General features: G+C 60.8%; 6 protein-coding genes across 15 annotated transcripts; 3 read left to right on the forward strand and 3 right to left on the reverse strand.

Annotated features, from left to right (window-relative positions):
• Positions 1-36,297: 36,297 nt before the first annotated feature.
• PRDM16 (PR/SET domain 16) lies at positions 36,298-354,882 on the forward strand. Of its 3 annotated transcripts, none has more exons than XM_079946332.1 (17): positions 36,298-36,461; positions 141,459-141,808; positions 193,030-193,080; positions 309,261-309,395; positions 320,155-320,257; positions 326,635-326,848; positions 328,637-328,784; positions 329,234-329,387; positions 334,043-335,456; positions 338,842-338,929; positions 341,753-341,922; positions 342,581-342,658; positions 347,970-348,139; positions 348,387-348,561; positions 352,162-352,389; positions 353,233-353,407; positions 354,590-354,882. In XM_079946332.1, exons 1-17 carry the CDS (start codon positions 36,425-36,427, stop codon positions 354,722-354,724), a joined length of 3,825 nt encoding a protein of 1,274 aa, XP_079802458.1. In that variant the 5' UTR covers positions 36,298-36,424; the 3' UTR covers positions 354,725-354,882. The 3 variants fall into 3 exon arrangements, with proteins under 3 accessions (XP_079802458.1, XP_079802460.1, XP_079802459.1); XM_079946334.1 differs by having other exon boundaries at positions 354,647-354,882; XM_079946333.1 differs by having other exon boundaries at positions 193,033-193,080; positions 338,845-338,929.
• A 17,215-nt stretch (positions 354,883-372,097) lies between these two features.
• On the forward strand, positions 372,098-392,708 carry ARHGEF16 (Rho guanine nucleotide exchange factor 16). Of its 5 annotated transcripts, none has more exons than XM_079941880.1 (15): positions 372,098-372,377; positions 378,941-379,544; positions 381,314-381,359; positions 382,408-382,577; positions 384,209-384,265; positions 384,720-384,880; positions 385,927-386,079; positions 386,256-386,385; positions 387,169-387,243; positions 387,573-387,665; positions 389,469-389,620; positions 389,763-389,990; positions 390,840-390,913; positions 391,411-391,512; positions 392,048-392,708. In XM_079941880.1, the coding sequence occupies exons 2-15, from the start codon at positions 378,960-378,962 to the stop codon at positions 392,185-392,187; spliced, it is 2,166 nt and encodes a 721-aa protein (XP_079798006.1). In that variant the 5' UTR covers positions 372,098-372,377; positions 378,941-378,959; the 3' UTR covers positions 392,188-392,708. The 5 variants fall into 5 exon arrangements, with proteins under 5 accessions (XP_079798006.1, XP_079798009.1, XP_079798008.1 ...); XM_079941883.1 differs by having other exon boundaries at positions 389,802-389,990; XM_079941882.1 differs by having other exon boundaries at positions 382,408-382,553.
• A 6,845-nt stretch (positions 392,709-399,553) lies between these two features.
• Positions 399,554-437,007, reverse strand: MEGF6 (multiple EGF like domains 6). Its single transcript, XM_079928509.1, has 32 exons — positions 436,717-437,007; positions 429,671-429,793; positions 420,782-420,907; positions 419,745-419,867; positions 418,298-418,420; positions 417,812-417,949; positions 416,945-417,064; positions 416,499-416,621; positions 415,821-415,985; positions 415,328-415,459; positions 414,464-414,592; positions 412,537-412,665; positions 411,793-411,927; positions 411,583-411,717; positions 409,346-409,471; positions 408,600-408,731; positions 408,345-408,473; positions 408,086-408,217; positions 407,409-407,537; positions 407,191-407,319; positions 406,875-407,003; positions 405,967-406,512; positions 405,447-405,575; positions 405,141-405,278; positions 404,914-405,042; positions 404,235-404,363; positions 403,104-403,232; positions 402,696-402,824; positions 402,334-402,462; positions 402,118-402,246; positions 401,422-401,550; positions 399,554-400,061 (listed from the first exon to the last, which is right to left on the reverse strand). Exons 1-32 carry the CDS (start codon positions 436,883-436,885, stop codon positions 399,763-399,765), a joined length of 4,791 nt encoding a protein of 1,596 aa, XP_079784635.1. The 5' UTR covers positions 436,886-437,007; the 3' UTR covers positions 399,554-399,762.
• A 12,554-nt stretch (positions 437,008-449,561) lies between these two features.
• Positions 449,562-496,922, reverse strand: LOC307196274 (multiple epidermal growth factor-like domains protein 6; the record flags this gene model as incomplete). Its single annotated transcript, XM_079941081.1, has 5 exons — positions 496,535-496,922; positions 491,043-491,177; positions 485,561-485,670; positions 474,754-474,858; positions 449,562-449,827 (listed from the first exon to the last, which is right to left on the reverse strand). Exons 1-5 carry the CDS (start codon positions 496,648-496,650, stop codon positions 449,562-449,564), a joined length of 732 nt encoding a protein of 243 aa, XP_079797207.1. The 5' UTR covers positions 496,651-496,922.
• A 12,276-nt stretch (positions 496,923-509,198) lies between these two features.
• On the forward strand, positions 509,199-513,649 carry TPRG1L (tumor protein p63 regulated 1 like). 2 transcript variants are annotated; one of them, XM_079931271.1, is made up of 5 exons: positions 509,199-509,504; positions 509,606-509,700; positions 509,777-509,953; positions 510,781-510,934; positions 512,263-513,649. In XM_079931271.1, the coding sequence occupies exons 1-5, from the start codon at positions 509,292-509,294 to the stop codon at positions 512,455-512,457; spliced, it is 834 nt and encodes a 277-aa protein (XP_079787397.1). In that variant the 5' UTR covers positions 509,199-509,291; the 3' UTR covers positions 512,458-513,649. The 2 variants fall into 2 exon arrangements, with proteins under 2 accessions (XP_079787397.1, XP_079787398.1); XM_079931272.1 differs by having other exon boundaries at positions 509,609-509,700.
• A 588-nt stretch (positions 513,650-514,237) lies between these two features.
• Positions 514,238-530,566, reverse strand: WRAP73 (WD repeat containing, antisense to TP73). 3 transcript variants are annotated; one of them, XM_079924475.1, is made up of 12 exons: positions 530,424-530,565; positions 526,976-527,128; positions 526,361-526,477; positions 519,936-520,008; positions 518,596-518,699; positions 517,787-517,873; positions 517,378-517,512; positions 517,216-517,293; positions 516,086-516,191; positions 515,337-515,462; positions 514,776-514,967; positions 514,238-514,541 (listed from the first exon to the last, which is right to left on the reverse strand). In XM_079924475.1, exons 1-12 carry the CDS (start codon positions 530,490-530,492, stop codon positions 514,399-514,401), a joined length of 1,383 nt encoding a protein of 460 aa, XP_079780601.1. In that variant the 5' UTR covers positions 530,493-530,565; the 3' UTR covers positions 514,238-514,398. The 3 variants fall into 3 exon arrangements, with proteins under 3 accessions (XP_079780601.1, XP_079780600.1, XP_079780602.1); XM_079924474.1 differs by having other exon boundaries at positions 517,216-517,512; positions 530,424-530,566; XM_079924476.1 differs by lacking the exon at positions 517,787-517,873.
• Positions 530,567-531,983: the final 1,417 nt, after the last annotated feature.

Consider the following 531,983-nt stretch of genomic DNA (forward strand, 5'->3'; position numbering starts at 1 on the left):
AGTGTGGACAGCTTGAATGTTGTACAGCTAGCCAGCTTCCACGCAAGGGGGATTTACGGATGCTTAAGGATTTAGCCTTGCACTCCAGGAACCCGGCGAGAGAATCGAGATGACGAGAGGATCGGGGGATGCTGGTGGAGACGATGCCACTGGGAGGAGGCCCGGGGGCAAGACACAGAGCCAGGACCCTCCCCCAGGGCAGCCCCATCCTGACAACACCCCTGCCCCGCCCCGTTCTGACCCCTCTGAAGGCCCAGGTGGTGGGCCCTTCTCCGAGAGGAGCCCAGCCGCCCTGGGAACACTAGGCACCTGGGGGCGGAGAAGCTTGACGGTCTCGACCCTCAGAAGGGACGTGCTGGACTCAGGCTGCCAGGGGCCCAAAGAAGGACCAGTGTAGCCACACCACCTGGTGCCCTGGGTTCTGGGCCGTGGTAGCCCTGGCGGTGCAGGCCCACGTGTGCGGCCCCAAGGCCCCGGCTCAAAGGGGTGGCAATGGGGGGGCGTTGAGGGCCAGCTAGGGGTCGACACGGGACTGTGGGAGACGCTGCGTGGCTGCACAAAGCCTGGTGCTTCTAGCAGGCGCCATGAGGGCCCAGGCCCCGGCCCAGGAGAACCCAGGGGTCCAGGCAGGAGCCCGAGCCGGACAGTCCCGCCGAGGCCTGGGTCCGGCCTCAGTCTCCTTCCTCGCAGGCCAGGTGCCAGCACAGAGAGGCCGTGCTCTGAGGAGTGGCATCTGCTGCCGGCCACAACCTTGTCCTGGGCACGGGCCAGAGTGGACACCTGTCCCGGGAAGAGCAGGTGTGTTTGCAGCTGCAAATAAGGGGAAGGGGCACAGTGGCCAGGCCTCGGGGCGGGCCCAGAGGGCGCTGACAGCCGGGCTCCCCTGCCCCCAACCTCCTGCCCACCCGGCCTGAAGCGGGACAGAGGGAGGCAGGGCCAGCGCTGACTGAGGGGGGCTGAGTCTCGCTCTTCCCATCGTTCCTAGAATGTTCGGGGGGGAGTGGGTCGTCTGAGAGGGAACGGCCGGCACACGCTCGGGCTAGTTGGGATTCGACGGTGTTGAGCTGGCCGGTGGGCCCCCGGGGGTGGTGCCCCTGTCCCTGCCAGGTCCAGGGGGCTCTGGCCACACCCACTCACCCCGCCCCCCGCAGCTTGCTCATGGCGGGGCAGGGGCTCTGCAGCAAGGACCCAGCTCCCCAGAAGGTGGTGGCTCTCGGGTCCCTGGGACCTGGCATGGTGCCAGCTCTCGTCCCAAGAGGTGACCTCCTAAGGCAGGTCCCGAACTCCTGGGCCCCTCGCCGGCTCTCAGGCCGGGGAGCCAGAGCCAGTTCCAGCCTCGTAGTTTTGCTACAAATGAAAACCTCTGCCCCCCACCAAGGGTGCCCCGGACCCTCCCACCGGTCCCTGTCGCAGCCCCAGGCAGCGCCGTCAGCGGCAGGCCGCGTCCCCCTCCTCTGCTCTCAGCCCCGTCGCGGCTCTCGTCTTTCTGGGGGTGCCCCGCGCCTGCCGATCCCGTGTGTTTGGGGCTCTGAGCCGGTGACAATGCCCGACACTGGGAACAATGCTCTTATTGTCACAGCCGGCCCTGGCTCAGAGCTCGGAAACGTTAGACACGGCGTCCCTGGTTATCACCCTCACAGGGAACAGGGCTGGGCTCCAGCTCACACGAAGACATAATAATTTTCTCCCATTATTCAAATCTCCTGTTTCCCTCACTCCACCTCTGGCGGCAGGAGCTGAGGGAAGAGGCTGGATGGGCTGTAAGGGCCCAGGACCCCGGGATGGCTTCGCACGTGGGCAGCTGGGCCACATCCAGGGCCCACAGAGGTTGCAGCCGGGGCACCAGGCGCTACTCACGAGGGGCCTGGCCAGGGACCAAGACACCAGGCAGGGCGTTTCTAGGATTGGCTCCCCGCCCCACAGTTGTCTCTTGACCAGAGGCCCTCAGTGCTGGCAGGGCTGGGAATGACGCTGGGCAGAGATGCAGTCAGAGGGTGGAGGCAACCCCGCGGCCTGCCACCACCCATGTCGGCCAACTCTGCTCAGAGGTGACCGTTCCTGGCCCCCAGAGCTGGGGGCCCCGCCCGCCGCTGCCAGCCTGCCCACGGGGTTGGGGGTCACCAGGGGGGACCCCACCCCACGCCTGGCAGGGAGGGAACACGGGGGGCTGGTCCGCCCACCGCAGCCCCGGTTCAGGCCTCGGCGAGAGGCGTCAGCCAGAGTAAGTGGATACCTCCCAGTTATGCAACCCGGGGTCGGTGAGGATGGGCTGCTCGGGTAGCGAAAACAAGCACCGTCCGGCTCCAGAGTGTGAAATCGTTGGGCCTAATTAGAGGGAGGCCGGGGAGGTGGGGCTGTGGCCGGACGCGGGTCTCAGCCTCCCCGCGACAGGCCTGTGCTGTGAGGCCTGTGCTGTGAGGCCTGTGCTGTGACGGGCTGCTTGAGGCCAGCTGGGCCCCAGGGTCACCCCAACACCCTGGGGGAGACGGGGGTGGCGCTTCCAGAGTCTCCTCCCCTCCACCCGCTAGACGCGGACATTTCACCCACAAACCTTGTGTTGGGGGGCACGGATGGGGAGGCTTTTGCCTTCCTTTCTCTGCGCCCGAGGGACGCTTCGAGTCCAGTCTGTTCACTTAACACTTGCTCATCCAGCAGCAACTCTGGGCCGGGCCAAGTGGGCCCCGGAGGTTCCGACAGGAGCCAGGGCAGCCCCGACCCCAGGCTCACAGCCTGGAAATTCACAACGGAGGGTCAGGTGCCACCTGTGACTTGGGGAAGACGGGGACCCCGCCATCCCTTGCAGCAGGGTGCCCTAAGCCTGGTAAGGATCTGGAGCATGGGGGACGCCCCCAAATGGGCCCTACGGAGGGGCCCAGGTCCAGGCTTCGAGCGAGAGGATGATGGGGAGGCCCAGGGAGGAGGTGCAGACGAGAGGGGGCTCGTACCCTCGTTCAGAGCCCTCTTTGTACAGAGGGAGCTCCCTGCTTTCTGGCCAATGCTTCTCTGCCGCAACATGAGCGGCTCGGGGGAGGTATTGCCCGCCCCGGGGGGCAGGGAGCAGCACACCCCCGCCCCCCGCCCCCCGGCTGGAGTCCTGGCAGGACAGGCCAAGGTGGTCCCCGCAAGAGCACAGCCACCACCCTGCACCCACGTGGGAGGCGGGCGGGGCCAGGAAGCAGAGCTTTATGAAGACAGATGAGGGAAGGAAGGAGACACTCCATCCCGCTGGAGGGGCCTTTTATCTCCCAGGGGCTCGAGAGTGTTTCACATAAAACATCCCCAGGAGCATCAATCAGAAAGTGGAAGTAAGACTCTATAAAGACTGAAAATACTGGCTGTGGCTTGTGCCTGTGGGCGGTAAGGAGCTTAACCAGAAAAACCTGTGAGCCCGCGAGAAGCTCGTTTCTAAGGCCCCGGGGAAGCGGGAAGCAGCAGGCCCTCGGACCCTCGCCAGAGACTGCTCTGGGTCCCACGAGGACCCACTGGGGCTGCAGAGACTTTGGCCAATGAGGCTCCTTCCGTGTGTTACTCCCCACCGTGATGCCGGAAGCTCGCCGGGAGCCCTGGTAGGGGAGTGGCCGCAACTCCCCAACAGAGCCCCGCCCCGCTGGTACCCGCATACCACTGCCCTGGTGGGGGCCCCGGCATCTCAGCTCCAAGCAGGGTCACCAGGCAATGGAAGGACCACAGCTGATGACTTTCCGCCGGTCTCCTCAGCCTCCGTGCTCAGAACCCTGGGTGGTCCCCTCTCAGAGTGGGGAGGCAACTGGCCCAAGCAACCCTTGTCCTCTTTTAGCAGAAAGAGGGGAGCCTGGAACACAGGACCGTCCCAGACTAGCAGCTGTGTGCAGGGGCAGAAATGCACCCACACCCCCCAGCTGTACACCCAAGCCAGCCCTGACGCGTCCTGCTGCAAGAGATGTGGCTCCTGGGCTGCGAGGGCTGGGCAGGTCATCGGAGGTGACCGTAGACCTGGGGAAGCCCTGGCAAGGACACTGGGAGGCCAGTGGTCTTCCTTGCATCTGGGGCATGTCCCCTGATGGAGAGCCCTGGACCCAGGTCCAGCCATCATCACAGAGTGCCACCCCCAGGCTCTCGGTCCGGGGCCCGGCCCACTCTCCCCATGCTGCTCTGGTCAGCAGCCTGGACATCCCTGCTAATGCAATGACGCTGGCAGGCTCTGTGGACCCCTTCCGAACCCTCCCAGAGGGGGCTCATGAGCCTGGAGCAGGGGAATGTACTTCCCCAGGGTGGCTCCCAGACCCCTCCCTCCCTCTCCACCTACGGTAGGTGGGCTCCCTGGCCCCTCCGTCCGTGTCTCTCTGTCCAACCCAGAGTTCTCTGCTTTTCCTTCACGGATGTGCAGACAGACGGTGGTGTGTGCCACCGGAAACCACAGATTTTCGCCCGTGACAGACAGATGCATCCGTGCTGCATTTGCCCAGCATCTCTGACTCTGTGGGCCGTTCCCGGGGTCTAGAGTGCGAGCCGTCCCAGCCCCAGTGCCTGCGGCCCATGCTTCCCTGTGGCTCAAACCCTTCCTCTGGTCATTCCAGGGATGGTTGTCTTGGGCGGGGGGTGTGTTCTGGAAGCCCACAGGAGGAAAACACCAGGTCCTCCCTGGAAAAGGCACAAGCACCCCCATCCTCTCCCCTCTGGTGCCACCCTCCTGGATTCAGCCTTGAAGGCTCTCCCTGCCCGCAAAGCCCGAGGGCCCCAGGCCAGGTGGTCAGGCCTCCCGGGGCTGGTCAGCACGCCTGTCAACTCCTGGGAAACTCAGTGCTGAATGTGGGGCTCAGAGCACGTTTCCTACTCTTCATGTGTCGGCAGGTCTGCAAGGACTTGTGATGGCCAATCTTCTGTGTCCTCTCGACTAGGCCACGGTGCACAGACATCAGGTCCCACGTGGGTCCAGATGTTGCTGGGAGGATGCTTTGTAATGAGATCAACATCTAAGCGGACTCTGAGTGAAGCAGATTGCCCTGCAGACTGTGGAGGGCCTCACCCCATCAATCGAAGGCCTGGCTAGAACCAAGACTGACCTTCCCCAGCAGGAAGGAGTCCTGCCTGCAGGCGGCCTCCGTGCTCGAGCTGCCCAGTTCCCTGGTCTCTCTCCACACACACACACACACACACGCACACACACGCACACGCACGCACACACGCACACACACACACGCACGCACACACACACACACACACACGCACACACGCACACACACACACGCACACCCTATTGCTTCTGTTTCTCTGCAGGACCCTTACTAATACAGAACACAATGGAAACTTTTTATGACATTTAGTGCAACACACTTTCTGCTCAAAATTCCCCTGCTGTTGAGTGTGTCCCACCGTGCAGGGGTGCCAGGAGGACCCTGGGAGAGCCCTGGGGCCTGAGCTGGGCAGACCTTGCAGGGCTGCTGGATCCCGGGTTCAGAGGTGGGGTCCATTTGCTGAGCGCAGACCCGCTCACCACAGGCCGCCAGGCCTGCTTTGCTTGGCGCTTCGGGTCGTGTCTCTGCCGTGGGCATGTGGGCACGTGGCCCTTGTGGCTGCACTGACCAAACTCCTCGCGTTTGCACTCAGATCTCTGAGTCTCCAGAGGTGCTTGTGCCCGAGGGTGACACACACAGGAAGCGATGTCGGGCCACCGAGGAGTCCGGGGAGGGGCTGGACGCCAGCCCTCTACGCCCTGAGTTCCCCGTGACACTGATACAAACCTCACACCATGTGGCTCAGCCCCTTTGCAAGACATAGGAAACCAACTCGCTTTTCTGAAAGCTGGTGGATGAGCAGCAGGTGTCAAGCTTTCAGGACACAAATCCAAATTTCGTTTCTGCCACAAAACCACAGCGAAGCCCAGATTTAGGGGAAAATCACTGTTGTTGTTGAAGGCGATCCACGAACGTAACTCGCTGGGGGCCTGGGGAGCGGCCGAGCTGAGGGATCCCTTGGGCTGGTGCATCGTCCGTGACTCTGGCCTCAATGCCTGCGAGGACCCAGCGGCCCCGACCCTGAGCCCTGGTGCTCTCACCTGTCACCTCCTGCGTCCTGGGGGGCCTCCCAACCTGTGTGGACGTGTGTGCAGGCTGCGGGGGGATACACACACGCAGATGCACATTTGCGCACACATCTGCACGCAGAGAGATACACACGTGTGCATGTGTGTACAGGCATGCAGCTCACATATACACGCGTGTGTGCACATGCACACAGAGACACGCGTGCACCCACAGACACACAGACGCTCGCACACAGGTGCGCACACACGGAGTGAGGCCCACCACAGCAATCAGCTGCACATCCGGGTCGGCCCGACGGCACCTGGGCCCCGGGATGGCCATTGCTTGCCATGCAAATGAAGCGCCCGAGATCTGCGGGCCAGATGCACGTGAGTAGCCAGTGACAGTAAAAACGCGACTCCTTGGCCTGAACCATCCTGCAGAGGCAGGGTTTCCCCGACAAGCGCAGAGCAGGGCGGGGGCTGAGGGTCCCACTGCATCAGGGCAGCACACACACACGGTGGGGTCCTCCCATCTGGCCCTGAGCGCACTGAGGGCGTCTGGGGCACCGGCAGGTCAGGGACGCCTAGGGTGGCAGGATGCCCCAGCCTGGGCACCCACGGGGGAATGACAGGAGCTGGTATTTAGACCGGATCGCGAGTTCCCACCCAGATTCTGCCCCAGGCCTGGCAGCCCTGGGAGGAGCGGGCATGGGGAGCGGGGCGCGGGGGCAGGAGATGCTCAGAAGTGATGCCCAGTGCTTGGTCTGCAAACCTGCTTTGAGGCCGGAGGGGCAAAGGGGCTGTGGGGAGAATGTGGGGTGAGGGTTTCCCCAGTCAGGAGCTCAGGCTTACCCCTTGGGAGGCAGCCCCTGGTGGGCCAAGCCCAGAAGAAAGGTATCGGGACCGGTAAGCGTGGTCCCCGCTTTGTACTTCTTGAATCTAAAGTTTCCAGGAGAGAGCTGCTTAGAGAACGAGGTCTCTTCTCATGACGGGTGTTGGAGGCGCGCCTGAGGCTGCCTCTTGCTCCTCACCCCGTGAGCCTGGGGCACCTGCTCTGGCTTCTTGCCCAAGGCTCTAAAGAGCAGTGTCCCAGCCCGTCTCCCTCCGTCCCTTCCGCAGAGCATCTTCTGCAGCGGGGCCCACTCGCAGCAATCAGCCGGGGGGCTGAGGGGTGGGCGAGCAGGGGTCCCCAGGCCCAGAGCCACGTGGTGCGATGAGGCTGGACTTCACATCTCACTGCCCGGACCATCCAGGAGGAGTCAAGACCCTCCTTCCTGGAAGCCGTATACGAAGACAGAGAAGGAAACCCAAGCCAGACTCGGTGAGATGACTCCAGGACTTACTTTGTCCTGCTGTCCTGCGGCTTCTCTCCTCCTAACCTCGTCCAGTTGGCCCCCTCCCCAGCTGAAGCGCGTGTGCGGCCAGAGTCTGAAATGACTCCAGCGTTTCTGCTGGGGATTACTTGAGACCAAAATCATTCTTTCCGCCAGGATTACACAACCACTTTTATTCTAAATGCTTTTCTCTCTGTCTCGGGTGTAAGGAAACCTTCGGCCCCAAACCTTTAGCTGGAAGACAGAGGCTATTTCCTGGACAGGACCAAGGGGTTGGATGAAGACCTGGTCCCTTGCAGCGCTGGTCCCCAGACGAGGTTCCTTGCCTCCGGGCACAGGCTGGCCCCGTGCAGACCCCTGCCTGGGGTGCTGGCAGGGCGGGCAGGGGAGCTGATCCGTCTCGGGAAGCACAGCTGGGTCAAGGCAAGGGAGCGGGATTCTCTGCCCGCTGCTGAGCTGCAAGTGTTGTTCGTGTCCCCCAGCAAAGAACACATTTCAAGGGCCAAAGTGTGCTTTGAGCTCTTCGGTGATGCCCAGGAGGGGAAAGCACAGGAAGAGATTGGAAGTCACACCATTAATAGCCTGGGGTGGGGTTACTGCTGGACACCTGTAGGGGTGGCCGCTGGCTGTGCCTGGGGCCTCAGCCATGCTTCGTCCCAGAGGCCTTGGACCCTAGCCCGGGCAGCCTGGTTGGGCGCCTGCAGCCATCAGGGGCTGAGGTAATGCTTCGGGCTTTTGGGGGGACCTGACGCCCCTGCATGGGGTGCCTGAGCCTGAGGGAGGACTCAGTGACCAGGCCCTGGCGGCTCTGGCTCTCAGCAAGACCAAGTCCAAGGACCTCTTCCTGGAGGTGGGGAGGCCGAGCGTGGAGGTACCCAGGCCCACAGCGGAGCAGGGAGACCCCGTCCCGCCCAGGACCCCCTCCGCGACGGGACTCCTCTGAGCCTCGGCCATGGCCTGCAGAGCCCAGAGTTAGTGAGGGTCCCCCCACCCCTGACGCCTAACCAAGCTCTTGGCGACTTCCACTCGTGGCCCTGGCCCTCGTGCCACCCACTGCTTCCAGACCCTGGGGTGTCCCTCCTGTCCCCGTTGACCCCACTTTCCTTACCTGCCGAGGTGGCTGAGAACAGCTAAGCACGAGGTATGGGTTGGTCAGCAGCCTCGGGTCCAACAGCTCTGGACCCGAGGCTGCTGTCATCAGCTCTGTCCCCGCAGGAAGGTCATCTATCTGGTCGCTCTGTGACTCTGCTTCCTCATCTATAAAATGTAGAAAAGCTAGAAAGTGTAGGAAACTGGCTGAGAGAGAGACCGAGGGGTGAGGCAGGCGGGGATGGACATCTAGTAACAGGGAGGGTCTCAGACCCCTCTACACCTGCTGGAACTGCCCCCCTCAGGGCCAGCTGGAGCCCCAGTTAGCAGCGTTCGGGAGTGGGGGCGGGTCTCACGGTCCAAGTCCCCTGCCCCTTGCCTCTCCCCCAGCTCAAAGCCTGGACAGGTCAGGAGCCAGGACCCAGGGCTCTGTGCTCCAGGGGAGTCAGGCCTGGAGCCGGGGGACGTGGCTGGGGGGCTGAGGGAAGGTCTTCTCATGGTCTGTGACCAAGCTGGCACCTGCTGAGATGCACTGGGGCCGGCTGGTCCCTTTGGCACCTCACCTGCTGCTAACGCCGTGAGCCCAGAGGGGGCATCTCTGCCTCGACAGCCCCAGTCTCCAGCCCCTGGTATGGGGGCAGGAGGGGGCCGTTTCCAGGGCCCTGTGCCGCGCGTGGTGTGTACACGTGCGTGTGTGTCGTGTGTGTTGTGTAATTAACTTGTTCCTCTGCTGTCGGTCTCACATGGCTTCATGTCCTTTTCAGTCGTCAGCAGGGTTTTAAAGGTTTATCCACCTGCCAGCACCAACCCCCAGACCGTTGTCTCTGGCCCTTCCGTGGCTTTTCCTCCCTGGGTCCCACCCCCCCGGCAGACACCCACTGTCCCCCTGAGACGGGCACCCCATGGCACCCTGCGCGGACCCGGGAGCAGGTCCCTGGAGTGGGCGACGGATGATGGAGTAGTTTCACTAAGCTCTGCCTGATTCCACCCTGGACACCCAGCCCGTCCACCCCTCTCCTTACAGGACAGGGGTCCCCGCGACATTCTCACCCACACCGGGCATTATGTGACTTTCAAATTTCTGCAAATTGGTTGGGTGTGAGGCGGAAAATCTTTTGAAAAATTTGCATTCGTCTGATTACTGTTGCGTCTGAGAAATCCCCACGCATGTGTTGGCCCCTAAAGTGACCCCCTCCCCGAGTGCTTTCAGCGGTAGCTTGTCCCGATTCAGATCACATTCTGAATTAATCACTCAGTTGTTTTCGTTGTAACTTCTTCATGCTGTGAACTTTCCGCACTGTGTTCTTCACTGGACAGATCTCTTTATCTGTTTTGTATTTTTACATCTGTTTAAATCTCTAATTTCAATGGAGCCGAATCCCTTAACTTCCAGCTACAGGGAAAGATGTAGGTCTAATGGAAGAATTCGTTACTGCCCCACGATGACAAAGATATCGCCCCCACTTTTCCTTCCATTAATAAAACTGCTGTGGTTTTATCATTCACACCCAGGACTTGATCTGGCCGTAGAGCACGTGTGCAAGGGGCTGTTCTTTTCCACACAGTGAGTCTGTTTTCCTAATGCACTCACGCCACTGTCTGTCCCTTCCCCAGAGCGGACACCCGTGGTCACCTAGGCCTCCTTCCAAGCTCTGTTCTCCACGCCACGCTCACACCGTGCTGTTTCATTTGCTTTATTCCTGTAGTTCTGTAGAGGTCTGGTGGTCTAGTAGCCTGGCTGTAGAGGTCTAGAGGTCTAGTAGCCTGGCTCTTCTTTTCAAAAATTTCTTAACTATTTTCAGCCACGTCCATGTTAGAATAAATTAATGAGATCCTCCGAACACAATGATGAGATTTTGATTGGACTGGAATGGACTGTAAAGATGAAACAGAGAACGGCCGTCTCTGCAATGCTGAGTCGTCCTGTCCATCTCACTTCTAGCCATCCTGTTTCATGCCTTTTAGAGAGATCAAGCATTTCTCTGAAAAGCCTTGTGAATCCTTTGTTAGACGAATTCCTAGTACCTGGGAGACGCTGCTTCTAACGCGCATGCACCCTATTTTTTATTACTTTTTCTCATGGACTGCGGTCAGTGCAGAGGCACGCTAGGATTTCTGTAAGAGGATCTCTAATCTGGAATCTTGCTGAACTCGCTTAACTGATTATTTTGTTGTTGCTGTTGTTGTTTGTCTTAGTTACTGAGGACTGTTATATGGGTGACCGTTATATAGATGATCTTTCTTGTTTTTCTTTTTATGTGATTATTCTATCTTTATTCTTACAAATAACAATAGGTCAGTTCCTTCCTTTCAGTTCTTAGATGCTTATTTCTTGTTTGGGTCTGATTGAGGTGTCAGGACCCTTAAGCTCCACGGAGCAGTCGTGGTGGTGGAGGGGCAGGTATCCCTGTGTTGTACCTGATGGCAAAAAGGATGCTTCCAAACTCCGTGACATGAGAAACCTGCTCTAGGTTATTTGAAGACCACCTTCACCAAGTTAAGACAGCTTCTTCTTCTTTTTGTTTTTAATTTAATTAATTTATTCATTTTTGGCTGCATTGGGTCTTTGTTGCTGCACGCGGGCTTTCTCTAGTTGTGGCGAGTGGGGGCTACTCTTCATTGTGGTGCACCGGCTTCTCATTGCCGTGGCTTCTCTTGTTGTGGAGCACAGGCTCTAGGTGTGTGGTCTTCAGTAGTTGTGGCACGCGGGCTCAGTAGTTGTGGCACACGGGCTTAGGTGCTCCCGCGGCATGCTGGATCTTCCTGGACCAGGGCTCGAACCCGTGTCCCCTGCCTTGACAGGTGGATTCTTAACCACTGCGCCACCAAGGAAGTCCCAGAAAGCTTCTTCTTGTTCCCAGTTCTCTGGGCACCCTTAGAAAGACAGAAAGAGATAAACCTCTATCACACGCTCTTTCCACACCTGTTAATTTTTCCTTAGTCCCTTAATATGAATTGATCAATTTTCTGAATTTAAAACATCTTTGCATTCTTAAGGTAAAACAATATTTGATCATGATGTATCTTTCCCAACATTTTATTACGAAAATTTTCAAACATATAGAAAAGTTGAATTTTACAATGAACACCTACCTATATACCTGCCATTGACATTAATATACAGCTAATAAAATGGACGGCTAATAAAATGTTTTACACCATTTATATTAATATTTTGCAAAACATCCCTTATCACATAGCTATCCATTCGTCTCTCCCTCTATCTATCCAATAATTCATTTTATTTATTTTTTGATGCGTTTCAAGGTAAGTTGCAAGCCTCAGCTCACTTTCCCCTAAATACTGCAGCAGGTGTATCCTTAACTAGAGTTTAATATTCCTGCAAGGTCCTTTTTATTTCTTTTGTGGTAAAATTTACATACAATGACTTTGCCAAATGCACTCACCTGGGTGCGACCCAAACCCAGGAGATGCAAAACAGTCACCCCAAAATCTCCCTCACGTTCCTGCCCCGCTCGCCTTCCCAGAGGTAAACAGAGCTCTGCGGTTTTCATCCTAATTAGTTTTGCTTTGCTCCAGAACTGCACGTAAACTGGGTTATGTGGTAGGTACCCTTCTGTGTCTGGCTTCTTTCAGTCAACATGAAGGTTTGGGGGTTCGCTGTGTCTTTGGGTGGATCGGGGGTCCAACTGATTTCATTGCTGCAAGGACGGTTGGATCATCCTCCCACTGGTGGACATATAGGATGTTTCCGGTGTTTTGACATTATGAATAACTTTGCTATGAACATTCTTTTACAAGTCACTTTGTGGACATGTTTTCATTTCTCTTGAGTAAACATCTCGAAGTGGAATTTCTGGGTCATGGGGTAGTCGTATGTTTAGGTTTATAAGAAACCAGCGTATCTTTCCCCAAAATACCCCATCAACACTGTACGGGAGCTCTCGCCAGCATGTGGGGTTTGGTCTTTTCAACTGTAGCTAGTCTGGTGAGTGTGTATTTTAAAACACATGGTTGGATCCAGGTAGCCAATGTTTTACTCAAGATGTTCCCGCCTGTGTTTATACACGCCTTTACTTCCTTTCCTTTTGTTGACCTGATGCAAATTTAGCACCAAGTTGACACCTGTCTCTTAAAGTGAAACAGGTTGTTTTACCCCTTTTATTATTTTCTAGAAATATATATATATATATATATATATATATATATATATATATATATATATATATATATATATATATATGACTTATCTGTCCCTTGCGAGAACTCACCTGTAAACTGTCTTGGGATACGGCACTTTTTTGAGAAGGGTAAGTGCTTTGTTTCCCAATTTTGATCTATTTAAGTTTTCTATTTCTTCTTGGGCCAGGTCTGGTATTTTGTATTTTCCCAGAAACATGCCCATTTTATCTCAAAGTCTTCCCTGAGTTCCTTGTTTAATATCTCAGTTGGGCATAAAGAAAGACCTGGGAGCTCACCAGGGGCCGGAAGATCGGGGGACCTGCTCCCTGAGGCCAGCATGGCTCAGCAGTGGCAGGAAGCCTCGTGGAAGGAGGCGAGTGTGGGGCGGGCTCTGAGCTCTAGGGCCCTGCCGCCCTCCCAATGCTCTGTCTTCTCCCCAGTGCTGGAGGAGCTGAAGGAGAGAGCAGCTTCCCCTGGAGGGAAGGCCAGAAAGACGCCTGCGCTCAGTGGCTCTGAGGTCTGGGTGAACTCCTGAAAGGCTCCTCAGGGGCCTCACCTGGGGAATGGGTACAGCAATACCTGGCTCAGGTGTGTGAAGGGAACAAGGTGTGAATTGTGGTACTTGCCTCAGGTGCGTACACAGGTCAAGGTAGAGTGTGGTGCTTGCCTCAGGTGTGTGCAGGGGACAGGGTAGATGGTAGCACCTGCCTCAGGTGTATTCGGGAGACAAGGTCGATTCAGTGAGAGGTAGGTGAAAAACATACCTCACAGCAGGTGTGTATTCCACCAACATTTTTTTCCTGTCTTCCTCCCTCAGGAAATACAGCACTAGTGAGGTTCTGAAGGTTTTCATTCCTCTTTTTAAAGTAGAAAGGAACAAGTCTTTGGTAACAGGATTTGACACTATGTGGCCTTGAATGGGAGGTCCCTGAAGCTTCATGGCACGCCTCAAAATGTATCACCTGTCCCAGACAGGTGTGAGGCACTGTGTCTGTTTGAGTTTGTAATAAGTGTGTAACTCCTGCCCCAGCTCACTGTCTGCAGAGAGTTTCCGAGCCCAGAGCTCCTGGTGAGTGGAGAGACGGGTCCAGAGTCTCCCGCATTTTCACAATTGGTGAAATTCAAATGAAGTGCAGAGATAAGTCAAAAGCATTGTGCCGAGATGAACGTCCCAGCGTGCACAGCCGTGCCAGGGTGAGGTACAGTGTTAACACTAGGACAGGATGAGCAAAGTGTCTATTGAAACTCTGTGTGCTCCTTTGCAACTTCTTGAAGAGTAAAATAATAGTCTGATTTTTGGTCTGAAAAGAAGCAGGAATATATGCCTCATCACCACGAGGAAAACCAGTGAAGTAAGAATAGACCCAGGCATGACACAGATGATAGAAATACAATAAATGAATGTTAAATCAGCTATTGTAAGTATAGTCTATGTCATCAAAAGGGCAGAGGAAAACATAAATATGATAAGGAGAAAAATAGAAGAGATTAAAAAGACCCAAAATGAACTTCTAGAGTTGAAAAAATACATTGTCTGAAATGGAAAAATACACTGAATGTGATTAAAAGCAGATTAGATGCTACAGAATTTTATAACCTAGGATTTTTTAAATTTATTTTTATTTTTTTATTTATTTTATTTTATTTTATTTTATTTTATTTTTTGTGGTACGCGGGCCTCTCACTGCTGTGGCCTCTCCCATTGCGGAGCACGGGCTCCGGACGTGCAGGCTCAGCGGCCATGGCTCATGGGCCCAGCCGCTCCACGGCATGTGGGATCTTCCTGGACTGGGGTACGAACCCCTGTCCCCTGCATCGGCAGGCGGACTCTCAACCACTGCGCCACCAGGGAAGCCCCAGAATTTCTTTTAAAAAAGAGAAAAGATCAATGGGATCTTTTAAGAGAGCAGTAGAAATTATCCAAAGTTATATATATATAAAAAAGAAAAAAAGGACAGAAAAAATGAACAAAGCAACAGTGATGAGTGGGATAATAAGAAGTGGTCTAACATACATGTCATCAGCATCTCTGATGGGGATGAGGGATATGAAGGACAGGAAAGTATCGGAAGAAATCATGGCTGAAAGTATTAAAAATTTCATTAAACAACAACAACATTGTAAGCTCACAGATCCAAGGATCTCAGTGAACTCCAAGCAGAAAACAATAAGAAGACAACCATACCCAAGTATATCATAACCAAATTTCTAAGGAGATAAAGGGACAATCTTACAAGCAGCCAGAGAATAAGAGATATATTATGTACAAATGAACAAAGATAAGTATATAAATATATTTCTCATCAGAAACTACACAAGCTGGAAGACAATGGAGAGACTTCTTCAAAGTACTGAAGGAAGAAACCTAGAATTCTGTGCCCAAGAAAAATATATTTCAAGTGACGGCAAAATAATATTTCGGTCAAAATTAAAGTGGAGAGACTTTATGGTCAGTAGACCAGCACTACAATAAATGTTAAGTAACATTCTTTATACAAAAGGAAAATTATGCCAGATGGAAATATGAACCTACACGGAGAAAGAATACTAGAAATGATAAATATGTGTGTAGATGAAAGAGTGCTTAGTTTGAATTTTTAAAATTTAAAATATAATTAACTTCTCAGAGGAAAATAATGACAAGGTATTAAAAGTTTTATAAGTAAGTGAAATTTACAACAATAGCACAAAGGACAGAAGAGAAGAAATGGAAACAAAAGGGGAAACCTACTGTAAGGTTTTTACACCATAAGTGAAGTGGTATAACATTCTTTGAACGCACTTTGATAATTTAATGATGTAAAGACATAAACTCTACAGGAATCACCAAAGAGAAAAGGTATAGCTAATAATCCCATATTGTAGGTAAAATGGATATTTGAAAACATTCATTTAATTCAAGAGGGCAGGAAAACAAGAACAACAAAGAAATGAGATGTGAAAACAAATAGTAACATAGTATATTTAAACCCAACCATATATATAACCACATTAAATGTAAATGGCCTAAACCTTCCAATTTAAAGGAAGAAATTGTAAGATTGGATTAAAAGAAAATCAAAACCCAACTATATGCTGTGTACAAGGAACTCACATTAAATACAAAACAAAATAGATAAGTTAAAAGTAAAAGGATGTGGGCTTCCCTGGTGGCGCAGTGGTTGAGAGTCCGCCTGCCGATGCAGGGGACGCGGGTTCGTGCCCCGGTCCGGGAAGATCCCACATGCCGTGGAGTGGCTAGGCCCGTGAGCCATGGCCGCTGAGCCTGCGCATCCGGAGCCTGCGCGTCCGGAGCCTGTGCTCCGCAACGGGAGAGGCCACAACAGTGAGAGGCCCGCGCACCACAAAAAAAAAAAAAAAAAAAAGTAAAAGGATGGAAAAAGATACACCATGTAAACACCAACCAAAAGAAAGCAGGAGCTGCTATATTAACTTCAATAAAGGTTTATTCAGATTCACATTCTTTCCATATGCACATAAAAGAGTCATTAAGGGAGACCATATTCTGAGCCATAAAACAAGTCCCAATACATTTAAAAGGATTAAAATCATGCAACATATGTTTTCTGACTACAGGAGAATTAAACTAGAAGTCAGTAACAGACAATATCTGGAAATCCCCAAATACTTGGAAAGTAACCAACACACTTCTAGATAACTCATGAGTCAAAAAATAAATCACAAAAGAAATTAGAAAATATTTAAAACTGAATAACAATGAAAACACAATATTTTTAAATTTGTGGGATACAGTTAAGCAGTGCTTGGAGGAAAACTTGTAACATTAAATTCTTATATTAGAAAAGAAGAAAAATTTCAAATTAATAATCTGTGCTCCCTCTGTAAGAACTATAAAATGAAGAAAAATTAAATTCAAGGTAAGCAGAAGGAAATAATAAAGCTAAGAGAGAAAATAAGTGAAATAGAAAACAACAGGAAGAATCAATAAAACCAAAACCTGTTCTTGAAAATGTTTATTGATAAATCTCTAACCAAAATTATCAGGAAGAAAAGAGAAAAGACACAAGTTACCAATGCCTGAAATAAAAGAGGGGACATCACTACCAAGCTTACAGACAATAAAAGAATAATAAAGGATGCTATGAACAACTTTATGCTAATACATTTGAAAACTAAGATGAAAAGTATAAATTTCTTGAAAAACACAAACTACTAGTGTTCACCTAAGAAGAAATAGGTGTAGACAACATATTTATCTATGTAGAAAATCTAAAGGAAACTACAAGAAATCTACAAGAACTAATAAGTGAGTTTAGCAAGATAACAATGTACAAAAGTTCAATGTACAAAAATTAATTGAACTTCTACATACTAACAATGAACAATTGTAAATGGAAGATTTAAAAATTACAATAGAACCAAAAAAAAATTACAATAGAATAAAAATTATGAATTTAGCAATCAATTTAACCAAAAGAAAAAATGTGAAGGCTCATACACTGAAAACTACCAAGTATCACTGAAATAAATTAAAGATCTAAATAAATGGAGAGGTATACCATGCTCATGGATTGGAAGGTTCGGTATTGTTAGAATGACAATTTTCCTGAAATTGCTCTGTAGATTCAAAGCAATAACACTAAAAAAAAAAAAAAAAAAATCCCAGAAAGCTTTCTTATAGAAATTAACAAGCTAGTTTTAATGTTTATGTGGAAACACAGTCCACCTAAAGTAACCTAATCAATTTTGTAAAAGAAGAGAAAAGTTGGAAGACTTGTATGGTATCTCAAGGCTTATTATAAAGCTAGAGGGATGATGACAGTGTGGCATCGATGGAAGGATGAATACATAGATCAATGGAGCACAGTCCACAAAGAGACCCACGCGTATTTGGTCAATTAATGTTTGAAGAGCTTGCCAAGGCAATTCAGTGGGGAAGTCATAGACTTTTCAACAAATGATGCTGGAACGACCGGACACCCGTACTCAAAGAAATGAACTTCAACCCTCACCACACACCGCACACAAAAACGAAATCAAAATAGATCCCAGATCTAAACAGAAATGAAACTATAAAACTTTTAGAGAAGACACAGTAGAAAATCTTAGCAGCTTTGGGGTGGGCAAAGATTTTTTTAAACAGGACAGAAACAAAAGTACAAATTATAAATTAAACAAATTTTTTATTGAAGTCGATTTTTGTTGACTTACAATGTCGTGTTAGTTTCTGCTGTACAGCGAAGTGACTCCGTTATACACATATATACTCTTTTTCATATTTTTATTTTAAAATTTTAATTTACTAAAATTAAGAAGTTTGTTCTTCAAAAGACACTGTTGAGAAAACGAAAAGGCACGCCGGATCCTGGGGGAACATATCTACAAGTCATAAGTCTGGGGAGGAGGCACTGGATGGTAAAATATCTGGGGAAACAGAGGGGAAAACTCCTGCCCAAGGTCCCTGGGTGCTCAGGGGCTGCACTGGCACCCAAACCAGGTGTTCTGACCCAGCGCGATTGAAGGCACTGACGTTGTCCTGAGCACAATCTAATCTTTTAGTGAATTCTCATTTTCCAAGTGTCTAAGCCTCTCACCGTTCATGGTCATTGGCCAGAGGGTCCTAGCTGGGCTGGGCTGCCCCCTCTCTGGGCTGCGCTTATCGCAGTGGGCAAGTTCCCCAATCATCACTGGGACAAAGCGAGCAGGTGAACCTGGGGCCCTTTCCTCCCACACACCTGAGTAGGGTGGTCGGCGTGTCTGCCAGCGCATGTCTGCCGCCATGCTGGACCCCTGTCTTCCTGGTGTCCTGATGCCACCCAGCAGGAGTACCTCCGGGAGGGGGGTTGCTCTCCTGGCCGCTCGGGGCTGGGGTAAGAGGCAGCTGGACCGGCGCTTGAGGTGCCTTTGGAAGAAATCCACCTTGGAGGCAGTGTGGCTATGCTGGCAGAATCTGGAGAAAACATAGCGTTGCTTCATAAGTGAGTCAGCTGACCATCTTACAAGTCTTCCCCAAACCGACCAAGCCATTTTCACAACATGAAGTGAGCAAAAAATGTAATTATTTCAAGGTGTCCTTCCCCTCGAACTCACTGGAGGCTCACAGCTTAGGGGTTTAAAAAAAATACATGTATTTAAAGCAAATATTATTGCAAATGACTACTCTGTAATTTGGATTAATTGCTTTCGTTTTTTTCTGGAAATAAAATCTTTAAGGCAAACCCATAAAAACCCTGGAGCCCAGGGCGGCTGTTCTCTGCAGCGCCTCGTTTACAGAGAGCCTGGGGCCGCCCTCCAGGGGACCTTGATGGGTCAGGGAGTCCCCTCTTGGGCCAAAGCCCCCGGAGGAGGCTATGGCATGCCCCCCAGAGCTGGGGACAACCCCAGCCCAAGATGACAGCCTGTGAGCCTCAGGGGTGGCCCCAAGACCCTGACCCCGCGAGGGTCCTGAGAGGCCCAGCCAGGTTCATCATTAGCCCCTGTGGCGGGCAAGGTCAGAGGCCCAGGGACACACAAGGGAGAATGTGTCGGCGTGGGGCTGGGAAGAGCTGGGCCTGGGCTGTGCCCGTGGTTATATGAAACACGTGGCTGCGTGTTGCACAGGGGCAGGGTGTGCAGGCAAGTTGGACAGATGGGAGACTCCTACATCCCAGGGCACCTCCCCTGGGGCTTCCTGCACACCATGGAGCACCCTGGACTTGAGGATTTGCCGACCCAGGAGCCCGTCACGGGGAGGGGTCTCAGCAAGGCTGTGGGCGTGGGGGGGGTGTCCGGTTTTAGGAGCGAGCTGGACACCCACGTGCAATGCTACAGGGGCACAAAGAAGATGAGGATGGAGCATGGACCACTTGGAGGTCTCTGGAGACCCCCTGAGAGTAGTTTAAGCAGAACAGGGGCAAAGGGAAGAGTGTCTGGAAGGGGCCGGGCACAGGTGCCATGTGACCACCATTTGCCTGGTCCCTTCAAGCCCATCATCTTGTTTGTTCTGATCAGCAACCCCAAGTGGGCGTCATGTTTCCTTTTCTGGGTCCCCCACCCAGCGTGCCATGGCCAGGAAGGGCAGATGGGAGAGCTGTGCTTCCTGCAGGCGCCTATGGACAGAGGGGAGGAGGGGCAGGTCCTGGGCTCCCCTGGGGCCAATGGCAGACACATGGGTCCTGCCTGCTTGTCAAGGTGAAATGTATCCCTGCAGGCAGGTGGGCAGGGAGAACAGAGGTCTGGGGTCCTGGGCCAGCTCTGTTGCCTTTGTGCCCTGTGACCTTGAGCAAGCTCCACCCCACCCCCTGCTAGGCCTCAGTTTCCCCAGTTCATTCCCAGTTTCGTCATGAAACTCAATTTCCTTCATTCATCAGGCAGGTGGTCCATCCATCCATCCATCCACCCACCCATTCTTCATATACCCATTCATCCATCCACCCATCCATCCTCCATGAATATATTCATCCGTCTATCAATCCATTCATTCATCCACCCATCCATCCTCCATGAATATATCCATCCATCTATCAATCCATTCATCCATCCACCCATCCATCTATCCATGAATATATCCATCCGTCTATCAATCCATTCATCCATCCACCCATCCATCCTCCATGAATATATCCATCCGTCTATCAATCCATTCATTCATCCACCCATCATCTATCCATGCATCCATCCATTTATCCATTCATCTATATCCATCCATCTATCCATCCATCCAAACTATCAATCATCTCGCCTGTGTCACACTCTCTGCCAGGCATTGGAGAATAAAGGGAAATAAACCAGGTAAGAAGCCCACCCCCTCTCTGAGTGGCACCCTGAGAGTTGTATGGGGGGAGATAATAGTTTGAGGACCAGGCAGGAGGCGTTTGCAGTAAGAGTGCAGGTGAGAGACGGGGGCAGCCTGGAAGAGGCGGCAGCAGAGGGTACAGATTGCAGCTGGTTACTGTGAATGGAAAATAGCTGCCCTTGTTGGTGGGGAATAAGGCCTGTGTCCTGGGACAGGCCCAGGGGTCCCACCAGACCACCATCTGCCAACTTGGCCATGGCACCCTCCTGGCTGGCAGCCCTGATGAGTGGACCCTCGGGGTCCTCATGTGTCCACAAGCAGGGGCATGGGGGGAGCCAGCTCCACTCAGGGTGGTGCAGGAGGAGGGGATGGCGCCCCTGGCCGGAGGGAACCAAGCCCCTGTGGAGCCCCCGGTCCCCTGTCCTGGAGAAGGCGTGGGCGGACGGGGTGTGGAGGACGGGGGATGGTGGAGGAGTACCAGGCAGCCAGCAGGGTGGGCAGATGACCCATCCCGCTACAGGGAGGGGGTCCACCCACCCCATCCTTCCAGGGCTCAGCGCGAGGTGCCCTGCCTCCATGCGCTTCTCTGTTCGGGTCTCTTTTGACCACACAGCCCCACCGGGGCCTCTGCTGGAGCCCATTCTCTGAGCCAGCATAGTGGGTGTGAGCCTGTAATCCCCTCCCACGGGACCCCAGCTGCTCCTGTGCTCGAGACTGCAGCCCGTGGACATCCTGGACGCGCCAGGAATGGGAGCTAAGTTCCACTGGGCTGGAGAGTGTCAGGAGGGCTTCCTGGGGGCGATGGCCTTGCAGCTCTGGTAAACTCCCCTCCTGCAGTGCCCAAGGGGCTGCATCCTCCGTGTCCATGTGCAGGGAGGGATCCCCTGGTGATGGAAAGTCTGAAGCTCTCTGGGTGGGTTTGTGCAGATCCCACCCTGGTGTGGGCCCCCAGTGGCTACAAGGTGCCCTGGAAGGCTGCTTCCTCCGCAAGGACCCTTCCCCGGCACCTCCTGTCTGTGTTTACAAAGTCCTCCTTCATCCTGCAGGCATGCTGCCAGTGGCTCTGTTTGTGACGCCCGCATCTCGCATCTCAGGCGAATCTCACCCTGGCACTTGTAAGCATCCCGATGCCTGGTGCCCGGAAGGAGCCCCGTTTTAGTAGGTTTTCCAAGGGTCACTTTTTTCAGGGGAGGCTGGGGTCCGGGGTGCAGCCTTCCTTCCCTGGAGGCTGCTGAGGCCGAGGGCCTGGCCTGGGGTGGAGAGAGTAGGAGAGGGTGCTGGGGGGAGATGCCAGGAGCCCTGGGACTGCGCCCCTGGCTCTGACCATCACAGCCTTCTTTGGGGTGACAGACCCAATTTAAGTGTGTGGACGGAGGCCAGTCTCTGCCCTCAAGCCCTCAGCAAAGAGCTCCTGATTCCCCCTCCCCAGCAGGGCTCTGCCCCATCCCCCGTGTCCTCCTGGGGTCCAGGACGAGGGGAGGACCTGACCTGGGAGCCGCCGGAGTCTTCAGCACCCCTTGGGGTCCAGCCCCAGCTGGAAAGTGAGTAGAATCTCGACTCTGAGGTAACGTTGTCCACTTCTGAGTGGGGGCTTCGGAGGAGGTGTCCACCTCACACCCATCGGGGACCGGGGCAAATCAGATCAGACCCTGTGCGGCCTCCGGGGGCTCAGAGTCAGGAGGGAGAAGACAGAGGTACGTGATGGAGTGCCTATACCCCCAAAGACGCCCCCGAAGAGGGCTGCAACACCCCCACCCTGTGCAGAGGAGCAAAAGCAATCCCACACCACAAGCGAGATGCAGAAGAAGAACATTGCTGAAAGCAGCCCGGCAAGGTGGAAGCAGCTGAGTGTCCATCCACGGCCGCACGGGTGCCCCAGGGGGGTCCAGTTCACTCTGCGGTAACAGGCACCCCGACAAGGAAGGAGATGCTGACGCCTGTTACAACACGGATGAACCTCGAGGACACTGTGCTCGGTGAATAAGCCAGACACTAAATATTGTCTGGTGCCGCTCATGTGAGGTCCCTAGAGGAGGCACATCCAGACAGAAAGGAGAAGGATGGGTGTCACGGGTGGGGGAGGGGTGCGGAGTGAGTGTCTAGTTGAGGCAGTGCGTCAGCTCGGGACGATGAGAAAGTCCAGGAGACCAGATGGTGGTGATGGTCGCACAACAGTGTGAACGTGCTTAATGCCACGTTCTGTGCACTTAAAAACGGTTGCGATGGTAAATTTTCTGTGTAGGATTCTCAGCCCTTCACACACACCAGCAACCTTCACCCCAAAACAGTCCACAGGTGGGTGCTGTTCTCACATTTGCAGGTGAGGAAACTGAGACCCGAACAGGTCGCAGGGTGGGGAGGGGCAGCTCTCCCCAGAGCCTTCACTCCTGCCCCCTTCCCCCCCTTCCCCCCACCCAAGGTTCGAAGCCCAGATGCCCCTCCCCCCATCTGAAACAACTGGGAAACTGAGTCACAAGCTCAGGGCGTGTCCCAGTCTTCCACACCCTGTTAGAAAGGAGGCTCTGATTTCAAAATCAAGTTAATCTTTAGAAAATAAAGTTGTATTTAATGCCCCTCTCACACATGCGGTGAGGCAGCAGTACCGGCAGTGGGACCAGGAGAAGCTCCAGGATGTCTGCGCCGGCTCTCAGAGACAGATAGGATTTTGTTCTTAATTTTAAACATTGTAACAATTACACAACTAATATATACTGCCTGGAGAAGAATTAAAATGCACATAAGCATAACAGAAAATAGTTATAATATCCTGAAATCCCATCACTCAGAGAAAACCGCTGTTAATATTTCAGTTGATGTCCCTGAAGGTCCCCCCACCCCAGGACATATCAGTGGAACCAACAGACTCCATGCATCAAGTCTTTTTTGCTGGAATGTGCCATGGGGGAGGCTCTGGGGAACTAACCCATCGGAACCCAGGAAAGCTTGCTTGGAGAGGCTGGACCCTGCAGAGCACCAGGCCCAGACCTAAGAATGGACACGGCTTCTCTAAGAGCCACAAAAGCCTCCGCTTAAGACAGCAGGTTAAACACACGTGACAGTCCTCTCACTGCAAACACACTGCAACCACAATAAAGCGATGTTAAAAGACATACCCACGAGGTGGAGAGGACAGAGAAACCACAAATGTCTAAAAGCCGAACTGCATGGAGCCACGGTAACCGGGTCACTGACAAGAGACACAGCCCTCAATGGAGAGTGGAAATGCGAGATTTTACCAGAGTTAGGACAGAGAGCACCCCTAATCTCAGGACTGGCCATAAAAGCACCTCTAAAGGAGGGGTGCACAAATGGCTACGGTCAGGAAAGCGGACGTGAAAGGGGTTTGTGAGGAAGTTCGAGTCCTAGATCCCCTCCCCCTCCAGCCGCCCCTCCCCCATGTCAGGAAAGCCCCAAGTTCTATTCCCTGGAATGCAGGCAGTCTTACCCCTGTCTTCACCCCAACGTGGCCCCCAGAAGACTGGCAGCCATGCCCCTGCCTCAGTCACTGGGAATTAGATTGGTCCCTAAGGATGACGTCACCAAGTGTTCCCAGGACCACCCTTCTGTGAATCTCAAAGGCAACAGCCCCCCCCCCGCCCTCTCAGATCTTCCAACCAGCTCTGTACTACACCCTCTGGGTCACGGGCAGACAGCCAAGGATCAGCAGATATTGGAGGAAAGGCAGAGACTGAAACAAGTAGTACAAAGCCATTAGGACGACACCCGGACCACATGGGCAGAAGAAGACTTCATGCTAACTATCAGTTTCCAAAGGCAAAGAACAGAGGAAACAGTGGAAAATCAGCAACACAGCGTTTCAAGAAACGTTCCTAGAGCTGGAGGACGTAAGCTTCCAGCTTGAAAGACCCCACCGTGGATGAAATCAGACGCTCGAGGTGCGTCATTGTGAAACAGAGGAACACTTGGGACGATGAGGAGCGTCTATGGATTCCAAAGACAAAACAGCAAGTCACGCACAAAGTATAAGGAAACAGAATCTCCTTGGACTTCTCAACAGCCACCCTCGAAGCAAGAAGACCGTGGGGCAAAACTCTTAAAATTCTGGGTGAAAATCATCTCCAATCCAGAATTTTACACCCAGCCAGGCTAGCATTCCGGGTGGTGGAAGAATAAAGGCATTTTCAGACACGTGAGGTCCAAAAAATGAAATGTATCTTCCAGTTTACCAGAAGTTACTGCAGGATGTGCTCCACAAATGTGAGAAAGTAAGCCAAGAAAATACAAGCACTAGGGAGCAGAAGATGCAAAGGCATTCCCTAGGGGATAACGACCAGACCTTCTAGGCTTGTGGCCATGGGTGGGATGTCAAGGGCAACTGGTCCATCCATACTGGAGCAGAGTGAGTAGGAACCGGATGTGAGGACGGCCATGACCAACGTCCTCGCAGCCACTGTCCTCTGGATTAACTTGGGAGAGCCTGGCTCAGACGTTTATCTTGACCCAGCTTGTCTTCACCACAGATGGATGAGGTTCCTGCCCCCCCGTTTGAGTTTCCTGTGGTCGCTGTAATGTAGCCTGAAGTGGCACAGATTTACCATTTTACTAGTCTGCAGGTCAGAAGTCTGAAGTGAGTCTCACTGGGTGAAAATCAAAGTATCATTGGTCAGGCTGCTTTCTTTTCTGGGGGGTCTAGAATAGAGTTTCTTGCCTTTTCTGTCTTCTAGAGGCTGCCTGCTCTCCTTGGCTCCTGGCCCCTTCCGTATGCAAAGCCAGCAAAACCATCTGACTCTTTCTGCTTCCCTCTACCACATTTAAGGAGCCTGTGATGACGCTGGGCCCAGCCACGTAACCCAGGAGATGCTCTCCCTACCTCGAGGTCAGCTGATTAACCATCTTAATTCCAGCCACAGCCTCAGTCTGCGGCCTCCCCCAGCCCACTACCCCCTGATTGATTTCCTGTTCCTCTCCCTCCTCCCTTCTGCTCCAGCACTGGGTGCTTTTGCCTCTGGGCACTCCGCACTGGCTGTTCCCGTTGCCCAAATGCTGTTCCTCTTGATGTGCACATGGCACCCTTCTCACTCCCTCACATCCCTGCTCAAATGCCACCACCTCAGGGAAGTCTCCCCAGGCCTCCCTATTGAGAATTGCACACTCCTCAGCCCCAAACCCTCACCTCTCCTCTTTCCTTACTCTCACAGTAGTACAGCCTTCCACCCGCTGCACCTGGCTTATGGCTCCCTCCCCATGAGAAAGGGAGCTGGTGGGGGAGGGAGCCACGGGGCTATGGCTGCCCTGGCACGTAGCAGGTGCACAATGAACGTGTGTCCTTGAACGCATGTATCACCCACACTGCGATCGCCGGGCACCTGACCTTGGTCAGCCTTAGTCTCCTGCTGGCTTCCAGCTGAGGGCTTCCTGTCCACGCCCAGGGCTGGAGCCGCGCGGTGGTCTGGCTCGTCTCTTGCAACCTCCACCTGCTGAGACGCCGCTGCTGTTCCTTCCACAGGTGGGCAGCCACTGATCTGTGTTCTGTCCCTCTGGATGTGCCTAGTCGGGGCACTTTATATCAACAGCGTCATACAGTATGCGGCCTTTGTGACTGCCTTCTCTCACTGAGCATCACGTTTCCAAGGGCCCTCCATGCTGTAACAGGGGTGAGGACTCCATTCCCGTCGCTGGCTGAGAAATATGTCACACTTTGGATTCCCCACGTTTCACGCACCCACTACTGATGACTTTAATGTTCCTCACTCACTGCAATTTGAGGAAAAGCTTCTGCGGCCGGACTCACAGTTTCAGGATCTATATTACACGATAAAGCTGGAAGTCAAGTCAAGGAGATGGTTAACACAAAAACCTGGGGGTGGTTACCTCTGGGCTGGTGGGAAGGCGACACAGTTAGGGAAAGGGCGCTGCACGGAGAGCTGTGAAGAAAATGGTCACGTGCTTATGCTTCACCCAGGAGCTGGGGCCAGCGCTCACGTTACCCCCTGCAGGTCTACACGCGCCTCTTACACACTCATCCATCTGCACGCTCATCTCAAAACTGAAAAACCTTTAAGAGCATAAAGCTGTTGAAACATACACACTCAGTCGTGATTTTCAAGTAACCGATTTACTGAGATACAATTCACACAGCATGACGTTCCCTGTTTAAAGTGGGCTATCGAGTTCCAGAACATTTTCATCTTCCCGGAGGGAAACCCTGTGCTAAGGAAGCAGTCCCCCCCACATCCCTCTCCTCTGCCCTGGCAAACACTGGTCTCTTTTCTGTCTCTATGGATTTGCCCATCCTGGACACGTCCCATAGGTGGCATTGTACGGTATGTGGCCTGGTCTGACTAGCTTTATTCGGAGTCCGTGCCCATGGAGGTCTGCGTCAGGCCTTTGCTCCTTGCTGCGGCCGAACACGCCTCCGTAGTGCGGATGCGTCACTGGTGGTATTTTCACCTTCCTCATTCATTTCAATGTGATGGCTCTCATCCCAGGTGCTGGGAGACCCACAGGGCCCTCAGCTTCTGCTGGGGTCTGAACAAACCCTTCGGGAAGCTTTAATAGTCTTTCAACTCAGAACTTAGGTTTCCAAAACAAAGGCTTGAAATGCAGTCTGTGGCGTTGAAGCTGTGGCCACCTTTTACACCCACTTCTGCTGATCCAGGGAGAAACCTTTCTGATGTCCTGGGCACAGCGGAGAAAAGAGCAACGAGGATACCAGAGCGGCTCTTCTTATTTTGCAAAAAGCACACGCACAAAAGGAGAGTCCCTAGCTGTTGATTTGATTGGGAAGGCAGCCTTCAGCGCATGACATCATTGGGAGAACATAAATCTTGGTTTGCATGATTTATTTATGTTAAGAAACCCACATATGATGCTGAGTTTTCAATGGCTTTGTTTAAGTGATAGTTTTTCCTTTTTAGTGAAAGTTGGAGCGATGATAAACAGCTCCAGCTGTAAAAATTAAAGGCGGAGGTGAAGCCAAGGTGATTATTACACAAAAAATCTAAGTTTGCGGGGGGGGGGGGCCACATTTGGCCCTTCTCTACTCTAAAATGAAAATTACCCTCTGCCACCATGTGCCGTGAACAATTACCTGCTGTTTATTAATTAACCTCTTTTAAAAGTGCCACATTTCCACTTGAAACTGTTATTTCTCTAATGTGAAAACTGGCTTATTCATGTTTATTAGAACAACCATGTCCCATGTGGTCCAGGCTCAGCGCACACTTAACTGACACATATATTTTCTCAAATGACACATTTCGTGATTGGAAATTTCTTCCTGGAAGCCCAGATCCTGAGCCTGACTTGCTTGAAATGTTAGCTCCAAACTGGGCACCCGAAGCCACTGGTCTACGCCCCGGGGACGGCCCCAGAATGGTCCTGGGATGCCACTGGGTGGCAGTCAGCCACTGGCCTGACTCCCCAGCGACAGCTGGACTCTGAGAAAATGCCAGCCCCAGTGGCTGAGTCTTTCTGGACACGGTCACTGTCCAGAGCACATGGTGACCCAGAGGCCAGAGCCCCCTCTGGAGCTCACAATCCTGGTACCACATGAAACCCAGGAAAGGTCCCGGATGAAGACCCCTCCCTCCACGGCGGTGTGTCCGTCTGTCCTCCGCAAACCCTGAAAACATCCTGCTGCGTGTCACCTGGAACAGGGATCTGTGTCCAGCAGGTGACTCCCACTGTCCCAGCTCTGTGGGAAGTCCTTGCACCTCTGAGCACCAGTTTCTCCTGACTGCGGTTCCACGGTGTGGGGTTATCGTGAGGGTCACACGCACGGTGATGCCGCCCGGGGATGGGAGTGAGCTGGGCGGCCACCAGCACCCTGCCTGGTACAGGCACCAGCACCACCCGGCTCCATCACTCCAGCACCACCCGGGCTCCATCACCCCAGGCCAGGGAACCCCATGGAGAGACCACATGTCGCCCGAGGATGCTCTTTCTGCCACTGTCCCCTGCCTCCATCATCCCACCGACCCCACCCCCCAGAGCAAGTGGGCTTCCCTTTTGCACACCCTGCACCTTGCAGCCGGGGGCCTGGGTGGCTTGCTCACTGCTGCGTCGTCCCGGTCCCTCGGCACAGGCTGCTGGATGCAGGGCAGCCCTTTTTGGATCAGGACAGCGGAAGGATGGGGCACTGAGCACGGGGCTGCGCCGGCACTGCCACCCCCGGAAGGCTGCCCCCGCCCCCTCGGTCTCCTGGGCTGAAATCAGCCTTCAGGTGTCCCAGGGTCACCTTCTGCTCACTCAGCCCCCTTCATTCGTTCATTCATTCGTTCACTGAGCTCCAAGCACACTCCCAGGTGTGGGCCAGGCACTGGGACCCTGGGGGGAGCGGGGGAGGGGAGGGTAAGATGCTCGGGAAGCTGCAGGTCTGCTGGAGGAACAGGCTTCACGTTCAGCCTGAGCCTCGACTGTAGCTCCAGGCGCACCAGCCCTACCAGAGCCTCTGGCCGTACATCGATGAATGGATGAATGACTATTAGGTCTGCACGCAGTCTGAGAGCCTTGGCCTCTCGGGGGGCAGGTGGCGACCTATAAGAAGCACTGAAGGCAGGTGCCAGGAGACCAGCTGGCCCTCGGACAGCCTCCCCTCTGACCAGACCAAGGTCAAGAGGGTGGGCCTGACTCTGGGAGTGTGTTCAGAGCTGCAGGGTGAGGGGGACCCACGGCTCCCGGGAGCCCCATCCTGAGTCCTGGCCCGATCTGCCCTCTGTGTCCAGCAAGGGAGCGAGGATCTGCCCTCCACGAATCCAGCTCAGAGCCCTGGGAGCAGGCCTTGGTGCTGAGAGAGGAGGGGTCAGAGGGTGCAGGGACTCCGGCCATTAGCAGTCCCCTCTCCAAGTGCTCAGGCGCTTCCAGGAGGTGCCAGGCCCCGCCCCTGCAGGCAGCTGTGCCCACAGCACCCCACACTGCACAGCAGGAAATTGGGGTGCCCAGGAGGCCGGTGGGGGCTGACCCAGAGTCCCAGGTGGCATGGGGAAGGAGCTGGCTCTAAGCTGAGCACCTCCTGCCCCCCCCTCCCCCCAGCAGTCTGCTTGTCCTTCGGGGGGGCAGGGGAGGCGTCCTGTGTTAGTGAGGGTGAGGGCAGTGCCCAGGCAATCCCTCTGCTGCCCCCCACGCGGCAAGGCACTCATCATAGTTCCACTGATATCATGCGGGGTGCCCCATGCGTGAGGGGCTGCTACCCTAGTCCCTCAGTCCTCAAGGAGGACGCCTGACCTGCTCGAGCTGCAGGCGCAGGGCCCTGTAGCATGTCTCTGCCATTCCGGCCACCGTTCCTTCCTCCACCGGGGAACCTCGCGAAGATTTGAGAAGGAGGACGGGCGACGGAGCCCCACTGCCCTCGCAGAAGGGAGAGAAGGTGGAGAAGCCCTGGCAGGGGCAGCGGAGCCCTGCTCGCTTCCTAGAGCCCCCGGGTCCTGCGCTTGGGCGCCAGGGGCAGAAGCAGCCTGCCCTGCCCCAGCGGACAGGAATCCCCAACTGATTCCATCAGCTTCGGGTCACTCAGCACAAGAGGTAATTTTTTTCCCTGCCTGGGGCGGTCCTGGTCTCTTCCGTTTTCTTGCCGGTTCAGAGAGCCGCCGGCGATTACTGGTTTAGTGGCAGGTCAAGGGGACCTGGGGAGGGTGTGTCCACTTGGCGCCCCCTGGCCACCCCCCCATCCTCCACTGGTCCTGCCCAGAAGCAGTGGGCAGCCTGGACGGTTTGAACAGGCCGTGCCCTTCCCCGAGCTCCCCTAGCTCCCTATTCCCTCCCTCATCACTAGCTGGGCTAGTTTAAGGTTGATCTCTAAGCCCTGGGTCACGCCCCAGGGCCCCGCCCAGAAGCCCGACACCCCGCGGCGTGGGGAGGGGGAGGGACGGGGTCAAATTCCCTTCTGCGAGCTCAGCTGGAATCAGGGCTTCTATCGCCTGTCCCCCTCCCCCGGCATCCCCAGCACCCACCCTCTGTGAGGTTTTGGGTGCCCGGTGGTACCACCCCGAGAGTTGGAGCCTGTTGTGTTAAACCTCCCTGCATCCGGGCCCCAAAGGAAACTGAGAGAACCGCCCAGGGCGAGGGAAACCCTGTCCAGGGACAGGGCGGAGACTGGAGACGCTTGGGCAACGAGAGGGACCCTGGCACCTCCGCCACCGCTCCGGGGAGAGGGGAGTTCTGGGGTGGGGGCGGGGGGAGAAAAGGGGGAGGGCAGCGATCGCTCAAGAGCAACCCTGGGCCCCTTCCAGTCTGGGCACGACCTCTGAGCCCCAAAAGGTGGGCAGCGCTGGGCCCCGCCGGGCGTTTTCCATCCTCCGCTCTCCCTGCCAATCCCACATCAACCCTGGGAGGGGCGCAGGAGTATTTTGCCCCATTGCACAGATGGGGAAACTGAGGCGTGAAGAAATCCTCCTCCACGGTTACGTCGGAAGGAGGCGGCAGGACCAAAGGCGAAATTTGGTTTACAGACTAACGGGGTCGCGGTGCAGGGGCAGGGACCAAGGTTCAGAGGACGCAGAGGAGAGGGCTTGGCAAACCGAGGTGTGGATGGGGGAGTCTGCTCGGCTCTGAGGCGTCTGGGGACGCGGAGGGCGGGTTCCCGCCCAGAGGCTCCCGGGACTCGGACGCCCGGAAAGCGACGCGGCTCTCCGTTTTCGTTGTTGCCAGGGCCCTGCCTGCGCGCAGCCGGAACCTGGAGCAGAAGGCGGCGGCCGCGTCTACGCGGGCAGCGTTCCGTAGCGACCGCAGTGCCACCTCTGCGGGGCGGAGCTCTGCCCGCGCCGCAGGGCCAGGGCGCTGAGGGGAACGAAGTTGCTCCCCGCGTGCGCGGGCGGGCGGGCGGCCGGGGGTGCGGGCGGCGCGAGGGTCCTCTCTCCAGGCGGCGCGGGGTGAACGCGAGGCTCAGGACCCGCGCAAACTGGACGACGGAATTCTTAAGCGAGTTTTGAAAAGTTTTGGCATGGAGAGGGGAAGCGTGGGAAACCGATTCCGTTTATTGCGCTCGGCGGCCGAGGCCGGAGCCGGAGCCCGCGCGGTTGCTGGAGCCCGGGGACTTAGCCGCTGAGTCCCGCCCGCTTTGCGCGCTGCCGGGGAACGAGTCGCCAGGGACTTTCTGCGCTTCTTGGGGTGCTGGTTTGGGCCGAGATACTGGAGTCAACTCCCACCTGGCTCAAACGAGGGAGTTCAAGCTCACAGCCTCCATCTCTTAAATTAAAAAAAAAGAAAACAAAACTCCTGATCACATCCCGCCGAAGCACGTGGCAGACCCCAGGTGCCCCTTACGGGCACCTGCGCTCCTGCAAGATGGTGGCCTGAGCCAGGACTCCAAGATCCCGGCAGAGGAATCACCGAAGCCCTCCCAAGAGGCTGCCCGTCTACAAGAGAGAGCGTCCTCCTGCCTGAGAAGGAAGCAGGCATCTAAACATCTGGGTTTGTTCGCAATCAGCTCCATGGCTCACATTCCTGGGAAGTCTTGGTTGGGAGCGTCCCCAACCCTCTCTGCGACCCACTCCAGAACCAGGGACTGGGTGTGGGTGCCGGAAGGCCTCCGCTCGGAGCCGCCCCATAGCTTCTGAACTCGCTGGCCAGAAATCAGGTCCTGTGTGCTTCTGGCTTCTAAACTTACCTGGGTCACAGCGAGTGTCTCTGGGCCTGGGGTAGGAAGAGGGGCAAAAGGAGGTCTGAAATATTAACCCCAGGGTCCAGGGAGGCTCCTGTGGTTCCAGTCTGGGGCTGAGATGCGGTGCTGGGGCAGCACCCACCATGGGGCCAGTGTGGAGGCCCGGCTGGGGAGGAAAGGGCTCTGTGGGTTGCCTGTGCCCCCCACCCCATGCTGGACCAAACACTCTTCACCCCAGGCTGGAAGCCCTCTGCATTCAGTCCCTGACTGGGTCCCCTGCTGGCCACAGAGGCCATTTCCGCTTCCTTCTGTGTGCGGTGGGAACCATGCTGCTTGTCCCCAAGCATCCCGAGGGGTCTCCTGCTGCTGCTCACGTGGGAGCCATTTCCACCTAGTGTGCGGCAGGATGTGCCCAGAGAGGGAGACCCCCATCTTGGCCTCACTCAGTGGCCCTAAGTCGGGGGTGGGGCGAGGACCGGTGGTTTGGACACCTCCCGGGGCGATTCCGGATCTCCTGAGAGGCGTCCCCGTGTAAACGAACGGAGCCTGCCTTTATTCTCTCAGCTACTCTTTTCTGAGCAGAAACTGGAGGGTGAACAGAACCTGACCGTCATCCGATGCAGCCAGGAGACTGAGTGCCTGGAGCCCAAGGGCGAGTTCGGTGAACACAGAGGGGAACGTGGAGGAAAGCAGCGGGAACCTAGCAGGGTCAGTGCGTCTGGCCCGTTGGCTGCCTGTTCCCACCCCGCAGCCACAGTGTGCAGAGGGGCTCCCTGGGCCTGAGGTCCTGGGCTGGGCCGCTGGACGGCTCTGACCCTGCACCTCCAGGCCCACAGATCTCACGACGTGGACCTCCTCTCCACAGGCACGGCCCCTCCCAGTTGGCATGGGGCCCCTTCCTCTAGCCCCGCAGTGTGGACGCTGGGAGTGTACTCTACCCCAGTGTGGTTTGCTACAAATGGGCTTCTTGGGAGCCCCGGGGCCCACAGTGAGGCTTACGATAGCCCTGCAGGACCAACTTCACCTGCTCTCTCCCAAGCCCAGCCTCTTCCCAAAGGAGTTCATTGGGTCTTGGGTCTCCAGCTGCACCTCCTTGCTTGCTGGTGAGGCTGGGAGTGTGCTGAGCTCTGGCCTGAAGCAGGATTCTAGGTTGCGGGAGAAGTTGGTGGTAAAAGTGCCCCCTCCCGTCCCCTAGACCGCAGCGTTGAAGTCTGTTCCCAAACTCCACAGGGTATAGAGCACATCGCTGTGGGCGACCCACACGCCACCAGCCTCGGACAGCCTGGCAGGGACAGAAGCCCCTGATGAGGGTACCAGGGACGGGCTGGGCGGCACTTGTGTGCTCCCACCCCAGTGCGGAGTCCCCAGGCCCCAGCTCTGGGCCGGCCACAAGAATTCCCCAAAGCTTAGCTCAGTTTGAAAACAGCCTTTCAACCTTTTAGTACCATTGAAATGAAAACTGCCTTATTCTGGCTGAGCCCCCCCGGCCCAACCTGTTTCCCCAAGTCTCTTCATGTCAGCGGTGGGGCAGGACACAGAGCGGGGCGCCCCGGAGGACCTGCCTCTGATTTTCCCTGCTCCACCCTTTTGCTCCTCAGGACTCTCCCTGAGGCCTGACCTGCTCCCCGTCAGGTCTAAGTCTCACCACGCGGGGGCAGGGCCTGGCCAGGCCGGGACCCAACCTTGGCCGGGGCCATGGCCTTGGGGACGCCTGCCCGGGCTTCTCAAGCTGATGTGGCTGGAACCCTGGGGGTGTCGGCACCTCGGCTGTCTCCCTTGGTCACTAGCTTACCCCTCCCCAGGCAGGCTCTGAGCTGTAGTTCTCCCCACCCTCCAGGGCCCTAGGGGACACGGGCAAGAGACAGCGCAGCCGGGCCCTCTCCCCGGACGCCTGCCCGCCTCTCCTGGGCCCCGGCAAGGGTGCAGTCCCAGAGTCCGGAGGCTGCCCCACAATTTTAACCACCTCATGAGCTGAGGGAGGGAGCACAGAGAGGGCCTGAGTGAGCTGGGGCACCCCCAGAAGAGGCTGGGCCTTCCTGACCTCGGGTCCTGCCAGCTGCCACCCGGGTGGGAGAAGCCGTGCTAAGCTGGGGGTGGGGTGCGGAGGGGACCCCCTCTCTGCAGGTGGGAGGGCTTCACGGGAGCCACTGTATTCCCCCCAGGCCTCACACCTAACCTGGCTGGGAGAATCTGGGGTGCCGAGGCGGGAGGGAGACCCTGTGTCTGTGCTCTTCTGGCCAGCGCCCCAGCGCAGTTCTGCTCCCCGCTGGAGCCTGCCGTGGCTGGGCGAGGGAGACGGCTCCAGAGCGGGGGGCTCCAGCTCCAGAGCGGGGGGCTCCAGCTCCCTTCCTGCCTGTCCCAGCGACCCCCCCCACACACACCCTCAGCTTGAGAGGACTCTGAGCCCACGAGGACTTGCAGCCATGCCCTAGCCCCCCGTGGCGACTCTCCTCCAAGCCCCGGGGGCCTCTGAGCCTGGGGGTTCTCTGCCCAGTCCCAGAGGAAAGATGGTCAGGGTTCGGGAGGCGGCGAGGGGGAGGCGGCGAGCCACAGGCCCTTGGAGGGCTGCAGGCCAGGGGACTGAGCTGACGGTGAATTCGGGCCGCCACCGCAGGCAACACTCACCAAGGGCCGGAAACAACAGAGGCGGCGGTCAGTGGGCATCCCGGCCGGGCAGAGAGCGCCTTCTCCGTCCGGGTCAGCAAGCGAGCGGGCTCAAGCCTGGACACAACACCCCCCAGCAGTGGGGGCTCCGTCGGGGTTCGAATCCCGGCAGGGAAGCGGCTGAGGACGGCCGAGAGGCCAGGGTGGAAGGCTCAGCGTGCTGCCGCCGCTGGCTTTTGACAAGCCCGGCTCCGTCGGGCTTTCCTCTGGGGTAGCGTGGGCCATGCGCCCCTCGGCATCGGGGCGCCTCTGCTAGGACCCCGAGGTTTTGGGGGCAGCTCCTTGGACATTGCCAGTTCACCTCTTTTATGGCGAGGACGCGGGGTTCCGAATGTAGGTCCCAGCGGAGGCGCCACTGGTCTCACTGCACAACAAAGGGGAGGGGCACGGCCCGGAGCCCACCCAGGGCGGCAGAGACCCCGCACCGCGCACACGACCCCTCCCCGGCTCAGGGAGACTCTCTGGCAGCTGCAAGTCCCGCGGCCTGGCAGAACCCTGGTACTTGAAGGAGCGCGGGGGTCAGCGCCTCCGTTTGCTTCCAATTCTTTCTCGAATCCCAGACATACTCGAGTGAGCAGTTCTCAGCGTCCCCTCCAGGCCCCTGGGCCCGGAACACGCTGCCTGCGCCCAGCCTGCCCCTCCGCCGCCGCCCCTCCGAATTTGAGGGCTGTGGGGCAGAAGGAACGCCCAGTCGGCTCCCGCCCGCGCTCCGGCACCTGCTCCTTCGCTGGCTCTCCCGCCCGAGACGCACCTGGGCCGCGCAAGGGCAGGGGGACGTGTCCCCAGAGGCTCCGGTCGCTCGAGGTGGCCCAGCTCGGGCGCTCGCGCCGCTGGGTACTCACCTGGGGCCGCGGAGGCAGGAGAGAGCGGGCCCGCCCGAGGCGGCGAGGTGCAGGGCGCCCGGCGCTGGGACGGCTGCCCCGGCGCCGCCTCCCCAGTGCCCGGCGCGCTGCTCCCTACGGCTCCGTGCGGGACCGAGGGCGGCGGGTCCGAGTCCCGCCCGCCGGCCCGGGCAGTGGCGGAGCGCGGAGCTGGCGGCGCTGCCGCTGTTGTTTTTGAGCCGCGGAGCCCGAAGCTAGAGCGGTTGGGTGGGGGCGAAGGGGTGGGGGCGGGGTGGGGGCGGGGGCCGGGGAGGCCCGAGGGGGGCGGCGGGGCCCGAAGGGGGCTTCGAAGGAGCCGGGTTCGGGCGATCGCGGGCCAGGGGCAGGGGCGGAGGGGAGAGCCAGCAGGAAAGCGGGCTGGGGCGACGGTGAACGCAAAGCTTTTTAATTAGTAATAAAATGCAATAAGACGAAGCAAAACCAGCCAGACCCGCGTCCGAACTGTCGGCGCGTTTGCCCCCATATCCAAGGAAGTCTCGAGGACAAACGCCGCCGCCACTCCATCTTCGGCCCCAGCTGGGGCGGGAGCAGCAGCGCGACGCGACTCAGGGGAAGGGGGGGGCGAATAGTCACCTCGCCTCCGGGGCCACCTGGGTCCTTTTAAAGTGTCCGGGGTGCGGGCCCCGGGCGGGAGCGCCGAGCACGGAATGTTTTCTTAAAGGGCCAGTTCCGAGCTGCGCTGAAAGGGGAGGGGGGAGGGAGGGGGGAGGGAGGGGGAGGGAGGGGGGAGGAAGGGGGAGGGAGGGGAGGGGGGAGAGAGATAAGTGAGGTGAAGACCAGGAAGGCCGAGGAGAGCCCCCCAATCCCGCGCCGAGGAGGCGGCGGCGGCGGCGGCGCGACGATGAGGATGATGAATACATTGCAAAGTTTTTTTGGCCCCGGCGAGGGGTGTCAGATTGAGTGCTCTGTGCGCATGTGCGAAGGTGTCCAAACTGACAATGCTGGGGAGATGAAGATAGTGTGTAGCTGCTTCTGGACTCAAGGAGGAGGAGAGAGATTCCGCGAGCCGACACCATGCGATCCAAGGCGAGGGCGAGGAAGCTAGCCAAAAGTAAGTCTCCCGCGCTCGGCCGCGCCGCGCCGCCGGGCCCGGGCCGCGGGGCCGGGGCGCCCGGGCCAGGGGTGCGCGTCGGGGCGCGGCCGGCGCGCCTCAGGCTCTCGGCCCCCGGATCGGCCGCGCGGCCCGGGGGCTGCTCCGCCTCCCGCGCTCCGGGGCGGCCGGGCTCGGCGCGGAGGCTCGGGGCGCCCGGGCCGCGCGCTCCCCGAAGGCGCCGGCCCCCTCCTCGCCGAACCCCCTCCCCCCCCAGTGTCAAGCGCTCGGGCCCGGGAACCCGAGGCGCGCGGTGGGGGCCGGGGAGGGGGGCGGAGGGGGAGGGCTGGGGGTGGAGGGGAGCGAAAAGCGAAAGTTAGCGAAAAGTTGACGAAAGGGGAGAGCAACTTTTTCCTCCTCGCTCGCTCTCTCCCTCTCTCTCCGAGTGGCTCTCAGTCCTGGTCAAATCATATTCCGGGCTTTTGAAATAGTGGGCGCTAGAGCACCGCCTTTGGCGTCCGCCAGCCGGGCGCAGAGGAGGGAGACCCCGAGCCGGGGAGGGGGCGCAGGAGGGGGCGCGGGCCGGCGCCCACCCGGTTCCTCGGGCGCAAGGGCAGGGGTGGCGACGGCAGGACAGCCACAGCCACTGGGGGAGCAAAATGGAGGCGTTTTCCTGGGCTTGGAACTATGGTCGTGAAGTTTATTCCCAACTGGTGCCCCGCGCGGTGGCGGGCGCTCCTGCGCGACTCCGGCAGCCCGCGCGGCCGCCCCGGCGCCGGTGCTCCCGGCAGGAGAGTTCCCACTGGGCCGCCTTCCTCCCCGCCGCCGCCGCCGACCTCGGCCCCGCTCGGACCCTCCCGCGCCCGTTCGCCTGGCACCGCCCCGAGGCCCGGCGGGGACAGAGCTGCCCCCGGCGAGACTGCCCGGTCCCCGGTCTTACTTTCTCTTTCGCTCCGTCTCGGGCCGAGCCCAGGGCTCCGCGCGCGCAGCCCGCCGCCAGCCCGGTCCTCGCCGCCGGCCTGGTGCGCTCGCCGCCCGCCCCACAGACCGCCGCCGCGCCTGGGGCCATCCGCGCGCCCTCCGCGCCCCGGCCGCAGGCGCCATCCGGTGCCAGGCCCGCGGGCCCGGGGCTGCGGCCCGAGAGGCGGGCAGGTGGGGGCGGCGGCGCCGCGGCCCGGCGAGCGCGGCTCCCGAAGCCCGGCCGCGGCCCGGCTGCAGCGAAGCGGCGAGCGCCGTCCCGAGCGTTCTCGGCTCCTCCAGCTCTCGCCGCCCCTTCCTCCGCGGCCGCCCGCCCACCCGCAGAAGGGGCGCCTGGCCTGCTCCCCTGGGGAATCCCTGCCGGACCACCAGGCCGATCGGTCCGGTCCTCCTGGGCCCGACCCTGCCCGTCCGGGCCTCGCAGCACGCAGGGCCGAGCCCCCAAGCGTGAGCCCGGGGGGCGCGAAACTCGCGGCACTTTTCCGAAGAAGTCCTACCCTCTCGGTTCGGTGCTCGGCAGAGGCTCAGCCGCACCGCCCCCTCCCCCCGAGTCGTAGGCCTCGCGTCGGGCCCGCGGGGGAAAAGCAGCTCCCAGCTTCCGCAGGACGACCCTGGACTCCGCCCGCAGCCGCTCGGGGCCCCTCGTTGAAGCGCCCGTTTCCAGCCGGTCTCCTCTGCCCAGGGCTCGTGGCTTCGGCCTCCCCGGCCTCCCGTGACCTCTGGCCCCTCTTGGTGCGAACAAGGCCCCGCGTTCGGTGGCTTGCGCGCGTGCTATCTGCCCGCCGGCGGGCGCGCGGAGTATGCGTGTTCGTGTGCGTGTCAGGGTCTGTTTGTGCACCGCGGATCTCCTCAGTGGCTCGGCTCCCCGGCGGCAGGCTGCCCGGGTCAGGCTCTCCCGAGGAAGGGCCCGAAGCTGGAGCGAGAAAGTGGAAAGCGGCCGAATTCTCGCCGGGCCTTCGCTGCAAGCGAGAGGCCGGCTCAGGGTGCTCGGCGCGGCCGCGGAAACTTGTGAGCGTCCCACGCCCGCCGGCTGCCCGTCTGGCCCTCAGCTCTCTGTGTACTCCACGCCAGCCAGGTGGGGAAGGTTCCCGGCCCGGCTCTGCCTACGGCCTTAGAATGGGTGCCTGGCAGCGACCTGCAGCCCGGCTCAGAGGTGGGAGAACTGGACCCAAGGGTAGGGCAGAGCACAGGGTTTCTTTTCCTGGGAGTCCTTATTGAGAAAAAGCCGGCGCGGAGCAGGGCTGTCAGGCCCAGACCCAGCTGGAGCCACACTGGAGTGAGCTGTGGGAACCCCTCCTGCCTGTGCTCCACAGCCAGGACAGCTGCCCCCAGCCCTCCCCAAAAAGGTGGCCCAGGCAGGCACGGGACCTCGCTGCCTGCCCGACACAGATCACTGGATCCACTGAGAAATTTCATTTCTTTGGACAATATTTTAAGCAGATGTGGGCGTCCCGAGGGACCTGACTCCATTACCTGAATCCGAGGCAGTGGGCCAGACCCAGTGCCACCAACAGAACCTCTCCCTCCAAGCCACATCCCGGCCAGGGTCAGGGGGCTGGGAGCAGGGAAGAGGTCATGGTTCCGAGGCCAGTGTGCGGGACTGGGTTGTGCCTGCAGCCGTGTGCCAGGCATGGAGGGACAGCCAGGTCGGGGCTCGGGTGTGACCCCCCCATCCAGAGCTTGGGGGGCTGCCCTAGAGGGTGCATCTGGGGCTCTGATTTTGTTTGTGTTTCCCCAGGACCCCACTCCAGGGGGTCTCTCCCGCTGGGTCTGCGTGCTGGCTGAGTTGGTAGCAACTTTGGGGCCCACACTGGGGGCTGTGAGTTGAGCTTGTAAGGTCAGAGGACACTGGGGCACTCAGGCCAGGGCTGCAGGTCAGCTGCTGGGAAGCCCTCCGTCTCAAGCTGGGCCTGGGAAGCCTGAGCGGGGTGAGGACAGGTCGGGGCCAGGGTCCCCTCACACACGGCTAGGCTTTGCTGGCCGGTGGGGAAACGGGGCCATCCCTGCCCACACTTAAAAATGAAATGCCATACAAAAGCTTCGTGTTTCTGCCGCTGTTGGGAGCCAGGTGGGCAGGTAGGGACCCAGTGGGAGGAAGGATGTGGCCCCGAAACCGCATCCAGCCAGGGCCCTCATGGAAGGGCCCGTGAGGCCTGATCCCCGTGGAGGTGACAGACCCCAGAGTCCGAGACACTGCATCTTGCAGGCCCGGGAAGAGTCTCCTCCAGACAGCTGCTGACTGGGGTGTGGGTGAGGGCACTGCCTCTGCTGGATGAAGGCTCCGTGCGCCTCCCTGGAGACTGATGTGTGTGACAGGGTGGGGGGAGCCTGGCTGTAGGCTGAGCTGCCAGCCGGTTCCTTCTCCCCGGCAGAAACAGGCCAGGCTGCAGCTCTGCTGGGCCCAGCCTTCTCCCACCCTCGGGGGTGGGGGAGGGCGGAGGCCTGCCTCTTCCACTCGTCCTCTCCCAGGAGCCGGACAGCAGCCTCCCATCTGGACGCCTGGTAGGGCAGCAGCGCCAGGAAATGTCCAGCGGGAGTCTGGCGGCTTACCCCGCTTCGGGCGAAAACGCGGAGGCTGCGGTGGAGGGGCGGGGTGCGGGGCTGGCGGCCAAGGCCAGGTGCCCTGCGGCGGTGCGCTGATGGCCCGAAGGCTCTGGCTTGCCGGGGGCCCCGCGGGTGTGCCAGGGTGCCGAGGCCCCCCTGGAGGGGAGATCCCTGTTCGTGGAGTGACCTCCCGACGGGCTCCCTGGGGGAAGGGCACCCGCTCTGCCCTGGGGTCCCCAGTCACCCTGCGCCGCTCAGGGCCGCCCCGCTGCTCCCGTTGGCTGCTGTCGTGGTGCAGGTGCGGGCCGGTCCTCCTCCACCCTCCCCGCCCGCGGCCCCCTACGCACCGGGCGTCTCCCTTCTGGGCAGAGCTCAGGGCAGGGGACCCAGTCCCTCGTTTCTGTTGAGAGGCCTGGTGCGGGCGGAGAGGCCGGCCCGGGGGTCCCATCAACCAACCCCTGGGGGAGGCGCGCCAGCTCGCTGGGCCGCCGCCGTGGGCGCGATTAGCCCCCTGTTTTATTCAATTAGGAGGCAATTAGGGATCCTTGGGGGCTGGGCTGGTAATTAAGGTGACCTATAATTAGAGTTTCAACAAAAATTGTCCAGGATTAAAAATCTTGTGAATAATTTCGTTTAAAAATTTCAAATAGCGTTAAATACAATTTATCAGGTTTTGAATCAAACCCGTGTAACAAGTCTTGGACGCTGCAGCTCACGTAGCCGGCGCAGGAGGACTCTAGGAACAGCCTGGGCGCCGTCCCCGCGCGCGGCGGGCAAGAAACTTCTCGAGGTGGAGGGAGCCGGCCCGGCCTAACTGCGGGCGCGGACTCAGGCTGCCCGGGGCTCCAGATGCGCCGGGCCGGGCCGGGGGTCCCCAGGCTGAGCGGATGGTCGCCGCGGCCCGAGGTTCTCTGCGCACAAAGTCGCGGCAACTACGGCGCGGCGCGAGGAGCGCCCGCGTCTACACCGCGCAGCGGGTCGGTGGCGGTGGCCTCGCCGAGCCCCTGGTCTCAGCCCAGACCTCCTCCTCCAGGACCGCAGTCTGGGCCCAGGGGTCCCCGCCTCCCTGGGCTTCCTGGAACGAGGAGGGCGGGCTCCTCAGCCCTCCCGACTGCTGACCCTCGCTCAGACTCCGCGGGCTGCAGGCCGTGTGCGGTTCCAAGTCGCTTCGCGGACCTGGGCCGGGAGAGATGCGGCAGCGGGCCCGGAAGGCTGGGTCTAAGTCGGGCCGGTGCGGGAAAACCGAGGCGGGGGTGGGCGTTCGGCTTCCCAGGAACGAGCCCTGCCTTTCGCCGAACTTGCCGCTGGGGTCCGTGCACTCTGGCACGCACCTGCGGGGAGACCCGAGCGGGCTGCAGCCTGAGCCGCCGCCCATGTTTCCGTGCCGCTGCAGCCTCCGGGCGACGGTCCCGTAAAGGTGTTCACGGTCCGCTTGGGAGGCATGACCCACCCCGTTCACTGACCCTGAGGAGGACAAAGCGTGGCTAGCCGGCGCCACTTTTCTGGGTAAGAAACCCAGGGCACAGAGAGGTCAAATAACCCGACAAGATCACACAGCAAGTTAATGGTGAAACTGAATGTTCTTTGAAGCCCTCCAGGGTTTCTTATTTAGCACCCCGCCCCCCACCAGGGCACTGCAGGCTGCAGTTAATTCCGAGGATTTTATTTTATTTTATTTTATTTAATGTGTCAGGTTTTAAGCATTTTCCCGGGGCCAACGGTCAGCTTGTGACAGGTCTGTTCTTAAAAAGCAAGTAAGACATCCATGTGCTTACAGCCTGTGAATGCAACTGGGTGCCTTGTGCACTCGCCTGCTTCAGACTGGTTTCTTTCTCCGCCCGGGACTGGACTCTTCCACTCTGCTCTCCCCACGCAGGCTGGGCAGAGACCTTGCTAGGGTCTCCAGCCCCTGGCTCTGGGTGTCCTCTCCCAAGGACAGGTGCAGGAGAGCTGGAGTGTTGACCAGGGGTTGGCCTCGTCTGCACCCCACTTACTGCCTTTCCCTTGAGCCAACGCCGGAGGTGTAGGACCTGCTGGCTCCCCCCTCGCGCCCCTACCCCCACCCCCACCGCAAATCTGGAGGGAAATAATCCTCCCCCCTCCCCCCCAGGCAATCGGGGAGAGGAGGAACTGTGGCCGTGGACCTGACCCGCAGGGACGGGGGAGCCGGTGGCTGCAGTTTCAGGTCCAGCCCGGAATCGGCCGCTGTTCCTCAAGTCTGGGCACCTCACAAGCTCCAGCCAGGGCCACGGTGGCCGTTCCAGGCCGGACAGTGCTCCCAGGCTCCCAGGGCAAGGGGGGTGGCCGCTTCTGCTCTGACCACTCTCCTCTCTCCGGCTCTCACCAATCCTCCTCGGTCTGAAGGCGCTCTGGCCAGGCCTGCGGCCTCTCCCTGGACTCCGGGGAACAATGCCCTGGGGCCGCAGATAGGCGTGTGCTGGCCCGAGGTACACATTTGTTTAATAGTTAACATTCTGCGGGGAAAAAAAGGAAGAAAGTCAGATTCTGGTGAAGGCTTTGCTTATTTTATATCCACCATAACTATTTCTGTCCATGAAAATTGGCTTAATTATATCAATGGAATGTTTCTTTTTCAATTCTGTATGCAATTAGTCCATCTTGCCGGCTGCAATTTATTTTAATAAAAAAATAAACCAGTGGTGTGTTCAGTTCCTCGTCCCCTGGGGACAAATGCGATTGGTGTGTTTAATTTCATTAACTACAATGCGGCCTACTGGAAAAATGTATAAAATCAGCTTTCTACAGCTTAAACGCTGGCATTTGAAACAAATCATTATTGCATTAGCTGTCACACTGGTAATTCTAGAATCGAAGGAAAAAAATATATTATGGTTGTTTTTATAACCCTTTGCAAATGCACTGTTAAAATAATTTATAATCATTTTAAAACATGGCTGGGTCCTGGTGAATATTTTATCTCCTCCAAATAAGGCTCCACATTACCCCGTGCACATTTTCCATCTGACGCGTGTGCCATTCTCAACCCCAAACACGCATCTTTCAGGGTGGAGACGGTGGAGCCTATATTTAAACAAATCTGACGAGCGCTGGGTCCCTTTTTCATTCTGACCTGACCCTGCCCTTGAGGTGGAGTGGTTGACGCAGCAAGAGGCTCATCTAAAATTCGCCTCGGGGCAGAGGGGACCCCAAGATGCTGCAGAGCCCTTAGCGTACCCAGCCTTCCCCTCCGGGCCCCCCAGGTGGGAGGAGAGGCCCACAAACAGGCTCTACAGGCATGGGAGCAAAGCCACTCCGTGGACGGTGTTCGCGGGCTCCAACTTGGGGAAGTGCTCTGCTCATCTCCGAAGAGATAACCGGTCACCCCGAACACCCACTTTCTGAACCTGACGTGAGGATTCTGCAGAATGAACTCGGTTAGGAAATTCACCAGACTTGTGCCGCTTCTTAGCAGGTCACCAATTTCCAGGAAGGTGTGTGCCTTTGGTCTGCACCCCATCCAGCATGGGGTGCGTTAGGGGGTGATCCCCAGTGTGTGCGTGTTGGGAGCCGAGTTGCCCACGCGAGCCCTGGCCCAGCCCGAGCTGCTCTGCAGTTATGAGGCCGGTGGTGGAGGACGCTTGCTCCTCCCTCCCGCAGGTACGTGGCTGGAGATGCTTAGGTGCATCTGTGGGGGAGGATGTGGGCACAGTGCAGGGCTCCTCTGACCAGCCGCCTCCTGGTTCTGAGATGCTTTTCGAGGAGACCTGAGTCGTGCTCCAAAGCCTCTGCTTCCCCGGCATGGGGGTGGGGAGGGGCAGGACACACCGGCTCAGCCTGCGTGCCCACTGTCACTGTCCCTGTGCCGGCGCCGTGGGCTTCCTCTGGGGGCCTGTCTCCCTCCCAGCCCCAGGCAATGCCAAGGGGAATTAACAGGAAGGAAAGACCCCAGGCGGCTCGGTTTGAAGCCAGGCACCAGGGCTGCTGTCCCGCTGATGTGGGAGGAGACGGGTTCCCGGGACGCATGCAGGGGTTTCCTAGGAAGGTTCCAGAAACATACTTGGGCACTTCTGGCCACGTTAAGAGCTATCACCCTGCCCTTTAGCCTCCTGACTCCCCTGGATGGATTTAGGGAGATTTGATTTTTGACGTACAATTTATATTCCGTAATGAATTTTGATGTGGGGTGATGGAGAGGCATGGGGGAGACCCCGGCACCTCCTCTTTGGGTCTGAAGCCCCCTCCTGTTTCTCATGGCTGTGGCTGGAGGGCCAGGGCCGGGAGGGCCCAGGCTGGATCTCCCGAGACCCCCGGCTCTGGGGACCAGGCCGAGTCACCGTGACTCCACGAGCCCAGGGCGGTCGTCAGGCGTGAGGTCTGCTTTCTTTTCAGGCTCTGCCGAGTTGAGAAATGAGTGGCTTTGTCCACTTTCCTACTTTAGAAGGAATAACAGAGCTGGACGCTTGGTGCAAATACCGAGGCTCTGCCCTTCGGCCCCGTGAGTGCTGCCCCTGAGGCTGCAGGGGGACCGCACCCCAGAGTCGGCCCTGAGGGACGGGCTCGGCAGGATGGAGTTCTTAGTCCCCGGAGCCCGCACTCCGTCCACTTGACTCTGGGCTGGGCTGTGCCCCCTCCCGACCGCCACGCCTGCCTCGGCTCAGGACCACCAGCCCCCGCCTTTGAAGCCGGTGAAGGGGGGCCGTCCTGGAGGGTGAAAGTGAGTTGTGACTCGGTCAGAGGGGCTGCAGGGTGTGGACGCCTGGGTATCTTGCGCCTTGTGTGCTTCGTCTCTGGCTGCAGGCAGGCATGACCACACAGAAGGTTCTGGAAGGGTCCATGGCATTCGGGGAGGTGATTCTGCCTGGAGGCGAGGGTCCTCGGGCGGGGTGGGGCTGAGTCGGGACACCGCTCTCCAGGCAGACAGACAGTCAGGACCGAGTGTCACTTTTACCTCCCGGGCCTGGTTGGGAAGATGCTTTGTTGGTCCACGGCCACCTGCCTCCGTGGGGGCCGTTCGGGGCCGCAGCAAAGCATCCGCTTTGATACTTCGATTCCGGCCGCCCAGTTCAGCCGGGACATAAAGCACACACGGTCCTTAGCTGGTGATTTTATCTTCCAACCGGGGAGCACAGGTGCTGGGGTGTGTTGGGCCCCTCCCTCCAGCCGCCTTCCCGGCCCCTCAGCCACGCTAAGCCTTTTCCATCCTCACATCTGCCTTCGGGGTTCCAACAGCTGGTGGCATCTGCCGGCTCTTTTCTCGTCAGACGCCTCCCACGTCCTGCAGGCTCAGGTCTTCTATTTGTTTTGGCTGCTCTGTTCCATCCGTCCATTCATCCCTGAACGTTGTCCGTGGGCCTACTGTGTGCCGGGCTCTGAGACGTGCCTGAGGGTCCCGGGCAGCTGCGGGATGCTTGCCCGGGGCGACCCACCTGGAGGACGATGTGGTGATGTCCCCGCGCCCTGGGCAGTGTGATGAGTCTGGGCAGTCACAGGTGCCCACCTGACTCTTGGCCCTCACCGGCCAGCAGGTCCTTGTGTGGGGGCTGGGCTTCTGTGTTCAAACTGTTCGGAAGGGGAGCGAGCCAGCAGGCTGCCCCCAGCTCAGCACATCTGGAGGCCCCAAGCTCTCTCGGGCCTCCCGAGCCCTGGCTCTGTGCTGATGGAGGGGTGGCGGAACTCCCAACCAACTTCTCTAGTTCAAGTTAGAAAGGCCAGAAGGAGAGGGAGGGAGGGAGGGAGGGATGCCAGAGAGGAGGTTTCCTAGCTGTCGTTGCTTCCGTGAGCCCCCCGGCCCTTAAATTCAGTGGCTCACATGAAATTTGTGTAGTGCTTCACCAGTACCAGTGGCAGGCAGGGCACCTCCAGCATTTCAGCACAGGAGGGAAATGCCTGGGTCAAGCAATGACGGATGGGAACTGAACAGGACCGGGAACCTTTCCTGGGACACAGCTTAGTTCCGTATCTGCGTTCAGGTGCTGGCAGTCAACGTTATGCTGAGATATGGATTCATATAACAGTCTCCCATCTAAGCTGCTCTGTCTAGCTGCTTCTCAGAGGGGAAGGGGCGGGCACTTAAAAACGCTCAGACATTTGTATCTGCTCAATGGGCTGTAACAGCCTCTTCAGAGATGCCTGGTCACCTCGTCCTTAAAACGTTGAAACAAAGACTGAAAATCACGCTCACTGGGGGAGCCCGGAGTGCTGACCGCAGGAGAGCCCTGGGGTCCCTCCTCCCTCCCTGGCGCAGATGAGCCGGGGCCCCTGTTGCTCCCTGGCACTGTTTTGCCCTCAGGTGACGCTTCCTTGGGAAGGTTCAGAGTGAGGCCATGTCCCTAGAATTTATATTTTTGCCACGGAGACCGCTTCCGCCCTTGGTTCCGGGAAGGCGAGAGGATGAGGTCCTCACTGTGTTGGAATGAGCGTCACCGGCCTGTGCTGACCCGACAGCCTTTCCCAGCCCCCAGGTTCAGACGTGGCTATGGGGCACCCCTCTCCCCACGCGTCGCCCTGCTGCTGTCAGGGTTAGATCGAGGTGGGGTCCTGCGTACCATTTCTGCGGTGTCAGTGAGGAGAAGAACGCCAGGCTGCCTGAAGGCCCCCGGGGTCCCTTTCGGGAGGGAGCTCGTGACACAGAGAACGTGGACTGCTCGGTAAACATCGAGCTGCTTGCGGCCGCAGCCAACAGCGTGGGGCACGGGCTGTGCCACCTTCCTCTTCGCTGCCACCTGCTCGTCCCGAGATGCCTTCCTGGGAAGCCGGCCTTCTTCGCAAATCACTCTCAGCTCATTCTTGGAAAAGCCAGTGCATTCTTGAACTGCCTGAAAGCCGGGGAGCATTTTGTTGGCCAGAACTGATGCAGCTCGAGGGAGACGCGGCCCCTGACATACACCCTTCATCTGGACAACGTGCCGAGGTGGTCTCTGGGGAGCGTGTGGTCACATCCACGTGTGTGCTGTGCGTGCACACGTATGCGGGCACTCCCGGGCAAGCCTGGGTCTGCTGTCTGAATGAGACGCACCCTCAGGCCGTTCTTTTTTGTCAGCTGTGCTGCACCTCCCTGCCCACTTGTGCTCTGCAAAGACCCCCTCGCTCTCTCTGTCCTCCGACGCCACTTAGCTCCCCGCGGCGTCTGGAACGGGGGCTGCGGCAGCCGGGCCTCCCGGCCCAGAGCCGTTTGAAGCTGGTTGTAGCGAGAGCAGAGACGGGAGAAGTTCAGAGGTGCAGAGAGGCCGACGTGTGAGCACTTTCCTGCAGTTTATAACCCCTGAGCAGAAACAAAGAGGAGAGGGGGCTGTTTAGATCATCCCGGGCCCTCACGCTCACATTAGAAAAATTAGGCCCTCTTGAAAAATTACAGAATTATGCTGCCAGTGTCAGGTTCCGAGATAATGATGTGTCTGTGTGCGAAAATATTAAATTGCAATAACACGCCCGTGAGTACCTCTCTGAATAGGGTATTCAGTTCCCAGCTTGGGCTGAACGTAAAGCTTGTGACTGACAGAATACAAATGGTGTCATAAAACGTGGGGGGGCGGTCACAGCCGGGCTCCGTCTTCCTGATCGGCTTCTCTATCTCGGCCCATCCAGCCATCCTTTCCTTTAACGAACCAGCCCAACGATGTGGCTAATTATTTATTTATCACGTTAGCAGGAGGAAAAGCTATCAGAGACAGATCAATTTTTCCCTGGAAGTGATTTGACGTGACTTTAAAAATAAGCCCCACGACAGGATGCCGGGCGCGCTCCTCCGCCCTCCCAAAGTCCGTGCCGTCCACCGCACCGATGTCGGTTGTGAAAGCATCCACCGGCCGCTCCTCCCGCGGAGCCGAGGCAGCCTTGAACCAGCCCAGTGCCCTTTCCGACCAGGGGGCTTCTCACAGGTTTCCGGCCAGGGGAACCGGGGTCCCTGTCTTCTTCTGTGCGAATGAAATCAGAGCAGCAACAAGTAACCCTGGGCCAACAGGAGCTTTTCACGTTTACCCGGAGCCTGTGGAGATGTGGCATCTCTGACATAAGCCGGCTGAGACGGGGGGCTTGGGTCCCCGACGCTCGGCTCCCCCGCACGTCCGTACTGAGCACGTGCGCGTGCTGGAGAGTGTCCCCGCGGGCGGTGGGGGGTGGGGGGTGGAGTTTCGGCGGCCTCACGTTTGGCTGAGTGTCCTTAGGAACAAAAGGGCTTAAAAAAAAACCAGTGGAAATTAAGATTGCTCAGAAATCTCCGGGCAGATCGCCGGCCCAAGGGGGGCTCTCGTTTCACGGCTGGGAGTCAGACTTGCAAAGCGAAGGGGCCCCCGAGTCTTAACTTTCTCTCCATCGAAGGTGTTAATCTTACCTTCCGAAGGTTAGATAAAGCTGCTCGAGGCTGCCGTTGGTTATCGAATCTCATCTGCTAATGACGGCGGCGGCTCGGAGCAGGCCCATCTCGGCCGAGCCGCTGGTCCCTGCGGCCGGCAGCCTGGATCAGGAACCCAGGTCTCCGTTTACCCGGGGTTTTAGGTTGCCTCCCGACCGTGACAGACTACCCTCATTCAAAGGGGAGGGGGGCTGATGGCCACGGCGAGGGTGAGAAGCCCATTACCGCAGCCCAGGGCCTTTCTCCTCCCCCGGGAGACACCCCCCTTTGACCCACAGACTCGGCGTGGCAGAGTGAGGGGAGGGCCGGGCGTGGAGGAACGCAGCCTTGAGTTTTCTGACAAAGAACCCCTGATTCTTTATCCACCAGACAGAGCATAATACTTGGCCTCACCTGCAGGGCCTGGGGGTGCGGAGATGCCTCGATTCAGCGAGGCCTGAGCTGGGCTTGGCAGGACCTGGGCCTCCTGGGAAACTGTGACCACGATGCTGGTTCCCGTCCCGGGGTGGTGGTCGCCAGCAGTGGGCACGGCTTGGCCGCAGGGTGCGTGGGAAGGGCCGGGGCCGGGATGACTTTCCTCCTTGAAGAAGCCCCCGACACTCGCCGAATCTGTGACGGCAAAACCAAGCTGAATCGCCCCCGCCTTGCCTGGCCCGGAGGCAGAGGCCTTCAGGGCCCTCGGCCAGCAGGCAGAACCGGGCCATGAAGCCAGGGCGCCCCGGGGATGTGGGGAGCCCCCAGCGCGCACCACCAGGGGCCCCATCCCACCAGCTCCCAGCCCGGGGCCCGCAGGGCTGGCTCTTGGTCTTCACTTCCCAGATTCCAACGGGATGCGCAGCTCCATGACCTCAGCTGACCTTGGACCAAACCAGAGGAACTTGGTGGGCCCACCTGCGGGCTGAGCCTTGGCCGCTGGGGTGGAAGTCTGGCCTCGGGGCCCTAGGCTACTGGGGGGAAGGGAAGGTGGGCAGGGGGGTCTCTGGGCGGGGGGCATGATGAAAGGCTGTGGGCCCCTGCAGTCTCCAGGAGCACCTCCAGGCCAGCTGGACCTGTGTCACAGGGACAATGGCCCGTCCTCATCTGGAACCACCCTTGGCCATGGCGGAGACGGAGAAGAGGGTTGCCCGTAAGCAAGTGACCTGGGGAAACCAGGCCCCGGCTTGCTGGAGGGGGAGTGAAGGCTGGGATAACGTCTGCAGGGCGCTTGAGCGTGGTATTATTCTTGCTGTTATTCTCTGCAGGATCCGGGCTGTCATTGTTAGCAGCTACTTTGGGTTTCTGGAATTTTCTTGCACCTGGCAGAAGGCAGATTTGTGTGTGACTGTGTGGGGCTGAGCAGTCTCCCCGGGGGACCTCTGGATGTGGCCTAAAGATGAAAAAGCTCGTCCAGACAATATTGTGATGAGTGCAGAGCAGACGAATGTGAAACACTGGGCAGGTCTCCATGCCGGTCCCTGGGCCCCGGCGGAGGCGTTCAGTCACTGTCACGCGGAGGGCTGGGGGTTGCCTGGGGCGGCTGTGCTCTCCGTGTGACCCGGGCTGGGGGCTCCACCACCGAGTTCCTGGGAGGAGTAGAGCTGGGGGCCGTGGCAAGCTTCCTGCCCTGGGGAGGGGGGCGCATCCCCTCTAGGCATTAGAGCAGACCCTGTCTTTTGGGGTCTCCTGTTTGGTTTAGTTCCAGGGGATTTGTGCTGAGTGACAGGTCCCAAAGCTGAAAGGGGGGAAGAGTTTCTCCTCGCTGGGCCGTTAGTTATCCAGCTGCTGCTCTGAACCCTGAGACTGCGGCTCTGATGCTGTCTAGGGGGACATGCCAAGGACTCGCTCAGAGAACCACGGGATACTGGGGCTTTGCTGTCATCGGTCTGACACGTGAGCTGGCACACACACGCGCGCACACGTGTGTAAGGCACACATGCACATACCTGCACTGGCACGCTCGTATGAGGCAGCACACTTGCCTCGTGCACGCACATGGCACACACATGCAACACAGGTGCATGTGTACGCACACGCGAGCACACACATTTACACATGCCCACGGGTACATGCACCCTGTGCACGCACACACACGTGCAGGCACACCCGCCCAAGTCACACAGTGCACAAGCGCGTGCACACACACGCATGTGCACACACATGCACAGAGGTCTCCAGGCACACAGACGTGACTGCACGAGCCAGGCTCTGCTTTCAAGGCTTGGACGATGTAGGAGGCTGATGCGTCGACATCAGAGAGGAGTGTGTTCTAGGCAGGTGAAGGGGACCCTCACTCAGGGGGCTGTCACTGGGCCTCCGTGGTCCCACAGTCCTGTAGACGGAGTGAGAGGAGAGGGAGGCTGGGACAGTGAGTCCGCGTGCTGGTCGTGGGCTCCCGGCAAGAGAGAGGGTCTCGGCATCTGCCGGGCCAGGGGACGGCCTTTCCCTCCTCCCCACAGGCCCTGGGGTGTTGGGGGCCCTACCCTCTGGGGCGGGACAAGCAGTGGCCTCCAGGAGCCCAGCCAGGATGGGCTGGATCTGGTGTCACGCAGACCCAGGAGCAGGGGCACAGGGTCCCCTCTGGCCCTTTCAAAGGGACATTCGATCTGAACCCTGGGGCCCAGTAAGGAGATTCCTGCGAACCCCTCGCTGATGGAGTCAAAAGCACTCAGCGGCTGGAGAAAGCACTTTGCAACGTCGGGCTCTGGCATGAGGCCCTTTGTGGGATTATCTGCCCCCCCTGGGAGGCATGGAATGCTGGGGGCAACGGGCCACGGCAATATAGAGCTCGCGCAGGCCGCCGATAAAGCGGACTGCTTTCTGTGGCCGTTCTGTCGCCGAAATTTGAGGTGCGGCCCCAGAGTGGAGGCCGCTGGCCCAGGACATTTGAGCCAGGGAGGCTCCGTCCGCTCTACCCTCGCCCTGGAGAATTTGAGTCCAGACCGCGTCTGTTGGGTCCCGTACCCGGGGCTCCTGCCCGCTTCAAAAAACAAAGTCTGGAGAGACCGGGCAGCATCTTACTTTCCAGACAGGGCTTTTCGCGGCCTCCCTCGGGGGGAGTCACCGTGCGGGGCCCAGTGGACGCAGCTGTTGTGGGGAGGGCAGACGGGGCGGCTCTCGGGCCGGGAGCTCTTGGGTGCCCGTTGTGAGCTGCAGTCAGGAAGCCTGCGGGCTCCTGGGTGGAAGCACCAGGTGGACCCGCACACCTGCTGCAAGGGCTGGCTGGGCTGTGGGCTGCTTGGGACTTCTTTCCGCCAAACCTCCAGGCCCCCTTTCCTGCCCCGTCTCTCCCCAGATGGTTCCCGTCTCTGTCAGTGGACGTGGGCACATCCAGCTGCTCCGGGCTGGTGCCCAAGACCTACTCCTGACCCTAGAACGCAAGTCCAGGTGGACCCCGGGCACATCCCACACCCGTGCAGGTGGCATCGTCGTCTGGAAGACACACCGGCATCTCGGCGGGATGCTGGGTTTAGGACCCCAGGGTGTTTAAAGCCGCAGCGGTGGGGGTCTCTGCCTCACTGGGTGGGAATCATTCCACAGCCCAGGGATGAACTTGGTCTGCTACAGGGCAGAGCCTGGGAGGACCAGAGATGTGGGAGGTTCAACTCGCTGAATGTGACTCCAAACAGCTCCGGGATGGGTGCAGGAAGGAGGGACCGACCGGGGCAGGAGCTGGACGGCTTCCTTCCTGACTCTCCCTCTGGGTGGGGCGTCAGGGCTCACCATCTGGCTGTTAGGGGGCAGGTGGCGTAGGCTTGGGGCTCACACAGACCCCTCCCGAATCCCGCACCCGCTTCCCGCAAGCTGAGACCCGAGCCACGCAGCCTCTCTGAGCTCAGTGCTCCCTCTGGGACACAGGTGACCCGTAACTTCTGGGCCTGTGGTTGAATCAAGAACCAGCCTGCCTGTCCCTCCTGGAAGTCAGCATCCTGCCCCTGGGCTCACTTGCCTCCTGGCAGGGGCCACAGCAGCGTCCACGGCAGGTCTTCTCAGGGTGCCTGTGGGAGGCCTCGGTCGGGATCCGTCCCGGGCCCGTGGGGCCCCAGGTGGGCACAGACCCTGAGGATTGGCGCTCCGGACGCGTGGCTTGACTGACGTGTGGGCTCTTGCGTCCTTGGGGCTCTGAGGCTTTCGGCACCTGACCACAGACCCGCTGGTCTGGGCACGGAGCCGGCACCTTCCTCTAGCCTGATTCAGGGTGGCCTTAGAAGTGTCCACAGGCACCGCTGAAGGTCATGGTGGCCTGGGGTGGCTGGGCCGCCATCTACCCCGAGCGCCTTGTGCACGCACCTCAGCTCCCCTCTTTTCAGGGAGAAGGCAGACGGGGAAACTGAGGCCTGCTCAGGGAACACTCGTGCATACGGGGGTCTTTATATAGGGCACTTGCCCAGCGAGGTCCACGTCAGGGTCTCACCGCCAGAACGGCCGGTCTGGACTCCGGGGTCACTGCTTCTGACCCCCCAGGCTCAGCATCCCTTCAGCCTGGAGTTGATGCTGCAGCTGAAGTTCACCCCGTGCCCCCGTCCGGTGCGGCAGGGCCTGGCCCTCTGGCTCAGGAAGGCTCCCCCAGGGCCCAGGCTGCCCCACGAGACGTCTCCCCACACCCCCGGCCCTGCACACCCTCAGAACAGACAGCTCGAGCCCCAGTCGTTGGCCTGGCTCCCACCCACCATCCCGCTGCCTGACCTCCTCCCCAGGCTGCATTTTCGTCTGGACGTGCTGGTCTGTGTGGAAGCAGGGGGCCCGAGAGAGAGCCGCGGGGGCTGATCCGGCTGCGCTGCGGGTTGGAACCCATGAGCGCTGGGCCCCAGAGCCTGGGCAGAGCAGACCCTCCCATCCGGGGCCGGACCCCAGGCCCAGCCACCTCCGTCCTCTCCTGAGACCTTTCGGGTGGAGGTTTCACCGAATTGTCCCACTGTCGAGGCTTCCTCTTGGAGCAAATGAAGGGTTCTTTGCGTAATGTCGGTGCTTGCCTTATTTATTTATGTATTTTTATGAGTTTGCTGTTAATTAGGCAAAAGATCTACAGAATGTGCTTGCGCCCGGAGATTTCTGCGAAAAACGAGAACCCTCCTGAAATTTCCAGTCGTGAAGCAATTAAGTGATGGAATTCCGCAATCTAAACATGATATTCTCCTCTAACAAAAGTGTTGGTGCGGGGGGGTGGGGGGGGGGCGGGCGCGGTGGGGGGAGAAAGAAGGAAAGAGGAAGCCGAGGTCTGAGCAATGGCAACTCGCAGACCAGCACCACGTGTTTGCAGTTGGGACTGGACTCCGCTCAGTGGCCGGGGTTGGGGGGGACCTGCACACAGCCCGCCCCCTCCTTGGAAGCGCCTGCTCCTTTGGAGGTGAAGGGTAAGGTGAGGTTTGCTTCTTAAAGGGGGTCGCCTGCGTCAGCCGACCCACCCATACGAGTGGGGGGCTGGAGGGCCGCCGTCTTCTGGCGACAGAAGCTGGATGGGGAGGGGGCTTCCCACCTGGGCAGCCAGTCTGCGGCAGAAAGAGACCCCATGTCAGGGCCTGAGAAGCCATGGTGCCGGGAATGCCCCCCGGGCTCCACCCTCTGGGTCACTGTGCCACTCACATGGCCCGGGGGTCCCAGTGGGGAACCGCCGTCCACATCGGGGTCAGGTCAAGGGTCCTTCCTGGCACTTGGCAGGCAACTCAACCCCAAATGAGGAAATTCACATTTCTTGGGTTTGTGGGAGGGAGTTTTTAGATCACAGGAGGAGATTGAAACCAACTTTGATTTTTTTTGTTTTGTAAACGAATTCTTAGCTAGGGATGCCCCATGTGCCCTCAGATGTTACAAATCCGACCTTTCCAGACCATCCATCCAGCAGTCGCATTATTGTTGGAATCCCCTTTTCTCAAAAAACGTCTCTCGGTCGTGCAAACCGTTGCCTGTGGTTTTCATCATTACTTTTTTTTTTTTTTAAACAACCTTGAGATGCCTTTGGACGAGCCATTGGTTGTTGACAAATCAATTTTCCAGGGAGGGAGGCACGTTTCTGTCGGTGGCACGGGGGTCCGGCCTCTCGCTTGCGGTTGAGCAAAGATTAGACTGAATTTCTCCGTGAGCTGCGTTTCCTCCGTCCCCCTGTGACTTCCCTGCTCTTTGGCCTTCATGCTACATTCCTTTTCCTCCCCTCATTTCGCTTTGTAATGTTGTTTCTCTCACCTTCTAAAGCCAGCCGGCAGCGCGGCGGGGATTTATGAGGTCGAAACTTCTAACAGGACCGTCTATTTTATACGTTCTCTCTGCCACTCCAGCCGTGACCTCAGCTGCTGCTGTCCGTGCAGTGTGTACACGTCGGTTCTGTTTGGTTGAGAAAACCCCTCTTGGAAGAGATGGGAGGCCGGGCTCTGGGGTCTCTGTTGCATTAAATCAGGGAACTGGGGGCCAGAGTCACTGAGGATGATCCAGAAACCAACGGCAGCATCCCCTAGTCAGCCTTTTCCCCGTGTGGGTTCTCATGTGTTTGAATAAACTTACAGCTGCTTCTTGGTTGAGGTGGGAGTGAGTGGGGGCATGGAAAGCATTTACGGAAGATCCCCACCCCCCGTGCCCACCCTCTCCCCCTGCCCACTCCTGGGGATGACCCTTCCTTTGGGTGAGAATGGACAGGGGAGTTTTTCCTGGAAGAAATGAGGCCAGCAGTGCCTGAATGCCAGCTCCCAAGGCCTGGGCAGCTTTCTGTGCTGCCCACTGAGCGGCCCCTGCCTTTTCCCATAGCTCTGGGATGGTTTTCTAGTTCCGAACCCCAGTCCCTCTCCAGAAGGACTAAGAGACCCTCTCCCCACGTGCGCCGGGAAGATGCAGGTGTTTCTAGGGCTGCGCAGCACTTGGTCACTTGTCACCTCACCCGTCCTCTCCCTGGCAGGGGCCACAGCCTTGGGGAATTTCACAGGCGTGGCCCTGCCACAGACAGACAGAGGTGACCTGTGCCGGCACCGCCCCTGCCAGAAGATGTGCACGGACCCCGTAGCTCTTTGTATCCCTGCTGCCTGCACCGTGGTACCCGGCCGAGATCGCAGCCGAGCATCACCCTCTGAAACGTGTGGGCCCTGGGCCTCCTCTCCTATGCAGCCTGGTGTCCCTGTGCACCAAAGCCGCCTCCGCCTGGGCCTGCATCCTCCACAGAGTGGGCTGGAGCGGAGCCTGTCCACCCACCTGGAGCTAGAGGGGGTCTGCCGACTTCACTGATGGGGCGGGAGGCCCTCTGAGCACAGCAGCTGCCTGTGTTCCTGTACAGGAGAGATGAAATGTCCCCAGGCCAGAAAACGCGTGCCGGTCAATCAGCCCTTTTTAGACAACAGTTTCCTTATGGAGGCAGAAGTGCCCGCCAGGCGCAGGCCAGACCCTCTCCTGTGCGTTTGGGCAAATTCCCCTCTTTTATCACCTCTTCTCTAGGCCCAGCCTAATCCCGGTGTTTGTCCTGAGGCCCCAGTCCACTCCCTATGGGCGTTTCTTTGATTTAGTGAGAATAGGAACACGCTCGTGTTGGCTTTCCCGCACCTGCCGGTCGCCCGGAGAGCACCGGAGGGACTGTGACCGGGGCTCAAAGTCCCTTCATTTGTCCACCTGTCCATCCACTCATTTCCTCAGTGACAGTGACGGGGGTCCCTCTGCTTCCCCCAATGTCTAGGAAGCTCTCTCCTGGCTGTCCACATGCTCACAGCCTAACTGGGCCGGTGGGATAAAAGTACCCACCAAGTTACAGCCCGGGGGTCAGGAAGGTAAGGGCTGCCCCTGGGCGTGGCAGACAGTTAGGGACCCCGGCTTTGTCCTAGACGGGCCCGGGTTCAAATCTAGCTCCTCCGCCCCTCGGTGACCCTCCAGGCACGGCCCGTCCCCCTGCCGCCAGGAGAGGTGGATGAGTCGCTGGCATCCCGGAAGCAGCCCAGAGACATCGCTGTCCTGGAGGGGACACGGGGCGGCCCCTGTAACGGTGGAAAAGCCTCAGGAATCAAGTGGCCGTTTTGGCCAAAGAAGCCGGGCCGCCCCTTGTGCCCCCGCCAGGCACGTGTCCGCTCGAGAGGTGGGCCAGGGGCGCACCCTGAGGGGCTGGGCTAGTCACGCCCCCGGGCATGGCCTGGGGGCTCCCCGCTCCCTCTGATGCCAACGGCAACCTCTCATTGGAACCCCCAATCCTCCCCACCTTTGGCCTCTAGCTGAGGCACCCCGACCTCAAATCGAAAGTGTCTCTCCTTGTAGCTGCGTTCCCCGGAGACTAAGCAGGGCGCCTGATCCCCGTTTCCCGAAGCAGCAGAGCCATCCCTGCTTGGGGGCAGGGGGACACGTTGTGAACGAGACCCTTGGGCTGAAAGCGGAGCCTTCGTGCCCAGCTCCCCAGGCTCCCAGGGTTGGGGGAGCCCATCTCCGCTCCCGACCCCTGTGTGGGGTCTGCGGGGAGCCTGGAGGTGGACAGGGCAGCTTCCCCGGGTTCCTCCCCGAAACCCCAGCTCTGAGGCTCCCAGACATGGGGCTCTCAGGACAGGCAAGACCACGACGGCAGCGGCAGTGTCTTCTTGTCCACAGACGCCCAGCAGAGCTAGAGGGAGGCCTGGTCGTGGCCTCTTGAGAAGTCTTGCTCCTCCACCAAAGGCTGCCCCGAAGTCGGGGCTCCGGTCAGGAAGGGGCTCTTAGCTCTGAGGGCCCAGACCTGCTGGTCACGTGACACTCACTGCGGTGGACAGGGGCGGCGAGGGGGGAGTGGCGATGGCCTGGACGTGGCTGTGCTGGACTTCCCACAGGGCACGGCACCACGAGGCCAGTTCTTGCTTCTCCCAAAGCTCCCCTTCCTGGTTTCCTCCAGTTTCAGAAATGCTCAGATCCACGTGGGAGTCGATAAGAAAGGCTGGGGCCATGGCCACACCTCCTCCCATGCTTTCCGGTGAGAGCCTGCCCGCGCTCCCCTGTCTCCAGGAGACTGGCAAGGGGCTGCAGGACATGGCCACCCACAGACAGGTGGCCCAGGAGGGCACCTGGGCTGACTTCTGCGGATCCCCCCGAGCTGGTACCAATCCTGGGGGCCTTCAGGCTCCTGCCCTGCTGTCCCCCGTCCCCGCCGTGGACGCACAGGCTGCAGGTGCGGTCCCTCCTGCAGACACACGGGAAGGTGTCATCCCTGCTGTAGACACACACGGCAGGCACTCTGGGCAGGGCCGCCTGCTTTCAGTGGTCACAGGTTTATCGAGTGGCCGCCACCTGCCACTGCTGTGTGAGCCGTGGAGTCAGGGCTGAGAACAGGGCAGGAGAGGAAGGGCCGGTCCTCGGGGACCTATCTCCCAGGTGAGCACACTGACGAGTGGTCACATGTGAGAACTGCCGAGAAACTCAGGGTGATGAGGAGCTGGGCAGGGAGAGCTGCTTTGGGCGGGGGGCCTGGGAAGGCCTCCTGGGGAGGAGATGTGACCCCGACATAATGGATAAGACTGAGCCAGTGGCCGACAAGCCCTGACATACGGGTCCCCCTGTGGGGTGCACGTGCAGGCGCTCCCCCCGGCCCAGAGGCCACGCTGACAGTCCAGACCTCCATCCTGTGGCTCTGGACCTGGGCCCAGACCCTTAAGGGGACAGGAGAGGTGGCCCGGTGGAGACGGTGTGGTGCGAGGTCCCAGAGTGGACCCCGAGGCAGAGGGCGCTGTGTGCCGCCAGCCACCTTTCCCACCGCACATCCTAAGCCTTCCTGCCGCACCCTGCGGGCCCCCAAGCTGGCCGCCAGCACCCAGGGCACGACGCGTCCGGGGAGAGGGCTTTGCGGGCCTGGCCAAGGGGCGGTCTGCGAGCTCCGCTCGGAGTTCCCTTTTCGCTTCCAGGGTAAAATGTGCCGTTTAGTTTTAGGGATCCTGGTGGGTGCCCACCACCTGTGGTCCGCGAGTGGGAAATGGAAACCCAGTTGGGACGGCTGGGCCTCCCACCGGGGCTTCTGCAGAAGGTTCTAGATGAGTCCCGAGTTGGATGCCGCCTGGCGTGGAGCCCTCCTCCCTCTGGCCGGGCAGCCCCTGCCTGGGCACTGTGCTGTGAGGTGGGGGGCTGATATATTTCGGGGTCCCCAGGCTGCCCCCCGGGCTGGGAATGTGGGCAGGGTGGGGCCAGTCTCCACTTATCTCAGGGGGGCCGTGATGTCTCAGGGCAGAACCTTTAAAACCCAGGGAAGATGGTGAAGGCTGCTGCCGTAGCCTTCTCAGCACCTTTGAAGTGGGCGATCGGAATGACGCCGCGGGCGGCTGGGAGTTCGGGCCCAGCGGGCTTTCCGGGTTCTATGGAGGAATTTTCCTGCCTCCGGAGATGACAGCTCAGCTCTGTGATGGCCCAGAACCAGCAGGGAGCCCCGGCTGACAGGCTTGCCCGTGACTCCCCTGGTCACTGCTCCTCCTGACCTGGCTGGGGCGGGGGCGTTCTCACCGCCCACAGTCCTGTCCAGGGCCCAGGCGAGCCTGGGGTCAGAGGCAGACAGCGTTAGATGCCCGCTGAATCTCGGGGCAAATGTCAGCCCCTGCCTGGACCATAGCAGAGCAACGGGCCATGCAGACGGGCCCCGACGTACAGGGCGGGACGGGGGTGCTCCGGGCTGGGGTGGGGTGGCAGGCCTGGGCACGCCCAGCCTGGCTAAGCAGGTGGGTCAAGGAGGGAGTTCTTGGTAAATTTCCCCGCGCGCTGAGAAGTTTTGAAAGTCACCGCAGGATGTGGACCTGTGTGGTTCGGTGGTCAGGCTGCTGTGTTCCAGGAAGCTCCAGACAGAAGCTGTGGCTCTGGCCAGGGGCCGTGGTCTGGGGAAAAGCAGTGGCCACAGCCAGTGTGGTCTGTGGTTGCCGGTGACCCAGAAACCAGCGTCTGAGTGCTCAGGGCAGGAGGAACTCACAGTGCCAGGGCCCGGGGCTCGTGGGTGGGGTGAGCGCTGGGGCACTGAGGGCACCTGGAACAGCGTGGGGGGGGGGCCCACGCACACCTGAGGTTCCCAGCCTGCCTTGCTGCTTCCCCTTGGCTTCTCAGCATCTAGGGCAGCTGTGGAATTTTCAGAATGGACTGACTCAAAAATAAATCCATGTTAAGTAAACAGTGGGTTCTCCAACCTCCCGTCTCAGGATCCGAATCCGTGATCAGAGGGAGGCTTGGGGACCCGAGGGCGGCTGCTTCTCAGCCCCTGACAGGTGCGGTGCCCGGCCTCGACCCTGCAGAGGGCAGCCGTCACCCGCGCCGGGCCCCGGCGAGCCGCGCTGGGGGGGGGCTCCCGTGCTGGGTGGCTCACTCGTGGGTGTGGTTTACTGGCCAACACTGGCATCCCCGGGCTCGGCGGACGGAGGATGCGGCGCCTTCTGGACACACCCGGCTCATCCCGCCTGCCCCTTCGCTCCCGCTCAAGTGGGCAGGGACCCCGTGGAAACCTCCCGGCCGGTGCCGTCCTTGTGGGGACTCCAGGCCATACGCCTCCCACCCCCGCTGTGAGAATCCCGTGGGCCAGGAAGGGGGCAGGGACAGCGTCTGCAGGGCCCGTGGGCCAGGAAGGGGGCACCACCGAGGTACGGAACCCCCGCTGTCTTGCATCAGCCTGGGGAATTTTCCGAGCTGGGTGAGACAAAGCCAGGCCCCGAGCAGGACTGGGGGCTGGGGTCTCTGCCTTTCCAGGCCCCTCCCACGTCCCCACATTGCCGTGCACAGATGGCCAGGCCCCGCTCTGCTGCCCCTCCGGCCCGGGGAAGTGCTGACCCCAGGGGGCCCCACGGTCACCCTTACTAGGCACCGGCCGGGGTGCTGGGAGCCGTGCTGGCGGGCGGTCAGGGGTCTCCCGCCGTCCCGTCCACCCGCTTGTGGTGAGAAGGCAACAGCCCTCTCATCCGCGGCCCAGGAGCCCTGTGGTGGGTCAGCGTGGTCTGAACACACCGTGGTGCCCACCCAGAAGGGGCCTGGGCTCACCCTCTGGGGTTCACAAGAGAAAGCAGAGTGACTGGGAAGCGGGTGTATTCTCAGTAGTTTGGGGTGTGGCGAAGCGTGTGACTAGGCCTCAGCCGGGCTGGGCTCGGAGGCCCCCTCCCTCCCAGGGCCCTCCTGAGCCAAGCGGCACGTGTGCCCGTGAGAGCAGCCCCGCCGCCCTGGGGAAGCGGGACGGGGAGAGGAGAAGGAAGACCCCAGAGTCTGGGGAACGTTGTGGTTAGTTCAGGAACGTGAACAGAGGCCGTGAGGCTGGGCAGTGGGCCGCGGGAAGGGAAGCTGGTTCTGGGCCCGCCCAGGGCCTCCCTGGACACAGCTCCCACCTCGGTGAGAGGACGGGGCTTGCCCGGTTGGCCACTGTGGCCCCGGCTGCAGCTGCCGGTCCGGGTTCCAGCTCAGCGGGTGCATTTGGGACGAAGCCCGGGCTGGACCTTCTTGTCCAGACAGCCCTCGGGGACCCTGTACCCATTCCAGGTGGGGCTGGCCCTGCAGGTGCCGGGGGAAGCAGGGGCTGGGTGGGGAGGGGCCTTGTAGGAGTGGACTCTCCACTTGGGGTGCCCAGGGGGCGCACCATCTGCTCAGGGGCTGCCCTGGGGTGCCTGGCTGGGGGCTCCTCACACTGTCCCCTGCTCCATGGTCCATGGTTTAAGTAGAAGATCCTTTGGTCTCGGCAGAGAGAGCTTGACGGCAGGCACGAGGTGTCAGGATGGAACCCGGCTCAGCCACCCTCCCTCCCCGCTTTTGCTTTACAAATGCCCGGTGACCTCTGTCCCTGGGCCACCTCCCTGTGAAGCGCCCCGGACCTGCCCTCCCATCCCGCCTGGGCAAGGGTGGCCTGCGGCCCGTCCACATCGGGTGTGTGGTGGACCCGGCCCTACCACGCCCTGGACCGGGCGCCCCGCGTCGCCCACTGGAGGGGAAGGGCCCCTCGCTGCCGCCTCCCCCTCTACCCCAGCCAAGTCGGACCATCAGTTGGGAAGGAATGAGGTCACTGGAGGAGGAGGGGGTGCCGGGGACGTGTGCTTAGAAAGGGGAGGGTCCGCTTTTAGAACCCACACCTCGGTGGGGGCGAGAGCCCCTCACCGGCCCGCACTTCCCCTCTGGTCCGGCCTCTTCCTCTTTCCCGGCCCCGTGCACCTTCCCAGCCTCCCTCAGTCCCATCCCTGCCTTCACACTGTCAGCGCCGTCCTGGGGCCCTGAAGAGGAAGGGGGCCCGGGCTTGGGGCTGGCAAGCCTCGGAAGCTTCCGGAGCAGGCAGCTGGGCCTTGGAGCTGGGGCGGATGGTGAGTAGGCAGAGAGGTGGGTGCCCTGCAGGGCGCTGGGCTTCCTCGGTTTCCCTTGGAGTGGCCAGGAGGGCGAGCCCAGTTGCCCCCACCGTGAGCCCTCTGCCCTGCAGCCCACTGAGGTGGACCAGCGGGGCCATTTGCTGGTCACTTGGTGCCGCGTTTTAGAAGGGTGCCGCGCCAGTCCCCGCCTGCGCCCTCCTCCCGCCGCCGCCTCTTCACTCCGTCCCTCAGGTTTTCCCTGGGAGAGACGCGTCTGCCTGAGGGCATTCGAGGTGTGTGTCCTTGGGGACCGTGAGGCCAGGGCTGGGGTCAACGATGCCGCAGCCCATTTCTGCCCGTGAGGAGAGAGCAATTCAGAGCAGCCGCCTGCATTGCCAAGGTCATGAGAAAGGTCAAGGGCAGGGCATCAGGGTCGCTGGATGAGCCGAAGGACAGGGTGTGGCTTGGCTGGAAGAGCTCAGGATTTTGATGGTCCTTCATTGGCCGAGAGACCTCGGGCAACTTCCTGACCTGAGTCCATTTCCTCATCTACAGGACCGCGGTGAGGATGCCCCCTGGGCGGGGCAGCTGGGAGCAGCTAGGCTCAACTGGGCTCTAGTGCACCATCCCCCACAGCAGGAATACTAAGGTAGCAGCAAGGCTGCCATCTCTGCATCTCGGTCTCCCCTGGGGTTACAGATCAGGCAGGAGCTGGCCAGGGTCCTCTCATCTCACAGAAACACTGTCGCCCGAACCACAGTTGAAAAGATCTTAAAAACGCATCACCCCCAAAACTCGCAGCTCCCAGCGGGCCTCCGTCCCGGTGCTGCTGCCCGTCTCGCCAGGGGGAATTTCTGGGGGTCCTGGAGACGTGGCCACTGCGCCATGCTGGGGGGCTGGGGCAGTGGCTGCCACAGGCCCAGCGGAAAGGGTCTGCGAAGGTTCCTCTGAGCAGCCAGGGCGCTGGTGCGGAGCACGGGCTCTGCGCCTGGTCACTGGCAGAGATGCCCGGGGTGGTCCAGGCACATGGCTCACAGGGCAGGAGGCCGGTGGGGACGCTGAAGGTGCTTGGACTCCCGGGTCTGTTGCAGCCGCCGTGGCAACGCAGGGCTGCGAGGAGACCTGGGGCGGGGTGTTCCGGGGCGCCTGCCCCGGGGTCCCCTCCTCTCAGCGCCCATCACTGCGACATGCGGGCAGGGTCCCCATCCACAGCAGAGTTCACCCCCACTCTGTCCAGGCAGCCCCCAGCCAGGACCCCAACTCTCCGGGAAGGGAGTCTGAGCTGCCCCTCCGGGGGCCAGTTCTTTGGGAGGCAAGGACCACCCCCAAAAAGCCACCAGAGGCAGGAAGAGATGCCCTACAACCACGCCCCCCACCCCTACCCGGCCCCGCGCCCTGAAGGCTTAGAAACTCCTCCAAGCCTCCTTTGCTGTCTGTGCTCACCTCGTGGGCAAGGGGCCTTCAGTGAAGCCAAGGGACCTTCCCAGTTTGTAAAGCGGCACACCCAGGCCGGGATGTGAGTTTTGCCCTGAGTCCCGCTGATGTCCCCGACCCCGGCCGAGGGCCCTGCAGACTGGCTGCAGCTTCCCTGCACTGCTCTGGGTTCCCCAAACCAGGTCGGATGCCCGGAGGTGGGAAGATCTCTCCCCAGGCTCCCCTTCCTCAGCCACGGCCCAGCGGGTTCTTCTGGGCTGGTGCTGCCACGAGCTGGGGCAGGATGGGCGAGGCTTCACCCCCAGGCTGGGTGGGAGGGGCTCCCTGCTGGCCACCTCCCCTGAATGCCTATGCAGGGGCCTCCGGGTCCCCATGGCCACTTCTGCCCAGATGCCTCTCACCAAACCCCCTTCTGGCCAGGAATGAGGGATTCGCCAGGACAGGAGGGGAGCCGGGTCTCGAGGAGCAGAGAGCTTCCCTGTGGGCCAAGGTCACTCACAAGCTCTTCAAAGAGTCCTGACTTCATTTGGGTGGACAGAGGCTGCCCCCTGAAGCCTCTTCTGCCCCAGCGCAGGCAGAAGCCGCTTCCTTGCACTCCCAGCCGTGTGGCCCTGGAGGGCAGGGGCCGTGTCCCACCCGTGTTAACTCTGGGACCCGGCAAAGGGCACTTGGCACGTGCTGGTGAGTGTCCAGAGCCTCCCTGAGGAGGGAGAGCCAGGGGACCCACCTGCCGAGCGCCCGGTCAGAGGCCCTTGCCTGCCAGCCTGGGTGGGGGGAGGGGCAGGTGGACACCCCAGCTGGTTTTGCCATTTGAGCACCTTTGCAGTGAAATTCCAGGAACTGGCTCAGGCTAGGCTGTTGATAGGAAGACCCCTCTGGGGCGTGGTTGTAGGGCATCTCTTCCTGCCTCTGGTGGCTTTCTGGGGGTGGTCCTTGCCTCCCAAAGCAAGGTAGGGGTGCCCGGGCGCAGGGCGCAGGGTTGGACAGGAGCAGCTCTGCAGGTGTGGCTGGCCTCCTGGGGGCCGTGCCCAGGGAAAGGCCAAGGTCACCCCCTCTGCCAGACGCCCCATTTCCCCCCTTCGTCAGGATGAGCCACTTGGCTGACCTTTGTGGGCACTCAGTGTGTGCCGGGCACATGTCAGGGTGCCCCGGGCCTCGGGAGTGACCAGCATGGTGGGAAAGAGAGACAAGGCCCAGCTGTCCCACTAGAGGGGCGCACGGGTCTGGGGGCCCCCGAACGCCAGCTTGGAGGGTCAGGGAGATCTGGCGAGGATGAGGCCAAGCCAGCCCTGCAGGTGGCGGGCCTTGGGCAGGTGGCCGCGGGGCAGCATCACGTCCTGGGGTTTGACACCCACCACTGTCATTGTTAACTCTGCTCTCCTCTATGTGACAAAAACGTTTTTAGTCACAACCCGGTAACTATCACGATCACGTTTTCCTGTTTGGTTTTGTTTTGTTTTTGGCCGAGCCGCGCGCCTGCAGGATGTTATGGGAGCGAACCTGTGCCCCTGCAGTGGAAGCTTGGAGTCTTAACCACTGGACCGCCAGGAAAGTCCCCACGATCATGGTTTTCTTGATTCATTTCTTTACCTTTAAAACAACTACTCCTAAAAGGGAAGAAGGCCCGTCTCCATGACCTTCACACTTAGCACTGCCGGCCTCTGCATTGGACGGTTTCAGGGTTTTGGATTTTAGACTCAGAGGGCATCCCCAGGTGGTTTGGTAAGTGCAGGTGGGGGCGTCGGGGCGACTGCTGCGGTCCCCTCCTGCTGCACAGCTGAGGTCGGTGCTGACTTCCACCGCGGTTGGCATGCTGCCATCTGTGGAACGGCAGAGCCGCGACAGCCCGCCCCAGGTCCCAACCTCAGGAGGGGTGTTCGGCGGGGGCAGGGCTGTCTCCACACAGGGCACCAGGCTGGCAAGGAGGAGGGCGCCATGCGGGTGAAGCTTTCGGTGCTTTGGTCTAGCTGTGTCGCCGCTGTGTTGGTGGGGACGCCCGGATTAACAGTCCCCAGGGAGGGGCACTGGACCCCTGACTGTGTTCGGAGTGGCTGCACATGGTGGTAATAGAAGGCAGACGACGAACAGCTTCTCCTGTTACTGTTTTAAGTTCTCTGCCCGGTGCCTCTCCCACCACCGGCCGCAGGGCCCCAGGCTGGGCCGCCCCACCTCCCTGGCCCTGCGTGGAGGGACATGTGTCCGGGAGATGGACGAGGGCTGAGCGGGACCGTCCAGGCGGTGGGCTGTTGGACCACGGGGGCCCCACACATGTGTGGAGTGAGCCGAGGGAGAAGTGGCAGCTGGGGCACGTGGTGACTGTGAGCCATGGGGCGGGTGCAGAGCCAGGCTCTCCAGGGTATGACGGGTCCGTGTAGACAAGCCCCTCCCTGGGGCTTCTCCCCTGGGAAGGGGGCCGTGGAAGGTAAAGGGGATGGGGGGAGGGAGAAGGCACCGGCGGGGATGGGGGGCCTTCTGCAGCCCGGTTCTGAAAGACCCCAGGGCTATGTCCTGCGGGCTGGGCTGGCTCCTGGGGGCCCTGGGCCCAGTGGCTGAGCAGGGGGTGGGGTCAGGTGATGGGTGAGGGGAGCCGGAGACCTGGGCCCTGGCTCATAGTAGGCACGCGAGAAAGAGGGAAGGAGATAAAGCGTCCGCTCTTGTGCCCCGGCTCTACCGCAGGCGGGGCTGCTGAGAGGAGCGTGACGGGGGGCAGCACCCTCACGCGGCTCCACGGACGCCCCGCAGACATGCACCCTCGTTCGGTGGACGGGGCCCTTCACAGGTGCCTCCCACGTGGCATCCCGCAGGCCTGGAGAAGGGCACGGGGCCAGCTCTTCTGGGGCGGGTGCTCTGAGAGCCCCCGCTCATGCCGTCTGCTCGGGAACAAGCCCCCTTGTAACTTTCCCTTGAGGAGGAGAGATGCCCGCCTAGGTCAGCGGGAGGCCTCCTCGGTCGTTTCAGAGGGCAAGGGAGTGGGGGGAGGGGGATCCTGCCTGGGCTTGGGCTTGTGGGCGTGGAAGATGATGGATGAACGTGGTCCTTACCCTCCAAGGGAAGGGGAGACACCACAGGTGGTCCTGGTGACTGGGCTGGAGCCCCTCCAAGAGGTAGCCAATGAGGCTGCGCCGTCGGAAAAGGAGGAGCTCGCTTCCAGGTGACCCCTGTCGCTTTGTCACTGGCTGACACTCTGGCCTGGAGCTTCCAGGAGGAGGAGGGGGGAAGCATTGGCCACGGGGCCCCTAAAAAGGGCCAGGACCTGGGCAGGTGTCCAGCTGGGGAGAGGCCACCCTGCGCTGGGTGAACTGCAGCATCCGCGGCGGGTGTGATCAGAGTGGAAGCAGCCTCTTGCTCAGGTGTGCGCTTACCTGGGCTCACCTGGGCCTGCCGGGCACCTGGGAAGGCCAGGGAGGGAAGACCCTGGCTGTGCCCCTCTGGCTGGGGGAACAGAGATGGTGCCCAGAGGAGCCCAACCTTCCCCCACCTCCCCGCCGGCCTGGATGACGGAGACGCAGACACGCTTCCCGAGAGATAGTGCTTCATCCAGGGCACCTCAGCTAATCACCAGCATCGTGGGAAAAGCCCGCGATGAGGGCCGAGCCGCAGTGCATTGTCTGGGGGAGATTAAAGCCCCAGTGCTGTATTGTCTGGGCAGGGGATAAATCTTCGCGCTGTCACTCAGACGCTGAATTAAATCCCCCCTCGTTTCTAAAGGGGCTTATCTGTGTGAATGGCGGCCACTCGGCAGCGTGAGCGGACGTGTTTGGATGCGTCTGTCCGGGCACCTTCGGAGTGGGCTGGCACCTCCTTGCAGGGAGGTCCCCGCTGCACCTTGGGACACGCACCTCACCCGCTGGGGAGAGGAGGCCCGGAGCCCTGGGGTCCCCGGCAGAGCCGTCCAGGGGAGGGCCCCAGAGAGGGTGCGAGCTTGGTGGGGTCAGAGGGAGAGCCAGCGGCGGGAAGGGAGCAGCAGGGGTCTTCAGGGCAGATTGGGCTGAGGAGGCGTTGACCTCAGCCACCTGGAACTTCCTAGAGAAGCCACTCCGTCCCTGTGCCTTCCAAGCCTGCACAGCCCAGGTGGACCCAGCAGTGGAGCCATGGGTGGGGGCAGAGAGCCCCTGGCGAGGGGCCGTCCTCAAAGCACGGCCGGCCCCGGCTGCCCCATCCACCCCCTGCATCTAAGGCAGGGGGGCAGGATCCAGGGGCAGCGACCTGACACTTTTAGCAACTGGGCTCCTTTTAAACCTGAACTGCACGGGGAGGGGGGGGGGGCTAATTAACAAGATGAGTTTGGGCAAGGAGTAGGAGCCCCCCCTGGGGACCCCCGGGCCACAGTGATGCCTCGTTCAATTGCAGTCAGCATCCCTGGGTAACGCCCATTATACAGATGCAGAACTTGGCGCGAGGCCATGTGTCCAGGCCACCCAGGCGATCCGTGGTGCAGCGAGGTGCCCACGGCCGTCTTTCTGCAGGGCTGGGGAGATGTTCAGGGAGGGAGGGCTTGCAGGTGCGCCCCTGGGGCTGTCCCTCTCCCTGGTGCTGGAGGCTCAGCTGGGCTGGCTGCACACAGAGCAGTCGCTCGAGACGTAGTCGTGGAATGCCCTAGTGCCGGGAGCGAAGGCTGTCACCGGTGGACACCTCTGGGCTTGGGGGTCTTGGTTGAGAGTGTCTGCGATCAACACTCAAGGCCTCACCCCCAGCTCTGACCAGCAGGCGGGGGACCTCTGGCTGCTCTCCTGGAAGGCACTTGTGGATTCAGAATGCCCTGCGTCTTGGTCTCTGGGTGTTTGGGGAAGTGCTAATCGGGGTTTTCTGTGCTGGGTGTGAAGTTTCCCAGGTTCATGGGCTTTTTTTTTTTTTTTTTTTTTTTGCTGTATGCGAGTCTCTCACTGCTGTGGCCTCTCCCATTGAGAAGCACAGGCTCTGGACGCGCAGGCTCAGCGGCCATGGCTCACGGGCCCAGCCGCTCCGCGGCATGTGGGATCTTCCCGGACCGGGGCACGAACCCGTGTCCCCTGCATCGGCAGGCGGACTCTCAACCACTGCGCCACCAGGGAAGCCCAGGTTCATGGGCTTTGATGCTCTGTTGTAGATGTTTCTGGAACCCCCCTCCCCACTCCTTGGAGGGAGGACCCCAGCCATTGCCTGAACGAGCAGGCTGGTTCCTATTGCAGAGCTTCACGAGCCGAGAGCAGAGCGGGAGCTCGTGCAGCAGGATGGCCTGTGAGGCACAGCTGTGTCTGAGGTAGACTTTTCCAGAACATTCGGCTTCCCACCCGGCTCCTCCCCTCCTTCTTACTTTAGATGAGATTGTGCCCCACTGGCCGGTAGTTTTGGACATGAATGACAGCATCACAGTGGAGTGAGAGTCCCCGTGTGCGCCGGATGCCCGCCTTCCTTCAGACCAGAAGCCGCCGGGTCGTGTCTGTGCGGCGGCGACACCCGTGCAGGCGCATCCCGGCCTGGGGCTCGGATCCAACACGTCCTCCCTCACCCTGGGGTCGGGCAGCAGAGGATGGCTGGGTGGCTCCGGCCCCTCACTGAGCCTGTCCCGGGTTCCTGGGGCGGCCCTGGCAAAGCACCACACACAGGGCGGCTTAACCCACAGACGCTTTTCCTCCCCCAGTCCTGGAGGCTGGACGTCTGAGATCCAGGTGTAGGCCAGGCCGGTTCCTCCGAGGCCTCTCTCCTCGGCATGTAGATGGCCATCTCCTCCCTGTGTCCTCACCTGGTCGTCCCCCTGTGTGTGTCTGTGTCCTTATCTCCTCTGCTTCTTTTTTGTTTTTTTTAATAAATTTTTATTTATTTATTTATTTTTGGCTGTGTTGGGTCTCCGTTGACGCGTGCGGGCTTTCTCTAGTTGCGGCGAGCGGGGGCTACTCTTCGTTGTGGCAGGCGGGCTTCTCGTTGCGGTGGCTTCTCTTGTTGCGGAGCACGGGCTCTTAGGCACGTGGGCTTCAGTAGTTGTGGCTCGTGGGCTCGGTAGTTGTGGCACGCAGGCTCTAGAGCGCAGGTTCAGTATTTGTGGCGCACGGGCTTAGTTGCTTCACAGCATGTGGGATCAGGGCTTGAACCCATGTCCCCTGCCTTGGCAGGCAGATTCTTAACCACTGTGTCATCAGGGAAGCCCCTATCTCCTCTTCTTATAAAGATATCGGTCACATGGGATTAGGGCCCACCCTACGCCCCCATGTTACCTTAGTCACCCCTGTAAAGGCCCTATTTCCAAATACTGTCACGCTCTGAGGTCTTGGGGTCAGGATGCCAACGTACAAGTTTGGGCGTCATAATTCGACCTGAAACAATGCCCTTCCCCACGATCTGCGTCGACCTGAGACCGCACTTGGTTTGCCTCTCCAAACACCATCGTCTGTGATGATATTCCAACACCCCCCCAGAAACCTGATTGCAAATGGACCCCCAGGATCGCCCAGGCCCTTGGCGAGGATGAGGCAGGAACGCCTCACGTGGGGGTGTCCTGACCGCAGAGCCCAAACGTGATCGGGGCCTCTGGGCGGCCCGTGAGCAGATGTGCCGAGAGGGGGCGAGAAATCTGCAATTAGCACAAACGCTCCTTTTTGAAAGGCCAAAAGAGCTTAAAAGAGAGGCCTTGAACCTGAGAAACGTCCATGGAAATCAGGGCTTGACTGGAGAGCACAATTTTTCTCATTTTTGTGGGGCTGCGCCTTTTCAGTAAGATTTCAAGAGAATAAAACCAGCAGCCCCGGGAGATTTGCATACGGCTACTTAACAACAAGTCTGTATGTTTTTTGGGTTTTGTTTTGTTTTGTTTTTTTAAAGAAATAAACACATCCTCAAACCTCCCCATCCACAGGGCGGGACTGCCCTGGGAGTTAACGGTTCAAACCTTTACAATTTTTTAAAACCCAACAGCTTTCCATAACAAAGGGCAAAATTCACAAACAAATTGCCTTCCTCTTCCCAAGGCTGCTCCTTGGCCCGGTGAAGGCGTGTTGACAACACACAGCTCCTTGGGTCACCGCTGAATGGCGGATCCCACGGAGCCAGGGTCCCCCGAGGTCTGTTGAGAACAGCGTGGCTCGGGGGCCGAGCGCACGCTCTCCCCTCCGGTCTTTTCAGAGGACCTGCTAACAAGCGGCTTTGTGGGGACCTGGGAGGCGGCCTCCAGAAGGCAAGCGGGGCCTTACAGAGGCAGCCCGGGGACGGCAGTCCTCGCTGGGAGGTGGCGGAGGGCGGGAGCCTCCGTGCACCGGGGCTGCCCTTCTAGAAGCTTGTGTTTGCTGCAAGCGAGTGAAGCTCATCCCAGGATGGGGGGTTGTCCGACGGACAGCTCTGGAGGGGCCGGGAAGGTGTAGTCGCCTCCAGAAGGAGGGAGCCCTCAAACAGGGGCCCGAGATCCAGTCCCGAGGACAGCCCGGGGGAGAGCTGCCTTCTCTCCTGGTCGGCCCACCTGCCCAGGGCTGTGTGCACCAGTCAGGGGTCCAGGAGGGCGGGATGCCCAAGCTGACCCCCAGAGACCCTCATCCCCCTCGGGGAGAGGGATGCAGGAACAAGGAAGCCGGCGCTGGGCAGGTGAGAAGAGCCAGGACTGTCCTCAGGTTCCGCAGGGCTGGCCCTGCCGACCTCTCCCACACGTTCGGGCAGGAGCTCATGGCCTATCCCAGAGCCCCATCTCCCCTCTGCTCCTTCTTCCATGCAGACCCCTCTCCGAAAGCCTTCTCCAGAGCCCACACTCCCCTCCCCGCCATGGTACCCTGACCCTGCATTTCTAGGTTGTGGCCGGCCCTCCCCCCAGATGGTTTTCCTGTCCCTTCTGGCACCTAGCAGCTTCTGGTATTCAGTAGGCGCTCAATAAATGCTCGCGGAAGACATGATGAGAGATGGGGGCGGGGGTCAGTGTGAGTCCCTCAGAAGGAAGGCACTGGCGGTGCAGGGATGGGGGTGGGACCTGACAGATTGTTCTGGAACGAATGGCATCACAGGCGTTGGCTCAGGGGTGCCCGGGCAGGAGGGCAGGCCGGCTCGCCTCCCCAGACAGCCAGGGCCACCCCACCGCCCGCCGGTACTGAGTGACGGGAGCCGGCATGGGGGCCACACGCTCTCCACCCGGCAGCGGGGGCCAGCGTACTGGACGCCGCCATGCCCCGGCTCCTTCCTGCTGCCCACTGTCTCCCCCAGCCCAGCCTTCCAGGCCTGCCCTGCCCACCGGGATAAACCCACATCTCCGTGTTTCTGGGCACCGAGGGCCCGTGTCCTTTTTATCCTGTCCACCGCTCTGGGCCACCGTGGCCGTCTGGCCGCCTCCACGGCCCGGCCCAGAGCAGGGCCCTGGCCGCTCACCTCTGGCCTAAACACCCCTCATTCCTGCTGTCCATTCAAAGACAGGCGCTTGGGTGGGCAATGCATCCTGGACGCTTCTGGCTGCTGTCCTGGCCGGTGGACTCTTCTGGAAGCGCAGTGGGGGGCAGCGTGCTTGGACCTGACTCGGGAGGGTGTGGGCCGCCCACGGTCACTGGTCTGGACCCCAAAGGGTTAAGGCGCGAGTGTGTGTGGGGGGGCTTTGTTCCGCGTCTCCTGGGTGTAACCCGCGGCCTGTCCCCAATCCTTTCCTCATGACCGTGATTAGGCCGCACGGGAAGAATAGGCCAGCGATTCCTATGGTAACCTTCCAAATGCATTCCTGGGCAAGCGCGGCCCCCTCGGTAATTACATTCCTAGCTCGGCCCACAAGCAGCATGCAGATCAGCCCCTCCAGGGGCTGCAGGTCCCTCCCGGAGACGGGCCGGGGCCTCCCCTACCTCTGGCCCAGCCCTGCCCCTCCCCTTCCCCAGGAGGGGCGGAAATGGGTGAGCTCCTCAGGGCGGCGGGCCAAGCCGGCCACGGAACGTCCAGGAGGGGAGCCAGACCAGGAGAGGGACCCCCACCACCACCACCACAAGACTCTCCCCCTGCCTGGACCGCCCTCCGTGTGTCCCCTGGGGCTCCATCTCGGCTCCCACTGCGGGGACAGCCTGCGAGTTCGGCCTGGCCTCCACCCCTGGGGTTGCTGTCCCCAGTTTCTGGCTGGCAGGGTTGGGGCAGGACCCATCCCGGAGGAAAGCCCAGCCGGCTCCTCTCGTGGCACGAGTGCGGGGCGTGGGGAATGCAGGGTGAGCAGCCCGCAGGGAGGGCACCACCAGTGGGCAGCAAATGTGTTCATGCCAGAGGATGACGGGGCCTGGACTCTCTGGGTGAAGGCGGGCGGTTGGAAACGGAGCCTGGAGGAGACACTCAGGCTGCCCGAGGGAGGAAACCGCCCCCGGGGGCTGGGGAAGCTTGAGGCGCTGGAGAAGCTGCAGGAGGGGCTGGAGGGCTGGGGCCCTTGAGGAGGGCCGGTGGGTGGCCTGCGGGAGGTGCAGGGCTTGGCTTTGCTCGAGGTGTAACGGAAGCTTGTGCCAGAGGAGCTTCCCACGGGTGGTAACCCGAGCCCGGTCCTACGTGTCAAAGACCCCGCGGGCTCCAGCACAGGGAGTAGGGGTGCCTGAGTGGGTGCAGGTGAGGGGTTGCCTGTCAGGCCAGGGGGAGGGGCGGGGGCGGGCAAGGTCGGGGCTGGGACTACAGGAGCTGCTGAAGGGCTGCGTGTGGGCTGTGGGCAGGGAGGACACCCCCAGGTTTCTGTCCTGACCTGCCCGGCCTGCGGGGCCACACCGAGGGGCAGGTCCGGCCCCTGCCTTTGCGTCAGCATGGGAGGCAGAGCCATCGCTGACCCGGCACCAGTGGGCCACACGAGCTGGGTCTGTAGGTCTGATGTGGCTGGCTGGGCAGGCGTAGCCCCCTGACAGCTTGTTCTGGGGGCCGGCCAGCCCAGCTGATGGGAAGCAGAGTGGGAAGTCCCTGCCCTGGTCAGAGGGGCAGGATTGCTCAGTGGTCGGGGGGTGGGGGGGGCAGGCCCTGGGTCAGGTGGCCTGGGCTCAAGCCTGGCATTGTGACCTGGAGTGGGCAGCCCGGACCTCGTCGGGCCGGAGACAGTAGGAGCCCTATGGGCGTCGAGGGACCCTGCTGCTCTGGCTTCAGGGGCCTGGGGCCCAGGAAGCAGGGCTGTGGGGAGCATAGCCGAGTAGATGCCACGTGCTCGAGAGCACAGCTGCTTGGCATCGAGGGAGAGGGTCACCCTGTGGGGCTCTTGAAACCCACCGCTGGGAGGGTCCCCGCTCTGCTGGTCTTGGGGGGGACAATCTGGTGGATTGCAGACTGGCTTTTACCCCAGCCTGGCCCGGGGGGGGCGGGCAGAGGCAAAGACTGGGAGCCGGCGGCCAGCCCCGGGGAGCTGCTGACTCGGGATTCTGGGCCCAGGTGGTTTGGACGGGGAGGCTTACGTGGGGATTACCGGCCTTGGGATTTGGAAGCCAGCGATTCCTTGGTGTCAGTCTGCTGGACTAATTCTAATGTAAATAGAGCAATCCTTTAAGTATATATCATTTAATGCTCAACAGGGAGCCTGCAGATCTCCTTAACACCAGCAGGCTCAAGGTACCTGCTGGGCTCACCCCTCTGGTCTCAGCCCATATCCCCCGACGGGCTGTGTTTGTGGCCAACCCTGGTAGGGTATCACGATAATTATGGAAAGCGGCCCAGGCGGATTTTCAGCCCCTATTGTCCTCCCCGCTGGACTAACACCTTAGAACCACCTTCCCTTGTTAGAGCTACACATGATCCTAGGAGCTCTGCTGGCTACAGCCCACGCGCTTCCCCAAGGACAGCCCCCAGAAGGTCCCTGCTCACCCTCCGCCCCCGGGCTTGGCCGAGCGCCAGCCCTCCATGGCCACGCAGCCATGTGGCCGGCCTGGGGCTGGGCTTTCCCGCGAGGTCGTAAGTGCGTGCGTGTGGCTCCTGCATTCAGGGGTAGCGGCGGGGCGGGGTCGTGAGGGAAAGCCACAGAGGCACCTGCGCTACCGAGGTTGCCTTTGTAAGGCGGTCTTGGCCCTGCCAAGCTCTTTCCTGCTCGGACGAACTGATTGTACTGCTTGGGAACGTGCCCACCTCGTGCAGGGAGGGAGCGTGGGGAACCCTGAGCGACCAGTGTTGTCTTCTGTCCTCGGTGCATTTGTGTCTCAGTTAACAATTCCTTCCCTCTCCCCAGGTCAGATCCTCTCCCACTTCCTTCTTGAAGTGTTGAAGTTTTGCTTTCTGTATTTAAATCCCTCAGTCCTTCTACCGGGGGTTGTGTATATGGTGTGAGGTCAGGACCTAACTTTATTTTATGCTCCACGTGGGTAGCCACTATCTGAGCTGGTTGGTAGCGTGGCAGTGTTAGACTGTGATCTGAGATGTCACCAGGTCACCTGCAGGGCCACAGACCAAAGCGAGGGCCGGTTTCTGGATCTCCTCCCCCTTCCCGTGGGTCAACTGGCCCCGTGGCGGCCGATGCTCAGGGCCTGAGGGAACTGCACAGTCACCATCGTAAGCTAGTCACAGGCACGTGGATGCGAGTGGACATGGTGCCAGGCGCCGAGGTCCGCCCTGAGAGGGCAGCTAGAGGGCGGCAAGGCACAGAGAGGGTGTGAGACTCAGACTGGTCCGCACAGCCTCACTCTGCACTCACAGATTCAGAAGCCACGGGGTCCCCAGGGCAGCCGCTCCAGGCCAGACTGAGCTGCCAGGAGGCTGGGGGGCCGGGCCCAAGAGGATGGTTCTCTTCTTGAACCTTAGGAGAGGGGACACTGGAACAGGAAACCAGGGGCAGCAACGCCTCCTCACTCTAGGATCACCATGGATTGTTCCCAAAGGCGTCGGAGCATTGTTAAATGGGGTAAAGTCAAGTCACATATATTGAAAATACAGGTGTGTGCTACCCTAGAAAGGCCGGGGCTTTCCCCCTCTCTCTGGATGTCTCAGGTCCTCCTTGTGGTGGGACCGTGGGTACTTACTGAGCTCATCAGTGCTTGCAGGTGGGTGAGCGGCCAGCTTCTCGGGTGGGACTGAATGCTGTGGGTACGAACTTGTACGCGTTATCATTGTTACTGCTGTTGTTTTACTATTAGCCAAGGGATGGCACTGCCGGAAGCAGCCACACCCCTGTAACCCCAGGGACTCGGGGCCGTGATTTCATGCCTGCTTGGTACCAGCGCCCAGCGTGGCTCTCTAAACAGATGCTAAAATGATTCCACTCCACAGAGCTCCCAGAAGTCAACTGTCTTTTAATAACTGTCTCATACTTAACGCTCCCGGGGGCCAAGGGACGCATCGCAAGCCATTAGACCAGGGCCCTCGGCCAAGGATTAATTGAGCAGCGATGGGGGAACGGCTTCGCATCAGGGCAGGAAACCATGGTCATCAGTGACCAGCATGGCATTCACCCCGGGGGAGGGGGTGGGGAGGGAGGATCTCTAGCCCCATCTGAGGCCCTGCAGTCAGGGTCTCCGAAGCCAAATGTCCCCAAACGCCATCCGCATGGCGTCTGTGATGAGAGCTTTGGGGGGAAGCTCATCACCCCGGAAACTGGCTTCCGTTCCGGGGCGGTGGCGTCGTCCCCCCAGACGCAGCGCAGTCCCAGGCTCACCATTTCCAGGTGGCTGCCTGAGACTGCGGCCTTCACCCCCGCTCTTGACGTAAGGAGGAGCACAGCATCGCCCGCACAGCAACCGTGCAGGCCAGCGCTGGGTCTGCGGGGGGGCTTCAGGCAGTGTTTCCTTCACCCATCATCGCCCCCATCCCCGCCCATGAAGGGGAAGAAGCAGCTGGGGGAGGGTGTGGCTGACCGGCTCTCGGGCACGGAGCCTGTGCCCGGGCCGGCCGTGAACTTGGTCTGTCTGACACGAGGCAAAGACTTCATGATGCTGGGACCCACCCTCTGTCTGGCCTGGAGCCAGCAAGCGAGGCACCGCCCCACCCCCAGGTTTGTGCCGCCTTCCTGGGCCTGGCTTCCCTGTGAACACTTGGGCTGGTCCCTTGGGCTGGGGAAGGGACAACATTGTCCTCTTAGAGGATGATTTTGTGCTGGGTCCTGGGGCCTCCTCGAGGTCCCGGGCTCCACCCACCTCAACCCCTCTTCTGGGCAGCCTAGGGCTGTGCTGACGGAAACTGGTGGGCCTTGGAGCCCCCTGCCCAGAGTTCCTCTGCTTGTCCCACCCAAGGCTCTTCTGTCTCCCTAATATTCAAATTAGCGTATTTCAGTGACCACGGTGGATCTAAAGTAGGCCTTTTCTCACAGTCCTGCAAAGTGACATCCAAAGAGATGGTTTATTTTTGTCAGGGAGTCACGGCTGGCTTGGTGTGAATTTTCCTTCCCCCCGCGTGCTGTCTGAGTCGTGGGATCCCTGTGGTCCTGGAGGGAAGTTTCAGGACGTGGCAGGCTTAGCGCCTTCAACTGGGAGCGAGAGCTCCAAGGAAGCAGGTCGAAGCACCGTCACCTCCAGAGAAGGACCCGGTGGTGGGGCGGTGGGGGGTGGGGTGCGGGTCATGAGAGTGGACACAGGCTGGGAGTCAGTACACAGGCTGGTCAGTGGACAAGAACGTTGGCCCAGTCCTTGCCCTCCTGCGGCTCCCGGGGGAGATGTGTCAAAATCAGGAGAGGCCAGAGATTGATGGTGTCTGGGCAGGATGGTGGCGGGGCGCTGGCCAGGACACAGCCCCAGGCCAGCGGGTCTGCTTCAAGTGTGCGGGCCAGGGAGGCCTTGGGCAGGGGTGGAGGACCCCATGCTGGCTGTGCCCTGGAGGGTCCTGGGCATCCCCAGGGCAGCCGCCTGAGCCAGTGTCAAACCCCAACCCTGGGCACAGCTGGAACCCTGCGCCCTGCGCCCGCGCTCGAAGCCTGCCCTGCCGGATCCCCGGGGGACAGGCGGACCGTGGGGGCCGGTCTGCACAGGCCTCTGTGTGTTCCCTGAGCTGGGGGCTGGGGTGGGGACACGATGGACAAGATTCTCCCTCTTGAGGGGGTGCTGACGGGGAGGAATCTGCACACCGAGGTGGGATTCTTGTCCGGAGAGCCAGGCAGTGACCTGACTGTAGGACCTGGGGCTGTAGGGGAGGGTGGGGAGGTGGCAGGGAGGAGGGAGAAAGAGGGAGAGAGGGAAAAGGAGGGAGGGGGAGGGACGGAGGGGGAGGAGGAGGAGGGGGAGGACGGAGAGGAAAGAAGAGGTAGAGAGGAAGAGGAGGAGGGGGGAGGGGAAGGGGAGGAGGGGGAAGGGGAGGAGGGGGAGGGAGAAGGGGGAGGAGGAGGGTGGGGAAGAGGGGAGGGGAGGAGGGGAGGGGAGGGGGAGGAGGGAGAGGAAGGAGGGGGGAGGGAGAAAGGGGGAGGGGAAGGGGAAGAGGAGGGGGAAGGGGAGGAGGGATGAAGGGGAGGGGGAGAGGGAGGAGGGGGTGGAGGGAGAAGGGAGAGGGCAAGAGCGAGGTGGGGAGCGGTCAGTGGAGGGCGCTGAGGCCGCCTGAGCACATGCAGAGGAGGCGGGTTGGGGTGCACGCCCCCCCTTGGGGGACGGCTTGGTCTGGCTTTCAGGTACCGGCCTTTTGTCTGCTGCCCCGAGCTCGCCTGTCAGCCCCGCCGTCAGAAGCCTAATCTTTTTTTCTTTGCGGGCTGAAAAGGCCCAGCATCACATCAGGCAACATACTGCTGCCTATTCTCCTTCCCCACGGAACCCAATCACCGGACAGCTCGGCTGCAATTCACTCCCCAGCCCGCCCTTTGTCGAGGTGGGCCGCCTCGGCGCTGCTCGCCCAGCAAGATAAATCATGTTCTCGAAATTAACTCGCATTGAAAGGGGGGCAGGAAGAAAGGCTGATGGCCAGCGCGGGCGGGAGCGGCCCGGCCTCGACAAATGTCAGCGCCGATAATTTGGGGGCTGTGATTAAGATCTTATCTAGGTGGGAAGTAAATAGAAAAGACTTTCATAAAACTCCGGCCCCATCCGTGCTTACCAGCTCGGGAAGTTCCTTGATTTCCTTGTCATTTCTTTTTTTCTTTTTCCTTTATTTTTGGGGGGATCGGAAGGAAATACCAAAAAGGTCTTAGGTAAAGGCAAAGTAGGATGGGGGCATCGCCTGAAAGGATTAAACAGACCTTGAGGAAGCCAGCGTTTCTCCTCTGGCGACAAAGGGCACTGGGAACGGAGAGAAGAGCTGCCTTTGTCTCTGAATTCCCGCTCGGAGGAAACGCAGCGCTGAGCATCAGGCCGGCCGCGGTGCCCGGCCTCCACGTTCCGCTTTTCTTTAGTCATGAGCACTGTTTTGCTGCAGTAGAAGTTTTCCCCAAATAAAATGAAACCGGAGCCCCGCGTGCGGACGGGGCGGGGAGGCAGCGGGCTCGTAAACATTCGGCGCTCCGGAGCCGCACCGCCTGCTTTTATGGGCCCGGCCCCTCTCGCCCGGGTGTTTATTTTTGCTACTGATGACTTCAGCGACTGGCGGCTCGAACCCCACGCCCGGGGCCCCGGCGATGACTGTCCACGCTGCGCCCCCCACGGTCCCCTCCCCGGCGGCCCAGCAGCTGCTCTGGGCCCGGGCACCAGTGACTAAGGGGGAAGTCACACCTTATTGACGAATCTATCTGAGTCTGCAATGCCCCTAATTGGAGCCATTCAGGGAGGTGAAGGGCAGGGCGACTCCCTCTGGGTCGATGGGGCAGCCAGCGGGGTGTCCTGGGGGAAAGGGACCCTGGGGACTTGAGGTCAGGTGTGCAAAGGGCACAGCCCAGGGCCCGCCACTCACTCCAGGCTCAGCAAACCGTTAAGAAGATCGGGACACTGTCCCCCACTTCCAGGCGGGCCCTCTGCAGCCCGGACAGCACGAGTCCTGGTCGCCTGGCACCCGAGCCTGCCCGAGAACTGACTCAGAGCCGCTCCCTGGGGTCTGTCTGGACAGCTGTGCCCATTCCCACCCGAGGCCCCCCTGGAGAGGGTCTGGGTGTCTGGATTCTGCAGAGGGCCGAGAACATTCCACCCGCACACCCCCACCCCGAGCTCTGCCTTCCGTGGTGTTGCCATGGCCGGAGGAGGGAGGCCAGGGGGGCCCAGGGGACGGTGGGGAGGAAGGGTGAGAGGAAGAGAGATGCTGTGATGGGGGCTCAACGCCCCAGAGAGACTCAGCTCCCACACGCAGTAGGTGCTCAGTAAAGGTGTGGGAAGGAGGGACAGAAGGAGGGAGGTGGTTGTTGCAGAGGCTTTAGGAACAAGGCAGGGAGTCGGGGTGTGAGGGGGGGCAGCGGGGGCGGGCGGGGCAGCTTTGAAGCAGGGCTTCTCACCCCGTGGGCACTTTGTTCGGGAAGATCCCTTGTCCGAGGCGTCGTGGTCATTGAGGGGTATCCCCAGCCCCTACCCACTGGATGCCCCCAAGGTGCCGACACCCCCCAGCACCTCCCTGCACTGCAGGTGCCGGGGTCTGGGTGGGGAGGGGTCAGCGCTGCACCCTCAGCAGTCTCTGAGCTCAGGGGCCCGGGATGTAAAGAGTTAGAGTTTGACTTGAGAATATTTCCTATTTCTCCTTCTTTTATTTTAAACACTCGGGATGCGCGGGGAAAAGCACTGGAGTAGTCTCCTCCGCTTGCCAACGTTTTGTTTGATTTTGTTTTTAAATACCAAGTAATGTGTGGAGGAATTTGAGCAACAAATTTGCCAGGTTTTTAAAATGTAGATTGGCTTTTAGATGTTCCTTTGAAATGTCAGAGTGTCAGTGTCATTTGAAGACAGCAGCATTTGCCCCCACTCGCGAGCACACACAAGCACACGTTGACACACTCGTGCACACACATGCACACACTCACACACCCCGTACGCTCACACACTTGCACGCACACAGTCACATAGTCACACTCAGGGAAAGCTGGCTGCCCCTGCTGCTGGGCTCTTGGGCCGCGAGGACGCCTGCACTGTTGTCCCCGTTCAGCATCTGTCCCCTGAGCCCCGCCAACCAGGCATCACTCCTGCCTCCAAACCAGCCACAAGGACGGCCTTGGGCGACAAGAGAAAGAGCCCAGAAGTCGGTGGTGGGGGAGGAGAGAGAAGGCTCCTGCAGACCCCGAGATGCCGGCCAGACGGCTCGGACCCTTGGTTAGAGGAGGAGTCCCTTCTGCACAGCGGGTCCCGGCCTCTCTCTCCTCTGGTCACACCCCTGCCCACCCATCCACCAGCCCGCGCTTGGTGGGTGGCGGCACCCCCGGTGCCTCGCATGCAGCCTTTGGAGCCTGAAGACTTTGGCTCTCAACTCCAACTGAGCCCTTCCTTGCTGTGTGACCCTGAGTCAAGAGCAGCACCTCTCTGTGCTTGCCATTGCCATGGTGGTTGAAAAGGACGGTGGGACTCGTTTCGTTGAGTCACTGGGAGACGCCTGCTGTGGAATGATGGGGCCAAATGGGTCCGTGCTAACGGGACCCTCATGTGAGGGGCGGGCGGGAGCCCCAGACAACTCTCCCCACGGGGAGGGTGGGGGGCTGTGAGAATGTGGTGGCCCTGTAAACGCCCGTCAGGGAAGGAGTGGGGACAGGCTTGGAAAGTGGCAGATAAAGCAAATACCCCCAGCTCTAAACAAACCCAGCAGGACAGGGCAGGTGACAAATGATGGGATTGTGTCAGCTTGAGAGCAGACTGGACTAATGGCATGCCGGACTCTGCACTCTGAGGGATCGATACTCCATCAGGCAGGCCACGTGAGGCGCGCGCCCGAGGACAAAGGGGCGATGGCGGCAGTCCGCACTTGCCACCCGCAGCGCCGCACGTCCATGTCGGGGTGAGGGCGTGCCCGAGGGTCCAGCTGCGGGGGAGCACGCTGGAGGGGCACCCAGGCCGCGGATGCCCACTCCCATATTGGGGCTCCACCTGTCTCTTCTCTGGTCTCCCCGGGGACTGGGTGGTGTGGCCTGCCTACCTTGTGTCCAGTACTGGGAGCCGCTGTCCAGGCTGCCTTCCTGGGGGGCTCTGTGGCAGCCCCTCCCTGCCCAGCGGCTCCCCAGGAGGCTGTGTTCCACATCAGGGCCAGGGCCCCCACCTGGAGGACGCCGGGCCAAGTCCACCTCGGGAGCCGTAGAAGGCATGGTCCCAGGCCCCTAGGCGCCCTTGCCTGCTAGGAGGTCACCCAAGAGAGGCTCACTCACTGTGTCCATTCCCTGGGGTGCTCACTCCACCTGTGTTGAGTACTTACTGTATACAGAACCAAAACCAAAGCCAGGGACAGAAGTGCGTGTGAGCAGTGCAGTGGGGGAGGCGCCGGGGGACCGGGGAGGGATGCTTGGCCCTGGTTTCCAGGCCCTGGCCCTGTGTTTTCCTGGTCTCTTCACCCCCAAGATGGCAGCTTGGCCTGGGTGCCACTGACCTCACTCCCAGGCAGCAGCCCTGGTCTGGGCTTGGTCACTCTGGGATGTGAACCCTTGTTTTCCCTGGCCAGGCCCTCTCAGGCCTCTCTTTCTCCCTGCCTGGGATAGAGGCTGCCCCAGGAGGCCCCCAGCCCTGGCTCTGATTACAGACACCACGTGGGCCCATCGACCGCAGGGCGTCCCAAGCCGAGGCCAGGTAGGATGGGGGTCTCCCCGCCAGGGGACGGACCTGGGGCAGGGCAAGAGGCAGGTCAGAGCAGCTCCCCACTGGTCTGGCTGTCTAGCATACCTGGGTCCCAGGCTGGCTCTGCCCGTGGATCACACCCCGGCAGGCGACTCGGCATAGGGCTTTGACCCTGAGGGCCGCCCCTAACAGGAGGGAAAGGTCACGGTGGCTTCTGTTGGCTGTCACACAGCTCAGCACCAGACCCTTCAGAAGAAACACGTGGACGTGGACGTGTGTGTAATGGAGCCCAGCAAAGTGCCGCTCACTTGGCCACAGCCCAGGCGACAACCACAGTCTCGACACCGCTCACACCTGGGGTCCCCAGGAATTCTGGGCCGGCGCCCGTCCTGAGTGTGGGATGAGCGAGCTTGCAACGCCAGATGGACGAGGAAGCCCGTCCCGCAGTCGCTTGCGGGGGTGGGTGACAGGCTCCCCCAGAACTGCGCACTGGCCGGGCTCTCCTATCGGGGGAGCACAGTCCTCTGTGGGGTAGACCCCGCCCCCCCCCCACCAAGGTTTTCACTCTTAGTTATTGTAGTCACGGCTTTGCCAGCTCACGTCCTCTTGGAATGATTCATTCCTGGGCTTTTCTTCTCCACACCCAGCTCTGTGAGGGCTGCCCCGGGCGGGCCAGGTTTAAGGCCGTTTTAAATACTAGTGGCAGCAGGGGCCCGGAGGGTCAGCCCCGTGTTCCTGGGGTCACGGCCGTGGCCTCTTTAGGAGGAGGAAGTCGCATTAGACCCTGTAGGGCTGGGGCCGATTGGAACCAGGGGTTCAAGGGCCCAGGCAGGGCCGCTGGGAGCCGACCGGGGTCCGCCGCAGAGCCAGCTGCCATCCTGCCCCAGCATCACCGGCCCCCGGGCAGCGAGGGAGAGCTGCCAGTTGGGGGAGGCTTGGGGCCCAGGCGGGCGTGGGGAGCTCAGGGCCACCTTGCCCCCGGCTGCCATGCAGGCCCATTCTACTGTCTTCTGTTTTCCAGCCGGTGATTCACGGAAAGGCCTGGGTCTTTCTCTGGCCTCTGCTCGGCCATCTCCAGCGTGGGGAGCGGGGCCGGGGGACGGCTTGGCCCAGAGGACCAGGGCACGTGCGTGTTTGGGCCTGGGCACGGCTGGCCTCATGCTGATGGTGGGAGCTGGAACCACAGACCGGGTGGTCCTTGTAGGCGTCTGAGCTCCCCTTGCCCTGACTCTTCAATGGGGCCATAAACCCAGCACTCGCTGCTCTTCCCGGAGCTGTAAGCAGGCTCCTGTGTTTTCCTTTGACCTACAGGAGGGCCTGGGTCGTGGCACCTGGGCCTCCCGCTCTTCCACGCTCCTGGGGAAGGAGACTTCCAGCCGCGCTCAGAGACGGAAGCCCTCCCGCGTGGCTTTCTGGCCTGTGTCAGGATGGCGTTCATGGATGGGCAGCAAGCTGTCCTGGGGACCACAGGGCTGACGTGATCTCAGCCACTGGGCAGGAGGCTTCAAGTGGGGAGGGGGCCCCCAAGGGACGTGAGCACCAGGCCCACACGCGGGGGCTCTGCTGGGGGCACACACATACGTGTGCGCATGTGAGAGCACATGTGTGTGCACACGTGTGAGTGCACACGTGTGAGCATCTGTGCACGCATGTGCTTTGGCGTGCGTGTGTAGGCCTGTGGACAGGCGGCCACGGGCAGTGCCTCTGTGGCCGGGTGGCACTGGGGACTCCCGTCGCAGGAAGCACTGAAGAGCGGCCCGGGTCTCTGGAGGGCGGCCCTGCGTCTGCGCGATCTCAGCTCTCAGGATTGCTTGCCTGCGAGGCAGGTGAGGCAGGGCCTCGACCACCGGCTTGGCTGGCCTAGAGGGGTGGGAGCGGCGTGGCCGGGACACCCTGGGGCCGACCTGGGGCCGCCTCCACCCCGCTTTCAGCGCCTCTCTCAGCCGAGGGCCTTTGTAGCCTCGTGACGCCACCTGGGCGCCCGTGGTCCGGGGGTTCGCGGGGCCGGCCCTGCCCGGCTGAGCCCTGCTCGCCCTTCCGCAGCAGCCGGCCGCCCCTCTCACCCCAGCGGGCTTCCTGTCAAGGTGCAGGTGGAGGAGAACAAGCCGCCCCCGCCTCTTGGTGCGCGTGGAGCGCGTGGCCAGCCCGGCATGGCCCGGTGGTGGCTCTTTGTGTGGCCAGGCAGGTGAGCCGACTGCGGGCTCAGCCCTCTGGGGTCTGGTTAATTACCTTCCTCCGGACCCCGGCTTGGAAAGTCATTTCTCTGAAAGCACATGGTGAGGGGGGCTCTGGGTCCGGCCCCCGCCTCCCTGCTGGTCTGGGCAGGGCTGGGGGAAGTGGGACGAGGTGCGGCCTCAGTGGGCCCGAGGCCTCGGCACGGAGGCTATGACTGCGGCAGCGCGTTCCCTAGGGGCCCCCCTGCTCCGTGTCCTTCCTGCAGCCCCCCAGGGGGCTGGGCTGGGCAGCGTGCTGGGGCCGGGGTCCTGGGGCAGCGCAGCCGGGCTGGCAGGAGCCCGAGGACCGGGCCTGGGGAGCATGGGGGGCGGAGGGGGCGCCAGGTTTCCGTGCCTGCACAATGCGATTTTGATGACTGATCCTTTTTCTTAATGTAAGCCATGGAGTTAAGTGTTTGAAAATTGTTCCAGAAGCTGAGAAAGGCCTGCCCTCTGGTCACGCCGGATTGTCTCTTACTTAGCAGCTGACAGGCCCATCTGCAGGCCGTGGGGGAGGGCGAAGGCTGGGGGAGGGGTGCACCCCGCTCCCTGCAGCCCCCAGAGCTGCAGGAAGGAAGGACCCCTGCCCCGCCTGGTGGTCTCGGCTGCTGTCCGGTCTCTGGGGAGGGGAGCGGGGAGCCCCCCTTCCTGGCTGGCAGCTCTGCCTGTTTGCCCTGGAATCCGAGCCCCACCAGACAGCGGGTGCTGGTCGTCTCTCCCCGAGGGCTGGGGGACCTGGGGCGCGGCCCCTCTTACATGTGGGGCCCCATGCTTGGGGGGGGCGGTGGCTGCAGCCGTCCATTGCCCATCCTTGGCTTGGGTCCACAGGTGCTTCTCTGAGCCTCTGTGGGAAGATGATGGGCCAGCCCCTGCCGCCGGGCTCTTATCAGTTCGCAGCTTGAAATCCAAGTCATTAAGGGGATGGATTAACTCTGTAGGGTGTCTCCTCGCTGGCCCCGTATCATGTCGTTCCACAAATATCAAGTGTCCCCCCCGCCCCGCCGCCACTCACAGTCTGGCGGCCACCCCTCCCCGGGCGCTGGAGGGTTCGGGGATGCGTCTGACGCGCTTGGGCCGCCTTCAGGGAGCTGTGTTCCTTGTCCGCCCCAGCTGCCAGGAGATGGACAAAACATAAAGAGAGCTGAGGAGCGGTGTGAAATTCCGCAGGCGTAAAGGGCACCCGCCCTGCCCAGGGTGTTGCCGGAGGATGGGACAGAGGGAGCTGAAGGGCAGCTGGTGGCTTTGTTCCTCACCGAAGTCACCCCTGGTGCGTGCTTGTCCTTTACTTCTAGTGAGTGACCTCAAAGGGTCATCGCCACCCGGATGGCCAGAGTGAAGCTCTGCCTGCCAGCCCCTTCTCCTCGAGCCCTGCAGACCCCAGGGAGGACAGGGTGGGCTGGGGCCTCTGCAGCCTTCAGTGCGAAGAGCCTGGGTAGGTGCTGGGGGCTGTCCGGGAGCGGAGGGCCCCGTGGGAGTGACCCCGGCGGGCAGAGCAGGGGACCCTGGGCAGCGGGCCGAGCCCGGGCCAGGAGCAAAGGGAGGCTGCGGCCCCAGAGACCGTTAGGGCCGACTTCCCACTTCTGCAGAGAGAACTCGTTCTGTGTTTAGATTAGAAACAGGATATAATAAACTTGTTAACATGTCAGAATCTCATGTTGGGACAACATAAGTGGGTGTTTTCTCCTCTTTCTTTCTGTTGTGCAGGAAAATGCTCCAATTAGTGCCCGGGCTCCGGAGGCCGGGCTGGCGGAGGGGGTGGTGGCTGCGGGCAGAGGGCAGTGGAGGGCCCGGGGCCCGGCCTCCCCGTGAAGCCCGCCGGCCACAGGGCGGCCTCGGGCCTCCACGTGCTGGATTCAGCTGGCCTGGGCCCCGGGAGCCCACCCTCCCAGCAGGGCCGGGGGGCTGCGGTAGCTCCGGCACTGGCATCTGCCCGTGAAAATGAGCCTGGGAGCGGTGGGGGGACAGCATTATTTGTTTTTTAAGAAAGACTTTTATTTTAAAAGCCTTATGTCCTGGAGGAAAGCAACATGGAGCTATTTTCAGGAATGGGCTCAGAAAAAGATCAGCTCTTAATTAAAACAAAACACAGTAAGATCAAGCCGTAGCAGAGGCCCCCAACCGGAACAAAACCGTTTCTGTCGAGACCTGCGGGAATCGTGCGGCCGCCAGCCCTCAGGCCCTGATGCTCCGCCCGAGTGTGTCCCAGGCCCCGGCCGGGACCCGGGAGTGGGGGACAAAGGGTGGCAGTGAAGAATGGCCAGGGCATGCAGAGAAACAGATGTGAGTCTGGACAGGAGGGGAGGACGGGCCTGGTTAGCGACACGGGCAGGACCGAGGGCAGCCAGGCAGCCTCGTGGGGACGGTGGCCTGGCCTAGACAGCCGCCTGCAGCCTGGCCGGACGCAGCCGGCCCAGGGAAGGCGTCCCTTCAGCCAGGACCCTGTCCCCAAGGCTCTGGAGACCCCAGGAATGCGAGGACTGGGCGGGCTGTGAGGGGAGGAGGGGCTGCAGCCACGTCAATAACCCCGGTGATGTAGTGAGTGAAACATCGTGAAAAATGAAAGCAAATCCTTCTCTAATCTCCCCGAACAAAGGCCTTTCAGTGGGACCAGAGCAGGGCGGACGGTGGGTATCGCCAGATCTTTTATATTAAACGCGCACCCGGCGGAATATGGATTCTATTAGGGGAGGCCTGCTCACCGCGGGCCCCTTCCCTGCACATGCCGAGGAGGTCAGGGGCCCCACGGCGGCCAGGAGGGTGGCAGCACAGTCAGGACTACCCCCTGCCCACCTTGCCCACCCACCTCTCCGTCCAATGTGGGGAAAAGTAAAACAGGCAATCTGACTATTTCTAATCGACTCCTGATACCTTGGCCCCGAAACTCTCTTTGCAAATCATCCTCTTTGTCTGATTGCACAGCCTCACGTCCGTCCTCCCCCAGGCGGTCAAATGTGGCTGCTGCGCTGAGTGAACCCCCAAAGGCGCCGATCCGGGAAAATCCAGTCTCTGCAGGTTTTTTCGGGAGGGTCAGGTGTCTGGTCGGAGGATTCGTCTCTCCTACACCTTCAAGAAGCCTCGACGGTCCCTCGGAGGGGCCGGCCCGGCCCAGGACTCCTTGGCAGTGCCGAGCACCTCGTGGAGGAGTGACGGGTTTGGGCAGAGTGAACACAACTCACGGCAGGCCGGGGAAAGAAAGGATCATTATATGAGTGAAAAAAATGAACCATCTCAATCCAACAAATACCACAGTCCTGCCTTCTTCCAGACTCTGACCCCCGCCACCAAAAACAGTCCAGGAAAGGAAATCAAATTTAGGGGTTTCCCTTACTGGCCAGAATTTTTAATTTAATAAGGGGTGGAGAGATGCCGCTGTATTTTATTTTATTTCTACTTTGAACAGGTTGAATCTTCCTGTAGGGGCTCTGGGAAGGCGGCTGCCGGCAATGAGAACCAGCCCCGGCCACGCAAATTCAAACCAGGCTCCCAGCCTCCCAGTGGCCCAGACGCTGAGCCAGGGAGGGCCCTCTGGAAGGAGGGGCGAGGGGAGTCCGAGGCCCAGGAGGGTGCAGGGTGGGCCGGGAGCTCTGGCAGGGAACCGCACGAAGGAGCCATCCGTCCCTCCAGGCCGCTTGCCGTCTTTGGTGCCACGGCCGAGACGTGGGGGAGGGTGCGCTCAGGTTTTGTGTGTCGGCTGTGGCCATAGCTGGACACAGTCAGGGGATCCCCGTCTTGGCTGCCTCCCGCTCTGCGATTCCCAGCCCTGAATCGCTTACCGTGAAGCAGCTCGGAACCCTATCCCAGGCGCCGGGCACCTCCCCTCCCACACGAGACCAGGGGCTGCGCAATGTCACCTGGCCGTGTCTGGGAGCCTGTCTGCCTACACCTGCAGGGGAGCCCGGGAGAGCTGGCGAGACGGTTGTAGGAGACCGTCGTTGACGGGGGAGCTAAGGGCAGTGTGTCTCGAGGCCCCCGTCAAGTCTGCACACCCCCAAGCGAGGGAGGAGGCCGAGGTAAAACACTTTCCCCAGACGCGGGGGGAGAGTGCCTGGAGCCCACGGGGTCTTCCTGGAGGAGGCGCCATGCTGTGACTTGAACTGCCACCCTCCTCTTTACTGCCTTTCCCTTCAGAGAGCAGCGTCCGGCTCCTAGGTGACGTGGACGCGGCTAGAACCGGGGGGCAGCCGGTCCAGGCCCTGCCGTGCGCTCCCTGGAGGCCACGGGTCCAGTCAATTCAGTTGGGATCGGGGAGAAGGGGGTGGTTAGATGCGGATTAAGTCACTCCGCCCCTCCTCATTTGGGGGAGAGAAAAGAACTCACGTCCTCATCAGGCTGAACGAGGCAGCGTCTGTGAAACGCTCACAGCCAGAGTCCCAGCCACGGTCATGGCCGAGGAGCCCCCACCCCACGGGCGGGCACGGCTCTGCCTCCACCGGCTTCCGGCAGGACTTTGTCTCTGCCATTGGTGCCCAGGCTGGGAGTGGCCTCCCCGCATCAGGTGTGAGACCCCAGCGCCCCTGTGGAGCTGGTGCAGCGGCCCTGGCAGGAAGCCCGGTGTCTTCTGAGCCCCTGCAGCTTCTCTGCGTTGCTGTTGGCCTTGCTGGGCCGGTGGTGACCTTCGCCAGGGGCCTCCAAAGTGACCACTGTCCAGTAGCAGACAGTGGACCAGGCAGGACAGAGGCAGAGGCCACAGCAGGGCCCTTGGGCCACGGCCGACCCCCTGGCTGTACCAGCAGGCCCCGCCTGGCTGCTATGCCACTGGGCCATCCTGCCTGGCCCCCGGGCGGGGAAGGAGGAGTGAGGGCTTGGGCCCCTGCTTGGCTTCCTGGCACCGCAGTGGCCCTCTAGACCTCGGGAGGACATTGGCAAGATGGTGATGTCTAACCCACGCTGGCTCTTGTGCCCGGCCCAGGGGTCTGCGGCCCCTCCCCCGGGCAGACCTGCAAGGAAGGAAGGAGCCCTGGAAGGAGGCAGTGCCACGCCCACACACAGGCCAGCATCCCCACGCCTGCAGCCCCACGCCTGCAGCCCCACCCCTGCATCCCCACCCCTGCACCCCGACCCCTGCATCCCCACCCCTGCACCCCGACTCCTGCACCCCAACCCCTGCATCCCCACGCCTGAACCCCGACCCCTGCATCCCCACCCCTGCACCCCGACTCCTGCACCCCCACCCCTGCACCCCGACTCTTGCACCCCCGCCCCTGCACCCCGACCCCTGCATCCCCACCCTTGCACCCCCACCCCTGCACCCCAACCCCTACGTCCCCACCCCAGCCTCCCCCCTGCGTCCCCACCCCTGCACCCCAGCCCCTGCATCCCCACCCCTGCACCCCAGCCCCTGCACCCCAGCCCCTGCTTCCCAACCCCAGCCTCCCCCCTGCATCCCCACCCCTGCACCCCAACCCCTGCTTCCCAACCCCAGCCTCCCCCCTGCATCCCCACCCCTGCACCCCCACCCCTGCACCCCCACCCCAGCCTCCCCCCTGCACCCCAGCCCCTGCATCCCCACCCCAGCCTCCCCCTGGCACCCCAGCCCCTGCACCCCCACCCCTGCACCCCCACCCCAGCCTCCCCCTGGCACCCCAGCCCCTGCACCCCAGCCCCTGCACCCCAGCCCCTGCACCCCCACCCCAGCCTCCCCACCCCTGTGCTCAGAGTTGCCGGTTTCGCCGCCCCCAGTCCCTTGGGCCCTTGGTGTTCTCTGTGGCTCTTTGTGGGTCTCTAGAGGAACCCCACTCAGCAGACCCAAAGCAAACACAGCCCTGCCGCGTTGCTCTGTGCCCAACGGCCCTGACAGTTCATCCTTGCTCAGGGGCCTCAGTGGCCAAAGGCAACAGGGCTTGTGACGGGAGCCTCCCGGCAATGTGCCTCCTCGGGAAGGCCCATCCTCCCTTTGCCAGCAGGCTTCGGGGGCCTGGAATCTCTCGGGCCAGGTCTGGGCTCTTACTGCACAGCCCAGGCCTGGGGCTCTGGGCCTGAAAGCCCCCCGGAGCTAACCCGGAGGCCGGGCTCGGTGCCCACTGACGAGGGTGGAAGGAGGGGTGGGCCACCTCTGTGTTATATCTGGCTGGGATCTGTTCATCCCCCCAGGTCTCCTGTGACCCCCTGAGGCCAGCACCATCAGCACCAGGTCACACAGGGGAAACTGAGGCCCCAGAGGTGAGGCCACTTGTTCCAGGCCGCTCAGCGGCTGCCCGGAGGCTCCGAAGGGCAGCGTGACCGGCACAGCAGGACGTGCACTCGGGAAACGCGGCCCCATGCTGACCCGGCTGGTGCTCGAGAAGATTTCAGGGAGCTGTGAATTTTGGGGGAGCCGTCATGCGGGTCCCTGGAGCAGGCAAGGTTCTCAAGGGAAGAAAGAGCCAGGCTCCGGGCGCCTCTCCTTTGCTCTCCATCCTGGCGAGTCCCAGCATTGTGCTCCGTCTGGTCGGCGTGAGGGGCGCTGACCCCTCTGTGCCGGGCCCCTCGGGGGAGCAAAGGCACCCAGGGGAGGCGCGGCCCACGGTGCGGGGTCCCAGCTCCGGCGACTCATTAAAGGCTGGGCTCCTTTGTGGGCCCCGAGCCTCAGGCCCATTGCTGTCAGCGGGCTGTTACAGGCATAATGACGGGCATTACAAGCCCCGAGAGCAATTAACAGGCTGCTTAATTAGCAGGAGGAATTAGAGGTCTGAGTGGCTGATCTTCGCTTAAAGCTCGGGGAGCGGGCAGTTATCTGATTATGCATTGATCCCGGCTCCCTCCTTAGGTCTCCTCGCCCCTCGCTGCAATCTGTGAATGTACAACTGTTTAAATATTCTCAACTGAACTGTCTCAATCAACTAGGGGAGAAAGGGGCCCATTGTGGCCTCCTTCTCCGGCCCAGCTCCTCCGGCCGGCAGAGGTGGTGGTAGGTCCCCGGGCCTCATCCGGCCAGCCCGGCTGTGCCTGGGAACAGTGTCGGCCCAGCCAGGCCCCAGGCAAGCCTAGCCCAGCTGCCAGGGTGCGTCCTCCTCCGCCAGTCCCTCCCGGCTCCCAGTGGCTCAGTTCCTCCCTGTGCTGCGGGGACTGCCCTAGTGGACCCATTGTACAGATGGATATGGTGAGGCCTGAGGGTCGGAACGCAGTTGCACAGTGAGTGACAGGCCCGGTGGCCTGCGGGCAGCGTCCAGATTCTCTTGCCCTTGTGGAGGTGCCTTCAGAAACAAGTAGTTCTGGCACCTGGTGTGGCTTTGGGGTCCCCAGGTGGGCTTTGGGAGGCCAGGGGCGCTGGCTGATGCTCTGTGGGAGATGGAGGGCTGGGGGGGCCGGAGCACAGGCAGACCAGTGGCCCCAGCCCCTGGGGCCTCGTGTGGAAGCTGTACTGTAGGGAAGATGCTTCCGGAGGGAGGGGAGGAGGGGAGGCTCCCAGCCCAGACTGGGGCTGGCGACAGCACGAGCAAAGGTGCAGAGGCAGGGAGGTGCAAGGAACATTCCAGAAAGGCTCCTGATTCTGTGTGGCTGGTGCATGGGGCAGGGGTGGAGCACAGGTTCTCCGATGTCAGGGCCAGCGCTTGCTCGCAGTCCCCAGATGCCCTCCCTGTGTGTCCTGGCAGACTTAGGAGGGCTGGGAGCCTGCTTCACCCAGGCTCGGCTGGGAAGCCCTGGAGCTGGGAGTGGGCAAGGCAGCGAGTGGTCCTGGACACAGCTGCTGGGATCCTGTCCTGACACCTTGGTCAGCCCAGCCAGGCCTGGAGCTGGAGGCCGGCAGGGGGAATGCGGCTGGGAGGCTAGCTTTAAAGGAAAAGGGAAAGGTCAGAGAGAAGAGATGGAGGGAGGGAGATAGGCCCGACGGCCTCTTGTTTTGCAAACCTCAAAATAGATTTCAGCACCGTGCTTTTTAAAGACAAACCTCCGAGCCCCTCTGCGGTCCTTGCCTGACCCTCCTGGTTCCTGGCAGGGGAGGCTGCTACGGTCTGGCATCGGGTGCTTGAAAATGCATAACAGCCGCGCGCAAACTTGGCCAAAAGCTGATCCGCGCTGCTTTCTTGAACTTTGCTTTTCTTGTTTTGCTACATCAGATATCATCTTACCCAGACGATGCCCTCGTGAGATAGATCTCCCCCACCCTCCACGCTGTGGGTGCAGCCAGTGTACTTCATTTGGCGGCTTGCAGGAGCCGTGGGTCTGGAGAGAAAGGATGCTAGCTACCAGCGCGGCGCAGCCCGGATTCCTGGGCACCTGGGGAATCTTTATCGGGCTCAAATGATTAGACCTGGTTTCTGGTTTCATTTTGGAAGGCTTGCTGCTAAGCAAATATAGATGCTCCAGGCCACTGCACTCCCTCTGTGCGCGAGACCCGGCCCTTTCTCCGCAGGGCAGGGGACGGTGGGACCTGGGTCAGGGCTGGTCGGCTCCCCCGGGCGGAGGCAGGTTTGCCTCTGTGAGTGGAAGCAGCGGGGAAGTGGCCACCAGACCCCGGTCCGGGGAGGCCTGTCAGCCCCGGCTGCTCACTTAGGAGCCCAGAAAGCTGGATGGGGTGGTCACGGGGATTCTGTGCCGAGAGTCAGGCTCTGGACTTGCCCTTGTCGGGAAGCTCCCGGCAACTGGGACGCTTCCCCCGGCGTCCTGCCTAGATGGCTAATTCCTGCGAAACGGGCCGGTATGTTTCCATCCACGTCAGACGGTGCTTGAACCACAGCCCCCTGTCCCCCTGGTCAGCCCCTCCGCTGAGGGTCAGCTCTGAGAAGGAGCCCTCCCGAGTGCTTTAACACAGAAAGAAAGATTGGTCTGCGTGCCACGCGGACTTGGCATTTGGTAGAAAAATTATCTTTAGCAAAAGGGAAGCAAGGAGCACCCAGCGTGACAGGCAGCGATCTGTTTACCGCTCTGACCCTGGGCGCCTGGTGCCGGAAAGCTCCGGGGCCGGGAAGTCCACTTTGGGTCCTGTTCTGTCCTAGGTGAGACGGGCTTGAGACTGTTACGGGATTGCTCCTTCATTCCTTTATGCTGGCAGCGACCTCACTGGCGGTCAGTTGGTGTTTTCTGGGCAGTGATAGCAGCGGGCCACCCAGGTTCCCGAGCTGGGCTCCATGGGAACGAGCTGGACAGACAGATGTCATGTTTGTCTGCAGTCCCGCCAGTGCCTCACTGGGATTTGGGGTCTGCTTGGCCTCTGCCTGGCACCATTGTCACCAGCCTGATGTCCTGTCTGGAAAGTGGGAGGGCCGTGTGCAATGAGGGGAGGGTGACCAAGGGGGGCTGGTGGGGGCGTTGTCACCGCTGCCCACTTCCTTCCTGGCGTGAGGGCCGTCTGCACGGCCTGATGGAGCAGCCGGGGGGGGAACCTGGGGTGTGTGCACGCGCACGCGTGTGCGCCCTTGTGTATTGCGACCAGTGCAGAGGGCGGCAGGTTCAGAGCACCCACGCATTTGAAACCCACATGGACCCATCCTGATGCTCACGGGCAGAGGCAGGACCGGATGGGAGCCCAGGGGCCTTTGCGGCAGATTCCCATCCTCCCCGTGGCTGTGGGAGAGCCTGAGGACAGAGCCTGGGGGTGTCTGTGCCACAGGCGGGGGTGGGGCGCTCCGTAGGCACTGGGTCCCAAACCCTGCAGAGCAGAAACTCCTGGAAGAGAAAAAGGATTTGGTTTAGACTTGCCCTGCCCCAAACTGACAAATTCTCTTTCTCTGTTGCTCTCTCTCTGTCTGTGTTGTGTATGTACATGTATGTATACACGCGTGTACAGTGTACACATGTAAATATAGTTGACTCTATTCTATTACATATAATTTATTTAACATAATACATTACATCGTAGTTACTGGCAGTTTTCTCCTGATGAGATAAGGATCCTCGTTCTATGAGAACGATAAAGGAAGAGAACAAAAAGCAGGCCTGTGGAAGGACGGAGCCCAGCCTGGGCTCGGGGAGCCCCCAGTGCCCCTGGCCTTAGGGCCGCGGGAGGGTCAGAGCCATCTGCACCCACCAAGGGTCAGCTGCGCTCACGTGCAGAGGACCTGCTCTGGCAGAAGTGTTTCCAGAATGATTTGAAGAAAGACTGAAGGTGCTGAGACCCCAGATACACACCCACTGCTAAGTGGTCCCCTGACTCCCAGGTCCCTGGGGCCTGTGGGCAGCCGGGCTCTACCTGGAGGCCACGAGGGTCAGTCCACACCCACCTGTGCCCCCAACCCCATATGTCCTTGGCAAACCACGAGCAAACCCCAAGGCAGCAGCAAGTGTCCGGGCTCCAGGAGGAGCGGGGCTGAGTCCTCGCGTGGTCAGAGCCTGGGTACTTCCTCGGGCTTGGAAACCGAGGCGCCTCGTTCCTCACAGCCACCCCAGCTGTGGACGGTACCCCGACGCCCCCACCGATTTAGTGGGCATGTCTGGGACTTGACACTCAACGTCCCCTCCTCTGCCCACCCCCCTGCCAGCCTTTCCCTTGGAGACACTCAGCTTCAGCTTCTGAATTTTCAAGAGCTCGTGACAGACAGATTTCACCTTCCTTCCGTCGGGAGCTGGGTACCTCTTCACTTGTGGTGCAGAATTTTTGTATTTTATGTCAACTTGTGACTCTCGTGCGGTTGGACCCCTCGGTCCCCTTCACACCGTCTACCTCGCGTGAGATGGTGCAGATCTTCTTGTTTGCTTCTTTCCGGCCGTTTCGTGGGTTCCAAGGGTGTGTTGGGAACTTGCACCTGTGGGTCACTGTTCTGACGCGTGGCTCGAGGGACAGAGGGACGGAGGGAGGGAGTGGGCTGGTCCTGCGGGGAGGCAGCGAAGTTGCTGTGACCCTCCAGCCTGCCCTGTTCAGTGTGTGGTTGACCCCGCTCTGCGTTTCCTCCTGTCTACACCCCACCTCGAAATTCTCAGCTATCTTATTTTTATTTGTATTCTCTTGGCACGATATGTTGAATATTCAAATCTGTGAAAGAGCAAGGTTCCCCTTCTCTTTTAAACATCTATCATCATCGTCCAGGTTTATATTCCCAACCCCCAACCACGAGATAAACTTTGGAGTCATTTTTTTCAAGTTAAACAACAGAGATTGATTTTGGCGTCTATTCCATGTTTAGGTTAACATTCAGGGGGTAGAAGACTTTATGATCTTTAATCCTTCCCATTTAAGAACATGATCTGTGTCTCCATTTAGTCAAGTTTTTTCTTTTTTTTTCAAAAAAAGGTTTTCACAAAAATTTTGTCTTTTCGCTCATAGCCGTCCCAGCCCATTTCTCATTCAGTTTACTTCAAAGGATTTTTTAGCATGAAAATAAAATATTTCGAAGTGAAATTAATTCCAATTCTTACACCCCCTCCACTGACTCCAATGCAGAAAGTAAACGTCATGAGGCAATTCTAGAAACAATAAGCAAATGTTTCTGTGCCATTGGGAAAGTGCTGGCCCCCTGCCCCTTGGTCTGTGCCGGCTCCGCGGTGCCCGCGCCCCATCTGAGCGCCCTGAGGTGGCTGCAGGCTGGGGCAGCTCCCAGCTCAGCAAGGGCCGAAAGATGACCTTGACCCTGAGCTCTGTCCCGGTGACAGGGCTGCCCTGGGGTTCCGGCACCCCCCCTTCGTCGTGAGAGGGGAGGCCCTTTTCCTGCCGCTGGCCCTCCTCCGGGCCTCGCCCTGTGGCCCACGTCCTAGACAAGCCTGTTAAGTTAGCCCCATAATACTTAAAATGCTAGTCCGTTTACTATGTAAACAATGACAATTTTTTTTCAAAGGGTTTAGGGTTTAAATTAGTTTTTTTTAAAAACCCAATTACTGCCATTTCATTTGGAGGAGAGAGTTCTTTATGTGCTAATTATATAGCTGGGGAATGAGCAATCAGGGGCACAATGGGGCATTAAGGGCACTGTTTAAAGGTTTAAACTTATTTATCAGAGTTTGGGGCTGGGTCTCTGTAGCCTGAGCGGCTTGGAAGGCGGGGCGCCGAGGAGGGCGAGGGCAAATTTCGGAACTGGGACGAAGGGCGCTGTGGCCACACAGCGGGGAGAAATGTGCGGTCGTTATATCGCCTTATTATTTCGACGATGCTTACGAAACGTCAGAACCTGGACACAGGCCCTGGTCCCTGCCCAGATTCCTCTGGCCAGCAGACAAAGGAGAGGAGGCTGCTGGCTGGGGGCTGGACAGGAAGCCTGGGCCTGGTCAGAGCAGTGCCTTGGGCCCTAAGGGTCCAGCCCACATAGGCCTTTCTGGAACTTTCCGAAACCTTCCAGAGGAGGAGAACACATGCTCCGAGAAGCAGATGGGCTGCATCCTGCATAGGTCACCGCCTCGGACCCCAGATGCTGGGAAAGGGTGGGAGGGGGCTTCTCCACCTACTCCCATCACGAGCCCCTGTCTTTCCGACAGATCTGGCTTCCCTGGAGCCAACAGGAGGCCAGAACGTTCTGAGCCACGCTGTCCGTACTCTTGCCGCTTCCTAAGAGAGAGAGGATGATTCATTTGAAACAGGACTTATCTTTGAAGCAAAGTGACCCTTTGGTCCCGCATTCTCTGAGGAGAGCCTGGTGGGACAGACGGGGGCCTCCGCTTAGGAATTCCTTGCTTCCTGAAGGGACACGGGGTGGCTTTGGCAAGGCAGCCTGGGGCCCCTGCGTCTTGCAAACACAAATACTGTGCTCCTGCCCCCAATTTATGGAGAAACAGGCCTGTAATTAGCACCGAGCAGTGTTTAACTGCCCCGGGAGGGTGAATGTTTACAGAAGACACCGCAGCAGCGCGCTTCAGAGAGGCTGGGCCCTCAGACCTGCGGCAGGTGTGGCCGCATCGGCGATCCGAGGCCCTTGTGCATCTGACTGGTGGGTAGACGGGTGGGTATGAGGCTCTGGCGTGGTGGCCACGCTTGTCCCCTCCCCACACGGAGCAGAGGGACGACCTGACTGGGTGTTGGAGGAGATGAAACACACTGGAACGCTTCGCGGGGCTGGCTTTCCGTGGCCCCTGGTACAGGGCCCTCGGGTGGGAGCAGCCAGGGCCTCCCCAGAGGAAGGCTTGGCTGGAGCTGACCGGGGGGGTGGGGGTCCTTCCACTGAGAGCCTGTGGTCCCGAGCTGCTAACCCCAGCACCCGCCACTCCGGGCCCTCCCCTCGCCTTACCAAGTGCCCCCGGGAGACACCCGGCCGTCGTGTTTGATCTCATGTGACTTCTACAGAACCCACAGCACACGGAGTCGTCGGCTCCATTTTGCAGAAAGGGTAACGGCTCCCATGAAATCATTCAGCCAGTGATCTGACACCCAGAACCCAGGCTCACGATGGGCCCCGGGTCGGTGCAGGGGCGGGAGATGCGTGCGTCCCAGGCCTGGCCCCTTGGAGCTGACGGCCGATGGGAAGGGAGGTCCGTACACAGCCTCTGCCCGAATAATGGGAATTGTGTGGGAAGGGCCGGGAGGCCAGCAGCGGGGGAGGAGACTGGCAGCCCAGAAGGTTCCCTGGAACATGGCACGCAGCTTGATTCTTAAAGACGAGGACTTGGCTGGCAGAGGAGCTGTTGGCAGAGGGAAGGAACGCCAGGCAGAGGGCACAGCCCAAGCAGCGGCCGGGAGGCGGGGACCACGCACCGACAGTTGGGCCTGAGAGGGCAGCGCTTCGCGGGTCCCCTGGACAGGACGTGGGGGCGGGGGTCTCATCCACGGCTGACGCCAACTCCCAGGGCACCTCTGCCCGCACCGCGGGCGTCGGGGGGTGGGGGGCAGGAAGAGAGCTGTGAGCAGCAGCGCCTGGACCTAATTGGTCCAGGAAAGTCAGCATCGGCACCTAGAGTGTTCAAAACAGTGAAGATTAAACTTAAAGCGATTAGAACTTATTTTCTTTTTCAAGACATTAGCTGGTCAAAAATGACAAAAATGTCCTTAAGCCGCGATGGGGCAGAGGCAGCAAACAGGCGGCCTTTTGTTCGGTGGAGGGGCCCGACGGCGCAGCCCGCACGGGGCACCCGGGACCCACCTTCCCTGGTGGAGGGAATCGGGTCGCATTAGCGGGGGATTAGACGGCCAAGCTGCCGGCCACCCACAGGCTGGGGCCTGGGGCCCCACGTCCTCACACCGGCCTCCTGCCAGGTCAGGGTGGAAGGGAGGATGGGCATCTTCCTGGCAGAGTTGGGCTGCCCATCTGTTTGGGGAGGCTTCGGAGCACCCCAGAAACCAAGGAAGAGCCCCCAGGGCTCGGGCCCTGCTCTGCCCGGGAAGGAGGGTGAACCCGTGGTCCCCATGTTGACCTGGAGGACCCTGGGGGTCGGGCGCCAAACGTGAGGGCCCCCAGCCTGCATCCCCCCAGGCTGGGCGGAGGGCAGGTGGGGACCCTGGGGAGGGGCACCTGGGGGGAAGCGTGGGCCAGTGCAGCCCTTCCCTTGCGCCCAGCTCTTCCTGTCTTGCAGACACCATCCTTGGACCCGACATTTTCTCAAGCAAAGAAAACACGAGCCCCCATCTCTTATCTGAGGGCAAACAATGGGACCGCGCCGCCGGGAAGGGGCCGTCACGGCACGTCCAGTGCCAGGAGCCCGAGCAGCCGTGGCCAAGGCCAGCGGGCCCAGCCTGGCGGGCTCCGGGCTCCAGCCGCGCCCCCGCTCCACGCGGGCAGGTAGCACGCCGGCTGTGAGCCCGGTAACCGGAGCACACCTGCCGCAGCGTGCCGGCGTGGCAGTGACAACTGAGGGGTCTCTTCCCCGGCCTCCTTCCGAGCATCGGCACCGTGGCCCCAGCACACCCCCGGGGCTCAGCGTAATTATAGGGTTGGGTTACCCCGAGAAACAGGTATTGGCATTGTTCAGCCCTGAGACAGACCCCCGCTGCCCCTTCCCTTCCCTTCCCCTGGCTCTCCGGCCGGGACCCCGTGTGCCGTCCCCCGGGACTCTCTTCAGTGTGCTCCAGCGGCCCAGGGAAGGTGGGGTCTGGGGAGGGGGCAGGGGCCTTCCTGGGGTGCTGGGTGGTGAGCCTGGAGGGTGAGCACGAGGGCGTCTCCTCTCATTTAACAGCAGTTGAAATCAAACGTCCAGGTGCAACGAGCTTGTTTTGCTGGTATTGTCCCCAGAGCCACAGGACACCGGCTGGGGTGGGGCTGGGCACAGAGGGGCCGCCCCCCACCCAGGCTGGCTGACGGCAGGGAAGGTGGAGGCACTGAGCGACACCCCCCGGGGATCACACACCATCCGGTATCCTCACAGCATGCGAGGAGCTCAGCCCTGGTGTCGCCCATCTTACAGACAGGAGGCGGAGGCCTGGGGAGACAGGGGGCGTTTCTCCAAGGACCACAGTCTCCAAAGCGCTCGCTGCTGGGATTTGAACCGAGGCCTGGCTGTGTCCAGGGCCCCTGCCCCCTAGTGCCTTATTGTCACTGTTTCTCTGGGTTGCAGAGCGGGCAGAAGCCGGTTCCTAGTTTTGGGCACAATGATTGCTGTGTCCCTGTGTCCACAAGCTCTGATGGGCCAGCTCTGAGGGCTCCCGAGCTGTCCCAGGCCGTAGATGCTTGTTTCTTGGAGCAGCGGCTCCCGGTACTGGGCGTGGACAGAAAAACAGGGCTGTCAGGCATTGCCTGCCCCCCTCGTCCCCACCTCCTCCTCCCGGCAAACGCACTGCTGTGTAGACGCTTGCAGGCTCCTTGCCGCCCAACACGAGAGCCCCCTCCTTTGGGCAGACCGCAGTCCGTGCCCCCTCCTGTCCTGTGACGGGTGATGGGGCAGCCCCAGTGCTTGGGATGCCGGAGACTCGTTTGCAGCCTTCACGTTGGCCCAAGTCACTAAGGGGAGCTCTGGATTGGGGCTGGTGCAGAGGGAGGTCTGAGCCCTAGGGGGGTTCTTCGCAGGGTTAGGTCATCAGGCAAATGGGGTGGATGGGAGGGCCAGCGGCAGGAGTCTTATCCCACTTTACAGATGAGGAAACTGAGTCAGAGAGAGGCCACCAGGCCGTGCAGGCAGGTGGAGTCCAGCCCCAGCCTGGGATGTGCAGATCAGACCTGGGGCAGCCCCTGCTGCCGGTTGCCAGGCATCCAGGGGCCGAGGGCAGGCCCGTATCTGCAGCAGCACCCTCGGGCGGCCCCCGGGCCCCTCTCCCCTCTCTCTGACCTCGCAGCCACCTGGCCCGAGAGCCAGCATGTGAGATGGGTCACACGGTGCAGATTTAGACATGAGCCTGTCGTGAAAGGAGCGAGGAATGCAAAGCTGACCCCTCCCTCCTGCAAAGCCTCATCATGTGTGAGATAAGTTCTGGGGACAGTGGTGGCTGCCTGGAGGACGCTACTGGTGCTGTCCCCAGCCACCCAGGCTGAGTCCTTAGGATGTTTCTCTCAAAGGTCCCAGAATGTTCTGGCAGTGAAGCCCCCTCCCGGGGTGCCTGGCCTGCTAGCCAGGGAGGTGCTACGAGTCGGGGTGGATGTGGAGCCCTGGAGGGCTCCCTGGAGGAGGTGGCTTCGTGTGGGTGGAGGAGGGTGGAGACTTCCTGTGATGAATAAAGAAAGACTCGAGAAGGCTTCCTTCTCGAATACATGAACCCTGAGTTCCCCTCTCACCTCCACACAGCAGCTGGGAATCAGGTTTCCTACAAAGTGGGTTCATGGAAATATCCCTGATGCAGAAGAAAACGCTGCTTCACAGAAGCCCCTGAAATTTTCCCACTGGGAGCAGAGCCACCAGCAGCACCCCCTGCCTGTCCAGTGTGGGAAGGTCTGATGGTTTCTGGGCTGAGATGTCTCAGGACCCCTTGGGGGGCGAGGGCCACTGGCCAGGTGGGCAGCAGGGAGGATGGAGCCTGATGGGAAAAGGGGGGAAACCCTAAACCTCTTTTCAAGTAATTTTGTGTGTCCCCCCCCCCAACCCCTACTCCACCTTCCCCGTCAGAGAACTGTAATCTGGGAGTTCGGAGAGGAAAAGGGTGAGGCCGCATCCACCCTGAGCTTCGTGTAAAATCCAAAGGACCTGCCGCAAGTTCGACATCATCTGACGTTTAGCTTTTTTGCGTCCACCTCTTAGAGAATTGAAAGCCAAACCCGTCCGTGAGCTACAAGAATGATTCGCTGAGCCAGCCTTGAGACGCTAGGTGCTGGGGCGACAGTCGGGCCGCCCGGTTGAGGTCGTGTCTGGGTCTGTGCTTGTCCTGTCCCCCAGGAAGGCCGGCTCGGACCCCGCGTCTGCCCCGAGTCACGGCTGCACCCTCAGAGCCACGCGTGTTCTGGAGCCTCTGTCCTGTGTCCTCTTCAAGGTGCAGGCGGCATCTTCAGCGTCTCCTTAGGGTGCCTGGGCCCATCCAGCCAACGAGCCGTTACTCAGCCAGCTGAGCTCCCCTGGCAGTGCGTTACCCTAGCACTTAGACCTGCGTGGGAGTTGGGGGCAACCAAGAGGGCCTGACCTCTCGTCACAGACCCTTCCTTTCAGAAAACAGCATCAGCCCCTGGGAGGTGGGAGAACTCGGCACAGAAAGCTCTGGAAAGTTCTGGAAAGTTCCAGAAGGCTTTTCTGCTCTGGCCCAGCAGGTGCCAGGGCACAGGCCTTCCAGCTACACATGGGCTGGGGTGGGGCACATGGCCATCTGGTTACTCAGTTGGAAAACCTTGGGGGATGAGCTGGCGCCCTGGATTGGGGCTGGCTGGTGGATTTGGGATTTTTCTCCTTTTGCTGCTGTTTCGTCGTCCTTTTGTAGGGAGGAGGGACGAGGGCCATCCCCTGCGCTGCCCTCCTACCTCCCCCTCGACTAGTTTTCCCGGTGCTGTGGGCGTTCAACTTTGACCTTTAGGATGAGATAATGGAGCTTCTGTTCTTGGGGCGGCTTCGGAGCTGCTGCCCAGAGATGCAGTGTCTCCCGTGACTTATCCTGGCTGGTAAAGCTAAACACAGCGCGTTTGCACTTCTCTGCGTTCCTCGTTTCGGAGGGGCTGGCCGGGGGAGAGGGATGTCCTGTACTCTCGCCCTGCCTGGCACCGTTGCTGCCCGTCCTGGGTCCTGACCTCCCCAGGGAAACTCAGCACAAGACACTCTCCCGCCCGCTGGCTGGAGCCCCGCCGGCCTCCCTCCTCACCACGCCCCACCCCCCAGAGCCCATCCATTTCCGTGAGGACCCTGGAAGCACAGGGCTGCGCCGCCCTTGGTGACCCTGGGGTGCGGGGACTGACGTTTAAATAATGAATCACCTGCCCCTTTGCTCAAAGCAGGCAGCAGATGGATAGCAGACGACTCACTCTGCAAACGCCGGTCACCCAGCCAGGAGAGCGAGGCGACAGAGCAGTTAGCCGGTTGTGGGGGGAGGGCTCCAGCTGGGGCCCCGACCCGCCTGAACTGAACCCCTCCGGGGCGCAGTCCCGCAGTGCCACGTGCTGGGGGGCGCACAGGGGAGGGCCAGCTCACAGCCACCGTTAATCCACCATGGACAGTGGCCGGCGTGGTCAGCTGTCCTGCTGTGGTTCGCCCTCTCCCTGCTGGGCTGTGATTTCTCGCGTTCTCACGAGTGGAGAACTTCGTAGAGACTGCCACTCCGGTCCCCCCACCCCACCTCTGGTGCTACTGCAGGAGCGGGAGCCGCTCCATCACAGGGAGGGCTCCTGGGCTGCGTGTGGTCGAGGTGGGGGGCCTGGGAGCACGGACACCGCCGGGGGCTCAGCAGGAAGCCTGCCGGGGCGCCTGCACCTCCCACCCCTCACATCCCCCGTCTCGGCCGTCCCCTCACACGTCCCCCGGGGGACCATGCGCCCTGACCTTGAGCCCCCACGGTCCACCTTCAGTGACGCCTGCCAGACGCACGCGGGCTTCGGGTCCCTGCAGTCGGCCTGCTGATGCGTCTCCCCCCGGGAAGGACTGTGGGCTCTGGTGTTTGACACAGTCATTAGCGGGACCGGCGTTCAGAGCAGCGCGTTAGCAAGAGGCTCGGAGGCGACTGTGTCTTTTATTTTAAAGCCGACAGCGGCAGCACCCGAAGTGTCCCCCTCGGGCGGACCAGTCTCCGGATGGCGCTCCGGCCTTGTATCTTTGTTTAGGAACCTGGTTTTTATTAAATTTAATTGCTTCCTTTTCTGGCCTTAAATCAAGGGTGGCCTCAGAGCAGGGACAGCGTCAATTTAATTTAATTACTCTGCACTGTGGCCTTCCGAGTAGAAACGTGGCTACCGGGGGCTCCCAGTGGGCCCCCGGCTCAGGATGAGCCCGGCAGCCTCGGGAGGGCACAGGCCAAGGGTCTGGGCTCGGACCCCAACCTCTCCGACCCCCACCCGTCTCTGCTGAGGACCGGCCCCGGACCACCGTTTTCACTCACTTATTGGTGTGTTTATTTTTCATTTGCCATTAAGACCACGTCGGCTCTCTAACTTAGGGGCAATTCATTAAGGGCCATTTATCTTTTGCAGCGATATTTCGCCAGCACAGCCCCGCTCAGCGCTGTAAAGACGGGCCAGTGTGGACACTCGTGGTCGAAGCAGCACGTGGGGCACGCTTGCCGCCCCGCGTGGTGGGTTGTAGGTAGGGACCACGGCCGAGCGCCCCCTCCCTGCGTCCCGAGCCCCGCAGCCCATCCGGTCCCCCCGCCTCGGTTTTCGGAGCACGCGGGCGGCTCTCTGATGGGCTTGGCCCGAGTGAGGCTGCGTCCGGCATCCGTCACCTCAGAGAAAGCCTTGCTGCTGCGGAGGCATCGGCCAGGCAGGCGGCCCCAGCCTGCGACACCACACTTGCTTTTACTCCCGATGTTCACCCCTTTCCCCCAACATGGAAATCCGGCGACAAAGGCGGCCTCGGAGGCCGACACGTTTTATTAACCATCGGGGATGGCGGGAGAGCACGGCGCGATTGGTCCCTGCAGGCTGGGCTCCCCGGATCTCCGAGCAAAAACACTGGGAATTATTAAGATGATTTGTTAAATAATAGAAAATGTTTTTCATTTCCCAATTTCCAGCTCTTGCTAAAACCATCCTCCAGCTGCCTGCTTCTCATTCCTTAATATTTAGACGTATGGGCCAATTTGAGGGTATTTCCTCTTTCTGCCGTGATTAATGCCTCCACGAAACAATGTCATCACAAGTCACCTACCTACCCTGTCAGCCTGGCATCAATCTCGCTGGGCTGGGTGGTAATTTACGACTGGTGCTGGTAATTTGCAAACCTAATGGGGAGGAGGGGGTGAGGACCCAGCTCCCAGCTCTGTCTGCAGCCTCGTCACTGCCCCCCCATTAGCAGAACAAATGGTGCAGAGACCAGACATCATCTCCAAGGCTCAATAAATATTTTATCAGCCATAATGGAAATTGTCAAATTGATCTAATTGTACAATACGTTATCAGTGAGATATCAAAGGCGGGCCTGGCCTCTCCCCGGACCCTCCTGCCCACCCTCCTGCCCCCACCCCCGGCTGCGGAGGATGTGAGTGAGGGAGTGGAGGGTGGATCCCGACAAGGCGTAAATAATACACTGGCCGCTGCGGCCCTTTCAGGGGATGATAGATTTTGTGGAAATAAATAGCCTTATTCTGTTGTGCTTTGCCAGTCCTGATTTTTTGAGAGCCGGAGGGAAACAGAGAAATAGAGAAGGAGAAAGACAGAGACGGTGGGACGCATCAGCACTTTGCTGAGCCTCGGACCCATTCCCACCCTCTTACTTCGTGGTGGTGACAGCGCTTGAAATTGGTCGCCTTGTGGCCGAGCAAAGACCTGGCCTGGCCCAGGCGTCCTGTGGCGGAGGCTTGTGTCGCTACGGAAGGGGACCTTTTTCCTGGCCCCCAGGAGCTGGTGGCCCTCGGGCCCAACTGGGGCAAGTGCTTCCTTAAATTCGGGGTCACACTCTTCATGGGCCGCTGTGGGGACGGACACCATGGCTTGAGCCAAACGCAGACCTTCAGCCTGCAGGAGCGGGGAGCACGTTGTAAGACGAAGCTCGGGAGAAACCGAAAGTCTTGGCATCCCCCGCCCCCTGCGTCCCCCTGCGTCCCCCTGCGTCCCCCTGCCCCGGTGCATTCACGGGTCTCGTCCTCCAGGAAGGGGTGGGGAGGGGCTCGGACGGGTGGTGGCCAGGCGTCTTTCACAGCCAGGCAAGACCTTTTGATTTCTAGAACAAACAGAGATGTCGTAGACCTGGAGCACATTTACCAAATCGAGTGAAAACATCTGTGAACAAGCTCGGGACTTGCTGCCCGGCTGAGCGTGGGAGCCCTGCCCCGGGCGCTGGGGTGAGGGCTGGCCAGGTCAGCTCCGGCCACAGTTCTGCCCACGTCCTTCATCTCACTTTCAAAATTGCATCTGGGTCTCGGGGATGCACGGGAGGAGGGCGCATTCTCAGCAGCAGCAGCAGATGTTCGAAGGCCGTAGCTAGAACTTGTGTGGTCCTCAGGTGGCCTGGGCATCAGGACAGACAGCCTGTGCGTCGGGGGGTGGGGGGGTTCCTTGAGCTGGTGCCCCCGAGAGCGGGCATTTACCTTAACGTACGCGGCATCAGCACGGGGCACCGGGACGTTCACATAATTATCGGCCAGCAGAGCCGCGGCAACGTGTTGCGGGCAAAGTGCTTCGTCGGCCGGGTCCCAGGTAGTCTCCGCGGGCGAGGGGTAACCTGGCGTCATGCGCCCCCGGCCAGCTCCCGGGCTTCCTCGGCAGCGCCCCGATCCGTCGGTAGCAGCTTCTCCGTTAGGGAATCCTAAACATTTGCTCAGACGCAGGCTCCGGCTATGTTTCTCATTAGATCACACGGGGGCTGGTGAACACGGGCACACACGCCCACACGCAGAAGCCTGCACTCTGTCTTTTCGGCCGCCTGTCTTTTTAAATAAAAGCAAAAAGAGAGCGTGTGTCGCTGTATCGGGGCCTTGCCAGGCCACGTGGCTGGTTTGAGGCCCTTCCGGGACGGGGCAGAGGGGGATCCCTCGGCCCGAGTGCCCCGGTCTCACCGGCTGTTCAGGTAAGGGGCACAGGGAGCCCCGGTCTGCGGGGCAGAGGGGACGTGGGTCTGCCCGCCGTCGGGGCGTCGGGACGGGCAGCAGCGCCGGCTTCCCCGCTGCCCATGGGAGCCCGGCTCTCCACCTGTCTCTCTTCCTCATAGAAGAAAAGGACGACAGTGTTTGAAACCACCTGGGATTCTCTTTTATGAGCAGCGAGGTTCAGGGCAAGGGCTGAGCCTCCTGAATCTGAAACCAGCGTGAGGGACGGTGTCTGCAGCTCGGAGCGGGGAGGGGACCGACTGACTGGTCTGTGTCCCTGAGGTGTCAGCCCAGGGTCCTCACAGCAGACGCCCAGGCAGGCTGTTTTAGGGGAGGGGTCGTCCCTGCTAGTGTTGAAGGCAACCACTTCCCCTCCTGGTGCTGCAGGCCTCTGCCCACCACAGTCCTGGGTGACGGGCCCTTCCTACCGCCTGTGCCCCGTCGCTGTGGGAGGGATGCCCCTGAGCCCTGGAGGCTGGTTCTACCTCCATGGGACCAGCGGGCGAGGCCCAGCCGCCACTGCCCACAGAAGAAGGTGCTGGGGCCCCAGGATGTGGGCAGCTGAGTCCGTGAGAGGGAGTGTGAGGCCCGGCCTTCCGACGGGCACTGGCCATCTGTGGGGTCAGCCTGGGCTGCTGAGTCCTCACTGGTGGATGCAGCCCTGGGACCAGCTTCTCCTGTCTCGGTGTCGTCGTTGCCGAGAAGGGGCAGCAGCCCTGCCCCATGATTCTCGATGCTCATCCACTTCCATCCCGTCAGGCCGGACAGAGCGGCGGCCGGGCCAGACCGAGGCCTCCAGGGGAGGCCTGCGGGGAAGCCGGGCAGAAGGCCCGGGGGACGGAGGCCCCAAGCAGGATGGTTAGAGGAGGCCTGAGGTCCTGCCCTATAGCTTGAATCTTAGTAAAATACAAATGTATTATAGAGGGATAAGAATGAGTGAATAAGCAAATGAATGAAAGGATGAAGCTACTCTTAATATGAGTTGCAGACTCTTTCCTGAGAGCTGACTTTGCTTGTGAGGATTAAGGCCTTAGTGTTTATAGTTGAATAATATTCCATCGGTGTCCGACCCCACCCGGGCGGCTGCAGTGACCTCCCCGCTGACAAACGGGGAAGCCGAGCCCCCTTCCCCAGCGGGGCTTGGCAACCTGCCTGAAGCCAAGACCCAGGGATCTGCCGGGGGCAGCTCCCAGCAAAGGGCGCTCCCTTTCCCCAAAATTCAGTGAGTTCCAGGATGCCCCGGGGCCAGAAGGTCAGCGCTGGATGCGTCTGAGTCAACTGGGCCAGGTGTCTGTTCTCTCCATCCACCAGGGCAGGGACGGCCGGCAGGTGACCCCGAGAGTCCTCTCACCTGGCTGCCACCTCGAGAAAGGAGAAGCTCTTCCCCTTGTCCTGGGGGGACCCAGAGGCCTCTGCCTCAGAGACATCTGTGGAGCTGACCCCTGGGACCCCCATGCCACCTGGCCCGCCGTCCAGGGAGCTTCTCCCCAGGTCTCCCCGCCCCCCTCCCTGAGGTCACCCTAATCCAGCCACGTCCAGGGCTCCCTTCCTCTGGGCAGCAGAGTCAAGTAATCCAAATTCCTGTGCAAAGCGCAACACTCGCCAACCCCTCCCCAGGCGTCACTGGTCGTGTCTGCGTGGTCAGGGCCGAGGCTGGGGGGGCTGCACCCCTGCGCCCCGGCACATCCTGCCTCTCCTAATCTCCCACCCCCACCCTCCAGGGAAGAGATCTTACCTGCAAGCAGGGGGCAGGGGCCTCCAGCTCACCAGACCAGGTCTCGGCCACGTGGCGAGGTCCTTCCAACCCACCAGGGCTTCCGATCACTGTGTTAAGAAAGTGCGACGGGTCTAGCCAGGGTCCAGTGAACGGTCTACTGTGTCCGAGCAAGCCCTGGCCCCCTGTCGCCCAGCACGCGGGCAGCCCTGTCGCCCGGAGGTCAGGCAGCCCCCTGCGTCAGGAAGGATGTGACCACCACCTCGGGGAATCCCATGGCCTCCCGGCTGGGTCTGGACCTCCCGAGGCCTCTGAGGGGTGGAACGGGATAAGGGGTTGCAGGCTTCTTTTTTTTTCTTGTTCAAATTCTTTTCCCAATTAGATTATTACAGAATATTGAGCAGAGTTCCGTGTGCTATATAGTAGGTCCTTGTCGGTTATCTATTTTATTTTATTTATTTATTTATTTATTTTGCGGTACGCGGGCCTCTCACTGTTGTGGCCTCTCCCGTTGCGGAGCACAGGCTCCGGACGTGCAGGCTCAGCGGCCATGGCTCACGGGCCCAGCCGCTCCACGGCATGTGGGATCTTCCCGGATCGGGGCACGAACCCGGGTCCCCTGCATCGGCAGGCGGGCTCTCAACCACTGCGCCACCAGGGAAGCCCGGTTATCTATTTTAAATATAGCAGTGTGTACATGTCAATCCCAAACTCCCTAGCTGTCCCGCCCCCCCCGCAATCCTCCCTGGTAGCCGTAAGTTCGTTCTCTAAGCCTGTGAGTCTGTTTCTGTTTTGTAAATAAGTTCCTTTATAACATTTTTTTTTTTAAGATTCCGCATATAAGCAATAGCATACGATACTTCTCTTTCTCTGTCCGACTTACTTCACTCAGCATGATAATCTCTAGGTCTCTAGGTCCATGGGATGCAGGCTTCTGCAGGCCAGGGTTTGTTGGTGGGGAAAACATTCAGACCCCGCCCCCCACCCGACATATGCACTGGGGCGTCAGGATTCTGTGTCACAGCAAAGTCTCGGTTCCTGCACTCCTGGGGGCAACCACACCCCCTCACCTGCTCTGGCAGAGATGGGGCTCCACTAACCAGGGAGTGAGCATCGACTTTGTACCGAGAGGGCCTCTCGGCTGGTGCCCCCTGATCTCTGAGAAAGGCGAACCGTCGGGGGCACAGACGGTCAGCCCACCATCTACTCAGCTTCTACATCCGCTGATTCCACCAACCAAGGGCTGAAAATCCTCGAAAACAAGATCCTAGAAAGTTCCAAAGGGCAGAACTTGACTCTGTGTGGCTCTGGCAACTGTTCCCATAGCATTTACATCATATTTGCTCTTAAGTATTAGAAGTAACCTAGCAGTGACTTAAAGTGTATGGGAGGATGTGCATAGGTTACGTGTAAATACTGTGCCATTTCAGGTAAGGAACGTGAGCGTCCAGGGGTTTTGGTGTCTGCGGGGGTCCTGGCGCCAACCCCCTGCAGTTTCTGAGGGACGATGGAAAGCGTTCATGAATCCCACTGGAAACGGCTGATAAAGACGATGTGCTTTAAAACTAGCGTGAAGTCTGCCGTCAGGAGGGCACGTGTGTGTAGGTGCATACATGTGCCCGTGCACTTGTGTGTGTGTGTGAGCACACGTGCGTGCGTGTGTGTGGTGTGCTCACTTCTCAGCAGTGATGTGAGGATGCTTCCTCGTGCTGGATAATCTTGGACACGGAGAAGGAGGGGAAACCCGTGTGCCTTGGTGTGCGAGGTGGTCCCCCCGGTCCCACTCATGTCTCTGCTGTCCCCCCGACTGCTGTCCAGCAATTGGACTCAGGCGGACTCGGAAATGCCGATGCCTTTGTGACCCCGCTTTGCACCGCGGTGCCGGCCCAGGTGAGGCTGTGGGTGAGCTGAGGCCATACAGGCCGGGGCTGCCTGTGTGTCCCTCCCTCTCTGGTTATCGCTCCTTTCCTGTCTTCTCCTCCTTGAGCAGTGGGCTCCAGGTGCTGGCATCCACCACCATGGCCCTGCAGTGTCCTAGTGAAGGATGGGACCCCAGTCTGATCTTGGGCTCCTTGGGGAGGCCCAGGTACATCTGGTCCACATGACAGCATTGCTCGCCAGTGAGGTGCCGGGCATGGGGGCTGGGTCCCAGGTCACTGGCAGGTCCTTGGCTTCCATCCGGGAGCCTGGGCCTCAGGTCAGGAGCAGAAGCCTGAGGTTCCAGTTTCCCCCGGTGGAGGGGGGCCGACTTGCTCCAGCCGGACCCAGCGCCGTGCTCACCGTGTATACATCAGGGTCTGCTTCCTGTTTCATTTCATAGGATTCCTCCATTCAGATGTTGACTTCCTGGGCCACCTGCTGCCACCTGCTAGTGGGCTCTGCTCTGTGAGTTTCTTCTTCCGCTCACCTTCTGAGCCGCCGTTGGAGAGACCCAGATGGGTAGCATTTGCTTCCGGCCTCCGGGGGTGCAGTCTCCTCTCCAGGCCCTCACACCCGCCCCTCCCTGCTCTGAATGCCCTCATGCAGGCCCTGGCATAGCGCCTGCAGCTCGCGCACTTGTGGGCGGCTGGGGCTGGTTGCACATCAGCATGGCTTCACGCTGGGGGCCCCAGGCTGAGGGAGAAGCAGGAGTCCCAGGGAAATGAAGGGGTCCTGGGGGTGACGTCACGCCACTGGGAGCAGGCCAGGTGCCAGGACAGAGCGGCATCCCAGGCGGAGGCCCCTCGGGGTCTTTCACTCTAGGGTTGACCATCACCAGGCAGCCCTGCAAAGCCAGGGGCCCGGGGCTTCAGGGGAGCCGGCCCTCCAGACGTGCACTGTTGGGCTGACGCGCTGGGAGCTGTCAGTCACCCCTCCCCCAGAGCAGCTGGCACCCCCTCCTTGAACTTCCCTACCACTTCCGAGGGGCAGGGCTTCCCCTCTGCAGGCAGCCCTTGCCCTGGGACTAGGGCTCTGGATTTTGGAATTCAGGAGACGCCCGCTTGCCCTCCTGTGTGTCGGCTCCTTCCCGGGTCCTCTGAGGCCCCCATGGATGCCAGGTCTTCAAGCCTCAGGTGAGCTGTGCAGTGTCCTGGCTGAGCTGTCCCCGGAGTTCTAGAAGTCTCTTTCTGGCCAGAGCGTCCTCTGCAAAGGGCTCAGTGTTTGCTGGGTCCCCCACCCTGCCCTTGCCAGCGACGCCAAGGAGCCTGCAGCTTCCTCGACACCCCCTTATCCTGAGTCGTCCCCATCCAGGAGGCAGACGGGAAGGCAACCGTGTCTCTGGGACCCCAGCGCTCGGGGAGGAGGCCTGGGGCGGGTTTGCCGTCTGTGCTGCGCTCCCTGGACCCGGTGCACCACCGTCTACCCTTTTGTTCTTCCTCCAGGTGTGGCCGGGCCAGATCCAGGGGGCCTCCCCCAGCATCGGGACTGCGGCACAGGTGTGCCCCACGCTTGCGCACCTGATGGGGGATGCCCTGACCAGCCCTGGCTCTACCACCCGCGGCCCACACCGGGCAGTCCCTCCCCGCTCCTTTGAGCCTCAGTTTGCTCGGAGTTAAGCCATTTGACGAAAGAACCTTGTAGGCTTAACATTCTCTGAAAGCTTAAGAGGTGTCTCTGGGGTCATCATAAGTGCCAGGTCTTTCAGGACAGTTTGAGGAGGTGCGTTCTACTGATTTGAATTCGTGGAATATTCTCTGTCTGCTTCCTCTTCTGACAAATCGTTCTTGTGAGTTCAGTGTGTGATAGGCGGTGGCACAGTCAGGACCCACGGCGGGGGGGGGCGGTCACTGTGATGACCCCGGATGAGCCGGAACATTCAGTTCACCTGTGAGCGTCCAGAGCAGCCCTTCGGGCTCCCAGAAGCAGCTTTGAGGAGAGAAACCCTCCTTCCGACTGGAGCAGGAAGGTTTGTTTGTGCTCAGGGCTGTTGAGTGCGGTGACTTTGAATGACCTTGAGAGGGCCAGGCTTCAGTGGGAAGGTCACACCGTCTGAGTCAATGACCTCTCTTGTGAGATGGAATTTTCCAGGAGAATCCTGAGGGCGTCTTCCCCGGGCAGCAGAGGGGCTGCTGAAAAGGGGCCGCGAGTGTCTAGGGGGCTCCCTGCTGGGCAGGGCTGAGCGGCCGCTCCACACGGCCTCCTGACCTCGGCTGCCTGCTTCTCTGGGGCCCTTCCTCTGGAAGCACCAAGTAGCGGCTTCCCCGGGTCCTGTTCCCAGTGGAACTGGAGCAATGAGTGGTTTTTAGGACTCCTCGGTTCCATTTTGGTCTGTAAAAGGGAAAACAGAGCCTGCCCACCGCAACTTTCTGTCCCTTCTGTGGCCGAGCCGGGGGGTGGCGTGGGGGAGCGAATCTGTGAGTGATTCTGGGTTTTGTAGCAGAAGAAGTGACCCCCCGCCCCCCGGGGAAGGGGCTCCACTGCACTCCTCTGGGTTTACAGCCACCAAGAGAAGAAGCCGACACCGCTGGGGCTGGACCCCTGAGAGAAGTGGGTCCACGCCGAGCCTGATCACCTGGGCGAGGCCGGCGCGTCCTCAGCCCTGTGAACCGAGCAGCCCGCGGGGTGTGGGTGTTCTCTGGGGCTGGGCCTGGGATCTCGGCGGTCCCAGTTCCCCCCAGTCCCATAGTCTGTACCCCTTGACCTGCCCTATGTATCAGCCTATCCAGATGGGAGTCACCTGAGAGCAGGGTGTCCCTGGACACCAGGTGGGCAAGGCAGGGGGTCTGGGCGTTGCCCCAAGGCAGCGCTAGGACCGACCTCCAGCCCCGCTCAGCCCCAGCTCCTCCCTCCCTGGTATTCGACACGGCCGCCCCGCCGGACTCATCCCGCCCTGGTACCCAGAGGGGTCTTGACTTGAGTACCACCGGCTCACGGGAACCGTGGCCCCTCACTCGCTGCCCTGCTCCCCTGAGACACCAGTGCCCACAGCATCTCCAAGTCCGTCCTCTCTATGTAGCACGTGTCCAAAGTCCTCTAGAAAGCCAGGGCATCCGCGGCTGTGTTTTAATCAGTGGGGAGTCACCACATCCCCCCACACGTTGGCTCTCCCTCCTGCAAGAAATGTCGGCTTGGGGGCCGGTAGCAGTTTGGGAAGTCCCTGAAGCCCTCTCTGCCCGCGTCCCCTTCAGGCTGCTGGGGCGCCGGCCACAGCGACCTCCAGGGTCCCGTCCATCTGGAGGTTCTGTGGTCTGGCCCACGGTTCTGTGGCTGTGGTGTCACTCATGGCAGGTGGTCTGTGTCGTTGATCCCACGGTGAGGGATCCTTGGGGAGTCAGGAACGCAGGACTTGTCCCGAGACAACGTCGCAGCCCCTCTGCAGGGAGGGCGGACGCTCCCAGCCGGCAGGGTCCCGTGCCAATGGCCTCGAAGGCCAGGCTGGCATCTGCGGGGCCTCAAGTGGCCACCGGCCCACAGGCATGGAACCATTTTTATGCCAAGACTTTGCCGGATTTCATTTCACCAGGAGGAGAGAAACCGACAGTTCATATTAATTAACTTCTCGGGCAACTAAGTTGCTCAGGACAGAGAGTCCAGCTTGGGGCAGTGAGGCTGACCGTCCAACTCCAGTGTGGGGAGACACAGTGTCTGAGACACCCTCAGGCCGCAGTTCCCGCTGGGCCTGGGACAGGCTCCTGCTGGGGTCTGGCCGACGTTGGTCCTTGGGGTTAACACTCAGTGCTCTGTGGGGCCAGGAGCCCACATGTTTCCTAAGACTCTGCCGCTGGTGGACAAGAGACGCTGGCAAGGGGCCTGGGTGGCCGGGTGTGTCCATGCTAGACACTGAGTGCTGGGGACCCGCTGGCGTGGTGTCCCCAGGGGATGGGCAGCTCCTAAAAGGAGGCAACACAGCCCGGATGGCCAGGACGGGTACAGACACCCCCCCCACACCTGCAGCGCCCAGCACCCAGCCACGCTGGCATAACCTGACCCCCGGCTTCCACTGGTTAGTGGAGGGGCTTTGGGGGAGCCGGGCCACCTCCCAGAACTCGTTTCCTTGTCTGATGTGGACACGCGGCCCCCAGCTGTCTGAGAAGGAGGCGTTTCCTCTCCGGCCCCTGCAGACGCCCACTGCGAGCGCATGCATGCACGCTTGCCCTCCGCCCCCAGGGAATCTGGGGGGCCCCTCTGGACTTGAACTCCAAACAAGTGGGAGAACAAAAAGACGTCGGGGGAAGCCGGTTCACAATCACAACGTTGCAGCCTCAGCAGAACCCTGCTCTGTATCCCCCGGGGCGTGTGGGGAGGTGGGAGAGGCAGCCCTCAGGTGAGGCGCTGGGACTCTGTGGGAGTCACCCTTGACCCCTGGTCATGGCATCGTCACCAGAACCTCAGGCCCCTGTGTTGTCATCCAGCGGTCCCACTGCCTTTGTCTCTGGACACAGCAGATGGGGCCACAGTGTGTGTCCCCTCACCAGGAGGTGGGCTCAGGGCCCTGGGGCACCCTTGTGCCCCTGTCTGGTCTGGAGAAGAGGTGACCATGGTCTAAAGCTCCCCTGAGCCCGGGAAGAAGGGACCAGAGGAGGAGGCTCTCAGGGTGACTCTGTCTCACTCATCCAACCATTCACTCGTCCATCCATCCATCCATCCACCATCCATCATCCATCCATCTTTCTCTCATTCCATCCGTCCATCCATCCATCCACCATCCATCCATCCATCCATCCCTCCTTCTCTCCATCCATCCATCCATCCACCCACGTGTCCACCCATTTCTCTCTCCATCCACCATCCACTGAGATGTACTGAGTGCCTTCCTTCACCTGCCAGGCACCGTCTCTGCTCCGGCCTGTTGGGCCTCTAAACAGGCACTACTCGATCCCCATCTCTGACAGAGAAGCAGGCTCGGGGGGTATGGAGCGTGTGGGGGTCCTGCCGTGGCCCCTCTTTCTACAGTGGGCCCTTGTCCACTGTGGCGCCTTCTACGGCACTGAATGCACTTATGCATGAGTCATGCCTCCCCCTGGGGTCTCTGAGAGCAACAAGGGCCAGTGGTCTCCAGGGTTGTGTTGCTTGCTGTCCACGTGCGTCCTAACCCCCAGGCCAGGCCCCCTGCAGAGGGTTGCGAAGACACCACCCAGGTGGCCAGGACTCCTGAGGAAGGACAGTGTCCCAGGAGGCTCTCGTCCTCAGGCAGGATGAGCTTCGCCCAGAGGCTCAGGCTGGTCCTCCGCTATCTATGCCACCTTTCCTACTGGGGCCCCTCTCTCCCCACCGAGCCCAGGGCCGGAGGACTCCTGAGCCCTAGGAGAGCCCCAACAGAGGCTGTTCTAAAGGGCCTTTAGGCAGGAGATGTCCAGGAAGTACCAGCCCAGAGCGGCTGACCAGATAGCCTGAGGCCGACGGCAGGCCAGAGCTGCTCCCAGGCGGTGCTCGTGTCTGCCTCTTCTCTTCTGAGTGGGAGAAGGGAGTGACCCCATCCCCGGCCTTCCCTGCCGGGCCTGCCCGCTCTTTCCTCCCTGTCCTCCTCCTGGCCCGCGCATGCTCGTGTTCACAGGAGACGGGAGTGCTGAGCGGGGTGGAGGCTGCGGGGGGCTGGGAGTGGAGCCAGAAACAGCATGGGGCCCTGGGATGTGAGTGCGCGTGTGCACGCGTGTATCCACGTGTGCCCGTGCGTGTGTCCAGGCTACACTGCCTGTGCCCGGAACGTGGTCCCAGTTCAGCAGTTCAGCGGGATGGAACGCACAGCCTTCGCCCAACCAACGCGCAGTTAGCTCTCCTGGGTGGAAGGCTGGGGTCCCTGGCATGGGGCTGGCCACGGGGCTGAACCAGAGCGGGGTTCACGGGGAAACCCCCATCCTTCGCTGCGGGGAAAACGCCCACAAGAACCTGCCTTGGGTCTTTTGGAGGCCGATCCTCAGCGCTGGCAACAGCTTCTCTCACTGATGTTTGGTCCTGGAGAGCCCAGTCCCCCTCCGGAAGAGGCCGTCCTGTTTGGATCAAAAAATAATTAGCAGAGCTTTAAGTGGAGGTTTCAAGTACACATTTAATTTACGCTGATTAACAGTCATATGCTAAGTAAACACCAGCTGAATATTAAACTGTCACTGTTGGGCGGTGCGTCGCGCGCGGTTATAGAGAAAACTCCGTAAACATGCCGTTTCTGTAACTGGCAATTATATTAATAACATGCAACACTTGTCTTGCAAAATTCAAATTAATACATGCATATCTGCGCGGAGATCCACACTCGGGCACTTTGACTTAACGTGTTGCCGGGGAGTCTTCCTTCCCCGAGCTCCACTTTAAAGAAAGTCACAGCTTCCGACGCAATTAAGCTGATGAACAAACAATAAAGTCAAATCCACCTGGGATCTCTTGCCCCCCTTCCAATCCTGTCTCTCCCGATCCGTGAACCCTTTTGTCTGTATGTTTCTAATGTTAGAGCCACTGCTTTCCCGTGAGCAGCTGTGCCGTCACGCAGACCCACCGGGGCTTTGCCTGGGATGAGTCATTAGGACCTGCATGGCATCCACCACCGTGTCCCAAATGGGCTGATGGGGGCTGTCGCCGCAGGCTGGCGCACTCTCCCTCGGGAGCAGGGCGGACATTTTCTGGTGGGTCCTCTTGTCCCAACTGGGCGGGCATTTACAGGAGGGGACAGAGTCATCTGTGCGTTCTCCAGAAGTGGCTTGACACTTCAGGGAGACAGATGCCACGTGGGGCGCTGTCAGAAGGGGCTGAAGGACAGCCGTCAGCGGCGTGGCCCGTCCAGCTCCAGGACCCGGCCGTCCTGTGACCCTGGGCTCCAGGTAGAGAGGGCTTCCAGGGGCTTCTCCCCACTTCCCACTTCCGTGTCCCCCAAGGTCCCAGCTGGGCCCCCGCTGTTCTCAGGTCCTTCAGCACGTGTTCATTGCCAGAGCATCCCGGTTCACGCCTCCGTGGGGGGACCTGGGTGCCAGTCTTGGCCGAGGAGGGCACGCAGAGCAAGCGCAGACCCGCACCCCAGCCATCGCGGCAGGCACCCTCACTCCCTTACATCAGGAACCCCGGGGGACGAGTGTGGGTGAAGGCAGTCGGGCAGGGCCGGGGAGGAACACTTAGGAAAACTGCTGGAAAATCAGTCTTAGCAAAAGAAAAAGAAACCCAAATTCTGTCGTTACAAAATCCCACAAACACCAAAACTAATTGTTTGTGTGGCTGGATGAAGGGTCTTCGTGAGCCACCTCCTTCATCCCTTCTAGAAATAAACGCTGCTTCCTCCCCAACCCCAGAGCTCCGGTCGGCCGCACGCAGGTCTGTGACGCGGGGTCCAGAGCCCTGGGATGGGAATCCTGGCCTGAGCCGGGCAGTGGCCTCCCTGACCTCGAGGATGTCCTGGCTTTTCTTCAGGGACCCCCAGGTTGCAGGGCTGGTGGTCTCCCTGCAAATTGCCCAGGAAGGTCCCTGGGAGAGGCTGCTCCCGGGTCTCTGGGCAACAGTTCGGTTATGGGCCGGGGCCCGCGGCTCCTTTCTTGGAGGGTTTTAAAAGAAAGTACAATGGGGGAAGAAAACCCAGGCTGCCGGGCGGGGATGTGACCTCTGTGCCTGCCGCGCCGATTAGCATCCTCTGGAGGGACTCTGGCTTTGGGCTCTCGGCATCCCTGCCCGGCTCTCGGCTTGTGCCCAGATTTCGTGGTGGTGCTGCCTGGTTGCCAGCGCACTGTTCCCTCCCTGAGCTCCCCCATCTGCTCTCCTGCTTCCTCCCTCAGGAGGGGCCAGCAGTTCCTGACCCACCGGCCGTCTGCAGCCCGTGGGCCTCGCCGTCCCAGCTCCTCAGGAAAGAGCATTGCAAGCGGTGCCATTTCCCACTTTGCAAAATGTGCTTTTGCGTTTGTGGGAAGCAAATGTTTCGTCTTTCAATTAAATAAAACCTCGGTGGTTGAAGGCTTCGGGGATTTGGTGAGAGACCAGCCCGACCTCGGCTCGCGGACAGGGCTGGGTTTCTCCTTTCCTCTCACCGACCCTCCGTGCCGGGCCCGTTCCTGCCTTATCCTTTTCTTCCTCCTCAGAGCCGTGTGCTGTAATGGACTTCCTTAAATCAATAATGCGTAGAAGGAGATTTACAACACGTTGCTAAAATACTGTCTGTGCCTTTTATTCATGCATTTGTCACTGTGGCCTCTGATCAAGGTGCTCAGAGGAGGGATAAATAAAGAGGAGAGAAAACGCTCTGTCATAATCCAGAACCATTTGCAAATTCATCACTGATATTCCTGGAGAAGGAGAGACGGAGGGATGACGAATATCCTGCAGCGCTAATATATCTCGTTGACCTCCTCTCCCATTTATTCACATAACCTACTTGGACCATGATAGAACGAGGGGCTCTGCTGGCCAGCAACAGACGGGGCCGGGCCCGGGGTGGCGGAACAGTTGCGACGCGTTTGGTTGGGGCCGGTTTGAATGTTAATTGTGATCAATTTGATTTGGGGCGACTTTGGGGGAAATTATTCTTGGAGGAGAAATGATAAAGATGATTTCCTGCAGAGAATCCTCGCCCGTCTCTCTCTCTGCGGAGAAAATAAGTAGCCGCTGCTTCTGCTTTTGTGGCTGGGTCCGTTTAGGTCGATGACCGGTATTAACAGGAAGAATTGGCCCCATTCAAGTCAATACCCCCCTCCAAAGAGGCGAGAGTGTGTTTCTGGTTTGGAGGGTCTTGCTTGCCGGTGTCTCCCTCCTCCCGTCGAGGGCCTGAGCTCCGCGCTTGGATGGGTTTTAACTGATGGCGACGGGAAAGAGGGAAAGATACCTATTTGGGGGGATTTTTCTCTGCGGCAGACAGTGTTGGACCCGTGCAGACCCTCAGTGCTTCTGTGGTCAGTGCGCCACCACCCCGGCTCCTCCCAGACCTGCTTCTGGGAGTCAGGCATCTGCGGGGGTCTCTGCACCATCCACGTGGCCTCCGGGAGCCCAGGGGGGACAGACTGCAGCTGCCAGTGGTTCCCACAGTGTGCAGACGGGGACCAATGATACTTGGGAGCCCCGTGTTGTGAGGTCTGCACGTGGCACCATGCCGTAGGTCACCGAGTCTCTAGGTGGTGACTGGGTCTGGGGTGGGCAGGAGGGGCAGCCTAGGGGTCTGAGAGGCAAATGCTTGCCTGGGGCTGGCATGGCCACCCGGTCTCCCAGGCTGAGGTTCCAGGACAGGGGGTTCAGCACCTGCCCGGCCAGCCTGTGGGGCTCACAAAAGCAGGAAGTACAAAAGGGAGGTCCCCCTGCAATGGCTGAGCACAAGCCAACATCAGATCCCCAGGGAAGGGGGCCGGAATCAGCAGATGAAAAACCCGGGATGCCCAGTTACGCTTGAATTCCAGATAAACAGCGTATAATCTTTGATAGAAGTATGCCCCAAGTACAGCGTGCTTTTCGTTGTATTGATTGCATTTTAGATCGTATTTACTGTGTTTTAGCTGGCAGCCCTTCCCCCAGGCTCCATGCCCTGCACTGACCGCACTTGAAATAGAACGGCGTGGGGAGGGGGCACGGATTCCCACTGACATGAGTCTCAGCTAGGTCCAGTTTGGAGGGACCAGGTCCACCTGTGCAGAAAAGAGATGCTGGGTCAGAGACAGAGATCGAGATTGCAGAGAAATGCTGGCTCACGTGTTACAGAAAACTCGGGGAGTCTTGGGCCTATTCTGTGGGCAGGGTCGTATGGCCCGAACAGATGCCTCCTGAAAAGTTCCCGGAGTTGACGGGGCGCCCTGTCAGCTGCTGTACCGGGAGGCTCTGCGTGGGTGGTTCAGACTTGTCTGCAAGCGGAGAGCGTCCTGGGAGACACCCAGGTGGGCAGTTTCCGGGCTGGTGATGCTGCAGGACACTCCCAGGGCCACCAGGGCCCAGCACCCACTCCTGTCCAGCCCCCAGCCGCCGCAGGCCCAGCAGCTTCTGCACGGAGAACTCTGTTCTCCCACCTAAACGTTTAACATAAATTGTCACATGGTATAAGAATTATGAAATTATAAATATAATGAATCCTCATTGTAGAAAATACTGAGGCATAGTTTTTAAATGAAAGTCTCACATCCCATCACATAGAGATAATATTTGCTTACGTTTTCAGTCTTGTATGTTTATCTTTTATATATAGATATATGTATATAATATACATAAATTACGTGTCTGTGTGTTATATATAAATTAAATTAATTATGACAAGATGTGGGAAACCCCTTGGTCATACATGTAAAGTATTTCATATACACGACACATGACCTGAGATCATAATTCCCCCACACCTTTGGCATCTAAACCTTCCTGGTCTGTGTTAGCCAGGACCACCAGCGCCCAGGGTCTCGGGACGGGGAGGGGTCTCCTCTCCGTTTAATGGTCCATGTTCTCCATCAAAAGACCCGGCTGCACCCTGAGAGGCACCCTGACTGCAGCAAAGATGAAACACAAGACAAAGTAAAACTTGGGTCTTGTCCTCCAGGGGGCTACTTTCCAAAAGAGGGAACCGACCCAATTTGGACCTTACCAACTTTTTTCTGTTTAAAATGTACTACGATTATTTAAATGAGAGACATTTAAAATTGTGTGTGTGTGTGTGTGTGTGTGTGTGTGTTTTAACCCGGTACCTAAGCCACTGGTAGTTTCGGGTTTTTGCTGAGTCAGTTAAATTTTAAAACTGATACTTTCTTTAACAGCTGAGAAGGCGCCCTCCCCACACCCAGACCTGGAGAAGTTGATCCAATGGATGCGATCAGCTTCTGGGTGGGGGAAGGAGTCTGGGTGTCAGCGTTTGTTAAATACTTTTCTTTAATAATCTAGCCCCCTGGTCTGCAGGAGCTGGGTGCCAGGCTGCAGCCCCACGTGTACCTGGGGGCGGCCCCAGACACCGCCCAGGGTGAGCGGGTGGGAGAGAGTCCTCCACCCAGCATGCGACACACTTAGAGTAAAAATTTGCCTGTTGTTTATCTGCAGTTCAGGACTGAGTGTCCTGTACTTTTATCTGCTGAGACCCACACGCCCTCCCCAGGGTGGAACCTTCACACTTTCTCGCGTGCTCACCGAGGGCCTGGCCGGGGCAGCCGGGCATCCTCTTCCCGCGGCCAGGGGTCTCACCCCCGCACATGGAGCTGGGGGGCCCGCGGGCGTCAGGCCCTGGGTGAGAGTGTGGCATCTGGGGGGGCTGGGGAGGCAGTGAGTGGCCGGTGTGGGACGCCAAGACCGCCTGCCCGGAGTCCTGGGTCTCCTGTGCTCAGCCCGTGTCAAAATCACCTGCTGATGGGTCAGCCTGGGACACCGTCACGCCCCTCCCGCCCTGAGGAAGGGATGAGTTCAGCCGGCATCCGTGCAGCGCCTCCTGTGTGCACAGGCACCCCTCGGGCATCTCGGGGGCCTGAAGGTACAGAGGCCCTCGAGGAACGCCCCCCCACCCCCACCTGGAGTAAGGAGGCCTCAAGGGAAGGAGGCAGGGAGCCCCCCCGGGGCCCAAGGAGCAAACAGGGTCCCCCTTCCTCGTGCCCAAGGCGTAGGTGAGGCACAGACAGAGCCCGGGTCAGGACGCCTCTCGGCCAGTGTCCTCAGGCCGTACCCGGGACAGCGGGTGACAAGACCTCAATAGTCAGCAATGACCAAGGGGGCCCGCCCACCTCCACTTCCAGATGGGGGGCAGGGCTCAGAGAGATCAAGTGTCGGCCTGAGGCCACACAGCCGGGAAGAGGCCAGGTCTGAGCCCCTGCGCCGCGTCTCAGGCAGACTCCCCTGTGGGTTGGTGGCTTCCCTTCTTTTCCTTCTCCTCTCCCCATGACGATGTTGTCCTGTAGTTTCTGAGACCCCAAGAAGGGAGAGGAAATGCGATGAAATTGGTAGCCCCCCTTCCCCATATCCCTGACCACCTGAAGGGGGTGAGCGACCGGACTGGACGGTACCCTGACCCCCCTCCCCCTTGGGGCCCTTTTCTGTCCCAGGAAAGACGGGTTCGCGGGGACCGGGCGACAGGTGAGGGAGGCCAGGCACGAACGTTCCAGCAGAACAGGACGGTTTGCAGAGTTTCTCAAAAGATGGCAAAGGCGTGCTTCAGATCCCACCAGAAAACCCGCACAAAACGCGCTCAGAGGACTCAGGGGAAAGTTTACTGGAAACTTGGCCGCGGGGCCGGCGAGGGCTTTTTGTTTGCTGGTCACAGACACAGCGAGTGCAGACCGAGGGGTTTCCCACATCTTGTCAAAGGCCTGCATTTCCTCTCTCCTTTCTCCTCAGGCTGATTAGCTGCTCGGCGATGGCGTGAGGACATGTCGGGGGTAGGAAAATGGGGGTCACTTTGGAAAACCTCTTTGTGGATGGGTCGGGAATGGGGAGAAAATGAATAGTTATAAGCTCATTTCCATAGAAACTGTCTCATTACCATGCTGGCTGCCCCTGGAAGAGGCAGGGCTCCCTGCCAGTGAACGGCCCACAATTAAGTGTCCCCTGCCCGCCCGGCTGCCAGAGATGGCTCCCAAGCGCAGCCAGCGCGGTCCAGAGGGGCTGTCAGCATGCCTGCTTTCTGGAGCGATCAGACATCTGCGTGGGGATTTTTCTCGGCGTCTTAGAAAACATGAGCTCGCCCCATCCCGCGACCAGGCGCTGCCCCTGTTACGAGATCCCAGACATCGGCCTTCCTGCGATTTTCACTGGATGCAGTGTGAGCAGGCCTTTCAGGCGCCCCGAAGATGCTGAACAAAAGACACGGGAACCCTTAGGTTTAAAATCACTTCCTGGGCCGTGCCCTTTGTCCCCTTGCTTAGAAGGCACTTTGTCACCAGGCTCCGGGGCCGGCAGGTTTCTCCAGAGGCGGGTGGAGGGGCCTCTCTCCTCCACGAGGGGCTCGGAGGGGCCGCCCTGGGTCTACAAACCCTCCCCGTCCCATGCAGTCACCGCGTCCTCGATTGGTCCCCACACGCGTGTCACTGGGTGTGGAAGAGGGAGAGCGAGTGTGTGACCTGGGGGAGACGCGGGGCTTCTTCTGAAGGAGCCGGAGGTGGAGATGGGAAGGAGGAGGTGGGGTGCTGGGAGCAGCTTCTCCCCAGAACTTTCCGATTTCGGTGAAATAGACAACAGATCCGAGTTGCCCTCTTGACCATCAGTGAGCGTGTGATGCGCCGCATTAAGGACGTCCCCGTGCGCATGGCTGCCACCTCTCTCTGCTCTCTGTCCCAGAACTTTTTCATCGCCTCCAACAAAAACGCCGTCCCCTTAAACCGTCACCCCGCCCCTCCCCCAGCCGCGGCACTCTCTCTCCTACTTTCTGTCCTTACGGACGGACGTGCTGGCTTATGTTTTTAAGGTGGAACAGTGGATCCCAGGGGAGCAAAGATCACCTGAGCTCCAAACGGGCAGCGCTGCAGAGCCGTCGGGAGCGCAGCGCCCTTGCCCGGGTCCCGGTCTCTGCGCCTGTTTACCCTGGTTTTGTGAGCAGCCTGTTCGGACAGAAATGACCCTGCCCCTGGGAAGGGAGTAATTCAGGGTTGACAGCAGTGAACCAGCCGAACAGGAAGACACACACCTGCCGAGGAGGGAATAATCCCGGTGGCAGCTTGGGGAGACCCGGCGGTGAGCCGGGAAATAAGATGAGCGATTTGGAAAGTGTAGACACGTGCGGCATGGGTCTGGGCTCTGCTGTCCCTTAACCTTGAGTCGGTGTGAGGCAGGGGCGAGGCTGTCCTCGTTTTATAGTCTCAGACACACAGCGGCAGGAGTCCAGGGTCAGTGTAGCACCATTCCAAGAGGCAGGGCCTGGGGACCTGCAAACTCAGCTTCCAGAACGCTTTAGGAAGGGGGTGCTCGTGGAAGCCCCCAGCACCGAGCCGTTGAGGGTGTTTTTAAGAAACACTGGCAGCTCACTCAGCAAACCCTGATTGTCCAAACTACGTGTCCCTCCCGACGGCCTGGACCATCGTGCACAGTGGGTGCTCAGTTAAAGATGTGGAGTGAAATCCATCAGTGAGATTAGTGGGTGTGTTGGCTTCTACAAGTACCCCAGGGCAGGGGCTCAGACAGCAGGGATCTGCCTCTCCCGTTCTTGAGGCCGGAAGTCTGAGATCCAGGTGTCGCAGGGCTGGTTCCTCCTCCCGGCCCCTCCCCTGGACTCTGGTGGGGTGCTGGTGATCCCTGGGGCTCCTTGGCTTGTGGACACATGACCCCAGCTCTGCTTCACCTTCACACGGCCTCTCCCTGTGTCCAAACCTCCTCTTATGGGACTAGGGCCCCGCTAAGACCTCATCTTAACTTCCCTAATTACATCTGCAGTGATCCTATTTCCAAACAAGGTCACACTCTGAGATGCTGGGCTCCAACACGTGAATCTGGGGACACTGTCCAGCCCACAACAATGAATGCCTGCCCAATGCATCCCGCATGGAACCGTGTTCCCCAGGGCGCCTCTGGGGAGAGGTCTGCCTGGCCAGGCTGTGGCTCCTGCCACTTGGGGGTGCTGCGGGCACCTGGGTACCCCCACCCTCTGTCCAGCCAGCTCGCCGACCCCTCTGACACGATCGTGGGGTGAAGTTCGTCTGTGGTTCTGGCCCTCGCCTGCCTAGCCCCCCAACCCATGTCTTCTACAAACTCCAGAGGCTGCCACCCTGTGACTTCTATGCCGCTCAGACGGCCGGCCAATAGCTTAAGTATAATGTGTGATAAACACAGGAGATCATTCTGCTTCGTGGTTTTCTAAGGTTTGAAAAGTGATTTAGAGTAATTTGAGGTTGTCCTGGGGTTGGCAGACAGTGTGATCGGCAGTTGAAGAAGACGGAGTTCTTCAAATGGAAGGATGTTGCTGCCTTGTTTTAATTTTTAGAAACATGATCAATGTCAGCTGGGGAGGAGGCTGGCAGCTTCCAGAATGGTTTTCACGCACGCAGGCCGTCGGGGCCGCGCGGGTTAGGGCATCGCAGCCCCAGCCTCTGTGCCGTGTGAGCGAAAGGCTTTCGCTCTTCAAATTGGAAACCTGCCCTCGGCCTCCCTCTGGCCGCGACGTAATCCCGCAAGCAATCTGCTGATCGGACAGAAAACTTTTCCACCGTGTAGTCGGCTAAGTGTGTCTGGAAAGGATGGATTTAAAGTGTGAGGAATTGCTAGCTAAGTGCTGGTGGCAGCGGGTGGCCTGGACGGGGCGGGGGTGAGCGAGGTGACCTGCAAGAGAAATGAGGTCATGGCCCTGTGTCGGTGACGCCCTGTGCAGGCCTGGCCGTGTTGACAGGAGAAGATGCAGGGAAGCAATTCCAGGGGAGGCGCCGTGTTGGGGGCTCCTGGGAAATGGGCTGTGGGACTGCCTCGGGCCTCCGCTGGGCTGCCCAGATCCCACGGGGGTCAGTCGGGTGGGCCGGGGCACAGGGGACCCCGACGGACCTGCTCTCCCCCCCTGGTATTTTGGACCACAGGCCTGCTCCCCAGCTGTGCAATAGTCGGGGGGGAATCTCCGCCCTCCAGATGGCTCCCACCAGCCCCCGTATCTGTGACACCGCGGGGAAAGGTCATGCCTCTGCGAGGTGGCCCAGCACACGAGGAAATGCTCAGACATGGCTCAGGCTGGGGTTGGTGGCAGAAGCTCCAAGCTCCTCCTCTGCTCAGCCCTTCCCCAGGAAGACTTGATCACAGGCAGGTGATCTCCTGGGGTGACCACCCCCTGGCTCAGAGACTGGGCTCATTTGGGCTTAGGGCTTCACCTGGGCTTCCCTTAACTCAGGGGTGGGTGCTCACCTAGACTCAGGGATGGGGCTCACCTGGACTCAGGGATGGGCTCACCTGGACTCAGGGATGGGCTCACCTGGACTCAGGGATGGGCTCCCCTGGATCCAGGGATGGGACTCACCTGGACTCAGGGATGGGCTCACCTGGACTCAGGGATGGGCTCACCTGGACTCAGGGATGGGACTCACCTGGACTCAGGGATGGGCTCACCTGGACTCAGGGATGGACTCACCTGGACTCAGGGATGGGCTCACCTGGATCCAGGGATGGGACTCACCTGGACTCAGGGATGGGACTCCCCTGGATCCAGGGGTGGGGGCTCACCTGGACTCGGGAATGTGGACCCAGCTTCCTTTCCCTGTGGCTGCACCACAGGTATGTTGAACACTCAGCAGAATGCAAGTTGGGAAGCGCCTTGGAGAGGGGCTCTGTGGGCTCTTGAGGGGGCAGAATGGCAGGGTGGAGCCCCCTCTTAGCCCCTGGTCCTTCCTGTGTCTGGATCTGAGGCTGCAATGGAGCCTCACCTTGCTTTCCGTTTGGCTGAAATTCATTAAGTGCCAGGAAAGCATGGATTTCCAAGCCCAGCTTTTCCCGCAGCCTCCACTTAGCAGAGCAAATCAAAGTGATGCGAGCGAGTAACGAGAAACAGCTCCCAGAGAGCTCGCTGAGAAGCCAGACAGTCTGCCCTCCCGGCGTGGCTGGTGGCAGACATCACGGGGGTTACTTTGCAGACGCCCTGGGGTCCCCTCCAGGTGCGGTGGGCCATTATGCGGCTTTCTAAGTGTGTTTTTGGGTAATTCTTAGAAGGACAGTGAGTCCCCAGGCCCGCGGTGGGCCCCGTTCAAATGTACCAGCTGCCACTGGGCTCAGGGTCCCATTAAAGGGGGCCTTCGCGGGGTGGTACAGCTCCGCGGGAGTGTGTCACCAGTGGCCTGTGGCTTCTGCTTAAAACAGAAAGTGCTGATGCCATGGAAACCCCTGTGCATTGCCAGGGACCAGGGGCCCTGCTGGTCGTGGGCGCTGGGCAGAGTCTCCCTGAGGGTTGGCTGGAGGCGGGTAGAAGCGTGAGGTCACCCCGGGCCAGGTTCCTGGCCTGAGTGACCTCAGGTCTCATCCGTGAAGTGGGACGCTCACCAGGCCAGCTGTTCTGGTGTCCAGCGTGCTCAGAAGCCCCCTGCCTGTGTCAGCTCATCTCACTCTCAGGGTGGCCCTAAGAAGCAGGCCCCGGGGTTACCGTGCTGTCCAGATGCTGCCACGAGGCCCAGAGACCTGCAGGCACCTGTCCGAGAACACACAGCCGGATGCAGTAAGTAGGGTCGGACACTGTCTCGCCAGCGCTCCATCTGCCTCTCCTGCCTGCCGCCTTGGAAGGAGCTGAGGGCACATGAGAGGGCCCAGTCGGTGCTGGTCTACACTGCATGACTACTGCTACCAGCAGCGAGCTTGAGAAGCAGTGTTCCAAGAATACTGTTGAGAGAAAAATAAGGAGGATACTCACTCAGAGCCCCCGGCCACCGTTCTGCGTGAGCAGCCTCCACTCACCCTTACGAGAAGGGGATTCCTGAGAAACACCCCACCCGGAGCCAGCCGCCCGTGGGACGCTCCCTGTGCCCCAGGAGCTCGGGCCGCGGGCCGCGGGGCAGGTGGGTTTAGGGAGAGGCCCCGAGGCAGAAGGAGCTGGGTCAGGTGTTGTCACCAAGGGGTCCCGTGGGGGCCGGGGGCCCGCCTGGGGATCCGATGGAGGCACAGAAGGTGCCACCTCTTCGTTCCCTTTGCGCCTCCGTGGAACCGCCCGGCCCCACCCCCATGTCTGCTGGGAAGCGGCCCCAGCATCACACAAGTGAGCAAGGGGCTATTTCCCATCTCGCAAGCACCACGATGAAAGGAACAGGTGGAAAGATTGTTGAGACTTGTGAATTAGTCGCTAATGAGGAAAATTAGGAAATTTGCTGAAGCATAAAAAATGAGAAGTCCAGAGAAAGAAGACAAATGGGTCGGGAGTTAGTCCCTCCTCCCCCACCCCCCCTCGCCCCGCGGGCTTTCAAACTCTGGTTTAGACCAGACTGAAATACAGATCTGACGGCTGGGCTAATGGGAAGACATTGGTTTAAGATGTAGAGATGATTAATTGGATTAATGTGCGAAAATGGTTAAAGTGGTGTCAGGGAGTGAGGGGAGGGGCAGTGTTTCCTGGGCCACCTGCCACCTGCCCGACCCTTGTCAAGTGCTCTGCAGATGTCACGTCACTGGTCCCACCAGGACTCTGACAGGTGGGCCTATCTCTCCCCTCTGCAGAGGAGCTACGAAGGCAGGCGTGTCGGCTAGCTAACGCAGAGCTCGGGGTGCTGCCCAGACCCTCTGCCCGTCCTCCTTCCTGGGGGCCGACCCCTCAGGTTCAAGGACCTGGAATGGGACCATTTCAGGGGAACCCAAGGCTGCTGCCGTTGAGTCTACAGCCCAGAGTTGAGCTGTTCTCGCGAGACGGAAATGCCCAGAACCGGTCTGCGATGTCCCTGCCTTGGGGTCTCCCAGCCCCACCTGTTCAGGTCCCTCCCAGCCTCACTTTTCCCTCATCTAAGTGGGGCATCTCCTGTACTACCTGAGACTTTTCTGCTCATCCTTTTCCAAAAAACCCATAGTTTGGGACCCTAGGAGCCAATAAACTTCATGAACATCAGATTTCTAAGGTTTGCCCCGTCGGCCCCGCCATTCTGAGTATGTGCAAATCCGAAAATATTCTTGTGAAGCTTATCAGGAACCAGAGAAAACCCCCACTAGCTTCCCTGATGCCGCCTCCAGCAGCAGCTGTCTCGGGGGCATCAGAGACCTCGTCACGGGGGCCAGAGCCAGAGCAGAGGCCGCGGCTCATCAGACCCGGATTTCAGTCCCGGTGCCGCCCCGTGGGCAGGTCCTGGCTTTCAGTGCCTCAGTTTCCTGATCCATAAAATGGGGGTAATTAATGATGGACCTCGATGCTGGGCTGTGTCTCGGGGATCCGTCAGGTTATTGGTGTGAACTTCCCGGCAGGCACGTGGATGTCGGTCACCACCTGGATGAGGAGGGTGACAGTAAAACAGCACCGTCCCCAAGGAAGAAACCTCGGTTCCCCCCCCCCGCCCCAGGCTGGTGTCAGGAGGCCGGGGGCCGGGCACGGCGGGGCCTGGGGGCTGCTGCAGCCCCTGGGGCCGCCCGGGGCCGCCCGGGCCTCCGCTCGGGCTGCAGGTCCCGGGCCAGCCGCGCTCGGGTCAGCAGCGAGCTCACGCCTTTGTCAGGGTGATTAATAGTGGTGGGATTGTCGTTAATTCACTGCCTAATGACTGCGGCCAGCGTGCTCCGAGTAATCGGGTGATGTATGTGGGGGGCGCCCACCTCATGGCAGAGGTGAAAATCATTTCGACAAGTCAAATATTGTCACAGGGAACAAATGGCTCTCCCTGTTAATAAAAATTAATGAATTTTTTTCTTCCTTTTTTTTCTCGCCACTGGCCTGCTAAATGAAGCTGCAGAGCCGCTGAGCTGGGGGCTGGGCTCGGTGGCGTCAAGCACTTTATTTGATGGTTGAAACTATAAACGTCTTGATTAGGGCCGAAAGTGGCCGGAGGGCCAGGGTGGGTGTCGGCGGCGGCCGAAGCTAGAGACTGGTCTGGGCTGGGAGTGTGTGTGTGTGTGTGTGTGTGTGTGTGTGTGGAAGTGGGCAGCCCCCCCGGGGTCTGCAAGGGGTGAGGCTGCCAGAGGGGCGCTGTGGCTGCCGCTGGCTCTGTGGCCCGGAGGACAGGGCACCCCCAGCCGACCCCTCGTCCCTCCCGTCTGCAGCCACTTAATGTCCGGGCAGTTGAGAGAGGAGAGCAGAGGGGAATGGGAGCAGGTGCCTGGGCAGAGCAGAGACAAAGGGAGGGTCTTCGCGGCCCCCTGAGAGCCAAGGCCCAAGAAGGCATCACTTTCCACGGGGGAGCTGAGAAGCCCTGAGCCCCCAGTCCTGACCTCCGAGGGGCTCAGCCTAAGGATCCCCCCACCCCTGGTGGGTGGGGGCAGGGAGCGTAGGGCAGGGAGCCAGCTGGTCTCGAGGGAGCCCTCGCCCACCGCCGGCCACGCCATCTCCAGGGCTGCAGGCGAATGGACACAGCGGCCCCCTCCTCCGGCCCAGCTCTCATTTTGAGCACCCCGAGCTGCTGGGAGCGCCAAGCCTGCTCCGCCTGCAGCGGAGGCCGCGGAGCAGAAGCCCAGGAGGAAAGGGCTCTGCCTCCCAAGCATCTGGCTGATGGCATCTCCAAGCAGGGCCGTGTCCTCCCCTCCCGCCTGCACTCCCACGGGGACCCCAGCCCACGGGGACCCCAGGGGGGCAGAGGGGGCACCCCTGGACCGCTCTCTTCAGCTGTTTCTCTTTCGGGCAACACTTGTCCACTGCATGGCCTGTGAATGGAGCCGCAGAGGCTGGGTCGGTGGGAACTAAGGAGATAAACGTGTCTATAAATAGTGCGGCGGCGTGGCCGGGGTGCTGGCTCGGCGTCGACCCGTTCCTCCTCGGCGGGGCCGCGCAGGCGGGGGGAACCGCAGCGGAGGACGCTCCGCCAGGTGCATGCTCCTCCCTCAGTGCCGGGGCCTCGCCCTCATCCCCCCAAACCCCCAGCAGAGGCGGCTGACAAGGGCCAGGGGATTGTCCCCACCCCGGCCCACCCCTCAGCGCGCCTGTGGCCGTTGGGATCCCTTCTCCACGCCCGTCCTGGCCACGTGCTGCCCTCGGCACCTGAGCCACGTCCCTTGTGGGTCCCTCCTCCCTTCCTCTGTCTGGAGGGTCCAGAACGCCACAGCCCTTGGACCTTGAGGCCCCAGAAAACCTGGCTGAGCAGGGGAGGGGCCCGGGGACCCTCCAGCGGAGGAGGTGCCCCTGAAACCCAGCTTGGATGAGGGCGTCCCCAAATCCCAAATCCCAGAGCAGCCCCCAGACCCAGAGAGCAAAGCCTCATTCACTGGGGAGCCTCCAAGGCCGTGCTGTCCAGCAGAATGGGGTCCCCTTTTCCTGAGGTGTGCGTGTGGGCACCGCGGGGCACAGAGGGATACTGGAGGAACGAGGAGCCCAGCGGTGCCGTGGGTCCTGCTGGCAGCTGGTGCGCCCTGTCCAGCATGGGGCCCCTGGCGATCGTGCGATGACAGTGTCCCCACGTCGGGGTGCGCTGGTACCTTGAACCTCTGGGCAGGTTGGATGTACCCGTCTTTTATGGGGGTGGGGGCTGAGGTCCAGAGAGCGTCTGTAAGCGTATTGGAATGAGAGCCTGTCTGTGTTTACGGCACCTGAGAATCAGCCAGGACGGGGAGGGAGGGAGAGCCCAGGATCTGGGTGAGGGGCTGACGGACGGAAGCTGGTTTCACTTTGGGCGAACAGCCTGTAAGAACCTTCTCTCCTGTGGGCTACGGTGATGCTCAAAGCACTGTGGACTCAAACAGACCCTTGTGCACCCATGTTCACGGCAGCATCACTCACCATCACCAGAAAGGTGGAAGCAACCCAGGTGTCCATCGTCAGACGATGGAGAGACAAAATGTGGTCCATCCACACGACAGAATATTATTCAGCCTTAAAAAGGGAGGAGATTCTGACACCGGCTCCAGCGTGGATGGACCCTGAGGACACGATGCCGAGTGAAATAAACCAGACACAAAAGGACGAATTCTGTGTGATCCCGCTTCTGTGAGGTCCCTGGAGGATCACACTCACAGAGACAGAAAGGAGGAGGGTGGGGCCCGGGGCTGGGGGAGGGGTGGCCAGTGAGTGTCTCATGGGGGCGGAGTGTCGGTTTGGGAAGATGAGGAAGTTCTGGAGATGATGGTGGTGATGTTTGCACAACAGCACGCCTGTGCTTAACGCCACTGAGCTGTGCACTTATAAATAATTAAGGCGGTAAACGTTACGCTATGCGTCTTTTATTTCAGTTTTTGCAAGAGCACACTGTGGTGTTGCCAGATGTGGGGTTGCAGAGTTGGTGTGCAGAGCCTACGTCCCTTGACATTTGGGGACGTCTTGGGGCCCAGGGCCCCTCTGGTGCCTTAACGGTCTGGAGGTGACGGGTTAGGGGGCACCCCCTGCTTGAGCCGCCGGCTCACACGGTGCTTAGCACAGGGGCCAGGGAGAGTCGGCGGTGATTTAGAAGAAAAACATGAGATTCGAGCAATCTGTGGGCTACCTCGCTGCCCCCGGGGCTCAGGGAAGTGGTATATTAACCAAGGAATAAAGGAGAGGAAGAAAAAAGGCCAAATCACATCTCTCTGAAACAAAGAGGCTTTTGACCGGGAACAAGCCTTGATCAAAATTACAGTGGCATCGCGAGTCATTCAGAGCCTGCCCGGGGCAACGGAGGCAGGGAGGAAATAGTGGATGCGGGGCCTGAAATAGGCACGCCAGAGCCGGAGTCCCCCGAGCATTGCGCGGAGAAATAATCGTCTTAGAATCATGCGCCGGCTTTAAGGAAGGCCAGGTGGTCTGGGCTGCCGGCAGAGCCCCTCACAGCCCTGTGGCCACTCGGCTGGGCCGTGGGGGCCTGGGGTGGGGCCTCCGAGGGCAGCGGGCTCCTGGAGCTGTCTCCGAGGCAGTCCCACGGCACGGGGGCCAGGCTGCCGACAGGATGCTGAGGAGGGCGCAGGGACCTCGGGGGTGTGGGGTGGGTGTGACGCTCGCCCAGGGCCCACCCACCGACCTCACGTGTGGGAGGGGAGGGCGGCAGGAGCAGGTCCTCTGGGTCCCCTTCTGGATTCACCTCTGTACCACCTCTGGTCCTCCCAGACGTGCAGGGCTGACCCCGGGAGGTGAATCTGACCTTGAGGTCGGCTGAGCTTGGCAGTGGAGACTCGTGTGGGGACCAGGGCAGGGGCCTCACCTGCTGCTTTACCCTCTGGGCATCAGTTTCTTCGTCTGCAAAATGGGTAGATGGTGACCTGCTACTCGGTGCTACGGGTAGACTAAGAACAGAGGGCAGGCGGGGGGGCTTCTGTTGGGGGACCCTGTGAGACGTGACGGCAGCCCCGGGGCCACATACCCTGGCTGGTCAGGGCCCTCCAGCCTTTTGCTCTATGTGCCTGCGCCTTTGTGTCTGTAACAAAGTACCCTCAACTGGGGGCTTCAAACGGCAGACGTTTACCGTCTCCCCTTTGGAGGCCTTGGTCATCACATGGCCGTCTTCCCTGGGTGTCTCTCTGAGTGACTCTATCCCCTCTTCTTATCAGGATACCAGCCACTGGGTCAGGGCCGCCTTAATGACCTCATCGTAACTTGGTCACGCCGGCAGAGACCTTATTTACCGATCAGGTCACATCCACAGGTACTGGGGTTCGAACGCCTGCACATCTCTTTTGGGGGCACAATTCAGGCCATGACGTCTTGGGGGTCGCACCAGCTCCCGATGGCCCTCAGGTGACCAGAGGCAGTGGGGGCCGGTGGAGTAGCCAGCCAAGTCAGAGGCCTGGACCTGCCACCACCAGCTCAGGGTTTGAGACAAAAGAAGCGCACGTGTGAGGCAGCAGCCGTCTTCTGTCAGGACGAGGAGAGGAGCGGGGGGCTTGCATCTTTCGGGGGAAGGTGTCCGTACCTCGGGCCCTCGCAGGCGTGGCTGGGACAGGGCGGTGAGACCCCAGGCCCTGCGCCTTCCCGGTCTCTCCGGGCCCTGATGACAGTGCAGCTCCATTAGCCCGGCAGCTGGGGCTCGTGGCCTCCGGTCCCTGCAGGCAAGGTCCCCAGAGTGGGTTTGGAATATAAACGGCCACCGACTGTTATTAATATTCAGCGTGTTTGCAGGAACGTCTTTTCCCGGTGCTATTAATCTGCCGCGTTAACAACAGCCGCGCTCTGCTCCGGGCTTAGCTCGGCGGTGACGGGCGAGGGGGAGGCCAGGAGCCAGGTGCCCGCTGTGGCCACAGCCCTGGGCAGCTCGGGCAGGCGGTGAGACCCCTGGTGGCCACAGCCCTGGGCAGGGGCGTTCCTGGAATGGGGACTCTTAGCTCCTGTCTTAAAGCCAAGGTCCAGGGCTGGGGGAGGGGTCGCCGTGGTGGCTGCGGTTGATTAAAAGCTCGAGGACAATAGGGAGACTGACCCTGTCAATTCCCAGGTTTCTCTTTCTAGCAAACCGTTTCCGGAAGTGGGGCTGTGGCCCAAGGACCCTCCCACCGAGGGGGGGGCTTCGCCCGCCTGTTGCGCTGGACGGGAAGGTGGTTGCACTGAAATCCTGATTAGAAATCAGGGCATCTTATTTCACCGCCCGAGCCGGTGGCTCCCCCAGGCCCGGCTCCTCTGACGCGCTCACCCCTCTGTCCCTCCCCTCCCACCCCAGCAGCAGCTGAGATGGTCCTTGCGACAGTCACAGACCACGGGGACTTATAGGCTCTGGGGAAGAAGTTTGGGGGGTCTCTGAGGGGCGCAGTACACAGCTCTCCTCTCTGCTTGATTCAAGAAGTGAAAGTCAGAGGATGGGAACCAAAGGCCCATCTTGTTTCTCTGAAAAGGTTCCGGTGGAAGGTGAGAGGGCCAGGCAGGCCTGCGGCTGAACCCCGGCATCACAGATGTGCCCCGCGACCCCTACGTTGCTGGACCAGGCATGCCACCCTGCGTGGGTGGAGGGAGGGATGCCCGGAACGAGCAGCAGAGACATCCGGCCCTCTTCCAAGAGGTGGGGTCTGGGCCTAGCAAGCCCAGCTATCACCTTCAGAATAACCACTCAGACTTGAGCCTCCTGTTAAGGGGGCTTCATCTCAGGGAAGATCGTCCTTGCCCCCATCCCTTTATCCATCCATTCATCCCCTATACACCCATCCATCCACTACCTACCCATTGATCAATCTACCCACCAACCGCCTATCCATTGATCCACCCTTCATCCCAACATCCATCCACCATTCACCCATCCACCATTCGTTCATCCACCATCCATCCATCCATCCACCCATCCATCTACCATCTATCCATTTATCCACAATCCATCCACTATTATTCTATCATCATCTCTCCACCCACCAACCACCACCCACCATTATGCCACTACCCATCCACCACCCATCCATCCATCCACCATCCACTGACCACAATTCCACAATCCATCCACCATTTATCCATCTTCTTACTCATCTTTCCATCCCCCCCCATTCATCCATGTATTTATTCCTGAATTCATCCATCTATCCATCTGCCCATCCACTTATCCCCTCATCTACCCATGCCCTGACCCAACCGTCCACCCATACATTTACCCGTTCATTTCCTCTGTATCTTCTGTGGACACGAGGAAGGTCATCACTGAAGGCTGGGCACTCTTTAAGGTGCATCTAGAGCACAGGGGTGGGAACACGGAGCTGTGTGATACGGGGTCTGAGCGCTTTAGATCAAGCTGTCTAAACACTCCCAGCTTGGCCCTGGCTAACTGTGTGGCCTTGAGCAAGTCCTCACTCCCCGAGCGTCCCTCCCATGATGTACAAGACGGCTGAAGTCATATCTCTGCCTCCTCTCTGGGGCGTGGCGGGAATTAGAGTAACCGCAGCGCTGGCTGCGTGCTCCCTGAGCCCTGTCAGCACCTGTCACACGCAGGCGGGCAGAGCCGAGGCAGACAGTGTTCTGACCAGGCCCCCTGTGGTCCTGAGGTTGCTTTTGCGGTCTCTCCGGGACGGTCCTCCAGTTGCATGGGCGTGTGGCCAGCCAGGGATGGGCTGCCCAAGGTCTCAGGGCCGTGACCGGGTGGCTTGTCTGTTCTCCACTCGGCTTCGCCGCGGCCACCATGTTCCTTTCATAAGTTGGACTGAACAGTAACTTGAATTCTTAAAAAAACATCTTTTTGAACAGTAAGTTTTAAATACTGCATTGACAGGCCTGGTGAAACGGATCACTACCTGGACATTCAAACCTGGAGTTGGCCGTGGGATTGGGGGTGCCCGTGCCCCAGCCTGCCTCTCCCTGGGAGAGACCATGGTCTGGGGTCCTTGCTGTTGATGATACGACAGGGAATTCAGACCTGGGCCGCCGCAGATCCCGGAGAGGGCACTTCCGGAAGGTCCTCGGCCCGGTGTCTGGTGGCCTCTGGGTAGGAGGCTTCCGTTGAAAGGGCCGGAGAAGCCTGGCCCAGCCCGTCTCACCGAGGTACAATGGCGTGTGTCCTGCATGGCCTGTGGGTCCCGTCCCTGCCGGCGACACCAGGAAAGGGGGAACATTTGGACATGCTGTGGCAGCTCTCGTCCCCTTTCACCCCACAAAACTCGTTGATAAAAGTAAGCGGCTCGTGTCTGCGGCTGGCCCTTTGCAGGCTGCTCTGCGAGCCGGGCAGCGGTAGGCTTTCGCTCCGTCCTTGGGAAGCCCTTGGCAAACCCCACCTCCCTGTCCAGCCTGGGCGGCTTGTGCGGTGCGTGGAATGAACCAGGCCGGGACGAGCTCTGCTGGGATGTGGCTCCTTTAACAGAGACTTCTTCCTCCAAGGGCTTCTGATGGACAACAGTCTGAGGTGCAGACTAGGCAGGGTTACCGGAGATGCGGCGACGGCGGCTTTTCTCCTGCTGCGTGGCGCATCTTCCGTTACTTGCAACAGGTCAGGGATGAATGAAACGGGGCCGTGCAGTTGGGTGCTGGTCCAGATTGCCAGGGAGAGCTCCTGGGAGGGTTAAGGCGACTTGCTCCCCTGTGCTGAGTCCCATCCCCCCGATGCACTCTGATCCTCAGGGCTCTTCGGACGCGGCTGCCCCTCCCCCTTGCTGAGCTCCCACAGTGGTTCTCACGCTTGGCTCTCCAGCCCCCTCAGGTTCAGGTTGGGCAGGTCTGGGTGGAGCCCAGGAGCGGCATCTCTAGAAGTGCCAGGGGGATGCCGGTGCCACTGGTCTGGGGACCCCGCTCTGAGGAGCCCTGAGCTAGAGGGGCCCCCCACCTCCAGGCTGAGTCCGTCTTGCTTCTCAAACCCCCAGGCCCAGGCCGCTCAGCTGGCTCCTGTCAGGAGCCTGCACGTGTGCACCGTGGCTGCCCTGCTCTGCTGTCAGCGGGCAGTGTGGGTGCTCAGAGGCCCCGCCCCCGCTCTGCCAGTGACTCGCCTTTCAGACTGGACTCGGCCTTCTGGGCGATGCTCTGGGGGCCGCCCCAGCTGGTCTGTGTCCCGTGGGCAGCTCTGGGTGTGGGGCTTGCTGGACCTTGGCCTGACCCCCAGCTGGACGCCACGCCATAGGGTCCTGTCTCCAGGGGCACTTGGGATCTGTCGTCATCTCCTAAACGCACCTGGGCTCCTTCAGACAAGGGGCCGCACCTGAGATCAGCTCCCAGCTCAGTTCAGCTTAGCGCCAACCTCACTGTCTGACTCAAGAAGTGTCCCTCGGCGCCCAGTTCCCGTGTGTCCTTGCGTCAGCACTGTGGGACCCGGCTTACGTCTTTGCCGGGCAGGCAGGTCTCCCACGAGAACCCCACTCCTCCAAGAGGTCACAGGATGCAGCACGGCCAAGGGGGCTCCCGGCCCGGGGTCTGCACTGGGCCTCCTGGGCTCCAGGAAGGGGGAGGCTCACAAAATGTACTGGGGGCCTGACCCGACCTGGGCATGTCCCTGACTGAGGAGGAGGTCTGTAAACTTCAGCCCCAGACGTGATCCTGGAAAGAGATGTGGGCGGCCAGCAGCTTCCGGGGAGCCAACGGAGACCTGAGCCTGGGCCTGGCCATCATACCACTCACGCAAGTGTCACCGTCGCTTCCCAGGGCGGGTGCGTTTATTCTAACTTACATGGAGAAGGGGTCAGCTCCGGGAACCCAGCCACTTCCAGGGTGGCCAGCTGATAGCGGAGGGGCCGGCCCAGGCCAGGCTGCCTGGCCCTCCTCTGGGGATGAACACAGGAAGCGGTTCCATTGGCTCTGAGGCCTGAGCAGGGGGCAGAGCCTCCGGGGCTGGGGTCTGTGGAGTGACCGGGCCGGCTGCAGAGGGCAGGGAGGACCTCAGGCGCAGCCCGGAAGCAGGCGGCCATCTGGCCCACGAGTCCTCAGTGGGCAGGGCCGAGCATCCCAGGTCCACGGAGGGCGGGCCAAGGCCGAGGGCAGACAGCGAGGTGACCTCTCGGCACCTGGGTGGACTCCGCCGTGGACTGTCCTCCCCGCCGAGTTCCAGGTCCAGCACAGCCACCGGCGTGTCCCCTTCCTGGGCAGCTCGGCTCACGGGGGCCCAGGGGTCCCTCTTTTCCCACTGTGCAAGGTTATCTTCTGCCCTGTTGGGGGGTAGTAGTCCCCCCAACCCCATTCAGAGTCAGCATCAAGTTGGCTGAGGGTAATTTGCTTTTGACCCACCGACCCCGAGATGATTGCTGCGTAGGCTATGCTGGGGGGAGGGGGCGCTCGGGCCCACAGGTCAAGCTGCCTCGTCCCGCAGGCTGGGCCCCCACGTGTCACCCCGCGGGAGCCTCTGCAGCCACTTTGCCTTCTTGTGACATTCACACACCCACTTACGTTTCCAGACCCAGTGATGTGGGCGAGACACAACTGAACCGGCAAGGAGACCCGGACCTGGATGCCTTTTCAGTGTTACCCCAAGGCGCTACCTGTGTGTTCTGTTTGCATTGAGGGTGTTTCTCTTTTGGGGGCGGAAAGGAGGGTCTCACAGCATGTGCTGGGCGTGCAGGGGAGGAAGTTCTGTGGCATTTGTGGGGTGAGGCCCAGGCGTCATCAGGCTGAGCTCACCTCTGGGCCCAGACGGCTTCTTCCAAGCACACCGTCCCCTGTTCCTGGTGCCTCTGCCCTGGCGTCTGTGGGGTGATGTGTAGCACCCCCGCCCCAAATGAGACGCTCCACCTGGACCAGGGGGGTGTCAAGGGGCAGCCTGCCAGGTCAGAGGTTGGGGTCTGCACCCCAGGACAGGGCTGGCCCAGGAGGCTGGGTGCAGGTGTTTCTAGGGAGGAGCACTGAAGCATCTTCTTCCAATAACGGCCAGTCTTCTGACAAGCACGGGATGTTCTGTCCACCCTGACACCTGACCTCTCTGCAGACTACAGTACGACGGCCCCCAGAGACCCTCCCGGCCGCCCCTCTGGTGGAGGTGGAAGGGCGGCCCCCACACGGGGCGTTTTCCTCCCTTCCTCTTGGGGGTCTCCGGGCAGAGGCAGCCACGTTCCGCCACCTACAGGGCCGTGCGGAGGCAGGGGGCTGGCTGAGGTCACCTCGAGCCTGTTGTCAGGATCCGTTGCCCCTTCTTTACACACACACTGCACACACACGTGCTCGCACACGTGCGCGCACTCACACACGCTCACATGTACACACGTGCATGCACGCATCCTCTTCCACACACCCACCCGCTCACTCCTGGCTCCTGGCGGCGGCCCACGGCCTCCCCGTGCCCTGCATGGTTTGAGGGCTTCTCCTACAAATCCTGCCACACGATAAAGGAGGAAGCAGAGCAAAGCACACAGGGACTCAGAGAAGCCCGCCTCGCACGCCCCCGGCTGCAGATCGAGGCTTCAATCGGCCTGATTCCAGGGTTACAAGCAACCAGGAGCTGGAGCTTCAGGGAAGGGCCGGTGGTCTTTATGTCCCCCTCCCGGGATACTGCTCGTTTAGCCATGGCAGGGCTGCCAGCCCCACGACGGGACTGGAGGGACCCTCTGCCCCCGGCCCGTCAGGCACAGTGGTGCTCGTTGGGGGCCTTCTCTCTCTCCAGACTCTGAAACCCTGGCCGTGGCAGGTGCCCTGTGGCCTGACTGCCGTGGCCGTGGCTCAGGGTCGCTCCGTGCCTCTCCTCTTCCTCCTGTCGCTGCCTGCACCCTCCCCTCCCCTCTCCTCACCGTTTTTATTATTTGGGTGGATCTCCCAGGAGAAATTTTGGGGATGATGGACTCAGTCATGAACGCTGAGCCTGAAACGACCACAGAACCCCAGTGAAGGACCTTGGTCTCCTCATGAGTAAATAACATGCCACGGCACAGCCTGGATTCCCAAGGTCATGAAAAGCTCGTGTTCCTGGCGCTGCATTCCGCCCTTCCGGAGAGCACTGGCTGGGAATGTGACGGTGGTCACAGGCCTGGGTGGCAGGGGGCGGGGGCCGGGGGCAATGATGCCCCCTCCCTGGAAATGCCCGCCAGCCCGGGGCTGAGGGGCTCCTGCTGGGCCACCCGTCCCGAGAGCAGTCCGGCTGGGGCACTGGGCCGAGGGAGGATGCTCTTTCCATCCAGCCTCCCAGCTGCTCGGGGACCCGGGGTCGGGGGGACAGTTTGTGCTGGTCCTGCACGGGCTCCAGCAGCATCCGAGCTGCTTCCTGCTTCTTGCAGGGCCTGGGGGGCTGCTCAGCGCGCCTCCTTTTCTCCAGATGTTTTCTGCGCACCCTTAGGCCTCCTCTCAGCCACGTCTGAAAACAGAGGCCCCCCCCCCTCCCCACCAGCAGTGGGGCAGCCGAACGAGACCTGGGCTTTCCTGGCGGCTCCGGGCAATCACTTAACCTTGGTGACTGCGGTGGGTGGGAGGTGGGCGACGCACAGCCTTCCTTTAATCAGCAGGAAACACCACCTTTCCCTCCTAAGCTGTTTGCTTGGCCAGTAAATCAAACGTGCCCTTCAAGCGCTGATTTTCCTCCAGAAGGTGACGAGTTTGGGGAAGTCGAATTCAAACAGAAAGAAAACAAAACACAACAAAACAAAAAACAACCCAGGAAAACAAAAAGAGCCCTGAGGTGGATGTGCACAGGACGGGGGCACGTCCCCGCTGAGGTGGGTGTGCATGGGACGGGGACACGTCCCTGCTCTCTGCCCAGCGCCCTCACACGCACAGAGCTGGACTCCCCACCGGCCCGGAAGCAAAGGCATCAGACCCTGGAGGGGTCAGGGAGCGCGCTGGGGGGTCCTACCTGAGTCTGCTGGGAGCTCTGTGCAGTCACCAGGTCACATGATAAGGTGGCACGTTAATTATCCCCGCGATACACCTTGGTGCGCGCGCAGTCCCAGGAAGGGTCGGGGTGTTCTTTCAAACCTAAACAGCCTCGGGTCCCCAGGATGGGGGAGCGACAGCGGCCGTTCCGTTGTTGCATTTTTGAAAGGATTCTACGAGTCAATTAAAAAGGAACCATTGGCCACATAAAACATAATAATTACTTCTGTGAATACTGCTGAATTAAATAAGTGTTATTCCCCCCCCCTTTTTTTTAAGACTTTGGTTTCTTTTGAAAGAAAACATTTTGTTACTTCTCCGTTGGATCTGAGGTCATCTTACTCGTACTGAAAAGTTCCCATCTCCCTGGAGACGACCCTTTCAGGAGCAGGGAGGGGGCCGCGAGACGAGGGCCAAAGTGACCGCAGCCTTTGGGTCACTTTCTAAGGTTTTCAAGTCCCAGAAGGAGGGACTTGGGCAGAAGCATCTAGATCAGAGGTCAGCGGGCTCCGAGCCACGAGCAATCCGCCCGCGCGCCTCCCACCCCCGGGCCTCCCCTCTCCTCCTCTCACTCTCCTCTGACTTCGTTAATTTTATTGAGGGAAACTCACAGCATACAAAAATGAACCATTTTTAAAGTGCACAATTGAGGGACACGGGGCACAGTCACGAGGGTGTGCAGTCGCCCCCTCCGTCTGGTTCCAGAACATCTCCTTCCCCCAGAGGAGACCGTGTGCCAATCGGTCGGTCACTCTCGGTTCCCCCCCAACACGGATTCTGTCTCTGTGGATTTGCTTTTTCCGGACGTTTCACATAAATGAAGCCGTGGGACGTGTGGCCTTTTGTGTTCAGCTTCCTGCACTCTGAGGGTCGTTTGCAAGGCTCACCGTGTGCAGCCCGTGTCCGTGATCCTCTTCTCTTTTCTATATTATCAATATTCTGCTGTGGGGATGGGCCACACGCGTTGATCCCCTCGTCTGTGGATGGAACTCGGGTTGCCCCTCCCTTGAGGGGCTGTGGGTTAACGCTGCCGGGAATCCTCACCCCTCGGCCTCCCTGTTTTCCACTGTCGGGTCGATACCAAGGAGTGAAGCCGCTTTCCTCGCTGCCGGACCTGCCTGCTTGCCCTGTCTCTCCCCCGCCCACTCTATTATCTTTTCTGTGCCTCGGGCCACCCTTGGGTGAACTCCTAGGTGGCACTGTTTTGGCACCAGCTGTCTCTTGGGCTGGACCCCGAAGAAAGGCCCACAGCAGACAGACAAGCCGGGGACCCTTTTGCTCAGTCCCATGACCTGCCACCCCATGGGTCCCATACTCGTGACCTCAGCAGGTCTCTGTCCTAACCTGCCATGAGTTCATCGGGAACTCCCAGGAACTCTCCCCAGGGCCCAGCCGGCCCCACTGAGCTGCCCAGAGCAGCCCAGGTATTGGGGTAAATTTCACAGTAACCCCAATTCTGAGTCCTCCCAAGAACGTGGGGCTTGCCCCCATTCCCTAATTCCCAACGCTGCGGACACAAAGCGGTCCCAGAAGGAATGCCTCCCCATCAGCCCCGGGCTGGGTGTCTGGTGTGTCGGCTTCCCCCACCGCCCCCGACCCGTGGAGTGTGGGCACCTCCTTCCCTCCTGTCCTAACGCAGAACGGGCCAGCGTGTCCTCGGGCTGCCACCGGGGCCTCGGGGAGCCCCCCAGGGGTCTGCGTTGCTTCCCAAGACGCTGCTGGAACAGTCCCCTGGGAGCCCCTAGCAGAGGCCGTGCCTCCCAGGCAGGGGTGGTGGCCGGGTGACCCCTGGGCCTCTGGCGCCCTTGGCTCTGTTTGTCCCATGTCCCAGGTGGTCCCCAAGCCCTGAGCCCTGGGAAGCCGAGCTGCAGAGCCTGACGCTGCCTTGTCTCCTCCAGGTGACGGCGACATTGTAAATAACATGTACGGGCCGGACCCCGACCTGCTGGCTGGCGAGAGTGCTGAGGACGAGACCGAGGACAGCATCATGTCCCCCATCCCCATGGGGCCGCCGTCCCCTTTCCCCACCAGCGAGGACTTCACGCCCAAGGAAGGCTCGCCCTACGAGGCCCCCGTCTACATTCCTGAGGACATCCCCATCCCACCGGACTTCGAGCTCCGCGAGTCCTCTATCCCCGGGGCCGGCCTGGGGATCTGGGCCAAGAAGAAGATGGAGGTCGGGGAGCGGTTTGGCCCGTACATGGTGGCGCCCCGGGCCGCGCTGAAGGAGGTGGACTTCGGCTGGGAGGTGAGCTCTGTCGTGCAGGGTGACTGATCGCGGCCATTTATCTCGCGCTCCATCTGTTTATAAAGCCGGGTGAGCTGAGCCGCCGGGGGCAGGAGGCTGGGTAGGAGAGAGCGTTCGAATGTCACATTTCCCAGGCTTATTTTATCCTGCGGCTTGCATGACGCGACTCCGAAAACACCAGAGGGCCTCGTAGCTGCCTGGCAGCCCCCGTCCACTGTGCCCGCTCTCTTCCCGGAAATGTGTCTTTAATGAGCTCATGTCTTAAACCCCCCGAGCTTCCCGTCTGGATCTTAGGTGCTAAGGCTGCAATCTCGGCAGAACCTCAGAGATGGATGGCCTCTCCCAGAGCAGGAGTCTCTGCTCCCGGGAAAGCCCCTCAGATGGGGGCCCACCTCCTGGCAGGAGCAGCCAGGGGCAGCTTGTAAAACGTGCCTGGTGGCCGCGCTGCCGCAGATGCCCCAGGCACGTCCATGCCAAGGGCCTCCTGCCGGGCTGCCCGGTCAGCGGGCTCCCTGAGAGCAGCCCGCGCTTCTCACACGAGCGGGGACAGAGAGGCGCACCTTGTGGTTAACATTTCCCTGGCGACCTGGGCCTGGCTCGAGGGTCCTGGAGCCCATGTGTGGTCAGGAGAGGGAGGCCGGTTAGGTGGGGGGCGGCCACTGACACCCCCAAAGGCGGCCCTCCCTCTGGAGGTATCCTGCTCGGGCCACGAGCGTCGCTGGGCCCCAGTGGGGGGGCTTTCAGGGTGGTCTCAGAAGGCCCGTGGGCCCCACAGGAGCGCTCTCCCCTCTGGTCCTAGCCTTTCTGCTGGCTCCACAGGGCCAATGCTCGGTGGTATTCTTGGCAGGGACCCTGCCTGGACGGAAAATGCAAATGCCAACGCAGATTCCTTCTGGGTGTTTCACAACTTCCAAAAGTGCTTGGACGGAGGTCAGTTCTAGGAAGGGGCGCGCTGTCCAAGGAGGGAAGAGGGCCTTGTGTGGCTGGCAGCCGTGTCCCCTACGGTGGACCAGGGCAGCGGGGGTCAGGGGAGCCGACTCCCCGCAGCTGCTCCATGGCTTTGGAGAAGTTCCCAAGCTGTGCGTCTCGGCGTTCTGTGTACAGCAAGGGGCGAATCTGGATCTGTCTTTCCCCTCTCATGGGTCTTTACAGCTTGGAAGGCTGCCTTGGAGCCTCCGCTGCTCCCTAGAGATGTGCACGGCCTCTTCCTAACCCCTGGGAAGCTCCTGGACCCCCTGCAGCCCTTGAGCATCTCCCCCGGGCCCGTCAGCTTTGGAAACCCTCCGTAAAGGTCAAAGAGGCTGCCTGAGTCGGTGCACGTGCTGGTGGCAGTGGCCGCAGACCTGAGACCGCCATGCCCTTCACAAGGACGCGGGGGTGCCCCGAACGCAGGACGCCCCCGCTCTCCAGCAAGCTGGTGGAGTGTGGCTTGTGGTAGCACATGGAGTGTAGACATCAGGGGACACAGAAGCCCCCTGCCGGGTGCCAGCTGACAGCCTGAGCTCTGTAGACTTGGAAGGTTTAGAGGGGTAGTGGGTTGACCAGATGGACGGTAGAGCAGGCCAGCCAGAATTCACAACGGTCCAGAGTGGGGGAGGCCGCCGCTTGGCCGGCTGGACCGTGCCCTGCTGTCCCCAGGCGCCCGACGCCGTGTGTGCCTCTCGAGGTCGGGTCACCTGCAGAAGCGGCCGGCCAGGTGGGAGCAAGGTGAGGTGGGAGGTGAGGGGTTGGGAGGTGTGGCCCTCCTGGAGGCAGGTCGTGTGCTCTTCGGAGACCCACAGGGTGGCCCTCGCTGGGCCGAGGAGAGCATCTTCAGACAACGTGCCAGGTAAGTGGTTTGGGCTGTTCAGTGGCTTTTTGCAGACGGCCTGTCCCGTCCTTCCCGCCTGGCTGTTCGGAAGGAATTTACGGGTGTTGTGTCGCGTGCTCGGAAAGGCCTGGACTATTGAATTAGGAGGCGCCTTCAGATGCTGCAGGGTAAACGGACCCTACGGGTAGGCGATGGGTGACCTTGAGGCAACCTGGCTCTTGTCTGCTCTGATGCAGGCCACTGTTTGCTCTATTTTTAAAGAAACAGCCCGTATCGCCGCCGCCCTGGGTGCCGGGCCTGGTACGGGCCGTGGCTCTTATCTGCCCGGTGGTGCCTGTTGACTTTGCGATATCACTTGTCCTCCGTGTACGTGCGGGAACGCTCCCCTCCACGGCACCTCCCCCGACAGGGCCTTGATTCCGGGGCCGTGACCTGACCGCCACCTCCCCCCGGAGCCGGCCGGGTCCACGTCCTCATGTAGAGTTCCAGACGCGCCGGCGGGATCTGACTTTGTTTCCTCGGCGAGTCCGGGCCCTGACCACCTGCTCTGGGCTTCGCGGCCTCCTGTCCCGTCCCGTCCAATGCGGTCGTGAGCAGCTGTCTGTGTCACCGTCATCGTGGCCGAGCCCCAAGGGCAGAATCGGGCTGGAAGGAGGGGGAGGACGAAGTAGGCACCCCGAAAATCAGGGCGAACCCGCTTTTGCTTGAAATAAATCATAAGGTCGAGGTGGTTTCTTTCTAGCACCGTGGGTCTCTGGGGTGGAACTCAAAGAGCCTCACTCGCATCCTGAAACAGGCGACCGATGTGTCACTTTGTTTCTGTGCCCTGCTCGAGTGTGACAGCGTCTGGGCCAGAGGAGCGGCGGCTGCTGCCCCTTCAAGGGCAGGCGTGGTCCTCGCCTTTGCTCTGCTGCAAACAGGGCTCGAGATTAGGGGCGGAAAGCCCAGCCTCCAGAGCCTGGATCCTTCTGTGGCTCCGGACCGCAGAAGGGTCTCCAGCGAGCCCCGGAGTCCCGAGGTGAGGCCGCTGGCCACGCCCTCACATGCCCCTGCTGGGACACTGTCCCCGGGCCTGCGGCCAGCTCAGCCCAGAGCAGGCCTGGCGACCAAGACAATCGCTAGCAACACGTCAGGGCCTAAGTGTCACAGCCAAGGAGGCCAGGGCAGACGCAGGACCACCAGAGGCAGGTCCCAGGGACAATACCCAAAGGCCTGCAGTCCGGTCCCGAGTTGTGTGTGTGTCGATGTTGAGTCTCATGCTGGTAATGAAGCTTCGTAAATCAGGTTGATTTGGTTTTACTACAATTTACATGACGTTTAGTTCCCGGAGAAGAAAGAACAGGTAATGACGTTGTAGCGAAGGTGGCAAAGGAGCTCTGAGGAAGCGCCTGGGAGGATCTGGATCCCTGAGGGGCGGACGGTGGTGGGAGCGTTTTGTGGCCTGGCCGGGCTCGGAGTGTGCTTGCTCCTGTGAGGTCTGGTGTTGGGGTCCAGCAGGAGAGGGGGGTCCAGAGACAGCCCCTTGCAGGCACAGGGTGGGTGTCCCTCGGGGGACGGGCTCAAAATCAAGGTCAAACCGATTATTCCTACCCTCCTTTTGGTACACCATGGAAACAATTTTCTTTCTACCCAGAGAACAGAATTCCTATCGCGGACCATTCCATTGAACTAAAATCCAAGGGTCCCATCTCCTTTTCTCTTTTTGTGGTGCACACGGTTTCCGGTGACGCGATGCCTCTGTCCCTGCTGGGGCAGCATGAGTGACCTGGCATTTTCAGGGTCAAGGTGGCAGGAGCAGCCTTGTTTCATGTAGGAATTTTACTTGAGCAAAATGGGGAGGTGCGTGTGCGCCCCGCGGCTGGCACCCTCCCCCCTCTGTTCATCTGCCCTTCCTCCCCATGTGGGCGTCAGGAACATTCAATGACTCTAAACCTTCCCCCACTCCCACCGGGTGCTTTGGGGGACACCAGGAAGTGACTCCCTGTCATTTTGGAAGAAAGCACAGATGGGCTCTGCGAGCTCCCCGGACCTGGCAGCCGCATCCTTGGACGCAGATGGGAGCGTGGGGTGTGTGGAAACGGCCCCCGTGGGCTCCATCTCAAAGGAAGGTCGTCTGTCCTCGTGCCCGGGAGGATGCTCGAACTCCCGGACCCCTCCCCCCAGACACAGCCTGCCCAGAATAAATCACCCAGTGATTGCATTTTATTGCCCTGGGGTCTGAAAAACAATGATTTTGATCATTTGTTGAGTAAATCATGACATTTATCATCGTGCTGTTTATTTTGCTAATTAAGAGGTGGCTGCGAGCGACAGCCCAGAGGGAGCTGGGCTGTGGCGCCCTCTCCTCAGAGGCGCCACCTGCCCCCGAGGCGGGGCCCTGCAGCTGTGCTGGTCTCCACGGGGAGGTGGCAGGAGTGCTTTGCACACCGCAAGCACCCGGTTCTGTTTGTTTCCTGGTGCAGCGCTTGTCTCCCCCAGAAAGGCAGGCTCTCCGGTGCCCAGAGCTTTGCCCAGCCTGTAGCTGGCACTCAAGCATCATCTGTCGAAAAATAATGCGTCTGCCTCTGTTTAAGGAGCTGGTGGAAAACGTTAACGCGAATTGATGGGGCTTCAATTATCTGAAGAACTGACTTGAGTGGATTACCTCATCCCGTTGGCTATGGTTCCTGAATATTAATATACGTGTTCATTTGCTCAATCAACAAATGGCCGTGTCTGGGCCAGGGCCTGTGGGAAGCTCCAGGGTCACAGGGGGAGTTGCCCCAAGGCCTCAGGCTGCCCTGTCTCTTGGGTGCTACCATCACACGGCCCCCAAGCCAGCTCCTCTGGGGTCCAGGGCTCCCCCTGCATGGCTCTGGCGAGGGCCAGGACCCACCGGCCACCCCCGAGGACCACGGGCTGCCAGCACATCCCGAGATGCTAGGGCAGGGGATGTTCCAGGCAAAAGCTGCTACCCAGCCGCGCACGCTCAGATTATGAGACGTTGCTGCTAATGTAAGACTGGCTGAGACCAAATTCAGTGCGACACGGGGAGGGGCAGGAGCTCCTGGGCGGGGCTGGCCTCTGCGCCCTGGCACCTGCCCCAGCCTGGCCGGGAGTCACGTGGGCACCTCAGCGCTGGCCCCAGGTCTCCGTGGGGAACGGGCCTCCACTTCTTTCTTCTCCTGCATTTACACCCTCACGCTCTGGCCTCAAGGACCCTGTCCTCTTTCCTGCTGAACTTACCACACCCCTGAATGTGAGCACGATTCACCAACACCCCGGGGGCTCCCTGCCCCCAAGGCCATCAAGGCCTGGGCTCAGGCAGCAGTGACTCCTGTTATAACCAAGCACCCACCTACCCCTGGGACAGGGTTCCCGAGGCTCTTGGGAATGGGCTTCGATTCTCTCTAGTCCCTGCCGCATAAGGACCAAACGAGAAATCCCGTCCACCGGGAGACAGACACGTGCTGGACTTGTCACCTGAAAGATACTGGATGCACCTGGTAGCCCCGGAAGCCTGAGCTTCCCAGCGCCCTGCCCCCTGCACTGACCTCCTGGCGCTGTGGGCGCCTGTCCGGCCTCAAAAGAGCTGAGGCAGCCAGCGCCCCTATGGCCAGGCCTGGCCATTCCCCAAGGCTCAGGAAGGAGGTGCTCAACCTCCAGGAGGAACAGCAACGGTGGCGGCTGGTCTGCACCCGCAGGCATGTCATTCGCCAGCAGCCCTGTGGAAGCAGAGCTGGTGTCCAGCCGGCGGGCACCTCCTCTGTGGCCCTGAACTGCCGACAGCCACAGAATCCCCGGCTCTTTCAGCCCCAGCCCACCCGTGGATGGACCTGTGGCCCCAGGACGGTGAGAGAGGAAAGCTGGGCTCAGCAGCCCCCCACTGCTCCAGGTGACCCCGAGAGGAGGGTCACACAGCCTGGGAGGAGGGACAACCCTGGCTCTAGACAGCGTCTGCTAAGTTTGCAGAGCAAAATGTGACAGCTGGTACTTGAAGGTCAGGACTGCCCTTCAGACGTTTCCCGGGCGTCTGAGACCTGAGAGCAGAGGTCTCCATCCGAGAGCCTCACACGGAATCGCCTGGAACATCAGAAAAGCAGGTGCCCAGACCTCACCCGAGAGACGCCAGGCTTTGGCCAGATGAGGGACTAGCCGTGTCTGTTTTGCCCAGGACTGTCCTGGTTTTGAACCAAAAGTCCCAAGAAACCTCCCTGAGCACTGGGTTTGTGAAAACTTCTAGGAAGTTAGAATGTGCCGTGGGGGTGAGAATAGCCAGTCTGGAAAGAAGGAGAAGTGGGGGATCCTTCCGGACCTCCAGCATCTGCACCAGGGGCCCCGGGAGGCAAGGGGGACGATTTGGGTCGGGTCGCTGGGGGCATCCAGATACTCCGCAGGCGATGCTACTGCGGGGAACGGCTTGTCCCAGAGCCACCCCTGCGGCCCAAGTACAGGTGGCCGTGCTCCGTGCTGCACACACACGAGCACACTTCCTACCCTCTCTCGTCCACGTTCATCCTGGTGCAAGGATCACACTTCAGCCTCTTCCGTGCATTCTCCACCCTGAAGCCCGCGGGGCAAGTGCTCTCGGGCCATGCCGAGGCGATGCTTCTCTGCTTCTTTGTTTTTGGGTCTTAGACCATCTTGCTGTGTTTACTCTTGGAATTCCAGCCGTGCGGGAAAGCCTGTTGGGGAAGGGGGCCAGGACCGGTCTCCACTGTAAAGGCTGGGCCTCTTGTTGGTCTGACAGCCTTACTCACAGGGCTTGGTATTCTCAGTCCCCAGTCTTTTCTGTCCTTTCTCTCCGTGGCACCAGGTTACACACTGGGACCATCCCGGCAGCATCCCGCCCCGCAGGGACACGGGAGCCCGGAGTCTCCCTTTACTTCGCCCTCCTCTGCCCAGCCGGCTACTCCACCCCTGACGCTGACCCTCCTTCTGCGTGGTCTGGAATTTTATTTCAGACCTAGAAGCATGGCAGGGCCTTTTTGTCCCCCTGGAATGATTTTCTGAATGTGTTTAGGGGGCGTAACGTGTATTCAGGAAGCGTCCAAAGTCTAAGCTGCCGCCCAGTGAATGTTCACACACCGTGGAAACACCTGGATGATAACAGGTTTGGGGACCTCTTCCCAGGCTGTCAAACAGGAATCCGGATCCGACGAGAGGGGCTGTCCTGTGGGAACAGGGCCGAGTGGGAGGCGGCCCCGCTTGTGCAGCGGGGCTGGGGACACAGAAACCCGTGCCCTCGCGTTTCCTCGGGAACCGCTCCCAGCGCAGACCCTCTGCCATCTCTCCCAAGCACCATGACATCAGGTCCAGACGTTTTTAGCCCAAGAATGCCATGAAATCCTGCACTATCTTAGGCCCAGCTCCGAGGCACGGGTATATAAGGAATTTTCGGAAAAAGGAGAGAGAATGACTAAGAATACCTCCCTGGTAGTTCTTCTTTATTTCCTTAAGGGGTAATAACTCAGACACAGTCCAGCAGAGGGTACTTTCTTTAAATAGAGCATTCTGATTCACAAGCGAAAAAGGAAATAAATATTTTCTTTTCATATTCGAGAGACGTCCATGAATACCAACTTCTTAAATGGTATGTTACCATCTGTGTCACACACACACACTCACAGGAACACACACACACTCACACCAGTGACAACAAGCCCGCCCTTACCCTGGAGCAGGCTGCTTGTGAACCAGAGACGTGGAAATAGCCTTGGGGTTGTCAGAAGGGAGCAAGTGGGAAGGTGGAAGGAGGGCAAGATGGCTTCTCCTCCGGGTGGCCGCTCAGCCTCCCCAGGGGACCTGGGCTCAGCCTATCCCACTGGCTCCCAGAAAGCCGGCAAGCATGGGGTGCTCTGTCACCTCTTCCTGCCCTCCCGCCTCCTTTTTCTTTAAGGGAAATGGGGATCACACGTTCAGGGACGATGGCAAGGGCACCTGGGTCCCTGTGCTGGGCGGGACTGGCGAGGCTGGGGCAGGCTGACTGGACAGCTGCTCTGTGGCCCAAAGCGTGGGCGAGAGGGGAAGGCCTGGCGTTCATTAGGCCCCTGCTGTGTGCACACGCTGGGCACGCGAGGCGCTTTCTACTCCGTGGTCCTCATTCTGTCTGTAAGTAGATCCCAAGTCCCAGCCCGATGGACCGTAGCAGGGCCTGGCGGGCATTAGTGTCCACCCCTCGGGTGCCCCGCTGTGGAATTCTCCGGACCCCGGAGAGAGCCATCAGCCTCTCTGGAGCCAGGATCCTGATCTGGTCCCAGGGCGCCTGGGGCCTGGCTGGCAGGGGGAGACGTGTTCAGGCAGGAACCATGGGGTCCCCGCCCCAGGCCATCAGCCTGCAAGGCGCAAAGTCCAGGAATCTAAAAGGACATCTTTGCCACCTGCTCACCTCAGGCGTGGGTCCCACGGAGCTGCGGGTCTCAAACGGTCGTGCTGAGGATCCCCCAGTCACCTTCAAAATGCAGATTCGGGGCCCCACCCTTACCTAGTGGGTTAGAATTCCTGACGGGGGTCCCCAGGAATCTGCATTCTATTTAGCAGTGGAAGAGGGGCCACTGGGAGGTCTCCATTCCCGGGTGGAAGCCCCAAGAAAGGGGCTTACCGTGGATTTCTCTGCTCCTGCCCCCGCACCAGGGGGCTCCTGCTCCTGCCCCCGCCCCAGGGGGCTCCTGCCCCCTGCCCCTGCTCCGCCGCTGCCCCTAAGCCCGGAGCCAGGCGCAGCCCGGCGGCCCCACTGTCCTCCTGGTGGAGCTCTGGGCGGCAGGTGAGGCCGAGAAGGGGCCCCGGAGCGATCCCACCTGCACCCCGACAGCTGGCCACTGGCACTGCTGTCCTCCGGGGGGGAGCCTGCTGGAGACTGCCCAGGGACCCGACACCCCCCCAAGGGCATGGCCTGATGGTCAAGGGGGGGCAGGGGGTGCTTCCCGGGCACCGATCGTCTGTGTCACGCCTGGAGATTACTTGGGGCATCACCATTTCTCCCCCTCGCTGTGCAGGTGGGAACCCCGAGCCCTAGAAAGGGAAGGGGGTCCCACAGGGTCACATGGTAAGTTAGCACAGGGGCGAGGGACCAGACAGGGAAGCCCCAGGCGGCACCCTTCTGCCTTGCCGCTTACCCCTGTAGTTCCTGCAGCCAACACATGCTGAGAACGGAGACTGGGCCAGCCGCACTGGCCCCGTGCGCCAGCCGCCAGCAGTTAGAGCAGCCCCCAGCCCTCGTGGGCGTTCCACCCCCACCACCCTGTCCAGTGGGTGATGGCCCAGGCCCCAGCTCCTCCAGGGAAACGGGGACCAGGAAGGTGTGGAGTGGCTCAGACGTACCCCTCAGCCTCCTCTGTCTGCACCCATACCTCCGGCCGAGCGGGGGTAGCTCTCAGGTTTGGCCTACCTCTGGCCGGCCCTCTCTGGGCTGAGCCCGCCTTCCCCAGGCAGGAAGCAAGTGGTGGGACCCACCTGCTAAGACTGAGGCATCTGCAGTGTCGCTTATATACACGGAAAGATTATTTCAAGTACTTTCCCAGCAGTGGCCTCGCAGAGAGCAGGACAGGCCGGGAGGGTGGCCCCTCCTGAGAGCCGGCAGCTACTGGCCAGGAGGCTCCCCGGGGACCCCCCCCCCCCGGCACGGCCTTGGCTGGCCCATCGTCCACCCCTCCCTGGGCCTCCCTCCCTGCTGGGTCAGTTGAACATCCCAGGCCTCGCAGGCCATAAAAGGTCTCCCTGGGTCACGGGACAAGGGCGTGGACCTCCCAGCCAGACCCGCTTATCAAAGGTTCTCTCGAGTTGGGAATTTTTGTGGGCTGGTCATCCCCAGGTTAGGAATGCTCTCAGCGTGTCACAGGCCACCTCGGCCTCAGCAGAAACCAGGGTGATGCAGCCGCTCACCACGCGTCCAGGGACAGCAGCTGTCGGAGGGTCCCCCAGCAGGCCACCCTCTCCTGCTCTGCTCGGGGCTGGCGTAGGGCTCCCTCCACTCTCTGGGGCCCTGCTGGGCACTGAGGTGCAGCTGGGTTTGCTCTGACCGAGGCCAGGTCAGGCCAGGAGGGCCTCTCCGGGTGAGAGGTCAGTCTGGGCGCACGGCAGCAGGCCCCGCGGGACCCCCCGGAGCCAGTGTCCTGGGGCGGCGTCCCGCCCGGCCCTCATATTGCTTAGAGCACAGTGAAGAAAATGTCCTAAAGGGGACGTTTTAAGTCAGCCGACAGGATGCGCGTTGGTGTTGGTGGTCGCGTCTGCTCCTCCGCGTGGGAAGATGCTAAGACAGCATGCCCTGGCATCGTCACAGGAGTCAGCGTGCCGGTCCCTGCTCACCTGTGTGCCTGTCCACCTGTGACACGCGCCACCGTGTTTCCAGGGAGTTGACTTGAAGAGAGGCACCAGCCTCCGCAGCAGCGCCCAGGGCGTGCGGGGCTCCCGTCCTGCTGTCCTGCTATCCCGGCTGTGCCCCTTGCCCGGCTGGCCAGGGCAGGGCCAGGATCACCAGCCCTGAGCGGGCCACGGGAGCACCTTTGTCTGGCTTTCAGTCTGCGTTCCTGCCTTCTGGGCTAATGCCCAGTTTAATTGCACATCCCATTGTGTCATCCCTGTTCAATCATGTTGAACAATACCTACATCCACTCCTTTCCCATTTAGATCTTTCTAAAGTCCATTCCGGCTTATCAGCACAGTCATTTCAGGAGCAGAGCTAAGATTTCTGCCTTTTAGGCCCAAGGCATTGTCTGTCCCCGCGGCAGCTGAGATAAACCCTCACCCAGAACAAAGTCGCAATGACCTTTTACAAGTAGAAGCCGCCGTGTTTCCCTCTAGACTAATTTATCAGCCTTCCTTTCAGCCGGTACTCAGTGGAGGCCCGGGAGGGCACTGCCAAGTGGGGGTGGACGGGTATTAGGACGCCCGGCTGGTTCGTTCTCAATGGCGCACCTCAGGGTCCGCGGGGATGGGAACTGTGCGTTGCCGTGGGGAAGGATGGGGCTCGTCAGAGAGGGTGTGGCCTGCAGGTGGCGGGGTCCAGGCAAGGTGGTCAAGCCCCCTGCCCTGGCCTCCTTCAGGGCCAAAGTAAAACCTCGTGGACAAAATATGAGGCACGCTGGACTTAAGTAAAAATAACGGTGATGAAATGGCCTGTGGCCCCAGAGCCCCCGGGGAGGCCGCTGAGCTCTGGGGTGGCAGCTCACAGGTGGACGGGCAGAGAGCGAGGGATGGCTGAGAGGCCGGGGGGGATAGAGGAGGAGGAGGAGGGGGAGGATGACGACGACAGCGACGACAGGGATGGGCCACAAGGACGCTGGGGAGGCAGCTCAGAGAACGTGAACCTCGTTGCCTTCCTTCGAGGAGGGAGACGGAAAAGGGGTCTGTTCTGCATTTTGATAAAAGCCTTCAGACTCTACTGATTGTATCATAGGGGCTGCCATGCTGAGGGGAACGTATTTGCCTTGTCCATAAAGCCTGCATCGCCGTGGGGGAGGCTCTCGTGGCACTGACTTGAAAGCTCGTCCAGGGATGGAGGACACGCGGCACCGGGGCTGAGAGGTGGAATCTCCAGCCCACGAGGAATTGACCTGGGCATTCGGGAGGGCAGCCCAGCCTGGGCCTGGCCTGTCCAAGGGCCGCTGGGCCAGCTAAGCTCCCAGCGCCTCTGCTGCTCCCCCGTCAGTCCGGTAGCCCTCAGGGACCAGTCCCTGGTGAGGTCTGGACTCTGGTCTTCACTGGGGCTTCTGAGTCAGCCCTGAGGATGCGGGACGGCCCCTTGGAGCAGCAAGCCCTCAAAGGGCCTCGCAGGACTGAGGTTGGTAGAGTCACTAGTTTCTCGGTGACACCCTGGCAGCCCGGACTCCCTGCCTTCTCCCACACTTGCTTCACCCAGACAGACGTACGGTCCACACCAGGCCCCAACCGGAGAGGCTCCTGCGGGAACCCGGGGCCCATTGACAGCCCGAAGACAACACCAGAATTCCCCAACTTTTGAAGGTCTGTCTTGGATTGACCTCCTTATTTAATCCTTCTTGGAACCTAGAATACATTGAAGATGGGCTCACCCCATCAGCTGGCCGGTCAGGCCCAGGGAGGCCTGGGGACCCTGGGCTTCCGCTCCCCAGCAGAGCTGCACGGTTCTCACGGCCGCTCCCTCGGGTGGGTCCTCCGTGCTGGGACAGGGGAGGCTGAGTCTCCAGCTGGACCCACTAGGATGGGGCACGTCCTGCTCTGGGTCAGCACCTCCTACCCGCTCGTGCCTCCGCCTTTACTGAGTGTGACTTCCCAATCCATTCGAGCTAGTGCGCTGGGTCCGGAGGATTCCCCACCTCTGCACCCTGGGGTTGAGCCCAGAGCACTGACCCCAGCACCTCTGGCTTCCTTACTTTAGCTGTGCCTGTCCAGGTCCACGGAAGTCACACATCCACCAGGCAGGGCTCCCTGCAGCGAGGGGCCCACTGCCCTCTGGGGCTCGGCTGTGCTAAGCCACCCCCGCGCCCCGCCAGCGCCCTATGCCTCCCGGGTGGAGGTCGGAGGTCGGGAGGGCTTTCCGGCTGCCCCCTAGAACATCAGACTCCTGCTCCCAGACTGGGATTTGCTCTTGTCACCTGTTTCCAGTAAACAGATGCGTCCCTCACGCCGGGAGAATCCGGCAGACGCGGGGACGTGCAGGGAGGCCTGGCCCGGCTGCTGGCTGCCTGGCCCTGCATGAGTTGGGGCAGTTCTTCAACCCTTTACCTTCAAGGGCCTTCAAAGCCCCAGGACGGCCAGGACCTACCATGCTGTTATCAGGACGGCATCACCCCCATTAACGCTGAGTAGACGAGGGTTAGAATGGCCGCATCCAGCCTTCTCTTGTTGTTGTTCCTTTTAAACATCAGATAAATTCATGAGGTTTTCTAAGAGGCAACATGCAGGTTACCGAGATGTCTGTGTCACGAGGCAGGGGGGAGCCGTGCCGTGGATAGAGACCCGAGCAGCCAGCCCCATCTCTGGGCCTCGGTTTCTCCACTTGCTAAGCAAGGACTGAAGTGAATTGCCCTGAAGGCAGGTGTCGTTTGAATACTCTGGTATTCACCTTTGAGAGGTGGGGAAGTGGAGAGCGGGGGAGAGGTTTCTTTGCTGGATCTGGGGGGAAGAGAAAGTGAGTAATTTTTCACTGGACGTCCCTCCACCACCACGTGGTGGTTAAAATTTCCGTAGAACTCGTTCTCTCTCTTTCCACTGTGAGCTGAAATGCACGCGAGTCTTCTCAGCCTTGGGAACTGCCTCGCTGGAGGACCCGAATGTGCCCCTTTCAGGGGACCCCTTGGAAATAAGAAATGCCTACTTTCAATACATTCAAAACACAGGCCAAGATGCGTGGGCCCCACACGGCAACCTTTGCGTTTACGTATTCCTGTAAAGTCTGCTCCCTGGGATGGGCAAGGCTGGTACATCCTCTGGACTGAAGGGTCAGCATGGGGCCCTCAGCGGCTCCAGCCCCAGCACCTGGCCCCTGTCTCTCCGCACAGAAGCTCTGCCCCCCTTGACGGCCTTCTCATCTCTGTTGAGGTACCCAGCCTTGAAGCCACAGGGATGCATGGAGGCATATGCGTACCGTCTCCCTCCCACCTCCTCCTGAGCGGTGCGGAAAGCCACATGCTGGTTTGCTCACCAAGTTCTCCGGGAGGTTACGCAGAAGCAGGGGGCCGGGCGGGGTCTTTAGTAGGTACCCCTCAGACGACTCCACCCCACTCCTCAGACACTGGATTTAGCAAACAATGAGGACTTGGAAAATAAGGATGTGACGGCCAAGGCGGCCTTGGTGAGTTCTCCCTGTACAATCGGCCAGTTGGTCGATTGGATACTGAATGTTTCTGAGCGCAGGGCGCGTGACAGTAAGGAGGTAGCTGCTGCGCCCAGAGCTGCCCGCGCTGGGCCCTAGGGCTGTGGCAGCAAAGTGCCCGCGATGGGCAGCTTCACCCAGACACCCTCTCAGAGTCTGGAGGCTGGCTGGCGGTCCCAGATCAGGATGTCGGCAGGGCCGCGGTCCCTCCGCAGCCTCTCAGGGGGGACCTGTCCCCGGGGCCCACCCACCCCGGCATGACCTCATCTTAACTAATTACATCTGTAAGCGTTCTATTTCCACATCAGGTCACATTAGGAGGTGCTGGGGTTAGGACTTCAACTATGAATGGGGGGGATGACACAATTCAGCTCATAGCAGACCCTCAGAGAGCAAATACCTGCACTGAGTCATCCCCAGGTGTTGTAGGAGAGGAACCAGTGGTGACGCACACCCAGTGCCGTGTCTCTGCGTGGATGCTGGTGCCCAAACCCTCCCGGCCAGGTCTCCTCCTGACACCAAGAGGAACCGTGCCTGTGTTGGGCGCATGAGGGGTGGGGACCCAGGAGGGCTTTAGTTGATGACAACCTTGCTAACCCAAGTCAGAGCCCAGGGTTGACATTTTTAGCCAATTCCAACGTCTTTCTTTCGAAGATCACAGCAGTGGAATAAACATGGGGATTGGGTTGACCACTCTCCGACACCCGCCTCATCTGAGCCCCGTTGTGCGTGCGCACGTGTGCGTGTGGGTGTGCGTACGAACTCCGTGAACCTGCGACGGAAAAAACCAGAGGGAACGTGGCTCCCTGCAGGCCTTGGGACGCTTTTTCTTCAAGCAGGAGAGATTGGCTTGGGGGTCAGAGATGCAGTGTCGACATTCAGAAGAAAGCGGTCATCGGGACCAAAGCTCTAAGACATCCCAGACCAGCCCCGAGGCAGTGCTGACGCCGCAGGACCAGCTGCAGGCCTTGGCCACCTCGCCGTCCCAGGAGGACAGCGTGGGCTGAGGTCGGGACAGCAGAGCCTGGCTGTCCGCCTATGCCTGGTCTTCACATGTTCTGCGAGGCCAGTGCCGGTTCTGCAGCACGAGTGTGACCTGAGCCCGGGTCGGCTGACCCGGCGCCAGGCTCTCCCCCAAGGGCCCTCCGCAGTCCGGTTCAAAAGGAAATGGTTAAAAATGAGCGGCTGGCAGGGAGGAGCGGGGAGGACAGAAGGCCCAGCAGTTGGCTAATTGGAGAGCGGACCCGGCCGAGGGGAAGGCTGCACCCCAGACAATGTGCTCCCGGGTCGGGAGCTGGGAAGGCCTGGCGGGATTGTCATTGAATTAGTTGAAGTCAGAGCCCCCCTGAATGCGGGAAAGAAGGAAAGGGGAAATGAAGGCCCGGGTATAATGCGGCCTAAATGAGGGGCCCCATTCACAGCCCATGAAAAGGCTCGGCTTCCTTTCTTGGGGAAAGAGGAGGCCAGTTCACTTTTGTCTGGCTGGGGGCGGGGGCTGCTCTAGGAGGGTGTACTTACCTACAGCCAGTGACAGGAGGGTTAGGGGGACGGGAAAATGGGGCATTGAAAATAATCCCCAGTGCCAGCGGTGGGATGACAGCGGACACAATCGCTGGGCACTCATCAAGGGCCTCCAGAGAGTCCCCGTCTCCTGCGATCTCCTGGGACCGTGGGCCGTGTCACCCGGGTTAGTGGGGCCGTGGCCGCCAAGGACGCCTGACCCCAGTCGTCCGGCAAGGCCATTTGATTTCTGTCTCCACTTAAAATTTCGAGGTTTAATATGTGCTTTGGTGGCCGACTGGGTATGCAAGAATATATCTTAATAGTTGAATTAGAGAATAATATTATTGGAAGTAGCAACTAAACGCGTGAAATACAGAAATGGACCAGCCGGAAACTTGACCAGCCAACCAAAAGTGGGAGGGGGAAACATACAAGTTATGTAAAAACTAAATACTTAACAAAGTGCTACGCTCAGTAAATATTTGTTGAATTCACACATTAATTAATTTTCCAGATGAGATTTTCCTAATCCGTTTTCTCAAAAGAATAAGAATTAGGAACGAGGCAGGATCTGATTCTCAGGCAGGCCTGGAGGAGATGAAAGGCAAGTGGTATGTGTGAGGTTTTGGGGGCTGGGGTGCCTCTGGGGGGAGCCGAGGACAGGCTGGCTCGGCCCCTGGTAATTGCCCACTTGGACAAGCTGATTTGCTATTCACGGTCCCCCACAGCGAGGGGAGCCGGCTGACCAGTGCCCACTCTACCCTCGGAGTGTGGGCCGCATGTGCCGGATTAGCGGCCGGAATCTCGGGGTCCCGCGCAGTTAACCCTCTCGTAGGGGAACTGAAAGCCCGGGGGACGCAAAGGGCCCCGACTCCAGACTTCCAGGGCTTTGCAGAGAGCGAGGTGCACAGCCGCCACCCCTGCCTGGTCCAGCTGGGCCCTGACCAGCCCACGATGAGGCTCGCTTTCCCCAGGGGTTCCTGGAGTCGTGGACCGGTTCACAGCACCCCACCTCGTTCGTGTCCCTGACGGCACCAAGCAGCACCGCTGTCCCAAGTCTCTCAGCAAAGGCGCCTTGTCGGGGGTCACAGAGCTGCCGATGGTGGCCTTTGAGAGCCCACTGACCCCCACAGACCTGAGCCCGGTCACACCTCTCCTGTGCTGACCCCGAAGGGCTGTCCGGTGAACGTGAGGGGGTTCCCGAGCGTCAGTGCCCGAGAGTGGGTGTTTAGGAATGGAATCGGGCTGTTGGCACGCTGCCTTCGTTTCGGGGTGTCACGGGTAGTCTGGCTGTGCCACTGCTCCCTGGGGCCCATGTGTCCCTCCCGTCCATGGAGTGGGGGAGGCCTGCCAGGTGCCCGTGCAAGAACGATGCCCGTGTAGACGGCAAGTCCTGGCCCTTTCAAGGTGTCTCGGGGCCTAGCCTCACAGCCCCTGTTCCAGAACGCTCACGAGCTCCTCAGCACAGAACTGTGGCAGAGCGCGAGCATTTTCGACGGTCTCTGATTTTACTGTGCAGCTTTGGCTGGAAGCTGGGGAGAAAGCACAGCCGTGCCCGAGTCCCAGGCTGAGCGAGGCTGTTTCCAGGGGAGGCTGCCGGGTGGGCTTGGACCTGTGCCCTCGGGGACGAGCAAGCACACGTTTATTGGCAGCGAGGCACCCGGGGACCCTCGCGTGTCTGGTGTGGGGAGTGGGAGGGCCCCTCGGCAGGGCAGAGACCTGGCTGCTGTAGGAAACGGCAGGTGTACCGTTCGTTTACTTTCCTGTGGACCATCAGTCTGTTTCCTGAGCAGCAGTAAGGAAACAGCCCCAGGGGAGGCGAGGTGACTGGAGTTGGGGACTCCAACCCCCTGCAGGGGCTCCTCGAGCCCGGGGTCTGGCCCAGGAAGCGAGGACCCTTCTGAGTCGCTGAGCAGCCCACGCGGGGATGCACGGAGGAGAGCACGCCACCTGTGTGTTCCACCGTACGCCAGCTCCCAGGAAGGCAGGCAGGGCCCACAGAAGGCCAAGGAGCCACCGGCCAAGTCAGGACCCAGAGCCTGAAGGACGGTGTCGGTGGAGGAGGCTTTCAGGCAGGTGGACGCGTCCACACAGGGGCCAGTGTGCCAGCCCCTCCAGCTTGCGCCTCCAAAAGAGCTTCCCAGAGGCTCTAGCCCAGCGCATTCGCCCCTCGTTAGGCCTGGGAAAGAAATTCGCAGTTACAAAATGCAACGTCATTTCATTAATTCCACCCCTCCAAGTGCCCCTGCTGTGTGAGTGCCCTGGGTGGAGGAGCCCAGCCAGTTTCCTTTTTTTTTTTTTAACATCTTTATTGGAGTATAATTGCTTTATAGTGTTGTGGTATCTTCTGCTGTATAGCAAAGTGAATCAGCTATACGTATACATGTATCCCTGTATCTCCTTCCTCTTGCATCTCCCTCCCACCCTCCCTATCCCACCCCTCTAGCTGGTCACAAAGCACCGAGCTGATCTCCCTGTGCTATGCGGCTGCTTCCCACTAGCTATCTGTTTCACGCTTGGTAGTGTATATATGTCCATGCCACTCTCTCACTTTGTCCCAGCTTACCCTTCCCCTTCCCCATGTCCTCAAGTCCATTCTCTACGTCTGCGTCTTTATTCCTGTCCTGCCCCTAGTTTCTTCAGAACCTTTTTTTTTTTTTAGATTCCATGTATACGTGTTAGCATATGGTATCTGTTTTTCTCTGACTAACTTCACTCTGTATGACAGACTCTAGTTCCATCCACCTCACTACAAATACCTCAATTTCGTTTCTTTTCATGGCTGAGTAATATTCCATTGTATATACGTGCCACATCTTTATCCATCCATCTGTCGATGGGCACTTAGGTTGCTTCCATGTCCTGGCTATTGTAAATAGAGCTGCAATGAACACTGTGGTACATGACTCTTTTTGAATTATGGTTTTCTCAGGGTATATGCCCAGTAGTGGGATTGCTGGGTCGTATGGTAGTTCTATTTGTAGTTGTTTAAGGAACCTCCATACTGTTCTCCATAGTGGCTGTATCAATTCACATTCCCACCAGCAGTGCAAGAGGGTTCCCTTTTCTCCACACGCTCTCCAGCATTTATTGTTTGTAGATTTTTTGACGATGGCCATTCTGACCGGTGTGAGATGATATCTCATTGTAGTTTTGATTTGCATTTCTCTAATGATTAATGACATTGAGCATTCTTTCATGTGTTTGTTGGCCATCTGTATATCTTCTTTGGAGAAATGTCTCTTTAGGTCTTCTGTCCATTTTTGGATTGGGTTGGTTGTTTTTTTGATATTGAGCTTCATGAGCTGCTTGTATATTTTGGAGATTAATCCTTTGTCAGTTGCTTCATTTGCAAATATTTTCTCCCATTCTGAGGGTTGTCTTTTCGTCTTGTTTATGTTTTCCTTTGCTGTGCAAAAGCTTTTACGTTCATTAGGTCCCATTTGTTAATTTTTGTTTTTATTTCCATTTCTCTAGGAGGTGGGTCAAAAAGGATCTTGCTGTGGTTTATGTCATAGAGTGTTCTGCCTGTGTTTTCCAGAGGTAAACCCATGCACATATGGTCACCTTACCTTTGATAAAGGAGGCAAGAATATACAATGGAGAAAAGACGGCCTCTTTGATAAGTGGTGCTGGGAAAACTGGACAGCTACATGTAAAAGAATGAAATTAGAACGCTCCCGAATGCCGTACACAAAAAGAAACTCAAAATGGGCTAAAGACCTAAATGTAAGGCCAGTTTCCTTTTGAGCAGCTAGCTTTACGATCTCAGTGCCTTTGGCCTCCGCGCTTCGTGCAGATACTGACGCTTTGCTCCCACGGAGGCCACTGTGCTTCCATTGAGAGTTTCAAGGGGGAAGCAAGTACATTTGCAGTTCAGGGTCGCTGGGCAGAGCTAGCGTAGCAGCGGACGCTGCTTTAAGGCAGCTGCCTTCAGATTTAGTTATGATCCCTGCTTGTGGGCAGCAACTGCCGGAAGGCCCTTTGCCCGATTCACTGGCCTTAAGGCTGCGTGGCCTCAAGACCCGTTTCCACAGCCCTGGATGCAAATCCTGGCTCTGCCTTGAAAATGTCACTCCACCACTGCCCCCAGCCTCAGTGTGCCTGTCTGTACAGGGATCCCAGCCCCTCGGGCTGTTGCAGTGATGGGGACTGTGGAGGGGACGGTCTGCCCTGCATGTCCCACGTTCAGAGGGCCGGTCCCTCTGCAGCCCGTGGGGGTCCCCACAGTCAGGTTGTCTGTCCTAGGGGCACCAGCCCAAGGGGGGGCAGGGGCAAGTGGCGTGACCCCCACAAAGGCATTTCTGGCTCCGTTGACTCTTGGGGCCTGGCACTCCCTGCAGTGGGCGACAAAGGATGTTTAGTTGGCTGGACGCCAGGAGCATCCCCAGCCCGATCGTGACGACCAGGTGTCTCCAGACATTGCCGGTGTCTCCTGGGCGGTGGGAACCCCCAGTTAAGAACCACAGGACTTAAGTAGGAGCCCGTGAGCCCCCTATTCCGGCTTCTTCCTCTGGAACAGTTTCCTGTGGTGCCCTCCGAGACCTTTGTCCTCTGCCAGGACCAGGTGCCCACAGGGGACCCGCGAGGCTTACAGGCTCCCGGGGGCCCAGGCGCCGGCTGCGTCCTGCTCTGCCCTGACCCGCGCCTCAAGCCCCGTCCTGCCTTAGCCCTCCTCGGATCTCCTACCGTGTGCCTGTTCCTGCCCAGTGGCCAGCGTCAGGAGAGGAACGTGTGCAATCGGCCCCTTTGAGGCAGGATCTGGGGGTGACGTAGCTGGTGGGCTCAGGACCAGGATGGGGGGGTCTCGTCCACATGGCCTCTGGCCTGGGCATCACCTGTTCTCTATTCGAAGGGTCTGGCCGGTTTGGGGGCCCCCAGGTTTGTCCTGAGGCTGCAGTGCAAGCATCCAGGAGAGCCCAGCTGAGACACGGAGAGAGCAGAGGAGGGGCCTCTTCCTGCCCCTTCGACAGCCTTCTGTCCGGCCCTGAACAGGGATGAGCTTGTGATCCAGCCTCTGGGTGGCTGAGCAGGCCGCAGGCCCTGGAGCGGCTTCTCCAGCCCATCCAGACCCGGCCTGGGTCACCTGGACACACGCCACCGTGGCTTCCCCGCCAGGACCCCCACACAGAGGCAGAGGCTCTTGGTGATGGAAGGAGCTGGTGCGCTCTGCGCAGAACCGTTTTGCTCTCGCCTCAGCAGGCATTCACGCTCTTCTGCGGGTCGGGGTGGCATCTCCACAGTCGGGATGACTTATTCCAGCCTTCCTTGTGCTTGGGGGCTGGGGAGCGGCCTTGGGCATAACTCTGGGGAATCTACAAACACAAGGGCATCTTGGGAATTCCAAGAGACTCAGAAGGGAATGATCGGGGCTACGCTCGCTAGGGAAGGACTGACATTGGGTGGCATCTGGTGGCCATGAAGGTCTTAGTCAAAAGTATGGGAGTGTTTTGGCTCCAGTGACAAGAAAAATGAATGATAGATCTGGGAAAGGCTCATGCCGGAGTAGGAAAGGGACAGGAAGTTAAGGACATGAAATAAACCTTCGATTGGGATTCACCAAGCATGGTCACACTTAAAACCACAGGAGTCCAGGCAACACCCTGCATTCAACAGCAGAGAATGCAGCTCCACCGTGGCCCGTCCCCGGGTGCTGACGGGTTGACCCAACCTCCACACCTGCCCCGTCATGACCTTGGACAGACTGGAGCCAACCCAGGCTCCCTTTTCCTGGGGAGGTTTGGAGAGGTGACTTCCATAAAGGGCTCCCTTGGGGGCCAGACCAGCAGCGCTGAGCATGGAGTGGCTGTAGCGGCCGTATTCCCTCCACACGTTTCAGCTGACGGCGCCCCAGGGGCGGGGAAGCCGGGCACCCAGGGGAGCTTCCTGGGACCCCAGGCCAGGAGCCTCTGGCAACACCAGTTTACTGCAAGTGCACCTTTTGCTTTGGGGTTTTCCCTGGCAACTGACCCCAGGAGACTCAGCCCCACCTACCCCAGGCAGTACCCTCCCCGAGCTCTGGGCCACAGATGTGTCTCGCGGCCCAGGACTGTCTTCAGAATTTTCCAAACTGGCAGAAAAAGAGGATCTGGCTAAGGCTGATGTTCTAGAAAAGTATCTGCCACTAGCTGCCTTCTACCCTCCCTGGCTAGTGAGGAGTCCCGAAACGTTCCCTGTCGTTCATTCTCCTGCCGGCCCACTAGCAAAGTCCTTATTTCGCACGGGAAATAGTGTCGCACTTTCTAGAGACATTTACACGAAGGACCTCTGACACTTTAAGGCTACCTTTCTTTCTCAGCCACAGAAAATCAGCGATTATTAGTATCATCTTACTTTAAAAAGTAACCCAGGTGTGAATGTCTAGAAGATGAATATATTGATTTATTCTATCAGAAAATAGTGCTTTATATGCAGCATATAGGCAGTTAAACTTCGTTGTTGTGGGCTTGCGGCTGGCTAACTGCACGGGCAGTAGGGCTGGCTTCCAGGTGACGTTGTCTCTGTGACCCGTTCAGCTCTGAGCTATTGCCATGAGGAATGTTCTTCCTGTGTCAAATGGGGAAACTGAGGCCCAGGAAGGTGACCCATCCTGCAGACACAGGAAGAGGCTGGGCAGACTCAGAATCTAGGTCAGAGCCCAGACCTGCAGGCAGCCCAGTCCAGGGCGTCACAGGAGACTCTCAGAGGGGTGTGTGTGTGTGTGTGTGTGTGTGTGTGTGTGTGTGTGTGTCTGTGCGCGCGCGTGTGCGTGCGTGTTTGACATTCAGGTCCAATTTCAGTAGCTTAAGCCACATGATAAGGCGGATAAAATATTTCCTAGACATGGTCTAAAGAACAGATACCATATGCTAAGTTTAAGGGATCAAAATCCAAGAGAATTTGCCGTTGAATGTGTGCCCTGGATTCAAGGGGCTGGAAAGGGATATTCTTTTTTTTTTTTTAATTTACTTCATTTAAGTATGGTTGATTTCCAATGTTGTATTAATTTCTGCTGTACAACAAAGTGATTCAGTTATACATATATATACATTCTTTTTCATATTCTTTTCCATTATGGTTTATCACAGGATATTGAATATAGTTCCCTGCGCTCTACAGTAGGACCTTGTTGTTTATCCATTCTCTATATAATAGTTTGCATCTGCTAATCCCAACTCCCAGTTCATCCCTCCCCCACCCCCTGCCTTGGCAACCACAAGTCTGTTCTCCATGTCTGTGGGTCTGTTTCTGTTTCGTAGATGAGTTCATTTATGTTATATTTTAGATTCCACATATAAGTGATATCATATGGTATTTGTCTATTTCTTTCTGACTTACTTCACTTGGTATGATAGTGTCTAGGTCCATCCATGTTGCTGCAAATGACATTATTTCACTCTTTTTTGTGGCTGAGTAGTATTCCATTGTGTGTGTGTGTGTGTGTGTGTGTGTGTGTACACACCACACCTTCTGGAAAGGGCTATTCTTGACGTCTAGGTACATGTGTGTTCATCTAGTCATTCATTAGATATTTATTCACTCACTAGATGTATGCTCCTTTGTTCACTTGGATACTTGTTTATTAACTTACTAGTGTATGTTGGTTTACTTACTCATCAGGCATTTACTTATTTTATTGGTTCATTAGACGTTTGTTCGCCTGTTCAGTCACTCCTTAGGTGTGCGTATCATTCAGAGGCTGCCGCCTGCCAGGTACCGAGCTGGTCACCGTGAGCCCCTGGGTCGCGTTGTCAGCACTGATTTCTTTCTAAGTAGAACAATCAGAAGTAAGTGTGAGTCTCTCCCTGGAAACGTCCACCTCAATCCCGAGATGAATAAAGGGCCGGCTTGATGGTGTGTCTCTTCTAAAGGCCTAGTTTGCCAGTTTCGGAAGCCGTGGACTTGATCTAGTTTTAAATGAGCTCTTGGTGGGCCCCTAAGGAAAGACGGGTCTAGCGTGAAATGAAATGTCTTGGTTACGTCGGGGCGTCAGTGGGTTCAGTGTTGGAAACGAGTGTGGTTTGGCTCCGCTCGTCTCTCCGCTCTGAGATGCCGGGACACTGTCCCCCGGGCCACCCTTGTCCTTGCTCTTCTGGGGCCTGCTTGAGGCCATTCGCCACGGCCGTGGGAAGACAGGGCTGGCCACCCTCCATGCCCCACTCCACCCGCGGGGCTGCTTACCCCAGCATCTCAGCCAGCAGCCAGCCTTGGTTCTTGGAGAGCAATAAACCTGCAGGAAGTGGCACAGGGTGCCTCCGTGGGGTGTGTGCTTGTGTGTGCGTGTGCGTGTGTGCATACTTGTGTGTGCGTGTATACGTGCTTGTGTGTGCACGCATGTGAACCCGTGCATATGCTTGTACATGTGTGTGCGTCCATGTTTTGTGTGTGCTTGTGCATGCATGCGTGTGTACTTGAATGTGTGCATGTGTGTGTGCTTGCGTGTGCATGTGTGTGCGCATGCATTTAAACGTGTATATGTGCGTGTACGTGCATGTATGTGCATCCATGTTTGTGTGCGTGCGTGTGCTTGTGTGTGCACACAGTGCTCACACGCGTGTGCCTGTATATGTGTTTGTGTGTGCATGTGTGCGTGCATGCGTGTGCGTGCAGACTTGTGTGTGCGCGTGCATGGGTGTGATTGAGTGTGTGTGCACTGCAGGCACGCATGTGTGCTCGTGCGTACGTGCATACTTGAATGTGTGCGTGCTTGCGTGCCGTGACTGGCAGCCAGGGCCTGAGCGTGAGTGTGCAGGCGGCGAAGGTGTGCGTCTGCGGCTCTGTCCCCTCAGAGTGCCTCGCCGCAGTGGGCAAAATGGACGACCCGCGAAAGAGAAGACAGGAAATAGCTTCCTACCTTGCCCCGATAATGGGCGCGCTCTGTGGATTGATTAGCGCTCACGTTGCCTCTGGACGTCAGCTTGGGAGTGACAGTAACAAGCCTCCCGAGGGCTCCGCTAATTTGCACCCCATTCACCACCCCGTGAAAACCCATCAGAGCTGCGGAAGAGCTGCGCGCTCGACCTCATTCAATGGGGGCGATCGCTGGGAAAGGGGCCAGTTTTCACAAAGCCCAAAAGAGCAAATTGGCGGAAGCTTTGTTCTTCCTTTTCCCTCTCCCTTTTATGCCGTCTTGCACTAGTTAAGCTTCTCATTTGTCCCTGCCGGGGCTCAGGGCTTGGGTCACCCTCCGGCTGCCTTTTCAGGTGATCTCGATGCCCCCCCAACCCCAGCCCCAGCCCAAGTGGAAGGTGGGGGCAGGGTGGCCTGAGGTGGGGACACCGCAGGAATCTGGGAGTCCAGGCTGGGACAGGGCGGGGCTGGCCCCTGATGCGGACGCCCTAGGCGGGCCGAAGCCTATCCGTCCCTCCATCCTCGTGGGGTGCCCCCCCCACCCCGAGGTCCTGGCTGCAAATCCCTGCACTGCCGGAGTCTTGAAAGTTGGAGCGAAGGGCGGCTTGTCCTCTGGCCCCGAGTCGCTGCTGCCTCACTTACCCCAATATATGGGCTCCACGCAAATTAAAATTAACCAGGCAGTGTCCCTTTGGCTCCCGCCCAACGTGTGCTGTCCCGTGGCCCTTACGCCTGGCTCTGTCACCACCCCCGGCTCTGTGTCCTCCCCATGAAGCTCAGCGTCAAAGGGGCCGTTTTTAAGTGCCCGGCCCTGTAAGGGATCCTCTCCCTCATTCCTGGGACGGGGTTCGCGGCCATTTGCTTCACTGGATTTCTCGCCCCCTGCACCCCGCCCCGGCAGCACTGTTTTAAAAGGTCTAACCAACAGAGCTGCTGGCGGGGGACCTGGAGGGACTTCCTGCAGTAGGACGATGTCACCTGAGGAAGGAAGGGGTGCCCCCCTCCCCCCGTCCACTTGCCACGTGCTTCCCTGGGAGGCCTCGCGGAAGCCTCCGCCAACCCCATCCTCCACACTGGCAGCGCCTGCTTTGCCAGGAAGGGGCCACCACCGCCAATGGCACCAACAAACACAGATTTCTGGATCCCCAAATTAGCCGGTAACAGGGAGGAAAAAAAGAAAAACACTCAGATCTCAATGAATTAAACATAGCAAATCCATCAAGCTGCAGCTATAACCACGTTTGCTTCCTTTGCTGACACAGCCCCCCCGAACTTTGCTGGGGGGCGTGGGGCAGGGCCCCGGTCGTCAGCCGCTGTAATTATAAAATTGTGACGGCTGTAATTTGCCACTCAGGACTGTCACCGGCTGGGAAGCCACAAGTGGGCCGGTGGTGCCCTGCAGTTCAGCTCGTAGGGTGATGGTGTGCGGTCCCCTGGAGGGGGTCTGTGCTCACCTCCCTCGGGGAGCGGGCATCTGGACGTGGGAGGAATGGCCTGGGCCGAAGTGTGGGTCGCTACATGCAAGCTTGGTCCGTGGCGTGCTCTAAGCACCTTGTGTTCTAACCGAGTGTTTCCCCAGGACGCCAGGAGGCAGAGCAGCTCCCAGTCGGATCCACTCTGTCCAGGTGGGGAAGCGGGGTTTCCGGGACGCCGTGTCCACCCGAGGTCACCCACAAACAAGGTCACAGCCAGGCTGTAGACCGAGGACTCACAAGGCCAGGCGGGCGCCCTCCCACACGACCTCGCCGCCCCCCATTAATCCTGCGATTCCAGATCATTATCAAGGCCGCTCGCCCGGTCCATTAATTCAGAAGCATGCAGAGCAGAGGGAGTGGCCGGCGAGCTGAACGGAACGGCCGGGGGCGCTGTGCCTGCACACGTGTCTGAGTCTCGTGGCCACTCGGTCACATTGGTCTGGAACCCACGGTCATGCCATCGCAGCCCCCTTTTCTGCGCGATGCACAACCGGCCCCGGGGCCAGGGGGGTCAGCATCACCCAGTGAAAGCGTTTCCCCGTAAAATGTTTCTTCCCCAGGGAGAGCACGGGCAGGGGAAGTGGTTTCCCTACTAGATAGGCGTCTTCTTCACTCTCCTGTCGGACAGAAACCAGAAACTTCTAGGCCTGCGGAGGGCCCACACCTGGCAACTCCCAGCCCCACCTCTGTATGTCTAAGCAACAACGCCTTTGTCAGGCCGAACAGAGCAACGGCGGCTTTTAGGAGCTGATTCCCAAAGCGGGAGCCCCAGTCGGGCTCGCTGGGCCCCGAGACCGTGGCAGGAGTCACCATGACACCATCCTGCGGAGGCCAGAGAGGTGGCCCCCAAAATGGGAGCATCTTCAGAGGTGGGCGCTGTCTCCAGACTCTTTCTTCATCCGCATAGCGTGTCAGGCCCTGGCAAGAGAAACACCGCAGCCGGGGAGAGGGTTGCAACAATCTTGACCTTGGCCAAGGGGACCCCAGCCCAAGCTCTGCTGCAGACCTGCCCTTTCACCGGCAGAGATCCTGGCGTGGCGCCCTGGGTGTCTGCCTCCCGGACCTTCCCTTCGGGCCCTCAATCTGGGAGGTCAGCAGCGGCAGGACTAAGCCCCGGGGCCTCTGTAGGTGGATTACACAGTTGGTTGTTGAAGGCATTCATTTCAGCCGACTGGGCTGTCATCACGAGGCCACTCAGTGACACCATCCCGTCTGCTGACCGTCACCTCCGTTGGTCCTGAGGGTCCGTCCTGAGCTCACGGTTGAGGGGTCAGGCGCAGGTGGTGTTTCCTGTTACAAAAATAAGTAGATAAACAGGGCAGGAGGGGACGGACTAGGGTGAAGTGGGATAGAACAGAACAGAAGAGGCCAGACCCGTTTTGGGGCTGGCAGGTATGCGTGGCCCATATCAGGGAGAAAGGGCCCATCTCGTGGAAACTCATCAAGGCCTAGCCGTGGCCACGGTCCACTGTGACCCCTTCGGAGGCGCGCTCTCTGGGCCAGCCCCCCTTAGATGGGGGGCAGCGTGTCTGGGAGGGTGGGAGCCGGCCGGCAAGGGCAGGTTGGCTGCACTGCCCGGTGTCCCCGGCACATGGATCTTGGCTCGCTCGCCCTCCCCAAGCAGACGGAGGACCTGGGCTCCCTCCCGGTGCCCTGTCCTCAGAGGACCCTCCGGTGCTGGGGTCCCCCCGCTGCCTTTTCCCACTGGGCGTGGAGGGGTGGCCGTGGCCTTCTCCTGCCAGCCCTGCCCTCCGCCTCGGGGTGCCCTCGGGCCCTCTGATCCCCCCTTGGCTCTCAGAGATTCTGCCCGTGTCCGCACCCTCATTAATCAATGTCAAGCGCGGCATCACCAACAAGGGCGGCATTCTTCCGCAGCCCTTCAGCCGCATACATCCCATTGTCCCGGCCCGATTCAGATGGCAAGAAAACAGCCTATGCAGCACATAAAAGAGATGAGACAAAAATGAAAAGAATCGAGGGAGAAAAAAGAGGAGGCATTTTTCCCCCTGAAACACTCGAATAAATACTCGGCAATGATAATTTAAATTATTCATACATTTATGAAAACATCCATTGAAAAGTGAAGTGTATGATGGCCTTTGTCTAATTTGCTTGTCTCTTGTTTGGGATTAATCTTCACTGTAATCCGGGCTGGCCGTGCCCCCCTCACAAAGGCCACACTCTCTTTCCATGGGAAAAATGTGTCTGCATATCCCAGGGAAAAGTCGGGGGGGATACTTGTGCTGACGTGGCAGTTGCCAGGCCCTCAAGACGCTGGACGGGCTGTGTCCAAATACTGTCCTGTGAGCAAAGAAGCCCGGAGTGGTTCTCACGTCCGTGCCAGCGCGGTGACACATCAGTGCCACGGGCTGCGAGCCGGACGGCGATGGCCACTCAGAGCGTGCGTGGGGGTCCTCGCCGCCCGGGCCCCCTCCTCGGAAGGAACACTGGAGCCTCTCCGAGCGCCAGCCCGCCTGGAGGAGACACGCACGGCACGCTGCATCCAGGGACCCGTGGGTTTCAGGGTGCCGTGTGGCCCAGCGGGGCTCCAGGGTGGCTCTCCCTGCTGGACCCGGCTTAGATGGGCAGACTGCGTGCCTGTTGCAGACCGTGTAGGTGGGAGCCTCCGCGTCTCCCGGGACCTGGGAGAGGAGCCATGGTCCACACTGTCGTTAGGCCACGTCTGGCCTTGTGGAACGAAGGCCCGGCCCGAACCTGAGGCTAAAGCCGTTGAAATCGTTCTTGATGTCACAGAGGGTGGGACTGTGGCCGCCGGGCTGTCAACCGCACACTGCAGCTGACAGATCGCTGACGGCCGGTCCCGCGACGAGCGCCCACCGTCCGCCGCACCCGCCACCCACCCTGCCTCCGGGCCCCTCCCCGTCCCTTCCAGGGGCCCCTGCCGCCCCTGACGGCCCGAACCCACCACCCGGGATCCTGCTGGCTCCTGCACATAATGAAACTCGCTGTCCAACGCCGCTCCCGGCTGGAGTGCTGTGAGGTCAGAGGGAGACAGGACACCCAGCCCTGGACCGGGGATGACGATGTTTTTATGTAACGTCCCCCCCACCCTGCCCCGCCAGGGCTCCTCGATCCAAGTTTTGGTATTTTCAAAACTCCTTCCAAAACGGGATGAGGCCCAAAATGGAGTTCTCCCCCACGCGGGATTCCACGAGGAAGCTGCGGTTTTCGGTTGTGAGTGAGTTGTCCAGCAGCAATTTATTTTCCCTGGCAACAACCCAGAACCTCCTTGGCTTGGTGTCCGGCGTGCCAGCTCAGCGGGGTCTGGCATGGGGGTTGGGCGGGTGTGGCACTGGGGACACACGGGCGGCTCAGGGGCTCCTGCTTCGGGAAACCGTGCCGTGGCTGCCGGGCTGGCTGCCCCTGCCCGTCTCCTCCAGACTTAACTTGGTCTGGGCTGGGAGCGGGGGCCCCATGGGCACAGCCCTCCTGGTTGGACTTGGGTTTACGGCCTCTCGGGTTTGGGCCAGGTCAGAACCCAGGGAGAACTGCCGCTCTCTGCTCCTTGCTCGGGTGAAACGACGCCAGCTGTTGGCTGCCGGAACACAGGCGGCCACTGGGGAACCGGGCGAGGACGCGGCTGGTACCGCATCAGTGCAGGAAGTAGACGGGGCGCCAGCCACCGCGGCCAGGCCGGTGGCTTCTGAGAGCAAACCGTTTTCACCCAAGTCGTTGCTCCTCTGTCGCCGCGTCCCGTGCAGCTTTTTTTTAAAAAAAAAACAAAAAAACGTGGGAATGTTCTTGAGAGCCTCAGCCTGGCTTCTTCAAGTTCTCTGCAAGCTTGTTCAGGACTGGTCGGGTTGCCCTCTCCTCTGCCCTGAAGTACCGGCATGCTGCCGTCCCCCCCCAGACAAGGTGTCAGGGGGCCCCTCCTCCGTGCCGCCCTGTCCCCCCTCCCCCCTCGCCTTCCTCCCTCCTCCGTCACCGACGTTGGGGTCTGGGAAGGTGGCCAAATGCCACCGAGGACACTGGAGCCATAAATCATCCCTCGTCCAGCATCTGCGGGCCCCGGGGGCTAGCCCCTTGCCGCCGCGATTCCCTCGCCCGGCCCCCTCTGACAAAACACCTATTGTCGTGGCCCCGTGAAGAAGACTCGTTTCCACTTACAAAGGACCCTCTGAAGCCAAGTGCGGGCTGCCAAAGGAGATGCCTGGCTCACTGCGGGGAGCCCCCCGCACCGTCTTTCTTCCCCCCTGTTTCATGCTTTTCCTCTCTCGTGGGGGTCCCCCAAAGCCTTTCATTCTGGCTTCATATTCACATAAAGACATCAAGAAAAAAAACCCAGCAGAAAGAATTATTAGGCATGGCTGTCAAATGCTTTATCAGAAAAACAGGGAGGGGGAACACGGTAACCCTTTAGGCGCTGGCCCGACAGCCTGATTCCTGAGAGACCCTGGGGACCGCGGGGGAGCTGGGGTCGCCGTGGACCCCGGAGGCTGGACGCCGGTCCCCAGCACGCACTTGTGCACGCGGCCGCCCTGAGGCTCACACGCGTGCACGGGCACGAGGCATGTGGGTGCCCGGGGAGGGGTGGGCGGGGGGGGGGGGTCCGTTTATATGCAGATTTCCAAATCGCCTCACTCGATCTGAAGGTCCTGGGCCACTTTCCTCTGGAAAGGATGCTCTGGGCCTTCCCTGAGGCTCTTCTTTCTTTGTTCCAATCTGCAGAAAAGGCCTCTTTTCCTCTCCACCCCGGCAGGAGCCTCCGTCCCCTTCTACCTAAGCGCCCGGCTCTTTTCCACCCTTGGAACCGAGGGGGGCTGAAGCGACAAGTCCCCTGGGGGGGGCCGGAGGATGGTGCTTCCCGGGTGCGTGCCGGGGCAAGGGCGTGCCGTCCTCTGCACACTTATTCAGAAATCAGATGGCCCAGCTGGCTCTCTCGGGCCGCGCTCGGGGCTTAGGAGCGGTGCAGGCTGCCTGGCTCCCCACCCGTGATTTTCTGCTTTCCTCCTCCCGGCAAAGGGCTTTCTCACCCGACAGCTTTGCAACCTGCCCAATTCTAATGGTTTTCTGAAGTGGGGGCAGGAGCCCCGGGGCCTGGCTCCTCCAGGACACGGGTCCGGGATGCGAGGGATGCCCAGGTCCCAGGTGAGCTGCCAGGGAGGGGCGTGTCCACACACCACAGCCCTGAGGCCCCTTAGGATTTGCGGTGAGGGGCACCCCGGGGTGGGCAGCCTCTCGGGACGCGTTTTCAACGCTGCCCTTCTGGTGCACAGAAACCGAAAGCCGCATGCCGACGAACGGCTCCCTCAGCAAACATTTTTATTTCCAATTAGCAAAAGAAAAATTGCTAATTTGCTGCAGTTGGACCAAGCTGATGTCTCAATCTGCAGAGTGTCAGTGTAGTGAAAGGAAATGTTTCACACTGTGCCGGAGAGAGCGAGAGAGCGAGCCTCTCCAAAGAGGGTCAGGGCAGCGGGCCCAGAAACCAGCTTGACTGGCCACAGCGCTAAATTACTCACACAAGACACCCATTGTCTGCCGTGCCAGCTCCCGGAGGACCTGCTTTCCCATTCTTTCCCCTCGGAGCTGGGGCGGGGGAAGGGGTCCAAGCGTGGGAGGAGAGGGCAGGGGCTGGCCGGGAGCGGCAGGCTCATCTTCAGAGCAGAGGGGATCAGGAGCCGGGTTAATGATCACCCAGGCCTGTCTGCGGCGCTCGGGAACAGGACGAGAACATTCTCCCAGAGCCCGGCCACAGCTCTGCACCCGGGAGATTCGGTGCGAGATAATGTCCTACGAGGGTTAATAACTGAACGGGCCCGGGAGAGGGGCCAGCTCGACGCTGCCGGGCGGAGCGCCGTAACCCACCATGCTCGACGCTTACCCGGCTTTGCCCCCGGCCGCTGATGTGGGACGTGGGGAGGTGGGGGGCTCCCCCTGGAATCTCGAGAACCATCTCCCCGACGTGGGTGAGCCTTAGGACCCGGAACGGCCAACCCCCTGTGGGCTGGAGGACCTCGGGATCCATGAAGTCGGTGTAGAATAAGGATCCACACTGATGGGGGCTCCCTGGGGAACCGGCGAGGGGGCCGCGCTGGCCACAGATGTTCGGCACCGAGGTAATAATGAGCCTCTCCTGAAAACCATTGACCACGTAACCTCGGACGGTAAGGGCCTGCGGCGGAACTCTGCAGGACAAGCTTGCCTGCGTCTCAGACCTGAGCCTCACCTTGCAGACGATGCCTAGTACTCACGGGAGCAGCGGGGGCGGTGCAAGCACTTTGCTCGGAGCCCAGCCTGCGCCGGCTCTCCATCCGAGGACCTTCCTCCTTGCGTCCGGGCCCTAGATTCTGCCCATCACCCCCGCCGGCTCACACATGTGGAGCCAGGCCTCGGCACCTTAGCCATCAGCTGGGGCAGCTGATCCGGCTCAGACACACCTGCAGGGCCAGTCCAGCAGGTGTCAGCAGGCCTCCCCTGGTGTCCTCCGCCCCGGTCCGCTCGGTGGGCGTTGGACCAGGTCACCAGGGCCTGGGAAGACTCTGGAGCGGCGCCAGCCGCCTCTGGCTGAGCAAGCCACACTGTCGTCCTCAGGACTTGCTGCCCACCTTGGCTGCCCGTGGTGCCCTCCACCTGAAAGGCCAGGTGGGGGGTGAACTTTGGAATGGTCTAGAAGGGCCCAGCCTCGAAGCAGTTCCAGTGGACGGAGTGCCGCTACAGCCGGGCAAACAGGAGCACAGAGATGCAAGCGGCCTGGAGGCCTGCAGGCCGTCTGCTCACCTCCCCGGAGGCCGATGCTCTGCCCTGCACGGAGCAGGTCCTTGCTGAGACCTCTTAGAGACAGGCTGCCTGGGCGAGAAAGGACAGCTAGCCCGACACGGCCCAGCCCTGAGAAAGCCGCCACGATCCCAGCAAAGCCAGCATCTGTCAGCTACTCCGCACTCCGCAGTGTGAGCACCCACGCTGCACCAGGACGCTGGACCCCTGCAGTCAACACACTGTCTGGGGAGCAGCACGTTACAGGCCAGAGGTCCATTAGGTGGACAGTGGAGATGGCTCAGGCAGGGCCGGCCCTGGAATGGCCACTGCTTTAGACCACCGTGTGCGGCACTAGTATAGAAGGAGACCTTGGAGAAAGTCCCAGCAGGGCCCCACTGCCTCTGTCTCACTCTGACGTTAGGGAAACAGCCTCCAGCTGATGGAAGCAGAGGCCTGGACTTGGTTCCCCCAGGCACTGGTGCATTCTACTGCTGTGTGACCTCAGACAAGTCGCTTAACCTTGCTGAGCTGCCTCACAGCGTAAGAGGGACAATCAAAGTGGATAATGTATGTGGGACTTTTTTGCAAGATGCGAAGAGCTGCCTGGATGCATGGTGTTTGTGCAAATAAGGGAAGAATGCCCGAGCCTGCATGTGGGACCCCTTTGTACCGAGTGGACCCAGTCTATAAGCACTGTATTTTCTTCACCCAGGCCATCAATCATGAAGAAGTCTGGCCTCAGACGCACAGTGCACACAGCACAGTTCCCAAAGGAGCAGAGGCAGGATGGGCGTCTTGCATCCGGCCCCTTCGCACTAGGCCCCGAGCGGGCCGGAGCCTGAGCGCACGTGACACACACGCGTGCTCACAGGTGTAGCAGGGACACACGTGTGTGCACATGCACACGGAGCACAGGCATGCACCCACACGCACACACGCGCATGCGCATGCATGCACACGTGAGTCCCTCATGGAGAATCACTCTCCCCTCGTTCTGAGGCTCAGCACCCGGGAGCCCCTCTCCGAGTTTTCGTGGTGTGGAGAAATGTGTGCGGGAAAGCCTGTCAGGGGACAGGACAGCACAGGAAACTTCGTGATGATGGCTTCTCACTCTTCTGTTCCCTGGACCCCGGGGTCTGCTCTGGATGGCGGGAAACTCACTGCTCCCTGACAGGGGCCTGCGGGCCTGGTGCTCGTGCCCCAGGTGGGGAGGGAAGATGCACCCACAGGGCCGGCCTCAGCGTCAGGCGCCATGACCTTGCACTCAGGTCCCGTGGGGCCCACCCTCCACAAAGCAAGCAGCCCGGTGGAAGAGCCGAGGACAACAGACCTCGCTGCCCGCAGGGGCGAGCTGGCCCCCCGCCTGCCGGCCGCTGCTCAGGCAGTCCTGGCCTGGGATGCATTTCCCAAGGCTCCACACAGCCCCAATGCTTGGGTTCCTCTTTCTTCTGGGAAGCTCTCCCTCCTTCCCTCCACCATGAGGGGTGGGAGCTCTCAGCCCGCCGTCCACCGTCCCTCCTTTCTTGGTGGGCTTCGGATGGTGGAGTTTGCTGGGATGTTCTAGACCCCCGCCAAGCCGCCTTGCTCCCAGACCCCGTGCAGGGCTGGGACTGCTCTCGCCCTGGCCGCACTCCAGAATCACCTGGGAGCTTTCACGAACTGCGATGCCCACGCCCTCCTGGCCCACACCCACGACACTCATGAGATGGGGGTGTCACAAACTGCGATGCCCACGCCCTCCTGGCCCACACCCACGACACTCATGAGACGGGGGTGGGCCCAGGCACCGGCATTTTGCAGAATCTTTGGATGTTTCCAGGGTGGGGCCTCGTGTTGGGAGTGAGGCGAGCTCAGCCCTCAGCACCGTGACCGCGGCCAATTCTGTGCCTTCAGGTGCACCCACCCGTCATTCCTCCACTGGGGGTTTCCAGACCCCGAAGATCGGGCATTTTGCATCCAAAGGGGACTGGAGAAAGTATGCAGCTTGCCCACCCTGCCAGCAAAGCCCGGGGCTGGCTACTCTCAGGGAGGCCCAGGGAGGCCTGACGGGCGTTCAGATCAGCCGTGGAAGGCACAGCTCCAGGACTCCCAGAAGCGAGTGTGAGCCGGGCGTCCTCCCTGGGCCCACCTGCCCACAGGTGCGCTGCATCTGCTGAGGGCCAGGATGAGGCCAAAGTGACCCCCATCCCCCGCCTCTGCCGCTGCCAAACTAAAGGCCTGTTTCTGCCGTTAGGGAATTATCGCGTGAACACAGCCTGGGCTAATCGCGGCCAGGGTGCAGCTAATCACAATGTTGATTACGGGGTCACTATTGATTTTCGCGGAGGCAAACTCGCGTTTATAACACCTGTTATCTTTTGACTAATAGAAGCGATGCTGATGAGCCGAAGTTCATCTCTGGACTAGGCTCCTTCCCAGCCCAGAGGGCGGCACCTCCCCACACAGGTGTGTGAGCACCACACGGTCCTCCCCCACACGCATTTTAAACAATTATGACAAAAGGGAGAAAGCCGTTCTGGCCATCAAAGTACGTGGTGTTGAATCGAGACTAAAATCGCTTGGATTTTTTTTTCCTTTGGATCCAATTAAACCCTTCCAAAGCCTGCTTTTCTTCCCGTGGGTTGCAGGAAAAGGCTCCATGAATTCTGAATATTTGGACCACACACTAATATCACAACCCCGGGAGCACATTTCTCGGTAAATCACAGATGTGATGCGAATGTCACGTGGGCCCCGGCGCTCAGCCGCGGCTGTGGGGCAGAGGATGTGCAACCAGAATAAGGAAGCAGCCCCTCTCCCCCCACCAGGCTCTGAGTTGTTATCTCATTGCTTTTCTCAACTTTAAATGCCGCGAGCAGATGACGGAGAATTCCGGGCTCCATCAGAAGCTGTACCTCCTTTTCCAAATATTAAGATAAAACGGCATCACTTTGGAAAATGTTAAATATGATAGAAAATCCATTGCACCGTCCAAGAGATTTGTCTTTCGGGGAAGCTCTCGTGTGAGGGAAAGAAGCAGTAATACATCAGCCTGCTCCGCCCCTCAAATAGATAATCAATTTCCCTGAAAGCATCAATAAGCAGAGTGGACATTTATTGCCCCTTGGATGGTTTATCTTTGGGGCTGGGGACAGCGGGGCCATGCTGAATACCAAATCTGCCAGGGAACACAATTAAATGCTGTGGGGATAGAGGATTTTATATCGTGTGCAAAAAAGCAATCAAATTCATAATTGAGCTCCATCGCATGGGATCGGCCAGAAATAAATATCACACCCAAAGCATAGCACTTGAGCCCCGTGTTATAGGTCAGGGGACAGTGTTGCTAGCACTGCATTTGTTTATCCCTCTGGAGGCCTGAGCTTGTCCCCCTCTAAGTGACCTAGCCGGCAAGTGGGGCTCTGTCCCCTCCCCTCCTGCACTCGCTCAGGGCTGACACCGCCACCTTTTTCTTCTCTTAGTGGAGAGAAAATATTGTGCTGGTCTGAAGTGGTTTAAACCGGCATCAGAACTGTGTGCTCACCTGGCTGCCTGCACTCAGCAGGTCCAAAGGGGGTGACGAGGCAGAAGGGTTACCCTGACGAGTGGGGTAAACGGCACTTGGGGGTCCACAGGACCAGGGAGCCCCGCCTCTCCCAGGAGGAGCATTTGCCCCCTTGTGCTCGGGGCAAGCAGGGGCCACACTCAAAGTGACCTTGAGCTGGGCCAGCGAGAGCTCGGGGAGGGCCTGTGAAACCCCAGAACGGGAGATTCTCGTCTCTGGGAATTTTGCTCATTTCCCACCGGACACAGCCCCAGGGGGCTCCAATGGTGGGGACAGGTGGACCCCCGGCTTGGGGCAGAGCCACAGAGCTAAAAGCAGGGGGGCAAAAGGTGTCGCCCGCCCATCCAGCGCTGGGTTTCTGGGGGCAGTGGGCGTCGGTTCCAGTTCAGGTCTGTTTGGACTTCACGAGCTGGATTTTCGAAAGCGCCTTGAATATGTTAGCATTTAAGGTCATATACACTTGGCAAAGCATGGCTTTTCGTTTGGAAGGGAAAAAAGGCATAAAGGGCATTTTGGACACAAAATAGTGCTTTAAAACAGCATTTTGATGAGTTAAGTATAAATAAATCAGAAACACACGGATTTCATTTCCTTTAAAATACCCGAGGGCTCAAACACTAGCGGGAAAAGTGCCTGGCAACAGCGGTTTGGGATTTTGACAAACCCAAATATTTTGAAGGGGTTTCTGCAGTGTTTGCACCCAGGTCTCCTCGTCTGTCCTGCCTTCCGTGAGCACCCGGCGGACTCGTGCCCACCTGCCTGTGATGGGCAGATAGTCCGTGTGTGTCTGTGTGCGTGTGCGCGCAAGTGCATGAGAACAGGCAGCAGAGAATAAAAGCAAGGATGACCAGAAAAGAGATGAGCCTTTCAGACTTAAAGCGTTTGAGCTTCATTTTGAGAAGTAATGGAAAAAAAAAAAAAAGCCTGAGAATCCTACTTGACGGAGTTGAAAAAAGGCTCCGTCCCTCTAAAACGGGCCCTGGAATGAAGTCGGGGAGGTCTGCTCGCTGCTCGAGCATCTGGGTTGCAAGCAGGAAATCCAGCTCCGCCCCCAGAAGTGTCGGATCCCGGGACAGAGCTCCTGGGGCAGCCAGACGTGTGGGCAGGGCAGCCAGGCCGCACGCACCGCCAGGCCCTGCAAGGTGACTGTCGCCTCTGTCGAACAATGGAATTCGGTGCGGGAGGTTTGCCTTTCTCTGTGCTCCGGGGGTGAGGGGACAGCCAGCCTGGATCACCGATGCGGCTATGTTCAGGATGGCTCAACCTGGGGGTGTGGGCGGTGCTTGCCAGCTGGGCAGGTTCAAGGATGCTTTGGTGAAACACCAGCTCCCTCGTTCAGGTGGCTCAGGTGCCGGGAAGGAAGGCAGCGGCCATCTTCCTTCCCGTCCAGAACTCGAGGGTGGTCAGAGGGAAGATGGTCCGAGCAACCCCCGGTTATGAGTTTTCCGGCGCGCCTAGTAAATAAATACAAATAAAAGAAAAGCTAGTGGGGGAGTGACCCAGAGCCACAGAGCTTGCTCTGCAGGTTCACAAACTACTAAAGTCTGAGGGGACTTCCCTGGCAGTCCAGTGGTTAAGACTTCGCCTTCCAACACAGGGGCTGTGGGTTCGATCCCTGGTCGGGGAGCTGAGACCCCACATGCCTCGCGGCCAAAGAACCAAAACATAAAACAGAAGCAATATTGTAACAAATTCAATAAAGACTATAAAAATGGTTTCCATCAAAAAAAAAATCTTAAAAGAAAATAAATGAAAAAAATGGAGTGTGGGGCTCCCATGGGGCGTGCAGAAGGGCCCCTGGCCCGTGCACCATGGTCACTTCCAACACGGTGCCCTCTTGGTGAGCCCCCTGCAGCCCGATCACTCAGATGGGGTGAGAGCCCGGTTCGCAAGTCCCGTGTGGCGTGCACACATGCAGCCTGCAGCCTGAAGCTCTTAGCTAGAACATCTGGCCCCTCTGAAACCGGCCTGTTCGCTCAGAGACGCAAACAGAGGAGCTGCCCTCCAGGGCCGGCCCCGACACATCTTTCCCCACTGAGTTCCTCTTGGCGTCCGATTAGAAAAAAAAACCTTGCAATCAGTACTCAGAGTTGGATTTTGAGCTTTTCTGCAGAACTGGGCTTGGAGGGTTTAATAACAAGGTTCCTCACTGCTTGGACCTCTACGTTTATAATAAAAATAAATATTTCCCCTTCCTCACGGTGAAGGCCATGCCAACAGCAGGGAGGGGCTTGGATGCGAGAGGAAGCAATTGGAGACGCTTAAACACCACAAGCGTAAACCCCCGCGGGTCTTTGGAGGGCCGGGTACCTTAACGGGACCCCGGGGATCAGAACGTTCCGGCGGAGCCCCGACCTCTTCTCTAATTGTACAGTGTAAGCTAATCAGCCTCAAATGCCTTTTCTCTTTAAGAGCAAGACAGGATAAAGCCTCAAGTTACTAATTACACAAATACAGTGTCTTTTGCTAATTGGGTTGGTTAATGTCAGTTAATAAAGCCCTTGAAGGATAGGCATGTGGTATGAACGAGGCGATTCATACGTGTAACAATAGGCTAATAACTGTCAGCGGTGACTCATCAGCCCCTGTTGCGGGCACCCAGCGTCAGACTCTGCTTCCAGGCCTTTGGACGGCTGGGACAAACCAGTGCCTGCGCCCACTCGCACCCCACGAGGGCTCGGCAGTACGGGCTGCCACAGCCCTGGCGGTGGTTTGGGGAGTTCATCCTCCAGCGAAGAACGAAGCCCTGTTATTTCTAGTATTTATGAAAGCGTCTTCGGTGAAGCGACCAGGAACAGGAACCAGAGTCCTGCATCCTTGTCCCGAGGCCAGAGGCTTAGCCGTGTTACTCAGTGACCCCGGGCAAGCTCCTTGACCTTCGCGGGCCTCAGTCAACTCAGCTGGAAAATTGGGTAAAAAGATTGTGGTGTCTCTCAGGCATGAGCTGCTGAGTGGAGGGGCTCAGAGAGCAGACAGCCCAGAGAGCAGGGACACGGCCGCGGCCAGCTCTGCCGTGCCCGCTCATGGCCAGCGCCAGGAGGAAATCAGGACCCGTGGGCCCCAAATCGGAGCCCAGGATCGGGGACTCAGGGCCCGGCTCTGGGACCTGACTGGGTGAGACGCAGAGGCCAGATTCCCTTGCTGGCTGTGGAGAGTTCCTCCAGCGGGCTGCCCGCCCCGGGGCTCTGGGGGCAGGTGCTGGTCTGCGGTCGGCTTTGGGGCTGGCGCGCCGTCCTGGCCCCCACACACACAGGCACCCGGGGGTCAAGTTTATTACTTGTCCGGTCCTCTGTTTTGAGACAGGGCCTCCTTGCTGTGTCCCAAGTTCTATCGTTCCACACAAGTAAACCTTTTTTCTGACACAGGAAAACCAGACGAGAACGAGTCACCTGCCACGAGGCTGCGCCCGTCAGCTGGCATCAGCGATTCCATCCGCAGGGTTGTCCCTCTTCTAAAGAGTCCTGAGGGGGGCATCTGTCCAAGTCCGAGGGCCTCTCCCAGGCACAGAAACCCGGAGAAGCACAGGGTGTCTGGGGAGGGAAAGCGAACCGACCAGGGCACGCAGATATGTTTGCCTCGGGTGTGGAGCTGGGGGAGGAAGATGGCCCAGAGATCAGCTTCCATCTGCGGGCCGACTCTGCGGGGCCGGGCAGCCTCCACTCAGAGGAATCTGTCTTTTAAGTTCACGAATGTGCCGTAATCGAGACCGTTAGACCAAACCAAACAACCAGAAATGAAGGGCGTGAGGATGCAGGGCTTGCCCAGCCGGACGGGGACCGGGGCAGGGGCGGGGCCGTCCAGGAGGAGCAGTGAGGCACCCAACATGGGGCCCATCTCGCTGTTCGCCCCAAGTGCTGAGAGGTGGAGGCTGGCCCAGCTGCGGCTGTGCACACGTGCAGGTGTGATGCTCGTCTCTGATGAGCTCAGGCTGGCTTTGTCCGGGAGCCATCCACCTCCACGGCGCAGGCCTGCTGAGCTCGGCCCGTGGGACCCCAGTCTCTGTCCCCGTGCCCTCCCCGCTCAGTTTACCCCGGTTCTCCTGGACCCCTGCCGGGACGGGTCTCCAGGGGCTGCGTGTGCTCTGTGTCTCTCCCCGCATCTCTCTTTGTCTCTGTCCCCTCCACCTCTCTCTCTCCTTCTGTCTCTCTCTGCCTCTGACACTTTATGTCCCCCATCTCTGCCTGTCTCTCTCCAGGTGTGGGACACGCTGCCCCGCCCCCTGCCCCCACGGGCAGTACTTGCCCAGACCTTGTGTGGTTTGCAGCCCGGCAGACCTCAGCTCTCTTCTCAGTCTTTGGAAAAAGCAAATCAATTGTGCTGCCGAACAAGATCTCCCAGCTCCAAGAATAGAGCTTTAAAAATCCGTCTGGCCCCAAGAATATTTCTGTGAACGCGGTCAGTGCTTTCCTGAGGCCATGTTGTCCCAGGCACGGGCTGCGTGGACAGTCTTCCCTGGCAGCGCCGACGGCCTGCAGACCAGCTCAGAGCTGTGGGGCAGGACCAGAGAGGCTCACAGCCCGCGGGGCCCCCAGGCGCCCTCCCGACCCCCGTCCAGACGGCCCTGGGGACATACATGCCCCTGTGCCCACTCTACCTCCGGCACTGATGGGGGTCGGTTTCCTGAGTCCGTCCCACAGGCAGAGGGTGACCTTGTCATGTTAAAGTGACAGGCATGGCAGCGAGCACCAGAGTGCCACCCCACCTCCCCCCACGTGGCCTGAGCCTGCAGCCCCTCCTGCTACAGGTCCGATGGGAGCCTGTTCCCACGCCGCTCGTCCAGGGTCTGTGGACCAGGCTCCAGCTGCGCATGCTTACGTCTGGCGGTTGCAGGAAAACCAGAGAAGGATTGAAGAAGCTCTTGCTTTGCTTTCAGGGCTACAAAGAGGAAGGAAGGCGGCAGGGGTGTGCACGTGTCCTGAGGGTTTTGCCTGCTGGACGCCGGCTCTCAGGAGAGCCGTGGGATCCAGACCTCAGATCTCAGACCTCGGGCGGGGGCCAGAGGGGAGTGACGTGTGCTCTCTGCCCTGACGTGACCTCTCGCCCGCTGGCGACTCGTTAGAAAGAGGGGATGCGGTGTGAAATCACACTCCGTGCGGAAGTCGGGACGGTCAGCAGGTGCTGTCGGTGTCTGTGTGTCACGCTCTGCGCTTCTGGGGGTGTCAGTGTGACACAGGCGCATCCTTGGGTCCCTCCAGCATCGTGCTAAAGGGAACTCGGCAGAGGGCAGCTTCGGGCACCAAGCTCCCTAGCTGAGGTCTCGAGAGCCAGAACGGCCTCCGTGACGACCTGCGACCCATTCTTGATGAGCAGGGGGCTCTCCAGAAGGCGCTGGCGAGGGCACCCAGGTCCCCCAGTGTCATGAAGATGTGTCCCCCACCCTCACGCTCCGAGTGCCCCAGGCCGGAACCTCAATGAACCAGGGCCTCTCGGCCACCAGACCTGCCCCCCGGGAAGGGTCTCCCCACCTGAGGGGTCCCACCGGGATGTTGAGGGGCTCGAGGTGGACATCCCAGTGGAGATTTCCTTCATGACAACTTGGAGCGCTTCTTGTTGGAGAACAAGCAGGAAAGGAAAGAAAGACAAGGAACGGAGCGGTTTCAAACTGCTTCCAATTTCACACCATCTCTTCCCGGCAGGAGGCTGCAGCTGAGAATGTGCTCTGGGCGGGGGCCGGGCGGGCGCGGCAGCTGTTCGCCGGATCAGGTGTTCTGGGAACCCGGCTTGCGGGCTGCCCCGTCTCTTGGCCACTGAGCAAAGCTGCCCTGGGACAGGGGAGCCGTCTCTGCCCACCCCATCCTCCGTGCTCACCGAGGATTCGGGAAGCGTCGTGCCCGCATTTCCAAGGACACGAGACCTCCCACCTCCGTCCTCTGGTGATGGTGTCTGCCCTGGGCGGGGGGGCCACATGCTGCTTCTGCGGAGAACCAGACAGTAAACATGGCAGGCTTTCTGTGCCACGAGCGATCCCTGTTGCATATTCTTTATTTTCACAAGTCTTTAAACATGTAACGGCCCTCGTAGCTCACAGGCCACATGGACACAGGCCACAGGCTGGATTTGCCCCGCCGACGCTGCCAGAGGCCAAGGTAGCCTTCCTCCTGCCCACTGTGGTCTCTGAGCACCTTACTGGAGGCTACTCCCCTTCCCCCCGCCCCAGGAGGGGGTGCCGTGGACAGCGCCAGCCTCCGACGCGTGTGCCCCCTTTTCTCGGGTGAGCAAATCAAGGCTGGTTAGCGGGGCACACGGGCATGGAGGGCGGGAGAGCCGGCTCTGGGCCGGGGCTCTCTGTGCTGCCCCGTGTCCCCTCCCACCCTGCCAAGGCCCCTGAGGAAGGAGGGTCCGGCGGACGCCCCATGTTGGCCGGGAAGCCCCGACAGGCGTGCCCAGGGCAGGCGGCCTGAGCCACGGGCCCGCCCAAGTCTGGGCAGTCCTCCCAAGTTCCCTCATCCCCAACGTGCCTGACCCTGAGCTGGAAATGCAGAAGCGGGGCAGGGGACGGCATGGGCTTTGCCTGGAAATTCGCGGCGGAATAGGAGTGGGTGGCCTGCCCCAGCTCTGCTGGTTCAACCTGCCCCCCAGAGAGCAGACCCGGGCCCTGGGGGCTCCTGGCTGCACGGCAGTTGCAAGGATGCTCTAAGATTCCAAAGGCTGCCCATTTTCCACAGCGGATCAGTGCGGAATTCCTCCACACAGCTGTTGCTGTAATTGGGCCCCATTAGGAAAGTGTGAGCTCTTGCTGGGCGGCTCCCCACCTCCTACCGACCCCATGCACGGTGGTCTCGAGTTAGCGCGGCAGCTGTGACCAAAGCCCAGGCACTCGGGCTCGGCAGGGCTGGCTCCTCCCCCCAGATTGGAAACATCCTTTGTGGGAGAGAAAGCCCAGCTCCCTTTCTCATCCTTCCCTCCCTCCTCCCCACCGCCCACCCCCGACCCGCTCCCCAGATGGAGCCAGATCTGTGGAGGCTGCACAACCTAACGGCTCGAGCGCGGCCTGGTTGGAATCCCAGCTCGGCCTCTTCCCAGCTGTGTGACGCCGGGTGAGGAGCTCAACCTCTCTGAGCTTAGCTGGCAAATGGGGATTATTAGAGACTATTGTGCCTTCCACAGGGCTGACAGTGGGGCCGTTATTACTGTCATTGCTACAATATTATAAGCGGGATTCGAAACAATGTACTTCTCGCTTGGAAGTCTGCGATCCCCAAAGTGAGAGGGTCCTCAAATATTTGCAGAGTGAATACGTGGAATAATTAAAGGGTGAGGATTAGACAAGGCCAGAATTTGATGGGGAAAGGCCTTCTGTCCCCAGGTCGCTGCCCCCATGGGCACAGGGACGACTGGCGGCTGCCTTTTCGCGTTGTGTCCCTTCTCCGTCCCTGGAAAGCACTGCCTGACATTGTTACGGGAGTTGAAATGCAACTCTGTGCTGAAATGGGGGGTGATCACCTCTGACCCGCCCACCTTCAAGTTACTAAAGGCGACCCCATGCCCCAGTAGGAGGGGTGGGCATTCACAGCCCAAGAAGAGCCCAAATCCCAGGGGATTCACGGTGGGCGGGGCGGGGTGGGAGAGGGCTGTCACATTTCAGCATCAGCCCAGCCCCACCCGCATCCCGGCCTCGGGTCTCGGGACTTTCAGACTTGCGTCTGTCGAGCAGCCGTCGCTGGAGATCCATGACCCCTTTTTCTTCACTTATGATTAAGGATCATCTAACAAACAGGTTATCGATAAGCGGGGTCAAGTTGAAGTGCATTAATATGATTCTGTCAATACGCAGGTTATTTCTATAACTAAAAAGGGTTGAGAATAAAAGACAAATGTGCGTGTAGCACCGATAATTGACCTGTGATTTATTTTCCCCCTTGGGAGACGCCAAGGTGCAAAGTCCCCCGGGCTGCAGGGCCCCGGAGGCGGCTTCTCCAGACGGGCTGCCATCCAGGTGTCCGGGCGAGGCTGGAGCACAGCTATCAGAAGGTCCGGAAGCCAGTCTGCATGGCCCGCAGTGGTCCCAGAAGGACGTATTTTCAGACGTGAGTGGGCAGAGCCACCTCTGGTTTGCGATGGGCAGAGCCCGGTGTTGGTTTAAGCGAACGGGATTGAGCACAGCAGGGAAGCCGCGGGAAGCCGGTCCTGCACGCGCCTGACACTCGCGATGGATGACCAACGTTCTGGGGCCGCAGAAGGGTCGGCCGCACAGGGACACTGGGCTTTTGGAATGTGAAAGAACGTTCTAGAAAAGCTGGGACTCTCGCAGGGTCTGAGGCCTCCCGAGTCCACACGCTCCTTCCAGCTCTTGGCTTTCTCCTCTTGAACCCAGACCCTCAGGAGGAAGCTCTGGCACCAGATCCAGGAACAAACAGCTGTTTGCTTCTCCTGGTTTCCAGGGGTGCGTTTCCAGCTCCTGGAGCCGGCTATCGCGAGGCCCCTGGACGCACCAGTGGTTCCCGAAGGCTGAAAGTTATGGCTGTCACGAGCCATTGATTGGATGTGCCACACGTCACCCAGCTCTTAGGATTTACGTGCACTTCCTCTGGGGACATCAATCTCCCGGAAGCAGGAGGAAGCAGCTGTCCCCTGAGGCCAGGTGGGACACGGAACACGCACCTCCTCAGGACGAGGGCCCGCGGAGGCCGACCTGGGCGCAGGCCTCAGCTCGCTGCCTGGCAGAGCCCGTGCCACGGCGGCTGACACAAGCGTGGACCCAGCGGCCTCCTCCTGCCAGCGCCTGCCTAGTCGGCGCCCCGACCTGAACCCCCTCATGACCCGTCCCCCCAGACTGTTCTCTGTGTCCAGAGCCCAGCTGGACCCGAGCCCCCAGGTAGGAGCTCTGGGAACGAGCTCCTGCTGGAGCCAGGACAAGAGGGCAGGGGCTCCTAGGCCAGGTCAGGGTTGGACCCAGGCCACCCCATTCACAAAATGGTGACAGCAAGGGCTGAGCGGTGTCTGTGGGGTCGGGCTCTGAGGCCCGAGCTGCCCAATGTGTGAGGAACCTGTACTTGGTCTGGGGGAGAATTCAGAGCCTTGTTGGAACGGCTCGGCCAGAGGTTGGGTGGCCTGAGCTGGGCGTGACCTGCACTCTCTTCTCTCTTGAAAGGGATAGCTCTGGGGGGCAGTCCTGGGGGAGCAGGGGTCCTTGCAAACGACCCCCCCAGAACAACTGCCGCCCCCAGGGAAGGTGGTCAGCCCGAGCCCTGCCCCAAGTGCGCCCATGTCCCCATGGCATCAGACACAGGGGACAAGGCAAGGTCACAGTGGTGGCAGGCCAAGGGGGCCATGTGTCACTGCCCTGGGGGCCTGGGTGGGCTGCTGCCCAGGCCAGGAGCTGGCGGGAGTGACAGGTGGGACCCCCATCCAGACGGCTCTGAGAGGCCTGTGATTCCGAGTGAAAGACCAGGGACTTGCCGTCTGCTGGGGGAGTGTTCGTGGTGAGTTCGGCTCAGGTACTGGGCTGTTACAAGGTGGCCGGTGGGTTGGAAGGAAGCTGGGGAGCCTGGGGCTGGTGGCGCTGCCCTTATTTCTTTGGATTCTTTATTGGCAAGATGGTTGCAGCGGGAACCCTGCTCTGTCAGATGCCTGGGTGATCAGGGGTCAGAGACCAGGCAGGTCCACACCTGGGCTGCCTTCAGTCTTTCCTTGGCAAAGGGGCTGCACAGCCCTGCCCTGTTTCGGTGCCCCTGCCCCACGGGCCCCGTACTCTCCATCCCTGCGGGTGGACGCCTGTGTCCACCCTCGCCAGCTGTGCACATGTGGGAAGGTTACTCTACCTCTCTGATCCCCTTTCTCATCTGTGAAGAGGGTGACGGCAGCTCTCCCTCAGAGGCTTGTTCTCAGTTCTAATGCCTAACGTGAGCCCACCCGGCGCCCGGCCCGGCCAGCCCTCTGTTCCTTGCTATCTCGCTGTGTCCCTTCGGGCGGCCTCTGACAGGTCCCCCAGCTGATGGTGGGGAACCGGGGCCCTGCGGCCTGAGCTCTGGGCCTCCCCCCACCCCCGGAGCCCACCGTGGCGTGTCAACAGGCGGGTGAGCAGGGAAGACCCGAGGACTGCCACCACTTAGCATCCAGGGCTTACACGAGGCCACCCGTCCCTGTCCGTATCCTGCAGACTCTCCTTCCTCCCCTGCTCCCCCCGCCCCCGGCCCCCAGCCATCTGCCTGGCCAGCACCAGCATCCATACTCACCCTCAGAGGCAAATTGAAACCCCGCCTGACACCTGAGGATGCCCAAGGCAGCGGGGCCCTCGGGGCCTCTCTGAACCTGGCGGTCCCTTCCGCCCTCTGGGCCAGCTTATCTGCCCACCTCTACCCCTAACTTCTGAGGGGGCTCCCTGTTCGCGTTGGTATTGTTGGAGAAGCGGGTGGGCTTCAGCCGTTGCCTCTTCCCCAAAATAGCTGACACTGGAATCAACGCGGTTTCAATATTTCTTTAAATGTCTCCAAGGCACCTTCCATGGGGCAGGGCAGACCAAAGGCGCCCAGTGGGTGCTTCTGGAAGGAGGCTGTGAAGGGGACCTAGGCCAGACTGGACCATAAACCTGGGGGACTCAGAGGGAGTGATTCGTTCACTCACTCAGTCGTCTGTCCTGCAGGAGGGGAGGTATGGGCACCCGACAGCCCCGGGCAGGGCAGGGTGTCCAGCAGAGGGGCGCGTGCCCACGGCCAGGGGCTGCCAGCAAACAGAGTGTTCTCAGCACATCTGACAGCGGGCAAGCCATGCCCAGAGCGCTGGGGCCATGCAGGGAAGCGTAGGCCAGGAGAAGCCGTCCGCCCCTCGTTAGCTTATGCTAATCAGGCCCCGAAGCACTGCACAGAGGCTAAGAGACGTAGAGGCCCCCGCTCCGGGGTGGAGGTCTGGGGGGATCTGGGAGAACTGGGGTGAGTCTAGATAAAGCCCTCGCGGGGGGCCCAGGTTTTTTGTTGGCCAACAGGAAAAGTAGGGAAGGTGGGACTTGGCTGTCACTCAAGCAGGGCTGGTTTCTCCTGTCCCACCCCGGGGAGGGGCCGCTCCCAGTACCCCGACTTCAGGGTCCCAAGCGGGAGGCTTGGGAAATGCCTTTGGGGAGGGGAGGGCGGAGATGCCGGGCTGGGAATGTAAACAGCATGCGGAGACCTAGATGCGCTCCGGCCAGGCCCTCGAAGGAGCCTGGGTCCTTTCTCGTGCCATACTTGACTGTGTAAATATTTTTCTTAGGAGTAAAGAGAGAGTCTCCATTCATTGGGTAAGATCTCACTTGAAAGAACTGAGAAGTATCTGTTTAGGCATAAAAGTGAAAAACAGTGTCCAAGGCGCCTTTCAAAAAAATCATTTCTGAAGCTCAAACACGGCTAAGCTGAGTTGTTTTTTTTTTTTTTAATGCAAAAAATAAATAAATGTGACCCACTCCCAGTTGAGAGCTCAAGAGTTTGTGTCAACACCGTTGGAGCCTTTGCTCGGGAGCCAGAGCGGGCTGGCCTGTGCCTAACCGCCCTGACGGCTCCTGGGGGCGCTGCCAGCAGGACCCCACCCAGGCCACACGGCCGGCCTGGCGGGGGGATGGTCTGGCCGGGGTTCAGGTGTGAGTCCCTGTCGGACGGGTCGGCGGCGCGTGGCTCCTTTCCACCGGACACACCACCCAGTGCCCCCCCGCCCCCCGTTCCTCCAGAATCAGGAGGCCGCCTCCAGCACCCAGCAGCTCTTTGATCTTTGCCCTGTCGCTGCAGCTCCCGAGCCTCCAGCTCCTACCTGTAAAGCCGGTATAACGATAGCGCTCACCCAGATGCGGCAGCCGTGAGACGGACGGGGGATCCGCCTTTGGGGGCCCGGACAGCACCCGCCGCCCCCGCTGTCCTCCTGTCACCACGCTGCTACTGTGCCCATCACCGGTCACTGCGGCATTTCTACCAGGGAAAGTGGCTGTCATGGTAGGACTTTGATTTGGTCAGAAAACTTAGCATGAGAATTGTTCCTTAAAAAGCCTGTCTTCCTAGGAAGGGAGGATGCACACGTGAGGCCTTGGGCGTTCTTTGCAGGAGCTCAGATGAGCTCGCAACAGGGGCATCCGATGAGCTCTGAGCGGGCGCGCGTTGGGGGCCTTTGCGGGCATTTGCGGGCATTTGCGGGCATTTGCGGGCGCTGCCTCGTTGGGCCTGAAACCCTCCTCAGAGGGCAGGTGATGCAGAGTCCAAAGCAGCTGACCACGGGGCTGGGGAGGCGGCCCAGCCTCCGTCTCGACCTGCCTGCTCAGGCTGTGTCCCCCAGTTTCCCGGAGGGCAGCAGACTGAGGCTCAGAGCCAGGTCGGCACGGGAGGGGGTCCTCTATCAAACCCTAACCCCAGCCCTGTCTTCTGGGACAGCCCTGAGCAGTGACCTGCGCAGACGGCCCTGGCCCGGCCCACGGAGGCTTCTTCGAGTGGAGGGGCCTTGGAATCAGCTTGTAGCCACTTCTAGACGCAGACACACCTACCTCTTTGGGTGGAAAAGGCGACTGCAGCAGTGGACAGAAAGGAGCAGGTTAGAGAGAGGCCTGGGCTCCAAGGCCAAAAGGAAGAGGTCGGTAAATGAGAACCTTTGGTGACCCCTTGGACCACAGGCCAGACTTGGGCAGGGGGTGGGGAATTCATTCACTTCTCTCTGGTTTTGGAAGCCGCGAGGTCGGGGCTCTGTCTGGGTTTCCTCCTGTAGGTATGTTTTCAGATCCTTTAATAACAGACTGTTTTGAAGGGAGAGAGCCTTCTGGGATCCGTTTGTGACACCAAGCAGAGAGCCTGGCCCCCTCGGGGGACGCGCCAGAACTCCGGAGCTGTGAGCGTACGGACGTCTGTGTGTGTGTCTCCTCTGGGCTGGCTTTTTGCAGAACAGAGGCTATTTATTTTAAGAGTCAAAAAAGATGCTTTGAGCAACCCCACTTAGCTCAATCCTGGCACCGAGACCCACGAGAGAAGCAAATGCTCCAGGTCAAACCTCACTTTTCTGGCTAAACTGCCGAATCAAAACACACCTAATACTTCTGCCGGTGCGGAGACGGGCTTGAGAGCAGAGACCGCCGCTGCCAGCAGCCGGCCGGCCAGCGGCACGTGTGCCGAGGGCCCAACGAGCAAAATAAAGAGGTTTTTCAGCAAAGCGGCGGCCTTGGCGGGGAGAAGGCCGGAGCAGAGGCTCCAGGAGGGGCGCGTGGGGCGGGTTTGCGCCCGAGGTCGGCAGTGGGCAAAGAGCAGAGGTTATGGCGGGCACACCTACCAAGGAGGGCCGGTACCTCGGGGCGGGCGTGGAGAAGCTGCCGGAACCCACTCCCCGTCAGGAGGATTCTTCTTTCTTCGGAGCCGTTGGCAGAGGGCTAGGCTTCCTCCGGATGGGGGTGTCGGCCAGGTTGGGCTCACGGGCCCCAGCTCTCTCTGCGTCACTGGATTAGGTGGGCTCCGTTCTGCTCACCTGTGGCCCTGCAGCTCAACTGCCCACCCCCCAGGCCTGTCCCCGGGGAGCCGAGGGCCAGGCTCCGAGGGGCACTGGGGAGACCTTCGTCTGCCTGGTCCCGCCCGGCCCCGCCCGGTGCTGGGCTGTGCTTGGCGTGTTGTGCTGGCGTCTTGGCCTTCAGCGAAGGTGCGGTTTGAACATCTGCCTCTCCCCCAACCAGAGCTTTGCCGTCAGCACAGGCCTGCAGGCCACGGGCAGGGACAGGCCTCCCAAGGGTGGCTTCTCCAGGTGCCCCCAAACCAACGGCGAGCCTGGCCCGTAACCAAGCGCACGGCCCGCATGGGCGCGTGATGAGCTGGGCCCGGCTGAGAAGGCCAGCTTGTCACCTTCCTCAGGACCGTCGCCTGGCGGTCAGCACCCTTGCCGGGCTTCGTGACACTCGGGAGGGTCCCTGAGGCCCCTTCTCTGGGAAGAGTCGCAGCAGCAGGGTGATGAGAAGTGGCAGCGCTGGGTCGTGAGGCTCCAGTTCCTCGACGGCGGGCGTTGGGTAGGGGCCTCCTTTGTCCTCCATGAGGGGACGGGACCCAGGACGGGGAGTCATTCGGACGGGTGCGCCCCTCCCGTGGTTTCGTCCCGGGCCCTGGAGGCTGCGCGGCTTAGAAAAATTAATACACATCTTTTTCCCCCTCTGGTTCAAGCCGCCTCTTCATAAGGGGCCTGTTAGTGACCACAGGCCTCGGGGCCAGCGCTCAGACCCCAGTTCTGCGTGATGCTGGCAAAGGCCTCCGGTCCAGGCGCAGCCCGGGCAGCCTGCGGCCGGAGGGTGGGCCATCTCCCTCCCCGGGGAGCGCGGTCCCTTCCTGGACACCAAGGCTTTCCTGGGATCCAAGCAGTCAGCCTCTCTCTCCTCCTGTCCCGGCGTCGACCGAGCCTCCAGCCAGCCCTCTAGGCTCAGGCTTTGGGAGTGAAAAGCAGACAGACCAGAGGGAAGCTACACAAGCCCGTCTGCTGGCAGAGCTCAGCCCCCAGGTCTCCCCCGGGCCTGTCCAGCCCGGGCCAGCGGGGACAGAGCAACTAGTGACCTGGTGTCTAGCTGACTCTCCTGAGGAGACCTCTCCGGTGTCTCCGTGTCCTTCTCTTCTGTCTCATTCTCTGTTTTCACTCCTAGTTGCATTCCAAACCACAATTTCAGAATCTATTAAAAGAAACATAAAATCCCCAATTGGTTAGAATTCTCAACATTTAAAAATATGACTTATTGTTATTACAGCTGAGCCTGGGCAAATCCGCCAGCATTTTGGAACGCAGCATCTCGATCCCCTGACCTGGCCTGCGTGGGCACCAGCGGGCACTCTCTTCCACGCTTGTCATTTGAAAAGGCAATAATGTCATTTTAAGGGGAGGGGAAATAAACCCCTGGCTTTGACCCCATTTCTCTTATTATTTTCCGAATATTAGTTTCCATCTTGCTTTCTATTCTTATGGAAATGACATTACAAATTTCTGTACGTGTCTGTGCAGGGTGCTTGCGATCCAGAAGGGAAAATCCCAATGATACAGCTAATTTGTCGGTTTGCTTAGCTTAGAAAGCGCTCTGGGACCCGTCGCTGAAATGCCACCCCTCTGGAGTGGAACTTGGTGGTTAGGAGGAGATGCCAGCCAGGCAAAATGCTCTTCAGGGCCGAGCCAAGGAGAGTTCCGAGCCAAAGCTGTCCAGTGGAAGAAAGACCCAGAACGACGGGCACTTTTCTCTCCTCTCTGTCCCAAGCCTGTGTCCCATGGGCGGGGGGAGGGCTTCCTGGTGCTGCCACCGCCCACTGCTGGGGCAGGAGCTCACCCCAGGAAACAAGGAGGGAGCCTGTGACACATTTCAGGCATCTCGGTGCCCCCGTTGGACCGTTCCTACTCATACGTGCGGCGGGCAGTAAGGACCCTGCGTGTGGGTCTGTACCCAGTCACTACGGGACCAGGCTGAACTCCACAGGGCAGCTCCACCCCAACAAATCGCTGTGCAACAAACGGTTGGAATAGAGGATCCCGGTTCTCCTGCCTATCTTGAAGAAGCCACCCGCCTTACCCATATTATTTCAGAGCACGCTCGCTCTGCTCGCGCGATGTATAACCCACCGTAGCTTGAGGACCGCGTTTTGTTGGAAACTAACAACCCCTTTCCAAATTGTTTTGCAGCAAATGCTGACGGACGCAGAGGTGTCGTCCCAGGAGGGCTGCATTCAAAAGGTAGGAGAGCTGGTCTGCGCCTTCTCCCCTCCCGCCCAGTGTCCACCCGAGTGCGAGGTTATCTGCGGTCCGGCGTGTGTGCAGAACGCTGATTCCCGAGGGATTAGGACGGACGCTTGTTCTCACTGGGTAGCAGTAGGGGCTCACTTCACGGAACCATCCTAGTTCCGGAGAACCGAGGCAAGCCCCGAACTTGTGGGAATGCTTCAGGCCAGGCTGACGTGTGGAAATTAAATAAATGCGGGTTGTGTTTATTTAACTAGCTCCACTGGATACTCAGGTGAAAAGAATAGAGAGAGAAAAAACACACAATCGGCTGCAGATTCAGCAAAGCCGCTTGCAGTCCTCAGCCTCCAAAGAGGGCTCGGGCACGGCGTTGGATAAGCAACCACCAAGCGAAGGAAAGCGCCAACGTGCGCATCGTCCCCTGGTGATGGGTAACAGCCGGTTGACAAACCTTAGTTCCAAAAGGTTCAGAGAGTGAACTGGGCCCAGAAAAATACACACGCCCCCAGAGGAAAGCAGACGTCCACAGGCAGGCACGTTCCTGCCTGTGCGGGCTGCACGTTAGACAGACGGCAGAGGGATGGGATGCAGAAATCACCCCCAAAACCCAGACGCCGTTCGTCGGGTGGAGTTCAACGTCCATAGAATTCGGGCCATCCATACACACGCACATGCATTACACACAGAGACACACGTGCACACACATACACCCAAATGCACACACACCAACACACACCAACACACACACACAGTAGCTGATGCGGTATTTGAGTTTTCCAGTAGGATTACTGTAGCCTTCTCTCTCCTGGCGTCTTGGCTTCAAAGCACCACCCAGACAAAGCAGAGAGTCCAACTCCTCCTGGTACCCCGACCACGTCAGGAAGCACAGCATGGGCGGCTGGGGCGATGAGTCAGCCAGGGGCTACCCAGCTCCTATCAAGGGCTGTTTTCTTAATGTCAGAATCACGGAGCTGTGCTCACGGGGTGCTGTCACCTCTTCTGGGAGGGTCCAACGCCACCGCTTGAGCGTGCATTCCCGTCATCATGAAAATTCCTTTTTGGGTCTGGAAGTGAAAAGAAAGCAATTTGCTGGTTCTGCCAAACTTTGTAACTTTCTCCCTGTGTCTGGCTGGCTGGTTAGAGCCGAGGCCTCGGGGGAGCCGCCGTCTGGGGGGCCGATCTGTGAGGGATGGGGGCCTGCCCTTCTCACCAGGGTCAACCCCGGAGACGTTGATTTTGGAGAAAACTGTGCAATGGGGGACGTTGTCTGACCCTGTGGTGACCTCGGGAAGGGGTGACCTCTGGCAGCGGTGACCTTCTGGCCTCGTTTGTCTCCATAGCCGTGGTCTGTGTCTGGCCCCGGGGGGACCCTTTTGTCTGAGCAGAGCTGGGACAAGGTGTCCTCTCCCTGTCCCGCTGCCCGGGGGCCTGAGGCCTCTCTTCCTTGAAGCGCATCAGCAACCCTTCCCCCTTCCTGCCTCTGGGAATGAACTCGTATTTTCTTAAAGGATAAGGTGGCGAGAGCAGCTGAAGCAGCGTTCCCACATGTCAGAGAATTGTGGTATTTCCACTTCCCACGAGCAGGGACTGCAGTCAGCGCATCTCTTAACTTCTAGAGAGAACGTGGAACAGTCGTCTTTTCCACAGAGAAGCGGCTGACGGGCTGACACCCACCAGGCCGGAGGTTAGAGGTGGGACGGCCTGGGGTCAAGGTTCAAAGCGGAAGGTCGAAAGGTCGGGTCTAATGTTAAGGTCGTGAGGAGGAAAGGATGCCTTTGAACTGGCACATCCTCCGTTCCCTGAGGCAGGGCCATCTCCCGATTGGCCTTGCCTTTTACAAATGGCGGGGCCGTCAGGCCTTGGCTACCGTGATCCAGACGTCCTTCCAAGAGCTACTCACGGGGTGGGTGCAGGTGCCGTCTGACCAGGGACCCAGGTCACATTGGTAGATGATCGAAAACTAAGCCTGGTGTCTGGAGCCATCTGGTCACTTCCCAGGGAGGGAGGGAGGGAGGGGCTGAGAGAGACTCGGGTGCAAAGGCAGCTGGGGTCCCGCTGCGGGGCCGGAGTTCTGTCATCACAGCGTTCCCTTGACCTTCTTCCCAATAGAAGGTGCAGGTTGCCAGCAGGTGTGTCACTTACAGCTGTGGAGACACATATATGCTTATTACGTAAGAGGACCGCACGCGTCTCAGTGCGCTTTGTAAGGACTAATTTAGCGAATTCCTTGGTAATGGGACGTAGACCCCATTTACCAGTCCTGTGGTTTAGGATTTTCACGTCTGGCTGAACGGGGCTCTCCCCCTCCAAAGACACACACGTCTGGGGGCCGTAAGAGACACTGGGGCCGCGCTGGAGGCTGTGCAGCCTTGGGTTGGTCAGCTGACACCTCTGAGCATCACTTATTCCATCTTTAGGATTCACTGAATCACACTTCCTGCTCTTTATTGGCGTGCGTTGCTGAAATGTAACTAAGGCTAATTAATTCAATCAGTGGCTTGACACAAGAGATGCAGAAACAGTGATGTTTTGTAGGAAGCGGTGGTTATAAATTCTCAGTATTAAAGAGCCAGGTTGATGAATTGTCTGTGGAATCCACCTGTCAAGAGTTTACAGGGGGGCTTCCCTGGTGGCGCAGCGGTTGAGAGTCCTCCTGCCAAGGCAGGGGACACGGGTTTGTGCCCCGGTCCGGGAAGATCCCACATGCCGCGGAGCGGCTGGGCCCGTGAGCCATGGCCGCTGAGCCTGCGCATCCGGAGTCTGTGCTCCACAACGGGAGAGGCCACAGCAGTGAGAGGCCCGTGTATCGCAAAAAAAAAAAAAAAAAAACAGTTTACGGGGGACAGAATCCAGGCCCAGCGAGGCTAGCGGACCCTACTTCTGCAGTGGAGGCGGGATTCGAACCCAGGGTCTATGGCTCAGGGCCGGGCTCGCGTTGGAGTGACAGCGACCGCAGCCTGTGAGCCTGCACCGGGCTTGGCCCCGCCCCTGAGAACCCTCCATCCCCCTCCCCCCAACTCTCCTGTGCCCCTCCTTCCGGTCCCCTCCATCCCCACCCCTGGTGGTCTCCCACCTCCCTCTGGCCTCCTACGTCCCTCTGTCCCCCAGTCTCCCCTGGGTCCCCGTGCAGTGCCACGCATCCGTCTTCATCCCTCCCACCCCCTCCTCCACCCTCCCACCCTCCCCACCTCACCCCCCCACCCCTTCCCCCATCTCTGCATTCCTGCATCCTCCTGCCGGAGCCCCATCTCCACTGCACAGTGCAGCCCAGAGCTTTCATGCTCCGTGCTGGTGCCCTGGCCGCCCCTCACTAGCCCAGGTGTGCACTTGGGCTGCACACGCACTTCCCCCCAGAAGTCACTTTGGCTGCAGGTCGGGCTGGTCGCCTTTTCTAGCCTCTGGCTGGGACCTCTGGGACTGCTGCTGCTGCTGACTCTCTTTAGTCTCTGTTTACTTAGAGGGAAAGCCCGGGGCTCCTGGAGAGCAAACATCTGCAGGAGATAATCTAGCGAGTTGTCCATCCATCACTCAGGTCGCCTGGCTCCCTGGAGAGCCCGCCAGAGCCCGTAATAAAAAGGCCGGGCAAAGAGGCTTTGGGGACGAATAAAGAGCGGTGTTAAGGGCCCGCTGAAAATGGATGGAAGACATTATTAAGACTCAATGGCCGTCTTATCAAAATCCAATAGGATAGACATTTGGCAAAAGGCTTAAATTTATTCTTTGACTTTCTGGAGGGCTTGATTTTATCCGTTAACAAGAGTGTGGTCCACCCGGGGAGATGGTATCAGCTGGAAGAATTTTGATTCAATCTCTCTGGTGATATGAAAGGGGGAAGAACCAGGCCCCCAACAGCCGTCCCATTGTCTCGCTTTATCTTGTTTTCTTTGACCGTCTTGAAAAGGAAGGACATGTTAATACAGTACAACCAGGAGAAAATGAAGAGGGAAGTGACCTTTTTCTTTTTTCTTTTCTCCCCCCACTTCTCTGCCCACGCGGCCTCCGCCCCTCCAAAATAAATAAATGAATCAAGAATTCGCATCAGTGGGGCTGGGACCAGACTGGGACAGGTGCGTCTTCGGAAGCATCCCAGATTGTGGCCACCCCAGCCAGCGCTCTGGGCCAGGGGCGGGGAGCCCGAGGCTTTGAAGGAGAGTCAAAAATAAGCTGAGCTAATAAAGCCCTACTGCTGGCGAGGGACCATGATAGGTCCATAAATCTCTCTCTGCTATTCCGTACAAAATGCTACAGGTCATAAAAGTCATCCGATAGCCCAACCTGGCACTGTCCAAATAGGGTGATTGATTGATAATTATGATAATTCGTGAAATGATTATTTGGATGTGAGAACCTCGGCCTGTCCCACCGGGCTGTTAGACGTGCATGTTTTATATAGCCTGGCCAGGGCGAAATGCCTCTGGTAATGGGCGCCCCAGGACTCCCGGCTCCTTCCCCAGGGACCGGAAGGCTAATAAAGGATGACCGGGAGCCAGGAAACCCGGGAAGGTGGGAGTGGAGATGGACAGGCAGCTGCTAAGTGTCTTTTGTGCAGCAATTAGTTGAGAAGATCACACACCCCAGGTCTCTGGGAGGCTGCGACCAGGCTGTGCCTTGGGGGTTTCGAGCCAGGCATTTGCGATCAGTGTCGCTTCGTGTGGTTTATTTCCTTTGCGTTGTTTTTCCCCTGGAGGAAGCAGAGGTATTTTCCAGGCGGCTGGAGGGTGAGGAAGGCTGGTGGGGAAGGAAAGATTGTGACTGGAACAAGAGACGGGGAGGGCTTCCCTGATGGTGCAGTGGTTGAGAGTCCGCCTGCCGATGCAGGGGACACGGGTTCGTGCCCCATTCCGGGAGGATCCCACATGCCGCGGAGCGGCTGGGCCCCTGAGCCATGGCCGCTGAGCCTGCGCGTCCGGAGCCTGTGCTCCGCAACGGGAGAGGCCACAACAGTGAGAGGCCCGCGTACCACAAAAAAAAAAAAAAAAAAAAAGAGAGATGGGGAGACGCTCCAGCCCCGAGACCCCAGGACTAGGGCCAGTGAGCACGCGTCGCGGTCGGCCGGTCTCACTGGGACCAGAACAAGGTTGATTGTCCCTGTTATGCTTTGCCTGTGCCGGCGAGGTTAGTTTTAGAAATCCTTTTCTTTTCCTCTTTACCCCCCAGCCAGCAACGCTCGGGAGCCACCCAGGTGCTATAATTCAATTGCAGTTTACCTACAACGCGCTTGATTCCTGAAAAAATTCACAGCAGAGTCCCAAGCCCTAAGAGGCCCGGGTTCACAATTAATAATTTGCATGTGGGATCGGTTATGTCTTTATGAAATCAAAGTGTGCTTAGCTGCCACGGAGACAGCTCCAAGTTGATTTTGATAATCTCGGGCTGGATAGACTTGCTTCGTTCCGGTAAGCCCCGGACAAAGGCTGGACAGTGGCTGAAAGCCCTGCGGAGACATGCTTCCCTTTCCTTTGTTCGGGGTTGCTGATAAAAGAACCAGGAGTCCATTAATTCAGTGAATGAACATATAGTAAAGTCAGTCCCCTCTTGAGAACAATAATGTTGAGGTCAGCTTCGGTTGCCATGGAAACTAAGTACTCCTAAGAAGTTTGCATCCTTGATTTTGCTGAATCAAAGGCTGCCGGGTGGAGAAGTGTAATGGGGCCAAGACGCAGAAAGTCGGAAAGCCCCGCCTCCGCCGGTCCCCTTCCCGCAGCAGCTCTGGGCTGGTGGCCTTGGGGACCCTCAGCCGCTGGGGACCAGCCCCGCGTCTAGCTCTTGCCCCTCCCCCTGCCCCTCCCAGAGGCCTCATTTTTTCACAACTGTAGACGCTTATCTGAAGAGGCCCTTAGGCGTGACCCTGGTGGCTCGGGTGCCGGCTGAAAATGCAGCCTGAGGGCGGGGCCGCGGCCTGGAAGCCCTGGCCGCCTCCACATCAGCCGTCCCGGGTGGACTCTGCCCTCTCGCCACCTCGCAGCACCTGAACTTGCCCTCTGGGGGGCCGTGGCGCTGTGGCCCCCTCCCAGGCAGATAAGGGTGATCAATGGGCCAACAGCAGTAGGGTGTCGAGGGCGAGTGCAGGCAGCTCCAGGCTGGGTTTGCATTCTGTTCCCCCAGCAACTGAGCTGAGTTTAGCACCCCCAGCCCAACCTAAGGGCCCCTGAAGTCAGCCTAAACCATCAGATTAAGCTGGGGAGAGATGCAGGTAATTAATTTCCTCCGCAGTAATTTATTACCTGCTGCAGACCTGCGTGTCTGAGGAGGGCCTCGTCTTAGCTGGACGGGGTGGGGCAGGGGCTCAGAGCAGGCAGAGGGGGCACGTTGTTCAGACGGACCCACCCAACCCTGAGAACCTCTCCTGGGGGGTGGGAGAAATAAGAGGTGAATTTTCCCTCATTTTTTGCTGCTGAGAAAGCAATGAGCTGGGTTTTCTTTCTCATACTGAAGCATCCCTCGTGAAACCTTCTGAAAGGCTTCTGGACTGCAGCTTGGGGTGGGGGTCCTGCAGGAGGGAGGTGGGTGTGAGGGGGGTCAGAGCCCGGCCAGCGGGCCCCCCCTCCTTGGGGTCCAGCAGCAGCTCCTGGCAGGGCGCATGGGGAGCAGGTGACATCTCTGTGGTCAGGCCCTTCCCCCACCCTGCTGACACTTTCTGCCCAAACCTCAAGCGAGGGCAGACAAAACATCGCTGATTTCAAAGGACAGATTCAGAACTTGAAAACGTACGTTACCCGGAAAGTAGACAAAGGACCCTTTCCTTCTCACTGGAGATCCGGGTCGGGAGGCCATGCTGGGTCCGTCGCCTCCGCCCTGCCCACCCCTGGTGCTCTGAACCTGGCTCTGCCCTGGATGGGGTGGCTCTAGGCCCTGAACTTGAACTTCTGCATTTCTGTTTCCTCCCCTGCGAACGGGGAAATGATAATCCAGAACCCTGCACGGCCTGGGCAGCAGGAGGATAGTGATAAATCGGGCACAGCTCTGGCCGCCAGGCCAGCTGGATGGACCTTGGGGCCTGTGGCCACTGTTACTGCTATTGTTACTGGTGTGGGACAAGGGGGCCCACGTGGCCCTGGGTGGCCCTGGCCAGGGGACCAGCGGGCCGGGCCCTACACCACCTGCAGCGGGTCAGAGGTTACAGGCGTCGTGCCTGCCTCGCTCTCCTGGAAACCACAGCAGCACCTTGGGGTGTCCAGGCGGCCCTCGCAGGACGGCGCTGGGGAAGGTGGCGGGGAGAGGCGGCCTCCGCCGGCAGCAGGTGAGGAAGAGGATTTACTGTCTGCATTACCGGCTTTCTAGGAGCCAGATGGTGTCAATAAACTCTGTCACCTTCGGGTGGGGGCAATGGTGAGTTAATTAAATTGTGCCGCACTATTAAGAGAGAAAAATATATCAGCTTGAGGCCTCCTCAGCGCCTTCCGCTTTGAAAGTAGACACGAGCTTCCTCGGCAGGCATTGCTGGCTCGTGGGCGCGTCCTCCGCCTGCGGCACAGGGAAGGCCACACGGCTCACCTTTGCTCCACAAAACCTGCCGTCGGGTCATCAGTGCGATTATTATGGTTCTGAGTGTAAGGCTGACTTCTGGTTTTACGCACACGCGGTGTCAAGGTGGCCCATCCCTCTCCAGGGTAAAAGGCGGCAGCGGGCGGGTGCTGTGGGCCCTCAGGGCCCCTCCCACGGCCGGTCAGTTTGAGCTGTGTGTCACTTCTCTCTCAGGGTGCAGGCGGGACATCCAGGCCTCCGGAGAGAGCCAGCTTCCTGAGGTCCCCTCATGCCTCTGATGGCCACCCATGAAGGTCTAGGGGGGCCATGGGCACGTGGTCTCCAGGCAGGGCCCTGGGCGGCCCCCAGTCCTGAGAGTGGGGAATAGAACCTTCCACTGCTTCTCTCGGCCCAGGCCTGAGCTAGAGCGGGGAGGGCCTCATCCTCCCGGCGTCTGGGGGTCTCCGAGGCCAGCCTGGCAGGTGGAACCTCTTGGGGAAGGCTGTGTCCTCCCCAGCCCACCTGAGAAGCTGCCTGCTGTCCCGACAGGCACCTGCCCTGGGCTCGGGGCCGCGGAAGGTCCACCCGCCTCTCAGCTCACCTCTGCTCATGACTTCTCTGAGATGGGAGGTGGCTCCCTGCATGTGTGTACAACAGGTGTGTGAGGCACAGATGGGTGCGTGGGGGTAGGGTCCCGTGGGGCCTGTCCGAGCCTGGCCCTGAGCCCCCAGCCTCTGCCCCAGCTCCCAAGGCAGCTTCTGGGTTCATGTCGCTCCAGGCTGACGGTGCCTTGTACTGATGCATGGGAGGCAGGGGGAGTGGGTGCTGGGGAGGAAGGACAGCAGACGGGTGGGTGGGCTTGTGGGGAAGTGGAATTGGGCCTCTCTTGCCCCCAACGAGGCTGTCCCCTCCTGAACACAAGCCCTGGGAGCCGGGCGCTGCTGCTGTTCTTACCGCCGTCGTGGTCAGTGTTGTCATTACAGAAAGCCTGCCAGGCTCTATATACACATCGGCTCATTTACTCCCATCACCCCCAGGCACTATTATTCCCACTTTACTGCATAGAAAATTAAGGAACAGACAGTTTATCAGTTGCCTAAGGCCACACGATTCAGTGGGGAGGCCAGGGATTTTCCAGGGCCAGCCACAAGACTCCAGAGCAAGTGTTCCTAAGTCTCGTGTTGTACTGTGTGTTGCCCTCCAGACCCTTCAAGAATTGGGGTAAATATGATTGAACAATAAATACGATTGAACTCAGAGAAAAGCCAGAGGGGGTTGGGCTGGAGTAATTGAAGCTGGTGTAATAGCAGTCAGCTATTACACAATGACGCTGTGTAACAAACCACCCCAAACCCTTAACACTTAAAACAACACTTATTGACCTTCACCTGTCTGCAAGTTGGCTGATCTAGGCTGGGCTCGGCTGGGCTTGGTTCCAAACTGATGGTTGGGTCCAGTTTCTTCCTTATCCAGCGCGGCACATGGTCAGTGTTGTTCTGGTGGTGACGGCAGGAGAGGAGGGGGAGGTGACGCACATAATCATCATTGCCCTTAGGCCACAGAAGGACATGGAGGAACTTTAAATATGTATTATTAAGTGAAAGAAGCCAGTCTGAAAAGGCTACACTTTCTATGATTCCAACTCTATGAAATTCTGGAAAAGGCAAAACTATGGAGACAGGAAAAAGATCGTGGTTGCCTGGGGTTGGGGCGTGGTGGTGAATGTGGGAGCACAGAGGATTTTTAGGGCAGAGAAGCTACCCTGTAAGATACTGTACTGGTGGGTACATGTTATCATATATTTATCCAGACCTGTGAATACACAACAGCAAGAGTGAACCCTAGTGTCAGTCAGGGGCTTTAAAGACGATGTGTCACTATTGGCTCATCAACTGTAACAAGTGGCCACACAAATACAAGATGATAATAACGGGGGAAGCTGTTGGCGGGGGAGACGGCGGGGGGTACATGGGACTCTCTATACTTTCCACTCATTTTCCTATAAACCCAAAACTGCTCTAAAAAATGAGGGCTGTTACTTCTTTAAAAAAAGGATTTTCAGAAAGTGGCATATTATACACACACACACACCTTTCATAAAATATATGCTCACGTTTAAGGACATACGTAATATGAAAAGGCTGGAAGGTAATATACAAAAATACTGTCATTCTTTGCAGTGATATACTGGGTGATTTTTTAAAATTAATATCTATATGGGGTATTTTAGTTATTAAATATGTTAAGTCGCATAAAGTGCTTATACAGTTCCTGTCCCATAGCAACACTGTAAGTGGCGAAGGACTTACCACTGAGGTGACCATGGTCAGTCCGCAGGGAGCATTCCCACTAGTTAGATTATAAACTCCTGGTAGTCCAGGGTTCCCCCCGGGCCTTCGTGTGGGCTCCCTCAGTGCTCTTCAGCCACGTGTCTGACTGTGCCTTCTGGGACCGAGGTAGGATGGACCTTCTGCCTGCCCTGCGGTTGGATGAGCTGTCAGGCCAATGGCTGTGAGAGATGCAGGTCACTTCTAGCTCAGTGGCCAGTGGCTAGCATGATACCTTCCAGCGCTCTGTGCCCTCGGAAACTGTAGCCAGAAAGATAGATCCTGAGGTGATTTAGCAGAGCCACCCTGTGAATTCGCCAGACCTGCAGCAGAAAGGCAGCTTTTGCCAGGCCTCTGGGTTTTGGAGACTGTTTGTTATTGGGGCATAACCTCACTCACCCTGACTGATTCGTTTAGGGAATTCCTGGTGCTTTGTCTCATTCTGCATCATCTCAAAACCCCCTTCATTCATTCACTCACTCACTCACCCCTTCAACAAATACTTACCAAGCACCTACTGTGTGCAGGACGCTGTCCCAGGTGCTGGAGACACCAGGCCGAGTTCCACCAGGTCTCTGCCCTCACGGCTCACGTTCTGAGAGCCATCACCTGCGCAGATGGTTTGCCACAGCCTTGGTTCTCGGCGCCCCTGGTCCCCTGGTGATGCCCAGCTGCAATGTCCCAGGTCAGACACTCCTCCTAGTGGTGGGCAAGCTTCCAAGAGCTCCTTGTGCTGTCTGCTCTGTGCCTTTTGGGTAGGAATGCCCCCATCTTGTCACATGGCCTTGGCCCTATCCCTGTAGGTTGGCACTTCTAAGCAGTCATATTTCTGGGCAATTCTCCTTTGTGTTCTCTAGTATAGAAAGGGGAGAATTGTGAGGATAACAAATTGATGCACGCCAGAAGGAGCGGGACTCCTAATCTGACAGATTGGCGTGAGGGTATCATTTTCTCACTTAATCTTTCCTTCTTTGAATGATCGCTCCTTCAGCACTGGCTCTCCGTTTGCTGACGGGATGCATCATCTCCATCTGACGCCACTCCCATCAGCCGGGGCTGTGCTGGCGAACGGTTTCTTCTTACCCAGTTAGCAAGATGTTTCTCCAGTATAGTGTTGATAAATTAAGTCATAAAAAGCAAGACTTATTATTTTCTGTTGGAACCTTGCCTCTGTTATTCCTGAGCAATGGCCAAGATTCAGAGTATTAGCCACAGAAATGTGTGTGTTGCCGGGGATGGAAAATTATCGCATAAAAAGAGTCTGACGTGCTGTTCATCATAGATCAGCTGAGAGTAAGGAGAGGTATTCAAAGACAAAAATGAATAATAAAAATCTGCTTCTCCAGACTCGCGCTGGGTGCCAAGGGGACGGGCCAGGCTTGCGGGTCTCAGTGTCACCGAGGATGTCCCGTGTGCCGCGGCCAGGCCAGCGCTTGCTTCTTGCCACTCAAACCTGAGGCTCTGGGTTACCAAGGCCCCGAAAGGGCAGATAATTATCGGAAGGGAATCTGAAGCATGGGCACCCTGGAGAGCTACAAAAATAAAATGAGGAGGAGGAATTTTGAATAGATTTCCTCCCTTTGTATTTCTGTTTTGGGCGAGAAATGTAAAGGTACAATAAAAGGGAACTGGCAAGGTAGAGGAAAACTTCAAATTAGCCCTCAGAAAGGTCTGGACCAGTGGGCACACTGGGGGCCGGTGGACATCTTCGTCCCGTGTCGCCCACGTGCAGCCCCTGAGAGGTAGAACCGGCCCCAGGGGAGGGCTGTCTCTTGTGAAGCTCACCCAGGAGGAGGGTCTGGGTGGGCGCTGACCGGCAGATCCCAGGACAGGGCTTAATGCCAGGTTCTCAGCAGGCGAGGCACAGCGACTGTGTCTCCTGTGAGCAAAGTCAGGCCACGTTGGGGCCAGGACCCGGGGAGACAGAGGCCACATCTGCGTGCTTACTGCAGCGTCCCTGAACCTGGCAGAGGTGACGAGCTCCGGTCACATCTGCAGAGTGCGGGGCCCTCGTGGCAACCCTGTGAGGCAGCTGCTCGTCTTCCCGGGGTTCAGACAGGCAAATCCCCCCCGAAGGCCACGCAGACAGTAGGCGGCACACTTGCTCCCACTGAAAGCCCGGGGGGACCCAGCGAGGCATCGTGCAGGACGGCCCGCCGCTCACCCTCTGGGCCGTCCTGGTGTCTGATAGGAAAGCGTGGGTCTCCGGAGCCAGGCACCAAGGGCAGGTCCTCGCCTGGGCCAGCTCCTGCTGCCTCTCCTGGGTGGGTTCACCGGTCACCGTGCTGCCGCGTCCTGTCTTCCTTCCCCTTAGCACAGCAGGTGCTACGCGTGTGTCCCTCACCCCAGCTTCCTTATTAAACACCCGTGATTCTCCTTTCATAATCACCTTTTGACCCCAAAGTGTCACTGTAATACTCCTCAAAGCCCTCACCCCTCTCTGGGCCCATGGTTTCCCAACACGACGATCATTTGCCTCCTTGGGGGCCCCCAGGATGTGGTAGGAGGGGAGCTTTGTGTCTCCTGGCCCCCTTTCTGCATCCTTACACTCGGGGGTCGGGGTACAGCCTTTGCCTTGGGAGCCCAATTGAGTGCCCTGTGCTGCCCCGGGGAGCGCTTCCTGAACTGCCCCGATTCCTGTGCTTCTGGGGGCCAGGCCCCCAGACACAGCTTCAGAGGCAGTGGGGACCTTGCTCAGCCTGGCCCGAGTTGCAGCCCACACGAAGGGCTGTCCACAGCACTTTCTGGGGCCCGGGGGGATTTGGTGGTGGCAAGAACCTCTTGGAAGGCAAAAGACTGTCAGAGGACTTCGTTATCTTCTCAGGACCTCAATTTCCTCTCCTGTAAAATGGGGATGATCATAGTTCCTGCTCCAAAGGTGTGTTTAGCGATTACGTGAGTTACTGTGTGCAAAGCACACTTACAGTAGCACGTGGCACAAGTGTAGGGCTCAGAGTGAGACCGAGGAGATGGCGATGGCGATGACGGTGAGGGTGGTGACCGTGGCGATGGAGATGTTGGTGATGATGATGGTGGTGATGTTGATAGTGATGAACCTTGAGGTCCCACCAAGGTTCATCACTATCAGACAGGCATGGTTCAGATGGTTCAGACAGGCATGGTTCAGACAGGCACTATCAGATGGCACTATCAGATGGTTCAGACAGGCATGGTTCAGATGCCTGTCTGAACCATCGTTCCACGAGGGAACCAAAGAGCCAGGAGAAGATGTCCACAAAGGGAACCAGACCACAGGACTTCCTGTACTGGCTCCACCATCATGGGCGTGACCTGGGACAAGTCACTTAACCTCTCGGGGCCTTGGTTTCCGACCTGGCAACTCAGGGCAGACATTCTGTGCCCAGCTCCAGTGCCTGGTCTGGGAGAACCCTGGAGATAAGGCTCGGAGCAGCGTGGTGGCTAGTCCCTCGCAAACAGGAGGCAGCCCTGGAAGAAAAAAACAACAGGAAGCGACGGAAAGAAAACTCGTAAATGCCCCTCACATGCTGGCCCTCCGAGGTGACCTCTCACCCAGAGAAGAAGGCCTTGGGGAGTTAATAAGAAATACAGGACTTCCTGTGAGATAGCAAGTGAATTGTGAGCTGCGAATTACTTTCTTCCTTTGAAAAATGATGTAGTCGGGTCAAAATATTTTTGCGTCTCAAACACTTGAGTTCCTTTGTCCTCGGGGCTGACATGACTCGGTTTCCATGCAGCTTCACAATGCGTGGAAACATCTTTTAACTGCCAGACGGCCCTTCTGATAAGCCGCCAATTCATAATGTGCCTTTGGAAAGCGGACGGGTGAGAAAGCAGAGGCCTTTGGAAAGACTATTTACACAGCAGCGAAAGGCCCTCTCCCGCCCTCTGGTAAACAGGGCCCGGAGCGCCGGGTATTGAGTGCCTGCTGGGCGGGGACGGGGCACAGGACAGTGCCCGCCCACCCACACTCTGCGCCCAGCCGGGCCCTCGGGGCTGGGGGGGACCTGCCCGGGGCCGTCCTGGAGCCAGATTCCCAGGTGACCTGCCCGCCTCTGCGGGTGACAGACGCACTGAGGCTGGAGCTGTGCCGGTCTGGCTGGCCTGGCGGTCGAGGCAGAGTCCGCGAGAGCTGGCGTTGCCTTCACTGCCCCCCTGGCCCCAACTCAGAAGTGTCCCCGTGGCGCGGGTTTGCTCAGCTGACGGTGGGCCTGGGCCGCGGCCTGCTTGGCTTCTTGGTCAAAGGGAGCGTGTCATGCTGCTGTTCTGGGCCACAAGGCGGCAGGATGACAAGGGACAGTGCTGTCCGCCCCTCTGTCCCCTTTCCTTCCCAAGCCACCCACCGTGCTGCCCAGAGCTGAACCAAAGGCTCTGTGCGGGTTGTTTTCCGGGAAAGAGAGAACTAAGTGAGCTCGGGCACCTGCTGCAGAAGGCTGGCTGTGGGACCAGCACTCGAGATCAGCTAGAACCCGTTCTGCAGACGAGGAAACGAGGCCCAGAGAGGGTCAGTAACCTGTGCAGTGTCACACAGCTGCGAGGTTAGAGCCAGGGTCTGAGCTCAGGTCATCTGGCTCTGTGCTCTTAGTAGTGTGATGTGCCCCTCCTTGACAGACAAGGGTCTGTTTGCACCATCAGTGTGCATGGCCGACCTGGGGCGGGGGTGGGGCAGTCCCTGGACCCTGAAGACCCAGGACTCCCTCTGTCAGCACTTGGGAACCCAGGGTAGGGGTTCAGCACCCGTTTGTGGACTGATGGAGCCCATCGAGGCGGAGCCAGAAGGAGCCTGTCTTGCGAGGCCCTGACGGGGCCATAGAGGTGACGCAGACCCGGAAGTCTGCGTCGGGGCCTCCCCATTGCCCCCACCAGCCTCTACTCCCTCACAGCTGCCCCCGGCTGCCCTGTCCCCAAAATGGCCTCCCTGACAAGGGGTCATGAGGAAGAGGAGAGCTTGCAGAGCACCCACAGAGACAAGCCCCCAGCCTTCACGAGTGCTCGTTGCAGGGAAGCCCTGAAGCGATCACGATGACAGCAGTAATAATAACAACAGACAGAGTGCAGGCCGCGCTCGGTCCTCAGTCCACGGCAGCTGAGTCTGTCCACACCCTCCGAGTTGCTGCGAGGTGTGGAAAGGGCTCGAAGCTGGCTGCGCTCCTTGAAAACGGACCCCTGTCCCAGCGGAGCCTGCCTGCCCGCGGGCGGGAGGGTCTGTCTGCGGCGGGAATGCTCCCAGGCCAGGGGCCCTGCCCGCACAGCGGCTCCTCTGGGCGCCGCCTCTGCTCCAGTGCTGTCAGCACACGCTCAACTGTCCCCTTGGAGCCTGGCCACGCTCTGCCCCCAGGTGTGTCCCCCGTGCTCCCCCGGGTGTGTCGCCGGCCCCGGAGCCGCTTCTGCCTGGGTTTCAGTTGCGTCGAAGGCCCAGGGATGGAAGGCCATTCTGAGAACGTGGTTGGTTGACCCTGACCGGCGTGACGATCCCATTGCCCCGAGGCCCGGTCTCCCCTCTCACCAGGCTTTGTTGCAGCCTTACCGCAGGTGTGGGAAAATGAGGCCCAGCCCAGAATTCCGGGACAATCCCAAACATGTAGGGAGCGCTGCTCTCCTGCGGGGCACCTGTCAGGTGGCGGGAAAGCTGCCTCGCCGTCCCGCTACAGGCTTAGAGCAAGGCCGCTGCTGGCCACGGGGCCTCTGCCCCTGGGCCTGAGGGCCGGCGCCGCCTCACCTGGCTTCCGCCAATGGAACCCCCCCAAAATCCAGCCAGAGCGCCAACAGCAGTGGGTCCCCACCTTGTGTCCTGCCACGGCTCCCTGAAAACACGGCTCGAGGTCCCCCCGGGTGCATCAGCCGTTTCCCTGGCAAACCTCTTGCTTCGCTCCGCAGAGAGCCTGCCTGGGCAAGACTGATATCGAGGGAAACCGCTCCTTAAATAGTTGACGTAAGAAACGCGGAGACGTCTTCAACAGCCTTTGGAAGAGCAACCGGCGGTCAGATGGCAGAGCCTGGGGGGACCTCAAGTCAGCATCCGTCCGTTCAGTCACTGGCTCAGGGGACCCATCTGGCAGAGCCTCCTCTGCACCGGCACTGTCCCTGGCATTGTCCCCGGCGCTGTCCCTGGCATTGTCCCCGGCACTGTCCCCGGCATTGTCCCCGGCACTGTCCCCGGCACACAGCTTCACCCACAGGACGGGTAAGCCCGCTCTGCAGACCAGGCTTCCGGGCACACGGTGGTGAGACTTTGCCCAAAGTTCCCACGTGGCCATCTAGCACGTGGCCCCCGTCCCCACGGCCCCTCAGCTGTTCCCGCTGCACACGTTTATCGAGGACGTGCTGCACGCGGGGCTAGAGCTGGGCTCTGAGCCCGCAGCTGTGGTTGTCAGGCCCCTGCCCGTGGAGCCCTGTCCCGTCTGTCTCGTTCTGCTGGGGATGTTCTAACAGAAGTACCACAGACCTGGCTGGGCGTCCCGGGCACTGGTGAATCAAGGCATGCTCCGAGGGGAGGGGGCTGTAGGGATCCCAGGGTGCGGATGGCTGGGCGTGGGAGGGACCAGGGAGATGACAAAAGTGATGTATTCGGGGTATTTTTGAGGGAGAAGCATCAGTATATGGACACGAGGAGGCCAAGGCACCTGCGGGGTAGCTGGGGGCTGCCATTTGCAGGAGGAGCCTGGGCAAGGGGTGGGGCAGGTGGACGTGGGGATGTTAGCTTGGCACTTGGTGCGCCTTATGCCTGAGATGCGCCAGGACCGTCCCAGAGGACATCTGAGAACAGGGGAGCCTGGGGCTTGGGCGGCCATCCGGGAAATGGGAACCGGATGGGCTGGGAGGGAGCTGGATGGCTCTGGAGCTCTGAGGGCAGGGGGAGGGGAGTGGGGGCGAACCCTGGCACTGAGAGTGACAGGAAGATGGAGCCAAACTGACTCTGGTCTAGGGACAGTGTGATCAACAGCCTGGACGAGAGCATCGTCCCCTGAGCTGGGATGCCAGGGACCTGTGGTTCAGGGGACCCCCCTGAGGTCCTGGGAAAGGGGTGCTGAGTTGCCTTGGAGAGACGGGGTGAAGTCAACAGGACTAGCTTCCTGGTCTGGGGGCCCTGAAATGACAGCGGCTCTGTGACAGCCTTGCCCAGGGGCCACCTGGAGAAGGAGGACGGTGGGGTTCGTCCCGAGAGGCAAGGGTGGCAACGGCAGGTGGTTAATGGGGAGATGAGAGCGACCCCAGCTGGAGGGACTCGAGGTCCAGCCAGTGCAGCGCACCACGAACTCAGTGCCCACTGAGCCCCCCAGGACCTGTTTCCAGTCAGGGCCCCGGGCCCCTCATCTCTGTGATCCCCTCACGTGAGCCCACCCAGCTTGGCCAGCCAAGCTCCGGCCTCCTCCCTCTGCATCCCGAGCCTGGTGGCTCCAGCCCAGGTCAGGCCGTGAGGTCGCTTTTTCACCAGGTCCCCGTCAACTGGAGTCTAGCCGGGGAGGCGTGAGCGCACGCGCTGAGTCAGCAAGAATGGCCGTAAGCGCCGGTCGTCCAAAACGCGCGTTTAATAACTATTTTCTTCTCGCTGCTTCAGAGGCTCAGAAATGGGCTTCACCCTTCAGCTGGTAATGAGAAGTTAATAAAAGTGGATTTTGTGCAAGGCTGGCCCCCTGACATCTTAATCTTTATTAAAGAGACGTAAACTTGCAAGGAATGGGCGGGCTTGCCCGGCACAGCTGGGTGCCCAGAGAGGACGCCAGCACCGCACACCCCTCCACCGTATCCGCCGCAGGACAAGTGCACGGATCCCCTCTGCCCTGGGTTCCTGCGCTCACCTTGGCAGACGCAGATCCATCATTGCCGCGGGAGCTGGACAGCCCCCTGGGAAAGAAGTGAAAGAGTGGGGGGCGGGGGGCTGCCATCTCCTCGTCTCTCTTTTTCGTTGCTATTGAAATGAAATTCACAAAACATACAAATCCGTCCTTTAAAGTGAACAATTCTGTGTCACTTAGTGCATTTGTGAGGGTGTAGCCACCACCCCTACCTGGTTCCAGGCACTCATTTTAGCTTCGAGGGGACCCCGTCCCCCACCCCCACTCCCCCGGCACCAGCCCACCTCTGTCTCCGTCTGTGGTTTGCCTGTTCCGGACCCTTCGTATAAATGGAGTCGCTGACGTGGCCCTCGCGTCTGAAGGTTTTCACGCAGCATCGTGTTTCCGAGGTTCACCCGTGTTGTAGCCTGTGTCGGTCCCTCGTTCCTTTTCGTGGCTGAGAAAGGTTCCGCTGCGTGGATGGACCAGCGCATCTTTACCCGTTCGTCCACGGATGGGCATCTGAGTTGCCTGTGACTAGCGCTGCAGTGAATGTGGTCGTGCCAGGGTCCAGGACCCAGGGTGCAGGGTTTGAGCCCCTGATTTCCATTCTCTTAGGTAAATAGCTGGACTGGACCTGCTGGATCCTGTGGTGACACTGGGTAACTTTGGGGGGGAACCGCAAGACTGTATCCCCGGTGGCTGCCCCATTTTACATCCCAGTGTCCACACTCTTTTGACCCAGAGCTGCTCTGAGAATGAGAATGGGCTCCGCAGAGTGGCTGAAGGGCCGACCCACTGACCCCTGGGTGACCAGAGCTCCTGTCTCCGCTTCTGTAGTTGGGGTAGAGCAGGTACCAGCCCCTCCATCAGGGAGGCAAGGCCTGGCCTGGCCCACAGGGAACCCCACTCGTAGGATGAAGGACGTTGACACTGGCTCTAAGCAAGTCCTACCAGGAGACCAAGCTGTCTTTTCAGGTCCTGCTTGGATCAGGGCCGGGTTTGCCTACAGCTTACAGACAACGTCCGTGAGAACAAGCTGACCAGCCCTGACCCTAGGACACGGCCGGCAGGCGCCCATACCCCTGCTAGGCTGGCTCCCAGGCCCTCTGACAGCGACCAGCCGGGGCTCCCATTCCTACACGTGTGTGAGCGCGTGGTGAGCAGGCCTTGGGTGCGAACCTGCCAGCCCCACGGCCCCATGTTCCCAGCAGCCCTGGGGCTTGAACAGGGCCACCCGGAGCCCCTGACCTCACCGTGGATGTGGGCCCAGCCCCTCGGCAGGCGTCAGGTGGGGCGCGTGTGCACGTGTGTTTGTCACTCGCTAATCCACCCGCAGAGGGGAAGAGTAGAGTCTTTGTCAGTCTCCAAGCAATTAGGATAATTAAAAAAGAAAGCTTATTGGGTAAACATGCTCTCAGATCGTGACCCCTTAATTAATGGACTACAGGGAGAAATTACAGCGGTGGTAAGATAATTAACACGTGCATTTAAAAGAGAACCGTGAGATGGGGTATCAGAGGACAGGACAGCCGGCTGTGCAGGGCGGGCTCTGAGGGTGAGGGAGCCCCACTGGAGACTTACAGCTTGTGGTGGGCAGCCCTGGCCAGTGGGCGGGCCCAAGGCCCCAACTACCTGGGGCAGGTCAGAGAACACCTGTCCCTTCGTGAAGAAAGATCCATGGTCCTCAGCGGAAGCCACAGCCTCCACAGCGCTCGCCGTCCCAGGGAGTGTGAACAGGGTGGGGAAACGGTCCCTTAGAGGGTCCTCCCAGGTTCCACAGCGCTCGCCATCCCAGGGAGTGTGAACAGGGTGGGGAAACGGTCCCTTAGAGGGTCCTCCCAGGTGGGCCTTCCACCTCCCAGCCCAGCCCAAGAGGTCACTGGGGCCACTAGAAGAGTCTAATCTTCCTGGAATGTGGAAGCTGTAGGGCCGTCAGTGATGACCTGTCCGGGACCCAGCCCCCAGGTCCCCCGGTGCCTCGGGGGAGGGGGGCGTTTGCCTTCCCCATCCAATCCCAGCTGCTCTGCTTTCGTCTCCAGCCTCACCCTGGCTCCGAGGCTGGCTGGGGGGCTGGTGGGGGGTGGTGTTGCCTCCTGCTGGGGGAAAACCACTGACTACATGGACCTCCTCCAGAGGTGCAAAGGCCCTGGGGCTGGAGACCCGCCCTGTGAGGTGCAGAGGCCCCGTGACCCACTGAAGGCTCCCACCCACTAGGAGCCTTTCCTGGCAAGCAGGCCCACCAGACCCTGCTAGACAGTTCGGAGACGGGGGTCTCAGAGATGGGGGTGCTGGGCATGTTTCTCGCTTTTTCAGGGGGCAGAACAGAGACACACAGGTACAGGTTTCGGGCTCAAGGGAGCGGAGCAGCTGGCAGTGGTGGAGAGCCTTGCTAGACAGGCCTGGGGGACTGTGGCCTTCCTCCCTGCCCCACCAGCCCTGCCAGTGCAGGGCAAGTCCTTCTAATTTTTAAGGGCAGTGGCTGGGCAGCCAGGCCTCTCTGGGGTCCTGGAAGTCTCAAGGTCAGAATCTAAAGCCCAGTCCCCCTGTGCCAGATATCTGAGAGGGAGGAGCTGAAAGCATCCCCCCAAATTATGGAGGACGCCCCCCACATCCTACCCCCCGGTGGGAGGGCTCTTCTGTGGCCGTCCCAGACCCTAGAGGCGCCAGCAGGCGGGGACTCCCTGATGGCTGACGGGCCTCGGAGAACAGCAAATGGCAAAAGTTTGGGTAAAGAATTCACTCTCAATTCACTGCCAACCAAATCCAAGAATGACAACAAGACGGTAGCCCTTGGGAGCTCCGCCCGGAGAGAGGCTGTGGTCACCCGGGTCCTGCAGCCGGCCAGGGACAGGGCCAGGCTCAGCCCCTGCTGCCAGGAAGCCTTGGCCTCACAGCTGCCTGTGCCGTAAATCAACTTACCGCCCAATGAACCGGCCGGAGACGGAGGCCAGCAGGTGGAACCAGCCTCTGGAACTGCACGGAACCTGGGCCGTGTCTCTCAGCTCCGGTTCTGGGCCGAGGCCAGGCCGTCCGTCACGGTCAGCTGGAGGTGGACCTGGGTGGCAGGGAAAGGATGCTCCTGCCTCAGAGGCCAAGTGACCCTGGCTTCACCTTGACCTGGGTCTGCCCGGCCCTGCCTTTGGACATGAGGAGTCTCCTTCTCTTCTCTGCTCCCTCCGCACACACTCCATCCTCAGCTCCCTGTCCTGCAGGTGGGATGGGCCGCACAATCACCTCCTCGCCCCACCCCCTGCCGTCACGTGACAGCCGAGGCCCCTGTAAGGAGACCAAGTCCCAAAGATAGTGCCCCCGCTTGCCTGTTCGCTCTTTTGGGGGCAGCTGTCTGACCAGGGCTGGTCAGGTTGGGACCCGGCGCCCTCGTGGGCTGCAGGAGGGTGGCAGATTCTGGAAGCTTCCAGAGACGGCCGGCACCTAGGAAGCACTCCAGCCCTGGGGTATCTGGCTCACAGTTTCCTTCAGGGCAGGTTCTACAGGGACTGTTTTCGTGGCCCGGAAGCGCGTCATCAGCTCGCATCCGCAGGGGGTCTGAGCAACTGGAGCCTGTGCGCCTTGGGTCCCCCCAACCCCCGTCTCCGATCAGGGGCTGGATGCATTTTCACTTGCAGTTCTCAGGACTCAGGAAAAAAAACCTCAGCGGGAGAGGTGCTGGGCTCACCCCTGAGCGCATGCATAGCTGGCGTCATACAGCCCGAGCTGTTGATCTCCCCCGGGACCCTGCTGCGCCACCCACGCGGGGTCTGGCCCCCAGGGAGCTGGCGGAAGGCTGGGATCCCGGAAGGGGCTCAGGACACACCAGCTCCGGGGGCTCAGACCCCCGTGACCCAGCGATCGCCATGTTTCCCCTGGGACACAGTGTGGATTTTAGAGTAACTGGTGTATTGGCTGCATGTCCTTCGCTGCGCATTAGTTGAGGGCGATTCAGAAGCTCTTGATGTGATGCCGGGTTTCTGGGAGGCACTAAGCCGGCTCTGGGGCTGCTGCCTTAACATGCGTGTGGGACTAGTGTTCCAGGCCTGGACCAGGCGGGCAAGCCCACGGCCTCCTCCTTGCCCTGTGCCCCCAGCCCCAAGGGTGAGGAATGGCCCCCTCCCCGTGCCCTCTGGGGCAGTGGCCGTGTGAGCTGTGAAGGGGCAGTGGGACCAGGCCTGGGCCCTGGGACGGGGGTGGGCGCCCCAAGCCTCAGGTGTCTCACCGGCCAGATAGTGGGGACTGTGGCCATGGTTGTGTCACGTCACCCTCCTGGGCTGGCACTGAGGACCCAGCGGGGCACACAGCCAGCGCCCCACAGACACGAGGCCGTGACGGCGTGGCCAGGACCTACATTTCCTCTGAGAGAGTCGGGGGTCCCTTCTCCATGCCTTGTCCCCCTCACTGGACCTGCAGGGACAGAGTGACCGCTGCCGCCGACCCGGGGGACCCCACACATGGTGAGAGACAGACCTACCGTCCACAGGGTGCCCTCAGCACTGGGAGGCGAGGCCCACGGTGCTCCTGGGATGAGCCTTGTGGCCCCAGCCTCCGCACCGGGTCCAAGGTGGGGCGGGGTCTCCCTGCATCCATCCATCCGTCTACTTGTTCACTGACCACGTCTCTGTGCGCCCGCGTGGCCTATGTGGCCCCGCCCTCAGTCTGGGCTCACCTAAATCAGTGGACGGAGACAGGGTTCACGGTGCTGGGGGCAGAGGGGCAGCCAGGCCGTTTGAAGGGAGGTGTGGGCAGTGCTGCGGAAGCTTCCAGGTGGAGATGGCTGGGGCAGGACCTAAAGGGTGGAATAGAGGCCATCAGGAAGGGAGCTCTCGAGGGGAACAGGATGTGCGAGGGCCGGCCGTCGGGAAGCACGTGGCAGCAGCACTTCTAGGGAGTTTCGGGTCCCCCCGCCCGGCTGGGACACAGGGAAGGGCAGAGTGACGGGAGGGGCACCAGGGCCCCGACACCACATCCGGCAGCCACGTGCTGGTGATGGATTTGGAAGCGGGGACCACTGTGCTTAGCCTGTGGCCACTCTCCCAACAGTATGGGGCCTGGAGCGTGGAGACCCTTGTTGGTCCCTGGGACCAGCTCCAGGGACGGCGTGATGACACGTGAACTGGGCAGACCCTCAGGTCTCCGAGAGTCCCAGCCAAAGTAGGACACCCCCTTACATGGGGAGCTCTGTCTCTTCCATGGAAAAGAAAGACTCCAGGCAAACAGGATAAAATGTCAACAGTTGTCGACAGCAGTGTTTTCCGTGATTCCATGCTCTTTGCTGTATTATTCGATTCCCTTTTGATATAAACCAAGACTCCAGTCAAATCTGGGGAAGAGATTAGAGCAGGAGAGAAGCCCGCGTACACTGATTCACCCTCTTTCTTGGGGCTGTGACTCACCCTCCCCACTCCCTGGGAGGGGGGCAGGGACGTCCCTTGAGTCAGAATGTGCCTTTGTGGAGGGAGCGGCCGGTCCATCGCCTGAGCCTGGGCAGGTAGCCCGGGTCCGCTGCTGCCAGAGGGGCGGCCAGGGCCTGCATGGGAGGGGATGCCTTTGGAATGGCAAGACAGGGCAGAGCGCCCTCCCCAGAAGCAGAGAGGAGTCCAAGGGCAGGACTTGGGGGGGCACCACGGCTTAGCAGGTCCTGACCCTGCTCGCACCCATCTGATCCCTTATTTCTTCTGAACCAGGTGAAAGGGGCCACAGAGGGGTGGGGGCTGCCTCCCGGGTGTCCCAGTGACCAGAAGAACAATGGATGCACTGCCGTGGGAGGGGGCTTTGGGGGCAGAAGTGGTGAGTGGGGGGACCCCCTTCCACGTCTACTGCGATCCTACCCAGGATGCCCTGAGAGCCCTCTGGTCCCCATGTGTTCAAGTGTGAGTGTGCATGCACGTGTGTGTGCATCTGTGTGGGTGGTGGGTACGTGTGGGCACGTGTGTGCATGTGTGGACGAGGGGGCATTTGTCCATGAGTGTAGGTGGACAGACTGTGCGTGTGCGCACATGTGTGTGCCCCGTGTACTCATGCGCACATGGGTGGGTGTGCCTGAGTGTGTGCACATGTGTGGTGGTGTGTGTCCCAAGTACAACGCCCTCGCCATGGACTCAGCGCTGGGGAGGGAAGGAAGGAAGGAAGGGAGGGAGGGAGGGAGGGAGGAAGGGAGGGAGGGAGGAAGGAAGGAAGGGAGGAAGGGAGGAAGGGAGGGAGGGAGGGAGGGAGGGAGGAAGGAAGGAAGGAAGGAAGGAAGGAAGGAAGGAAGGAAGGGAGGAAGGGAGGGAGGGGCCGCTAAAAGTGAAGCAGTCACGTCCATCTCTGATTAACGAATTAGGATCCGAATTTTTAACTAATTGAGTACATTAAATAGAAAGTCCCCCAAAAAGAAAGGGGAGAAAACAGACTAAATACCAGACACTGCTGAAAGCGTCTTTAATAAAGTGTCTCTGGGATTTGACCGTAATGGCTACCCTTGCTTGCCAAAACCTGTCGCCCTGGCAGGTAACCCCCATCCAGCGTATCTGAAATGGTACCTAAATGAATTAGCAATAAAATGGACTTAGGCCGAGCAGTGGGGACCTCCATTAATCTCGGGTTAATCACTAAAGAGGTACCATTCACTCTTCTTAAGAAGTCACATTTTTCTCCCCTTGCTGGCGACCAGATTTCATAAAGTAACATATTTCTAATGAAAGGTCTCTGCTTGAATTAAACCCTGAAGGTTTATGCAGATTTCGTGCTTGATTGCTGCCGGCTGCGGAAGGGAGGCCTCTCTGAAAGGGCCCCAGCGTGCAGTTCATAAGATTCTTTGAAACAAAATAGTGCACTTGTGCTTAGTGGCTTTAATCAGCCCTGACTTTTCATAGTCAAACAATAGCTAATTACAGTAACACCTGCCTTCCAGGCCCTGTCACAGGGGCTCCTGCCAGAGACCGGCCTTGTCTCCGAGCTGCGTGATTATTACAGACTGTGCACAGAGTGACTAACCGACACTCGGCAAGTTTGGTGGCCATTAGGAAAGGTTTACTTCGCTGCCGCGTTGCTGGCTTTTCCATTCCATTCTTCTCCTTTGTGTTTTTGGGGGGCAGGGAGGAAAGAGTAGGGGCCTTGGGCCTGGGTCGGGGCTCGGGCGTAGGACTCGCACAAACGCTGTGCATTTGCTCCTTTGGGCTTGAGATTCAGAAATGGGTGTTCTGGTGCGCGGACCCGCGCATCCCAGCCGGGGGCCGGGGGCCCACCCAGCAGCGCCCCGTCTCAGCTTCCTCGCGTGCGGCGTTATTTCACATGGAACGTTCCGCGACGCACGGGGAGACTGGCCCAGTGGAAGCCATAGACTATTATCTCGTTAAAGTCTTTCTTTTCTCATTAATTTTGCCTGGCAAATGAGCCTGAGTTTTCCAGAACCCAGCCACGTGAGTAACATCAACCTGTCAGCCGGGGGCTTGACGGCGCCTGTAACAAGTTCCTGGAAATGAACAAGGGACGTCAGTGATGACAAAGTGATGGGCGTCCTGTCCCCCGGGCCCCCCACCCCCTCCCCACAGCTGCCTGTTCCTGGCGCCCTATCGCCCCCGTGCCCCTTTGGCAGGACCCCTAGAGAGTGACAGAGACGGAGGGAGGAGGAGGGTCCAGGTGGCCCGTCCAGGGGGCAGTTACAGGCCGGCGGTAACTACACACAAATCACATGTGCTAGTGGTAGACTTGTCTGCTCCCGACCGCGGCCCCGTCGCCCTGTCCTGCCACCGGGAGGGCTCTTTCGGGGGACAGCTTGGGACGCAGCTGTGGACCCAATGCTGGACCAGCCCTGCCCGCTTTCCAAGTCCCTCGGGGACTCCATCCAGTTTCCATGAGGAAGGATGCTGCTGGGGCTTCTCCCGTACTCTGGGTGACCTTCACTGGGCGGGGGGGGACGTGAGAACAGGGAGGCAGAGCCAGGAAGCCACCCCAAACCGGGAGAGCCCTGCGCACCATAGCGGCCCTTCCGGCCGCTCCCAGGGAGGCCCGCCAGCTTCCCTGCTTGGGACCAGAGCCTCCAAGGCACACCGAGCCACCTGCTCTGTGGCCAAGACAAAGTTCCCTTTTGCCTGCGGTCAGCGCGCTCGGCGAGGGCGTGTGCACACACGTGAGCACACGCGTGCCTGCAGGGCCGCGTCCCGGGTCCCTCTCCGCTGCGGGTGCCATTTCCGTTCCCCTGGTTTTGGTCTCTGGACACTGCACGGTGTTGACAATTACCCACAGCCAGGACTTGCCAAAACCTGGAGTTGAAAGGCTTCGAGGAGGAAAAAAACAACTGGAAAGCTGTTTTCTGTTAAGGCAGGTTTATTTTTCCTAGCAATTATGTCTGACTAAAATGTCCTTGAGCGGGAGACACTTCCCCAGGAAAGGTCTGATTCATCCTGGCCTGGACAGCGAGAGCGGCGGCCCCCGTTCCCACCCCCTCGGGCCCCACGCTCCTAGCCAGGGGCTCTCCGCACTCGCCCACGATGGGAGCCCGGGGCCCGGAGCAGCCACCCCGTGACGGCCCAGAAACCACGCTTCGGGGGAGGGAGCGCCCGCCTGCACAGGGCTCTCTGGGACCCGTCCGGGAAGGGGGCAACTGCTAGGATCTGGAAACTCAGCAGCTGGTCCTGTCCAGGGAGCTGGCCTGGCACAACCGGCCGTGCGAAGCGGACACCAGGCAGCAGCCCTGACTCACCTTGCCAGGAAGGCCAGCTGCCCCAGCTCTTGCGATGTCTATCCCCGTGCTGTCTCCGGTACCGGCCTTCAGGTAGCTCGGGACTTGGGTCCCAGAGAAGCAGCAGGGCCTTCTCCAGGGGGTCAGTGGCTTGGCCCCCACCCCTGTCTCCACCACCAGCTCCAGGTCTGTGAACAAAGCCATCGCAGAGAAACTCCCCGGGTTCTGATTCCTCCCGGGGGAGGGAACTGCCCCCCACGCCCAAACTATCCCTCCGTCGTGCTGTTCTGGCATTTTCCACCCCCGGGGCCGCCCTGCCAGGGTCCCGAGGCCAGCCTGGTCACGGAAGGAGCGAGCGTGAGTCCACAGGGCCTGCACAGCCTTCAGGCTTAGCATTCAACACGCCATCCTCCCCAGGCCGCCCCTCGCCCGCCCAGCACTGACCCCCAGCCTCCGGGCCGCCATCTGCCTCTCGTCTCCCGTGTTTGCCTGCCCTGATCAACATGATTGATCATCGCGGCGGCCACAGGTTGGTCATAAAGCCATTCTGAGAGCCTCTCGCATTTCCTCCGGGCCCCGTTGGCAGGACAGGCCTTGACATCGGCCATTCGTCACCTGCTGCCTGTGGTCACTGTACACGACGGCCGGCAGACAGACAGGAACCAGGCTTCAGGAGGGGCTGGCCCACACCGGGGTGACGTGGGCCAGACGGATGTGTCTGCCTTCCGTCGGACCCACCGGAAGGTTGGGACAGTGCCCCATCCCCAGGGCCGGCTGCCCTGGGCCAGGTGCCACTGGGGACGCCACCCAGCACCATGGGCTTGGCCCTCCCCACAGGGGCACTGGCATCCGCCCTGCACACCTGGGAGGGCGGCTGGGAAACCAGAGGGCAGATCAGCGGCACGGCCCCCCAGGGGCCCTGTGCAGGTCCCGCCGCCTCCACAGAGCAGCCCCCTCAGGCCTCTCCTGGGCATGTTGTTCCCTGGCCCTGTCCGCAGAGACAGGGGCACAGTGAAGGGAAGCCTCGGCTGGCTTGGGGGGGGTGGGTGCAAATGCCTGCGACACTGGGGCCTGGGCATATCGGGAGACCCCCGGAGTTGGGGGTAGTCCCTCACACACGCATGTGCACACACTCAGGCACACAGGCGCTCGCCCTCCTGAGATCGTGAACCCCACGCTCTGGGAGCTGTACGTGAACCGATGCTGCCGTCGGGCCAGGGAGTCCTGTAACCCAAAAAGGAGAGAGGCCAGAGCAGGCATTTGGGGTTGCAGACTCCAGGGCCTCGGAAACTGTGTGTCTGGGGACTTCCTGACTCACATAAAGATGCTCTTCTTGGTCATCACGGCCCCCCCTGCTGCCCACCGTCCAAGGGCCCCGAGACCCCAGCATAGCCGGCCTCTCCGTCCTCACGGTCCCTGCCTGGCGCTCGACCCGTTCCCTGCCGTGGCAGAGAAAGCTTTTCGAGGCCTCTCTGGGTCTCCCCCAACACCCCACTCCCTCCCGTGGACCACCAGCCAACGCGATGTCCTTTCCCAGGGATGGGCTGGTGCCGCCTCTTAGGAGAAGCACCGCAAGCCCCCTGCTGTTTGGATGCCATACGGGGGACGAAATAAAGACCTGCCGCAGGTCGGACCCCACCAGCAGCCTGCAGAGCGCGGGTGGCCAGTGTGATTTCACGTCTAAGCAGGACGTCCCCACAGCAGCACTTAATTGACCACTGCAGCCCTGGTGGCGTTTGGAGGCCCCCGCCATGCACCACGCAGAGTACGATGGTCAGCAAGCTTGACGCATCTGGGACGTCCCTGTGCTGGCACGAGACACCTGCCCACAGCCTGGGGGTCACGTCGGCAACCACAGCGGCCGCGGACGGACCACCGGCTATGCAGCTGTGGCTGGATGTTGCCATGGGCATCTCAGTGCAAGGCCCACCCTTGAGGTCTGCGTCCTCAGCAACCCGTAGAATACTGACCCCCGGGAGCTTTTCCAAATGCATCGATCAATTGACCGATGGTGTGTTTCAGGAGACGCATCTCAATTCAGAAAACCTCCGCTGGTCTAAAAACAGAGATCTAGGAGGGGAGCGTGAAACCCAGCACAAACTACCCCCCCATTTCCCGATGGCCAGGCTCCTCAAAGCCCCCGGGCGGGTAGGCTCTCCAGCCCCGGCCCTGTATTTCCCGCCCCAGCTGTCAGAGCTGCAGCTGGTCTTGGGGAGACCTGGGCATACAGCGTGCCTTCTGTGTGTCCTCCTCAGCCTCTCGCTGCTGTCAGGGCCGGGCCGTGCATTCCCTCTGTGCTGTCTTTGCAAAGGAAGCAGGTGTGGAAGCTGCACCAGTGGCCACCAGAGCGGCCCTGGGCCCCTGAACCGTGGGGATGGGGTGGCTGAGGTGGGAACCGCCCCTGCCCAAGGGCCTGTGCTCACCGGGGCCCCACAGCCCTGCTTGTCTGCCCAGAAGGGCAGGCGGTGTCTCGACCTGAGTCCCAGCGGCAGGGCAGGGCCCTCTCTCCGGCAGGTGCAAGGTGACCAGAGCAGGGATTAGCACAGCCTGAGGCCAGGCCCGGGGCACAGCTGGAATGGGGGTAAATGTCAGACCCTTATAGAGAGAGGCGAAGGGCAGGGCATTCAGAGGGCCCGAGCTGGACGGGTCTCAGCCGCCTGCCCAGGTGGCTGTGCAGGCAGCCTCGGAGGAGCTGCCCCCGCACAGCAGCCAGGCCCCTCGGCTCCGCGCCTCAACCCCTGCCCTGGGCTGGCTTTCTTCAGACCTGCCCGGGCTCCCACAGAGGGAAGCCCGCCCAAAGGCCCATCCATGGCCTGGAGCTAAGGTCAGGCCGGGGACCACCGGGGAGGTGACAGGGAAGCCAGCCTGTGCCTAGCGTGTCCCCTGAGCGGCGTCACCCAGAAGGCCAGCCAGTGCAGAGCCATCAGACGCCCACCACCGAGGGGGTAGATGTTTTCTCCATTACGTCACTGGGAAAGCATGAGCCCCGTCAGGACAAAACCTTGTGGAATCCCAAATCTCTTAAAAGGAATATTGACTTATCTCCCAATCATGATAATAACGTATATGCTTTGTGAAGCAAGCAGGGGAAAAAAACAAAGAGCGTTTAAATAAGGAAATCAAAACTACCCATGATTCCTCTGCTAATCTATAAAGACAAACACCCAAGCTCTAGGAAGAGAAACTCAATTCCACTGTCAGCACTAAGCCCGTGAGGGACCACCGGCAGTAGCTGAATGTGTGTCCATGGTCAGGGGCGTGCCCACCTGTGCGCACAGGTGTTTGCGTGTGCGTGTGTGGGCAAGGGCGGTGCAGGCGTGTACACACATACTTATCAGGTCTGCATGCTCCCGGCCGAGATCGACCTCAGACCTTCGCCTCTCCCACCTACCCTGGGGCGTCGCCATGGGGCGTCGCCCTATGACTTTAGCCCTCTTGCATTTTAGGTTCTGCAGTGGCTGTTGGGGGTGATGGTATAGCATCACTGGACAGCCAGCTAGACCGACCACCTTCTCAGAGGATGTCACTTATCATGCAGGGACCCCCGTCTCACCTGGGCAGGTGGACCTGGGAGGGTGGGAAGTGCTCTGTAGCGGGCTCATCTCTTGCGTGCACAGGAAGTGCTTCTCTCTCAGTCTCCCCTCTTCCCCGCGGCCCCCCCACTGTCAGCGTCCAGCCCCACATCTGGGAGCACCCACGTTAGGACCTCAGGGCTGCCATCACCCCCTCTGTCTTGACGTGATGGGGTGCAGGTGCGGCCGCTCCCCAGCTCCCACCACGGGCTCTTCCTTCAGTACCCACTGGCACCAACTAAAACCTTTGCTGAGGTCTGAAACCAGCACTTAGCTTCAAAAAAAATCAATACTAAGAACAAGGACGCTTGGGCAGGACCAGTTCCTGGTGCAAGTAGGAAGCAGGGTGGACGGCCTTCCCTGGGCTCGCGTGCTCACTCTTAGAGCCAGAAGTCCAGGAGGAACCAGGGCCGGGTTCCCTCGGCACGCCGGGCGGGAAGGAAAATCTCTCAGGGACTCAGGCAGAATTTGGAAGAATCACTTGGAAACAAAGGGAGGATTTTGAGGTGCAATTGAAGTCACCAAGGTGGTTCCTTCCGAAATTCCAGGAGCAGAGCAGGGAGGCTGGCTCTGGCTGGGAGGCGGGGACACTGCCGCACACCTTCCCCAGCTCTTCACATGCTAGCAGCTCTACACTGGGCAAGTCCCCAAACTCTCCAAGTCTAAGTCACTCGCCTGTGAAGTGGGGACGATGCCGTCAGCCTCCCGGGCAGCCGAGGAGGTACAGTGACACTGATGTGCAACCCTGGGCACGGGCTGGGAGGGGGCACTGGACGCAGAAGCGGGCATGTTTGGCATCCGGTCACCAGAACGATGCCGCCAGGTACCCAGGTGTTCTCTTTAACTGTGAATTTTGCCGTTCTGTCCTGCTGGTTCCCCTCCGTCTCCACCTGAGGACACGCCTGTGGGACCTGCCGGTATAGACAAGGTGTCTCAGACTGCGGCCAAGTCAGCCACGAGCCCAGAGCCGTGGCATGTGCAGGGTCCCCCGAGAGCCTGGTGATTCAGACGTGGCTCTGACCGCAGAATCTTTTTCTGTCACTGCTAGTTCCAGGCCCCCAGAGCCCAGCCTGAACATAGTAGGTGTGCAGTGGATACTTTCTGAATGAATTCACGGAGCCAGGAGCAGGGCGGGCACCCTGGGAACGTGATCCCGGTGCAAGTTCTGTGGCAGAACGTTTTCAGGGGCTCCGAAGGCCCCTTGAGACGCAGGCCTGAACCTCCCACGGGGTTTACGCATCTTTTAGGCCTTCTGTGCGGCCAGAGGTCCTCGGAGGTGGCCTTCGGCAGAGGGCCCCATCTTCTAACCATCACTTCCTCACGTGCGTTTATTGACCCCGCATTTGCCCAGGTCCCAGGCCCAGCCCCTGGCGTGGAACCACGCACTCTCTCTTTTACCAAGGAAGCCCCTTTGGACTTGCAAACGGAAGGCATCTGAAGCTAGTGTCCAACTTGGCTCCGCTCTCCTACCTGTAAACGGGCTGCTCCGTGCATTCTCAGAACGTTCTAGACGAGGAATGTGTGTGGGGCTGGCTTTGGCATGCAGGCGTTTCCATGGAGAGTCGGTAAGAACCAGGCTCTGGCACTGGCCCTGGGTACCAGGCTGGTGGGGGGTGCGGGCTGTCTGTGAGCCAGGCAGAGGCTCCCGGCCCCTTGACCCAGAGACCCGGCCCCCAGCTCTGGCGCTCAGGCTGGTGACTGGCCACCCCTGGTAGTCTCGGGGACCCTGGACCCTGGGATGCCTTGTCGGCTGGGCCGGCTCTGCCAGGGCCTCTGTTTCGGGAGGCCCCTCCCTCGGCCCTGCCCCTCCCAGCAACCACGGCAGGCTGTCCACCCTGGAGGAGGAAGGTCGCCTCCTACGAGATGGCGGAGGGTCTTAGGAGTAAAGGTCACTGAGGTCCGCCTGGACCCCGGTCTTGTGTCTGGAAAACACCTGCAGAGGAAGCCAGCGGCCTGTGTCCACACGGGGCTGGGAAGTCTGCCGATTGAAAACTTGGTTATTACGGCTTGAGTTGCTGCCTGTGTAATTCTCGGTAAACCTGGGTTCATTCCCTCCCCAGGTGAACTGACCACCCCTGGTGTCCCCCCAGGCCACAGTTTATTTGTCTGAAGCATGGGAGGCGCCGGGGTGCACCGAGATGGGGGCACCTTTCCCCAAGGCCCCGGTGAGGGTCGAGCTGCTATCAGGGCAGCTTGTGGCGGGGATTTCCCTTTATTTTCTCCTGCATTTCCCTTGATATTGGGTCATCTCTCAGTGAGCATAGACCAGGTCTTTGTAACATCCTCTGCTAGAGAAAAGGGGAAGCCCTGGGGGACCAGGTGGAGGGGAGAAACTTATCAGCACGTGTGGGCTTCCCTCTGTCCTTCCCTACACCGTATTTTGTAGGAATCTGGCCCAGTGGTCCGGGCGTGGGTGCCCGTTAGCCCCGAGATGCCGCCACAGGCGGACTTCCCTGCCAGGGAGGTGCCAGGGCAGGGGCACACAACTCAAGTTCTGAGGGGTGACACTTGGGTGAGAACCCAGCTCCTTGCCTAGGGGTGCAGGAGCATCTCAAGACCCCAAGCTCGCAGGGCCCGGCTGGCGGGACCCAGTTGCTCCGTGTGGCAGGCAGCAGGCGGTCTGGGGGGACCCGAGGGGTGGTCCTCTTGCAGCCGGGGCCCAGGCCCGCAGGGGCCGGGGCTGCTACCAGGCTGCCAGCCGCTGGGGTGAAGGCGCCCTCTATCGCCGGCTTGGGGGACGTCTTGTCTCCAAAGCCCGGCAGCCCCGAAAGCCTTTGCAAACCAGCATCAAACGCCCCGGCTTCCCCAGACGTGATCTGCCTTTGGGGAACCTTTAAAAGAAAGAGGCAAGCGTTTCCAGCTCCCATCTGACTTTTAATATAAACCGTGTGGTTCTTGCAGCGTGAGTGTTTTTCAGAGCATTTAGATGGTTGTGTTTACCTGGGGATGGGAGGGAGGGAGAGGCATACGGACCTTCTGCTAAGTCAGTTTTCGTAGAAAAGCAATTGAAGATACGGCCAAAATGATGAGCTGGTTTCTCCGTGGCCTGGAATTCTGTCGAGAGCAAAAGCACTTCAGAAAGCTCTGGAAGCAGCAGGGATGGGGGCACGCCTCCACCTCTGGACGTGAGAGACGTGAGCGGGCTTTACCCTCACACCTCTCGGTGCGGCATTTTGTGGGGCTGGGGTCCTCGGGCTCTTCCGTGATGACACAGTAGCCGAGCAGGGACAGAACAAACAGCCCGTAAGGCTTTCCTGCCCAGCTTGGAGAGACAAGGTTTCCTCTCCAGGTTGGAAACTGCCTTTGTTCAGACGTCATATTCAATGAGCACCTTTGATACTTTATGGAGAGTTTGGGGTTTTTTGCTTTTTTGTCTCTAAAGTGTCAGTTTTCCACCTGGAGGCAAATGGATGATTCTTCTGTTTCCTCCGAAGCAATTTGTTTATCGCTCTAGTGACTCACTGCAGGGACCGTTATGACTTGGAGCGTCGGTCTGGTTTTCCTGGCTGGACGAGTGGATGCCAGCCCCACACACGGGCCTCGCTGGGCAGACGAGCCGTGTGGGCCGCACGGGGGCCCCGAGGGCTCCGGAGGTGGAGGACTGTTTGCCAGGGCGGGATTCACAGCGAAGGCTCCTCCCGAGGGTGGGGGGCACCGAGGTCCCCCAGCAGCAGGACAGCATGGGAGGTGCAGATTGGCTGGGGGCCGGGGCGGGGAGGGGAGCTACGCAGTCAGGAACCAACCTGTGCTCGTGACAACGACGCTCTCCTGAAATATTAGATTGGGTTCTGCAGAGACCGTGGGTGGCCTTCCAGGTTGCAGGGGTGTCAAGACCTTGTCAGACGAGCTCTGCGTGCGTGGGAGCCTCTGAGCAGCCCGAACCTCGTTTCCAAACTGCTCCAGTCCCGCTAACCTCCGGGCCACGCCAGCATGGGGCCTGACAAAATCAGGCTCCACACAGCTCAAGCTGGTTAGATTTGCAGCCGCCCTGGAAGCATTGCCAGGGCGCGCGGGATCAGGCTGTCGGCGGAGGTTGTACGAGTCACACGCTCGGGAATCAATTTGCGGGGGACGGACACAGCCTCGGCGATGGGGGCGTGTAACCCAGCCCAGAGAGTAGATCCCACCCGCCCACTCCAGCCAACCCCCCCGAGCCCTGGATAGGATGCTGGGATTGCTGTCAGGTGCTGCCGTCTGTTGGCATTGGGTCCCTGTCCTCTTCTGGTGTCAAGCAGTCGGGACAGCTTGGGTCCCCCAGAGAGACCCTCACCCTGGGAGAATGGGGACACGGTCCTGACACAGACAGTGGCCTTTAGACCAAGCTCAGGGCCTTGTGATGGGACACGGATGGCCCGCCTTGGGCCAGGGCGGGAGGACTGCTCGCCGGCAGTTCAGCTCCTTGAAAGGACCTTCTATCTAGAGAACTTCAGAGATCACACGTGAGCCACGGAGATACAGGGTCCTGCCCAGGGCCAAGGGCAAAGCGAGGAAAGGACCAAAGCAGACTTGGCGTATGCAGTGCAGTCTGCAGCCTCTGAAGGAAGCCCAGTGTGCCCGGGTGGCACGTGGCCCCTTCCCTGCCACGAGCCCAGCGCGATGTGCTCCTGCAGAGACCCTGGGCTTTGGGAGGCGGATGCTGGCAGGTTCCTCCAGCCAGCGCAGTCCTTACATGCAGAGCTCGGGGCCTCGGGAGCGGAGGGTACCCTGGATGGTGTGGGAGGGATGCCAGCCGGCGCTCGGGGCCCCCCCAAGTTCTGGCCAGCCCAGAGCATGTCCTGGTGAGGTTTCTCAGGGCCCCCAGGACAGCTTGGGGAGCCCAGGATGTGGGTGTGTGAACCGCAGCCATCCAGCCAAGTCTGGCTCAGGCCACCTGTCCCCCGGCCCCAACCCCGCAGAGGGCAAGCGCCTCTTCCCCGCAGCTGGCCACCTGGACGTTCTGATTACCTGTCCAGGTGTCTCTGGGAAAGCTGCTCTGCCCTCCTGCCTGCGTCCCATTGTTCCGCGTGCTCTCCTTTAGGTCATTTTACATTTTCACCCGATCCCTGTAATTCTGGCTGAACGTTCCCAGGCCACGAAGCGACCCTCTTGCAGCTGGTGTCTGGGCCCCACCCACAAAGCTCTGGGCAGAAATCTCGGCTCCAGCACTGGCCCCGGGCTCGGTCAGGGCTCTAGCCCCCAGGGTAGGACAGGGCTCTGTCCCCCACCCACCCCACGTCCGCATCCGGTGTGTCATAGCCCCAAGCCCAGGGGCACCCAGCCTCCCTCCTCGGTGCTCCCAGGGCAGCTGGCGCGTGGGCAGGGGGCAGGGGAGGTGGGCCAGGCAGCTGACCGCTAGAGCATGGCGCCCCCCAGACACGCGGAGGGGTGCAAGGCAGGCACACCTCGGCGGGAAGAGCTCAGACCCCCTGCAGGCGGACTTGGCAACCTCCCTGTGCAGACTCAGAGCCTAATCAAAGAGCGGGTGGAGAGGCCCTGCGGCGTGACACATCCGAAAAGAAATATCAAAGAACATTTGAAGAGCTCGATAAATTGATCATATTCCAGTGAACCTTCACCCTCATAACGATGGGACCATTTAAATGCTAATGTCATTTTTTAAAAAGTCAATTACAGGAGTTTGGAAGGAAAGGAGTCAGCATTCTCCCCACGCCTCCCCTGCAGCCGGCCCCCTCTCTCCGTCCATGGGCGCTGGAGCGTTTGCTGGGTCCCCTGCAGGGAATATCCCTCACCGTGGTCCCTGTAATTGAATCAAGTGGATACAGACAACAAAATACCCTCCGTCCTGTGAGTAATGAAAAGCACGTGTTGATAAAGCAGGCAGTGTGTGCGGGTCCGGGAGAAGCGTCTGCAGTCCACCCCGCGGTGGCCCAACCTCACTCCACCCCACCCGCAGGCCCGGCAGTGGCGTCTCCCTACGGAAGAGAGACCGGGGTTGGTGACACATGAGCCTTCCGGAACATTCCAGAGAGGGGTGCCAGTTTCCGTTCCTTCCTCTTGGTGGGCATCCTCGCCTGCTCTATGCCCGCCGACCCTCTGGGCCCCCAGGCTCCCGTCGCAGGGTCCTGGGCATTGCGTCCACCGCAGGGCCTGGGGATCTCCAGGGCGTGCGCACACCTCCACGGCCCCGGTTCCTCCCATGCCGCGATGATGCCAGGCGTGCCGTCTGATCCGCTCCCGTGTTGGCGCCGTCTCGTGTTCTGGGCGCTCAACCTTGTGAGGCCCCGCTCCGGAGAGGGAGACAGGGCTGCCCGGCTGGCCTGCTGGCAAGCGGAAAGGGCTAGAGCCCAGAGCCGTCTGCCCGGGGCTGTACGGAGCCACACGGGCAAGGAGGCAAAGCCTTCACAGCCAGCAGGCTGCCCGGAAGGTCCCTAGCGTCCACTCTGGGCCACGATGGGCTGAATCCCCAGGGAAGCAGCCGGTCTTCCCCTCAGGGAGAACATGGTGAACTTTCTGGCATTTCGGGGGATTGGCTGTCCAGGACTGACCTGTGACCCTCAGGCCCCCAGTCCAGTGCCGTGAGCAGAGACCCGGGGTCAGCTTCCAGCAGGTCCCCAGGACCTCCCGCTCTGGGGCGGGGCTGAGGGGCAGCTCGGACCCCCTTTCTACCCCCTTTTCTGCTCTTCACCACAGCACTGGCTGCCAGGAGAAGGCGTCCTCCAGACTCTGCTCCCCCAGTTAGCAGGGAAAGCCCACCCCGGGGGTCCCCTGTCTGCTTTCTGCCCAACACTTTTCTCTCTGTTGTTTTTTGTTTGTTTTGGGCCACTCCGTGCAGCACGTGGGATCTTAGTTCCCCGAATACGGATGGACCCCGCACCCCCTGCCGTGGAAGCACAGAGTGTAAACCACTGGCCCGCCAGGAAAGTGCTCCCCTCTCTGCTTTCTGTACCCAGGCTCCTCACTGGGAAGTCCAGGTCACGGCCCCAAGCACCGGGGCTGGGGCTGAGCCCAGCGAGGGCCCAGAGCAGGTGCCGCCTCTGGAGCCCAGCAGTGGCCGCAGTGACGTGGGACTGAGCCGCCTGCCTACCGTCTCTGGGTCCCCTCGGCCTCGCAGCTTGTGCTGCAGGGAGTTTACTGATTGAGTCTCCGCGTGTGGCTGAGAGACACCCCGAGGCCTGGCCCGTTGGGAGCCTCCCCCTTCAGGAGCCCGGTCAGCCTTCCCTGTCTCCCTGCCCGGGGCCCGTGTTGTAGGAAGGGGAAGGGTCCAGGACGCCCCTTCTCAGCCGATGCCACAGGGGGAAGACAGGTGTTCTCCTCCTGCTTCTGGCCACTGCCCAGCAGATTTGGGATTTTGCAATATTCCAAAGTGGGGAGGGCCTGACACACTCCCCCTGGGGCCACCTCTTTTCAGGGCCTTGTGGCAGGGCACTGGGCTGGCCCTCGGCCTGGACTCCATCACCCCTGGGAGAAGACCCCCATCCCTGGGGAGGGGGGGGTGCTGCGTCTGGGGCTCAGGGGTTCCTTCTCCCACTTTCACTGGTCACTGGCTGCAGGGCTCAGGTGGAGAACCACTAAGGGGAGGGGAGGCCGTCTCTGCAGTTACGGGGAGGCACCGAACTGGGGACCACAGGTGGGAAGGAGCCAGGCTACTGGACGTGCGGTCTCAGGACACAGGGGTATGCACCAGACACACTGCGTCCTACACACTTTGTGTGTGGGGAGGGGCGTCAGTGGGAAACCTGCAGGTCTACAAGCCCCCACAATTTGGGGACCCAGCAACGATGACAAGGCTGCTGCAGGCGGACAGACCCCGAGGAGACCCAGCCTGGACAGTCAGCCCCAGGCCCGGCTGTAGGAGTCTGGAGGATGGGACAGATCCCACGCGGCAGGTGAAGTGGCCAAAACCTGTGCTGCCGCCGTGCAAGTGCCGAGCAGACGCGTGTTCACAAGCTCACAGGACCCGGCCCTGACTCCTCCCCCGGACCCGGCCCTGACTCCTCCCCCGGCCCCCAGGCCGCCTCTGTGTCCAGTACTGCCTGAACCCACCCCGCCCCATCCAGGCGGCGCCAGGCTGGGTGTGAAGGAAGCCTGTCCCCGGAGCCGACAGTCAGCATCCTGACGACACTGACCAGGACACTGGGCTCCTGGGCAGGGTCCCCGAGAACGCAGGGTCCTGGCATTTGGGAGTAGAAAATGGGAAAGATTAATAAAAGAGCATGCCTGCCAACCCTGCAGACCCTGAGGCCCCTGCACATGTGCGTCACCCCTTTCTTCCTCATGACGGGCAGGGGTCTCAGCATCATCGTTTCTCAGATGAGGAAACCAAGGCACAGAGAGCTGGAACACGCTCTGTTTCCCACAGGGCCAGGATGGAACCCTGACAACCAGAACCCAGTTATGTCCCAAAGGTGATTCTCTCATCCCTCCCTCCCTCCTGCCCTTCACACCATTCTGGGCCTGGACCCAACGAGTCTGGCAGCCCCGCCGGTGGTGGGGACCAGTCTGGGGTGATCCCACACCTTTCCCCGAACGCTGGCCCTTCCGATGGTAAACCCCAGCCCGAGTCGGCTCCGTGCCGGGGGGGGAACGCCATCCCCACCACCCAGGAGAGAAGTGGGCTCCAGGAGGACGCTCAGCAGAGGAAGAAACTCAAGACGGGGGCTGTGGATCACAAAATGTTGCAAAATTTTCCGAGGCAGCCCCATTAGATCCCTGAAACGGGATACGAAACCTGAACTTGACCACATAATACAGCTCTGTCTGGAAGGGCCGAGAGCGCCCAGGCCCCAAGCTGTCTTTCAAAGAGCGATAGTTACGGAAATTAGTGGTGCAGAAACGCATCCCCATCCTTCATCAGGGGCCTTATTAACTGTCCCACGGTGTGACAGGAGCAGCCTGGCCTCTTGACTTCAGGGCCTGGGAGAGGCCGTCCCCAGCCCCAGCCACGCGGAGACAAGCAGGAGGGACACCCGGCAGGCGCGGGGACCTCGCGGGGTGCCGCACGGCAGGCGTGGAGGAAGCAGGTCTGCAGCACAGTGTGACCCACGCGGCCTCCTTTTGGGGCAGTGATAACACAGTGTGCCAGAGTGGAGGACGGCCTGGGTGGAGATAGCCCTAGTAGTCAGGGGTCCCCACGGAAGGGCCAACCAAATGCCACACGGGGCCCTGGAGAGGCCCTGAGTCACACTCACCTGGACGCGGCGCCAGCCCACTGCTGACCCCTCAGGGGCCCCCCTTCCCTGAGCGTCAGTTTCTTCATCTACACCTGGGGAACCTGTGCAGGTTAAAGGAGGTAAAGGGATGGCTACAGGCCCCCGGGGGATGTCCCGTCGATATCAGGCCCCCCGGGGAATGTCCAGTCGATATCTTGTGCTTTTGTGCTTATCCCAGCCCGTGGGTCACAGGCTTTCCCCTGGTGCCCCATTTCCTCACGCAAACTGACCACCGGCCAGCATGGGACGGGACCTCCCCCAGCCACCTACTGCCGATCAGTTGAATCGGTGCCCATTTTAAATAAAAGCGCCACACCTGTGGTACGTGGAGCCTGTAGCTCTCAGCATCACCTGAGACCTTGTTAGAAAGGCAGGTTCTCGGGGTCCAGCCCAGACCCGCTGAGTGGGGCCCGGGTGCAGCTGGTGCTGTGAATCAGCCCTGCGGGTGCTCCCGATTCAGGATGAGACCCCGCGGGGGGGACACAGAGAACAAGCCCAGTTCCAGCCCCTGCCCTCCCAGGTCCTTCCCTGTGGGAAGGTAACAGAGGCCTCCGCTGCCAGGCACCCACCCGGGACGGCCCTCGTCCTCCTCCTGGGCCCGCATCCCCCTCCGTGGCCGGCACAGGGGCTCCCGGGGGGCCCAAAGCTGGACACGGCAGCGGGAGCCCAGCGAGAAGGCACATGATCGTTCCAGAAAGGCCGGTTTGGAGACCAGAGTCTATGGGCTGAAGAGGTCTTGGCGGGACACTTGCCTTTCAAGGTCGTGCTAATGACCTTCCACACGTGATAGATTTATTGAGGGGAAAACACGTGGAGTTGTTCTGTCCAAGGGCAGCGCCAGAAGGAATCCTGTGGCCGAGCTTCAGGCCTGTTAATCAACACCCACATTATTGCCCCGCAGAGCCAGCCTGAGCAGGCGAGGAGGGGATGGGGTGACCGGCCTCTCTAAACCCGTGCATTTCTAGCCCCTGTGAATCAAAGCCGCGTCCGGCTACATCCGGGGAGCCTTTGATCCTCCACCCCGGCCTGCAGAGTCTCCACCCGTGGGAAGCAGAAGGCACGAAAAGATAAAGAGCACTTGAGCGAGTTGAGTCCGCCCGGGCCGCACTGCTGTCTGCTTCCCCGAGTGTTGAAAAGAGCCCTCTTGGCGAGTAGCACACACGTAACCTTCACCCTTGACCGCGCGGTCTGGTGGGAGATAAGAAGGCGGGGGTGGGGGTGGGGGTGGAGTTGAGAGAGACAGGAAAGGGAAACAAGCTGCCTGCTCCCCTAAAAGAAAGCTGAGGCGGGAACAAGGCTGCCGGCTTCCCGTTGGGCCGGCGCAACCCCCAGGGACAGGTGTCAGGGCATCTGTGCAGAGGCAAAGGTGCGGCCCCGCCTGACATCCTCCACCAGCACCTGGAGTATCTTTAGGCTGCCCAGCGGACCAGGTCGCTGAAGGGGTGGTGAGTGCTACAAGGGAGGCGTGGACGGTTCCAACTCACCTCGCTTAAATTGTCCTAGATGGAAGCGTTCAGTTCTGTCGCATGAACTTGGACTTTGTCTTTCTGCAGTTAATTACCAGCACAGGGGATGATCTAATGCCTGGGTTTTCACAAGAACCGGTGACCCCACGAAGAGGGGGACCAGATCCCATCGACGCCCTATCCCACCCTAATGCCTGACATGGACCAGGGCCCAGAGGCAGCTGAATGAACCCCTGGCGCCTTCCAACGTTCACTGGAGGGGATGGGAAGGGTCCCATCCAGGGAGGGAGGGGCCTCGACCAAGCACTCCAGAAAGCCAGGTGTCCCGGGTGGCTCCCTCGCCGCCCAGAAGCCCAGAGTCGCACCACCAGCTTCTGGGGACGGGGGTATGGTAATCAGGCGCGCGTCTGCATCTGCATCCCCAGCCCGTCCGCTGTGTCGGAATGAAACCTTTGAAAATCGCCATGAACCCTGGTTTTGATAATAATACGTGGGTAAAGGTTGTATCGCTATCTGAGCGGTGATTCATCCATCTGTGAAGCAGGACGAGGCGGTAATGGGAAGGAGCTGATCGCCAGGGGCAAAGCTGGAATGCAAACTCATCAGAGGCGGCGGACCCGGGCACCATGCCGTTAAATAGAATTCCATTATTGTTTCATAAATAGAGAGATTGAAGTGCCCAGGCCAGGAACCGGTGATCATTGGGGACCACGTTTGCGTTCAGCTCATGACTAGTATTTGTTTTGAGTAAGTGGTTGTCTGGGCTAATAGTAGGGTGTTTCGTTGTGAAGAGCTTGTTGAACAGGATTTATGGAGGAATCCTGCGCGCCGTCTGTGCAGGGCGCTCCGCGGTCACTGGGTGGTGGGGAGTTAGTACGGCCGTTGCTCCGTCTCTAGTGGGTTTCGCATCATCTCCCGGTTAACGTCGACCCTGCAGGTGCTGGAGTCTCTGAAGGGCGCCGCCCACAGCTCCAAGCAGGTGCTCAGAAAGGGTGTGCGTGTGTGTGTGTGTGTGCACACACGTGCGTGCGTTCTCCTGTGATAAGGTGTGGGCTTCTGGCTTCCCTACAAGAGCCATGGCTGGACCATTTCCCTGCTTCCCTCGGGCCCAGGCATCCCACCTGTGTGCCCACCTGAGGGAGGCAGCAGGTGACGAGATCCAGGTAAACAGGTTAAGCAGTGCAGGTGGAAAGAGCTTCCGTGTCGGGGCAGAGCCTGGCTCAGAGGCACTGTGACGTGGGGCGTCCCAGGATGGAGAGGGCTGTGCGCCCCCCGGGCCTTTTCCACGAGGCCCCTGAGGGGCCGCTTCCACGTGGAGGAAGCAGGTGGCAGACTGGACCTTCTCTCCATCTCCATCTCTGCTCCACCTTTGGCAGGTTCAGAAGACGCCCAGCGGTCTCCAGCCTACAGCTCAGGGCTTTCGCTCCCAGCTCGCCTGCAGGCTCACGATGGGCAGGGCCTGCAGAGGCCTCTGGGTTGTCCCCAGACAGCCAACAAAGCCCGTGGGGTCAGTGCCCAGCTCTCCCGCTCTGACCTCAGTGGTGTTGCGGGGCTTCTCTGAGGCACTCTCTTGCCTGTGGGGCGGGGACTGGCCTTTAGGAAGCTGCCTCTCTAGGGACCCCAGCTCTGGCCGACCCCACCGGAAGCTCTGTGTCCGCTGTCATTGCCTCTATAGAGCCACTGATGCGGGAGGCCTGGGCCCCAGTGTAGAAAGACATGCCTGACTGCTGTGGGTAAGACACTTCTAAGAGAGCACCCAGGACGAACGTGGGACAGCGGGCAAGACAGCCTGAGGCCTTCTAGCCTCTGCTCCCCTCTCCCCACGAGGGCCCTGCTCTGAGAGCAGGGAGGAGGGTATCACAGGAACCAGAAAGCGTGGCGAGTTCCCGTCGGGCTCCTCCCATCACCGGTGCCTCTGACTTCCCATGAGGGGCTCATGGAGGGCACGCTCGAATCTGGGACCCTCGCTGACCCCCCGTGCCCCCTGCTTGGACCCCCGGGAGCATGGTCACCATGGGGGAGGGGAAGGGGGCATCCTTTGATGCAGGTGTGCAGCTCCCACTCTCATTAGAGGTAGCCCTGCACGTGTGCCCGAACAAAGGGCCCCTTCACCCTCACCTCTGGGGCCGGGGCACCGCCCCGCCTGGAACTCAGCAGCCCTGGCCTCCACGCAGCCGCTCCCAGGCCCGCACCGCAGCTCGCCCACTGGAGGCTTTGTTTAGTCTGGGTTTCTGGGCGTTGGGCTCTTTTTTCTCCAGATTCTTCCAAAATTCTGTAGGCTGAAGACACCACTCATGCAGCCCCAGGGGAGAGTAAATCACCCTGCTCAATGGAGAAGTTCCTGTCTCTCCCCAGGGCGACAGTGGTTGCAGGGACCTGGGGTAACCGAAGCGTGACCCTCAGCCCACAGGAAGGCCGGGCAGCAGGAGCGCGTCTGGGGGCAGCGCAGGGTGGGGAGTGAGGAGGGACTCGGGCAGCTCCACTGTGATGCTGAGCTCGGGGTCCCCCCCGAAGCATGGGGGGCCTTCTTCAAACCATACCGAACAACGCGGGCTGCGCGAATCCCAGCCCCCGGCCTCATTCCCTCAAGTTCTGTGTCAAAACGGCCCGCGGCGTCGGGGCCGAGTGCCGTCTGCGGGGGGCAGTGCTCGGCCCAGCTGACTAGCTCCGGTGGTCTCAAGGCTCTGGCCCGATGCCCCCACTGAGATGCCATCGGGCCCCACGCAGATGGGCCCCAGGTTCTGACGGTCCGAGAGGGACCTCGAAGGAGCCAAAGGGGTGGCCTCCTGCTGCCCAGTGTGGCCCTTGCAAACGGGGTGATTCGTTCAAGCAATGTCCTTGCCCCCGAGGAACCTGTGCTGGAGGCAGGGGTGAGAGGAATGCGGAAAGGGCGACCGAGGGCAGAGGCGGGCGGGCCGGGTGCTCACGGTGGCCGGGTGCAAGGACCGCAGGCCGACAGGCGGCCTGAGGGGGAGAAGGGCCAGAGCATTAAACGATGGCGCTTGGGAAGGAGGGTCGGTGTTTTCTTTAAGACGAATCTTTTCACGTATCACTCCAGCACTATGTTCAAGCCGAAGGAAGGGGAAGAGTGGTGTGGGGGGCAGATTTGGGACTGAGGCCCACAACGGCCCCCGAACTCTGAACATCCTGACCTACCCACAACCTGCCCAGCGGCTGTGCTCCAGGGGCGGCCTCGCCGTTACGGACCCCCCACCCTGCCTTCGCGGGCGCCGGGGCCTGTGGGACTGGGTCCTCCTCGTGGCCCGTCCCGGTGCCTGGGGCCACGTCCTGGACCCAGGGAGCCCTATCCATGTGTGCGTGGGGTGGGGGCATATTTTGAGGGCTGGGGGTGGCGTGAGGGCAGGCAGGCAGAAGGGATCGGGGGGGGGGGCCAAGGCTCTCGGCATCAAGCCAGAGCCAGACTCCTGCCCTTAGGCCCCCTGACAGGCAGTGGCGGAACAGGAGTCAGAGGCAGGCTGCCCCAGGGAGGAAGGCGGCGGCAGGACGGGGGCCAGGAGGTGAGACCAGGAAGGAAGCCAGTCCAGGGTCCAGCACTCCAGGATGGAACACGGCCCAGAGGGAACCACCGCCCAATGGCATCCAAAGTCCACCAGCAGCTCCCATGTCACCAGCCCACACGAGGGGGCCTGCAGGAGCCACGAGAGGAAAGAAGCAGGTGGGGCGGGATTCGGGGAGCCCGGCATCTTCCAAGGCTCGGGGCTGAGTGGAAGGCGGTCGGGCATCTTCTGTCCTTTAAGTGGGTTCACATTAGCTGCTGAGCAGCCCCTGAGCTGCAGGAGGTGTGTCCCCTCGTGCCCGAGCCCTACGTCCCTCTCCCCCGGGTCCCGCTCACGTGGCTCCGAGCATCCACTGTCCTTTCTCCTCGAAGGCGTGACCCCAGCGGCAGGGGCTTAGAGCGAGGGGACTGTATATGATGGTGGACGTGCTCTAGAACCTCGCTGGCCGAGACGGTAGCCATGAACCAAATGCGGCCCCCGAGTCGCAGAACGTGGCCGGTACCACTGAGGCTGTGACGTTTTCATTTGATTTCCCTTTATTGTCTTCAGCGTAAACGGCGAGCCCGTTGGACGGGGCAGCTCTGGACGATGGGCCTTTGTTTCCTAATACATCACAGGCTGCCGACACATGGTTTCGGCAGCGGCCTGGCCACGTGGCACCCCGTCCTCGGCGCCCGCACTCACACGAGGCAGCTCTCTCCGTGTGAGCTGGAGAGGCAGTGAGAGGGCTCCTCTGGGAGAGATGGGTTCCCATGGGAAACTCCCGTTCTTCCAGCCCTTCTGTTCACGGAGGTCCGGGCGTCCTGCCTGGACCCCGGGGCCCAGTTCTGGGGGCTTGTGTAGAACTGAAGGGGTCTTACGGCTATGCCGGTTCTGGAGCTGTCAGGGGCACCGAGGAGAGGCACTCTCGTGCTGCTGTGGCCACATGTGGGCAAAAAGTCCTCCTTTCCCCTTTCACTCTCCTGCAAGCCTTTCCTGCAGCGTCAAGGTGTCCGTACCCGACGGAACCCTCGCTCCACACGTATGACGGGCTGGCTCTGCTTGCAGTCCTGCTGGGGCCACCCGGGATGAAGGGCCCCACTCTGTGCTCCTGAAACTCCTGCCCTGACCCCCGCCACCGCCAGCGAGGCGTTGACTCTGCCGCTGGGGACATAGCCCCTGTGGGTGTTCACGCTGCAGACCCCTCATCCCCGTCTAGTTCCGTGAACACCTTTCCTCTTCCAGCAATGACCCATTCACTGGTGCCCGTGGGGTGCCCTATACCTGGGGTGCACGGATCACTGGGTGAGCTTCTGTCTCTCACGTCCGACTCTGCCGAGGTCTGTGCCTGGCCCTCAGCGTGTCTTCCAGTTTCTACTGTCATCCTCTTCCTGGTGCCGCTGTTTGCTTTCTGCCCTTATCCCTACAAGTAACTGCATCTCCCTGTTCCCAGTCCCCTTCCACAGCGCAGGTTTCTCGGGGACAAGGCTACAGCACTGACCCCAGAGCCTGAACCCTCACAGGGTTCAAGGAATACCTGCCGATGAATGAGCACATGAAAAAAAAAATAATAAATGCTTTCCTGGTTGGGGATACGCGCTCTAGAGACAGAGGGAAGATTGGCTTTGGTCACTTTCAGTGGCCCCTTGATTATCAAGCCCTCCGTGGTCTTTGTATTTTCAAAGGACAGCATCTCGGTGACCAGTGCGTAGCCCGATGGGATGGCAGGACACGGCCCCCTGCAACAAGGGTTTCTTCAAGCCTCAGCTGCGACTCTGCCCGAGGCTTACAGAGTTAACGCAGGTCAGGACAGGCACGTTTGCCAATCAGCAAAGACACACAGGCGCCCAGCCAGAGAATGGGTTCCACCAGACTGTCCGGTGGGTTATTACTTCCCCAAGCAAAGCCACGTCCCAAACTGGCCCAGCGTCCAGGGCACTCCCTCCCGACATCCATGTCACACCTGAACCACGCGTGCCCCAGGTTTCCCGGTGGCCTTATTAGTTGGCCACCTGAGTGTCCTCAAGACTGATTATTCCATCAGACTCCTCCAGCTCAGGACCCTCCCAGGGGTGGGCATTCAGCACGTGCCTGGCCGTTGGGTGCACACAGGTATAGCTCAGGTCAGATTTGGGGAGCCCTCCTGGTAAATGAGAACGCAGGTGGCACCCAAGTATATACAGCCGACGTTCTCTATCCGTGTAAAGTTCTACAAGGCGCCACCAGCACTGTCTTTGAGAGCGCTGACCCAGTGTGCTCCTAGCGAACTTTGGGGGCTAGGTTCCTGCCAGCTCCGGTCACTACCTTGTCAGCAGCCAATCAGTACATAACTTGCTTTACGTGTCTCTGTTTAAAGACCAGAATTTAATACGTAACATTGACTCACTTTGCACTCACGGCCAGCAGTGCTGTCACTCACGCCTGAAGGAAGCTTATCCAACACACATTTCCTCTGTCGGGCGCATTGCAGCCTTCTTGTGCCCAGAAACGCTAGACACACTTCAGCTCCAGGCTGGGGTCATTTTACATAGGGAATCACCAGCAGAACCCACAAAATGCCAAACACATGACACTAAAGAGGCTGCGGAGAGGAAGCTTGATAACAGTCTGAGCCAAAACTAGAAGGCAGAGCGTCTCTCCCTCAGCCGCAGCTGGGAACGTGCGTGACACGGAACCCGCGTGTCCACCCCTCCGCGCGCTTTCAGGGTGACAGGAAGCCCCGCGATGGTCGGTCTGGGTTCACAGAGGCGTTTTAGCAAGTAGATGAATCTGCAAATACGGAATCTGTCAATAATGAGAATCAGCTGTGTAAATGTAAACATGTATATGTGTGTATAGATCAGCTTACGACGTGTATAGATCAGTTTTATTGAAATATAACCCACATACCGTAAACTCAGCCCTTTCGAATGGCACAATTTGCTGGGTTTTAGTATATTGAGAGTAGAGTGGTGGCACCGTGGCCACCACCTGATCTTAGAAAATTTTCGTCACCCCCAAAAGGGGTTCCATACCCCTTAGCAGTCACTGCCCATCCCCCTCTCCCAGCCCCTGGAAACCACGAAGCCGCTTTCTGTCTCTACGGGTTTGCCTGTTTGGGACATTCAGATAAATGGGATCCTACGACATGTGGCTTTTCTGTGACTGGCTTCTTTCCCTGAGTATAAGGTCTTGAGTCCGTCTACGCTGTAGCGTGTACGCGTCAGGACCTCATCCTGGTTACGGTACAATAATGTCCCACGGCGGGGCCAGGCCACGCTTTGCTTGTCCATCCCACCGTCGATGGACGTTCGGGTTGTTTCCACTTCGGGTGGCTGTGAGTGGTTCTGCTATGGCTGTGCGCGCCCACATGTTCGTGTGGACCTGTGTTTTCGTTTCTCTTGGCCGTACACCGACGAGTGGACTCGTTGGGTCATATGGGGCTTTACGTTTAACTTTTTGAGGAACCGTCGTCTGTTTCCCACAGCGGCGTCACGTATTACCTTCCCGAAGATGGTGCACCAGGTGCTACGTCCCCACACGCTCGCTGACGCTCAGCGTCACTGTCTTTGATGGCAGCATCCCCACGGGTGTGACGTGTAGCCCGTGTGTGCTGCTTTCTGAGATGAAGTGCTGGGGAGTGCAGGAGGCCAGCTTTTAGATGCTTGCGGGCAGTGAGTGTGGCAGGAGCCCAGCCGAGGGCTTGGGTGGAGGTGGCACGTCTGTGTGAGCGTTGTTGCCTCTGAACGAGCAGGAAGGGAAGAAGGCCGTTTCCCAGGGAGCTTTCTCTTGTCAGGCCTTAGTCTGTTGTTGACACCAACAGAAACGCCCGCTCATTTTGTGCAAACGAAGCCTTGCACTTCACCTTCGAGCCGCAGAGCCACTGCCCTGGCCTGGCTCTCCAAGCAAGGAGGACGACGCGGAGCCCGGTCCCTGCCAAACCCCAGGGGGACTTCTGTGTGCCTTGAGGACAGCACAAAGGACACAGCTGCCCCGGGAGCCGGTCTGATGGAGCTGGACACACCCCCCTGTACCCCTGCCCTCCTGCAGCTGTCCAGCAAGGCCCTGAATCCTCTAGAGAAGGCAGGGTGGCCTCAGAGCACAGGTACCCTCTGGACCTCTGCACTCTGACCCCCCAGAATGGACCCTATTGAGAAAGGCTTGTCCAGGATGGATGGTAAATGAACGCACATCTGAGATGCTCTGAGCTGGAAAGAGTTTTGGATGCAGAAGGCTGCCCGCCTTCCAAGCAGCAGTTAAGCTTTTTGGTCCTTTTGTGCAAGAATATTTCCATTAATGCTCACAAAGAGCCCACCCAGAAAAGCTTGCCACAGACACTGAAACAGCCCAATTCCAGCCGAGGGGCTGCAGGGAACCGCGTGCAGAGCGCACGCACGGCGAGACCCCAGGAGAGCTGGGCCCCCGGCCGGCCGGAGAGAAGGAGCGCCTTGCCCTCCCGGTGCCACCGGCTGGTGTCTGGTCTTAAGGGTCCAGGGCCTGGTCGGTGGCACACTCAGGTGTAAGTGGATCTTCAGTTCCTTCTTTCTTTCAGTCTATTTGCTCCCTTGCTCGTGGCCTCTTACACGTAGCTCCTGACTTTGGCTGAAGTTCGTCAGGCCATACAAGCCTTTGGTGTGGCCGATTGTCATGGCAACAAAGCAGTGTGACATCTGGCACCGGAGCCCACCGTGCGGGCAGGACGCATGGCTGGAGACGGGGAGGGCTGCCCTCCCGAGCTTCGCAGCCCCACATCACACAGGAGCCTCATCCCCGCAGAAGCCAAGCAGCCAGTGACCTCACCTCTTAGAGCAGGGCTGGGTTCCAAGACGGAGAAGAAAACCCTTCTGGGTAAGAAAATGCAGTTGCCAGCCTGTTTTCCATCTTTCCCAGCCGTTTATTTATTCATGCATGGACAGAGCACTTTGCTGCTCTCCCCCCGGTGCTGGGCACTGGCTTAAGCTTGGGGAGATTCCCTTTCCATTCTCTTCAAGTCCATGTGCTGGATGTTGAGTAAGGCCCAGGTCACTGCAGACTCTGAAAAGTGGCCAAGTCTCTGGGCAGAGGTGTCCCCTCCTGCAGGAGGGGCCCGCTCAGAACAGATTCCTCAGATTCCCACACTTGCAGGCGGCTTGGTTTCCGGAGGTCCGCGCCTCCAGCAGATCAGAAGTGGAAGGGCAGCGCTCACCCCGCTGGTCGGACTGCAGCCATCTTCCATCCTAGGACCGCAGGGGCGCACTTGGAGGGGGCAGCTCGGCGTCACATCCAAGGTATAATGAGAGCCACACGACACGCGCTGTCTTATTTAAGAAGGCCAGGAACCGGGCACCTGCTTCAGACATCTTCCGTACAAAAGAGCTGAGGGGTTGACAGGGACACCCCCTCTCTTACCTGGAAAGCCTCAGACGCCTCAGGCCCCGATGGTTCTGAAAGGCTGGACTTTCTTTACACCTGGACGCGGCCACGCGGAGACAGAGGAATGTCACAGATGGAGGCCGTCTCTGTGAAAATCCACTGCACACGGGTGTAGGATGTTTCGGAGAAGTTTTAAAGGTTTCACAGAAAAATGCCTGCCCTGTGCAAACACTGCGTGTTTAACGTGGCCTTACTGAGCTACAACTCACCTACCAAACAATACACCAATTCAAAGGTGCGGCTCGCGGGGTGCCATCTTGTGTTGCCACCGCTCGGCCTTCTACAAGTGTCTTGCTCTGTGTTCTGTGGGGTGACCTTCTCCGAGGGGGGGGTCACCTGCAAATACGCCCCCACACCCCGGGAGGGGAGAGGAGAGCACCTCTCAACCTCAGACACAGTCATAACCTCGCTTCCCTGATCCCCGTCCGTCTCCGGTCCTGGGGACCGCGTCGTGTGGCCCTGTGTGCGCCCCACTGAGTGCTGGGCAGTCCACAGTGTCTTTCCTCCCCCTGCCCAGTGCCACGGTCCTGACGGCGCGCGGCTGCGCGGCCGCGGCAGGCAGTCAACCGCACTGTCTGCGCAGGACTGCCGCGGTTTCAGCACTGAAAGTCCCGCGTCCCAGGAGACCCCTCAGCCTCCTGCAAACCAGGACGTGGGACACCACACGGCTGGGTGGCATCGTGGATCAGGCCCCCGTGGTGGCCTGCAGGGCCCTGCTCCCCACCAGGAGACCATAGCTGGGAGTACAGTGTATGCTGGGCCGAGGTGGGGGGTTGATTTTCCACTCCTCCGTGTCCAGGTGCGGGACTCCATTCTGGGTACGAATCACCGCAGCTCCTTCTCGAGTTTGTGATGTGGGTCCTGCCGCCTGCTTTTCTTAGCGAGCAGCTCGCCCGTAACTGCCAGGCCCCCAACTCAGGGCGGGGGTTTGCTGTATCCTCTCACCACCCTGAGGAAGAAGCGAACTCAGGCCCGGATGCCGCCCATTGAGGGGCAGGCTGCAGATCTGAGCTCCCGCCGGACCGCTGGCTCGTCTTCTGGCTTTGCCGCCTCCTGGCTGCGTGATGGTGGCAGGTGACGTTAACGTCTCCGTGACTCAGTTTCCTCTCTTACAAATGGTGGTAAGAGTGCACCTGGGATGCCGTGCAGCATGATACACAGTGATGCTGCGGGGTGATGGTGGGATCCACGAAAGATAACGCAGCGCAGGGGATAATGTGGGGTTGGCCCCCCTCTGTGGTGCCAGGTGGCCTGGACATCCTCTGCGAGTTTAATTTTCCATGGCTCCTCCTTGGGAAATACCAAGCAATGCCCCCACCCCACCTCGATTCCCCAAATCCCATCTGTGCCATCTCCAGGCCCCTACTTGTCCCCACCCCAGGTTTTCACCCCAAGGATGGGGAGAACCTGAGGAATCCTGGCTTCTGCCCTTCCCCGTACCCCCGCCCAGCACCTGGTTCCCTTTGTGAAGGCCTTTTACTCCCCCTCCTGTGACAGGAACTCCTCCGGGTGTGCCCTCTCTTGTCCCCTGGGCGTCTGCCCTCTGCTTCCTTGGAGCAATGACGGTGGAAGGCTCACAGGAAGGGCCCTGGTGCTGACCATCAGAAACGTCCCCTGCTGCACTGAGGTGCAGGTCTGCTCCGGGTGCCACACCCAAGCCTGGCTCTGCCCCTCCCAACTCAGGGCGGGGCGTGGTCGGGCCACAGTGTCCCCGGACATGGGGAGCATTTTCATGGCTTCTCAGGGTCACCCACTGTCCCAGGTCTGTGGCCTTGGGCAATTTTTTTGACTTCTCTGTGGATGTACGTCACATCTTAGAAAATATCTTAGGGAAGCAATGAGGGCTGAAAGTAAAAAGACAGCAGCAGTGCTCAGCATGGAGAAGATGCCTAATAAATGGAGGCCAAAACTATTATCATTATTATCTTCACCACCATCATCACCAGCATCACCAGCATCACCATCATCATCACCATCATCACCGTCACCACCATCATCACCATCATCACCATCATCACCATCATCAGCATCACCATCATCACCATCATCACCATCATCACCACCATCACCATCATCACCATCACCACCACCATAATCATCATCACCATCATCATCACCATCATCACTATCATCACCATCATCATCCTCATCGTCACCATCATCACCACCATCACCATCATCACCATCACCATCACCATCATCATCACCATAATCATCATCACCATCATCATCACCATCATCACCATCATCATCACCATCATCATCCTCATCGTCACCATCACCATCATCACCAACATCACCATCATCACCACCATCACCATCACCATCATCATCATCACCATCATCATCCTCATCGTCACCATCACCATCATCACCAACATCACCATCATCACCACCATCATCATCATCATCACCATCATCATCATCATCATCACCATCATCATCACGATCATCACCATCATCATCCTCATCGTCGCCATCACCACCATCATCACCATCACCATCACCACCATCACCACCATCACCACCATCACCATCATCACCATCATCACCATCATCACCATCATCATCTTCATCATCATTCCCTTCCCATATCCCTCGGGGACCGAGTGCCTTAAGTGAGCTCGCTGTGACTCGAGCTTGAGGCCCCACCGGGCTGAAGCCGACGGCTCTGGGTGCACACTGTCCCCCTCAGCGACCACCACTGTAGGGGCCGAGGGCGCCCAGTGTGGGCGCCTCTACCATGGGCCCCTCAGAGCAACTGCAAGGCGCACCCAGCACCACGTTCAGACCACATATTCCAAGGAAAGCCTGAGAGCAGCCTCTCCCCCGCCGACCCCGGGATCCACGCAGGGGTGGGGGTGGAGAAAGCCTGACCGCCAGTGAGAGGACCCCCAGACCCCGATCTCACTGAGTGTGTGTGCGCGTTTGTGCATCAAGTGAATTTTACTGTATTTTAATCATTTTCCACTTGGAAGCCAGGATACTGTCACACAGGCAGGTCCTTGTTGGTTTGAGACTTCACAGCACGGCTCGGCGCCTGGACACTCAGTCACCAGGGCCACAGGCTGGGGCTCTGCCCCTGCCCCTGCCCAGCTGAGGATATGAGACAGTCACACCCTCATCTCTAAAGTGAGCGTCACCAAGAATGGTCCCTCCATAGTGGTCCTGGGACAGCTTGACTGAGATAATACAGGCAAAGGCTGCTCAAAGGTGAACTCAAAGGCAGGAGCCCACAGTGAGCCAGGTCCCCCCACCCATATCCCCAGGAAGACCCCAGCCCCCAGCCATACTGCCACATGCCCTCTCCCTGGCTAAGTGAGGTGATGGCAGCCTGGTGGAGTCCTAGCACCCGCCCGCCTCCTCGCAGCTCCGGCCACCCCTGACATCACAGTCTCAGGGGCCTCTGGGATGCCAAGGGGTCCTGGCCAAGCCCGGCCGTGAGGTCCAGGCTCCCCAGGGGCAGAGCCACGATCAGTTGGGTCGCTCGGTCCCCAATGTCCATGGCCACCCCTGCTCTACAAGCGCAGCGAGCAAGCTCTTCTCACCCGAGGGGACATGGTGTGACCCAACCCAGACTGCCTCGGCCCCTTCATCGCCACCCTTGATCTTTCCCCTCCTCTCTCCCACTCCCTCCTGCCCTTCAGTTATTTTGGCGACTCTTTGCAGAACCTCAGATGAGCTAGCCCTAGGGAGACGCGTCCCAGCGTGTGCACGCACACGTGTGCACGCACACGTGTGCACGTGAGTGTGCAAGCTCCAGTGCGAGCTGTCATTGGTGGCAGGGTCCTCGGCTGCACCTGGCCCGAGACCCCCTCCCCCAGCCTGAGATGCCCACCGCGCTCGCGTGGCCAAGGGTGGCGAGGCGGGAAGGGTTAACCCGCACTGCAGGCGCCACAAACTGTGCAGGGACTGGGCAGTCATTCCCGCTAATGAGAACCAGACCTCCTGCAACAGTCCTGCAGTGTTAGCGCCACTCCCCCCAGGGACGCATCTTTGTTGTTTTTCCCAAAAAGTAGGCGCGGTATGTCTACATTTTCTCTCTTGCTTTCTTTCACTTTTGGAAACAAACAGGAGGAGCCAGGCCGAGAGAGAGAGATTCTTTATTTCTTCCCCAAATTGCCTGGAAGCCTGCCCCTCCGATGGTGTCCACCTCGCTCGTGCCCACGGCTCCAAGGCACGATCCTGGCTCCGGGGAACCTTCTGGGCTGAGATCCCCGGGCCCAGCGGGCAGGTCCCAGGGAACTCAGAGGTGCAGTGGGAGAGAGACAAGGAATCGGCAAGGACCACTTACAGGTCGAGACCGGGCCAAGCATGGCAGATTTGTCTTCATTTAATCCTCACCTGACCATGGGTAAACTGAGGCACGGAGAGGTCCGGAAGCTCCCCCAGGTGGCACAGGCAGGAAGGGCGAGAGTGGGAGCCCAGGTCTGCCGACCCCAAAGGCAGCCCTGATGCTGGTCTGTCATCCCAGGTTCTGTCCCACCTCCCATCAGGGAAGTTGGGTTCACTCTTTCCAACATGCCCCCATGTCTGCCTTGCAGACAGAGCCACCCTTGCCCCTGGGTCCAGAGAGGCTGCCCCAGCCACCAGCCAGTGTCTGTTCTGCCGGCCCCTCCCTAGATTCACAGGTCAGCTCCTGGCCCGCAGTGTCCAGACCTGGGAGGCTGGTAGCCTGCCTGTCCCTGGAAGGACGCCTCGGGCTCTGATCTTGGCTTCTGTCTCCCCTTGTGTGAATTGGGACCCCACTCTCGGGAGTGGGGCTGAATGAGGTCATGTGCGAAGGGACCTGTGCTCAGCCTGGCCCATCTCAGGCCCTCAGCAGGCAGCAGCAGTGCCACCAGCATCCTGGCCCCCATCGGGCTCTTCTCTGCTTATTCCCATGCCCACCGGGTGCCAGACGAGGGGTCAGTGCAGGGCCCCAGCGAGGAAGCCGTCAGGGTGGCGATTGGCAGGTGTGTGGCTGATTAGGTAGCATGAAGAGCAGTGGGGCAGGCACTGGGCTGCGGGACCCCAGGACCCCGAGGGCAAGAGGCCGCTGTCCCATCGCCTCCGAGGCCGGACCCAGAGGCTGGACCCTGCCCTTGCTAACTTTCCCGCCTTAGCCGTGTCCCGCGTCGGCGTCGTTCCCTCGGTGGAAAGCACCGGGAGCCCATCCGGGAGCCCAGAGCCAGCAGGTCCAGGCCCCCAGACGGACAAGCTCAGTGCGGGGCTTTCGGAAACGGACCCTCCGTCCCCCTCCTCGAAGCCACGGACGGCCAAGCTGCTCCCCTCCGAAGGCTGGAATTTCAAACTTACACAAATATTCCAATGCTTTTCAAGCATGTTCCAAATAGACATTTATGTTGGCCGAGGCAGTATTTTCTTTTTATTGCTGCTATGAGATTCAACATTTTTCCAGAAATAACTTCTGAACAGTGCGCCTGGATTTTGAACACGTGTGATCCTGACATCCGGGAAGAAACGCTTTGCAAAACACACAGGCACACACGCGTGGGCACCCACGCGCACATGTACCTTGGGCCTGCAGCCTAAAGGCGCTGTGTGCGTTTGTCAACCGTAGGGCTTTTGGGAGGCCCGCGTCTTCCTGTGAAGGGGCCACGCTGTGCCTGCTGAGGGACCCAGCAGACCTTTGCCCTCTGCTCCAGCCGTGGCTGCCTTTCCGAACGAGCCGACAGTGGAGGGGATGCGGTTTCCGCTGCCTCATCCTTGGCTTTCTGCCCACGAGGGGTTAGACCCTAAGGCGGGAGCAGTCGTCGGAAAGGAATTTAACTGCTAGCTGCCCCCGAAACACTCAGGGAGACCCACTCTGCCCACGGAGCCGCCGGAGCTGAATCATCACTGAAGCCCTGAGTCAGAAGGGGAAGCGTAACATCCAAGCGCTCGGCGCTGAATTTACAAGAAACCCTCGTGAGGCAAGAGCCTGGTTCCCTGGGACATTTTAAATCGCTCCGGGTAGGTCAGGAAACAGGGTGAGAGCGCACTGCCCTCGGCCCTGCTGGTCCCCCCACCCCCTCCCAGAATCCAGGTGAGAGGAAGGAAGTGGAAAGAAAAATGAAAATGGGAATGGAAACTTTTTCCCCCAAATTAGAAATCATTTCTTTGGGCCTGCTGCACTGGCAAAGCCCTCACCCTGGCTCGGGGCTGCATGGGGCCCACTCTGCCCGCCCCCTCGAGGGCTGGAACCGCCTCCCAGGGGCCGCGAGCGCGGCAATCTGCTGACCCCCAGCAAACCCCGAGCTCCCTCCTGCCCCGGCGGGTCTGGGATTTGCGAATGTGTGAAGGTAGTAGCTGCCAGTGATAACTGGAACGCAGCCTAGAGGCCTCGCTTCTCCAGCAGGAGAGCTTGTAATGCAGCGGATCTGGACCCGACCCAGCATTCAGAAACAGGAAGAATTAATGGGAGTAAATGTGAGTGCTGTTAGCACTCCCAGCTACGATTTATTGCCCGTGGTGGCGGGGAAACGTTGGTTGGTTGCGGAGTGCCGTCCACTTGAATATCAAATGTAATTAATGGGTCACCAAGTGTGGGACCCCAGAACCAAGGTCCAGCCACCACAGTTTTCAGGGGCGCGTGACCCTCTGGCAGGAACACACCCTCCCTCCACACGGGGGCTGGGGCCCAAAAAACAGACCCGGCCACCCCTCCGTCGCTTAAGTCTAAGGACAGAAAACCTGGGTCCCGGGGTGGCCAGGCCAGTGGTGGGCACGGTGACCAGAACGTCCTAGGTGGTGGGAGGGGATGGATGTTTGGGGACAGGAGGACAATGTGTCCGGGCCACGGGTGGTGTGCCCCATCGGCCCTGGAGAGAAGGCGGCAGAGGTGGGGTGGGGCGGAGGGAGGGGAGATCATGTCTCTCCACGGAGGTGAAGGATTTACTTGCATGTGTGGCTGATCTGATGCCAGACGACCGAGACCTGTGGGTCAGAGGTGGCGAGGATGAAGATGGAGCGCGCGTCTGCCCCCCGCCCCGTGCCCGGGGTGCCCGGGTACCCTGCTGCCCGCTCCCCTCCTGTCCCGCGCTTTGTTAATGAAGGGAGGTTGGGGTTTGCGTTGTTGTTTCCCCTAATCGCCTTCGCCCCCGGAGCCAGTGTGCTCTCGGCAAAGTGCCCCCTCCTCCTCTCCTCCTGAGCTCTTTGATCTTCTGGTTTGGGTTCAGTTGTTTCGTTTTTTTGCAATTACCAGCCTGGAGGCAGGATGGCCCTGACCTGCAGCCGCAGTCTGGCAGACAGATGGGACAGGAAACGGGGAGTTTATTTCAGCCTTTGCCCCTATTCATCTTGGATAGATCACAACAGTAGCAGCTCCAAATGTCTTCATAGCCCATTTGCGATAAAGCGATGGTAACATCACACAAGAAGAGAAATGTGCAGATTAGCGATATCCGGGGAAAGACGGATTGACTGAGCGCATGGGATTGCTCTGAACAAAATCCCCTCCCTCCCCTGCTCTCAGGCGGGATGGCAGCTCCAGCAGGGCAGGCAGGGACCTCACCGTAGCGCCTCTCTCTCCCTCGCTCTCTCTCTCCCCTCTCCCTCCCTCCCTCTCCCTCTCCCCGCATTCTTTGCCTTTCCAAGTTTTTGAAAGTCTACAGGGCAACTCTGCAGCAGCCCGAATAAATCAGGCCGCCGTGGTTACTCTGCAGAAGGCCGGGGGATTTATATTTGAATTTCAGGAAGAGGGGAAATCCATCACTCTGGAATGCCGCATCTATAGATTCTAAAGTTTGTTTGAATTATTATTGGGTGGGGGGGCGTTGCGGTGGAAGGGGAGCTTGGAATAAACCCAAGGAGGACTGGCAAGGAAGAGCGTCTAGCTGAAGGACATGGGCACATTTATGAGCCATCAATAAGAACCATTAAGACCTGTGGCTTTCTCTTTGTTCTTTTTAAGAGGAAACACTTAGCAGTTGTTGTTCTTTGTTGTACTTTTTTAATGAGCCAAGAGAACATTGCCGCTGTCCCCCGTGCAGCCCGGAGAGGAGGGGCCACAAGCTTTGTCTTTTGCATTTTTCATCCTTTTCCTTTACATGAGAACTGACAAGAAATCCCCCCATGAAGGAAAGCTGATCTGCCCGGGCTGGTTTCAAAGAGCCCCAATTTAGAGCATCCCCAGCGACTTCATTCCTAATCATGTTTTTACTTTCCTGGCTACCAATCGGAGACACCTCCCTCCCCCCCCCACCCACCCCCGCGCCCCCGTCATTCTAGTTTCTATTGATTAGAGCCTGGCTCAGAGGTGAGGGTCCAGGATGCCTGGGGGGGCGGGCAGGGGAAGGGATGCGTAGGCTGGTGGTGGTGGCCCTGCCTGGAGAAGGTATCTGAGGATTTGAATGACATCTCCAGGGACAGTATCAGGCTTCCAAATTCCTTTCATCCATCAGATGAGAGAACAAGCCGTGGCTTTCAGCCGGACAGGGGCTGGGGCTCTCCTGGAGTACGTGGGCTCAGGCCACACAGATAAAGAGCGTCTCCTGTTCCTTTTTAAACCGTTTCAGGCCGGAGTCGTCTGTCACTGACTGAGGGCGTGTGGGGGCGGGAGGGACCTTTCAGGACTGATTAAAGTAGCAAGTTCAGGGCCATGGTGGAGCTTTCGAAAGTCTTTCCAGCCCTTCTTTCCCACTTTACTTACTGGGCTTACCCCATGCCGTGGGGGGTGAGGGGGCACTAGCCTCTCATTCCAAAGAAACCTGCGTTTCCCAAGGCAGGGATCAGGTCCAGCCTGAAAGAGCTCGAATCCCTCATGTCTTAACTCACATCAATCCAGCATCCAGGGAAAAATAGGTGCTTATTAAATATCAACGATATACACCAAGTTCTGAGAGGAAACCAGGAGAGAGGGGAACTGAGAAGAGGAAGGGAGCTGACAGTGTAGCAGGAAGCAGGGATGCAGTGTCTCAGGAAGCAGGGATGCAGTGTCTCAGGAAGCAGGGATGCAGTGTCGCAGGACGCAGTGATGCGGTGTAGCAGGAAGCAGGGGTGCAGTGTCGCAGGAAGCAGGGGTGCAGTGTCGCAGGAAGCAGGGGTGCAGTGTCTCAGGAAGGAGGGATACAGTATAGCAGGAAGCAGGGATGCGGTGTCTCAGGAAGCAGGGGTGCGGTGTCTCAGGAAGCAGGGGTGCGGTGTAGCAGGAAGCAGGGGTGCAGTGTCGCAGGAAGGAGGGATACAGTGTCTCAGGAAGGAGGGATACAGTATAGCAGGAAGCAGGGATGCGGTGTCTCAGGAAGCAGGGGTGCGGTGTCTCAGGAAGCAGGGGTGCGGTGTCTCAGGATGCAGTGATGCGGTGTAGCAGGAAGCAGGGGTGCAGTGTCGCAGGAAGCAGTGTCGCAGGAAGCAGGGATGCAGTGTCGCAGGACGCAGGGATGCGGTGTAGCAGGAAGCAGGGATACAGTATAGCAGGAAGCAGGGGTGCGGTGTCGCAGGAAGCAGGGATGCGGTGTCTCAGGAAGCAGGGGTGCGGTGTTGCAGGAAGCAGGGATGCGGTGTAGCAGGAAGCAGGGGTGCAGTGTCGCAGGAAGCAGGGGTGCAGTGTCGCAGGAAGCAGGGATGCAGTGTCTCAGGAAGGAGGGATACAGTATAGCAGGAAGCAGGGATGCGGTGTCTCAGGAAGCAGGGATGCAGTGTCTCAGGAAGCAGGGATGCGGTGTCGCAGGATGCAGTGATGCGGTGTAGCAGGAAGCAGGGGTGCAGTGTCGCAGGAAGCAGTGTCGCAGGAAGCAGGGATGCAGTGTCGCAGGACGCAGGGATGCGGTGTAGCAGGAAGCAGGGATACAGTATAGCAGGAAGCAGGGGTGCGGTGTCGCAGGAAGCAGGGATGCGGTGTCTCAGGAAGCAGGGGTGCGGTGTTGCAGGAAGCAGGGATGCGGTGTAGCAGGAAGCAGGGGTGCAGTGTCGCAGGAAGCAGGGGTGCAGTGTCGCAGGAAGCAGGGGTGCAGTGTGTAGGAAGGAGGGATACAGTGTAGCCAGGAAGCAGTGACATACATCATAACCCAGACACAGATCAGCGGCTCTCCACAGCCTGGTGCACAGAAAGCACCTGATGCACTGGGTAAGCGTGCACTCGTGATCCGTCTGGTTTGACAGTGTGACCGTTGGGTAGACTACCTCTCTGGCCACTTGCAAAGGGTGTCTGCCCCTATGCTGCCTGCTCCTGTGATGTTTCAGGCCCTGACCCGGGAGCCACAGGGCTGAGGTCAGGAGAAGGGTGTTCCTAGCCAGACCCTCACTGACCCCGGGGGGATCCCAGCTGGCCAGGATGGACAACCCAGGGCCGTGTTCGCCAAGGCGCCCTTTTCTTTGTGCTGGCTCCATTCCTGGGTAGACGGGGTCCTGGGATTAAGGTGTGGGACCACGGGAGGTCTCCAGGGCTAGGTGTCCCTGGGCTCCCTACAGCATCCTGCTTTGGTCCTGACCGGAATTTCCCTCCGGGACCTGACTTCCTACAGTGGAGCTGCCGTGGAGGTGGATCCCTCCCGCCTCTCAGCGCCTCCCCAGGACCTCTGATGGCCTTGACCTCCAGACCCAGCACACCGGGGAAGCCCTCTGAGGGCAGGCCTGGTGGGGTGAGCCTCGCGGCCCCGAGCCGCCCCCACACACCCTCCCCCCTCCTCCGTGCACCACCAGTGCCGAGAGGGATGCACATTGCTTATAGGATTATTTCCTTTTAATAAAGACCCAAAAAAGTTTCCAAAGGCAAAATGACAGGCTGGCTAACTTTATATCCCAACTCCAAAAAGATACATTTTCCTCTTTGTAATACACTAGTTAGTGGTTACTGGCACATTACATTAACTAATTTGAGATCGAATTATCAAATTTGCTCATTGCTGCTAGCGCTAATTTGAAACCTTACAATAAAGAAGGGTTTGAGAGGCACATGAAAGGACACCACCCACGGCGGCTCCAAGGCCCGTCCCCGGAGCATCACAGCAAGGCTTGCAAAGGGTTGGGGTAATTGCAGTCATGAGCCAGAGTTGATTGAAGAAAATTATACCCCAGTTTTTTACTACAAGTTTTTTTGTGTGTGGCTTTTCTTAAATTATGCGGTGAAATTCAATTACAAGGGAAGACACATATAGGACTTCTAATAACTGCAGCAAGAATGTCTTTCGAGCCCTTTTCTGCGTCGTCTTATCGGGCTGTGCACCTACAGCTCGTGCAAACTCGTTCCTGTTCTTGAGGATGTGGGGTGGTGTGTGTGTGTGTGTTTTAAGAAAATTATCTGGCTCAACTTCACTTTTTTCCATGTCACTTTTCTTCTTATTCTTCTACAATTTAAACCAGAAAATGTGGGGAAGAAAGTGTCAAGACAATATGTGTGTACGTGTGTGCACGTGTGCACGTGTGTGTACGTGTGGCGTGTGTGTATGGGGTGTGTATGGGGGGAGGGCCACGTGTGTAATTGCTTTTCCAACTCGGGGTTCTTAGTTCCATCCTTGCCAGACAAGCGCTCGTGGCCTTGAACTCCCCTGAAGGATGGGGAAGCTCAACGACCGCATTTCCAAATTGCAAGTAACAAAGTAAATTTCTACATTCCGAGCATCATCTAGATAGTTCAGGCAAGCCAAAGAGCAATAGAGGGTGTGTTTCGCCCGCTTATTGAAAGATTTGTAACAATAAAAAGTAATCAAAACGCCAACGGAGTTGCAGCGGCTGCCAGCACTCACCCCACTTTCCTTAGAAAAATGCAGCCGTGAATGAAAAATAGAGGCCCCGAGCGCTACGGTTAATTCATTTACGTCTTTAATGCCGTAAATGGCTGCAAACATGCCGTGGCATTTGAAGGGACGCCGGGAGTCCTGACCCGGGAGTCCCGCTTTGATGTCCGGCGGGGAAGCAGGGACGAGATGGTTCCTCCAGGACCCATGGAGGGCGGTGTCTGGGGCGCACGAGGACTGCAGCCGTCGGGGGTCTAGCTGGTCCCAAGGCCCCGCGGGAGGACAGCTGGGCGTGAGGCTGGGCTGTGTGGCCCCTTCAGGTCCAGCGTACGGGGTCCTCCTCCCTGTGCAGGAACCGGCAAGGAACCTCGACCTTTGAAGGCGAGTCAGAGGCAGCCACTGTTTGCTTCTGACAAGCGTGGGCATTTGCCCCAGACAGTCCAGCCTCCTCCAGCCTCCTCCAGCCTGGGAGCGTCGGCCTCCGGGGCAGGGGTGGACGCCTGGCCTTCTGGTCCCAGCCGAGCTGAGGGAGGAGACTGTGGGGCTAGTGGGGGAGACGCCCCCCAGGGTGGCGGGGCTGGGTGGGCGTCTTGCTGGCTGGCCCTTGACTCCAGGGATGGAAGGAAGGTAGGGAGGGCTCTGAGCACCTGGCTGACCTCCAGCCTCAATGGCAGTTGGGGAAACTGAGGCCGAGTTGTAACACTGGCTTCCCCAAAGTGGGGGCAGAGCCTGCTGCCACCCTGGGGGGGAGTCTTTCCTCAGTGCCACCCCAGCTCACCCACATGGCACTAGAAGCCATTGTCCCTGAGAAGGACCTTTTCCTTCTGTGGCTTTCCATGGCTTCTCCACTGAGCTTTGGCATCTTCTGCCCACGCTTGCAGGAAAGCAAGGCAGGACCAGCTGGGTTAGACTGATGGGCCTTCTGGCCTATGGACAGCACAGCTGAGCGCCCCAGTCAGTCAGAAACACGCTGGCCACGCGTGACAGGTGACTAGGAAGGGAGGGAGTGGCAAGGCTGCCCTTAGAGGAAGGTGCTTAGCGCTCACTGCCACGACAGCCAGGTACCACCTCTCGAGAGACCTGCTTCCTCCTTCCTGGATGCAGAGCAATGCAAAGTGTACGCTCATACGCTCACCCCCTCTACTGTCAGTTAGCTGCACTGCAGTGACTTAATAAAATGCACAAGTGCGCCAAGTTAAAAGAAACCTAAACTGGGCCAAGACAGGAAAATACATTGCTGCCTGTGAGGGCCCAGACCCCACAGGTCCCTGGGACTTTGAGCGTGAGGCAGTGGCCTTCGCACGGGCCAACCCACAGGTACATGGGGTTGTGCGTGTGGTCACACACGTGTGTGCGAAGTGAGCACCAAGCTGGGGCTGCCTCCCGGGAGGGTGCGGGGCCTGCGGGCTGCTGGGCACCTGAGTTCTCGGGGCCCAGGCTCGTCTTCCAGGGGGCCCATGTCACTGCTGTTGTCACCTCAGGACACAAAGTCTGCATCTGACCGTGAATGGGGCGGAGGCGGGCATCGTCGGTGCGGACCTGCCATCCAGAGGAAACCTCACATGTGAGCGCCCCCCCCCCGCCCCGCCCTGGCAGCCACGCTCCCCAGCTCTGCACAAAGGTCCTGCTGAGATAAAACCCAGTGCTCTGATCTCCAGCCATCCCTCCAAAGGTTTCTCCCCAAGCCCAGGTGACTCAGGGCCCCTGCCCAGCCCAGCCCAGCCCTGGCTGTGACAGGAAGAGCTTCTAGCTACCAGCCAGGCCCCAGGGAGAGTCACAGTTCAGAGGGGACAGAGCCGGCTGCCCCCCCGCATGTGGCATCCACCCACCCCCCCAGCTAGGCAGGTCCCCGCACGGTGACAATGTACGTCATTCCCCAGGGGGCCCTACTCTCTGCTGCCAGGGGCCAAGTGAAACACTACGGGGGCACCTTGGGGTTTCACAAAGTAAGCGAGTGCGGGGAGTCAGGGGAGGGGGTGTGTGAGGGCAGAAGCATGTGGAAGCGTGTGAGCATCCTCCGCGGGGCCTGCACCAGGGTTCGGGGGACTCCGTGTGTGTCTGCGCCTGCGCGTGCGTGTGCTGGGGCGGGAGCACGTGCCAGCGACCCTGGCTGTGGGTGGTGGGTGTGAAGCAGGAGTGAGCGGTACACGTGTGGGCGTGTGCGGTGTGTGGGCCTCTGTGAAGGTCACATGCTCACGGGGCGTCTCCAGAGCTCAGAGACGGAGAAAACGGCCCGGGATGAACGGTCTGTTGATTGACTCAAGTTACATCACCTTCTTCCCTTCAGGGGCCTATAAACCCCACGCACCTTGTAAAAACAGAATTAAAAACAACTGAGACTCCTGGACACACCGGGCTGCAGCCCCTGCGGCCTGTGGGCGGGTCCCACCTTGGAGCTGGGGCGCGGGTGGGGAGGGCACCATGCCACACCCCAAGACCCTTGCTGATTTCTGGGCCCCTTCCTGCTGTACAGACCTGGGCGGGCCCAGATGTCACAGGCTGCTGTCCCGTGGCCTCCAGCCCCACAGGCCGGGGCCCGGGACAGTGCCCCTCCCCTGGCGGCCTTCGTGGATGGGCACAGTGTCTCGTTACCCAGAACGTCGGTCCCTTGGCACCGTGTCTGCTCATCTGCTTTCTTCATTCAGAACCTCCCCCGTGCTGAGGACCTGGGGAGAAACAAAAGAAAATTCCACTGTATTTTTTCAAGTGGGGACTGCTTGTGCTCTGGACTTTCTCCTTTCTGGCTGTGGTTCAGTTACCTAGCAGTGGTTCTCCTGCGTTTCCAACGATGCTGAGAAGCAAACCATGTTCCAAGCGGCGGTGGGGTTGAGCGGGCCCGTGGGTGCCGAGGGCAGGGCTGGCGTGTCGGGGGCTGGGTAGCCCCGCCTCGTGGGAAACTTGACTGTGACCCGCTGTCGGGCTCCCGGGCAGGGGCTCGTGTGTTGGCTGTGGGGCATCCCGGCATCGTACGGTCCACGGTCGTCCGTGAGCTTCTCGCTAGAGCGCTGTGTGCCTTTGGTGGGAAATGAGATGCTACCGTCATCTTTTCAGGCTTGGGATTCCGTGAGGTGTCTGGTGTCATATATATATATAGTAATTTGTAGGCGTGAAGAGATAAATATTCCAGAGGTTAAGAAGTTTGATATGGATATCAGCGCTGACCAGCAGCCCTGTCCCCCACTGGTATCGGCTGCGGGAAATCGTGAGGTTGGGGATGACAAGATATCTGCAATCCCCAAGGCAGCTTTGAAAGCTGGGCCACCTGGACTTGGAAGAACTCGGGGAAAATCAGAAAGTTCAGGCGAGCTGGGCAGGGTGTCTCCAGGCTCCTGACCTCCGAGCCACACACACCGCCGGAGCTGGGGCGTAACCCGGGCTGCGAGTGAATGGGAGCTGTGCCTGCCCACCTCCTGGGGAAGCATCTCCTTCCTGCTGGGGGCTTCTGTCTGGGGATCCCCCAGGGGCCCAGGGAGAAGGAAGCTCGTATGGACCGGTGGTGGTCCCACCTGCCACCAGCTACCCGGGGAGCCTGTGAGCCCTGGGACAGGGAATCCCTGGGCCCCTGCTGCCGGCGTTGGAAGCCGATCGTGCGGTCATAAAAAGCCCCATCAGGGGCACAGAAGTGCCCGGGCTGCGCACTTTCTATCAGGCCCGATTGCCCTTAATCCAAAGCAGTAAAAACTGCAAGGCCCCACAGCCCAGAACTTCGTCAACAAAGAGGGCTTTTTCCGCGAGTATTTACAACTTCTGGCGTGGCCGGTAACAATGTGATGGCTTATGTAATGATGTCAAAGAGCCTTTTCAGCTTAGAGAGCTCCTGACGGCTGGGGCCGCAGGCAGGGCTGGGCAGGGACTCCAGGAGCAGCCTCTTCTCTTCTCAGGAAGTGGAAAGGAAAGGGCCTGCTGGGGGTGGGGGGAGAGGGGGCAGGTGGGGGGCTCCATCCCCCCCACCTTATCCTGGGGAGGGCAGAAGGTCTGTAGCTGAAGGATGACCCTCGAGTCAGAAGCCCGAAGGGGTGGCCACGCCTGGACACTCGGCCAGAGAAGCAAGGCCTGGTGGGGACCCCGTGCCAACAGGACAGGTCATGGAGGCTCCCCCGGCCACTCTACAAAGCGGGTACAGGGCAGGACTTCCCGGCGGGGCCTGGGGGGAGCTCAGAACCCCAAGGAAGGGGACTTGCTTTGCAGGGCTGCCCCCACACCGACCTGTTCGCTGTCCCCTCTCTGAGGTCACCCCTGCCACATCCTCCCACCCCGTCACCATCCTGGAGCCTCACGGTCACCTTCGCACCCTCTTTCTATGACCTCGGATCTCCCCACACACGCCCCACATTGCTGCTGCTGGAACAGCAGGCGGGTGGTGGTGAGACACAAACCTGACAGGTCATTCATTCCTTCCTTCCTTCATTCCCTGGAGACAGACTGAAAGGACCTCATCACCCAGGCCAGAAGCCAGACAGTCTCCCCCAGGCCATCGTGTCCCTCCTGGGCATGGCCTCTCAGCTGGGCAGGCAGACCTCTCCCATGCCCTGAGGCCCTAGCAGGGCCCTCAGACATGGCACCGGGAGTAGGCGGGTCTGAATCCACGGGGCTTGTGCCCTTGAGTCTGTTGTCACTCCCACACCCTCTGCTCTCAACCCCGTGAGCGATCCTGGGGCCACATGTGACTTCACCCGGCGTGACACCAAGTCCAGGCCTGGCAGTCAGCTGTCCCCTGGGCCTGGACCCCAGTCCCCGGGAAACTGCCCCCAGGGACGGATGCTCTAGAGGTCTGGGCAGAACCCCCGGCCAGCCGGGGGGCACCTTACGCCCTCCCCAGACCCCGGCCTCCGAACACTCCTGCACACACACAGAGGGGAGCCCCGGCTCTGGGCGCGGCCAACCCCCCAGCCCAGAGCTCAGAGCAGGACGAGGCAACTAAGAGGATACCAGCCGTGGTGGCCCCTGGCTCTCGGGACAGGCTCAGGCCACCCGGCAGGCACAGCTGAAGGGCCGGCGCAGTCGTACTGGGTCAGCACTCTCCCTGGGGGACAAAAGCAGGGACACCCCTTGGGGGTGGAGGGCAGTGTCCCTGCGTGGAGGTGGAGGGCAGTGTCCCTGTGTGGAGGCAGTGTCCCTGCGTGGAGGCAGTGTCCCTGCGTGGAGAATAAAGGACACCATTTCCAAATAAGGCATATTCTGAGGTTCGGGGGGGATGTGGGTTTTAGGGGGACACTGTTGAACCCACTGCAGGGACCACGGTCAGCTCTCGGGGAGGGTGGGTGCTGCCGGGTTGGCGCTGGAATCTCGGCCCTGCCCGGAGGCCCGTTGACCATGGCTGATGGCCAGGGTGGGCATCCCTCCCCGGGTGCAGCCCCCAGGCTCCGTCATCACCCCATCTCCAAACACGAGTGCAGCCCCCTGAGAGCTCATCGGAGGAGCAGAAAGAAGGTCTCTGCACTGCCTGGGAGCCAGAGCCCAGAGCAGAGGAAGGGGACGTGGTCGCCTGTCCCATCACACACCAGACAGGCCCTTGACGGCTGTCTCTCCCAGCATTCTCTGCTCCCACACCTCCCGCCGGCCGGGGAGGCCGCTTGGGCTCCGGGAGTGGGGCAGAGACACACCTGTCACACCAGGACACACTTGGCTCTCTGGGCCTAACGCCTCCTTAGTCTCGGAGGAAATTGCTCTCTGGCCCCCCAGGCTGCCGTGGGCCTCTGCCGACACCCATCCTGGCGGGAGGGGGCCTCTCGGACGGGGCTGGGGGCCTGGGAGGCCGGGACCAGACGCCCCTGCGTCCAGAGGGAAGACATGCCCTGAGGGTGCTGCAGGCAGGCCCTGGGAGGCTCTGCAAAGCCAACGTTGGGAGTTTGAAAACCTTTTTGTCTCTCTCCTCCTTCTTTTTCTTTCTGAATGGTCGCTCAGCAGAGTCCCCTAAAAGCCACCTCCCAGAAGCTCCTGAGATTTCAGGGGTAAAACAGCCCAAATCCAGGTCAGGGAGGTCGTTCCCGAGGACACCTTGGGATTCCGGCCTCCAGCCTCTGCCTGGGCCCCAGCCACCTGTGTGCCTCCCTGTCTGCTCGGACATCCGTCCCCGCGGTCCCCTCACCCCACCCCCAGAATCGCACACCTGGAGTCATCTTTCCACCGCCACCCCCGCCCCGTCCGCACATCCACACATGGCACGGAGGATCGCGGCGGGTCCCGGCAGGAATTCTGTTGATCCCGACGATGAGTTATCTGACCCGGGCACCGATCTGTTTACTGATACCTCGTGTCGGCTCTCGGGGCGGCACTCGGCTGCCACTCGCAGACACCTGGGGCCTGGAGCCCGGCTGCGTTTCAGAAGCCACGTCACGGTGGCAAGGAGGACACACGGGGCGGGGGGGGCGGCTGGGGGTGGCGCCGAGGTCCCCAGATGCACTGCCTGGGCACCATCGCCCACTTGCCCCAGAGGGAAGGGCAGTGAGAGGGTCAGGGCAGCCCCGCGTGGGGGTCTCCGAGCTTCAAGACGGAGCCCTGCTTCCCGACAGACCTTTCCAGGCAGCCCCTCGCAGCCCAGGTCCCAGCAGATGGTCCGTTCTCCCCATTTCAGCGATGGCAGGGGTGGGGGTGAGACCCAGGGTGCCCAGGGCACAGGGTCCCCTAGTCCACTGAGGCGAAAAGACATTTCGTGGGAGAAAACAAGCTGAAACCTCTGGGGGTTCCTGGGGACTCCTAGGAAACAGGAGCAGGGGCTCTGGAAATGGAACCCCAACAGGGGAGCCTGGGGGCTGCCTCTGGGTCCACATCTACAGCCTTGGGGGGCTGGTTATCTGTGTGGGCTAGGCAGTGACCTGACCGGTCCCGGAGAGACTCCAAGAAACTCCCCAGCTCAGCCCCACCCCCATAGCTGCTATGGGACTCTGCTTCCTTGTCAGGGTTTCTCAACCTGGAAACCGTTGACATTGGGCTCAGATCATCTGTCCTGGGGGGCTGTCCTTTGCAGGGTCGGGTGTTGGCAACATCCCTGGCCTCTGCCCACCAGATGACAGTGACAAGCAAAACTGTCCCATACGGTGCCAAGTGTCACGGTGGGGGAAGGAGGACCAAATCCCCAAAGCCCCTGTCTCAACCCTGCCTTCCCTGGGGGGCTGACGGCCTGCCTGGAGGTTCATCACTCGCCCGGCAGCAGGGTTCTTGCAAAGGCTGGTAGGAAACATGCAGACACCCTCCCGCTTCAAAGGGCAGCAGCCCCGGGGTCCTGCCTGGTGCCAACGGGACACGGTGGGCGCCCATGTCACAAGGGCCCCCCCAGACTGTACAGCCCCTCCTTGGGGACAAAGACGGTCCCAGGCAGAGGCTTTCTTACTGGGGGTGGGCTTTACCAGACCCCGGAAGCAGGCTCAGCTGTCGCAGCCCGGTGAGGACTCCAGAGGCCCCGGAACCCGTGGGCTGGCTCTACAGCCAGGCAGGCTCACAGGCACTTTACCTGAGCCTCTGTGCCCCGCTTTCTCCAGGGCCTGCTCCCTGTGCCCGTTTTCTGGTGGGAAAATGAGGATGAGCGTGCACCCCACCCCCATCAGCTGGCTCCCCTCGTCCCAAGCTGTCCACCAAGGCACCTAAACGTATTGCCTTCAAGTCAGGTGTGGCTGCAGGCGTGGGCGGAGCCGATGCAAGGGGGGACCCCAGATTGGATGTGGCTGGTCTGCCTGGAGGGGACCGGGGTGCACCTGTGGGTGCGGCTGCAGCCTCAGCCTCTAAGGAGCCCACATGGCTCAGCCTGGGAGGCTGCTCCCCCGTTCGTCCTCACCCAGGGGCCCGGTCTGGAGCCCAGTGTTTTTATTCCTGGTGGCCGTGTGCTAGGGTGGGCTGGGGGAGCACGTGGCTTGGGGGCTGGACTCTGCCTGTACCTTAAGGGAGGCGGGAGCTTGGGGGTCTGTGTGTAAGGCAGGAGACCCACATTCTCGGCGATGGGGTAGTCCTGGGCTCACCGGCCTCTGGGGTGGGAAGCAGATGCGATGAGGGTCTGAGGACGGGGACTTTCCTCCTGCTTCTTCGTCTAAAGGGCTAAGCATCAGGGCACAACCCCTCGGACCCACCAGCCCACCTCCCCCCGCCCCTCCACTGCATCTCCCTGTCTGGATTCGGGCATCTGGTTTGCGGAGAGTGGGGCCAATGATGCCCTGGATGGTGGGCTGGGAGGGCGAGGGACCCTGCACCTTCACGGGGCTGGGCAGGGAGCAGAGGGCTCACCCTTGACCCCTGGGACTGGGTGTGGCTGAGGCACTGAACAGCCTGTCTAGAATTATCCTGACCTCAGAAAGGAAAACCAGAGCAAGGAAGGGGCTCACCAGGAGGGGCCCTTGCAGGCGCACTGTTTGCCTGATGCCACTAAGACCCAAGGAGGCTGGGGAGGATCCAGGCAGGTGGCCACCAGCCAGCATAGCCCGCCGGCCTTGGGAGGCCCCCAGGGAGCACAGAGGCTCACCAGCCCGGGCGGGTCCTCGCTCAATCCGCTGCCAGCCCAGTGGGTTGGGAGTTGTTCCGGCTGCAGGAAATCAAGTGTCCACGGGCACGCACTAGTCTGTGTGGGACCCTGGAGAGGCTCCTCGTGGTGAAGCGCCCCAACTCCCCCCCGCCCCGTAACGACAGCCATTCTTCCTGCTCCCACCCTGCACCCACCCAGCAGGCAATCCTTGGGATCTGCGCTGGGCTGAGTGGAGCTCCCCCAGCTGAGAAGCAACGCACCAGGCGCTGGGTTGGGAGAACCACAAAAATTCCCTCGGTAGGAAGGTTTAGGGCTCACTGTCCCTTTAAGAGCGCGAGCCTGCCGGGCTGCCAGCATCTCTGGTTCCCCAGACGAGTGACATGGGAGGGTCTATCCGGAGAACAACAGCTAGAATTCCCAGCCAAGAGGGGTTAAGGATGCCTTTGAGACTCTGGCCACCCACTTCACCTTGGACTTGTCAAGTCACACTGCAGTGCTTAACCCTTGCCTGGCCAGAACTGCAGACCTCAGTAGCCCGAATGCCAGCGGTGGTGACCTTGAGCGGAGGGCACACATTCCACCTTGCAGACGCCCAGCCTGACCCTCCCCTGGCCCTGCCTCTTCTCATCCCTTACTTTCACTGGCCTCCTGCTTCCCAGCAGCCCCTCCAGCCCCAATCCCCTTTAACTCTAGAAAGTGTGGCGCTTCCTTTGTCTCTACCACCCTCTTGGTGGTCGCTGGGGTCTCAGGCTCGGCCTTGCCCCCAGCCAGCCCCCAGCCCCAAACCCCCTGTCAAATCCCCCTCCCCAGCATGCACTCTTCCCACCTTCCACAGCTGAGCAGATAGAGTGTCAGTTGGCTGCGTGGGGCACAAGGGTCCAATCAGAGAAAACCAACAACCAGGGGGACTATGGCAGGCGGAGGTGGGGTTGTTTGAGAAGCACTTGAGTGTGGTGCAGCGACCCTTCCCTCTAATAAATTCTGTCTCCTTTACATTCTGCCTTGTGCCTGGAAATTCTTTTCCAACCTGCGTTCGGACCATGACCGTGAGGAAGACCGGGACCTCGCAAGGCCCACAGATCTTTGGCCACAGCAGAGCACCTCCTTTGCGGGTGGGCTGAAGAGGGAGCAGCTGAGAGCACTACCCCCCACCCCGCCGCCCCCGCACCCCACTCCAGAGACTTTGTCACCTGCGACTCTGGGCAGAAATTAGAGCTGCCTCGTGTGCCCACCTGGGGTCAGGGGGTGAGGAGATAAGAGCCAGCCCTTTGTGCCCAGAGCTTGGCTTTCAGTTCACAGGAAGTGGGCCTGAATGTGGGAGAATAGCGCCGGAGGGGGGGGGGGGTGGCAAGCAGCGCCCGGTTGCATCTGATAAGGAGGACGCTGAACCCTCCTCGCTGACAGGCGCCGCCGCCCACCGCCTACCCGGGCTCCAGCCTGGAGGGAAGGAGGATGCCTCTGCCCGCCAGCCTGGAACGGGCCCAGCCTGGGACCCTTCCCCAGGGACGGGCTCTCTCCCGCCCTGGCCTCCACCCCCGCCTGGGTGGGCTTCAGCCCTGTGAACCAAGCAGCCCCCAGGCCGGCCTGGTGGGGCCGCTTCTCCCCACCACCCAGAGGAAGGAGCTCGCGGGGGTCCTTTATCCCCCGCCTGTTGATTAGTTCTTCCTCAGAGGACATGGCCCGTCGGCGGAATCCCCCAAACCGGAGCCCCCGCCCAGAGGTGCGCAGACACCTTTGTTGCATGAAGGAAGGAAGGAACGAACGAACGAGCGAACGAATACTCCAGGCTTTGTGTCCAGGCTCAGAGACGGCTGAAAAGATGACAAAAATTGTGGAGGGAGGTGGGGGAAGGGCTTCTCCGGGCCTCTGCTTTCAGAAGGGAGCCAGGTCCTGAAGGAAAAGCACATTCGTCCAAATCCCCTAATTAGCCGCCGCGGGATCGTGGTGCCCGGACACCCCTTGGTGGGAACGGGCAGGGACGGCCTTTCTCTGTTGCCCGGCACCCTGGGCAGAGGCTCTGGCACAGGCTGAGGAGTGTCACCCCTGGGTCCCCCGTCCTGGGCTCCCGGAGGCTCTGTTCTGGGCTAATTGGCCCCTCATTGCCGTCTCCCTGCTCCGTGGAACAGCGGCGAGCTGTCACCCCAGCTCCTCTGCAGAGGGGCTCTGGGACTCCAGGCCTGGGGTCTTTTTTCACTTGACACAGATGTCCCCAGGTCTCAAAGGACGAGGGAGGGTGGCCTCCCCGCCCAGGCAGTGGCTCAGCCGCATCCCTGAAAAATAAATCCTGGCCGTGAGGCTGGGCGGGTGCCCCCTGGACAATGGGAAGGCTGGGGACCCCCCTGCTCGGGAGGGGCCGCCCGCCTCTGTCCAGCCTTGGCTGCCCCCCTACCCGCCGGCTCAGCGGTCCTCGTGCAGAGGTGGCCTCTCCAACTCGCCGACGAAACACACTCTCTCCTGATTGGGGAGATGTGTGCCCTTGGAAATTGTAATTAGATTCTGCCTCACATTGTGTACTAGTTCCCAAGAAAATCATCTATTAATTGATTCCAATTACTCTTAATTGTTTCTCATACATTTCAATTAGGCGGCCCTGTAGTTACAGGCGGAGCTCTGGTTAGGCAAGCAATCATGGCGCCTCTGCTGGCGGGGCTGCAGGGGGAGCCCACGGAGGGGCGCGGGCCGCTGGGTGCAGCAAGGCCAGCCCTCGCTCCCGAGAGCCGAGCTGAGCTGCAGCCCCGTCCTTCCTCTCGGGGCCTCGCAGCCTCCTGCCTCCACCTTGGATGGCAGGGAGGGTGCCTCCCCACCCTGGGAGGAAAACAGGCTCCCGGGGGCCCCCGGGCTGCTCACACCCCAGCCTGGGAGCGTCCAGTGGTGTGACATGTCCACGGGAGGGGGAGAAAGGCGGCTGAAGAGGATGGGGTCCTGGAGCTCTTTATTGAGGCTCAATTTGGTGTGTTTTGTTTTTTCCTAAATCAATCCGAAGTGTTAAGAATCGGTTTCTTTATTGTTGCAAATTATAGATAACATTCATTTACCATTGTAACCATTTTAAAGTGTGCAGTTCAGAGACATTTAGTCCATCCACAGGGTTGTGCAACTCTCACCTCTAATTCCAAATATTTCATCCCCCAAAAGGAAACCCTGTACCCACTAGAGTCACTTCCCCTACCCACTGCCCAGCCCCGGCATCCATGAATCTACTTCCTGTCTATGGCTTTCCCTCTTCCGGGCTCACTTTGGTGGCCGCACGTGTCAGGAACGCGCTCCTTTTTATGGCTGAATAATATTCCATCGTGTGATAGGTCACATTTGGATTATCTGCTCATTTGCTGGACGTGTGGGGTTTTCTGCCTTCTGGTCATTGTAAACAGGGCTGCCGCGAACATCTGCGTTCGAGTTTGGTTTGAACACCTGTTTTCAGGTCTCTAGGGTGTGTGTCTAGAGATGGAATTGCCGGGTCTTATGCTCTACCTACTACAGATGGTCCCCTGCTTATGATGGTTCGACTTCCCATTTTTTGACTCTCTGAGAAACCGTACTTTGAATTTTGAATGGTGATCTTTTCCCGGGTAGCGATAGGGGGTATATACTCTCTTGTGAGGCTAGGCGGTGCCACAGCTCCTAGTCAGCCCTGAGATCACGAGGGTAACGATGGATACGCTTATGACCATTCTATACCCAGATAACCATGCTGGTTTTCGCTGTCAGTACAACATCCAGTAAAGTGCAAGAGAGAGTCAACGCTTCGTTATAAAAGAGGCTTTGTGTGAGATGATTTTGCCCACTGCGGGCTAGCGCGAGCGTTCTGAGCACGGCTAAGGTGGGCGAGGCTGAGCTGGGATGTCTGGTAGGTCAGGTGAACTACACGCATTTTTGACTTAGGATATTTTCAACTTCTGATGGGTTTATCAGGCCGTAACCCCACCCTAAGGCAAGGAATATCTAGTCTTATAGTGACAAAGTGTAAGCAGGCTGGCAGCAGGGGTGCTGGGCAGGAGGGCCAAGGCGTCCTGAGGAGGTGAGTGCCTGTCCTTCCGGGGATGCTGGTAGACCCTTGGGGTGGGGGCCAGAGCAAATGAGGCAGGAGCATCAGGGTCCCCCCAAGGCAGCGTAGGGGTCTGACTTGGGAGGCCACAGAGCCCAAGGCCACAGAGCCCAAGAGGGATGCCAAGGGCAGCGGGTCAGCCCAACAGCCAGCCCTCCCCTTCTCTGAAGGGCACTTAGACATCACTCAGGTCATCCCCAAAGTCGAGGTGGCCAGGCCAGGCCCTCCAGTTCCGGTCACCACGGTGTCTCTGAGGTTCCCATGTTCACCATCAAATATTAGCCCGTCCAACCTCACCCCTTCTGCTTGCTGGAGCCTCTGTCAGCTCCTGTGCTTGGGAAAGAAGGACGGACACAGGACGGGCCCACCAAGTCCACCAGGCCCATGAAGCCGAGGCCACGAGGCTCCAGCGTGGGAGGAGACGGCTGAGAGCCGCCTGGACTCAGTGCCCCCACCCCCTGCCCACCACCACCTTGGGCACTTCCAGCTCCACCCAAGGTCTCCACAGCCCACTGCACGCTGTGCCATGGACGATAACCCCAGAGGGATCACAGGGAAGGGGGCTGCCAGCTTGTCCCTCCCAGCGAACTCTACCCAGACCCATTCCACAGATGAGGGCGGCCGAGACCTGTGCCCTCTGCTCCCAGCTTCCGTCCCCAGCGCCGGAAAACAGTGTGGCTGCCAACAGCAGACAGTTGCCCTGTGCACTCAGGGCCGGAGACCCGGCCCCACTGTGGCACGAGCACAGGCCGGAGGAGCGGGGCTCGGTGTTTCCCTGGAGAGGTCCACGGGCTCACGCCAAGCTGCAGCCCCGACCAGAAGGAGCCACGGTGCATGAAGCCCCCGGCGCCCTGGGCAGAGGCTGGAGCGGAGGCTGCGTTTGGGGGACCGAGCATCTTTCTGCAAAGGCAGGTGGTGGGCGCGTGCCTGCGCGGGGCCGGTCCCACAGGAGGAAACTCGCTTCCCAGGCGGCCCGTTCTCAGAGCTTCCGCTTTGGAAAGTGGATGAAAGAATGTTATTGAGAGTGAGGGACGACGTGAAACCTCAGAGGACGCGGGAAAGCCATCCGTCGAGGGCGCGATCTTCACCCAGTCACAGCCAGCGCGGCGCGTGGCCAAAGGCGCACTTAACGAGGCCTTAAACCAAGCAGGGTTTGTGCGTTTGAGCTGCCGGCTGGCCAATCCAAACAAATAAACAGGACTTCAAAGGAGCTGCGGAGTCAGAGGACATCTGAAATCTAACCTCCGGCTAAGGTTTAAAACAAACACGCCCTCGGACATAAATCTGCAAATAAACTTTCCAAAGTAAAACATCTCCTTTCAAAATCCACCGTTATCCCGTGCTCCGTGCCACACCCTCGTAGAAAGCGCCAGTGTGGCCCGTGTGGGGCCCCGCCTGCCCGCTCTGCCCCAGGTGCCCCTGCAGCCCCTGCCAGCTCACAGGCTCCCAGGCGCCGTGCGGGCCAGGCCGCCGAGTGCTCGGGGTGGCGGAGGCTGGGTCTGGTCCGGGTGAGCCGGGCCAGCACCGATCTCATTCTGATCGTCAGGACCTACATCCGTGAATCTCCCTCGTGGAATTCCTGATTCCCTGATCCCGTAGGGCAGCAGGCAGAGGAAGCTATGACAGGTCTAAACACAGGTACCCCCGAGTGTTACTAGACCAGTTACACACCAGCTGTGCTCTGGAGGATGGTGGCAGGAAAAGGAGGGCGGAGGGCCCAACACCAGGCTGCATGGGGGCTGCTGCATGGGGGCTGCCAGACACACCCGGTTCGTGGGGGGCGTTCATGTGTGTGTACACGTGTATACAGGCACGTACACGAGGGCACTGTGCTTGGGCGGGGGGTGTGCACCTGTGACCGTGTGCACATGTGGGGGGTGTGTGTGTGGACCCACATACGTATGTGCGTCCACGCGTGTGTGTGTGCGTGCACATGTGCACACCCGCTGGGAAGTCTAATTCGGAAGGAAGGAGAGGCAGGGACTGCCTGGGAGCAGACACGTGCTTCCCCCGATGTTCTGAGCGCTCCCAGCGCCGCCTGCGCCCAAAGCGTCCGGTTGCTGCCTCTCTGAGCCCGCAGCCTCCCTTCTTTTCAGGAGAACAGTCCTCGTTTGAGTTCTTAGGACTTTGATTTCTGAAGCTGCAGTCTTGGGGGCAGAGCGAGCCTCCAGACCAAGCTGGGTTCCCAACACATCCCCCGCAGGGTCCTTGATTCTGAGGGCAGGTGGAGAGGCCAGAGGATGGCTCCGTGTCCACTCTGGGGCCGAGGACCTGGGCGCTGCTGGCCCGGGGCAGTGGGCATTGTGGACACGCACCACACAGCCCTCTGGGTTCCAGCCGTTGATTTGGGACACTTCCATTTGCCCTCTGCCTGGGAATGCCAGGTGGCCCAGGAGGTAGAGTTTCTCACTGATTTGCATTTCCACCCCCTCTCACCCGGGGATCTAGAGCCTGAGACCCTGAGCTTTGGTGCTGGAAAGGAAGGAGGAGGGGAAGAGAGAAAACACACACACATGCCCACGTGCACACACCAGATCCATGGGCACACACATGCATGCATGCAGGAGTGCGTGCACAGACAGCCTTGTAGGCATGTGACACGTGCACGCACACACACCTGCACACATAAGACGTGTGTGTGTACACACACGTGTGCACATTCACACAGCCCCACAAGCACACGTGCACGTGCATGCACGTGAACGTACACATGCACGCACAGAGGCACGCATATTCACACACACAGGCCTACAGGCACATACACACGTGTACACACATGCGTGTAAACACACATACATGCACCAGCTGGGAGCTGGGGGGCGCGTCTGGAGCTGGGGGGCGCGTCTGGAGCCAGCGAGGGTCGACGGAGTCCACAGGACTAGCGGCAGTGGAGCCCCATCCGACAGCAGCCACTGAACCATTTCTGCCCCTCTTCTGGGACTGTGCCAAGCTCCCCCAAACACCAGAGAGGGGGAAGACCCTAATTCTGAGGGTGACCATTAACCTTGGAGCCCTTCTCCCTCTGGGGAGATTTGCAGCTCGAAGGCTGTTAACAGGTGGCTTCTGAACTGCCTACCCCTGTCTGCCCGTCCCAGGCCCTGCCTTTCCAGGCACTCAGAGGTGTCCTCTGATCTTTCTCCTCCCGGAGCACAGTTTCCTGGCCATGCTCTCCTCCAGCCGCTGATAGTCGAGCCGTGTTGTGTGGGACACTGTTCCCAGTGGAAACAGCCTTCCCAGGGACAGGAGGTGTCCCACCCATCTTTGCATCCCTGGCTCCTGCCTGGAGGAGACACAGCAGGCCTTGGTGTATCGGTGCCGTGGAAACATGAATGGACAGACGGATGGACAAGTGATGACCATCCTAGGTGGTCCGCAGGACCCTAGAAAGGGCTCAGCATGGTGGAGAGGGTGTCCCCCCCCCACCTGGCAGATCCTCCAGGGATCCCTGGAGGAGGTGCTGCTTGGGCTGGGACTTAGAGGACCGTAAGGTTTTGTTCTAGCAAAGGGACACGGGCAAGGAGGCCAGACAGGTGGGGGGGGGGGCTTCAGAGAGACCATCACCTTGCTCTCATGAGACCCCACTGCCTCCTGAAGTGACAGTGAAGGCGACAACCTCATTGGGCTCAGTTGATGCCTCCTGCCCCCGCCCCCCGAAGAAATGTGGGAGGTGGGGCTGAGCCCCCCCTTGCCTGCCCGGCGTGCTCCCCCTACTGCCAGAAGCAACCGAGAGCTGTCCACTCCCAGAAGAAGGAACCCTCCCAGCCAGGGGGCTGGGTCCCGGGGTCAGACAGTCTCCCCCATTCGTTCTATGGGAAGATGTGGTTCTTCTGGGCAGCAGGCTGGAGCTGGAAAAACTCCTAGGCAGGCTCTGGACTGGGGACCCTATGCTCCCTAAGCATCTCTCGCTCTCCGGGGCTGCCGGACGGTCCCCAGGGCAGACAGCTGTGCAACCTGCCATCCAGGGTCCTCATGGACAGAGCGTGATCCCCCTTTTCTTCTAGTAAAAGGCTGGTGGGGGTTCTGGGCTGGGCCTCCCTCGGGTCCTGGGCAGAGCTGTGGCAGCTGTGCTCTTACTGGGGTCTTGCCCACGCTGCCCGAGCCTCACGGTCTCCCGTGTCTCCAGGCTGCAGACATGCCCACGAGGCTACCCTGGCTCCATTTGTCCCAGAGCCTCCCCCAAACTCCAGACAGACTCGGACACCCCAACTCTCTGAGGCAGGCCCCCCAAGCCTGCCCCATAGAAGTGCCCTGAAAGGCCAACAGAAGGGGGTGCGAGTCACTGCCTCTCCTTCCCTTTGCCCCCTCCTGGAACAGTTTGGAGATGGATGGTAACAGAACGATCATTTATGTGATGAACATCTCGGGAGGGGCAGCAAATGCCGACCAACACCAACCTCCTGCTTCCCGGGAGCCGGCGTCACGGATCAGTGCGTCCGGGGGTATCTGGAACGTTCCCAGGGAAAATAAAACAATTATTTTTGACAACTTGCATCAATACCATCTACATTTGTTTCCCCGCACGGTGCTGCCCCCACTCCCCCGCCCGTGACCATCCCTCTACGCTGGGCTGTGTCTTCAGGAAACGACCGGCAAACTCAATCAGCCGATTGTTAGCTCCATCGATCTTATTTGGGGGCCTGAAAACTCAGCAGACAGCACAGTGTTAAATTATTAACTAAATGTTTCCACTCGCCGGCGACGTGCTTCTGTAAAGACCATCGAGATGAACAATGGCCTCTTTATGGAATTAACAGCCAAAGGGGCCGAAGGGACCGGGAACAGAGGACGCGGTGGCCGAAGGACGGTGCCCTGTGACCTCCAGATGGGCAGAGGAGCAGAGCCCAGCCCTGGAGGAGTGCGGCCGCAGGACGAAACCGCCCAGCCCGTGCTGGGGTGAGCGAGCCTGTGCCCGACGGGACCCCGTCAGGCCACCCTCACGCCAGGCCAGGCAGGGCGGGGCTGGAGGCCCCAGGCTGGGGAGCACGTCACGTGTGATCTCACGTTCTCATGAACCAAGTGGCCCCATGTGAGCCTCGCTTCCCCTTTGCTGTAAGGGGACAGATCCAGGTGGCCTGAGGACGTTGTGAGCCCTGAACCAGCCATCAGGAGAAAGGCAGCGACGGGAACTCACTCATCCCCCGCAAGCCCAGCAGGGGCCGGAGACTCGGGGAGCATCCAGTCCAACCAGGGAGGCGCGTGTGGCCCTGGAGGCCGCCTCTAGGGGAGAGTCGCCAGGGAGGCCAGGGAGCCCAACAGTCCCCATCAGTGTGTCAGGCTGGCCTGGCCGGCGCGGCCCGCCAGGAGGAGCACACGGAAACGGGGGAGCCAGGATGTCAGAAAGCACACACGCTTTCTTAACTTAAAGATCGGAAATCTCACAGTTCAAAGCCGGAGCGAGCCCCGCTTCCAGCCAAAATTACTATGATGTTTTGCGGCCTCTTCGCTCAGCAGGGAAGAGACCGCCAGAGCAGCACACCCGGGGGCTCCGAGGGCCGCCCTGGTCAGCATGGCTCCCCAGGTCCCTGACACCCTCCCCCTCAACCCCAGAGATACCCTCGGAATCCACAGTGCACACCGTCCTCGTCCTTGGGGAGTTCACGAGTGTTTCCGAAGAGAAGCCCCTCCCTGCTCCGAAGGCAGCTTGTGGGGCGAAGCGTCCATGGCCCCTGAACACGCTGAAAGCTCCCTAAGTGCTAAAGGGGCCTCCAGCCCACCCTACACAGAAAGCGGCGAGCGCTAACAAGGGCATCTTCTTCCGTTCCAGGGCTTGACCTGAGCACCTCATTCAACTGTAACACAATCCTCACTGTTGATTGACTTGCTGATTGGAGAGCTGAGGCCCTCAGAGGGTCTAAGACGCGCACGGTCTCCCACGGAGCCCGTGGCAGAGCCGAGACTCAAACCCGGGTGGCCCGGCCTCATGGCCCCCGCACGTGGGGTGTACGATGATACACTGCCCGAGTCACAAGTGTGCACTTGGGTGACTTTGATGTAACCACCACCAGGACCGAGGCAGCGTGTGTTACCGTCGCTCTCAGCCCCTCCCTGTCAATACTCCCCAAGGGCAGACGGACCACCACCCTTCTGATTTCTCTCTCCTTAAACTAGTTTCAAATGTCTTTGAACTTCATAAAAGGAGGCTGACACAGTCTGTACTCTCTTGGGGAGCTTCTTCTGCTCCACGTAATAGTGTTTAAAATCCACCCATGTTGCTGCATTTGTCAGAAGTTCATTCTTCGTTATCACAGAATAGTATCGCATGGTATGGACAGATCACAGGTGTATCCATTCTCCTGTGGATGGGCGCTCTGGGTCGTCTCCAGATTTGGGCTGTTAGGAGTATAGTTGCTTTGAACATTCACGTACAAACCATTTTCTGGGCCTAAGTTTCCATTTCTCTTGTGTAAGTTACCCAGGAGTAAAAATTGTTGGGTCGTAGGGTAAATGTATGACTAAACGTATAAGACGTTGCCAAGCCATTTTCCAAAGTGATGAACCATTTTGCTTTCCCTCCAGCGATGGTGGAGTGCTCCCGTCGCTCCAATTCTCATTGATGTTCAGTGTTGTCAATCTTTTCAATTTTAACCATCTTAGCAGGTATGAAGAAGCATTTCACTGTGCTTTCAGGAGGCATTTCCCTGATGACTAAGGATATTTGAGCGTATTTTCACGTCATGCACCTATTAGCCTTGGGTGTCACTGCTTTTGCGAAATGTTTGTTCAAGTCTTTTGTCCACTTTTTTCCTGGATTTTTTTGTCTTTTTATTGATTAGTTTTTAGGAGATCTTTATACGTTCTGGATCCATTTCCTTAGTTATTTATATGTATTGCAAATATTTTCTCCCAGTGTTTGGCTTGCCTTTTCCTTTCCTTAGCTGAGTTGTTCGATTAGTGGATGTTTTAAATCTCTGTGCATGTAATGCTTTTTCAGGCTTTTCTTTGGTTATTTTCCTGCTCCATCTCCTATCTCCTCTCTCCTTCTGGGACCTGCTACACACATACCAAATATCGTCCCACAGGTCACTGTGGCTCTGTTCATTTTGTTTCAATTTTTTTCTTTTTCTTTAGATTAGATAATTTTTATGGATCTGTCTTTAAGTTCACTTACCTTTCCTTCTGCCATCTCCAACTTGCCCATCCAGGGACTTGTTAGTTCTAGAACTTCCATTTGGTTCTTTATACAGTTTCCATTTGGCATTTCCTATCTACTCATTCCTTCCGGTCATATTTTCCTTTAAGTCTTTGGACATACTTACAATAGCAGCTTTGAAATTTTTGTCTGCTAATGCCAACATCTGGGTCATATGAGAGATGGTTTGTCTTGGCTAATTTTTCCCTTGATTAAGGGTCACATTTTCCTATTTCTTTGTACACTTAGCAATTTTACAATTTTTATTGAATTGGGTATTGTAGATGATACACTGTAGAAACTTTAGATTCTGTGATCTTTCTCCAAAGAGTGTTGGTTTTTGTTCTAACAGGCCTTTCGGTTACCAGCTGCTCACCTTGAGCTCATTTTGCAGAAGCTTGACTAACACTTGGTTAGGGTGTGTCTGTTTCCATTTTGCTCTTAGTTTCAGGATGCAGGCTTTACCCGTAAAGCATAGCCCTCCCAGAATTTTCATGGAAAATGAAAAGTGTTCACCAAGCCACTCCAAGTGGACGAGACCCAGATTCCTGATTCTCCCTCCCCTGTCGTGGTAGGCAGCAGCTGAAGTCCTTACTCAGCCGTCCTGGCCTTCCAGCCGTTGCTTTCCCCTGTGCTCCCTGTAGTGTGCCCCACGCATGGGCAATGCATGGGCGAGCCCAAGCTTTGGAGGGTTGGATGCACACAGGATCACCTGTCCATGGCTGTGTCCTCTCTAGGAATTCCCCTCTGGCAGCCGCCAACCCCAGCTTCTGACACCCAAATTCAATAAGACTGAAGCTTTCTGCTGGACTTCTAGCTGCCCTGTGCCAAGTGGGCTGGGTGGGGGCCTCAAGGGAAAAGCCAGTTAATTGTGGACTTCTTTCAAGGCTTTTACTCCACCTCTAATGCCTTCGAATCTTTTTTTTTTTTTTTTTTTTTTTTTACTATTTTGTCCACAGTGTATATTTGTGTCTGCAGTAGGGTGAGTCTAACACAAGCTACTCCTCCATCCCTGAAACCGGAGCCTCCAGGGCCCCCGCATGCATGTCCGGGTGCCCTTGTTCCGTTATCCTCGCCACAGCCCGGGGACACATCCTTCCCATTTTACAGCTGGCGACGGTGAGGCTCAAACCGGTTAAGTACCTCACCTAAGGACACCCAACGGGTAGCAAGAGCACTCGGGCCGTGAATGCCAACGGGCTGCTTGCAAAGCCCCTGCCCTTCCAGCTGTTGGTTCTGAGTGAGTCACTCGGGTACCGCGGGACCCCTGCCCCGGCCCCCTCTCCATGCTGCCTCCTGCAGCTCGGTTTTTCTTGGCGTCTTTATGCTCCACCCAGAGCTGCTTGGTGCCCACCCCCCGGGCTCCCGGGAGCTGACAAGAGCCCCACAGAGGCCGTGTGGCTGTGGTCCAGGGTCTCCACCGTGCAGGGGCAGCATGAGGGGCTGCCTGTGAGCGTGCATATGAAAGGGGGCATTGAGGGGCGGGCTCCAAGGAGACGCATTCTCCACCAGGGCCCCACAATGTGGGCTTTGTGAGGCCTGGCAGGGCTGAGCATAACGGGAACTTTCCTTTTTCTCCTAGGGAGAGATTATTTAATTTAAAAATAATTGAATGTGGAAAATGTTGGATATGGAAACTGTTTATCAGGTTTCCTTTTTTGTTTCTCCCTTGGGCTCTGCCCCACGGTGGTGAGGGGTGGTGCCCTCCCCCGGCACGTCAGCAGAGGTGTCTGTGCTTCGAGTTCTGTGTGAAGTGGGCGGGGGGCGTCGGCTTTTCCAGCGGATGAGCCTTGGACGTCTGATGTGGCTGTCATGGTGAAGGGGGCCGAGGAGAGCCCCGGGTCTTGGGTGGGACGCTGGGGCCTGCCCGACTGAAGGTGGCAACCATCTGAATCGCAGTCAGACGTTCAGGAGGGGCTGCTGTTCCCCCCACGTGCCCCCAGCTGGATTCCCCGTCATTCTCCTTGGGGAGCCCGTGCTCCTCTGAGGACGCCCGAGGGTCCTGCATGACCCTCCCCACCGCCACTCTGTCCCGGGGTCTCCTTCTCTCACCTCCACCCACCCCGGTCTCCCGGCAGCCATGCCAAAGCCATCTCCTCCCTGAGATCCGTCTTGATGGCCAGCAGGTCCACTCCCCTGTCCTCCAAGTACGTTCGAAACGGCGTCCAGTGTCCGTTCTTGCCCCAGCTGCACCAGGCCATGGGTCTCTTCTGGTGCTTGTGCACAGCACCCCCTCTGCTTTGAGGTGTGGGTTGGTGGTTCAGACACACGCCCGACCCTGGTGTCCAGCCAGCGCCGCGCACACGTGTAGGGAGCGGCTGGACAGACAGAACGTTTGATCGCTCAGTTGGATTGGCTCAAGTCCTGCCAGTCGTCTCTGTGTGGCTCTGCCACCCTCCCCTGGAGCATCCGTGTTTTCATCTGAGATGCCGTGACATCTGTCTCAGGGGTTTGGGCTGCAACCGGATCCTCCCAAAGTGCTCAGCACTGGCCGGGAGGCCTGGGCTCTGGTGCGGGAGCGGGGGCCTGGGGATATGCCTCACGGCCTCCCTGTGGTCTCCTCGAGGACCTCAAAAGATCCAGTTTCCAAATCTCATCCCGGGAGCGTGGAGGGAGCCCCAGACGATGGCCCCGGAAAGGCAGACACTCCCATGCCACCGGCCCTGGAATCAGCATCTTACCTGAGGTCCCACCCCAAGGGCACGTGCAGGGACGCACCCAGCAGCCAGGAGCGAGCCCGGATGCTGGAAGGGACCTTGGGCCGTATTCCGGGTGGGAAACAAGACCGAGGAGGGAGAGACCCTTAGAGGCTGTGCGCGTCTGGACCTGGTTCTGGGGACGTGACCGAAGTCCCACTGCTGAGTGCTGTCCTCCTGCTCCTGGGGGCTCCATTCCTCCCCCTTTTGCACCCTGGGCCGAGCCCTGCATACGGTGGGTGCTCACCTAGTGCCTGTGGAGTGAACGCAGCCAGGGGCCAGCTGGGGCGGGGCAGCGGGAAGGCAGAGCATCCCCGTGCCGGGCAGGGTTCACGGGTCACTGTGGACAGGCAGGTCCCGGGCAGAGGAGCAGGGCCCCAGTGCGAGCGAGCTGCAGCCTGCCCCAAGCCAGACCTGGGCCTGGCCACCACCCCAAACGCCCCAATGCTTTCTGTGGTCAAGCACTGGCCCTGCGGGCCCCCTGCGGGGAGGGCAGCACCCTGTCCTGCACAGCAGCCTCTCCTGGGCCCGTCCCCTGTGGCCGCAGCGTCCTCCGTGCCAGGCCCTGGGCTCCCCTGAGGATCTGGACCCTGGGCTGAGTATCGCAGTGGCTCATCCCGCCTAGATCGGAGCTGAGCTGCAGGTAAGGGTGCTCAGGAGAAAAGCCCCCCTCCCAGCTCCCACGCGGAGTGGGTGCGAGTGGAGCACGGAGGGGCCCCCGGGCATTTCTGGGCTGGTTTTGGCTGTGCGGGGAGCCACCCGCTTGCTCGGGCTCTCCCTGCCGCCCGGCCCCCAGCGCCTTCCATCAACACGGGCCCAGGCCTGCGCTTTCTGGGGCAAACGTTCGCTGCCTGGTTGGGCCCCTTTTTAGTATTCGAATGGAGGCCCCGGGAGAAGCAAAAGGAAAGTGAAGAGAGGCCAGCAGGAGGGGCGGCCCTCAGCGCCGTGCCTCCACTCTCGGGCCAAGGGCAGGGGACAAAGAACCCCTTCATCAGAGCTGTGGCTTGGCCGCCCTCGCAGAGGCAGCCCTAGTGTGTGCGGAGGGCAGTGCGGGGCAGGGCGGAGCGGGGCGGCGGGGGCACACGAGCCAGCTCTGCAAGCCCTCCTCCTGGAGCTCAAGAAGTCCCTCCTGAGAGGTGACCTTGAACGCTGGGTGCCCCCACGCCCCAGGCAGGACTCCTGACACCAGCCACTGGGCTCTTCCCAGGGACGGTCGCCCTCCTCTCCACCGGGCCCGGGCCCAGGCGAGCCGCGGAGTGATGGGGGCCGGCGCCGTGTGCAGAACCGCGGAGGAAAAGCCTGGGGCTTCGCGCGCATAATCGCCGTGATGATTATTGAATTTCAGGAGCCAGAAGTCAATGCTGCTCAATTCCGTCGGCCAGAAACCCGCAGTCCACAGGCGCTGCCCTGCCCCCGCCTGTAAGGGGGCCAATGGCCGGGCTGTCTGGACGTGGCATTCCCAGACCTGCTCGCTGGCTCCCAGCAAGGGTCCCTCGCCCGAGGGAGATAAGATAGAGCCGTGTCAGGGAGGAGGTGCCGACGGGGCCGCCCCGGCACGCTGTGAGTGATAAAAGAGGCTTCAGAAAGGTGCTGACGTGGCCACCGCGCTTAATGAGGTCATCGCCCAGGCTGCGGCCCCCGATAACCTGGAGGTCAGGCCCCAGCAAGTGGCAGCCGCGGGAAGCAAGCCGTCTGTCGCCGCCCGTCGGTGCCCAGCACCCACTCATGTCAGCCAGTCGTCCTGAACACAGCAGGCATCCCTGTCCCAGCCCAGCCGAGGGGAACCCCCAGCCGGCTTGCTGCTGGGGAAGGGCAGCTGTCAGGGCTCAGGCTGTGCCGTCTCCAGCCTCCCAGGTCAAGGGTAGCTCCCCTGCCTCGGGGGGTCTTCGTCGTGCCATCAGGATCTGTCCCGGGGGGGTTCTTTGCTCTTCAGAACGCTCGTGGGGCCCGTGCGCTGCCAGGTGCTATGATGGGCGTGGGGAGTGAGGGGCTTAAAGCCCGACGGCCCCAGTGGCCTGGGTCTGGGTCTGCTCAGTGTCTCTCTGCCAGAACATTTAGCTCGGCTCAGTCCAGCCCAGGGCTCGCTGTCTGCCTGGCCCGGCCCTGAGCCCCAAGTGCCGAGCGCCGAGTGCCAAGGGAGAACAGAAGGTAGGGCCCTGCCTCTACCCTGAGATGCTCGTCCTCCAGGGAAGAGGACGGGGGTGCCTGTGGGGCTCAGGTCCCTGGTGGGGGCTCCGCCACTCTGGAGCTGGGGGCCCTCGGATTGACCCCCACCCCCTCTTCCACCTCCATTTCCTCGTCTGTGCGGCCAGAGGCCGCGGCCAGGGTCTGGGCTCCGTGAGCATTTGAGTGTAGAGCTCCGGCCCAGGCGAGGTGTGTGTCTGTGCAAACGCAAAGCACCAAGGCTCCGGCGTGGCCCACAGGACGCCGGCAGCCCAGGCCGCTCCGGGGCCCCTCCCGCTGGGGGTGGATGGAGTGGGCTTCCGTCAGGAGAACGAAGGGGCAGAGGAAGCAGAGGGAGCCGGCCCCGCCCCGGTGGGTCTCAGGCACAGCTGCCCTTCGTCCAGGGCCTCGGGGTGGCTGCACCAGTGAGCGCCCTCGGGCAGGGCCCATGTCGTGGGCCTGCGTGTCCATGGGCTTCTCCAGCATGAAAGCAGTCAGGCAGCCCAGACCCGTCGCTCCCTCCCCGGCAGGAGCTCTGCGCGAGGCGTCGTCCCGACGTAGCGCCCCGTGGTTCCCTCCTTCTGGGCCTCACGGGCATCTTGTACCCAGGCGGGCGGTGCTCGGCCAGTCCTCGCCCTTCCGGGCCCCACGGCCCCAGTCCTTGTAGGGCCGGCTCTGAAGGAGGCGTCAGGGCTCCACTTTAGCTCTTTTTCTTCTGAAGCCTGGGAGAAAAACAAATCAGAAAACCATTTCCAAAACTAGCCAGCAGGGAGCGGGAACTGTCTGTGCCATTGCACGTTTGCATGGCCCCCTCCCCCTGGTGGGGTGTAGGCTGCCCTCTGGGGACCGTGGAGCTGGTGTGGCAGGTCTCCCAGGCCAGACGGACCGAGGGGCCCTGAGCCCTGGGGCGGTTGTCCTTCTCTGGGTAGGTGTGGCGTCGTGGGGGGAGGAGCGTGTCCACTGGCTTGGGGGTGTCCGAGCAGAGTCGTGCCCCCGGGGGTCCACGACAGCCCTGACCGGCAGCTGTTTGCACGCCGGACACATCCTAGCCCACCAGGCAATGGGCAGGCAGAGGGAACCCACAGAAGGGATTGGCACGAGTGCCCCCTCCGCCGGCCTTTCAGGTGGAAGAGACCCCGCCCAGGACAGGTAGTCTGAAGGCCCACCTGGAGATTTGGATGGGAAAGCGTATTCACCTGGGCTGGGTTTAGGGAGAAAACTGTGTGCGGGGGCCACTTGGGGTCCCAGGGCACCTCCCCGCCCTCATGCTGAAGCCAGGTGCCCAGGGCTGTGCAGCCCCACAGGGCTGGGTGAGGTCCAGGGCTGCTGGTTCCCCGCCTTCCTGCCCCCATTGCCAGCCAGCACACAGTCCCCAAGGAGCACCCTGACCTCCGACCTCAGTTAGGCCGGTGACCCGTATTTTTGATGTAAAAGTTCAGAGGACTGTTATTGTCTCTTATTCATCTTTTCCCCGCACTGGCCCTGGAGGGTCTGGGCCCATCAACGCCTCGCGCCGGCGAAGGGGGCAGGTCCCTGCTGGGCGGGGCTCCTCTGTCTCCAAACTGACTCTTTCCTCCCCCGCCAAACAGAGGGGCTCTGAAAATGGTCCTGCGAGCTGCGTTTTCAGATAGAACCAAGCCTTCCTCTGCCTGGAACTTCACCTTTTCCAAGCAGGAAGGGTTTCTTCCCAGACGGGAGGCACATGAGGGCTGCCCAGCCCTGCCTGCTGTCCCCAGGCCACAGCTCTCCCATCGCCAGGCCACGCCGTGTCCTACTTTGCACTGTAGCACCTTGCTTGGACCATGCTCCCTGCACCGCCCCCCCAGCCCACTCTGTGGGGCTCTGGTCCCTGGTGGGGACTCAGGCACACACTCTCCCCGAGCAGGGGCCCCCGACGGTGCTGTGACCTGGTATCCAGCCTCCTGGGGCAAGAGGAGGTGATGCCCGAGGGTGGCCCAGATGTGCCAACGTCAGCCCTGCCCTGGCCCCCCTTCCAGATCCCGAGAGCAGGATGTCCCCACGCTTCACATCCAAAGGGGACGCTCTTGGGAGGGAACGTGCACGTGGCCGTCCTCCGGAGGGGGGACCGGCGAGTGGAGGGCCCCCCTCCTCCGGCGCCCTCTCCCCCCACGGGCTCGGGGCTGTGCCTCTCGCTCACCGGCTGATTTATTTCTGTCTCCCCCAGCCCAGCGCCGCCCGCCCCTTGCAGACTTCCCATCACAGAGTTGTGGTCTCTGGCGGTGGCTGCAGTTTTTAATTGTTTTTCTCCCCCTAAATGCCCTCCTGAGTCCTTTCCCCTTCACTGCCTCCGCCCCCCCCAGCCCCGCCTGCTGGCTGCGCGTGGGGGGGACGGGATTCCAGTAGCATTTCCTCCCTCTCCTTCTATCATTTCATTTGTTCTCTTTTCCTTTCCCTTTCTTCTCCCTCCGCGGGCCCAGCCTCTGTGATTAAGCCTCAAGGTCCCCTGCTGCTTTTAATAGCCTGCGGGCTGGGCCATCTGATGAGAACGGGGCTGCTCAGCGGCCCCGAGTACTTGCTCTGGAATCTTCTAATGCACGGTATTAATCATCACTGTCAAGCCATTCAGGCCCTAAATACATCCACCCAGTATAAAATTATACTAAACAGAAAAAAAGGGGCCGTGATTGGCCGCATATTGAAAACAGACATTAGCCCCCGTCCCCACTCCCCACCCCCCAGTTTCAGGGTCCCCACCAGGGCCTCTGCCCAGTTTAATGAACAATGGACAGCTCAGGGTGGAGGTCGGGCCGCAGTTGGTAGACATAAAAGTTCCGCGTCCTGTGCAGAGGGATGGAAAGGAGGGGAGGGGACAGCGGCGTCTGCGGCGGGACCTGAGTGCGGGCAGAGGGCGGGCTTTGGGGCGCTCAGCCTGCAGGCTTATCCCCAGGAGTGGCCGGGGGCTCCTTGGGGGCTGTGCGAGGCCGGGCTCAGGGCTGTACCTGGGCAGCCCCCAAGGAGGAACCAGAGCGAGGCGGGAGAGGCAGCCACCGTGCGCCCCGAGAGCTCGCCAACTGGCCCCCAGCCAGCCCCCCTCACCCCCAGGCTGGGACCCGCCCGCCTTCCTCTGCTCCGCAGCCATCATGCTTCCTCCTGGAGTTTGTCGTAAAAGTTAACCACGTGTGAAATGCCGCTGAGTGGGGTGTGCTGGAAGTTTACGACGCTGGATAATCTGTTGTGATCCACTTAGCGCACGGGCTCCGCTCACCTGCACAGCGGCGTCCAGGGTGCCCGCACAGCAGAAGCGGGAGGCCCAGGGCACCTCCGGTCACACCTTGGACGTGGGCCTGGCCCAGGGGTGCCCATCGTGAGGCTGTGCGGCGGCCTCTTGCATTTGTCCTGGGGGTTGCCCCAAAACGCCATCTGCAAGGGTATTCTCACTGGTCAGCCTCTTACACTCCATGTAAGGGTTGAGGTGACCACAGGCCAAGGTCGTAATCTACGGGTGACCTGGACTGCGTGGGCGGAACACTCTAGTCACAAAGCTGGTCGCCCTCCCTCCTCAGTTCATCCTCGTGGCCTCCCGTGAGCTCTGCAGAGACATAGATGACCAAAGCTCAGGCTCCTGGGGGTCTGGGGACGGCCAGACATGCAGAGAGCAGCTGAGCCGGTGGCCACTGAGGCCAGGCCTCCAGCCTCCAGGGTCCGCATCTTTCTGTGCTGCCCCGAACCGTGGACCCCCTCCCCAGAAGTTGTCCCGGCTCCCAGCTGAGCCAGCAGCATTGCCCGGAGCAGCCCAGTGGCCTTTCCAGAGGCCAAAGAGGCCCGGTGACCACACGCAGTTGAGGCCTGGGCTGCTCAGCCCATTGGCCTGGCCACCGGGTCCCAAGAGATGTGGAGCCCAGTGAATTCCAGGCTCTCAGGGGCTCTCCACGCTCATGGAGCTGGTTCCTAGTTGAGGTGCTTGTCTCCAGAGACTGTTCCGGTCGACACCGTAAACGGATAAGAATTAATCCAAAGTCAGGTGACCAGGGATTCCGAATTACAGGACATGGGAGGGAACCTAAGGAGAAAGCAGCTTTGCCTGTCCCAGTGCTTGCTGGGACCAGGACCTCTGAGATCCTGACCCACCTGCCAGCAAGGACTGTTCAGGATAAAGAAGGCAAGAGGTCGCGTGTCTGATACCCAGACGGGCTGGGCAGCGCGGGGACCTCTCGCTGGCCAAGGCCACGCGTCCGAAGTGCGAGTGGGGCCCCAGGAGGCAAGCACCGTGTGTGCCAAGGCGAGAGGAAGGTCTGCACGGCCGGGTCTGGGCTGGCCAGAGCGGGCATCCCACAGCCTGGGGAAGCATGACCAGAGGGAGAAGGGCACTGCAGTGGGACCAGCTGGGGGGCCGGCTGTGGGGGATTGGAGCAAGGGCCTCAGGACACCCAGACCTGCAGGTGTGGGAGGGGCACGCGGAGCTCTGGGGTCAGCGGTCCTGAGGCGGGGACAGGGGCTGAGTGAGGTTGGACGGGGTGCGGGTGGGAGACCAGCAGGGGTGGGCCCAGGGCGACAGGGCTGAACCGTGGTGGGGAGACAGCACGCGGGCTCTCCTCTGAACCCACCGCCTCGCCTCAACCAGCTCTGCCCCTGGTCTCGCCCGCAGTCCTCCAATCATAAACAGAGCTCCAGCACCCCACACCTTCATTTCCATGCCTTCAGCTGGGTGGGAGCAGCTTGGTCTCCTTGCCGTGCCCGGCAAACGAGGGCTCAACCGCCCCATCCAGCTGAGCCTCCCTGGGGTGTGCGTGAGGCCGCGGGTGCTCCGGGGTCTGGGTGCTGGAGCCCTGCCGGCACCCGGAGCCCCAAGCAGCCCCCTCCGCACCCCACAGGCCACACAGACTCTGCTCCCCGTGGCTGGGAGGCAGGAGGCCCGGGAGAGAGGACGTCACGGCTCCTGCTCTTTCCTCGCAGGAAATCGGTTTCAGAGGCTTTTCCGGCAGCAGCTCTTGCTTGAAGGGGTGGCTGGGAGGGACCCTGATTAGGGAGGATGCGGCCACGGCAGTAAAATGAGGGTGGCATTCACTCTACTGTGGACCCTGAGTGCCCCTTGGGTCACGCAGAGGAGAGCAGCAGGAAGCTAAGCCCCTGGCCCCGTGGACAGAGCTGGACAGGGTGCCGGGCTGACCTCCCAAACTCCAGGCCACGAGCCACCTCTGGAAATCAGGGCGCCTGCCATCGCCGATTCTCCCCTGCCCCGTCACCCCGGCCATGAGATCAGAGAATAACGTGGCCGGAGACACAGAGTACCAGCTCCTCCAGGCACCTCCCGACAAGAACAACTGGCCTGTCGGTGACAGAGTGACAGCTGCCACCTACGCCTTGAATCAAGTGCAATTTTCAGGGCCCAAGACCCCTCCACGCTCTTCTGCACACAGGGTCGTATGCTCTTCCCATGACTCCCATGGTGGCATTGGCAAAACTTCCCTAATCTTAAGCAAACAATCTCCTTGCCCACATCAGCATGCTGCGGGCAGATGGATCGTCGCACCGGCCCCGAGCAGGCCCAGCGTGTCTGGTATTTGTGGACTTGTTCCAAAGCCGCCCAGCCCCTCCCCGCCCAGCCGTCATCTCTCAGCCGGGGGAGCAGCTCTGGGCAGACGCGAGCGGCTGTCCACTTCAGGATGTGCGGCCGCCGTCTGATCAGCCGGAGGGAGGCCTGCGTCAGGGCTCACCCCCAGCCCCTCCGAGGAGACGCGATGGGGAGGAGGTGTCTGAAGTCCTCATTCTCCAGCAGGGCAACACGGCGGAGAGAAATCCAGAGGACGACATCCCCTGCCCCTGCCCCCTGACCGCTGGCAGAGCGTTTAGAAATAAAAACAGCGGCAGCAGAGCCAGCCCTCTGAACGCTGGCTGTGTCCAGGTGCCATCTGTGCTCTTGGTTAAGGTTTACACTAGCCCCGAGGGAGGCACTGCCCTCATACCCATTTCACAGACGAGCTCGCTGATGGCAAGGCAAGTGGAGTCACGTGGGCAGATCGGGCAGCTGGACGGGGAGGAGCCGGGAGCCCCGGGGGGTGCTGCCCCCACTGCCAGACAGAGCCGGCCACTCTCCCTGATGCCCAGATTCGGAGGCAGGGTCCTGGAAGCTGGGCCACCCCCGCGAAGAAAGTCCCCACACTGCAGGGCTGCTCAGGGAACTGAGGCAGTGCCACCACCCTGGGTCCAGGAGGCTGGGATGCTGGTCTCCAAACAGGTGGGGCGGCTCCACTTCCCATCCCTCCGGACTTGGAGCGGACACGCCGGCCAGCGCCCGGCCCGGATCCAGAGCCTGCGTCCTGGCTGCAGTTTGCCCACACAGACCCAGCGTGGGGACACCAGGGGACCCTCACCCCACCCAGCAAGATCCGCCACCATCCTTAGCTGGGCACTGGGCACAGAGGAGTGGCTTGTGCTCCAGAAACAGCCCGGGCCCAGGAGGAAGCCCAGATCCTGTGCGCAGCCATCCCCGGGCTCCCACTCTGCCCATGGCCCAGCAGAGACGCGGCGTTCTCTCTCCATCTGGGGCCTGCGCTTCCTGAATGGATAAGACACTTCCTTCCAAGGACCCTCGGCACTGCACGCACCGGATGGAGGGCCGTCTCTTCCTACTCCTACGACACCAGCCCAGGCTGAGCTGGAGAAGCTTCCGCAGCCTTCTCCCCATCCTGGGCCCCAGGCGTCAGCCATGGGCAACCTGATGCAGTCGGCGTGGCAGGACTGAGAAAACCCACCATGTGCCTGGGCGGATCCCCTCCACACGGCTCACCTGCGGAGTTTTCTAGAGCCCCAGGCCCCGCCCACACCGCCTTCTCCCTTCTCTGGATCCAGGAAGCAGTTTTCCCCATGGGCCCTGGACTGGTGCCCTTAGGAGAGGTGCAGGTGCCTTTCACGGGGGAGTCTCAACCAGACCCATTCTGATGATTAAGCCGACCCAGCCGCACGCTCCCGGAAGCCTGACAGCGATGGCAGAGAGGTCCTCCCGCCTCAACAACCGCAGGCCACTCTGCCCTCCAGGGGCCATCGACAGTATCTGGAGACATTTCTGTCTGTCGCCGCTGGGAGCTGGTGGGTAGAGCCCAGGGATGCTGTTCAACACCAGCAGTGCCCTGGATGCGCCCCCAGCAGAGAGTGAGGGGACCCCAATGTCCACAGTGGTGAGGTGGAGAAACCCGCTGAGGCTGTGATCCTAACGGAACGAAGCCATTAACGTGTATTAACGCTGCTGCAAAAGGGCGCGGGGTGGGTAAATCTCGCCGTGCTCTTCGGATGACGCCAGAATCCGAGTACACAGAAGCCGTTTCACTTGAAGGAAGAGGTGACGGTACTGTCCACGGTCCCCATGTCCCGCCCTCGTGCACAGGTGTGTCCCCAGGGCCAGGACAGGGATGGGGCCCCGTGCCTGGGTCAGTGTGGGCAACAGGAACACAGTGCAGTGGGCCAGTTTCCACCTTGAAGGGCAGTTTGTCCCACGTCTCTGAACGAGGGTAAAAGTCACTGGAAAACTCCGGGTCCCGCCTCTCACAGGCTCAGCCTGGGCAGGGTGGCAGCCAGGGGCTCGAAGGCAGAAGACCTTGGCGGCCGTAGGAAGTAGCCAGCTGCCGACCTCCAGATGCCCGGCTGTGGCCTCAGAGAGCTGCGGGCGTGTGGGCGGAGCCCTGGGAAGAGGCAGGGAGTGACCCCCCTCCCGCCGCCCCCAACCTTTGCTGAGAGCCCTCGAACATCTTTAAAAGTGTGACGACAAGGGTAATGGTCTCCAAGGGGCTGCAGACCAGATGGGACGCCCAGAAAAAACACACCGCGCTTGTGCGAGTAGTTCCAAAGGTAACAGGACCCAACGAACGGACATCAGGTCTGATTTCCACCGTATCCCGAGACTCTGCACAGTCTCCGTGCGTGATGACTCGTGACAAGCGAGGAGGTGGGCTCACTCCCAGCTCAGACCATTCTGAGGGGAATGGACCTCGCTTGGTGCTGGAATAGAGGATCGTGGAGACTTGAACAAGGGCCAGCGCCCCGTGTCCTGGCAGCAGAAGAACGTTACCACAGTTGCAGCGGACACTGCCAGCAGGGTCGTCTTTCAGCTACGTACGCAGCCTCCGTTTGCCCACCGGAGTCTTTAATTACGCAGACATTTTTTGAACTCAGAATCATTTTCTAAGTTCAGAGAATCGAGGGCACAAGTCAAACCCTCGCGCGGCGGAGGCCGGTGTCCCGGGAAGGAGGACTCCTTTATCCCTGGTGTTAAAGTTCACGAACACGGCCACCCTGACCACGTGTATCTCAAGGCCATGAGGGTCTCCCCTCCGTCCCCTGTGGGTCTCAGGGCTGGAGACGGGGTCCCCGGAAGAGGCACAAACAGCCAGCCTCCCGTGGCCCCGTCGGAGGGGCCGCCACCACCTCCCTGATGCAGGGCTGTCCGCGCCATCTGCAAGGAATCTCTTCCTGCAGTTACTCTGGGGCTCGAATTTCACCCCCGACTCCACCTGTCATCATGGTTTACCCTCACCAACTTTCACAGCTCCATCTCCCCGGGTCCTCCTTTAAAGGATCTTTAGAAAACTGTTGGCAATCTTCACGTTTTTTCCCCCAGAGGGGGGGAAAAAAAGTGTCCTCCGTGTAACTGAAGGGGACAGCGACAGCCAGAAGCCTGGAAACGAGCCCCCATTCGAAGCACCACCCTTGCAAGAAGGTGTGTTTATTTAGAAGCTGGAATCAGACAGGGGCCTTGGGTGTGGAATGTGGAAGGTCGCTCAGAAAACTGAGGCCCTGAGCGTGTGCCTTTGTAGGGGCCACGCCCACGGGCAGCCAGGCAGCCCCTGAAGACGCAGACGACTCGGTCGAGAAGGCTGCCAGCCCTCTGGGTGCGGCGGGGCCCCTCGGTGGCTCCACGGCCAGCGAGAAGCAACCGGCGCATGTGCTTAACGCCATGCACTCCTGTCGGCAGGGCCACGGTCCCCTGTCCCTAATTGTCACATATTTGAATCAAACGCATCTTTTAACTCGTCGTCCAGGACAAGGCGTTGTAATGATGACCAGATGTGGGTGGACCGGGGACGTGAGTCCAGGGGGATGTTTTCACTGCTGCCCAAACGTGGTGGACAGGACTTGCAGGCAAGGGTGGCCGGTCACCTCTGGAAGCAGCTTATCCTTCCAGACCCTGAGCTACTCTTTGTTGTGGGACCGGGTCGTCGTGCCCCGTGGCGGGCAGGCCCCTCTCCAGTGGGCACAGGTCCCCGACGGGAAGCGGAGGCCAAGAACAGCCGAGTGGGGGGCATCCACGGGTCGCGGTGGCCCCCATCGCCCTGGCCTTTGGGGTCCTGGACTGAGAATCAGCCCCCGCAGAGGCGAGTCTGCCCTGAGCGTGGGCTGCAGGGGGAGGGGCTGGAGGGGGCGCCCACCTTGACCTCTGGAGATCGGGCTGTCTGCATCCTCGCCGGGTTCTGGGGGAAGGGAAGGGGGAAGAGCTCAGCGGGGCCACGCTGCGTCCGACGGGGCCGCCAGGACAGGGGCCACGATGGGAGGGGAGACTGCCCCAGAGTGACAGGAGGTGACGGCCCCAGCGCCCCGCACCTCCCAGTTCCCCTGTGGACCAAACTGCTCCGTTTTTCCAAAGTGGAACATCCCTGGAAATTCCCCCAAGTGGTGCTAAACGTGCTGGCACTGTCCCCCTGCAGGGAGGAGGGAAGGGCTGCGCCCGGGGCTTCTGGGCACTTTCCTTTCCTCCACCAGCCACTTCTGGACGATTGTGCCAAGACGCTGACAACAATCAGGGCAGTGTCTGCAGAACCGTGTGCCGCTGAGCCGCGTGAAAAGCCTTTTTCAAGTGCGGACGGTTTGAAGAGAGCGTCCCTCGTCCCACATTTCAGCTCTGACCCGGTGGGTGGACAGGGCCACGGATGCCCATTCAGAAGCCCCTGCCTTTGAAGCACAGTCCGCTTCGTGCCGCAGGGCCCCACCTCAGCCCACACGCCTCACCCGCACCCGTCTCCCCAGGGGAGCGGGAGACCAGGGTGAGTGGACCGCGACGGGGTCTCTGCGGACGGTGACGCCTTGTGGGACAGGAGCCAGCGCGGGGTGTTAGCTCCCCAGAACTTCTCCTTGTTGCGGGCAGTTGGGAGCCCCTGCTTCAAGCACACAGAACAACCGTGCGAGGTTGTGTGTCGCCCAGGAAAATCGTTGTTTGGTTAAGGAAAGAAACATGCTGAGAGGGAGAGAGAGAGAGAGAGAGAGAGAGAGAGAGAGGGAGAGAGAGGTTCGTGGAGCACAGCCACACACTGGTCTATGGGGCGTCCAAATCTCACCGGGTGCCACCCTGACGTTCATCCGGGCAGAACACCTGCCAAACCCCAACTTCCTCGGAGGCGGGAACAAGGCGGGTGTGTCCTGGACTTTGGGAAATGGGCCCAGACGGTGGCCAGCGAGCCCCGGGACACCGATGGAAAGGTGAAGGAAGGCACCCTCTCTGGACTCAGTCCCACCTCCGAGTGGACTTTTGTCCGAGGGTCTGGAGTGGCCTCATTTTGGCTCTGGTGAGCTTGGCCGCCCTCTCCTAGCAAAAGCCTCGGTCCCTCTCTGGGCGTCTATAATGCTGATCTCAATCTTGTCTGAAAACGCCGTGACCCAGAGGGGATGTGGTGGCATAGGGCTCGCCCACCCTGTGCACGGGGCGCCCCGGGAGTCCTTCCCTGAGAACCAGGAAGACGACACAGGTGTGCACCAGCGCAAGTCGTGGGTCCTGCTGCAGGAGGGAAGGATTCAACAGGAGGCGTGGCTGTGCAGGTGGGCAGGGGCCTCCCTGGAGGGGAGGAGATGGGGGCAGGCAGGGAAGCAGGGACATGGGGCAGGGGCTGGACGGTCACCAGAAGACCAGCCCCTGGTCACTTACGGAAATGGGGCTACGAACACAGCCTCACCTTGGGTTGCAAAGGGCGTCGAGAACATGATTTAAAGTATAGATAGAGGGCTTCCCTGGTGGCGCAGTGGTTGGGAGTCCGCCTGCCGATGCGGGGGACGCGGGTTCGTGCCCCAGTCCGGGAGGATCCCACGTGCCGCGGAGCGGCTGGGTCCGTGAGCCATGGCCGCTGAGCCTGCGCGTCCGGACCCTGTGCTCCGCAACGGGAGAGGCCACAGCAGTGAGAGGCCCGCGTATCGCAAAAAAAAAAAAAAAAAAAAAAAGAAGTATAGATAGATAGGTAGGTGGGTAGGTAGATGGTTAGATAGATATAAACATACAGAGATCTTTCTAAGCAACAGGACTGTATGTCTTCAGAGCTCTCTGGAAAGCAGGCCCTTGAAGATCCCAAAACTTGTAGCCGCATTATTCAGGGACCAGTGAAGGACCCCCTCATGACTGCTCCCCCAGGGGAAGACAGGGACCCCTGAGCTTCACAAGTCAGGCACCAAAGGCAGGTGCCTCAGACCTCCCACCCACCCCGAGGTGCGAGGCCGCACCGTCCGTGTTAGAGGGGCCGCCCAGCCCTTGGGCAACGGGCTCGTGTCCAATTAATTGCGGTTTGTCCATTCTTGTTCTCCTTTGACAACTAGTTTAACACCTACGTGAAATGGACACGCTACATCATCCTTAATTAAACATCCGAGGGGAGGCCTCATTTCTGGGGACTTCCTCCCACTGTGGAAGGAATCACTGGGTTGACAGCCCAGGAAAGCTCAGAGCCGAGGAATCCAGGCGAGGCCGGGCAGCCGTGGCTTCAACACCCACCGCAGGCCTCACACGAGGCGGCTTCGCCCCTCGGTGAAGCAGTTGGATTTTCCCACGGGGCCCGAGTGTCATTCAAGATGTCTTCATTCCTGAGAGTGTGGCCCACCACGGACTTCATAAGAAAAGAATCCGTAAGAAGCTCCCCTAGCCCGCAAAAGGCCACCTTCCAACAAGCTCCCACGCCGGCCTGCACGTGGCAGGAGGTGACTACAGACTCCCCGAGGAGACGTTCACGAAGCTTCATGTTGGGACCAAAATCCCGAGGAAGAGGAAGGACGAGAAGCAGGGAAGGGGGAGGGGGAGGGGGGAAAACCCGAAACAAAACAAAACCCAGGTCCGTGCCGTCCCCACCCCAGTAAAAACCACTCAACTGAAAGCAGGGAAGGAGCAGGGAAGGACGAGAAGCAGGGAAGGGGGAGGGGGAGGGGGGGAAACCCGAAACAAAACAACACCCAGGTCCGTGCCGTCCCCACCCCAGTAAAAACCACTCAACTGAAAGCAGATGCTACTGGATTAGGGACCAGAAGGGCCCGCATCAGCACTGTCCGCTGGAATCAGCCCTGGAGGTCTTTGGACATGTGAATGAATGCCTTTATCTTCTCCATGGGTTCGGGGCATGGTCTAGGCTGCACGTGGCCGTGGGCATAGGAGCTCCCAGATGACGGTCTAAGGGATGCTCTCCCGGCCGTCCGCTCCCACCAGGCTGCTATATGGGTTCAGCTCTCCGAGAGCTGCAGGTGGGCTTCTGGAAGGGCACAGCGGTCAAACCCACCCTGTTCTCTCCGTGGCGTGGGAGTTCATATGCTTTAGAAGTTTTTCCTCCGGGTGTGAGGTCTGGGGTGGAGGCGGTTTAACGGCTCTTCGGGGGTTCCTGGTTTGTCATTAAGTGGACCCCGAACAGCCCTGCAGAGCAGCTGACCTTGTAACAGGAACACAGACGGGTCTGGCGACGCTGCGGCCTTGAAGGACCCGGGTTAGCACAGTGGATCAGAGTTGCTCATCTGTCAGCCATACCTACCCATCCAGCACTTTCTGGAGAGGTCCCGGCAATGGCTCCTTTTCCATTTCAACCCAGACCTTAACAAAATGTCTACATCCAAAATGTCACCGCCTGGGGCCACTGCTGCCCGCCCCTTCCCCCAGCAACAGCCTAGTAATGACCCTGTGCCCCTGCATGTGGCCCCCTGGTGCCAGGGCAAAATTAATCCCTGCTGATGGCAACATAGTTATTTGCTGCCTGGGCAATTATTCCCCCCTCCCCCAGCTGCCCAGGGGAACAGGTGGGCCTTATAGAAACCAGAGCCGGAGCACAGTTTTAATTATCATGGTCCAGCTGGGGGACCAGAAGCTGACAAGTAGGGCCGATCGCCCTGCCCCCAGAGCCCCGAGAAAGACACTTCTATTGCTTCTGAGGGAAGTGGGGTGCTGAGGGCGGCCCGATCCTTCACCAGCACCGTTCTTCCCACACCTGTGCCACTGCTGTCTGACCCCGCAGGGAGCATCCCCAGGGCAGGGCTGCGAGTGGACGTAAAAGGGAGATAACAGGGGTCCCCAGGATAAACCGGGTGCATCTCAGTGGGGGGTGACGCGGTGGACGGGGCTGTACGAGGACGGGGTCCCCTGGAGGCAACCCTGAGTCACAGGAGGGAGGGTTCTCTGTGGTCTGTCTGGGAATGAGTGATTTGAGTTGCAAGGTCGCCCGGGCTCGGCAATGACTGAGGGAACGGGATGGCAGCTCCAGGGTGTGGGGTGCGGGCTCCGGTCAGGTTCCTGGGAGGGCAATGCAGCCCCTCCCACTGTGCGCTCAGCCCCCAAGCGCCTACTGTGTGCTGTCGAGGGTCCCAAGTGGAGCAGACACAGTCCCACCCCTGCGCAGGGGAGTCTGTGCCGGGGTCCAAGGGAGCGCAAACCAGAGCAGTTGACCATCCCCCGGGAGAGGAAGAGGGGCGGCTGTCCTCGGGAAGGAAGGAGGGGGCTTCTGGCAGATATGCATGCCCCTCCTGCTTCTTCCATCTCGGCTCGGGGCAGGCTGCCCACTCCCCGAAGGCCCCCTCCCTCCACCATCGGCCCTGAAGGAGCTGCCACCCTGTGCAGGAGGAGGGGCCTGGGGCTGGCGGCATCCCTGATGTTGGGCACAAAGAAGAAACACTGAGGCCCTGTGCCGGGCAGCCGGCAGCCCCAAATGTCAGCCCTGATGTCAGTCGCGGGCCAGAGGTGTCAGGGCCCGGTGCTGCCGCTGTGCTCGCAAGTCGTAAATACCGCCTAAATGGCTCTGTCACCTCGCCGCAGCCTTGCTTCCAGCTGCAGCGGAGCCGAAGGTGATTAATGGGAATTATCATTAACGCTGATCAGAGCCGTTTGGCGGAGGCTGGGGAGGGAAGGAAGTGCCCTTTGTGGGGCTGCAGAGGCCGCTCTGAAGGGGGAGTGCACACGTGGGGGTGCACACGGGCACTGTGCACACGCACTCACATGCTCACACGTGCACTCACGTGCACACACGTGCACATGCACACACGCACTGTACACACGCAATGGAACGCACACACGTGCACTGTGCACACGCACTCACATGCTCACACGTGCACTCACGTGCACACACGCACTCGAATGCACATGCACACGCAGGACCGGGCCCCGGGGCTGGCTAGTGGAAGGTGGTCTGGCAGATGGGGTGGAGCCAGTCAGTGTTAAGAACAGCCCTTGCCTTTCGTGAAAGGTGGGCTCCAGTGAGGCCGGAGCGCTGACCGCCAGGAGCACAGGCCTGGCACAGCTCAGCCTGGCTGAGACGCACTCTCCCTCCGTCACCAGGCGTGCTCACGACTTAACATGCTTGGCAGCAGAGCACAGACTAGACGGGCCCGGCCAAAACGGGAACAGATGCCGGAGGACGCGGGGCCGTGGCCATGCCTTGGCTCGGGGTGCGGTGCGGGGGGACCCTCTGTGGGTTCCGTCTTCTCCGTCCGTCGGCACACGGCCTGGACCCCTGCGCTCGGCCCACTCCCACCCCGTCACACTGGGGCCGCCTTCTTCCCGCCTGTCTCCGAGGAAGTGGCCGAAGGGGCTGTGCAGCGGGCTTCCCTGCCCTCGGCATCCTCGCTCGGCGGGCCGAGTGGCTTAAAGATACAAAGTGTCCTTTTATTGGAAATATCAATTCAGAAAGGGGCTAGTAGTAAGCTGAGAATATTTGGATAAACTTGACAGCCCTTAGGACTAAAAAAGACCTTTTGTTCCCTCCAAGAAAAAGGCTGTCGCACCACCCCGGGCTCCCTGGAGCCGGTCCAGAAAAAACTGAGGTCGGAGCAGAAAAGTGATTAGGGCGTCTCGTGAAAGATCTTTACTCTAGGTCAAATGTTTATTATTATTTAGTTTATTTTTTATTAGAATGTGCGGTTACCATCCTGTTGCATAATATCAGGCTGTAAGTGTGTCTTCGAACACCCAGTCGGGTCCAGCCCAGCCTCCCGGGGCACAAAGGGGACTTTGTGGTGAGGGGGAGGGGAGTGCGGGGTGGCACCGGCGTGTTTTATTTTGCTCCGTTTGTTTTCGAGATGTCGACCCGTTTAAGAAGGAGCAAGCAACTCTGGCGTTTGCCCGTCGATGAGCAGAGCGGTCCCTGCGGCTTGGGGATCTAGCCGTCGTGGGGGTGGGAGGTCGCCTCTCCTTTTCCAGTGGCAGGAGGTTGTGCGTGTGCATTGCACGGCGGGGCGTGATTTGGGCAGGTCTCCACCGGCAGAGAAGGCAAGCTGTTGCCAGGAGGGTGGGGACACGGGAGAAGCTCCTTTTCGGCTGACCACCAGCCCGGCTCACCAACAGCCACGTGGCTTTTTGGGACACGCAGGGACCTGACGGGGCCACCAGCCCGGCACCTCCCTGAGAGCTGCGCCCACGTGTCCGTCGCCCAGAAACTCGCATGCAGCCCTGCGGCGCCCTGGTCTTGGGTCCGTGTCTCCACTTACGGGCTCTCCAAAGAGACTGCTTACTTTCCGAGGTTCCCGTGAACGGACGGCCCTCCAGAAGCCGCGCGAGATGAAGATCCAACCTAATTTGATCCTCTTCTACCCAAATACACGAAAATGAGAAAAGCTTGTCCCATTCAAGTCGCTGGAGGAGAAAGGGCCAACCTCAAGTGAGAGGGGCCTTGGCAAAGTGGGAGAGACCCACCCCCACCCCCAAAATGAAACCCAGTTACTGTCTGCAAGGGAGCTGGTCATGAAAGCAGCCTAGCGTCTGAGGTCCATGTGATCCAGAAATTTCTCCCCCAGCCTCTACAGAAAACCCTCGCGTGGTGGATTTTCTCCCCAGCCATCGTGCAGGGACCCGGTCCTGGGTGTGGGACTCAGAGCTGCCTCTGTGAGGGGTCACACCCACGTGTCTTGGGGCCACAGCAACAGTGGACCCGGCAAAGCAACCAGTCACCCTGAGCTGCATCTCCACGTGCCACCACCGCCTGCCCCGCCCTCCCCAAGGTGCAGCTGGCAGAGACCCGGACCTGGCAGGGTGTGCCTTTCCCAGAGAGGGCGTCCAAGGGGTCACAGCCCAGGACCCCAAGCAGGACCTGCCGCCCAGCTCTGCCAGGATGAGCCCCCGAGCCCTCAGTCACAAAGGCAATGCAGAAGCAACGCATCTGACGCCCTCTCAGCCCCCGCAGGCGGTCGTGCAGGGCACCCCAAGAATCAGGCCCCTCTGTGAATATGAGTCTAAAGAAAATCACCTTGATGCTATAGCCTGGGGCCCTCCCAGCGGGAGATGCATTTTCAAATACACCTTGGTCCTTGTACTGTACCAGCGAGAAGCCAAATTCCAAAGGCCTCTACTCCAACTTTATATATCAGCTATTGCCCGTGCCTCTAAGGACCTCCTCAAGCTTTAAGGAGACGGTGTCTTCAGGGAGAGTTTCCACCATGGACTATATACATGAATGTAAAATATTGACAAAAGTGGAAGCAGTCACGCATTTTAAAGTAATTACATTTACGAACTTATTTTTCGTAATTCATGGTTGATAGGACAAAGAATTAGTGGAGTAGGAAGTGAGTGTACTTATTTTAAATGTTTTGATTCTGTTATATTTTTCATTACTTTTTTAAAAATTAAATTAGGCATTAAATAGGAAAAAAAACACACGTCTTCAAAAAAAAAAAAACACTTGGGAAAGAATCAAAGTGATTATTTTTCCTTAAAAGATAATTTTAAAATAGTCATCATTTGGAGAGGAAGACTAAACAAAAAGAATTTAAAATAAAAGTAAAGGAATGTATGTTTAGAGAGTGAGAGGTGAAGGAAAAGGGGGTTGAGGGACATTTTCCATCTGACATCCCTAAGGGCTGACTCTCCTCACAGAGGCAGGGAAGCTTCTAGAAAAGAGCCAAGGCCCTGACAGAGGGGAAGAGCCGTGTGCCACTTAGGGAAACCACCAGCTCGGTGAGCATTCTCAACCTCCCAGGGATGGCTGAGGACCGCCTGCCTGCCCAGAGCGGCCCCAAACCTTGCCGCGTGGGGCTGGAGGCCAGTCACCACGTGGGGCAGCTCTGGCAGAGTCTCCAGGACATAGTTCCCAGCTCAGAAGTCACACCAAAGACCAGGTCTGCAGCACGTCCATCCGGAGGAAGTCTGGGGGGTCTCGGCCCCTGGAGACTCTGTGATCTTCAAGCTCTGGGTGCCTGCGGCTGGCTAGGAAGGCTTCAGAGGAAACCCTTCTGTACCCACAGCCGTTCTGACCGTCTGTGCGGGAGCCAGAGATCCAGGAAGCCAAGATGCAAAGGAGACCACCAACCGCCCCTCCCCCAGAGACAGAGCCCCCGCCGCCTCCACCCTGGGGAAGAAGGGAACCGTCTCTGCACGCAAGCAGCCCCTCATCTTGAGGGAGCTCCAATCCGGTCGCCCGGGAGGTGTCCCGACTCAGGACAGCAGCCGGGCGAGCCACGCTGCTTTAATTAAGCAAAGCGGGGTGTTCCCTTTTCCCATGGGTTTTATTCACGTCCTGACAACATCAATAGCAACAGATCTGTCAGAATAAGTCCTATGAAGCTCACCCAAAGGAGGAAAGAAAATGTGTCCTCCCATCCTTCGCCTCTTCCAAGAGAAAAATACAATGGCAGAACCCACAAAGAAAGACCCGATTTAAATGTTCCGAGGCTCTTACACACCCCCATTTAAATTCCGGGTAATCGGCTGCATTGTGCTGCCCCTGAAGAGGCTGTGGGGCTGGTGCTGCTGTTCAGAACCATTTGTGTCATATAAATGCTGGTGATTAGATTTTTAATAAACCGTTTCAATTCTATTTCCTGGGCTTGAATAGATGTTTGCACTTGACTGGTGTGGACTTGAAAGGGGTCCAGGTAATATCATTGTGGGGGACATACTCTTAATTCCTTTAATATATTTCGTCAAAGGTGACTGGCTGTAGGAACTGGCTGGAACACGGGGAGAGAAGGAGAGCGATTGAATTTAATTGGTTCCATTTGTCATTCAAGACTGACTTTGCCTCACCTCTGCCTATGAATCATTTTCAAACTTGCTGGTCAGACCCAACATGCCCACAGCTTGGGAAGGAAGCCGGCTTTGGGTTCCCAGGACAACATCTCAGGCTGAGCTCACATCCAAGAGCAGGCCTGGCGTGAGACTCAGGGTCCATCAGTGAGCAACCTGATGACCTCTGGCCAGGATGACAGCTCCCGAGAATGGAGGAATCCAGAGGGAGACGACAGGATCCAGAAAAGTGGCATTGGGCTTCCCAGGTGGCGCAGTGGTTGAGAATCTGCCTGCCAATGCAGGGGACATGGGTTCGAGCCCTGGTCTGGGAAGATCCCACATGCCGTGGAGCAACTAGACCCGTGAGCCACAACTACTGAGCCTGCGCATCTGGAGCACGTGCTCCGCAGCAAGAGAGGCCGAGATAGTGAGAGGCCCGTGCACCGTGATGAAGAGTGGCCCCCGCTTGCCGCAACTAGAGAAAGCCCTTGCACAGAAACGAAGACCCAATACAGCCAAAAAATAAATAAATTAATTAATTAATTAAAAAAAAAAAAAAGTGGCATCACAACCCCAGACTCTTAACACTCCACGTCCAAGGTGCTAGGAGGGTTGAGGGCAAGAGAAAGAATGAGCCCACTGGGTTACAGTTCCAGGACCCCGGGACCCCTCCCCACTCAGCCACTAGGTGACAGCTGAATCCTAGGAAGTGGAGCGATTACAACCAACTGTTCAGAGAGAAACACGCCTCCTCTCTCTGTAAAGCCAAAACCAAGGCCCAGGCCCCGGCCAGCGCTCTCACATGTGGCACCCGGGTGCTGGGGGAGGAAACCAGGGCTGGCCTCTAGCCAGGCATTCAGACGCCGTCCGCACCAGGATCTCTTCCCGTGGCCATTTTTGTCCATCAAAGAGCAACGAGCAATGCTCGTGATGGGGCTTAGATTCGTCCCATTGAGACTGGAACTATTTGCAGGAGCTGATTTCAAAACATGAGGCCTGATACAGAGGCGATGAGTCACGGAGCTTCTCCAGACTGACGTGTCCCCCAGAGAAGGAAGAAGGATGGGCCCAGAGGGACTGAGTCAGTGGCAGGGGAGGCACTAAATATAACCCTGCTGGATGCGTCCTGGCCACCGCCAGACATTCTACGAGCACCTACTGTGTGCCAGGTCCCACGGGGTGCTGAGATGGACAAGCCAGCCTGGCCTCTGTCCTGGAAAGAGGATGTTGCCACAATGACTTCGGGGGAAAATTACACTGCAACACTGTGCACAGGAGAAAAACACTGTAACACTGGATCCAGGAAAAATTGCAACTGATTTCCAGAGAGGGAGAGCGACTAAAAGGAGGGTTTGTATGTCCTTCAGCAGAATCCGTGGGAGAATGAGAAGGAAAAGGGTCCGGAATGCGACAAGGGGATGTGAGGAAAGAAAGACCCTTGGGCAAAGCCCTATGGAATATTGGGGGAAGTTCTCCGTTGTCTTGAGGCACCTACTCATTATTTGTCACCCAAACATTTATTGAGCACCCACTGTAGCCTGGCCATGGGAATCGGCCAGATGAAACCTTCGAAGCCCTCATCATTCAGGGGAAGAGAAAGAAATTATGTGGACAGGACAACCACCGTCTACCATCATCCTTACTGTGATGGGGCAGGGGCAGTGAGAGCCCCTCAGAGGGTCCCACCCCAATGTATGGGATCAGTGCAGTCCTCTTGGGAGAGGTGTTCCTGTGTTGTGCCACCTTTACAACTCTTGGTAGAATGTATCCTTATATCTCGCCTTGGGAGTTGGAGAAGCCAGAAGTGTCTGGGCAGGTTGGGGGAATTCTGTGCCTCATCCACCCATCCATCCACCCAACCAACCATCCATCCATCCATCCACCCATCCATCCATCCATCCATCCATCCACCCATCCATCCATCCCGCCATCCATCATCCACCCATCTACCATCCGTCCATCCAACCACCCATCCAACCATTCATCCATCCAACCATGCAACCATTCATCCATCCCTCCATCCATCCAACCATCTGCTCATCTATCCATCCATCAATCTATCCATCCAATCATCCAACCATCCATCCATCCATCATCCACTTATCCATCCATCCAACCATTCATCTATCCATCCATCCATCCATCCATCGACCAACCATCCATCTATCCATCCATCCATCCATCCATCCAACCAACCATTCATCCATCCATCCAAGCATCCACTCGTACATCCACCACCCATCCTTCCATGGACTTGTTCAGTGAGCCCTGTGTGAACACTTGTCCTTGGTGAGGCTCTAGGGAAGCTTCAGTTGCTCTTGGCCACCAACCTCAGGAAGAACAGAGGTGAGAAGGGGAGGACCGGCCAGGATACGTGGTCCCCACAGGTCATAAAAGGGGCAAGACAGGCAGCCAGTGCACAGTGTCCAGCTGATCTGCTCCTTTCCAGCTGTGCAACATTAGCCCAGTTCCTTCACTCCTCTGTGCTCAGTTTCCTCATCTACAAATGTGGCTACAATCGGGCGGGGGGAGCATCTAGGGACCCGGGAATGAGACCCAGCAGCAGCCAGCAGTGAGGCAACGTCAGCAGTCCGTAGTGGCCTCCTCCTGACCAAGGTGGGGTGGAAAGAGCCCCAGGGCAGGCTCTGCACGTCACTGCCCTCCAGAGAACAAGAGGATGTCTAAGAGGAAGACAGGGGGAAGACTGAGCCTTCCTCCGCCCAAATGTGTCTGCTTCTCTGAGGGCTGCATCTGCACGTCACTCCTAGGTGCAGCCTGTGCTGGCTGTTGTCCACGGTGACGGGGTCGTCTGAGACAGTCTGAGGGTCACAAGGCCCTGGGCTGAGGTCGTGGGCCCGAGGGAGCAGAATCCCAGCCAAGGGGCAGGGAGGTGGGTGAGGAAGCCCAGGGCATCCTAGGTGGGCTCCTCAACCTGGCGTTCGGCTCCCACGCTTGGGGCTTCTGTCCGGCTAAGAGAAGTTGCGGGCAGCCCCCTACGTCTGGCCTCAGGGAGCACGCGTGCTCTCTTTGGAAAGTCCCACCCCTCGATCTACAGCAGGCAAGCCATTGTGGGAATTCCTCCTGCACCTGCTAGGGGGCGGGGCGGGGGGTGCCCCGTCACAAGCTCTGCAGTTTGTCACCATCAATGTGACCAGAAAAAGGTTATGAATGTGACACCTCCCGGGGGCCTCGCATTAACTCAACGACAGAGAAACCGCTTCCTGTGGGCAGCCCCCGGGCTCCCGCCTCGGCCCTCGCAGGGATGCTGCCGCAAACCTTTGGTTTGGGGAGTTTGGGCTTTTTTTTTTCCAGTCTTTTTTATGATCAAGAAACAAACACAAGTGTGTCACTTCAGAATGTCACAGCTGCGTCTGCGCTTATGTGCAGAATTTAGGCTCAGAGACTTCTGCTCCGGACCGAAATTCCAATCAGATCAGGGTTTGAAAATGTGTTTGGGCTGTTAGCGATTTAGCCATGGCAGCCCAGGGGGCGGGGCAGGCCTGCAGCCTGCGGTGAGGCCAGGACCTTGCTAGCTGGGGGGGACTTTACAAGCCGGGCCAGGATTTGGGGACGCTTCTCTGCACCAATAGCCTTCACCTGTCCAAACCATCCCGGTGTTGGCACGTGGATGGCTTCTCATGATTCTGCCCTTTCCTGAGTATCAAACTCTCTGGTCAGCGCCCAGGTCCAGCCGTTGTTGGCTGGACCAGATGTGGACACTTTCATCCCGCAAGAAGCAGAACCCCTTTGAGGCTGGAGCTGGGCCAGGCTGGGCCGTCTGTGCTGGTGTTTGTTGGGAGCCCCTGCTGCATGGTTGCACAGGGGCCTCCATAAGACATTCGTGGGTCCCCCACTGCAGTGCCAGGGCAGGGGGACAGAGAGGGGCAGGGTTTGCACCTGTATTACTTGGGGATGGAAACTTCTGCAAGAACCCATCTGGCAGGGAGCTGCCCTGGCGACACCAGCCATCTCCTCAAGGTTGAGTAAAAGGGAGGCCAGGGATCTGGGACCAGGTCTGGGGTCCGCAGTTGTTTGTCCTCCTTGGCAGGTCCAGGTTCAGCCTGAAATTCTTGCTTTGACCCTGATGTCCACACAGCAACTGAAATCCCATCTCAGTGCTTGTGAGAAATGCCGCAGAAAGGCCACAGAAGTCTTGTACCACCGTCTGCTACCAGCATTATGCTGAAGGTGGAGCCTCTGGGCAGAAGTGCCCTCTGGGGGTGGCCGAAGCTGCCCGCCACCCCCCTGAGAGAGGGGCCGGTGGCTTCCGCCCGGCAGCCCGTGGCTCAGCCTCTGGCTTGGGTCTGCGAGGAGGGCCCCCTCCTGCTGGGGGCTGAGGCCGGCCCAGGCTCTCTGCAGGGACCAGGGGCTTTCTCTTTGGGGGACACCCCAAGAACCTCCGACTATGATGCAATAGCCCCACACACAGGTGGGCTGAGGGATTCTCTTTTTTTAAATTAATTTTGATTGGAGTCTACCTGATTTACAGTGTGGTGTTAGCTTCTCCTGTACAGCAAAGTGAGTCAGTTACACATATACACGTATCCACCCTTTTTTAGATTCTGTTCCCGTGCAGGTCATTACAGAGTGTTGAGTAGAGTTCCCTGTGCCCTACAGTAGGTCCTTATTAATTATCTATTTTATTTAGAGCCATGTGTAACTGTCAATCCCAATTTCCCAATTTATCCCTCCCCCCACCTTTCCCCCCCCGGTAACCATAAGATTGTTTTCTACATCTGTGACTCTATTTCTATTTCGTAAATAAGTTCATTTGTACCATTTTTTTAGATTCCGCATGTAAGCGATATCCTATGGTATTTGTCTTTCTCTGTCTGACTTACTTCACTCAGTGTGACAGTCTCCAGGTCCATCCATGTCGCTGCAAATGGCATGATTTCGTTCTTTTTATGGCCGAGTAATATTCCATTGTACATACGTGCCACATCTTCTTTATCCGTTCCTCCGTCAACGGGCACTCAGGTTGCTTCTACGTTCTGGGTATTGTAAGCAGTGCTTCTGTGAACGTTGAGGGCAGAGGGATCCTTGAAGCAGGAGGCACAGGGTAGAGCCTGTTTGCTGGGGCCCTTCTCCTACTCACTGCCAGGGCTGGTTTGTCTCTCGGGGGCCCCGGGCAGCCCACGGAAGATTCCCGACTGGCCAGGAGTCTGGGCTTCTTACCTACGCAGCAGACCCAGGAAGAGGCCCTGCTTCTGACCAGCACCCTCTTCATCCTGTAGTGGGCACAGCCAACTCCCAACCTGGCACATTTCTGAAGAGCAGATGAGCAGGTACAGACAGCCAGGGAAGCAGCAGATGCCCACAGCCATCGTGGCCACACATATGTCCCCGCAGCACACGTGCCCTTGAAGCCGGCAGAGCTGTGGGAAGGGGGCTCTGTTCGGGGTGTCTTCAAGGAGCTACCAAGAGCAAACCAAGTGTTCCTTATGGTGTGCTCTCCCTGCAGGGAGCCGCAGGCCTCCACGCAGCTGGAAAGCAGGGAAAAGGCTTTCCAGTTCCAAAGGGGAAACTGAGGCTGGAGCCCAGAAAATCCCCACGTTGTCAGATTCGGAATTTGTAATGTCAGGGCTGGAAAGGCACCTATGGTCAGAGGTCCGGTCTCCCTTTGGAGCACCCTGGAGAGATGGTCCTTGAATCCCCACAGTGACGGGGCGCTCATCCCTTTGCAAGGCTTCTCACCCACCCCACAGGCTGCCGATAGGGACGTCTCAGCTGCTGGTCCTGAGGTTTTATCAGACCCCTCTGGTTGCCGATCACCCTGAGGGGTTTCTGTGTCTGAGCGAGTTTCTCACTCATTTATTTCCCTGCAGACTTAAGGGCACTAGTTTCAATCGCCAGTTGGCCCGTTTATTTCTGATGGGTCAGGGCTACGGCCCACAGCCGATGAGACACAGGCTGCCGACTTGCCGTGATGGACGGGACAGGCTGGGAGGAAGCCGAGCCCCCAGACACCCGACTCGGGCCAGGAGCAGGGCTGTGCTCAGGCCACGCCAGGGGCCAGGGGCCCTCGGAATAGCCCACAGAGCCCCGCCTTCACCAAAGCCTCTCTTCTTGTCCCCTGGGTGCTGTTGGCGAGATCAGGCACGTTAAGTCCTGCTCCAGCCCAGGCGATGCACGGAGCAGACCAAACCTCTCCGCTTTGCCGCCTTCTCACCCTCTGGTTTTCTGCAAACTGCACAGACGCTGCTGGGAGAGCTGGCCCCTCATGTGCAGCCCCTGGCCTGAGGAGGAAAAGAAGGAAAAGGGAGAAGTAAAATAAGAATCCGATGGAAGGGGAGGAGGGGCCGAAGGAGATGGGGAGGGAAGAGGAAAGTCCAGCGGCCGTGAGCTCTGCTTCCTGGGCTCCAGGCTGGGCGCCCAGGGCCGTGCACCCTGGGAACGCAGCAGCATCGAATACCTGGGTGTTTTGTGGGAGATGGTCTGTGAACCCCAGGGAGCGCCGGGGCACCTGGCTGTCAGGATGTTGAAGGGAGAGGGTCTGAGAACCCCGGGGGTGTTTATATAGCACTTGGGTGTGTAAGTGATTTCTGGTCTGACCTTTGAAGGCATCTGTGGCCCCCGAACACATAGAGTGTGGTTTCTGAGGTCTGGCTCTAAGCTGAGAGATTCTGCCCATCGCTAACACGAGTGAATTCCCCCAGGCTGTCGGGCACCCAGCTCCCTCTGCAGAATCCCCATCCTGGGCTGTGCTCTTGGGTCCCTGAGACCGAGGGACCCCGGCCCTTATCCCCCCACAATGCCCTGGAACTGTCCCACGGAGATCACGGTCAGCAGGGGTGTCCTAGGAACCCCAGCGGCTCCTTTGGGCACAAGTCCCATGGACACTGGGTCTCTCTACCCACCCCCCGCCGTGAGCTTCAGAGTCAGACTGGCCTCCATCTTGGAGGAACAGTGTCCATGAGTTCTTCCTCAAAGCAGCCCCCTCCCTCCCTCCCCCTCCCTCCCCCTCCCTCCCTCCCCCTCCCTCCCCCTCCCTCCCTCCACCCTCCCCTCCCTCCCTCCCTCCCCTCCCTCCCTCCCTCCCTCCCTCCCCCTCCCTCCCCTCCCTCCCCTCCCCCTCCCTCCCCCTCCCTCCTTCCCCCTCCCTCCCCCCTCCCCTCCTCCCCTCCCTCCCTCCCCCTCCCCCCTCCTCCCCCTCCCTCCCTCCCCTCCCCCTCCCTCCCCCCTCCCCTCCTCCCCTCCCTCCCTCCCCTCCCTCCCCTCCCTCCCTCCCCCTCCCTCCTTCCCCCTCCCTCCCCCCTCCCCTCCTCCCCTCCCTCCCTCCCCCTCCCTCCCCTCCCCCTCCCTCCCCCTCCTCCCCCTCCCTCCCCCTCCCTCCCCTCCTCCCCCCTCCCTCCCTCCCTCCCTCCCCTCCCTCCCCTCCCTCCCCTCCTCCCCCTCCCTCCCCCTCCTCCCCCTCCTCCCCCCTCCCTCCCCTCCCTCCCTCCCCTCCCCCTCCCTCCCTCCCTCCCCCTCCCCTCCTCCTCCCCTCCCTCCCCCTCCCTCCCCCTCCCTCCTTCCCCCTCCCTCCCCCCTCCCCTCCTCCCCTCCCTCCCTCCCCCTCCCTCCCCCTCCTCCCCTCTCCCTCCCCCTCCCTCCCTCCCCCCTCCCCTCCTCCCCTCCCTCCCTCTCCCTCCCTCCCCTCCTCCCTCCCCCTCCCTCCCCTCCCTCCCCCCTCCTCCCTCCTTCTCCCCCTCCTTCCTCCCCCACCCCCTGACCTTCCTCTCAGCCTGAGCAGGTGGGGCCCCATGACCCTCCTGCCAGGACTCCTGTCTGCTGGGCAGCCGTGCGACCGCTCCCCACTGGCCGCATTTCTCCCTGGTGCTTGTTCATGTCACCACCAAGCCCCATAATGAGAGTCAGGACAGAGATTTACGAGCTCATCCAGGCTCCGCATCTGCACCCAGCAGAGGTGTTTCCAGAAGGCCTCCCCCCCACCGCCTTCCATCACAAGAGTGGACTTTCTGTTCCAGCTGCTCGTGGACGCCATAAGTCTTGGCGTGTGTGTGCGTGTGCGTGTGTGTGTGTGTCTGTGTTACGCACGTGCGGGTGCATGTGGCAGGACAGGCCCACACAGCTTGGCGGCTGAGCTCGTGGCTCTGGATCAGCTTAAAGAAGGGGTCAGGGTGAGAAGGATGAGATCTGCCCCCTGGGTCCTCCCTGAGCTGGAAGCGGACGCGAGGCCCAGGCCTCCATGGAGCTGAGCTGCAGGACGTGCGGCCAAGGGACCGGACTCTCAGGCCCGTTCCTTCCCGCCTGCTCGGAGCCCATTAGCGGCTGACGACAGATGCGTTGGCATTCCCGCCGGCACGCACACCCCAGATGGCCGGAGGCTGGCCACGCCCATTAAACGTGAGAGAGCAGCCCAGCAGCGAGCCCACAAATTCAAGGTGCAGGAAACCTCAAATGATGCGCAAAAACAATTGTCAAGGTGAAGAGTTTTCTATGCCTTTGCTTCATAACCAGGCCTGTCTGAGCTGGGGAAGCTGGTGGGGGGACGAGGAGTGGAAAGGCCTGGAAGGCCAAGTGGGGGAGAGTGGGCAGGAGGGCAGCTTCCTTTGGAAGCTCTGGGACCCCCAAGGCTCAGTCCCAAACTGCCCAGAGCCAAGCTTTGGATGCGATCAGGCAGAGGGCCGGACCTCAGATCTGCAGAGAGACCCAGCCCCGAGGCCATGGCAGCCTCCAGGCCACTGCCTGCTAACGTTGCCCTAGGAGATTGGTTAGGGGACAACTGGGCCAACTCTTTCCTTCCGTCACACCCTCCCTGGTGCATGCCTTGTGCAGAAGCAGAACCGAGCTCACAGCCTGGGGCGGGGGCTCTGCCGTCACCTGTACCTGCTCTGTCCACTTCTACCTGTATTGGCCTCCTGGGGCACGGCTCTGAGCACAGACCAAACCAGGCCTCAGGCCCTGCTGAGCTGGGCAGAGAGTGACATGACCCGTCCTTATGGGCCCTGGAAAGTCTCATTCCAAGAGAGGCGGGAGGGGGGACCTGTGACGGCCCGGGGCTGCTTTCTGGATCCCAGGGCGTGCTGAGTCCTGTGGGTCCTGGAGCCGGGATGCAGACCCTCTCTCTGGTCCTCGATCCGGCTCAGACAGCATGTGGGGGCCCTGGGCTGGGCCCAGCCCTGCTCCTGGAGCCTCCCTCTCGTGTCCTGAAAATGCGCACTGACAGCCCCTGCCTGGGAGGTCCGCAGTGATGAAGAAGGGGCAGTGCTGGTACCAAGAGAGGCCTGAGCCCACACGGCTCATGGCGTGAGCACCCCAGAGGGCCCAGCTTGGCCACGGCGGAGACCCTGGAGAGAAGGCCAGAGACAGAGGGAAAGGAGGCCAGAGAGAGACAAACGTCACTCCCTTTCCTCCCTTTCTGTAATCAGAAACGGCATGGCCCGTCCACGCCCCAAACAAGAAGCCAAGCCTGCGGCACCCTGTCCACCTGGCCCGAGGCCCAGGCCCAGGGCCGCTCCTGGGAGTGTTTCTCTGATCTGAGGCAGAAAAGCAGCAGCTTCCAGGCCGGGCTCCTGCCTGCGCCCCCCGCCCCCGCCCCCTGGCCCGGCTCCATCACCCAGGTACGCCCCAGTGTGCCCCACAGGGCTGGACTCTCTCCACAGAGACGGGAGAGAGACGTGGTCCTGGCATCGGGGTGAGCCCCACTGCCCAACCTGGCCCCGCATCGCTGGTTCAGGGCCCCAAGACCAGGGCTTCTTGTGCCTTCCCTGGAGGAAAGGTCAGCCGTTCCCTACTACCTCTCAGAGGGAGAGTTTTAGTCTCTTTGGGTGGAAGGCATTAACCAACGCCTCCTCTGTCACCCCAGAAAGCCAGCCAGGGTGGCCATGAGGGAGAAGGGGCCCCCGGACCTTCAGGGACCTTCAGGGACCTTCAGGAAGTAAGTGGCACCCTGCGGTGGTCCAGATGGTCGGGGCTGGGGGACCAGGTCCTCCGGGTTGAGGAGGAGGGACGTTTCCCCGGAGGGGCTGCTCACCAGAGAAAAGACACCCCCTGGAGCTGGGCAGCGGGGCCCTGGAGGAGTTTTTGCCTCTGAATTTTGGGCCCTGCACCCCAAGAAGGATGGCCACATGTCCAGAGGCCCCAGAGCAGTGTCCGTGCAGGTTAGCCACCGGCCGTGTCCACGTTCAGACGCGCTTGAGAGGCCCGGAGCTGTTTGCTGAACGAGGGCCGTGTCCAAATACCTGCAGGGCTGTCACGTGGAGGAGAGAGAGGCCTGTTCCCAGAGGGCTGAGCGGGGACGTTGAGGAGGGAGGGCCCGGCCATGCAGAAGTTACTCTCCGTGAGGCAGTGCTCCCATGTGGGTCTGCGCGTGTGCCCACAGATGTGCCGGCAGAAGTGCGGATCTGCTCCTAGGTCAGGCAGGGCTCGGGTGTGGGGCTGGGGATGAGCCTGGGGTCTTCCAGCCGCCCTGCAGTGTCGCAGAATCTACCGGAACTGAGAGGCAAAGGGCCATGCCTGCATCCGGCCTCCCGCGCTTTTCTGGCCAACCCCACACATCCTTTGAGAACCGCGGGGTCAAGCACGCTCTCTGCGGGGGACGGGAGACGCGGGAGGGCCCTGCGCTGGTTGTGACGGCTCACAGCATCACTGACCGTCTCTGCTAGTCCAGACTGGACCATGGGTGGGGGGAGGAGACCGAGAGACACAGACAAAGAGACAGAGACAGAGAGACTGGCAGCCGCCCGCCTACACCCACCTGTGAAGACGCTGGGTGGGAGGCACAGGGATGGGGTGGGGGGTCCCTGGGTCTTGGCCAACTGGCCCCTCTTCCTCCCTGTGATGGAGCCAGGTGGCCGGGGGCCTCGCCAAGTGACGGGGCCACTACCCACAGCTTTGCTTGGTGGGTCTCTCTTGCGGGTTTCCTGCACTGGGGGTGGGAGGTAAGAGAAGGGGCCCGTGAGAGGCATTACGTCAGGAGAGGGGCCTCTCCCGTGTGGCCTGCCCCCCACAAGCCCACAGCGGCCTCCCAATGGGGCCCAGAGCAGCCGTGTCCCTTCACCCCTGGCAGCCAAGGACCAGAGGCTGGGCCGGGCAGCCTCCCTGTGGCCATACTGGCCCAGGCACTCTTTCAGAATTAGGGCCGTTTGGTTGAAGTCCCCAAAATGGAGAATCGTCAGAACGGAGGCCTGTGGGCTCACAGCCCCTTCCAGTCAGCTTGGCGGCCCCTCAGAGGCTCGTCATGACGGAGGGGCTGCCGTGGGGCTTGGAGGCACAGTGTGACTAGAGGTGGGTTCTAGGCCCTCCCACAGCAAGGCGGCTGCTTCCCCAAACCTCACTGACTCACAGGCCATGCGGGACCCTGGGCCATGTAGAAGGTGTCCGTGGGCGTTTGGGAGGCGCCTGGGCTGTTTACAGAGCATCTGGTTCTCTGGCCAGAAGGGCTTCTCCAGGCCTCAGGGGCAGCCTCCCTCCCTTCTCGGGTCCTTACCTGTTCATCAGGCGGCACTGGGGAGACCTCCCAGGGGAACAGGGGCCGTGCGCCTGGGGTCGGCCTCCTCTGTTTGTGCTAAGACATGTCCCTACCCCCTGCCCTGACTTCACTGAGTCCTTCTGACACCCTGTTCGCATCACCCCTACCCACCTAGATACCCCTGCCCACCTGGACACTCCCGACCACCTGGACACCTACTTCCAGCCCTCAGTGTGGTGGTGGCCTCAGCCCCTCCCTCCTTCCCTCCCAGCCGCCCAGCTCAGCTGCCCAGGAAGCTTGCCCACGATGCCACTGGCCTCCACGGCTCTGGATTCGGGCCCCTGAGCAGGCACAGATCAGAGCAGGTGGGAGGGACTGTGCCCGCAGTGTCCACCTCGGCGCCCGGCGGCTTTGGGGCATCCCCCTCTCAGCAGGGACAGCAGTCAGGTCGGTCTTCTGGGAAACGACCTGCTCAGAGGTGCGCACGCCGGAGGAGCTCCCGGCCTCTGCCTGTCAGAAGGGCGTTCAGAAAACAAGAGCAAAGTACCTGAGGCCAGTCGGGCCGTGGGGCCTCTGCCGGCTGGGCTTCTGCAAACACCCAGCGTCAGATGGAAACTTCCACTTTTAAGAAAACCAAATGATGTTCCTTCTTGCAGGGTGACGTGCACGCTGCTGTGAGCGTGCACGCTGGCACACGCACACTCACAGGCGCACACGCGTCGAGATTCGCACGCAGCCACCCCCCGACCACAACGTCACCTTCGAGACCGCTCACCCCCAGCCCACCCCAGTGCTCTCAGCAGAGGGCTCTGCCCTCGGACACTGCGGCCTCTGCTTTCTCACACGTGGGGCCGCTTGCTGGGGAGTTTTCACAAGGCCGTTGGCACTTTTATGGGTGTGCCAGGGCAGCGATCTGCTCGGTGAGAATAGACAGGGCAGTCCTCCTACCTCCGCGTCGGGCTCCCTCCCGGAGACGCCTGGGCGTCGGTGGGCTTGGTGGGCTGAGGGCCTGGCTGATGCCCGGAGGGTCGGCTGATGTCCAGAGGCTGGCCTGCCTTCCTACTCTGCACCCAAACAGCGGACTCTCTTGCTGGGCAAACGTAGAGTGTGTCGGCTGTAGCGCACAGGATGCCTCTGACGTTTCTTGGTTTTCTTTCTTGCCGGGCAGATCTCCGAAGACCTGGGCAGTGGGAAGTTCTGCGTGGACGCTACTCAGGCCGGGGCCGGCAGCTGGCTCAAGTACATCCGCGTGGCGTGCTCCTGTGACGACCAGAACCTCACCATGTGTCAGATCAACGAGCAGGTGGGTCCGGGCGCGCACAGAGCCTCGGCCTTGGGGCCCTGGCACCGGGAGGGAGGGGAGTGGAGCCGCCGAGGTGAAGGGTTAGCCACGTGTCTACCAAGCCCGTCCTGCAGCGGGGGGCTATCCGGCACTCAGCCAGCGCTGAGTTTCCGGGAACCCAGCGACACCCCCGGATGCTCCATCAGAGCCTTTGCTCCGGGGCTGATGGGGCTTGAGGCTTATGGGAAGACACATGGCCGGGAGCGGGCGGGTCTGAAACTTCAGGGTCCACATTCCGACAAATGCCAGCCCCGTGAGAGAAGTAGAGAAGTAGAGAACCCTGTCCTTGAGAATCGTGTCTAAGTGGCTGTTTATCCAAGCTGCCCGGAAGGGTCCGCACTGGCTGTCTGGAAGGCTGAGGTGAGGCCCCAGCTGCCCAGAGCCGCCAAGAATAGCTGTGGCAGCCCAGCCAGCCTGCGGAGGGACTAGCCCTGTTTGGGCACAAAATCCTGGCCCTGCTGGGAGCCGACTGATACCTTTCCTGAGCTGCGTGGCCCCGACTTCAGCCCAGGCCCCCCCAGGGCCAAGGGATGATTTGGCTTCTGCTGCCAGCCCCCAAGAGGCCGAAGACCCCCCTCGGCACGCTGGACCCTTCCCACTGCTCCACGTCTGTGCCGGCCCGGGGCTGCAGGCATCCAGTATCAGGAACCAATCAGGACAGAAGATGCCACGGGAGTTGCCACCACAAAGGAACCTTAGTCCTTTAACGTCTTTACTTACAACTTTGCAAGTGGCCCCCAGAGACCCTGCTCAGAGCCAGGCCCCTCAGGCCACGCTTCCACTGGGTCCCCAGGGTACGGCTTCCTCGACATGCCCGGGGGCCCAGCCGCTTCCCTCAGAGGAGTCTGCTTTCGCCTCTGTCTTGGGGTTTCGCGTGAGATTTCATTTGCAGAAAGGATTCCATTGCTTTAAAAAAGGTTTGTGGAGACCACATAACAGGGGGTGCAGCTTCGAGTCGCCAGTGCAAACCTCTAAAAGCCGTTTGAGGCTCTTCGACCCTAGAGAGACAGTTTTGCATAAAGAAATGCAGACAGCACACACCCAGGAGGCCCCGGGACCCGCGTGAGCTGCCGAGCACCCCGCCCTCATCTGCTCAGCCCCGTCCCCGGCCATGGGGCTCAGCCTGGACCGAGCAGCCCTCCCTCCACTGACACGATCTGGCGATGCTCCAATCCACCTCTGCTACTGAGAGGTCTACAGCTTCCACTGAGAACCCAACATTTTGAAAAAAAGGGTTTTTTTAATTGCAAAATATATTGAGGAAATAAAGGAAAAGATAATCATAAAAATTAAAAAGAAAAGACACTTCCCCCTTCCAGATGAACGTGAAATGTGAGTGAAGGAGAATCAGGGTTAAGGCACGTGGGAAGATGGTCCTTCCGTTGTCTGTCTTTGCAAAGAACATGTGTCCTTGGTCGTGTGTCTGGGAGCCGAGGGGCAGGAAAAAGATACCAGGAGGCCGGGGCCAGGACTGCACTTTTGTGAGATGCAGCATAAAATAATGAAGGATCCAGATTTTTTGTTTAAAAAAGAAATGCTTGGTAGGTGCCCTTATGTGGCAAGCTTTTGAAAATGCAGAAAATGCAGCCTAGCGTCTTCTCAAAGAGAAGCCTGTCTTCCGACATCTTTGTTTTATTATTAATGTTTCAGGTTGGCTGTTATTTCAGCTCCACGCAGGGTCCAAATGGAATTAACTACTTGGCAGCAAACTCTTTCCTTCTTCAGGACCAGTGGACAGGAGTACCCTAGACTCATGGGTTCCCTTTCATTTAACCGCACTTTTATACCCCAGTGCTTTACCAAGCTCCATCCTACGTTCGGAACCATACCTGGCTCGAGTACTTAAACCCAACGTAACGTCAAAACTTCATCCTCGCCTGCTGATGCTTCTAGCAGCCTAAAGCTGGGGGATTTATGATCCCCATCGTAGTTCACAGGCTGGAGAGGACTCTGGTGCCTATTTAAGCAAAACAACAATGAAATGGCCTGGGGACTTCCCTGGTGGCGCAGTGGTTAAGAATCCGCCTGCTAGTGCAGGGAACACGGGTTCGAGCCCTGGTCCGGGAAGATCCCACATGCCGTGGAGCAACTAGGCCCGTGCGCCACAACTACTGAGCCCACGCTCTAGAGCCTGCGAGCCACAACAACTGAGCCCGCATGCCACAACTACTGAAGCCCGTGCGCCTAGAGCCCATGCTCCGCAACAAGGAAGCCGCCGCGATGAAGAGTAGCCCCCGTTCGCTGTAATTAGAGGAAGCCCGCGCGGAGCAACGAAGACCTGACGCAGCCAAAAATAAATAAAAATAAATAAATCTATAAAAAAACTGAAATGGCCGGAAGCAGTAAAATTTCTCCACCCAGGGCCTTTCAAACCCTGCATCCTCCAAGGGAGAGAGGACCCTCTGCCCTGCCTCCTGGGACCATGGTGGGTGATTCCTGCTGGCACGGGGCAACCGGGATTCCCGTCAACGTCCCCATCTCCAAACTTAACGGCATGGCAGGGGCCTCCAAACACCAGGAAAACAGGAGCCAAGGGGTGGGGTGGGGGGGGCGGCCGCATCTCAGATCTCAAAGGAAGGTGGGCAATTTGAGGGATGTATTTTCCTTTGAGAAATAACACAATTTTAAACTCTAATAGTAACAGGAAAACTGCTCTGAAATACACACAGATTCTCAGTATTTGTTGGTTTGAATGAAGTGAATTTTAGAAATATAGTTTTGAAAGGAGTATGCTAGATTTCGAACTATTTTGTAGACAGTCTCTCAGAGCCTGACGTGCTCTCTCGGATGGCCACGCAGCCCAGCAGAAAGTCTTTCCTTCCGTCCCCCAGTCCCGAGCGCTGGCAACTCAGCGTGCTGCAAAGCGACCGGCTTGATCCTGTGTAGAGCTGGGATAAAAACGCCCCTGAAATATTAATAATAAAACAAAGATTTTTGAAGACAGGCCTCTCTTTGAGAAGGAAACATTACACGATATTAATGGGGTTTCTCAGATTTCCATAATCCCAAGAGTTTCCACCCGCATTTCCTGCCACTTAGGGAACTCCCCCTCCCCCCCCCCCCCCCCCCGCCGACGACACACACTCATACAAACACACAAACACACTTAAGTGAACAATTTCCCTTTCTCTCTCTCTGCTCCCCACCACACACACACACACACACACACACACACACACACACACACCACCTCCTCCAACACAGCACAGACACAGGGAAGGAACCGGGTTGCAGATCTCAGATCCATAAAGACGGCTTCTGGGAACAGTGTTTCCAGATGGTGTTCTGTAGAGAGGTGACTTCCGTCAGAAGAGCACTGACTTGAAGTTCGTAACCATGAGCCCCAGTGTCCAGAGGACAAAGGAGACCAGGCAGGAGAGGGTGTCTTACAGAGAATGTTCCAGAAGCCACAGCGGCCAGGGGATTTGAGGCAGCTCTGGACGGGCCCCCTGGATGGTCCCGAGTCCTCCGGAGAGACCCACGTGGGGCGGCGAGCTGAGGTCAGGGGGTCTCACACCCCTCAGCCCCGCACGGCCTTTGCCGGTGGCCAGACGGGCCGTGAGGACAGACGTACCCCCCATGCCCCGTGAGGTTCTGAGCAGCTGGCAGCCCTCCAGCTGCATCGTGGGCGCTCGGGGAGCCCAGGCACTGGGCAGTGCAGCCCCCCAGGATGGCCTCCTTCCATCTGGTCGGGCCTCGTTCTCCCCGGAGCCGCTCAGGCCACTGACCACGTGCCCCCCGCCCAGCCGTGGGACTGCAGGGCCGTGCTCAGGGCCCCTCCCCCAGGTCCTCATCTGTGCCCCTCTTGGAGCCCTGGCTCGAAGCGGTCCCTGCCCCAGCGGCCCTCGGGGAGAGGTGACCGGCCCGTCACTCCTGCTTCTTGGGCACCAGCTTCAGCACAGCCTCAGCCCTCCTCTGTGCAGCTCTGGAGGGGCGAGCCCCAGGCAGCAAAGGCCAGGGGGGCCATGAATGTCCCCCTGCACCCAGCGCATCACCTAAAGGTGACTTGTGGTTTGCTACTGCATAGAACCCACAGGCGGTCCTGAGGCCACACAGCTTTAGGGCGGCCCAGGTGCTGGGAACGAAACACCCACAGCAGGCAGCTGTGGCGGAGCACGGCGTCCTCTGGGGTTTGGGGGTGGCCAGACCGTAGCTGTAGAGCCTGGGGTGCTTTGATTTACTTCCCCAGCTTAGCAGGAAGAGAAGGCAAGGAGCCCACGGGAGGCTCGGTTCACGCTGGAGGCGCGACCGTTGCCCCAGCAGCCTCCAACCCCCACTTTTCTTTCTGGAAAACGTGAGACCCTCAGATCCCCCCCTGCTGGTTCTTTCTCCCACGATTCTGAGCAAACAAGTTGGTTTGAGATGTTTCAGAAGACACAGACAGGGTCTGTTCTTGGATTTGTTTTAATGGTAAGAAAGAAAACGAGAGCTTGGAAATAAAGTGCCCACCCGAGGAAGCAAAGGCAGGAGGAGGCCAGTGCGCGGCCCGGCTCCCTCTCCCGTTCCCACGTTGCCGCAGCAGGGCAAGGATGGCGGTGGCCGGGGCTCAGGTGGCCGGTGGGGCTGAAGATGGTACCACATGATGCCGGGGTCACACACACACGTGTTGGGGAGCGCGACTTGGGGGTCGGAGCCCCCAGCACACCTCGGAGGGGCTGCGAGGCCCGCGCTGCACCCCCACGGCCGGAGCTGGCCGGGCATGAGGAAAACCCACCACTGACAGCAGCTTCCGAGGGCAAGTGAGGGGATCAGCCTGAGGAAAGGGGCCGAGTCTCCCCAAAGTGGAAGCAGACAAAGGCTAATCTCCTTCGCAGAGTGTGTTGAACAAAGGAATTTCATTAGCAGATGAGCCAGCGGATAGCCATGCAGCACCCCGTCTTTGAGAGCCAACACTTGTTTCTAATGAGAACCTGGTGTTCCCGGGCCAAAGCTCACGGCGTTTGCTTTTGCTTTCATTTCCTCTGCTCCGGTGTGGACCACCTCCCCTCCCCCACCGCCTACCCCCACGTCAGGGTGAGCGATCCGCCAGGGCTAGGATTTTCCACGACAGGCAGGCGACGTCCACCGCCCTGCTCTGCCCTGTTGCCGGACAGCCCATCACTCCCTCCACAGTTTCTTTTTAATTAAAAATCGTAAATGGATGGGCTGGTTTAAATGGTAGCTTCCAAACAATTAGATACAATTTTCCGTTTGAAAATGAGAAGGATGGGGAATTCATTTTAGTGCTTCTTAACCAATTGACAAAAGACTTAAAAAATACAGCAAATTTGTTCTGAGTCAGAAAGCCGTTGGATTTTACTCCTTGGAGCAAACTGACCCCCTTTGGGGCAAAGGGCAAGGCATCCATTCACGATCCTGGCTATCATCATTTACCAGAATTTATATTGTTTTCTTCTTAATTAAGTGGGATACCTTATTAGAAGAAGGCAGTTAAGAATAATGACGACACTCTAACTGTGACCAATAATTTATACTATATATATATACATTAAAATGAAATCTAGGTACAAACTGGATACTATATATTTTTATATTATATATAAATATAATAATTCATAGATAACAAATATAATTGTAACATCCAGGTACAAACTGTACAACTAAGAAGAGATACAGAGCGATGTTTCTCAATGTTGAGCTGCTGGGAAGGTGGCAGAATATAGAACAGCAAAGAGTAAAGGTTTAGGCCCACGCTGCTTCAGCCACACTTGGGAAGAGAGGAGAGCGGCGAATCCCAAAGATGACAAGCTTTCTCCCCTCTCTCGGCCTAAGGAAAGAACCGTCTGCTCGTCCCTGGAGCCTGCGGGTGGTGCCGAACGCACCCAGAGTGGCTGGCCGTCCCCTTGCTCCTACCCGGCTCTGAAACGGCCAGGGAAAGGTTCCCACAGTGAAGGCAAAGGGAAATAGACACCTGCCCAGACCCTCGGCAGCTCCGAACGCTTGCTTCCCTGCTTCATCCTGGAGCATCACCTGGGCTGTTCTTTAAACTCCAAACGCTCAACCCCTCCACCAGCCTCAGGACTCCAGCGTCCACCAGCTTTCCCGGAGAGAGATGGTCCACGTTTGGGGACAGCAAGTAATGAGGAAACATGGTGACGATTCCAAAGGTCTTGAAGCAATGAGGCGGCGCTAGGACCCACCTCACCACTGGGGATCCTGAGAGACCAAAAATGCCCAGGGATACCCCTCAGACCAGCCTCCCCTCTCCGAAGGCAGACTGGCCACTGGGTGAATTTGCTTTTCATCAAGATCTTAGAGCAATGCAAATTCCCCTCGCTGTGTGCTTCTCTTTCGTGAAAAGCCCCTTGTGCACCACGCCGAAAGCCTTCACGAATTGAAGCACAAGTGAATTCTGAAATCCAGGATGGAGAGAGGTTTCATTTTTTTTTTTAAGATAAGCACTGTGAAAGAAATTTCACCTATTTTACTCAAATATGCCTTTAAAATTTCTCAAACTGGTCGGGGGTGGCGGGGGGGGGGCAGTGGGGAAACATGGTCCAGTTCACTTATCACTTTCATGTTTTTTAAGAAAACCGTTTGCTCCAGGGAGGGGAGAGCATGGCTTTGGCCTGAATTCAACCTACAGGCTGGAAGTCTGCAGTCTAGTCATTTCTACCCAGCGTAGGTTGGATGGAGCTGTTCACCTATTCAAATTTTAAAATTCTAAGATTAAGGAGGAATAAAAATCGTGGAACGTAAGTCTTCATGTTTGAAAATAGTACCTATCCTTGTGAAACTGACTTGGTATTAAAAACAGAAACAAACTTAAGGAACTCTAAGGAGAAAATATCCCAAAGTGTCAGCCATCATCAATTTGAAATATTTCTCTGTCTTAAAGAATGTTGCTGGGGGAAAAGAAAATGATGTTCATTTTCTTAAAAGGCTGGGTCTCGCTGAATGCGGCCCGTAAGAAACCCAACTTTCCTCAGGCAGTTTCTCCGTCTTTTGCTGAGAACGTGGCCACTTATTTTTCCCAGCTCCGTTCACCTACAAGAAGCTGTCTCTTTGTGTCTAGAGATTGTAACAGGGGAAGAAACTAGGCCGGGTCAGGGTAAATACAGTTAGAATCCCGAGGCCCCCTTGCTGGTGTCGCCCGCCCGTGTTCAATCAGGTCTCGCTGTTCCAAAGAGAACTGAAATGCTGAACAAGGTCTTAACTTGGGATCAGGTCTGTTTGGCATTGTTATTTTTTAAAGCCGTTTAGAGCAGACATTTATTGGCGCTAGTAAACTCAGCTGTTGCTGTGGGTTCCCCCCCCCCACGGCCCCCGCCCTCAGATCCTGAAACCAGAGAGAAAATTCCAGCTCTGCCTTGCTACACAGTCCAAGGACTGAGGCGAGTTTAAACAGTGTCAGGGCTGCTGCTGTTAGAGACAGGCCTGGGTACTCAGATGCCGACAAAGGCAGGTCTGCGCTGAGCCTGGGAACGAAAGGGCATCCGAGGCCAGGGCTCCTTCTTCCCTGGAGAACAGGCTTCTGTCTTCCCTCTTGTGCAAAGCCTTAGGACTCAGCCCGTCCGTGATGCCCACTTGGCCCTGGGGTCTGAATATGACCCACGGAGGGGCATACAATGAAAGGCAGGTTATAAACCGACTTTAGGAATGTTTAAGGGGTTGCAATAATAATTTATTACGGGTCTCGAACGGAAGGGGCCTGCCGGTGCAGTCAATGCGCAATTTGTAATTGTGCCCTGTAAGCCAGGAGACTGCCCAGGCCTCAGTCCCACCTAAGCCCGGCCTTTGTCCCGGGAAGGCACCCGACCCCGCAGACCAGGAACCGGGTCTTTCTCTGCGCGTCTGGCTGATGAGACCTCGGTGCCACTGCGAACGCGGCCCTCGTGTGGACCAGGGCGGCCCGCGCCCCCGGGCGCCCTTGGCAAAGGCGGACCGGCTGAGCTTGGGAAAGTTCGAGTGGTCTCCGGTTCGCCGCCGCGCCCCGTCCTCAAGGTGGAGGCAGGTCGGGGACGCCGACGCCCACCGCCCCCAGCCCCGCCCCAGGCTCTGCGATCAGTGCTAACAGCGCTTAATTCCGACTGCGGTTCAAAGTCGAGGCGGCCCCTGCTAGGCGCCCGGGCTGCCCCGAGGGTCCCAGGCCGGGGCGGGGGTGCCCACTGCGCACAAAACTGCATCCCACGGCCAGGGCGCTAGACCCTCCGGCGGCGACTGGGGAGGGTCGGTTCCCCCCGAGGCCAGGCGGCCTCCGAGGAGGTCGGAGCGGGGTGGGGCGTTGGAAGAGGGGGCAGGAGGTAGTGCAGCCCTCAGAGCTGGGAGGGGTGGGGGGGAGGGGACCCGGGCAGCCTCCCAGTGAGGGGTGGGCGGGGTTCCGGGGGTCCGAGGGCCCTCGGAGAGGTGGGGTGGGGTGGGGGTCCTGGAAGGCTGGGTGGCCCACAGAGGGGGTCGGAGGGGGAGGCGGAGGAGGGAGGCGGGCCGCGCCAGCCCCGGCAGCCCGGCTGGAGCACGAGCCCAGCATCCGGCCGCGGGAGGATGCGGCCGCCGCAGAGCCGGGACCGGGTCTGAGAGCGCCGCCGGTCTCGCGCGTCCCTGGCGCTAGAGGGCTGGCGCGGGGTGGGGGGCGGCGCGGCCGGGAAAGATGCTGCGGGCGGGTCCACATTGCCCTCTAACGGGTCCACATTGCCCTCTAACGGGGACCCTCGAGAAGACACCGCGCCGCCGGGCCCGCCCCAGCCTGCGCGCGGGAACTCAGCGGCCCGCGGGCGCATTAAGCCTGCACTTGCTGGATGCGCTCACTCTCCGCCGCCGGGATGAAAGTGCGATTGTTCCCGTGTATTAATAAAACCTGACTCACCTCCCCGGGATGGCGCAGGGGCTCCTCCGAGCTTTGTTGAAACGTGGGGTTCACTCTGGGTCCGATTTTAAAATACAGTGACTCGAGTCTGATTTTTTAAAACAATGATTCAGCCACTGTGTAATTTTTAGGTAAAATAATACAAAACTGGCAGCTTAATAACAATTGATTTAATTACAGAAGGTAATATGGTACAGTTTCTAGTCTCCATTTTCAAAATCTCATCATTATTTTAGCGACGTGCCAGGGAATAGTTGCGAAATGAAATTCCTAACGAGCGCAGGGAAAGGAACGCTGCACATTGGTAAGCCATCTGCGCATGCGCATACTCTTCCACTGGGTGCAGTTCCGCAGTCCCAAGTGTTCGGCTGGGCGTTTGGGGACGCAGTGTGGCTCTGCTGTCCCTTTGAGAGCACATTGGTGTCATTCTGCAGTTAGTCGAGACTGGCTGTGAGGGCGTCCAAGCTGGACTTGGCCTGGGGAGAGGGGGGGAAAGGGGGAAAGGGGCCCCACCAGAGATGAGGAAGCTCAGCCTTCCAGATGTTTCCCCAGGGCGGGACCCGGGGGCGGGGGGAGGAAGACCGGCAGGCCGGTGCCCAGCTCAGTCCCTGGGGCCACAACCAGGCCAGCTGCTTCTGGGAAGCCTGGCCTGACACCTAACCGCCATGTCCTCCATGGGGAGGGTGGTGCTGTGGGACCTCGGATGGAAATGGCCTGGAGGAGCCTCAGCCCCCAGGTCTCCCAGGGCAGAGGGACTCCGTCTCGGGTCCTTCTCTGGCCCCCCAGCCAGTCCTGCGGCCGAGCTTTCGGGCTCCTGGAAGCTCCTTGGTTACTGGTATCTGAAGAAAGACCCAACCACCACGTGCCAGCATGCTAGGAAGTGGACTGGCCTGAGAGTAATACACCCTGCCGCCTCCATTTAGGATGCAGGGCTCCTGGCGTCAGCCCTGCTCACGTGAGGAGTGGGCGCCCCCATGCAGGGGAGCTGTGTCCCTGCTCCCCAGGGAGGGAAGGGGCTCCCAGGTAGGGTCTGGAAAGGCAAGGAAGGCCCCATCCTCTCCCAAAGCCCCCCAGGCTGTTGAAGCCTGGTCCCTGGGCTCCATCCCCGATGGGCCCTGGGCTCCATCCCCGATGGGCCCTGTCGTGCTGCCCTTCTGAGTTGCTGGGGTTCTCCAGATCGTGGCTGCAACCTCCCATGCAGACGGTGTTTTTTTCAGGGGACACCTTGGCAGGGCACGGGGGCTGCTCGGAGTACTGAGGCTGGACGTCCCTCAGAGCTTGCTCCAGGCTGCAGACTCTACCCTGAGCCCCACCCGACCCATCTCTGTTTTCAGAGGTGTCCCCCATCTCAGACCGCCAACGGCCGCTGGCACCGAGCTTGCGGCAGGCACAGGTGGCGTCCACACGCACCTGAGACTCACACCTGCTGATCGGGCCTCCATCTGTGTTCATAGTCACCTTCATAAACATCCAAATTCACTCTCGAGCCCCCTGAAGACCCCACCCCGCCCCCAGACGGCAAAGGGTGTCTTACATACATACTGACAAAAGGAACCCGGGAATCAGCCCAGGCCCCACTCCTGATGAAAAGATCCACTTTTCCTAATATTTCCCTCTAGGACTCGCCCTGCTTGGGAACTTTGGAGCTAATCCTCACCTATTTCCTTTTGCACCCCTTTTATCAATATCCAAAATCTGGGTCAAACAAGTTAAAAATAGACTCTAGTCCTTCTGCGTGTGTTCTGTCAAGTTCCAAAGGGGAACCTCTTAGAGCAATTAGAAGGCAGGTCAAGTGGCCAGCGGGCCAGCCCCCCCCAGGGAGCAGTGTCAGTGGCGTGCGGGCTGGGTGTGCGCGATGGGCTTTAAAGCAGCAAGGCCGCCAATGCTGACGCTTTCTCCCTGGTTTCTCCATCATAGATTTATTATAAAGTCATTAAGGACATTGAGCCAGGAGAAGAGCTACTGGTCCACGTGAAAGAAGGCTCGTACTCCCTGGGGACGGTGCCCCCCAGCCTGGATGGTAAGCCCCCACCCACAGGAGCAGAGGCCTGGAGCTCCCATCACTTCGGGCCACGTGACAGGGGCCGGGGGTCCCCCGGCTGCTGCCCAAGGCCCACCACCCGGACCCCAAATGAGAGAACCAGCCTCTTCCTAACAACTTCTCAACCTAAGCGCTTTGCTTTCTCCTTCCTTGGGTTACATGGGCCACACCCTGAATTCGAGACGACTTCAGACAGTGCGTGTGGATGGGTGTCCTGCCGCCTTACAGCTCTGCAGTGGTAGAGTCCTAGGTTACAGCTCTGTAGCGGTAGAGTCCTAGGTTACAGCTCTGCAGCGGTAGAGTCCTAGGTTACAGCTCGGTAGCGGTAGAGTCCTAGGTTACAGCTCTGCAGCGGTAGAGTCCTAGGTTACAGCTCTGTAGCGGTAGAGTCCTAGGTTACAGCTCTGCAGCAGTAGAGTCCTAGGTTACAGCTCTGTAGCGGTAGAGTCCTAGGTTACAGCTCTGCAGCCGTAGAGTCCTAGGTTACAGCTCTGTAGCGGTAGAGTCCTAGGTTACAGCTCTGTAGTGGTAGAGTCCTAGGTTACAGCTCTGCAGTGGTAGAGTCCTAGGTTACAGCTCTGCAGTGGTAGAGTCCTAGGCGATTTTTAAAAAAACTGCATAATTAGTATTAGCAGCAGCAGCATTGCCTGTTCTCTACATGACTTAAAAACAAACAAAACCATTTTGCGGCTTGGAAACCTTTGCCTCCAGAGTCTGTGCCAGGGGAAAGTTTCGGTCTCATTTAAGAGAGGGCACTGATGCCATAAATGTCTTTGAAAGTAACGCCCATCTGCAGTTAAAAGCAAAGAGTCCCAGAGACAGGTTAAGGGAAAATTTATGTGGTGAGAGGGAGAATTTAGGGCTTCGGAGGGCTCCTTGGTGGTACGGCGGCCACTGAGCTCTTTCAGCAGGACTGCGGGAAGCGTCCCAAATGTCCTTTCCTCTCGGTTGGTCACTTGGCGTTTGTCCAGTAGACATACTTCCCTTCCTTGTTCATCCATGCTCAGGCACATCTCAGAGGACGCTTGAGAAAATCACAGTCTCGTATAAGCTCGGATTTCTGAAATCCAGATTTCTTTTCCTTCATCCACGTTGCTAAGCCTTGGGATTCTGGAATCGTTTTTAAGCCGCTGAGGAAAAGTCCGGTTGGAGGACGCTGCGTTGGCAGCGGAGTACCAGCTGGTCCGTTAACTCCCTAAGCGCAGCTGCTGAGTAGACCGTGTCTCTTCTTTGAATGAGACCCCAGCAATGAGCAGACAGGCAGCCTCTCCTTCTGGCCATCTCCGGAGCTCAGGATTCCATTCCTGCTAGAGAAAGGGGGGAGGTTGGTCTTTCCCTTCCTGTCTTTCTTCCCCTCCCCTCCAAACACTCCAGGGGTTAATGATTAATGCCACTTACTGCAAGTTTCTCTAAGGAACTGCTCCAATGTCATGGCCCGGGGGTGCGCTTGGCTGGCCCAGGGAGCTGGGCGTTGGAATTAGCAGGAAGCAGAGCGACCTCTGTGGTCCCGAGTGTGGCCCACCTTCGTGGGGCAGCACCGTGTGCCCGTGAGTTGTTCCAAAGGCTATCTCCACAGAAGGACAATTCTGCAAGGCGGCCCTACGCATGCTCTCCTCTAGACTTTGGTTTTAATTAGGCCATGGAGAAAAGAATGGCTGAGCTCTGGGTAGCAGAGGGGTGGTCTCACTTTACTTAAAATAATTGTTGAAAAGACCTGTGAATCTTAGATAATGCACAAGAAGGCAGAGAGATAAATCTGCCTAACCCAAGGAGTGCGCCCGGTGGTGGGGTTTCGTTTGTATGATGACATGTCTTTCTTCCAAAAGGTTTTAAAAACCTTGATTCCTGTCCCCCTTCCAACGCCCGATCTTCAATAACCTGGGTCTACATTTTCCTAATAATTTACCAGACGTTTGTGGGCTAATTGCTTTCGGCACATAATAGTCCCACATCAAATATTTGACTCTCTATACCCTTTGCTGTCAAGATCAGTCCTTCACCTCTCAACAGTCCCCCCCGCACCCCCCCGCACCCCCCTGCACCCAGTTAACTCTGAATCACACAGAAAGAGAATGTAAAAATGTTCCTGACTAAGATAATTATCATAAAAAATCTTTTATCCCAGCCCCAGCTAAATGCAGCGGCCCCTTATCGCGGCAGGAATTTGGAGTGCGCTCTTGAGGGCTTTTGAGCCTCCAGTCTGGTAGCTTAGCATGCAGATGCCACATAATTGTGTCCCCCTGGGCTCCCTGAAGCCATTAGGAACTGATGTATTTTCCTGCTACATTCCTGCTTTGCCTTGAAAAGTTGCTGATAGAACTTCAGATAGACGTGAGGCTGAGACTTGACAAACAGAACATCAGGCCGCCATGGCCTTGGTTTACTTTGGTTTGGGTAGAAGACAGAGCTTCAGCCCCGGTCCACGGCCTCCCCAGATTTAGATGAAGAGACTTCAGTTCTGAATCACAGTTCTGCGTGCTCTTGTTGGGGGCAGGGGCTCTGCCAGGACAACGTCCAGGTATCATGGAAGAAATGGGGGTGGGGGCCGCTTTGCCAGTTCGCTGGGGGAAACAGCCCCAGTCCTGCAGACCTGGGACTGGCAATGCTCTTTCAAAGCTGCCCCTTTGTAAAGAAATTCAGTTCCCATTTACCTGCAAGTGATTCAGAGCCGAGGGAAGCCACTTTCAGATTCATTAGTTCCAGGGACTTCTTATTTTGTTTTTACTCTTTCAATGGAGAGGGGAAAGATTTCTCTTTCAGGAGAACTTCTTGCCCTTGGGAGAAAATAAAGAAAATCATTTCCTTTCAAATATGCCTTTCTTTTGAGAAAGGCTCAAATTTATTAACGTTTCCCCCCTCTCCAAAAAAGATCAAGAGGCTGCATTGTATTGGGTGTAAAGCATGAGACAGGCATAATATAAAATAATACAGCAATGCAACACAATAAACATAATGTAACCAGAGTGTAACATACTCTAGTATTTCTTTAAAATGGAGTTGCTTATGCTGGGAAAGTGAAAACCACGTGGACTGGGCACATCCTTCTTGCCCTGTCCAGCTTGCCCTGGGTGTGTATTCAATGTCAACTTTACCTGCGTGGAAGTCGTTGGGACATCTGTCCACACCATGGCACAGGTGAGCGAGACTTGGGCGTGTCCTGTCCTCGGCTCTGTCCTTGGACAGGAGCAAACTTGGGCTGGTGATGGGATGAGGGCAATGGAGGAGAGGGTGCCCTCCACGGCTGGTTCCACTGCCTCCAGGACGCCCTCAAAGGCCTTCAGAGTGAGAAACAGGCTGAATTTTCATTGTAAATCCAAAGTCCAGATCCAAACTGGAAACATAAGTTGGTCAGTGCTATGGATGGGTGGGGCTATGGGTGGGTGGGGCTATGGGTGGGCGGGGCTATGAACGGGTGGGGCTGGCCCTTCTTCTTGTCTTTGTTTGCAAATTTCAACTTTGGTGACTGTTCTTAGGTGGGTCCAGAAAGAGTAAGATACAAACTGGCATTTCTAACTTCATCTTGATGCTGGTGGGAGGGGGCCCCCCTCAGCCTCATTCCGGCCCAGGAAGTCCGAACAAGCCCACGAGAGCAGTTTTGCGGGGTCTCTGCATCCGGTTCTGTTCTAAAATGGTGTTCTTGGTACTCAGACCCAGTGGAAAGGAATCCACGTTCCTAAGGACAGGGAAGGCCTGCGGGGGCGGGTGGATGACAGTGCGTGCCCACACGCACGCCACATGGGTGCCTTTCTTATACCCTCAGCGGGAAGCTGGGACTCAACCGCCTGCCCCGGGCACCCAGCAGAGCGACGGCTCCACGAACACAGCTCTGCCACCTCCCCTCTGGGTGCCCCGGGGGGAGCCAGGCAGCCTCCCCCGGCCTCCTCCATTTACCAGTGACAAAGCATGCGGACGGATGCGGAGCTCGGGGGAGGGGACACCGTATAAAGTTCCCAGGGTGGAGCCTGCCACGTGGAGGGTCCCCGCCTCCACGTCACAGCGGCCATTTCCCTGAAAGCAGCGTTCAGGCTCCCTGCTGTTTTAGAGGCAGCTCTTGCAGACTTGCCAGGTGACCAGTTGGTGATGTGCGTCCTCCTTTCCCACCGGCCCCCTCCCGGGACTGTGTTTGGGGCTCCACCCCAGCAGCCGGGGACCGGCCCGGGGCCTCAGTGGGCCTCGTTTTAGAATCTTTTCTGACTTAGCCCACCGCCTCCTAGTCCTTCTGCCCAGTGGGGCTGCCCGCTGGTGGGGACGCCGGGGTCCTGCTGGCCTTGTTCGCAAACACTGGCTCGAGGGTCACTGGCGCGGCCGCCCTCCGTCCTGGGCTTCCGTGGTTGCTGAGGACCGGCTGGCCCTCTTGCCTCCTTCCAGTCTGTTCTGTGGCTCAGCACGTGTCAGGGGCAGGTCCAGGGACGGCCTTTCTGGGATACTGGGTGGGGGCAGAGCCTTCTAAGCCCCGAGTCCAGCTCAGGTCCCCGCGTGCAGAGCAGGGCTGGGGGTTGTAACTGGGCTCCCCAGACTCTGAGCACGAGCTGGCTTTTCCCCTCCTTGTTCAAGCACTTTCTTGACCGCAGCCTCCTGCCGGCGAGCAGGCCAGGACGCTGGGACTCGGCTGTGTCTGACCAGCGCTGGGCCCGCCTGGCCTGCCCCCACACACACACGCGTCCCCTGGGCTCCTCTCCTCCCCGCAGCTCTCCCCTGTCACCCAGGGAAGGTGACAGCTGCCTCTGTGTGTGTCCAAGGGCTTCATCCAAGGCCCGGGGGCATCTCAGAGATGAATCCCACAGGAGTGTCCCCCTTGGGCGTGGGGGGCTCTGGGTGCCCACCAGTGGGGGCACTGGGTGTGGCCAGACGCCGGGAGCGGTACCTTCGCCCTCAGGCTCAGGGAAGCTTCCAGTCTCGAGGAGTCCTCCCCTACCCCCGCCCTCCCCCAGCCCACAGGCCCAGGTTGCAGAGCTGCCCCCTGTCCTGAGACGTGGGTGGTGGTCCTTCTGTCTGCCCCCATCTCCCCCACCCCCCTGGCTTCTGCACCCCTTAGGGTCAGGCCCTTTTAGTCAGCATCCAGCCCAAGGTTACGGCTTTGCCCACTGCCAGGCCCAGAGGTCCTTGTTCACGTGCGCACACACACACACTCACACTCGTGCAAAAATGCACACCTACCCACCCAGGTCCACACAAACACACTAACTCATGCGCACAAGTACAATCACGTAACATTCACACACAAACCCATGCACACATATTCACACACACAATTGCACACACATGTACAGGCACACAAGTGCACATTCGCACACAGATGTGCACGCACTCACGTATGCACATGCACACCCAGCACACTTAACACACGGCCAATCACGCAAACGAATGCGTACACTTAATATGCGTGTGCGCACATGACACACACGCGTGCACAGAGACATCCATTCACGTGTGCCAAGTACTCACACACAGGAACACACAAACGTGCACGAGTGCAGATGCGCCCCCTCAGGCACACCTGCCTGCACCTGCGCGCAAGTGTGCAGGTACACGGACACACACATTTTTCACACCTGTGGCGGCGACAGAAACACACGCACACGTGCACAGGAATACATGACACCAGCACCAGCACGAGTGCAGACGCACGAACACGCCTGCACATCCACGCGAAGGTGTCCTCACAAGGAGGCAGACGTGCTCAGATATTCACCGACGTGCACACCCGCGCACACACAGCCGCACGCCCGCGCACGAGGAGCGCACACGCGCGCGCACAGCCACTCGGCAGCACACCTTTCGATTCATTTGTGCTGGAGCTTTTCGTGCAGGTTCTCTGTTCAGACCTGCGGGGAACACGAGGTGGTCCTCGGCGGGGAGGGGGACCCCTGCTGCAGGGAAAAGCTGTGCCGGGGCAGCCACGGGCTGGGGATGGGCCCGGAGGTCCTTCCCTGGGGACTCACACTCTGAGCTGTTTGGCTTGGCAGGGTCCTCAGGATGCTGCCTCGTAAACTTCATAATAGCCGCCTCCCTTTATTTGTTTGACCTTGACGACAATCGTTTATGATACGCATTGGAGCCCTGCCGTCTCTCTTCTGATTCATACACAAAGCGCTTGGCCAGCCTTCCTTCTCTGCTCCCGAGGCGCGGGGAGGGGCCCAGCGCTTCTCCGTGTTTCTTGTGGGGCCGACCCAGGTCCCTGCCGCCTCCGTGTCCCCCGCCCCGGGGCAGCCTCTCCCAGGTCCAGCAGGAGGGCGGGGAGGATGCGGGAGGGGGCACAGCCGGTGAGGGAGGCACCCCCTGCAGCCCCGGGCCTGGGGCGGGCGTGGGGCAGGTCCAGGGCCGCCCGTCCACCGCCCACCCTCTCTCCCTCGCAGAGGACCCCACGTTCCGCTGCGACGCGTGTGACGAACTCTTCCCGTCCAAGCTGGACCTGCGGCGCCACAAGAAGTACGCGTGCAGCTCGGTGGGGGCCGTGCTCTACGAGGGCCTGGCCGACGAGCTCAAGCCCGAGGGCCTGGGCGGCGGGGGCACCGACGGGCAGGCCCACGAGTGCAAGGACTGCGAGCGGATGTTCCCCACCAAGTACAGGTGCCGCCCCGCCCCGCCCCGCCCCGGCCCTGCCCCGCCCCGCCCCGCCCCCAGGAGCCAGTCAAGGACGGCAGGGTCGGCAGGCCCTGGGGGCACAGAGGAAGCCCTGAGAAGGGCAGAGGTCACCCCTGACCCCTCAGGCCTGCCCAGGCTGACAGGCCCAAAGCTCCAAGGACAGGTGGAGACATACCTCAGGGGCAGGTACCCTGGCCAGCTCATCCGCCCCTGGGAACAGAGCAGGCCCGCCAGCTGGTGGTTGGAGGCCACCGGTGGTCACTGTTCTGACCATAAAGGCCAGGCCCTGGGTCAGAGCCCCCCCTCCACGAAGGAGCCGCAAGTCACCAGGTCGAGCCACCCACCACTGGCCCCACCATCCTGGGGTCAGGGCCGAGTTGTGGAGACAGACAGGGGTGAGGCCCCAGGGCCACTTCCGTGGTGAGGTCCAGGACCAGGCTGCGGGATGCGGCCCAGGGGCTTCCTGGAGCGCCTGGCCCTTGGACACACTTCTCAGACAGTGGGCAGGAGTAGGAAAGGGCCCCCAGGGGTCCCCTCACCCCCACCCCAGGCTCCAGCCTCTGCTTCCCCTGGGGCCCCCCACCTGTCCCGGAGACTTCACAGACGTGGGCACAGATGCCAGGCCAGCTGTGTGATGGCCGGACGTGGCCTCCCTAGCCCCTGGGAGCAGAGCCCCGGGGACCCATGTGGGGAGAAGCAGGCCGGGCAGTCCCAGTGTTCCAGGGACCAGTGAAGACCTTCCCAATGTGCGCCCCTCCTCTGCCTCTGAGAATATCCTCCAGGGCAGCCCTGCAAAGTCAGAGTAAAACCCTATCAGGTCACTAACTGGCTGTGGGATTGCGGAGAATTGGATGCCAGTCCTGTCACAGCCCCCTGGGGACGGGAAATCCTCCACCCTGAACGGATGACTGAGAAAATAAGAGTTTGGGCAAATCCCGACTGAGGCCCTTGGCGGTAAGCGCCGCTCAAGAGGGTCCGTGTTTTCTTTACATAAACACATAAATCACAATTAACAACAGGGGAAAAGCTACAATCTGCCGGGTGCTCGAGAACCAGGCGTTTCTGATCTAAATGGATGGCTGGGCCCCGTAATTAACGGGCCATGATGTATTGCTGCCTTGTTCATGAAGATTAACGGTCATACCTGGGACAGGAGGAGAAGCAGGACGCCCCCCGAGAGGAGGGGGCTCCAAGCTGCTGGTTCGTCCGAGTGCAGCAGCCCCCGCCCAGCAGCTGTGCCCGCCCCGCCTATCACATCTCCTTTGGAGAACGCCGGCCCTCACTCCCTGCTGACCTCCATGGTGTGTGCATGGCGGGCAGCCTCTCAGCGAGCAACCCCAGGTCACTCAGAGGGGTGGCCTTGGGTCTCCTGGGCCTCGTCCCCACCCTGGGGCTCGTGGCAGTGTTGGAAGTCTCCAGACCCCGTTTTTCTTAGGCCCAGGGTTAGCGTCAAGGTGAAAGTTGTTTTGAGCTGGGACCCCGCCTGCCGCTGGGTGCCTCGGGGGTGGTCTTGGGTGAGGGCCCGAGCTCTGTCCACGCACTGGCTTCCCCCCCATCCCACGTGGGAAGGCCATGCCTTCCCGTCCATCCCCTTTTGCCCTGTCCAGGGGGGAGATAGACAGACCAGCTGCCAGACGTCACTCTGCCCTCTGAGCAGGAGACAGTGGCAGGGGCTCCAGGGGCTGCCGGGAGCAGGCCGTGCCGGGCTGGGGCCCTTCCCTCCCGGGCAGCGGGCGGGGGGGACCCACAGTGACCCCCGTCCACTGTGCGCAGCTTGGAGCAGCACATGATCGTCCACACAGAGGAGCGAGAATACAAGTGTGACCAGTGTCCCAAGGCCTTCAACTGGAAGTCCAACCTTATCCGCCACCAGATGTCCCACGACAGCGGCAAGCGCTTCGAATGTGAAAACTGTGTGAAGGTAGCGTGGTTGCGAGCCCGCCCCGCCCCCACTGGCGAGATGCAGGTGACGGGCCCTGAGTCGTCTGGGGAAGAGAGGAAGTGGGCTGGGTAGCACAGCGGGGGAGGGCCCGGGGCCAGACCTGGGTCCTCTCAGGGTTCCTGCCAACGTGGCAGGACAGGCTATCATGGGTCAAAGTACTGGAGCTTGAGAACGCTTCTGAGCTCCTGTCTCAAGCATCTTCAGGGTGACAGTTCTCTCGAGAATTATCGTTGAAGAAACACAGTCAAGGGAGGCCTGACGGCTCACTGAAAGCCGTGCAGGGGGTCACCGCTGCAGCAGAGACCCGCCGGGCCAGGCTCAGTGCAGGGGCAGAGCAGCCAGGGAGACCCCCATCCCGTGGCCAGACCCAGGCCCGCAGGGGGGCAACCAACAGGTGGGGAGTAACTCGCCGGTGTTTGTGTCCCCAGGTGTTCACGGACCCCAGCAACCTGCAGCGGCACATCCGCTCCCAGCACGTGGGCGCCCGGGCCCACGCCTGCCCCGACTGCGGGAAGACGTTCGCCACGTCCTCGGGCCTCAAGCAGCACAAACACATCCACAGCACCGTCAAACCTTTCATATGTGAGTGGCCCCCCAGCCTGGGCTTCCAGCCGTGAGGTGGGGGCGCTTGGGGGTCAGGCCAAGGCTTGAAAACCCCAGGCTCTTCCCCGCCCACGGGACCCCGTCTGTCCAGAAAACACTCGCAGCAGCTGCTGACACCTCTGCCGCGAGAAGCCCAGGCCTGGCTGCCCTCCTTGCTTCCTCCCCCTTGCTCGCCCCTCCAGTGGCCAGAGGTGGGCAGTGGGTGGTGAGGAAATCCACTTCCCCTCCTCTTCCCCGCACGCACGTGCTGCCCTGAGCTCCAGCAGGTATATGATGGTCCCACTGCTGCCCCCCAGGCTCTGCTGTTCACCCCCCAGCAGCCTTTGGGGAGCGCGGGCTGTGTGCCTGCCCTGACCCGGGCAGCCGGGGCCAGCTGTAAATAACTGGACCCCTGTCCTCATGGAGCTCCACCTGCCGGTGGAGAAGACAGAGGCTAAGCCACCCAGATCATAGCAGCACCCGTGACAGACACATCGGGGATGGGGGGCGGGAGCGCAGGGTCAGGAGGCTCTCCAGGTGTCCAGGTGGGTGCTGTCCTGGCCACGTGCTGGGAGGTCAGGACGGTCTGTTGGGCGAGAGGTGTCCTAGCAGAGGGCTGGAGGAGGCGTGGGGGTGAGCCAAGGGGGTGCCTGGGGAGAGGGCTCGCGACAGGGGGCTGTGAGCACAGAGGCCTTGAGCTTGGGGTGCGTTTGGGGAGAGAGGGGCCAGAGGTCACAGGGGTTGGGCCTGGGGCTCTGGTGGGCCACCGCGGGGGTATGACCGCGGTTCTCGGAGTTTGGAAGATACCGAAGGTTCTTCTCTGCCTAGCATTGTGCCAAGTCTCATTTCACACGAGGTTTTGCTGAGTCACGGCTCATGCCAACACAGCACTGACTCGTCGTTCACACCAGCGTCGCGCTGACTCATCGTCCACACGCGACTGTGCTGAGCCGTCATTTCACACACATGACCTCACAGCATCCTTCCAAAATCTTACGGAGCAGGGGCCACACTATGTCCAACTGAAGGGAACTGACAGAGGAGGAAACGCGTGGAAACGTTAAGTGACCAGGCTCTCAAGGCTCGGCGGCAGAGCCCGGATTCCAGCTCAAGGGGCCTGGCTCCTGAGCCCAGACTGGGCAGCCTGGGGCCTCTCGGGCTCCAGCACATCATTGTGTGTCAGGGGTGACTCTGGGAGCTGGCAGACTGGGCTCTGGGTGTTTTCACCAACTTGGGGCTTGTACAGGGCTGGACTCCTGCCCCAGAGAGGCCATGCTGACTGGCTTCTCGGGCCTTTGTTGAATAGCTGAGTCTGGGCCCCCCTCCTGCCCACTGCCTCGAGCCCAAACTTCCAGCTGTCCTGCTAGAGGTGACTGAGCCCCCGGCCTGCCTGGGTCACCTGCTCCCTTGGTCCAGGAAGCAGAGGGAGAGAGCGCTCTGCCTGGCGGCCACCTCACTGGGGCCATCTTCCTCTTCCTCACCACCCCTTTCACCCGCAGACCCTGGAAAGAGCATCCGAGTCTCGATGGGAGCAGGGCCCATTCCCTCTGGGAGGGGCCAGGAAGGAGTGAGCTGGGTGGGAGTAGAGGCTGGGGGCCGGGGCTTTGGGCCTGGTGCATATCCTGCTCCCAGGATGAGCGTCCCAGCAAGTCCCTCTGTGGGAGGAAGCGCACGTGAGTGCATCTGTCATAGGTTTCTAAGCTTTACAGCAAAGCTTGGAGAGGAGACTTGCACACGGGCTTACAAGTCACTTCTTCTCTGGGCGTGCAAATGGGCTTGTGAAGTCTTGTTGGATTGTAGTCACAGCGGAAGTTCTGGGAACCTCAGCAGTCGGGCAGGGTCCGAGCCCACCATTTCCGCTGCCTGCACGGACTCCGTGTGCAGATGGGGAGGACACGGGCAGCCTGGACGGGCCCCACCGGCTATCGGCAGCCCTCCGCCTCTCGTCTGCGCCCCGTGCCCACCTTGGGCCTTGGCTTTTGGCCAAGGGGGTAAAGCGAAAGAGAAAACCCCAGACTTGGCCAGGTGCCGCGTATGAGAGGGAGATGCAAACGTTAGAAGTTAGCTTACACGTGGACGTCAGCCTGCGCGTCCTCTCGACCAGGGCAGAGCATCCTTTGGCCCACGGTTAAGGGGGTCAGGTTTGGAAAGGAAGCTGCGAACAAATGAGCAGAGGGTAAATGATACAGCGCTTCTGAGAAAAGATGGGCCACAGGGGGAGCAAGGGCTCACGGCGGCCGGTCACTCGTGCACAGACTCCATCCCCCGCCGGGCGGCCCCTGGGCGCCCACACACAACACACATGATGGACACCAAAACCTGCCCCAAGTCCCAGCCTCACTGACCACACAGCCCAAGGCAGCATAATCTCCCGGTGGAGTGTCTTGCGTCGGGAAACTCAAGTGTGAGGGGTCGGGGCGAGGGTGTATCCGTGCACACAGGCAGACAGGCTCCTGTGGGCACTTTTTAGAAAGGACCTTCTTAGGCGTGAGTATGTACATGTGCATGTGTGTGCATGTGTGTGTGTGTGTGTGCATCCCTGCACATACCCTACAGGAGAAGAAACTGCTGATCAGAATAAGTACTGGCCAGGGCCCCTCTGCATCCCAGCAGGGCCTGGAGCACCATCCACCAGGCGCTGGTCCCACATCCAGTTCACTGTGGGCTGCCCAGGCCTTTCCCAGCCCCTGCAGGCAGCCACCTCCCAACACCGGCTCTAAGCCAGCGGTCAGCCATCCCAGGGCCAGGACCTGCCTCTCCAAGGACCTCAGTCTCCCAGAGGCCTCTCTGGAGCCCCAGCGTCTCTGCAGGATCCCTTTATCGTGTGAGTGGGTGGGTAGGAAGCAAGGGTCCCAGGCTCCCTGTGCCCAGGCATGGCCACTGGCCCCAGGGGCCCCTCCTGAGAGCTGCCTTGGGTGGGAGCCTGCTCAAGGCCAGTTTCCAAGCTCAGGATGGCAGCAGCCACTAACGAGGTGCCACAGAGGCCTGCTGTGGGGGGCAGAGGGTGTCACAGAGCCTCTTCGGGGGCCGGGGATACAGCAAGGTATCACTGGTCTGGCCAGGCGCCCTGAGCTGGGCAGCGGCCTTTCTCCCCCTAGGGCTGGCAGAGGCCTGTGGGTATTTATAGACCATCCGTGGCACAGCCTCTCTGCACCAGCCGCCTCCCAAAATGGGCAGATTTCATCAAATGGGGCAGTGCTCTTCTCCGTCAGCCTTGAAAACGTCCCGCCAAGCCAGACGACCAGGAAGGCCGAGCCGTTAATATAAATAGATACTGTGATTAAGGGACAGGATCACCTGAGGGCCAGCGCGCCCAGCTAGCATCGCGCGACATCAGGCAGTGGAGAGTGTGCGGTGAGCAAGAAATGCACGGAAATCATTGTTTCTACTGGGGCTGCATTTAAGAAGCAAATGGTCCTGCAGAGAGAGACACACACAGCGTGTGTGCGTGTGTGTGTGTGTATGCGTGTGTGTGCATGTGTGTGCATGTGTGTGCGTGTGTGCGTGTGCATGTGCGTGTGTGTGTGTGTTCATTCCTCCCTTGCTGGTTAGAAAAACAAGAGCAGAAAGAAAAACTGGCAGTTGGCCGACACTCAGCTCACAGGCCGTTGGGAAAATGGCCGAGACTGGGTCCCCAGGGCCTCTGGGTCCTGGCGTTTGGCCTCGGCCGCCACCACCCTCTCCTGTTAAGAGCAGAGGCCGGCGTCTGGCAACCAGAGCTGGTGCGGCCTCTCCATCCCAGTTTGGAGAGTTTTCGATTTTCTCAAACGTGGAGCTAGCCCTCTCCACGTGGCTCCCCTCCCACCTCCACCTTCAGGCCCCCCCCAGACGGTGACCTCACACAGCCAGGACCCGTGCTCCCCAAGCCCAGCCTCCAGGACTAGGAGCCCCCAGGGGCCGGTCCCTCCTGAGGCCTTCCCGTCCTGGGTGCAGGTCACAGGGCCTGGGACAGAGAGAGGGCATTTTAAACTTTACAAGGTGGGAGACCTAGCCCGGGGGTCGGTGTTTCCCTCGCCCCGGCTGGAGCAGCATGGCTGACACGGCAGGGAGGGTGGGTGGGTGTTCTGGGCGGCTGGTGCAGCTGCAGACGTGATGGCGTGCCACGACTTTGTCTGTCTCTGGGAACGATTCTGAAGGCCTTGGCACCACATGGCAAACTCATGGGGGTGGGAGGGCACAGAGAGCGGCAGGGCCCCTTTCTCCAGCGGAGGAGGTCGAGGCAGCTGGAGACCTACCCAGGCTGGCCCAGGATCCCCGGGAAGGCACGGGAGTGTCCTCGCCAACCCGTGCTGGTCACCAGAGGCCAGTCCCAGGTCGGGTGCACGCGCATCTGTACGTATGCGTGCGCACGCGCGTGCAAGCACACAGGTATGACGTACACACCTGAAGTATGATGTACACGCGTGTGTGAACGCGTCCACGGACACGTGTCCGCACATGCATCACACATGTGGGCACATATGCAGGTGCTCACACACAGCGACGCATGTGCCCGCGCGCGCACACACACACGCACACAGACGCTCACGTACCTAAGCACACGCTGCTCCCGGTCACCGAGGCCAGAGCGCCCCGGTCCTCCACCCCCGGGACGCTGCAGCGCAGGGTTTCCAGCATTTCATAGCTGCCGGTCTTCGCTTCTGCTGACGTTTCAGGTGAGGTCTGCCACAAGTCCTACACGCAGTTCTCCAACCTGTGCCGTCACAAGCGCATGCACGCCGACTGCCGCACGCAGATCAAGTGCAAGGACTGCGGGCAGATGTTCAGCACTACCTCCTCCCTCAACAAGCACCGGCGCTTCTGCGAGGGCAAGAACCATTACACGCCGGGCAGCATCTTCGCTCCGGGCCTGCCCCTGACCCCCAGCCCCATGATGGACAAGGCCAAGCCACCCCCCAGCCTCAACCATGCCAGCCTGGGCTTCAACGAGTACTTCCCCTCCAGGCCGCACCCGGGGAGCCTGCCCTTCTCGGCGGCGCCCCCCGCCTTCCCCGCGCTCACGCCCGGCTTCCCGGGCGTCTTCCCTCCGTCCCTGTACCCCCGGCCGCCCCTGCTACCTCCCATGCCGCTGCTCAAGAGCCCCCGGAACCACACGCAGGACGCCAAGCTCCCCAGCCCCATGGGCAACCCGGCCCTGCCCCTCGTCTCCGCCATCGGCAGCAGCGGGCAGGGCTCCACGGCGGCCGCGGGGCCCGAGGAGAAGCCGGAGAGCCGCCTGGAGGACGCATATGCCGCCAAGCTCAAGCCCCGGGGCAGCGACCTGTCCGACGGCAGCGACTTCGAGGATATCAACACCACCACCGGGACTGACCTGGACACAACCACGGGCACGGGCTCCGACCTGGACAGCGACGTGGACAGCGATCGCGACAAGACCACGGACAGGGGCAAGGCGGCCGAGGGCAAGCGCGAGCTCGGGGGCGGCGCGGCGGCGCCCGGCGCCCCAGAGAGCGCAGGCGAGGTGCCAGTCTTCTACTCCCAGCACTTCTTCCCGCCGCCCGAGGAGCAGCTGCTGACAGCATCGGGCGCCGCGGGCGACTCCATCAGGGCCATCGCGTCCATCGCCGAGAAGTACTTCGGGCCCGGCTTCGTGGGCGCGCAGGAGAAGAAGCTGGGCGCGCTGCCCTACCACTCCGTGTTCCCCTTCCAGCTCCTGCCCAACCTCCCCCACTCCCTGTACCCCTTCACAGACCGCGCCCTCGCGCACAGCCTGCTGGTCAAGGCCGAGCCAAAGTCGCCCCGGGACGCCCTCAAGGCCGCTGGCCCCAGCGCCGAGTCACCCTTCGACCTCACCACCAAACCCAAAGAGGCCAAGCCCGTCCTGCCGGCGCCCAAGGTGCCCCCGGCCCCGGCGTCAGGCGAGGAGCAGCCGCTGGACCTGAGCATCGGCAGCCGCGTGCGCGCCAGCCAGAACGGAGGGACCCGGGAGCCGCGCAAGAACCACGTGTACGGCGAGCGCAGGCTGGGGGCCGGGGAGGGGCCGCCCAAGGCGTGCCCGGCGCAGCTGCCCCAGCAGCCGTCCCTGCACTACGCCAGGCCGTCGCCCTTCTTCATGGACCCCATCTACAGGTATTAACATGCCCCGCCCTCACCCGCTCTCCAGAGGGGCCGCCAGGCGGGCGTGGCGGCGGGAGGGGACGCTCTCGCCTGCCCCCCAGGCTTCGTCCCTCTGCCTTTGCGGCGTCAGCAGGCACCTCGGCTCTGGGGTGTCCGTGCCGCTTGGGGCCCATGCCTGGCTCGGCCCTTTCCTGGGGTGGGCAGCTGGTGGGGTCTCCTGGGCACCCCTGGCTCCCTCTCGCTGACAGACGCTGGGGGACCCCCGCCGTCCTCTCTCGAGCCCTTACCTCCCCCCACTGCCCCCCCCACCCCCGGCAGCCTGCCCTCAGACTCCACCCCAGACATCCACCCGCTGGAGGCTCCAGCCACCTTCTCTGCACAGACTCTGCCCACGACACTCCTGGCTCTTCCCTCCGCTTCAGCGTCCCTGCTTCCCTATGGCTGCTCCACAGCTGGGGCTTCTGGTGGCCCAGGGGAGACCAGAGGACGAGCTGCTGGTTCCCAGCGGGAGGAGGGGGAGGAAGGAAGGAGGAAGCTTTGGAAGGTTTGCCAAAAAGCAGTGTCCCATTCCTCTGGCACCTTCCCAGCGAGGGGCCAATTGAATCCCCTCCCCGGCTTCTGGGCACGGTTTGGTCAGGCAGGTTTGTTAGGTGAGAGGGGTCTGACCTCCCACCACACGTGTCCTGGGCAGGCTGAGCCCTGAGGAGGGGGCTGTGCCCGTGGACGGGCCTGGGAGGGGGCCTGGAGGGGCAGGCAGGCAGGCGTGTTGGCTCAGCCCCTGATACAGGCCCACGGCTCTGTGTGGGAGGGGCCCGCGTGCACACACGTAAGCGTGTCCCCACGGGCATTCAGGGAGCATGTGGCCGCCTTGAGGGCTTGCGTGCCTGCTATTCCCCAGGGGCCAGGCAGGGCCTGGGGATGGGTGTGCAGGTGAGGTCACCTCTGCTGAAGGTGCAGTGGAAAGAAATGGTGGCAGCGCTGCCGGCGAGGGCGATGGGCCAGTCTCCTGCTCCGCCCCCTGGCGCCGACTTGGGTCCCCGCCCTCCACGCTCGCCCAGGGCCCTGGCCGGCCTGTGTCTGCTGCCGGTCCCGTTTCCTGCCAGGTCCTGCTGGCGTCATCACAGGAAACATGAAAAATGCCCCCCTTGGGTCTTTCTTTAAGAACACGCCATCCATGGATGGTTTGCTGACAGCGGCTCATCGGGTTTCTGGGGTGAACATAGCCATCAAAGGCCCAGGGAGCACCTGCCAGTTAGAATAAGAATCTCCGGGACCCACGGGGAGCCAGGAGACACCTGGGGCCTGAGGGAGGATGCCCCCCCGGGAGGAGCCGCCCTTGTGCAGAGGAGGGGGGCAGGACTGGAGACCTAGGGAGGGACTCTGCTGTCAGGCCTCCAGAGTCGGAGCCAGCAGGCCTGCAAGAGGCTCTCGGTTAACTGTGACTGCTCAGGCCCTGGCGTCCTTGTCCGCCCCGTCCCGGCTCTCCTCCTGGACCCCAACCCTCCTGTGCCCCTCTCCTCCCACTTCCAGGCCTGGTTTAGGGCCTTGGGCCTTTTTCTGGAAGCTGGGGGAGCAGCCAGTTGGGCCCCGAGGCGGGAACTGGCCACAGGCGCCCCCAACCCGGGTCCTGTCCGAGCCCCTCCGAGACCCGGCGTGTGCTAGGCTCTTGCCCTCAGGATTTAGAGTACAGTGGCTGGTGGAGGGGGCTGCCTGGCCCCCAACTTTATACACAGGCACCAGCAAAATGCCCGAGAGTGGATGAGCTCCAAATTTCCTCCCCACCGGCCCCCAAGCCCAGTCAAGATAAACACTCATGGTGTCGGGAAGATTCACCTCCAAGTGGAGGTGTGGGCGACTGTCACTGCCTGTTAACAGGCTGGCCCAGGGCTAGGGGACAGGGTCCCCTCAGCTCCTGGATGGTTCTGGGGTGACTCCAGCGGAACTCCCCACAGGCCACGCCCCGGCAGTGACTGTGGACGTATACCCACAATCCTCCCTCCCCCAGGGTGGGGGAACCCTAACACCGCCAGGCTGGCGACCCCCCAGCCTTCCAGCCCCTCTCACCGCCACGTGCTGCTGTCTCTGCAAGATGGGCTGGGGACGGTGTGGTGACAAAAGCCACGTGCCTTGGAAGAGCACGTGTCCCCTGGGGTCTGTGGGGTCAGCTGGCGGGGGTCGCTCAGAGCAGCCCGCTGGGCTGTCGCTAGACACAGAAGTCGGGAAGAGGCAGAAGAAGACATTTAACAACCCCCCGACGTGGGGCCCCTTCCTCTCGGGCCACACCACGCCCCCCAGGGGGCCTGTTGAAAGGCCAACTCAGTCCAGCTTTGAACAGGGCCTCTGCTAAGCCCTGCAAAGCGGGGTGCCCCTCAAGCCAACTTCCCACGTGGAGACCACCTCCTCCCCTTGGAAGCGGCTTGGGGGTCTCGGTGGGGTCACCTGTGGCCGCCTGTGCTCCCCGGGTGCTCCCGCCTCTGGGCCCCTGTCCTTGCGGCCATCCCCGTCCTGCTCCGGTCAAGGCCCCAGCCAGTCCCCTGGGGGCAGAGCTGAGCCCAAGAGGGTTGGGAGCGTGGCCCCGGGCAAGCGAGGCGGCGGGTCACCGCAGCTGTGGCTGCCTGTGGGGCGGTGGCAGGCCTCACCAAATCCCACTTTGTAGATCTTGACAATCCCCCAGGGGAAACTGAGGGAGGCGCCCTTGGGACACCGTAGAGGAGGGGTCGGGGAGAGGAGGGATGGCCACCTCCTCCGCTTGTGACTGACAGTTGTGCTGGCATTTGGGGAATGTTCTAGAATTGTCACCTCCAGTAGCTGTCTTGAGGTTTCAGGTAGACCCTGCCTGGCTGCCGCGGGGAGGCCCTGCAGCCTCCCCAGGATAGAGACCTACCGGTCACTCACGTGTATCCGCCCCGTCGGGCAGAGTGCCCGTGCCATGGGCCGGGAGGGAGAGGGACGTGGGGTGTAGGCGGCAGCCCCCGTGTGCTCCACGTTCTGCTTCGGGGGAGCCCTCGCTGGGCTGACAGGCCAGCTGGCAGAGGCTGGCGCGCGCGGGCCCTTCAGAAGGTTCCTGGCTCCAGCATCAAGTGTCCCTCACGTGCCTGGGTGCCAGCAGCTGGGGGGGGAGGGGGCGGACACTGGGGAGACTCGAAAGGGTCCAGACCTGGGCGCGGTGATGGGGAGCGTGTGCTCGGCAGGCGATGTGAGGCTGGGTCACAGACGTCGCCACAGCGTCAGGTGGGACGTGGCCACAGGGGACGTGGAAGCTGGGCCGCTGTGGTGGCCCCCCAGCTCGTGACTGACGGGGCACGGGTGGGCGCCCAGAGGGGCGGGGGCCACATGCCCTCCCCGCCCAGCGCTGGGCCGCTCGGTGGGGTCCGTAACCCTCTGTGTTGCTGTCCAGCAGGGTGGAGAAGCGGAAGGTGACTGACCCGGTGGGAGCCCTTAAGGAGAAGTACCTGCGGCCATCCCCACTGCTCTTCCACCCCCAGGTAAGGCCCAGCCAGGAGCCCCAAGGTCCGTACGGGCCAAGGCGCACACCCCAGGCGGGTCTCCGCCTCCCGTCCCTGAAGACCCACAGGTCCCTTTGAGGCTGGGGAGGATGGGAAGGGCCGGGACGGGTGAGGAAGGAGGGTGGTTCTCTGTGGGGGCACCCTGTGGGTCCACAAGGGGCCCCATTGACCTGCAGCTCAAGCTCTAGGAGGGGGAGTGAACTTGCGTGGGGCAGTGGGCAGCAGATTGGATGGAGCAAACACAAGAATTTTGAATGTAGGGAGAATAGACACGAGAGAGCCGGGCAGGTGTGGACGCCAGCAGTCTCTCCAGTATGAGGGACTCGGGGATCCTTAAGGGAAAAGAGCAGGAGAAGAAGGGCCTGAGTGCAGGGGGGCAGAGGCAGTAGGGAGCAGGACAGCAGCAGAGGGACTGGCGTCGAGGGCAGGGTGTCCCGGGGGGCAGTGGGCAGGGGGACCACCCTCACCGGGGATGCAGAGGGTGGAGAGGCCGCCTGCCAAGACTAGAATCAGGGGTCTGGGAAAGAGAACCCCCAAGTCTGGGCAGTGGCCGCAGACCCCACCAAGCCTACAGGCACTCCTGTGTCCCCCTGGCCGCGTCCTCCCAAGAGGTGGGTGCAGAGAGGTGGCAGGAGTGGGAGTAAGCAGCAGGGCCGGCGGAGTCCCCCTGATTCCCTGCCCCGGTGCCCACCTGTCCTCACTGCTTGGGACCCAGCCCCCTCCCCAGAGCCACGGCCTCCCCTGTCCCAGCCGGAGGGGCCGGGGGCCGAGCTGTGGGACAGGCCTGGACCCGGACTCCAGACCCGGGCATTGTTTTCTCGCTCCGAGTTTCCCGCCTGGGACAAACCCCCCGGTTTGTGGAACCTGTGCCCTGCCTGGGTTCACAGCTAAACTTAGAGCCTCCCATTGTCTTGCTGGGGCCTCGGAGTTTGGTTAAGAACTTCCCCTGATTTCCTCAGGACCGGCTGGAACAAGCCGGCAGGCCAGCCAGGCACATCCTGTGTTTGTGTTTGTGCGGGAGCTCGGCCGGGAATATCTGCTCAGGCGGCGCGGGCCAGGCAGGCCGGACCCTCCCAGGCCTGAGGAAGAGGGGCCTGGCGGGGGCCCGGCTGCCCATTGTGCCTGCTGCCCACTCCCCCCACCTGCCAGCCCTGCTGCCTGCCCGCGGGCCCAGAGCCAGGGGTGGGGGCGGGAGAGAGGACTAGTAAGTCGCCTGATTAAATGGTCTGAGGTCAGACCGTCACTCGGACAGGAGAACTTGTGGCCTCTACAAAGGCTAGGGGTCACCACTGCACGAAGACGCCAGGCTGCGTTGGTCAGCTGCCTGGCAGGACCTTGCCAGGGCCTTTCATTGCTGAGGCCCGACGCGCAGGTGTATGGGGTGCAGGGTGAGGCAGTCCTGCCGGCCCACTGCCCCTCACCACTTCTGGAGTCCTGGGGAGTCTGGGGTGGTGGAGAGTCCCAGAGCCTCCCACGGCTCTGGCTAAAACTGAGACCCACAGGCAGATGAGCAGCAGTCTGTATGCCCAGGTCCCATCATCCAGGCCGTGGAGGGGCTAAATGAGAGGCTGGACGGCAGCTGAGGGGCAAGGCCGTGTCCATCTGTCCATCAGTGGGGATGGGTGGGGCCACCCGTGGCTGGAAGCATCGTGTGCATCTGATGGGGAGCATGCCTGCCCCACGAGGATGGCGAGGCCCAAAGCCCTGCAACTGGACAGAGCTGGCCAGGGCCCAGGCGGCAGCCCAGGGTCAAGAGAGGCTCAGCCACTAGGATGGACCCCATTTTCTGTTTGTAAACCCCTTGCTGGTGTTTTATTGTAACCAGTCGGTTGTTCCGCAGCCTAAACCTTGAGGGGCTCGGGGCATAATGAAAGCTCTTCCTTTTCTGGTCTCATCCCTCCCCTGGGGCCTGGCTTGCAGCGGGTACTCTCTGGGGGAGAAGTGCTGCTGAGGCCTGTGCAGCCCCCTCCCCTCTCCTGTCCCCCAGCCCCAGGGCCTCAGGGCAGGTGCAGCCTGGGATTCTGATCAGAACCCTGCCCGCCAGCTGGAAATGACCAATGCCAGGAGGAGGTGACTCCCTTCTCCTCCCCAGGCAACGCCTTGGCATCTCAGAGGAGCAGCGAGGCAGCCCCTCTTGCCTGTGTCACCGTGTCCTGTGCCACGTCACGTTGGAGTTATCATTCCGAACGTTTAGTTAGTGGAATCCAACCTTAGGCTGTTGAATTTCCTTTTAGCGCTTTGCCCGCAGTTATGGCCCGCTGCCCCGAGGCGCTGGTAGTGCCTCAGGCTCGTGATTCGTGTTTTAACCTGAGATTGATTCAGGTAGCTATCAATTTTTCACCACTCCAAAAAAAAAAAAAAAAGGGATGTAATTCTGTGTTTAACCCAAACTAGCCGTCAGGAGTGCCGGCCGGGAGTCGAGCCAGCAGGGCCTTGCTGGCTTGTCTCAAAGTAAAGGGCTGTGTAATTGCAGGTGTCGGCAGCCCGCGTCACCCACTCCTCACCCAGCGCAGGTTGGCTGGGGCAGGGCAGTTGCAGCTCTCCCGGCCTAGACCCTGGACTGTGACGGGGTTCCAGGCAAGGACAAGAGCAGGGCTGGCCGCAGAAAGCGAAAGAACCTAGCCCAGTGGTCAAGAAGAAGGAGGAGACCATGGGTTCCAGTGACGACCTCCTTGTCCTGGGGGCCCGTGACGTGCTCGGTCATCCAGGACCCCCAGATGCCCGTGGGGGTGGGTTCCCGCGCGTCAAAAGAGGGGGCGGCTCGGGGGCGCCCCATAGTCTCTCCTGCTCTCCTGCCAACAGATGTCAGCCATCGAGACCATGACTGAGAAGCTGGAGAGCTTTGCGGCCATGAAGGCGGAATCCGGCAGCTCCTTGCAGCCCCTCCCCCCCCACCCCTTCAACTTCCGGTCCCCACCCCCGACGCTCTCGGACCCCATCCTCAGGAAGGGCAAGGAGCGCTACACGTGCAGGTGAGACGCTGAGAGCCCCTGGGGCGGCCCCGGCAGAGTGGCCACAGGTGCCACGCTGGCCCGTGCGCCTGCACTTCCAGGAGAAAGCTCTCAGTCTCAGCCCGGGTACAGCGTGGTAGCAACCGATGGCCCGTTGTCCCCTTGACATCATTCCCCAGAGATATGCACGTGCCCCCCACCAGGTTGTGCTCCCGTGAGCGCAAGAAAGTGCAACCTTGGCCGGCCGGTCGGAATTCGCAAGGCCGGAGGCTGAGGTGCCGCGGTCAGTGTTTAACCACAGCTCTGGGGCCGGTGGGGAGCCCAGTGCTGGGGAGACATGGTCCGGCCCCAGGTGCACGGGCTTGTGCAGGCCGGTCCTTGCCGGCTCGGCCGAGGCCGGGCTCCGGGGCTGAGAAACTGCTTGGCGGCGGGGGGATTGCGGTGGGGGACGGCCCCGAGCGGGCCAGGGTGGGCCAGTGCCGTCTGCCCAGTGGTGCGAGTCCAGCTTCTCTGTGAGGCTCAGCTGGGCCCCGGGGCCGAGGAGAGACTGAAATCCAGGGTGTGCCGCCGGGCCACCTGCCCCCAGGTGTGGGAGAAGCAGCACCAGGAAAGCACCCGGGCGCCCGAGTCTCGGCCGTGCGTCTGCTTCACGCATCCCTCACCCACCCCTCCACTCCAGGTACTGTGGCAAGATCTTCCCCCGATCAGCAAACCTCACGAGGCACCTGAGGACACACACCGGGGAGCAGCCGTACAGGTAGGAGCCCGCCCGGCAGGGGGTGCAGGCTCCTGGCGGACAGGAAGGGCGACGGGTGGGACCTGCGCCCCTCCCTCCTGGCCCCTCAGCCGCCCTGCGCCCAGGGGCGTTGTAAAGGTTAGGCTACCGGAAGGTTCCCATCTGCCGACCCAGAAGGGTGCTCAGGAGCAACCCTCCCCCCTGCCGCTGGGGTGTCGACTGGCGCAAAGAAGCCGGCCCAGGGGTGGTCTGGCGGGGGGAGCCTCAGCCTCACCACCACCCAGCCCCACTCTGCCCCCCTCACCACGGCCGGCAGCCCTCGCTGACCTAGCCCTGGGCAGGGGACCAGGGCAAGCGCCTACGGCGGGGTGGGCTGGTCTCAGAGGAAAAGGAGCTCCGTGCAAATGCGGGTCCCAGCCAAGCGTGGGGCATCCTGAGGGATTCCTTACATCCCCCTGACCGCCCTGGACGGACGCCGCCTCTGCCCCCAACCTCGCTCCGCGGTGCCTGGGCTCCTGCCTGCAGAGGTGTGGTCACAAGCACATGGGGGGGGGGGGCGGGGTGTGAGAGCCAGTGCATTTCATGTTCACAACTAGTGGAGGCATCACCCCATTTCAAAGACTTGGAGCCCCAGGCTTAGAGACGCCCCTGACCTGCCGGGGGTCCGAGATCATGGCCATGGTAGTTTACCATTCTGGCCTTTCCCCTTGGTCCCTGGGGCGTTTGTCGGGCAGGAAAAGAGCTGAGGGTAGTGCCCTGTCTTTTGGGGACCCCACCCAGGGGAACCCTGGGAGTCCCAGGAGATGGTGACCGTGAGGCAAATTGGGGAAACGCTGGTCCCAACGCCAGGACGACATTCCGGGCTGCCTGGTGAACAGCAGCCACCGGGAGTAAGGGGTTTGGTGTGGTTTTAAGTTGGCGACATGAGATTCCTGTCCTCTGGCCGCCGCACAGAGCTGGGAGTCACCCACTGGCCCTGGAGATTGGGGGCGTGTCCCCATCCCTCGGCCGGGCGGCCACACAGCGACCCCTGCAAGTGTCACAGTCCCCGTGCCCTGTCCTGGCCGGGTAAGCGTCAGCTCACCTCATCTGTTCAGTGCCCTCGGCCTGCCCACAACACCCCCCCCACCCCGTTCCCCTCAAAAAGTGGCTTACAACTTAACGGAGGCTGGTTTGGCCTGGTTCCCTCCCTGGAAAGGAGCCACGTGTGTTTTCTGTAAGGAGAACCAACTCTGGACAGTGTTGCGTGTACGAGCCCCTGGGGCGTCGGGCCGTGTTTATAGAAGGATTTAATTATCATCGATTTCTTTTGCCCTTTCCAATCTGTGAGTTTCGACGTGGGTAACAATGATTGCTTTGAAAGTTTGCGCTGCAAGTCCTGACCACGTCTGGTTCAAGGCAGCCTACAATGAGGAGTCTGGGGTGTGGGACGGTGCTTGTGACGTCACTGAGGCTTCTGGGCTCACTCTGTGAATCAGAACGTCTTGAATTGGAGAAGGAAAATGTGCGGGTCTGTCCACAGAAGCCCGTTGCTGGCCCAGGTCTGATGAAAACCGCCCGCCGCCTGCCCGGAGCCCACGTGTGTGCGCTGCGTGTGTGCCCCTCACAAGCAAGAGAAAGACAGACCCCTTAGTGTGACCGATGCATTTTCTGGAGAGGAGGTCACACCTCTGCCCGGCCCAGCCCGTGTCCTGGCTTCGAGATCTTTGCGTGCAGCTGCGGGGCGAGGGGCAGTTGGTGACACATTCCTTCAAGCTCCGGCACGGAGGGCTCATTGAGACATGGGAGGAGAGATATAAAAACTGGATTGGGAATGAGGGGGGCCGCTTCCTTCATCTGTGCTGGCAGCCGCCGTGCTCAGGGGTCCCCCCAGCTGCTGCCCAGGGTGGGGGGCCTCGAGTCACACTCTGGATGCGAGCGCTCGTGGACTGGCCGTGGGCTCCTGGCGGGACCTGGGATTCCGGCTTTAAGGATGCTCACCTCCCCATCTGGCTCCCCGTCTCGCTGACTGTGTTAGGTCAAAGCACCCAGGAAGGTCCTGTTACCATTTCTGTCGGGGCTACGGGTGGCCCATAGGTGTCCTTTCTTTGCTCGTTTTATTGTTAGGGCTGGGTTTCAAAATCTCTTCTTTCTTTCCTTTCCTCGCTTACAAAGACTGAAGGCTTTTCTCCCTGTGATGGCTGGTGTGGCCCCACTGGGTCCCGGGGAGGACGCTGCCAGCCCGCCGAGGGCCATTTCACCCTCCCCACGTGGTGCTGGGTCTCTACCACGGCTGGCTTTCCCAGGGCGGCGGCAGATGCGGTCACAGCAAGGTCCCCTCGAGGCCCTTCCTGCCCGCCGCCGTGGCCAGCGCGGCTCTCTGCTCTCCCACTCCTGCTGGAGCGTGATGGCGTGTTATTTTATACAGCACGGCCGTAAATTTCACTAGCCACTCGTCAGCTTATTTACAACGCAAATCCCAGCTGCTCTGAGAGCCCTGCTCCCTCGCAGCCCTGGGCTCACCAGTCCCCTAAATTTCAAATGTACTTCTCTGGGCCATTTATTTAGATTAGGACCACGAGAGGGCCAGGTTCAGGACTCTGTGACCAAATCGAATGCGTCGCTGCCCTCCCCAGCCCCTCCCAGCCCCGCAGAGGTTGGGGCTGGGAGGTCTCAGGTCTGTGATGAGCTCCTCGGCCAATCCTGTTTCGTCCTCAGAGTTCCCACTGCCCTGGGGTAATGCACGGCCGCTGGTGGAGCTCGCAGAGGGTCCCTGAATTTCCAAAGATACAGGGAAAGGAGGCTAAGTGTGCAGGCACCTGTGTAGACCGAGGCGGGCGCACCACGCAGCCCGTGTGAAGCCTGTTGGACAGGCAGGGGGCGAACGCCCAGACCCGGGCTGGGGCCAGCTTGGCCTTGCGCTCGCCCTACAGGCGAGCCTGGAGCCACTGGGGGTGGAGGGTTTCTGTAACTTTGGGGGTGTGCTGGGGGCAGAGTGGGGGAGCGAGATGGTGCAGGCTGGGATGTAAAAATCCTCCTTTCTGGACCGTCGAGAGGGGAGCGCCAGGTCAGAGGACACCCGAGCATCTCTGCTCAGCCCAGCCAGGGAGAGGGCTCAAGGCCCAGCCCAGCTTCTCTGGCACCGCAGGCCGGGAAAGACAAGATAACCACCTTCCCGGTGCTGGCAGCCAGGACGTGGGTCCAAGTCACGAGGCTGTGGGAGGACCAGGGCCCCATGTCTCAGGGACACCCAGGGGCCCGGGGGCAGCTCAGCTGGCCCAACAGGCCGGCCTGGCACCTAGCAGCAGAGGAGGCCGAGGGTGGCTCACGGGGAGCCCAGGGGGTTAGTGTGTAGATCACGGACAGCTCTTAGCCCATCTGCCGTGGTGGAGGGAGCCAGCGTTAGCCTGGCCTCAGGCAGAATGTGGAAGCTTCGGGAACTGAGTAAATGAGCCCCAGAATCACACCAGGGGAGCCGCAGGGGCCCCCTCTAGCTGGGCCCCTCTCCCCAGGGGTTATCCCGCAGGAGGAGAGGCGGGGGTAACCTGGAGCCTCTCGACCTACCAGGACAGAGCTTCATAAGGCTGCCACCCCTTCAGCAGGGAAAGCTCAGCTCCTGGGCCCCAGCGGCGGCTCGTGGGGGCCCTGGGAACACGGAGGTTGCCCGGACTCCCCGGGCAGGGCCAGCTTCTGAATGTCAAGTGTCAGGCGGGCACCTCAGGTTCTGGGTGGGCAGCACCGGGAAGGCCCCCGCCAGCCCGGCCCCAGATGGGAGGCCAGGGCCCCAGAGCGTCCTCAGGCATGTCCCCGTGCACGTGACCGAGCGCTCGTGACCAGTACGCTGTGCTGGAGCGCGGCCACCGGCCCCTGCAGGGATGCCAGGCCGCGGCCTCACGGCAGGTCCCCCACGCCTTCCAGCCACGCCCTCTGGGTGAACCTGACATCCCGAGCTCATGCCCCTCTGCACTGGCTGCATAGACTCTGCCTCCTGAAGGGCTCGGGCACTCAGCGTCCTGCCGTGCTCGCCTCTCTGCTTGTCGCTCCGGGGAAGCTCGTTTCCGAAGCAGGAGGAGACCTGAGCGCAGGGATGGCTGTTTCGGGGCACCTGTGCACCTGAGACTTGGATGAGCATCCCTGGGGGAGTTCTGAGGCCAGGTGCACACGAGCGTGCCCACCAACACGTGTGCACACGCACCGGCACCCGCAAGAGGGGACACAGCCACACGTGTGTGCAAGAGCACTCTGAGACGCTCACACACGTGTGCGACTGGAGACCCCTGAGCCGGAGTCCCTCTGCCATGGCCCAGCTGGGCGTGCAGAGCGGGTGGGAGCGGTGGACGGCCTTGGCCCGGACTCCTGCCGCCAGGAGGAGGTGGCACTGTTTGCAGAGCTGGCGGCTGTGGGTCCTCCGTCCCCGGCCCCGGCTCTCTCTCTCTCTCTCATTCTCTCAGTGCCGGCAGTGCTCAGGCCCCCTCTGTCAGTTCCCGTGGGAGATCACCCTCCCTTTCCCTGCCCTCGGGGCCTCCAAGGGTGGTCGTGAAGGCTGTGCCCGCACGAGGCCCCACACCCACGGGGACCTGCACGTGGCAGGCGTCTCAAATCGTGCCTCATGGCAACTTCCCGTCAGTAGAGCGCTTTGCTCTGGTAAACTTGTGGGGGTCACGACAATATTCTGACAACAGAAGCATCTGGAGGAAAGAGCGTCTTTTTCTAATTTCCCAAGTGTGCCGTGCAGCCCGGCAACGGGTGCCCCTGCAGAGGGGCTGAGGGCGCCCCCCACTGAAGGGGGTCCGTGGACGGAGGCCACCTGACGGGGTGAGGCTGGGAGGCCTCTTCACCTCAGGGCAGTGAAGGATGCTCGAGAGAGTTGGGGCAGCCCCCGTGCCCTGTTAATGGACTGGCCAGCTGAGGCCCCAAGGGAGATGCGGTCCGCCCAAGGACCTGTGGAGAGGGGCCGGGACCAGGCCAGGGGAGGGTTCTCCGCCAGGGAGGAAGGTTGCAGGCAGCGGGTCTGGGCTCCTTCCCAGGAAAACCTGCCAGGAGTATCTTTCCTGGTGCGCGGGTGCCCCCGTGAGGCCGCCAGGAGCACGCCGCCCTCTGCCGTGGACCGCCAGGCCCTGGCCTCCGCGCTGGGCGGACCCAGACAGCAGAGAGGTTGAGAGATGAGGGGAGACGCCAGAAGGTCCCGGTGCTGCCCACCCAGGGGCACAGGCCCCAGAGGGTCCCCCCGGCCTGTTCAGGGCGCAGTCCGACACCATCCACCGCCCAGGGGCAGCTTTGCCAGGACCGCCTCCCAGGGCCCTCGGGGGTCTCCTCAAGGCCGGGGGCTCCGCTGAGGCGCCGTGTCTTACAGGTGTAAGTACTGCGACCGCTCCTTCAGCATCTCCTCCAACCTCCAGCGGCACGTCCGGAACATCCACAACAAGGAGAAGCCCTTCAAATGCCACCTGTGCAACCGCTGCTTCGGGCAGCAGACCAACCTGGACAGACACCTGAAGAAGCATGAGCACGAGCACGCTCCAGGTGGGGGTCCGTCCTGCGGGGAGGGGCGGGGCCGAAGGGAACGCAAGCTAGCTCTGTGGGGAGGCTCGCAGTCACCCCTCAAACCGTTGTCATTACGGAGAATCCTGTGCTCTTGGGTCTCCCAAGAAGTGGGTTCCCTGAGAGCGCCCCAAATACGCACCCCCCTTGGCTGCCCGCCCTGCCACTGGTGCGCCGCGGAAGGGGGGCTCAGCTGAGGGACGCCCCCCCTGACGCTGCCCCTCTGCAGTGAGCCAGCATCCGGGGGTCCTCACGAACCACCTGGCGACCAGCACCTCCTCCCCCGCCTCCGAGTCGGACCACCATGCACTTTTAGACGAAAAGGAAGACGCCTATTTCTCAGAAATCAGAAACTTTATTGCCAACAGCGAGATGAACCAAGCAACAACGCGAACAGACAAACGGTAAGAAACCCATCCCGGGGCCCCAGGAAGCTCTGGGCTCTGCATGGTCACCTGTATGGTCACGCCCACAGCAGGGTCCCGCGTCCCAGCACCAGGGACCCCAGGCCCACCGCAGAGGGCGAGGCCCGTGGGCTCTGCAGCCAGTGTCCATCCCAGCCCCCTCTCTGCCTCGGTTTCTCCACCTGCAGAGGGCGATTAGAACAGGCACCCTGGCCTGATGGCGTGTGTCACACGCTCAGTGCGGTACCAGCACCAGGCCTAAATGGTACAGTTTGGCCTCACGGTTGAGACGTGCAGCCGGACATGGGCCAGGCGACGGCTCCTGCCGTGAGACCCGCCGCGCCTCTGAAACTCCCGAACATTCTCATTTAATCCGAGGCAGAAAAGGTTTCTTAGCAAGAGAGCTGCCCCTTTAAATACACACACACAGAGGCAGGAGGACGGCAGAGTTGGGAATTCAGGGATGCGGAGGGTATTCTGCATAACCTCCATCCCGGGGCTCAGCTGGCAGAGAATCAGAGATGCCCACACTCCAAGAGTCCTCAGGGATGTGCTCCCCTAATTCTGCAGAGGCCCAGAGGAGGGGGTGGGCTGTGGCTTTGCGGCCCCATCCCCAGCAAGGTGACGAGGGTCCCCCAGGACACCCAGCTCCCCAAGAGCCTGTCTGTTCCCACATCACTGGTGCCCCTGGGGGCAGAGCAGGGGCACCAAAAAGACCTGTCAAATCTACAAATGGGCATGACACGACACTTGGACTGTTTCTGGCTCTGCTAAGTCCTGAATCTATGCCTGGGAAGGCGATCTCACCTGGCGCCTGGGTGGGCTCAGAGGAGGGGAAGTGGGAGAGGCTGGCCATGGGCTGCACATCCCAGAGCCCTGGCTGGCAGTGGAGACCTCACTCCTGCGGGCAGCCCTGCCTGCTCTACGGCCAACAAAGCGCCCATGGCCATCCTTGGCTCTGGGCACACGCTATGGTCTCATGGGAACCCAGGCCCTGCCATCTGCTCCGGGGTGTGGAGTTGTGCTCAGACAGCGCCCGCGGCTCTGAGGGCCGTGCGTACTTCAAGCTCTGTGATCTCCGCCTTCAAAGTCACGGACCTGAGCGCCCAGGGGCTGGGCCACGAGGCACGTCCTAGCTGTTGGAGACTCTTCCTTTGTGCCCAGGGCAAAGCCAGACGAGAACTGACACACGCCCGGGGCATCCTCCCTGGGGTGGGCGGCCGCACCTCAGGCTTGGGTGACAGGCCCAGCTCTCAGCCACGAGGAGGACACTCCCGGAGAGCCACCAGACAGAGGGCTTGTCCCCAGAGGGAAGAGGGGACGGCACCATCCTAACCCCACGGAGCAGAACGTTTCAACCAGGGCCCCTGGGGGCGGTCCGTGGGGCTCAGAGGAGGCTGGCCTCGCGTCCCGTGCCAGCCCAGGCCCTCGGCTGGCCCGCCTGCTGACGCTGCATCCCGGGAGCCGGGAGCCCCTGGGGGTGCCTGCACGTCGTTGTCGGAAATGGAGACCATGGTCACAGTTGACGTTTGTCGGCTAACATGCGGAAAGCGGTAGGATGCTGGCGGTCCTGTTAGGGGCCAGTACTAACATCCAGAACCAGCATCTTTCTCTTGACCGTCAGTGAGAATTGAGGGCCTGCCAGGCTTCCTGGCCCTACAATCCCAGAAACTCCGGGGCTGAGTTCTGTCCCCCCCAAATTCCTATGCCATGTCCGATAGGACTGGTGTCCTTAGAAAAGGGGGAGATTGGGGCACACACACGCACAGGGAGGTACCGTGTGAGGACAACGCAGAGATCGGGTGATGTGCCCACAAGCCAAGGAGTCCCAAGCATCGCCAGCACCCCACTGGAGTCCAGGGGAGGAGCCGGGAGGAGAAGCAGCCCTGTGACACCGGGACCTGGGACGTCTGGACTCCAGGACAGGGAGGGGTGGATCCCCGCTGTCTGAGCCGCAGCCGTGCTGCTCTGGTGCGGTGGCCTCGGGGAGACTCCCCCGCCCCAGGCAGCCGTGTGGAGGCCTGGACACTCGTCCTGGTGTCCTCTCTGTCTGAAGCCGTCTCCAGCCAGACCCCCCGCTCTGTCCCCGCCATATCCGCCCCTGTCCCCACCCAGCGAGCTCTGATGCTCGATGCAGGCCTCCCACCAACGAGCAGACCCTCTATGCAGGGCGGGGCTGGGGACGCAGAGACAAAGCGCTCGAGGTTGCTGCTCCTACAGAGAGGGGCTCATGTATAAACCTGCACAGAGAGCTCAGGCTCGCTTAACTGACACACAGGGCTTTGCACTGATCCGAGCCCCGGGGCACAGGGCTCCCCACCTGCACTGTGCACCAGCCCTCAGCGTGGGGCCTGTTCTCACGTCCCTGGGAGGGCGTGGGCTCCGAGATGGCAAGCCCCGTCCGAGGGGACCCTGCCAAGACCCAGAGTGGGAGGCAGGACCTGGCTCTGGGGTCCTCACCGCGGTGGACGGGCGTGCACCTGGTGACAAGGGAAATGTGCTGGGGTCCTGCCCGTCCTGGAGGGCAGGTCAGCTCTCAGCCTCCGCATACTTCCCTGTGGAAAGAGAAGAAGTGAAGACAGGGACGGGCGAGAGCAGGGCCATCGGGGTCTCCCCCAGCTCAGCCCGGCCCCCCACCCTCTCTGCGTTTGGAAGTGGTGACCACTCGGGGGGGACGTATCCTCTCGCCTTGGTGCCCCGAGCAGGAGCCCAAGTCTCCCCTGACAGCAGTGAACAGACTCCCGTGGGCCGTGTGGGGTCCAGGAGGAGTGGGGACGGGGGGCTCGAACTCGGGCTCCGGAAGCGTGTGCTTCGCCCTCCACCCCCCCCCACCCACGTGTCGGACCCCCGCCCAGATGGCCTCGGGCCCAGCCCACCTGTGGCCGCAGCCCCTGGTCACAGACTTGCAGACGCACCAGACACAGCTGGTGACATTTTCTGAAGGGAATGAACAACCTGTCCCTCACTGCTTGTTCTCTGCTTTCAGTGATGAGGACCCAGGGTGGGAAAGGCTCGCCCGGCTGCAGGGACCCCGAGGGAAATGAGGTGGGGTCCGGGCTGCAGGAGAGAGCCCCCTGGCGGGTTTCCATCGCTGACAACAGCCCGGTCCGCGTGGTCCGGGACCCTGGATCCCAGACGCTCCATCCGCGGAGGGGCCGCCCCGTCCTCGTGTCCTCACGGCGGGCGGGGGGGAGCAAGCATCCACCAGGGCCGGGCCAGCAGCCCTCCCATGCTCTGAGCCCCCCAAGGGCGCCCCTTGTGCGGTGCCCAAGCCCAGAGCCCCCTTCCCCACCGGCCCGGCCGTGGCTTCCTTCCCTGAGCCACTGAGTGGCCCACTGTCCTCGCTGGCATAACAGGAGCCCTGCCGCCGAGCGGTGCCCACCCAGCCCCTGCCCAGCCCTCAGCAGTCCCCCTTCTCGGCCTGAGTCACTCACTCCACAAGGATGGCAGCCGAGCCACCCAGGACCCCGGCTCTGAGGGTTCGGTGACCGCGGGGGGGCAGGCTGCCTTCGAAGGGGGCGGGGCGGCCATCAGGGAAGGCGGAGGCGTGACCCACTGGCCTCTGGGCGTCTGTGGCCAGCTCCGTCCATGTCATTTCAGGCCGGAAGTCCAGGACCTGGACGGTGCCCCCCCGTGCCCGGGCCTGGCCGGCGGGAAGCCCGAGGACGCAGAGGAGGAGGAAGAGGACGAGCTGGAGGACGACGGCGACAGCCTGGCGGGGAGGTCCCAGGACGACACCGTGTGCCCCACGCCGGAGCCCCAGGCCGCCTGCGAGGACGAGGAGGACGGGCCCGCCTCCCTGGCCATGGGCTTCGACCACACCCGAAGGTGGGCGCCGGCCCCCGGCCCCCGGGTGCCCCGCGCGCCGGGGGGACCTCGTTCCCACACCCACCATCCGCCCAGCGGGGTTCACCCTCCTTCCCAGCAGGTGTTCCTACTGCAGGGACTTGTGTGTGCAGGCGGGGGTGAGGCCGGGCCCCAGGAAAGGGGGTCAGGGCTCCAGCCCCCCACACTCGCACGCGCGCGCAAACACACACGCTTCCCCAGGCCCGGAAGCAGAGTGGGGGAGGGGACGGCTGAGAGGGAGCTGGTCCTGGACCCGCGGGCCGTGTCCGGCCCTGCGGAAGAACCAGAGCGGTGACATCTGGCCTCCAGCAGGCTGTGAGGGGCGGGGGCTGAGCACCCACAGTTCTGGAAGCAGGTGAACCACAGCCACGTCCCCAGGTCCCGACCGCTCGCCGCCTGCTTTCAGCACCGGTGAGGCTGCCAGCGTTCCATGATCCTCCTGGGGGAGGCCCGTAGATGCCGGAGGCCTTTCCGAGATGGCCCATTTCCTCCCACCCCTGAGTGCTGGGGGCAGGAGCCCCGGGCCGCTCCAGAGCCACCCAGATTCTCGGGAACCGAGGTGTCCCCGGCTGCCCCCATCCCTGAGGCCCAGCGCCCCGCCTGCTGCTTGCGGTGTGTGCACGTACTCATCTCCCTCTGTCGCTCTCCTGCATCCGTGTGGCCTCTGTCCAGGTGTCCGTGTGTCCGTGTGTCTGTCTCCTCGTGCACGTGGCCCGTGGAGATGCCGTGACGCGCATGCAGGCATGGAGCCAGCTGTGGGGCATCAGAGAGGTGGCGAGAGGCCAGGCCGGCTAACGGCAGGCCCCTCTCCGGTCGTTGGTGCAGGTGTGTTGAGGAGCGACCAGGCGGTCTGTTGGCTTTGGAGCCGATGCCGACTTTTGGGAAGGGGCTGGATCTCCGCAGAGCAGCTGAGGAAGCATTGGAAGTTAAAGATGTGCTTAATTCCACCTTAGATTCTGAGACTTTAAAACAGACCCTGTACAGGCAGGCTAAGAACCAGGTAGGTACCCGCCAGAGCCCACCCCCTCGCCTTCCCCAGGCTGGACGGCAGGCGGCAGCCGCGCCCCCCCCACCAGGGACAGCCTCGCCTCTCGCTGTGGCCATCCCACGTCTGCCTGGGGACACCTCCCATGCCTATTGCATTGGCTAGAGAGACCCCCAAGTGACTGCCCTTGCCCACAAGTGGGGTGGGGCAGGGAGAGGTTGAGGGCAGATGAACGCAAGCAGGACAGTCACGGGGGCGCTCCCCCCGCAGTGCTCACGGACACGTGGGTCCCCGTCCTCACGACCCTGGAGGGAGGCGTCCACAGCAGGTGCCCTGCCCTTGTGGCTGTACTGGCCTCCCTCTGCCTCTACCCGAGCAGGGATGATGATAGCCCAGGGTCTTCTCGAAGGACGCTGCCCCGTTGGGGGTCAGGATTGCAAGCGGCAGCCGTGACGGGGTCAGCGGGCACCCGGCCGGCTGGGCACGTCTCGTTCCTCAGCACAGGTGTCGCAGGAGCCTGCCTCCTGCTTCTCTCCAGTCTGGGGGGCTCGGGGTTTCACTCAGCTCTCTGCAGCCCACCCGAGGCTCAGCAAAAGCCGTTTGCGTGTCTGTCTTCGTCTTTTTACTAATGCTGTCGGAGCGTGAACTCGGGGGGACACCCCCCAGCCCGCCTGCTCTGAGCGGCCCCCGCTCCCGTCTGCTCACGCCCTGTGGGCTAAGCCGGGCTCCAGGCCAGAGGCACGTCTCAGAAACGCTGCACGTCGTTTCCCCAGACTATCTCTGTGCTGCCACCGTGGTCATCCACAGGGGACAGGCCTCACCAGGCAGGGCCTGAGCCTCGTTGACAGGGTCTTAGCAATAACTCCCAGCATTCCCAGTCCCTCCCAAAGAGCACACTTGCCTGGGAACGCGTGCTGATCGCCAGGGGACGTGGAGGCGACTGCAAGGGTGGATGTGCCCCAAAGAGGCTGAGGGTCTTGGTGGCACTCTGCACAAGCGCCTGGCAGAGCTGCCCCCTCCGCGCCTTCCTCCTCTGTGGGCCGGCCCCCGCGCCTCTGCCCTCATCTACCTCTGGAGCTGAGGCCGGCCAGAGCGGGTGGGAGGCCGGGAGGGGACGGGGCCGGCCTGGGGTCCGCAGGACCGCAGCCCGCACCGCTCACCTGCCCGTCCCGTGTGTGCCCCGCCCTCTCCCGCCAGGCGTATGCAATGATGCTGTCCCTTTCCGAGGACGCTCCTCTCCACACCTCCTCCCAGAGTCCTCTGGACGCCTGGTTGAACATCGCGGGAGCCACGCCAGAGTCCGGAGCCTTCAACCCCATCAACCACCTCTGACCGCCCCCCGAAGGGCTGGGGTCAGAGTCCAAGCGAGGCCACCACGGGCCCCCGACGTCCCGACAGAAATCCCAGCTGCGGAAGATGGAGGCCAGGGCCTCGGGGAGCCGGAGCGGCCCGGGGCCGAGGAGACCCCTTGTCACCTGCGTCTGACCTCTCCTCAGCGTCTGTGCCCCCGGCCATGGTCCAACTTTAACTTTTCCAACGAAAACTCAGAACCCGGAGTCCTCAGAGCCGTCGTAGGGTTTCACCGGCTCTAAGAACTGGTCTTGAGGACGGCGTTCGAGATGGTTCAGCTCACAGTGTCCGGGTGCAGCGCGGGGGGGCTGCTTTGCAGAGTCAAGCCCATGGGCGAGGGCGGGATTTGAACCCCAAACTGAGGCCGGCGGGCCGCTCCCAGGCACCCGCGTGGTGTCTCGAGAGGGAACGGACAGCTGGGTGTGCTCTAAAGAGGGAATCGCCCGGATGATTTTTATAACGAAGATTACAAGAATGACCCTTTTGGTAATCTTATTGACGACAGAGTCTATTTAAGCATGTGGTTTTAAAAATAGACAGTATTTTTTAAAAAGAAAAATCAAAAAGTGACTTGCCAATTGTTTTTTAAAAGTAATTTTGCATTGCTTTGAAATCTCCGCTTATTTGCAAACCCAAACCTGCCTGGGAGCCAGCACTGCGTTTGGGGGTGTTCTTTATACTGTAGATGCAGAGAAATTTTCTATCTCTGACCGTATTTGTAAAGCCAAGGTGATTCTGGGGTCCCCCCCCCGGGCAGAACTGAGTTTGGGGGGCCGACTCCCGTGAGCAGTTTCGGACTGTGCCCGGGAATCAGATACGGTGTCCTGGGCTGGCCCAAGGCTGGGACTCGGAGATGTGCCTGTCATCGTGTGCCGTGCGATTCGTGCCCGTGGCCCCCATCCAGACGCCCGGTTGTGTGGGGGAGGGCGGAGCGGTGGCTGGTTCCCTGATGTTCTCCCCACAAGGGCTGTGCCTCGGCCACCCCACAGCAGCCCGCCCGCCACCGTCCTCAGAAGGCAGGAACTGCCGGTCACGTTCGGATCTCCAGCCCTCACCCTCACCCACCCCCGGTCAGACGGACAAGGGGGAGGAAGCGGGCCTCCGCGGGGGCCACCGGGGGCCACACTTCAAGGCTCCCTTTTGCTCCAGGCCGCCAAGCTTCACGTGCACCTGACACCCCAAGACACGACTGCCACTTCGCTCTTTGTGTGGGCTCCTGGCGGGCAGGACCCGGCTCCAGAACGAAGGGCGTCCAGACGCGACCTACCGCAAAGAGCAAAGACAGCACAGCCCCGTGGGGACGGCGCCTCCCCGGGGACCAGGCTACTTCTCCACTCGGATGGGCTTTAAATTATTCCCGTAGGGGCCAATTTCGAGTAATCGTTTGTTTTCCCTGATGGAATTGACCTTAATCTGTATATAACTTGTAATTTTTTCTAATTCATTTCTTTTCTTATTTTATTTCTTCCTTAACAGTATTTTTGGCATTAGACATTCTTATTGTGAAGAAATAATGTTAATATAAGTATCTAGTGAAGGACCAAAACCGTGTAATAAGGTCGTGTGATGTGTGATCAATAACCAGGGAGTGGGGCCGTTTTGAAAGTGCCAAATACCCCGCGTCCCCCGCGCCCAGCAAATCCTGCTGCCCGTTTTCCAGACAATCATGTGTTTCTGTTCAATTTGAGTTTCAGCTGCGTTTAAGACAAGTGCTCTATTTATTTCTTTTCTTGTTTGGAAGATAAGAAGCAGAATAGCATCCTGAGAAGAAGAGAAAAAAAAAAAAAATCTCCCAAGTTGCCCTAGAAAACGTGTGAAAATACAAACGGCTGTGGAGTGGCCAAGCGTTCGGCCACTCCAGGCCAAGACAATCGTCCACCTGGGCACTGGGGGTCCAGCCTCGTGCTGGAGACCTGCGGTGGGGAGTCCCCGGGGGCGCACAGACCTGCGGGTCCCAGTGAAAGGGCTTTGGCCCTTCCCAGATCCAGTCGAGGTGACAGGCTCAGAGCACCTGGCATGTGGGCGCCGGCTGGAAGGTCGCCCCCGGGGCAGCCGGAGAAGCTGCTGGTGGAGGACGGGCCGTGGCCACACCCGTGAGGATCTGCAGACTCAACGTCGGGCTCACACCTGCTCGGAGGCATCCTCGACCCGCCTCGGCCAGACCCGCCTGGTGTGTAGGAATTTCCAACTTCCCCTCCGCCGAGATGGGACCCCTTTGAAAAGTCAACCTCAGATACCAGCTCCCCATTTCTGTAAACCCAAATTATATGATTTCTTCTGCTAAAGAATAAGGTGTGTGCTTTTTTTTCCGATATGACTCTCTCAGTCCAAAACAGGACGTTTGGGCTGGGGGAGACCCGAGGGTCTGTTCCCTGCGGCCCGGCCCTGCCGTTCACCTCTGGTCTCTCTGTGACCGTCACGGTCGGACTTCTGTGGGCGATCTTCTTAAACATTATCTCTTCCCTTTCCTTCTTTTCTTCCCCTTCCCCAAGAACCCCGGTTGCACATTTTAAGTCCTGTTTTCTTGTCCCTCTGAAAACGATTAGAGCAAGCCCAGTTTCTCCTCTGGCCTGAACACTTGGCCGGCCTGGGGGGTGGGGTGGGGTCTGTCCTTGTACCCCTGGGCAAAGAAAGCACTTACTTCCTATGCCTGGTGTGTCCGTGAAGCCGGGTTTCAGAGCTTAGCGTTGCTCCCAACCACAGCGAGCTGCCCCCCTCTGGTCTTTCTCTGCCCCCTGGGCTCTAGCACCAGCTGCTTGTTCAGGCCCCGACGCCTCCACGTGCCGGGGGACCCTCCGGGGTTGGGGTCTGGGAGCCAGGGAGCCCGGGCTGGAGAATTCCGAGATCCCAGCTTCGGAGCGCAGACACAGCAGGCAGCTGGCCGGCTGACCACTCTGTCCGTGGGCGGGTGGCCAGGGTCAGGGCTGTGGACTGGGTGTCCCACTGGGCCAGGTGTGTCCGGGGCCAGGGCCCTTCGGTCGAGCCTCTGCTGCTTCCCTCTCTGGACTGTGGACACTTACCCCCAAATGGAAATTCGAAAGGAAGCCCCCTCCCCTTTCCCTCCTCCGCCCCTCAAACCCCAGTCCCCCGAGGACCCACACCCTCTCATTCCCAGGCCCATGGGGTAGGATCCCAGGGCTGCCAATGCTTTGGCCGGCCAGCCCTTCAGCCCCCCGATCTGAACCCAGGGGCGTGCGTTCCTGCATCTGGCCTGGGATCCTGGGGTGCGGACGCGTGGACAGGGTGAGCCTGAGAGACTGCCCGGCCGGCGTGGCCTTCCTGCACAAAGCCAAGGGTGCAGCCAGTGTGTCCAGACCCTGACTGGCCCTGGAAGCCCTGAGGGCCCTCGGCCTTCTCTGTCCTGGCTGCTTCCTCAGTTCACAAAGCACTTACCTGAATACACATCCCTCGTGTCAGCCCCGAAGCCTCAAGCACTGGATTATGGAACCCCTGTGCCCCGCCCCCCGGCCAAGTGACTGAAATCTACTGAGCTGTATTCACTGTGCTGTCCTGGGGGAGGGGCAAGGGGCAGCACCCCCCGGGAGAGCACCCTGCACTGCTGCCCGGGGTAGGGGGACGGACAGGGAGCCGGGCACCTCGCTCCCCTCCCGGCTGGGGACGCGAAGATACGGTTGCTCCTGGTCGGTGGAGGTCAGCCGGGTCTCAAAAGCCATGAAACTGTGTCTCTGTAGCAATGAGCGATACTGTGACTAAGACGTCCTCCCATTATTCCAAGGAGCGATCCTTTTCTCCTGCCATTCCAGTGTTTTTGTTTTATTTCTTTTCTGTCACTGATTCATATTACCACTTTTGGAAAAAAATAAAAGAAGATGAAATGAAAAGGCAGCTTGAGTTTCCGAATGTGCAATTCACTTGTGGACAAAGTGACCCTAAAGGTTCCTTTCGTGCATTTTGCATCCTCTGTTCTGTTCCAGACGAGGGAAGCTGAGCCCCGTGTCGGAATACGGCACTGACAGCATCTGTATGCGTACGCTGGTGACACTCCAAACCTGTGCACCCGTGTCATCCTTCACCACTGTTACATTACAGATTCGGTTTCTTTTATTTTCTTTTAGAGCTATATAATGTTGTAAAAGAAATCAAATGTAAATGTCTGGTTTTCATAGAATGTTTTTTAAAAAACCATTGAGAAGGAGGCTGGTGTGTGTCCCACGTCCCCCGATTGTAAATTGCTTCTGTTCTAAGTAAACTGTGCATGGCTCGTGTGTAGCAGTCATTACCGTGTCTGTTCGTGAAATTTTTACAGAAAGGAAAATCCCGTAGACGCACTTACTGAATCTGTGATTAGGGTCGACGTCCTCAAGACTAGAAGTCTCGAACTGCCCACGCGGAAGACGCAGTTCTTAATCCATACGGAAATCGCTGTGGGAGAAGGAAATTAAAAGGACACCACGTGTAGGAGTCATTCAGAGAGCGATTCTGCAGATTTCATTTCGATGCTTGTGATAAAGACAGATGTACTTGTGTAGAGAAACGTCTTTAAGATGAAGCCTAGGAGAGCCGATTTCGAGGTTGACGCTGTAGTCTAGGACCGTATACCAAATGTAATCTTCCCGAAGCTACAATGAATTTATACATGAGATTGATATGCAATAAATCCGTGTGCTTTTCTAAGCCTCCGTGCCCTCCTGCTTCATTCAGGGAGAACAGAGGCCTCTGGGGAGGGCGGGGGGCGATGGACTTGAGAGTTGGGGCATGGCAAGGTTCTCCACCAGTCCTGATGGAGACGCCCCTGTGCCATCTTCCTGACGCCACCGCCAGGGCAGGTCCCCTTGCTGCTCCCGTTTTCCAGACTCAGAGAGGGCGCCAACTCCCCTGGATGGCCTTGCAGTGAGAGTGGTGGTCTCCAGGTGTGTCCTCCTGAGGTGGGCCCACCCTCACGCGTGCCTGAAGGACGGAGGCTGAGCAATTGCCCAGGCCGCAGGGAGCGCCGACCCAGCCCTCAGGGCACCCCTCCTTCTGCGTACTCTTCTTGGGGACCTTCTTCACAGGGGCCCCCCAGCCTGATTCTGCTCTGACCGAGAGGCCTTGAATCATTAAACTACAAAGGGCGGATGCTCCGTGCCGAAGGTTAGGCCTTGTGAGACCACCCGGGGGGGTGCCCGAACCCTCACCCACGGGTGTCTCTACTCTACTTTCTGGTGACACAGAGGTTAATTAGTGTCACTCAGGTGTCCTCTAGGCCTGAAGCCTCTGGGCCAGCCTCGCCTGCCACATACAAATAGCCCCCACCCTGGCCCGGGTCCCTGTACTTCTCCCGGGCTCCTCACTGCCACCTCCTGCTGGCAGACTCCCCGCACCCCCCCGGCTCCTCCAGCACAGGCATGTTCAGGGGCAGCCCTGCCTGGAGGTGGGCACACCTGGAGGGTGCCAGGCCGGAGGTGGCATGTCTGGAAAACCCTCGGCTGGAAGTTTTGGGTGGTAGAGGGTCATCACGACAGAGGCAGCTTCCCCGGAGAGTGGACGCCGGCGGCTGGCCTTCCAGCATCTCCAGGTGGGGCTTCCGTAGGTGACATTTATGTTGCCTGACACCTGCTCATAAGCAAGACCTCCACTGCTGACTCACCTGAGCATCCCCACAGGTAACTTCTTCCCTGGCACACAGTCCCGGCCTCCTCTCCATCCCCAAAGCTCCTTGGCCCCCCTTACACACCACCTTCACCACTCAAGCCACGGGAGACGGCTCTCAAATTACGAGCACTCTCACACCAGTGGCCAACCCTCCCCAGAGCACGGGTTGATGTGGGCGGCACCCTCCTCACCCAAAGAGACCTGATGAGGTGCCTCTCTGACCAAACAACCCACCCACACCACCATGGCCCATGGTCCTCCCCAGACGTTTAAGGCAGGAAGAAAACAAGATTTCACGTCAAACAGAAATCGGGCAGCATCTCCCTTCTCCCCACGGCTTTCAAGTGCCTGGGGTCCAGAGTCTCCCCCACAGATGACATCTCAGGCTCCCAGAACATGCAGGAGCCCCTTAGCCTCTGTCTGTTCACAGAGTCAGAAACTATTACATGCACTGGATTTGGGGACTTTGAAGATGGAAAGTGACCTGATTTATTTCTCCATCCCCAAAGCCTGGCTTGAAACACTCAGTAGAAGGCAGCTTGCACAAAGCAGTGAAGGAATGAATGGATGATGGATGGATGGATGTGGGGATGGATGGATGGATGGATGGATGGATGGGTGGGTGGATGGTGGATGGATGGATGGGTGGATGGACGGATGGATGGATGGATGGATGGTGGATGGACGGATGGATGGATGGATGGATGGGTGGATGGTGGATGGATGGATGGGTGGGTGGATGGACGGATGGATGGATGGATGGATGGTGGATGGACGGATGGATGGATGGATGGATGGGTGGATGGTGGATGGGTGGATGGTTGATGGATGGATGGATGGGTGGATGGGTGGATGGATGGATGGACGAATGATGGATGGATGGTTTGCTGTAAGGACCCTCACTCAACATGGATTCTGGGATCTCCAGTGCCTCTGGAGGGGTCTGAACATACTCTGAGGAGGTAACGGGAGGGAGAAAGGCCTCGTGTCCCTAAACAGCAGCGCCAGGAGCCACCAGAGAGAAGGAACTGCAGCTGATCTTGGAACAGGATTCCTGGACCTAAATCCGGGCACTGGGCCTTTTTACTTTCTTCACACAGTCAAGTAAGTGCATGTTCCCAGGGAGGGATTGGTTGGGGGAATCAGTTAAACATTTCAAGGTGATTTCCTCCCTGGTGTGACTGACACCCTGAAATCTGAAGCCCATGTTCAGATGTGGGGTTCGCCCCAGAGCTCCGGGCACAGAGACCCTTTGGGAAATACACTTCCGTTCTCGGAGGACAAATGATGTCAATCACAGAACAGGTGCATGGCCACACCTCCGAAAGCTTGCGTGCTGGTCTCCAGCACACCCCGTCACACCCTCCCCGAGCTCCCAGCTGGGCTGCTGTAGGGGACCAGCCCGCCCATCTTTGTTCAGCCCAGCAGCCTTTCTCCGTATTCCGCTGAGGGGAGAGGAGTATCCCGGGACACGAGCCTGTCTGATAAGAGCCCTATTGTCAGGGAGACCCTAGAGGAAAAGAGGGCAGAGATACACAGAACAGGCTGACAAGCAGACTCTGTCTCCCTGAGGCCCAGCTCCTGGCACAGAGGATCGAGGAAAGAGCTCCATTTTGGAAACAAGGGGAAAAAATCAACAGGAGGAAAATGTGTCAATGAGGAATCTGTTTTCTGGGAGAAGAGATGCTTTTGAATTCCCCTTCGGATTCATTTTGGGCCAAGTGAGACCGTCAGTTATTTGCAGAGAAGCTATTCTGAGAATCCTTAACTTTATGTCTCGGGACAGCAAAAGTCTCCCCAAAATTGAGAAGTGTCCTAATTCAGGGTAAACTGGCCAGACGCAGGTTGGCTTTTGTGGGGACAAAGGGACCGGAAAGAGGTGCCCAGGAGAAGATGATGCTCAGAGGGGGATTCTGGGGCGGGAGGAGGCTTCCAGCCACAGCCCGGACTGCCGTCCCCATGAAGGGAAGAGCACTGTGCTCAGTACCGCCTGGCAACATCCTCCCCAAACCTCACACCCCATTCAGGAAAGGGAAGCTGGCTTTGCTCCAGAGTTCCAGGGCAGAGAGGACGGAATTCCAAGGTTACAAGATGGGGAAGCCCGGGCACCAGCGGAGGCCCCGCAGAGGGCCTGGGGCCCACCCAAAACCCCAAAGGAGGGGGTCAGCTCTTCTCTCCTGGGATCCAGCTGTGGCCCCCGGACTCCTGAGCCCACCAGGCCTTCCAGTCGATGCAGAGCAGGAGCCTGCCTCTGAAAGGCAGTGAACTGGAAACCTGCCGCCGCACAGACGTCTGTGTGTCCCTGTTCTCAGCAGCGCTGAGACATAGCTCAGCTCATCTCATCAGCTCAGCTGTGTCAGCTCAGCTCATCATAGCTGCGCTGGACAGAGCCCGAAGGTTATCCACTGCCGAGTGAGTATGCAAACCGTGGAAGTAAAGGAAGGCCCCCCACCATGAAAAGAGGCCAAGGCCATTTACTCAGAGCCTGACGCAGCCAGGCCTGCACTGGCACAGACTCAAAGGTGGGCCGAGGAGTGGGGGAGCTTCATGGCGGAAAGGGGGGGGTGGGTTCTGGGTGTGCCCTGATGGGGGCTGAGGGCCTGGGGGATCTGCAGGCACTGACTATAATGGGGGCGCCCCACGGGATTGGCTGGGGTCACACCTGGCTTTCTCTGGCTGGTCCTGAGTTGGAAGCAGGGACCAAACTGAGCGGCCTGGCCTGACCAGGTCCTGGCCGACTGGTTTGGGGCTTCCGGTTTAGCTGCCTGAGTTGTTTCCCGTCCATTGTGGGGCAGAGGTCTAAGTCCTCTTTCACGTCTGGTCGGCCGTCGTCTGTATAGTCTGTCTCCGAATACCATCTGTGGGGCACCCAAGGAAGGAATTCCACTCCTCAGTAAAGGGGCCACTGCTGAGGCACCCAGTGCAGCCAGGGCTCCCCACCAGGCCCCGTGGAGGAAGCTGCAGGCGCCGGGATCCCTGAGCAAGGGGGAGCCGGCCAGTGAGCGCCCGGGGCTGGGGCTGGGGCTGGGGAGGGCGGCTGGACTGCCAAGGGCGTGAGGAAGCCGCCTGGGGTGAGGTAGTGTTCCCTATCCATCGTGTTTATGCAACGATGCACTTGTTGAAAACTCATCTAACTGTACATGTTAAAGGGGCAATCTTGTTTTATGTACATTATAACTCAATTCAATGATTTTTCGAAAACAGTGTGTCCCGCCCACCTCCGCCTTGAGGAAAGGGTCCACCACGAAGCTCAAAGTTTTGGAGGCCCTGGAACACCTTCAATCACTTTCTGCCCAGGCTGGCAAGACTGGTCCCCGCTGCCACTGCGCCCGCCCCCAGGCCACCCAGCCTGCCCTCGGAGGAACCCTTCCCCCATGGCGTCCAGGCTGGGATTGGGGGTGGAAGGAGCAGGGGGCCTATGGCCGGGCCCAGGGCGAGCTCAGGGCCCCCAGCCTGGCCTTGCTGCAGGCATCTGGGGTGGGCCCACCCTCCAACACTCAGCTGCCTGAGCCCTGCCAGGACCCATCCAGCATGGAGCGCATGAGTGCAGGCCTTCTGCCTGCTACAATTTACAGAGTTTAGAAGTTCAAGGAAGCACATGGTAGACCATTTATGGTGACACACATGTGTAGGAAAAGAGCAAAAACATGCATGAGCTGGAAACACACCAAACTCAAAGTAGTGGTTTCCTCTGGGAAGCAAGGGAGGCAGAGGGGGGTTGGGGGAGACAAAGAGACAGAGACAGAGACAGAGGCAGAGACAGAGACAGAGACAGAGAGACAGAGACAGAGACAGAGGCAGAGAGACAGAGGCAGAGACAGAGAGACAGAGACAGATAGAGACAGAGGGACAGAGGCAGAGACAGAGACAGAGACAGAGAGAGAAACAGACTTCTTCCTTTCCAAAATGTATGCCTTTTATTGCTTTTTCTTGCCGCATTGCTCTGGCCAGGAGCAACACTGAATAGCAGTGGTGAAAGTGAACACCTTTGCCTCGTTCCAGAGATGGAGGAGAAAGTCTCAGTTTTTCACCATCAGGTATGATGTCAGCTGTAGATGGCCTTTACCGGGATGAGCAAGTTCCTCCTATTCCTATACGGCTGAGATTTTTATTATTAAGCATTGGATTGGGCTTTATCTTCAATTTATCAGTATCTATCTTCAAGTGACCGTATATCACTCCATGTAAAATATATGAACTTTACAACTGTATATTTCTACGCTCTCTTCCTGTCTTTTGGGTTTTTACTATATTTTACTTCTACATATGTTAAAAACTCCATAGTGCACTGTCATTAGTTTTGCTTTCAATATCTATTATCTTGAAAAGAATCTGTTTAAAACACATGGAAGGGCTTCTCTGACAGCCCAGTGGTTAAGACTTCACCTTCCAATGCAGGGGGTGTGGGTTTGATCCCCGGTCAGGGAGCTAAGATCCCATGTGCCTCAGGGCCAAAAAAAGAAAAAATAAACAGATGCAATATTGTAACAAATTCAATAAAGATGTTTTAAAAATGGTCCACATCAAAAAAAACTTTAAAAAAAACACACAGAAAAAAAAATCTGTCATGTTTATCCACATATTCACAATTTCCAGGGGGCTTCTATGCCTTGTGCAGACCTGAATTTACATCTCTTATCATTTTCTTATGGCCCAGAAAACTTCCTTTGACATTCACGGTAGTGCAGGTCTGTTAGTGATGAATTCTCCCAGCTTTTGTCCTACAACGTCTTGATTTCACTTTCATTCCTGAAAGACGTTTTGCTAGAAATGGACATCTTGGCTGACAGTTTTGTCTTCCTTTGTCACTTTAAAGATGTCCCCGTGTTCTCAGCTTGCTGTGTTTCTGATACGGATCAGCCGTTATTCTCATCTTTATTCTCAGGATTTTCTATTACTGCTTTTTAGCCCTTTGACTTGTTGTGTGTCCTGGTGTGGATTTCTTTGGATTCGTGCCATTTTGAGATCATTGAGGCTCTTGGATCTGCGGGCTTGAAGGTTTAGCCCACTGGGAAAATTTTCAGCCATTTTTAAAATTAACCACCGTTCTCCCCCTCACCCTTTTGGGCCTCTGATTACACGTACAGTTAGACTTCTTGATGTCAGTTCACAGATCAGCAAGTCTCTGCTCATTTTCCCCAGGCTTTTTCCTCTCTGTGCCTTAGGTTGGCTAGCATATGTTGTCCTGCCTTCAAGTTCCCTGATCTTTCCTTCTGTAGTGTCTAATCTGCTGTTAATTCCATCCAGTACATTTTTAAATGTTCATATCTTGTATATTTTTGTCTTTGGAATTGTCATGTGATTCAGTATTACACTTTCTCTTTTGATTATGGTCAAGGCTCCTTTTACATCCTCTGAATAGTTATAAAATCTGGGGTTTTTTTAACTTTTAATTTTATATGGAGTATAGTTGATTAACACTGTTGTGATAGTTTCAGGTGTACAGGAAAGTGATTGAGTTACACATATACATGTATCTATTCTTTTTCAAATTCTTTTCCCATTTAGGCTGTTACATAATACTGAGCAGAGTTCCCTGTGCTATACAGTAGGCTCTTGTTTGTTATCCATTTTAAATATCATAATATCTGTTTTAAATGCTTATCTGCTAATTCCATTGTCTATGTCATTTCTGGGTCTCTTTCTGTTGGCTGCTCTTTCTGCTCGGTCACATGGTCCTGCCTCCTCACATGTCTAGTAACGTTTAATTGGGTGCTGGAGGCTATACGTGCAGAACTGTCGAGACCCTAGATCTTGTTGGCCTTCTTTTAAGAATCTTGAGTTTCGTGCTAAAGGGCAGTTAACAGCTTAGAGGCCAGCCTGGTCTTTGCGAGTCTTGTTTCAAAGTTCTGACACGCCAGGTGTAGAAGAGCCTTCACCCCAGGGTCAGCTCACCCTACACCCAAGAAGTGGCCTTCTTTGATCTCCATCCAATGCCGTGGTGTCCACGAGGCCTTGTCATCCTGGTAGTTGGCTTTCAAGCATCTCTCAGCCCACGTGGATGCTAGGAGCTCTTCTCTGCCTGGCTTCCGGAATCCCACTCTACACACGCACAGCATAGCATCTGACCAGACTCGGCTGGAGATCCTTCTCGGCATCACTGCCTCCCCTCCAGGGCTCTGCCCACAAGTCCCAGTCCCCTCGGCCTCCCCAGACCCCATCTCTGTCCCCTCAGCTCAGTGAGGCCACTGTGCTCTGCTTGGTTCTGCCTTTTAGAAGAAAGCTGGGCAGGCGTGGGGCTCACCTCATTGGCTCCCTTCTCCCCTCTCTTCTCAGCCACCTGTTGTCCAAAGCTTAAAATGGTTGCTTCTCGTCGTTGCGTCCAGATTTCTGTTGATTATGGTGGGAGATGTATCCACGCCAAAATGTCTATAATGTTTTGAATTCTCAATTGGAGCAGATACATGCATTTAAAAAAATTATTTACCTCTTTGGAAACCTGAAAAAGTCCCTAATTACGAGAGGGGCCCTGGGCTTTGGAGTCAGACAGACCTGGGCTCTCATCTTGGCCGGGCCACTCACGAGCCAGGTGACAAAGCACAGACACTCGGCCTCTGGATTAAATGGGGATGATGACATTGACGCCTTAGGGAATTTCTGAAAGAATTCAAGAAGGTGAGGCAGGGGCCCAGCACACAGGAGGCACTTAATAGGAGGTAACAACCATTTGCTGCCTGGGGCACAGGAGGGGTGACCGTGTGCTCCCCGAACTGAGTGTCCTGCTCAGCAAAGCCACCCCCATGGGGCAGAGAGACAGCCAGCTCCGCTCGGCACCCTGGCCCCCAAGCCGCCCCCGTGCCCATCTGCAGACGCCACCCGGCCTGGGACTCCAGGCCCCCGGCACAGAGGAGCCTCTGTCCTCAGGCCCACTCACAGCCACTGCACCATCCGAGGTCAGCGAGACCTTTCCCAGCTGCCTGCCGGCTGGACCGGGCACCCGTGGGACCCTGCAGCGAGTGATGGGTCAGCCGGATGCCAGGGCCGGAGAAGAAAGGAGAGCTGTTGTGCCCCTTCCCTCCACCCCCCACATTCCCTGCGGCCCCAGGAGGGAAGGGCGGGCAGCGGGCACTGCCCACTCGTCCCTGGCAGCCTGGCTCGTCCCCAGCCCTGGGCACTGGAACAGTCAGACCCAAAGGCCTCCTGGGGGGTTGCTGGCCTCAGGATACTCTGCCTCTCTGGGCTGCAGCCCCAGCAGCTGAGCAAAAGCTTGGAAGACTCAGAGCGAGACCTCCTGGGCCATAGGTAGCTTCATTGTAGGAAATCCTGATAGCCATGGAGTCAGGGGTCCACATCCTCTCCCCTGTCAGGGACCCCAGAGGGGAAGGGCCCTCATTTCATGAGTGCTGGGCAGGCCAGGCACGCGCTGACCCACATCTTACATGGAGTCAGTGCAGGCTCCGCTCCCGGGACCCTGGCGCTAGGAGCTAAGGGCCCCAGCCCATGATGGGACTGTGACGTCCCCGCCAAGGCTCCCATGGGGGAGGGGGAGGGAGGGCCTTGCAAGGCCTCTACCTTTCAGCTCTCAAAGCTGAAAATCTCCCTTGGCTAGCAGGGAGACCTGGACGTGCGGGGTGAGCTCCGGCCGGCTACGCAGGTGAAGCCTGGGCTGTGCCGCCCGGCCTCCTCCCCCCAGCCTGCTGGACGGTGCTCAGCGAGGCCAGGCACAGACACACCCCTGCACACGGGAGAGGGCGAGCAGATGCACTCCATCCCGCACCCCGTGGAGTGTGCTTTCCAGCAGGCAGAGAAGAAGACAGAAACAAGTCAGCAAAGCAGAAGGCTCATCAGGGGCAGAGGAGCCCTGAAGAAAGACAAGACAGGACAGGGTCGGTCATCTTCCTGGGCCACCGCAACAAATGACCGCGAACCGGGGGCTTAAAATAACAGAAATGCATCCTCTCCCAGTTCTAGAGGCCGGACCTCTGGGATCAAAGTGTGGGCAGGGCCCTGCTCTCTCTAAGGCTCTAGGACGGGATTCTACCTGCCTCTTCCAACTTCTGGCAGCTGCCGGCATCCCCTGCGTCCTGCGCCCGCAGACGCATCACTCTGACCTGTCTCCATCAACACCTGACCCTCTCCCTTCTATCTGTACGTCCAGATCTCCCTCTTTTTATTGGATTTAAGGCCATTGGATGTAGGGCCTGGCCTAATCTGGTATGCTCTTGTCTAAATTACATCTGCAAAGACCCTATTTCCAAATAAGGGTACCTCACAGCACCATTCAGCTCTCAGCGAGGGCCACAGCCAGCCTGGAGGCCCAAGGCAGGGAAGGAGGGACCTGGGCGCCGTCCCAAAGGGCCATCTGCTCTGGGCTGACCTGGCCCCCATGCCCTTGGTCCCAGCCACAGGGTGGGAGAGTTCCACAGATTCGCCCCTGCTGGCAGGTGAGCGAGAGGAGCAGGGCCGTGCGGCCAGCCCCGCCTCCCTCTCCCCACGCAGGTGGCTTCGGTCTCTCGAGCTGCTTCCTTGCAGCCGCCAGCCCTGAGCGTGGACTGCGAGTTATTTCACAGGTCATCATCAAATCTCCACTTCACAGCTGAGCGCACAGAGCCCCAGACAGGCCAAGCCACATGCTCCGGGTCACCTGTCCCCAGCCACACACTGAGCCAGCGGGAGATGAAGAGACGGCCCCCAAAGCCTCCCAGTTTGGGGGCAGAGCCAGACTCAGGGTGCTGGAGGGGTGGGTGGGGATTAACCCTGCAGTGACCAAGCCAGGTTCTGAAAGAAGGTTGCATAGGAAGGCGTCGAGTGGGGGTCGAGAACCCACGGGGCCTGGGTCTCCCCACCAGCCGAGACCCTCCCGGACTCCCCCAGCCGCTCCCGCCTGCTTTCTGGGCCTTGTGGGTGTAGTACCCACTATGGCCCCTGGAGGGCAGCAGGTGCCCACATTTCCCGGGAGCAGCCTGGAAGCACTGTCCACCCAGGTGGCTGCAGGGCCCAGGACTCTGCCCACAGGGGTCAGCCGTGAGCCCTCACCCACCCAACACACACACAGATGGGACTGATGGCCCTGGTGGGCACTTCCTGTGGTCAGCCTGGGCCCTGCCACCTGGCAGACTGTTGGGCGCCATCCCTCTCACAGGCAGCCAGGCCCCGGCTGAAGGGCAGACTTTCGGGGGTGGGGGCACTGATGTCGGGCAGGGACTGGGAAGGCCACAGGTGAGCTCGACAGGCCTGCCCTTCAAACCACGACACCCAAGAAAATGTCCAGCCAGGTCGCCAAGCCTGCGGCGCCCCCTTGCCCTCCAGAGAGCAGCAAGCTCACAGGGCCGTCAGCCCTGGGAAGGCGGCACCAGGAGACGGCGGGCGTGCACCCCAGGCTAGACTGTGCCCTGCCAGCTGGCATGTCCCTGCACCCTGCCCCCCGTGCCAACACCTGGGGTCAGCGAAGGGACTTTGCAGGCTGGAAGCTCACCCAAATGCACAACCCAGCGTGGGGCTCAACTGGAAAGACACTGGGTGGCACATCTGGCCATGGGCCTTTCCTGGAAAAGGGACCTGAAGACAGGTGGGAAGGGGCTGACACCCAGCACCTCCAGGGCTGAGTCCTGGGATCTCAGGTCACATCAGTGCGTCACCAGGCCCTTGCTGAGCACCTGCTGTATACAGGGCCCTGGGCTCTGTGCCGTGGGATGAACATACAAGAGCTGTGGCAGGAAGGGGCTGTATTAACAGAGGAATAGTATCCAGAAGAGAGGAGGCGAGTGTCCCCCGCATTTGAAGGGGGATTTTCACACATTTTGAAGCATTTTGGGGGAACATGCCAGGATGACAAATGATTTGGATTCCGTGTCATATCAAGAATGACTGGACTTCCCTGGTGGCACAGTGGTTAAGAACCCGCCTGCCAATGCAGGGGACAGGGGTTCGAGCCCTGGCCCGGGGAGATCCCACATGCCGCGGAGCAACTAAGCCCATGCGCCACAACTACTGAGCCTGCACCCTAGAGCCCGCAAGCCACAACTACTGAGCCCGTGTGCCACAACTACTGAAGCCACGCACCTAGAGCCTGTGCTCCGCAGCAAGAGAAGCCACTGCATGAGAAGCACGCATAGTGCAATGAAGAATAGCCCCCGCTCGCTGCAACTAGAGAAAGCCTGCGCTCAGCAACGAGGACCCAACACAGCCAAAAATAAATAAATAAAATAAATTTTAAAAAGAATGACTAAAGAACATGATAACCAGGGACAACGTAATAATTGGTCTTGATAGGTAGTGAGCTCCCCGTCCTGGAAGTATTCAAGCAGAAGCACGATATCAGCTTCCTTGGTCTGGGTTGGGGGGCAGGGTATCTGTCTTGGCCCCTCCACCCTCCACTCTCCTCAACTACCAGAGGGGTCTTTCCACGAGATCTGATCACTGTGTCTTTGCTGGAACCCCGAGTGGCTGTCATTTTACATTTGTCTGTCTTTCCCCACAGTGAGCTCCATGAGGACAGAGATCATGGCACTTTTGCTCAAGGCTGTATCTCTGATGCCCTGCGCAGTAGTCAGCATACAGTAGCTGCTCAATAAATACCTAAGAGTAAAGTAGGAGGAAAGCAAGAAGGAGGAGGAGGCTTGCTGGAGATGAACCTTGGGCTGGCCCCAGACGAAGGCATCAACATCAGCCAGCTTCCAGCAGGTTGTGCTGCTGTAACAAACACGCCCCCCGTGTCAGGAGCTTCCAACAGTGGCAGTGGCTCTGCTCCACTCGGCTCCTCATTCTGGGGCTGGAGACCCTCTCCTGGCAGAAGCAAAGGCCCAGGGGACCCAGCAGGCACAGGCAATGGCTCTAAAAGTTTCTGCTCCAGGTTCCTGGGCCAAAGCTCATCCCCTGGCCCCGTGGGGCAGGAAGGATGCTCCTCGCACAGGGAGGTGGTGCTGCAGGTCTCCTGGGTTGGGCTGCCTTCTCCCCCTGCAGAGAAGGGAATGCTGGGAAGTTGCGGGCTGCACAGGCAGAGTGTGGGCAATGGGGTGGGCCTCACGGGGAAGTTGAGGCCTCTGCCCTTGATGGAGGAAGTAACGGGCAGTCCCTGAGTGTGCTGAGAGCCGGCTCCACTGTTGCCACCCTGGGCTGGTCTGAGCTGGGATTTGGGGTGGTGGGTGACATAGGGCAGGTGGCATGGCAGGGGGGCTCCCTGCCTGGCTGACTGGCAGGTCAGCCCAAGCTCAGAGTGGAAACCCGCCTGTCCCCGCCCACAGCATCTCCTGCAGCGCCAGGAAGGCTGATTCCGGAAACCCCAGCTGGGGGGCTGTTGCAGCCTCTGCCCAGGGGACCCACCCTAAACAAGGCCTGGGAAGGGCAGGCTTGGAGTCCAGACTCAATTTTGTGCCGGCTGGCAAGCACCTTACTTTCCAGGCCTCAGGAACCTCATCTGTAAAATGGGGGTGATGGAAACAAAGCAAACACCTTGAAGGCAGCCAGAGTTCTCCAGAGCTCCTGGGCTGCCCTCTGGCCGCCATTCTGCAAAGGTGGGGCCCTTTCTGGAGCAGTGGAGGCCTTGCAAACCTCCGATTCCCCGCTGGGCTGGTCGGCTTCTTGGAGGGCTTCCTGGAGGAGGGGGCAGCAGAGCCGGGCCCCTAAGGAGAAATGCAGAGTCGCAGAGGGGTGAAGCCGGGTAGCCCTGGCGTCACCCTGGCAGGCGACGCCAGGCCCGAGGCGGTGGGCGTGGAGGGCGAAGGGCGGAGGGCGGTCCCAGAAGGGCGACTCCAATCGGGACTCGGAGGCCGAGGCAGCTCGGCTGCAGGTCACGTGGGCGCCGGCTGGCCAGGTGGGGACAGTGACGCAGGCTGCGCAGCCAGGTACCTGGGGCGCGCCCCGCCGGCCCCTCCCGCCCGGCACTCGGAGCAGGAGCCGCCTGGCGCGCGCCCTGCCCACCTGGCCGCCCACCTGGTGGGGCCGGAGCGCTGCCGCCTCCTGCAGGGCCGCACAGGAAGTGGGGGGGCGGGGACAGGGAGGGACCGAGCGGCCGGGACAGAGCTCGGGGCCTGCAGAGCCTGGAGGTGGCCCGGCCCCCGTCGGCCGCCGAGCTCGTAGCTCCGTCCTCCGCCCCACGGCGCAGGTAAGCCTGGGGGACAGGTGACGGGGGAACAGGTGAGCCTGGGAGACAGGTGGGCCTGGGAAGGGACGGGTGAGCGAGGTGGTGGGCATGAGCCTTGGGGAGGGGGCTGGCAAGGCCGAGGGCGCACTTCCTCCCCTTCGCTTTTCCCGCAAGCCCTGCCCCGGGGGCCGCGTCACTCTGCGGCTGCCCGCCTCCGCGGTGGCTGCCCAGCGGGGGCTGTGGGAGGGGACAGAGCCTGGCTGGACCTAGAGCCCCTGACCTCTGACCCCCCCCACCCTGCTCCCCTGGGCTTCGGGCGTCCCAGCTCCCTGCTCCTCCCCTCCTTTGAGCCCTAGGGGACACTCCCTCGCCCTGGACGGGACTCGCAGCCAGAGCTCCCACTGGGGCATCAGGGCTGAGATACCCTAGGGAGCCCCAGGACCTTTGAAAAGGCGGGGCAGGGTGCGCACGGAACGACCCTCCCAGCAACCCGGGAGAATCTGCTGCCCAAACCTGCTTTGGCACCAGGAGTAGCAGCCCCAAGAATGAGGACCCCTCCCCACATCAAACTGGGAACAAACTCCTCCCCCACTCTGGTAGGCAGACTCGGCGGCAGGGAGGGGTCCTGGCGTGCATCCCATCCCGCTAAGAAGGAGGGGGAAGGGAGGAGGGCGGGGCTCGGCTCCCAAAGCTGTGGGTCCCGCTTACTGCCAGGACGCCTGGCTTAGCTGCCCACCCTCCGTTTCTGCATCCGGGAAGCAAGGATCTTTTTGAGATTTGTGTGGACCTCAGCCCAGCAGCGGGCACGCGGTGGGGGGGCGGCCGGGAGCTCTGTGTCTGACCTGGAGGTGAACAGTCTGCAGCTCCTGGTGGCGGCTCAGTGGGCGCTTGTCAGGCCAACCAGTCTACCCTGCACCCCTGCTGCCTAGTGCTTAAGGGCGGGACCCCAGGTCCAAATCCCGGCTCTGTGTAACCTGTTACTTAAGCCCCCTGGGCCTCAGTTTCCTGCTCCGTGAAATGGGAGCAGTTAGAGGGTGCTGACTCAGCTGCAGCTGGATCCTCTTCTGGTTACCACCCTTGCAGATGCCCATGGGCCGCAGAAGCCAGCATCACATCACGGGCACTGCCCAGGGCTTTCCCAAGCTCTCCTGGCAGGGGGGAGTGAGCTGGCGGAGGCCCCTCCCCCTCCTACCTGGGCACCTGCAGGGGAGGAATCTGTGCAGGGCAGGGGCACCTCTGTTCCACAAGGGCTCTGGTTCCCCAGGGGCTCGGGACAGGGGGTGTCTCTCACCCTACACGGGAGACGCTCTTCACCCACACGAGAGGAAACCAGGTGCAGAGTGAGGTGGCGTGACCCGATGGGCACGGCCACTCCCCGCGACTGGGTCCTGGAATTCTAGTTTCAGTTTCTGAATGGATCTCAGCTGCCCCTCTCTTTCGCCTGTGGCCATTGTCACTCTCAGGCGACCGGCCGCCTGTACCAGCATCTTTATTTCTAGTGAGAGTCGCCACTCACCCAGCTGGCCCACTGGGGCAGTGATCTGGGTCAGGACAGCGCCTGGCTCCTTGCCCAGCTCTCCGCTGACCGGCAGCCTGACCTCAGCGGGTCACATTCCCTCTGCTCCTGGTTTCCTCACCTAGCAGAGCAGGGAAACGCCTGCCGTCCAGAAGATCCCTGAGGGGCTAGACACACAAGGAGAGAAGGTGTTTAGAGGACACCCGTGGGTCACCTGTCCAGGCTACCTGGCGGAGTCAGGGCTCTGATTTCTTATCCGGAGCTCCTCTGGGGAGACACTGTGTGTGCCAGCCAAGCCTGGCACGGGGGCTGGTTTGTGGGGCGGCTGGATTCAGAGCCGGGAGTGGGAGCCACGGGTGGGCCTGTCTGGGTGGGCACTGCGGGCTGAGCCTGCCGGTGCCCGGAGGCATCATAGGAAGGAGACAGCAGGAGGCTTGCTCGGGGTGGGCGGAGCACGAGGCCTGCCGCTGCCCCTCCCACTGCCAGGCTGTGTCCGGGACTGAGGACGGCCAGGCGGGTCTTCTCAACCTCTAGGGAGGCGGGTGACTCTCCAGTTAGCTGGACCGAGGCTTCTCTACCTCAGCACTGCAGGCATTTGTTCCGGATGATTCCTTGTCGTGGGTGGTCCTGGGCCCTGTAGGGTATTGAGCAGTGTCCCTGGGCTCTGCCCACAAGAGGCTGGTAGCTCAGCCCCAGCTGTGACCGCCAAGAATGTCTCCGGGCTCGGCAAAGTGTCCCCCGGGGGGCCAAGCCGCTCCGGTTGAGAGCCCCCAGCTGCCCCCGGCCACCCCGCGGACAGAAGTGTCTGCTACGCGCTGCACGGTTTACGAAGCCAAATCCTGCCCCACGTTCCATGTGACTCCAGTCTGGAACCTGGCCGGGCAGAATTACCCGAACACAAGGCCATCATCGTGGGTCAAGTTTGTCTGAGCAAAGATGGGGTCGTGTGCACGGTGCCAGGGAGGCCGAGCCCCGCCAGGCAGGGGCCCGTCAGCTGGACCTAGAGGGACAGACGTCCCACGGATGGAGGTGTTGTGGTGACGTCACCCAAGGGGTGGCAGGTCCCATACTCGGTGCGGTTTGGGTCCTGGTGGCTGTGAGAGCTGCTGCGACCAGAGCCCCAGGCCCAGGCCAGGAGGGCTGTGTTCTTCAGGGCAGCAGGAGGGACGGTGCAGAGCCTGCCGGGGTCCTGGGAAGCCCATCTGTCAGGAAAAACGAGGGCTCCAGGGGTGCTGGGCTGCAAGGGGCCCTCTGGGCCAGGCCAGCGTGAAATGCAGAGCCAGGGCAGGGCCAAGTGCAACGTAGGACCAGACAGGCTGGGTCGGGTCACCTGAGGTTGCCAGAGACCTCCCCCACCTCCACCTGTGGACTCCCAGCCCCCGCTCCTCCCACCCAAGCCCCGCCTGTCCCTTACCCACCCCTGCACATGTGCTGGGGACACCGGGAAGGGCTGCTTAGTGGCAAAGGGAGAAGCGGTGGTTCCCAGGGCTCAGCCGTAAGGGGCCCTCCCCAGCCCACCCTGAGCAGAAACAGCAGGGCGTCACCCGGGAGGGGGCACAGATGGGTCTAGAAGCTCCTGTGGAGCTGCCCGGGTGGATTCGGCACACCTGGAGCAAAGTACCAAGTGGGCTATAGTTCTCCACATGGAACACCCAGGCCTCTTCAGGAAGACACGGTTCCAGGGAGAGCAGAGCCAGGCAGGTGCCCACGATATCAGCGTTCACACATCAGCTTGCGAATTGAGCCCAACTGTTTGTGGGGACGTAGACAGGAAATCATCCCTGCTCCTGAAGGACGCACAGGCTCGCCAGGGAGACAGAGGGACATACGGACAGCACGCAGCATCGGTGGGGGAGCTTCCCAGGGCTGCCTTTGCTGGGGAGCAGACCTGCCTCTGTGGCTCGAGTGGTCACTGCCGGGTGTCTGGTCTCTCTCTCTCTCAGTGGCATTGCTGCCCACAGAACATGGCCGCCATTGCGACTGTGCTCTCGGCCCTCCCCTGCACTGGCTGCAGGACACCAGGCAAGGGCCAGCGTCCGGTGAGGATGTGGGAAGAGATGCTCTTAGAGCCAGTTGGCTGGAGGAGAAGCCTCCAGACATGGACCCTGTGGGGAGTCCCAAAGAGCCTGCCAGGCAGAAGCATGTGCTCATGTGTGTGCGCTCACGTGTGTGCTCACGTGTGTGTGCTCACAGGGCACACGGGTCTCCCACCAGAACACGCCTGTCTCCTAAATGGGAGCCAACAGCTGACTGGGACATTGAAAGAGGATGTGGCATCCGTGAAACAAGAACAGGCTGCTCTGCATAAAGAGCAAGAGAGAGCTCTTCGTGGGACCAGGAAAACAACAATCGTTTGGTGGAAAGGTGGGAATCTCCCACAAAGGGGAACAAGAGATGAAGGAGAAGGAGAGAAGAGGTCAGAAGTGAGGGGTTCTCACTAAAGGCTGTTCCAGAAAGAGACCAGAGCAAACGGAGGTGGGAGAATTTATCAAAGAAATAGCACTGGAAAACACGCGGACCTAAAACAGGTGGGAAGGACGCACAAGCCTGTGGCTCAGGGAGTGAACGTGGATCCGTCGCCGTGCCTGTCCCCATAGGTGGTAAAGCGGAGCAGGGGGGAAGAGAGCCTCCTGTCATGACCAAGGAGGTGAAGTCAGACCGGCGTCGGATGCCTCGTTGGCAGTGAAAGCAGGAAGGCAAGGGAAGAAGGCTTCTCCATTCTGGAAGAAAATAATCTCCAGTGGAACTCTAAAGGCATAAAGAAGACATTTTCAGAGGTCTCCCTCCCTTGATGCTGCCTTGGGAAGGTGCCAGGGGCTGGGCCCCAGCTCAGTGGCGGGGGAGGAAGGAAAGGGAGGGCCAGGATGCCAGGTGGGGGTCAGGGGGCCGAGCTCCTGCCCTGAGAGCCGGGAAGGGAGGGCCTGGGGAGAGAGGACTGATGCTTGGACCCTCTGGAGCACACGATCCAGATGCCCAGGGCGGGGACGCTGGAATGCATGGGGGAAAATTAACCGGAAGAAAGCCAGCCAGTAAACAAGAGAGAATTATTAACCGGCCAGGCTAACACAAACACCCACGGGGGCATGGCGGAGTGGGGGCGGAGCCTCGTTCACACAGCCAGGGGAGGGTGAGTGATGCCCCAGGCTAGGAGATCTCAAAATAGCGAGTGGGGCTTGTTTAGAAACTGGGGGAACGCTGAAAAGCCAGGAGTGGTGGTTTGTGGGGGACGGGGTGGCGCGGAGGAGGGGACGCCTATCTTGGATGATAAGTCTCTCCTCCCGGTGCTGTTTGACCTTTGAACCTATGCCCAGGTAGCTCTGTGATCAGCTAAGCAGTGGGAGGAAGAAGACAGGGGTCCTGCGACAGCTGCAGCCCCAGGAGTCGGCTCCAGCCGGGCCCGGGTCCTGGAGCTCATGCAAGAGCAGGGCAGTGGCCCACGCCCCTGGCACAGTGCCCCTCCCCTTCAGGCCTGGGTCCCGGGCTGGTGGCGCCCCAGGCCTGTGGGTGCGGCTGCCTTGTTTGGAACTGAGGTCACACCCAGCAAGGGCTGGCCTGACAGGCTCCGTCTGGCACCTTCCGGCTCCGGAAGAGCCTTTGCCCTCTCCTGGGAGAGGACGTGTGCCACTGGCTGGGTCTGGGACCTGGGCTCAGTGGAGGGGACTCAGGCCTGGGGCCTGAGACGGGGAGGAGGGAGAGGAAGGAGGAAGAATGAGGGGATGGGGCGGGCAGGGGTCACGGGCACCACAGTCTCCATGTTATACAATGTAAACCACCCCCATGGGAAATACACGGTGGCTAGATAAAAGGACTCAGGAGCTGGACGTCTCCTGGATGCCCACTGGGGTGCGTTTGCTTGGCCTGCATAGATGGAAACCTGTAAGAAACCCATTTCTCGGCCAGGCCTGGGTACAGTGCAGCCAAGTTAACACAGGGAGGGCGACCCAGGAAGGTGCAGACCCACCCACGGCTGCCAGCGCCCAGGGAGGCCTGGGGACTCAGAATGTCCCCAGGAATGCGTGGGCTGTCCTCCTGCTGTGGGCGTGGCCAGGGCTCCAGCGGCAGCCCCTCCCTGCAGCCCGGGAGGCTGAGCTGCTCACACCTTCCTGGGATGCTTTTAGCCAGAGAATCTGGGAGCTGGGGCAGCAGAGCAGGGCGGAGGGCCAGGCCTCTGGGGCCCCCTGAGTTGTTCCCGCTGTGCCGTGATTTAGGCCACCCCATGTGGCCAGACCTTCCCAGCCTCCTGTCAGAGGGATTCCTGGGCTGAAGCTCAGAACCTCCAGGGGGAAGCACCCGGACCCAAGGTGTGTGTGTGAGGTGTGCTCGGGCTGGAACCCGCCGGGTGGGTCCAGGGACAGACAGTGGGTCCCTGGTGGCGCCCACCATCCCAGGCCTGGCCCCCTCCGGCTGCGTGCACCCAGGTGGGAGAGAGCAGGGCGTGCCCTCCCCCCGCAAGAGCTGCTGGATAAACTCCTGGGTCAGCGGTCCTCCCCAGGTCCGCAGGGGAAGTGGCACGGGATGCCGTGGTGTAGCTCTGAGCTGAGGTTCCCTCCCAGCGGGACCACCTGGGCGGGTGACTTAGAATCTTAGTTCTCCATCTGAACAAGGCTTCCACCCTTACCCGGCCCTTGTAATTTTAACGTTCAGAAGTTCTGCATTTATAAGAAGCACGTGAGTGGTGGCTATCCTTGTTCTTATTAAAAGTAAATGGGAAGGAATGAAAGGAGTGAGTTCTCCCCATGTTACGTTTGCGTCGTATGAAGTTCTCAACCTTCAGCCGCTCCTCTCGAGGCTCACAGATAACCTTCTATTCGGCACCGGTGACACCAGAGCCCCTCGGCGGCCAGGTCCCTGTTTAAGCACGACATGGATGAGCTCCCCACCTTTCCCAGCATCCTCAGGAAGCTGGGTACTTATTATCGTACCCATTTTACATATTTGTAAAGCGAGGCCCAGGGTGTAGCAGCTCAGCTCCTGGCTGCGAAGCCAGCCTTTGAGCACCGCATCCTGGCAGCCATACCTCGGGCTCCGGCTGCAGCAGGGCTGCCCTCACCTCTGTCCTTTCCCCCAGGTCCCCGCGGCCACTCAGCATGTCCCAGCAGCACTCGGACAGCTCCTCGGAGGAGAAGCTCCTGGAACACCGCTTCCACTCGGAGCTGCAACTCGACACCGAGGGAAACCCAGCGTCCCGGCTCCCGATGGTCCGGGGCCCCCTGCAAAGCAGGAGCAATGCCGCCTTCCAGCCCGACACCCCGGTGCCCCCGTCGCCGCCCCCTGAGGCCCAGGAGCCCAGGACCATCGTCCTGAGCACGCAGAGCCCGGCAGCCCTCAAGATGGGCACTCAGCAGCTGATCCCCCGGAGCCTGGCTGTGTCCAGCAAGGCTAAGACCCCGGCCCGCCATCAGAGCTTTGGGGCGGCCATGCTCAGCAAAGAGGCTGCCCGGCGGGACCCCCGGCTCCTCCCGGCCCCCAGCTTCTCCCTGGACGACATGGACGTGGACACGGGTCCTGGGGGGATGCTGAGACGAAATCTGAGGAACCAATCCTACCGGGCGGCCATGAAGGGGCTGGGGACCCCCAGCGGTGAGGGCGGCCCCGTCCAGCTCAGCCCCAAGATCCCGGCCCTGGCCGAGGAGCCCAGCCAGCCTCCTGCTCGGTCCACGGCCAGAAATAAGGTAGGGGGCTCGTCTGCCTGGGCAACGGGGCGGGGGCCGTGCCTCAAGGGCCCTCGGGAGCTCGTGGGCAGGGAAGGGGCCCGAACACACCTTCACGTCATCACGCCGCCGCGCACGTTGTGCAGGCTCCTGGGAGGGTTTATTCCAGTTAAGCTCTACAGCCGGGCCGTGAGCAGAGTGTGAATGTCCCCATTTTATAGATGAGGCAGCTGAGGCTCAGGAAGACCGAAGGTGTTAGCCAGGACCCCGGCTCTCAGCCACAGCGGGGAGCGGAGCCCGGGGAGGAACCAGCCCTTCTCTCCAAGTCGCTCTGAGCACGGAGGGGGAGCCAGCCCATCTGAAGGACAGATTTCAGTCATGGCTTTGCAGCATGGACTGGCCTGGAATCTGTCTGCCCGAGGGGCGCCCGTCGGGGACTCAGGAGGGCTGTGGCAGCTCGGAAGTCGGACGCTGCCCTGCACGCTCTCCCTCCCTGCCCTGCCTGACCGCCGGCTCAGGGCTGTCTGTGCCCACAGGCGCCGTCCCGGTGGGTTCCTCCACCACGGGCTTCTGCCCAGACCATGAGCCCTGGCCCTGATCTGGGGAGAAGCCCAGACCACCTGTCAGAATGCTGGTGACCCAGCGTGCAGAGGGGCAGGGCAGGGAGGACCGCTGTCCTTGGGCTAGAGACACCCCTGGCCTGCGAGGCAGGGCACAGCCTGGACCCCGGCACCTCCACGCCCACCCAGGGCCAGGCCTGCAGGGTCCATTGTTCATTCATGCTTGGTTCATGCGGCCAGCCAACGTTTCCTGAGGCCTCACGCACCCAGTGAGCAGAGGCCCCAGGAGAGCTCCCAGGGTGGTGGGGCCCCGTGGGCTGGGCTGGGGGTGCTCAGGGTACTGAGAGAGCACAGAGGTGGGGCTCCCCACGAGCTCAGGGCCGGGGGGGGTCAGGAGTCCCGGAAAAGACAGGGTTAAAGTAGAGGTGTGGACACAGGATGGGAGGCAGGTGGAGGACGGGCTGCAGAGACAGCAGGTGCCCGGGCCTGGAGGTGGAAGGGGTGGGGGCGCTGGGGGTGCGGGTGGGCAGCAGGGAGAGCCGGGTGCACCTGGGAGCACCACACATTCCAGACCAGCACGGGGAGTTTCAGGCTCCAACTTATTTCGAGAAGCCAGCTCCCGCTTTCCTGGAACCCGTGCACCTGGGGGTCAGGGGAAACGGTGTCCCAGCCAAGGAAGCGGGCTCTTAGTGGCAACTGGAAGGACCAGGGTATGGGGCCCTGAGAGCCCTGCCCGCCCCCAGTTCACCCCTGCAGCCCCACCAGCAGCTGCTGGGGCCCCGGGCCTGTGCTGGAGCTGGACGCCAACCTGCCAGGCTCTGCTCTTCCTGCCACCCCAGGTCCCGGGCTCGTGGGGCCCCCGTGCGGCCCTGGCTCCCACCCCAGTGTCCCTTCTAGCCCATCTCCCAGCCACACCTGTGCTGCCTCGGCTTCCCTCCAGGCCCACCTTCCCGAGCATCTCCTCTCGGCAGCCCTCCTGGGCCTGCCCAGCCCTTGGTCACCTGCCCTGCCTGCTCTGAGCCCCATCCCACCCCGTCCTACCTGCCCTGGCCTCTGCCTCCGTGTGGAGCCGACATTTATTAAGCGCCTTCTCCATGCCCAGCAGAGGCCCCTCGTGTTGGGCGTGGCGTCACATGTGGAGGGTCTGGTCTCTGGGCCCAGGTGCAGGGACTGCTGCCCGCTGCCCCTCCTCCCTGCTGACTGCCCGTGTCTCTGGGTCTCTCTGCACAGAAGACGCTGGGGCGGAAACGCGCACACAAGGGCTCCTTCAAGGACGGTGAGTGTGGCCAAGCGGCGCCGTCGGGCGGCGCTGCGGCTGGGCTGGGCCCTGGGGAGGCGGGTCTCACTCGGGCATCCTGGGGGAGACGGAGAACCACGTGCTGGATGGGTTCCCTCTGGGGACTGGAGGGCCTGGTGGTCCGTCTGACCCTGCAGCTCTGATGGGCCTAGAAAGTTCCCTTGGACTCTGTGCTGTCCCGGGGCGGCGGGCAGACAGAGCCTCCACACTCTCACTCAGCAGGTGGGCCCAGGGCCAGGCAGAGGGCCCTGGGCCTGGGGTGCAGAGACACAGGCCACAGGGACCCAGTGTTAAAGGCTCAGGGGCCGTGGGTGACATCTGGGCTGTGCCTTCAGCCTGCCGAGGGGTGGATGCCAGCAGGACCCCATGGGAGTTGGCGGGTAGGTGCCTGCCCAGCCTGGATGCAGCAGCCAGTGGGTGTAAGGGGCCCCAGCCAGAAAGGGCCCCCTCCCTGCCAGCCCCAACCTCTGTGGACAGCCACAGGTCCGGGCGTGGGGAGGCCTCAGGATTGGGCCTCGTCCCCCAGGACAGCAGCAGTGGCCCCAGGTCTCGGAGCCAGGGCGGGAGGGAGCTGCAAGGAGGGGCTGCCTCAGGGCCGTCCCGAGCCACGCACCCGCCTGGCGGGGCTGCTGAGCGCGTGGCCACTGCAGAGCCGGAGAGCGGGAAACCTCACCTCGGGCCGGGGGGCTCTCAGGAGGTGGCCTGCAGCGCCCTCGGCCGACCTGGGGACGGCTGCTGCCCAGTCCCCTCCCCAAGGCCGTGCAGTTTGGCCCGTGCCACTCTCTGACGTGTTGGCTCAGCCCTGGTCTGAAGGTGCCACATTCTGCACGGGGATGCCACCCCCGCCCTGGGCTCGGCCAGCTCAGCCGCGGGAGCCAGCCGGCCTGAGGGGAGCCTGCCCTGTGGGGCCCTGTACCACCTGACGCTCTCAGGGCCTCCTCGGGAGGACTCAGCGTGTGGGTTCCTGGGGTGCCAGGACCGCTCAGAGCCCCCAGGCCTGCAGGTGACGCACACCCCCTCTCCCTAGATCCCCGGTTCTACCAGGAGATCCGGGAGCGAGGCCTGAACACCATCCACGAGTCCGACGACGACTTACTCGATGAGTCCTCCAGCCCTGAGGAGACCCAAAAGGCGGATGCCTGCATCGTGGTCAAGAGCTACCGGCCCCCCCAGGTCACCTGGAGTCAGCTCCCAGAGGTGGGGCCGGGCTGGCGGGGAGGCCCTTCTCCCGACCCCGTGGGTGGTCCTCCCGGTGAGGGGAGCGGCCTCCTGGAAACGCCCTGTCTGCGCCCAGCTGGCAGGGAGATCTTCCTGGTGCCTCAGAGCTGCCCTGCCCTGCGGGGCCCCGTGGGGGTGGTCGCTGCGGTGGGGAGAGGGGTTAGGGGCGTGTCATCTGTGTGTGTGTGACGGTCGTCCCACGGGTGAGCCCCTCACCCTCCCTGAGCTCCCTGCTCAGGCTGACCTGTAGGGACCTGGGGGCACAGGGGACCTCCTCCCAGGGGACTGTGCCCAGAAAGTGCCAGGAGGGTCCAAGTGAGTAGGCCAGAGGGGAGGGGAGAGGCCCGGCCGGAGCTGTGCGCCACTGCCAGGTGCCCCCTCACCTTCCACGCCTGAAAATGGGGCTGGTCCCTGCCCCGCAGGGCTGTGGGTTCCCAGTGGAGCGCGGCTGGGACAGAGGCGCCGGTGCTCCAAGCAGGTACCCAGGAAGGCAGCTCTCGCTACCCCAGGAGGGCGCAGCTGGCCCTGGGGCAGACAGCCTCCTGACGCCGTCCCCTGGGAGCCGAGGGACGGAGCTGCAGTGCGGGCTGTGGGCGCGGGGGCAGCAGGGAGGGGCGTCTGGCTGTTCCTCAGTCTGCGGTACAACAGGCCTCCTCGTTTGCATCCCGTGGGGCAGGAGAGGGGCCGAGGCACCGTGACCGCCCACCGAGATCCAGGACACTGCATGCCATGGGGCCGCCGGCCAGGGAGGGCCCAGGACGGGGCGGGGTTAGGGCCGGCAGACGGAAAGTTCCGGAAGCGCACGTGTGTTCCCACCCGCCAGGCGCCAGCTGCGTGCCCGGAGGTGCCTGTGCGCGACCTCCCGGGTCAGGGGTGGGATCCAGGACGGTTCATCCTAGAAATGCTGCCGGAGGTTCTGCTCCCGTCACCTGAGCTCAGGCGTCTCGGCCGAGCCTCTGGGTCCGAGGACGCGTAGGATTTACCTTCCCAGCTCAGGCATTGCTGGCAGCCTCCGCCCAGCCCGCTGGGGAGGGGAGCACGAATCGGGTGGCCCTGGTCCTGCAGAGGGTCGCCCCCGGCAGGCTCTGCAGGCACTCGGCGGGCATACTGTGGCCGAGTGAGCCACGCTCCAGCCGGGGCAGCCAGGGGTCAAGGGGCCTGAGGGGTGGAGAGCGGGGCAGTGCGCCATGCTGGAACGGTGTCACCCCTACCTCCGGGCAGGGTGCTCGCTCACCTGGCCCAGGTGTGCCTGAGTCGTGGCCCTGTGCTCAGCACGCCCCTCAGCTTTCCCGGGTGCTTCTGAGTCTGTCCACCACCTCCCAGCCCCCGGCAGCTCTTTGGGACAGAGCCCCCGTCCCATCCCTGAAGAGGCCTTTCCCTCCGGACACCCATGCCCTTCCTCGGCTGCCCCAGGGCCCCTCTGAGGGGGGCGGTGTCCTTGGAGAAGAGAGACCTGGGTGAGGGGACCGAGCAGGAACAGGCCAGCTCGGCGGTCCAGGTGCCCCACGAGGTGCAGCTCCGCCCGGCCAGCCCGGCATCTCTGGCTCCGTGCTGGCTCTGGCCCGGTGGCAGGATGAGCTTCCGGTGACTCGAGCCCGTGCCGTCCTCAGGTGGTGGAGTCGGGCATCCTGGACAAGCTGCCCGCCGAGGAGCACGAGAGGCAGGAGGTGAGGGGTGGGCTGGGGGCGTGGCCCTGCTTCTGACACGCCGGTGGGGGGCGCGGGGACCACAGCCCTGGTGACGTCGCCCACTGGCCCATTGGCTGCCTCCCGGTACCCAGCGATGGCTGATGCCCTGGCTGGGGTGGGGCTGGGGGGGCTACCGTTACCCACTTTCCGGGCGAGGGTGGGAGCCCTTGCCAGTGCCACAGCTCATCAGTGCCCGAGCCAGAGTGCAAGCCCAGGACTCGGGCTCATGTCCCCACGGCCGCGCTGACGGCCCCAGCCTGTGTCCTGTCCAGGGGGCCCGAGTCCCGACCTGCCCCCTGCCCCCCAATCATCTCCCCGCGGCCTGAGCACTGGTCACCCGTGCACCCGGGCCAGGCCCCGTGTGTGGCAGGGCAGCTCCAGGCAGGGCCTGGCGGGCACAGCTGCCCCAACGTCCGCTCTGCTCTCGCCCCAGGCCATCTTCGAGATCCTCATATCCGAGTTCTCGTACCAGCACAGCCTCGGCATCCTGGTGGCCGAGTTCCTGCAGTCCCGGGAGCTGCGGGCGACCATGACCCAGACAGAGCACCACCACCTCTTCTCCAACATCACCGACGTGCTGAGCGCCAGCCAGAGGTCAGGCCCGGGCCCAGCCCGTCGGCCCAGCACCCGATGGCGCAGGCTCTCGAGGGTGGGGAGGCTGGGGCTCTGGGTGACCCCGGTCTGCGAGTGCAGATGGACGGCCTGGAGCAGCCCTGGGGGCAGGGAGCGTGAGAACCTTACGGGGCCCGCGGCCACCAAGAGCTGGCCCTGGGGACGTGCAAGCACAGAGGGCCAGTGACGAGGCGTGAGGTGCCCGCGGGACGGAGCAGGCTAGAGGCGGCCTTGAGTTGCAGCCCCGGGTCGTGTTCCGGGCCGAGGTGTTTGGTGCCTGGCCCAGGGCTCTGGTTGCAGGGCCAGAAGGTGGAGGAGGGGCCGGGTGTGTAGCTGCAGGCCTGCCAGGGCCTCTGTGTGTGTGTGTGTTCATGTGCATGCATGTGTGGCAGCAAGTGTGTGTGTGTGCGTGTGTGTGTGTTTACTCCCATGGAGGGCGAGGTCCAGGTAGCACCTGTGTGGGTCCGGCCCCTCACTGCCCTGCACCCTAGGCGACCCCATAACACCCTGTGGCGTCGCCCTGAGCCTCAGCGTCCCCTCCCTAACCTGAGGGGGTGGGTCCCATTCCTGCCCCCTTGCAGACTGGGGTGAGGCATATGGGAGACGATCAGGTGTCAGACCCCAATCACCTGCAAGGAGCAGAACCCCTGCCCCTGCCTTGCACCGGGCAGAGGCAGCCGGGGCTCCAGGCGGCTCCCGGCAATTCTGACCCAAGTCCCAGGGAATCCAGTCAAAGTGGCAAATTTTTTGTCCTACCGTCTGCTCCCCACGATGCTGGCTAGAGTCTGCGAGACTCTAGCAGGAAGTGGCCTTGGATCTGGCCATGGGTGTGTGCCGTTATTTCAGGTTTAGGAGCTGATCTGTCCTGGGGTTTTCCCAGGGGGGCCCTAGCAGCTGACCCCCCCAGCACCTGGTGTGGGTGCCTCTGGGAGCCTTGCTCTGTGCGTGTGCGTGTGCGCATGTGTGCGCTCACGCGTGCAGGGCCACGGACAGCCCAGCAGCCCTTGGGCCTCACGTCGCTCCCACAGGTTCTTCGAGGACCTGGAGAAGCGGCACAGGGCGCAGGTGTGCGTGGAGGACGTCAGTGACATCCTGGAAGAGCACGCCGAGCGGCACTTCCACCCCTACGTCTCCTACTGCTCCAACGAGGTCTACCAGCAGCGCGCCCTGCAGCAGCTGACGTGAGCCGGCCCCGGGGCCTGGGACGGGGCCGGCGGGGGTGGCCTCGGGAGGCTCCGGCCCCTTGCCGCGGGGCACGTTGCTGCTCGCAGCCCGGCTTCTGCAGCTTCCGCCCGATTTCTCCTGATGGACTGGCCTCGCCTCGCGCCGCGGCTGAGAACCCCTTTCTCTGTTGCAGAAGCAGCAGCGCTGCCTTCCGAGAGGCCCTGAGGGAGATCGAGCAACGGCCCGCGTGCGGGGGTCTGCCCATGATCTCCTTCCTGATCCTGCCCATGCAGAGGGTGACCCGGCTGCCCCTGCTGACGGACGTGAGTGCACAGGGAGGTGGCCCGGGGTCCATCTGCAGGCAGAGAGCATTGCTCCCTCCTGATCTTCTCCCCCCGCTCTGTCTGTTGTGTATGGTCGTGAGGACAATTACAGGACGGCTTTAATGGCCACAGTGGCTGTGGCCGCTGTCAGCAGCACCACCCGTGAACTCCCTCTGCCGGCAGCTGCTCCAGCACTTGCTGGATTCTGTTCATCTGCTTGATGGTTACGGGGTTCATTCGTGTCCTGAGTCTGATCCGGTGTCGCCCAGACCCCTGCCGAGCATCGGTCAGGGTTGTTGCTTCCCCCTACCCTCGGCCAGTTGTCCTGGGCGTGGGCCTGGGGTGACCCAGGCACCGTCACCGTCCCCGTTTTGTGGACAGAGGGGCTCCGAGGGGCTTCCTGGAGTGGCTTGTGCTCTGAGATGCCAGCTCATGGGGCAGCGGGCCTTGTGGGGTGAAAGGTACACGTACACACACAGGCACACAAGAGCCCGCACATGGCAGGAGCCCAGCTGAGCTCTCAGAGGCAGCATGTGGCCCGTGCAGGGCGGGTCAGCATCCCAGGCAGACAGGATATCAGACCCTCCGGGCCCTCGGGGAAGTGGAGAAATAGAGGCTTCAGGGGCGTCCCAGGCTGGAGCACCACAGCCAAGAACTGAAGGGGTGGGGCCTGGGTGCCCCCCGGGGTCTGGCGCTGGTAGGGGAGCCCCTGCCCCGGGCAGGCCCCTGAGCCGGGGTGCAGAAGGCTGCGTGTGGCTTCTCACGTCTGGTCTCCTCCTGCAGACACTCTGCCTCAAGACTCAGGGCCACCCCGAGAGATACAAGGCCGCCAGCCGGGCACTCAAGGCCATCAGCAAGGTGAGGGGTCCAGGGTAGGGGAGGCGGCGCCCAGCCCCAGCCCAGCCCCGAGCTCTGTCCCCACGCCCACCCGTCGGCAGAGACCCTGAAGGCGGGGCAGAGAGGGTCTCCAGACGGTCCCTCGCAAGCTCCTCACGGTGCCGGTGGGGAAACTGAGGCTCAGAGAGAGGGCCGCTCACACAGTCGCTGAGCCCGGGGCGGGCAGGGACCAGGACAGCCGTGAGGGCCGCTGCCGCGGGGGCCAGGCTCGGCTGGACGGGGCGGGCGTGGGGTCTGGCGCCGGCTGTGGGCCGGCCCTCAGCACTTGCTCTCGCGTGCGCGCCCGGTAGCTGGTGAAGCAGTGCAACGAGGGGGCCCACCGGATGGAGCGCATGGAGCAGATGTACACACTGCACACGCAGCTGGACTTCAGCAAGGTCAAGGTAGGTGGGCCCCAGCGGCCCCCGACTGTCCCCCGGCCCGGCTCTGTGTGCGGTCGGGGGTCAGCGCCCCCCAGCGTGCAGGCTGGAGAGAGGCCTCTGGGGCGACCCCCTGCCCCCCGCCGGTGAAGCCCAGGGCTGGGCCTCCGCCTCGACCTCTCCAGGCCTCTTCCCACCTGAGAGCGTGCTCCTCGGCCTCAGGTCTCAGCTCCACCGCCCCCTTGCCTGCGGTGGGTCTGCAGCGGCAGAGGGCAGACCCCGGGGCCGGTGACGGGGAGCCGGTGGCAGGCCCAGTGGCAGGGCTCAGCCTGGGCCCAGGCTCCTCGTCAGCTGTGCTGGGAGCGGGGGCTGGACGACCTCAGGGCCAGCTCAGGCTTCCTGCTGGGGCCAGGATGGGTCTGTTGGTCCTGGGGGCGGGGGTCTAGGCAGCCTACAGCTCCACCCAAGCAAGCAGAGCTCAGACCTCTGCCCACACGGCTCCCCACCATCCCACAGACTAGCCCATCCTTGTGCCGTCCAGGCGCTGCCCCAGCAGCAACTCTCTGGAATCGGGGCCTGGAGGCAGCCTCTGCCCCGCCCCACTGCCCTGGCTCTCCCCTCCCCCCACGGCCTGGCTGCAGCAGACCCCTGTGGGCATGCGGGGGCGCAGGAGTCTCGGAGGGTCCCTGGGGCAGCTCTGTGGGCCCGGCCCCAGCTTATCATCAGTCAGGCTGAGCTGCTGACCTCTAGCCCCCAGAGGCGGCCGGCAGGCCGGAGCCGATGGGAACCAGTGCCGTGGGCGGGGCCGGAGGCCGAGCAGGGAGGGCACAGAGGCTCCGACAAGGGCCGCAGGCTCCTTGGGGTGAGTCAGGGTGGCTTCACAGAGGAGGCGTTTGGGTGATGACGGCCACGGACCCACTGAGCCCACACCCTTGGCCGGGGTCGTGAGCCTCTCGGCCGGGCAGCAGATGTCACGTTTGGGGTGAAGTACACCCCCAACCAGAGCAAAGACCCAACCCTGGGCCTGGCTGACCCCTGAGCGGGCCTCTCACCCCTCTACCCCCACGTCTCGAAACTGGAGGGCATGAGGGCAGGAGAGCAGCTGGCCCAGGTGGGGGTGCGGGGGCTCAGAGCCCCAGGAGGGGTGAGGTGTCCGGTGGGGCGTGTCAGGGGGGCAGAGGCTGGTGGGCAGGGCCTCCTGGCTCCGTCCCCACCAAGCCTGCCCTGCCTGCCCCTCCACTTCCGGCTTGACAGGCCAGAGCGCGCCAGCCTTGCTGGCGGAAGGCTGTCTGAGCACCGGCCATGGCGACATGGGACCCATGTGGCGGAGGCAGGGGTGTCTGCCTTAGCCGGGCCTGTTCTCTGGGCCGCGGAAGGGGAGGGAGCTCCGTTTGCAGCAGAGGCCCCTGGATGCCAGAGGTGGCCCCGCAGATCAGGGGTTCCTCACAGCCTGCGTAGAGGCAGCCATCCGAGCCCCCTGCTTGGTGTGAGGCGGGCCAGGAGGCTTCCCCAGAGCAGCCTTCGTCCCCTGGTTTGAGGGGAGCCCTCGGTAGGTGCCCTGTGGGCCCCTGGGCCCGGCTGGAAGCAGGGCAGGCCTGTCCTAGGTTGCTGCGCGAGGTCTGGGCCCGGGCCAGGCACAGAGCAGCCGCCCCCTGAGCTCCTGTCCGCGGCCTGAACAGCCCTTTGCCTGAGGCCTGGACAGTCACACTCCTTCCTCGGTGCAGCCCAGGGAGGCCTGGTCACCCCGTCCCAGAGGCAGGGCTCAGTCCCCATGGCTGCACATCCCTGCCACCCCCGGGACTCACCCTGTCCCCGCTCTGCCCCCAGTCCCTCCCGCTGATCTCTGCTTCCCGCTGGTTGCTGAAGCGCGGGGAGCTCTTCGTGGTGGAAGAAACCGGGCTTTTCCGAAAACTCTCCAGCCGGCCGACATGCTACCTGTTCCTGTTCAACGACGTCCTCGTGGTCACCAAGAAGAAGAGGTGGGCCCCGCCTGTGGTCACCAGGCTGCATGGCCTTGTGACGGGGAGCAGGCAGCAGCCGCGGCCTTGGAGCTGGGGAGGTGGGCTGGGGCCAGCTCTCGAGAGCATCCTTCCGGCTGACTGGCCCTCGGGCTGCCCACAGACCTCTGCAGCATCTGGCCGACCGCCTGTCTCCCTGCAGTGAGGACAGCTTCGTGGTCCAGGACTACGCCCAGCTGGACCACATCCAGGTCCAGAAGATGGAGCCCTCGGAGGCCTCTCTGCCGGGGGGCGGCAACCGCAGCTCCTTCGTACCGCACACCTTCCAGCTGACCCTGCTGCACAACAGTGAGGGCCGCCAGGAGAAGATCCTGCTATCCTCCGACTCAGCGTAAGATGGGAGGGCTCTGCGGGGGTGATCCTGAGACCTCCGTGGGGACGGGATGCCTGATCCAGGGTTCCGGGCACTGCACTATGCCAGGGATGGCCTAGTCCTCAAGCAGTTCACACTCCCGGGAGGGGGACACGCCAGCTGCAAAATACGTGGCTGAACTGTCCTGTATGTCCAAGGAGAAACAAGGCAGGGGAGGGAGCACTGGCTGGGGCCCTGGGGAGGGGCCTGCGGCAGAGGCACGGCAGTGCAAAGACCGTGAGGCAGGAGGCCCCTGCCAGGAGGACAGTGGGGCTGGAGCACAGGGTGGGGGCCATGCAGGGCAGTGAGGGCAGACGGTGGGGGAACCAGCGCACAGAAAGGTGCTGGCTGGGTCTCCATGCTTCCTCCAGCACGGCCCCCTTTCCAGGTGGGAAGCTGAGGCTGAGCGCTGCTAACAGCAAGCTGACGGGGCAGGGCGCTTGGGGTCCAGCGCCAGGAAGCAGGGCAGCCTGAGCCCTGTGGGTGCAGCCGCCGCCCGACTCCATGTCCCTGGCCAGATGTGACTCGGGGTCAGCCTGCCTGGGGGAGGCCTGCCTGCCGCTCCTTCCCGAGCCTGTGACTTCCTGCGCCTCGGCCCCCAGCGCAATGGGTCAGGGAGACCAGAGGGGCCACCCACTTACACCTCCAGCTCCCGGCCGGCTCACAAAGTGTGCCCGGGCAGCGTAATCCTTCATCCCACTGCCTTCCCACCTCGAAGGCTGTGGGGGGCTCAGGGACACCCCGACCCTCCCACCGTGCCACACTGGGTGGGGAGTGTGAAGCAAAGGTCGTCAGCTCGGGCCTCGCTCATGTGCGCTCTGCCCCCAGGAGTGACCGCGCGCGGTGGATCACAGCACTCACGCACTGGGAGAGGCGGCAGCCAGACCCCACTAACAAAGGAGGTAAGCGCCTGCCCCCCCAAACACAGCAGGGCTCACAACCCCTTCCCTGCCCTGGGGTGGGGGGTGGGCCTGAAGGGGAGAGGTGCTGTCCAGCCCTCTGTCCACCCCACAGCCTGCCCCCAGGGTGACCTGCCAGGTAAGGGGCCCCAGCCCCAGGCACGTGTGTGTCTATCTGCACTGTCTCAGGGCCTCATCCTCCCTGTTGCTCAGTAGCTGGGGAAACTGAGGCCAAGGAGCTGGAGTGGGCTGGCCCCTTAGAAGCTGGGTGCACCCTCTGCTGGTGCTGGGCATTTGGGCCCTGAAAGTGGGAGCAGCAGGTCCCGCAGCCTCTGGAGGGGTCCCAGCTTTAGCCGGAGGGAAGCTGCCACGTGACCGTGTGCTGGGACGCCTGGGGGCCCCTGGGCCCCACCGAGACCAAGCCACAGGGGGTGTGTTGGGACTGGAGCCCACCCCCTCCCTGGAATAGTCCTGCTCCTGAGGCCTGCCCTCCCTGCCAGACCTGCTCCAGGTGGAGATCACCAAGGCCTACTTGGCCAAGCAGGCGGACGAGATCACACTGCAGCAGGCAGATGTGGTCCTGGTCCTGGAGCAAGAGGACGGTGAGCACAGGGGATGGGCCTGGGGGATGCACGTGGGGCAGGTGGGAGGGGCCGGGCAGACCAGTGCTGAGTGAGAGCCTGGGGGCCCCAGCAAGGGTCCAGAGCACACTGGCATGGTCAGCTGCCCTGAGAGCCCCCACCCCGGAAGTAGGCATGTACTCACAGTGGGCCTGATTCCAGGGCCCCCTTCAGTACCCTCCCTCAAGGACGTCTCAAATGTCCCCGAGTTGCAGGACCAGAAGTGGGTTCTTGGTCACTCTGTATCCTAAGCGGGAGGGTGGCCCCTGCAAGTACCTGCACAGGACGGAGCGAGCTGGCTGGCGTGAGCTCAGCCCCTGAGCCCAGTGTTGGGGCCGAGCACCTGATGGAAGACCAGGTGCCCACGTGACCTGGGGCAAGACGGGGAGGGGGGTCTGCTCCGAGGGATGCCTGGCCCTGGCGTCTTCTGGAACAGCAGCTCCGAGGGGGAGCCGACACAGGGGCCCCTGCCTGGTGCCCAGGAGCCTGCTCTCACCTGCCCCGGGTCTGGGTCCAGGATGGCTCTATGGCGAGAGGCTGCGGGATGGAGAGACGGGCTGGTTCCCTGAGGACTTAGCCCGGAGCATCACGAGCCGCGTGGCCGTGGAGGGCAACATGCGCAGGATGGAGCGGCTGCGGGTGGAGACGGACGTGTAGCCGGACCTGCCGGCACCTCGCCAGGCCAGGCTGCGGCCATGCAGCGTTGGTCCACACTCCAGCAAGTGGAGTCCATCCCCAGCGAGCGCAGAGGGCTTGCCCCCAGGGCCTGAAAGCTCCCTGGCCTCCCAAGGCCCCATGGGCTGCAGCGCAGGCTCCGGACACTTCCAAGGAGGAAGGCCATACGCCCTCAGGAGGGGCATCCTCCCGGCAAGCTCAGGAGCCGTGCCAGCCCTGACCCCAGGCTGCGTCCCTGGGAGGAGCCCAGCCAGGCCTGCTTGCTGGCCGCCGTCCCCCAGCTCCTGGTGCCCCGCCCTGCTCCCCGTGCACCCACAGGGCAGTTATGCAGTGGGCGAGTGATCGAGGCGGATGGCCCTCAGAAGAGCATGGGTGGCCTGGAGGGCTCGCCCTCCTGCACCCCTCCTGCCCCAGCCTTGAGTACCCAGGGCTGCCCCATGTTCCCAGAGGAGAACCAGCTGCCGGCAGGTGACCCTGCAGGGCCAGCACTGGAATTGTGACTTTGAGACATTAAAGTACTTCTTTAACACCTGGATTTGCACATTTCTGAGCCCCAGTGAAGGCCACACCAGTCCCTGAGAAATTCCCAACGTGCTGTGGGCGGGACTGGTCCCCCCCCGCCGTGTGGTCACCTGTACTGGGCCCCCATTCATGGTCACCCTGTGTGAGTCCTTGGGCCTGCCACACCTGTCCACCTGGAGCGTCATGGGCAAGCCCATCCCCATGAAGCCCCTTGAGGCTGAGCCTGGCCGGTGGGGCTGGGGGACTCGGGGACATGGCAGAGGCTGTGGGAACCCCTCTGCGGTGTCCTCTCATCCCTCACCTCCCAGCTGGTCTGCTCCCCGAGGATTCCCTGGGACATGCAGGTGGGGAGAGGCAGGCTGGCCTGGCCTCTGAGCTGGGGAAGAAGGGTCTTGCTTCCCAGGAGAGGGTGATGGCCACCTGGGTGGCAGGGCGCTGCTGGGCCAGGTGCGAGGAGGACAGGTCTGCTCCCCCAGGAAGCCCCCCCTGCTAGCCCTCCCAATTCCCACACCCATGCCTGTTGCCCTTCTTGCTCAGGCAGTGCTGTCCTTGGGGTGGGGCTCCCAGCATTCTCCTGACAATCTACTGGGGCCCTGTCTTCCTTTGAAAGCTGGGGTGTGGCTCCCCACCCGCTGACCAGAATTGGGTGACTGGGGAGCCCAGCCCTCTGTCCCTTCCATCCCTGGGGCTGGCTGCAGGAGGAAGTGGAGGAGTGCGCCGGGCCAGGGGGAGGGGACTGGGTGGGGGTGGAGCTTATCCCAGCCCCGCCCACTGAACCAGGTGGTGGAGGGGTTCAGCACCAGAAGGGAGGGGCAGCTCCTCCCTTTAACGTCCAAGGTGACCTCCATGGCCTGGGGCAGCTGGAAGGAACATCCTGGGCGTGTGCTCTGCAGGGTGGGGGGATGGCGCCGCGGGGCCAGGCTCAGTGAAAGAGGCATGATCTGAGGGGTGGGGTCACCAGAGAGCAGGCCCAGCTCCTCCTACTTCCTGGACAGGTGGAAATCTGGGGCCTGCATTTTCCCACCTGTGAGCTAAGTCCTGCTCTTTTCCTGGAGCTGCTGTGGGGCAAGCTGGTGACCAGGGTGAGGGGCAGGTGTGTGTTTGGTGTGTGTGTGCGCACGTGTGTGCGTGCGCTGGGCAGGAGCAGGTGGGCAGCATCGGTGTGTAAGCCCAGCTGCCTGCAGCCGGCCTATTCCTTCTCACCACTGACCCCTGACTCTCGGGGAGGGCAGGCCAGCCCACCGCCCTTCGGTTGCCAGGTACGTTTTCAGTTAATGGAAAAGCCCTGGGTCACGTCCTTGCTCTAGTGACCTGGGGTCAGCGACCTCAGCTCAGTTTCCTTCTGCAAAGTGGATGCAGGCCCTCTACCTCGGAGGCAGAGATTAAGAATGCTTAGCCTGGAGGAAGGACATCCCGGGACCCTGGAGAGGGGCCATCACTGGAGACGGGGCTGCTGGTGGCTGGGTCCACCTGGGGAGGCCCGGACCAGGCCAGCTCGGGACAAAAACCCTCCCAGCAGAATCGGGAAGCACAGGGCCCCAGCTGCGGTGAGGCCTAGAGGGGCCTAGAAGGGTGGGTTGTGGGCAGTGAGAGGAAAGCCCAGGTTCCCCCCAGCACCTGTGCCTGCTGGGGCCCGTCCGAGGGGCCTCTCTGCTCAGCTTGGGGTCCAGCCCCGCGGGCCCTGGTGTCATGATCCCATCATCATGACCCCCTCCCAGGGCAGGGCCAGCCGGGACCCTCCCCACCCCCAGCTGGAGGGTGCTCGGACCTGCCTCCTTGCCGAGCTGCTCCTCTTAGGACCACAGACGTCCTTGGTGTTGGTGCCTAGTGGCACTCCCCCTCCAGATAACAGAGGGTCCCATGTCACACCTGCTCCCCTGGGGAGGGGGCGACACCAGGAGTGGACCTAGCCCGGCCCCTCCTGTTACAACGTGGGGAGATAGAGGCCCAAGGGCCCTCTGCCTACTGGTGGGGTCAGCGGGTTTGCGGGGGGCCACTGAGGCTTCCTAGGACCCCAGCCGATTCCAGCAGAGCCTACGTCCAGACGGGGTCCAGTAGGAACGACACTGTGGTGTCCCAGCCCTTCCACAGAGGCCTCTCGCCTCGGGGCACCAGGGTGGATATGACTGTGGAGCAATGAGGAGTGGGGGCTTGCGCCCCTTCCCCAGAGCTGCCTGGGCACCTCAGTGCCCAGCCCCGAGGGGCAGTGGGCACCCTCCGCCCTCCCTGAAGAGGTGGGAGCACAAGGGGTGGCTCGCGGGAGCGCAGAGGCCAGGGGTAGGCGGTCACACAGCTAGACGGCCCCCCAGCCCTCTGTAGGGGGAGCATCAGGGGCCAAGCTGAGCTCATCACCTCAGGGCCTGGAGGCCCCCCTCCCATGTGCTCCATGTCCTTGTAAATCAGTTTCCCCTCTATGGAGCGGGGGACATAATTTACATAAAGGGCGCATGTTCCCATGACCTCGTTCTCACCGCACTCAACAAGAGTTTTAGGATCTCTCTGCACATCTGGCTGCTCCCAACCACTAGGGAACATCCCTGACGGGTCCCTCCTGCTGGGAGACCCCCCCAACCCGGCCCCGGCTGCCCTCTATCGCCCCTGGTGGCCGGCACAGGCACTGCGGCCCAGCCCTCAGCCTACACTGCATCCCTGGGACCCAACGGTGCCTGGCGGACCCCAATCCCCAGGCCTCACGTAGAGCCCTTGGACCGCCGTTTCTGCCCCTTGGGAGCAACGCTGTGCACCAGTGTTTGGACGTGCAGATCCCGCCTCTCCACCCACACCCCTGCGAGCCCTTGGGTTTCGGTGAACCCCACTCACCTCCTCCCGGCTCTCTGTTGTCAGCACTCCTGACATTGGGCCCCAAACCGCGCCCCCCCAGTTGTCACCCATCTACCCCGTCACTGGAACCAAGTCCGTTTGAGGGCTGGCCGGGGCCGGCATCCTCACTTTCTGGCCCTTAAGATCTGAAACTGTGAAGGGCTTCACCCATCTTCTCGCGAGATAATTCCGGTATTTCCGGGGTTTGTTGCCACGCTGAACAGGATCTTATTCCGTATTCTGTTTTCTAGTGGGTCATTGGCAGTATTTTAGAACTACAGATTTTTATAGGTTTTATACATCTCCTATCATCGATATGACTTTATGGCCCACTTTGCCAAATTCTTATGATTGTGCTCATCTGTCTCTGGCCCTCTCAGCTTTCCTAAAGCGACAGGCTGGTCTGTCCCTTCCCCGCAGGTCTGAACACCTCTCACTTCTTTTGCTCACCTGATGGTATGGCCTGGGGTCCTCCAAGCTCTGCTGGGGTCAGGAGGAGTGAGTGACGATCTGATTCTCCATCTTTAAGGGAATTTGTTCATTCTTCCCACGAAGTTTACAGGGCCCAACCCAGGTCCTGTCCAGGTGGCCCAGCATGACGCAAGCCGAGCCCATGCCCCCAGTTCTAATGTGGAAGGACGGCCAGAAATACAGGCTGTCACATCAGGGCTGAGGAGACCAGCAACGCGGGGCAGGGGAGGCAGGAGCCCAGGTCGGGGGGCGAGGAGGCCTGGGCCGCTTGCTGGAATCCATCACTTTCCCTGCCCAACTAGTACATTCTTAGCACATGACCATTGCCAAGAAAGCGCCTTTCTGTACCCAGTTTCCCAAGCACTTACATCCGAAAGAGAGCTGAACTTTATCGAATGCTGTTTCTCCTTCTAGCAAGACCATCGTGATTTTTCACGTCACCCAAACACATGGACACATTTTCTGATGTTAAACTGTCCTCTCATTTTAATCAGGTCCAAGTCCCATTGGATCAAGTGGGTTTTTTCTAAATATTTTTGAGACGCCGGCATATGTTACTCAGGCTTTCTGCATACATGTTGTGAGTCTGTAATTTTCTTTTCTCGTACTGCCCTCACCTGGTTGTAGAACCCAGTTGGGACTGGCCTCCTGAAATGAGTCGCGTTTCCTCTACTTAATGTTTCTGGAACATCTCACATCAGACAAGTTCCCGTGTCTTGGAAGTCTGGCCCAGCCCCCTTTACTGACACCTGTCCCAGGTGTTCCTGGTGACAGAGGGGGAGGTGGAGCTGTGACTACTGTTTGCATTTACTTGTTACTAGTTTATTCACATTTTTATTTCTACTTACACTGATCCTGGCATTTTATACTTTCCCAAAACATATCCATTTTTCTAAGTGTTCAAAGTTACTAGTACATAGCTGTTCCTAATACTCTCTTTTGTGTCTTATTCTCTGTGTCTGTAGTTAACCCTCCCATCTTCTGTATTGTTTTTTCTTGCTTCATGTTTAAAAAAATCATCAATCTTATTAGAATATTCTTCTTTATTACTCTTCAAAGACGGAATTTTAGGTTTGTTAAATGTTCCGTTATTCTCCATTCGCTGAGTGTGACGTTCATAGACTTAAACATAGATGTATACATATGTGAATAGAAATAAATGAATATAGGCATAGCTATACACAGCATGTGTGTAAAGGTGATTAAAACATTATCACTGCTGTGTCTTGCTTTTGTATTGGCTTTTATATTAAAATCACCAGTTTAATCATTTCCGCCTGTTACACCCCCCACAGCTTCACGAATCTGAGCCCCGACTGCCGGTGCATGGATGTGCGTATGTTTACATGCAGGCATGTACGATGCTTTTCACCCTGAAACAACAAAACTCACGGCCCGGCTTTCTTTCTGTTTACTTTGTACGCTTATACTTCTGTCCTTCCAGGAATGTCTTCCGTAAACAAAATGCGGTTGAAGCATGTTTAATGCAGTCTAGGAATCTGATCTGTGATCATCTGTAACAACTTCAATCAGGCTTTAATCTGCTTCCTTATCCTGCTGGACTCTTCCTTCCTTCCTGCCTTCCCCTGGAGAGGTGAAATTCCCTCCCATCTGAAAGTTAAACATCCTGCCAGCATTTTTGCGGAGGTCACAGTTTCTTATTCAGCTCCAACTGCACTAGAGTTTCGCTTCCTTTTATCAGTGTCTTTCTCTTCCCCACCTGCCTCAGCTCCCACCTCACCTGGCTTCCGCTGTGATTCTCTTAATCACTAGGTCATATGGGAAATGCAGTGACTACCTCACACTTTCCCTTCTTGCTGGGAAACTTCTCTGAGTGTATTTTCACGTCTGGTTCTCGCGCAGTGCCCACCGAGGCCCTGGACACCTGAGAATAAACATCCACTTTGCTCCTCAGTGACAGTTTAGCAGGACACATGGTTCAAGGCCGTGAAATTCAAATTTCGACATCTCCCCTTCAACGTTTTGAAATCAACATCATCGTCTTCTCGCTTTCAGTGTTTCTGCTGTGGAGTCAGATGTCACTCTTGACTCCTGTTTATTTTTTCTGGGCATTGTAGCATTTCTCCTTGCCACTACTCTTTAAGTCCTTTGGACGAGGGCTTTTTTATTTTATTTGCACTTTGAGTGCTTTCCATCTGAGACCATCCAGCTTTGCACCTGAGAACTTGCTACTTTGTGTCAATGGGTTTTACCTTCTTTTTCTAGGACTTCAGACACACGGGTGTTAACACTTCCCTTGGCCATTTCTACCAATCTCTCCTTTGTATCTTCTCTGTCTCAGCCTCCATGCTGCCTCCTGGGAGTGTCCTGAGCTGGAGAACCCACTATTCAGCCTGATTCCTGCCACCCTCCCTCCGACTGCAGCGCCCACACGCTCCCGCTCAGTCCTGCCCCTGGTCCCTCTTGGCCTCTGCTTCTTCCTGCACCACGGTACCACCACCATCCCCAACCCCTTCCAGGTATTGACTATATTCATGTCCCTCAGAGTCTTAACACGGTGGCCCGTTAATTCGGTTTCCTCTGCTACTGGCTGTTCACTAGTCGTCTAAGGGGACAGGGCTTTCTAGAACCCACCCTATTTTGCCCCATGAGATCCTTCGCCCTTAGAGGCATCAGCTACCTGGGCTGGTGCTGGAGGGGAGGGGGAGGGGGCTACAGCCCAGACCTAAGTGTCCGGCGTGACAATCTGGGTCCAGCCCTCTCCATTGGCTCTACCCTAAAGATAGGGCCAGGGTAGGAGTACGGGGGCACCCAGGCTGCCCCCAACAGCACCCCTGGCCTCCTCCCCTCGGGGCCATGCTGCCCCCACGCAGGCTCTAGGACTCAGCGCTTCCTCGGTCTCGGGGCACCACGCCCCTCTAGAGCACCGGGAACTGGGATAAAACCCAACTTTGCTTGTGTGGCACCCCGGTCCCCAGGGGGCACAGGGGCCAAGCGGGCCTCTGCGGTCAGGCGCGTTCATGGCGGCAGGCCCAGGAGGCCACCCCGCGGCGCCCACACGAAGCAGTGAACACAAGGCCTTGAGGAAGTGGCTGCTCCTTTCTTAACTTACTGGGTTTCACATGGTACCGAAGCGCCCACCCAGAGACCCCTCAGGGTCCCGCAGTCCCGAGTCAGGGCTTCCCGGGCTGGGCAGGAGGCAGGCAGCCCTCCAGCGCCCAGGGGTGCAGTGGGCATGTCTGGCTGCCCATAAATACCTTTCCATAAATACGGCCCAGCTGTTTCCAGGTAAACAGGCTGAGCTGCAGCAGTCCCCGGGCCTAGCACCAGAAGAACCTGCTCCGAGGGCAGGGGCCCCACGCCCGCACCTGCACCCACACCTGCCCGCAGTCCCGCCCCAGGGCGCCGGCCGGGGGCTGCCTCCACACTGTGGCCCCGCGCCGGTGCCCCGGTGCTGCAGAGCGCGGCTGGGCAGGGCCTCCCTCCTCGTGGCCAGACGATCCTTGCAGCTGCACGACTGTCCCCAGGCCTCGGAGACAAGGGCGGGGCAGGAGTCCCGGCCCCCGGCGTCCCTCCTCCGTGGTCACCAAGGCCCCTGGGTCCTCTCAGCGGCCCCTGGGAGACAGGCCTCAGCGGGCGCTGCCCCTGAGCTACTGCTTCTCTGCGCTGCTGCTGCTGAGACCGGGGCGGTGGGAGGCTGACTGTGAAGCCACTGAAGGGGCAGGAGACGAGCAGGTCACCCCGGGGCAGGGGCAGACTCTCCACGTTTTCAGAGCTCTGGGCTCAGGACTCCCCTCCTGTCCTTCCAGCCCCAGCCCGACAGAGGGGGGCAGCCCAGCCGCTCCTCCCCAGCTGCCCCCGACGCCTCATCTCTGCGGCCCAGATTCTGGAATGCCCACCACCCAGTGGGGCCCAGATCACACGCGAGTGCCCGATTCTCACCCCTCCTCTGGCCTCAGTCTGCTGGTAACGAACACGCGATGCCACCAAATGCCACCCTCCTGGCAAAGTGGGGATGCCCCCGGCCCCCTTACCTGGGCCCTGGGCTGTGGATGGGGTCTCGGGGAACTGGGAGGGCCCACCTGAAGGCAGACAGACACGCTACTGCCCCACCCTTTGCTGGGCAACAGAAACGGGGCAGCGAGGCCTGCAGGGACCCCCACTCCCACCCTGCAGGGCCTCTCCCCACCTCACTCCTATGCAAATGATGCGGCTCTCCCGTTCCCCAAAGGCAAGTTCCCAGCCCTGCCTGCTGGAAGAGGGGCCGGGAGGTGGGACTTCGGGCTGGATGGGGAGGGACTAAGCAGGGTCCACTCCAGGACAGAGGGCAGCGAGGCCCTGCCTGTCCTCCTTCCCAGCAGGGCTCTGCTCAAGCAGACGGGGCCTCAGGCAGCTGAACCCCCAGCTCCTGACCCTCGCTGAAGGTCAAGGCCGCCCAGGACGCCTGCGGCGCAGTACCACACCTGACCACCAGGTGCCGCCATGGACAGCGTTCATCCCAGCACCAGCCCCCCAGGTTCTGCCTCCACCTGCCCCACCCCACCCCTCTGCAGGAGGTGGGATCCTTCCCCTAAAGGTGCTTAACAGTTTGGGGCCAGGGCTGCCTCGACGAGGCTCCAGAAGATGCACACACAGTATGAAGACCACGGCTGGGGCCCCCAAACCAAGGAGCCCAGACTGGAATCCCCGCTCACAGCCTGGCTCCCCCTTCGCCCCATCGCAGGGCCTGCCGGCACAGGCCCCAAGCCAGCCTCTGCTCTCGCTTGGCAGACACGGCCTCTCGGTGCTGCCTCTTCCCAGGAGCAGGCTGGGCCTGGGGGAGGGGACCGGGACACCAGAGGGGCACAGCTGGCCGGAGGGGCAGGGCACCCCGAGCTCTGCCTGCGGGCAGCACATTCCCCCCGAGGCTCAGGGGGCTGAGAGGCCTCGGTGTCATCACGGCACCTTCCCCGACCCTGCCCGTGGGTGCAAACAGGAACACGAACGCACTGGAGCACAGGCATGCCGTGAAGCACACGTGCGCATGGGAGCACACACACACTGGGACGCACGCAGGTGCTAGCGTGCACAGACGGGAGCACACGCCTGTGCTACCGCACACGCATGCACGGGCGCACCGTCGTGCCCTGGTTCACACACACACAGGGCGAGGAAGGGGTGGGGCGGTGGGCTGGGTCTGCGCCCACCCACGCTGGATCACCCAGCCCTGCCCGTGGGGTCTCCGCCCTCTGCAGTTTGAGCCCACCCCAGCCGCTGTCTGGGCCTGGAGTCAGCAGGGCACTGCTGGCTGGCCCACGGCCGAGTCCGGCCCCGTGGTCCAAGGGCTGGAAGGTTCACACTTGGCCGTCAGAGGCCTGCAGATACCACGGGCGCCGCGCTGGGTTGGTGACCTTTGGCCCAGCCAGCAGAGAGTCGTCCCTCTCTCCCCCGAGCCTGACTCACCCTGCTGGCACATGGGCCCCATGTAGCCGTCCACGCAGTGGCACTGCCCAGTGACAGCGTCGCAGTCAGCCCCACCCCCGCAGGAGCAGCGCAGGGCACAGCCTGGCCCGAAGAAGCCGCTTCTGCAGCCTGAGGGCACAAGACACGGGAGAGCCGGGCCTGAGTGCCACTCCCGTCTGCCTGCGGCCGAGACCCTGTGGGGGATGTGCGGGAGCAAGGACCTCGGGCCTCAGCTTCCCCGTCCTGCAGGAGCTCTCACATGGGAAAGCGCAGGGCACCAGGCACCGGCCCAGGATCACTGCCCCGCCTTCCCGCCCAGCCCCCGGCTGGCAAAGGGGAGCTGGCGGTCAGGGATGCTCCCTCCAGGGCGAGACGGCCAAGAGCCACGAGGACGTGTGTGGAGCCCCCAGGGCCGGCGCCTCCTCCCGGGCATGTCTGGGAGGCTGGCACGTTTCCTTCCCACCTAACTGGGCCCACGCCCAAGGGAGAGGCTAACCGGGGACTCAGGTGGGGGCCAGAGGGTGGGACTGGCCTTGACAACCCAAGCAGGAGCTCCGTGCTGGGGCCCCTGCAGAGGGAAGGGTTGGGCACGGTGCCCAGGCCACACGTGGCACAGGTGGGGCTCCTTCAACACGGTCAAAAACACTGACAGAGACCCGCGCCCATGCCCCCCACCAAGCGGGACCCCAGACTCACCCAGGTCACAGGTGGCCCCCATGAGCCCCGGGGGGCATAGGCAGTGGCCGGTGACAGGGTCGCAGGGCACCCCATCCTCGCAGTCACACTGCTGGTTGCAGCCTTCTCCAAATGAGCCCGGCTCACACCCTGGTGGGGGCAGTGGGCTTAGCATCACCTGTCCCGTACCCGGGGGTAAGGGACCGGATGGAGAACGTGGGCGCACGGACCACTCACCCTTCTCGCAGAACTGGCCGCGGAAGCCGGCAGGGCAGAGGCACCTGCCACTGACGGGGTCGCAGGGGGCGCCGTGCTGACACTCGCACATCCCCCGGCAGCCAGCCCCGTGGAAGCCAGCGGGACAGGCTGAGGGAAACCCGGGTTGGAGCTCCTGACTCAGTTTGCCCAGAGTGAGCGAAGGACCGGGTCAGGGGCCCAGCTCCCCTGTCCTCCCACCCAGGCCCGGCCCTGAGCCGGGACCTCTGGCCCGGGAGCCCCACCGAAGCTGGGGTCAGGCCTCATCTCATCGGGCCCCCGCGGGGAGTGACACGGAAAGCGGAGGAGCGGATGCCGGGACAGGGGCCGACCCCACAACTCACGGTGCTCGCAGGCCTGGCCGTAGAAGCCGGGGCCGCAGTGGCAGGCGCCCGACGAGGGCTCACAGGTGCCGTGGTTGCGGCAGGAGCAGTCCAGGCGGCAGGCAGCACCGTAGCGCCCGGCGGGGCAGGCTGGGGAGGGGGCCGGCAGGTCAGCCTCCTGCCACGGGAGAGCAGGGGGCACGGGGCTGGCCCCTGGGCACTAGCCTGATCCGCGGAGCCTGGCAGCCTCGCCCGGCCCTACAGCAACCTGCGGCCCCCGCAAACGCCCTCGAGCTATGGCCCCCCTCGGGAGCCTAGGGCCCCCACCCTGCCACCACCACACCGGGTACGGCCTCGCTCCCCTGCAGGTACCACCCCTGCAGCTCACACGGCGATGTGGCCCCCAGGCTGTCCCGGACAGACACTCACCCAGCTCACAGTGCAGCCCGGTCCAGCCCAGGCCGCAGGAGCAGCTGCCGCTGGCGGCGTGGCACAGGCCCCCGTTCCTGCAGGAGCACATGTGCTCACAGTTCACACCAAACCGGTTCTGGGGGCAACCTGGGGACAGTCGGGCACTGCTCAGAGCTCTGGCCCAGGGACGCAACCCCCAGATCTGACAGTCATTCAACAAACACTCCCCGGGCCTCTCAGAACCAGTCCCTACCCCCTGGGCACACACGCACCAGGAAACAACACCAACCACATCCCGCCCGTCCATCCATCCTCCGCAGATGCCGGGCCTGGTCGGCGCTGAGGATAACACAGGACGAAAGGGACCAGGGCCTGCCAGGGGCCGTGAGCGCCTGCCCAGCTGGCGGGGGGGGCTTAGGGAAGTCTTCCTGGAAGTGGCAGCACAGAGGAGGCTGGGCAACCCTGCGCTCCAGGTGGCCCCTGTTCACACGCTGATTGACCCATGGCTACCGTCCTTCCCTGCGGGCCTCGGGGAGTGTGACCGGCCCCTTAACGAGGACCAGAGGGCGGCAGGGGGCTCAGACCTACCAGGGTGCGGGGCCAGGCCAAGCAGGGCCTTGAGGACCGTGCATGCCATCGTAAGCATGAGCCCCACCACAGTCCCCAGGGACTGCCCCAGCTCCCCACCACGGGCTGGGCTCCAGGCCTCCCTCTCTGTGGGGTCCCTGGCCACTGGGCCCGGTAGAAAGGCCAGAGGGACCCCAACCCAAGAGGACATCAGCCAGAAGGCTGGCTCCGTCCTCAGACGAAACAGCCGCCTGACCCCTCCTGCTGGGGGGGGCTCTGGGTCAGAACGGGTTCATCCCCCACTGGCCACAGGGAACTGGACAGGTCACTTGATGGCCTGAGCCTTGGAGTCACAGGTCAAGACAAGGCGTGGGATGCTATTGGATGACCCAATGACCCGAGTGGACGCTGCTGTCAACACAAGCTAGACCCTCACTTATCCTCAGGGCACTTGGGGGATTAATGGCGAGGACCCAGTTCTCCGCCAGTGACCCCAGGGCTTCACCCCATCACCCTCCCCCCCGAGGCTGAGGGAGTGATACCCATGAAGTATCCAAGGCAGCAGGGGGAGCAGGCTCTCACCGTGCTCACAGTGGACGCCGGTCCTCCCGGGGGGGCAGGAACAGGTGCCGGTCACGGGGTCACAAGCCGCCCCCTGCCCACAACTGCACACGTGGGCACAGCGGGGACCAAAGCGGCCGTGTGGACAGGCTGCCAGGAGGAAATGGGAGGGTGGCCACTCCAGGCAGGATCCCCCCTCTCTCTGCCGTGTCAACCTGGGACAGGGCGGGATGGGCCAGGGAAGGCGGGGTGGGGAGACTCCCTTGTCTGCCCAGATGCGGCGGGGCTGCCTGCTGCCACGCCCCCTGCCTGCTGGCTCTGCTGGGGGCCGGCCTGCGCTGCGTTTCGCGTGACTCACGGCGGCCCCCCGCCCACCCCGCTAGCCCAGCCAGGATTCCAGATGATTGGAAAGGCCCCACCTGGCTCAGGGAAAGGCCATCCTCTCGGCAGCATGCCCAGCTGGCCTCTGCACGGCCCTGGTGGACACGGCCTGAGCCGGGGCACAGCACACGGCCAGGCAGAGCTGGCGGCAGGGATGCTTTGCTCACATGGAACCCCCAGCTCAGCCCGGCCTGCGGCCAGGCCCCGGGGGGCGGGCCCAAGAAGGGGGTGGTCAGGGGCTGTCCTCCCCGCAGGCTGGCTAACCCTAACCACCGAGGCGCAGGGAGGAGCTGCCCCTGCCCTCACCCTGGCCACTCACCGAGGCTGCAGTCCGTTCCGAGGAACCCAGGTGGGCAGTGGCAGGCCCCTGTGGCCGCGTCACAGGAGCCCCCGTTGAGACACCCACACAGCTGCTCACAGCTGGGCCCGAAGCGCCCGGGCGGGCACCCTGCAGGGGAGGGGCCGGCTGCCAGGGGCCAGGGGGCTCACAAAGCCCCTGACCTCCCACGTCATCCTTCCCGAGGGCCCAGCGGGCAGCATGGGCACACTCGCGTTGCCGGCAGCCGGCACCGTGGTAGCCAGCGGCACACACGCAGGCCCCTGAGGCAGGGTGGCAGGCCTGGTCCTCGCCGGGACACTGACACTTCTGCCCACAGTTCTCCCCAAAGGCACCGGGCGGGCAGGCTGGGGTGAGGAGGCAGGAGGTCAGTGCCGGCCCTGCCTGGAGTGGGCATCCTCCCGGGAGTCGCCTCCCGGAGCCCCTCCTGGGGGTAGAGGCTTGGGGCCCAGCACAGGGGCACATGTGGCCTGAGCCACCCACTGCCCAAGGGCCCGCCCAGGTTGGTCACCTACCCTGCTCACAGCCGGGCCCAGTGAAGCCTGGGGGACAGTGACACTCTCCGGTGACGTGGTGGCAGGCAACGCCGGGTGGGCACTGGCAGCGCTGGGCACAGGCCTCTCCAAACCAGCCGGGCGTGCAGGCTGCAGGGAGGCATGGGCCCGGAGGGGTCGTCGTGTGAAGGGCCCAGCCCCACCCAGAGCACCAGCGGAGCTGGGGGCTCGCCATTCTCACACGGCAAGCCCCTCGATCCCGGCGGGCAGAGCCACGCCCTGGTGACGCGGTGGCAGGCGGCCCCCCCGCCGGCAGGCACAGTTCTCCTCTCACAGAGAACCCGAACGCACCCTTGGGACAGGCTGCGGGGAAAGAGGCGGGCGGGCTGCTCTGGGCGGCTCCCTGGACAGAGGCGGGGAGGCCCCGGGAGCTCAGCCCACAGCCCTGCCCCCTACCTGTCCGTTGCCCACCCCGGGGAGGCCTCCACACCCTGGCGTGAGCCGAGGCCACACCGGAGGGGCCCTAACCCGCCCCACTCACGGCTCTGGCACTCATCCCCGGTCCAGCCGGCCGGACAGCGGCAGTGGCCTGTGTGCCGGTCACAGAGGCCGCCGTGGAGGCACCCGCAGACGTGCTGGCAGCCGGCTCCGGAGAACCCCGGGGGGCACTCTGCAGAGGCTGGGGCAGGGGAGGGGACCGGTGAGGGTCCAGCCCCTGGGGCCCAGGACACCCCCGCCCGCCCCTGCTTCCCGCACCCAGAGCCTCGGATCCCGTGTCCTTGGGAGGGAGGGGTGCTCAGTGGGCTGGTGACACTGCAGGCCACACCCCAGGACCCTGACCCCCAACTCCAGGCAGCCACAGGGGCAGGGGCTGCACCGAGGCACGCCGGGGCGCTGGCCCTGGGTTCCAGACCCCAGGGTCCCTCCTTCCTCCTCCGCCCGCCTGCCCGGCGCTCACCCTCCTCACAGGCCAGCCCAGCCCAGCCCTCGGGGCAGGTGCAGTGGCCTGAGACGGGGTCACAGGTGCCCCGGTTCAGGCAGAGGCAGGAGTGCTGGCAGTCCTTGCCGTAGAGGCCCGCGGGGCAGGCTGGGGAAAGAGAGAAGTGACCTGCAGCATCCCCGCCAGCCAGGTCGGGGGCCTGAACCCTCGGAGGGCCAGCCCACTGGACCTGCAGGCCCGCCCCAAAGGGCAGGGACCTAGGGCTGCCTCTAGGACAACCTGCTCCAGGGCTCCCTGGGCCCCGCTGTCCAGCCTCCGGGGGCTCAGGGCTGAAGGGTGTGGTCCTAAGCCTTCCTCCCCTGCCCCGGTGCCCCATGGCGGGGGCATGGCCCCCACCCTCCATTCCCAGTGAGCTGTGTGTCCACCTCGCGCCCGACACCGTGTGACCTTGCACGGCCCAGGGAGGGGCAAGCACGTTGCCTGACCCCAGACTCCTGGGCAGGGCTTACCCTGTAGGCAGGTGGGCCCCATCCAGCCAGGGCCACAGTGACACTGCCCGTGGACAGGATCACAGGAGGCCCCATTAAAGCAGGAGCAGGCCTGGCTGCAGTTGTGGCCGTACGTGTGGGTTGGGCAGGCTGCAGGAGAGAGGGGCGGTCAGGGGCCGGAGGGACGGACCCCGGGAGGGGCTGCAGCAGATGGTCCCGGGCTGCTGTGGTCCATCTGCCCCTCCCTCTGGCCTGGGCACCAGTCAGGGTGGCCACAGATAAGGACTGACCCTAACCCTAACGGGCAGCACCCAGGGCTGATGGGGGCCTCACGCACTCTGGGCACAGCGGGGACCCCGGCGGCCAGGAGGGCAGAGGCAGGAGCCGTTTACGGCGTCGCAGGGCACCCCGCTGCTGCAGTCACAGGCGCGGTGGCAGTCCACTCCGAAGAAGCCGGCAGGGCAGGCTGCAGGCAGGGGGCGGTGATGGGAGATGGCCAGGGGTCACGGGTCCCCACCCACACGCCCGGCCACCCCGGCCTGCACCCTGGCTCACCGCGCTCACAGAAGGTTCCCCTCCAGCCGGCCGGGCAGGTGCAGGCCCCACTGACATGGTCACAGGCTGCCCCGTGCTCACACTGGCACTGCCGCCCACAGCCCGGCCCGAAGTAGCCCTGGGGACACCCTGAGACACCAGACCATCAGCTGGGGGGACGGTGAGCCTGACCTAATCCTCCCCAGGCCTCCACCACCACCGGGCCAGGGCCCGGGACTGTGGGGCGGGAGGAGCCCCTCCACACCCAAGGCCTCTGCACCCGTCCCCCAGGCAAGAACCGAGCCCCAAGCCCTGGGGAGGAGGGAGCCCCAGGCCCACCCAGACCCACCAACCCGGCCAGGGCAAGGCCCTCGTTCCTTAGCAGACACCTTCCTCCCCTCCTCCAGGTGCCAGGTGTCCTGTGGGGCGCAACCGGCCCCACCTCTCCCTGCTGCGCCAGGTGGGCCTTCTGTTGGGCCCAGGCAGGTGGGAGGGTGGAGCCTGGCCCAGGCTGGGGAGGGATGGGGGTGGGCTCAGGCAAGGAGACTCCCTGTTTGTCCAGGAACAGGAAGGCAGGACTAGGTCCCCGACACTTGGGCACGTGCACACGCGCGTATGCATGTGCATGTGCGTGCGTGTGCGTGCGTGTGCGCGTGCGGGTGTGCATGTGCACGTGTGCGGGCGGGGCCGGGACTCACGCTGCTCGCACCGCAGGCCCACATAGCCGGCCTCACACAGACACAGGCCGCTGATGGCGTCGCAGCTCCCGTGGCCTGCGCTGCAGTTGCAGGTGTGGCTGCAGTCGGGGCCCCAGTGGCCGCTGTCACAGGCTGCAACAGGGGCCGGGTCACCCTGTGCAGGTGACCACAGCCACGATGGGGTCCAGGGCCCTCCCCGGGGCCTGGGCGGAGGCTTCCCCAGGGCAGGGCAGGGACGCTTGCACACCAGGCCGCCTACCTCTCTGGCAGCTGAGGCCGGTCCACCCTGGGGCGCAGCTGCAGTGGCCAGTCACCGGGTGGCAGAGCCCGTCGTTGACGCAGGAGCATCGCATCTGGCAGCTGGGCCCAAACCACCCTGCTGGGCAAGCTGCAGGGAGGGCAGGGTGAGCACACTGGGGACATGGACACGGGGGCAGGGGGACACGGGTACGGGACACAGGGGTGGGACACGGGGATCACAGGCGGGGCCGAGGTCGGGGCGGCGGGCACTCACTGTCCTGGCAGCGGCTGCCCGTGAAGCCGGGGCGGCACCGGCAGGCTCCGGTCTCAGGCTCACAGGAGGCACCGTGCTCGCACACCGGACAGATCTCCTGGCAGCCGAGCCCCCAGCGACCCTCAGGACAATCTAGCCCCACCACAGCCAGTCAGTCTCCCCTGGGGCCTTGCTGGGCCCATCGGGGAGCAGGAACTTCTGTTCCCACCTGAGCTGTCCCGGAGGAGGGAGAGGGACAGGTCACGGGAACCCCCAGCCTCCTCATGGGTGGCAGGCTACAGGGCGTCCACCCCCAGAAAGGGAGCACCTGCCCTAGAATGGCTCAACAGGCAAAAGGGGGGCACCCAGAGTGAACAGGTGTCTAGAGGACAAGCCACAGGGCCGGGGAGGGCTGGGGGCCGCTGGTCAACCTGTCTCCACGGCTGACAGTTCCTAGCGTGTGCACCCTCTGTGGGCATGGCCGCAGGGCGGCCACAGATGCCCACGTCCAGACCCAAGGCTGGTTGGTGTGAGCTCTCGCAGTTGCTGTGGACTGGCCTGGGGTCTGCAGGGCTCCAGGGCTGAGGCCAGGGCTCCCCAAACACAGCTCAGTGCTGGGGTCCCCAAACACAGCCCGGGGCTGGGGTCCCCAAACACGGCCTGGGGCTGGGGTCCCCAAATGGGATCCAGGCTGGGCTCCCCAAACACGGCCAGGAGTCATGCAGCCCAGGGCGGTTAGGAGAGCCCGGGACAAGGCTGCCACTCACCTGCCCCACAGTCAGCCCCGGTCCTCCCAGGAGGGCACAGGCACCGCCCCGTGACCAGGTCGCAGGGGGCGCCCTTGCAGGAGCAGGAGCCTGAGCAGTTCCTGCCGAACGTCCCGGCCGGGCACTCTGCGGGGGAGGGCGGGGGGCCTCAGCCACCACCACGGGGAGCTGCCGTCCTCCCCTTGCGGCCCCGCCCCGCCCCGGGCACCCGCCCCGGCACCTGCCCCCTGCCCCAGCAGCGTTGCTGGACACAGCTGCGGTCCCCTGGGTGACGAGGGCGGTCACGGGAGCGGGCAGGAGACGGGGGACATGGAGCAGGACGAGGAGGGGCCTGCTTGGGCTGACCCTCCTTGGGGAGTGGTGGTGAGGGGCAGCCTGGAGACCACAGGCCAGCAGGGCTCGGGGGGCGGGCAGTCAGGACCCTGGAGAGCGGGCGCAGGGCTGGCTCTGCCTTCCTCTCACTTTGGTGCACCCTGGGGACCCCCTGCTGGTCACCCCCGTGTTCAGGAATGAGAGCGGCCAGGCGGCTCCGGGCCCACAGCAGGGCTTCGGGAAAGAATGCAGGGGCCTCGGAGCCTCGCCCCACCCGTGAGGGCTGCAGTGGCCGTTCTGGTGGCCTTGCAGGGCGCCGCGCCAGACCTCACACCTGCCCTGGCTGGGGAGGCAACGCGGTGGAGGGAGGGCCCTGCCAGCCCCAGCACCGTGTGGCTGCCCCAGTGCTGCCGGAGGGAAAGCTCCCAGCTCAGGAAGGCCAGCACGGACCTGGAGAGGGCGGGCTGAGGCACCCTCCACACCAAAGAATCAGAGCCCACCCCGCACCCAAACACCCGGCGGGGCTGAGAACTGAGGACGCTCCCTGCCTGAGGGGCGTGAGGTGTCAGGGGGTGGGCGGGCGCCAGGCCTGGGGTCTCCCTGGGCCCCGAGATGGGCTCCGGACAAAGAACACACCTGGTGAACTGTTGCCGTGAGGGCCCATGGCGTGCGGGCACAGGCCCGCCCACTGGACCGCAGGTGCAGCGCAGGGCACTCACACAGGCACCCACGCAGTGCGGACCGGGGCGGGCAGGGAGGCCCAGCGCGGCGGATGGAGCTGTCCCGCCACCTAGGGGAGCCCCCGCTCCACTGACTGGGGGCAGACGCGTGTTTGGGGGTTAATACTTTCCAGACCTAACAGCAGCGGGGAGCCCGTCACTGCTGTAAAAATATGTGTGTCATTTCCTGTGGCTCATCCTTGGGGCCCTGGAGGCTTTATAAAGAAAAAAGGAAAAGGAAGACAAAGAAAACCAGCAGGGGAGGGCTGGGGTGAGGCCTTCCGTGTCCCAGCACACGGGCCGCCAGAGGGCAGGTGCAGGCAGGCCTGCCGCGTGCGGGAGTGCAGGGGGACACTGACCCCCGGCTGGGGCTGCGCGGTGGCCCCCAGGTACAGGCAGGCCTGCCGCGTGCGGGAGTGCAGGGGGACACTGACCCCCGGCTGGGGCTGCGCGGTGGCCCCCAGGCCACTTAGGGGCAGCTCTGGCTGAGGGGGACTCGAGCCGCTGCCCCGGTAGGGGTCACACCAGTCACACCGCAGGCCCCCTCGGCCCCCACCTGCCCGCCCGCTGACGGGTGAGGACAGTGTGCCAAGGGAGGTCCCAACCTCCCTGCACCCCGTCGGCGGCCACGGCAGCCCCACTGCTCAAAGCCAGGGCGCCCCCATGTAAACGAGGGGCCCCCAGCCTCCAGCCTTGCCCGTGCCTGGTGCCCACTCATGCCGCCCCCCAGCCCAGGCGTCCACGTGGAGGGCCTTTGGTCACCACCCGCGCCCCACGCCGGCACCTCCGGCCCAGACTTCGCTCCGAGCCAACACCCTCGGGAGCAGCCTCTGTCCTGCTGGCTCAGACCCACCAGGAAGGAGCCCCTGGCCCAGCTTCCAGCACAAACCTCACTTAGTGTGTCCTGTGATAGAGTGAGTGGGCAGGTGAGGGAGGAAGGGGGCAATCTTGGAGAGGCACTGGCCCTTCTCCAGGCCTCCCTGCACGTGCGTGCACGCACACACACACACACACACACGCACACACACGAGTTCCCGCCCTCTCGGTGCACAGAGACAGGCAGACCTGTGGCTGAGTCACCGCCGCGTGACCAGGGTGGGGACATGGCAGGTCAAGATGCCACCAGGACCAGCACTTCTGGTGCCCGCAGCCCAGCACGGGCCAGATGACCTGCACCCCACCCGCACACCAGGGCTGGTTGCTCACCTTGGCTGCAGTCCTCCCCCTGGTAGCCGGCAGGACACTGCTTCCCACACTGGCCGCTGACGGGGTCACAGGCCACGCCCGGGGGGCAGGTGCACGCCTGCCGGCAGCCTGGCCCAAAGAAGCCCGGCTGGCACTCTGCAGGGGGAGAGGGAAGAGGGGTCTGCAGGGTTCGCCGGCCCTGAGGCCCTCCCTCCGCAGCTCTGCACTCACCATCCTGGCACCGCTCGCCCCCGAAGCCCGCCTTGCAGGCGCAGCTGCCGTCCCTCCTGTCACACGCGCGCGTGTTCCACTGCTCACACTGGCACTCCTCCGAGCAGCCCGGCCCGAAGGCCCACGGAGGGCAGGCTGCACCCCAGAACCAACCGTGAGGGGCCTGCCCCCTGCGAGCGCCCACCCTCCCCAGCCCAGGGTCTCTGGGACCCCACGCAGAGCCGCTGGTTTGTGCCCATTCCACAGATGACAAACAGGGTCTCAGAGAGGCACTTCCCAGCCAGGAAACGCGCAGGTCCTCACTGCCTCCCTCACACAATCCTTCTACAAAGAGCTGCTAGGATGAAGTCTGCTTGCTTTTAGCCAGCATCCCACCGCCCCTCCCATCCCAGGTGTCTATGGACGCAGAGAGGGGTGACCCCACCGGGGGCTCAGGACTTGCTGCCAGGAATGTCCTGGAGCTTCCGAGGGAGGCCTGCCCCTGCCCATGCTCAGCCCACGCACCAGCCTGGCTGGGGCCGGCACCGCCCACCCGGACAGGCACCCTGGCGGCCAGTGCAGTCCAGAGGACGTGGCTTTGAGCCCACAGACCCCACACCCCAGCCGGGGCACTTGCTGAGCCCCCGCAACCTCATCTGTAAACAGTGACCGTCCAACACAAGCTGGACCACGGGCAGGAAGCACCCGGCCCGTGCTGTGGCCCCGCCCCCCGGCCACAGGCGGCCAGCGGGCAGTGGGACTCACCCAGGTGGCAGAAGCGGCCGTAGAGCCCCGGGTCGCAGAGGCAGGCCCCGTAGAGGCGGTGGCAGCGGCCCCGGTTGGCACAGTGACACTTCTTAGCGCAGTGCTTGCCGTAGAAGCCTCTGGGGCAGCCTGGGGGACGGGGAGCCTCTTGACTGCCCACCCGGACCCGGCCCCGCCCGAGGAGGCGGGAGACGGGAGCCTCTTGACTGCCCACCCGGACCCGGCCCCGCCCGAGGAGGCGGGGGACGGGGAGCCTCTTGACTGCCCACCCGGACCCGGCCCCGCCCGAGGAGGCGGGGGACGGGGAGCCTCTTGACTGCCCACCCGGACCTGGCCCCGCCCGAGGAGGCGCTCCAAGGGGCCCCAGGACCAGCACAGGAGTCAGGAGAGACCTGGGCCCCCAGCAGCCTGAGGACCGTGCACCCCAGACAGGGAGGGTCCCGGGGGGTGGCGAGGGCATCACGAGGGCAGGGCAGCCACGAAGTGCACCCCGTGGATGCGGCCATCTGCCTGGCTGGCCCGTGCCCCTAGGGTCTGTGGCCTGGATGGCGGCCAGAGCGGGATGCCAAGCACGTCCCCAGCACACACTTGGGAGACGCTCAAAGAAAGCCCACCCTCCTCGTCTGACCGGCACCTGCAGCGTCCTGACGTCTGTCCCTCGGTGGTCACCTAGCCTGAACCTCTGGGCCTCACAGAGGGAAGGACACAGGCCCAAGCTCAGGGGGCCCAGGGCCAGGACAGGGCTCTGGCATTCCTTTCCAAAACGCTCCCCTCCAGCTCTGTCCTGCCCCCGTCCTGCCTACTGAAGGGCCTCAGGGAGCTGGGTGGAGACCCCAAGGCACGTCCACATCCTACCCACCAGGATCACCAGGTGGGGCCATCCTGCACTGTCGGAGCAGGCCTAACCCAACAAGTGTCCTTAGAAGAGAAAGGAGAGGGAGGCCGGAGACGAGAAGAGGAGGCCACGGGGAGACAGAGGCACAGACTGGGGGGAAGCAGCCACGAGCCCGGGGCACCTGGAGTCTAAGAGACTAGTACGGGGCCCCTGAGAATTGGGACGAACGTCCTCAAGCTCACCTGCACGGGCACACTTTACCCACAGGACCCCGACTGAGACCTGGTCTCCAGGAAGCCACACCACGTCATGAGCAGAAGCTCAGAAGCTCTAAAATGCAGACGCTTTATCTGCCGGCAGCCCCTTGGGTCCGTCAGGGCCCATCACACATACAGCGCCCAACAGGCAGTGGGCTCTCAGCCTCGGCAGAAGAGGGATGGCAGATCGCAGGGGAAGATGGGCAGGGACGCTAACCAAGCCGAGAAGGTGACCAGAGGGAGGGGGTGGAAAGCCCTGCCTGGCCGCCCCGGGGCTTAGAAACCTGCCCCGCAGAGTTCCCACGGGCAGGGGACAGGTCCACCGATTGCTGCCATCCGCTGCTAAGGCAGGAAGTCCTTGATATGTTAGCTACATCCGCCAGCAAAAGAAGCAGAAACTTAAAGTTCTGAAGACTTTAAGATGAGGCGTCAAGCCCCTGGGAAACTTATGCGGACTCTAGTTCCTCCAGAAATGTTGCAACTCCCAAGTTAAAAAGGATGGTAATGTCGTCCCGTGCAGCCGCAGCCCGGGCGTGCTCCCTTCTGCAAATCCCACCCAGCCATCATATAGCTCTCCTTGAATGCTTCCAGGAACAGGGAGCTCACTACCTCCCCGGGGACCCTGTTACAAAAGTGCTATTCTTCCAACAAGTCCTCACCACCTGCTATAGTCAGGCCCCAGGAGAATCATCAGATGTAGAAAATTCAATGCCTCTTCCACTGAAGGGTCTCATCCTTCCCCCAGAAGGAAGGAGACTAGGAGCTGAGAGGTAGTGCCCACCCCTCCCCTCCACCCAGAGGACAACCCTGGAGGCACAGGAGGGGCTGCACCCACCGTCCTCACAGCGGGCTCCACTGACACCCGGAGGGCAGCGGCAGGCCCCCGTCACAGGGTCGCAGGTCCCGCCGTTCTGACAGCTGCAGGAGAAGCTGCAGTTCTTCCCGAAGGTGTCTGGGGGACAAGCTGCAGGGGACACAGAGAAGCACAAGGGTCACTGGCCCGCAGGAGGACTCGGGGCCCAGAAGCCCCTCCAGAGACACTGAGACACCCTCCTGGGGGTCGAGCCACCCAGTTCAAAAGCAACTTCCCAGAGTAGCACCCGATGGCACTCGTGCTCCCTGCCCCTGCCCACGGGCACGGCAGACATCTCTAATCAATCGCCCCATCCTCTCCCTCTGAACTCCGACACGTCCACCTTCTCAACCAGCACTTTCAGAGTGGGTCACTGGCAGACCCTCAGACACGGTCACTACGGCCCTTGAGACTACTGGGGTCGCTGGAAGGGCGTGGACAGGCCCTGGACAGAGCCTGCGAAAGCAGCTTTCAAATGTGCTTTGGCTGCCAACTTGGTGCGTGGCCCGGGGAGGCGACCTCTCCCCTCTGGGACTCGGGCATGACTGGCCCACCCGCTCGCTGCTCTTTATGTCCTAGTTGTTGGCTTGTCCGGACCCCCATCCACCGTGACATCTGTGAGGGGCAGACAGCAGGCCCTGCTAGCCCCTGGGGTCTCCCAGCACCCAGAACAGGGCCTGGCAAGGAGCAGGAAGCCAAGAGACCCTGAATGAACGAGTGAACGAGTGAACGGATGGACCTGTGGAGCCCCTGCCCAGGGCCGGCAGGGAGGCGTAAACTGTGTGTGCTGCGCAGGACCTGGGGCTCAGGGGCCCCGCCCACACCCTGCTCTCACAGCAGTCTCACCTTCATTGCAGATAAGCCCGGTCCAGCCGTCGGGGCAGTCACAGCCACGCAGGCTGGGGAGGCAGGTCCCCCCGTTCCTGCAGTCAGCGCAGGTCAAGCTGCAATCTGGGCCAAAAGAATCGTCCAGGCAGACTGGGGGACACAGCGGGAGAGGGGCCTCAGAGCCTGGCCCCTGGCGCTGGACCCCGCCCAGCACCAGGCCGGAGAAGGGGCACAAGGGACGTCCTCAGGCTGTGAGGGCCCCACGTGGGCGAGCGGAGATGTGGGACCTAGATGGGGGGCCGGGAAGGGCTCTAAGCAGAGAGCTAGTGGCCCCATCCCAGGCTCAGCCCCGGGCGCGCTGGGCAAACTGACCAAGCAGCTTGGCCTCTCTGCGCCTTGGTCCAACGAGGCCCTCACGGCAGCCCTTCCTCACACCCAAGACCGCAGGGTGGGCAGCAGCCGGGCGGAGGGGGCGCTGGTAGAGAAGCCCTGGGGACGGGCGACCTCTCACCAAACTTCTCTTGCAGCGTGTGTTCGCCCCGCGCCGCCTCCTTCTCGGCCCCGACGTGGTCATCTTGGAAGAGGTGGGGCAGCTCGTCCTGGAGCACCGCTATGTGCGGGAGGGGCTGCACCAGGGGCAGGTGGCCGTCCAGGCCCACCTCGGGCATCTCCAGGGCTGGGCGGAGCACAGAGGGCCCTGAGCCCCTGCCGCCCCCCACCCCCGGCCTCCCCGGGCTTGGACTCCCTGCCCCTCAGTGCCTAGAGGCAGCTCCAGGCCTGAGCCCCACCCCAGGGCCCCTCCTCACCCCAGCCACTCCTGACCCTACTTCTCAGGACAGAGGAGGCTCCGGGCTCTGAGGCCCTGACCCATGCCACGTCTACCCCGGCTGTCCTGGCTCCACGCTGGCCCTAGGGACCCTGAGCACGGAGCGGGTGTGGGGACAGGAGCAGCTCTCTGGCCCTCTGGACGCTGCCCTCGGTCCCGGGAACCGCGTCCGTCCTCTCACCTGGGCAGGGCAGGAGGCGACTCCAGGGCCCCTGAGTAACACCCTGCCTGGGGGCGCCTGTCTGTCCGGCCCCTCCCCCCAGCTCTGCTGCCCCCGGCCTGTCCCACGGCGAGAGGCAGGACAGAAGTGGGGTCCGTCCAGCCAGGAGGGTGGGGTCCCCATGGTGGCCAGCAGAGACTCACGGCTGCAGCCCCGGCGGTCCTCGCCCAGCAGGTAGCCATCCTCGCAGGAGCACTGAAAGGAGCCGGCCAGGTTCGTGCAGCGGTGCTCACAGCCGCCACGGCCGGAGGCGCACTCGTCCACGTCTGCGGGCACACCCAGGGCAGCTGGCGCCTGTCCTCCGGGGGTCGGGGTCTCGGGGGCCCCTCCTGCCCCGGCCCTGCCCGCTGCACAAGTGCCTGCTGGGTGATACCCAGGCCACAGCCATCCTCCTGTGCCCAGGGTCAGAGGGACAGGGTGCACTGCCTGAGGGAGGCCAGGCTGGGAGCAGCCAGGGGTGCAGGCCCAGCCCGAGAAAAAGACAGTGACCTCAGGCGGGGGACGGAGTGGGCAGGTCCCCACAGCCCTGCCGATGGCAGGGGCCCAACCAGCACCCACTCCCCAGCCAACACAGCTGCCTACCGCTCACCCTCACAGCCGCAGCCATCGGCGCCAAGCTGGTAGCCGGCATAGCAGCTGCACTCGTAGCCGCCAGGGCTATTGGTGCAAACCTGCTGGCAGCACGGGGAATCGGCACAGTCATCGACATCTGCAGGGCACACACCACAGCCCGGCTGGCACCCAGGTGCCCGCCCGCGTGTGCATCCTTCCACAGCACACCAGTGTGTGCATACCTGCACACAACCACACGCACACCTGCACACACCACACGCACACCTGCACACACCACACGCACAGCTGCACACACCACACGCACACCTGTACACAACCACATGCACACCTGCACACACACCTGCACACAACCACACGCACAGCTGCAGGCTCCCACACACACCTTCATGCAACCCCATGCACACAGCCCCATGCACACACCTACATGTGAGTTGCATGTACTCTCACACACTCACACATGCACACGTGTCCTGGTCCGGCACACACAGACACACGCAAGACACAGGTCACGGCCCCAGGGCCGTCCCGCCTGCTGTGGGGGCAGACTGGGGGCTGGAGGGTAGTGGGGAGTCATCCCGGAAGCAGGGTCTCCCCGTGCAGAGGGCATGCTCGCACACCACAGTGTTTCGGGTGCTACTCCCGGCACGTGGGCGTTTGACCAGGTGGCTGAGCAGAGGTGGAGGTGTGGTGGGCGCTTGGCAGGCTGGGTCGCGATGCTGCCTCTCACTAGGCCCCCTCGTACTCCTCCCGCCTCCACCCGGGGCAGGACAGGGGGTGATGGGAGGGCGCGTCCTCGTCATGGCATCAAGGCCAGGTGCAGACCCAGGGCAGCAGCAAGTCCCTGGCTTGGGGGTGGGGCGCCCGGGAGGGAGGCGGCGCGAACCAATGCACGTCCTCTGGTCCTCGTCCAGCTCGTAGCCGCGGGGGCAGGTGCACACGGGCCCTGTGCTGCTGTGGCTGCAGCTGTGGGAGCAGCCGCCGTTGTCCGCCTCGCAGCTGTTCACTATCTCCATCTCGATCCCTGCGGCGACACCCGCCACCAGGGACGTGGGACAGGGGCTGGGGTGACACCCCGAGCCGGCACGGCCCTCCCGGCCCCAGCCGCTGCCACTCTGCTGGGAAACAGGCAGCACAGAGCTCCTGGGCCAGGCGGGCTCTGGAACCCTCTGTCCTCCTGGGGTGTCCCGTCCTCCTCCCACCCTCCCGGGGCCCACACGCAGCCCCCAAGCCCAGCACTGCCCTTGATTGACAAGGAATCTCTGCCCCTCGGCCAAAGCGAGCTGGCAGCCGTGGTGGGCTGGGACTGGGGAGCTCTCTTGCCCCGCAGGCCCCCCACGCCCCATGGTGTTATTGCCCACTGCCCACTCACGGTAGCACTGCCGGCCATCAGCACCCAGCTCGTAGCCTGCGTTGCATACACACTTAAAGGACCCATGAGTGTTGAGGCAGCCGTGGGCACACTGGGCCAGGCCTGTGGCACATTCATCCACATCTGGGTGGGAGACATGGGCGGGGTGGGGGGCTCTGGGCCACTGGCCTGAGAGACTCGGCCCCCAGGGGTGGTCTCTGCAGAGGGGTCAGGGCCCAGGGCGCCAGGGCCCTCTCCCGCCTTCCCTCTGAGCACCTGTGTTTTCACCATCACACTCCAGGTGTGGAGCCGAGCTCCCTCCCAGGGCGAGGAAGCCATGGCTGGAAGTCTGGGCTCAGGCCCCACCAACAGCATCAGGTGAGGGGCTCTACCTCTCTGAGCCCGCGGTCTCTGAGGTGTGCATGTCCCGCCCTCGCCAAGCCTCCCCCCATCCAGGGCCGGGCACAGGAGGAGCCTTTTACCACCAGCCTCTGGGGGGCCATCCGGAAAAAGCGCACGCTGACATCGAGGGAGAGGCTACCAGCTTCTTCCCCGCAGCCACGTGGCACTGGCCTCAGGACACAAATCCCAGTGTCCCCGACAACTGCTTTGGTCCCACCCCTGAGAGTCCATGGGACGAAGCTGACCCTCAGGCCCAGCTCCCACTGCACCCTCTGAAGCCACCTCCATCCAGAGTGCCAGGACGTGCCCGTCACATTGGCAACGATGCCTAAAACGCTTTCCTGGTGGTGACATGGAACCACAAGCTTCCACACCTGCGGGCCCCGTCTCTCTGATGGCCATCCGGCAGGATGCCTGGGAAAATGACTGCTGCCTGCCCTGGACACACCGTATCGCTTCAGAGTTACGGGGGATGCGCACAGACCCCTCCCCAAGGCTGCTCGTCCAGAGCCGCCTGTAAAGGGAGGAGCAGGGACACCTGAGTCCCACGACTGGGAAACTAACAAACACCGCATAGCGGACACCCATGCAGCCAGGAGGTCGGAGCGCGTTCTAGAGAGCTGCGCCCGACCGGGCTCCGGGGTGATGCTAAACGTGCCCACGAACCAACAAGCCGTAGAGACACCTGGAAGCCGACACGGGGCCGCCACCCGGGTCACGGTGACGCTTCCTCCTCTCTCCTCCCTCACCCTTTCCTGTCCCCCTAACAAGCAGGTACTACTTAGGTAACACGAGAAACATATAAAAATAACAAGGCAACCTGAGATCTGCCTTCCTGCCGACATGAGACTCTCGCTGGGAGCAGCTCCTTGGGTTCCTGCCCCTGCTCTCTACCCTCCACCCCCACCCTGCCCCCCAGCCCCAGAGATAAACCTGCGTCATTCCAGGTCACCCAAGGGTGACAACAGGGGCCGCCCCACACCCACAGGCCGGTGCAGGGGGATGTGAGGAGGCGAGCCCCGCACAGCTGACCTGGACCAGCCCGAGGGCAGGGAGGGCATCTTACCTTCGCAGGCCTTGCGGTCCGCCGCCAGCCGGTATCCTGCGTGGCACTCGCAGCGGGCAAGGCCCCGGAGCGCCCGGCACGTGTGCATGCAGCCGCCGTTCTGATCCGCACACGGGTTCCTCCCTACGGCCGCAGCCAGGGGCATGGAGGCAAAGGCAAGAGATGGGGGCTCTGGCAGTTCGGGGTGCCTTCTCCGGGGCCTCTCGTGAGGCCCCCACCTGGAGCTCTCACCCTTCCTGCTCTGGCCTGACGGGCTGGGCAGCGGACTCGGGGTAAGATTAGCCCCGGGCATCCCCAAACAACTGCAGAGAAGACAGCAGGGCAGCGGCCAGGCCAGCGCTGGTCAGGCCGCGGGCTCACGGCCGGCTCCCCCAGTGCCTCCTCTCCTGTCGGAACCCCCAGCCCCGGGCCCAGTGCCGCTCCGCTGTCACTGCCGGCTTCGGCCCCTCAGACCCACACTCCTGACCCAGGAGCCAAGAGGCTGGGCAGGGTCAGAGCTACTCCCTCAGCACCTGCCCTGCCCCAGTCCCCATTTCCACTTCTCAGGGGTCTCCCAGACCTGCTCCACCTTTTCCATCAGAAGAGCACCCCCTTCCATGACAGGTAGTCCTGCGACCCCAGGGCAAGGTGTCAGACGGGGCCTGGGCAGCCCCCTCCGCCCAAGGGCCAGGGCTGGGGGTCCCACGTGCCCATGCCAAGCCCAAGGTGGGCCTCAGAACCGGGAACATGCAGGATGCCCTTCCTTTTCACCCCCGTATCCCCGTCCTGAGCTTCCTGCCCCCCGAAGATGTGTGACCCCAGAGCCAGCCTGACAGGCTTCCTCCCTGGTGCCCGCAGGGGCTGGACGATGCCCCACAGCCTCTCGGCAGCCGAGGGGGTCCCTGCTGTCCCTGAGGCCCCCCTCCAGCAGCAGCAGCAAGGCAGGGAGGGGCTCAGGCTGTGGGGTTCCCGGGCAGGTCTGTGGGTGCGTGCAGAACGGGGGTCCCAGTGGGAGTCCCAGCCCTGGCCCTCCCCTTCCCGCCGCCGGTGGCACTCACGGATGCAGCGCTTGCCATCCTCCTGGAGCTGGAACTCGGGCCGGCACTGGCAGCGGTGCTGGGTCACCGTGAGCTGAACACAGTTGTGTTGGCAGCCGCCATTGCCCACGGCGCAGGAGTTGATGGCTGGGGACCCGAGAGGAGCCAGGTCAGCCCAGGACGACGGTCTGGCCCCGGGCAGCCACAGAGCACCTCCTGCAGGAAGACTCCGGGCCCTTCCAAGCCCCTCCTCCTTTCTGTCCACATCCCAGAAGCAGGGGCTTTGAGAGGGCGACACTGTTCCTGTCCAGTTCGTGGGCCTGGCTTTGCTTCTCGGCCCACACACAGGATACGCAGGGCCGTGGTCCGAAGCTGTATCCTCTGGCCCAGCCTGGCCCAGGACTGGGTGTAGGGAGGTACCACAGAGCAGGCCGCCCACCCCGATGGAAGCCCAGCCCCACCCAGCACAAAACACCGGGGTCCCCTAAGAGCCAAGACATCCAGGGCTCAGAGTCCGAGCAGGCTGGGAGGCTCCCTGGAGGAGGTGGCAGGCCAGCAAGGGCTGGCGAAGACCCCGACATTCCACTATCTAGGTTATCAGGCCAGGCCAGAGGGGCAGGCGTGGGCCTCCGTGGACGGCCACCATGACCTGCGGGCCTGGCCCCCAGCTCCTGACGGACCAGTGCAGCTCCTGCCCACCCCAGGCCAGGCCTCCCCCCCACCTGACCTCACACAGTCCCCGCTCCTCCCAGCAGCTGTGGGGACAGCACTTGGTAAGGCCACAGAGCCAGGGACCTGCAACCCGCTCCCAGGATGCCAGGGGTCCAGGTGTTCATGCTCAGGCCCACACAGGGCAAGGCTCTTGCAGGTCAGGCTGGCCAAGCGGGTGCCCAGGTACTGAGCAGATGGGTTGGGGCTGGGGCCACTCAGAGAGGCTGGGCACCCAGAGAGGGCACCTGGACTCTCGTGCCTCCTTCACGTCACTGGTAGTGACCTCGTGGTCAGGGAGGGACAGGCCCCGTGCTCTGCAGCAAAGCTTTGAGAGTGTGTTACTATCTGTGCCCTGGGGAGGCGCAGGCCACTGCCCAGCGGGCCTGGACCAGAGCAAACCTGAGGCCTGGTACTAAAACACTGTGACCGCCGGGGGGGCAGGGCTCCACCCCCAGATGCCACCTGTGCTGTCATCACAGACTGCAGGGCGCCACTGGCCTCAGGGCCCGAGTTTGGAGAGACCATTTATTGTCATGGGTTTTGGGGGCCAGGAGTGGCACGCCCCGCACCACCGACACCAGTGGGTCCGGGAGCAGCCGGACGATACGCGGAGCACGTGAGCGGCCTCAGAGCTCGGAGCAGCCCAGGCCCACGCTGTCCGCCAAAAGCAGAGCTTCCTTCAAAGCAAGTATGTTCCCCCAAAGTCAAGACACAGCACTCACGATCCTGCCGGTTCCCACACGGGGCGAGTGTGTGAGGATCCCGTGCCCGGGTCCCCTTCCAGGGCCGAGCCAGCCCTGCTGGGGTGCGGAGGATAGCCAGGGTGGCAGTGTCGTGTGGCTGCCGCGTGTTGGGGAGGTGCAGCAGAGACACGAGTCCCAGGTGGAACGGAGGCAAACAGGGCGGCCACGTCTAACATCCCGCTCAGCCTCTGGGCCCCCTGTCCAGCCACCCACCCCCGACTCTGCTGACCCTCGAGGCCCCGCCTGCCTCTCCTGAGACAGCTCTGCTTAAGGCACCGCCATCAACTCCGGAGAGAGGCTTCCGAGCGTGGCCTGAGCCAGCCCATTCCTGGGGCCCCTTTCGTGTTCACACCAACTGCATCCCTGCTCAGAGCTCATAATAGGAATCAGAAGCCCTTCCTGGCAGCGCCGGGCAGGCACACGGAGAGAGGGGCTTGGAGCCCGGGGCAGGGCAGCCGGCTGGGCAGACACCACAGCAGCAAGGACGACCCACAGAGCTGTGGCACGGCTGGAAAGCAGCCCTTCCAGACGGCAGAGCCCCCAAGACGGGCCCAGGGCAACCCAGCTCCGGGCCCACAGGAGCCCACCGGGGGAGAAATCCCAGGCAGGTGGGGGCTACGGAGGGGTCCGGCTCCCCATGCAGCCTCGCACCCTCCCAAGCCTGTCTCTCACTGCTCTGCTGCACGAGTCCCAACGTTCCGGATGCTCCCAAGCTGTGCACACGAGGAAGCCAAGCCCCATGCCATCACCTTGAGCATCCTGTGCCCTGGATTGCCAGAAAGCTGAACAAGGCAGTTTTTCTCGGGCGTTGGGCTGTGCAGCTCAGGAGACAGCCAGCCTCTGTGTGACCAGTGCCCAAAGCTGGGGGTGAAGCTTCCAGGCCCCTCGGGTCACTGTGAGACCCGGCCATGGAACCCACATACCACTGACCCATGCCTGGGTGGTCCCGCAAATCAGAACCAGGCTCAGACCTGAAGCAAAGCTGACAGCCCATCAGAAAATGGCAGACAAGGGGTTTCCGTAGCCCCGAAGGGAATTAATGTCTGTGTCCCCCTAAAATTCCTATGTGTACTCCTAAAATTCAACCACCGATGTGGCTGTATTTGGGGGTAGGGTAATTAAGGTTAAATGAAGTCATCAGGGTGGGGCCCTGATCAAACAGCATTTGTATCCTTACAAGAAGAGACATAAGATCTCCCTCTGTCTCTGTCTCCGTGGCCATAGGAGGAGATGGCAGCTCTTACCAGGAACCGAACTGGCTGGCACCATGATCCAGAACTGCGAGAAAACGAACCGCTGTTGCAGAAGCCGCCCCCCCGTGGCGCTTGTCGCAGCAGCCTGAGCTGACCATTGCACCTTCACTTCCAGTTTGCAAACGCCAAGGCCAGGGGACTCGCGGGTTCTAACAGAGCTGGGCTACAACTCCACTTCAACTTCCCTTCCACTTCCCTTCCACTTCAACCAGCAGGAGTTGGTCTAGCCGGGAGCCAGCTGTGAGGCACCGAGCTCTTCAAGGGGAGTGGGGCCTTTACTTGAGCAGGAAACTGGGCATCCTAGAAACCAACTGTCCTGCAGGGGGGAGGGCCTGCTCCATCCGTGCAAGCGGCTCTCCACTCCTGGAGGTGCAGGTGGCAGCAGCCGGGACCTGGGCACGGATTCAGGGCTGGAGCCCAGCAACAGGTGCGTCTGAGTGCCATGGAGGAAGCGGCGGGCAGGGCTTGGAGAGCTGACCTCCAAGGCGCCTTCGCTGGCAAGGCCCTGGTCTCCGAGCCCGGCACGCCGGCCTGCCTGAGCTGGTCAGCTGACTGGCTGTACCTGGCAGGCCGGTGGGGTGAGGGCAAGTATGTCGGCAGCGTGCCGAGCCCACCTGCCCACTCTGCTCCAGCCGCCAACCCCAGCCAGCGGCTTCGAGGGTTTTGTAATTACTGCCCTCGACTGGCTTGGCTTCTAGGTCCCAAGAGCCTCACACCATGTGGGGTCAGCAGCCACCTGCAGCTCTTCCTTCTAGGAAGCCCTCTGCTGGCGACAGTGCCAGGACGGCGGGACAGGAAGCGGGTGGCCCTCTGGCTTGGCCAGGAGGGGAAACTCCCCTGGGCCCTGCCCACTCCTGCCCCGCTCGGCAGCCCACGGTTTGCTACTCTGCCTGCGCGTCCTGCCCCCCGCGCCCACCCTCGGGCTGGGGCCTCCGCGCTGCACGGGGACGTGGTTCACCCGCAGCGTGGATGCACTGCCGTGCCCACGAGCCAGGGGTGGCACCATCCCAACATCACAGGCTGCCCCCCGCCAACCGCCCCTGCTCCCATCTTGCTCTCCGCTTGGTTCTGCCAAGCTCACGGACTCTAAACACCCCCCAGCCCCCGCCCGGCCATCTGCCACTGCCCCACTTTGCCCTCGCTTCCCCGCCGGGCCTCTGCATCCAGCTGGGGTCTGGGCCGCTACCCCGGCTTCCCCAGGTTGGGGTGTGACCCTCCCATCACCCATGGGCGCCGGCAACCTGCACTTCCGGGGGCCTGGTCTCAGGCACAGCCGTGCCCTCCCAGGGTGGTCCTCAGGCAGGGCTGGCCTTCCCACTCTCCATTCGGACTCAGCGGCCCCTCGGGGGCAGGGAAGACACACTCCCTTTTAGAAGCTGCAGCCTGTTCCGGGTCTGGAGGGGACTGGAAGACATTCCCAGAACTGCATCTGTGGTTTGCAGGGATGAGCTCTGCAGACAAGCCTGGCGATCTCCGCCCCTCTGCTGCCTGCGGCTTTGGCGCCCACGCCGCATGCTGTCAGCAAAGCCTCCAGGGACCCAGGCGGCCTCCCCTCCGAGGAGCCGGGGAACAACGGCCTGCAAGGCCCTGTGCAGCCCCTCACTGGGAAGACCCGGGCCTGGGGGAGCGCCTGCCCCGAGGCCACATGGCGCACCTGTGGTAAAACCCCACAGGAAGGCAGGGGCGCGGAGACCCTCCCCGTGCTGTGGACCCAGTGGGGCCCACCTAACTCCAGGGGCAGGGCACTCTGGCAGGGGCAGCCAGGTCACCAGGGGGTGCATGCTGACAGAAGAATCCTTCCCCCAGCGTCCATCCAAAAGCCCAACAGGCCTGAGGCCGAGGGGAGGAGGGGATGGGTGGAGAGCCCACCTCTTCCAGGCGGCCAGCCCGGGGCATCTCACAGGACCCTCTGCTCACTGAGCCAGTGACACCACGAAGGATGTGGGCAAGCAGCCACGTCCGAGGCCAGGGTCCAGAAGGGACCCCTGGGCCGGAGGCTCTCTGGGCCAGACGAGGAGGGTTTCCCGGCACCAAGTGTTCAAGGACCGGGAGCAGGTCTCTGCGGGTTTGCCTGGGGCGCCCTGCAAGATGGCGCAGAAAAGCCAAAACGTCACTCCCAGACACCCGCCCAGCACTGCTCTCGGTAGCCCCATTTCCCACAGTTTGGGGAAGGAAAGGGGCCATGGTGAGAAGCAGGCTGGCCCAGCCCTGGGCCTCACTCGGCCCTGCCCTTCCCACCTCAGAGCCTGGTGGGGGGGGTGGGCAAACCCAGGAGGGCACCCTGGCGATGGAGCGCCCCAGCATGCCTGGCTGCCTCTGCTTCTTTCTCTTGGGGCCAGGCTAGCCAAGGGCAGCCAGGGTGGGATGTGAGCCACTCAGGGGCCTCGGGGCTGATGGTAAAATCCTTCCTGCAAATTCTCACTTTACAAATTGAACTTTGGGGACTTCCCTGGTGGCGCAGTGGTTAAGAATTCACGTTCCAATGCAGGGGACATGGGTTCGAGCCCTGGTCCGAGAAGCTCCCACATGCCGCTGAGCAACTAGGCCCATGCACCACAAATACTAAGCCTGCGCTCTAGAGTCCGTGAGCCACAACTGCTGAGCCCACAAGCCGCAACTACTGAGGCCCGGGCGCCTAGGGCCCGTGCTCCACAACAAGAGAAGCCACCACAATGAAAAGCCTGCGCACTGCAACTAGGAGTGGTCCCTGCACGCCACAGCTGGAGAGGGCCCGCACGCAGCAACGAAGACCCAAAGCAGTCAAATATAACAACAAAAAAAAATTTAGAAAAAAAAAGAATTGAAACTTTTTGTGTTTTATTTCCAGAAGATCTTTTGCAAGGGAGGGATGCAAGAAGACTGTGCACTTCCTGTCCGATTCCTGCCTCTGAGGCAACTTCGAAGAGTGTTTCAAGGCTCCCCTCATCTGTTTCAAGCACCCCCCCCAGCACTACCACCTTTAAAGACTTCCCAGATCCTTGGGGCCCCATGATGTGGCACCAGCCTGAGAGCTCCCAGCACAGAGGACCTTCCCACCCTGTACCGAGGAAGGACTGTCAACATCCCCGCGGGCACCTTCTCTACTCCTACCCTCCAGCATCTCTATAATCCTCACTCCAAGCTCTGAAGGCGGGGGTGCCCGGGCCTGTTCCCTGCCTGCCTGCAAAGTCCCGAGAGAGCTCACCGCACCCCTCGCCTTGTCCAGAGGATCCCAGTAGGCCCCGGGGAGGGGTCCCGAGCAGCTGTGCTCCAGCTGTGCAGTCTGCCCTGCAAGCTGGCCTGTGTGGGGGAAGGGAGGGCTGGGGAGGGGCGCAGCTCCTACACTGACCTTCCCATAAATGTCTGCTGAGACCCTAGGATAGTCTGGGCTCAGAGGGTGCCACTGTGAACCACGGACAAGGCCACCAGCTCCTCCCCACGCCCTGCACCCTGGGAGTCCTGCAGAAGTGGAGAAGGCCACACCTCCCAGAGGCAGGAAGTCCAGCAGCCTGGCAGGGGCCATGCAGTGCCCTCCACGGGCCCCCACCTGGAGCCCCTCATCCGGGATCTGAGGGGCTCGGCCGCCCTACCCACCCCAGACCAGTAGGTCAGGTGCACTGCAGCCGGGGTGGGTCCCTCGGCATCCGAAAGGGGCACATTTAGGGAGAAGGGCCGGGCGCTCTTAGGGCAAACGCTTCCTGCTCTGCCTGGGAAGAAGGCACCAGGAGACCCCTATCCGCTCTGGAAGCTTTTCAGTAAAGCCCAGGCCCCCCACAAGGAAGGCAGCCCCCAACAGACCCAAGCAGACAAACCCACACCACTCCCAAGAGCCCTGGGGACCGCCCTGCACATGTCAGCTCCCAGGAATTCCAGATATGCGGAATTCACCAACAAGTGTGCATGACTGTGCGTGGGTGCAGGGGATGCAGTGTACATTTCCCACTGGGAGTTGCAGTCAAAAGAAAGAGAGTGACAGACCCAGGCCAAACACCAGCACTTCCAGCCAGGGGACGCAGGTAAGAGGCTGGTGCCCAAGGTGGGTCTCAACTGCGCCCTCTGGTGGGAGCGACCAGGAAGTGGGCGCCAGCACCCAAGAGAGCTGCAGACCTCCCGGGGCCCTGGGGCACACCAAGTGGTCTGGGTGTGCAGAGTTTGGGGTGGCAGGCAGGGAGTGCGGTGAGGTCCCAGCAGCCTCTTGACAGGCTGTGCAGGCCACGCCGGGGGCCCTGGGATCAGACCTTGAAAAGACCCTTTAAAATAAGCAAGCACCACAAATCACGACTTCTGGGGTCCCGAGCGCAGGCGCCTCCCAGGAAAGGCTCCGGGAGCGGCTCCAGCGCCCAGGAAAGGCTCCGGGAGCGGCTCCAGCGCCCAGGAAAGGCTCCGGGAGGGGCTCCAGCGCCCAGGAAAGGCTCTGGGAGGGGCTCCAGCGCCCAGGAAAGGCTCTGGGAGGGGCTCCAGCGCCCAGGAAAGGCTCTGGGAGGGGCTCCAGCGCCCAGGAAAGGCTCTGGGAGGGGCTCCAGCGCCCAGGAAAGTCTCCGGGGAGGGGCTCCAGCGCCCAGGAAAGGCTCCGGGAGGGGCTCCAGTGCAGCGAAGGGGTGGGCTGGGTTGGGGGCCAGGGGCAAGGCTGGGGAGCACCCCTCCTGGGCTTCTGGAAGCCAGCAGCTCAATGCCACTCTTAGAGGCCACCATAATCCCTCCCAAAGCCCTGAAGGGCACCCTCCCCTGCGCGTGCTGTGTACCCGTTCTGGGAGCTCAGTGAAGGCCACCCTCGGGAGAACTAGGGGGGTCTAGGGAGACAGGAAGGTGTCTCAGCCCAGGCCCCTCACCAAGGAGCCAGCAGGGGAGGGGGCAGTGGGTACCACCCAGCCCACCCTGGATCAGCCTCCAGGGACACCCTTCTCCAAGGAGAACCTGCCCCAGAGGAAGGGAGAATGAAGGGCACTTGGGGACCTGGGGGACCAGCAACTGGGGCTGCACCCTGCTGTATCTGTCCTGAAGAACATCACCACATTCCTGCATCTGTTTCCACTTTCCAGCCCAGAGAAACTTTACAGGCAGCTGCCTCGCTCCCTGAGCGGCGGCCCAGACATATGAGAGTGCCTGTGCCGGGGAGGGCCCCCCAGGGCTGGCGAGCCGCCCTGCCACATAGCAGCAGGGCCTGCAGGAGGGGTGCTGCTCAGAGCCCGCCCGGGCCCGCTCGGGGCCTGCAGGGTGGAAAGAAGGGGCAGCCCCCCGCAGCCGGGGAGAGAGCTGGCCCGTGAGGGTGACCACTGGCCCAGCCCCCAGAGAACGGTCCCCACATGGCCTCCCAGACAGAGCGGCAGGCAGGGAGGGTGAGCCCTGTGCCCACGGGACCTGTGTCCAGAGCAGCCAGGAGAGGAGCGGGGGACGGCCCACAGCCAGATGCCCGGCCTCCACCCTCCACCCTCCGTCCAGTGGGCGCCAGCGTTCCCCTTCTCTCCCTGGAGCCTCCGGTGCCGGCAGGGGCCCCATCGAGCACGTCCTGCACGGCAAAAAGGCCCCACGGAGGGACTGAGGGCTAATACTCCGCTTCTCGGTTACCCCTTACCCCCAGCCTCAGCCCCACCCCCAGGCTCCCCAAGATTGGGGTGGGGGACCTGGGCCTGGGAAGTCCAGCTCTGCAGGCCAAGAGCAGTCCATGCTGCCCCCGCCCCAGGCCGGGCCTCCCCACCCAGCAGGCGCCCAGTCTCCCCAGTTTGGGGCAGCACGGCTGGACCAGTGTCCCTGCCGACGGACGACCACAGCTCCTGCTGCATAGGGCCCTGGAGAGGATGGTGGCCCAGGGGCTCCCGCCCGTCACAGAAGGCCCCCGGGGAAGTGGCCAGATTCAGCTGTGGCTACAGAGAGGGTGCAGCCCAGGTCCCAGGGCTCAGGGTCCCAGGGTCCAGCCTCCATGGAGAGCACCGGGCCCAGGACACGCCCTTTCACCGCCTGGGCCCCAGCAACCTGGCGTGAGTGGCGCTGGCCAGGGCCCACGATGGGTGGCAAGGGTCCTTCGGCATCCCACGCTCAGCAGGACGGAGGCAACTGTAACGGCGGCTGCTCTGAGCAGACAGGCCCCACGGGGCCGCACCAGGCCTCTCAGCCCAGGAGTGGCCCCTCCCAGACCTGGGCACCCCCAGAAGGGCCAGGGGATGGCTGAGGCCAGGAGCCCCGGCAGGGAGGTGGCACCGGGCCCAGGAGGCTGCAGGGGTGCTTACCCAGGCAGGTCCTGCCGTCCGCGTGGAGCCGGAAGCCGGGCTTGCACTCACAGAGGTAGGAGCCTGGCGTGTTCACACACCTGTGCTGGCAGCCGCCGTTGTGCACCTGGCACTCGTCCACATCTGCATGGGGACACGGGGCCGGGGGTCAACAGCCAGAACCCACCCAGGCCGCCCCCCTCCCCCCGGCTCTGCTCTAGCCCCAGGGAGCCCAGCCTGGCCCCCCTCTCTCAGGACACTGCCCCCGCCCAGGTGTTGGGGCCCAGACCCGGGACCTTCCTTCTCAGGCCACGCTGCCTGCAACAGTGCCGAGCCCCTCACCGGCCTGCCGGAGCAGAGTGGAGACAAGGCAGGCCTGTCTCCAACGTCTGACGGCCCCTGGGAGGAAGAGCCACCACCTCTGGGGAGCAGCGGGGGTCGGCCAGATCTCGGGGGACAAGCTCAGGTGGGAGGGCATAGATCCTAGCGCCTTTCAAGACTGAACCCAGAGCACATGCTCTTTTCCAAACTCCAAATCCAGAAATGCTCTCAGGGCAGGGCTAGCTGCTCCTCGGGGGGCCCACAAGCCCAGAAGAAACTGGTAACTCGGGAGATGCCCCTGCCCAGGCCTCGGGGTGGGGGAGGCTGAGTGAGGGTAGGATGGAGGGTATGCTCTGTGTTGAACAGTGTCCCCCAAATTCATGTCCATCCACAGCCTCAGGGTGTGACCTTATCTGCAAGCAGGGTCTCTGAGACGTAATTAGTTAAGGACTGAGATCAGGTCATACTGGAGAAGGGTGGCCCCCCCATTCGGGGACACACAGGGGTCCTGGAGACACACAGGGAGACAGAGATTGGAGGGAGGCGGCCACAGCCTAGGAAGCCAGGAGCCCCCAGGAGCTGGACGAGGCAGGAGGGACCCTCCCCCGGGTTTCCGAGGGAGCACGGCCCCGCCGACACTTTGGCCTCTGACTTCCAGCTTCCGGAGCATGAGAGAGAAATGTCTGTTGCTGAAGCCACCTGGCCTGTGGTATCTGTTTCGGCAGCTCCAGGAAACCAGTGCAGGTGGTCAGCCTGGGGTCCCTGTGCCAGCGACTCAGGAGGCCAGCACAGCGGACATCCCCAGGGCAGGACCGAGTGGAGGTCCCGGGCACTCCCCTTCCAAGACCCCTCACACCTGAAACCACCCACCACCGCGCAGGGGGCCTGTGCTCGCCTGCCCCTTCTGACGGCACCGTGCCACAGGCCATAGGAAAGCGCTGACCGGAAGCAGACAGGGCTGGCCCAAAGGCCCGGGGCCACCCCACTAGCTGAGCTGGAAGCTGGAGGGTGAGAAAGACCCTCCCAGGAGTGGAGGCCCAGGGGCTGCACCCCAAAGCACCGGGCCCTACGGCCTGGCCTGGGTCACCTCGGCAGGAACGCAGACATGCCCAGACCCTTCAGGCCGCCCCTCCCCCCCCGCCCTCCCTCCAGGCCCACGCCCACCACCCTGGACCTCAGCGGAGGCCAGGCAGGAAGGCAGGAGGCAACAGGCTGCCTCAGGCACCTGTGTGCGAGGTTGACGTCAGGAGGGACCCAACTGCCCGGGAGACACGGAGAGACGGAGGGAAGAGGCCGCTGCTCGGGCAGCACAGAACCGAGCGGCCCTGGGCATGGGGACACGAGCCCACGCCTGGTCCTCAGCCGGTCCACACCCCTCAGACGCCAGCCTCACCAACAGGGCAGTCAGCTTCCCAGACCAGGAAAAGGGGAGACAGACACACAGACGTGCTCCGCTCCCGAGCGTCTAAGAGACAAGCATCTGGGGCACCTCTGCCCTGGCAGCAGAGGCCCCGACTGCGGGCCGAGCTCGCAGGAGGCCACAGTCAGCTCAAAGTGCGGGTGGAAGATTCCACTCTGCCTGGCTCCACTGGGAGAAAGTTTAGTGACTTCAGGGGCAGGTCTGCAGCTGTGTGGAAACCTGGCTTGTTCCCAGGGGCTGTGCGGAGCTGAGGTTCCTCTAATTCTGCTTAATAGTCCCGAGGGTCCACACTATTTGCTGCAACTCCACTGTCCAGCTCTCACCTGCCGTCCCCACGAAACTGCCCGCCTTCGAGGCTCCCGTCCTAAAGCCCCAGCCATCCGAGCACACCTTTGAAGGGCAGCGAAGGCGGCACGGCGGCCAGGCTCCTCCTGGAGTGTCCCCAGAGCCTGCCTGCCAGCTGTGCTTCCCACGGACAGAAATCCTGACTCCAGTCCACACCCTGAGCACGTGCCTGGCCCTCCAGGAATGACCCAAGACGAACCCAGGAGGCCAGGGCCTCTGCTCCACGCACAAGCCAATCCACCCTGGGGAGACCCCCCAGAGTGCCCCCCAAGCCCCGAGGCTGCCTCAGAGAGGAGATGAGACCAAGAGAACCCCTCCTTGGAACACGGTGACCTGAGGGGGCTTCCTCGGAACGACACCAGGATGACTGGCAGGGGGAGGGTTGAAGGCAAAGGGTTAACGGCCCTCAACAGAGCCCCGAAGAGTCTTGGGGAACAAAGGGACCCAGGGCATGGGGAGAGGTCTCAGGACCCAGGGCCCTCCTGCGGGAGAGTCAGCTGGGTGATGTGGAAGACAGTAGGCAGACCCACACCCGCTGGGCACGGCAGGACGGGCCATCCGAGGGGCCTCAGAAAGGAGACCCCATCCCCTCTGAGCTCAGATCCCTCTCTCTGCGACCCCTTCAAGGGTCCTTGAAAAGTAAAGTGACCGCACGGAGCACAGCACTGGGCATACAGTAGGGGTTTAGCGAGGCTCGGGGGAAGAGGCGCCACGTGTGCCGTCCAAGGGGGCGGGTGGACGGACTGAGTCGCGGTGTGTCTCGAGTGGCCTCGCCGGGCAGGCAGGTAAAGCCACAAGAGGAGGACAGAGGGGCCGTCGTTCCCAGACGTGGCCCCAGAGGCAGGCGCGGAGAAGGCACACCAGCGGGGATGCTGGCTTTCAAACCGGCTCTCACTGGTCACCCCAGACACTGGCCTCAGAGAGCAGCTGACCGCAGAGGCACTGCACCCCGAAGCCCTCGGGCACCTGGCCGGGGGGCGAGCCCGCCCCGGGGGCTGTGTCCTTGAGCAGGACACATGGGGAGCCCGGCAGCCTGTGGGCCACAAAGACACCAAACTGATGGACACTCTGGGAAAGAAGGTGGGGGTTGGGCAGGGGCAGGCCGCCATCGTTAGGGCCCTTCCAGCAACAGCCCTGACCACGGGGCCCTCTCCACCATCCCACCCACGTGACCACGCTCTTACCGTCCTCCTGCTGCGAGGACGGGACATTTAGCCCCAAGAGGTGCTCCCGGGCTCTGCCTAAATCACACGGGCCAGCCCCTCGGCCCCAGGAGCCCTCCCCTCCCCCAAAGGTGCACCGACAGTGACAGGGACCGTGGCCAGCAGCAAGGTGGGAGGCCACGAGGCCCAGCCAGCGCTCCCCCTGTCCAGGGTTTGCTGTCAGCCCGTCTGAATATCTGGACCCAGCAGGGCAGCTCAAGGCTGAAGGATCTGAGGCCTCCCCCTTCACCTCCCTGCTCATGGGCGGGCAGGGCATTTGAGCAGACGCACTCCTGCTGGGGTCCCTCCAGCTCTGAGATCGAGGCCCCTTCATAGAGATGACTTACACTCAGAAAGCAAGGCAGGACGGAGTTACCGAAAGCCTGCCGGCCCCACTCCCAAGGCGGGCCACGTGGTGGCAGAACAGAGCTGTTCTCAGCCACCTCCGATGACCCACAGCCGCTGACCCTGTGACCGTGACTGTGGTCACGCTGTGACCCGAGGAGCACAGGCTCAGCTCTTTGAGGGTGTGGGCAGCTGGATAATGGCCCCTCAAAGAGGCCCACATGCTAATCCCTGCAACCTTACACAACAAAAGGGACTTTGCAGGTGAGATGGGAGATTATCCAGGTGGGTCCAACGTCAGCACACAGGCCTTACAAATAAGAGACAGGAAGGAAGGAGGGCCCAATGCAATGGAATACTACTCAGCCATAAAAAAATAAAATAATGCTATTTACAGCAACAGGGATGGACCTAGAGATGATCACACTAAGAGAAGTAAGTCAGAGAAAGACAAATACCACATGATATCACTTATATGTCGCTTCTATGTAACAGAACTTATATGTTCTGTTACAAAACAGAAACAGACTCACAGACACAGAAAACAAACTTATGGTTACCAAAGGGGCAAGGGGGGGGGGATAAATTAGGAGTTTGGGGTTAGCAGATACACGCTCCCATATAGAAAATAGGTAAACAAAAAGGACCGACTGTATAGCACAGAGAACTATATTCACTATCTCGTAATAATCTATAATGGAAAAGAATCTGAAAAATAATATATATATATACATGTATAATCGAATCACTTTGCTGTATACCTGAAACATCGTAAATCAACTATACTTCGGTAATAAATAAAATTATCTACAGCCACGAAAAAGAAAAAGATGCTGCGCTGCTGGCTTTGAAGATGGGGGGCGGGGCCACAGCCAGGGATGCAGGCACCTCTAGAAGCTGGAAGAGGCAGGGAACAGATGCTCCCCGGAGCCTCCAGGAGGGACCCGCTCTGCCAGCACCTTCACGTTCACCCTTCTCAGACTTCTGACCTCCAGAACTGTAAGGTACCAGACCTGGGTGATTTTAAGCCACCAGGTTGGGGCAATGTGTCCCAGCAGCATGGGAAATGAACACAGAGTGAATGACTATCTTAGCAGCCTCTCCAGAGTCACGGAGGCTCAGACCACCCAAGCTGGAAATCCAGGTTCCCGAAAGTCCGCTCTGCCCAGCCTGGCCTCCTGACACCCGCAGTGAGGGCCACTGTGCTCCCTGAGGGGCTGGCGGCAGTCCCCTGGGTCCCGCGATGCAGGCCTGCCCTCACCACCATGCCGCGCCGCCTCTACCTGGGGACCCCGGCAGGGGGACCGCTGCCCTGAGACCCCGGCCGAGCATTGGCCCCTTGGACTCTGAAACTACAGCAGAAAACGTACGGTCATCTGGTCTCCTTGGAGACATCGGCCCTGCTCAGCCATCCTCTGGGCCAGTCTGTGCCATTCTCCATGCCAGAGGGCACACAGCCGGCTCTCCCGGACAGGACGGAGGGGGGCTGGTCCCCAAGGTGGTGCGGGCACCCCCAGCTGAAAGGGAGCTTGGAGGCTGTCTCCAGAGAGTCAGGGGCCGACACCCAGCCTGGGGTAAAGACGCTCCGCCCCGTGCAGCTCCCACCGGCACCGGGGCACTGTCTGAGCGCCCAGGGCTCTGAAGCCTTGAGACTACCTCTGGGCTACAGCGCTCTGGCCGGTGGGAGCAGGCAGGCCACGAGCAGGGCTATTTTAAGGAACAGCCAGGCCGGGGTTCAGCAGGACAGCCCCTGGGGTCTCACTGCTACCCTCAGCTCAGATGTGTGGCTGGGGATTTGGCGGCCCGGTGACGAGGACTGTGGCACACGCTGGCACGCAGGGACACATCACTGTGCAGACACAGGGCCGGCTCCCCTGGGAGCCCGCAGGACTTTCGGTGTCTGCTGAGCTGGGTGATGGTGACAGTGCCTCGGGGAGCCCATCATGTCGCTGCTGGGAACCCAGGAGACCACCTGCCCCTGCGGAGACCACCCCAAGTAAGCCCCTTCTGGTATCTCAGCCACACTTACAGGAAAATCTAAGCCCCCGGGATCCTGCCAGAAAGCGCCCCTCGGTGGTTACCAAGTTCGCAGTCCTGCTTCCCCCCAAACGTGCCGCAAGGTCCTCACCCCGGAGAGCGCATCCCGTCCGCAGGCCCTTCTCCTGGTCCCTCCACGAGCCCAAGCAGCTCTCAGAACAGAGTGGGGGCTCCCGGCTCCCAAAGCCCAGCCCTGCCCAGCCCCACCCAGCACCAGGCCCTTGGATGTCACACAGTTTCACAGCATTTAGTGCCACCAGCGGTGGAGCGACAGTGTCGCTTTGCCTGAGCCGCCCAGTGGGAGGACTGCTTCCCCTGTGGGGATGGGGTCTGGGCCCCTGCTGGCCGAGTGACAAAGCTAGGGGAAGCAGGGGTCTCTGTCACAGTCCAGCCCTGCAGCTCAGTGACCTGTGTGTCCTCTGGCAGAGACTGGCACAGACCGGCCCAGAGGACAGCTGAGCGGGGCTGACATCTCCAAGGAGACCAGATGCCCCGTACAGAGCCACACTTAGGGGCCAGTGAGGGCCTGGAGCGGAGCCCAATCCTGGCCCCGCTTTTCTTTAAAAGAGCCCCGCTCTGGACCTGCCTGGTCCTGCTGGCCAGATGGCCGTGGCCCAGGTACAGTCCTGAGGCTTCAGAGCCCCGGCGCAGGTGGCAGGTGTGGTGGCCAGGCCTCAGGCTGCACGGGGAGACGCAGCCTTGCCCCAAGCTGGGTGTCCTTCAGAGCATCTCAAGTGATGACTCACTGCACACCACACCCCCCCTTGCATCTGAGGTTGCCAGACTGCAAACTCCATGGACCCCACGGACACTCCCAGGAGCTCCTGCAGGAGGCTGGCCCAGCATGGGTACCACATCTGAACTGCAGGGAGAGGCAGGATGGACCAGGACAGGGGTGCAGCCGCTTCCCGTGGGCTGCTGACCCTGCATGCTCCCAGCTGACCCTGCAGCCCACTGGGCTGACCATGCTCCCAAGCCTTGGGGTGAGGTGACACCTGCCACACCCACACACACTCCCCCAAGGGGCCTAGGCTCTGAGCACCCTGGAAAGGGAAACCCAAGGGCCTCTCTCTTGAGCCTACCCTACTCTCCTGCTTAACCTCCAGAGCTGCCAGCGCCATGGGGGAGTGCAGCCCCTGTGCCCACCAGCAAAGGCAGGGAGATGTTTCTCCTCCCTCTGGTCAAGAGACCGATCTGCTGTCAGCTGCCCCCGCAGCCAGGCCAGAGAGGGGACAGGAATGTCGGAAGACTCAGGACACAGGGGGCCCTGTCCCAGCCCCATTCCCTCCAGCCGCGCTGTCAGCCGCCCCGGGGCGCAAACTTTAAAGAGGAAACAAAAGCAGTGCCCTGGGATCAGAGCGGGTCCCGCCCGCCCGCGCAGAGCCCGCCGCGCCCACCTGGCCTCCGGTCAGCTGCGCTCACGGGGTAGCCGGCCTGGCCCAGGTGGCACGGGTAGCAGCCCCTCCACAGGTAGCGGTAGTGCGTGCCCGCGACGCGCGCCAGGCCCCCCAGCAGCCCGAGGCACCAGAGCGCCGCCAACCCGCCGCGGCCGCGGGGCGCCTCCATGGCCAGTCCGCTCCCTCGCGGCGCCGGACGGCACGCGCCCCCGGCTCTCCGCTCCCCGCGCCGCTCCGCGGGCGCCTCTGCTGCCGCTGGAGCCGCTGTGGGCCGGCGCGCCCCGCCCCTCGCCTTTCTGTTCCCGGCTTTCCCTCCGCCCCCCGCCCCTCGCAGGTAAAGGCCAAATCCCCGCTGCCGCCAGGCCCCGCCCCGCTCCGCTCCCGCCCAACGGGCCTCGCCGGTCCCCCAGCGCACCGCCCACCCGCCCCGCGCATTCCTACGCGCTCGCTCACGCACCCGGACACACACCCTGACCCATCCACAAGCGCACGCAGCCCCACGTGGACACGCGGACACGTGCACTGGCAGACCCACGTGTGCAACATGCACACAAGACACACACAAGACTGCACAGACGGGCACAGGCACAGACATGCACACAGGCGCTCGCACGGACCGGGTCCCTGCGACAACACGCGAAAGAGCCCACAGCACAGATGGAGGCCACCCGGCGAGGCGCGGGGCCCTGCAGAGGCAGCCTGACGGGCTCGAGCTCGCGAAGTTTGGGGAGAGTGGGGCGCGGAGGCGCCGAGGCCACACAACCGTAGTGGAAACCCCGGGGGTGTACACTCCTGCAGCCCCCAAGCCCAGTGTCCAGCACCCGGTACTGCCATGCCCTCCACTGGACCAGGGCCGGTACCAGAGGGAGCCTGGGCAAGGGGGCCACTGCACCCCTACAGCAGATAGGGCAGGGCCTGAGCCCCAGGTGTCAGGCTGCACCAGAGCCCTGGACCCCTCTTCGCTCGGGGGCACGGCCTGAGGTCCCAGATGTGTCTGAAGCAGCCCTGCCCAAGTTTGGTGGGGTCACAGCGGCTGTGCAGCCAAGCGCCCTGTGCCTTCGGGCCTGACGGGAGCTTGGCCCCCAGCTCCTCTTCTCGGCCAGCCCTGTGCTGACCCCCGATGGCTCCCCCATGGCACCCCGCCTAACCCAGCCCTCCATCTCCCCAGACAGTGTTCGCTATCGTTCTGCGCAGCCTACCTGTGGGCAGGGTTCACGGTGGCGACCTCGAGCTCACGGGAGAGAGGCACCATCTCTCCTTGTCGGGTCCTGTCTGCAGCCCAGAAGCAGCCATCCGCCACCCACCAGATGCCCGGCAGTGCAGAAATGGGCCTGCCCGCCTGCCCAGGCCTCCTGGGTGAGCTTCTCTCCTGCCCCCCCCCCGGGCAGCACCGCAGCCCGTGGGCCCCAGACTGTCACCCAGGGGAGCCTCCATAAATCCCCCGATAGACACACTGCTGGGTGGCCGTTTGAGCTGTGCCTCCCACGCAGGCCAGCACTGTTTATGCTGCCATGGGCATCTCGGTCGCTTGCCAAGGATGCGAACAGAAACATGCCTGTGCAGCTGTGCAGCCACCAGCCAGGCTGCAGGGGGCAGGGGGCGTGGAGACAAGCCCTGGCCCTCGGGGAAGCGCAGAGGGACACCAGAGGGAAACACGGACTCAGAGATCACCCTCACCAACGGACAACAGGGCCTGGACTCCCACGTCAGCACCCGCCCTGGGGGCCAGTCTCCCAGAAGTGGCCCCTTGAGGTGTGGGCTGAGAGTAAAACACCGCTTTCTTGGTATGAATATGAAAAGGTGAACTAGCTCCCTAATCGTTTTTATGGCTCTCGTGTGTAGCTCCACTTTTCTTTCTACGGGACAAGGCAGGTCAACCCCTTGCCCAGCCCCAGCTCTGCTAGTAAGGGGCGGTGCTGTGTGGCCTCGACGGAGCCAGGAACCTCTCTGTGCCTAAGTCTGTAACGCAGGGTGGTCAGCACAGACCTGCCTTGTATGGGGACTGTGAGACAGTGAGGAAAGTGCTTCACTGGGAGTCACTAAGAGTCGGCAGCCAGGTCTGCACGCCCGACCCCCTGCCAGGCCCTATGCCCAGGCAGACACCCCCAGGCCGAGCAGCGGGACCCAGGGCAATGTCCAGAGCAGAGTGTCGCAGGGCCAGTGCGCTGGAACCCTGCTCCGTGGCGGATGCAGCCAGGCTGGCCTGGGAAGGGTCAGGGGACCCAAGGACTGTCCCTATCCCTCAAGAGCTGCCACCCTGGTACCCCTCGACCCTCCCCGACCCTAGCACCCACATGCCGGCCGGGGATCACTCCTCTGGCCTCTCGTCTCAGCCCGGGGATGCCACCACCCTATTATACCACCTGGACTCCAACTCACGTCCTGGCCTGAGCTGGGGGGGGAAGGGGGGCCGTGCACCGCCTCAGCCTTCCTGGGGCAGGGATGGGCTGCTTCAGACCCCGTCTCCAGCACACGGCAAGGGGGCACGGGCTGGAGAAGAGCAGAGCGGCCTGGGGGCAGCAGACGTGGGGCCCAGCCCACCGAACAGCTGGATGACACGGACACGTCCCAGGCCCCCACTGATCTCAGTATCCTCACCTGTACAGTGGGCAGGGGGCCGGAGGGGAGCAGCTGAGGGGCCCGCGGGCCTGCACCTCTGCAATACACATGACATGGGGAGGAAAGCGGGGCCAGGTATGTCCCCTGCCGTGTGTCCACAGGGGCCAGGAAGGAGGAAATCGGCCAGGCAAAAGCCAGCTGAGTGTCCAGGGGCAGCTCCTGAAGCACAGGGAGGCTTCTCAGATGCTTCTCCACCTCAAATCTGGGTGAAGAAAACACTGACTTTTCTGCCCTGGAAGCCGTCAAGAGCTACGCGAGGCCCGGGGCGTGCCCTCAGCGCCCTTCCTCAGGCACCGACCGGCCAGCAGGGGGCTGCCGCTGGCCCTCCCGCCTCCTTCCACCTCTCCCGCGGGCACGGCCCGCCCACCTCTCCTTTGTGTCCCTCCCAGACACGCCTGTAATTAAACCCTCTTTCTGCCCAGAAGGGAACCCACCAGCCAGGCGTCCTCCTCTGGCATCCCTGGGCCCTGCCCTTGGCACACGGGGGCCCGGACGTTCTCATACAGTCCTTTTCCAGAGGAGAAATGACCTGCCCAAGGTCACGCAGGACAGGGGGCACCGACGGGGGCCAGGTCTGACCTAAATCCTGTCCGCGTTGTGCGCCCTCCTCCAGGCTCCTGGAGACACGACCCCAGCAGGTGCCCAGTGGCCCCCTGTTGGGAGGCAGCCAGTGGGTTCTGAGCGGCGGGGGGCAGAGGCCGAGCAGTTGGGGGTGCACCTGAGTCATCGGGCCACCACGGGGTTTCTCCTGCTCTTCCACTGCCCCTCGCCACAGGGGCCCCGGACTGCCGGCCAGAACCCAGTGCTGGGCTCCTCCAGGCCAGGCTACCAAATGGCTCCCAGCATCAGAGCTGAACCCTGGGCAAAGCGTTTCTAGCGGGTACTGGCTCCAGATCCCGGCTCTTCCACCCGTCTCTGGGTGGCCTGGCCCACCCAGAGCCCCAGCTTCCACAGCAGCCGAGATGCCCACCCTTCCTCCTGCCTGCGAACGGTGAGCTCCTATGCATCTGTCGAGGGCCAACTCAGAGGTGCCCTTCTCTGCAAAGCTCCCCAGCCCGCTCACTCCCAGAGCCAGCCTCCGCCGCCTCTGCGTTCCCCCCGCTGCCAGCCCATCCCTCCTTCACACTTCAGCCTTCACTCACTCACTCCCTTCATTCCGCGAGGACCTGTGTGCCCACTCTGGGCAGGACATGGTCCTGAGAAACAGTGATGTCTCCCCACCCAGCTGAGAGCCACGTTCAGGTCCCCAGAGCCCGAGACAGCTCGTGATACGGATGAGCTTGGCGGTACCTCCCTTAAGGACCGGGGGTTGGGGGGAGATGGCTTCGGGCCTCCATCCCCACTAGGCTGGGCGTGGGGACTCTGGCACAGCCGTGATGGCAGCAGGCCACCAAGCGCAGAATGCCACCAGCAGCTCAGACAGAGCCTCCTCGGTGCCACCGCACACATCCAGGCCCGCGGCTGTGGTCTGGAAGCTGTTTGGGAAATGCTTTCCCGATGCGGAGACTCGGGCTGGGTGTCTCTGCCCAGTGGAATGTCTGTGTGTCAGCAGAAGGAGCTGACCCTCCACCCGCCGGGCCGGCTCCAGCTTTCCTCTCCAAGCTGGGTGGCCACCGAGCTCCTTTGCCAGGGCCCTGGCTGGGGCGAGGGCCCCCTGCTGCCCCCCTACAATGCCACGGCTCCCGAGGCCCATGGCCCTGGGGCTTTAGGGGCAGAACTGCCGTGTTCCCGGGGCTGGCGGGAAGCAGGACGAGACCAAGCTTCCTCCCCTCCCCCAACCGTGTGGTATATCTGTCCCTTGGTGCTCACGGACACTTCCTCCGTGAAGCCCTCCGTGAGGCCTCTCGAGGCCCCGCTTCACCCTGTCACACGGTTAGGGAACCTGACCGCATGCTGCCGATCTGCTGAGAGGGAGGTGGTGCCCGTGCAGGCTGCCTCGGCCTCTGGATGCAGAGCGGGCGCTGGGGGAGCTTGAGATGCCTGCAGGGGCCGGGGGGCTGCCTCATGTCTCCCCACAGGTTCCTACGGGTCAAGGCGTGAGACAAGGAGGCCCTCCAGCGGAACAGGAGGAGACCAAGCCTGGGTGCCCTGCCCAGCCCGAGGGGGGAACCCTGGCCCTTCCTGTGTGGCTGGGGGACAGGGCACTCCCGGGTCCCAGCTTCTCAGGAGGAAGTAAGGCTTCTGAAGGCAGGTGGGGGTGCGAGAGAGAGAGGAGTGACTCTCAGAGAAGTCCCCAGAGGTCACCGCCATGACCCCCCGTGCCCTGGTGTCGAGGGTGACCGTCGCCGGTGGCGTAGCAGTTGCTGGCCACCTGCTGACCACCCGCAGTAGCCTCTGTGCCAGGCACTTCCGGGGCTGGGGTCGGACCGGGCCCACTCACACGTGGACAGGCGGACCCGGAAGGAGGTCGTGCGAGCTGGCGGACGGGCAGGGGGGCCGCAGGCCTGGGCTCGGCCTCCACCTGAAGTCGGGTGTCACGTGACTGCTTCGGGGCTGGGGGGCAGAGGCTGGTCCGAGGACCCTGATGGCCGAGAAAGCAGCGTGGGAGCCAGCAGGTGGCTGCTAGGGGCCTGGGGGCCGTGAGCAGGACCCGCCGGCAGTCGGACGGCCCCTATCGGGCCCCAGCTGCAGGGCCAGGAAGGTGCTGGAAGGAGGCCTCTCTCCAATCTGCCCCTCAGCCCTAAAGCCCTCCTCGCCATCTCCCGCCCCGCCCCCTCCCCCCCCCCCCGGGGCAAACGTCCCTCCTGGCTGCTTCCACCCTGGACGTCCAGAGCCCAGCCCAGACCAGGAGGTCAGTTTTCAGCCTGGGGTCCACCCTGCCCCCACGCAGGCCCAGGAGAACTGCCCCCCAATGTCCCTCCCACCCTGTCCCAGGGCCGCCGCCGCAGCGCTATTTCAGGAGCAGAGGCCAGGCCTGGTCTCCAGCCGTCCCAGCATCAGCCTCAGAGCGAACCCATTACCCGCCTTGGCCCTACCTGAGCTGAGGGAAGGAAAATGAAAACCACGGTTGTTTCCAAGAGCCCAGCTGCCATTCCTGCCTGCAGCTGCCCCGGGCCGGGGCCAGGCCCCCTCCTCTCACACACACGGGCCCCCCGAGAGCCCAGGATGGAGCAGCCGCCATCACACACGCTCTCCTCCAGAGACCAGACGGCTGGGGGGCGTCCAGACCCCGCCCTGCGCCAGGGAACCCAAGGCCTGGGCTGCCCCCGGGAGGACACGGAACCGCACCGGAGGCCCCCTGCACATGTGTGCATGTGTGTGATGAGCCCCTCTCTGCGGCCTCCACTCACTCCCCTGGACTGTGTGAAGGCCAGGGTGAGGCCGGGTCCAGCCCCGGGGGGTGCCTGAGCCCTGGAATGCTGACACACCCCCGCCATGGGTACGGCCCCCGAGGCCTGGCTCTCCCTGGGGACATCTGAGCTTCCTGGGAGCAGCGAGCGCAGAAGGGGCACACGGACAGCCCGGAGCTCGTGCTGTACTCAGTGGAGGGGAGATGGTGAAGGCAGAGTGACGGGGAGGCTTCCTGGAGGAGGTGAGCCTGAGCCGGCCTTCGGACAGGTGGGGGTGGGGCGTGGTGTGAAGACGGACTTGGAGGATTTGGGGGGCAGGTGCAGGGTTGCTGGTGCAGAGGCAGGAGAGGCCTAAGAGGGGTGAGTTCCAGGTGAGGAGTTTGGCCAAAGCCGTGTGCCTGGGCCCGGCCCACAGCAGACGCCCCGCCGGCCTGAAAAAAGCAGCACACGGACGGCCCACTTCCAGCCACCCCCAGCCTGCTGGGCCCCCTCGGCCACTCCTGCTGCTGCCCTCTTCTCACCCGGAGGCCAGACCTGTTCACAGAGCACTGGGGTCATGGAGGCGGCGCCCAGGTCCGGCTGGGTACCCGGGGCCAGGCAGCACTCACGCCGCCTCCCAAGGTGCCCAGGCTGCAGCTGGCAGGGCTCCTGTGGCCTCTCCTGCCTCTGAGGCCCTGAGGGCGCCCGTAAGTCCTCAAGGCCACCTGCCACACAGACGGAGCTCCGACGTGGCCACCGTGCACGTAAAGTGCAGGAACAGTTTCTAAGCCACGGGACCTCCAGTCCCCGCCCTGAGCTCCCCCGCCTCCCCCAAGGCCTTGACACAGGTCTCATCGTACAGGCATCTCGCGGGATCTTTTCAACTGTTTCCTCTCCAGGCAGAAGGAACTCCCCCCTCTGCATTCTGGTGCGGCTCCCACCCCACCCAAGAGCTGCTCCGGCCAGACCCCAGGGAACGGGGCACGATGGGATTCGACCACGGGATCTGGGGGAGCCCAGCCACCCATCGGGGTCGGGAGCAGCGAGGGGATGAGAGGATGGGGGTGGGAGGCTGGAGAAGATACTGGGCACGGTGGGGAAGGTGCAGCCCCATTACTGTTGGGAGGGACAGAGATAAGAGGCCGCAAGAGACACAGGCAGCAGGAGAATCCCATTAGCATGGAAGAGGCCTGCGGGGACCAGTGGTGATAGACGAGGACTCTCCCACCTGCCAGGCGGAGAGGCAGGGCAGACGGCGAGGGGCCCGGCCCACCCCACCAGCCTGCCAGCCCCTCTCCAGCCCGGCCAAGGCGGGGCTGCTTCCACTTTCGGGAGCCACACAGACAGCGGAAGCGTCTGCCTTCCTGAGGCCACGGGCCCCGGCGAGCTCCGAGTCACCCCTTATGGCCCCCGCCGCTCAGCTGCAGCCCCTGGACCACTGGGAAGCAAAGCTGGGACCCCTGCGATTCAGGAGGAAGGTGGCTTCCTGGAGCCTCCGTTTCCCTGGCCGAGAAGCCCTGGCCTCCAGGATGGGGGCAAGATCCAGCCTGACTCCTCTGCTGGGTCCCCTCCATCTTCTCTGCCTAGGGCTCGTCCTCCCCACGGCTGCTGCCCCAACCACAGGGTTCCCGGGGTGTCGAGATTGCTTCCTCTCACTGAGCCCCGAGTCTGAGGACTGTGGCCTCCGAGGGTCACACCTGGGCTAGGTCAAGGCTCAGGAATGGGAAGCCGGCCTTGCCGCCCCCGAGTCCAGTCCTGCAGGCCTCACGGGCGTCCAGATGGTAGCCACTCAGATGCCTGCAGGCTGCACATCCTGGGGTCTCCTCCCGGGAAACCGTCCAGGGCCGGGTCCAGGCAGGCCCTGGAGGGCAGGCCTCCCGTCTCCGTCGCTGGCTGGCTCTCACCGCTGACTTTGGGGGCTATTGTCTTTCCTGCCTTGGCCGTCCCCAGAAATGAACTACCACAATCTGCTCCCTAGCGGGATGAACTGGCCAGTCGGGAAATAAAAGCTTTGAACTCAGCACGTCTGACAGAGGAGGCCTGTGGCACAGACACCTCGTCGGAAATGGTACCATCCTGCCTGGAGGGATCGCAGCCCGGGGCCAGGCCTCCTCACTCGTGTCCGGAGCACAGCCAGCCAGAGGATCCGGCCCAGGGAAGGCCCCGATTCCAGCCCTCACAGGAATGAGGCCAGGGCTGTGAAGGCCCAAGTTCACTCACGCTGGGATCCACGGTGCACGACAGGCCCACCGGGCCACGTCTCCGGCCTCAGTCTCTGCAACTGCAAGGGCAGGTCGCTCAGTAGATACTTGCTGGCGCCCCTCTGTGCCGGCACTGCTACAGTGCTGGCCGTGCGGACTGAGCTAGTAGCCCGCCCCAGCCCCCGCATGCTGGCAGGCGACCCCTAGACGGGGCCTGAGCGCTGGCCTCGGCGGGGCCTGGGGCCGGGGGGCCCACGACCTCGCTCTGGGTTTCATCCCTCCCCCCTGCCACCCCCTAGCTGTGTGACCCTGAACGCACTCCTGCACCTCTCTGGGCCTCCGGCTCCTCGTTATAAAATGGGGGCTATGGGGCAGTGTGAGCGCTGAGCGGCCAGGCACACGCATGGCGGCTGCAGCCGGAGCCTGGCGTGGAGTGTGGGCTGGAGCAGGCCGGGCGGCCTTCTTTCCCTCCGCACAAGAGTCCTGCCACCCTTCCCGCTCTCCTGAATTGGGGAAGCTGGGTTACCCGGGAAGTGCAAGAGTCCTCCTAGCACTAAAGGCTCCCGAAACTCCCCATTTAGGGGGTCTTGCCATCGGGGGTGGGGACCAAGTGTTGCCACAGCAGGAGGATCAGAGAAAGCCCACCACGAAGGGCCGGGGGAAGTGCCGACAGGACCCACCCGTCCAGGGCGCCAGGATGAGGGTCCCTAGCAGCTCCCCTTGCCCTCCTCCCCCATGGCCACAGGACAACACAGCTGGCCCGGGTCAGCCCACGCCCTCCCAGCCCAGGGCTGGAGCCCCAGGGGCTTCCTGATCAGGGCCCGTCACTTCCCAGGCTCCTGCCTCTCCCTGGGGGACGGTGAGAACCTGGCAGCAGCCGGGCCGGGTGGGTGAGAGAGAGAACCCTCGTCGGGTGGGGACGCTGCTCAGCTGCTTTCCCACCCGGACCCCGACGGGACAAGTTCCACGGCAACGGCCGAGTCAGGCGGGGTGGGGGGCACCACCCCACCATCCCGCACCACCATCCCGGGGGTGGTGCGCGGCCATCCTGAGCACAGGGGCCTTAGAGCGGCCCCTTTCACCCTTGAGAAGGGTCAGTCCCATGGCGGGGGCCGCGCCGACGTCAATGCCGGACCCCCAGGGGCTATGGGGCAGGGACGCCCCCACTGTCTCAAAGCCTCGATCCCCCGTGGGCTGCTCACAGACCCCCGTTAACGACCCCAGCTCTGTCCTGGATGCCCCACAGCCAGGGAGGAGCTGGGTGTGGGGGGCGGGAACAAGCCGGGCCCCCAGGCGGGAGCCAGCCGTTTTCATGTTGGGCTGAGGACTCCCACCCGACAAAGGCTGCTCCCTGCCCAGCAACCCCCCACCCCGCTTTCCAGGCCCCTCCTTTTCTCCTGGAGCAGGGGTGGGGTGGGGGGTGGGGGGGGCGGGCAACAAGGGTGGGAAGAGTGGAACCGCCTCAGGCATAATTCCACCCACCCCGCACAGGCCTGGACCCAGGAGGCCCCACTCGAAGCCAAGCCTCGAGTCTCCCCTGCAGAGACGCCCTGATTTCCTCCAACCAGCGGGATTAATTTCCCCCTCAGAACGGGACCAAAAACGTCCTCCCCATTCCAATGTCACTGTGGTCATCAGGCCACACCATCTGGCCCGACGGAAGGACTGGACCCACCTCCCAGATGGACTGAGCATCCACCTAGCCAGCAGTGGGGGGAGGGAGCAAGGAGAGGGAACTGGGGGGGCCTTGGGGCGGGCGGAGACCTGTCATGGTGCCCCCCAGGCCTGAAGGGGGTCCTGGTCCCCCCAGATCTCCAGGCTCATCCCTGCAGACCTTGGTCAAGAGAAGGCAGGGAGGCTGGGGACGAGGGCACGTGGCCCGAGGCCAGGTGGGGAGGGGTTCAGCTCAGGTTGGGCCCCCTCTTCTCTCCATCCCTGGCGCCCCCTGAAGCCAGCCTGGGGAGTGGGAAGCCTGCCACGGGCGCTGGGCCATGGGCCTCAAGGCATTTCCCCCGCTCCCCTCAGGTGCCCTAAGGGGCAAGGGCATTATAAGTACCACTTTCCAGAGGAAGAGGCTGAGGTTCAGAGCGGCCCAAGGCGCTGAGCTGAGGCTCGTCCTGGGCCCCGCTGACACCAGAGTCAGACCCTGCCGTGCCCTCCCCAGAGCAGCTGACGTGGAAAGCTGGGTGGCCCTGGATGAGAGCTCTACGGTGGAGCCCACGTTTCTCCCCAGGGCCCGCCACCTCCATAAACCACAGGTCTGAGCCCACCTGCCCTCGGGTCTAGGGGGGAGGGCCGGCACCTGTCAGAGGCCATGCCCTAGCGGGGTGGCTGGGAGACCAGCAGTACACATGTGGCCTCACCTGGGTGATGTGTCTGCCCCGAGGCACCTGCCCCCCAGGCAGAGGGGAGCACGGCTCCTGCCCAGCACGGCCCCCCAGAACATGACAGACACACAGTCTGGCGACTCTCCCCGGGTCGGGGGCAAGGCGCCCTCCGGCCAGGCCCCCGTGCCAGCGCTCAGAGTCTTATCGCGGCGAGTAATCACTGGAGCAGTCTCTGGGCTCACCCCACCGGCGACTCGGCGCGGCCCCGCGTGAGAGCGGCAGAGCCATCCTGTCCTCTGCCGTAACATCCTGACTTCCCGTCGGCTCTGCTTGCACTAGGCCAGCCGGCCACTGCCAGAGCCCCACTCACTCGCCGGAGCTGCGATTCCAGGGGCGGCAGGGCTGGCAGGGGGACAGAGGAAACAGCAGGCGCTTGGCTCTCAGCAGAGCCCTCCCGGCCACGCGGTGACTCGGAGCCCCAGCCATCCCAAACACGCAGAGCCAGGGTCAGCAAGCTCCCGGGGGGCCGGGGCCGGGGAGGGGCCGGGAGGGAGGAAAGGGCAGGCGCGGCGGGGCGCAGGGTCTGAGGGCCATCCCTCCTGCCTGGCCCCCTCCCTGGCCGTATCGCTGGTACCCCTGCCTTCGGCCAACAGCCAGCTGGCAACCACCTTGCCTGTCCTTGGGACCCTCTGGATTAAGGGATTCCAAAGCGTCCCAAGGAACGCCGTCAGGGCCAGGCCTGCTGACCCTCCGCTGTAGCCAAGTTGTGGACATCTGTTCCAGAACCGCATCTGGCCACTGGGCCCCAGGGCAGGACCCGGAGCCCAGAGCACAAGTCAGAAGACGCCCAGCCCCGGGGCAGCCCCGGCATGCCCCCCACCCCCAGCCAGGGCCTGGCCTGAGCCCTGGACCTGGGAGACCCGGGGCCTCCCAGGCACCAACGAGGGGCTGGGCTGCCCAGCCGCAGGTTCTGGGGGCCGAGGACCAGAAGGGGCAGGGAACAGGAAACCCGAAACCCAGCCCCGATCTGTAGGCCACTGGGCTAGGGACGCCTCACGGCAGGGACGCCGGATGCAGAAGGAGAGGCTCAGAGAGGCCGCGAGGGCAGCAGCGTGCCAGTGGCAAACGTGAGTGGGGAACGGGACGCTCCACGGGCACCTCCCGTGGGTCGAAGTGGGAGACCTCCACGCAGGAGCACGTGTCTTGTGTGCAGACATCCCTGGGGCTCGCAGAGGCGGGGAGGCTGGGGGCAGGTGAGGGGGCCTGAGGCCCATGGGGGGCCTGCCCTGGGCCTGGCAAGTTCAAGGCCACCGATTCCTTCCCGACACCGGTGCAGCCACCCCCACTTTAGGGGGTGCTGACAGGAGAGCGGACACAGGTCTGGGGAGGTCTACTCCTCCCCCCAGCTGCACCTGCACTCGGTGTGCCCTGGGGCGGGGCTGCAGGCCTTGGTGAGTTCTGTCATCCATTTCCCAGGGGCCCATTTCATGGAAGGGGAAACCGAGGCCAACAGCAGGACGAGGGTGGGTGACGTCGTCGTCTGGCTCCTGCTCGGCCCCCTCCCCAGAGGCACAGGGTCCCCAGGTCCCGGGCTGCGAGCCACAGGTCACTGCCGCCTCTCCGCTGCGCTCGCCCCCTCCCCCAGCCTCGCCGCTGACGAAAACACGCCGGAAGCGAGCCCCCCCACCCCTGTTCGCAGACCGTCTCGGCCAGGGCAGGCTCCCCCGGCGCCCAGACCCCCAGTCCAGTGGCTGTGCCCCCGCCGCTGCCCCCAGCCTGAGGAAAAGGCCTCTGGCAAAGCTGGAGACAGTGTTCTGAGATGACCGCAGCTGTCTGATGCTACTCTGGGGAGGGAGCGCAGATGCCCGCCGGCTCACAGCCCCTGTGCTCTCAGGAGGGCCAAGCTGCCCACCCAGTCCTGGGGTCGGGGGCCAGGCAGGGGCGGCGCAGGTGCAGGAGGGTGCGGGAGATGGGGGGAGCGGCGTGAGCCCCGCATGCCCTTCCCCGCCTCCTCCTGGCCTCAGCGCTAACCTGTTACCCTCTCTCCTCTCCAGGAATTCTCCTCTGTCTGTTCTTGATTTTGCTCACAGCCTGCCAGCGGTGGTACACGCCCAGAGCTGAGGACCTCAGCCAGCCCTCGGCAGGGCAGGGCGTCCCCGGTGTCCCCGTGCAGCCCGGCCACACGGCCCGCCCTCCGTCCCTCACGGGGGTCCTGCAGCTGCACGCAAGTCAGCTGGCCGCCCCCTCACCGCCCGCCGCCAGCTGCATCTTCCCCGAGCAGAGCAACCTCCCTCTCCCTGCACGGCCCCCAGGTGCTCTCCACCCACATCAGGCTCTCTGACTCCCCCAAGGCTAGTTTCAGGAGCAACGTGTGGACTCTCCAAAGGTGTGGGGAGAGGTCGGGCGGGAGGACCCCAAGGAGCTGGGCATCACCACCCAGCACCCCGAGTGGCCCTCCTCGAGCAGCCCGGGGTGGGGGGCAGGCGGCCCCAGGGGTCGGCCAGGGCAGGGGCACTGAGACCAAGGCCAGGCAGTGGCAGCGGGCTGGCCGGGGGCCGGGCCAGAGACCTACCTTGGCAGGTCTTGCCATCTCCCTGCAGCTGGTGGCCGGGGGGGCAGCGGCAGTAGAAGCCACCCAGGGCGTTGCGACACTGGCCCTCACAGCCGCCATTGCCAGTGGCACACTCGTTCACGTCTGCGAGGGGGGAGACACGAGTGAGCCCGGCACAGGGCCAGGCGGAGCTCAGGACTCCCACGACAGGATGACACGGCCCGGCAGAGACGGGCCAACCTCACCCCCAGACAGGCCCCACGAGAGCGGGAACCGGTCCATCGGCCTGTCCACAGCAGGAGGGCTGTGCTGCCAACCAGGTCCTCCCCGCACCCGGGACCAGCAGCCCGGCCTAAGGCATTCCAGTGCGGTTTGGCAGGGATGCCACACGGGGACAGCTCGGCACAGGAGTGGGCCCTGCTCCCCACGAGCCGAGTTCCCCCCGAGAATGGCCTCTGCGTGTGTTCCCATCCAGCTGCCGGTTTGCTGGGGAAACCAGGCCTCCCCCAGCACTGAGGCCAGAGGAGTCCCCACTGTCACCCTCACAGCTGTCCCCAGACCTGGTACAGCCCCAGCCCTCACCGCTGGGCCCAGATCTCCCCCCACTCTCTGGTCTGTTGGGATCGCGTGGCACGTGAGCCAGGCCTGGACAGGGCGCTGGGCTCTGGTGTGCAGGGCGGAGCAGGCAGGAGACCCCAACCACGAGGCCACCTTGCTGAACACACAGCTCCCCCGGCCCCTGCTCAGCCTTTGTGGGTGCAGGGTCATGGTGCTTCCCCTGGGACGGGGCATGTGGCCAGCTGGAGTGCCAGACACCCGCCTGGGGCTGGTGGCATCATGGCCTCACACACCCAAGCCCACCAGCCGGGGCCTGGAGGACCCAGGTGCCTCGTTTCCCAGAACACCTCACGGGTGTGGGGTGACAAGGGGACCAGGCACCTCTGCCCGCCCCCAGACCCACACTGTGCTACCTGCACGAGGTCTGAGGGGCTCTGCCCTGTTCTCCCAGCCTTTCAAGGCCAAAGGCAGCGGCTCTCCTGGTCTCATGGGGAATATGACCTGGAGCCGAGCGGAGACCCCAGTGAGCCACAGGCCTTGGACGGCCAGGTGCCAGCGCAGCTCAGCGGGTGCAGCTGCTGGAAGCGCCACCCTCGCCTGGAGGCTCGCAGCCCAGACACACAGGGGCTGCAGCCCCACCCAAGGCCAAGCCCCCGCCCCCGGCTTCGGCGCTCATCTCTGCTGACACCTCCTCGGGAGGGTCCCCGGGAGACCGCGAGCCTGCCTTAGGCTGCAGGGGAGGCCACGGTCCCACGGGAAAGGCGGTGCTGGAATGCCGCCGTCAGCCCGGGCCTGCAACGTTAACATCGGGAATTGTCTGGGAATTCCTAGAGAGTTAACACGGGGCGAGACCGGGTTCACCCCAGCCCGGGGGTCAGAGCCGGGGTGCCCAGGGTTTCTCCACCAGCCCCACCAGAAGGGAGCAGCCAGGTGCAAGCCCCCCGAAGCCCCAGGGCCGGTCCTGATCTTTGGGCTGTGCCCCAGGCAGCAGGGAGGGCAGGCGGCCACGCAGCGGGGCCGCAGGCCGAGGGCGCCCTCCTACAGCTGCTGACACGGCAGGGTCCCCAGGGCCCCCGCACCACCGCCAGGGCAGGGTCAGCCTCACAGCTGCCTCACAGCGCCGCGCCCTGCCCTGACCCCACGGATGCCAGTGACGGGGCCACTGTGGCCTGGAGCCTCAGGGAGTCCTACGCCTGCAGAAAGGCCCCGCTGGCTGGCAGGGCACCGTGGGCTGCAGCGCCTGGAGCTCACAATGGCACCTGATGCGTCCCTCCACCCGCAGTCTGGACGGCATCCTGGGGGCGCCATGTCTGCCTGGCCCGCACGGCCGCTGCCCCCCGGTATCTGCATGCTGGGTACCGAGCCTCAGCACCCTGGCAGCCCCCCCCACCCCCTGGCTGAGCTGAGCCCCTTGCGTCTCTGCACTGGGGGCTGCTCAGCACTCGTATCTGCTCACAGCTGGACCGCGCCAGCCTCAGCATGGAAACTGGGCCCCATCAGCCTCAGGGTCCCAGGGCCCAGCCCAGGCCAGGCAGGCAGGGGGCCTCCCGGAGAGAAGCAGAGCGGGCAGGGGGCTGGCCCTCCCCGTGACCCCTCCCCAGGCAGTGGCAGCCCAGACTGAGAAGGAGGTGACCCTGCCCAGGGCCAGGGAGGAGCCGGGCAGATTCAGCAGGCTCCCCTCTGCTGACCACCTGCTGGGCACACAGCTACGGGTGAGGGGTGAGGGGTACAGTCGTAAAGAACCCGCCATCCTGGGCAGAAGGAGAGCTCGGGGGAGGGCCCAGACTCTGCACATCAGGTTCAGGTCACCTGCTGGGGCGGGGCGGGGTGGGGGGGGATTGATCACCTGTTTAACTCCCCACCCCCAGCAGCTAGAGGCTGTGCTTTTCACGCATAGCACCTATGGACCGGCACCACTGTACCCGCAGCCCCTCCAGAACCCAAGCCTCGTGCGCACGGGGCCTTGACCTCGTCGCCTCCTTGCTGTAACTCCAGCACCGAGGACAAGCCCGCACAGGGCTGTGGAATGCATCTGTAAGAGTAGGTGCCCGCGGGTGCCTCGTGGGTGCCTGGGGAAGGGGTGGAAGGGACTCCCTAAATCCTTTCTGAATCGGTATGGCTGATTCAAAAACCAAAGTAAACAGCAGATCTTTCAGGCTGGGGGCAGCTCAGGGTTGGGGGGCAGCTGTGTGCCCTGTGGGTACCCCAGAACAGTCGGCAGCCCTGCCAAGGGCGGGGCCAGCAATGACCCCTCCCCGGCCAGCCTCAGGGTGGGGGACAGGGCACTGCCGCAGACCAGCAGCCAGGCCTGGGCTGGAACCCCCGGGGAGGCCAGTGGCAGAGGGGCCTGGAGCTCCCTGCACAGGCCTGGGAAGGAGAGACAGAGAGACAACCCCCTTTCCTTCCTGCCCCAAGACCGGGTGTTTGGGGCTCCAGAGCTGGGTGGGGAGACCAGGGCTACCTGGGGGCTTCTGGGAGCAGATCCTGGGAAGTCCTGGCCCAGGGTGGCGTGCAGCACAAACCTACTTCTAGAATGATCCATCAGTTCACCAGGGACCCCAGCGCGGGACACCCTGAGCCAAATTCCAACGGCTACTCCCGGCAGCCCCACCCTCCCCACAGGGGACCCAGCTGGCTGGCCCTCAGGGACCCCATCCAGCTCTGGCCCATCATCACATGTGAACCAGAATTTGACGGGGGCAGTGGCACAGCCCAGGAAACCACCCGGGGTCTGACTGCCTTTCTTGCTCATGAAGCCAGTCTGGGGCGGGGAGGCAGAGGGTGACCGGGAGCCCAGTGGCCTGGTCGCCTGATGGGCCCAACGCTCCAGCTTGTCGCAGGGGTGGCCTGAGCCCAGGCAAGGTCAGGAGGTCGACGGCCAGGTCCTGGCCTGCCCTGAGACAAGTCTTTGCCTGGAGCTGCCGCTGGGGCCTGTCTGGCCGGTGGCGGAGAGTGCTCTGCTCCAGCAAGCACTCAGGAGGCAGGCGCCCCGAAACCCTGGCCTCTTGGGCAACCAGCGCAGGACCACCCCAACCCGAGGGAAGGCGGCGTTTCCGGGGGTTCCAGGGTGCATTCCTCCCATTTCTGCAGCGAGGTTGCAGGGCGGAGTGGCCTCTGGCCCTCAGGCCAGGCCTCTGGTGAGCGTGGAGTGTGGACGCTGACCCCCAGAGCTGGCCCTCCATCCTTCTCACCCACCCCCTCCCCACACAGAGCGAAAGGCCGGGCTGAAGCGCCCTGAGGGGGAGGCGGCTGCCCCAGCCCACTCCCTGGGGAGGACTTCTGCCAGAAGACCATAACATCTCCCTCGACGAGGCCAAGAGTCCCTGCGGGACCCGGCAAGCCCACTGCAGGCATCTGCCTGAAAGAACCTAAACAGGGACTTGGACGCACGTCTGTGCAGGCGCGGCCACAGCAGCGCAGGTGGACACAGCTCGTGTCCATCGACAGACGAGGGGATAAGCCCACGTGGTCCAGCCCTGCCGCCGGACAGCATTCGGCCACAGAAGGGAGCACAGCGCAGCAGCGAGGTGAACCTCAGAAACACGCTGCTCGGTGAGAAGCCAGACACAGAAGCCTCATGCTGTGTGATTCTGTTTAGAGGATACGTCGGAACAGGCAAATCCACAGAGACAGTGGATGAGTGGAAGCCAGGGGCTGGGGGTGGCGAGGGACGGGTGGGGAGCGGCTGACTGATGGGTCCGGGGCCCCCTTCGGGATGAAGTTCGTGGAAAAGGTGGTTATACCACACTGTGGACGTGCTTGATGTCACTGAACTGCACGCTTCAAAGGGGTCGATTTTACGTCGCATGAATTCCACCTCAATTTTTCGAAAGCGCTCCTCAGACCGGCCCCCACACGGCCGATCTCCAGGGATTCGGTGCAGCAGGAAGGGGGTGCCTGGGCCTCGGCTCCTGGACAGCTCTGGCCCCGGCACAGGGCCCTGCCTCGGGCTACAAAGGCCCTAAGTAGTCAGCGGCCACCCAGCCTGGGCGAGGGCTCCGGAGGCCTTGGCCTTCCAGCTGACGCAGCCACCAGGGGCTGCAGAACGCGGAGCATGCTCTCCTGACCCCGGCGGAACATGAGGGGCCCCCGGAGAGAGGCGGTCTCCACAACCCCCTGCCCGTCCACCAGCAGCCTGGGTGTGACAGTGAGGCTCTGAGGGTGACTGCGAGCTACACACGAGGCTGGAATCAGAGCCCAGCCCGGCCCGGTCTGGACGGCCAGTGGTGGGCCTCCGAGTCCCCCAGGTGTGAAGCGGGTGAAAAGGCACAAGGTTCCAGGGGAGGGCACAGGGCAGGCCGAGGGACCCCCGCGCCACCTGTGAGGATGAGGAAGTCTCACCCTGAGAACGGAAGCTGAGACCACCCAAAGGGAGGCCGCCCAGCGCACCAGGCCGGGATGTGGCCAGGCCTTGGCTTCGCAGACAGTCAGCCCTTATCCCCGTCCGCCCACCTAGGCCTCAGGCTACCTGTCGGGAGCCAGGATTTACAAGGCCCTGCCTGCCGAGGAGGCCAAGAACCCTCCCTTCCTGCAGCCAGGTGTCACCCAGACAGGTCAGGGCTGCTCCCAAAATCTCAGCTGGGAGGGCTGACGAAAACCAGCTGGACCGGAGTCAGCCATGCGGGGCTCCAGACACAGAGACAGAGGAGCTCGATGTATGGGGGGGAGCGGGGGGTGCAGCTCCCCAAAGGCCCTGAGCTTCAGGGGGCCTGGAGAGGCAACTCCCTGGGGAAGCCCACTGAAGGGCAGGAGGTGCAACGTCTGGGGAGAGGGGTGTCCCGAGCACCCCTGCGGCCAGCACAGGTCACCGGCATGGGGAGCCCCCTCCCCGGCCTGCCGAGTCCATCTCCCCAGGAATGTTCCCCCCAGTGCCCCCCCCAGTGCCCCCAGTCCGGGAGGCCGGACAAGTGGGGCTCCCTGAGTGAGCTTGCTCTGCAGGCCGACAGCTCGGCACCCCGGCCAGTGCAGGTCTGGGCCTGCCTCGGAGCACGCACACCCCGCCCCACCCCAGAGTCCCCCTTCCCGGGCACCGACTGCATGTCGTGGGCAGGGGTGCGGCCTCCGAGACAAGTGAGGCAAGGACCCTGCAGGGGCTCTGAGCCAGCCTCGGGGGACAGATGCCATGGGGGCCACAAAGCAGCGACAAAACACGGGACTGGGCTGGGCCCCTCGCCATCAGCCTGTGGGGGAGAAGGTGGCTCCCAGCGAGGACCAGGCTGGGAAGGCAGGGGCATCGGGAAGACGAGGCAGGCAGAGGAGGAGGGGTCCGCAGCAGGCTGGGCTGGGGGCAGAGCTGCAGGAGGGACCTCAGCTCTGACCTAGCGGAGCTGGAAATTCACCTGGAGTCAGGCAAGCGGCCCCAGGGTGTCCGGGCCACAGTCAGAGGTGCTGGTATAGTGTCCTGGGCTGCAGTGACAAAGGATCACAGATCTGGTGGCTTAAACAACAGAAACATATCCTCCTTTGTTCTGGGGATCACGAGAACAGAATCAATGTCACTGGGCTGAAACCAAGCGTCAGCATGGCCAAGCTCCGTCCTGAGGCCCGAGGGGTGAGCCTCCCCTTGCCTCGTCCACGAGCCGGGGCTCCTGGCCTCGTGGCCGCATGGCTCCCACCCTCACATCCAGGCCTGGACAGCAGTGCCCTCCACCCTGCGCTCCCCTCAGCCAGAAGCTGGGTGGGGCAGCGCCCAAAGCAGGGCTGGGGTCCCGAGGGCACGGCCTAGGGCCTGGGCTGGCTCGGCCTCTTGGCCGCTGGGTGAACACGGCCCATCGCAAAACCCCATCCCGAAAACGGGCAGAGGAATGAATGCAGAGGACGGCTAGGGGATCCGAGGGACCCCTCGGAGAGGACGGATCCCTCGTCGGTACTTAATTCCATTCGAGTCAGAAATGAAAGCCCAAAGCAGCATGACCCCAGGCCCGGCCTAGGACCCAGGCCCACACAGCCAAAGCCAGACCCCAGCGCACTCTCGCGGCCGCCTGGGCCCATTACAAAAACGCAGAGGCCCCAGAGGGCAGCGCAGAACCCCCTCCTCGCGCCTCCCCGCCTCGCCGTGCGGCCAGGCCAGGACCCGCCTCAGCTCGTTCCAGAAGCTCCCGGACCACATTCCCTCCCGGCTCCCTGGCTCCCAGGGAAGAGTCTGCCAGGTGGGGCGGGGACCAGAGCCGATAGCCAAGGGCAGACCCACCCCTGCCCCCGGCTGAGGAACAGTTACCATGGAGGACCTGCCCAGCATCCTTCTGACATCCATCAAGGTGCAAATGTCTGAAACAAGCCCCCAGCTCAAAAAGCTGTCCCACCACAGTCCACCCTCCCGCGCAGGACGACAGGATCCCAGCGGCGTGGGAACCGGCCGGAGCAGGGCTGTGGCCAGCGGAGACGGCTCGGCTCAGCCTGTCACAGAGGGAGCAGCCTCCCTGGTCTGGGCACTGATTTCGGCCACGTTGGTGGGCCACCCTGTGGGTCAGTGTTCAGCCCCCCACCCGCCAGGAGTTCCCAGGACAGGGAGTGGGGCCTGTCAGCCCCCATGTAACCTGGAGCCCTGTGTGAAGAGCCCGTTTCCAGATTGATCTCCACCACCCTGGTCCAGAGAGCCCCCAAGGTGCAACCTGGGGCAGAAAACGTCACACGGGCTTTATGATGTTGCCGGGGAAACCGGAAGGTCCAAAGCTGTTTGACGGAGGGAATTAAGTTCGCAGTTGCCCTCTCGGATCCGGAGCAAAAGCAGGGGTGGGACAGACTCCTGTAAAGACAAGACGCCTGCAGCTTCCACCCAGCACACACCCCAGGCTTCCCGGCGCTGCCCTCTCTGCAGCCTGGGGACGTCCACCCACCGGAGCAGCCTGCAGCCCCACAGAGGACGACCAAGAGGACCACCCACTGCTCAGGGACCACGCAAGACCCACCCGGCCCGGAGCGGGCAGCACGTGACCTGTCGTCCAAAATGGGACGCTCCGGAGAGTAGACGAGGCCCCAGCAAAAATGACCCAGGAAAATAGCATAAACCATGCAGATGCTCCCAAGAACATTCCGGAACGCCGCTGGCCTGCTGGGTGCCGGTGGCAGGGCTGCAGTCGGCAACAGGGCGAAGTGGAATCACAGCTGCCAATGGGCTGACCTTGCAATAGGGGCGTGTCCTGGATGATGTGGGCAGGTCCAGTGTCATCACAGGGTCAGAGAGTCAGAGTAGAGAAGTGAGGGCGTGAGAGGCGCCTCACTGCGGGCTTTGAACGTGGAGGAAGGGGCCACGAGCCAAGAACCTCAGGCACCCCTAAAGCTGGAAAAGGCCAGGGGCAGCCTCTCGCTCGGAGCCTCCAGGACGAGCCCGCCCTGCCCCCAGCTGGACTTGAGCCCAGCGAGACCCATGTTGGACTTGTGACCTCAGAACAGTGAGAGAATAAATGTGTCTTAATCCCCTAAATCTGGGCGACCTGTCACGGCAGCAAAAGAAAACTAACAGTCATCGGGCAGGTGTCACCTTTACAGCTGGAAAGAACGAAAACTACTTTAGAGAAGAGTTCTTCACACTGCTCCAGGGCTGCAACTTGCCCTTGGCCAAGGGGCATCCCGCCCAGCTGGGCCAGCCCTGGGAGGCGCACCCCCCCACCCCACCCCCGCCCTGGGAGGAGCTGCTCTGTAAGCCTGCTGCCACCTGGCTGGGTGGTTATCTCTCTCCTGCAGCTCAGAAGTCCGCCAGCCGGGGCAGCCAGAACATTCCAATGCAATTCCCATCATACCCCACCCCAGCTCAGCGCAGGCCAGAGGGATGAGCGGCCCACACATCACTCATCCACACCCACAACAAGCATCCACCGGCGTCCAACACCCCCGCGAGGACGTGCCGTCTCTGCTTGCAGGGCCCCACCAGCCGGGGGGGCAGGGAAGACTTCCAGGATGTGGGGAGAGGGAGCCCGAGAGAGCAACCCAAAGGGAGAAGCACAGACAGGAAAACCCGGGAGGCCTCCTGGAGGCAGCGTCCCCAGGGCCGACACTACGCAGGCTGCAAGGAACCCTTCAGTCCCTCCAAGGGGTGCTGCTGGGGCAGGTGCAGGAGATGAGGCGGCCTGCGTCCCACTGCTCCAAGGGGCGCTGCTGGGGCAGGTGCAGGAGACGGGCGGCCTGCGTCCCACTGCTCCAAGGATAATCGCTGAGCGCCAAGCCCTGTCCTGGGGTTCGTGGAGAGTCTGTCATCTAAAGGAGCCCCATGGGTCCTCCTGCGCAGGACGGATACCCTGCAGGGCAGCCATCCCCACCACCATCCTGCTTTGCTGGCTCGGAAAGCGAGGGATTTATCATCTGTTTGGCTAAAGCGAGGCTTTCTCATCTGGACCCGTCTGAAGGACACACGTTTCCCGCCCACCCTCACCTGGACAGCAAACAACCTGGCTCAGTGCCCCTCCCTGGTGGCAGCTCAGCCTCGGGGGGCGGCCCTCCTGCCGTCGCCTCTCCTCTCTCTCTGTCTCTGCCTCTCTCTCTGGACACTGCCGCCCTGGCATGGGCTCATAAATACACATGTGACTCCTCGGCCTCCTTTCTCATTTCCTTCTAAAACTTAACACCTTAGAAGACCTCTCTCTGCCTCTCTGCCAAGCCTGCCGCACCTGGAAGGTCTGGAATGAACCCAACTCCGCCCAAGGCCAGTGCCTGGGACCCAGCGGCTGAAGAAGGAGCCCTGTGGGCTTGGAGCGTGACGGGGCCGGTCCTCAGGCCCGGCTCCTTGCCCCCTAACGGGACCTCAGTCTTGACCATCATTTTAAGGCCGCTGCATTCCAGGGGATGGTTTCTCCTAGTTTGGTGGAGAAACTGGTCTTGCCACAGAAGCTCTGCCTGGACGGCTCGGGGAACCCGGATGCCTGACCCTTCAGATCCACTTCCAAACATCTGTAACGATGACGCTGAGAAACCAAACGGCTCATGAGGAGTGAGGGGACCAGGCAGGTAGAAAGGGACCACGGAGCCTGTCCTCAGGGGACAAAGGACAGAGAGGTTTCTGAAGGTGCACTAAGCAATATGCCAAGAAAACCCAAATAGAGCGGAGAAAGCAAGGAGCCGGCCCAGCCCTGGGAGCGGGGGGACACTCGCGCGACCAGCTCCGGCAAGGCCAGTCCCGAATAGAGCGGAGAAAGCAAGCGAGGAGCCGACCCGGCCCTGGGAGCGGGGAGACACTCGCGGGACCAGCTCCGGCAAGGCCAGTCCCGAATAGAGCGGAGAAAGCAAGCGAGGAGCCGACCCGGCCCTGGGAGCGGGGAGACACTCGCGGGACCAGCTCCGGCAAGGCCAGTCCCGAAGGCTCGGAAGGCTGGGTTTGCTTCATCCTTTGTTTGGAATCCACAGATACTATTTCATAGAGCAGTTTTAGGTTTACAGAAAAATCGAGCAGAGAGTACAGAGTTCCTTGTGCTCCCATCTCCCCAACACACATGACCTTCTCTATCACTAACATCCTTCGTTCGTGTCTACGTTTATTACAATAAACGGACAAGTACCGAGACGTCGTTATTCGCTGAAGCCCGCGGTTTACACGAGGACCACCCTCGCTGTCCTGCGGGCGCATCCACCTTGACAGCATCGTACGGGGGACTTTCACCGCCCTAGACGGCCCTCTGCTCCACCTGCTATGCCCCTCCCCCAGCTCCTGGCACCCACCACCTTTGTGCGACCGCCATGGTTTTGCCTTTTCCAGAATGTCATGAGTTGGAATCATACAGCGTGTAGCATTTTCAGACGGGCTTCCTTCACTTAGGAACATGCTTTTAAGGCCGCGGAGCTGCTCACATGGTTTTCCTAGAGGAAAGCTCTCCAGGTTCGGGGGTTCCAAGAGAGGCTGGGCCCTGTCAACCCCCTCCCCATCTGTGGTTTCCAGGGCAACCATGGAAACCAAGAGTGGGTCACCTAGAAATAGTCAGACAGGCCTCACCCACTCTGGATTTCCAGGGTCACCAGGTGGTCCCCTCCGGGAGAAGGTCACAGGGGCAGGCCGAGGGTGGGGTGGTGGGCTCAGGTCACCCACTGCTGGGCTCTCCCTCCCCCAGGCCTCTCCTGTACCAGAGCCCACACTTTCTCAGAGTCCAGAGGCTCTGCAGGGCAGGAGTCAGCTCTTAGCCCCTCAGTACCCTCAGGGCCAGGCACAGAGGTGGCCCAGGGTCAGGTGATGCTGTGAGGACTCACAGAGCGCTTGTCTCAAGCAGGCGGGGGCAGGCAGAGAAGACCCCACAGGCAGGAGAGACAGCTTTCAGAATAGGAGGCCGCACGTCCCGCCACTGGCTCCGTGGAGAAAGAAGGGGATTCAGCCTTCAGGAGCTTTGCGGAACGAGTGAAGGGAGGGGGCGCAAGGGCTAAGCGGGGACTCCCACTGCCAGTCCAGCCAGGCCCCCCCGAGGCCCAAGAGGGGTTGAGGGGCGGGCATCAAGGGAGATCAGGCAAAGTTGGTGATGGGGGCCGTGAACGTTCCCAAGCAGGACCCCAGCAGGCAGTCAGCATGAAGTTATTATTAAAGGCACTGAAGGGAGCGGAGTGGCCCAGGCAGGACCAGAAGGGCTCCATCACCTTCTGCCCTCCGCCCAAGACCCAGTGCCTGACTTCGGACTGTTTCTCTGTTTACTCTGAAAGTTATCGGGTTTGGTCTGTTTATACAAATCAGCCTCCAAAAATGTGGGAATGGGGCTTTTTTTTCCATTTGTTTCCCAGAAAACAAGACAAAATGTAAAAGGCCCAGAAGGGAGCCAAGAACATTCCTTGGTTCCCCAAATGTCCAGGTCTCCACTCCCCCCTCCGAGGCTGAGTTCCTGGGACGTTTCACGCTTTGGCGGAGAGACAGGCCTGCAGCCGGGCGCCCGCCTCTGCTTCTGAGCTGCCCCCACGGCAGGGGTGAGGCTCGGGAAGGTCTGGTGTGGCCGAGCCAAGCGCTCTCTCAGCTCGGCTCCTCTGCGTGTGTGCATGTGTGCGTGTGCAGGAGCGTGTGCGTGCCTGCACGTGGTGCGTGTCTCTCTCTCTGTACCAAGAACTCTGATTCCTGAGCTCACGAGGGGTCCCCCAGAGTCACTCTAATTCCATGCACAGTCGAGGCCCACACAGTGCAATCCTGACCATGGATGGCCTCAATACTGGGCGCCACCCTCTGCTCTGGACGACAGGGTGTGATGCCCTCTCTTTGCCTCTTTCTCTGTTTCTAAGCCAAGATCAGGAAGAACTGGGAGGGGGAGGGGGGAGAGGGGGAGGGGGGAGGGAGGGGAGGGGGAGGGGGAGGGGGAGGGGTGGGAACTAGCTCTTCTCCATTATTTCCTGAAGCAGAGCTCAGAACCCTACCAGGCATGGGGCTGGGCCTCGGTGGGAGCCCAGTCACCCTGGGGTGAGAGTGAAACCAGGGCACTGGACACTCTTAAGCCTCTGGCCAGCCAAGCACCTGCCCCGCTGGGAGCCCCTCCGCCAGACCTGCCCCTGCCCAGGACACGAGGCTGGCCCCTGATCGGGGAGCTGGCCCCTCCCAGGCCTCACCCTCAGGTGGGCAGCTCGCTCTCCCCAAGAGCTCCGGGGGCTTGACCGGGAAAGCTCTCCATAGAGGCGTCCCTGCAGGCCCCGGTGTTGAGCCCCACACTTGGTGCCAACAGGATCCCAGAACTATGGCCTCAGACAGACAGACAGACTAATGGACTTGGGTAAGCACAGAGGAGCACAGAGCCACCCCATAGGGTGGCTGCCCCACCCCAGCTCGGGCCAGATCAGCCTCCATGTCCCCACTTCCTGGCCCCATCACTCCTCTGGCGGTTGGACTCCCTACTCCCCCTGGACTGAAAGTCCCTGAGATCAGGCCACGTCTGCGCAGCAGCCACGGCGTGGCCAGCCCCCAGCTGTGCCTGGCGCACGGTAAAGGTCAGCAAATAAATTCTGGAAGAATGCTTGCTGAAATAAGGAACATTCGACAGTGATGATTACTTCATTTGAAATCTGGATTTGAGTGTAAGTTCTATGTTTTCTGCAAAGAGCCCTCCTCCAGCCTGCAGGCAGCCCCGAAGAGGAGAAACGAGGCCGACACTCCCAGCGTTTGAATCCGAGAGGCCCGAGCGAGCTGGCAAGTCCAGCCTCATTCCAACACATGGGGGCACAGACCAGAGGGAGGCTGGTGCAGCCACCCCGAGCAACCAGAGGCCCGGGCCCCGTGGTGCTTACACTTCTGAGAAGGGACGGCTGTGGCCTCATGCAGGCACCCACCCAGATAGCCACCACTCCCCAGGCCAGAGGGCACCTCCCTGCCACACCTGCCCCCTGGCACAGAGGCCTAAACAGAAGCCCCACATTCCTGCCGGCTGCCCCCGCCCTGGTCTTCCTGGTTTCAGGAACCCCCGCTACCCACCGCAGCTCCTGGACCAGACCCTCTTTCCCTCACTCGGAGCCTCCCCTCGCCTGGACCCACAGGCAGCCTCCTCTCCCCCGCACTGGCTCGCTCTCTCTGCCCTGGCCTGGCGTCACCCCGGCCACCAGTCTGGCCCTGGCACGAACCACCACGGCTGCCTGGCTTCCAGCCTCGGCACTCGGGAGCCTGCTTCCCAGTCCCAGCTTAAAGTTCCTGGCATCCTGACGTGAGTGAACGCTCCACAGACGTGCAGTAAGCAAGGTCACTGAATAACCCCCGAGCCGTGCCCCACCAGAGCCTTGGTGGTGGGCCGCCGGCCTCGCTGGCCCCCGGGCTTGCCCCTCGGGGCTCCCCCTGCTGGATGCGACCCCACCTGGACCCGCCCCAGGTCTTCACACTGTGTCCGCTGCAGCTACTGAGGTCCTCAGAGGCCACGCCGCCCCCATCACTTTCTCTCCCCTCCTCTCGATGTCCATCCCCATGGCCACCACTCCTGAACCCGTTCTCTTTACTTCCTGTCATCTCCCCACTAGGATGCGGGCCTCTGGCAGGCAGCCGACTCCCTGGCACGGGGCCTGGACACACGGGGTTCACTGATGTGCAGGCAGATGAATGCGTGAACAAGTGAGTGAATGAACACAGGCAGTGCACACAGGCCGCCCCTTCCCTATTCATGCCCCCAGATCCCTCGCGGGGGTCTCACCCTCCCTTTCCCACTTGTGTCCCTCAGGCCTCGGCAGCCGTCACAGGTGACATCGGACATCCCCGGCGGGGCTGGCGAAGGGAGTGGAGGAGGAAATGCGTGAAGCTGGCCCTCTGTCCCCAGCGGCGCCCACACTGTTGACCGCAGATCCCAGGCAGCCCTCTGCCCCTGTGCTGGCCTCTTGCTGCCACCAGGGGGCGCCGGTGCCCCGCCCTGAGCGCTCAGGAGGGGAGGGCAGGAGCCCCTGCCAGGAGAGGTCTGGTGTCCCACCCGCCCCATGGCTGTTCTCTCCGCATCTCCCTGCAGCCCTCCGAGGCTCTGGGAGGGCAGGCAGGGCTGGGAGCCCCTGGGGGCGGGGCCCGGGCTAAGAGGCTGCGGGTGGGGCCCACCACTGGGGGAGGAGAGGCTCCCGGGCCCCACGTTCCCTGCTGGCCTCTGGGACTCCAACCCCTCCAGGGGCTCCAAGAGCCAGGACCATCCTCAGAAGCCAGCACCAGCTGGGGCCAAGGCCAGTGGCCAGCACAGAGAAGGGAAGGAGACACACAGCCTGGTCCTGTGTGCACGACGTCTGCCTCTCACGGGGTGAAGCCTGGGTGGACACCACTCAGTGCACAGGGCCAGCTGCCGCCCTCCCATCCCACTGGGCCTGTGCCCCTGGCACGTGGGTAGCAGGTTCCTGGCCAGAGTCAGACCTCACTCACCCACCTTGGGGCCTCCACTACCTTCCAGGCCCTTGGGGGAGCTGTCTGCCCCAGCAGGTCCTGAGGAAGAGAACAGGGTGTCAGCAGGTGTGCGGTGGGCCTGGCCACGGATCCCCATGTCATTTATTCATCCATCCGCCCAAGCATCCATCCACCCACCCATCCATCCACCCATCCACCCATCAACCATCCACCCATCCATCCATCCTCCATCCATCCATCCATCCAACCATCCACCCATCCATCCACCCATCCACCCATCCATCCATCCATCCATCCACCCATCCATCCATCCTCCATCCACCCATCCATCCATCCTCCATCCTCCATCCATCCATCCTCCATCCTCCATCCATCCATCCACCCATCCATCCATCCTCCATCCACCCACTCATCCACCCATCCATTCATCCACCCATCCAAACATTGTGGAGGGCCCAGGAGGGACTGCTTGCCCTCACAGAGCACACATGGAGGCGACCTGGGCAGATGCAGCCCCTCTCTAGGCCACACTTCAGTCTGTAAAACGAAGGGCTTGGACCAGACAATTTCCGTCAGCTGTTTCTGACCCTGGAGCCTGGGTTCTCAGGTTGGGGCAGCCTCCCGGCAGAAGCAGCATCCCACAGCATCAGGGAAACCAAGTCCCCACTCACCTGGGGAGATGCCCTTGATCAGAAGAGCGGGGCCGGGCAGCTGTCTGAGGCATGGGGCCCAGGTGTCTGTCCCCTCCCGGAGCCCTGGCCTTGGCAATGGGCAGGAGTCGGGCCCCTCCGTACCTGCCACCAGGAGCTGGGTGGGATGACTTGGTCTCTGAGCTGCAGCCCCACCCTTGCCCTCCCCGTGTCCCCATCTGGCTGCGGCTCTGAAATGAGGATGAGCGGGTACCCATGCCGCCCCCCTCCCCAGTGCCGTCCATCTGCCCTCCACCCACCCCCACCGGGAGTGCAGGTGTGTCTGCGGCCTCCCAGGGTCAGGGGAGGTGGACAACCTCCAGGCACTCCAACAGTGCCAGGCTCCCAGGACACAGGGCACACTGCCCAGGACCCTCCCAGCACGGTCCCTAGAGGCTCCCAGATGGACACAGCGTCCAGGAAAGAGCCCTCCTGCCTCCTGGGCGTGAGGGCAGCGCTTGGCCACACGATGGCTAGCATCTCCCAGCCCTCCCAGCACAGCCCTCTTAGTACCTGGGGCGTCATCACGCCCAGCCCCTGGCCACAGGGACAGAGGGACACAGTCACAACCACTCACCCCACCCACCAAGCCCCAGGTCTCATCCTGAAGCCACATGCACCGCTCTCAGAGACCCCGCAGCCCACCCAGGAAGGCCGGGGCAGGGGGAGAGTGATGGGCTGGGGTCTATCCTGAAGGCCCGAGGCACTCAGGGCTCTTCCTGACGGCTCTGTGTTTGTGGATCCAACAGGTAGATCCCGGGGCTGACTGAGCCAAGGTAGCGTGTCCTCTGGCCTCGAGTTGCAGGAAGAGCCAGAAACCCTGACACCTTCCCCCTCACATGGGAATCCAGACGACACAGCCAACACTGTGTGCGCTCCGGGAGACCGGAGGGCCGGGGGGCTGTGAGCAGAGCGGCTGCCCGGCTCAGCCCTGCACCCAGCCCCGCAGAGGCAGGACGGGCGGGAGGACGGCCCCCCAGAAACCTCAGCACCCCCATCGGCAAAGCAGGGCAGGGAGCTGGTCAAGCTGGAGTTTTCCCAGGACAGTGTGAGCGCCCCCGAGCCCACGTGCACCCGGGCCCCCCCAGTCCCGGAGCTCTCGCAGGGGTTCTGGAGGGCAGGGACCATGCACACAGCCCCATCCGGGGACAGGCGGTGTGAGCCCAGGAAGCCCGGCCGCCCTCCCAGCAGGGGTGTGAGAGGAAGGCCCTGGCATGGGCTGGGTGCCTGCACTGGGCGCTGAGCGCCATGTGGGTACTGGCCACCTTGTCTGTGCCACCGTGTCCCCAGGAACCTCCCCCCTCTGTGGCCCCTATCCCCTGGGGGCACCCAGAGAGGCCCACCAAGGGGGAGAGCAGCTGGACCACCCCGGGAGGCAGTGGTCTGTCCTGGATCCAGCCCAGAGCCGCCCTGAACCTACCTGTGCCCAGCCTGCCCTGCCCTCAGCCTGGAGGACAGCCCTTGGGAGGGGCCGACCCAGCGGCGTGGGCTGGGGCTGGATGGGCCACAGCAGGGGCCCCCTCCCTGACCCCTCAGCCCACGCAGTGACAGACGCCCTCGGGAGGCATCAGCTCCCAGACCTGCGGCCCTGACCTCCAGGAGAGCAGATCCAAGGCCGGGGACACCGGAGCCAGAGTCCCCAGGGATGGCAGAAAGGCCCAGTGGACTCGAGGGTCCCCCCGAGGCCCAGCCAGCCTCGGCAGAGCCGTCTGCCCTCGCAGAGCCCAAGCCACACTAGGCAGCGTCAGGCTGCCCAGGGAGCTGGGAGGAGTGCAGGGCGCCCCTTCTGTCTGAGCCCAGGCTGGGGAGGGGGGCGGGCTCCACAGGCAGGAATCCGTGCTCCACACAGAGGTGCCCGCTGTCCAAGAACATTTCGAACTGACCCGTGGAACCAAACTGTCCGGGTTTCTCTGTCCCAAGTGTTCATGGGCCTGCACACGCCAATGTGCACTGTGGTTTCCTAGGGAGGATTGAGGGGTCCCCAGGTTGGGGTGGCCACAACCCCTGGGAAGAGCACGGATGCACACGAACATGTGGGACACCTGGGCTCGGTCCTGCTCCGGGAACTGGCCTGCACCCCGCTCTGGCCTCAAGGCCGGCCCTGTGGAGCCTCGATGCACGGCAGGAGAGGCCTCTGACCCCCGGGGAGCTGCTGGAGGGCTGACCCGCAGGCTCATCTTGCCCTGACCCTGAATGGTGGGGTGACCCGCCCCCGCTCTGCGGGTCCCCAGCAGAACAGATGGCTGCGACACTGGCTGGGGGCAGCTCCCCCTGAGCCAGCACCGGCCAGAGAGCAGTTCCGCAGGCTGTCAGCACCCCCGGCCCACCGCCTCCTCCTCCCCTGGCGGTAACTGCCCGTAGTCAGCTGGCCTGGCTCCGCGCATTCTGCTGTCCAGGCCGCCATCCGACCGGGGCACAGAGGCCAGGCCCTGCTCTGGGATGCCGGGAGCCGCCAGGACCCGAGGGCAGGTTCTGGGACGCCGACTCCAGCTCCCTCGCTCGCAGACCCCTCACGAATCACCCTGCCTGGACAGAGGCAGGCACAGCCCCAGGAACTGAAAGTGGGCAATCGGGGCCTTTCCTGGGATTTGCCCCCAAGCAGCGACAGCTCTGGCGGCAGGCACAGCGGGCAGAGCGGACACAGGGCTGAGATGCCTGTCTAGGAGCCCAGGAAGAGCCGGGGCTCTAGGCTCTCCAGGGCCCGCTGCCCCAGGCCCCCTCCACAAAGTCTCAGGGCACTGCCGGGCTGGGGGACAGGGACGTGGCCACCTGAGCCCAGGGGCAGGATCAGCCCTAGAAACGGCTCCTGAGCGCAGACGGCTGCAGGCAGGAATTCTCCAGGAATTCAGACTCAGGGCTCCTCTCCGCAGCTGCTACGTTTCATTGACTCATTTAGGCGCCAGGGCCCTGGGGTAAGAGGTGAGCGCCAGCCACGGAGACTCCGCCGTGCGGGAAGCGGCAGACTCCTGGGGTGGTGAGAAGGGGGCCCAACACAGTGGGGGTGGCGTCGGCAGTGGTCATGGACACCCCACGGGTCCTCAGAAGGCGGCCCCTTCGGCCCGAGCAGGACGGCGTGTCCACACGGGGCCGGAGGGCAGGCTCAGGCGGCTTCGTGCGCAAGTTCCCTTCCACACGCCATTCTTGGGGGCAGGGGCCCCGGGCCAGCCTGTGAGGACCTCTCCCCTGTACCCGGGCCGAGCCGCCCACATGCAGGGACCCGCACGTGCCGCACTCCCCTCCCCAGCGCCCTCCGCTGCCCTGTGTCCCGCTCCCGATGCCCCACTACGCAGGCCTGTGGGCACTCGGGGGGCAGGCACTTGTCTCATCGAGCCCCCCCTTCACCGGGCCGGGCTCGCCTGCTCCCCTCCCCTGCAGAGAAAGGCGAGAGGCCTCCTAGCAGAGCAGGGTCTCAGGGCCAGCAGCACTGCCCCGACACAGAAAGTGTCAGGCCGCCCACCGCAGCTGCCCAGGGGCTGGAAAATGGGGCACCGCAGCCCCTTTGCGAGTGGGCAGCTGCCTGGCTTCACCCACCCAGCGGGCTGCCAGGAAAAGGTCAGCCAGAGGGCCGGGCACTGGCCCCTCGGCCCCAAACACGCCCAGGGAACTTCCGCACCCCAACTCTTGTCAGTCCCAAGGCGGCGATGGTCCAGGGACCCACACGGGGCACGTGGGCCGCACAGATTCCCCAGACACCATCCAGGCTCGCCCACCCGAGCGGGGCCTCCACGTGCACCCCGCACTGCCCTGCTGGGTCCAAGAGGCCGTGTGCCAGCACTGAGCACATCACTGACCCCAGCAAATCAGAAGCTCATCTGCATAATGGGACACGCACCCAGCCCACCCCAGGGCACGCCCAGGACTGCCCTTGCAGCCCAGCGAAGGGCAATTCACCGGAAGAGTCTGGACCGGCTTCCGGGGGTGTGGACAGGGCACCAGGGCCAAGGCAGGGAAGGGCAGAGGGCAGATTCACAGGGTCCTTTCAGGAAACCACCCAGGAGGATGGGCGGGACTCCAGCCTGGGGCAGCCCTGGGGAGGGGAGGCAGGGTGGCCTTGTCCTTCTCCGCAGACCCAGCCTCGATCCTGCCCGGAAGGCAGGCCCCTCGTGGGCAGGGGCACTGGAGCGGCCTATTCACCAAAAACCCAGCCGGGAGGCATGGGGGCAGGTGGGGCGAGCTCACAGACCCCCAGGCCCGGAGGGTCTGCCTCTTGGTGGATCCTGCTGTAATTATGTCATTAGAAGGCCAGCCCGTCTCAGAAGCCAGCCCTGGGAGAAGCCCATTGTGCACAGCACAGGCCTGGAGAACACAGTCATCTTGAAAGACAGAGACGCCTTTGTGGGTGGTGGGGTCTGGGGGACAAACCTGGTAATTAAACGATTCACGGAGCGAACATGAATGCCCTTCCCAGAGTCGCCGCTTTGTAAGGGCTGGGATTCTGTGTGCGGGCAGCCCCCGGGCTGTCCTGGAGCAGGAGGTCTGCAGACCCGCTGCCCTGAAGGGACGCGGACCACCAACTACAGGGCAGCAGGCCATACCTGTCCCAGCCGACTGTCACGGCCAGCAGGGCCAGAGCAGAGGGCAGGGTCAAAGACACCCACCATCTCCATTCAACCCAGCAGGCCCTCCCCACCCCCGGCCAGAGACGGCCCCCACCCCAGGCAGCAGAAGACACCAGTGCCAGCTCCTGCAGGGCGTGGGGCTTGCTGGAGATTTCGGGAACTGTCCTCAAAGGAGGGGTTTAGGGCTTCCCTGGTGGCACAGTGGTTGAGAGTCCGCCTGCCGATGCAGGGGACACGGGTTCGTGCCCCGGTCCAGGAAGATCCCACATGCCGCGGAGCGGCTGGGCCCGTGAGCTATGGTCGCTGAGCCTGCGCGTCCGGAGCCTGTGCTCCGCAACGGGAGAGGCCACAGCAGTGAGAGGCCCGTGTACGGCAAAAATAAAAAAAAAAAAAAAAAAAGGAGGAGTTTAGTGCAGCTAAATCGGGCGTGTGTGGAGAAGCCAAAGGCCACACTGTCCGCCAGGGCAGGGGCAGCAGGGCAGAGCAGAGCACAGTGGAGGAAGAGGCCTGGTCGGGCGGGGCAGCTCTGCGCACCCCTCAGGGAGAGGAGAGCCAGGTCCCAGCCTGGTCGTGGCCAGTAGCCAAGAGCAGCCCTCGGTGGTGTCTGGACCTCGGGCCAGGGGTCAGATTCCCACCCTCCGACACAGTGGGCAGCACTGAAGGGCCGCCTGGGAGGGCTGCTTCCTCTCCATTAATCAATTATCCCAGTTTAGAAACAAAGTCACCCTTGAGCCAAGGCCAGGAGCGCTGGACCCGCCGGGGCCTGCTTCCCGCCCGCACGCCCTCAGGGGCGGCCGCCTGCTCCCGCTGCCTCCTGGCAGAGCCCAGGGGCCCCCACAGCCCCGCAGCCCTGCCTGCCCACTCCCCGGACCCCACCGACTGATGCCCTGCTCCGGTGGGGAAAGAGGCTCCTTCAGAGGGACAGGCCTGGGCGTGGAGGCTCCAGGCAGGACCACTGAGGTCCCTCCCCGCAGAGTAGGGTGGGGCTGGAGGGGCAGGCCCACAGGCTCCCCGGTCATTCCAACCAGCTCAGAGGGGGACGCTAAGTCTCCTCAGATTCCAGGCTGAACCTTCCCTGCCGTCCATCCCCACCAGACCCTCTGGGCCAAACTGACTCACTCCCTCCACTCTGCTCCTCTGCCCCCACCTTTCTCCCACCTGGAAAAGCCCACCCTGCCCCACCTGCACCTCTCTAAGCCTTCCTCAGCCCACAGGCTCTCCTCCAGGAAGCCCTCCGGACCACCCGGCCCTCTCCTGGGCGTCAGCAGTGACGCCCTGAGAGCTGTGTGGACCCGGGAGTGAGTCCCAGAACTGCCTGAGGTGGGCCCAACCCGTCCATTTTATAGGTGAGGAAACTGAGGTCCAGAGGGTACCAGGGCCAAAGCTTCTTAGATCAAGAAGTACCTAAGGTGACTGGGCCTCAGACCTCAGAGTCTGCCCTCGTTCCCCGAGGTCAGCAGAGACCAGGTCATGAGGAATGACCAGTGTCCACTGTGTCACCATTTATGATACAGAAGGAAGTTAAGACGTAGTATGTTCTGAAGCAGACGCTTTTCTTGCCTGTTTTCCTGTAAGATGCCAGGGCAGCCGGCCGTGGGAAGCGCTCGTCCCTGGCAGATCTTGGAGGGGCGGGGGGCGGGGGGAGGCCTCTGCCGTCTCTCACTCCGGGCAGGAGCCCACCAAGGGTCAGGGGCTGCCCGAAGGTGCCGGCCCGCAGGGTAGGGAGGCCGGCGGTCCTAGAGGGCATGCCGACCACAGGCCACCCCAAGGGAGAGGCCGCGTGGGTGCTACCCCCCACGGGAGCTCGGGGACACTGTGCGTGCGGGGACCCCAGGAACATGGGGCCATCCTCCCCCACCCGTCATCCCTCACATCTCTCAGCGGGCCGGGCCTCTGGGGAGCGAAGGTCGCCACCACCCCCCAGGGCACCCCGAGCCTCACCTGCACTGACACCTGTGACCTGCACAAACGTCCCTCATACTTTATCCCCACAAAACAGCGCGGGGAGTGGGGTCCGGCACGTTACCCTGAGGCCCACAGGCGTGTCAGATGACACGATGCCCGCCCTGGACGGACAGCCGCCCTGGACAGACTGCACCGAGGCCTTGTGCTGGGCCCCGCCCTCCCCGCCCCCCCAGGCCCCAGCAGCACAGGCTCCCTTTGTGCTCCTGTATCTCCTACAGAAAGCCTTGGGGGGGGAAGGGGGGCGGCAGGCAGAGGTGGGGGGGCGGCAGGCAGAGGTGGGCAGGCAGAGGTGGGGGGCGGCAGGCAGAGGTGGGGGGGCGGCAGGCAGAGGTGGGGGGGCGGCAGGCAGAGGTGGGGGGGCGGCAGGCAGAGGTGGGCAGGCAGAGGTGGGGGGCGGCAGGCAGAGGTGGGGGGGCGGCAGGCAGAGGTGGGGGGGCGGCAGGCAGAGGTGGGGGGGCGGCAGGCCCAAGCTAAGAGGGAGGCGGCACCAGGCGGGGGAGGGGCTCTTCCTGAGCACTCCCCTCCCCCTTTGCTCTCCACCGTCAACCCAGCAGAGTCCCCTTCTCCCTCCCCCACTCTTTTGTTCAAATGAAAGAATTTGGGGGAACCAGAAAAAATACGGCTTTTATTTTCAAAACTGGTATCAGTTATAAATGGGGGGTGAGTTACATATGCCCAGCTGTGCCAGGTCTCAGGTCTGGCGGCCCCAAACCCAGCGTGGAGGGACCGGAAGGGAACAGGGGCGGCCTCTGCAGGGGGCATAGTCCTCACACCAGCTCTGCACACCCAGCCCCGCACACCCAGCCCTGCACACCCAGCCCCACACACCTAGCCCCGCACACCAGCCCTGCACACCCAGCCCTGCACACCAGCCCTGCACACCCAACCCTGCACGCCCAGCCCTGCACACCCAGCCCCGCACACCCAGCCCCGCACACCCAGCCCTGCACACCAGCCCTGCACACCCAACCCTGCACACCAGCCCTGCACACCCAACCCTGCACACCCAGCCCTGCACACCCAGCCCCGTACACCAGCCCTGCACACCCAGCCCCGCACACCCAGCTCTGCACACCCAACCCCGCACACCCAGCTCTGCACACCCAGCTCTGCACACCCAGCCCCGTACACCAGCTCTGCACACCCAGCCCCGCACACCCAGCTCTGCACACCCAGCTCTGCACACCCAGCCCCGTACACCAGCTCTGCACACCCAGCCCTGCACACCCAGCCCCGCACACCCAGCCCCGCACACCCAGCCCCGCACACCAGCCCTTGAACACCAGGCCTTTCTTCCAGGAGGTGGTGCCCTAGGAGGAGGCCCAGGGGCCACCCTCCAGCTTTGTCTACTGCTCCCTGAAGGCCACATCTGCCACCCAACTGGCCATTCCTGGAAGCCCCCGACCCTGGAGGGCCACGGACTGGTCATGAGCCCAGTCCCCCCCCAGTACAGATGCTCCTGCCTGGGAGGTGGGCAGGGTGGGGACCCGGGGATCCACCCCTCTCTCCTCCAAAGCAGATCTCAACCGTGCTCCACCCCCAACAAGGCCTGGCACTGCGCCCAGAGACGGCATGGCCGGAAGGTTCCAGGTGCTCACTGGGCCAGACTGTGCTTCCAGCCCCAGCTCTGCTGAGCAGTCAGCAGCTTCCGGGCCTCCCTGACCCTAGATTCCTCTTCCACGAAGCGGAAGAAGTGAGGATTCGGGGGGCCACGCAGGCAGAGCCCAGTAAGGGCCAGGCGGGTGTGCCCGCCCGAGAGGCCGTTCCCACAGTGACCGTGGGGAGCAGGGCTGCTTTGGAGGCAAAGCCAAGCCTACAGCCCAGGCCCCAAGAGGCTGGCAAGACTGCGGCTCCCACCCGGCCCGCCCCCTCCCCGCAGCACCGAGGGTGGGTCTCCAAGCCCAGCAGCTGTCCCAGGCGCCCATCCAGCTGGGTGCAGAGTGCCCCGCTGGGTGCCCAGCCCTCCCCACTGCGCCCCTGCCAGCCCGTGTACCCTGTGGTGCCCAGGAGGCCGAGGGTCAGGGTCTCACGGGAGGGGCGCTGCTCAGTACAAAGGGAGCGCCCATCAGTTATGCTCCAAGCTGGGCGCCCGGAAGAGCGCCAGGCGGAGTGGGGGCTGGTGGCCACAGGAAGCAGGGCGGAAGGCGAGGGGCTAGAGAAAGACTGGCCCTAGTGGGGGTCCCGGCTGCTTCCCGAGGGCGAGACCAGGGACAGGCCACACTGCAGAGTCACATCCTCGTGCTGCTGCCCATCAGGCCACAACCCAGTCCCAGAAACATCCCCAAAGGCAGCTGGAGGCCAGGACGTCCCTCCCACCCCGACCCCGCACAGTCCAGCATCTCCCCACAGCCATCTGCGGCCATCATGAAAGACCCCGAGAAGAGGCGGAGCGTGGCAGCTGCGCCCCTGCATCCCAGCCTGGACCCCAGTCTGCGATGGTGTGGGGTGGGGTCACCTCTGTGCAGCCCACAGAGGGGCTCGGGATCTAAAACCACGAGGAGGCCTGACTGAGGATGGAGCCTGGATGGTACAGGGCACAGGGCAGGGACCCCCGACCCCCAGCACCTGGAGGTGACAGCAGTCCTCACTCCGTGGCCCGGGCAGCAGCCCCCGCCCCCGGCCGCCCAGAGCCCAGGAAGCACAGAGCCTTCCGGCTCGCAGAGGGCATGCGATGAGCGGTCAGAGCCGCCAGAGCCTTCTCGACAAAGGTCAGCACCCCTGGGTACCAGCGCCCGGCTCAGAACTGTGCGACCCAGCACCTCCCCAGGACCCCTGCCTTCAGCCACGCTTTGGGGGGGACACACTTGTGCATGCACAGGGAACGGCAAGGGCGCAGGGGTCCCCTCTGCAAACGGGGGCCTCGATTCCCCACGATTTCCTGGTTTCCCTCCTGTTGTTTACTGGGCATCCAGAGCCTTGAAGAGCGCGTCGCAGGATGTACACCCCGTGTCCCCCTGGAAGAGGCCCCCAGCTGCTCACCAGAAGCAAGTTCAAAGCACCGGAAACATCTCAATGACGGCCGTGGCTCTATGCCCTGTTCCGGCAGGAGCTGCGAGCTACACGGTCAGCAAAGAAATTCTGGACAAAGCAGAAAACCACCGGGGATACTCACGCCTTCCCCTCACGCCACAAAGCCAGGAGGAATGTCTGCAGGGGTTCTCTGGGGGACTTTTCGGGCATTCGTCTGCACCACCCCCACCAGCACCTGCTTTAAGCCCATCTACACCCGCAGCGCCCCCCCGGCTGGATCCTCAGCGTGTCAGGCTCCCGTCTGCAGAGGTGTGACGTTTACTCAATCGGTCCCCTCGGGTAGGACACGAGAGCCTCCGGCGGGGCACGGGTGCAGCTCAGGGGCCCCTGGGACGTGCTGCTTCCCTGCCAGCCCAGGGACGCCGGCCCATCCCTGCCCGCAGAGTGCGCGATCGGACAGGGAGCGCTCGGAGATGGCAGGGTGCAGAGGCATCCCGTGAGACAGGGTTACCTCCTCCCCCCACCCCCGCCCGGCCCGCCCACGCGGACCGCCAGGGCCTCGGTGCCTGCAGGGGACACCATGCCACTCACCGTGCTGACAGCGGGGACCGTGGAAGCCGCGGGGACAGTGGCACAGCTGGGCCGAGTCAGGCACGCACTGGCCGCCGTTAAAGCAGAGGCCGGGGCTGCACTGGGCTGTGGAGGGAGGGAGAAAACGCGTGAGGAGGGGCAGGAGCTTGGGGGCACCCCCAGCCCACCGCCAGGACACAAGATCCCCGGAGACGCCTCCCCCCTGTAAGTCTCCCCACGAGGTGAGGCCTCAAGGCCTGGACAGTACCTGGACCCTCAAGGGACAGGAAAGCACCGCCCCCGGAGAGGGGGCCCCAGGAGGGTGGGTCACACACGGCCCACCAGGGCTGGAGCCCCACCGCCACCCCAGGGTCTGGGTTCAGTGAAGCCCCCCTGGAAGGGGCAAAAACCCCACTCCCTTCAATGGGACATGAAGGAGCTCCAGGGCATTTTCTGGGGGAGGTCGGGGGACGAGGGTGGAGAGTAGAGGGTGCAGGGGAACAGCCCACAGCTAAAGTGGGCTGAAAGCTTGGCCAAGGCCCCCTCCCCACAAGACCGCAACGGTGGAAATGATCAGACTGGTCCCACCCTCAAGGAAGGACAGTACCAGCCCAGGTCCCCTGAGAGGGGAGGGAGGGAGGGTCAGGGCTGCGAGCGGCTGGCCTCCCCACCTTCTCCAGAGGAGACTCCCTGCTCCCAGACCCTCTCCCCACACCCCACCCCCAGCGGGGCCCAACGAGGCACCCCGAACCCACTGCCTGCGGTGCCCTAGGGCTACTGAGCCCCCTCCGGCTCCAGGCCACAGTGTGGAGGAGGCCACAGCCGGCCCAGGAGGCAGGGGCCCTGGATGGGAAGGGCAGGTGCAGTCCCAGCCCCATCACAGCAGGGACCCCGACCCACGCCGGACCGGGTACCCCTGGGGGGGCTTCAGCACCAATTTTCTCGGCCCTGCAGCCATGACCCCTACACCTACACAGGGCGGGCAAGGCCAGGGCAGGTGGGCTCTGCCCCCATCCCCGTGACCCCAACAGCCGGGCCCTGAGTCCAAGGGCTTCAGGGGTGCTTGCTGGGTGAGTGGACACTCTGGACAGTGGCCTGGACGCCCGCCAGGCACCCCAGAGCCCGGAGTAACCCAAGGGTTCAGCAAGCTTCTGTATCGCTGGCAGCATTCCTGCCAGGAGCAGGGAGAAAAGCTGGATGGTGGAAGAGCCCAAGGGGAGGGATGCCGGCCAGGCACACGGGTCCAAGCAGCCCCTTAGACGAGGCACCGCCCCGATGAGGAAACCAGGGCTCAGAGACACACAGCACATGGCCCAGGGTCACACAGCCGCTGAGGAGGGACCAGGCCCAGGGCTTTCTGACTTAGAGTCAGGAGGACCCTGCCGGGGGAGACATGAGGCGTCTTTGCAGGGAGCTTCTTCCTCCTCTTCTGTCCCATAACCAGGCTGCTGTCCCAGCCTTGGAAGGATCCCTCCTCTCGGGCCACCCTGCCGGGGTCCCAGCTGGCACTCACTCACACCTGAAAAACTCCCTGAGGATGTTTCTGAAATGCAGTGGGAGTGGGGGGCTGGGGGACAAAGCGGGTGCTGCAGGGGAGCCAAGAGGAAACGCACAGTGACCCTGGAACCCGCACAGGTAATTCCGGGCCGGGGCCAACCTGGGCTGTGCACCAGTGTCCCCAGTGCTGAGGGCCTGAAACCTGTTGACTTGTGCAGTTTTGTGGAGGAAGAGAAGCCAGCTGTTTCCTTTCCACGTCGTAAAGAGGTCTGCACCATCCTGAAGACCTTCAGCCCCAAACCACTGCAACGGCCCATGCCTCCGGGGGGAATCAGACGCCCAGGCTGGCGCCCACCCCGGGACTCTGCCCCCCAGCAGCCTCTGCAGGCCCCACCAGGTCCACGCCCAGCCTGGCAGTCCCCGCGGACAGCACCCTGCCTGCGTCCACCTCCGTGGTCAGTTCAGAGCTCAGGGGGAGGTACCAACCCACTGCCTGATCCCATGCCCCTTCCCCAACTTGGTACATGGTGTCACATGCACAGAGAGGCTCAGGCCAGAAACCCGGGAGCCGTCCTCACACTCGGCCCGCGTCCAATCCAAAGCCAGCCCATCGCTTCTACCTCCCACGCCCCTCGAGCTCACCCTTCTCTCCGCTTCAAGGCTGGACAAAACCGCCACCAGCGTCCCTGCGCACGCTGCACTCACCCGCTCACCCGCGTCCTTTCTCTACGCTGCAGCCACTGGGATCCTTCACAACAGGAAGCAGATCACGGGCGCCTGGTTGAGAGCCCTTCCCTTCTGTGGCTTTCCATCGAGCTGGCACAGAGCCCCCCAGCCACCCGTCACACCCGAGCGGCTGTCCACCTGGACAAGTCGTCACTTCCTCAGGGAGCCATTCCAAGCCCCCAGCCGAATCAGCGCTCACAGCGCCCTGTGGTTTCCCACCGCAGCACCTCTGAGTGTAGCGAGCCCTTAACAGGGGCGACAGCTGAGCTCCCGCCCCAGGCCTGGGCTCCCTAGGGGCAGGCAGCTACCGCACCTCCAACACCATCACGTTCCTTGGAGCCACCGACATGCCCACACTTAGAAGGGGCTCCACAGACTTTGTTGAATGAATGAGTAAAGAGATAATTAAATGTCAGGCCAAGTGGGACGTGAGACAGTCACTCGTCAGGAAGCCTTTGGGGCGAAAGGCAGGCACTCAGGACGCAAGAGGGATGCCCAGGGCAGCGCATCCTTAGATGGAAAAAAGAAAAGGTTTCACACCAAAGATGCACAAAGCTATGCCCCAAACCAAGAACGGGCACTCCCTGCGGTCCCAAGGCTCGTGCGACACGGGAAAGATGGGGTTACCGTGGCAGGAAGCCTGAGACCAGTGGCACGGGGTGGCACTGGGCACACACGCCTCATGGCAGGACGGGCAGCCAGGGCACAGGGACGACGCCTCACTGCAGAGCACCCGTGGGTCCAGCCCTGTGTGACCCCTCCCCCAGGCAAGCCAGCCACCCCTCCCGCTGTCACTCAAGTCACCTGAGGGACAAGCGCCCCCCAAAAGACCCCACCGCAGCTGAGGAAGGGCCACAGGCGACAGGCACGGGACAGCCAAAACCTGGAAATGCAGCTCAGGGGCAGCAGACCGTGGCTTCCTGTGAGGACGTTTGTTTTCCTCGAAGAGCAACAGGAGGGGCCGTGTGTGAGAAAAGAGTTGGCAGGTAGGAAAACAGACCCAGCGGGACGCATGGAAATGCAAAACATGAAAACTCCACGTACAGATGTTAAATGAAGGTTAGATGCTTTGAAAACGGTTTACAGATTGCTAAGTAACAGACGTGTTTTATACTTAACATCAGCTACATTTTTAATGAATTTTATGAGAGCCTACTGTATGCCGGGGGGACAGCAGGGGGCTGGTTTGGGGACCCACCCTCGTGGCCCTTGGCTGGGACTGAACCCACAGGACCCTCAGGGGCCCTGGAAGGAACCGTCAGAACCCACGAGTGTGAGAAATCCAAGAAGAGGTAGAGGCAAGCCCGGGGGTGGGCACGGTGCCCACAAGGTGTGTGGCTGCCAGGCGGCCACGCCCTCCGAGGCTACGGGACGCTCTCGCCCTCCCCAGACCCCGCTGGTTCCCGCCGCCCAGAAGCCTTCGCAGGGCAAGGCAGCTCAGGCTCTGCAGATCCGTGTTCAAGTCCCAGCCCTCATACTTATCAGTGGTTGGAAATTTGGGCTAAACTCCCCTATACACGTCAAACGCAATACTCTCACGGACCCTTCACGCACTCAGAGTGTTGCCTCCACACTGTCTCCTGGAGCTGAAGACACCCACAGTCCCCCAGCAGCCCACGTCCCGGGACCACGATCTCCTCACGCTATAGACCGGGAGCCAAGGTGCGGGCACGTCGGCCAGGCCTTCGCCTTGGGGTGAAGCTAGGTGCACGTGCCCACATTCCTAGAACCAGAGGCTGGGAGGGCCCTTAGGGGTGTCTAGTCCCGAGGGTGCTCCTGGCCGGGCCTGGGTGCGGGACGGCAGGCTTAGGCAGCACAGCCCCCAGAGCGAGGACACCATGTCCAGGCATCGCCAGCGGCATCCTGATGCCAGCCACTTCCCCTCACGGCGAAAGGCAGGAGACACCTGTGCCTGGCCGGACCCTGATCAAGCCCACCGGCCGTGGCGGCTGCAGCCGCGCTGTCCCAGGACGGGCTGGCCATGGAAATAGGACTCGACTGCTCTCCAAGGGCTCAGCAAGTTCAGCCCCTGGACCACTTCCCTGGACCTGGGCTCCTTCTCTCCACCCGCCAAGGGGCTAGTGGAAAGCTGAGTGAACCACAGGCGGGAGAGGGTGACCCAGGCGGACACCTTTGTCCAGCCTGCCAGGCCACACACCCACCCACAGGCTGCGAACACACACCGAGGTCACCGAATGTGTTTCTGGGAGCCAGCCTGCAAGCGAGTGCCCTCTGCGCCCCCAGGCACCTCCGCCCAAGCCGCCCAGAGACCCCCGCAGGGCAGGCTGACTCAGCTCAAGGTCACGGGGACACAGGGGCGGTTCCCTCCCTATCGCCCAGGCTGCAGGGCAGCGTTTCCTAAGCCTCGTCCAAGTCGCTGATAAGAGCTGCCGGTGCACGGGCGGGCGTGGGTGCCCAGCTCAAGCTGACAGTGGCTAAGGAAGGGAGGCCACTTCCCTGGGAGCCCAGGGGACAGAGCAGGCCCTGAGCCCTCCCGTCCCCTCCCTCTCACCCTGTTCCTGCCGGCCTTCCACCCAGCGCTGGCCGAGGGCTAGGGACCCGGATCACACGCCCCACTCCAACCACCCCTGCTGGGACCCCTGCAGCAGGGAGGGAGGCACCTCAGCTCCATGCTGGACACTCAGACTCCTAGTGCTTCAGGAAAGGCCAAGCCCTCCAGGCCGGCTGCCCGGTGCCCTGTGCCTGCACCAGCACCCACCACACGGGGGGCCCAGGAGACAGGCGGGCAGACCCGGCTCCCAGAGCCCCTGCATGGCGGCAAGTCCGGGCACAGGCGAGCCACACCGGCTTCGGGAGACCACGTCCCGTCAACAGGAGAAGTGCGAGGCTGAGGGGCCACGGACCCTGAGGACTGCGGAAGCCCGCTGCCCGCCCCAGGCCCATCCTGGGCTGCAAAGCCCCTGGAGAGCAGACCTGGACAGGGCGGCATCCTTCCTTGCCCCCATCACGTCCACTTCCCGAAGGCAGTCGGCGGGGGGTGGGCGCTGTGCACCCAGAACCTTCCAGAAGGGCTGGACCTGGCCCCTGCTCCGCCTGGCGCTCGGACCATTCTGGGCTCCGGGTGACGGGGGCACCTCCACGCCTCACTGCCCGTGCTCCCCACCGCGTCGTGGCCCCAGTGAGAGCACGTGCGTGGGCGTCTGTGCACCCATGGGAGTGGGAGCTCGTGCACACGTGTGAGCGATCGTGCACACGTGAGTGTACACGTAGGTGTGCACTCACGAGCATGTGTGTACACGCGTGTGAGTGAACGCACGTGAGTAGGTCACATACCTGTGAGTAAATCCAGCCACACGTGTGTGCATGCATGTGTGTGTGAGGCTGTGTGTGGTGAGCCCCTCTGGGTGTGAGTGGGTGCGTAATCGTGTGCTGGGCACAGGGCCGGGCCAGTCTGGATGTGACGCACGATTTGGAGAGACCTGGGGTGTGCAGGACACAGCAGGACAACATGCCCTCCCCCGGCAACCTGGGGGACATTCACGTCCACGCCGAGGACAGGAGAGCCAGGATGCCAGCTCTGCAAATTCCCACGCTGGGCGCAGGACTGCCGTGTGGCATTCAGAACGGAAAAGGAAAAGTGAAGGGCAGAGGCCAGCAAGCCGAGGGCGGCCCTCCCCGGGGGCCCACGGCCGCCTTCCTGCAGCTCCTTCCCCGCAGGCCCCGACCGGCCAGGCCCAGCGCCGCAGGACCGCATAGGAGGTGGGAGGGAAGGGAGGCCTGCCTGGCGGTCCAACGGTGGGACGCAGGGGCGCCGAGCCCAGGCCTCACCCTGGGGCCCTGACTGTAGGCACTGGCACCCAGATGCAGGGCTGCATCCAGGGGTCTGGGCTCCCGGCATGGGGACCACGGCTTCAGCCCTTCCCCGTTCCTGTGGCCTGGAACCTTCCCTTCCCTCTGCGGTGGGGCTCTTCCTTGGGCACGAGCAAGGCCCACCACTCACATCACACAGGCCACCAACGCCCTGGACAGAGAGGCCTCCCAGACCCCACCTAAGCCAGCACCACCTCGGTCAGCCCCTTCCCACCTCACTTTTCTCTGTAGCTTCCCCACTCACCGGCATGTAATCTGTCCCTCCCTCCCTCCCTCCCTCCCTTCCTTCCTTTCTCCCCCTCTGTTCCATGAGAACAGGGCAGGTACCAGCCTCTGCTCAGGCCCCTCCCATGCCCAAGTGCAGCGCCCGGCGCCCCGTCGGCCCTCCACAGACGCTGGTCGAGTGGATCACCCACACACTTCCCAGTACGTGCTTTAGGGACACCGCTTTATTGTTTTGCCTTTTTGCTTCTTTTTCTTTCTTCCTTTTTTAAGAAAAAATGAGTTTGGAAAACACTACACAGTCTGTCAGAAGCCTGCAGCGGGGCTTCCCTGGTGGCGCAGTGGTTGAGAATCTGCCTGCCAATGCAGGGGACACGGGTTTGAGCCCTGGTCTGGGAGGATCCCACATGCCGCGGAGCAACTAGGCCTGTGAGGCACAACTACTGAGCCTGCGCGTCTGGAGCCTGTGCTCCGCAACAAGAGAGGCCGCGACAGCGAGAGGCCCGCGTACCGCGATGAAGCGTGGCCCCCGCTCGCCACAACTAGAGAAAGCCCTCGCACAGAAACGAAGACCCAACACAGCCAAAAATAAATTAATTAATTAATAAACTCCTACCCCCAACATCTTCTTTAAAAATATATATATACCCTCATTATCCAATCCCACTAACCAGATAAAGAAACCCCTCTCCATTTGCTTAAAACACTGTTAACTCCAAAAAAAAGAAAAAGAAAAAAAAAGAAGGCTGCAGCGCACACTGGTATATCAAAGCCTCTGAGAAGTCCTGCAAACACAGTACCTGCTTAACATGCTTCACACAGAGCTTCCCTTTCCCAGGGCTCTCTTCACACCCACGGAGCCGGTGCAGCCCCTGGCCCCTCCTCGGGCACTGCCTCTCCGACCTGTGGCCTCCTCCGATGGACTGAGCCCAGCCCACATGGAGAGAGTTCAAGCTGGAGCTACAGACAGTCTTCCCGGCACCCATTCCATCTCGGGCTCTGCGTGCTGGGTGTCTGGGGGGTTGAGCCGCTCCAGGCCAGGTACCTCATCTGTGCATTTGGGTCCCTGCTTCGATAAGGGGGAGCCCGGACCCAGGGTGACCACGGCTGAAACACTGGGAGCGTCCAGGCAAAATCTGCCCCGACTGGGACAGAGGTGGAATTCAGAGAGCCACTGGGCAGGAGGGCACCCCGACAGCAGGAGGCCCCCGGGCACACGTGCTCTGGGCCCACAGGTCCCGGGGGGGGCCCTGGTCACCAGGCACCCCGCCCAGCTGGCACGTCTTCTTTCCGGTCACCTCCCGGTCACACATGCTGCTAAGTGGGTCTCGGAGGAATCCCAACACCATTAGAAGCTTCCTGCGCAAACACCACGGGGGCCTGACGCTGTCCCGCACGCAGCCCAGTTTCCAGGTCACATCCCAGGGAGGCCATTTCACTGTGGCTGGCGGAGAGGGGTGGGGCCGGCAGGGGTCAGCGTCCCAGGGCCCTGCCCCCGCCTGCCTACCTCTCCGGGTCCCCTGGCTGCAGAGAGCCTGGACCGGGGGACAAGGGAAGGGGCTAGTCAGGCTGGCGAGGGGGAAGGTGGGGAAATGAGGAAAGGGGCAAACAGACAGAGAGAAAGAGGGAGGGCGGGAGCCTTGTGCCTCATCGCCATCCCCTCTGCTCGCCCTCAGGGGCTCGGAGGACCCTGACCCCGTCCGCCGGCCTGGCGCTTGTTTGCATGCAGCCAGGAGGGGACCAAAGGCAGCCACCCTGGACTCACACCTGACCCCCCCGAGGCAGGGCCTCCCAGGGACTGGGGGCTCCGGCACCTATTGGGACCCCAAGACCAGTGCCTGATGTGACCCTGCACCTGAGCCCAGTGCCCCCTGTGAGAGCCCCCAGTGCGAAGTGCACAAAGGGCTTGGAGCCAGGCTTCCGGAAGGCTCCAGCTCCACCCAGCTGGGAACTAGCCCTGAGGGGCTACAGGCAGAGTGACCCCAAGGGCTCAGCCACGATGTGGGGCGGCTGAGGAAGGGCCCCTGGCCGCCCACCTCTCCTTCCTCCTTCCCCTGCCTCCACTTCCTTTTCCTGGGCTCCAGCCGGCTCCCCTCACACCCCAGCGCCCATCTGGCTGGCCTGGTCTGCCCATCCTCACGCATCAGTGTCATTTCAGTGTCCTCCAGCAGCAGCCGGCCTCCTGGCAGACCTGAGCTCCCCATGGGCAGGTACTGACCCACCGGGTCCCGCTGAATCCCCAGCGCTCGGGGGCAGCGGAGCAAAGACCAAACGAATGAATGAGCGAAAAAATGAACGAATGAACCAATGAGCCGGGGCTGAGGGCAGGATCCTGGGCTCTTGCCCTGCCCCGTGTGAACCGCCACCTACCCTCACACGCTGGCCACCCAGACACTTGGGGGACAAGTGAGTGCCCCGAGAGGCCAGATCACAGGGCTTCCTAGATTGTTAAAAAAAAAACAGATAAAAGCCAGATACGTAAATAAGTAAATCCTGCCCTAAAAATGAGTTCTTAAAAACAACCAACCAAGAAAGCCAGGGCCTCAAGTTCAGGACACACGTGGGGACCCTGTCCCGCGTCTCCTGGACCCCCAGGGCCTGACTCAGCAGCCGAGATCCCCCCATTTCCCCACCGCCCCAGCCCTGCCCCCAGCCAGCCGCAAGGCCCAGGCTGCCCTGGGAGGGTCCCGGCCGAGAGCCCTCCCCACGGCTGAGAAACCCCAAAGGTCAGTCCTGGGCTGGTTCAGGACCCACTCGCCGAGCGGCGTGGCTGCATCCCCCCTCCTGCCGGCCGGCCAGTCCAGGGCAGAGCCAACTCGACCATTGCGGCCAGGGGCACAGGCAGAACCACAGGACAGGCCCACCAGGCTAGGGGTGAGACTGTCGTGGCCCCTGGCACTACGGACCTGACCCAATGCTTGCCTCCGTTCCTGAAAAGCCAGCACTTGGACCGTCTCCGCAGTGGGCCTCCTGGGGTCCGGACGGCTCTTGGCCCTCCCGCTCCCCTCACCCAACCTGGGATGGTCACTCCAAGACACAGGTGACCCCAAGGGTCACCAAACCCCAGTTCAGGGGTGCGCAGCAGACGATAATTGTGGGAAAACTGCCAGGCGAACCTGGACCTGCACCTGCCCCTCCCCCTGCCCAGGAAGCCAAGCCCAGAGGGTCCCCACCCCAGGCCAGACACGCGCAGGTGCCACGCCCCTCCCTGGGCGCGAGAGGCCACACTCTCCCTCACAAACCCGGGGGGACGCAGGCCTAGATCCCACCTCCTCTCCTCCACGGGTCATCGCTGTAGAGATGAGAGCCACAGAGAGAAAGGCCGCAGTCAGAGCTGGACACTCGCGCCCGGGGGCCGCTGGCCGGCGTCCACCCGGCCCCCCGCCTCCCTTCCTGGGGAGAATTCCTCATTTCCTCTCCTGGACAAACATGGCCACAGCTTTTCCTTTCCCGCTGGAGCTCACAAAGGGCATCTGTGGCCTCCGTCTATGGGCCCCCGGGGGCCGGAGAACAGGCGGGGACGTGACCCCTGAAGTCCGGTTCCCACCCCAGGCACAGAACGGCCCACCCGTGGTTAACCCGCTCCGTGGGGAACCATGACCCGCCACCCCTCACAGTGCAGCCCGGTCTCACCCTGTCCAGATGCCACGGCGCCGGTTCAGGGGAGGCCTGACCCCTGGGTGGGCAGACCTCTCCAGAGGAGGGACACGGCCTCTTCGCACCCAGTCAGCCTCCCCTGCTGGCCCACCTGTGCCCACACCCGCAGGCCGGGAGCCCTTCCCAAACACCCTACAGCTGGACTCCAAGCCACGCCCATTCCTTTTACGAAGCAGAGGCTTCACAGCCAGCCGCTAAGATCAGAACCCGATTCCAGCCCCTCTCGGTCCCCGTCCCCGAGTCTGCAGCAGAGGCTGCCCACGGTCATGTGCGGATGCTCAGGGGCTACCCCCCCCACCCCGCATCTGTCAGGACCTCCCTCTTTGAAGGAGGCAGCGGACGAGGAGGCTGAGGCCCAGGACGCTGGTGAGGGGGAAGGACGGACCCACAGCACGGGGCGTGGGCAGGCGGGGCGTGGGCAGGCGGGGGCGTGGGCAGGCGGGGGCGTGGGCAGGCGGGGCGTGGGGAGGCGGGGCAGGCGGGGCGAGGACAGGCGGGGCAGGCGGGACAGGCAGGACAGGGGCTCACGCTCCATAACGCCGACGCCACACCGAGCTCAGGGGCGTCTGAGCCCACTGGCGCCAACCCACGGCCCCGGAGCTATCCTCGGACCCCTCCCCGGTGCCGGGCACTTGGGCACCAGCAGACGGCCCCCCACCCTCCAGCTCGGCGCCCCCACCAGCCTCTCCTTCCGCGGCTCCGGCCAGCGTCGGGGCTGGAGGACTCACTGGGCCTTCTTCGTTATGTCACTCAAGCAGCCTCTGGCGAGCAGAGTGGCCGAGAGAGAGGCCCTGAGGTCTCCCACACCGCTCAGGAGCCGCATCCCGTTAGACTGGACGGGAGGCTGCGGCATCTGCGGCAGGAGGGGGGCGGGGCGGGGCTGCCGGGCACTCACAGGAGAGGCAGCCCTGGTCTCCGGGCTGCTGGTTCCACCCCGGGCAGCACCGCAACACGGTCTGGGCCTCCGTGGCGTACACCTGCCTGTAGCCCGTGTAGTAGACAGTTCTAGGAGAGAAGGGAAAAGGGGGGCGTTACCGTCGAGGGACCACGGCTAGAGGCACTTCTGCCCGATGCGTTCGGCTCTCACCGCCCCCAGTCCCCCAGACCGATTCTCCCACTGTCCCCATTTCACAGCCGAGCAGGTTAAGGCACGGAGGTGGGCGGAAGGTCTGCATCCCGCGGCCGCACCAGGTGAACGAGGGGCCACTGGGGGCAGCGGCGGGGAGGGGTGGACAGCTGTCCTGGAACCAGCAACAGGGCGACACGCCGCCCCTTCCCTCTCCACCCCCAGGGTGGTCCCGGCTCTGAGCCAGCCTCAGAACAGGCATCGTGCCCCACACGTGGCTCTCATCACCAAACCAGTCTGCGAGGGTCTGGGGGTCAGACCCAGTGTCCAACCTGGGAGCGAGAGTGGCTCCTGGAATGAGCCCCGTGGGCCAAGGTGCCCAGTGCTGGGCGGGCCGCACCCCAGGCTCTCGGCCCACCCGTGCACCAAGGAGGCAGGTGGCGGGCCTGTCCTGGGGCGTCCCCGAGGAGGGATCCCTTCCCCCACCAAGGGCTGCCCGAGGGAGACAGGCTGATGGGGGTGAAGCAACGGTGGGCAGCAGCAGGAGGACCCAAGTGTGTGAGCACACAGCCCTGAGGTCAGAAGGGAGCAGGCAGGAGGGCTTCCTGGAGGAGGGTGGCCCGGGTCCAAGGCTGGTTCCTGCTCTGATGGGAGAGGTACGGCCTCACAAAGGCTGAGCAGAGCTGGAAGGAGAAGCTGGAAGCAGGCAGCTGATCCAGCCAGCCTGGGGCCTGGCATGGGGAGTGGCCGCAGGAAGGTGGTGCCCACGCACCAGAGAGAGACCGGCCTCACCACCCAGAGGGGTAAGGGCCTCCTGTCTATCCCCTCCCCAAATGCAGATTGCCCCTGTAAGCCCAGCCATTCAGGGCCACCTCTGCCAGTGCAGCCCTGGCCTCTGCCCTGCTTCTCCGGGCATTGCCCAGCCCCGGACTCGCCTGCAACCATGAACCTGGAGCAGAAGCCAGGGTGGGGGGTAGGGGGTGCCCCGCTCCTACTCAGCCCCCCACCCACCTCCCTCCAGCTGCACCCAAACGCCAGGGCTCCTGGGTCCCTTCTGGAAACCTCTGCTTCTGCTTCTTCGGAGAGTGGGTTAAGCAACGCAAGGATCTGCCTGACACCCCTGCCAACCTCCCGGGGAAGCCACCCTGGCTGCCCCTCCTGACACCCCAGCCCAGACAACCTCCACCTCCATCTGGTGATGGTCAGGAAGATGGACGGCTAACTGTCCCGCCTGCCCCGACCCCAAGCGGAGTCCCCAAATCCACGCCCACCCGGAACCTGTGAAGGTGGCCTTATTTGGAAATAGGGTCTTGCAGATGTCCTCAAGTTAAGACGAGGCCAGCGTACCGGCTTAGGGTGGGCCCTAGGCCAATGGCCGGTGTCCTCATAAGAAGAGGGAACTGTGGACACAGACAGAGGGAGAAGGCCAGGCGACCACAGAGGCAGAGACTGGGGTGATGCCGCCACCAGCCCAGGAGTGCCAAGGATGGCCAGTCATCACAGGAGCGGGGAGAGGCCTGGAACAGACCCTCCGACCAAGCCTCCAGAAGGGACCACCCTTGCCCACACCTTGACCTCAGATTTCTAACCTCCAGACTGTGAGAGAGTAAATCCCTGTTGTTTTTAGCCCTCAGTTTGTCATAATTTGTTACGGCAGCAACAGGAAACTCATACAGGACCCAGGGCTCAGCACAGGCCCTGGGGTCCACGGCTGTGAGGTCCCTGTGTCTACAGTGACAAGCCTGGTCAAGGGGATGTTGGGGGGAGAGGGAGGGAGGGAGAGGGACAGAGAGCGGAGGAACGGGAGGAGGGGAGGGGACAACCCAGGGCCCACCCTCCAGGCACAGCACCCCTGCGCCCACTGCCATCTGTAGGACTGGCGACCTGGGGCTTGGCCAACGGCAGTTGGGTCGAGGGCCCTGGAGGCCCCAGGAGCAGTGGAAGGGGCTGGGCTGCCGTCTCCAGGTCATGGACACCTGGAGACATGGGCACCCCTGCCCCCAGCTTGCTCTTCCCGGCCCGCGGGAGTGGCGTGAAGCCCGTGGCCGCCGGGGGACCTGGACCCCACCAAACCACCAGGGCGCTTCCCGGAAGTGTGAACGTGCGCACGTCACTGCGTACGGGCAGCTCGGGGGACTGTGCACAACACCACTCTGGCAGGACATGAAACCAGTTGCCTGGAGAGAGACCGACCACAGTGGTGGACAATGTCTGGCACGGCGGATGGTGTCTGGGCCCTTCCGTCGTAAATATTTCCCCTTTCCCTGGGCTACGTGCTGTTCCTCTCCATCACCAGGAAGACGGGCCAGCTGGGCCCATCTTCCGCCCTCCCCAGCATCCCCTAAAGTTAGTGACCCTTGGAGACAGCGGGTCAGCCTGCAGCCCCCGCTGGGCCTGAGAGCCAGCCCTTGCCCCCTGCAGCTCATATGGGACACCTCCCATGGGAGAGTCACAGGAGCTCCGGCCACGGCCAGGAGCTGGTTCCTGCAGGGCCAGGTGGACAGGGGGGCGTGGCTACCAGGCTGGTGTCCACTCCACCTTATGCAGCCTCCGCAAAGCCCAGGCCCCAGCGCAGCGGGATCAGGGGGGAGGGGCCTGGTGGGAGCCCACATGTGGGCTCCGTGCTCCGAGCATCCTCTCCCTCCCCACCCCGCTTCCTTCCTGCCCCCCAGGGGGCGCATGGCCCAAGCTCCCTCACCCTGGGGCAGCCTGTACTGGCGGGTTTGTTGGGGAGATGCCCGCTAGGGGGAGGGGGGCAGCAAGCCCCCTGACGTCCTCATCCAGTCTGTCAGGTATCACCTCGCCTGCTCTGGGCCAGGAGAGAGCCCCGTGTCACCCCACATGGCCCTGCCAGGGCCACGCAGCAGGCCCACCAGCCCAGAAATTGGAAGTGGGAGTCACTGCAGCTGCCACGTAGCAGCCACATGTGTGGCCTGGCCCGTGGCTGGTTACATAATCCTCCCCCAGCTGCAATCCAGGCCTGATGCGCCCGCTCCGCGGTCGGGGAACAGAGGCTCGACAGAGTCTGACCCCAGAGCGAGGTTTGGCCCACGTGAGCCCTCGTTTGCTGGCCGCCCCCCCGGGAGCTCCAGAGAGGAGGGGCCTCCTGTCTGTCCAGGGGAGGGAGGGTAACCCTGAGCTGGTACAAGTTGGGGTGCAGTCAAATCGTGGGGTACAGAGCGTGCTGCCTCTAAATGCAGCTCCTCAGACGGCAGGGCCCTCAGAGGTTGCACCCACACTGGCTGGGTGTGGGGAGAGGAGGGGCCGGCCTCCCGCCCTCGCTGCTGAGATGCAGCCTGGCCCCTCCCCCATCCACGCCTGGCTGCGGGCATGGGCCCAGGGGAGGTGCCGGCAGAAGCAGGAGGGTGGCTCGGCACCAGCGTGTTTCCCAGAGCACGTGGGATGCTGGGGCCTCTGCGGACACGCTCCTGATAGGCGAGGAGAAGTGACACGGACCAAGGAGGGCTGGACGCTGGTCTGGCCGCGGAGGAGGGAGGGCTGGGGCTCGGGGCGGGCTTCACGGGGAAGCCGGAGCCTCTGTGGGTTACTGAAGGACGGAGAGGAGCGGGCCAGCGACGGAGCCCACAGCCTCGACGGCCACTGGAGGGCCACAGCTGCGCGAGGCATTTTGGAAACCTTGCACAGCTGGAACGGCAGGCGCGGCCACAGGCGTCGTGGGGGCACACAACACGCTGACAAGGCCGGGACCCCCACAAACACTGGCCACTGACGCCAGGAAACGCTGCAGGACGCTGACCGCCATGAGCACCGGGGCGGGGAGGCAACCTCGCTCACCTGGAGCAAGAACAGCCCAGCAGAGGAAGGTGGAGCCCGGCTCCAGCCTGGAGCCAGGCGCACGGGACGGTGGCCACCACGGAGCCAGGGGCCCGCACTGCTCCCGCGGAACTGCGGCAGCCCTGCTGGGTTTTGGGAGGGAGGGTCCCTGACACTCGGACTGGGCAGTGCAAGGACAGGACCCCAGAGGCCCTCCCGAGCCTTCCCAGGAAACTGCGACCCAGAACACACACCCCTGCCCCAGGCTGCACACGGCCTCCCCAGCACCTGGACTCCCCGCCAGGAAGCTGAGGCACCAGCCACCTTGGAAACGCTGTCCCCCGCCCTGCCCAGGCCAGCCTGGAGAAACGGTCTGACAGCCAGTGACAGGGGCCTCCGCAGCACGGCCACCCACTCCACTCTCCAGCCCAGGGACCACAGGGCTTCTGGTTGCTTCCAAAAGAGCGCCCTTTCACAAGTTGGGGGGCGGGGCGCGGGAGGGGGGTGGCAGCTGACATGACCTGATACCCGTTTAGCAAATCCACCTACATCCACGCGAGTGTGGAAGCTGGGAAGGACAGACTGGAAGATGCACGTCTCTGGGAAACGATGGTGGTAATTTCTCCTTCTTGTTGGCCGTGGCCCAGCCTCGGCCCTCCTGACCCTGGGGCGGGACCTTCGTGGTGGAAGGGCCATCCTTGCCTCCACCTGCCCCATCCTTCCAGTCCACCCCTCACAACCCAAACTCTCCAGACACCGCCAAGGTCGCCAGCAGGGAGACGAACCGCCACCAGCTGAGAACCACGCTGAGACGTAACTGCCCCGTCTCTCCGTTCTGCACGTGTACGAGTCATACAGCAAACGTTTAAAACTAAGGCCGCCCCCCACCCTGCTCCGGGGGGGGCCCAGCAGGTTCACGGCCCGAAGACGTGTGGCTGGACAGCACACTCCCGTCGGAGGACTCAGTCCTCCTCCCCAACGACGGGATCCCCTCGCCACCCCACCCCACCCAGCTCTGCAACCAGGCGGACGCCAGAACCCGAGTCTATAGAGAGAAGAGAGAGAGGCAGACACTCCTCCGTTTGATCGTGAAATAAAGTCTCGAGCAATAAAGGCTTCGCACGGGCTTGGGGTCAGAGAGCAGCTGCAGCCTCCAGCCAGGACCTCGGCAGGCTGGGCGCCCCGCTTTTCACCCTCTTGCGTGGTCAGTACCTCTCCCTGCAGGGTCGCCTCCTGTCCCGCAGAGTCTCCCCCTTCCCCTCCGAGGCCCCCTCCCCACGGGGTCCTCCCCCACCCACCAGGGCCCCAGGTGGCCGCCGAGCAGGCGCTTACAGCCCGGGAAGAGCCCCCACGGCGGCCACAGCCCAAGGTTGTCAGAGGCCTCGACCTCAGGTGTGGGGCTTCAGTGACGGGGCGGGGGCGGTGCCTGTGCCCTGAGACCCGGACGGCCCGGCCACCCCTCCGCCTGAGTGGCCCATGCTGCTCTGCGTGTGAGCAGCCCCCCCCCCCCAGGGGACCCGGGGAGCCCTGCACGCACCTGCGTTTGTGGCCGACACACCAGTCCCGCCGCCCGCAGCCCGGCCTCCACACGGGCACCATGCGGCTGAAGGCCCGCACGCAGGGCTGGCGACGGCCCACCAGGGTCAGCTCCCGCTCCGCACACACGTTGGGCCTGGGACACAGACAGACGGTCAGCACTCTTGCCACCAACACCAACCCCCCTGCGTGCTCACCCTCGGGTACTCAGCCGTCCAGACCCGAGGCCGGGCCCCGTGGCAGGGCACCCAGCCCGGTGCCCACCCCAGGCCTGCACAGGCCTGGCCTTGAGGGAGCGGATGCTCAGGGGAAGAAGGAGGGGCTCCCAGGGCCACGCCTGACCCTCCCCTCACGTGGGCCACGCCGCCCGGAGCACCCCTCCAACCCTGCCAAGACCCCAAAGCGTAGAGGCCACTGCCCCGCAAACAGGGGACGTGGAGGTCCTGGGAACAGTGACGACTCGACCCTGAGTCCGTCTGACTCTGACCCTGGCGTTCTCTAGCCCCGACTCTCCCTGCTTCCGAGACGCCCCAAGCTGGGGCACAAGCATGAGACACACAAGCCAGGGGACCTCCCTGAGCCTCGGGTGCGCCCTGGCAGGTGAGGACTCGTGGCACTGGCCTCGCAGGGTGTCGTGAGGGCTCACTGAGCCGGCACAGAGAAGGCTCCCGTCGGCCAGGGCAGGTGGCCTCGTAGGTGCCTCCAGGAGAGACAGGCCCAGGAGGAACTGCCATTTGCAAACCAAGATCAGGCCCCAGTGAACTGCTGCAAGTGCAGCATCATGTCTGCTCCCAACTCTCACCCCCGCCTCTGCCCAGCACGCAGACATCAAGTCTCCGCTCTCTTCCCGCGGGGGCAGGGAGGAGAGGATGAAGGGAAGGGAGAGCTTAGGCCCGATGGCCTCTGAGCCTCCAGGCTGCAGGGCCTGGCCTGGACCCTGAAGTAGCCCCCCCGAGCCGTGGGTGGCCTGTGAGGATGGAGGCGACACGTTCCGAGGACAGTTACAAACACAGGCTCTGGAGCCAACAACCCAGGCCTGGGGCCCGCTATGCGGCCTGAGGAAGGTTACTGACCCTCTCTGCACCTCGGCCTCAGCACCTATGAAGGGGGCAGCAGGTGCCTCGAGGGCTCCTGACACAAGAGCACACGTGTCTGGAATCTGGCACGTCCCTGTGTCTCTGGGTCACGAGGCCCCACATCCCCTGGGATGTCACCACCATTCCCGTACATACGCCGACCCAGCTCAGCACGCAGCGTGCCTTGTCAGGGCCTTGGGGAGGGCACGCCATGGCTCACAGGGGTCCATCATCTCAGGGGGGCTGCGGGGGGAGCAGGTCTGGCCACTCGGTCAGCAGGAGAACCACCCCGCACGGAGCTCGGGAAGTTGGCGCCTGGCAGAAAACCCCAGAGTAGGGGCTGCTGCTCTCCTCTGAAGGGCCCCCTCCTTCCTGGACCCCTCAGACCTCAGCCACGAGGGCCGCCGCTAACCAGCGAGATGACCACAGCGAGGCCACACAGCAGCCTTTCCGGTACGCGTGCTCTGGTCACTCTCCCGTCCGCTGCCCGCCCTGTCCCCGCCCCCCCAAGGCACCTGCGTGACTCTGGTCTCCCAGGCCTGCAGGGCCACCTGGCTTCCAGGATGCCAGGTTTTCCCTCTGGTCGCACCTCGCTCTCCACATCCCTGAAAACGGTTAAAGGGAGGAGGGGCTCGCGCTGGAATGATTTTCTCCTCTGGGAAGCTTCTGGCACCTCAGAAGCACAAGCGTAGCTGGCTTTTCCATTTGGAAGGAGGGAGGAAGTGGGATGGGGGAGGGAGAGCCGAGGAGGAAACAAAGAGGCCAGTGGGACGAGGGCACAGGAAAGACCCCTGAGGTGGAGCAGAAGTCCCTGCTCGGGCCCCTCTGCTCCTGAAGTTGGATCCAGCTGCCCATCTGCGGGGAGGGAAGGCAATTTCCCAGCTACAAAGTGAACACAGCTTGGGCGGAGGGGGTACTCATCCCAGCTGTCGGGCCATCTACTCCCCGGGGCAGAGCAGGGCTCCTGGAGGCTGGTGGCCTTCGCCTGGAGCTGGAGGTGAGGGTGGGCACGAGAAGCGTCCCTCCAGGGTGGGCAGTTCCTGGGCCCACAAGGCACCAGGGTGAGGGTGGGGAACACCGGGGCAGGGAAGCAGGGCAGCTGGCCTTGCGCCGCTGGGGAAGCCTGGCTGCACACACCCCCTGGTCCAGGAAGGGGGCTGCGCCGCTGAGCAGCGTCTCCGTCACGTCTGTTTTTACAGGCTCCGGGGTCCTAGGGATGTCATGACCCAGGCAGATCACTCTTGGACACCCGGATCTCCCCACCAGACAAGTGGACAATTGATCACAGCGTCAAGCACGTGCCCAGCAGCAAACGCAGGGCCTGGCGTGAGGCAGCTGGCCATAGATGTACTCCTTCCCTGCCCTTTCCCTCCGTCCATCAGCCTCAGCCCCAGGAGAGATGGGGAAGCAGGACGCAGATACTGGGAGTTGCCCACAGGCCACTGAAAGTACAGTTCAGCTTTCAAACTCCCTGACCGGTGAGCAGGGGCCTTTGAATGGCCAGAGGAAGCCTCAGCCTCAGCGAATGGGGGCCGTTCCAACCCTCAGGGCCAGTGGGTCCAAGAGTTACTTGCAAGCAGGAACTTGAGCTTGGAGGGCCTGTCCCGCTCTGGATGGGAGGGGCCAATGTAACGAACTGATTGCAACGCACAGCTGCCCAGAGGACTCCAACCCAGGGGGAAGCAGTGCTGTGAGCTGATGTCTCCTCCGAGCTCTGCAGACTCACTCAGGTTGGTCAGAGCTCCCTGTGCCCAGGCGCTGCTCCCACAGCCCTGCGTTGACCAGCCCCACACACAGTCAGCGGTCAGTCCAGGCCCCAGGGAGAAAGGCCAGCACCCTTCCACGGCTGCAGAGATTCATCTCAGAGACGTACGTAAATAAATAAATAAGTAAGCGTTGGCCGGTTTGGAATCTGGACACGTGGGCCAGCAGGAGCCAAAGGACCAGCCACGTCACTCCTGCGTCCCAGCTGTCGGGACCCCAGAGCCCCTGGGGCTGCCAGGCAGGGGGAGCCCCCGTAGAGCACCCTCCTCCTTTGCCTCCCCACAGGCCCACCATGGAGGTTTTAAGCCGGCCAGAGAGGGTGGGGCTGCCCGCGAAGGGAAGGGCGGCACAGGCGACGGGACCTTCAAGGAAAAGGACTTTCGGGGACCCTCACTGCTCTCCAGGCCCCCTCCCCTGTCCCTCTGGGGTGCGGGGAGCAAAGAGGCAACTCTGGCACCTCCAGGAGTCCGCTGGCGCCCGCCTCCTTTCTGCACAGAACAAGCTGCGGAATGGGCCCGTTCACAAGGTTTCTCGGGGGTCTAGCAGCTAGAGCTAGCAGCCCCCCACTTGTTCAGCCAGCCAGCAGTGCCCACTGCGGCCCCACCACAGGTCCTGGCAGGTGCTTACAGACAGGAATGGGAAGGTATGCTCGCAGGTGGCACGGAACTCAACACAAGGAGGGCATCAGAGAGTGGAGGGACAACGCCCCAGGATGAGAAATAGGGGCACAGGCCCCCAGAGGGCAGGTGGGAGGCGCCCCAGGAGGAGGGACAGGAGCCTTGAAGGATCTGAAGAGCGGGGTGGGGGGGGAGAAGGGGGGAGGGGGAGGGAGGAGGGGAAGGGGAGAGGAGGAGGGGAGGGGAGGGGGAGGGGAGGAGTGGGGGGGGAGGTGGGGAGGAGGGGGGAGGGGGAGGAGGCTTTGGAGAAAGCAAGCAGCAGGAAGGCTGACCTCTCCTGCAATCCTCCAGCGGCTGGTGGAAAGCCCACCCCAGGCTGGCTAGTGGCCTCCCAGAGCCCTGGATGAGTGGGCAGACCCCAGGGAACAGGCTCAGTACCGGGGGCCCGGAAGGGCGATCAGTGGTCCCCACAAGCGCACTGGGGCAGAAGCCCCTCTTAGAGCAGAGCCCTCCATCCCCAACGTCCTCAACGGCTGAGCAGCTGTCCACCCTGACCAGCACCCTGGGATTCCCGGGAGCCTGGGCCTCTGGACATCCCCAGCCAACCGTGTGAAGAGCAGTCAGGCTGCGCGGCCAAATGCCCCGTGATAATCCCTTCTGAGGCCACAGCTTCCCTTGGACAAACTAAACTCACTGGGATCACAGCAAAGAGCAATGCTGGGCAGAAGTCACATGGAGAGGCAGGACTCGGGGCCCCAGACCACGCTCCTCTGAAAAGGCCACGAGGAACTCTTCCTTCTTGGAGTAAAGCAAGACCCAGGGTCCAGGGGGCGTGGACTTGTCCCTTCTGCAGCTCTGCCTGGAAGCCCGTCCTTTCCTCCTGTATGGCCAAGTGCACGGGGCCCTTGGGACAAGCCCTGCACAGGAAGCCCCAACCTCAGCCTGGGCCCCTCGCTGCCCCTCTGCAGCCCCTCAGCTGCCTTTCCAAGCTCTGCGGGCCCCCGGCCCAGCACCCTGAGGGAGCGCGGGGATGGGGGCTGCCAGCAAGCTCTCCCCCACCCCTCCTCCTCCGGACCGGCTCACTTTGCACCAGTTTTCCTTTGAGGCCAACACAAGGATCGATTTGCTGTTTGAAACAGACCGCTAAACAGCCCACTGGGGAATCATCTTTCAAAATTAAATTCATCTTGGCTGGCTCCCTGACCCTCTCTTCCTGCCCGTCTGGTACTGAATGCCTTCTGTCTCCCAGGCCCAAAGCCCACATGTTTAACACATAAACCAAGCCCAAGCAGCCCCCTGTCGGGCACAGCCCCCAGGCCCCAGGAGGCAGGCTTTGGAAGGAAGTGGGCACAGGCTGCTTCCTCTTGGCCTTCTCCAAGCTCCCTGGCCAGACCCTGCCCAGGTTCCCTCACCTCGGCAGGATGCAGGTTCCACCCAGCCTGCAAACCCATGATGCAGAGTTAAGACAGAGGAGGGGGCTTCCCTGGTGGCGCAGTGGTTGAGAATCCACCTGCCAATGCAGGGGACACGGGTTTGATCCCCGGTCTGGGAAGATACCACATATGCCACAGAGCAACTAAGCCCATGTGCCACAACTACTGAGCCTGTGCTCTAGAGCCTGTGAGCCACAACTACTGAGCCTGCATGCTGCAACTACTGAAGCCCGCACGGCTAGAGCCCGTGCTCCGCAACAAGAGAAGCCACCGCGATTAGAAGCCCGAGCACCGCAACGAAGAGCAGCCCCCGCTCGCCGCAACTAGAGAAAGCCCGTGCGCAGCAACGAAGGCCCAACGCAGCCAAAAATAAATTAATAAAATTAAATTAAATTTAAAAAGACAGACGAGGAAGGGGAAGGCGAGAGGCCGGGTGGTCCTGCCACGGAAGCGCCCCCAGACCCAGCCCCTTGTCTCTTAACCTCTCCCTCCCCCGTTAAGGCAATGAGCCCCGTGTTCTCAGGGTCCCGGGGAACAAGCCGCCCAGGGCTCCGGGGCTCCGGACGTCCCGCCAGCCCTCCCGCTCCCGTCCCCGCTCCTCACATGCCGGGCTGCAGGCGGAACAGGGCGCTGGCGCCCGCTGACACGGCGAGGAACAGCAGCACCAGGGCCAGGGCCACCGCGCGCCCCGCCGCCCCCGCCTCCGGAAGGAAAGGCATCGTGCCCGCCGCGCCGCGCCGCTCCCTCCTCCGGTCCCCGGCTCACAGGCGGCCCAGGCAGGCGCTCGGAGCCGCCGTCTCCACGTGCGCCATGGCCCGGGGGGCGCACGGGGCGCAGCCACAGGTGCCGCTCCGGGTCCCGCCGAGCGTGAGGTCGCCTCAGGTGGCGAGGGTCCGGCTTCCTGCCCGCGCTCGAGGGCAGCTCAGAGTGCTGTGCGCCTGGGTGAGCCCCGGCAGACACCCGCCCCGGCGCGGAAAGCCCAGTGTGCGCCGAGCCCCGCGCGGGAGAGGCCGGCCCGCCTTCACCACGCCCCCTGCCCCGACCCCGACTCCGCCCACCCCGACCTCGCCCCGCCCCCGGCTCGCCCCCAGGCCCGGACCCCGGCCCACAGCCCGTCCCCGCGCAGATGCTCCACTCCCGGTCCTGCCCGCCCCGGCTCCCAGCCCCGCCCACAGCCCCGCCCACACCCCCGCTTGGGTCCTCAGCCCCGGCGCCCCACCCACCCACCCACGGCTGCCCGTTCGCGCTCCCGGCCCCTCTCCGGCTCAAAGTCCCAGGTCCCGTGCGACACGAGTGACCAAGGGGCGGGGCACCAGAGATCCCGCCCCTCACCCCCTGCTAAGGCAGTCCTTCGTGACACCGGACCCCACACCCCCGTCATCCTACGGAGGGGAGCGGGGGTCTCTGTCAGGCCAGCCCTGCTGCCACCCTGCTGTACAAATGGGGAAACTGAGGTCCGGTTGGGAGCAGCGCCCCTAGTCGCCCCTTGTAAACTGCAGATCCGGGAATTGAACAAGGCGGGCTGGCTCTGCAGACCTTGACTCAATCTGTCAATCTAAGAAAACCGCTGGATCACGCGCGGAGAGCAGACGGAGGTCCGCAAGTCCGACGGCCCTTCGGCGGTGTCCCAGTCAACACATCCAGATGTTTGGTTTTTCACGTTCTGGAGACTGGACGCCCAGGGTCAAGACGCTGACTGGCCTGCAGACGCTGCCTCCTGGTGTGTGCTCGCTTGGTGGGCGTGGGAGATGGGACAGAGACCGCAGCACTGGTGTCTCTTACTCTTCTGCTAAGGCACCAGACCTATAGGATCAGGGCCCCACCCTTATGACCTCATGTAACCTTAGCCACCTCCTTAAAGGCCCATCTCCAAATACAGTCACACTGGGGGTACGGGCATCAACGTATGAATTTCGTGGGCGACACAATTCTGTCTACAGCAGGGTGAATTCACCATCTTCTGAAACCCCAAACACAGGTTGACTCCCCTGCTCAGTGATGGCCCGACAGGATCTCACCCCTCAGCCCCACACTGGGCTCCCCAGAGCAGGGCTGGCCCATGCTCCTCCTGGGCTCCCAAGGGCCTGCCCGAAGAGAGCCCAAGAGTGCCCGTGTGAGTGCGGGGCCCTGCCCTGGGGTGCAAGTCCCCGCCAACCCCGAGAGCTTCCCAGAGGTCCACCCGCTGCCCATCTTTAAAGACCCGACCCGTTCCCCTCCAGAGCTGCGCTTGGCACGAAACGGGTGTTGGGTACACGTGCACTGGATGAGTGAGTGAGCAGCTTAAAATGTTCACCAGCTTCCCCGGGGACTCCCGCCCGGTCCTCCAACCTGGGCCGAGGGGGCCCCATTCTTTAGGAACATTCTCCTGCTTCTTGGAAAGAAAAAGGAAAGGATTCAGATGGGTCCTGTGGGTTAAAATGGAGGCTGCTCGCAGGGGGGAATCAAGGTTTGGTGGGGCCTGAAACGTAAAACGGGGGCCCTCTTGAAAAAGAGTTATGTAAAAAGAAGTTATTTTGCTAACTTGACAAAAATGCATGACCTGTGCGCACATTCCATTCCCCCTCCTTGGCCCTAACTTGGAAGGGCCCCTGAAGCATAAACGTTTTTGGCACCACCATAATCCACCTCTACCCGCCCGGCACCAAGTTCAGCTGTCAGGCGAATGGTCCTAAGGCAGGTGCCAGGTGGGCAGGCAGGTGGGAAGAGGGTGGGCACTTCCTGTGGGACGTCCCTATTCCTAGGACACCTACCACACCCCACACACTCGGGAGGGCTCAGGCTCAGGTGTAGATGCGTGAACCCACAGCACAGAGGTCACCTCCCCAAACAAAGCCCCACCCGCGCAGACTGTCTGGCACCCTTGATGCTCCCCCGGCACCCTCGCCCATCTCCTCCCCACAGCCTGAACCCTGAGGGCATGGGAACGGTCAAGCACCCGACTGTTTAACTTCCAGTGTGTGTTGCTGCCCAGGCCACCAACATGCCATGAGGGGGTGCTTAGATTTTATATTTGAAACAAGTAATCAAACAGTACACATGTGTTTAATACACTTTTTAAATAAATTTATCTATTTTATTTATTTATTAGTTTTGTCTGCGTTGGGTCTTCGTTGCTGCGCGCGAGCTTTTCTCTGGTTGTGGCGAGCGGGGGCTACTCTTCGCTGTGGTGCGCTGGCTTCTCATTACAGCAGCTTCTCTTGTTGCGGAGCGCGGGCTCTAGGTGCGTGGGCTTCAGTAGTTGTGGCACATGGGCTCAGTAGTCGTGGCTTGTGGGCTCAGTAGCTCCGCGGCATGTGGGATCTTCCTGGACCAGAGCTCGAACCCGTGTCCCCTGCACTGGCAGGCGGATTCCTAACCACTGCGCCACTGGGAAGCCCATTTAATACACTTTCATAAGTGGATTTAACTCAGACAACTTTTCTAGTAACGCAACTAAGCAGAATGCAGTAAACATCCCCTGAGAATTCTCTCTCTTTGTCCATTTTCATCATAAAGTGACAGTTTGCGGACACTGCAAACATTTTCCTGGTCTGTAGTTTCAGCCTTAAGGTGGTTAACGATGCTTCTTCCAGACAATCTAAGTTCCTAGTTTTATGTCCTCAAACCTATAGGTGGTCACACTGCTGTTTCCCCTGTTGCCTAGAAATGCTGTAGGCACTTAGCTGGGAAAGATCATGAATACGTTTTTCTTTCTTTACGACGTCTGGGCATGCAAATGTCATTCATATGGAATTTACCTGGCTGTGTGCTGGAAAGGGAGACTCTACCTGGTGGGTCGTCCAGTTGTCCCAGGGCCGTTAGCTGGCCAGCCTGCTTCCTCCGATGCAACACAGCATCTTCAGCCCAGACAAGCTGCAAGTAGAACGAGTTTTTGTGGGTTTTTCCACTCCAACCCCAGTGGTTCTACCGTCTGCCCTGCACCACCGGGATGAGACACTCCCATGATGCTCGCTGGGGATGGGCTGCAGCACCTTCCCATCAGTCCTTTATTTACCTGCAAATTTCTCTGGGAATTCTCACCCATCATTCTTCCCAATGGTCTCTGGAGCCCCTTTATCCAGCACTTTCAAAGTTGTGCTGGACTTTTTCGTGGAATTGCATTAAATGTATTCATTAATTCCAGGAGAACTGGCATCTCCACAGTGATCCAACTCTGAGAAGGGCAAGAAGCATGGCGGGGGGGCAGGGGAGATTTACTCTGACGGTGGAGGACAGGCACGCAGCCCACACCGTGGGGCACCGCCACGTGTAGGATGGGGATTGAAGCCCACGGATTCCCACAACGAACCCACGGGGCCTCCGTGTGCGAAGGCTTCAGATTCCCTTTGAGCTGGAGCTCAGGAAGGATGCTTCTTAGCCCAAATTCCCATCCCCAAGGCCTTTAGCCAAACTGTGGCAAAACCTCCCGACTCTACCCTGGGATTCGCTGGCCTGACTTACACGATACAGACACAGCTTTGTCTTCCCAATCTGGAGTGTTTGCGGGGACACACAGGCCTGGAAGAGAGCCCTGAAGGTGAGCCTTTTATGAAAAGCATGGTTAAAAGACACTGCTTGGGGACTTCCCTGGTGGTGCCACGGTGAAGCCTCCGCGCTCCCAATGCAGGGGGCCTAGGGTTGATCCCTGGTCAGGGAACTAGATCCCACATGCACGCCACAACTAAGAGTTCATATGCCTCAACTAAGGAGCCCGTGAGCCACAACTAAGGAGCCCTCGAGCCACAACTAAGGAGCCCCTGCTGCAACTAAAAAGCCCACCTGCCACAACAAAGACCCAGCACAACCAAATAAATAAATATTAAAAAAAAAAAGACACTGCTTGTTAATGGTTTTGTCTCACTCTCTGCTGGAAATGATAAAAAATAGCCTTTGGACCAAGGAAAATCAACGTGGGGAAGAGGAAGATGCATGCCACCAGCTTGGCTGTTCCCTTGAGCAGAAAACCGCTCCCTCCCGCTTTCCCAGAGCTGTGGCCCCTCCCATCCGCGGTCCTGCCCAATCCCAGGGGATTGGAAAACAGGGTCCCGGCCCAGCACAGCCTCTGACGCTCCCTGAGCTAATGGTGTTCCAAGTCCAAGAGAAGAATCCAGCGTCCCATCTGAATTTTTATAGACACTTCTCCTTGACAAGAGAGCAAGCAAATTAATTAGCACCAGAGGCATTTCCGGGTCCCAGAGGAGAGGGCCTCATGCAGGCAGTGTCCACAGGGGTCTCTGCGTCCATGATAGTGGGGGGGGGCACCACCGCTTCCCACAAACAGGCCCCACCGGGAGAGGACCGTGAATCCAGCATCATTCCTGGCTGGAGCTGAATGACGGCTAAGCTTGGCATCCAAAACCCTATGCCAAACGCTTCGCCAGCTGGATGGGAAGCTTTCTGGTTCTGGTTCTGGAGTCTGGTTCTACACCTCCTCATTCGTCCCCGAAGAGAAACTGACCTCAAGGAAGCCACCCACGCAAACGTAAATTGGGCCGTGTGGCGGGACCGGAATGGGGTGGGTGGATTCGGAGCAGATGCCGGGTCGGGACGCCCCTGCTGACTCGCCACGCAGCCCTGGACGAGGCCCAGTGCCTCTCTGTGCCTCCATCCCTGTGGTGAACCAGGACCGAGCGTCAGCCCCGAAGCTGGCTCCTGCCCGGCCGCTGGCCGAGGGTCAGCAAGTCGACTACTGCTCAGTGAACAGACCGGCCTGGCCTGCCCCTCCTTCACCCCTCCCTCCCTTTACCTGGGGTGGGGGCGGGGCCGTATCAAGAAGGGTGTTACAGACCCCCCGCCAACCCTGAGAGCAGAAACCCGCCCACTCATTCACCAGTGCCAGGCGTTGGGTACAGCAGTATGTGGGACTGAAGCTATCCCCCAAAACAGTGGTCTTTCTAAGTCCTGGCCCCTGGGACCTGAGAATCTGACCAGATTTGGGAAAAGGGTCTCTGTAGATGTAATTAAGCTAAGGATGCTGGGATGAAATTGTCCTGGACTTAACCCTCAACCCAATGACAGGTGTCCTCATAAGAGAAGGAGAAGGAGATTTGAGACACAGGGGGACACAGGGGAGGCCACGTGGCCACACGGATACAGGATGAGAGGGGTGCACCCACAAGCCAAGGGACGCAGGACACAGCCAGCCACCACGAGAAGCTGAGGGAGGTGTACAGAGCAGAGGGGACCCGCCCCGCCCCTCCTCTCAGGCTTCTGGCCTCCGGACTGCGAGGCCTCAGGTTTCTGCTGTTTTAACCACCCAGACTGTGGTCATTTCTCACAGCAGTTACAGGGCAAGCCAGCGCCGACCCCAGAGGCCCACAGAGGAGGTGGCCGCGCACTAGGGATGCTGGAGCCCCACCCCCCCGCGCCAGCCCAGCCGTCTCAGCAGCACCAGTCCTCCGGGAAGACAAAGGCTTCTCCGGAAGCCGAGTCTGGGAGACGTGGGACTTTGTTGCTGGACACATTTTCCATGGTGCAGTCCGTGCATTTCTTGGGAACAAGGCAATACGTGTCCCCCTTCCCGTCCTCCCTCCGCTGCCACGTCAACCAGGACCAGGACAGATGCCCCAGTCCTGGGCAATGTCCTTTCCAAGATCTCCTGGTCCCTATCCTACCCTGGTGTCCCCCAGTGACCGCCCTGAACCGGGAAGCACATCCGTGCAGCCAGACCTTCTGTCAGGTCCCACCATCACAGCGCGGCTGCAGCTCCCGCCCCGTGGGGACAGAGCACTCGGGGCACCTGGGCCCAGCGAGGTGGGCCGCAGGGTTGGAGCAGAGCAAGACTGTCCACCTGGCCGAGTGCAGGATGCGATAAAAGTTACCGTGGAAAAAACTCAGCCTTTAGAAACTGCAGGAGCACCGTGTCCGTCCTGCCTCCCCACATCCAGCTCGTGTGCCTTAAAGCCAGGAGGTTTGGAAGCCCACCCTCTTCCCCTCAAGGCCACAGCCGCCCCCCAGCCCATCTGCTGGGAGGGTGTTTCTTTGTTGAAGGAGACCCGCCAAAGTCAAAGATCAAGGGCAGTCTCTACACTACACCACACGGCAGCTCTTACACGGGTCCCTGGGGCCAGGACGGCCACCAAGCACTGACCAGCCTCAGGCACAGCCCTGGACCACCAGGGAAGTCCCTGATGTCCTCACCTTAACCCGGTGACACCTGCAAAGACCCCACCTCCAAATAAGACCACATGTACGCATGTGGAATGATGGTGGCTGGCTCTGCAGCCTGGCTCCCTCCGGGAGGGAGAGGCCTCGCCCAGAAGGCAGCTGTCTCTGAGAGGTGAGTCTGGCCCACAGAATATTCCCCGGGATCTGCCTTAACCTCCAACCTGGTGCACCCAGAGCCCCGGCAGCTCTGAGGTGGCACCCGTGCGGTTCCCGTGGGCTGTGCCTGGCCCTGAGGCTCCCCGAGCCCCATTTCCATCAGAGGCAGATGGCAGAGAAGGGACCCATGGATTTGGTAAAACGCTAAGCACAACATCTGGAAGTTTAGATAAAATAAGAATCCACACCTCCCAGCTGAGACTTTGAAGCCTTCCGCCTGCCCCACGGGACGAGAAGATGACCTTCACCTCCTGCTTACAGACACCGCACCCAGCTCCGGGCTCTGGTTTGAAGGCCCCGTGTGGACGATTCTGCCACCTGCCGCTGCGAGTGGGAACAGCCTTTCGAAAGCCCCAAGAAAGAAGCATCGCAAACTCAGGGGGACCCAGGTCAGGGGAAGCCACAGCCAGACCCGGCAGGAGCCCCCATCCTCCCCCAGGACCAAGGCGCGCCTGTGGACAGCGCCGAGTACCATATGAGCCCCCTCATTGTTCGCACGTGTATACCCCTCTCTCACGGGGAGAACTGTGTCCCCTCCCGAGGCACACTCAAGTCCTAACCACCATCATTCCACATGCGTGCACGTGGTCTTATTTGGAGGTGGGGTCTTTGCAGGCATCACCGGGTTAAGGTGAGGACATCAGGGACTTCCCCGGTGGTCCAGTGCTGAAGACTCCATGCTCCCAATGCAGGAGGCCTGGGTTCGATCCCAGGGAACTAGATTCCACACGCTTGCCACAACTAAGAGTTCACATGCCACAACTAAGGAGCGGTGTTGCACAACTAAGCAGCCCGCCCGCCACAACTAAGACCCAGCGCAACCAAATAAATAAATTAATTAATTTTAAAAAATAAAAGATGAGGACAGAAGGGCGGGCCTGAGTCCAACATGAAGAGGAGAGAGAATCACAGGGAGGAGACAGCCACGTGGAGACAGAGGCGGGGACTGGGGTGACGTGCCCACAAGCTCAGGAATGCCCAGGAATGCCGGCAACCGCCAGAGGCTGGAAGAGGCAGGAGAGTTTCCCCTACAGGTTTCAGGGGGAGTGCGGCCCTGCAGACACCTCGACCTTGGACTTCCGGCCTCCAGACTGTGAGAGGACAAATTTCTGCTGTTGAAGCCTCCCAGTCTGTGGCACTTTGGGACGCAGCCCCAGGAAACGAGCACAGCACCCAGCGCTGTGTGTCAGCGAACAGATGCTCAGTTCTCTGCCTAGTTATCTCTTGAGTTTGTGGACCTGTAGTTTCCCTGCCCCGCCCCCTCCACATCCACTAAAAGCTCAGGCACGCGGGCAGCATCCCTTCCCAGGTGCCAAGACCATTCCCAGGTGCCAAGACCATCCGGACTCGCTGTGAACAGGCTGATCTGGTGTTTTGAAACCCTGAAGGAATGCAGCCCTGACGTGTTTGATGTTGTTGTTCTGACAAGATATAAAACTGTGCTGAAAACCCTGCTTCTCCCAAGCTGCTGCTCAGAGCTATCTGAGAGGCTGCTTCTGGGCTACAGTCCTCAGCTTGGCTCAGATAAAACTCTTTTCTATTCCTATATTAGATTTAAAAAAATTTTTTACTGGAGTCTAGTTGATTTACAATTTTGTGTTAGTTTCAGGGGTACAGCAAAGTGAATCAGTTATCCATCTACACATATCCACTCTTTTTTAGATTCTTTTCCCATATCGGTCATTACAGAGTATTGAGTAGAGTTCCCTGTGCTGTCCAGTAGGTTTTATTAGTTATCTATTTAATATATCGTAGTGTGTATTTGTCAGTCCCGGTCTCCCCATTTGTCCCCCTCCCAGGCTTTCCCCCTGGTAACTATAAGTTTGTTTTCTAATACACCCATGACTCTACTTCTGTTTTGTGAGTAAGTTCATCTGTACCATTCTTTTTAGATTCCACATATAAGCGGTATCGTATGATACTTGTCTTTCTGTGTCGATCCCTATATTAGATTGTTTACTGATTATTTTCGTCAACACTCTAATTGCCTCGAGGGCCAACGGCAGTCATGTCCTCTTGATGACCTTCTCCCGGTCACCAGTCCCCGTTGGATCCACTGCCGCCAGACCAGGAACTGGACTCGAGGTCCACCCCGTTGACCCTGCTGGGAGACATTCCTGCACGTCCTGCCGGGCACGCCAGGAGCAGGCACCAGACCCTGACCGCCTTTCCCGGGGCCGTTGGTCAGAGAGGGACCTGGAGGGGCGAGGACCAAGCTTGTTCACAGGCCCCCGGTTCCCCTCTTGTGATGCGGCCACCGTGGGTAGCATCCTCCAGACACCCGCTGGCACCCTGGACGTTGCTTCCCTGTGAACAGCAGTCCTCTGCCTCTGACCTGGGCTCGCGTGTCTTCTGCAGCATCCCTGAAACCGTGGCGGGCTAGCCCGTTAGCTCCCAAGTGGGGCAACATCTGTGACCCCTATAAATACTCCCTTGTGGGATCTTGGCCTCCCCTTTCCCCCTTGCCTCTGACCACAGCTACCCGGCAAACCCCCAGTCTTGACCAGTCTAGCTACTGGTTTCTCCCACTCCCACCAGCTGCCAGGTGGAAGGCTCCACTGTGAACGTGCCTGAGGTCTCCCTGCAGCCCAGTGGTCCCCACACCGGCCCTCAACAGCTTCTTTGCTCATCACTGCTACTCTGAACCAAGCGTCCTCACCCAAATTCCCGGCTCCATCTTCCCAGCCCCCCTGAAGAGAGCGGATGTCCCAGAACCTCTCAGTACCCCCTCCTCCCCCACTGCATCCGCATCCCACACCGACCTGTCCATAACTGTCCTCAGCTCTCTCCATCTGTCCCTGAGCAGATGGTGTCCTCCTGCCCTAAGCGAGCCCCGACCCCTGGGCTCCAGGTTCCAGCCCCTCATCTTCTGCCAGGAGCCAGGTCCATTCATGGGCCCTCGTCCCGTTTCTCACTCCCATCCTTGACTCCACGGACACCCACGGGGCACCTGGAGCCAGGGCTGCACAGGGCACGAGGTAGTCCTCTTGGCACATGTGAGCTGGTCAGAGGCTTGTGACAGCCTGGGAGCCACGTTTCATCATCCCCGCCCTCCAGATGAGGAAAGAGAAGCAGGAAGGTTAAGTACCGGATTCAGGGCCCTCGGGGGCTGGCCATCCCGCCAAAATGACCAGGCCTCTTCCATCCCCACACCGCTGCCACCTGCCAGCATCACTGCTGTCCCCTTTGTACCCTCCCCACTCTCAGCCTTCAGCCTCAACCCCTGTGGCCCCCTTGTGCCAGTGGCCCCTTGTGCCAGTGGCCCCCTTCTCATCTCCGCTGAGATGACTCTGATCAAGGTCGCTGTGAAGTTGCGCCGTCACTGCGTCTGAGCATGAGTGAGCACCACGTGGGCTCCCGGCGAATCCGGTGGAGGACGGCTCTCCTCTGTCTGCCCCCAGGAGCCACTGGCACAAGGGCGAGGGTGGGCTCTGGGGCACAGGCTCTGGAATCCAGGGCCCCTGCTCTCTGTAGCTGTGTGACCTTCGCAAAGTGACAAGCTCTCTAGGACTGTTTTCTCTTCGGTTGAAGGGGGTAATACGGCGCTTCATGCACGAGCACAGGCAGTATTTGCAATATACCTGGCCCTCAGCAGAGCCTCAGTGAACAGCATGACCACAGTTAGCAACCGACACTGAGGTGGCACGGGCTGTGCAGGGCGCTGTGCACAACCCAGGTCTTAACTCACTGACTCCTCCCGACAGCCATGGGGGAGCAGGAACTATTATCATCCCTACTCAGTAAAAAAAGGAAACTGAGGCAGACATAGCATGAGTGTCCAAGTCCAGTGGACAGAAGTAGGGGAGCCAGGATTCAAGCCCCTGCCGTGAGTCCACATGCCCAGCTGCCGTTGCTGAGCCCCTATAATAAGGGGACTCAGGAGAGGGGTCAGTGGGCACCCCAAGCCCAAATGGCTTAGACTGCCTTTCAGGGGCCCGACTCAGGCCCACCCTGTGGGAACCAGCAGAACAGACTCAGCCAGGGGCTGTGGCTACCAGAGAAGGGGGCTCCCTCTCCCCACAGGGCAGGGCCCCAGGTGGGTGTGACCTGGCCCCTGGTCCCCAGGGGGAGGCAGCAGCTGTCCCCACGCCACCTCAGCAGGCCAGGGGGCAGGAAGCAGGCTGCTGCCTCTTTTTGCACACCCAGCCCTCTCTGAGACCTTAGTCTTTCCAGGAAGCAAAGTACCAAAGCTATTTCGGTATCTGTGGTACTTTCGTCCCTCCTGTTTCTGTGGCTGCTGACGTCCAGGTAGAGGAGCGAGGGGGAGGCTGAGGACCTGCTGTGTGCAGAGCTCAGCACCCTCCCTCGAGGGACGTCCTGGGAAGGAAGGCCAGCCACCCTGCAATTGTTCACAGACCGGGATGGCATCCAAGTCTGCACAAGCCAGGAGGGCTTTGGCTAATCAGCACGGCCGCACCAGCTGGCGGCCTCGGGCACCTGGGCAGAACTCTCCAGACCTGTTTCTGCAACTGTAGCATGTATACAAGAGAGCATTTACAGCCCTGGGCTCTCGTGAAATTCAAAGAATTAAGAAAGGGGTTATAAACTCCAAAGCGCAGTCATACGCCAGGAGCTGGCTTCTCGAAATTGCCTAACAGGGCACAGAAACACACACAGACACACACACAGACATACACACACACACACAGAGCAGGTTGCCCGGCACGCGTGGAGCCGACGATTATATGAAACAGCAAAGAACTAGCAGTGAGGGTAGTTAATGGCAGTGTCTCCTGGGGACAGGGCTCTAAACTGAGTATTGGAGGATGGATACAGTAGGGGTGAGTCGAGAAGCCTTTCTGGTGGGGGGAGTAATCTGGGGTGTGACTAGAGGCAGCGGAAGGCCAAAGTGACCAACCGGGTGAAGATAACAGGTGCTGACATTTGTAAATTGTCATGGATACAGCCCTTGTGTCTCCAAGACAACGGGTCAAGGTGGATGAAGATGAGGTTGCCCTGGAGTCTGTGGGTGCCAAGACCAGGGAGCTGAGGTCCCTGGCAGGGCCTGCAGCTGCCCAGGGTGCCGCTAGCTGCAGGCAAGATCACTCAGAGCAAGAAAAGATCCAATTCTAGTGCCGGGAGAAGAAGAGCAGAGGCAGCAACAAGGAATCCTGGTTCGGCCCTTGATGGAGTGACGAGGCCCCGTGCCTCGGTGTCCCCTTCCGTGGAGCAGGGTCGGGAGCGCTGCTCCCTAGGCGCGGGGAGCACGTCTGCATTTAGCACAGCCCTGGGCCCATGTCCCCGTCGCTCCATCCATGAACCCGCGGTCAGAAAGGCGGGGGTGCTCAGGAAAGAGCTCTGCTCCGCGGGCCGCCGCTCCTCCAGTCCCCGAAGCCCGCGCTGCCCCTGCTGTGCAATGTTGACACTCTGGGGGGAGTGCTAGTCCGGGTGGTGGTCACACCGGGCAGGAGGTGCGTCCAGGGAAGTGGTCTCCCCCGGCAGGGGTCGGCATCCAGGGGGCGATCACCCTGGGCGGAAAGAGTCCCAGTCCAGGGGGCGGTCACTCTGGGTAGGAGCCGGGGTCCCATCCCGGAGGTCCGCTGCACTTCAGCCGAAGCTGAATATAGGGGCGTGGACGTCGTGCCTCAGGTCTGGGATCCAGAACGTCCCCAGCAGCCCGCCGCACCCTGCGGGGTGGGGGCGCGTGAGCACCCGATTTACTGTGGGAGGAGCGGTCGGCACATGACTCCCGTCTCCCCCGGGCCTTCCGCGTCGCCTTGGCAACCTGCCTGGGCCCCGCCCTTCCCCGACGCGTAAACAGGAAGTGGGCGTGAGCGCGGCGCGCTCTTCCGGCGCAGCGAAGGGCGGGAGCGATTGTGAACGGCGGCGGGCAGGACCAATCGCGGAAGACAGCTGGGGACGATCCAATAGCGAGGGCCGGAGGGGGGGAGGGAGGAGGCGGAGCCTGAGGCGGGGCTGGCGAGGCGGAGCCAATCGCGGCGGGCCTCAGCGCGGAGCGGGCCCGGGGGCGGGGGCCGAGGGCCCGACTCAGGCGGCAGCGGCGGCGGCGGCGGCCGAGTCGGGTCCGGTCCGGGTTCGCTCGGTGGCGGGCGCGGCGATGCTGCAGCTGCGGGACTCGGTGGACTCGGCGGGCACGAGCCCCACGGCGCTGCTGGCGGCTGACGAGGAAGTCGGGCCGGGCGGCAGCGTCGGTGGTGGCGGCGGCGGGGGGCGGCTGGGGACGGGCACTCCCCTGCGACAGACGCTGTGGCCGCTCAATGTCCACGACCCCACGCGACGCGCCCGCGTCAAGGAGTATTTCGTGTTCCGGGTGAGGCTGGGAGCGGGGGCGGGAGAGGGCGTGGGTGGGCGGAGCGGGCGAGCAGGCGTGACCTGTGACTTCCGCCCCCGGCCCGCCCCGCACGCTCCCAGCAGCCTGGCACCATCGAGCAGGCGGTGGAGGAGATCCGCATGGTGGTCCGGCCCGTGGAGGACGGCGACATCCAGGGGGTGTGGCTGCTGACCGAGTAAGGGGGCGCGCGCTGGGGAGGGGCCCGGGCGCCTGTGCGCCCCGGGCGCCGAAGTAACCGCTGCCGCCCGCAGGGTCGATCACTGGAACAACGAAAAGGAGCGGCTGGTGCTCATCACCGACCAGGCGCTGCTCATCTGTAAATACGACTTCATCAGCCTGCAGTGCCAGCAGGTGGTCAGGGTAGCCTTAAACGCGGTGGACACCATCTCCTACGGAGAATTCCAGTTTCCCCCGAAATCGCTCAATAAGTAAGTGTGTTGAACAGAGAGCCCGCCACCAAGGCCTCCCAGTCAGCGCTTCCGAAACCAGCCTCCAGTGAATGTCTTGCTTCAACAGCAACAGAGTGTAGAGACAGGTGACTTGTGCCCCACAGGGTGCGTTAGAAGGAATTCTGGCACAAGAGACAGTTATTAGGCTTGTAGTAAAATGAACTCAGGGTACGTTAAAATAGGCCCGACGTGGGTATTCTTCAGATAAGAGCCACACTCAGCATTTTACTCCCGCCAAGAAAGGATTACACCTATCACCTCAAGCTCTGTTGTGGTTAATTTTTAAAAGAAAAAGGTAGTGTGTCGCTTTGATTTGCAGATATTACTGAAGATTAAATTTGGAAACGTTTGATGGCCAGTTTTCAAGAGCTGATCTTCATCTGTTAGGGAGGTTTCTGAAACATGAGAAACCTGGCCATCAGTATACTCAGTTGAATTAAACGGTATATTTCAGAGTTTTGATGAAGGGATTTGGGGAGGGAATTCAGGAAGCTAAGATAAGCTCAAAATTTTGGCCAACAATAAGATGCTCAGGGAAAAGGATTTAAACTTGAAAAACATTACTCGTTTAGTTAGCACAACTAAGACAGTGCTTTCAGTTTGTCACACTTTAAAGTGCTGAAAGCTGTCGTTATTAGACACGCCATTCCCGTCAAACCCCACGGGCCCTTCACTGTTGTGAAATGTCATCGGTCTTATCTTTACCGGTGGCACAGCTTTTTAATCTCACACCCACGACTGAGCAGGTGCTCGGGGGCGCCATGGCCTGCTGTGTGAGGTCTGGTCCCTTTCTTCCCACTCGGTAGGCGAGAAGGTTTTGGGATTCGCATCCAGTGGGACAAGCAGAGCCGCCCGTCCTTCATAAGCAGATGGAACCCCTGGTCCACCAATGTGCCGTACACCACGTTCATAGAGCACCCGATGGCTGGCATGGACGAGAAGACGGCCTCTCTGTGCCAAGTAAGAACACACACAGCAACAGCAGCACTGCCCAGTGGGACGGGAACGTTCCAGGCCTGTGCTGCCCAGGACGGTGGCCACACGGGGCTGCTGAGCACTTGAACAGTGGCTAAACAGAGAAAATAAACTTTTTTTTTTCCCATAAATTTATTTATTTAGTTTTTCTTTTTTTGGCTGTATTGCTGTGTGCGGGCTTTCTCTAGTTGCCGTGAGCCGGGGCTACTCTTTTTTTTTAGAAGATGTTGGGGGTAGGAGTTTATTAATTAATTTATTTATTTTTGCTTTTCTGGGTCTTCTTTTCTGTGCGAGGGCTTTCTCTAGTTGTGGCGAGCGGGGACCACGCTTCATCGCGGTGCGCGGGCCTCTCACTATCGCGGCCTCTCGTTGCGGAGCACAGGCGCCAGACGCACAGGCTCGGTAGTTGTGACTCATGGGCCTAGTTGCTCCGCGGCATGTGGGATCCTCCCAGACCAGGACTCGAACCCATGTCCCCTGCATTAGCAGGCAGATTCTCAACCACTGCGCCCCCAGGGAAGCCCCCGGGGCTACTCTTTACTGTGGTGCATGAGCTTCTCATTGTGGTGGCTTCTCTTGTTGCAGAGCACGGGCTCTTGGCACGCAGGCTTCAGTAGTTGTGGCTTGCAGGCTCTAGAGCACAGGCTCAGTAGTTGTGGTGCACGGGCTTAGTTGCTCCGCGGCATGTGGGATCTTCCCGGACCAGGGCTCGAACCTGTGTCCCCTGCACTGGCAGGCGGATTCTTAACCACTGCGCCATTGGGGAAGCCCCAAATAAACTTTTGGTTTTTAAAAGTTTGTTAACTTACGTCTAAATAGCCCCGTGTAGTTAGCAGCTGCTGGTCAGTGTAGCTCTACGATGGGGTCCTCTGTGGCTGTGGTCGTCTTGGAGAAGGGCCCAGAAGGGCTTCGGGGTGTGGCAGGTGACCCCCGCCCATGGTAGAGCTGGGCAGTCTGCGTGCTCAGCAGGAGAGGAGGCCTTGGGGTGGTGAGAGCCGGGTCCAGGACTGGCGACAGGCCCCCACTTGCCAGCTGTGCACCTTGGCCTGCTCACCGCCTGGTGGGTGGTGGGGAGGAGTAGGTGGGTCACTACGGCAAAGCCACGTCGACCGGCAGAGTGAGGCCCGTGAGGACTGGCTGTAGCCAGTCACAGGTGAGCGCAGAGGTGAGGTGTGACACTTGGAGGGTGACGCGGAGGAGATGAGCCCAAGGGCTGCTGGATGCGTCTGGGCAGGCGTCTCTCCAGGGTGGGGACGGGCTGACACAGACGCGTGGGGGATCATCTGATCAAGCTCCCTGTCTTCTCTTTACAGCTGGATGGCTTCAAAGCTCTGTTAATCCAAGCTGTCAAAAAAGCCCAGAAGGAGAGTCCTCTGCCGGGCCAGGCTGGCGGCGTGCTGGTCTTGGAGTGCCCCCTCCTGATCGAGACCTATGTGGGGCTGATGTCCTTCATCAACAACGAGGCTAAGCTGGGCTATTCCATGACCAGAGGCAAAATCGGCTTCTAGGCCCCGCACGCGCACGCGGGTCCCTTCCCTGGGAGAGCCAGGCCGATGGGACCCTGGGGGTGTCAGGCCTCTGGCCAGCCCCACTGCCGCTGGCAGGGTCCGAGCCCCTTACCTGTAGGGGTCTGGGCACGATTAGCATAGTCAGATGGACCACATACTTCAGCTGGATACTGGGCGTCTGGTCACGTGAGCTCCAGACAAAGCAGAATGAACGTCGCTGTCACCGTCCTGGCCGGTATCTGCTTCCTAGAACCTCAGCTTCCGTGCCCCCCACCGCTGGGGTCTCCATCTGGCTTCCCGTGGTCCCTCCCACCCCAGCCCTGGAGCATGTTAATAATAAACGTTGCGTGATTCCAGTGCAATGGCCCTGTCAGCAGCGCAGCTACGTAGATCGCTACACCCAGGAGGTACCTGAGACGCAGTGCCTGTGGCGGTTTACAGTTGGTGTCCAAATCTGTATTTGGAGATTGAATCCACTTTCTTAAAGCTAATTTGAAAGAAGCCAGCAGGCACGAGCTTATCAAGAGACGGTCTGCCTTGTCAGCTCCTGAACGGACGGACGCTGGCTTTTGTGGAAATATGTGTTCGGCCTAAAGTCACCCTTTTTCTAAAATTAACCTATATTGTGTTAATACTACTCATGGCATCTTTCCCAGGCCCAAAAAGGTTTACAGGAAATCATTTTAAGACAAGTCATTAGTCTGAGAAAGTCACATTGATGAGTTCTTTGCACACAGTTTTGTCAACTCGGTTTAGTTTGTATTGTCATACTCGTATTTAAAAAGGGAATTGCTTAGTTTGCTTGTAAAGAATGCACTTCTGAAAAGGAACCACATCAGAGTCTCCTGACGCAGCTCGCCCCTAGACACCAGCCCGGGGGAGTCGTCGTTCCGTCCACGGCTGAGCCGTCTGCCTGGGAGCGCCTGTTGAGGATTTAGCTGCTGGCCCGCCGGTTCCTCCTCATTATTTCTGACTCTGGCGTAGCTGTGGTCAGCATGGCCGTGATTCGGATGCAGGGTCCCGTCCACATCGAAAGGCTGCCTCACAGCTCCGCCTGGGTCCTGAGCCTTTGCTTTCGATCTTGTAGTAAAGACATTTAAAATCTGAGTTGAAACATGAAAACAGTGGGTGTCATTCCTTTCTTAAAGTTATTAAAATAGGTGCAACCGCCAAGCAAGTGTCCTGTTAAGTGAGAGGATCTTAGAGCATGAGCTGTTCTGTGTGCTGGTCTTGAGCCCTTTGCTGTGTGCACAGTGAGGGTTCTGTGCCACTCGCTCCCCTCATGGCCACCAGGGAGTGGTGTGCACTGCCCAGCCTCTACCTAGGGTGACAAACCCTCCTTCCCCCACCAGCCTTCTCAGCCCTGGCCGCCTTCCTGAAGCACCCGGATTGTTCCAGGTGGACAGCCAGAGCGGACGGTCCCTGCGGGGAGCCGACCTTGACCCAGCCGCCCCAGGGCCTGCAGCTCCAGCCTCCCTTGGAGGTACAACCCCACCCCGGGTGCTCAGGGCTCCCCTCCTCTCCGGAACAGGCCCCATGGGACCCACAGGCCGCTCTCCAAAGCGTTCAGTGACAGAATGGAGGCTCCGAGCAGAACGGGTCTTGTGTGAGGGGGACTGGCCGCTTGGGGCACAGTTTCCCTAAGACAGTGAACCCCAAACTTAAAACTGACCTAGAAAACTTTCCCGTGACCTAAACCTTTGAAGAAAGTAAGCACGAGACATTTTATGAATTAGCAAATATTTATTTTAAGTAACAAAAATTAGTTTTATACCATACGTATTAACAAAAATGGCTTGCTATAGAAAAACAGAAGCAAAACGCTTCCTCCGGGCCACCCCAGTGGGAGACGCAGCACCAAGAAGCTCTGCTCCTTTCCCACGGCCAACACAAGCCAAGGTCTCCCACCTTGAGCCACGTGGGCCTGATCGTGCACGGGTCCTACGTGTGGTCACCCCTCTGCCCGAATGCTGTGCCGACCCCCTGCTCCGTCTCCAGGAAGCACAGGCAGAAGTGGTCCTTGCTGAGGAGGGCCAGGGAGTCCCCGCTCAGGTGCCAGCACACGGAGAGCACCTGGAAGTCACCTGGAGGAAGCAAGGAGGTTAGAGCAGGATAGACCAGCGTTCCAGGGTGACCCAGCTGGAGCGCCAGAGTTCAGCGGGTGGGAAGCCTCCCCCTGGCCTGGGACGCTAAACGCCGCGGGCCCCAGTCAAGTGCGCACACCCGGTGGCCCTGAGGTTTATGCGAAGGTGCCTCCTGAGAAGGGCTTTCACCTTCTGCTCGAGGCCGCGTTTGCTCGCGTCCCCGCTTGCGCTCACCTTCCCCGGGTACCTGCACCGACACGCAGCCCGCCGGCGACCACAGGTACACCTTGCCGCCCCCCGTGCAGATGGCCAGCCGGGCCTGCCGCGGGTCCCACTGGAAGCAGCGCACGGCGGACAGCTGCTCCAGCACCGCGAGCAGCCTCAGCTTCTGGATGTCCCAGATCCAGACGGCGGTGGGGACGCTGTCTAAGGAAGGAAGACATGAACAGGCCCGCTTGAGTCCCCGAGCCGCTCACGCCTGAGGACGGATGCTGCCTGGGGTCTCAGTGGCGGGGGGCCCTCCCCGGGGCTGCCTGGCACACACGGGAGTCCTGTCGGCCTAAGCCCTGCTCCTTCCCAAAGAGGGACGTAGAGGGAGCAGAGGCCAGGGCCGGAGGCGCAGCGGCTGGGCGGCTGCTGCTCCGATGGGCCCAGTGACCCGAGACGCTTCTGCAGCAGGACAGGGGGAAGCACGTGCGGGAGACCCGCACCCCGACTCTCCTTTCAAGCCATTCGACTGCCCGGCCCCGAGGGAGCGGTGAGGGGACAGCACACACACGTGGACGGGCCACTGACCACTCCTCGTCGCCAGGAAGCAGTTGTCGGGACTGAAGGCCAGCGCCCCGATGCCGATCCTGGGGTTGGCTCTGTCGGCGGCAGGCTTCAGCGTCTGTAAGGAGACCGGCACCGAGGCAACCTCGTCTGGGCGTCAAAAGAGAGAGCACCCTGAGCCTCCCCGCGAGGCGAGGGCCTGCGGTCCTGCCCACAACCCCCTGCGGGGCGAGAAGCAAGCACAGGGCAGGGTCTTACGGAAAACAGGGCTCGGTGGGAAACTGGCCGCGGCGCACAAGGCCTGTCCTCGCGCCCTCCCCTGCGAGGCCGTGTTTCTGGAGCTGCGACGGGCCAGGTACCACTGCAGGGCCTGGTGGCCGTCCCAGTGGCTCCTCTGACGCCCTAATTATGCCATTTTACAGACGAGTAACGTCCCAGGTCCCCGACACAGCTGCGGTGTCTCCCTGAGCCCTTTGAGGGCCCTGCTCACCCAAGGAAGTCAGTGTTCATTAAAAAGTCGCCCTCAGAGGACCAGCCGTCAAATGAGGATTCCCAGGGCTTGTATTCAGTCAACAGAGCCAGTGGCCAGGTGGCCTGCTGGCTCACAGCTAAGAGAGACGCTGGGTACCAGGCATCGCAGGAAAGGAGAGGATTCGAAACAACAACAAGGAGCGTCTGGAATCTACCTGGACCCAGAGAACTCTTTTTTCCATAATAAAAGGAAAGGAAAGGGGAGGAAGAGAAAGGCCCCCACCCCGGGCCCAGCTGCTCACATTCGCTCTCCGTGGAGGACAGGGGTCCAGCCGCTGCTCTGGGCGGAGGGAAGGCCAGGCGGCCCAGCACCAGTGGCGGGCTCTTCTCGGCCTCCTTGTACACCACCTGGAAGACAGACGGCCCGGGCAGGATGTGCAGCCGCGGCCCCGCTCACCGCGCCCTCCTGGGCACTCTCCACGAGGTCTCACCCCCGGGCCAGCACTTCAGTGGGGACGGGTGACAGACGGGCCAGGAGCGAGGCGGCGTGCGTCACCGGAGGCCTGACGGAAAGGACGAGCGGCCCGACACCTTCAGACCGCACCGGCCGCGGGGTGGAAGGACCTCCGGCGAACCCTGTGAGGCCTGGGGCGGCGCCACCCGACCCGGCCGCCTTCCAGTCCTGTTCCTGCAGCTCCAGCAGGTCCTCCAGTCCCTGCCGGCGTCAGGGCTGCTTCTCTCCTCACCACTCACCCATCTTAGGTCCCTCACCAGCAGACAACTCACTAGGGTGTCTGTCCCCATCCCTGCTGTCCCCCCCGAGGCGGGGTGTCTCTCCGGGTCCCAAGGTCTCCGAGCACCCAGACCGGCGCCTGCTGAATAAACGGATGCTTGTTCCCACCTCAGGGCCTCTGCACTCCTGTGCCTGTTCCTACTGCCGGAATTGCTCCTCCCCAAACCCTGCGTCACCTCCTCCCTGTGTCTGCCCCAGGACCCCTCGGCAGGCAGCCTCCCTACCCACCCGGGGGAGACACCAGCCCTCCCAGCCCTGGCCCAGACTCCATGGGGCAAGGGTCTGCCTGCTCTTCTCCGACTGGCCCAGAGCACAGTGGGTGCAGATGCTTGGCGCCTGCAGGCAGGGGACCCTGTTCACAGCGCAGAGCAGGAGCTGGTCCCAGAGCGAGCCGCAGGGCTGGGGGCTGGGGGCTGGGGAGGGGAAGGACACCACTTTGGACCCCCTGGGAACGTGGCAGGAGAAACAAAGGCCACTGGGCAAGTCTGACGATTGAAATGTTACAGTATCAGAAGGTTATGGGGACGTAAGGACCCATAAGTAACAGACGTAAGCACCATAAGTAACAGAAAGTGAAAGAGCAGTTTTCGACCCCCTTCCCCAAATACTGTTCACACGGAAACGTGCTTCCAGACTTACTATTTTGGGATTATTAATGGTCGCGGGATGCCCGAATTCTGTGATCATTTTCCACGTCACGTGGTTAAGAATCCGCACCTGTGGCGGGGGGCGGGTGGAAACCACGTGGTCAGAGCCGCTGGGGCACTGGCCGTGGGCTTCACCCCGAGGACGCCCTCCCACCTTTCCGTCGTAGCTCCCGACTGCCAGGAACTGACTGCTGGGGCTCCAGGCCACGGACTTGATGCCCAGGGACCACTCGTAAGCACAGAACGCAGACAGCAGCCGGCCGTCCAGGGAGTAGAGCAGGATCTTGTACTGCCGAGACATTGAAATTGTTACTGAACCCAGAGCGGAGGCAGTGAGACTCGGGGCGGGGACACTGCCCTCCCCGACGGCGGTGGGAAACGGGGACGTGGGACCACAACTAGGGGAGCCAAGCGGTAACACGGTGGGAGGGGGAACCGGGTGCTAACAAGCTCCTCGGCTCGACGTCTGAAAGACGCAGTTAATGCGCTCGGCGTTCGGAGGCCGTGAGAGAAATACTGGCGTCGGCGCTTAGAGCAGAAAGGGTCCCGAGTGGGCCGTCTACCTCCAGGCAGGAGTCCCAGGCGGCCAGCACGCAGCCGTTGGGGGCCCACTCGATCCCGGCCAGGTCCTGCGTGTCCGTGTCAAAGTGCTTGCCGAGGCGGGCGGGGGAGAGATGAAATTGAAAATGTTTTCAACAGATACACGAACGTTTATTTTGTAACTGATGTGTTAACACATTCAGTATTTAATATCCTCATCTGGACATGGACAGAAACGTGTACAGCCGTGTCCTCCTGCTGTGCCGTCCGGCCTGAGCGCTGGGGGGTTGCAGGCCGGGCACACGGGGCTGCGACGTGGCTCAGGCCTCCGTCCGCCCCGCGCCCGTACCTGCTTCTTGCCTGGCTGAGTCTTGTGCCTTTAAGGCCAGCCCAGGCAGGACCCTCCCAGGACACCCCTGCCCCGTCGAGGAGGCCTCTGTCTGGTGGCATCCGGGGGTCCTGCCCGGCCCTGTGCGTCTGTGTCCATGGCCTCCTGCCCCACGCAGGAGCGTGCTCAGTGTTAAACTCCGGCTCACTCTTCCGCCTGATGCAGCCACACGTATGCAAATACCACGGAACCAACAGGAAGGGAGGCGGCACCAACCTGGTGGCCTGTTAACTGTGAACACACCGCAAGCACGCGTCATCTCAACACATCCTACGAACGCCTGCCGGTGTGCGTGCCACGTGGTTACAGGCAGCACCGGCCTTTGGGAATGTGGAATCACATCGCTCCATACCACGGAAGATGCCCTGGAACCTCAGACAATGCACTCCTCCCCTCCCCCCACGCCCCAGGGCCACTGGGCTCCCAGGTGGGGACAAGTCTCACCCGCAGAAGCTGCCAGTCGCTGCAGACCAAGATGCTCACGTAGTCTTTGCAGTCCCGTCTCTCGGCCAGCGCCAGGTAGCGGCCGTCCCTGGTAAAGGTTATTCCTGCCGAGAAGAGCGAAAGGTCCCGGGATCGAGAAGCAGATTGCAGCAGTGGTTTTCAAGTTAGAACGAGAAAGAGAAAGCAGAGGTCTGAAGAGGGGGACGTGGCACACAGAGCCCGGCGTCTGTAGCAGGGAGTGTGTGTCTACAAAGGGCGGGGTCTCCACACCCTTGCTCAGACTTCTGACCTGCAGTGAACCTGCGAGAAATACAGTGACCTGAGCCCCGATGAGCCCCAATCCATTACTGGGAAGTGCGGTGCCCTACGGAGTGTTGTGTTCTTAGGAAATTAACCGCAGGAAACTCAGCTGGTTCGGAGCAGGCTTGTCATGACATTTCCTATTTTTATTTTTGAATTTAAATTTGGAAGAAGTCAATTCAAGGTAAGAATCTGGCTGCAACCAGACTGTACTTTCTCGGCCCGTATTAGCGAACCGAGCCCGTGGCCACATTTCATACCTCATGGGTCAAAAGAACACCTAAATGACAGAGCTGTCATTTCCACCAAGAAGGGTGTGTGTCATCTGGAGAGACACTGATATTCAAACTATAAAAATAAAAAATAAGTGTACAATTGCACACCATTCACATGTGAGGTTCAAACTGCTGACGGCAAGAGAAAAAAATGGAAAAATCATTCAAACTATGTACTGCTTCTTTCTGTTTCTTAACTGAAATACCGCCATGTAACTTCAGGACTCAAGACAGTGGGGCACCCGACTGGCCCAGCTAAACCCGCGGGGGCGGGCTCCCCGCCGGCACAGAGGACACATGCCTCTGGCCCTCGTCGGTGATGTCCAGGTGGGACAGGTCGCCACTTCCCCACTCCAGGCCTCACAGAGTTAAGTCAATGGAGGATTCGGTTCAGAATCCGGTGTGTGAGGTGGGGGTGCGAGACTGACATGAACTGGAGGGACCTGAGCACCCAGTCAGGCAGCAGATGTAAGGGGTTTACGTGTAAGTCCTTCTTCTTTGACGTCCTAAAGGACAATATACCCTCCTTAGTCACTGGCGTCGCGTACAGGAGAAGCCCTAGAGACACAGGTGGGAATGGTCACAGATGAAGTACTCACTAGGAGGTCTGGGGCGGGGGGCGGGTACAGAGGAAAAACACTGGCTATGAGCTGACACACGGCCGAGGCAGCTCTTGCCTGTGTTTGAAATTTTCCAAGGTAAAAAGGTCCCCAAGCCCCAAACGACGACAGAGGAATGGCTTCTGAGTACCTCTGGCCGACTCACCCTGCTGACAAGCCTTAGGGTACTTGATGTAGGACACGGACTTTGTGCACAAGGACCAGACAGTTATCCGCAGCTGCCAGGGGCAAAGGGAGGGAAAAGAGAAAGGAAACAGCATATATTTAGCATCTTTGGAGAGTCCATTCCAAGTCTTACACCAGATCGTCAGCGCCCAAGCGAGAGATTCCCGCAGCAGTTCCCGCGTCAGCGGTCCCGTGGTGTTTTCTGCCTGAAGACGGGTGTCAAACTCACATCTTATGATTGTTACATTTAAATTTTTTTTGGCTGCGCCAGGCGGCTTGTGGGATCTTAGTTCCCTGACCAGGGATGGAACCCGGGCCACGGCAGTGAGAGCGCAGAGTCCTAACCACCACTGGACTGCCAGGGAAGTCCCATGTTTGTTAAATTTAACGCTCCTGGTCCTTGGTTTTCATTTTGTGACAACATTATCTGAGTGACACAAAGTTAAATACAAGTTCATTGTAGTTCAAAGTACTGTCATCCCTCCTTCTCGGCCTCATTTATGTTGTATCACAGGCACGTCTGTACAGGAAACAGCAGCATATAGAGGGTCCAGCACTGCAGGGGTTTCAGGTATCCACGGGGTCCTGGAAGGCATCCCCTGCGGATAAGGGTGGGGGGATGCCGTAGTCACAGTTCTCACATAATAATAACCCTAAACACGCTGCTTAGAGAAACACGTCTAGGAGGGAAGCCACACGGGACGCTCCTCAGTCCTCTGAAGCAGATGAAGGGCGAGCAGCTCTGCCTCACCGGGCAGCCCCAGGCTGGCAGGGACGGGAAGTGGCCCGACTCCGCGCATGGAGGCCTCTGCGGGAGATTTCTGGGGGACCCACCGTGGGCACATCGCGCAGGTAGCGACAGCTGCCCGGGCTGTTGCAAACGGCAGGAAGCAGACATGTCAGTGAGGGACCGGCGAGTGCGCCAGGGATGGACGCCTGGGCTCGGGGAGCTGCGCTCGGGGTCGGTGGAGGGGGACGCACTGTCACCCCGGCCCTGTGAGCAGGCAAGGCCCCCGCACCCAGGCATGGGGAGGGCTGCTGGAGCCGCCCCAGACCCCCTCGGAGCCTCAACGTGAACAGTCACCCTTGACCGGAGTTTCCAAATGTTTGTTTCGGAAAAGCATGTCCACACCATTCCCATCGGCCGTCAGGGAAGGTAAGTGGGTGCCCTGCCACCTCCAGCTCCCGCAGCCCCCAGGCCAGTGGACACGGACGAAGCTGTGTTTACCAGGCGTGGTTGTGAGGTAAGGAACACGGGCTGGAAAACTGCTTTCATCAAATAAGCATAGCTTTAAAAACTGTGGGACTTCACATGAAGTAAAACGCAGGGCCCCGCGTTTCTGTACCAGTGTGATTCCTGCAAGCTAGGCCCTTTTTCTTTTTTAGCTTAGGAGGTTTAAAAAATGAATTAACTGCATTTTCTCCACATTGTCTCTTAGGAAAGAAAAGAATGTGATGGAAGAATCTGATGTCCTGAACTGCCTCTGTGAAAAGCTCACGCGGCATTTGGGGACACGAGGGATGCAGACAAGCTGCAGGGTTGGCAGCACTTTGGGCTGTACTCAAGGTAAAGCGCTTGTCCATCTAAGGCAAAGGCACCAGGGCGCGCAGACGCGGCACGGCCCAGGAGCGAGGCCCACCCTGACGACAGGCTTGTTCCCTGTAAAACCTGCTCTCGGAGCCCAGGGAGGGTGGAAAGGCACACGCTTCCCAGCCCAGCAGGTCTGGGTGTTAAATCCACCTGGACACGCACAGCCGGCGCCATCTGGCCTGGAACACCTGTCCTCCAGGTGAGTGAGGGAGAGGAGGGAAGGCCCAGGGAGCTCCTGACTGGGAGCCCCCCACCCCCTGCCCCATCCACACTTCTCTGTTAAAGGCAGAAAAGACACAAAGCACCTAAGCCTGATTTTTACCCGCCATCCCCCGTCAAAAGCCATCCCCCATCAAAAACCGTTAAAAGAAACCCAACTGTGTGTAACCTTAACAAATGCAGTGAGAAAGAGGCAGATAAACACCCGCCTCCCCTCCGTGAGCTCGAGGAGGTGGCAGCGCCACAGGAGGGGAGAGCGCAGGAGGACAGGCCAGAGGTGGCCGAAGGGCAGGCTCCCGGAGGGCCGCCGACCAGGCCCGCTTCTGTGCTCACCCGCACACCCTGCGGCGGGAAAGCGGAGGCCAGGGGGCCTTGACCTGGGATTTCAGGTCTGGTCCCACGGCATCACCGTCACCACCAAGGGTCCTTCCAAGGTGTCGGCCCTTCAGCAGGACCCCCCTCTGGGCTGGGCTGTGCTTTCAGGCGTTGCCACATTTAAGGGTGAACTGAAACGCTAATCTCGCCAGAGAACAGTCACTTTTGAGAAAGAGTTCCTTGGCTCATCTCCTTTCCCACAACACTTTCTAGCTGTCTTGACGTAAAAAATAAGTACATTTTTATTACTTGATCACTGCTGCCGGTGACCTGGAAAATTCCAGTACTTAAGCAAAAATACTTAAAATGACGTTTTCCAACTCAGAGATTGTTTGGAAAATTAACTCAAGAAACACAGCAGGGCTTCCCTGGTGGCACAGTGGTTGAGAGTCGCCTGCCGATGCAGGGGACGCGGGTTCGTGCCCCGGTCCGGGAAGATCCCACATGCCGCGGAGCGGCTGGGCCTGTGAGCCATGGCCGCTGAGCCTGCGCGTCCGGAGCCTGTGCTCCACAACGGGAGAGGCCACGACAGTGAGAGGCCCGCGTACCACAAAAAAAAAAAAAGGAACACAGCAAACTGAGAGCAGCCCACCGAGTTCTTTATCAGTATGGATGTGCGTGGCTTCCCTCTCTTGTTAGAAGTGGGAATGCATTCAGAGGTCCAGTTCCTCCCGGTTTACACACGTACACCTGCGTGAACACCCTTGGCCCTTCCCCTGGACTGAAGCAGAGTCAAGAGCTGATACAACAAAATGGAAAACTTTGGAATAAATTCTATAAAGTATGTACAAGATCTATCCAATGAAAATACCGCTTAGAAAAATAATTTAAAGACTTAAGAAAACGAAAAGTATCCTATGTTCATGGATCCAAAGACTCAGTACTGTTAAGATGGCCGTTATCCCCAATTGCTCTACAGGTTCAACGCAATCTCAACTTTAAAATTCTGGCACAATTTCTTTTTTTTTTTAGAAATTGACTAATTTATTCCAAAATGGATACGGAAATACTAAAGACCCAGAATGGCCAAAACGACTTTGAAGAAGGACAAAACTGGAAAACACACTGATTTGGGTTTCCAGACCTACTATTAAGCTTTAGTGATCCGGAGCACGTGGTATTGGCACAAAGACAGACTAAGAGATCGATGTAACAACACAGAGTCCAGAAACAGCCCCACATACCTACGGGCAGCTGATTTCTGACAAAGGTGCAAAGTGGGGAAAGGACAGAAATTCAAGACAAATCCCACATCTGCACTTAGCAGCTGACATCATAGAAACTCTAAAAGAAAACAGAAGAAACTGTGATCTTGGGCTGGGCAGGGATTTCTTTAGACACAAAGTGCACAAATGATAAAAGAAAAAATTGACCCATTAGACCCCGTCAAAATGAAAGACTGCTCTTTAAAAGAAACTGTTAACAAAATGTAAAAACAAGCCAGAGACCAGGAGAGAATATTTACTAAACATGTATCTGACAAAGAACTTGTAACCAGAACCTTACAGCTCAACAAAAGGACAAACGGACAAACGGCCTAATAAAGAAACGGACGGATGATACGAACAGACAAGAGTTATAGGATGATGGGCACACAAAAGACGCTTAGTATTATCAGTCATATGGAAATCACCAAGAAAACCCACAATGAGACACCAGCACACATCAGACTGCCTAACAGAAGGGGCTGTGATGAGCAGCGTTGGTGAGACTATGGAACAAACTCCTGCCCTGTTGGGGGGAAGGCTAAACGGCACAGCTACTGCGGAAGAGTCCGCGGTTTCTTAAGCTGTAAACATACACCTCCCGGCACCCCCCACTCCAGGTTTTTACCCGAGAGAAAGAAAAACCCGCGTCCGCAGACAGCCCTGTGAGGATATTCACGACAGCTCCATCGGCCAGTGGGTGATACACACACAGGGTGGGGAATCCACACGGGGACACCACTCAGCTCCGAGAAACCGGAGCTGATGCCCACAGACGCGGACGGATTTCAAGAAGAGCATGAGGCCGAGCGATGGGAGCCAAACACAAAAGTCTGCAAGCCACGTGGCCCCTCCCACATGGGATCTGAACCGCAAACCAAGAGCGCCAGGAAGCAGGCCGGAGGGGGGCAGCAGGATGCCTGGAGGGTGGGAGGTGCCCACTGGGTGGTGTCAGCACGCTCCATGCCCACCGGGGCGGCAGCTACGTGTCCCAGCTCACGGTCCACACGCTTAAAGCGGGTGAATGTTGCTGTTCATAAGTAGCTCCAATTGGCTTTATTGAGATAGAAGAAAAGGTTTTCCGGTCGGGGTTTATTTTTTTAAGACAACTACAGGCTATTTACAACATACATACTAAAATTTAAGGATACGGAAAGGCTGAAAGTCAAAGGATGAAAAAGATATACCCTGAAAGGCCAAACCACGGAAGGATGGCGTTTGACGCCATCATCTGACAAAACACGCTGCAGAACAGAAGAAACTATGAGACGCGAAGAACCGTTTATAATAATAAAAGGCTCAGTTCACCATGAAACCTGGAACAGCTCTAGTAACAGAGCCTCAAAAACACACGAGGAAACCTGGCAGAGCAGAGGCAGCGAGGAGGGCACAGCCCTGTTACACGTTAACATCCTGTAACACAGGAGGGAGAAGGGCGACGACGGCACAGAATGGAAAATCGGGACCGATCGCGTCGGTGTAAAGAAATTCAGTTCTCGAGACAGGTGGTAAAGACGGACTTCTTAACAAATCCTGTTGGGAACAGATAAAAATGGATACACTCCTGACACGACCACTATAAACTCCACGTGAACCTGAAATACATATTTAAATTAAGTGTGTGCGTGGGTGTGTATAAAATAAGATATGGAAACTCGACGTCACCAATACTTAAGAGAAATGAAAATGCAAACCACAGTGCAGTACCACTGCAGTTCTACTGGACTGGCATCCGTTTCACATCCTGATCAAACCGCATCTCCCACAACCAGGCGACCTCCCCTCCCCAAACGTCCGAGAGAGAACGCCTGGATACGGGCTGGAGCAGACGCCCACAGTCCATTCCCTGCAGCATGGACCGCAACAGCTCCGATGCCCAGCACCAGCAGCGTGGCTGCATAAACCGTGGCATGACTTTCCCTACAAGGACTGAAAGAAGCAGTCGAACCCTCGACGTGGATGAATCTCAAAAACGATATCGAGGGGGAAGAAAGAACCACAACAGAACACAGAGTATGAATTCATTTAAGCAAACTTTAGACAAACGCACACCATAGTGTACGGTGTCTGCACACACACGCGCACACACAGATAAGACCTTGAGGTAAGTAAGGATGTGCTTAATGCGAAATGCAGAGCGAGGAGCCCCGCGGGCTGAGGTGGGGCCCACAGACACCCTGCAGTCCTGAGCGCTCTGTTCTCAGGCCTCACGGCAGCGCGCAGACTGCCTGTCGGTGAACCTTGTCCAAAGAGCACGGTTTCTCTTTCACACTGACAGGTGCCTGTCTGGGGGCTGGATTTGGGCCTGAAGAATTATAAGCATGAAGCCTTTTAGATGAGGCTATATGAACAGCTCAAGTTCTCTCCAACAGCCCTGTAAAATGTCAACGTGTGTAACGTGGAGAAACCAGGCGCCCTTCACTTGCTGTCTCCCTCCCCAATGGCCTAAACTGGCAGACATCAAACTCAATATAATGACGAGATGTGTTCACACCACCCCAGCGTTCCCTGATCCCCTAATGTGACACGCTGACGAGATGTGTTCACACCACCCCAGCCTTCCCTGATCCCCTAATGTGACACGCTGACGAGATGAGCTCACACCACCCGAGCTATCTCTGATTTACTGTCAGACTTCAAATGTTCTTCGCGCTCAGAGCTCCTGCCCAGGGCCCCATGTCCCAAGTAAGTCCAAGGCTTGAAGAGGAAATGAATGAAGAGGTTAGAAACACACAGATCAGATGTCTTGAGGGAAAGATGTAAATTTGTTCATCCAGAAGTTCATTTTCAATTGTTGAATCAAAGAACCTGTTTAAATCCTTAAAAATATAATTTAAGCTGTTCTTTTAAAAAAATCTTTTCTTTTCATTAAAACTGGGCAAAAAGATTATACAACAACACTCATGGGCTTATAATGCTCTGACCACTTACGACGTATACCCTTCCCCCCAAACCACCCACTCTAACGCTCCCAAGCAATTCAGGAGGAGGGGGCCTTCGGGGCGTCCCACTCACGTGGAATTCCGTCGTGTTGAGGATGTGGCGCCCATCGGGGCTCCAGCAGGAAGCCACCAGCCCTGCCGAACCCTCGTCTATTTTGCAGTGCCACTCTGGCTGCTCCAAAGACCACACCTACAGTCACAAGAGAGGGACGAGTCAGTGCGCTACGCAGGCTTGAAGCCAACCGGCCACGAGCTGCGTGGCGGCGAACACGGGCGAGCCCTCGGAACCTTCCAGCACGAAGGGCTGGGCCCGGGTTGCACCGCAGAGGTAAGGCGCGCTACTCGGTGACAGCGTGTTGTCGTGCTTCGAAGGGGGCACCCCTCTGCTGTCCCTGAGACCTCACTTAGTTAGGTGTGGGGTCTACAACAAGACACATCTCAGCGCTCCCACACAGGACGAGCGAGTTGCCGGGCTGCCCTCTGAACACTGCCTGTTACTGAGTTAACTTGGTTACAGATCAAGGACACTTAAGTGTCTTCTTATCTTAAACTATCTTAAACTATGAGCGAACTATTAACGGCCTTTGAGCTGTGCTGCCTCTTCTTCCAGACCGGCAGGGCACAGGACGAGGCCCTTCGCGGGGGCTACGCTCCGGGACGGGGGGCGTCCGAGCCTCGGGCCGCAAACCTGCACCAGCCCCCGCTTGTAGAGGGCACACAGGATGAAGAGCGAGTCGGCCGACCACTCGATGTGCTGGATCTGGTCCAGGCACGTGTACAGCTGGCAGATCTGGAGGGTGTTGGCATCCCGGACCACTAACCGGTACTGGACGCAGGAAGCCTGGAGAGGGAGGAGAGAGGCGGGCGGTGTGGGCTCTGCAGGAGGGTGCTCTCGGCGCGGCCCTCCAGCCAGGGGCTGCCTCCTTCTCTCCCTGCACACACGCCGCCTGCCTAGATGGCCTCGTGCTCATCACGTGGACAGCCTGTTCTCAACAAAGAGGAGTTAATGGAAGATAAAACTGAAATGTACAAACCAGGTGCCCAAACTGTTGAATCCCCGGAGAAAGTATTATTTGCAAACTCTCTACTGGAGTCAGGTTCTACTTTCTTCACTGTGTGACTAACCCTGAAGCAGGAAACGGCACTGCGGAGAGGCCCATCTGTGAACAACCCAATCCTCTCTGCTTCCATCACCTGCAGACAAGCTGTAAGGAGTGAGCAGGGAGGTGCAGGGCTGCGGGGGAGAACGACCCCAGAGGCGCAGTTCCCTTCTGTTCAATGTCTGACTTGGAGCCTAAGCAACAGAAAGGCAACATACAGGTTTGAAATTCTGCAGGTGTAAGGACGCTTCATAAATGCTCATTGACCTGTGATGAGAGAACAGAAGAGACATGTTGGTCTCTGCCCTCAGGTCCTGACACAGGGCTCCTGAACGAAACCTGTGCAGTTTCCTGGGTGACAGGAGCGTCTTTTGTTCTAGAGCGGCAACTCTGGGTGGGCTCCTGGATGGGGCTGTCACCCGGAAGACCAAGCCAAGATTAGAAGCTTGGAAATTTCAGCCCCACCCCCCCTTTCTCTTCGGCGAAAAGGACTAAAAATGGAGTTAATGATGGCTCAGGCCCATGCGATGAAGGCCCCGTAAAATCCCAATAATACGGGGTTCGGAGCTTCCAGGGGGGTGAGCACAACCAGACACGGAGGGTGACGCACCCCAGATTCACAGGGACAGACGCTCCTGCACTCAGGGCCCCCCGGGCCTCACCCTGTGTACCTCTTCATCTGGCTGCTCATGCGTGTCCTTCACCATATCTTTTAATAAACTGGTAAACGTGTTTCTCTGAGTGCTGTGAGTCACTCTAGCAAATCAATGGAACCCGAAGAGGACATCATGGAACCTCTGACCTATAGCCAGTTGGTCAGACGCACAGGTGACAACCTGGACCCACAATTGGCGTCTGAAGGGGGAGGAAGCAGTCTCGTGGGACTGAGCCCTTAGCCTGTTGGACCTGGCGCTCTCTCCAGGTAGACAGTGTCGGAATTGAGTCAAACTGCAGGACGCCCAGCTGGCGTGGTGGACAACTGCTTGGTTGGGAAAAAACCCCACACGGTTGGTGACCAGATGTGTCAGAAGTGTTGAGTGTGGCAGTCGTGTGGGACTCATAGGAGGAAGGGCTGGGGGGTTCTTACACACCCACATTAACTTATTCCTAATCCTGACTCTGGAAAGTTTAAGTGTTAATACAGGTTTCTTAAAGATACAGTTACTTTATGTCTATATTTGTTAATAATGTCCAAATCCAAGCAAATAATTTCTATGATTGAGTAAATGTACCTGCTAATAGGACAGTACCTCACAGTTCAAAAATCAAGAACTGACTTTTCAATGTTAATTGTTTCATTTTTGTATTTATCAAGGTCAAACTGGATTATTGGATTTTTGTTTTATAAACTCCCATTAAAAAAAAGCCACAAGAGGGACTTGCCTGGTGGCACAGTGGTTGAGAATCCGCCTGCCAATGCAGGGGACACGGGTTCGAGCCCTGGTCTGGGAAGATCCCACATGCCACAGAGCAACTAAGCCCGTGCGCCACAAATACTGAGCCTGCGCCACAAATACTGAGCCTGTGCTCTAGAGACCGCGAGCCACAACTACTGAAGCCCGTGTGCCACAACTACTGAAGCCTGCACGCCTAGAGCCCGTGCACTGCAACGAAGAGTAGCCCCCGCTCGCTGCAACTAGAGAAAAGCCCGCACGCAGCAACGAAGACCCAACACAGACCAAAAAAAAAAAAAAAAGCCACATGAGTTTTGCATGGGAAAAGGGGAGTAGGGGAGGGATTGCAGATTAGAAATACTATGTGTCCCATGCCTATCTTTTCATATTGTAGCTTTGAAAGCTGTGATCAGTTACAATAAACTCCTTACAAAATGGAATGTTTGTAGCAACACTTGGAAAAACCTTATCAAATCTGTTGCAAGATATTAAAAATGGCAACATGGCCCTACTTTTTCCAGCACCTAGGATAGAGCTTTGAAGAACATGGTTCCAGTAACAGTACTGTCTAGCGCTCACGATATTTAAATCAGAAAGATCTGATTATTTTGGTGTAAAACCCAAAAAAGTGCCAAAATTAAATGAGGAAATATAATCTCTCTTCATAATTCACTAGAATTTTCATAAATGACCAAAGGGGGGGGGAACCCCTAACGTATGCGGGAGTATTTTGAATATACCAAGGTTTTTTGGGGTGCCACTTAAGCTAAAGACATTTTGTATTTTGGAGCTGAATGCCATATTATGTGATTTAGAATAAAACCTCCACAAAGAAGGCAAACGTGTACATCCATCCTCAAAGAACTAGATAAGGATGAAAGGAATGTTAACAAAACTCGAACTGAAAAAACAATCAGGAAGCATCAGTTACTAATTAGTGAAACTGAGTACACTTTCTATAAAGCATAATTTTTCTTCTTCATGTCTTTCCAATGCCAATGATCCCTCACCCACCACATGCCCTCACCCTAAGATTCTGAGGATATACACGGGTCACGCTGGTATATTTCAAAACTTAACTTTCATGTACAAGACAGCTCAGTGATGTCAGAAGCATTCTGCCACCCATGGAATCAGCAGCTCAAATCTCAGGAGTGCGGACAACTCTCTTTATCTGCGCATAGAATGCTGTTATCTAAATTATTCATCTGGCATGTAGTAGAAACGGGTGAAGAGGGCTGGGAAAGGCGACAACAAGCAGCTGCACCACTGCACCAGTTTACAGCCAACTGGTAGACTATATACGTGCCTTTTGTGACAAACTAACAACAATCCGATATCTCCTGTGTCCTCAAATCTGTGAAAGCAGCATTGCTTTTACCTGCCTTTAACAGATGGAAACCCAGGTGCAGGCATCAGGCGGCTTCCTGGGTTCCCAGGCTGCAGCATCTTCCCAGGTCCCCTTCCCAGGGTCACCTGTCTGCAGCACCTGCCCGGGGCCCACACCTGCAGACCCTCGAGCTCCCTCCATCCAGGCCCAGCGGCCGCCCCGCTCTCCGCTCCCTGGATCCCCGCCTCCCGGTGAGGACAGGCGCCTCCCCGCTGAGGGCCCACCCTCGGCCCAGGCCCCGCGGCCGCTCACCAGATACTTGCCGTCCGGGGAGAACTTGCAGAGCAGGCTGGAGAGCTTGAACGCCTCGGAGAAGTTCATGGCGGCCGCTGGACCCCACGACCGCGAAACCCAGCCCGCCGCAACCGCCCCTCCGCGACCGGAAGTGACGGAGGACGAGCGCCGCAGCCAGTCAGGGCTCCGGGCTGACGCGTGCATTGTGGGGCTTGTAGTTCGCTACCCGGCACGCCGCGCGCCGCCGCGCCTTAAAGGAGACGCGGCGTTTTGTCCCACCCGGGATTTCCGCCGGTGCTCGGGTGTGGGGAAGTCCCCTTCAGCTAGGGTTGTCAGATAAAATGCAGAAAGTGCACTTAAACTGAATTTCACGTAAACAACGAATCATTTTCTAGGATAAATATGTTCCCAAATACCACATGGCACGTATTTATGCTGAAAAACTACCCCCTTATCTGAAATTCAAATTTAACTGGCGTCCTGTGTGTCTGTGTATTTATATTCATATATTTATGTTTAATGTAAAGACATATTTACATGTAAATGTATTCAAACATAAACATGTGCTTGCGTATAGAATATATAATATAGCGCATAATACGTATATTATATTTTATACATGGAGTATGAATATTCGTTTTTCTTTGTTTGTCTTTTGGCTAAATCCGGCAACTATGCCTGCAGCAAGGCCCTCACTTCACGCTCAGGAGCTGCTCTGATCCAGGAAGTAACGAATTTGACGCTTGCTCCGCACGGAGAGCGCGTGGATCGCGCGCACCCTCTTGTCCATCTCACGCGTGCACCTGTGCTCGGACCCGCGAGGAGGAGAAGGACACCCGGGTCCGGACCCGGGGCTCCGCCGCACCCGCCCTCCGCACGGACGGGAGCGAGCAGCTGCGTCGGCGCTGGCTCTGCCGACCTTGCCTGCCCCGTGAGGGCCTTGTCCCCTCGCCCACTAGGGACTCCGGGTCCTCTTCACCCAACATCAGCCTCCCCCCACACCCCCGCCAGGCCCTGCCGGCGCCTCTGCCGCCCCAAGATGACACGGACCCTGACACCCAACCCCGCCCTTGAGTTCTGAGAATCGAGACCCGGCCCGGGTCCTCCTCGCACCTCCGCGAGCCGGGCCCGCGTCTTCGCCCTGCGGAAGCCCACCGACTTCCCAGAACGAACGGGTAGGGGATGCGTACAGGCGTCTTGCTCGGCGGTGCCGGCCTTTTTTTTTTCCCTGGCCAGATCAAACCCTGTGTGATTCGTCTTTGGGCTCCCCCCCTTACCCCGCACCTTGCAAACAGTAGGTTAGCCATAAAGGTGTGTGGCAGTCAGCCAGACGGGCCAGGTGAGGTGCGGACGCCGTGCACCAGTCCGGGGCTGCGCACAGTTCCACGGCAACATTGCCGCGTGGGTTCCCCTCGCCTGGGAGCCTCGGTCGGAGGGAGATAACGGGTCCCTTGAGCACCAGAAGGCAGCGTACAGCACGTGCCCGCCTCCTAGAGCCTTCAAAATTCGCCAGCGCGTCGGGTTCTCCAGCCGAGGCCCTAGGACAGGGTGAGAGCCCTGAAGAGCCCGTCTGCCCTG

Source organism: Stenella coeruleoalba, assembly GCF_951394435.1.
Source record: "Stenella coeruleoalba genome assembly, chromosome: 1".
Classification (NCBI taxonomy): Eukaryota; Metazoa; Chordata; class Mammalia; order Artiodactyla; family Delphinidae; genus Stenella; species Stenella coeruleoalba.

What these genes read in the sequence shown, in the direction of transcription:
- PRDM16 (XM_079946332.1), top strand. Translation starts at nt 36,425, where the DNA reads ATGCGATCCAAGGCGAGGGCGAGGAAGCTAGCCAAAA. An exon ending in AGGTGGACTTCGGCTGGGAG is followed by an intron (nt 141,809 to 193,029) that starts GTGAGCTCTGTC and finishes ATTGTTTTGCAG; the next exon opens with CAAATGCTGACGGACGCAGA. An exon ending in GGCTTCGACCACACCCGAAG is followed by an intron (nt 352,390 to 353,232) that starts GTGGGCGCCGGC and finishes TCGTTGGTGCAG; the next exon opens with GTGTGTTGAGGAGCGACCAG.
- ARHGEF16 (XM_079941880.1), top strand. Translation starts at nt 378,960, where the DNA reads ATGTCCCAGCAGCACTCGGACAGCTCCTCGGAGGAGAAGCTCCTGGAA. An exon ending in CAAGGGCTCCTTCAAGGACG is followed by an intron (nt 381,360 to 382,407) that starts GTGAGTGTGGCC and finishes CCCTCTCCCTAG; the next exon opens with ATCCCCGGTTCTACCAGGAG. An exon ending in AGACCCCACTAACAAAGGAG is followed by an intron (nt 390,914 to 391,410) that starts GTAAGCGCCTGC and finishes CCTCCCTGCCAG; the next exon opens with ACCTGCTCCAGGTGGAGATC.
- MEGF6 (XM_079928509.1), bottom strand. Translation starts at nt 436,885, where the DNA reads ATGGAGGCGCCCCGCGGCCGCGGCGGGTTGGCGGCGCTCTGGTGCCTC. An exon ending in CGGGCTTATCTGCAATGAAG is followed by an intron (nt 414,593 to 415,327) that starts GTGAGACTGCTG and finishes TGTCCCCTGCAG; the next exon opens with CTTGTCCCCCAGACACCTTC. An exon ending in GGGGCCCACCTGCCTACAGG is followed by an intron (nt 406,513 to 406,874) that starts GTAAGCCCTGCC and finishes CTCTTTCCCCAG; the next exon opens with CCTGCCCCGCGGGCCTCTAC.
- TPRG1L (XM_079931271.1), top strand. Translation starts at nt 509,292, where the DNA reads ATGCTGCAGCTGCGGGACTCGGTGGACTCGGCGGGCACGAGCCCCACG. An exon ending in GGGGTGTGGCTGCTGACCGA is followed by an intron (nt 509,701 to 509,776) that starts GTAAGGGGGCGC and finishes TGCCGCCCGCAG; the next exon opens with GGTCGATCACTGGAACAACG. An exon ending in CCCCCGAAATCGCTCAATAA is followed by an intron (nt 509,954 to 510,780) that starts GTAAGTGTGTTG and finishes CCCACTCGGTAG; the next exon opens with GCGAGAAGGTTTTGGGATTC.
- WRAP73 (XM_079924474.1), bottom strand. Translation starts at nt 530,492, where the DNA reads ATGAACTTCTCCGAGGCGTTCAAGCTCTCCAGCCTGCTCTGCAAGTTC. An exon ending in CCCCGGACGGCAAGTATCTG is followed by an intron (nt 527,129 to 530,423) that starts GTGAGCGGCCGC and finishes CTCCCTCTCCAG; the next exon opens with GCTTCCTGCGTCCAGTACCG. An exon ending in GGTGCAGGTACCCGGGGAAG is followed by an intron (nt 514,542 to 514,775) that starts GTGAGCGCAAGC and finishes TGCTTCCTCCAG; the next exon opens with GTGACTTCCAGGTGCTCTCC.